This window comes from Delphinapterus leucas, chromosome 20 (assembly GCF_059928025.1).
Source record: "Delphinapterus leucas isolate spDelLeu-1000000601 "Yukka" chromosome 20, BTC_Dleu_Yukka2, whole genome shotgun sequence".
Taxonomy (NCBI): Eukaryota; Metazoa; Chordata; class Mammalia; order Artiodactyla; family Monodontidae; genus Delphinapterus; species Delphinapterus leucas.
Genome location: NC_143148.1, coordinates 53,843,854 through 54,297,905, shown reverse-complemented (window position 1 = coordinate 54,297,905; position 454,052 = coordinate 53,843,854). Strand labels below are relative to the sequence as shown.

General features: G+C 50.7%; 3 protein-coding genes, 3 long non-coding RNA genes and 1 pseudogene across 19 annotated transcripts; 3 read left to right on the top strand and 4 right to left on the bottom strand.

The window, feature by feature from the left end:
- Positions 1–42,375: 42,375 nt before the first annotated feature.
- Positions 42,376–279,862, bottom strand: CMIP (c-Maf inducing protein). Of its 5 annotated transcripts, none has more exons than XM_022583088.3 (21): positions 279,391–279,862; positions 133,860–133,985; positions 122,320–122,370; positions 94,765–94,926; positions 89,843–89,884; positions 82,972–83,034; positions 80,185–80,265; positions 75,231–75,334; positions 73,437–73,541; positions 67,516–67,869; positions 58,866–58,931; positions 57,535–57,561; positions 57,185–57,233; positions 54,612–54,719; positions 51,880–51,996; positions 50,159–50,299; positions 49,316–49,363; positions 48,122–48,268; positions 47,168–47,273; positions 46,033–46,103; positions 42,376–44,387 (listed from the first exon to the last, which is right to left on the bottom strand). In XM_022583088.3, the coding sequence occupies exons 1-21, from the start codon at positions 279,685–279,687 to the stop codon at positions 44,334–44,336; spliced, it is 2,319 nt and encodes a 772-aa protein (XP_022438796.1). In that variant the 5' UTR covers positions 279,688–279,862; the 3' UTR covers positions 42,376–44,333. The 5 variants fall into 5 exon arrangements, with proteins under 5 accessions (XP_022438796.1, XP_089759465.1, XP_022438797.1 ...); XM_089903339.1 differs by lacking the exon at positions 279,391–279,862 and adding an exon at positions 243,610–246,157; XM_022583089.3 differs by lacking the exon at positions 80,185–80,265.
- Positions 58,925–62,839, top strand: LOC149744712 (uncharacterized). Its single transcript, XR_016391045.1, has 2 exons — positions 58,925–59,338; positions 60,043–62,839. It is a non-coding gene; the product is annotated as an uncharacterized LOC149744712 (long non-coding RNA).
- Positions 227,048–241,789, top strand: LOC149744711 (uncharacterized). Of its 2 annotated transcripts, none has more exons than XR_016391041.1 (2): positions 227,048–235,298; positions 235,465–241,789. It is a non-coding gene; the product is annotated as an uncharacterized LOC149744711 (long non-coding RNA). The 2 variants fall into 2 exon arrangements; XR_016391040.1 differs by having other exon boundaries at positions 227,048–235,360.
- On the top strand, positions 279,581–290,275 carry LOC149744710 (uncharacterized). Of its 3 annotated transcripts, none has more exons than XR_016391042.1 (4): positions 279,582–279,670; positions 281,047–281,961; positions 282,993–283,140; positions 286,054–290,275. It is a non-coding gene; the product is annotated as an uncharacterized LOC149744710 (long non-coding RNA). The 3 variants fall into 3 exon arrangements; XR_016391044.1 differs by having other exon boundaries at positions 279,585–279,670; positions 281,081–281,961; XR_016391043.1 differs by lacking the exons at positions 282,993–283,140; positions 286,054–290,275 and adding an exon at positions 280,519–280,602 and having other exon boundaries at positions 279,581–279,670; positions 281,047–282,562.
- Positions 290,276–291,139: 864 nt separating this feature from the next.
- On the bottom strand, positions 291,140–384,378 carry GAN (gigaxonin). 7 transcript variants are annotated; one of them, XM_089903341.1, is made up of 12 exons: positions 384,021–384,090; positions 357,426–357,613; positions 352,094–352,208; positions 349,648–349,998; positions 347,257–347,474; positions 346,916–347,037; positions 343,191–343,303; positions 342,073–342,222; positions 341,023–341,159; positions 340,636–340,764; positions 331,137–331,246; positions 328,796–331,049 (listed from the first exon to the last, which is right to left on the bottom strand). In XM_089903341.1, exons 3-12 carry the CDS (start codon positions 352,133–352,135, stop codon positions 330,868–330,870), a joined length of 1,554 nt encoding a protein of 517 aa, XP_089759467.1. In that variant the 5' UTR covers positions 352,136–352,208; positions 357,426–357,613; positions 384,021–384,090; the 3' UTR covers positions 328,796–330,867. The 7 variants fall into 7 exon arrangements, 3 of the variants coding, with proteins under 3 accessions (XP_089759467.1, XP_030616926.1, XP_089759466.1); XM_030761066.2 differs by having other exon boundaries at positions 357,440–357,613; XR_016391037.1 differs by lacking the exons at positions 328,796–331,049; positions 357,426–357,613 and adding exons at positions 333,179–333,279; positions 334,002–334,096 and having other exon boundaries at positions 384,021–384,377.
- On the bottom strand, positions 357,620–383,831 carry LOC149744709 (protein SLC31A2 pseudogene; annotated as a pseudogene).
- A 16,942-nt stretch (positions 384,379–401,320) lies between the features above and the next one.
- On the bottom strand, positions 401,321–445,256 carry BCO1 (beta-carotene oxygenase 1). Its single transcript, XM_089903342.1, is given in 12 exon segments — positions 401,321–404,211; positions 406,173–406,282; positions 407,834–407,930; positions 410,975–411,080; positions 417,810–418,067; positions 420,623–420,846; positions 423,318–423,465; positions 425,021–425,168; positions 426,729–426,852; positions 436,548–436,593; positions 436,595–436,683; positions 440,993–445,256. Coding segments are annotated over 12 exon segments (1,644 nt in total). The 5' UTR covers positions 441,057–445,256; the 3' UTR covers positions 401,321–403,981.
- Positions 445,257–454,052: the final 8,796 nt, after the last annotated feature.

Below are 454,052 nucleotides of genomic sequence, written 5' to 3'. Positions count from 1 at the left end.
ACTTTCTGAGTCCCTCACCAGTCCTCAGGGATGCACATGTTTTTTCCCATAACCCTCTTCCATTTGCTAGCAGCCATGGTGCATTGGACCATTAGCCAACCCCCTCAGTGCCTCAGTTTCCCTCTCTGCAAAATGGGTATATTAACTGTCCTACCTCCCAGGGTGATTATAAGGATTAAATGAGATGAGGGATAAAACAGGCAACATAGTTCAATCATCAGGGCTGACTATCTTCAGTATTGTTATTGGGAGGAAGAAGAAAAAGCCCCGTGGTGCAATGGGAAGGTATGGATTTGGAAGACAGGGAGATCTGGTTTCAAGTCCCAAATGGCCACTTCCTTAGCTGTGTGACCTTAAGCTGGTCAGTTACCCTCTCTGAACCTCCAATTTCCCCATCATTCGACCTACCTTTGGGATATAAAGAATAGGCAATCTACAGAGACGGAAAGTAGAGTAGTGGTTGTCTGGGACTGGGAGACATGGGGGTCTTGGAAGGTGACGACTAGGAGGTACAGGGTTTCTCTGTGGAGTGATGAAAATGTTCTAAAATTGATTATGATGATGGTTGCACAGCTCTGTGAATACACGAAAAGCCATTGAACGGTACACTTTAAATTTTTGTGTTTTTTTGGCCACGCTATGCGGCATGCGGGATCTTCCCCGACCAGGGATCGAACCCATGCCCCCTGCCTTGGGAGAGAGGAATCTTAACCACTGGACCACCAGGGAAATCCCTGAACTGCACACTTTAGATCGGTGAATTGTATGGGATGTGAACTCTGTCAAAGCTGTTCAAAACAAACCACCTACCTTAGAAGGCCGTTTAAATAATTAATGGCTGGGACTTCCCTGGTGGCGCAGTGGTTAAGAATCTGCCTGCCAGTGCAGGGGACACGGGTTTGATCCCTGGTCCGGGAAGATCCCACATACGTCAGAGCAACTAAGCCCGTGTGCCACAACTACTGAGCCTGAGCTCTAGAGCCCGTGAGACACAACTACTGAGCCTGCGCTCCAGAGCCTGCGACCCAGAACTACAGAGCCTGCGTGCCACAACTACCGAAGCCCACACGCCTAGAGCCCATGCTCCACAACAAGAGAAGCCACCGCAGTGAGAAGCCTGCGCACCGCAACGAATAGTAGCCCCCACTCGCCACAACTAGAGAAAGCCCACGCGCAGCAACGAAGACCCAACACAACCAAAAATAACTAAATTTAAAAGAAAATTAAAAGCGAAAGGAATTAACGGCTAACACAGCTTAGCACAATGCAGTCTTCAATAAAGTAGCAGCTGCTCATTACGATAATCATTATTAGATAGTGGCTCTTCTGAACCTGGCCGTCCTTTCCCGGTCACGCACGGCAGCGGCCAGGCTGAGGTCCACCGCGCTGCCCCAGGGCCTTGCCAACCTCCTCCCTCCACCCCACAGTCAAAAACAACCAGAAAACCCCGAGAGGTTTTGAGTTTGGTTTCCTTTCCTGATATTGTTCAGAGAAGTGCATGTCCCCTGGGGACAAGCTGGGTCCCAGCTGCTGGCTGGCAGGCGTCTGTGAGAGGAAGTACCACCCAGAACTGGCTTCCAGACCTGGTCAGGGATAGGCTCAATCTAGAAGTTTCTGCATGGTGGGGGCAGTCAGACCCCCCTATTTTTTTTTTTTCAGCTTTCCTGAGGTACAATTGGTACTAAACTGTGCACAATTAAAGCACAGAAGCTGATGAATTAGGACATATGCGTACACCTGAGAAACCATCACTGCGATCAGGGCAATAAACATCCACCACCTTCAAAAGTTTCTTGTATCCTTTTGTTATTGTTGTTATTTTTTGTGTTGTTGTATTTGCATGTGTATGTGTGGTAAGAACACAACATGATACCTGCGCTCTCAACAAGTTTTTTTTTTTTTTTTTCAGATTTATTTTTTATTTATTTATTTATTCTAGGACGCGTCGGGTCTTAGTTGCAGCACGCTGGCTCTTCGTTGTGGTGCGCGGGTTTCTCTCTAGTTGTGGTGAGTTTTCTCTTCTCTAGTCGTGGTGCACAGGCTCCAGGGCACATAGGCTCCGTAGTTGTGGTGCACGGGTTCCAGAGTGCGTGGGCTCTGCAGTGTGCGGCACGCGGGCTCTAGTTGAGACTCGGGAGCTCAGTAGTTGTGGCGCGCGGGCTTAGTTGCTCCACGGCATGTGGGATCTTAGTCCCCTGACCAGGGATCGAACCCGCATTTCCTGTATTGCAAGGCAGATTCTTTACCACTGGACCACCAGGGAAGTCCCTCAACAAGTTTTCAAGTGTAAAATACAGTACTGTTAACCCTAGGCACATGCTGATTTCTAGAACTTACTCATCTTGTAAAACAGAAACTTTAGATCCATTGAACAACTCTCTGTTTCCCCCTCCTCCCAGCCCCTGGCAACCGTCATTCTATGCTCTGTTTCTATAAGTTTGACTATTTTAGGTGGCTCATGTGAGAGGAATCAAGCAGTGTTTTTCCTTCTGTGTCTGGCTTATTTCATTTAGCATAACGTCCTCCATGTTGTCGCAAACAATAGAATTTCCTTCTTTTTAGAGGGTGAATAACATTCCATTGTATTTATACACGACGTTTTCTTTATTCATTCATGCATCCATAGAGGTTTAGATTGTTTCCATATCTTGGCTATTGTGAATAATGCTGCAACAAACATGGGAGTCCAGATACCTCTTCATGATACTGCTTTCAATTCTTTGGGATATACACCCAGAAGTGGGATGGCTGGATCATATGGTAGTTCTATTTTAAAATTTGGGGGAAGCTCCAATGTTTTTCATAGCTGCTGCACCACTTTACATTCCCACCAACAGTGCACAAGAGTTCCAATTTCTCCACTTTCTCTCCAACTCTTGTTTCCTTTTGGTTTTTTGGTGAGAGCCATTATAACAGGTATAAGGTGATACCTCACTATGGTTTTCATTTGCATCTCCCTGATGATTACTGATGCTAAGCACCTTTTCATATACCTCTAGGCCATCTGTATGTCTTCTTTAAAGAAACATCTTCAGGTCCTTTGCCCATTTTTAAGGCAGGTTATTTGTGGTGTTTGTTTGTTTGTTACTATTGAGTTGTAGGAGTCTGCTATTCAAATTGAGGGCTGCTTGGAAAAGCCTCTGGTCCTGTGGTTTTAATTTGGGCTTCTCAAAAAATGGGTAGATGACCTAAATAGACATTTCTCCAAAGAAGACATACAGATGGCCAACAGGCACATGAAAAGATGCTCAACATCACTAATTATTAGAGAAATGCAAATCAAAACTACAATTACATACCACCTCACAGCTGTCAGAATGGCCATCATCAAAAAGTCTACAAATAACAAATGCTGGAGAGAGTGTGGAGAAATGGGAACCCTCCTACACTGTGGGTGGGAATGTAAGTTGGTGCAGCCACTATGTAAAACAGTATGGAGGTTCCTCAAAAGACTAAAATAGAGTTGCCATATGATCCAGCAATCCCACTCCCGGGCATATATCTGGACAAAACTATAATTCAAAAAGATACATGCACCCCTATATTCACAATAGCCAAGACATGAAAACAGCCTAAATGTCCATCGGCAGATGAATGGATAAAGAAGATGTGGTACATGTATACAATGGAATACTATCCAGCCATAAAAAAAGAAGGAAATAACGCCATTTGCAGCAACATGGATGGACCTAGAGATTATCATACTAGGAGAAGTTAAGTCAGAAAGAGAAAGACAGATACTATATGATATCACTTATATGTAGAATCTAAAATATGACACAAATATGGGACTTCCCTATTGGTCCAGTGGTTAAGACTCTGCGCTTCCAACGCAGGGGGCTCGGGTTCGATCCCTGGTTGGGGGACTAAGATCCCATATGCTGTGGGGTGAGGCCAAAAAATAAATATGACACAAACTTATCTACGAAACAGACTCACAGACACAGAGAGCAGACTTGTGGTTGCCAAGAAGGACAAGGGGTGGGGGAGGGTTGGATTGGGAGTTCGGGATGAGCAGACGCAAACTATTACATATAGAATGGATAAACAAAAAGGTCCTACTGTAGAGCACAGGGAACTATATTCAATATCCTGTGATAGACCATATGGAAAAGAAGATGAAAAAGAACATATATGTATGTATAACTGATTCACTTTGCTGTACAGTAGAAATTACCACAACACTGTAAATCAACTATACTTGAATAAAATAAATTTTTAAAAACCATAAATGAGGGACTTCCCTGGTGGCGCAGTGGTTAAGAATCTGCCTGCCAGTGCAGGGGACACGGGTTCAATCCCTGGCCCGGGAAGATCCCACATGCTGCACAGCAACTAAGCCCGTGCACCACAGCTGCCGAGGCTGCACTCTAGAGCCTGCCCGCCACAACTACTGAGCCTGCACGCCCTAAAGCCTGTGAGCCACAACTACTGAGCCCACGCACTGCAACTGCTGAAGCCCTTGTGCTCTAGGGCCCATGCTCCGCAACAAGAGAAGCCACCACAATTAGAAGCCTGCGCACCGCAACGAAGAGTAGCCCCCGCTCGCTGCAACTAGAGAAAGCCCGCGCGCAGCAACAAAGACTCAATGCAGCCAAAAAATAAATAAATTGTTTTTTAAAAATGAAATAAACAAGGCTGATTGGGCAAAGCTGATCAATGCCCTTGGAATAATGGTTCTCTTGGACTGGGGAGGGGCAGAAGCCAGGCTCTTGGTGAGCTGTGATGTGCTCAGTTTTGATCTGGTGATTAATGTGAGGTGGTCACCCAATGAAAATGTACTGAGCCTTATGCTTACAACTTGTGCGACTTTATGTTATACCTCAATAAAAAAATTAATATTTTTAAAAGGCTGTTCAATGTGTTAACAGGTTGTCTCTGATTTGTTTCTGCCTTCAGTGTTTTCTACATATGCTTTACTAAGCATGTCTTAGCTATACGAGAAAACCAAATGTGTTTCAAAATCAAGGCTGTCACAGGTCACTTTTCTGCATGATGTCATGCAACAATAAAAACATTAAAATACAAGGGCATTAGCTAAAGGGAAGAGGAAGCATTTAAAATCTTTGCCATTTACCAAAATCAGTAACATGTGTTGAATACCTACCTTGCACCAGGACCCTTCATGCAGTAAATGCACTAACCCCTCACAACAAAGTCAGGAAGCTCCATTATTCTCATGTCTCTTTTACTGATGAGGAAACTGAGGCTCAGAGGTGTTAAATGATTCACAGAGGTGACCCAGCAGTTGGTGGCAGAGCTGGACTCTGAAGCCGAGTGCCTTCTTCAGGATCTGGGGTTATTTCGACTCCCACAAAGGACTCTTGCTTCTCCTGCGGGTTCTCAGGGAGGTCACACTCAGAGATGCTGGGCCTACAGAATCAGAACCTCGAGGATGGGACCTGGGGATGTGCATTTTAACGCCCCCACCCCCCCCACCCCAGGATTCTTTTGTACTCTCTAGTATGGGCAACACTGCCTTCTGCTGAAACAAGGAAGAAACACATCATGGGCCTTTTCAGAGGTGGAAAGCAGTCTGGGCACTTTGGGCAGATACAGGAAGGTATTAGGTATTATAAAGATATTATAAAGATATTATAAAGAAAAGGAGGTTATGCCTGGCAGATTCCAGAAAGATGACCTCATAATGAGTTCCTTTGGGAGAGAGGGCATTGACTAATACTCCCCCCATGGAATCCACGACGAATTCTCCTTAAACACCAATTTGACAGATCACTCATTCAGTCATTCAGCTTACCTAAATACCTGTTGAATGCTATGTGTCAGTTACTACTCTAGGTTCTGAGGATAACAAAAGGAGAGATTCATTCTCTATCAAGAGGTCGCAGCTGGTGGGAAAGATTAGCAGGTAAAAAAAAATGGTTACCTGTTAAAATGGCTAAACTAAAAACACCTGACGGGGAATTCCCTGGCGGTCCAATGGTTAGCACTCGGCACACTCACTGCCGGGGCCAGGGTTCGATCCCTGGTTGGGGAACTAAGATCCCGCAAGCCTTGCAGCACGGGCAAAAAAATAAATAAAAATAAATATAATTCAAAAAATAAAAACACCTGGCAATAGCCAGTGCTGGAGTGCACGTGGAGCCACTGCTGGGAATGCAAAATGGTGCAGCCTCTTTGGAAAACAGCTGCGCAGTTTCTTAAGAAGTTAAATACGCTTACCGTACAATGCAACAATCCCACATCTAGCTGTTTACATGAGAGAAATAAAAGCATACGTCCATGCAAAGAACTATACACTAATGTTTACAGCAGCTTTATAATCACTGAAAACCGGAAACAGCACAAATGCCTTTCAACTGGTGAAGAGATAAACAAACATCCTTACACTGAAATAGCACCCATGGATAAAAGGGAAGAAACGCCAAGGATGCATTTCCCAAGCACTATGCTAAGTGAAAGATGCCAGCATCAAAAGACCACAGAGCTGTGATTCCATTGATAGGACATTCTGGAGGAGGCAAAACGACAGGGACAGAAAATAGATCACTGGGTGCCAGAGACTGGGGGTGTGGAGGGGGGCTGACTACAAAAGCACATAACAGACTTTGCGGGGTGGGGGCAGATGCAACTGTTTTACATTTGGTCGTGGCAGAGTTACATGACTTTATGAACTTGCCAAAACTCGTAGAACTCTGTACCCAAAAGGGTGAATTTTCCTGAGTGTAAATCATATTTTTTTATTAAGAAAAAAAAATATGATTACAATACAGGTGATAAGGCCAAGGTTGAGAGAGAAGGGATAATTAACGCAGGTCTGGGGGGAAAAAATGAGAAGAGAGGATCAGGAAGCCTTCCGGAAGGTGGTGATCCTTATGCTGAGACTAGACAAAGGACAGGAGTTCAAGTTCCTGAAGGTGAACTGGGAGGGGAGGAGAGAGGGCGGGATTTCAGACAGGGGAACCGGCTGCTCTGGGAGTGACTCAGTTCTGCTGCAGTGAGGGCTGGACGTGCCTGGAGGGGAAGGAAGGCAGGCAGGGCTCCACTCAGGCAGGGCCGGCTCAGTCCTGCTGAGGCATCTGGACTCTACCCGGGAACCATGGGAGCCACCGCAGGTCTCAGAGCAGAGGAGTGACTTGGATGATTTCTGGTTTGGAAAACTCAGAGTTGACCGGGAGGAGGGTGGGATGAGGGAGCCCGGCTGAAGGCAGGAGGGCTGGTCGAGACGTTCTGTGCCTACGGCTGTGCGTCCTTGGCTGAGGCATTCTGTCACTCAGCTGCCACTAACCAAGCACTGGCCACTTGCCAGGCACTGTTAGCAGAAGCCGGGGATATGAGAATGGACCCAAACTCCCTGTGCCTCTTGCATTCTACTGGGGAAGACAGACCACAAACAAGGAAGCACGGTGTCAAGGTCACTGCAGATGGGGCGGAGCAGGCGAATATTACGGGGGAGGTGAGGGGGGGATAGGTGAGGGAGGTGTTTACACCCGGCGGCCGCACAAAGGCCTCTCAGAGGAGGTGCCAGCGGAGCGGGCCTGAAGAAGGAGCTTCTCAGGCAAAAGCAAAGCCCCCAGTGACACACCTGATTGCTTTTGAGGGTCACAAAACTGGTGCAGGATGTGGAACCCTTAAAGCCCTGGGGTGGGGGGCAGCTATGCCTCCCTGGGGTCTCTGTTCCTGCAGGAGAGGGACAGGGCCTTCGTCGGCAGCAGCTATGTTTCCCTTAATATTCTGGTGAATAACAGTTTAAGGGCCCGAGTGTGAGCGTGGAGAGAACAGCCTGAATCCATAAGGGCCACTTTCCTCTCGGGTCTATAGGTCACAGCCGTTGCCATTATAAACAGCGCCCATGTGGACACAACCACAGCAGCTCCAGAGTCAGGGAGACTCAGGACACACCTGGGAAGGCCAAGCTGGATTTTCACATTTAAAACAATTTTTAAAAGACCCTAGCAAGCAAACACACATCAGTGACAGGTGACTCATGTGTTTCCTGAATCCTCCCCGTCAACAGAGCAGTCTGTGCCCGAGTCTCTCCTGGCCTGTCACCTCCCTTGGCCACACAGCATGGGGTCCACAGGCGTCATTCCTGCACAGATTGAACCTTTGCATCAAGTCTGAATTAAGCCACTAATCGGTCAGCCAGACCCCCAACTTGTAAGAGACCAAAATGTCACTGACAAGTGCATTGGTCTCCTGTGGCTGCTGTAACAAAGTACCACTGGGGAGCTTAAAACAACAGAAATTCGGGGCTTGCCTGGTGGCGCAGGGGTTGAGAGTTTGCCTGCCGATGCAGGGGACATGGGTTTGTGCCCTGGTCCGGGAAGATCCCACATGCCGCGGAGCGACTAGGCCCGTGAGCCATGGCCGCTGAGCCTGCGCATCCAGAGCCTGTGCTTTGCAACAGGAGAGGCCACAACAGTGAGAGGCCTAAGGAAAAAAAAAAAAAAAAAAAAAGGGCAAAAAAATCCAAACAGACGTTTTTCCAAAGAAGATATACAAATGGCCAATAAGCACATGAAAAGATGCTTTTCATCATGAGCCATCTGGAAATGCAAATTGAAATCACATGAGATACCACTTCACACCCACTAGGATTGCAAACCGGAAAAAGAAAATCACAAGTGTTGACAAGGATGAGGGAGAAATTAGAAGCCTCATACACTGCTGGTGGGAATGTAAAATGGTGTAGCTGTTTTGGAAAACAACCTGGCAGTTCCTCAAAAGGTTAAACAGAGTTATTATATGACTCAGCAATTCCATGCCCAGGTGTATACCCAAGAGAACTGAAAATGTTCACAAAAACACTTGTAATGACGTCAATATCAGCATTACTCATAACAGAGGAAAGGTGGAAACAATCCAGACGCTCACCAATGAATGAAGGGATAAACAAATTGTAGAACATCCATACGATGGAATATATTCAGCAATAAAAAGAAATTAAGTATCGATACACACTACAACATGAATGAACCTCGAAAACTTTAGGCAAAGTGAAAGAAGCCGTCACGAAAGACCACCTAGTGTGTGATTCCATTTACACGAAACGTCTCGAATAAGCAAAGCTACAGAGACAGAAGGTAAATTTGTGATTGAAGGTGGTTGGGGAAAAGGGGAAATGAGGAGCGGCTGCTTAATGGGTACGGGGTCTCTGTTCGGGGTGATAATAAATGTTCTAAAAGTGATTGTGGTGATGGTTTCACAACTGTGTGAATACACTAGAAGCCACTGAATACACACTTTAAATGGGTGAATGGTATGGTATGTGAATTATGTCTCAAACTGCTCAAAGTGTAAAAAAAAAGAACTGAAGGAAAATGTCAAACAATGGCTTTTTTCTGTTGGTTTGGGATTGTGCATGTGTGTGTGTGTGTGTGTGTGTGTGTGTGTGTGTGTGTCTGTGTGCTTTGTTTCCAGGACCTGGCACAAATTGGAGTCCAGCAAATGTCTACTGAATGAACGGATGGACAAATGACAAAAGGATGGCTGGCTGGATGGATGGCTGGCTGGATGGCTGGCTGGCTGGATGGATGGATGCCTGGATGCCTGGATGGATGCCTGGATGGTGGTAGCCAGCCTCCAAGATGGCTTGGCTCCAATGATCCTTGTCTCCTGGATTTATGTCCTTGTGTTGCCTCCTCCAACACAAGGCATGATTCTGACTTAACAGAATCCTGTAGAAGGGACAGTATATGACGTGGCAGGCTAGGTTATGAAAGCATTGTGGCTTTTGCTTTGGTCTCTAGGGCCACTCTCTCAGGGGGAAGCCAGCCACCATGCTGTGAGGACACTCAAGCAGCCCTCTGGAGAGGCTCAGGTGGAGAGGGACTGAGACCTCTCACCAACAGCCAGCATGAACTAGTCAGCCATTCCTGAATTCCTGACCCTCAGAAACCACGCAACAATTATTACAATTATTGTTGTTGTTTAAACCACTAAGTTTTGGGGTCAAGAAGCAACAGATTACTAATAAAGATTTATAAAGACATGGGTGGATGGATGGATGATGGATGGCAGGTGAAGAGATGGAAGCATGGGTGGGTGGGTAGGTGGGTGGATGGATCGACAGGTGGATGGATGTATGGACGGAAGGAAGGAGGAATGGGTGGGTGTATAGAATTTTTAATTTGGGTCCCTCCTAGAGCTTTCTTTTTTCTTTGACTCACACAAAAGTAAAGGAGATGCAACTACTCCAACATGATTCTCAAAACTCTCCGTTTCAGTGGAGTTCAGGCTCAGGCAAACAACCAGGAGCAAAAGATACGAGATCATTACCCTTCCTACTGTACATCCTCTCCCTCACCCAAGGAAGCAGCAAATGGAACCATCTGGGATCTTTTACATGATCTCAGAAAACATGTGTAGAGGCCTGGTGTGTCTGTTCCAGGTCCCAGAGTTCCCGAGAAGGATCAGACTTGGAACAAATGGCCGACGAAGCAAGATAAGGCGGTGGGGTCACTGAATGAGCAACACATCTGGTTCAAAGCATAGCTCCCTTGCTTGGGCAACCCATTTACCCTCCCTGTGCTCCCAGTTCCTCATCTATAAAACAGAGCCAGTGACACCCCCCTCGTGAAGTCTGTGACTCTTCAACACCAATATTAATGAGAGGTTCACGTGGGACCTGGGTGCTAGGACTTACCTTCCTTCTCCCCCCTATCCAGCTCTCTGCTTGTCCTCCCCTGGCCCGCGACGGTGTATGGCACGGTCACCTGCACCAGCTCGGGCTTCAGATGACCTGGGCTGGACTCCAGGCTCCGCTCCTCTGCTGTGTAAACTTGGGCAGAATACCAAACCTCTCTGTGCCTCAGTTTCCTCACCCGTAAAATGGGGATAGTAATAGTAGCTGCCTTATAACTTTGTTCTGAGCATTAAAGGAGATAATCTTCTAAATCACTAAGGTCAGTGACTGGCCACATAATATGCACTCCATGAACGTTGGCAGTAATAATACAGTTAATAATAATACAGCATATCACTACCATCCCGCCAAGCTCTGTCTGAAAGGCAGGAGTGGCGCTGGCAAACTATCCGGTTGGCTTCCAGGAACAGTGCTGCCGTCCACTCGGCCTCCCCGACTGTCCTGGGCTTGGCCACCCTAAACTTCATCCTGATGGAACAACGGCGGCTCCACCACTCGGCTGAGCACCACCCCACTCAACCTCTGAAATCCCACTGTGCCCTTGAACAAAAAGCCCATCTTTCCTCCCAGAAATGCTGTCACCTTCCCTGGTCTCCATGGAAATAGACTACATGGACCGGCCTGGAGTCAGGGCAGGTTTGGGATGACTGGAGGCATTGCCACACCCTTATCTGGGGGCACCAGGGGAATGACTGTCTTTCCATGGACTTTGTGGAACACTCTTTTCTGATGGCCTGGAGCTCTGGGGGAGAGCACAGTCTCAGTGTCCTCGAGGGGTGTCCTTGGAGCTTGCAGACGCGGCTTCAGGAGCTGAGGGCAGATGCTTCACTTAAAGGCACAGGAGGGGCTGGTCTCCCATGGACGGCCACCTCCCTGCTCGGCGGGGCAACACCTTCCTGCTTGCCAAGACTGACACATGTTCTATCTCCTGACCCCCAACCCACAAGAAGGGGAAGGGGTTTTTTTCCAGCCTCACTCTACAGATCAGGACACAGGGGCTCAGAGAGGCCAGGCACTTTGCCTAAGGACACAGAGCTCGCTCTTCCTCTTCAGACATGTCCCTCACTTTGTGCTGTAGCCGGGGGTGATGACCTTGGCGGGGGTCACCACTTCTGAGCCAGCTTGGAAAGTCAGCTCGACGCCTGGGGCAAAATTCAAACGCTGCAGTACCTGGGACAGAGTAGGTGCTCAATAAATATTTCTAAAACCCAAGTCCTCCTTTTTTACATAATAATTATCTTTAAAAATAAAAACAATAATAATTAACTTTTTAATAACTACAGTGTACCAGGCATTTTCTACATGTTGCTCTACTTAATCTTCGTGGCCTATTCTATTTAATTCTATTTAACACCCCAGAGCAGGTTATTAGTGCCCCGTTGGGGATTGCTGCAAATATTTAAGACAGGCCTGGATTTGACAAACCCAGGGAGAAGTGTCAGGAGGGGTAGGGGCCTCCACTAGTGAGCTCTGCCAGAGGGCCAGGCAAAAAGTCATCCACTAAAGCAGCTGGGGACTCCTTACCAGGTCCCTGAGGAGGATAGACTGTGAAGTGAAGTGCATTGCTTTGTGAGTTTCCAAATCACCTACCACGTGGGGTGTGGCGCAAAGAACACAGAAAAGACAAATGGGAAAGGAGAAGGATGGGGAAGGAAGGGAATGGGGGGAGGGGAATGGGGAGGTCACACCAGAGGCTTCTCTCTGTCCCCTCCTATCACAGGTGAAGGTGGCAAACCTAAAAGTGGGTTCCCAGGACCTGGGGTCCCTGGGTCAACCCCCAAGCATGGTCCCCAAGGACCAAAGTCCTCAGCCTGCCAGGTCTGGCCTTGCCTTCTCCCTGGAATCGCCCCAGGCCAGCAGGGCTGTGATGGGGACCTAGGCCAGCCGACCAGCCAGTGCCCTCACACCAGCTTAGCCTCCACCAGAGGCGGGACTGGCCTGGCCCTAGCCACCTCGTCTCCCTCCACAGCCACCCCTCACTACCCCCGCGCCCTCCAGCTAACTCTGCAAGATGAAGTGCCAAACCAGTGCTCCTCTCATCTCCAGCCAGAGCACCTCTTCCCGCCCCTGTAATCATGGCTATGGCCTGTCTTCGGTCATCCTCCCAGCTGCCTCATCCCCTCCCAAACTCAGGGCCCAGACTGAGCCTGGTCATGGAGAACAGCACAGTCAAGCTCAAAGGAAAGAGGAAAGGGCCCTTCCTTGCCTGTGCCAGTGCCCGTGTTGGTCAGCACCCAAAGTTTCCCCTCCAGTCCAGCTCAGGCTCTCCCAGAGGAGGTCCAAGGCATGGCTTTCTGGCTTTAGGCCATGGACATGGAGAGAGGGACTCCCCCCAGATGAAGAGAGGTTCCCAGAGACCTGGAAAAGGCGAAAAAGAAATCTGAGTCCTGGGGAAGGACCAGGGCCAGCCTTAAGGGATGCTCCACGGCAGGGTCAGGCTGGTATGGTGCTGCAGAAGCAGTAAGATTGCAGGATCGGATCTCAGCAAGCACACAGAGGCACCAGTAACCAGAGCTAACAGTTACTAGCACTGCCGGTGTGCCAGGCACCATTCCAAGTAAAATTCTAATTACCACCACAGCCCCATGAGGCAGGTGCTCGTGCATCCCATGTTACAGCAGAGGAAACTGAAGCACAGAGAGGGTAAGGGACCTGCCCAAGGTCACACCACTTGGAAGTGGCAGAGCCAGGGTTGGAACCCACCATGTCGAGCTCCTGATTCCACCATCCTCTGTCGTCAGTACATCCAGAGGGGCCTCCCCAGTGCTTGGGCCCAAATTAAAAACCAACAAATCAAACAGAATTACCATATGACCCAGCAACTCCACTTCTAGGTGTACACCCAAAAGAACTGCAACAGGGAGTTGAACAGATATTTGCACCGTTATGTGCATTAGCAGCATTATTCACCATGGCCAAGATGCGGAAGCAACGCAAGTGTCCACTGATGGATGAGTGGATAAGCAAAACGTGGTCTAGACAGACAATGAAATATTATTCAACCACAAAAAGGAGAGAAATTCTGACACCTGCTACAACGCAGATGAACTTAGAGGACCTTACTCCAATTGAAATACGCCAGTCACAAGAAGACGAACACTGTATGATTCCACCTATATGAGGCACGTAGAGTAGTCAGATTCGTAGAGACAGAAAGTAGAAGGGTAGGTGCCAGGGGCTGGGAGAGGGGAAATGGGGAGTTAGTGCTTAATGAGGACAGAGTTTCAACTGGGAAAAACAAAAAGTTCTGGAGATGGATGGTAGTGATGATTGCAGAACAATGTGAATGTATTTAATGCCACAGAAGTGTACACTTAAAAACGGTTAAGGGCTTCCCTGGTGGCGCCGTGGTTAAGAATCTGCCTGCCAATGTAGGGGACACGGGTTCAAGCCCTGGTCCGGGAAGATCCCACATGCCGCGGAGCAACTAAGCCTGTGTGCCACAACTACTGAGCCTGCGCTCTAGAGCCCACGAGCCACAACTACTGAGCCTGCGCTCTAGAGCCCACGAGCCACAACTACTGAGCCCACGTGCCACAACTTCTGAAGCCCGTGCACCTAGAGCCCGTGCTCTGCAACGAGAAGCCACCACAATGAGAAGCCCGTGCACCTCAACAAAGAGCAGCCCCCGCTCGCCACAACTAGAGAAAGCCCGCGTGCAGCAACAAAGACCTAACGCAGCCAAAAATAAATAAATTAAATAAATAAATTTATTTAAAAAAAAAAAAAAAGGTTAAGATGGTTGATCTTATGTTATGTAAATTTGACCAAAGAATCAAAACAAACCCAGGGCTTTGGCTCGACACTGGGCCGGGCACCCCAACAACGGCTGACACTGATGTTTCACCAAACTGGCTAGACGGGCTGAAAGGCTACAAACTAAAGCAAGGTGGTATTCCTTGCGGAACTGAGCTTGAGGGCCATACCTGCTGCAGGAGGGAAGCCGGGCAGCTGGGCGGGTGGGAGTCGAGACAGGGCAGAGGCCAAGAACAGAGCTGGGTAGCTGTGACTGGTGGGAGTGGAGGCATCCTGAGAGGCTCAGGCCAGCAGCAGGCTCTGCCTAATAAGAGCTGATACCATTATTAAGCACCTGCTGTGTACCAGGCTCTGTGCTTAGCACGATACACGTAGCACCTCATTTATTCCTTATTATTACAACACTTGGAGGTGTTATTATTTACGTCCATTGCACAGATGAGGAAACTGAGGCTCCAAGAAGAAAATCAAGTTGCCCAAGGCCTCCAGCTAACAAGTGGCCGAGCAAGGCCTGGACCCTGCATCTCTGGACACCCATCCTCTTCCCGGGCGGCAGCTCCTCTGCCTCTGCGGGCATTTGTTACTGTGGTGTCTGGCGCTGGGCTGGGGTCTTCACCTTCCTGGGCATCCTGAGGGGTCTGGCTGTCCAGGCAGGGGTGGGTCCTGGACTTGGGCCACATCCTCCGTGGAAGTTGCTGGGAGCAGATTCTGCCCAGGCAGAGCCTGAAGGGAGGGTGGGCAGCAGTGGGTCAGCGTTACGGGTCCCTAGGGAGCGCTCGGGGAGCACGCCCACCCCCCACTGCTCTCTGGGGTGTGGGGTAGGACCCTGGAAGTGGAGGAGGAGAAGTGCCCGCAGCCCAGCGGGCGAGCGTTTCCAGGAGAGCCTCAGAGGCCTCCTCGGCCACTGCCTGGATGGCTGCCATTAGTGTGGTCACAGCTGCCTCCGCCCCAAGGAAAAGAGGAAGTGGTCAGAAGCAGCGAGAGAGAAGACAGAGAACCTTAAGAGGACGTGTCCCAACCCACACTGCCCCCTCCCCTCAGAAGAAAAGGGGCCGAGCTGGCCCAGTGCTTCTTGGAAGCTCCCACCAGCGAAGAGGGAACCTGCCTTAACCCCACACTGATGTTCTGAAAACACTCTAGACCTCTGCGGGCCTCCGGCCCTCCAGCCTCGGGGAGCCCTGAGGCCCAGGGGCAGAGGACAGTGGGAGCCCCCAGCCCAGTGCTCGCAGCCATGAGCCATGGAGGATGGGGCATCGTGGGGTTCTGGGTTCAAATCCTGCTCTACTCTTGTTAGTTCTGCGGTTAGAGACAGGTTGCTCACCTTGCTGGGGCGCCAGTTTCCTCCTCTGCACCCTGGAGACAACGAGAGCCCCTAGCTTGTGGCGAGCACCAGTGAGGCTTTAGATATGAAGTGCTAATGCCATGCCTGGTACGCAGTAAGAGGTTAATAAGCATTAGGTACTGTTACGTCAGGGGAATCTCTGAGGCCTGCAGGTTGCCTCTCTTCTCTAGGAGGCTGGGCCTAGGGCCGGCAGCAGGTGGAGGCTAGGCATGGGGTACATCCAGAGAAAGCTAGCCATGCTTCTACCACAAATGGAGAGAGAATCAGAAAAATCTTTGGGACAAAAATGGATGAGCCCCATCTCTCCAGAGGCCTACTCTGAACCCCCTCCACAGCACAGTCTAATCCTCAACACCTCCAGACGAGGAGTTGTCACCAACATGCCAAATGGCACAGCACAAAGGGTCTGGGACCCCATCTCAGGAGCTAAGCCAAAACTCTGCTGCTTTGACCTGGATGCAGAATTAGTTGTGTCTGTTCCATCACCATGTTGAACCTAGTTCAGCAGAAATGGTCAGCACCACTCTAGCTCGTAGTGCAATAGCTGTTTACAGATCTTTTGTTCTGTCATCAAGAAGCAGTCAAGGAACTTCCCTGGTGGTCTAGTGATAAAGAATCCGCCTTACAACGCAGGGGATGGGGGTTCGATCCCTGGGCGGGGAATTAAGATCCCACGTGCCGCGGGGAAACTAAGCCTGCGTGCCACAACTACTGAGCTCACGTGCCCCAACTAGAGCCCGCGTGCCGCAAACTACAGAGCTCACGCGCTCTGGAACCAGCACGCCACAACTAGAGAAGAGAAAACCCTCACACCACATCTAGAGAGAAGCCCGCATGCCACAATGAAAGATCCCGCATGCCTCAACGAAGATCCCACATGCTGCAACTAAGACCGAATGCAACCAAAAGTAAATAAAATAAATAAATAAATCTTAAAAAAAAAAAAAGCAGTCAGTAGGGCTGGGGCTTCAGTGAGGTGATTGAAGTACCTAGGATGGGTCCCTGAGAGTGAGTACCTCCTTACACTTTGTGTATCCTTAAATTTGGCAACTCCTGAAACGTTCACTCTCAGGGTGGACCTTAGGCCCCTTGCTCACTCCATCCTAGTCTTGGCCTTGGTCATCAGTCTCTAGTTCCCATCACTCCTTCTTTCAAACATTCTAACCACCTCCACTTACAAACTATTCACCAAGAACCAAACAATATACTTTACAAGAACTCCCTAGAATTGAAAGAAGGAAGAAACAGGAGTGACGCGCTGGGCAAGAAACTTCGTATTTTTCAAAGCCCTGCATTTCGCAGGTTAACTCGTTACATTAAGACGCAGAGTGCTCTCTCTGCTTCAAGTTCAGAAACCTCTTTTCCAAATACCCTCGTGAAGGAAGCATTGGAGACCTAAATAGAAACTCTTATGAGACATGGTTTCAGAATTTTACACCATCTGTACGTGACAAAACAGCAAGGAACAGTAATATTTCAGCAATTCACACAAGAGGAAACACAATTGGCCAACCCCCCCGCCAAAAAAAAAAAAAAAAGAGCCAACCTCACTAATCATCAAAGAAAAGAAAATGAAATGTCATTTTTACATTCTAGTCAAATAATTTGATATCTAACCTTATAAATTGTTTTTTCTTATGTTTATTCTCACATATATATCTCTGTGAATATATGCTTCTAGCTAGCTTTTTTTTTTTTGAAATGAGATCATCTTTTAACTCACTATAGTGTAGACATCTTTCTGGGCCAGCAAATGCAGCAAACCTCATGGTATATTGTTTGGTTTCGTTTTGTTTTTGTTTTTAATCAGCCGTGTCACTTTGCAAACCCTTGTGCACATGGAGACCCATTGCGTTTAGCAGTTGCCTACTGATGGGCTGTTTACAGTTTTGGGTCTTTCTGTTATAAGCAATGCATCTTTGCACGTGTATCTTTGAACACCTGGGTGAACATAATCACAGAAAAGAACCATCTGCCATTGTAAATGCTGGATCACATACCAAAACGTGTATATATATATATATATATATATATATATATGTATTTTTTTTTAATTTTGACAGAAATACCAAATGACCCTCTAGATACTTTACTGCTGAATTAGTAACAATATCCATCTAATACTTTGATTTTTTTTTTTTAAATAAAAGGACCACTTTAAGATTTAAGATTACAGAGATGGTAAAAAACAGCCCAGATGGGCTCAGAGATGAGGTTCTTTGGCTGAGTTAGCTCATGGTCCCCCAAATAAACCCCCAAACCAGTAATGCATGAACATGTAAATCAAACCCATGCTTTGGATGCCCAGCATTGATGTCTGTTTCCTGCCTGGAGAGCCCCATGTAAAAGCAGCAGTGGGAAGGCAGCTGGGCTGAACTTCAGGCTCCACCTTGGGCCCCCTCCTCCCACCCCCAGCTCTCAGGGCTTGGAGAGGTCCCCTGAAGGAGGGAAGGAGCCAGGCTGCGTCACTAGAAAAGACTCAGTTTCAATCCCAGCTCTGACAGTATCCCACTGGATGACTTTGGACTAGTTGCTAAGACTCTCTGAGCCTCAGTTTTCCTAATCTGTAAAATGGGCCTGATAAAGCCTGCCTGGCTCATTCATTGTGATGAAGATCAGATGTGGGAAAGGATGTGAAAGTAACTGGTGTTCCTTCTGCTTTGGGTTTGCTGTCAGGTCTACAGCTGGGGAATAGCAGAGCCCAGTCTGGGGTTTTCTGACCACAAGTGCTTTCCCAGAAACAATCTTCTCTTAAGTTGTTATTTTTTTAATCTGAATAGATTATATACAATACAAAGTTCAAAAGGTCTAAAAGGGTAAGGGTGAGAAGCCTCCTTTTCCCACTCCTGTCCCCCCAACCCCCCATCTCCCCTCCCCAGAGGCAGCCTTTGTCACCTCTTTCTTCTGTCTTCCTCTGGGGTTAGTTTTTGCGCACCTCCACAAAAATGCAGCATTCTACATCTATTGCTCTGCACCTTGCTTTTTAAAAAATTTTCCAACATTTCCCACAGCTTTTCCCCTATCAGTGCATATGGAGCTTCCTCATTCTTTTTCCTCCCAACTTTTTACTGTGGAAAATTTCAGTGCTATAAAAAAAATTTGCAAGAATAGGAAAATAAACAACCATATTTTTTAACTTAGCAACTATTAATCAATTATTAATACATGCCACATTTGTTTCATCTCTTTCTCTCTCTTTTTTCTAAACTATCCAAGAGTTAGTATTTCAATCCCAAACACTTCAGCAGGTATCTCCTAAGAAGGACATTCTCCTACATAACCACAATACAATTATCTCAGTCAGGAAACTCAATCATCTAGCGTATTGCCCATAATCAAACTTCCCCAGGTATCCAATTTAAACATCCTTTTAAAAAATTCAGGTTCCAATTAAGGATTTCCCATTGCATTTAGCAGTCATGTCTCTTTAGTCTCTTTGAATCTGGAACAGTCCCCAGCCTCTCTTGTCTTTCATGACATTGACATTTTTGAGTGTCTAGGTCAGTTCTGCAAAATATCCCTCAATATGGACTTCCCTGACTCTTTCCTCAAAACAGATGAAGGTAAAACAATTTTTTTTTTTGCAGGAACAGTACATAGCTGACATTACACCTCACTAGTTTTGATGGCAACAGAGTATCCCAGTGTATACAAGTTGTGTTAACTGGTCCTTTATCCACAGATGTCTAGATGATTTCCACTCATTTGTTTTATACACAGTGCTACAATGAATATTCTTAAATCTATCCTCTTGAAAGTTTCTGAGTATAGAGTGTGTCTGTAGGGTAAACTCCTGGAAGAGGAATCACTGTACCTACACATAGATGCATTTGTAATCTTGAAAGCTATTGCCAAATGGCCCTTTCTAGAGGATGTATTTATTAATACTCCCACTAATACTGTGAGAGGACGCTTGCCCCAGAAGCCTGTCATATTTTTAAACTTTCATCTCCCTGAGTCCTGGCTCGCAGGGCCACGCAGTCTTGCAGAGCCACTGTCTGACAAGATTTCCTTACATTTTCCCCTATGAGCTTTGACTGGAATCCGAATAAAATCCTACCTTTCAAAGACAAAGTCCAAAGAATTCTCAGGGAGCAGAATTGTTGATATTTGTTACAATACACATCCATTTGTTCATTAAACTGCTACGATTCAAAAGGAGGGATTTGTTAAGCAACGCCTCATGGATGCCTGCGAAGTGTGCATTATTAACACGCCCATTTTACAGATAAGCAAACAGGCTGATGAGGTCAAGCAGACTGTTCAGTCCAGTCTGAGCGAGGAATAACCGATCCAGACCAGTTTGCCATCACAGAAGCGGGAATAGCCTCCTTGGATGTTGGGAGGGGACACATACAAAAATAAATCCTACAAAATAACTCCAAATCCAAAACTTGTTAACGCCCTGCCGCCGCTTTCTGCTCGGGTGAGATCATCTCGGTTCCCACTGCTGGGTTCTCAGACCGCTTGAAAACTATCTTCCCCAGAAGGCATCGCTCTCAGGGATCCTCCGGCCTCTGTGGACTACACTTCCCAGAATACAGTGCGGCCACCCCCGCTGGCGCGCTTCCGCTTCCTGCCTAGGTGTTTTCTGGGAGTTGTGGTCTCTGAGGGGTCTGGGATCGGAAATGTTGGACCAAGGGGCTCGGGACTGACCAGGCAGCGAACCTGTGTGGCACAAATGTGTCTGGTGGGAATAGATACCGCATTTATAAACCGGGAGGCACTGAGCAGGCCTGAAGTCACTTTCTGCTTCCCTTTACCCAGGAGACTGGCTCTGTCTGTGGCCACACCGCCCTGGGAAGCTATCGGTTGTGACTTTCTCTGACCGACTGCAGGGTTAGCAGAGGTTCCTTTAGGATCCTGGCATTCACTTTACTGATGAGTCTCCTAAGGGCCCCGAGGTTCCGTCCTTTATTCTGTGACACCATATTGCCCCAGAAGCGCACCCTGTTTCTTCCTCCTTTAGACACCCGCTCCCTTCCAAGCAGTAAAGAAAAAAAAAGGAAGCACCTTTTAAAAGTTATCTTGTGGGGCTTCCCTGGTGGCACAGTGGTTAAGAATCCTCCTCCCAATGCAGGGGACACGGGTTCGAGCCCTGGTCCACGGAGCAACTAAGCCCGTGCGCCACTACTGAGTCCCCGTGCCACAACTACTGAAGTCTGCACGCCTAGAGCCTGTGCTCTGCAACAAGAGAAGCCACTGCAGTGAGAAGCCCACGCACCGCAACGAAGAGTAGCCCCCGCTCGCGTTAATTAGAGAAAGCCCGCGCGCAGCAACGAAGACCCAACACAGCCAAAAATAAATAAATAAAATAAATTTATAAAAAAAATAAAAGTTATCTTGCTTCTTCAGATAGTCAAATAGTTGTATTACAGGCAGGAAGTTCAAAAATAAAGTCTGGACGCTGAAGTCAGCTTCTGAATCAGTAGGTGAGAGCAGGGTCCCCAAGAGGGATTATCATCCCCATTGAATTGATGAGTAAACTGAGGCCAGTAAGTGGCGACAGTGAGATCTGAACCCAGGCAATCCCAATTCCAGAGCCAAGTGAGTTCAGGTGCTCAGTGAAGCAAAGGGTCCTCCTGTCAACAGGCCACCCCTCCCCCAGCAGAGAGTTTAGAAGGTGGTCTTTGCTGGTTGAGCAAGCCTTTAAGGGTTCACCTTCCACCCTAAAGAGCTCATCAAAGTATAGCTTATAAAGAAACATGGCCCTCTCCCCTAGAGCAGGGGTTTATTTAGCCTGATGACTGTGGTTAAACGGGTCCATGAATTTGGATGCTGTTACCAATGAAAGTTTGTGTCCCCCACCCCCAGAGCCATGGTTGAGCCCTAACCCTCCACATGATGGTATTTAAAGGTGGGGCCTTTTGGAGATGACCAGGGTTAGATGAGGTCATGAGGGTGGGACCCCACCATGGGATTAGTGGCTGTATGAGGACATAGTGAGAAGGCAGCTGTCTGAGGGCCAGGAAGTGGGTTCTCGCCAGGAACGGAATCGGCCAGCACCTTGATCTTGGGCTTCCAGCCTCCAGCACTGTGAGAAGTAAATATCTGTTGTTTAAGCCACCCGGTCTACGGTATTTTATTACGGCAGCCCGAGCTAATACAGATGGGGAAAAAAATGACACCTTCATTGGCACTAACCTTTAACTGAAATTTAGCGCTTCCTTCCATGATGAACACGGCAACAGGATACAGGAGTATCAGCAGGACCTGTGACTTTCTCACCCTCAGAAATTACAGATATTTTCACATCACATTATAGTTGTTGCAGACATCTCAGACATCACTGATGCTCGTCACTCCCTGCAAATTCTAATATCACGAGACTGCTTGCTAGAGCTGGTTATTAAATATGTTACTTACAAGCACAGGTATTATTATACTACAGATTTGGATTTTATATCTTGATAACTCTATTCAATATAACTGGTGTCCTTAAGACTCCTGGGACTTTATTTTATGCACTTAAAAATATTATTTGAAGAAGAAGGGCACAGGCACGGGCCCAGAGGAAGCCTGGGGAGCAAACTGTTCTCTTTCTTGTTATGCCTCATGGGGAGAACCACTGAAGGGATTTGCAACGTTCTGCCCAAAGCAGATAAGACCTGGGGACATCCGAGCTGCCATCAAATCCTCAGGGATGTTCGCATTTAGGAGCTAGGACCCAAGATGGAAACTACAGGAAAGCAAGCCTGGGTTTCCCATAAGCAGGCTGTACCTCACTGTCAGAGTGACATGAGGGAACCCTGGAGTGAACCCACACACCCACTCTTGCCCCCTCCCGTGAGTGAGTGAAGCTCACTGTAGCCAAGGCAATCCTCTGGAAGATAAATCAGATCACATCACTCCGTCACTTTACACTCCATGGCGTCCCAGCTCCCTCAGGATCTCATCCAGACTCCGCTCCATGGCCCACGAGAGCCGAGCCATCCAGCCTCACCTTATTCTACCTGCCACCCCATTCACTCCCTCCAGCCCGCCCCCTCCCCCAGCTTCTGGAATGTGCCTCGCTCCCTCCAGCCGTGGCTTTTGGCCACGCAGGTGCCTCTGCGGGCACTGCACCGCCTTCTGCTCCCTGCCCAGCTGATGCCCGTTCCTCCAGTATCATCGGGAACGGAAAGCACCCTGGTTCTTTTAACAGAGACCATGTAATGTAGCCGTTGGCCAGGTATTGCGAACCCAAAAGACAACATGGGGACACTAGGTATCGCGGGCTAATAGGGACCCAGGGCAGCCAGCATCCCAGGGCTGGAGGAACGAGGGAAGCAGGTGGTGATGCAAATGGGAAGCCTGGAGGGGGACGAGGTGCTGGGCCCGAGGCCTCTGAGGCGGGGCTGGCCAGCTTGTGAGCCACAATTTAAACATCAGCTCCCTCGAAAGGGGGCCCTGAGGGTGGCAACCTCCCTGCCCTTCAGAACGCTGTGACATGTGGTAACCGGTGTGCACATGTGCTGGGGTCCGCCTGCCCTCACTCTCCCCACCAGACCCCCGAGAACGGTGATTATGCTGCGTTGTACTAAGTGCCCCCCAGAAACCCTTTGACAGAATCATTCCTCAGGGACGGTGTGTCGGAAGCTCCTTTCCTGGCTGGACTGGGTCTCTGTCAGGTTATCTAAACTCTCCTTGATCTTGAACCTGGGCTCGGACTAGAGTGACCAAGAGGGGCCACGTTAGGTTTCTGTGGCAGGACTTCGGGTGGCGCCCCCTCTGGGGGCCATGCAGGTGCAGGGTCTACCCTGAGAGGGAGCTTCACCTTAAACTCTTCACCTGGGGCGCCTCCTGGCCTCACCTTGAACACTAGGCCCTGCCTTGGACCCTGCCGGGCAGGTAGTAGGGCCCCGTAAGATGTGTTGAGTGAACGAATGAGCCCAGGCCTCCGTTTTCCAGGGGAAAACAGCCCACTTGGAGTAGCGAGTTCTCTGGGTCATCTCTTAGCTGAGAAGGGCTATTCTGCCTTTGAAAATTCCCTCTCTTAGGTGGCACATTTTATATGTATTTTATGACTAAAAAACATTTTTTAATGGAAAAAAATGCCCCTACCAATAATAAGCCTCTTGGTGCTGTGAGAAGTGCCCCTGCTTTGGAGCCAGACTGCCTGGGTTCAAATGGAAGTGATTCTACTTCCTGGCTGTGTGGCTTTGGGCAAGTCACTTTACCACTCTGAGCCATAGTTGCCTTGCGTGTAAATTCAACTAAAGCCCCAGCACAGTACATGTCACATGGTAGGTACTTAATACAAGTCAGTTTCCTCTTGTTGTGAGCCCTGATCACACCTCAAACACAGAGGACCTGCCTCTCTGAGTGAATGGGAGTGACCCAGGGTGGGGCTGGATCAAAACCAAGGCTGAGGGCCCTGGTCCATGGGAGAAGGGGACTGCCTTGGGGAAATCCCTCCCGCTCTATGGAGCAGAGAAGGTATATGGATCAGAACTCTATTCAAACTTGCTTAAGCAAAATGAGAGCGTTATGGTCTCACATGTTGGGAATTCCAGGGAGGAAATTGGCTTCAGGTTAGGCTGGATCCAGGGACTCAACTAGACCTTTATCAGGTTGGTCTCACTCACTAACCCAGTGACTGGCTGGGGCAACAGGGTACAGTGATTGGCCTTGCCTGACTCACATGCCCTTTAGGGGAGGGCAGGGTTGGAGGCTGCGATTGACAGCCCCACTGATCCAGCTCCCCGAGGGAGGGAGAATGGGTGTTGTCACCAGAAGAAGGGAGGAAAGTAAGATAAACGGTAAACCTTCCGACCTGCCACACACTGTCCTAAACACTCATACTTAAGTCATTGAATCCTTATAACAACCCTACAAAGTGGGTACCATTTTCATCACTCCCATATTACAGACGAAGAAACTGAGGCCGTGGGTGCCTCAGGTCACAGTCAGTGAGGGACAGAGCCAGCATCCAGCCCCAGACAGTCTGGCTCCAAGTCCAAGTGTGTCACCACTTTCTCATGTCGCTTCTCCCCATCAGATAGAAACAAGACACGGTTGTCAGAGGGGCAGCCCCGGAAGGAGTCCCAGGGCTCCCCTGGAGTAGAATGGGGAGCAGCTGAGGACAGCAGGTGGCCCAGTCTCGTCACGAAGCCTGTCTTGAGTGCCTCTCGCTTTATCTGGAAAATGCTGGGAGCTCCCAAAGAACTTACCAGAAATTGAGGACACTCCCAGACTCTGCCCCAGGGGCAAAAGTCCTGGCCTGAAGACCCAGACCCCGGCTTTGCACTGCCACAAGCTGGCTGTGTGAGTTGGGGCCGGTCACTGCCCCTCTCTGGGCCTGTTTCTTCCTCTTGCAAATGAGTAAGTTGGGCCTGAATCTCCATCACTGAGGGCCTGGGCTCCCCCTGGGGAAAAGCTGGGGGTGCACTGCTCTGACTTGTGGTCGGCCACAAACTGCTCCGTCCCCAGCGGCCCTAGGTGCTGGGAAAGCAAGGTGGACTCCTCCCCAGCCTGGCCCCCAGCACATCACCGAGAAGGCCCAACCATGAACCCAGCCTCCTTCCGGATGATGGCCCCTAGTCCCTGGCTGACCACTGCTGGGCCCACCCCTAGCTGGCACCCAGGGCGGTGCCACCGCCCCCCCCCAAGCTCCACCCCAATGCAACTTCCCCATCTGGTGTCTTAGCCTCCTAAACAGGTATCAAAAACTCGCTAGGGCAGGGGTTCTCAACCGCTGATTTTGTCCCCTTAGGGTTTCCAGATTTAACGAATAAAAATGCAACCTTTGGGACATAATTCTACTAAAAAGTTGTGAGTTGCTCATCTGTGATGCAAATTTAACTGGGAAACCTGTATTTTATCTGGCAACCTTATACTCAGGGGACATCTGTCCACATCTGGAGACATTTTTGATGATCAAATTGGGGGGTTCTATTGGCAGCTAGTGGCTGGAGGCCGGGCTGCTGCTGAACACCCCACCATGCCCAGGACGGCTCCAGCACAGAGAACGACGCAGCCCATATGTCAGCAGTGCCTGAGGCTGACACACCTGCCCTGGGTCGTTCCCAGAGCTGACACACATACCCACCTGCGATCTCAGGGACTTGTCAGAGGGAGCAGTGGTTATCCTCACGTGAAAGCCAGGTTAAATGGCTTGTTCAAGATCACACCAAGCGGAGTCTTCCGCCTGTCTGTGCCCTCTCCTCTCTAATAACCTCATGTGTTCTTCTAGACAGGGAGCCATGCAAGGCCAGCCAGGAAGTACAGTAGGGGAAGGGGGACTGGTAGAGCTATGCAGGGTCCCCAGACCCCACGGGGCTGGCGCTCTGGGTTCCCAATGGGCAAGCAAGCCAGTCCTGGAGAGGGAGGCTCCCAGGCGTCACTACCAGGGATGCTGTCAGTTGTGTCACCAGGGGGCAGCAGAGACTGGGAAATGATTCCATGGGCCTGTGCCTTCCGCTACTGGAAGGAACTGGGTATTCGTCCTGGCTCCCAGGTCCCACTCACAGAGATTCTGACTAAGCGAGTCTGCATGGGCACCAGGCATTGTTGGGGTTTTTTGGGGTTTTTTTTTTTTTTTTTTTAAACAGCTCCCATGTGCAGACAGGATTGAGAACCAAGGGCTCAATTTTCATGCCTGATTTCACGTCACAATCACCTGGGAGCTTTAAAAAATACCAATGTGGAAACAACCCAAATGCCCATGGATGGATGAAGGGATAAACAAAATGTGGCATATATTATACAGACAATGGAATATTATTCTGCCGAAGAGGAATGAAATTCTGACACATGCTACATGGGTGAACCTGGAACACGCTGTGCTAAGTGAATTACTAGCCAGACACAAAAGGACAAATATTGTATGATTTCACTTATATGAGGCTCCTAGAAGCAGTCAAATTCATAGAGACAGAAAGTAGAATAGATGTAACCAGGGACTAGGGAGAGGGAGGGATGGTGAGTTAGTGTTTCACGGGTACAGACTTTCAGCCTGGGAAGATGAGAAAGTTCTGGAGGTGATGGTTGTACCATAATGTGAATGCACTTAATGCCACTGAATTGTACCCCCAAAAATGGTTAAAATGGGGCTTCCCTGGTGGCGTAGTGGTTGAGAGTCCACCTGCCAATGCAGGGGACACGGGTTCGTGTCCCGGTCCCGGAAGATCCCACATACCGTGGAGTGGCTGGGCCCGCGAGCTATGGCTGCTGAGCCTGCGTGTCCGGAGCCTGTGCTCCGCAACGGGAGAGGCCACAACAGTGAGAGGCCCGCGTACCACAAAAAAAAACTTTTTAAAAAGGTTTAAATGGTAATATGTTACATATATTTCACCACAATTACAAAAAACCGTGTAATGGGAATATACATGCTGGGTTTCATGATTAAAGTTTAAGATCACTCCACAAAACAAACACAAATGTCCACGGGTCTCACCAGACTAACAAAATAAGACGGTCTGGGGGTCGAGCCCTGGGCACTGATATTTTCTAAGTATCCCAGATGAATTTAACTGTGCAGTTACGAAGGAGGGTCCCTGTTCTAAGATTATTCTAAGATTCCAACATACAGGAAGAATAGTGGGTGTGCCATTCATTTATCTGTTGTGATGGTTTTAAAACCTGTCCACAAATTCTTTGATGCCCTTCCTTCAAGAGGTGGAGCCTAATTCTCCTCTCTCTGAGTGTCATCGGACTTAGTGACTTGCTTCTAACAAACAGAGAAAAAAGAAAAGGGAGAAGCAATGGTGATGGAGAAACAAAGGCCTCCCACCAACAGCCATGAGAGGGAGCCATCATAGAAGTGGATCCTCCAGCCCCAGCTGATACCTTGGTTGCAATCAGAAGTCAGAACTGAGTCAGAACTACCCAGCTAAGTCACTCCAGAATTCCTGTCCCACAGAAGTGGTGAGATAATGCTTGTTTTAAGCCACTAAATTTTGGGGTGATTTGTTACACAGCAATAGATAATTAATACATCCATTCAGGAGTCATTGAACCATCCATGCATCCCTGTACACACCCACCCATTTATCTACCCACCCACCTCACCTATCCTTTCATTTATCCATCCATCTATCCATTGATCTCCTTACCTATTCATTCTTTATTCACTCACACATCCACCCATCCATCTACCCCTCCATCCACCCACCATCCTAGAACACAGGGCCTAGCACATAGGAGACCCATGTAAATATTTGTCAAATAAATGAACGAACATTCTCTAAACGTCTCCTCTATGTTACTGCCTGAGACAGGCCAGGGGACTTGCCAAGAAACGTGACCCTCAGATCATACTGGGTTGGTACCTGGTCCTGCAGGACAAGCCTGGGCAGCCCAAGGACATACTCTGGCTCACAGAGACTGTTGACCACCTTGTGGGGAGGAACTTCCCCACCTGAGCCCATCCAGCCTCATTTCCTCCTGCTGAGAAGCTTTAGCCTGGAAAAGGGAGACTAGGGGGATGGCAGAGCCGCCTGCCCCTGGGGGGGTTTGTGATGAGAAGATCTGGGCTTTCCTAGAGACCAAGTAGGGCAGCCACAGAAAGGCTGATTTCCTCCTGTGCAGCCTCATTCTCTTCCCTGAGAACAGAATGGAGGCCCGGGCCCTTCCCACCCCACACATGCCTTTTCTAGCCTACTCTTCTTCTCATCCCTCAGGGTTACATGCTAGGACCTCAGTTTTCTCATCTGTAAAATGTGAATAACAAGGCTGTTTTGGAGGTGAGAGGACTGGGTGCCCGGGAAGAGCCTCAGCAAAGGGCCGGTGGCAGCAAGCACTAGACCGTGTCCTGGGAGCTGTGATGAGGGGAGCAGAGTGACAGTAAGACAACGTCCTCCCAGCGGGGGCAGGGCCGCAGGTGACCACCCTGTCCTCTCTGCTTTGCTCACTCCGCTCCTGCTGTGTCATCTCCTCCTGTTCCTCTAACATTCCATGCCCGGCTGCTCCCTCCTCCTGGAAAGCTCTTCCCCAGCTGACAGCTTCTCCCTCCCTCCTTCAGGTGTCTGCTCAAATGGTCACCTTCTCAGCAAGGCCTTCCCTGGCCCTCCTTCCTTTACTCTCTCCATCCCCCTTTTGGATTCATTTTTTTCCATTACATTTATCCTTCTAAGACAGTACATCCTTTCCTTACTGAGTTTGCTTATTGTCAGACTTCCCTCAGAACACTGGCTCCACAAGAGGGGGTTTGGCCTTGTTTATGCACTGCTACAGAGTGACCAGCACATAGTAGGTTTGCAAGATGGACGGATGGCTGGACGGATGGATGGGTGATGACATGATGAATGCATGGATGGATAAACAAACAGATGTTTAAAGTAAGGATACCGAGTGGGACTTCTCCAGCAGCCCTGAAATCAGCATCTAGGTGTAAGTTCCCCACATTCTAGAAAAAGCCAGGAAAGAGAAGCCCAGACCCCAAGGCTTATTAAATGTGCCTGCAAAGGTTCTGCTCTCCCCATTTATCATCCCAGCACCAACAAAAGATGGGGGTGGGATGAGAAGGGAGAGAAAAGGAGAAACTTCCCTTCCCAGGTCCCAGGCTCAGCCCTGTCCTGCACCCATCCCCAGGTAAGGCAGGTGCCGCTGATCTTCACATGGCACCTGCCTGACGTAGGGGCAAGAGAACTGGCAAGAGGTGACCATTACCGGGAGGCGTGAGTTCTGGGAATTACATGGACACCAGGAAGGAAGCAGGGCCTGAGACACTTTCCTAGTATCATCCCACCCAAAAGCGTTGGCCCCAGGGTGAGGAGCCCTCTCCCCCGACCCCTAGGAAGCAGTGGGAGGTGGGAGATGGACCACAAGGAGAGCGAGCTGCAGGGGAACACGCCGTGGGGACCCTCACCTCTGCCCCCACCCATACGGTTCCCCAAAAAGCACACGTTTGGGCTGCCTCTGAACACCCCTGTGGACAAAAGCATGATGCCTGCCATTTCAGAAAACAAGCAATGCTGCCCGCCATCAAGTCATCAGCCACGGTAGCCATCCCATCCAGAAGGTGCGCCCTGAAGGGAATTCAGGATGGAAAAATACAGGACACTGGCCCTAGACAGTTAAGATGACTATCAAAGGAATAATTTCAGTGAGCCCAGACTCTTACACCGTCCCATACACAGAAAGACACTAAAATCATTAACTTGAGATGTCTGGTTTTTGTGGTTAGCAGTAATCTTTTGTAAGTCTTTCTACAGCATTTGTTTTTTCCCAGCAAAAACTCCTATATATCGTGGTTCTTCCCTTACCTCTTTGGAACAGTCCCTCAGAGCCAGGTGAGAGGCTGCCTTCCCGGGCTATAGTCCTCAGAAATGTCCTCGAATAAAACATAATCCTCAACTTTTAGGTTGTACTTTTTCTTTTTTTTTTTAAGTCAACACCCCCAGCCACTTTTCTGACGGCCAGCAAGAGAAGCAGCAATGACCAGACAAGGGCAAGGACAACACCAGTGGTCCCTTCTCCACCTTCGCCCCCTACAGGAGGAGACAGGGACTCAGAAAAGGGAAAGGCATGAAATGAACGTGAAATTGGATGGGAGGCTAAAGTTCTCAACTAGCCTGGGCATTTTGCTACTGAAACTGTCTTTAAGAAACTGGAAAGAAAGATTTCAGAGAACAAGGTTTAGCGACAAAGAACACACCATGTTACATGTGTGCTCCATACGTGAGCAGTGGGCCAGCTTCCCTTGCTGGGCCGCCCTGAGGATCACAGGTGCTCAGCTCAGCAGAGCGCCTGGCACGAGGAGGTCTCAGGAAATCGTTGAATGAAGGGACATTAAAAACGAAACAATGGAGCTAGGAGTGCGGGGGTGGGAGGGGTCAGTAGAGGGAGCCTACAAGCCCCGCCTCCCTTGGCCGCCACTGTGGGGAAGGGCCACAGCCTGAGCTGTTTTACACCAAGACACCTCCCAGACTGCAAGACAGGAGCGTGTCTGGGTGACAGGCTTGCGGGCAGGATGGAGAGCTGGAGGGCCCCCCTCCCGGTGCTGGTACCCTGCCTTCTCCCAGACCATGCTCTGGGGCACAGGCCCGCAGGGTTCAGGGCTGTTCTTCCTGCAGAGCCTTCCCTGCCCGGGGGTCTCCAGCAGCTGCAACACGTGCTGCTGGAAGCCGGGGGAGGGGGTGTCTCCATGGCAACACTGACGTCATGGACCTGGAGTCCCTGAAGGCTGCCTCCCGCCCCCACGAGGGCCCGGTGCAGCCGTAGCCTCACTCAGCAGCGGCTGGGACCTCAGGGGCGTTGGAGCTGCCACCCTGCCGTCCGCTGGCTCTCGTCCTGGCCACCAGAAGCAGACAGCTGTGAACCGGGCCAGCCAGGTCTCCCCTGCTAGCCACCTTCCTGATGCCCCTTTGTCCTCAAAGCACTCTCAGCTGGCTGCTAGCTCGAGACACCTTACTTCCTGTTTCATTAAGAGGAAGCCCCGGAGAAAGCACATCTTAATACAACGTGGGAGGTGAGGTGCTGGCCTCAGCCCCCAAATGCTAACCGTGCCTGAGGACGGAGACCTAAGGGCCTTGCCGGTCTGTCCCGCACACTCCTCCTCTCCGTCCCGGCAGTCTGCCCACCCCCCCCCCAGGGGCCGGGCACTGCCTCAGGGCCCCCACCCTTGCTTCCCTCTGCCTGGAAGGCTGTTCCCTCGTCCATCTCCCCTCGGGGCGGGTCATTCCCGGCTCCTTCTCCAGGTCAGCTCTGTGCTACCCTGGGCGGCGCTCCCTCCAGCCTGTGCTTCCTTTTAGCTGGATAGATACACCGCCTTGCGGAAAAGATCTGTGGGATTAGTCTAATGGTCGCCGCCTCCCTCAGGCTGTATGTGGTGGAGGACAGGGTTTACTGTATTCACTCCTGAGTCCCCAGTGTGCCTGGCACACAGTAGGTACTCAATACATTAAAAAAGAAAAAAAAAAAACCAGGCTTACTGAGATATATTTCACATACAATCCACCCAAGTAACGTGTACAATTCCATGTTTTTTTAGCATATTTACAGAGCCGTGCAGACATCACCAGAGTCAGTTTTAGAACATGTTCATCACCAAAATGAAACCTCTGCCCTTTAGCTGTCACCTCCCGGTCCCCTGACCCCTCGGCCCTAAGCAACCATTAGTTGACTTTCTGCCTCCAGAGAGTTCCCTGCGCCGGACACTCGCTCAGACAACTGGAACGTTAGAGCATGTGGACCTTGGCTTCTTTCAGTTATCAGTTCTTTCAAGGTTCAGTGTATACATTTTTGCTCAATGAATGAATGAATGGGTGATTAAATGAATGAAAGGCTATGGGAAGCAAAGGAAATGTGCTCTCCTGGTGGGATGATGGGCAGCGGGAGGACGGACCTGGGTCTGTTATGGGATCCACATCTAAGAAGGGACAGACTCTGAAGGAGACTATGGCCTGGCTGCCCCAGAGACACACTTGCTTGTCTCAACATCAAGATTCCAGTCTCACTGTCCAACCCCTGACAGTGGATGTAGGTCAGATGCCCACTGCCCCTTGGTTCATCGGCAGAGCTCCTTTCCTGTCTTCACATCGGAGTTTTTCATTCATTCATTCGTTTATGCCACAGAAATGCATGGTTATGATCTATAAGTCTTTCTCTTGTAAATGAATATGTTTCTTTAAAAAAAAATCAAAATAGACAGATGCTTGCTTTCCAGGGTGACTTGAGGCCAGACCCTCAAACCTGGCAGCTCTGGACATCAGTTCTGCAGGAGGCCCCCCTCAGGGCGTCCAGCCTTTCCTGCGTGGGGTCCCTCATGGGGGGCTCTGAAACAGAGGGAAGGAGGCAGGGCACAACCTTTAAAAGAATAACATAGCCCAAGGACGTGACATATTTGGTTCTAATCAGTTTAGGTCCAAGATGGAGGTCCACTTCCAGTGGACCTTGAGCCTCATTATGCGCTCATTGTGACACATTAGCTAAATGACACACCCACAGGTGCCAAGACAGTTCCAAGGCTGACCGTAAAGGTCCACAAGTGGGCGATAGCCCAATTCCTGGAAATCTCCACCCTTTCCCCCAAAATAGCTGGAATACTCCTCCCACCCATTAGCCTATGAAATTACCCACCCCTATAAAAACTGACAATCCCATACCCTGGGACCACTCTCGCCTTATGAGATGGCCCACACTCTGTCCGTGGAGTGTGTTTCTCTCTAAATAAATGCACTTCTTATCTATCACTTTGTCTCTCACTGAATTCTTTCTGCGATGAGACATCAAGAACCTGAGCTTCATTAAGTCCTGAGACCAGGTGTGTGATCTCAGGTAAAAAAACGTGGGTTCAAGTCCCAATCTGAGGGGACTTCCCTGGTGGTCCAGGCAAGACCCAACATCCCCAATGCAGGGGGCCCGCGTTCGATCCCTGGTCAGAGAACTAGATCCCACATGCCGCAACGAAGAGTTCACACGCTGCAACTAAAGATCCCACATGCCGCAACGAAGAGTTCACACGCTGCAACTAAAGATCCCACATGCCGCAACAAAGACCCGACGCAGCCAAACAAATAAATAAATAAATATTAAAAAAAAAAAAAAGTCCCAATCTGAGATGCACGGTTTCAGCTCTGCGGTGGCCTTGAAACTGAGCAGCACCCTGTGGGGCTCTCCCAGGTACAAGCCCTATCTGTGTCCCCTGTTTCTTGTTTGTAGGAAGTGGACTTTATTCAGCCTCCTTGACCTTCTCTGAGTTCCAAAGGGCAGATCCAAACAGTTGCTAATCAGGGAAGGGAAGGAACACAGAAACAAGGGAGGAGCAGTCAAGAAACAATAGTGCAGGGGCTTCCCTGGTGGTGCAGTGGTTAGGAATCCCCCTGCCAATGCAGGGGACATGGGTTCGAGCCCTGGTCCGAGAAGATTCCACATACCATGGAGCTACTCTTCGCAGCTAGAGGAAGCCCACGCACAGCAACGAAGACCAAACACAGCCAAAAATAAATAAATAAATAAATAAATAAATTTAGGAAAAAAAATTCTCCCCCCAGACCATATGGAATTTCGTTTTCTTTAATATTTACTCATTTATTTGCCTGCACCGGCTCTTACTTGTGGCATGTGAGATCTTTAGTTGCGGCATGTGGGCTCTTATTTGCAGCTTGAGAGATCTAGTTCCCCGACCAGGGATCGAACCCGTGTCCCCTGCATTGGGAGCATGGAGTCTTAACCGCCTGAGTACCAGGCAAGTCCCAGGATTTCAGGGGTTTTGACCATGAGCCACCCGTTCTCCTTGCTTGGCCCTGCGCTAAACTTTTCTCTGCTCCAGACTCCACCGTTTGGGTTTGTTTGCCCTCACTGTACATCGGGCACGTGAACCTGTAACAGCCTCTCAATTCACACCATCTCAGTGAAAACCATTTATGGGTAAGTGCTGGCTCCAGTCCTGTCCCCTTGCCGCTCTCCCCACTTCCCACCGAGCTGCCACTGCCCCTGCTCCTGGTTTATGGAAATTCTGGAACCATGCTGTCCACACAAGAGCCACTGGCCACATATGGCTGCTACTGGGCACTTGAACATGATTGGTCCTGGAAGGGCAAATTACACACTGGGTTTCAAAGACTTTGTATTAAAAAAAAAAAAAAAAAAAGAATGTAAAATATCTCAACAATTTTTTTCCAATAATTTTTATATTGATTGCAGGTTGAAATGTTTGGGCATGTTAGGGTAAGAGATATATGTTATTAAAATGAATGTGGCCTGTGTTTCCTTTAACTTTTAAAAATGTGTCTACGAGAACACTTTACATGTGTGGCTTGTGTTCTATTTCTCTAGGACACCACTAGTCTTGAACAGCCGTCCACCAGGGGACACAGCCCCCAACCCCGTGGCCATGGTGGACACCGCCGGAACTCCAGGCCTGTGAGGGGCTTAAGATGCATAGCTGCTATCCACAAAAAAACCCACCCCGGCAAATCCCCTGTAGCCGGTGGGTGGGGGAAGCCCCAGACAGGAGCTGCTGTTGAGACCAAGCAGGACCCTGTGGGGCTCCTGGACACAGAAGCCTTTCTGTGTCCCCTGTTTCTTGTTTGTAGGTCAAGGGATACACATAACAACATCTTTGAGCTCTTACAGAACTAAAGCCCCTAACAAATGGAAGATGCTAGCATTCTTCATTCCAGAGAAGATCACAGTTTGATAACCTCGAGAAGCTCATCAAGAGACCATTTGAGGCCAGATCAAAGGAACCAGAAAAGCTCATCGGGAGCTTTTCTGAGACCAGATTAAAGGAGCGCAGGCCCTGCACACACCTTGATCCTTATCAGCAACTCTGCCCTTGAACCACTGCTCTAAAACTCCTCACCAAATCCTCCTGGGTTGGGACACACAGTTTTTCAGGGCACGAGCTCACTGTATCCCCCTTTGCCTGGCAAAGCAATAAAGCTCTTCTTTTCTACTTCATCCAAAACCGCCTCTGAGATTCGATTCGGCACCGGCTGCACAGAGGCCAAGTTTTCGGCAACACTGTGAGGGGTAAGTTGTGCCCAGCAAGCTGCTAAGATTCCAGAACCCCATTACTTGAACCTCCCTTCCCACTGGATCTGACAGCCCCTTCCCCTCCCTGGCAAATCAGAGAGGAGGCGCCGCCTGGTGTTTTAGGGGCGTTCAGATCCTCGTCCCTACCTTTACGTCAGAGGAAAAACAGCCAGGACGTCTGTCACCAGGAGCTTGGTGGAGACCTTCCAGCCCGTCCTCGGCCTCCTGCTTCTTTGATGACCACAAGTGCTCTGGGGAAGGTTTCATTTCTAGAGGTGACTCTGAAAGGCAGGTTTCAATACACTGATCAGGGAGCAGGTGGATTTCATCTCCCTGACAAATCTGGGAGAGGCTAGCCCAGGCTTGCCTTATTCAGCATTACCGTGGAACAGGAGGGAAAGTCAGCCTTAAGGTTTTCAAGGCCGCATCCAAGTCTGGATAGAGTACACTGAAAAATAAAGCCAAGTCACCTATCCTGCCATGTACAGCTGTGCAGGTTGGGCACTGTACAAGGGTGCCGCATTTAGAAGTTTGTATGTTTGTTATATAAACTTGAATATTTACTATGACAAATTTCCAGCAGGTGGCAGTAGAGTGTTTTGAGGAGGCGACACAACCACTCACCAAGAGGCTTCACAAGGACGGACAAGTATGGCTCTGATAGGAGATGTCATGGTGGCATTGGCACCCCTTATGCTCTCCAGCCCAGACTCAGCAGAGAGGAGAAGCAGCCACCTCGTCATTTAAAAAATTCTGTTTTGATGCCACTTAAGAAAAAACGGATGCAAAATTCAAATTAAACAAACCACTTTAAAGTGGCATTTCGAACATTCACAATGTTGCACAGTCACCACCTCTATCTAGCTCCAAAAATTTTTCATCACTGTCGGGCTGCACCCCGCAGGCCTATAAGGCCTGCACTTGCCCAGCTTTAAGATGGAAGAAAGAGCCCAGAGTCGGCAACAGAGACATCAGAGGTTTAATGGATGGGGGAGCTTACACGTCTGAAGCAAGGTCCTGGAGCAACGTCCCACCGAGCAACACCCCACCGTGTGTGGCTCCTGGTGGGTAGGACATGGTGGCAGGCTTTGCTCCTGAGGGCCAGGGGAGGTTACCAGTTATACGGGAAATGACCTCAGGTGGGCTCATTAGTTGCCAGGGAAACCAGCAGAGGGACAGGAGTCGAGGCCCCTCACCGGCCCTTTGATAAGAACAATCACTAGCTGGGGCCCCCCGGGGCAAGTACACACAGGAAGGTCAGTCAGGTGAGTAGGGTGTAGGGGAAGCAGGCCCTGGTCAGGCAGAGGTTGGAAGAGAGCAACAGAACAGCCACCTTGAGTGGTCTGACCATAAACTCAACCCCAAATAAAACCCCATAGCCATGAAGCAGTCACTCCCCAGCCACTGGTAAACACCAATCTGCTTTCTCCCTATACAGGTTTGCCTATTCTATTATTTCATATAAATGGACTCATACAGTATGTGGTCTTTTGTGTCTGGCTTATTTAACTTAGCGTAAGCTTCTGAAGATTCATCCATGTTGGAGCATGTATCAGTGCTTCATTCCTTTTCATGGATGGATAAGAGTCCATTGTCTATATATACCATGTTTATTTATCTGTTTATCTATGGATGGGCATTTGGATTGTTTCCACCTGCTGCCACTTTTATAAAGTTGATGTGGGGCTTTCTCTGGTGGTCCAGTGGTTAAGACTCCACGCGTCCAATGCAGAGGGCGTGGGTTTGATCCCTACTCAGGGGAACTAAGATCCCACATGCTGTGTGGCCAAAAAAAAAAAAAAAAAAGTTGACATGTAATGAACACAGTAAATTACACGAATCGCACCCCAGAAGATTCCCTCCTACCTTCCTCATCAATAACAACCCCTGGGCTTCCCTGGTGGCGCAGTGGTTGAGAGTCCGCCTGCCGATGCAGGGGACGCGGGTTCGTGCCCCGGTCCGGGAGGATCCCACATGCCGCGGAGCGGCTGGACCCGTGAGCCATGGCCGCTGAGCCTGCGCGTCCGGAGCCTGTTGCTCCGCAACGGGAGAGGCCACAACGGTGAGAGCCCCGCGTACCGCAAAAAAAAAAAAAAATAACAACCCCTACCTTGCAGAGATAACCACTACTGTGACCTCTATAACCACAGATAACTTGTGCTTCTTCATGAACTTTATACAAATGGAATCACACAGCAAACCCTCATTTGTGTCTGGCTCCTTTCACACAGCATAACGTCTGTCCAATTCGTTCACGCCATTGTGTGTATCCGTTGTATCTTTTTCTCTTTTTCTGCAGAATCCTCTCATATGGACATGTCACCATGTATTTATTCTTCCTCCTGTTGATGGAGGCATTTGCGTCGTCCGCTGTATGTCTGTTCCACAGTTAGTTTATTCATTCTCCTGTTAGTGGACATTTGGGCTGTTTCCACTTTGGGCTATTATGAATAACACTGCTATAAACATTCTTGTTTGTGTCTCCGGTGGACACATGAGCTCAGCTCTCTCAGGCGTCTACCCAGGAGCAGAGCTGCATGGTCACGGGGCCAGCAGACGTTTAGCTTTAGTAGATATGCTTCCCAAAGCGGCAGAACCAATTTCTACTCCTGCCAGCAAAGTCTCAGAGCTTCTGTCAGCCGCCACTCCCACCTCTGAAAATGGGTGCAAGCTGATTCTGGGGGCCCCTGTCGCACAGTTCTTCCAGCTCGGCTGGGAGGCACTTGTGTTGCTGAGGTTGGGACAGGAATACCCGGTGACCTGGTATCCTTGGGAGGGATTTCCCAGCCTGTCGTGGAGATGCTCCCCTCCATCCTGTCCCTCTGTCCCCTGGCACAGTCAGTCACTGTCTTAGTTTGGGCTTCCCCAGAAGCAGGCTCTGCGATAACTATTCCAGCAAAGGTAGCCTATTTGGGAAGTGGTCCCAGGAACCATGAATGAGACCATGGGAAAGTGAGGGGAGAAGAGCAGGAAGTCCTAACAAGCAAGTCAGCCCAGGGGGCAGCTGGAGATTAATCCCAGGGAAGGACTCCAGGAATCAAGGAAGAAAAGGAGCCTTGGAGGTCTCCGCCCCCACCAGGAGCCAGAGAGCAGGGGCATTTACACACCAGCTCCCCCTGCCACGAGGGCTGCTGCCAGGCAGAGGTGCAATTCTGGGCCTCACAGAGCCTCAGGGAATAAGCCAAGAAACCGAACTTCACCCTTCACTCCTTGCTGGCCCTCCTTCCATACCTATCACCATGTTCTACAGTTTTACTCCTAAGCTTCTCTTGAATTTGTTTCTCCACGTGGTCCAAGCCACAGCCTCAGCCCCGTCCACTCACCAGTCAGCAGTGGAGAGATCTTCCCATAATGCCTGGGTCATAAGGTTGCTTTGATCCCCAGCTCCCTGCGTGGCCTTGACCAAGAGACCCAGCCTGTTCTGGCCTCCACTTCCCCATCAGTCAAGAGGGATCATGTTAGCACCTGCCTCATAGGCCTGCCAGGAGGAGTAAATGAGTTCAGACCTATAAAACCCTGTTACCATGCCTGGCGTGTAGTAGGTGCTGTATACATGCTTTGTCAGCAAATGGATAAGATAACTGCAACGTCCTTACAATCGTTCATAGCCCTTGGGGTAAATCCCAGACTTCGATCAATAAATATGACTAACGAGACACTGGCTGGTCTCACCCCACACCTTCCCCCCCGTGATATGCTGAGTGGTGGCCCCAGAAGGTACCTTCACCTGGAACCAGTGACCAGGAACTTATATGGAAAAAGAGTCTTCTTCGTAGATCCCGTAATCATGCTAAGGATCTGGTCATGAGATCATCCTGGATCATCCAGGTGGGCCCTAAATCCAACGTCAAATGTCCTTACAATAGAAAGACAGAGGGAAATGTGAGCTGGAGAAGAGGAGGAACCACATGAAACAGAGGCAGAGATGGGAGAGATGCAGCCGCCAGTCAGGAACGCCAGTAGCCACCAGAAGCCGGAAGGGAGAAGGAAATGTTTCTCCTCTACAGTCTTCAGAGGGAGCAGTGGAAGCGTGAAGTCCTAACCACTGGACCACCAGGGAATTCCCCCTGCCGACATCTCGATTTTGGACTTCTGGTCTCCAGAAACAATACATTTCTGTGTTTTCAGCCACCGGGTTTGTGGTACTTTTTGTGGCAGCCCTGGAAAACGGATGCAGTCTGTGTTTTAGGGCTGCTGTGAAAAAGCACCACAAACTGGGGGGCTTAAAATAACAGAAGTGTATTCTTTCACAGTTCTGGGGGCCAGAAAACCAAATTCAAGGTGTTGGCAGGGTTGGTTTTTTCTGAGGGCTGTGAGGAAGAGTCTGTTCCCAGCCTCTCTCCCGGCTTCTGGTGGCTTACTGGCCATCTTTGGTGTGTAAGAGGCATCATTCTCGTCTCTGCCCTCATCTTCACATGGCCTTCTGCCTGTGTGCCTGTCTCTTCAGATCAATTTCCTGCTGTGCATGTCTGCTTCTGTGACCAAATTTCCCCTTTTTACAAGGACACCAGCCATACTGGATTAGGGCCCACTCTAATGACCTCATTTTAACTTGAATACTCTGTAAAGACTTTATTTCCAAATAAGGCCACACTCTCAGGTACTAAGAACTTCAACATCTCTCTTTTAAGAGACACAATTCAACTCCAATGATAACAGCCACTGCCCCGCCCCCATGCCCACCATGCTTTCCATCTGCAGGTCCCAACACAGATCCCGCTCCGGTCTGTCGCCACGTCTTTGCACACCCCCCTTTTCTCTCTGATGATGTGACGAATGTCCTCATTCTTCACTGTCAACAATACCACCTCCTCCAGGAAGCGCCGCCCCCCCGCCCCGACTTCCAAAGCCTGGGTTAGCTGCCACCCTCCATGCCCACCATAGCTTCCTGTCATAGCATCTGTCACACAATATCAACCTACACAATAACTGATTGCCAGCATGTGCCAGGTCACTGGGGCCCTGGAGGGCGAGGGCCATGTCTCCTGCTTCTTCTAGCATGTTTTCTAGAACGTGCTAGCACCTGCTAGAAACAGGTGTTCAATAAGGACTAGCTGAATGCATGAATGAATGAGGCCAGGCCCTTTTCCAAGGCTCTCTGACCCCTTTCCCGGCTGGCCTTTAGAGAAACTTCTAGCAGTCTGTCAGACACAAATGACAACCAGGTTCCCACGTGGTACAACTCCAGGGAGTACCATTCACACTGTAGTCTAAGTGACGGGAGGACAGCTCATTCTAAAGTAGGCACTGTTTGAGTGTGGCAACCTGGAGAATTGCATCAGGCTGGCCTGCGGACCACAGAGCTCAGATCCCACTAACCCAGTGGCCACTCTCTTGGGAGTGCTTCTCCCTGCCCCCATTTCAGGATCTACCCTGAAATTTCCTGATGAACTTCCCTCCCCAGCTCAAGGAACTAGCGCTCCACTGGGTTCTCGCTGGGCCCCTCACCATCAGCTGTGGGGGGAGGGGGGGAGGGGGGAAGAGGGGGAGAGGGGGGAGTTGCACGTGTGTTACGGGAGGAACAGGTAGGGTCCTGGCCTGAAACAGAAGACCCACTCTGGTGGGTTCTGTAAAGTCAGTGAGGAAGGTCTAGCTCTGGAGGGGCGGTGCTGGCTAGGTAATTGACAAGGGACGCTGAGGTCCCGGAACATACACCAGGGGGCTCTTACCACGTGCAAGTCGGCAGGGTGAGTGGAAGACGCGGTGTAACTCAGTTTCTGTAGGAGGAGGGCAAGTTGGTGACCTTCTGGTCCAGAGGGTGGGCGGGGTTAAGGAAAGTGAGGCACGTGGGTGGGCGGGGTTAAAGGGACGTGAGGCACGTGGGTGGGCGGGGTTAAGGGACGTGAGGCATGTGGTGGGCGGGGCAAAGAAATGTGAGGCACCTGAAGCTGGCAGCCCGCAGGTCCTTCCAGGCCAAGGCTGAGGGTGGGGGTGAGGGTTGTGCTCAGAGCTGGAATCGTGGAGGGCGGCTGCCGGGGGAGGGGGGGGGCGGGGGGGGGTACCTGAGCTCACAGAGGGAGGCCGATTCTGCAAGAAAAGCATGGGGGAGGAAACGCCCTGATTCTCTCTTCCCGCGTCCCTGCCTCTCTGCCAGGTAGCCAGCATTCTCCAGGTTCAGCCGGAGGAGCCCAGGTGACAGGGTGGGGAGGAGGGCTGAGGACAGGTGCCTGCAGCGTCCTACCTTTTCCATCTGGCAGTGATGAGCGCCTGCTGAGCCAGGCCCTCTGCTGGGTGGGAAGGATCAGAGACGGCAGGTTGCGGGGCCTCACAGCCCCGTGTCTCGGCCCGCAGCTGGCTGTCGTGAAGCCAGGGCCATCTGGCCTGAGGACCGGAGCTCCTGGAGCTCGCCCGCCAGCCCTGCAAGTCCAGGGCCCTCCTTGTTCTCACTTAGGGCACCTGGCTTCCCTGAGTGGCCGGAGGTCGTCATGTGGGTCAGCTGACAGGCCGCACACCTGAGGGATGTAGAGGCCTCGGGGAGTGAGGAGGCCAGGGGAGGGGGAGGTGTGCGGAGAGGCAGGGAGGTAGCGGGGGAAGGAAAAAGGTGTGGGGTTATCAGGGGGCGGTGAGGGGGTTACACCAGTTGTCCTTGGGAGAGGGATGAGGGCCCTGGCTGAAAGGGGCGGGGGCGGATGGAGGTGCAGAGGGAGGAGACTCAGCAACCTAGCAGCAGTGGGCTGGCCGTGGGGCAGGGTGGAGGGGAAAGTTCCGTTTCTTCTTATCTGGGGGAGGAGCCAGCTGGCTGGATGCGTCTAGGCGCTGGACCTCAGGGAGCCCGCCACAGACCAGAGGCATCCACGTCAGCCAGAGCTTCTCAGAAATGCAGGGTCTTTGGTGTCCAACCAGACCCTGGGGATCAGAACCCGCGTTTTCTGGAGACTCACTGGACTAGAGCTTCCGTGACGCCCTACCGCACAGCAGTCTAGGTGGACGGCCGGGTTCTACCCTGGGGCTGACTCTCCCCCCACCCACCCCCGGGGACACTAGGCCCCATCTGGAGACATCTTCAGTTACAACTGCAGTGGGTGGTGGAGAGGTACTCCTGGCATCTAGTGGGTCAGGGCTGGCGGGGGCCTGCTCAACATCCTTTGATGCCCAGGGCGGCCTCACAACAAAGGAAGATCTGCCCCCTAACGCGCCAGGGTGAGGAGTCCTGGACACTCAGAGAGGGTGTCCGGGCTCTGCCGTGAGCCCCCGACTCTCGGCCTAGGTCTCGTCCCTTCCCATCGCCCTGGGAGGCCCCTTCAAAGCCACACAGAAAGGTCAGATGTCAATGAGTCACTTACAGTTTATTTTTGCCTGAAAGTATTTCACATCTCTGAACACAGCTACGTGACAGTAGTATTAACCATCAGGAAAAGCAACAGTGCGAAGGGAAAAGGTGGCATGTCTCGACTCTTCTTTTTTTTTTTTTTTCTTTTAAAATTTTTTTTTTTTTGCTTCTGCTTCTTCCTGCACCAGAGTGCTGTAAAGTATGGGACCGAAGGGGAGCGAATAAAACCAAACAACAGAAAACAACAACAACAAAAAAAAACACGAAACAGAACACACTCACACGCACACACGAAATCAAACCTGGCACGGAAAATGAATTAAGACTGAAACCCAATTTCTTTTTTTTTCCTTTTTTAAAAAAATGAGGGCATAGTCGGGGGGTAATAAAGTCTACCTAGCAAAGTATAAAACGACAAAAGCATGGTTTCCATTGAATAAGATTAAATATATATAAAACAATTACATTGACTGGGGGTTAGGTCTGGAGGTGCTGAAGGGGGGCTGTGTTTGTGCTAAACCAACAGAAGAAGGGGCTTGGGGGAGAGGGGACCCCAAGTAAACCATGAGGGCTGTTTTGTACAGTGAGGGCTTGTTTATAAAAGAAACAGAGGTTGGTGTGTCTTTGGGGCAGGTGTGGGGACGGAGGGGGCAGAAGGGGCGTCTGCGCTGCAGTGGTCACATTCGTGGGCGGGGTGGGCAGTCAGGCTGGTGGAGGCGACGTCTCTCTTCTCCCAAGAGACCATGCAGAGAGGCGGGCATGCATGAGGGGACCGCGGGAGGCACAGGACGGCGGGGAGGCCACAGGTCGCAGAGCCTCAGCAGGGACGGGGGCAGCAGAGGCCACCGCAGATGGGAGAGCTCCGGGGGAGGGGGCGGGGCAGCTCTCCTGCGGGACGGACGGGAGGACAGGTTAGCACCCTCCCCCTCCAAATGTGTAAAAGGGGGCCGAGAGAAAGCTGGGGCCATAGAGGAGCAAGACGACAATGTGGGGACCCCACTTCTCCTCCCCCAGCTGACCTCCACCCTGTGAGGAAACTGGAGACGTCTGGGATCGAAACACACGGTGGCGTGGCGGGCAGAGGGATGGACGGACGGACCGACATGAGAGCGTTAGCAGAGAGAATCCATTACGAAAAAGCAATTAATTTTCCAAGGAGGTTCTTTTTTTTTTTTTTTTTTTCCGTCTGTTTGTTTCCTTTAAAAAAATAACAAGAATGCTACCACTACCCTGACAGCTGACTGGTTTGTACAGTACTACACGCCAGGGGCGGCCGGCGGGCGGGCAGGCGGGCGGGTCAAAGACTTCATAAATAAGAAGCAGGTCCCAGACCTGCAATTTGTCAACGTTTCTTAAATAGGCGCATTATTTAAATCTTATGTACAACAAGAATCACTTTGCATAGCAATGGCGAGGACACAGGACGGGTGTGGGTGTGATGACGTGACCACGTGACCGGGTCTTGTCCGATGGCGATGGCGATGGCGATGGCGATGGCGACGGCGGGGCGAGTTCTCCGCAGGGCCTCGGAGGGAGAAAGCATCCTTCCTTGGCCTCCAGGCCCGTCGGGGTTGCGAGACGATGGCATCAGAGTTGACTCTTCCCACATGGCATTGAACACAGAGGCAAAGAAAATCCACAAAGGGTCCCCCCTCCCCAAGCGCCCCCATCCCCACCCTCTCCCGGACCCGCTGCCGCTCCTCTGGTTGCTACAAAGTCCGTTTTAGATCAGGTCAATGTTTCCGATTATGAAGCTAAAAGAATTAGGTGGGGGCTGGGCGTGCTTACGTACCCCCTCCCCACCCCCTCCCCCCTCCGCCCTCCGCCCCCAGAAAGACTCCCCCGTCTATCTCACAGCCAGGACGCGGGGTGGGACCCCGAGACCCGCTGCTCTACAGCTATTAGTCAAGAGTTGCGTGTCGCAGTTGCAAACTCCTTCCTGCCGAGCGGGAGCTTCACCAGGCTTCCGTGTAGCGGACGTCCACCTCCTTCAGGTTGGGAAGCTTGGCCTGGGGGGAGCAAGAAGGATCCAGTCCCTTCCAGAACCTGGTGGCGCAGAGCTCCATCCCGCCCCTGCCCGGCGGCTGGCATTCCCACAATGCCCTCCCCACTTTGTCACCATCGGGGGCTCCCGAGCCCAGAGCTGGGGAACCTCCGGGAGAACCAAGTAGGCGGCACGTGGCCCCACAGAAAGCAGGCGATAGCTGCTGGGGAGTCCACATTCCCGCCCCACAGAGGCTTCGGATCACTGGCTCTGGGGGCAGGAAACCCAGGATGTGAGCCCCCCCACCACTGTCACTTGCAGGCCACCTGCCCTTGGGTAGAGCCCTGGCCTCCGGGAGCCGGCTTCCTCATCTGTGGAGGGAATCCGAGTCCAGTCCCTGGCTCACGGGACGGGGCGAGGGACTAGATACCAAACGCAGGGCAAACCCAGAGCACCCGGTCCGAGACAGTGCCTGTGCCCTCAGGGCTGTCAGGAGTCCGGCGGGGAGAATGGAGAGGGATCCATAAGCTGCAGGTTCCTGGCGGGTGGGTGGAGATCCTTCCCACTCAGGCTCCCCCACGTGGATCTGTGGCCGGACTACAGGATCCCACCTGCTACTCCTCAGAGTGGCTTCCTGCCCCCCATCGCTGCCACCCAGACGCGCTTGTGCTCTGCCTTCTTTTATGAACGGTTGACTTTTTCTTACAAGCCTTTGCTGTACAGAGAGGCTGCTAACTGGTCTCCTGCCTTTGCTTTCCGCCTCCCCAGCTTCCTGGGCACTGGCCTGCCCGGCAGACTCACTTTAACCACTCCTTTCTGTGCAGGCTCTCCTGCCCCAATGAACGGAGCTGGCGGTCCCCTCCCTGCTGGCCCCTGAGCCCCGTCCTGCTGCAGTCTGCTGCGCGTGTCTGTCTGCCAGGACTGAGCTCCCTCCTGGGCAGGGGTGAGCCCGCCGCACCTCGGCGTCCCTGTCCCCAGCGCAAGCACAGAAGGCGTCTGGAGGCTTGGCCAGTGAATGGGCCCCAGGCTACAGGTCTGGCTGAGCTGGAGGGGAAGCTGAGGGGGGGAGGCCCTGCTGGAGGAGGGCTTCCAGGGTGCCCAGGGTCTGGCGCGGTCCTGGCCCAGCCCTTCCTTCCCAGGGCGCTGGCTCTGCGGCCGAGCCCACTCCTCCGGGCCCGGGATGAGGGGGCGGCAGGAGCCTGCTGAAGGCCCAGCCCCTCCAGCCCTGACGAGACACGCGTTTTTACAAACAAAATGTGCCCACCTTCCAGCACCCAGATCCTCTTTCCTTGATTTTAAGCTGCCAACCTAGCCCAGCCTGCTGGTCCTGGGTCTCAGCTGTGTGACTGCACCAGCCCTGCAAACCTTCTCCGTGCTGCTACCCCTCGCATGTACTCTCCCTCAAAAATCCTGCTTTCCACGTAACAACCAGAACGAACTTGTAAAAGCAGAACTCACTACCCTGCTTAGAGCCTCTGAAAGCCTCCCGAACCTGGATGAGATCCAGGGTCCTTCCGTGACCTGCGAGGCCTTATCCGGTCTGGCTCCAGTCTCTTCTCTCACTTTCTAGTCACGTTGGCTACAAAGTCGGTTCGTACCAACCCTTTCTGCCTCAGGACCTTTGCACTTGCCAAGGAAGGAAGGAAGGAAGGAGGGAAGAAAGGGATTACCTTCAGGTCTTCGTAGGTGTCCGCCGAGAGCTTGGTGCTGTTCATGTTTAAGCTGCAGAGACTCTTCATGGCTGTCCAGGGACAGACAGACAGACACAGTCATTAGGTCAGTGGGACCCCACAAGGGGCAGTTGCAGGTACAGGATGGAAAAGCTGGGGGCGGACTGAGTTGCCGAGACCTCTGGTTAGGAGATGGGGTCGGGGAGGTGGGGTTTCAGAGGCACAGCCCGGGACCACTACGTACAGAAGGTCTATTTCAGGCAGGAGCTGATCTGAATTGGGCCCACGTTCTCCCCCTGCCCTCTGAGCCTCTCTCCCTTCTGGTCCCCCTCTGTCATGTCCCTCCACTGCCTGTACCCCAAATGTCCCCAGAACTTGCCTGTCACACTGCAGACAGTGGACCCCGCTGTGACTCTAAACCTCATCCTCTCTGCCCTCTGTTACCCCGTCACCTGCCCCCAGCCACTCCCAAGCCACCCAGAACATGCCGACGACCTTGCAGGAGTCATGCCCACTGCCCAGCATGCCTCCCCCTCGGTCAATTCCTACGTATGTGTCTTTCACCCCCAGATCCAGTCACCTCTCTGGGAAGCCTTCCTGGATTCCTCTCAGCTGAGGCCCAGGGCCTCTCATCTAAACCAATGGACCTGGAAATGGGAAATGCAGATTCCCAGGCTCAACATCACCCAAGATTTGAGTTTAGTAGATTGGGGTCAGGGTACAGAAATCGACAGTTCTAGGCGCCTTGAGTATTTTGTGGCTCCTTCTACTAGGGCGGTGCTTCTCAAACTTTAATGTGCATTGAGAATCGCCCGGCACTTTGTTACAGTGCAGTTTCTGAGTCAGCAGGTCTGGGGCAGGGCCCGAGAATTTGCATTTCTAACCGACTCCCAGGTGAAGGCTGTGGCTGGGGCTACAGCTGCTGCGGCGGGTCAGGGGAGCACGATTGCCCTCAGGGGCTGGGACAGCGTCGGGAGGGCACGGGCTGGGCCTCACTCATTCTTCCTTTTTCCTCTAGAGCATCAGCTCCACGAGGGCAGGGATACTTCCGCCTGGCATGGGGGAGGTGCTCCGGGAGCACACAGCACGGTGCGTGAATGGAGGAAGGGATGAAGGGATGGATGGATGGACTCACAGCTGAGGGCCAGCAGGCCGGCGTCGGTGACGGGCGTCTCGCACAGGTTCAGCACCTGGAGCATCGTGAGGTGTTCCGACAGGAGCCGCAGGCCAGCGTCTCCAAACTGTGGGGCAGAGACCTTCTCAGCCTGGACACTGACGCTGGCCTCCCCGGGCACCCGGGGCGACGACCCCGAGGCAGGGGCAGCGGCGGAGCAAGGAGACAGGACAAAGCCCAGGCCTGAGGCCCATGGCCTCCACGCCTCAGGGCCTGGGCTGCTCTCGCTTCTCTCCAGAGACTCCAGTGCCCTGACCGGGTTCAAATCCAGCTTCTGCCGGTGCCGTGGACCAGACAAGGGCCCCCCCTGGAGTCGGTGTTGCCATCTGTCAAGGGTGGCTTTGAACTCAGTGACTCGTGGCTACTAGCGGGAGCCGAGGTGGCCCTTCCCTGGGCGGGACAGCGGGACAGCAGGGCCGCTGGGAACGCCCCGGTTCTCTTCTGCGAGATGAGGGTGTCGGCAGGGCCTGCACCTCACAGTGGAGTGGAGACCACACGTGCTGGTACGTGTTTAACAGCCCAGTCGGTACTAAGCACGGGCAGCGGGCACCGTGCGCTGTGGACATTATTACAAGGAGGAGACCCACCAGCCGCCTGCACAACCCCTGGGCAGGGGTGTGAGACCTGTGTCACGTGTCAGCTGTGCCGGGCACGTCCCTGCTCTGGGCCTTGGCGACTCCAACTGTGGGACGGGCCACTGGGCTTCACGAGGGGCGAAACCTTCTCTGGCCTGGGACCCTCTGGGGGACGTGGGCGCTGTGCCGTGGAGGGGGCGTGGTGATGAAGCGACTGGCCCCGTGGGTTCTGGGCAGAAAGCCAGCCATGGAGGAGGGTGCAGGACAGGCCTGCGGCAGGGGTGCACGGTGGGCACGGAGCGGGGCGCAGGGGGCAGGGGGCAGGGCAGGCCACATGTACCTGAGTGGACCACAGGTTCAGCTGCTTGAGAGAAGGCAGTTTGATGAGGTGCTCAGCGCAGGCACTGGTTACGTTGGTGAAGGCCAAACTGAGGTTCTCCAGGTTTCCAAAGGAGCCAGAGCTCAGCAAACGAGCCAAGTCAGCATCCTGCAGACGGGACGGGCAGGCGGGGTCTCAGGAGGCCTGGGGCTGCCAGCAGCTCCCCGAGGCCCTAAGCCTCCCCTCCCCAGCCCCACAGAAAGCTGTGGCGGGGAGGAGAGCATGGTCCAGTGGGTTGGGACAAAACGGGGTGTCAGGGAGGGCACGACTGCCTCCACATCTCCGTGGTGGCAGCTGCCTAGCTGGAGAAAGCCTTCGAAGCTGTGACTCACAGCCTGAGTCACCAGTGGGGTGTTTCCAAGGCCACGTCCCTCCCACAGGCGTGTGCATGTGTGTCCGACCGTCTCACTTTCCCAGGCGGGAGCTTGCGCCCATTTCCCACCTGCAAACACTGAGGCCCTTTCAAGGAGTGTGTGAGCACTAGACTCTGAGGTCATTGAGGGTCCCTTCTATCTTTGTGATAGAATCCTTGAGTTTTAGCTGCCAACTGGCTGCCCTGGATTAAGGCTAATCTCCCAGCTAGGTGGGGCCACGTGCTAAACCTGGACAACGGTATACAAGCAGATGTGTCCCGCAGAACTTCCAGGAAGGTCCTTAAAGGGAAGGGGCGTGTTCCTCTTTGCCTCCTCCTCCTTCCTCCTGGCTTGAATGGAGATAAGAGGGCTGGAGCTTGAGCAGCCAGTTTGGACTATGAGGTGGAAGCTATGTGCCAAGCACAGTGGGGCAGCAGGATAGAAGGAACGAAGATCCCTGAAGACCTTGTAAAATGGGGAAGGAGGCACCAGCCCGATAGGCTTCTTGTCATAAGATAAAAGGAACTATGAGCACAATTTATCTGGTACGTGAATCCTCAACGTATATGAGCTATTATCATCATTATGAATAACTGGTAACATATTAACATTAATATCAACAGTAATCTTTATCATAATGTTTGGTTTCCTGCAACCCAGTTCCCTCCTAGGGAGGGAAGTACCATAGGGTCCCTGTTCACCTCCTCCCATCACCTCCAGCACACACTGTCTGCTGTTCCCCACCAGGGAGGATAACCCGCTTCTTCCCTCCCAGCCCTGCAGGAGAATGAAACCAACTCACTGTGGACTTGGAGGGCAGTGTTAGCCTGGTGGGCCCGCCTTTCCTTTGCTGCAACAGAAGTCAGACTGGTTACGACCCACTTTTCCCTGAGCCCTCACCCGGTACCCGCGCCTCCATAACACCTCTCATGGCACTGTTTGTATTTCTTGGTAGAGGCAGGCAACATGGTGGTCTTTGTCTCAGGGGCAGACCCCGAGGCCAGGTCTGAGGGCAGGTGGTTTATCAGAGAGGCGATCCCAAGAAACCCCAGCAGGGGAGCGGGGAACTGAGACCACAAAGGCCCCTAAAGGAAGAGGCTGTGATCACCCCAGCTACCCCTGGGCCTCTGGGAAATGGTGGCGAAGTCACATCTCACAGAGAGACCCCACCTCTCCCGCCAGTCACTGGTTGAGAGCTGCTCCAGGAGACCACGGGGTGTGAATTCTCCACCCCTTCTGTCCTGCTGTGCCCGTGGACAGAGAAAGCCCTCTGGCCAGGAGGTACGGGTGCTGGCGTTCGGAAATCAAGCCCCGTGCCCTGAAATGAAGGGCCTGAGGGAAGTGGGCGAGGGAGGAGGGGCACAGACAGCCACTGCCAGGCCTGGCTCGGAGGGTGACACAGGATGTGTGTGTGACCAGGCCCATATGGGCTGTTTGACCTTGGGCCGCAGACTCAGCCTCTCTGATCATCTGGAAAGTGGCGGGTGGCAATCCCGACCTCTCTGGGTCTGGAGGAGGAGTCAGTGAGGTGGAGGCCGGCACAGGTGCCACGGACCCTGGGCTCTGCCCTGCTCACTGCAGCCCCGCTCTCGCTGCTGGGCAGGGGAGCCCCGGAGCCGGGCCGGGCAGCCGGGCGTGGACTCACCAGCTCCTTCAGCTCCCGCTGCCGGTCGCACAGCTGCTCATACATGCGCTTCCCCACGCCCGTGCTCTCCAGGGTCGAGATGATCTGCAGCTGCGTGTCGTTGTTGTCGATGATGTTGTATTCCAGCATCAAGCACAGGATCTGCCAAGAGCCGGGAGGAGAGTTACCGCCAGCCCGAGACTCTGGGCGGGGCTGGTTCTCAAAGGCGCGGAGGCCTGAACCCTCAGCCTGTCCCAAGGGCCCCTCACGCCTCGGGAGGCGGCCAAGCTCGGCACACCCATGCGTTCCCAGGTCTTGTTCTCTCCCCGCTCTCTGCACTTCCGGCTGTGCGATGCTGGGGGGATCGCCTGCCCCGCTGTCCCCTCTGTGTAACGGGAACATTAGCGCACACACTCAGCGCGTGGGAGCTCCCAGTTAACGCTTGTGGGCACGATGCACGCCAGGCCCCTAGGGCCTGGTAGAGCCCGAAAGACAGGACACCTCTTTCTATCCCTTGCTTTTCCACGGAAAGCTCTGGGAGTCAAACTCTTTGATGCTCTCCCTGCTGAGAGGTGAAGTCTAATTCCCATCCCCTTGACTATGGGCCTGGCCTCGGTGACTCACTTCTTTTCTTTTTTTTCGGCACGCGGTCCTCCTACTGCTGTGGCCTCTCCCGTTGCGAAGCACAGGCTCCGGGCACGCAGGCTCAGCGGCCATGGCCCACGGGCCCAGCCGCTCTGCGGCATGTGGGATCCTCCCAGGCCAGGGCACAAACCCGCGTCCCCTGCATCGGCAGGCGGACCCTCAACTACTGCGCCACCAGGGAAGCCCTCACTTCTTTTTTTTTTTTTTTTAAATTAATTAATTAATTTATTTGACTGCACTGGGTCTTAGTTGTGGCACGCCAATCTTTAGTTGCGGCATGCGTGTGGGACCAGGGATTGAACCCATGCCCCCTGCATTGGGAGCGTGGAGTCTTAACCACTGGACCACCAGGGAAGTCCCAGGGACCGACTTCTCATGGCCAGAAAGTGGCAGAAGTGATGCTGCCTGACTTCTGAGGTTGAGACAGGAAAAGAGATATAGCTTCTGCCAGGTGTCTTTGGACAGTGGCTGTGGAAGCCCCAGGCTTCTGGGGACTTTGGGGGAGACAGAGGTGACATGAGTGCCCGGGGTTGGTGTGTGCTCCTCGGTGAGTGGGAAGGCTACGACCAAGGCTGCTGTGTGGACGGCGGCCTGGCAGCCCCAGCTGCTCCAGCCTCCGCTGGTCGCGTCCCCTCAGGCCAGCGCCAGACACGTGAGGGAAGCAGCCTTGGGAGGACCTAGCCCACCCCCATCTGACCGCGGCCCCATGAGACACTCAGAGTGAGAAGTGGTCAGCTGAGCCCAGTCATCCCAAGACCCAGGAGCAAATAAATGAGCATTATTGTTTGAAGCCCCCATTTGGGGTTGGTCTGTTCTGCGGCAACAGACAAATGGAGCAGAAACCTGCCCAATCGATCCCTTGGACCCACGTGGATCAAAAAGTGAAATTAAAATGAAATTAGCAGACGGTTTGATGAAGGTCTCCCACTCCCGCTAAGCTCAGGAGGGCTGGGGCTGTGCCTGCCTCGTCCGCTGCCGTGTCCCCAGCTCTTGTAATAACTCAGGGCTCCTAGAGGCTCCTAGAAGGTGCTCCATCAACAAGGATGAAGTCCTGGGAGAGTTGGAAACCTTACCAGGGACTCGGGCCAGCTCCTTACCTCCACCATGGTCTGGTTCCCCCTCAGCGCCAGGAGCATGCAGGGTCCCAGCTTGTTTTCTGCCAGGGAGAGCAGGAATTTTTTGGTCTTGTAACAGGAGCCCATGAGGATGTGCACCTGTGAGGAGAGATGGGCCAGGTGAAGGGCAGTGACCGCGTGGGCTGTGCCCGCGGTGCCTGCCTTCTACGTGCTACAAGGATCGTGAGACCAGAAGACACTGATCAGACACACCCCACACCCAGTCTGGACACTGCATCTGCAACGATCACCAGACTCTCCCCGGGGGATTCAAAGGACCCCCCCCCCCGACACCAGCTCCCATGTGGATGAACCTCGAGGACACTGTGCTACGTGAAGTAAGCCACTCACAGGACATATGCTGTAGGGTCCCACTCATGGCAGGGACCTAGGGTCAGACTACAGAGACAGAAAGGAGAAGCGGGGGTGGGGTGGGGTGTCGGGGCGGGGGGAGGGCGTGGGGAGTTAGTGTTTATAGCGGGGACAGTTTCGGTTTGGGAAGATGAAGTTTGGAGATGGATGGTGGTGGTGACTGCAGAACACTGTCGGTGCACTTGATGCTACAGAACTGTACACTTAAAAATGGTTCAGGTGGGCAGAAATTAACACAACATTGTAAATCAACTATACTTCCATAAAAATGTTTTAAAAAATGGTTAAGGCGGTAAGATTTATGTTATATATGTTTTACCTCCGCTCCGTACACACACACAAAAGCCCCCTCTCCCATACCCCTTGGGACTCTGCTGACATCTGGCCCTCTGGGTCTTGGCACCGTCAAACCTGGCGGAAGCATCTCGGCAGCCCCTGCTTAGGGTGCACAGGCCCACCCCTCACACGCAGGGTAGGGAACAGTACGGAGCCCCGTCTCCCCTTCCCAAGCCCCCTGTGAGTCCCAAAGGTGTTCTGAGTGATCGCCTGCCCCAGAAACCCAAGAACTGGCAAATTCTGCTCCATCTTGGGTTATCTGCAGGGCAGCCATTAAGAAAAGTGTGTTTCTTTCTGGTGCATCTGGAGATGGGTGCCCAAGGGCAAGGGTCCCCAACCAACAGCTGGGAGGCCCAAACACCTGGTGTGCTCTCCCCCTGACTTCATGTAAGAGCAAATGCCCTTCTGCGGTTGGAAACGGCAGCCTAATCAAGGGGACCTCATCCGTGCCATGTGTCTCCATGGAAACGACGCATCACCATCCAGGGGCTGCCTGCTTCCTTCCCCACGTATATTCTTTTCTGCTGCATCACCAACAACTCTGGCATACAAATGCAATCTCTCAGGCTGGGGAGCTGCCAGCTCCCTGACTTCTCTCTCTCACAGTCCCCGCACCAAGGGGCGGGGGGGGGGGGGACCCGCGGGGCATTGCCATGGTGAAGCTGTGACATCAGAGCAGAGAAGCCTGTGAGAGGTGGTGCAGGCAGGCAAGGCCAGCATTTCCAGGACACACAGGGCACTCAAAGGGGACACGTCAGGCAGCAGGCGAGGAGTGGAGAGCAAGTGCATAAGGAAAGGAACCTAAAAATAAGCCCCTTTCCAGAGAGGATCCAGAGGCAGTGCTGGGGTCTGTCGTCACTGCGCAAACACTGCCAAGTTCACTGCGGAGAGCGTTATGAGCTGCTCACTCCACTGAACCGGCTGCCCAGCAGCGATGAGAATAACCACGCCCGTCACTTCTGCACACTCACTGTGCGCTAGGCCCTGGCCCGGCGCCTCGCATATATTGTCACAGGCAATCACCATGGTAATCCCGAGACGCCAGGACTATGCTCCCCGTTTCACAGACGAGGAAACCGAAGCCCCGAGAGGCAAGTTCCTGATCCGAGGTCATCAGGCTAGCGTGTAGCAGGGCTGCAACCTTAGCCACGGCCAGCCTAGGCTTGCGCCCTTCTCAAGCTCTGGAACATGAGTGACTGTGGAACGGAGCTGGTTTTGTCAGCAAGCGGGCTAGGTGAGGTTGCCGGCCGCCTAGAGGAGCATCTGCCCTGGGGAAGGGGCATCTGTGCCTCCTTTCACAAGATGGACACTCTTTGCTACTGGAAGAAGGGCCGGCTCTGGACAGCGTGGGCCTGGCCGAGGGAGGAACTTGGAGGCCGGAGGCCTGTGTGACCTCGGGCAAGCCACTGCACCTCTCCGTGCCCGTTTCCACACAGAGGTAGTTAAGGGATGGGGCTGCCGTGAAGATGAAGAAAGATCGTGCATGTGAGGTGTCGGTCACAGTGCACAAGGAAAGTATCAGGAGTCACCAAGGATGCGGTTATTGGTCTGGGGATCTCAGATGCCTCATCTCCAAGGTGGGCCGGTCATCCTGACCTTGGCGATACGGGGCAAGGATCAGACGAGCTGGCGGATGGATCTGCAGCGCCTTCTAGGATACCTGTGCCCATTACGCGCTCAGTCCCTTGAACAAAGCAACGCGCTGCAGTGATCCCGATGAGCTTGGGCAGTTAACACCTGTAACGTCTGGAAGATGGGGTAATAGGAAGTGTCCCTCCTCACGCTGCTGGGGGAGCCTCTGGCTCGGGGCCTGCTCAGGTAAGAGGTGAGGAAGTGACACCTGTGGCCGGCGTCACCATCACCATCTTCATCACCGGCATCCTTTCAGCCTGGAAATTCCAGGGCGGCCTCAGGGGGCACGGGGCGGCTCTCTCACTGGTCAGGGGAGGGGAAGCCAATGTGCCCGCCCGTGGCTCCGGCCACTCCCACCCCTGCCCCTCACGTACCATGCTGGCGAACAGCTCCCCGTCGTCGTCGCAGGCCACCCCTCCGGGGCTGTAGAGCTGAAACCAGCCGTCCTTGCCGGCTCGCACGCTCAGCAGGCACGAGTGGACCTGCCGCAGGGGGAGAGCGCTTGGTCAGCCCCTGCAGACCCGTGACGACGGTGGCCCACGATCCACACACGCCAATGGCAAACGCCCAGACAAGTCCCACGGTTAAGGAACTGGTTTAACTTAGTTTAGTCCAGACCTGCCCAGCCTTCTACTAAATTCCACGGAAGGCCTTTTGGGAAAAACTCTGATATCCATAAACAGGGGAACCCCAGCTCCTCAGGATGGAGGGCCGGGCCCTGGTTTGTTTAGCTGCCCTGAATAAAGCAAGTCTGTGGCCAAGCTGGGGTAGAGAGGCGCAAAGGGACCTCTGTGCCGCTCTCTCCAGCACCTTTGATGGGGGCATTTTTTTCTCCTTTCTCTGTCTGGGTCTCTGTCCCCCTCTCTGTGTCTTCAATTCCTCTCTCTCTCTGCTCTCCTTTCTCTCTGAACCTCTACCCCACTCCCTCACTTTTGGGGCATTTGCCCCTCCACCTCTGGGGGTCTGCCTGCTTCCCTACTTCACCCTCATGGGTGCTGTCCCCAGGCTTTGCCTCTGTCCCGCCGATGTCTCTCTCTCTCTCTCTCTCTCTCTGGGACCCTGACATTCTCTCCTTAGGAGAAAGGGTCTCTGTCCAGAGTCGGGGGCAATTTCAGTGCTGCCCGAAGCACAGCTCTCTCTGTGGCTCTCAGCTTCCTCCCCAGGGCTCCACACGTCTGTGTGTGGGTGGCGTGTGTGCGTGTGTGCAAACACGTGTACACATGTGGGAGGAATTCCACATCCACCCCGGCCCCGCTGTAATTGCAGGGAGAGAGTGAAGGACGAGCTCCTGCCAAGAGTCACTTACTCACAGATACTCAGTTGATCACAACCCACACACAAGGAAACAGAAAGCAGGGGCGGCAGGGCTCTGACTTTTCCCTCTGAGTTGGAAGACTATCGGACGCTAACTTAGCTATACTTCAAAGAAACAAGGAAGCAAGAGTATGAAACTCTGTTCAACAGATACAGCAGAGAATCTATAAGAAAACAACTATGGCTCCATCTGGGAGGGAGAAGGTGGGAAGGGAGAGGAGTGAGGGGAAGAGAAGCAGGAGAGGAAATCAGAGCAGGAGGCGGGCGGAAGCGGGAGGCACGGCTGGCAAGAGGGGCCTGCTGGGGGGCCGTGTCCTCAGCAGCCTCCCGGGCGTTACCCGGGCTGGGAAGTTTCCCTCCTGGCACTTGGCACTGCCGCTCCGCCTTGGGATGCGGCTGGTACCACTTTTGTTCATCAACTTCAAAGTCGGCGTCTGAAATGAAGCCTCACTTTCCAGGGGAATTCTGAGACTCTGCCTTCACGCACGGCGAGGGATGGCTCAGGTTTAAGAAGAACGGAGACCACCGCTGGTACCCAGACATTTAAAAGCTCCCTGTCTATGGCTTCTGCCCGAGGATCGCTTTTGGAGTCAGGTGTAGAATCATGGTGTTTCAGAACTAGATCCTTCTAGATCCTTCTCGAACCAGGCTTTATAGTGTGGCCTCTTTAGAATATACTCTGGCTCCACCGAGAATAACTCCCTCCCTCATCCTCCGGCTCTGCCAGGGGTGCAACGTGTCCACCTCTGTCCCTGCCTGGGAACCAGACCCCTCATGCCCCAGACTCCGTGGGCACAGAGAAGGGGCCTGAGCACCTCAGGGCAGCCCCGCCTGGCCCGCTGTGCACGCTGCAGGGCTCGCCCCTTCTGGAGCCTAACTATCCCTGGGTGAGGGTAGGGCCTCGGTCCATGTACCAGTTGTGTGATCTCGGGCATGTAACCCCCGTTTTCTCAACTCTAAAAGGAGGGTAATTCCAATGTAAAATGGGGATGATGGTAGCACCTAGTCATCAGGGTTGTTGTGAGGATTAAATGAGAAAACGCATGTGCCTGACACAGCGTGAGCACCCAGCGAAGGCTGTTGCTGTCATTACAGCGATGCAATGGGAGAACGGCTGGGGTGGGTTCCCAGCCCACTCTGGGTCCTTGTTCACATACAGGGGCTCTGGGAGGGAAGGCTGCTGCCCTCTCCCTGAAGCCCAGCTGTTGGAGGGGCAGAGTGGCCCCTCGGGGAGGCCCTAGGCCACCATGCCCGGGAAATAAAACCTGGCTCAGATCCCAGCTCAGACATCTTCCCTGGCCCGCTGATACTCAGAACGGCAGGACCAGAGAGAATGAGCCGTATCTCAGAGCTGGTTAGGAGCCCCGGTGCCAGCCTGGCCCTAAATCATGGCCCGTGCCCTAAGGAGAAACAGCCGGTGGGAAACACCTCTGGGGAGCCTCAGTTTACAGTAAAACACTGACATCACGGGCCAGGCTTGGACACTTGGGTTGGGGGCTGTGTTTATGCACAAGGCAAAGGAGCCTTTGTAAACTGTTAAGGATGCCCGCGAGGGACAAGGGGGCCCTGACAGAGCCACATGCGCCCTGCTGCAGCCTGGACCGTGTGCCTGCGAGGGAGAGGGAGGCCTCACCTCTTGTCGTGGGTCTTCGGCGAACCTCTGAATCACGTACTTCAGTTCCCTGAAAGAGACGGGGTAGGGGCAGAGTCATGCCCAGGGTCCCGGCTGGGGTGGGCCGGGATCGGGGGCTGAGGACAGAGCTGGGGAGGGGCGGGGCACCGGCTGAGCTGGCAGGATCAGGAGACGCCTGGACGGGCCTGGACACGCGTCTCCGGGAGAACTTCTGGGAGGAGCCATCCTTGCCTCCCAGAAGGCACGTGACGAGGACGGGCCGGAAGGAGGGCTGGCTGCTGGGGGACGCCCGCAGGACAGAGGACACTCGTCCGGGAAGAAGGTAACAAGGGCATTGCCCAAATACTCACTTGGTGAACTTCTCGTGTGCGAGAGCTCTGCAACAGAAACAAAGGGAAAACCGCAGTGAGCAGGGCGTTCGCGACAGCAGTGACCCAGGGTCCTTCCTCTGGGGGCGGCAGGCTTTCTGCCGGATTCCAAGAACGAAGGGGAAGTTGAGCATGAAACACCGACATCGTGTCCCCACTCGACATGACATGGAGCAGAGGGACGGGAACGGGCTGAGCTCCCCGGGCCCCTGCTTACTCTAAAAGGAGGGTAATTCTAATGTAAAATGGGGCTGATGGTAGCACCTAGTCATGAGCGCCAGGCTTCAGAGTAAGCAGAAGCGGAGCTCTGGGGGGGTGCACGTGAGCACGTCTGCGCGTGGGCACCAGGGACCCAGGTGTGCTTGTGAAGTGTGCCACCACTAAGGCGCGGCTGCGCTAATTACCACCACTCATCCGAGTGGCAACCGGGGACCCTTCTCAGGGCCAGTCGCCTCACGGGCCCACCGGCAGGTGTATCCCCGCAGCCGTGGGAACAGCGGCTGCAGCCAATGATGCCACTGCTCTCAGGAGTCGGAGTTCTCCAGTCTCAAATCCTGGGGGCTCCAGGGACCAGCTGGGCCGGCAAATGGGGTAATTACTGCATGTAATGCCCCCTCGGAGAGCCGCATTTCACAAACACAGAGCTCCTCCGGAGAGAGCCCGGGGCTGCCTCCTGGGGCCCGGCTTCTTCACAGCTATCAAAACAGGCCTGCAGGCATTTTAGGGCCTGGTGATTTAGACAAAGCCTTCTCCTCAGGCCATTATCCACCAGAGAGTTTTCTCCCTATTTTCCCGTGATAAATTCAATACTGGGATAAGGGCGGGAGAGACGGAAGGGTCCGTTCCTGGCCCAGCTCACTGTGGGGCGTGAGCTAATCATCGTAATGGGGGTACTAAGGGAGCTTTCAGCATATGGCCGTGCAGCACACAAAGCCATTCCACACGCATTACGTCTGGATTTTTACTCTGGCCCTCGGGAGACGGGAGAGGCAGGTTTTCCTACGCCCATCTGACGCACAGTAAACACCGCTGACGTGACCGCATGGGGGCTGGTGCGGAGGGCTTTGTACTCTTAGCTCAGTGAAGCCATCTAGCCATGCAAGCACGTGATTTCCCCATTTTCGGGGGTGGGAGTGAGCCTCCTCGGGGTCCCACAGCTGAGGACCAACACCTCCATCTCCATCTCCCGCTGTCGTCTGTGGTGTCCCCCGGTGCGTCCCGTGACCTGATCGGTCCCCCTGCTAAGGCCGGGGTGGCCGACGGAGGTTGTCCTTTCAGGGCCGGAGGGTGCTGGGGACGTGTGTGGGACTTACTCTTTGGGGAATGGAATGGGCTGAAGCAAGCTGGCCAGAGACGGTCTCCAGTCATCATAGTCAGACCTGGAACGAGAGGGGACGACGGTCAGGGCTGGTCTAGACGAGGGGCGGTTAATGGTGTGTTATCACACAGGGTCAAAGATGGGGCGAGAGTCTGGCAGACACCACGTGGCACCGACTCTGCTCTGGTGACCTCGGCTCCCAGGGGCCCCGAGGGACAAGCAGCTGGTGTCTGCAGTGTGGCCGCGAGGCCTGATAAGCCTCTCCGGAGACTTCCCCGTGGCCGCCGAAGGGGCTAGTCACCCAGCTCCCCGGATTCCTCCTCCTTGCCACCACACCCAGGTTCCCAGACCCTCGTTCCTTCTATCTTCCAGAGCACGGAGGGCTGTCATGGGCTGAAACGTATCCCCCTCAGATTCGTACGCTGAAGTCCTAACCCCAGGACCTGAGCCCAGGAAGAGGTGACTGAGGTAAAATGAGGTCATTAGGGTGGGTCCTAATCCAACCTGACTGGTGTCCTCGTAAGTGGAGGTTAGGACACAGACACACACAGGGATGACCACTTATAAGCCAAGCAGAGAGGGCCTCAGACAAAACCAACACTACCCACACCTTGATTCCACAGTTCCAGCCTCCAGAACTGTGAGAAAATACATTTCTGTTGTTTAAGCCCCTTGGTCTGTGCTGGAACCTGGCCTAAGCAGAGGACGGCCCCGGACCCCAGACCTGATTTGTGGTCCTGTGGGCCCGGGGCTCCCTGATGTATAGAATTCGCTGTTTTTTGTTTTGTTTTGTTTTGTTTTGTTGGCACCACCGTGCGGCTTGTGCGATCTTAGTTCCCCAGCCAGGGATGGAACCTGTGCCCCCTGTGGTGGAAGCGTGGAGTCCTAACCACGGGACCACCAGGGAAGTCCCAGAATTCGCTGTTTTTCAACCTTCTTTTCGTTCAGTTGGACCCCTCTGCCCCCCGCCGCCCCAAGGAGCTTTTCCAACATTTTCCTTAATTGCTCTCTAAGTACACTATATCTGTTAATATGCTGTATGTCTGTCTCTACTTTATTCCAAAAAAGAGGAAGATCTTCTCACCCCCCAGAACAAATAATTCGCCCTCACCAACAATGCACAGTTTAGATAACCCTGGTGTAGGAACTGCTCCCACCCCTCCTTCCTCCAGATAAAGTGATGATAAAGTGGCAGCCTTCAGAATCCAGCTCACACCCTGGAGTGTTCCGAGGAAAGATGCAAACGCCGCCGCCGCCGCCGCCGGACACACCGAAAAGAATTCCCAGAAAAGCCTGTGGCCTGAGATAAGTTCTGACGGTGGTGCCGGCTCAGGGTTACTAAGCACTGACCAGGCCAGGCAGTGGGCACAGCCCGGCTCACTTAGTCCTCAGAACAGGCACTTGAGGACAAGACTATCGCACCTGCCCTACAGGTGAGAAAGCGAGGCCCCTCGTGCCTCCTGAGTTCAAGCAGCTGGGACGCTCAGAGCAAGGATTCACAGCCAGGTCCTCGGACTCCAGTGCCCGAGGCTGGGTGTGTGCTTTATGCTGCCCACGGGTGGATGGGCACAGGGAGCCCAGATCAGGACGTGGAGACAGACCCCTTTCGACCTCATACCTGCGGTCATTGATTTTTACAGCTGGCTTGTCTTCCCTCTAAACCCCTTCCCTCTTTCCCTCCCACCTGTCACTGACTGACTTATGGTTTCCAGAAAAATCTCAAAGTAATAGGAGCAAACACTGTATACAGCACCTGTCTCGAGCCAGGGGCTCTTCCAGGCACACACATGGATCAGCCCCTGTGTTCCTCCCAGAGACCTGGTGAGCTGGACGCGCCCGCCATCCCCACTCTACAGCCAAGAAAACTGAGTCTCGGTGAAGACAGGCACTGGCCCGAGGCCACACAGTCGGTAAGAGCTGGGGTTCGACCCCAGGAGCCTGGCTCCCGTGTCTGTGCTCCTACCCACCGAACAACATACTCGTGGCCCCTGTTTCCACCTGCAGAGGCAGGCCCCGTTCCCTTTCTCAAAAGGGGCACGTACTCATTTTTCTTTTGCTTTAAAAAAATATGTTCAATGTAGAAATGCCATTAAATACAGGAATCTCTACGGAGTGTTTAAATCACCCATAATCAGAGTGGGTGTCAGAGGAGCTGTGGCCGTGCCTGGTGTGTAGGCATCTGCTGGGCTCCCGGCCAGACACAGCCCAGACCATGGCTCACTCCGGAGGGAGGGGAGGTGATCAATGAACAGGGTTGTGTCACCGGGTCCAGGTGCTAAGCTCAGTGGGAGGTTGGGGCAGGGGTCTAGGTGAAAGCGTCTCCCCAGCCTGGAGCTCGGCCTCCTGAAGGCTCTGTCATGGCAGCTCACGCAGGACCAGGGGGAGGACGCAGGGGTGAAGGAAGAGGCAGAGGCAGACAGACTTCCTTCCTGGCCTGGGCCCTGCCCAGCTCCAAGTTTGCAGCTGGCTCCTGGACTTACTCCAAATATCCGGTCTGACCATTTTAGCGTACATGGTGGGTGTGTTGGGCAGAGACTGGGAAGCTAGGAGCCCGGGGCCTGGCCAGGCCCAAGGGATGGGCGTGGGATCCCCGTGGCCAGCAGAGCGCCTGTCAGGAGCATCCTGAGAGCAGTGCTGGCCTCAGGGCTGGCAGGCCAGGCTGACCTGGGGTGGTAGGGAGAGCTGCAGGCCGGGCTGTAAGAGGCCCGAGCCCACCTGCAGGAAGGACAGGATAGCCAGGCCTTCCTGGGCTCAGGGAGGAAGGGGAGAGTGAAACAGGTGCCTTAAGCAACCTGAGGCCCTCTGATGGGCCTCAGGTGTCAAGCAGCACACATTTAATCCTATAACCCCCATTTACAGATGAGAAATGGAGGCCCAGAGAGGTCAGGACACCTGCTGAAGATCACAGAGCTCAGGAGGGGAGAAGCTGGACTTGAACGAGGCTCCGTGAGCAAGAAATCCAGCCCTCTGGCCTCGGGCTGCTCTCCACGAGCGGTTTAGAGCCTACATGGCTGAGGACTTCCTTTCTCTTGCTTGGGAGGGGAGCGGGGCCGGCGAGGGGGGGGGCAGTGGTGCGCGTAGGTAACACCAGAGACAAGCTGGGCCGGTGAGGGGTGGACGTGGGAAATGAGGGCAGAGTGGTTCCGAGGATTTGGGGCAGCCGCCTTGGCCCGGCAGAGACAATGCACACTTGGTAGAATTGTAACCCAGCTTGACAGGTGCTGTTAGACCAGAGCTCGGAGCTGTCCCGTGGACAAGGTGCTTCCTCCAAGCAGACCCTTTCCCCGATTTCACGGAATCTTCTGCATGGCATGGGGAGAACACACCAGCCTGAGGGCACGGGGGGCCAAGCAAGCCTCTGAGAAGCCGAAGCCCCCAGCACACGGGTCTGGGACGGGCAGGCCTGGCCCTGACGGCTGTGTGCTCGCAGCGCCCAACCTGAACCCTGGCTCTGTCACGGCCACAGCCTGGAGAATGCCGTGTGTGGCTCCCTGGGGTGGGGCGCTGGTGGGGTCCACAAAGGGGCCCCTGGGGGTGAGCTAGGGCACAGCGAGGCCTGGGAGACCAAGGGGAGGTCCATGGCCTTTCTAGAAGACCATGAGCGAGGCACCTAATGCAGCCCAGGGCGCCAGGAGGGTGTGTCAGGGACACAGCTCATTCTGCTTTGCTCCTGCCGTCACACGCACAAGTATCTGCTCCCTCAAAAGGCAACTAGCCCAGGGATTAAAATCCAAGGTGAGACATGAGTGGCCTTTATCTCTGAAGCTGGGGATCTGGGCAAATCCCCCTTCTCTGCCTCGTCATCCCACCAGGGACCTGCCAGGGCTGTAGGCAGATCCACTGGCCTCAAATGCTCTAGGGAGTGTCTGGGTTCTACAGAGTGGCCACAAGCCCCAGGACATCTATACGCATACATACACTATACACACACACACACGCGCGCACACACACACACACACACACACACACGTGTATTTCTGCTGCTCTGCAGACCTCATCTAAAACCCTCGCCGGAAGCCCGAGCACGGAGATGCTGACCGTGGGGATGGGGGTACCTGTCCTTGCCGCAAGCCTGCAGGGTGCCAGGTGGTGTGGCGAACGCGTGGCACACACGAATTCACTGAATTCTCGAGGCAGCCCTGAGAGCCAGGACGCACTGACAGGCGTCACTATCCTTATTTCACAACTGGGAAACCGAGGCCCAGAGAGGCGGACTCATTGTCCGAAATCATACGATCAGTTGAACGGCGCGGGGAAAGATTGGACCCCAGTCTGGCTGACATTCAGCCAAGGAGGTGAGGTGGTCCTTCCACCCCCGCCCCCGGGCACCCAGCTCCTGCCCCCGAGTCCCACTGGGAAGACAGCGGCTGGCAGACGGTGAGCTGACCTGGAGGAACGGCTGGCAGCGGTGGTGTCTGGGGCCTGAGGACCCGCGTGAGGGCAGAGATGCTGACTGGGCTCCAGTCCACCCCACCCCAGAGCCTCATCAGACTCCCCAGCCACACTCACGGGCTTCATCCTGGCCGCGCGGTCGCCCGCAACCTCCTCCTCCATCTCTCCACCTGTTGGAGGCTATTCCAGCCACTCCTTGTCCGCCAGGGTCTCCAAGCCCCCAGACAGTCTCCCTTCCCTGCACTGAACTCCGGGTGTTTCCGCTCAGCAGAGCTGCGCTATCTGGCTGTGCCAGTCCTTCACGGAGCAGGGCGGTCCTGGGCGATGTCCCCGGCGCCTGCCTTCTACATTCTAGTCACTATCGTGCTTCCCGGTCACGAGGACAACCCCAAGTCCATCTGCATTTTCCCTAAAGGCCCCGAGGGGTGAGGCGTCTTCCAGCTGACCTCCAGCCCATCGAGGCCTCTTTTAAAATCCATGTGTTTGCAAAAGTAACAAGTAGCCAGATTCGAGCTGATCAGAAAACAGTGGATGTGCCCATCTCCCATCTCTCCCTCATGATGGCGGCTCTTTTCTCTTCCTGGACGGAAGGGCATCCCTTTGCCTGTGGCCACACGTGTGCCGGGAGATTCCCACGCTCCACCCCACCGGGCAGGCAATGTCGCTGCTTTTAGAACTTGGTGCTACTCAGATTCAGAGGGAATGAGAGCAGGGGGCGTTGGGTCCCCAGCATTTAGCACAGAACCTGGCCCACCTAGGTGTGCTGTAAGTGTTTGATGAAAGAATGCATAAATAAGTGGGTAAACAAATGTGTGAACCACACACACGTGCCCAGGAGGTTAAGAGCTGGAATCCGAACAACTATATACCAAACCTGCTCTGTCCAGCTCCCAAAGTCCACATTCTTTCCATCGTACCACCCAGCTTGGGCCTCACAGGGTGATGATCTCAGAGTCAGCCTTGACCTGTGCTGGGAATAGTTTTCCTTTTCTGAGTCTCCAGGGAACGTTTTGCAGTTTACGTTATTTTCCAAAGGTGTTAAATTCTAACTATTTGAGGGCCCTCTGATGGGAACACAACTAATCAGGGCCCCTGTCCACTCTCTCGGGATGGAGCGGTGCCCGCCTGCTCCTGTGGACGCGGTCTGCCAGGCTGGGCCCAGGCTCTAAGCATGGCTTCTTTGGCCCCCACAATGCACTGATAGGACCCCTCAATTCCACATTAGAGCCTCTGTCCTTCCATTCTTTACACATTACTCTCATCTGGGGAGCCGTCCTACTGATAACAGCAGTCCACTCTCACCAAGTCCTAAATTCTCCCAATAGCCCCTCTGAGGAAGACACCCATTTTAGAGATGAGAAAACTGAGGCCCAGAGAAGCCAAGAACACTGCCTGCAGTTACACAGCAGACTAAGTCCTATGGCCGCATTTCCTCAATTCTCAGATGCACGCTTCTTGCAAACTGAGTCTGCACTGAATGCCACATTCGTGGGTTTTTTTTTTTCCCCCTCTCAAAGTGCTGTTATTAAATCGATGATGTGTCTTACTCCCAATGGTACCTTAAAATAGAGGAAACATAGTTGTAGTCAGAAAGTGTAGTAACTCCCATCTGCCCGGTGTCCATGCCTGCAAGATGCCTGCTCTGTGCTGGGGCCCGAAGCCATGCCCTCTAATGGCTGGGGGCAGCTCGACTCAGAGAGGGTGGGTAACCAGTGCAAGGTCACAAGCTAACACTGACACCCCTGGGCCCTGAACCCGGCAGTCTGGCTCTGAATCTGTGCTTTTTCCAACGTATCATGCTTTGGAGCACTTGGAGCTGCTGGGGTTTTGCGGATTTGACACATGTGAGGCCCTCCAGTGGGCCAGTGAGTCAAGCAAGCAGCAGGGTTAGAGAAGGAAAGCTGCTGGGGAAAGAAGTGATCAGGCCCACATCGTGCTCTGCGCTCCCCCAAGGTGAAAAAGGCTTCTGGACGTACAAACCCTGCTTCGTGGAGATCTCCGGGTGGGGCGGGACGTGCTGCCCTGAGCAGTGGTCAGGAAGGCCGCCCAGCGCCCAGCAGGCAGCCTCTGACGGGCCCCCTGACCCCCACCCATGACCTGGCAGCTGGGCAATGCGGGCAAGCAGGAGGTCTGGAAGCAGATCAGGAAGAACAGAGTCCTCATTCATGAGCATGTTTATGAAGAAGGAAAAAAAATGTGTGTCAACTGCATGATGAAACTCAAATCCTTAGTGCTTAATGAGAAGTATGAGTCAGGGCCCGAACTGGCAGAAGGTCTGGGAGTTCCAGGTGTCTGCGTAAAACAGCCGGAGTCAGGGGCCGCAGGAGGAGAGCCGGGCCCGGCCAGATGAGAAGGAGATGTGGGCCGCGGCTGGCCGGTCCCTCGGAGGGCTGGCCGCCACCCTGGGAGAAAGCGGGGACTCCTCCAGCCTTAAAGAGACTGAGATGTGTTCTCGGAGATGCTCTCTGAGCAGAAGTTTGAATCTGCTTTGGGTGGGGATATCGCTAATCGTGGTCGTGCCCTCAGCTGGCCTTGGCTGCCGGAACCAAGGGAGGCCTCCCCTTCTCCTCTCCGGGGCCAAAGCAAGGGCAGAGGAAGAGTTTGGGGATGCTGCAACCAGAGTCACCTCCAATCACGAGAAGCCACTGCGTAACGTGTACGCCTGTGTGTGCACACACGTGCTCACCTCCACAGACACCACAGGCCTCGCTTTTAGAGCGTGAACAGGGGCACCCCTAGGCAGCTCTCATTCACCAGGCAACCGGCAGGTAGCCTCCACCCTCCGGACCACGAGCACACTCCGGGCAGCACCCCGTTCATGAGAGCAGAACGAACGCCGCAGACGAGCAACAACGACGCAGGGACTCAGTGTGACCCCAGCAACACTGACGAGCCCCAGGAGGCAGGCCCCCCCCAGATCGAGGGGCCCTGGTGCCCTGACATTAGATAAGCACCGGGCATCGGTCAGACGCGACCATGCCGTCGTGCCCCCAACCCCTCGGAAAAGCCCATGTGCCAGCACCAACTGCACCGGGCAATGCCCATCCCTGCAAGTGGTGCCAAGTCCTGTTCTGAAGGACAGAGCTGGTGGCAGCAAGTGGGGGAGGCGTCTGCTGGGTTCTCCCGGCCCAGCTGGTCCACAGAACTGCAGAGCTCAGCGCGGGGCGGAAGGGAGTGGACAGCAAGGCCCTCCGCCTGGGGCTCAGCACCAGGCGCACATAGTCCGAGACGGGTCTGGGGTGTGAATAGTGGAACTGGAAAGACCCTTGGGGGTCAAAGACTAAGACCCCCTCCATTCTAGAGTCACACAACTGAGGCTCGGGGAGGGGCAGGCACGGTCCAAAGCACCCAGCTCAGAAGCACCACTCAGAGCAGACTGGTCTCCGGCTCCTGCTTAGAACTCCTCCCACCAGCCAGGCGCCTGGAGCCTGATCCGCATGCCATGCTCCCTCCCCCGCCCAGCGGATGAGGCTGCATGGGGGCAGCTGCTGGAACCTGACGGCAAGTACACACCACACACGTGAAGCGTGCATGCATCGTGTGACACAGAAACACACCCACACACTGGCTCATGGGCATATCTGCACACACACAGAGAGCATACACACACACTCCAGCTCTTGTGCACAAATGCTCATACCCACGTGTTGCACTCAGAGCCACTCATGCACAGAAGCAGCACAAGCACCCGGACACACCTACACTTGTGCACTTACACTCACAGGCACTCGAAACACACATACTGCCCCTATAGAGAAATCCACATCCCTCCCACATCCAACTCCTATATGTAGACACACAGACACACACAACACACAGAAACTCGGGCAATCACCCATGTGCTGTTATGCCCTCATACATCCAAGGCCATTTATACTCACACAAGGACAATTACAGATTCAGAACGAGCCCACACCCTACACAACACGCAGAGGTGTCCACACACGCACAGACATACTCGGGCCCCGTGCGCTGAAGCACATCCTGGCAGGCGTACGCACTCACACGTTCTCAAACTCATAGACACAGGTGTAGACGTCATGCTTGTGCCTGTACCCTACACACGTGTCCAGATCCTCGAGCATACGCGTACACACACAGCCGTGCACGCACGCACCCCAGAACAAGTGCCCTCACACCCTACATCTGCATCCTGTGCGCCCACACTCAGCACGCCCGCCCTTGCACGCCTCCGGCCAGCGGCAAGCCCCCTCCCCAACCCGAGGGTACCAGGCAGGCCGGGGGACACTCACAGCAGCTTGAGGATCTCCACGTAGCAGCCGAGCGTGCGGTCGGCCTGGGGGCCCAGCTCGATGCTCATGGTGCTGCAGGCGGGGCTGACCATGAGGCAGTCGATGAGGTTGGGCTCGCTGTCGTTGCCCACGCTGGCCGTCAGCGCCGGCTTGGCAGTGCTGGCGGGCTCCACCTCCACGTGGATCTCGCTGGAGGCCACGACCACCGACTTGAGCCGCGCCTCGGACAGCGTGGCTTCCTGAGACACCAGGTCTGGGCTGGGGTGCAGAAGGCGCAGAGGTAAGGTGGGCTTCCGGTCGCAGGGCTGCTGGCAGCCGTTCCGGATCTCCTTTAGGCTGGGGGAATTGTCGCGGCTGGGGGAGAGGTGGAGAGGGGCGTGAGTGCGGGCCCTGGGGGCGGGTCACAGAAGCCGCGAGCTGCCATCTAGTGGCTGCTTCCAAGCGCCAGGCTGCACGCAGCTAAGTGTCCCCGGAACCCCACGGCGGTGCGATGAGCTGGTGCTACTGTATCCCTCCCCAACAGTGAGGAGTCAGGCTCCCTCAAGGCCTCCAGACAGGGAGAGGTGGGGATGGCATCCAAACCGGGCTGCCTGTCATCGAGGCACGTGCTGTAGTCCCAGCACATAGCAGGTGGTCGACACGTTTGTGGAACGAATAAGTGATGTTAACCTCTACACAAGACCCATAAGGCCCCTGGCGTTCACCTCCACCAAAATACCTTCCCTGGCCACCTTCCGGACACACCTGTGAGACCTACTAGCGATTTTACTTCTAGTTGCTTCCTGTGGTCTAACTGTCCCCTTCCCCCTAATATCCTCGGGGCAAGGCCCAGGCCCCACCTCTGCGGCCCCATCCCTGCTGCGTGAGAAAGCTCAGCTTCTGCCCCGCACCTGGGAACACCCTTCAAAGGGATCCCAAACCCCAGATGCTAGTGCCGTGGAGTCTGCACGTCCCTCCTGTCTGCAGCACCCCACCGCTCTCGGCTAACCCCCCCATCCCGCCCCTTGCAGCATCTCCACCACCTAGAGGAACGATGCTTGTGCAGGGGGTTAACAGGTGTTAGCTGAGGAAAGGGCGCTATGGCATCACTGAGGTCACATGTGTTTGGGAAATGCTGGGCCTCTTTACAGCAGGACTTGTCAGAGCTTTGAGTCTGGGTAAAGCGCCTCCTCACTGGGTGCTTCCAAACATTACGGGGAGGCGCGCGTCAGGACAAAGGTAACTCCAGCAACGGGCTTCCTTTGTTGGTGCCCCTGGGCTGGCACGGTGCTAAGTGCTATCACGCAGACCACACAGACTTTCTCAGATATCTCTGAACGGTAGGTATTACCAGCTTCACGTTACAGGTGAGGAAAGATGCTACCAGAGGTCAAATGACTACCCTGATGACATGGCTCGTAAGTGGAGAGGACTTGGATTTGAAACCAGGTCCCTGACTGCATGTCCAAGACGCTGCATGATCCCATGCAGGTCCTCCTCCCCCACGAAGTCTTCCCTGATTTCTTCCACCCGCCGCTCTCACCCTTCCTGCCCCTGTGCCAGAACCTTCCACCCCTGGCTGGACACCAGTGTCCCTTGAGGCACTTCTAAACATCCTAATGTCCCAGTAGGTCGGAATCTCTAGGGTGGAGTCCGGACACCAGTCATGTTTAGGGCTTCCTGTGTGTGCGGTCACGGTTGAGCCCACGGCTCCAAGAGACTCAGAGCACGATGATATGATCACAAACAGCTGCTCGTCCAGTCCTTCCCGAAATGGGCCACACGCATGCGCCTGTGCTTCCCAAGAGACGCGTGTGCTCCCCGTGCACAAGGACTGGCTCAAGCACAGAACTCACACCCAGTGTGCTCAGAGGGCCTGGATTTGTCCAGCACGTGCCACGAGCCAGGCCTGAGCTGAGCCCACCAAGGATGTTTGATAAATACACTTTGAGCTTTGCTGGGGAAAAACAAAACCCTTTAGCTAAAGTCCGAGAATTCTATGCCCGATGGAAAATTGTGTGTGGTCCGGTGGAGGATGTGGCGTAGTTACTCAGAGCAAACTTGCTATCCAGTACTCAGCTCCATCCCCTTTGCCTTTGCTGGGATTTAGGAGTGGATTTTCAAGGCTGCTTGGCTTAGATTGGGCGATTTTCCAGCGAGCTATGCTAACCTGGGTCAAGTTGTCTGTTCTCTTGTGTGCAAGTACATCACGTACCTACTGAGAGCGCCGCAGATGGGCCCGGTAGACGGCACGGGGTTTTATCTTCCAGGGACTGACCGAGGGGGTGGGATGGACCTGAGCCTAGGGAAGGTCTTGCATCCCTCAGGGTGATTTCCTGGGGGAGGTGAGGGCAGAACTTGGATCCCCAGCTACTGTGGGCTGCGAGGGGGCTGGGCTGTCTTGAGCAGGGAATCAGGGCAGGCCTGAGCGGGAGGCAGCAGGGCCCGCCTCGCCCTCCCCAGGCCTCCACCCTGGGCACCTAGTAGTAACCGCCGCCTACTGGGATCCCCAAGGTCGTGCTTGGCCTCTGCAGCGGCAGCCAGAGGGGAGTCTGGAAACGGACACCTCATCAAGTCCCTTCTCTACTTAAAACCCATCGGCGACTACAACGCCCTTAGAATAAAACCTCCACAACTGACACACAGGCACAGCTCCGCCACTCAAAGCACGGTCCCCAACCAGCAGCAGCGGCGGCATTACTGGGAGTCTGTGAGACAAGCAGAGGCTCAGGCCCTGCCGCAGACCCGCTGACATGACCCCAGGAGCAGCTCAGCACGGGAGGTGGAGGTGGGAGAAGCTCAGTGGTACAAGTCTCTCCATGGCCTGGCCTTCCTCTCCAACGTCGTCTTCTGCCTCTGCCCCTCTCTCTGCTCAGGGCACACTCAGTTTCCTTCACTTCCTTCCCTGCAGTGGCCTTTAGCGTGAAGCAGATCACTTGTGGAGTTTAAGAATGCAGATTCCTGGGCCTGGCCCGGAAACGCTGCGTCCAGGAGTCTGCATTTTCAAGCAGCACTCCAGGGGACTCTAAAGCAGGTGTTTAAGGACCATGGGTAGGACGTGTGACCAATGGCAGCTCCATCTGCACTGCCGGGCCTTTGCACATGCCGTTCCCTCTGCCTGGAACGTCTTGTCCTCTTGCCTTGCTGACAGCCAGCAGGTGTCAATTTAAATATCACCTCCCTGCAGAATCCCTTCCTCACTTCCCCCTAGAGCAGGGGTTCTCAACTCTGGCCACATAATCCACTTGCCTAAGGTGTTAAAAAAAAGAAAGAACCCGATGTCAGGGGCATCCCACTTAAATCAGAATTGCAGTGGGTGGGGCCCAGGCACCTTTTTTTTTCTTCTTCTTCTTTAAGATATAACCAGTGGGATGCGGGTAAATGTCTAACAACAAAGTCTCCAGAAAAAAAGGAGCCCTGACTGGTAGTGTTTGCCAATTTTCCTGGTGTAAATACTCCCACCATGATTGAAGTCAAGCTACCAACATGCCATCCCCGACTGTGGAATTGGGAAGAGATGTGCTTCCAAGTGTGCCTGGGCTCCAGCACACCCCGGGGGTAACATCAGTCCGGTCTCGTCCACAAATCTTAGGTGCAGAGCTTTGTGACTATCACAAATTCCCCTGTGTAATAAACAGCCACCAGACCAGGGCTCCTCCTCCTGATACTTCGGACATCTGTGGCCGGACAGTTCAGATGATTCCGGGCTGCTCTGTGCGTGGCAGCGTGTTCAGCAGTATCCCTGACTTCCACCACCGGATGCCGGCAGCAGCCCTCCTTCTGCAGCCCAGAATGTCTCCGGACGTTGCCGGATATCCCCGGGGGGTCAGAGCTGCCCCCAGCTGAGAACCACTGACCAAGATCAAGATGTGAAACATTTCCAAGGGCCCAGAAGCTCCTCTCACGCCTTTCCACCTAAGTCCCTGCCCCGAGGCTGCCACTATTCTGGCCTCTATCACCAGAGATTGGTTTTGCCTGATCTTGAAACTCAAGGGACGAGATTCACACTCTGTGCATCTTTCGGGTCTGGCTTCTTTTCCTCCATATTGCGTCTGTAAGGTTAGTTCACTGCTTGCTGGTTGCACTAGTTTGTCCATTCTTGCTGTCCTGCAGTGCGCCTTCGTGTGAACACACCACAACTTACCCGTTCTACGGTTGAAGGACGCTGGGGTTGAGGCAGGCCCTAGTTTGGGGCTATTACAAATGCTGCTGCTGTAAACCTTCTTGTGCATGCCTTATGATGAACACACCGAAGCGATGAGAGCTGGGTCCCAGGCTTTCTGTGTGTTTAGCTTCTGTCAAGCCTTCCCAGGTGACGCTGACATGCAGCCAGGGCTGAGGCTCCTCGCCGTGGACCACGTTAATTACGCCTCTGGCGTCTTTCATCACAGCCCTGATGAAACCGCTCACATTCTCCCTCCCACCCCCTCCACCCACTGCCACACCATCCGCTCTGGGAGGGCAGGGGCCCCATCGGCGGGTTTGCTTTTGTACCTTCAGCACCTGGCACAGCAGGGACCCTCACTAAACAAGTGTTGAAAGGGTGAGAGAAGGACAGAGGCTGGCTGTTGCTGTGCACAGTGTGCACGGGTCCTAATTCTGGTTCTTTCCATCTCTGTCCTTCTCCTAGGGTGGGAACTGGGAAAGAGATTCCATTCTGCTTCCTGCTCCCAAGTCAGGGAAACCCTGCTCGAGGGCAGCCAGGCAGAGCCTTGGAGACGCAGAGGGAAAACGCTGGCAGGTGCTGTTTCCTGTTCCTGCCCCGAAACCTAAGTCCCAGCTCAGGTGTCCGCGGAGCGAGCCCCGGGAGGGTGGGTGAGGCGGAGGCTTCAGGAGGAAGAGGAGCCTGCGAGCCTGTGACACCCCTGATGCTCTTCCTACTTGCTGGGATGGCCGGGGCTTGAAATGCATGCGGATCAGCTCCAGAGCTGCAGTGTATGAGGCCAAGGGCAAGTGACCATCCATGTACACAGGGATGCCGAGGACGGCTGTACAGGCCGTGCCTTACTCTCTACTGCCTCCTCCTTTTTTTTGGCTTTTAATATAACATGCTGTAGGGCATGGAACAGGCACCTGGGAATGACCAGCATGACATCTTCATGTTGCCCTGTTTGCACAGGTTTTCAGTGATGCTCCACTGCCTTTCCTTTAAGGACTGAAATACATTCCTGCGATGCTCCCAGCTCTAGCGGTGCCTAGACACATTTTGGTCCTCTCCGAGTTGTGCAGTACTCCACCTGAACAACTGGACAGGGCGGCTGCAGAAGATGCCATCTGTGCCCTGCACATCATACCTTCTCTGATGACCCCAGAGATCACCAGAGAAAGTTCTATATGACCAATGGCATCCACGTCACGCTGCATCCCAGGAGCCAACCTCAATCCGGGAAGAATGGGAGCTGGTAAGTAACTACCCCGGTGTCATCATCCCTCAGGGGAGGGACTCCGAGAGAACATTCCACAGTCTCCCGGGAGGTCCCACTGGGACACGCACAGGTGCCTGCAGTGGTCACCTGCTTACGAACATCGAGTCTGCTGGCTGTCCTCCCTTCCCAGGCTCCCTCCCACTGCTTCCTGGGGTTACCTCCCTAATAAGCTGCTTGCACCCAAACCCTGGGGGACCCAGGACAGTGGCTCCGTCATGTCTTCTTCCGGTTACATGTGCCCGCTGGTGAGAAATCTTCAGAATAAAACACTTGTTCCTAAAGCCAAGTCAACACGATGGCCTTGCAGTGCCAGTATTGATTCACAGTGTTTGCTTTTCCAGTCACATCCCTGGGTTCTGGGCCCTGGCACCAGTGAACACAGGGGATTTGGCAAACGCACTTGAGGCAGGTCCAGTGGAAGCCACTCCACCTCCCTGCCTGGCCAGGTGTGTACAGGTCACCGTCCTTGGGGCAAGCGTGTCCCACCCAGGCCCTCCCGAGGCGGTGGGGACTGACCTGTTGATGAACTCTTCGTAGCAGGAGTAGATGGCGGCCAGGCACACAGCTACCAGGTTGGGCAGGACCCGGGGGTGGGGGCAGTGCCCCGTGGGGCCGTGCATGCTAGAAAAGAGGAGAGGGCTAGGTGAGGTGATGGCAGGGTGGAGGGGGAGGCGGGGTGCCCTTCAGACACACACTGGGGGGTGGGATGGGGGTCACCCCAAGTCCTCTGCTGGGGGGTTGGCAACACCGGGATTTGCGTCCTGGCTCTGCCATGTGCAGGCAGCAGAGAGCCAAGCTCTGGACCGTGGGCTCCAGATCCAGGGAGCCTGTGTTCACGCCCAGCTGAGTGGCCTTGGCAAGCTTCTTAAACTCTGCACTGTTTCCTAAGCTAGAAAATGGGGACAACGGCCCCCTCCTCAGTGGGTACCGTGAGGATCTAATTTTCTAATTCATGGGAAGAGTTAGCAGACAGTGGCCATACGTCCTGTGTCTGTAATTCATGCCCAGCGGTTCTGTAACAATCATTCACCTCATTTTCTTTTCCAAGTGGCCTGCTTTGAAAGAAAAGTTATTATGGTCAACCTGATCCTGGCCTAGCATGAGGTCTGGGACACATTTGCTAAGTCCTCCATAAATGCCAGCCATTGTTATGCGTCACAGCTATGTCTGTGCCTCAGTTTTCTCATCTGTAAAATGGGGCTAATATCCCTACTCCCAGGGCTGCTTGGGGCCTGGGGATAATACCTGTAACATTCCCGGAAAATCGGTGTGGCCGTTGGGACTAAGAGGCCTAACCTGAAACAATTTCATAAACCATTACTGGGTGCTTTAAAGGGACCCTGGGGTCACCAGGGTTCCAGCAGGACAACTTTTTTTTTTTTTTTTAATTTATCTATTTTTCTTTGGCTGTGCCGCGTGGCATGCAGGATCTTAGTTCTCCGACTAGGGATGGAACCCGTGCCCCCTGCAGTGGAAGTGCAGAGTCTTAACCACTGCACTGCCAGGGAAGTGCCCAGAAGGACACATTCCTTGGGTTTGGAAATGCTTTATGAGTTTCAGGTGACTATCTTTTGGAACCTGGCTTCGACAGGCTATCACGATTTTCTTAAAAAATGAGAAGAGTAGTGATGACGACCACTAACGTTCCCATCACACTTAGGCACCGTTCTCGGTGTTTATGTGTATAAGCTCACAGAATCCTCATGTTACCTAGATGAAGTAAGTACTATAGTTCTCATCTTACAGATGAGGAAACTGAGGCACAGAAAAAAATTTTAAAAATCAAAACAAAAGCACCCCCTCCCCGCCCCAAACACCAAAAGTAAGAGTCAGAATATCAGGCTTCCTCTAGGCCAAGTCTGGGAGGTGGCTGTTCAAATCTCCAATGATGACTCTCCTGGGCTAGCAGGAGATCGTTCCCTACACACCCAGCACCCACAGGCGGGATCCACAGAAATCCTCTTATTATTTAGGACTCTTAACCATTTCCTGAGTTCCTACTGAGCATCAGGCACTGTGCTAGGGGCTTCCTCATATATCACCTTATTTAACTGCATGACAACCCCTGTGGATAGCAGAGGAAAGAGGATCAGAGAGGTACAGCGACTGGCTCAATGTCACACAGCAAGCGAGTGCCTCAGACCACATGGGGTCAGGAGGACGCAGGAGACCCTCGTAAAAGATGAGACGCTTGGGGCCTCTGAACGCCAGCAGCTCCTCTCCAGGCATCAATGGAGTGAGTGGTTCTGGGTGCAGAGGAAAGCTGGCTTGCAGGCCAGGAAGGGGAGGGGGCCCGGCTGAGGAACCCACCTCTGAATGAACTTCTTCACCACCTCCATCCCCGCGTTGAGCTCGTTCAAGGCAAGGATGTACTCCTGAGTAAACAGCCTCAGTCGCGGGCACTTGCCAAAGTCCTGCAGAGAGAGCAGAGGGCAGGAGCTGGGGAGACAGGCAGGCAGGAGGCCAGAGGGGTGGTGGGACCCCACTCTGCCCCGAGACATTGGGGTGGAAGGCAACGGGGACATGCCAGCCATCTCTTCCTAAAAGCACAAGTATCTTTCACTCGAAGGGACCGGCCCTGTCACCCTCTCCTCACAACTCCCGATGGCTGCCCGTGGAGATGGGAGATGGCCTGCCACAGGAGGGTCCCTGACACCTGTCACCCACCCTGTGGGTCAGCGTGCCACCCAGACATGCTCGGAGAACAGCCCAGCTGGTGTGTTTCCCTTCCGCGCGGCTGCACGGGGGCCTGCAGATGCCCAGCTGGCCTCCAGCGAGGACCGGCTCCTCTTGTGCAGTCCTCCGAGAGTTTCTGGGCCCCCTGCTTTCTCAGCTAAGAGGGGAAAGGCCAACATCCGAGGTGGCTGTCGGCTTGGGGACTTGTCAGGAGAAGCAGCACAGGCGGTGCAGGAGAGAAGGGCGTGGGCCAGGAAAGGACCGCGTCCCTTCCCACGTCACTGGACTTCTGAACCCGCGTGCTGGGCTGTGAACGGCCAGGAGGGCAAGTCACGGTGTGGTGATGAGGCTGACCAGTAAGACATCAGAGGGAAGCCCGGTGGTCTCCAAACTCCGCTGTTTCTTCTCCTGCCCCTGCTCAGGGGGAACCCACTTAATAAAAAGCAACCTGGATCAGACTCTAATCTAAAATAAAGCCTGTGGAGACTTCCCTTGTAGATCTAACCGATCCTGCGGGTCCTGGGGAAAGCCCACATCAGAACACGGCCCGCCCACGCCCTCCTGCCAGCTCACAGGAGCGAGTTTCTAGAGCGCCTGGTGCTTCTTCAACCTGGAGTGAGAGGCTGAATTAGTATCCTCAAGACGATGGGGGCTCGTCTGCTTCCATCCTGCCTACTAGGGTTATGCCTTTGCATAAGGAGGGCAGCAAAAGCCACGAGAAAGCCCAGAAGGATCTACACACGCACGTGCGTGCACACACACACCACAAATACATATGTACATACACGCACACACAGAGCGTTGGGCTAGAGGATGGGGCCCCTGCATGAAGAGAAGATGGAAGCTTGATTGTGCTTTCAAACTGAGGAAGTTGCCCAGAGTCCCTGAGTCCCCAGGAAAAGGGTAACAGGAAAGCTGTGTGGCCTTGTGCAGCCATGGCCCTCTCTGGGCCTCACTGTCTCCACCGTGGAACGAGAGTTGAAGAAACGATCTCTAGGCCCCTTCCACCCTTAACGTTTTATGATTCTATGAAAACTGATTCAACTAAGCCCTGCTAACTGCCATTACCTCTGTTATTAGATTTCTGGATAGTCAAGGTCATTTCCCTGGAAATTAACATTATAGATGGGTCTGGTGGCCTTTTAACATGTGGGTGAGGGACATTTTGCCTCTTTGGCAAAGTCAAATTATGTTGCCTTTGGAAAGTAGGAGGTCAGATCACGGGCCACTAGAGGCCACAGCCACATCTTCTTGTCGCCTCTGCCACAAGAACACACCAATGAGTGGCATGTGGGCACAGGAGCCGTGATCATTCTTGGGGATGCAGTTGAACAAACTGTTTAGAATCTCCAGGGGAACATACTTAAGGGATGCTTCCATTTGTATCTAGTTTTTATTGTGGCCCAAGGAGTAACACTCTTCGAGACTCTTAACCTAGATTCAGTTTGCTCATCCCTGAAACGGGACACGGGATATAGTGACAAAAGATGCACTCTGAGAGTAGGGGAAGCTCTGAAATCCCAGAATACCACGGGGGTGTGTGACCTTCCCCATTTCCCAAACATTCAAGCATGTCCTTGAGAAACACTGCACGTGGGGGGAAGTCAGGGCTCAGGCTGTGCTGACAGGTACCCACACCAGCTCCGAAATGCTGTCCCGGCCGATAATTGAGGTTTAGGGAGTGTGAAGTCGGTGACACCGAAGGCCCGCAGCGCTTCCCGTGCCTGGTGTGAGCCACAATCACATTTGTCTCTTCTGCAGGAGGGCCTAATTCCCCCACCCTGTCCTCTCTACAGTTCTCTTTGACATAGTTCAGTGTGTAGTTAGTGGACTTTAAGAGCAAGTGGGATTGTGAAGTGTTACAGCATCCCCAGACCCCGGGACCATACGGGGGAGTTCTTTAAAAGTGAAGTAAGCATTCATGCCCGAGGGTCCCCAGTCTCTGCCAGGCCACAAAAGATGCTATAAATTCTGGATCTGCCTTGTAGCTGTTCTGATTCTTATCCAGAAAATTACACAGTCAACACTCCAGGCCCATAAAACTAACCAGGTATAAGGGAGATGCTGTATGGTTAAGCCTTGGGAGGCTGCCTGAAATTTGACATTTTCCCCTTTGAAGTCAGATGTCCTAAAAGAACCCTTACTAAACAGCCTATTGACTACCATGGAATGCGCAAAAATGCTTACGCACCTGAGGAGGCATGGACCCTGGCCAGGGGTGCCCTGGGGATGTGGCTCTGTCACTGACGTGTTGTGATGAGAGAAGGTCCTTTGCAAAAGAAACTCCAGAACCTTTGCTCTGGACTCTGAAAGGGCATGGCCCTCACCTCACACTACATCCACAGTGACTTTAAAGTTAACAATCAGGGGACTTCCCTGGTGGCGCGGTGGTTAAGAATCTGCCTGCCAGTGCAGGGGACACGGGTTCCAGCCCTGATCCGGGAAGATCCCACGTGCCGCGGAGCAACTAAGCCCGTGTGCCACAACTACTGAGGCCGCACACCACATTTAGTGAAGCCCGCACGCCTAGAGCTCGTGCTCCGCAACAAGAGAAGCCACCGCAATGAGAAGCCCGCACACCACAACTAGAGAAAGCCCGTGCGCAGCAATGAAGACCCAAAGCAGCCAAGAATGAATAAATAAATAAATAAATAAACAAACGGGGGGGGGGGGAAGTAAACAATCAGGGACCTTTTCCTCCCAGCTGGCCCAGGCCACAGAGTGCCCTTGCAATGATTAAAGCCTAAATTAAGGCAGCACACACACACACACACACACACACCCATCCCCCAGGGGAGTTTCTTTGTTAGTTCTTGTTCAGAAAACAAGAAATACATTTATCTCAAATTAAGGAGGATCTCAGAAATAAGCAACAATTTAATTATGGTGTGTGATCACTCAGGGATAATGGTAAAGAGAATCTGTAGGGTACCAACATGGTACAACCGGTAGTGGCTGCTTGGAATGCTGTGCAGAGAAAGACTCTGAAGCTAACTCTGGGCTCTGCAGGAGGAGTGCTGTAATCGGCTAATGATGTCTGCCGGGGTGTGGGATGGGGGAGAGTGGCACATGTGTCACACTTTCCATTCCTGACTGGGGAAGGGGGTAGGTTATGTACTATGCTTTGGGGATCTGGTGTGGAGACAGGAAAGCTACCTCACAAACAAAATTGTGAGCAGGTCACCCCTTTTCAGAGCTGTTTTCACATGCTGCCTGTCGACAGGGTGGGGGGGCAGTAGTCACGGTCACCCCACAACCGATTCAGTGGCCCAACGTGTGATGCAATGACACAGATGCTTCCACGCCACCCAGGCAACGTCAGTCCAGGTTGGTGGCTGGCTCAGCAGAGCCTGTTGGAACACCAGCCCTTGCTTTAGACTGCCGGCTCCCTAGCACCACTCGTGAGAGACCACACCTGCCCACAGGGCCCTGAGTAGCCTACGGAAATCACGGCTGCCCACAGGTCCCGGGAGGACCCACGGCCCTTCCTGGGTTTCCGCTTCCTCATCTGTAGAAGGAGGTCACGGGCTGTCCTGGGGGTCACGTGACATAACACACTGGAGCGTCACACTGCATCCGGCTCTGAAAGGTGCTCCGTAAATACCTGAGAGTAGGTGCTAGTTGTTCTTATTCCCAGCTGGGGCCCTGGGGCCAGTTAGAGGACTTTGCTCAGCCTCAGTTTCCCCATGTGTAACCCAGAGAAAACAATGACATTTGCTGCTCTCACTGGACTGAGGACAGAATGCAAAAGGGCCAGCAGATTACAAGAGCCCGGACCACTGAGTGCATAATGAAATTCTGTGCCTATGTTTTTTAAAATTAACCTAATTTAAGTCCATACTTTATGCGGATTTCCTCCATTTTCCCCTAATGTCCTTTTTCTGTCCCAGGATCCCATCCAGAAAACTCCACTGCAATTACTCATCATGTCTCCTAGGGCCTCTATGCTGTGACCGCTTCTCAGACTCTCCTTGTGTTCGATGACCTGGCAGTTCTGAGGGCCATCAGGTGTTCTGTAGAATGTCCCTCAGCTGGGATTAGTCTGACGTTTTTGTTATGATTAGGCTGAGGGGGTGGGTTTGAGAGAGAAGACCCGCGAGGTCCAGGGCCCTCCTCCTCACATCACACCAAGGGTACATGCCGCACTGTGACTTAACACTGTGGACGGTGACCCTGACCTCTGGCTGAGGTCATGACTGTCAGGTTTCTGCACTGTACAGCCCTCTTTCTGCCCTTTCCATGGACGCTCCTATGGGTAGCCCCCTCTTAAGGAGTGAGGAGTTCCCTCCCCTTCCTCCAGGGCTGAGTTTCTACAGATATTATTTGTGACTCTACACACCTATCTCTTCTCTCCCAGCCACATTATTTTTGTCATTCTTACCGTGGAAAGATTCCTCCTGTTGTCTTAAGAGCAAAAACCAGAACCAAGCCGGGCAGGGTGCATGAAAACCCACAGGGTGCAACAGAACCCCAAGCCCAGTCCCTGGCCGTCAGCCTCCAACCCCATCCCAAAATCTTAGGAAAAGTGAAAGACTGGAAGCTTGTGCCCCTCCCCTGGCTCTGTGGTCCGGGCGTCGGGGGAACTTACCATGTTATGCTTGAGGATTCTCTGGACCACGGGGGTGAACACTTCAATGACCACCATAGACCGGGGCCGCTCTCTGCAGTGCTGGGGAGGCAGGAGGAAATGGTCAGCACCGAGCCTGGCGGGGTCCAGCCGGGGCCTGCGGAAGCCCTGACCGTGGTCTGTGGCTCGGGGCAGTGAGCCCGGCTCTGGTGCCTGGGTTCCCCTGCTCAATACTGCTGCATACCTTTTTGTTCATTTTGGGGGAGTGAGAAAAGTGGGTGGGGATGGAATCTTCTGTTTGCTTTTTGTTTTGATCTGACTGACGGTCTGAGATTGTTTCAGGGGGTACAGACAGGAGTCCGTTCCCACACAATCCTATTTAACAGGGCAAGATCCCCACAGCACTAAGGTTCGGCGCGCGCGTGGTCTACCAGAGGAGTTTCTTGAAAATCAGGTGCAAGAATACCGGGGTTAGTGCTTGGATGCCAGAATCTCGAAAATTCTGTGACTTCTCAATTGAAGGCTTTGATAAGCTGGCTGCAGGGTGCAGGCCACACGCAGCTCTTGGAAGTATTTTATCTCACCAGCATGGGGTTTTTGTTTTTCAAAGTGAAACTGAAGGTCTTCAGGTGGAACAGACTATGTGCTGCTCTACCACATTTAAACCTGCCTGGGCCTGAAGGTGCTGTTTCCAACCCTGGAAGAGGACACTGGACTTGGGATATTAGAAATCCTAGACTATTCTTGATAAGTAAACTTTCCCCAAATCTCGGGGTCCTGGCTTCCAAGTCTGGCAGGAGAGGCTGCCTGGGTGTGTCCAGAGAGCTGGCCAAGTGGACCCGGTGGAGGCGACTTTGTCCCCTCAAGCCTTCCTCTCTGGGTGGGCTGCCTGATGGAGGAAGTGCTGAGGCTGCGACTCCAATCCCCCCCCGCCCCGCCACCCGAGGGAAAACAGCCCTGAGTCTCACCGATCCCTGTGCCTGGGCCCCTCGCTCCAAATGGCAGGGCAGCTACCCAGGGAGTTCTATCAGGAAATGCCAAAAGGGATGGTGTCCTCCACATCACTGTTTTTCAAACTGTGCTACCAGGAACCCTCAGGTATGATTTACTTTGAACAAAGGTCCATTGTTCTAGAACAAAAGTCTGAACGCCCTGAGATCTGGGAGAAACCACCCTGCTTGAGAGGGGAACAAGGAGCAGGTCTGGATTAAATGGGACAAAATACTAAGAGAGGAGATGACCCGCCGAGACAGGTAAGGGAGCAGCTGGCCGCTCTCTCAGGAGCCCATACACTGGGTGACCTGCCTGCCCTGCTTGGGGGCACAACGCCAGGTGCTGGGGGCAGAGAAGGCCTGTCTTAGTCGTGTGCAGTCCCACCAAGTGGTTACTCCTTCCGCAGCTGTTCCCCACGGGGGAGGGGGGCCTTGGTACAGCACAGGGCCCGATGCCTATACATGCCCTTGCACACACACACACAATTGTACACTCGGGGCTCACCCGCGTGGGCCAGAGGGCACGCACTGGCACACGCCCACATTAAGAGATGCACCTGGGCATTTCAGTTAGCAGGCTGGGCCCACCCTCTGCTCTGTGGGTCGCTGGGAAAGGTCTGCTGATGGAGAGACAGGGCCAAAGAGGATGATGTGATCCTGTCTCCCTAAAGCTTGCGTCCCCTAACACACATAGAGGACATGCTCCCTGGGTGAGGGGACAGAGGAGCAATAAGTGCACCACGGTCCCCTTCACCCCAGAACCAGCAGGTCCCTAGGAGCCCGCTCTGCCACGCCACGCGCCTGTCTCACTGGTGCACACAGCCCACACCCCCAAAGGACGGTGTGTGGCCATGGAAGGAACAAGCTCGGTGAAGGGGGTCGGCGAGAGGAAGAGCAGGGGAGCGCTGGGAAAGCAGCAAAGCCAGGCCCTGTGACTTTCCAAGGACATCAGACCATTGCATTAAAAAAAATCACCCAGGGGCTTCCCTGGTGGCGCAGTGGTTGAGAGTCCGCCTGCCGATGCACGGGACACGGGTTCGTGCCCCAGTCCTGGAAGATCCCACATGCCGCGGAGCGGCTGGGACCTTGAGTCATGGCCGTTGAGCCTGCGTGTCCGGAGCCTGTGCTCCGCAACGGGGGGAGGCCACAACGGTGAGAGTCCCACGTACAGGAAAAAAAAAAAAAAAAAAAAAAATCACCCAGCAAAGGATCAAACAGGATCGTGTGCTGGTCCAGCCCCCGGGCCACCAAGGTGCTCTCAGACGGGGGATGCCTGGTCCCTGACGTGCTCTGGGGATGTTCCACGTACATCCCACTGCAAGGCTGGCCTGGCGTGGGGTCCCTGGGACTGGATGTCCTGCACCAGGGCTCCTCCAAGCTCACCTGGCATCCCCCGCCTGCCTGCCCTGTTCAGGGAAAGCCCCACGGCTGTGCCCTCACTGTGGGCCGGCTGGTGCTCACAGGAGCCCTGGCTAATAATAATAGCCCAGCTCTGATGTCAGGAGCTCAGAAAGTCTGCTGCAAACTTCTCCCAAGACAGCCAGGAAGACATTCCAAGGAAAACTCTGATGCTCCTCCCTGACCTGCTGGTCTGACCCTGGGTCTCGCTTATCACCTGTCTGGCGGAGAGGGGGCTGTAACCCAAGAATGGGGTGCCTGGCTTGTCTCTGGCTGTGTCTGGGGCCCTGACCTGGGTCGGGGCCGGGGGAGGGTCTAAGTTTGGTTTTCAGCAAATTTTGCAAAACCAACCCCTGCCATGCACATACTGAGACGGGCTGCTTCCTGAAAACACAGGCCTGCTTCAGCAGTGCCATACCTTGCAAAAGAATTCACAGAGATCTGGTGGTGGATGGTTGTTTTCCAGCAAAGGAGCGATTGCCTGAAAGAAAAGGAACAAACGTCAGTCGGAATCTCTTGGAAGGAACTGTAGGGGTGGGGGTGGGGGTGTCTACGTAAGATGGTTAACTCACGGTGGAAAGCACAACCTCCTTGTCACCCTCTGGGCAAAAAAGCCATCCTCTAACTTGCTGGCCAGAGCTCCTAAATTGTGTGTGTGTGGGGGTACGTGGCTCCCACTGAGAAGCTGATAAAATCTCTGGGCTGCCCCCTAGAAAAATATACATCTGTAACGATGCATGCAACTTTAGGGGTTTCACGACCTGCTGATGACCATCCGCGTCCCCCATGGATCAACAGTCCCTGCCTACGAGGCAGGACGCGTGGTGGTTATAAGCCCAGGCTTTGGGGGCAGAGTTCTGGGTGCAAGTCCTGCTTCAGGCACTTGCTATGATGTGACCATTAGAGCAAGTTATTTCATCTCTCTTAACCCTGTGGTCCCCACCAGGAAGGTGAACCAGAGAGCATCACTTTGAGGGTGAGCGGAGGTAATCTGTGCAGAGAAGGCTTCTTAGCCTGGCCCTGTGAGCACCTGCGGCTGGCCCTTGCTTGCAGCGCAGCTGTCCTGTGCACTGCAGGATGTCTGGTAGCATCCTTGCTCTCAACCCCGAACCCAACCATGACAATCAAAACTGTCTCCAGGGCTTCCCTGGTGGCGCAGTGGTTGAGAGTCCGCCTGCCGACGCAGGGGACACGGGTTTGTGCCCCGGTCTGGGAAGATCCCACATGCCGCGGAGCGGCTGGGCCCGTGAGCCATGGCCGCTGAGCCTGTGTGTCCGGAGCCTTTGTTCCGCAACGGGAGAGGCCACGACAGTGAGAGGCCCGTGTACCGCAAAAAACAACAACAACAACAAAAAAAACCTGTCTCCAGATGCACTTCATTTTATATTAAGGGAGGTTAGAATTTCTAATGCCCCTTGAATTCATTCCTCACCGAGCCTTTTTTTTTTTTTTTTTTTTTAATTTTTAAAAATTTGGCTGTGCTGCGTGGCGTGTGGGATCCTAAGTTCCCCGACCAGGGATTGAACCCGCGCCCCCTGCATTGGAAGTGTGGAGTCCTAACCACTGGACTGCCAGGGAAGTCCCACCACCGAGCCTTCTTAGGCCAGCTGTACACTGTTACCTGTTCCCACTGCCATTCCTGTGCAAGGTTCCCATGGCTCAGATGGTGTTTGATTCTTGATTTTTCTGCCCCTTTCATAATTTCTGTTTTAACGATTTTGCTAAATTTCAAATTCAAATAAAAAATTGGAACAATGGAAAAAAAGCTATGTCCAGACATCGCCAAATTCCCCCTGGGGGACAAAATCGGCCCCAATTGAGAACCCCTGGTGTAAAGTGCCTCTCCCAGCCTGAGATAAGGCCAGCTCTCCATAAACATTCATTATGGGATGGATGGTTAATGCCTATGTGAAGTCCACTCGCTGTGGACTGGTCACAACATTAGGAAATGGGAGACCCAGGACCCAGTTCCACACTGATCACATTAGGAAACGGGAGACCCAGGACCCAGCACCGAGACTGCCGGGCTGTGTGACTGAGTGAGCAGCTTGGCCTCTCTGGACATTTCGTCTTCTAGTCTATAAAACGTGGAAAACTAGAGTTACCAATTCACAGGGTTGTTGGGGGGAGGTGATGAGAGAAAACTCTAGAAGCTTTGGTGTCTCAGGCTTGGGATAAGCCCACTGCCTGGAGTACAGTTTGTCCCTGACACCAGCACAGGGGGACCGTCTTGGGCTGTACTGGACACAGCGGCAATTTCGCTGACTCCTCAGGAAGGCTCTGTGATGACAGGGTCTCCCCATCACTGAGCCCCGTAGCCCAGACCCTGCCTGCTTGGTTTCAGAGGGTCTCCTGGCTCTGCTCCCGCAAGCAGGGCCTTTGGATGTGGGTGGGTACCCCTCGGTGAGGGCTTCCGCCTGTCTCAGGACCGTTAGGGGAAGGAACACATAGCTCGATGGCAGTAGGGGGATGACCACCGGCCCATCTTCCCCATTATGTGGAAGACGAAATCATCGAAAGCTGAGTCTCTGCTTCACAGCAGCAACGGTCAGGCTGACCAACAAGTGGAGACGGGGCCCAGGGTCTCACTCGCCTAGGGCTAGGCGGTGCAACATGGTAGCCACTAGCCACGTGTAACTCTTCCCGTTGTAACTGACACGGAAGAAACGATTTCTTTCTTTCTTTCTTTTCTTTTTTTTGGCCACCCTCCATGGCTTGCGGGATCTTAGTTCCCCAACCAGGGATTGAATCCGTGCCCCCTACAGTGGAAGCGTGGAGTCTCAACCACTGGACCGCCATAGAATTCCCAGGAAACGATTCTAAAGGAAATGAAATTGAAAGTGCAGTCCCTCAGTCGCACTGACCGCATTTCCAGTGCTCACCGGCCCCATGAATCCAGCGGCCACTGCAATAAGCACAGCGCAAACGGAGAGCATGTCCATCACCACAGGCAGCTCTCCCCGACGGTGTGGGAAGGCGGTTGGTGGGCTCCGACCTGACTGCAAGGCTGAGCCCACCACCCTCCCACAATCCCCTGTAGCTACGTGGACCAGTCATTACACTGATGATAATAATATACCAACAGCAACACCCACAATAGCCGTAGCTGTTGCAGGCGCTGCCTGTGCTGGGCTCTGGGCTGTGTCATGCCACTTCATCTTCACTGCGTGCTGGGAGCGGGGTGTGCGTCTTGCCCTCTCCTCAGAGAGATGAAGTCTGCTGCCCAAGGTCGCATGGTTACAACGTGCTGGGGCCGGATTTGAAGCCATGTGTGTGACCCAGGATCCTGAATTATTCACCATGCTACTTCTCAGCCCGGGCTCTCCACACGACCAGGAAACAAGCAACCCGTCTCGTGACAACTCCATAGGAGGAGAAATGGGGCAATGAAAGACGATGAAACACCCCAAAGTAGGCCGGGCCCACGGTTCGGGCTCTGCACGCTCGTTTTCAGAAGTCAGGTGGGGACTCGCTGCTGCCCACGCGGGTGAACGCAGGGAGAGGTCTGGCCACAGCATGGGTGGCGGGGCAGGGCAAGCGCCTCCCCCAGCCCTCGAGTCGCTGCCTGGCCCGCGGCTCCGCTCCCCACACTGAGCTCTGGGACCACCTCTGGGAGGAAGGATCACGTGCAGGGTGTACCCTCCTGGCTTCAGCCCCTTCAGTCAAGCTGGGCCCACCTCTTTCACAGGGATGAATCAAAGAATAAAGGAGTGGGAACAGATTAAGCGCCCACAGTGGGCGTCAGGCGTGGGCTCTGCGCTTCCACAGCTATTATCTCATTTGATCCTCATGACAACTCTGTGAGGTCAAGCGGTAGTGATCCCCATTTGTACAGATGAAGAGACAGAGGGTCAGGGAGGTTGTTACAAGGCCTGCCCCAGTCACAGAGTAAGGATCATTTTCGATCGTATTATTAATAAGAAGATTTTATGTTTCTGTGGCATCTTGCTACGAGCCTAGCCCTCTTCCAAGCATGTTCGGTGTGTTAGCCCATTTAACTTTCCCAGCAGCCCTGCAGGAAAAGGCACTGTTATCACACACATTTCATAGATGAGGGGACTGAGGCTTAGAGTGTCAAGTTAGCTGGAAATGACCTGAATGGCCATCTGGTTAAATACAAATACTCTAGAGCCAGCGGAAAGAATGGAGTATGTGGTAGAACAGTGGTTCTCAACCAGGGTCAGCTCTGCCCCGCCCCCAGGGGATATTAGCATGTATGGAGACAGTGCGATCATCACAACAGGGGAATGCTGGGTGGAGTTCTAGTGGGTGGAGGCCAGGGATGCTACACAACATCCTACAATGCCCAGGACGGCCCCGCCACAAACAATCATCCATGCCCAAATGTCACTAGTGCCGAGGGTGAGAAACCCTGGGTTAGACACGTGCTCGCATGTCTTGACTTGAAAGAATCTCCAAGACATGCTGTTAAGTGAAAAATCGAACACAGGACAACACATCAAGCTTCGCATCTTTAATGTTAAAAGCAAAAAATAAAAACACAACCGTGTCTGTCTCTGTGGGTTTGTCACCCCATGAAAACCTCCAGGGCTGCCTCTGAGGGGGTCGCTGGGATGGGGTGGAATCTTTTTTTTTTTTATTTTTTTTAAACAATGAAAATATGCTCATGAAATCCTCACAAAAGTACTTTAAAGAATAGTTTAAAGATATTTTAAGTGAAATTAAAAGCTCTTCCATTACTCGCCCAAGGTCACAGCTGGTAGGGGGTGAGCCCAGGGTCTGCACTCAGCTCTGAACTTGAACCACACTCAGCTTTAAGCCCACGTCCTTCACCAGCACGTGGGAACGCCGCCGGAGTCTGGACTCCGGGTCCACGCTTGTCCAGTGACACGCCAGCTGTTACCCACGGCACTGACGCCTGACTGATGGGTTGAATGAAACCAACTTAAATTACTTGTGGAAGTACTTTTGAAAAATAAGTGCATAAAAAACAAAACAAAACCCAAGCCCCACTGGGAGAAGACTAACTGCCAACAGGTCAAATCAGAAAATGTAATGGCTGGAACGAAAGGAGGCTACAGGAGGCTTCACGATAATAACAGCATTGGTAATAGAGAACACTGAAAGCAAGGCTGTAAAACGGGGGGCTGAGGGTCAGACCCTGAGTTCGAATTCTTCCCTGTTCTCAGGCATCCCCGCTGATGCCTGAGTCCCATTAAGGGGTCAGCCCAGCCAAATTAGCTGAATAAATGCAGGCTGGATTTCTCAGCTCACAATTCCTTTCCCAGGCTCCTCCCAAGTCCAAAGCCCTGACCCTCCTTCCAGGGCTGAGGTGCACAGTGGGACCCACAGGTGTTGCCAACCAGGAGGGGAAGATGCCAACTCCTTCCCCGGCACCCACATCCTTGCCTGCTGCTCCACCAGCGACAGCCTCTTTGCCTTTGCCTGTGCTGGGCTCCCTGCCTGGACTGCCTTTCCCAGGAGCATCCTATCCACCTGTTAAGACTCAGTTCGCTTACCTCCTCCTTGAAGCCCTCTGCCATCCCCCTCCCACTCCCCTCCCTGAGAGAGGAGGTCAGGTGCCTGCCCTCTGTGCTCCGCTAACACCCTGAACAAATCTCAAGCCCGGACCACGTGATTTCTGGATTATCTGTCAGGTTCCGCCAGCACACAGTAATCCCTCAACGGTGGCTCTGTCTGTGCAACAGAGACCAGCGTCTGGCACATACTTGTCCTCACATGTCAACGAATGTTTTGTTAAGTGAATTTATTAATTAATAACATGCCAGAGAAACGTGGTGGTGGGTGACTGGGGAGGTCCAGGCTGATGCTGTCCCTGTTCTAGCAAGAGGAGGCAATGGGTGGTCAGAGCAGAGCATGGGGAAAACCTCTATATTCTTAGCAGACACCCACTGAGCAGCTGCTATGCGCCAGACACTGCGGTTGGGACACCACAGAAGCTGCTGCCTTTACTCTCCACGATAAAAGCCCTAAGGCTCACGTCCTTTGGTGCCCACAGGACCCAGCTGCAGCATGGAGGGTGATTCTCCAGGCCGGGGTGGCCAGGGACAAGTGGGTGGGCTCCCGAAGCCCTAAAGCAGCTCAGAGGGGCACGGTGTCTGGGATGCGGCCCTTGTGTCAAAGGCTGCAGCCGCGGGACCTCTTGGGCAGGTAACTGTTCCAGGTCCTTTCCTGGGCACACAAAGCTCTGCCTCTCACTTCCATTTCAAGTTCTGCCTTCCTGCTTCCTACTTCCTTAGGCTTTATGCTCCAGCAACGCTGAAGCTTCCAGAATATGCCATGTTGCTTTAAATCTCTGTGCATGGGACTTCCCTGGTGGTCCAGCGGTTAAGACTCCGCACTCCCAATGCAGGGGGCCCAGGTTCGATCCCTGGTCAGGGAACTAGATCCCACATGCCTCAACTAAAGATCCTGCACGTGGCAACAAAGATCCCATGTGCCGCAACTAAAGACCCGGCGCAGCCAAATAAATAAATATTAAAAAAAAAATTTCTCTGCATGTTTTGTTTTCTCTCTCTGGAAAGCCCTTCCCCTGTTTTGCCATCTGGCAAACCCCTATTGATCCTTCAAAACCCGGCTCAGACATCATTGCCTTTGGGAAGCTCTCTGGCTTCTTTCCCAGGTGAGTTTATCACTCTACTCTCTATGTTACACGCCTCTTATTTTTGCAGCGATCTCATTTAATAGACCAAGAACTCCTTGGGAGCAGGGGCCATCTTAGTTACCTGTGGATTCAAATACAGAGCTCAGTGCTTGGCACCCAGTAGGTGCAACTTCATTTCTTTCTTCTCTCTTGGGAGAACCACATTTCATAGTTTAAAATCACCCAGGAAGATATTTTACACCAAAGATGCTCACATCAAAGTCAAGTCCCAGAAACTACCATCGCACTTTGCACATCAGAGGGAATTCAATACGGGTTTCTAGGTGTGGATTAATTGGGAGCATGTCCTGGGGCAAGAAAGAGAGAGTTTACCTTTCAGCTAACAGGGTTACGGGCTGAGAGTAAATTATACGGTCTCTGCCATCTCCGGCCTCCACTCCCTGCGACCGACTCGGGAAGGAGGAGGCGATTAAGGCACATTTGCTACCAACCTCAGAGACTGATAATTACATCCCCCCAATCAACTGGGGCTCTGACACGTGCAAAGGCAGGAGGGAGACATGTCTGGCCTGATAGAAAAGACAAAATTGAGCAAGGCCACCGTGCTGGGGGATGATGCTGGCGTTTCAAGAGTTCACTCAAACCAGGGGAGGCTTGTGGGCACAGGAGGTGGGCAGAGGGAGAGGGGCTGCCCGGGACTTACCACAATGATGTTTTCATGCTCTTGGGTAGTCAAGTTTGTGTTCTGAAGGATGAGCGGAGAGAGCAGGAGGAAAACAAAGCAAAACACACTATTAATAAAATGGAAATTGGGAGATTGGGACTGACACATACACACTACTATATATAAAGGAGAGAACTAATAAGGACCTACTATGTAGCACAGGGAACTCAATACTCTGTAATGGCCTATATGGGAAAATAATCTAAAAAATAGTGGATATATGTACACGTATAACTGATTCGCTTTGTTGTACAGCAGAAACACAACATTTTAAATCAACTATACTCCAATAAAAATTAAAAATAAATTAATAAATAAAATGGAACATTTGCATCTCAAAGGTCCATGCAGTTTCAAATGCTTTCAGCCTCTCGGACAGAGGGCACTTGTCACTTTTTCTTAATTAAATAGATCAGAAGACCCTCAAAGCCAGGGTCGGAAGCAGGGGAAGGACGGCTTCGGGGCAGGAAGAATTGAGTTCCAAGTCCCTGTTTCACCACCAGAGTGACGTGACCTTGGACTAGTCACTTCTCAGTGAGACAGTTTCTTCTTCCGTAGATGGGGCTCCTCTTTGGGCTTAAACTCATGCTTGGCCCTCGTCATAGTGACACATGCCACTTGGAAGGCCAGAGGCAGCTTCATAATAAACATGTAAAGAAACAGACTTTCGGGCCTTGACTTTGTGCTAGGTAGTCTTTGGGGAGCAGCACATGGAATATTTCAGTGGTTCCCAAACTAGGTTCCCGGGGAACACTAGTGTTCCATGAGTTGGCCCAAGATGGTCTAGCTATGTTTAAATTCTAGCAATCAACTTGCAAAAATATTAAGCGGAATGGATTAAACTTGCTAAATTTCTAGGGTTTTTTCCCTCCCCCCCACCCCGCAATCTGGAATTTGCTTACACAGCTGGTACCTGTGACCACCATCCTGTGTATGCAATGAGGATGCGAATGAGGAAAGGGATGAATATGCAATAAGCAAGAGACAGTGAAAAAAACTCAGAAACAGCCACTATTGTCTTTTTTGCTAGTGTCCTGGTGTGTTCTGCTCTGACCATCTGTCTCAGTGGACACAAGCTTTCACTGGTGTCAACTCTTATTTCCTAACAGCCGTGTTTGCTGTTCATAACGCACCTCCTCGTTGGGCAGTAAACCCCAAGATTGACTGTTCCCGGGTTCTAGAAAGAGCCCCACAGGCTGAACAGGTTTGAGAAGTACCTGTTAGCTGATGCATTTACACCAGCTACAAGTGGAAGAAAAGCTAGTGAGCTGTGGATTTCCTTTTGTCCAGTAAGCTGGCTGCCCAAGGGGTGAAGGCGGCACAGAACCAGGGTCAGTGCCTGAGCGCCACGAGCGTCCCGGTTCCCATGGAGACCGCCTGACTTATGTGCTTGGGATCCAGGACACGTGGGAGGATGTTTTTTGGATTCTAACACCTTTTTCTTTTTGTGGATGCTGGTGTGGCTTGAGCACCCTGTTTATGACAGATTATTAAACACCAGCCATTTTTCAGCCGAGGGCAGAGGAAAGCCTGGCTTTGGTCTTTCCTACTCACTGCACCTAAGGCACTGTTGTCAGGGCTTTGCTACACTCCTCCCACCCATTTCCTGTTCTTGGGATAGGTTCTATTATCCCAATGACAGATGAGCAACCAGTGGCTCACCCGGGAGCACAGGTAACAGGTGGTGGAGTGGAGATCTGACCCCTGTCTGTCCTGTTCCAAAGCCTATACCGCCAACCACTGAGCAATACAGCTCAGTCCATGCGAGGGGAGGTTCCATCTTTCAGGCTGCCGTGGGAGCTCCGAAGGGACCAGCCATCCCTCACCACACCCATGCACCTTTCCAAGAAGAGCCTCTGGCAAACACAGGTGCCGTTTCTTTGGTCCCAGTCACCGGTGACGGCACATGGCACTCTGCAGGGAAACTTCTCTCCACTAAGGCCATTTCTGACCCGGGGTGGAAAGCTCTCACTAACAGCCACTGCCCTGGAGGGGACACCTGAATCCTGAACCAAGCGGCCACTCCACACACTCAACCCAGCAAAGGCCCGGGAGGGTGGGGATGCCAGCTTTAACAGGCCTGTCCTCCCCTTCCCTCCCTTGGGATCCTGCCCACCTTCTGGTCGCTTTGGTGATGCCTGGGGCCTCTTAGGAGGAGGCCTCAGGAACAGCTTAAGTAAAGAGAACAGACAGGGAATCCAGTCCATACACAAAAAAGGGCAAGAAAGAGGGAGAGTTTGTTTTTCCACCCATCCCCTCTAGACATCTAGCTGAGGGTGCTGAAGGTCAAGTTCACAGCCATCTCCCACGATAACAGAAATGTGACCTGTTATCAATTGGTCCCTATACATCAGGCACAGTGCCAGGCACAGTATACATATTAGAGCATCCAATCCCTAGTTCTGTGAAACGGGTGCTAATCTTAGCCCCAACTCATAGATGAAAACAGCACTGAGCGATCCAGTACCTTGAGCAAGGCCAGGGAGCTCCTGAGAGGAGAACCAGGTCTTCCTCACTCTGCACACCTGCTCTTAACTGCCGTCCTTGGTGGCTGGGTCCCTCACTCACGAAAAAGTCTCTACCAATTCAGGTAATGTCACATTAGCTTTGCAGTTGGGCAGACCTGGGCCTGGGTCCTGCCTACCCCTCATCCAAGTGACCCTGGGCAGGCGACTTAACCCCTTGGAGCCTCCGTTTACATTTCCGTATGTTTTAATACTTACCTTGCAGGGTCGCTGGGAGAAATGTAAAAGGGCTGGTGTAAATGCCCGCCACTGTGATCGTCACAGAGAACGTGTTCAGAAAACGTCAGCATCGCTCGGAGAGGCGTTAGCCTCACTGGAGGGGATGCCACCTGGGCTGCGGTCCCAGCTCTGTCCCTCGCGAACAGCAGCTCTTAGCAGTAAATTGGGGATAACACGGACCCCTTGCCTGACTCACAGTTGGTGCATAGCAAATCCAAGCTTCCTCCTTATTTTTCCTTTAAATGCCTCTGTCTCTCTACCCTAGCGCTTGGGATCAGCTGACTTTGAGATCCTTGATCTAAAGCCTCAGAAGTGATGCAAAGCCCACGAGCACGTGGTCACATGAAACATATCTGAGACGGGCAAGAAATCCCACCAGAGGTCGGCCACAGTGTCATCTGCCACCTTCTCCATCGTCCTGATGACAAGCCTGATTTAATGACGGTGTGATGGCGGCTGAGACTGGTGGGATTGATGGGGTGGGCGGTGCAGCTCTGCAGTAAGAGCTAGACAGCCTTAAGGTGAAACTTCCAGCCCCACTGCTTTCTCGGCAGGTCACTCGGTATCTCTGGGCCTCAGCTTTCCCATCTGTGAAATGGAGACAGCAAGGGCTGTCTCTCGGGGAGCATGAGGATTAGATGGGATGCTGTGTGCGTGGCACCCGGCGCCTGCGCAGCACGTAGCAGGTGCTTCCTGAGGGCGAGCTGCTTCCCCTTCTCCAGATGAGAAGCCAGTCCCGGGCCTGCCGACAAGCCCTTCCCGCTCAGGTGGGAAGCCTGGACTCGAGGCCGGGTGTACGGCACAGGCCTCAAATCCCAGACCTTGACCGTGATTCATTTCAGAGCCAGGGTCTTTACTCTTCTGTGGGACGAGGCTGGTCTCCCACCCGAGGACAGACACGTCCTCTGCCACCCACTTTCTACCTCTTGCTCCCACCTCCTCCCAGGGCGAGGGACCCTCTCTATTCAGCAGACATGGAAGGCCTGGGCCAGTTTCCTGGACCAACGGGCAGTGACCAGCCTGGGTCTGCAGAGAAAGCGGAGGTTCTAGGTAGCAGGGAACTTGTGCCGGAGTCCGAGGCGGGGTGGGTGGGAGAAGCCATCAAGGGCACCGGGGCAGCCAGAGAAGCAGGGGCCGCTCCCTGGGGAGAGGGACAGAGAGATAGCTCTGCTGGCCACGCATAGCTGAAACCAGGAGTCATCAACCCCAGTGTCCCTAGAGGGCCAGGCAGGCAAATAAATGAGAGAAGTATTAATATCTGTCAAGTGCTTAAAATAGCACTGGAGCACAGTAAACAGAGAGATGTTTCCGAGCACCCCTCGCCCTCCATCCGGCAGCCTAACTGACGGATTAAAGCCTCAGGTCCCACTGTCTTTCCTGCCAGAACGTAAGCTCTAGGAGGGCAGGGGACCATCTTCATCCAAGGGCGCAGAACAGCGCCTGGCACACGGCACACACTCAAAGTGTGGGGCTGCCTGGCAAAGCCGACGGCTCAGATGGGCGGCACTAAGCAGCGAGCTGCAAAGTGCTGCTGGATTTTCCGACCGTTTTTAAAGAGAACCTGGAAATTCCTATTTTGTTGTGAAATCTCTCGACTTTTAATATCCTGTGTGAGTTGAAGGACAGCTATGGGCTGTGAGGGATGATTAGAGCTGAAAGCCATGTCTGCCTGGACCTCCAGTGCTGGCGGGGGACGGGGCGGGGGGAGACGGAGGCGGACCAACGCCATGGGTATAGGAAGGGCAGTCTGGGGGCTTCACGGACGTGTTCCCGCTCAGGAACGAACTAGAGAATTCTGAAAGCAGCTGCCATCATCACCATCGCCAGCCCAGCTCGGGCCCAAGAGCAACACCCACCATGTCCTCCCTCGAAGCCAGTCTTGGGGCACAACAGGGAGGCAACCACTCTACCATCGTCCCTGGACGGCTCAGCTGGAAGCACCGGGGGCAAACCTCCTTCTCAACTCCCTCGTGTCGCTGGGGGACCGCTCACCTCCTCCCGCAAAAGGGAGACAACACAGACTCAAATTCGAATTCTGCTGCTTGGTACCGGGTGGTACTCAGCAGGTGTAAAGGAAGCCGACTTCAAAGTGGCGGGGGGTGCGTGGGTGGGGAATGGGATGGCACAGTGCGAAATCAAGCCAAGGGGAAGCGTTACCTCTGAGAGCAGTTTCGAGACGATTTCCAGTGGGGCTTGGTTGATGGAGTCATCCTGCAGGGGGGACGTCAGGGCCATGTCCACCAGTGTTCGGATCTCCTTCAAGACGACTTCCCAACGGCTTGGGTTACTCAGGACTTTCTTGTATTTGTAAATCTTTTTCTGGTTGGGAGAGAAAAAGAGACCCACACGTGTTATTAACAGGCCAGGGGTGGAATATACAAGACGATCAAAGAATCAGATGTACTGGATGTGAAAGGCCCCATGTCTGGACCCCTCCCCGCCCCATCAGAATCCGACCCCCGAAGAAGGGACAGTCTTGCCCCAAGTCGAAGGCTGCATTTGCATAGTCAGGCCTCCTGAACGCTAGTAATTTCCACTCCTTTTCCAATGACATAAAAAAAAAAGATGAAGCTATTTATCCTTCAGGTTATATCTTTTGCCAAACTTGTTCCCCAAGTATTCAAACGCAATAGGAGGGGAAGCATTCCGGGTCCACAAAGGCACTTTCTTTGCGTTGGAGGCACTGTTTCTGCTCACCCTGACCCTAAGAGGTCCCCTTGGAGACTGTGCTCAGCTGGGAAACCTGACAGACAGGCTTGGGGCCTGGAATTCAGCTCCAGCCAGGTGGGGACCGAGCCCAGAATGGTCCTCAGCTTCCACCTGGGGAGTAAGATGGGTGCGTTCTCACCTCAGCATCCAAAGCTGGCAAGCGGCTGGGGCAGTGGCCGCGGCTCTGTCCATATGAGGCCAGGCTGGTTCCGCCCTCTGACATCATGGAAACCGAAGCCCTCTCTGAGGCCGAGGTCCCAGCCTGCGCTCCCCCGGCTCCGCAGTGGCCTGCCCCACTGCCGCCTGGCTTGCCTGGGCATCTCTCTCTCTAACTGGATAAACTTCATTAAGTGCTCTCTGCTCCTTGGGGAAAACCTAATTTTAATGTCACTGAGCCAGCAGCCAGCTGGGTGACATGTCACAATCTCTGAACCAAAGTCTGAATGAGGGCAGGAGGAGGTGAGGGTCCCCCACTGGCCCCAAGGCTCAAAGAGAAGCTTGTAGGCCACCAGTGTCTCCCCGACCACTTAGTTTCTGAGTTAAGAATTACCAAGGGTCTTGGAAGCCAAGGCCTAAAATGAATCATTTGGGGGACAAATTCTGCATCCAACTGGGTAGTTCTCTGTGCTGAGGCGTGGTGGTGGAACAGGTGGTCGACTGTAGGATCAGACAGGCCTGGTTCTTCCCATAAAGTATTTCACCTACGGAGCCTCAGCCTCGTCTTCTGTAAATTATGCATGAAAATACCCTGTGGCCTCTTCCAATGTGGAACCCTTATAAATCCTGGACCCAGGTGGTCCCCTCTCTGTAAGGAGTTAGAGTCAAAAGCGTAGTCCAAACAGCACAACCACATAACCCGAAGGGAACTCGCGATACTCAGCCTGCCTCTTCTGAAAAACTTTAAAGGAATGAAATGGACAACCCTCAGTGATCCGGACAGCACCCCATTTTTTTCTCCCATGTTTTTCCCACACTGCATGATGTTCTGGAGCCTCTTATTTGCTAATCATACCCCTGCACCACCACCATCACCCACTTAGTTAACTACACCTAAGTTTATTTCCCATAGTCATCCCAGATCTTCCTTACGTCAATCTCCGTAGTCTGCCTCTCCCTCCTCCTCTCTCTCTTTCCACACACTCTGCCGGCCCCACTGCCTCCCTCCCTCTCTCCAGCTTTTTTTTTTTTTTTTTTTACATCTTTATTGGAGTATAATTGCTTTACAATGGTGTGTTAGTTTCTGCTTTATAACAAAGTGAATCAGTTATACATATACATATGTTCCCATATCTCCTCCCTCTTGCGTCTCCCTCCCTCCCACCCTCCCTATCCCACCCCTCCAGGCGGTCACAAGGTCACAAAGCACCGAGCTGATCTCCCTGTGCTATGCGGCTGCTTCCCACTAGCTATCTACCTTACGTTTGGTAGTGTATATATGTCCATGCCACTCTCTCACTTTGTCACAGCTTACCCTTCCCCCTCCCCATATCCTCAAGTCCATTCTCTAGTAGGTCTGTGTCTTTATTCCTATCTTACCCCTACGTTCTTCATGACATTTTTTTTTCTTAAATTCCATATATATGTGTTAGCATACGGTATTTGTCTTTCTCTTTCTGACTTACTTCACTCTGTATGACAGACTCTAGGTCCATCCACCTCATTACAAATAGCTCAATTTCGTTTCTTTTTATGGCTGAGTAATATTCCATTGTATATATGTGCCACATCTTCTTTATCCATTCATCTGTCGATGGACACTTAGGTTGCTTCCATGTCCTGGCTATTGTAAATACAGCTGTAATGAACATTGTGGTACATGACTCTTTTTGAATTATGGTTTTCTCGGGGTATATGCCCAGTAGTGGGATTGCTGGGTCATATGGTAGTTCTATTTGTAGTTTTTTTAAGGAACCTCCATACTGTTCTCCATAGTGGCTGTACAATCTCCAAGCTTTTGACGTGAAGACAGCACAGTTTTCGTCAAGTAGGGAATGGGAAAGAGTAGAAACGTTTACTTGTCCATCATTTTAGATCCTATAAGGGCTGGAAGAAACGCATGGTAACTCCTGTTGGGGGTGGGTGTTCAGTGAATAATAAATACACTGTTGATGGAGACGATGGTGACAAGCAGTATTTGCTGAACTCCGTGACTTTCATGATGAGGCGCACCTAGCCTCTTGAGGCTCCCCTGGGACCGTAACCAGCCTCAGTCCCAGTTACCTGACTGGTGTTGTGAGCCAGGAGCATGGCCATGTCTATACAAATTCAAAGTGCCCGAAGTCTGAAGCGGTAGAGACACTTCCCAAGGCAAGAACCCGGCCCATCCCCGAAGATGAACGCTCCTTTGAGTCCTAGACACTGCGGTTCTGCTCTGGGCCCAGAGAATTGCTTAATTTTTAAATGACCATGAAATGGTCACAGAAACTCACCGTATATTCAGCCCCAAAGAAAACCACAAGGACGCACAGCCGTGCATTCCCACAGCAGATTCTAGACGGGAATACGGTCTGCACTTTAAGCGCCCTCTCTCGTTATCAGCCACAAGTTGTTTACTTTTGAAAGAATAATGACTTCACTCTTTTTGTGAAAACGAGGCATGCTCACTGTAAGAAATGTAAACCACACTGAAAAGCACAAAGAAGAGGACAAATGGAAAAAGGTCTCGAAAATCCCACAACCTAGAAAGAGCCATCATTAACCTTTGGTGAACACTGTTCCAGCTGGCCCTCAGTTAAACTTCGCCCGTGGGGGTGGGCGGCCGCGAGTTCGGCCCCTAAGTCCTCAGGACCCACACTCGATGTCGCCGAGACAGTGAGGCCCAGGTGAGAGGGCCCATCGGGCGCCGCCTGCCCCAGCGAGTCCCTTCACGGGCGCGCCCAGCCTCGGGCTCACAGACACAGCCCCCCTGACAGGCCGCGGACGTCAACAGCTTTCCCACGAGCCCCTGCTTAAGGAGCGTCCCAAGGAGAGTGGTCACAGAGGCTGCACTCAAGACCAGAAGTTCCCAGGGGCTGACAAGGGCTAACGTTTAACGACCCGCCAGGCACTGTGCAGGGCACTTCGGGGCATCATCTCACTCCACCCTCACAGTAACCCCAGGAGCTGGGGACCTGCCATAGGCCCTGGGAGCAGAACCGCAGACGAGGACCCGAGCGCAGATGGTTTATTTACTGGGGAGGTGATGGAGGACACATCAGTGCAGGGGTGAGAGTGAGACTGGGAGAAGAAGGCAGTCAGTCACCGCCAGAGCATCATCAAGTGTTAGGACTGGGCAACAGGCAACGCCACCACTGTGGGGACGAGGCTGAGTCCTGAGGGGGCCTCTGGGAGACAGTGTGGATCACGCCCTAGAGTTGACCCACCCAAGGAGCAAGGAAGCGGCCCTGTTTACCCACCAACTTCCTGGACTTCTGGCTGCCCTGTGCCCAGGCCAAAATGCTCCCACAGCCAGGAAAAGACGTGCCCCCAGGGCAGAGTCACCGTGTTTACAGTCTTCAGGGCCGAGCGATGCCAAGAGGTAGGGCGTCTGCAGCTTCTGCCCCAGGCTCTAGTTTCCTGTTTACACACAAGACTACCAGGGCCGGGAGGTGACATGACTTGCCCAAGGTCACACAGCTAGAAAGGGGCAATTCACAAGTACACACCGGCTCTGGTGGACCCCAGAGGTCTCCCTCTTTCCATTACATGGGTCAGGGCCAGCGCAGATGGTGGAGAGGAGGCGCAGATTCACCAAGAGACACCGAGAGGAAGGCTGCAAGAACGCTTGATGGTCTGGGATGAGGGCTAGAACACGTCTCCAAGGCTATGAGAGCTGGTGGGAGCAGCAGGGGGGCAGTGCAGCTGTGACACCGTGGTCATGGGGTGTGGGCAGGTGGCTGGCTCCCGGAAGAGGCTCTGAGCCCTGGCACAGGGCAGCCACAGGACAGAGGGAGGCCTGCCCAGGACCGTGGGGGCCTAGTCACTCTGCCTTGGGTGACAGATCAGCACATTTCATCCCAGGAGCTCTGCTGAGCTCATCTCGTGATGAATCACGGTGGGACTGGGCTGGGGATGCCTCTGGAACCCTGACACCCAGAAGCCCGGCCCTCAGCTTTGCCCTATGGTCCCTCCACTGAGCCCATGTCACCAGAAGGGGCGGGTGACCTCTTGCCATGTCTGGAGTGGATGGGCTGCTGGATTCCTTTGACAGGAACCTCGGAACTGTCTCCCTGCTTGTTTTTGTGTAAGAAAGCCAAGAATGGTCTCACTTTTTTTTTTAAGGGTTGTTAAGGGGAAAAAACCAACAACAAAAAAGAATACGCAACAGAATCAAATGTAGCCCACAAAGCCCCAAACATTTGCTGTCTGGACCTTTAAAGAAAAAGTGTGCTAACCCATGGCTGGAAAGGTCAAACCCCACCCAGCCAAGGAGTAACAGCACAACGCAGCTCAAGATCAGGGGCCATCAGGGGAACACAGGTTCAAACCATAACGAGATACTGCTCCACACCCACTAGGCTGGCTGGAACCAAAAGACAGGTATCTCCAAGTGTTGACAAGGATGAGGAGAAAATGGGATCCTTGTGCATTGCTGCTGGGAATGTAAATCAGTACAGCACCACTGGAAAACAGGTTGACAGTTTCTTAAATCATTAAACATAAATTTATCATATGACCCAGCAACTCTGTTCCTAGAAATCTACTCAAGAGAAAAGCAGACTCTACATAAAGACATGCACGTGAATGTCCATAGCAGCATTATTCATAACAGCTCCAAAGTGGAAACAACCCGCATGTCCATTAGCTGATGAACGGATAAGCAAGACATGGTATATCCAGACAATGGAATAGTACTTGGCAGTAAAAAGGATGGAAACACTCATATGTGCTGCAAATATGGATGAATCTCACAAATATGCTACGTGAAAGAAGCCAGATGCAACAGACTTACTGGAGGATTCCTTTTATAGGAAACGTCTAGAAAAGGCAAATTTAGAGAGACAGAAAGTGGAACGGTTATTGCCTGGGGTTGGGAGGTGGCAACAGGGATTATCAGGCTGCAAACAGATATGAGTGCATTTTTAGATGATGGAAATACTCTAAAACTGCATTGTGATGGTCGCATAACCCTATAAATCTACTAAAATCATTGAATCATTCACTTACAATACGTGAATTTTGTGCCATGTAAATTACACCTTCATTAAGGTGTTAAAGAAAAAAATCCCAACCCAGGTAGGTGGAGGACATCAAAAAAAAGTCAGAGGCAGTATGGCTTCGTGGTTAAGAGTGCAGGTTTTGCAATCAGCAGAATTCAGTTCAAATCTAAGCTCTACTTCATCTACCCATCCACCTATTCAGTTATCCATCCATCCATCCATCCATCCATCCATCCACCCACTCATCTAATCATCCAATAACAGTTACTGGGAACCGTCTAGTATGGTGTGGCAAGTACTGAGTTAAGTCCTAAGGATACCAGTGATGAGCAAAGCAGACAGATCCCAGTGCTCGTGGAACTTACAGCGTATTACTGACACCCTACTTTCCTCGTCTGCAACGTGGGATGAGAACAACCACTATCAAAGGCTTGCCATGCCCATTCCATGAGATGATATGTATAAACACTTAGCCCTGTTCCTCGCAAAACAGCAGCGCTCATTCTTATCACCCACCAAGTCCTGTGGGTGAGTGATCCAGAGCAGGCAGGACTCAGGAGGGCTCCCGGCATCTGTGACTAAGCCCCACCGGCTCCCGAAACAACAGAGCCAGCAGGAAGAGCCAGCCGCTCCTCCACTGCAGTCTTCGCCCTCTGCTTATCAGGAAGGGGGCGTTACCTGGGCAACATCCGCCATCTCTCCAGCAAATGCTGCTATACCGCAGAGACAACCACAGACGCCCGGGTTCTCCGGCCTGGGAAAGTGGAGCCCGTCGGCTCCTCCACGGGAGACAAGCCGTCCCCGGGCAGGCGCCCCTCTCCAGGAGAGGTGTGACTCAGAATGTGCGGGCACCACGCCTCCCGCTGACGGGGCGCTTGCTCTGCCGCTTGCTGCAGCCTCCGAAGCTCGGGCTCACGCAAGCACGCATGCTCCCCCCACCCGTCATTAAAGGAGAGGGCGCTCCTGGAGCCAATGAGAAAAAGGAGCCCGGCGGGAGCTGGGCTGGCTGTGACAACTTCTTTCCAGGGGGTGTCCCAAAGCTGTGCTGCCCCGCACGACAGCCAGCAGTCCCGTGTGGCTACTTACACTGAACCTAATTAAAATGAAATACAACTGAAAATTCAGCGCCTCAGTCCCACTAGCCGCATTCCAGCGGCTGGACAGCCACACGTGGCTAGAGGCTGCCACACTGGACAGTGCAAATAGAGAACATTTTCATCACTGCAGAAAGTTCTATTGGGCAGGCTGTCCTAAAGTCTTAGCATGCCCCAGAGGACCAGTGACGTGCTCGTTGCCTCTCCCATCACTCAGGCAACGCCTATTTGCTGGGGCCAGTATGTGAGCGGCACGCTGCCCATCTCCTCCAACTTTCCCTCCAAGGCCTGCAGGGGCTGTCCCCAGATGTCCTTTGCATACCCAGGGAGAATGACCAAGTGGTTGACTTCTTTGGCTTCCCTGATTCCTAGACAGGGGGGCCTCTGACCTCCTCATTCCTTCAAGACTCACTTGGGGCTATGGATGTGTGTGCCAGGTAACTCACCAGCTCTGCCAACCCAGTGCGCTTCTGGGGGCACACTTATAAAAATTCTCACGACGACCCGACAGTGGGAGCAGTATAATTAGCTTCATTTTACAGATAAAAAGTCTGAGGCTGAGAGAGGTTAAGTCAAGGAGCTAGTAAGAGCCAGAGCTGGAGTTGGGACCCAGGTAGAGCCGGATCCTGAGTCCCGGACCACCGTGCCACTCTGAGAGGCACACCTGAGTGCTTTCTCTGCCTTGATCGATGCTGCTGCCTCCTGCTGAAATGAACAAGAAGCCCCTTAAATTGGAGGGCTGAGCCCAGGGGCGGTTCCAGACTGGCTGCAGCTGGGCGTCTGGATGACATCTGCCTGGAAAGCCGGATCCTGGGGAGATGGGCAATTTGTTTGAAAAAAGGGGAAGAGCATGGCACTCTGCCCCCTAAGTGCCCACTGGAGACGGTCTTCCTGCAGTCATTACTGCTTCCAAGGAAACAGCAGAAACTCGGGCACAGTGTCCCGCTCATCGTCTCTGGAGCATCGCCTGGTTGCCTGGGCAACCGTGCATCTGGCTGGTGAGGAGATGTACTGGTCTTGGTGCCAGGCTTGCAGCTGGGTACCACATCCTACCTGGCTCTTGGGGCCTGCTGCAACCTTGGCAAAATCCAATCATCCCACGGATCTGACTGACTGCACTGAGAAAATTCTAGGTGGTGGTTTTCCTCACTGAGCTCTGGCTCCTTGGGGACAGGGATAATGCCTTGTCTGTTTCTTTACTGTTCTGTGTGGTGGCTGGAATGGCTGAGGGCACATGGAAGGTGCTCTCAGTATTTGTCAAAGGGAGGAGAATAAGAATCAGAAATAATGGTTGGGCTTCCCTGGTGGCACAGTGGTTAAGAATCCGCCTGCCAATGCAGGTGACACGGGTTCGAGCCCTGGTCTGGGAAGATCCCACGTGCTGCGGAGCAACTAAGCCCGTGCGCCACAACTCCTGAGCCTGCACTCTAGAGCCCGCGAGCCACAACTACTGAGCCTGCGTGCCTACAGCCCATGCTCCACAAGAGAAGCCACCGCAGTGAGAAGCCCGCGCACCAAAGAGAAGCCCTGCAACAAAGAGCAGTCCCCGCTCGCCACAACTAGAGAAAGCCTGCGTGCAGCAACAAAGACCCAACACAGCCAAAAATAAATCAATTTTTAAAAATGACACCTGTTCTTTAAAAGAAAGAAAGAAAGAACGGCCAACATGTAGGAAGGGCTTCCACTGTTGTCAGCTACTACACCGAATCCTTTAACCCTCCCAGCCCACGGCAAACACATGAACTACCTGCAGGGGGAGCTTGTTAAAAGGCAGATTCTAACTCGGTAGAGCTGGATGGGGCCTGGGAGTCTGCACTTTCCAGTAGTTTCCAGATAAGAGAGATGCTCTTGAACCCAACCCCAGGTGCCTCGTCTGTTCCTCCCTAGGAGGCATGCTTGCTCTGTCCCCATGATACAGAGAAGGGGGCAGTGAGGGAGCGATACCTTGCCTGCGGTCACACAGCTGGTGTTGCGAGCTATGTTCCCCAAAATGGTATGTCCAAGTCCTATAACCGCTGCTATCTGTGGATGTGACCTTATTTGGAAATAGGTCTTTACAGATGCCATCAAGTGAAGGTGAGGTCATGCTGGATTAGGGTGGGTCCTTATAAAAAGGCCAGGGGAAGACACACACATACACAGGGAGAGAAGTTAGGTGAAGGTGGAGGCAGAGACTGAAGCAATGCCTCTACCAGCCAAGGAACGCCAAGGAGTGTAGCAACCACCAGAAGCTGCAAGAGGCCGGGAGGGAACCTTCCTTAGAGTCTCTGGAGGGAGCATGGCCCTGCCAACACCTTGATTTTGGACCTCTGGCCCCAGAACTGTGAGCGGTTACATTTCTGTTGTTTTCAGCCACCCAGTTTGTGGTACTTTGTTATGGGAAACCCACACAGCTGGTGAGCAGCAAAGCAAGGCAGACCCCAGGGAGCCTGGCTCCTGGTCACCCTGCTGGTCCGCTTCAGCCCTTCGAGCTGACCCTTCCCATCCTTTTATTTTATGGAGGTGGCAGCCGGGGCCCCTGCTCTCAGCGGCTTCTCCCAGCTTACCCTCGGCTTGGGATCGGTTAGGTTTTCTCTTGCTGGGGAAGACCTGACCTCCTGTCTCCTCTTGTTCCCTCGGGGTTGGAAAAGCTGGCGTCCACGCTTGACGTCTCCTCCAGCCCATCACCCGAGCGCAGAAGCCCCTGGTCCTGTGCTGCCTGCACACCTGGGCGCCTGCACCGTCACTAATGCCACGAGGAGCAGCCGCCTGGACACCCAGAGAAGCTGCAGAGGGAATTCCAAGGAGGATTCGGGAGGACGTCAGCACAGGGCTGGCTTAGGGTCCTCGGCAAAGAGTCATGAGGTGGGCTCTGGCTCAGAGCAAACACAGCCCGCTTTCCTTTTATTTTTTTTTTAAATTGAAGTATAGTTGATTTAGAATGTTTCAGGTGTACAGCAAAGTGATTCAGTTATATATATATAATATATATATATACATATATTCCCAGATTCTTTTCCATTATAGGTTATTACAAGATATTGAATATAGTTCCCTGTGCTATACAGTAGGTCCTTGTTTATTTATTTTTTATATAGTAGTGTGTATATGTTAATCCCAAATTCCCAATTTATCCTCCCCACCCCTTTCCCTGTGGTAACCATGTCTGTGAGTCTGTTTCTGTTTTGTAAATAAGTTTATTTGTATCTTTTTTTTTTTTAAGATTCCACATATAAGTAATATCGTATGCTATCTGTCTTTCCCTGTCTGACTTACTTCACTCACTATGATGATCTCTAGGTCCATCTATGTTGCTGCAAGTGACATTATTTCATTTGTTTTTACGGCTGAGGGATATTCCATTGTATATATGTATCATATCTTCTTTATCCATTCCTCTGTCGCTGGACACTTAGGTGGCTTCCATGTCCTGGCTATTGTAAATAGTGCTGCAATGAACATTGTGGTACATGACTCTTTATGAATTATGGTTTTCTCAGGGTATATGCCCAGGAGTGGGATTGCTGGGTCCTATGGTAGCTCTATTTGTAGTTTTTTGAGGAACCCTCATACTGTTCTCCATACTGGCTGTACCAATTTACGTTTCCACCAAGAGTGTAGGAAGCTTCCCTTTTCTCCACACCCTCTCCAGCATTTCTCTTTCTTTTTTTTTTTTTTTTTTTTTTTTTTTTTTGCGGTACGCGGGCCTCTCACTGCTGTGGCCTTTCCCGTGGCGGAGCACAGGCTCCGGACGCGCAGGCTCAGCGGCCATGGCTCACGGGCCCAGCCGCTCCGCGGCATGTGGGATCTTCCCGGACCGGGACACGAACCCGTGTCCCCTGCATCGGCAGGCGGACTCTCAACCACTGCGCCACCAGGGAAGCCCTCTCTTTCCTTTTATGAGGTTTACACATCTGCCCATGGTTGGCAAGCCCCATTACGCCAGCTGACAGCCCAGGGTTTCCTACAGCCGGGCACTGCGCTAAACTCATCCCAGAACAACTGTCTCAGGGTTCTCAATCCTGGCTACGCATAAGAACCATTTGGGAGGCTTAACAACATTCCAATAACAGAGTCCAACCCCAGGCCAATCTCACCCGGCGGCTGCTGTGGGCAGGGCGGAGCCGAGGCATCTGGTTCTTTGGCCACTGGTATATTTTAAAGTACATCTGAACACCAATGGGCGCAACAACATTATTCACAATTGCCAAAAGGTGGAGGCAACTCAAGTGTCCATCGACAGATGAATGGATAAACAAATGTTGGCCATGGATACAATGGATTATTCAGCTATGAAAAGGAAGGGGATTCTGACACCTGCCACAACATGGGTGGACCTTGAGCACATCACGCAAGTGAAATAAAAGCCAGTCACAAAAAGACAGACACTGTAGGTTCCGTTCACAGGAGGCAATACCTAGAGTCGTCCGATTCATAGCGACAGAAAGTAGACAGAACATAGAACGCGGGTTGCCAGGAGCTGGGGGAGGGGGGGAGGGGGAGGGGGAGTCCGTGTTTAACAGGGACGGAGTTTCAGTTGTGCAAGATGGAAACGTTCCAGAGAAGGCTGGTGGAGGTGGCTGTATGGTGTGAGCACACTGGGCGCCGCAGAACTGAACGCTTAAATCTCCAGGTGACTTGAGCCTGCAGCTAGAGGTCAGCCCCGGTGGTCCAGTCTACGGTGGCAGATGCGACCCCTGCACGCCGTACAGACGCGAGACCCCAACAGTAGCCTGCTCCGGGTCAAAGCGGCTGTCTGAACCAGGACCCCTCCTCAGGGTCACCTCATTGTCCCGAGTCATGGTCAATGAAGAGACCGTGAGCTGCATACATAGGTACAGCCCTGGACCTGCTCTCAGCTTCTGGAAATGCTCTCCTGTCTCCACATGGCCTAACCCCAGGGGCTGGGGAATGGGCAGTGCCCAGGGCGGGGCTGCACGCACCTTCCGGCCTGGTCGCAGCCCTCTAGGGAGGCTGGGGGCTCCCCAGTCGTGCTCAGCACACCTGGCGCTACACCCTCACTGCCTTTGCTCACATGCCTCCACCTCCGTCAACTCCTGGGGTGCTCAGAGGCTCAGTCACGACCCTGCTGTGGCCCTCAGGTGTGTGCAGAGTGGCGCACCTCTGCATTCGGACTTCTGCTGCTAATAAGCTGTGCAGCCTCAGGCAAATCATATCACCTGCCTGAACCTTAGTTTCCTCATCTGTAAAATGGGGATAATAGTCGCGCCTGCCTCTTGCGGCTGTTGACAAGACTAAATGTGATATTTCATGCTGAATCTTATAGATGCTCAATAAATGGTAGCTACTCAGTCAGTAGGACATCGATTAAAGACAGTTAACTGCTGAGGAAAAATAAAGGTGACTAGAAACCCCTAAATGCCCATCGATAGGGAAATGCCTGAACAAACTACAGCCACATGCAGTATCACACCAGACAGCCGTTAAAAGGAACAAAGGCAAGCCAGCAGACCTGCCACGGACTCCACCCCCACGAACCGTGTTAAGTGTAGAAGCAAACACACACGTGTATGTATATATTTACATGCCTACGCGGCACATATATGGGTGGGGAGGGGAGGACCAAAGAGGGGGCTGAGGAAGAGCTTCAGCTTTACCTGAAATGTTTCAAACTGTTGCAGGAAGCCATAGCCGTGTATTATACATTTAATTTAAAAGAAATAAAATTCCCAGGATTACTTCATTTTTGAAATGATACGTGTTCACTGGAAAACCAGAATAGTACAAAACGGTGTCCAGGAAGGGAGTAATAAAGTGCGCAACAGCTCAAGGTGTGGGCTCACCACCTGCACATCTGTATGCGGGTGACCATCGCTCCACAGATTCTCTTTCTGTGCACATGCATACCCCTGCCATAAAAGTGTACATAAATTTAGCCCATATCGCACGTGTTGGCTTTTTGGTTTTTAATTTATTTTTGGCTGCGTTGGGTCTTTGTTGCTGCGTGCGGGCTTTCTCTAGTTGCGGCGAGCGGGGGCCACTGTTCGTTGCGGTGCGCGGGCTTCTCATTGCAGTGGCTTCTCCTGTTGCAGAGCACAGGCTCTGGGCGCGTGGGCTCCCGTAGTTGTGGCACGTGGGCTCAGTAGTTGTGGCTCGCGGAATCTAGAGCGCAGGCTCAGTAGCTGTGGCGCGCGGGCTTAGTTGCTCCGCGGCATGTGGGATCTTCCCGGACCAGGGCTCGAACCTGTGTCCCCTGCATTGGCAGGTGGATTCTTAACCACTGCGCCACCAGGACAGTCCCTGTTGGCTTGTTTTTTAACCTCACCTCTGCCTCCCCTGCATCTCCCCCACCCCAGAATCCATGCTAAAAACAAACCATATGGTTGGCAAACATTTTCTGTAAAAGGGTCAGGTAATAAATATTACAGGCTTTTCTGGCCACACTGCTGTTGTAGCACAAATGGGTGGGGCTGGGTCCCCCCAAACCTCTTATTTACAAAACCAGGCAGTGAGCCCGATAGTCTGTCCACCCCCGTACATATCAATTCAGATATTCCTCCACGGCCATACGTTAATCAAATGCAAATATAGAGAGAGATTTTCTTTGGTCCTCAGCTTTTGTTGTTTTGTTTTACGAAAAGGTCATCACATTATACGTGGATCTCTGCATCTTGCTTTTTCTCTCTTAACACCTGGAAGTGGCCCCATGTCAATCAGTGTAGATGTTCCCATGCTGTGTGTTTTTATAAGCCACCTGAAATATCACCGGGCAAAGGTAGCATATACGTTTAGAAAATGAAAAATCAAGCCAACAGGAGTCCTCTCGCCTGACCTCAGCCTTCTGTGCAGATCCTCTGGGAGGTCTCTCTGGCAGCGGCCATCGGGCGCCGTGACCTCCATACATCAGTGACCGGGCGCATCCCTGACCAGACAGCCGGGTCCCTGACCAGACACTCTGCGTCAAAGAGCTCTTCTCCAGGGGCCACTGCCTGCCCTGAGGCGGCCCCCTTGGTCCAACAGGTACTTCCACGGTTCCCGAGATCAAAGCCACCCCGCCCCCAGGCTCTCACATACCCCGAGACGTGTCCTGATTCTCCTTCATTGTAAACTCGACCCAAGGTGTGGGTGAGACCCCACCTTTAACAGAATGTTTAAGGAGATCCTATTATTTTCCTGTAATGATTTTGCCAATGACGTTAGTGGTGCTGGGAACCCCGGGCAGAGCTGAACCACATCCTGAAGGGCACAGTGGGGCCCACTTGTTAACCAATAGCAGGAAAGGCTGTTTTCTGAGGAAACACCCCCGATGGCTAGCAACTCACCAAATAAATTAAAAAATGCAAATAAGGTACCAGAGGCTGCTTTTCCTCTGCCGTGTGGGAGAGGCCGGCCGGAGCGGGTTTGGCTGCGCTTAAGGGCAGAGGACAGCACAGGGCTGTTGCCCTTGGGTCCGATAAAGGGAAACCTCTACCCCAAATAAGGAGTTCTCCGGCTTGGCTTCAGACGGTAGCATCTCAACAGGGGCCTCCGCTGTTTATTTGACTAACAGCTTTATCTACTGCTCGCAGCACTTCAAAGGCATCCGATCCGTTCATCCCTTTGTGTGGGAAGCCTGGTCGGGCTGCCGCCTCTGGGCTGGAGCCATGGCTCCTGCCACAAGCCGCCTTAATTTATGAGCACCCTGGAAAAGGGTCCAGTTCCCTAATTAATTCATCCGCAGCGGATCGTAAAGGGGCGTGCCCAGGCAGGCAATGAGGGTGTGCTTGAATCAGCGTGGGGCGTACTCCTGCCTTCCGGAGCGGGGGTCTTGTGAGGAGGCAGGATGCACCAGGGGCTGTGCCTTCCTTGCTGAGGAAGGCCCCTCAGACAGGCCCAGGGCATGGTCAAGACAGAGTCCAGGGGTGGGACCTGGGTGGCATTCACGGCGGTCAAGTCCGAGTTGCCCGCACAAGTGGAGGAGAGGCTGGCAGAGCAATCCAAGAGCCCTTCCTGCTTGATCGCAAGCCGAGAGGGACCCAGCAACGGGGCCTAAGGGACACAGAGGAGGCTCAGGCCCGGGTCTGAATTCTGGCTCAGATACAGGGGAAAGTTATTTACTCTGAGAGTCAGTTTTCGGGTCTGCAAAATGGGGACGCAATCCTATCTCCCAGGGACTCTGTATAGACTAAAATAGGGCAGCAGATGAAGTGGCTGGAAAACAGTCGGCACTCAATAAACGTCTGCTGCTCTTTCCCCTTTCTTCTTTATTAAAAATTTTATTTATTTGTTTGTTTATTTCTTTTTTGGCCACGTTGGGTCTTAGTTGCGGCACGCGGGGTCTTTCGCTGTGGTGCACGGGCTCTTCATTGTGGCGCACGAGCTTCTCCCTAGTTGTGCCGTGCGGGTTTTCTCTCTCTAGCTGTGGCGCACGGGCTCCAGGGCACGTGGGCCCTGTAGTTCGTGGCACGCGGGCTTAGTTGCCCCGTGGCATGTGGGATCTTAGTTTCCCGACCAGGGATCAAACCCACGTCCCCCCTCATTGGAAGGCGGATTCTCTACCACTGGACCACCAGGGAAGTCCCATCTTTCCCCTTTCTTTAAGCTACTGCAGTGGCTCTCCGACTGTACTGTGTATCAGAATCACTTGGATGGCATGGAAAACACACCTTGCTACACTCTCCTCCCCCACTTTCCAGTTTATAAGACAGAAGATCTGCATTCCTAGTAAGTTTCCAGGCTACGTTGAGGCTGCTGGTCTGGAAACCCCACTTTGAGAACCACTGAGCTACAGTTCAGAACCCCCGGGGTCCATCGTGACGGAGAGGCCTCTGAGGAAATAAAGACCATCCCTAATGGAAAGTTCAACGCAGGTGCTGACAAAGCCTTCGAGAGTCAACAGATGCCAATGGTCTGCTCCAGTCTGCCACCTTCGGCCATTGCTGAGCTGGCCCTTGATCTCCTGGGGGTGCTTTTCAGGGTCCACGCACTCTCGGACGTCTGTTCCAGCCCAGGGTCTTATCCACGCATCTGCTTGGTCCCCACTGTTTCTCCAGCTCCCACCCGGACACAAACCACCGGGGCCTCCTGCCGCCAAGGTCAGCAGGCTCCATCCGGGTGGCTTTAGCACCCTGGACAGGGGCGGGCTCTCCATTTCAGAGCCTTCTGCAAAACCATCCTTGGGGTCTCAGAGGGACAAGGGCCATGGGACTTCCGCCCTTGTCTCCCGATCAATTAGCCTCTCTCCCAAACCCCTTTCCATCCAGAGAGTTGGCTGCCCGCTGGGTATTTTCTGATTGCCGGGAGAGGTGAGGACCTAATCCCTCTGTGGGGACAGGCACTGGCTCTTTTCGGAGGCTCTGTTTGGCCTTGTCTCTGAGCCAACAGGCGGGCAGGAGCCTTGGAGGCAAACCCAGAACGGCAGGCCACCCTCCCCTCCGAGGCCGGCCCCGCCCCCCGCATGGCCCCCCGAGAGCTGCCCAGCATCCCCGGCTCGGGGGGCTTGCTGCCCACCACCCAGCTGCGGAAGGGACCTGCAGACTCCTGTAGAACAGAAGGTCTTCCTGGTCAAGAGATCGCCTCCCATTTATGTTTTTTGTTTGTTTGTTTGTTTTGTGGTACGCGGGCCTGTCACTGCTGTGGCCTCTCCCGTTGCGGAGCACAGGCTCCGGACGCGCAGGCTCAGCGGCCCAGCCGCTCCACGGCACGTGGGATCTTCCCGGACCGGGGCACGAACCCACATCCCCTGCATCAGCAGGCGGACTCTCAACCACTGCGCCGCCAGGGAAGCCCCCATTTATGTTTTAAAGACTTATTTGAAGAAAGAGAAAGGAAGAAAAAAATTTTTGCCTTAAAGGGCTGAAAACAAGTTCACCCGCAAAACGTTTACGTGGAAAACTTCCTTGTGTGGTGCGGGGACTCATGAGCCCCGTCGAAGGGCGCGTGGGACGACACGCTGAAGCCCCGGTTCCCCTCCTCGTCTGGGAAAGAAAAACAACCCACAAATGCCCTTCTTTCCTGACTGTTTGGAGAGTCGGCTGCCACCCGTCCCTCCTGAGGCCCAGGGAAGGCCGTCATGCAGGGGGCACTGGGGTGTCTGATGTCTCCAAGCCCGGTGCTGGGGCAGCAGGGGGCAGGGAAAGGCCTGGGATCCCAGGGACGTGGTGCAAACCCAGCTCCCCTGCTTCCTGCCCTGCGGCCCGGACAGGTCATTCCACCTGGGGCCCCGGGGCTCCATGTTCTTGACCTTTTGAGTGGGATGGTAAGAGGGATCCAAAGGGGTGAGGATTAGGTACAAGGTGCCTCTCACTGCCTCTGGCCGGTGGACGGCGGGCACTCAGCAATGCCTGTCCTTTCCCGCAGAAACTCAGCTTCTCAACAGTAAAAACCGAAAGATCTAAAGGCCCACCTGGCTTGGCGCTTGTCTGAATGAAATACTACAAAACCGTAAAAAGAAATGAAGTAGATCTGAATGTGCTGTATGAGCTCGTGTATGAGTTCAAGCACGATACGTAATTAAAGGGTAAAGGACCAAGGAACGCCCAGTGTGGATAATAAAACCCGTGTGGTTTTAAAAGGAATTTTCATAAAACCTTCTGAAGGGCCGCATGAGACTAACAGGACTGCCTTTGGGAAAGTGGAGTTGAGGGAGGAGAGACTATGCATTTTACACCCTTCTATAGTTTTTAGAATTACCGAGTACATGCATAACTCATTGGTCTTAGATGCTAACAGCGGATATCTGGGGAGTGAGGGATTGGCTGGAAAAGGGGGCAGGAGGGAATTGTCCTGGGTGACAGGAACCTGGATGGTGGTGATTCAGGTGACTACAACAGTCAAAACTCACCAGACCCAACAGATAAATGTGTGCATTTTGTTATGTCTCAATTATAGCTCCATTTTTTTTTAAACTTAAAAAGTGTTAACAAAGGTTTACGGACAGTGGGAAATTTTTTTAGTTTTCTTTTCACTATTAAAAGAAAATCTTAATAAATGCAATTTTAAATGTCTCACCTTAGTACTCTTGTATACCACTGGTAGGCGTATAAATTGGTTTGGACCACTCTGGAAAACTGTGGGGCAGCATCCACCAAAGGGGACCCTCTGCTTGCCCTACGGCCCGTGCTCAAAAGGCTGTAAACATACGTTCACCAAGAGACATGTTTATAATGGTTCTATTCATAACAGCCCCAACCTGGAAGTATCTGTCCATTAACAGAATGAACAAATTAATAGTCTATATTCATTTAGCAGAATGCTATGGAGCAAAGCACATGAATAAATTACCGCTACACAGGATATTATATATTGCATAGATAAATCTTATAAACATAATTTTGAGCCGAAGGAGCCAGGCACAGAAGAGTTCAGCCTGTATGATTCCATTTACATGAAGTTCAGGTTCCTGTGAGACTAATCCATGCTGCTGGAAGGCAGGAGAGTGGTTTCCTGTGCTGGGGGTGGGGTGGGGGGGGGGTTGGCAGGGACTGGAGGGCCTGGGGCGGGGGCGGGGGGCGCCAGGGAGGTGGTCATGCTCTGTGTCTTGATCTGCGTGGTTACACAGGTTGATTCTGTGAGAATTTGTGAGAATTCATCCAGCAGCACTCTTTTGATCTATGCACTTTTCTACATGTATGTTATCCCTTGAAAAGTTTATTTAAAAACCAGACCAAAGGACTTCCCTGGTGGCACAGTGGTTAAGAATCCGCCTGCCAGTGCAGGGGACACGGGTTCGAGCCCTGGTCCGGGAAGATCCCACATGCCGCGGAGCAACTAAGCCCATGCGCCACAACTACTGAGCCTCTGCTCCAGAGCCCGCGAGCCACAACTACTGAGCCCACGTGCCACAACTACCAAAGCCCGCGCACCCAGAGCCTGCGTACCGCAACAAAGAGAAGCCCCTGCTCGCTGCAACTAGAGAAAGCCCGCGCGCAGCAACGAAGACCCAACGCAGCCAAAAATAAATAAATAAATATATCAAAACAACAACAACGAAACAGACCAAAGCGCCCCATGTCTATTCCAAAGAGAGCTCTGGTTGGGGAAAGTGGAGGCTACTGCAAGGGCTTAACGCCCATCTGGGGCTTCCTGGCCTCTGTGGGCTCAGACACAGGGCTACGCTGCCCACACCCGCAACCTCTCCAGGCCTGAGATGGCGCCTCCTCCCACCAGAATAAGGGGGTTGGGCTCGGAGACCCACCACCCTGGGTTCAAATCCCAGCTCTGCCTGGTTCTAGCTATGGACAAGTCCCTTTGCCCTCTCAGCTCCTCCTTCAAGATGGGCCTGACTTTGAGAAGACTGCAAGAGAGCACACATCAGAGCCCCCAGCACAGCTCCTGAAGCTAGTAGGTACCTAGTAAGTGTTCCCTCCGTTTGCTGTAAAGAAAACCCACGAGAGCGTGAGCTCTCCTCCCCAGGCCGTCCTGCCCTCTGCCACTTGTTAGTTTCAATCCCTGAAGCTCCCCTTGTTATTAGTTACCGGGTCCCCGATGACCCACCGAGGGCCGTGAGCTGTGGCTGGGAGTCGCTGGAGGCTGGACTGTGGCCCTCCCCAGGGGACTGGCAGCCTGGGCCCCATGGCCTCCCTCGAGTTCCGTTGACCACAGGTGCAGAAGTGGCCTGGCTGGACTCTCCTCTGTGAGGGCCTCTGCTCTCGGGGGCCTGGCTCTGCCACCAGCTGCACCTCCCGCTGAGGGCCCCCCCAGAAGTCCTGGACTGTGATGGGCCCCCTGCCTCGTGGGGAGAGCCCCTCCTTTCGCAGTTCTCTGTGGAATCCCTCTGATCCCTCATAGGAAGTCACAAAGCCCTCTTTGACCAAGTGCCAGAAATTAATCTGGATGGAATTCCTGCCTTTTCGACCTGGAGGAAGCAGACCTGTGGCCGGGCCTGTAAAAGGACCGAGGGCAACTCCTGCCCTCCTTGCCCTGCTTCCCTGACTTACCTTCCTGCTCAGAGGCAGGACGGCTGACACTCATGACCTTCCCAGGCAGCGGACAATAGGAAGCTCAGCAAAGGCTCCCGTGAAAAAGCCCCAAGGAGACACAGGCCAGAGCTGACAGGACTGGGCGTGGATTCCCAGTAATACTCAAATTCCACAGGTCCAGGAGGTCACTAAAGCGGGTGTGGTGGGTGTTCGCTCCCTCTGTCAACTCAGGTTGACCAGCAGGTACTATGTGGAGAAGAGTTCTGCCTCAGGGGGAGAAGAGTTCAGTGATTGATTAGTGATGCCTGTCATGGGGCTCACTGGAGGTTGGTGGCATGCGTGCTATACATGTGCCCCCTTCCTTCTAGAGCCCTGCCCTTTGGAAACTTTCTACACAAAGGGAAAGAGGCCTTGATCGCTAAAGAAGGATCATTAACATTGATCCAATACTTATTCACATGGCAGGTGCCGTTCTAAGTTCTTTACTGCTACTAATCCATTTAACTCTCACAGGAACCTAATAAGCTTGGTCCTATCACGACCCCCACTTTATTCAGGAGGAAAAAGAGGCCCACAGAGGAAAGCAGCTAGTCCAGGGTCACAGAGCCCGTGGGCGGTAGAGCCACGATTTGAACCCAGGCAGTGTGGCCCAGAGCTCTCCCCTTAGGCATTACAGAAATTTTTCTTTGGGGAGCAAATTGGCAGTATGCGGAAAGAGTCACACACACAAAAATACCCCTACTCTCTGCCTGGTAACCACTGTTGTGGAAACCTGCCCTAAAAAGTAGTTCAAAAGAAGCAAAAGCTTGGCTATAGGTGACAGTCATGACTGCGTTATCTGTAACTGAGAGAAACAGGAACAGTGCAAATGCCCAAAAGCAGGTCCTTCGGTCAATTTTTTTTAATTAATATTATTTTGATTTATTTTGCAGAAGACATAATCCATCTGTATGTATATATATATATATATATATGCATATATATGTATATATATTTTTCTTTTTTTTCTTTTTTTTTAATTTACCTTTGGTCAATTATGTCACGACCTCTCTACAGACGTGATGGACATATGCTGAAACGTTTAAGCTGCAGCATTAATGCTGGCAGGACTGTCTGCACACCTGGCCACAGCTGCCAAAAGGTCCATGCAAAGGTGGACGAAAGCTGGAAGGGCATTTGCAGGAGTAAAATCCACCCTCAGGTGGGGACTGGCCAGAGCAGAGCGGTCTCTGCCCTCGAATGTGGTTGTAAAGGCGTTTTCATGATCGTGGTGAAAGGGCAGAGAAAGAGGGGAGCGGGGCAGGAGGGATGGGCTGTGTGGAAATGGCAGGAGGTGAAACAGGGGTCACTACCTTCCCTCTAGACACTGTGAGCCCAGCAGAAGCCACATGGGAGCGTGTGGCCCAGAGCCAAGCGGGGCCAGGAGCAAGGCTAGGTCAGGTAACACAGCCTCGATGCTCGGATCTGGGGACACGGGTGACACGGCGTGTTCGGGCAGATGTGTAAGTGGCTGGTCTTGACCTTGACCTTCCGGGGCCCAGGCCCAGGTGGTCTGCCGTGTGCCGTGCGCCACGCAGGGCGGGCGGGGCACTTGGCCCTTCCCACAAGAAGCAGGGGATGGCCAAGTCAGAGGTTAATTCACATAATCCTCACGGGGACGTCTGTGAGACTCAGAGAAAAATGTAAAGCTCTCATGAAATGCTTCACGAGACAAAAATACCACAGCCCCCGACACGCAAGGCACGAGGACAGACAGGCGATGGGGACGGTCAGGAGCTCAAGCCCGCAGGTGTGAAGGAGGAACTGTCCGGTGCGTATGCGTGTCTGCGTATGTGTGCGCACACACACGTGTGCAGTGGAAGCCACGTTCCCAGTGGTTACGATCCCAGGTTCTGGAATCAAACTTGTGTTCAGACCCCAGCTCTGTCACTTAATAGGTGCGGGCCCTTGAGCAAGCAGTTCACCTCTCGGCCTCTGTCTCCACATCTGTGAAATGGGGAAGCAGGAGGACGTGTCCCCTCCTCAGGGTTGCGGGGATTCAGCGGGGTGGTGAGCGAGGTGCTGGCATCTGCTCAGCACAGGAGGAGCATCCCATGGAAGGTGCTGAGGCCACCGGCCGCCGTGTGCTGAGGCAGGGCTGGATTTAGGCTCGGGCACGTGTTTTAGGGGATGCGTGCTCAGGGGGATCTGCAGTGGGCAGAGCCGGGTAGTCTAGGGGCCGTGGCTGTGGGACTAGAAGTGGCTCTTCCCCCGGGAGTAAAGGTCTCGGACTCCTGTGCCCAAGAGGGAGAGGGAGGAGGGTCCAGGAGGAAGGTCAGAGTGGAGGGTGACAGCACCCACTGGAGGGTCCCACCCTTCCCCTGCGCAGCTTCCCCTCAGGGGAGGGGCACCAGCTCAGAGGGGACCTTCTGTCCCCTCTGACCCAGCTTCCCCCAGGAATCTCAGCACCAGCGGGGCCTCTCTCCCTGCATGGGACTGGGGGCGATGGTCCAGCCTTCCCAAAAGGGCGACCCGATGGGAGAGAGAAGCCAGGCTCCCAGGCACGCCCTGCACCCCCAGTTCCTCACCTATGAACCGGGGACCCTGGTTGGGGCTCAGCCCAGGGCCTGATGTGGAAGCTAGACTGTGACACCACTGGGAGCGGCCGCCCTTGGCAATGGCCGTCCCCTCATCCATGAGATGGGGTAGCAAAGACCTTGCGGAACCGCTACTGCAGACCTGGCGATAGGAGTGCCCCACAGCCTGCGCCAGGCAGGGCCCTCAGAGGACAGACTGCCCACCCCCTCGGATCTTACAGACATGCCACGGGGGCACTGCAGGGGCTGGGTGCCCACTCCCACCCGCTGGCTGCTCTGATAAGGGCGCAGGGGATGATGCTCCCACGGCCCTGGGAGGGCAGCCCTTCTTCACACTGACCCAGTGGGCGAGGTGCTGGTTAGCAATTTCCGCATTTCACAGAGGAGAAAACTGAGGCCCAAAAAAACACACCCCACACCCAATGCACCCATTACACAGTCACCCCCTCGCGCTCACACACACACACACACACACACACACACACACACACACAGACCCCACGTTCTTCTCCACCCTCCTACTCTCTACAGAGGATGGGGTGATCACGTCGCTGTGGCCGCCCCAGGGGCTTGGGAAACCCTGCCTGGGGACTCAGGGAGAGGGCGGCAGCGTGGCCAGGGCAGCAGGCCAGAGAGGATGCGAACCTGGGCTGGGATTTTCCCAGAGCCAAGTGCGTTCCTCTGCCTGGCAGCCTTGCGAAAGGAAAACAGGCGGCTTCTGGTCTCACACAGTCTGCTCCCCGCCACGGCGCTCGGTCGGCCCCTGGGGCTGTCGTTGGTGACCCAGCTTCCCCCAGGGAGAAAATCATCTTGGTTTTCAAGACTTCTGTGCAAGGGCCGAGGAACCCCTCTCAGGGAGGGAGAAGGCGTTTTTCAGAGCTGGAGGCACCAGAAGCGCCGGCTACACAAAGCAGGCGCTTTTTGGTACCTGGCTTTCTCGGGGGTACCTTATGCACGTGTCTCTTCCCAGCCAGGTACTCGGGGCCTGTGGTCCAGGCCCTCGTGCGCCCAGACGGGCCTGTCCTCACAGCTGTGAGCACCTGGGCCTCTCGGCTTGAACCTAGAAACAGGCCAGCTTCCTGACAGCGTTATAAACACACACTGGACCCTCACAGCCTGCAGCACACTCTGGCTCTGTCACACAAACTAGGCCTGTCCCCTCCTGGCCTCGTACACCCACACAGGCCTGTCCCCTCACAGCCTGACACACACGGGCAGGCCAGGCCTGTCTCCACAGGACGTGGCTTCCAAGGTGCATCTGAGTCAGAAATGAGGCCTCATTAACTCAGTACAACTGTTTATGCCTCCATCCCGCCAGGAACTGGCCTCAGGGGCCAAGCCACCCAAACCAAACAGGCCTGGCCTCCCCAGAGAGCCCTGAGGACAGCGTGCTCTGCTGCGGTCCCACCCCCTTCCTGTCATTCTCCTCCGGGCCCCAGGCCTTCCCTGCACCTCCCTGATCAGTGCTGCCCAAGGGCGGGAATCCGGGAGGAAGGGCAGAGATGCCCAGAGAGAGGGAGAGGTAGGGAAGGAGGTCCGGGGGCCAGGATGTTGTGGGTCAAACCCCTGTCCCCCCTCTGGGAGCCCTGGCACCTTGGACAAGTGACTCCGATTCCCTCACATGCAAACGTCAACAACAGACCATTCAGTGAGCTGAGATGACGCTTAAAATACAGAGTCCAGCGTGGAGGGGACGCTCCCGACGCGCTGTGACGGCCTGTGGACGCACGGAGATGAGCTGAGGCCACGAGAGCAACGGGACCCCCAGGATGGAGACAGGCATCAAGAGCATCACACAGGTGTGTCACTCAGACTCTACCTTGTTCACATCACAACCTGAGGTAGATTCTAGAGCGGTGCTTCTCAAGTTTCTTTTCCGTTATCATTCCCCTAAGGAGCCTTTTAAGATATCCGCCCCCGGCACCCCCCCACACACCCTGCCCTGATCCCTTTGAAACTAAATTCTAGACAGTAAGATTTTGTTGAGTAGGTTGAACTAGGAAGGCCACACACCACTGGAATAACCTAAGGTTTTTTAAGCCCCAAAATACCAATTTTGACCCCCTTGGAGGCAATATCACACCTGTGGAGAATGCCCTGGAGGTGTCAGCATAACTGGATGAAAACTCGATAAAGCAACAGGAACACAGCATTTAAGAGCTAACATCCTTTAAAAATAGAAAAAGTATTCTCTATCTGCACTGCAGCTACAACAGGGACGTATACGTTGGTATAGGAGAAAAAGTGATAAACACAACATTTAGAAATTTTAAAAACTCAAGCTGAGGTTGTGGGGTTTCTAAAGCCCTTAATTTTGGATGTTCTATTGATTCCCCCCCCCTTTTAGTTAAAGATAGAGAAAAGAAAAGGAAAGAAAAAGAAAAACCCCAAATGGTTGGTGGTAAATACAGAGGAGAGAGTGGCTGTATCATGTAGGAGAAGCAGGACACATCCCGAGTGGGCTGAAAAGGCCAAAGCTCAGGATCACGCACAGCTGGATCAAGGAGGAAAAAGGGCAGCTCCACGAAGCTGTACTGAAACCCACTGTGTGACTATGGGCAAGTAACTAGACCTCTCTGAGCCTTGTCACTTGCTGAATGACAATGAACAGGAAAGCCCCAGGCCATGCCTTGTATATTGTAGGTACTCAGTAACCACATATGGATCCATGAACACTTGCTAGAATCTATGCGGACCACAAGATGAGTCACCTATAGAACCAGGATTCGAATCTGGGTCTCAACTCATTTCACCAGCAGGCAGTACCTCAAAAACACCTTATGTTTCTTTGCCATTTTACAAGGAAGGAGAGCACGCCTCCCTCCAATCTCATCAAAACCGAGTGGCAAAGAGCCACAGAAATGAAATCAGGTCGCTGACACTGAAATATCACTGCCACCTGGTGGCAGCATACCTAAATTATGGGGGGGCGGGTGTCCAAAGGGAAAACCTGCCAGCATCTTACACATGCCTAAGACACAAGCAGATATGGAAACAGTGAGAACAAAGGTCACCATCCTTCACCTGGCAAAAGGGCCACTCACTGCTGAGCATCTGCTGATTCCTCGATATCCTGATCTGGGTTTCCAGGATGCTTGCTTTCTTTTCTTTTTTTTTTTTTTGCGGTACGCAGGCCTCTCACTGTTGTGGCCTCTCCCGTTGCGGAGCACAGGCTGTGGACGTGCAGGCTCAGCGGCCATGGCTCACGGGCCCGGCCGCTCCGCGGCATGTGGGATCTTCCCGGACCGGGTCACGAACCCACGTCCCCTGCATCGGCAGGCGGACTCTCAACCACTGCGCCACCAGGGAAGCCCTCTTTTCTTTTTAAAAATTCAACTGATTAGATTTAACAACCATACACAAACCAAACACCACCAAAATTGAGTGCAGATATCCAGGTCTTTATGAGAACTGCTAGAAGCCCAGGGATCCCCAGTTCTGTACTTGCTCAATCAACTGTCTGAACCCCACATGCAATCCTTGACGTCTGAATGTGTACATTTCAAGCTTGTCACTCTTAAATCATCCTTCTGGCTGTCACTGATCTCCCGAAATCTGGCTTTCTATGCCCACCACTTAGTCGTCCCTTGTAGCTGCATAATATTCACACATTTCACAAGCACTGCCTTTTAGGTGTTCCCAGAGATTCCCGAAAGTGGTTGAAGAAAATGTGGACCAGGGCAAGGAGGAGAGCAGAGCTCTGTGGAATCCACTAAAGACCACCTCTTCCTTGACACTGATCTCAGCCACCTTTTCAAAGAGGCGTTTCCCCAAACTGTCAAGTAGGCGGTATGTCTCCAAGTACTTCCTGCCCCACCCTGATCTAAGAAAAAGCAAAGCAATCACTTACTGAGGACTCACAAGGAAAACACGTGTGAACAACAGAAGAGGGAAGCCTCTAAGTAACCACTGTCCGTGGCAGTGAAGTGGCCTCTTCCCGCAGGGCCACCACTGCCCCATGCCTCTATTCCTCCCTCCCTCTAGACTGCTCCGGCATTTACCTCCCCGGTGGCCCCTGGCAGGTCCTGATGTGTGTCCTGCCTGTCCCGGGACACACCTGGCGGCAGAGATGCAGGCCTTAGGGACGATGTCCCTGCAGAAATCAAGCGCTCAGCAGCACCTGCAGACTCCAAGCAGGCACATGCCACTTGCCTGCTTAGCTGTCACCCGGGGCCTTCTGCCTGCGTCCAGAAATCTCCAGGAACGGCAAAAACCTGGGCCTGAACACTGCCCCAGGCCCTTACCAGCTATGGGAGTTGGGCTCCGGTCTGGCCTCGCCTTCCCTGTATAAAAAATGGGAGCAATGATAACAAGCCGCCTACGAGGCTGCCGCAAGGGTGGAATAGGCGTGATGGGCCAGCCTCATGTTCCAGGCACACAGTAGGTGCTCAGTAAATGCTAGTCCTTTCCCTTTGAGGCCCCAACTTGGAGACTCGCGTTCAGCCTCTGAGATGGCCACGCTGGCACAAAGGAGAGGACCTGCAGCTGTCGGGGAAAGGGGGGGAGTGGCCCTCTTTGGGACCAGGAATGTAATTTTCCGGGGTTGTATTTCTGTCCTCCGCCCAGCTGTGACGAGAGCCCCTCCAGAGGCACGAGAAGAATTCTAAGTGTCCCTTTGGTCATCCCAACACGGCACATGGTCTCAAACCCTGTCCAGGGCCAGCTGCTCGTCCCCCACCGCGCTCCAGATTACAGTAAAGATGACAGCTCAGGACAGGCACCGGTCATCCTAGCCATACCCTGCTGGCTCTGCGAGCCCGTGGGCCTGTCACGCCTTGTTCTAAACTAAAAGGTCAGAAGGCAGGAGAGACAGGGGGGCAGGGTGCGAAGGTCCTGAGCCACGGAGCAGAACGCGGACTCCCCAGGGGGCTGGGAGGACCCTTCTCATAAATCTGGCCCCTGGGTCTTGAAGGTGGCCAGTCGGGAGCTAATTCACCGTGTGTATTAGAAGGCCAGGGACCGTGCTATGCAGAGCTAGAACTGGGAAATTAGGGCCAGAGGAAGCGAGGCCTCTGGAAATACGGTTGGGCTCCTACACCTCTGATAAATTTACCTCTGCTGGCGCCTTCGGAAGTTACTCTCAACCCATCACCTCGAGCCCCTCAGATGAGCCCCCTCGTTCTGAGATCAAGCAGTTCTTTGATCCTTTCGGAAGCAGGCAGCACACGATAAGGCTCCTGGGCAAAGCCAAGGGCCAGCCGGGCAGGAGCACAGTTTCGCCATCGCAGGGGGGAAAGGGCTCCCACACAGCGGAGCAGAGCTCCCGGGCTGAGCCTCCTAGAAGGCAGGAGACCTCTGCCCTCGCGTCTCTGGGTGGCAGACCAGCCCCCCGGCGAGCAAGCGGGTCAGGACTTACCTTCCACTGCAGAGAATGGAACCACTGGTCTCGCAGGTAGCTGTTGGCAGCCTGCAACGAGAAGGACAGGACAGCAAGGTCAAGTCGCCGGCTCGCAGCATTTCAGAGCATGTTGCAGGCCGGCGCGAGAGCCCCAGCCGGCTCTGCCCTGCAGGCCCTGCCCCGTGGCCCTGCAGAGCCTTCCGGGGCATGCACCAAGCTGAACCCCTCGTGTGTAAAACCAGGCCGGAAGCGGTCACCTGGGGGACTTGTCTGAAATAGACATTGCTGCCACCGGGCGCTTATTCTGCTGGCTAGACACTGGTGCCTGGAAGAGCTTAACCTGTACACATAGGCCAACTCATCTGGGGTCAGGAGGGGCCAGGGTGCGTGGGGAGAGGCGTGTGGGGAGGTGATGATGACAGTGTAGCTGCCTGGGCGCTCCCCGAGCCCTGCTCCGGGCACCGGGCCTTTGTTGTCCACGTAATCTGTCATCAGCCCTCACGACAGCCCTACGAGGTGGGCAACACTGCGTCTGTTTCACAAAGGGAAAAACTGAGAGCCCGAGCTCTCACGTCAACTGACCGCACTTAAACCCAGAGCACGGCTTCCAAGCCTGCGGGTTTCACCACTGCACCTCCTGCCAAATGCAGAAAGCCGTGGTAGAGAGCACCCAGCCTTGACCTCGGGCACAACTACATTTCAAAGGCACCGCGCAGGGAGCCAGGCCTTCCCTGATCCACTCCACACCAGTTCAGAGACTTCGGGCCGCTCAGCCTCACGCCGCTCTCACCCCCGGTTCTAGCAGATTTGCTGATGGCAAAAGCAGTATTTACGGCACGTCTGACAGGCCCTAGACGGAGCACTAAGCCCCACGCGTGGACTGGCTCATCCAGTCCTCGTCAGTCAGTGCTGGGAAGCTGGCACTGTCAGCACCATTATCCCTATGGTACAGATGAGGAACCTGAGGCTCGGGAGGTTAAACTCTCCCGCGGGCTCACAGGCAGTAGGTGTGGGGCAGGGCCTGAACCGGCGGTCTGACTCATGCTGAAACCACAGTGTGACGGCGTTTCAAGTTTGCTGCTGGCCACCCCCAAGGCAGAAATGCAGCGTCTGTTCCCTGCCTGACCCCGCAGCTCCCTGTTTCAAGTCGCCGTGACCCTGATGGGCAAGGGGCTCTGACAGGGCCGGAGCCTCGCCCCAAGCAGGAATGCCCATCTTCTTTTCCTGAGCCACACAGGTGTACACGTGCACGCACGCACAGCGTGTGCAACTTGGGGTCACCCTCATTCAAGGAGATCCAGGTCTTGCAGATTACCTCCCCCCACTCCCGCCAAATCATCGACGAAATGTCAGCAGCTCGCCCAGGGCAGAGTTTGGGCAAATCTCTGGGCCAGAACGAATGAACCAGTTCAGTGGCCTGTGCAGCCGGGAATCAGGCTCCCGTGAGCAAAGCTCGGAGACTCATTCCAAACCCTGAACAGATCCACTCCAGCACCCGGAGGCAAGGTGAGTTTGTCTTTCTGCCCCGCGTGGGGAGCCGGCTGGGGGACACCCTCCGTGTGACGCAGGAACATCTGCAGCAGCTGAGTCTCCAGCAGACCCGGGTTCAAGCCCCCGTTCTGCCCTGGTGTGACCTGGAGCAAGTTCCCTGATGGTGCAGAGCCCGTGACACCTGACAGGGGCAGCAGAGGCTGAAGGGGAGTCCACCACGGGGACCAGAAGCCCCCCTCTGGAGGGTCCGTGCCTGGGTCACCTCCTGTCAGTGCTGACCTAGCTGTGCTCTCAGGACAATTCTTGTTCATTAGGGTGACAAAATACATCCCACACTCAGGAGTAGCGGTGCAGATACCAAATGATGAGATAATCCATGTAAAATGCTTACTCAGCGCGGCGCCAGGCATGTGCAAACACTACCAACAGCAGGGATCCGGCAGCAGCACGGCCAGCGCTGTGCTGATAAATGCGTCACAACAGGCTCTCCTGGATAAAAAGCCCCGGTCACAGTGTGCGTGGGGACTTCCGTGAATGATGGCACTTGGCCGGTTCCACGCTACCAGGGGCCGTCCCTGGACCAGAGCTGAGAAGAGCTGACCCCGATCGACTCTTGGGTGCTGGTACAAGCCGGTATGAGCTGGCTGCAGCATGCTTCTGGTCCGCAACCATCTGTCTGCTTTTTAACACACCGACGTAGCCAGAGAGAGGGGAGGTATGGTAGGTTGAATGAGGGACCTCCAAAGACTGTCCATGTCCTAATACCCTGGGAATGCGTTACTTTAGGTGCAAAGGGACTTTGCACATGTCATTAAGTGAAGAACCCCGAGACGGGGAGATGATTCTGGAATCTCTGGGTGAGCCAATGTCATCACAAGGGTCTATATAACAGACAGGCAGGAGGTCAGAGAGTCAGAGAGGGAAGTAGAGGTTGGAATGATGTGGCCATGAGCCCAGGGATGTAGGCGGCCTCTAGAAGCTGGAAATGGCAAGGAAGTGGATTCTTCCCTAGAGTTTCAGAAGGAACCAGCCCTGCGCATACCTTGATTTTAGCCCAGTGGGACCTGTGTTGGATTCGGCCCTTCAGAATAGTCAGATAACAAATCTGTGTTGTTTTTGTGGTAAATTGTGGTAATTTGCCATGGTAGCAGTAGAAAATGAATACAGGAGGCATGGCCAGGTTGGTTTAGTGCTGACATGGATCACTGCATTGGTTCTGAGGGTCCACGGGGGGCCCAGACAGTGCCCACAAGGTGTCACTGGCTGGACTGTAAGACCGAGAGAAGACACAAAGGAAGAGAGAGGAGACAGCAGAGGAGAGGGAAGTGGAGAAGGAGCGGGGGAAGGAGACCCATGTTCTCCCTCTTCTGCGCCCATTGGCCAACCCACCGTGCTGCTCTGCCAACACGAGTGACCCGTGTGTGACCCCCGTGTGACCATCACTGTATTCCCCAGGGCCTGGGGCATGAGGTGCCCAAGAGAGACCTGCTGAAGGAATGAACAAATGAATGAACGAGAGGACTGTAAACTCCCTGAGGGCAGGGTCTCATTTCCAACTCCCTCACTCTGATTAGCGTGGCCAGTAGTACCATCAGGGCTGGTTGCACAAGAACGAATGAACACAAACAAACAATGCAAGAAACAGGAGGGCAATGGTATTAAGTGGCGGATGCTGACTCCTTTCTCTGCCTCGGCAATCCAGTCCAACACAGACCAGTCTTCCCCACAACCAGGCCCAGCCCTTCCCATTCTGGGGCCTCTCCAGTGTGAGTCCCTGTTAAAGATCTTTTTTTTTTTTTTTTTTTTTGGCCATGCCACGCGGCTTGTGGGATCTCAGTTCCCCGACCAGGGATTGAACCTGGGCCACGGCAGTGAAAGCCCAGAACGCTAACCTAAGGGCTAGGCCAGCAGGGGACTAAAGATCTTTAAATGGGCCTCCTGGCCCCTCCCTTGGCCATGTGTGAGCAGGTGATCTGACTGGGCAATCAGAAGCTCCTGCTGGGACTCTGGGTCTCGAGCAAGTGATGTCAAGATGGGGGGGTGGGGGGCTGACAATTCATTATGAAGCAAGGGCTGTGTCTTCCTTTAAAGATGGTTACTGGGCTGGGACACGGCTCCCACACCGGCCTCGGCTCCAGTCTACTTTCTAAGCCTGCTCTCCAGGATCCCGCCAGTCCTTCTAGTATATTTCCCTTCCCGCTCGCGATAGCCTGAGTCCACCTCTGCTGCTTGCGTCTTAGAGTCCTGATGGATCCCCACGGCCCCGCCGGATCCGTTTTTCCCTGCAGCTGTCTCTCCAGAAGGAGCCAGCCAGCTCCCAGAGACACAGCTTCTCCCAGTTACACTGTGAGCCCTCCTGGCACCGCCAGGTCCCAGGGCTCACACGCCAGATGGTTCTGGCCCTGCCCAGAGCTCATTCAATGTGCCCAGCTCGCTGCTGAGCAGGGACAGCTCCAGAGATTTCCTCTCCTGCCCCGTGTCCGGTCCAGCCTTGTCCTGGTCTCACTTGGGTCTGTGAGCCACGCCTTTCACAGCCGTCTCGCTGTCTGGAGGGGAGGAGAATTTCTTCAGGGACATGAACCACCATCTCACCTGCCCTTTGTCATCTCCCCTCTCAGCCTAACCTTTCAGGCAGGACAACCTGCGTTTTCCAAGTCTTTGCTCATGTGGGAGAGTGCGTGCAAACTCCCATCTCACAGATGAGGAAATCGAGTCTCAGAGCAGGTGGAGGGCCCTGCGGCCCGCGCAGGAGTCCGACCCAGCCCTGCCCTGACCACACCATCGCCCCCATGCCCACCGTTCTTCGAGGGCACTCACCCACTTTTCTCTGCTTTTGAAACCCCTTGCCCTCCCCGAGGCCCTGGCCAGGTCCACGCTCCCTCCCCTGCTTCCCAGCTCTTAGAGCCCTTACCCTGCCCACGCCCCCTGCCGGTTATCTGTCCCGCCCACAGGATTAGGAAAGGAGGCAGGATCCAGTGGGGTTAAGTGCTGCCTCGGCAGTGAGCCTGGTGTTCAAGAGTCCGCTGAGTGAATTGATTTCAGGCGAGGCAAAGCACAAGAAGCCTGCTGGGGAAGGGTGACGCCACCCAGCTTCCCGAGCCACCTTCCCTGGGAGGCAGAGACACCCAATGTCTCCCGTCCACCCACGGGCTCATTCCTTCCAACTCCACTGGGAGGGGAGGCGGCCACAGTCCCCTCTTCCGCTGCAGGCTCGCTGCACTTTGGAGGAAGACAGAGGCCTTGGCCGTGTTCGTCCACTGTAACAAACGGCTCTTTGATTCAGAGGCTCAAAGGGATTTCAAGGATCACCCAGACCAGGGCTACTGGGTCTTTTGGGGGTTTATGGGAACCTGAAACCCTTTGAGAGCCTGACACAAGCTGTGGACTCACACCCAAGTAACATGCACATGTGTACAACCCCCACACACACACACAATTGTGCAAGCAGTTTCAGAACACACCACGGACCAAAGGGTAAGGACCCGACTCTGACCCAACCTTTTCCTCTCCAGCCTTGTTTCTGATGAGGAAACCAAGACCCAGACTTGCTGTGGTCTCGTCCGTGTCCTCCCCTAACGTCTCCAGCTCTCCTTCGGGCACGAGGTAGGAATGCACAGCCATGGGACTTGTGTCACTTCCGGTGGAAGCCTTGACGAGCCAGCGCACGACTGAGGAGGTCCCTTCCCCCTGCCCTGCTGACCAGAAAGACTGCAGGTGGAGCGTGCTCCCAGCAGACCCATGATGGACATGCAGCAGGAGTGAGAAATAATCCTTTGCTGTTTGAAGCCACTTAGAATTCGGGCTGCTTGTCACTGCAGCATAACCTTGCATAACCTGGCTTGCTTTGTTTCAGTCTGGCTTTCACACAGTGTGTACAACCCACGAGGAATGCTCTCCCTTCACCCCCTCCCTCAATGCCTGCTGAACTGTTTACCTTTCGTGTCTCACCTGAAATGTCAATTCTCTGGAATGCCTGTCTGAGTGGTGCCTTCCCCCTCGCCACCCTTGACCACGTCAGGTGATGACGCCTCATTGAACAGGTCGCGCTGCCCTGTGATCGCTTGTCTCGCTGTTTTTCTTCCTGTCTAGCCTGTGGGCCCTGTGAGGTCGGGGACCCTGTCTGACTTATTCAACACTGTGTCCGTAAAACTCAGATAAATGTTTGTTAAATGAAAGTTTGGCTGACTTGTTGAATGAATGAATGAATGAATGACTGGATGGATACATGGATAAATGGATAGGTGGATGGACAGATGGGTGAACGGACTGATGGATAAATGGATGGGTAGGTGAATAGATGGCTGGCTGGATGAAGCATCGGTATACCCATTCTGTTCACTGAAGAACATTTCATGTGCAGTAAACTTCAAAAGAACTGTCCAGCCTCGATACCCTCTCTTCCTCATGTCATATTTGACGAGGGCTCTAGAAATAATCAAGGCAGTCTTTTCCTGAACACCTGCTGAGCACCAGGCGTAGTGCTTAAGGATTTTACATGTAATATCGCTGATACTCACAGCACCCAAGGAGACAGGTATTATGGGTCCGGTTTCCAGATAAATTGCAGGCCCAGAGAGGTTATCCTGCTGCCCAAGGTTACAAAGGTAGAGAGAGCATGGTAGAGCTGGGCTGGGCCTCTGGCTGGTCTGAGCCCACAGCCTGCTCTCTCTGCAGCTGGGCTCCCAGGAACCGGGCTGGGGAATCTGAAAGCGCCGTGCTGATGAAAGGGAAGGCTCCAATCACCAGGAGGCCCCGCATTGCCAACAAGAGGGTAGGCCAGAAGTTTCCTCCAGAAGAGGGGAGGCGACCTGCGCATCCTCACAGCTGCGTCCCCTCTCGATGACGGGACCAGAGAGGATGCGACATCCCAGAGGGGATGGGTTCATCCTGCTCCTTCCTTTGGCTTGTCTAGTTTCGAAGAAGGATAGGGGCTGCTGAGGGACGTCCGGAATCCCAGCACAGGCATCTCTAAGTGCCTTCCAGGGGAATGGAGAGCGCACTGGGCTGTGCCCAGCCTGAGGGACAGAGTGAGTTTCCGCCGAGTCACCACACTGACGTGTGAAGGGCTGAGCCTGAATGACCCGGCCCCACGGGACACAGGGCCCACCTCTGAGTCCTGAGGGTCACTCAGCGGAGCCCGGATCCAAGGCTGGGAAAGACCCCTGGAAGCAGGCAGGCCTGCTCGGGCAGGCGCCGACCTCTCCTGGTGATAAAGCTTTCGAATACCGAAAGGGCCTCGTTCCAGGCAAATTCTGCCTAATTTCCTCTTCGAAAGTTGCCAAGTTCTCCCTCATTGTTGTATTGTCTCGAGAGGTGAGATAAACAGCCAAGGGTGCACCGTGGGTGGGTGAGCGTTCCCAGGTTCGCCTTCCCCGGCCCAACTTCTTTGGGAAAAAACAGCACGTGCTTTTCAGGCCGGAAAGGTCTTTCTCTCTGGCTTCCAGTAAGAAGGGCACCCGCCCTGTCCCTGCCCCTGCCCCGGCTGCCAGCGTTTGGGATCAACAGTTGCCTGGCCTCCTGAGGGGCTTTCGGGAATGTCAGGGAGAAGAGCGGGTCTTGGAAGCCGTTCCAGAAAGCAGCAGCAGCAGAAGCTCGTGGGAAAGGGGGGGCGGGCAGGCCCCCTTGCTCTTGTCCCACCCAAAAGCTTGTTTTTCCGAACAGTGGCCTCTGTCCGCTTCTCATCAATGAGTGGAAACCCGTCTGGGAGGCAGAATTCCCCGGAAGGTGATGTGCCGCCACCCAGTTCTTTAATCGCCGCTCGCTCCCCGACCCCGCAGGCGTGCAACGAGCACCCCGCAGGATGCTTTCACGGCACTGTTCATGTACTCGTGGAGATACTCCTCACGGTGAAATGCCAGCCGAAAGGGCATTAAGGGAAGAAGGAAGATAAATAGGTCCTTTCTGCACCCGGGGATTCTAATAACATGGCATATTAGGGAGCTCACGCTGAAATACCACAAAGCATCCAGAAACACACCGATTGGACCCAGGCTGGAAGAAGGCTGGCGCCTTTGCCTGGTGACTCGACCTGCTGGCGTGTTGCTCGGTGTCTCTGAGCAGAGCAGGGGAGGCGTGTCCGCCTGAGAGCGTTTCTTAACCTTCCTTGAACTCAGTCCCCAGGTCAGTTCCCAGGGGTCTGAGTGAGGTACCGAGTCAAATTCTCATAAAGCAGCTGTGTAAGGACGTTGTGGGGAGAGGGGCCGGGAGAGGGGAGGGAGAGAGGAGGAGAGCGTTAAGTCCAGACACACAGAGAGAAGGGTTCAGGTGGAGAGAGAGGCCTGGAGAAAGACACCAGAGGAAAAGAAACTACAAGAGAAGCAGAGAGCGAGGTATATCAAGAGACAGAGATGGGGAGGGGAGGGGAGAGATGGAGAAAGAAGTGTCAAAGAGAGTCAGAGGGAAACAGACATACGTGGATACCGAGAACCTGAACGAGACAGAGAGACCGGGCACGCTAGGGCAAGGACCCCTGTGACCCCCAGACATCACCCCTACATAGAGAACGGCTGTGCCACACGCAGCATGATGGAACCCTACTCAGGGACGCAGGAATGCTGGAACCCTACGGACCCCCCCTGCATTCTCAGGCTATTTCCCATGGCGGGAGCGGTGCACGGAGCATGGGGTCAAAATGAAAAAGTTCTGGGGTCATATCCTTTGTGTGATGATGGAAACGTTCTCCATCGGCACAACAGCGGCCACGGGCCACACGTGTGTCCTGAGCACTCGGAACACGGCTAGGGGACTGAGAAACTGCCTTCTTGATTTATTAACTTAAATTTAAGTGCAAACAACCCCGTGTGGCCAGTGGCTGATGTAGGGACAGCACGGTTCACGGCATCTTCACCCTCTGCTGACCAGAAGCACCCAGGTGAAGTGTGGCCTTGACCCCCCGAGCACACCTGGCTGCTTCTCGGTCCTCCCCCGCCCGCCCCCCACTGGAGCAGGGAAGGCTGCTCTGTCACGCCACTGCTCTGGCTCCTGTCACGGGACTCAGGACCAAACCAAAGCAGAGGATCTTACTGACCGTCCCAAGAGCATGGGAGGTTTGCCCTGCCTGCCACCTCCGGGCACCACCCCGGGCCCCACGGGACCCCTACCCCGGGCTGCCCCATAACCATACGGACCTCCCAGCCTGGAGCCCATCTCCAAGATGACTCGAACCTGCTTACATAACAAGATGGCCACACGCCACCCATGAATCACAGGAGGGAGAGGAGGAGGGTGACGACAAGAAGGAAGGAAGGTAGAAGCGATGGAAATGACAGTGACGGAGAGACCGAGGCGGCAAGGGCAGGGCTGCACCCACCTGGGCCTCCCCGGGGCGGAGGGGACAGGCGGGCGGAGGCTGCGAGCGCTTCCCGCCCTGGCTCTGAGTCCCGCCCTGGCTCCCGCAGGTGCCTGGGCTGTGACGGCTGTGCCATCCACTGGAGCAGGGACCCGGCGAGACAGGGGTGCGGAGCAGCCGCAGGCCCGCCCGCCCACCGTCAACACGTCAGGGGGAGCTCTGACGTGAGGCCACCGCGGGACACAGCCCCAGCCGGGCGAGTCATCACAGCCGGCCCATGGCCACCGCCAGGATTAAAGGGACATTCTGGCGCTGCCCGGTGACCTGCATCCTCCAAGCCACACTGCCCCCTGTCCCCAGGGCAAGTGATGCTCAGGTCCTCCTTGGGGGTAGGCTGCCCCTCCAGCCCCCAAAGCAATGAGGCCACCCAGCTGCCTCTACCAGGGGAGCGACCATCACACCCAGGGAGCTGGGGGCTCGGGGCCCTCCCTCCTCCAGCTGGGCTATCTCAAGGTTTCCCTCCGTCCTGCCTGCCCGTGGCACTCACGGATCCAGCGCCCTCTGCCCTGCAAACAGACTGATCCCTCTACTGGGCCACCACCTCTTAGGAGCTTACGGCGACTCCCTACTGCCCCTCAGAATGACACTGTGGCTTCTCCACTCAGCTAACAAGACCTGTATGATCTGGCTGCGACCCAACAACTCCGGACGCATGGGCAAGGCCCTGCATCCACCTCCCCCTCTTCTCCACGGCAGCGAAGGCCCCCTCCGCCACATTCATGCTTCATACCCCCTTTTCCCTCTGCCCGGAGTGTGTGGCCCCCCCATCCTGGCCCATTCCTACTCATCCCTCTACACCCAGCTCTAATATCACCATCCCGGGGGGAGCCTTCTTTGGTACCCCTAGGCCCAGTGAGTCACTCCCTGCTCTGGGCTCCCAGTCCTTGGGGACAGGCCTCTATTTCAGCTGCTACCTCTGCAGTCATTTGTTTATGGCTCTGTCTCCCCAGGGGGGCCCAGGAGCTCTTCGAGGATGGGGCCAAGGGGCTGACTCACCTCCCCACCCCCAGCCCTAGCACATGGGACGGCAGGCTCAGTGCTCCGTGATTCAAACTGTAGAGAGTGAGAGATTTAAGAAGAAAACAGACAGGCAGGTGTGGCTCTGGTGTCTTCCAAGAGACATCAGTGAATGACGGGGTTTTCCTAAAGGACGCTTAGCTGTTACACGCAGCTTCTGGGGCTCGGCATTCCTCAGAGGCCAAACTGTGTGCCTCTTGGCTCCAATGTTGTAAAACAATCCAGTGGCCACTTTTCAAACAAGTTTTAGGGGGCATCTCTTTGGGCTCAAAGCAGGTCTCCCCGGACTGACAGAGTTAGAAAACGTTCCTAGAAGAAAGCCCAAGGCAGACCATCCTCCCAATGGTGAGAGAGTACATTCTCTCGGGACAAGGAGTCTCTGACTTGGGGTCCCTGTTGGAAAGTGGGGTGGCACTCCCTGAAATGATACAGAACATGTCACATGCATGTACTGCAGCAGCCATGTTATTATTTCTGCCACAATTCCTTTCTTGATGGACCCACCTCTCCCTTCCCATGAGGTCCTGGTAGGGCTATCAGAGTACACAGCTGCCAGTATAAAGGTGGGCATGTAACCCAGGGCAGGGCATCCCCTGGGGTGAATCGGACGATAGCACGGCCAATCAGAATCTTCCATGAGATTTTATAGAAAGATACTGAAAGAAAAATGCGTTCTCACATTTTTTAAGAATTACAAGCTCCAAGAATGTAGTTTGAGGCTGCCAGAAGTCCATCTTTCCCACCACATGGAGAGCCTCTGCCTGATAATGAACCAGCACACAGAAGCAAAGCCAGGAGATAGAGAGAGACTGAATATTAATGATAGCATTTGACTCCTGGGTCCAGCTATGCCTGAAGTCCTCTCTTAGACTTCCAGTTACTTTAATACAGTTACAGCATCAAATTCTCTTTTTGCTTCAGGTCTTTTTTTTTTTTTTTTTTGCAGTACACGGGCCTCTCACTGTTGTGGCCTCTCCCGTTGCGGAGCACAGGCTACAGATGCGCAGGCTCAGCGGCCATGGCTCAAGGGCCCAGCCGCTCCGCGGCACGTGGGATCTTCCCAGACTGGGGCATGAACCCGTGTCCCCTCCATCGACAGGCAGACTCTCAACCACTGCACCACCAGGGAAGCTCTGCTTCAGGTCATTTGAATAATGTTTGCATCATATCCAACCAACAGTCTTGATCAATACACACAAAATGCACCCTTTTCCAAGGAGATGGCTCATATTTCCATCAGAGTCTCAAAAGACTGAGATCAATGAGAAGTAAGAAACCTCCCCACTCGAAGTACAGCAAAAGGTAGCATCTGTTGCTTACGTGCTTTCTACAGCCTTTTAAAGCCTGTGCCTGTGTGCCTCAGTTTCCTCATCTGTAAAATGGAGATCAGAAAACCTCAGTTTCCTCATCTATAAAGTGAAGATCAGAAAACCTATTTTTTGGCTTTGTTAAGAGCAATAAAAACACAACACGGAAAGCTCCTAGATGGTGGCAGGTACGCAGTAGGAGCTCCATCTGCACGCACTCCTTCGTCTCCCACAGTGAGCCCCAATTTACACCTTTCTTGTACTTGGAGGAGAAAAACATCCTAAGTTAAACAACCTTTCCTCTTAATAGTTGGCTGTCTCCCTCCAAGGGGTAAGAGGAGGGCAAGTGAGTGGGGATGGAGCAGAAACTGCTTGTTCATGTTTATTTATCCTACCTGCAGTAGGACAGTTCCCCCAGGAATTGTAAGCTGTAAACAGTACTTCGGGGCATTCTCCCAGGACAGCAGCTGAACATCTTCTATGGCGCTGTAGGAGACTGAGTTTTCCATGTACCCAGTTGGCTGCAACAAAAAAAGAAAAAGCGAAGACATACATTGGTTACAAGATCAGGCACGATATCTGCACTGGAAAACATCCTCACTCTAGCAACAAGCAGACTGAGCTGGTACAGTCACTTGGCAACTCTGGGGACAAAAGGACTCCATCTTTCCTAGCTGGCAGCATCCAGCTGGAGGGGAGGGGGGCCATGGTGGACACCCGCCCATGTGTTGGGACGTGCAGAGTTGGGACCAGACTGGGGGCCCTTTGAGGGCAAGGCCTGTGCATTGTTCCTCTGGGTTTCTGTGGGGCCCAGCACAGCCGGAGCCTGGACCCCTCCATCCCTCACCATGTCCAAGGCACCACCCTCTCCTGCCCAGAAAGTAGTCACAGCCCACCCACCCCCTTGGGACTCCTTGCTTCATCTCCCCCTACAGATTTGTGTCCTCCACTCGGCACTCGGGGCCGTGTTCCAAGTCGGCAAACTCGATCCCTCTGCCCCCCTGCTCAGCAGCCTTCAGTGGCTCCCAGTGGCCCAACCACATATGCCACACTCCCATCCACCACCGACAGGGCCCCTCAGGAATGGTCTCGCACCCTCCTCCAGCCCCAGCCCCTTCGTCTCTCTCCCTTTCCGAGCACCCACACACAGACACAGGCCTGCTGACAGCACGGCAAACTCAGGCTGCTCTTTGGTCCCCAAAAGGCTGTGGTCCCCCCGATCCACCCCTGGCATCTCCTCTTCTACTCTCCAGACCCCGTAACCCACCTGGTCGCATCCCTCCCTGTGCCCTACGTGCTTACCAACGCCCGCTTTGTTGGGGTTTGTTGTTTTTTTTTTTTGATGTGGACTATTTTTAAAGTCTTTATTCAATTTGTTACAATATTGCTTCGGTTTTATGTTTTGGTTTTTTGGCCACGAGGCGAGGCAAGTGGGCTGTTAGCTTCCCGATCAGGGATCGAACCCAAGCCCCCTGCAGTGGAAGCACGGAGCCTGAGCCACTGGACCACCAGGGAAGTCTCGACCATACCCATTTTAATTACTGTGGACCTATGCGTTATCTGTTTGCTGTCTGCCTCCTTAGCCAGGCTGCAGCTCCGTGAGGTCAGGCCAGTGTCTGTCTTGGTCCCTGCTCTCTCTCCCCAGTGCCTGGTACGTGGCAAGGGCCCCATCATCTGTGCTGAAAGGGAGAATGATAAGGGCGATCCTCGGCCAGTGCTGGGGTAAGGGTGGGGCAAGAGAAATTCACAGCCACTCACGGCTGAGTGAGTTCCGCTGTCACGGGGAGAAGGCGCTAGGCACCAGGGGGATGCGCTGGCCACCGGGAACCAGCAGTGTCCTTGTCACTCTGGCTCCAGGGAGCCAGACTTCAGCAGAATCAGAGGTGAGTGCAACGCAGCTGAGAAGAGTAACAGCTAACATCTCCTACGCTCTGACAAAGGCCGAGCACTCCCCAAGCACAGGGCAAGTGCTATCTCCTTTAATCCTCACAAGAGCCATCCCCACTGCACAGGTGAGGAAGCTGACACTCAGCAGGTCCTGTGACTTGCCCAAAGTCACCCAGCCGGGAAGGGGCGTGGCCAAGCTTAAACTCAGCTGCTGACTCAGGGATCTCTGCCCGGACCACTAAGCTGTGATACAAGCGATTTAAAATCGGTGGCCCAACAAGTGAATTTTACCCTGAGGATTGAGGACCTCCACGAGGTTTTTTATTTTCAATTTCTGTCTGCCAAAGCTGAGGTACGGTGGTCGTGGCGGCGGAGGAGAAAAGGTTGAGGGCTTAGGCTGCCTCAAATCTCCCTGGTGCGATCAGTTACCACGCTCAGGAAGTAAGAGTAAATTGACCCATCGATTTGTTCATTCATTCATTCACTCGTTCATTCATCTGACAGGTATTTATTGAGCACCGGTTACGTTCCAGGCCCCGTGCTGGCTGCTGGGGATACAGCAGTGAACAAGACAGAAGCGCGGCAGGGCTAAGAGACAGCAAACAGACAAAATACCCAAATAAGTAAACGATTGGAGAGAGGCCAAGTGCGGCACCAACAATCAAGGTAGGGTGTGGCGACGGGTGGCAGAGAGCTGGAGCGCCGCGGAAAGACGGAGGGGAAGCGCGTCGCGGGGCCCATGGCCTGTGCAAAGGCCCAGGGGTGGGAACAAGCTGGGAGTGCTCAGGGAGGAGCAAAGGCCAAAGGGAGGGAGGGCGGGAAAGAACGGTCTTGAAGAGATGGGCAGGCCATCCCTGGAGGGACTGGAAAGCCCAGTGGGATTCCGGGGATTGTTGCCCTTGGGGTGGGCGTAGCATCACTGGGACTGCTGCATGGAGAGAGGTGGCGGAAGCAGGGAACAGCCTAGAGGCTCCCGCATGGGTCCAGATGAGACATGACGCTGCTGACACCCAGGCAGGGCGGGGATGAGGCAGCCAAGTCCATCTAGCCCTTCTCACCAGTGCATGGGCCACCCCTCGGCACCAACCCAGGCAGCCTCTGTGTCCAACCAAGGTGGCTTATCATTGTATCCCAAAGGCAGACACGTGGGCTCCCCTTGGCCCTTCTGCCCTATTCCACATGCCCTGCGCTGGCACGTTCTCAGTATTCTGCAGTACATGACTCAGCCTCTGTCCTGAGAATACCAGCGGCACCAGGGGCCTGGCGGATGGGTGACTATGCTTGCGCTTCTTGCTGACTGTCTCCCCTGCTGGTGTATCAGCACCACGAGGGCGAGAATTTTTACCTGCTCCGTTTCTTGTGCCTAATCCGCGCCTGACATTTAGGAGGTGATTGGTATTTCCTTAACAAATGAAGGAATACTTTCCTAAATAAAAAAATGTCCATCCGTGTTATTACTTACAATCACACGCATAACATACTTGGGAAGACGCTTTGGTTACTAGTTTCAAATATTAAATTAAAAATAAATTAATAAATTTTAAAAACTCTCCTTTGGGAAGCAATGGCACCTGGGTGCCCGGATGTGCTGAAGAGCTCTCCTTGGTGGCCCACGGCCATCTCTCTCCCTTTTCTAGGTCTGGTTGGGTCCCAAACCCCAGGCCACTGACCCCTTGATGCACAGAGAAGCCAGAGAACACGTACTAGGACGCAGCCACTAGGGCATCTAGAAAATCTCTGGATCACACCAAACGACAGAGATACAGAAACCCATTCCAAAAATCCCACAACGGTATAGAGCGTGACCACAATGGGGTGGATTTGATTATCCAAACTGAGCAAATGGCCAGCCTCGTTCCTTTAGAATTGCACCTTGGGCACATGAGCAGAAAGCCTGGAGGCTTCCATTTCCCACCACAGCCTCCTGGAGACGAAGACACGTAAAGGCCCTGTGCCGCCCAGTGCCCACCAAGCCCGTGGGAACACCTTCCAGATGACCACGGCATGTGGGATGTAACATGATGGAGGGCCAGCTAACCACCTGTGCCGGCCTTTTTCTCGACCCCGCTGTAGCCTGTCTCAAGGTGGCCTTGACTAAAAGTTTCAGCACGGGCATTTTGGGGAAACGGGTATAAATAAATACATACTGTTTTTTAAAAGCGGATGCATTGCTGTTTGAAGCAGTAATGGCTAAAAGCAAAATTTGGAGAATCAATGAGACCTGTGTCTGAGCCACTTACTGTGTGTCTTTACGTAAGTTACTGCACCTCTCTGAGCCCATTTCCTCCAATGGTAAAATGAGAACTTAAGAGAGTATAAGGAGCCTTAAAGGGAATCCAATTTGTTAAGGGCTTAGCACAGCATCTGGAACATACTGAAAAACTCAATAAAATGAACAATTGTGAGAAACACTAACGTTTCTTATTCTGGGATCTTCCTCCTCTAAAGCCATAATTCTAGTCTAACCATGAGAAAAACAGCAGACAAACCCCAGTTGAGGGACAGTCCTCAAAATACCTGACCTGTACTCATCAGAAACAAGGAAAGTCTGAGCATCTGTCCCCGCCAAGTCTACGGAGACAGGATGACTAAACGCACTGTGAGCCCATGTGAGATCCTGGGACAGAAAAAGGACATTAGGGAGAAACTAAGGAAATCAAATATAGTGTGGACTTCAATAAGAGCATATCAATACGGGTTCATTTGCTGTGACAAATGTCTCATGCTATTGTAAGATATTAACCATTGGGGAAAGGGGATGTGGGGTATATGGGAACTCTCTGTACTGTCTTTGCAGCTTTTCTTTGCATCTCAAACTGTTCTGACATAAAATGCTTATTAAGAAAAATTAACTGCTGCTGCTACCACTATTGTTGATCCTATTGCCATCATCATGGACAGAGCCCGGAGGGGGCGCCCCTGAGGCTCGCAAGGGTAACGGGCAGATCAGGATTGGAAGCCCCCCCACCTCCCACGCTGCTCCTTGGATGCAGGTGTGAGCTAAAGCTGACCAAGGACCTCCTTCACCCTGGGTACTTTCACACCGTTGGGATGATTTTACAGATAACTGATAATTCCCTGGTAATCTGAACATGATGATCAGAGCTACATCGGAGGAGATTCCTGCATGGGTTAAAGGCTGAGTTAAATAAAAAGGAAAAATTAAATTCTCTACTTGAGGGAAGCTAGGAAATCCAGCTCTAAGAGGTGCATTTAAGAGAACATTAAGCAGATTAAAAGTTATTTCTACATGTAAAAGCAGTGCAAGACGTACTGTATGATTCCGTTTGTATGACGTCCTGGAATTAGCAAGAACTACAGGGGCTGAAATCAGACCAGCGGTTGCCAGCAGATGGGGGAGGGGACTGGTTACCAAGGGGCCTGGGGGAGGGGCGTGGAGGATCTTTTTGGGGTGATGGAAATATTCTGTCCCGACTGTGGTGGTGGTGATTTGACTGTACACATTTGTCAAAATCCACAGATCTGCACACTTAAAAGCGTGAATTTTACTGAATGTAAATTACAACTCAAACCTAAGAAAGGCAATGCGTGAATGTTCAAGATGAGTTGGAAGACGATAAATAGAATGAAATCTTTCAGATAAAATCATTATCAAGGCCTCTCATAAGCGCTTTGGTATACTGCCTTCCTGATTTTTTTTTTTTTTTTTGCAGTGCGCGGGCCTCTCACTGTTGTGGCCTCTCCCGTTGCGGAGCACAGGCTCCGGACACGCAGGCTCAGCGGCCATGGTTCACAGGCCCAGCCGCTCCGCGGCATGTGGGATCCTCCCGGACCTGGGCACGAACCCGTGTCCCCTGCATCGGCAGGCGGACTCTCAACCGCTGCGCCACCAGGGAAGCCCCTGATTATTTTTTATACGTAATTTTTTTTTACAGGTACACATAATTCTGTAACTCGCCTTTTTTCACATGTTACAGCATATGCCCATTCCATATTCTGAACCCATTCTGAACATGCCCATCCCATCTTCAGAGCAACCATTTTAGTGCCTATTAAGTATCTGAGCCCCGTTTGTCTCATCACCACCCCCACCCCCTCGCCTAGACACTGCGGTGGCTTCACTTTATGCTACTATAAACAACTCCACAATGAACATCCTTGTGAGACATGTTTTCTACCCCGTGTTTAGGATTATTTCCTTAGGCCAGATTCCCAGGAATGGAATTACTGGGACAAAGGGTAAGAGCGTATTTTATGTTATTGCCAAACTGCTCTCATTAAAGAGAAATTAAAGAGATCTGGGGAGTCCCGGCTAAGCCTGGGGGGCTTTACCCTGGGCCACCAGCTTGGCCGGGTCCTGCTGGACGCCACTCTGACCCGTGTGAGTTCTGAGCAACCGCCTGCTCGATGAGGGCCTGCAATGTAACTGCACGGCATGGGTGCTGGTGTCTCAGAAGTTTGCAAGCAGGGTCTTTTTGCAAGGGGGAGTCCTTCTGCAGGGGGGCTTCCTTCTGCAGGGGGGTCCTTCTGGGGGGGTCCTTCTGCAGGAGGGGGGTCCTTCTGCAGGGGGGCTTCCTTCTGCGGGGGGGGTTCCTTCTACAGAAAGGGGGTCCTTCTGCAAGCCAGGTCCTGGCTCTTGCTTTCCCATGGGAGTCGGGGAACAGGTCGGGGATGCCTTTGCCCTTTTGCTCTCAGGGACTGATGAGGGGCCAGGGTGGGCCCTGGTGTTGCCAGACAGGGAAGAGAACACTGCTTCCCTGCTTCTGTTTCTGAGAGGAGCTTTTTCCCTGTCCACACAACACCTGGATCTGGACTAGAGACAGCAGAGCTTGAAGGGAACTCATCAGGGACCCCAGTGACCCCCAAAGGCCTTCAGGGTTGATGTTCCAAACTCTGTACCTTCTCCACTTTCCCACGTGGCAGAGTTGGCAGGGAGTGGGGTGACCAAAGGCCCCCTGAAAACAGCCCCTGACCTCAGCCCCTAATGCTGGCAGGATGCCACCAGGCTTCGCCTCCCCCTGCCTTTCTGGGGAGCCAGCTCCCTCCCGCCCAGACGTGCCTGCTTGTTTCCATGGGGATTTCTCTAAAAGCGAGTATGAATCATGAGTCTGAAGGCCCCCAAGACGAGGCTCTGGGCTGATTCAAGACACAAGTCGGGAAAGCTCCCGGCACCGTTCCTGGGGAGGGGGAGGAGGAGGGGGAGGGGAAGAGGGGGAAAAGGAGGGAGAGGAGGGGAGGAGAAGGGGAGGGGAGGATGGGGAGGAGGGGGAGGAGGGGACGGGGAGGGGAGGGGGAGGGGGAGGAGGGGGAGGAGGGGAGAAGGGGAGGGGAGGATGGGGAGTATGGGGAGTATGGGGAGTATGGGGAGGAGGGGGAGGAGGGGAAGTCTTGCCCGGCCGGGAGGCCAGGCTGGGAACAGCAGGCTGTCTGGGGGGTGGCCGCCCAGGCAGGTGGGCCACGCTGGGGACTGGGGACGTTCTCTTCTCTCCGTGTGTGGACTTCGCCTGAGTCATGCAGGGGACCCACACTGCACAGCCTGACTCTATATGGCACCACCCTTCCGCCACGAGGAAGGATTTGCCCCCAGCCCCACACACAAACCCGTGCCTCAAAGGAGAGAGATCAAATCAGAGGGCAGGGGAGCCCGCTCCGGCCCTGCCTTGGATGGCCAACAACAACAACGGCAGTAATGATAATGGTGACGCCATTACCTCGGTGGTGGTACCACGGAGACTCTTGGATCAGGGGAGTGGGCTTCAGTCCTCATCTCCCCCTGCTGCTCTTTTAAAGACTGTGGTAAAATTCATACGACATAAAATTAAACACTAACCATTTTAAAATGTACAATTCAGTGGCATTTAGCGCATTCACAGTGCTGTACAACCTCCAGCACAGTTTAGCGCTGAGACGCTTGCATAGTCCCAAAGGAAAGCCCGCATCCACTAAGCAGTCCACGGCGGCCACTGGTCTGCTGTCCATCTCTGTGGATTTGCCTGTTCTGGCCATTTCACATCAGTGGAACCATACAGTATGTGTTGCTTTCTACTTGGCTCCTTTCACCTAAATGTTTTTGAGGTTCACCCACATTGTAGCATGTATCACCATGCTGTTCCTTTTTTATGGCTGAATAATATTCCATCGAACTGAGAGGCCACATTTGGTTTACCCACTCGTCAGCCGATGGACATTTGGGTTGTTTCCGTCTTGGTTTTTGTGAACAGCCTGTTGGATATTTTCTTCAGTGACACGGCAGGACACACGCTCTGCAAACACCACCCACATGACTCCCCCCACCGCCTACACACACACACACGTAGAAAGGCACGGGTGTCCCTGGGTAACATTTATCAAGCCGTTACCATGTGGCCAGCACCATGCTGAAGGCTTTATATGCTATATTATCTCATTTAACTGTACAACAACACTGGGGTCAGGGGGCTGTATTTATCTCTACTTATCCACACGCTACAGAAGAAGAAATGGAAGCACAAATCGGCGATGACATGTCACTAGTCCCTGCTTTTAAGAAACAGACCATGGATTCAATCTCACATCCCCCCAGACGGTGACCTCCATCTCTATGCTCTGCCCAACTCCTCCAGCCAGGTCCAAACTCCAGTGTGTGTACCTGAACGCATGGTGTGCAGAAAGGACCCGGCACGGCGCGGGGCTCAGAATCTCCCTTCCCGCTGCCACCCACCCAGCCCCTACGGCCGCCATCGGCTCAACTCGGCCTTGAGGGCAGACACACACACACTCTCATTTGGGAAAGGCATGTCAAAATATTTTGATGTTCTTTTTAATCCCACAAAGAGAAAGTTGTATAGCAAAAGCAAAGCAGCAGGTTAACAATTTGGACCAGATTGGACCCCAGTCCTGGAGCAAAGCTCCTCGAATGCCTCTCACACTCCCTCTCCCCTTGTTTCCATAAACCAAAGATACTGAGCATAACTTAACCTTTTGCTGCCCCGGGGCTACTGTTATTACTACCACCCACCATCCACTGGTAAGTGGTGCTACAGCCCAGCAAAGCTCTTGGTGCCACTAAGGGGGTAGAGAGCTGCCTGCTGCTACATCTACTGGCCTCAGAGTGTGAGAGAGCGTGTCTAACCTGAATAGTCTCCAATCACTCTCTTGATGCCAAACGGCTACTTCCTATCGTCCCCACACCTGACCCTCAAAAGGTTTCTTGCTCTACTGTTGTTGGCTGTGAAACCAGACAGCCAAGCCTGTTACAATTACATGTAAAGTAAAAGTAACTGGGCTTTGAGCAGGAAAATCTCTTATGAGAAAAAAACATCTTTCTTACGTTTTAGGGTGTTTTGTTTGATCTTCTTTCCTTGGTGGTGATTATTCTAAGTTCTTCAAAAATAACCCTGGATCCGCGCTGCCCAACAGAACCGTCTAGGATAATGGAAATGCGCTGTAACAGCGCTGTCCACCGCACTAAACACCCGTGGGCTCCTGAGAACCTGACAGGTGGCCAGTGCAACAGTCACCTGGGGACCGAATTCACATAGCCACTCAACACGTGGAACCCGTTCCGTGTGCAACCTAATGCCAGGGCTGGGCACGTGACAGTGAAGAAGGGACATGGCCCTACAGTCAGGGAGGAAACAGATGACCCAGGAAAACCAGGGGGATCAGCTGACCGGGAATCTGTGTCGTTGGGCATGGCACTTTTCATCTGTGCCCCTGGGCATCTCTGTCAGCCGAGCAACTGATCAAGGATGTCTGGAACGGGGCCTGGATGGAGGGACAGGCCCAGCAGAGCATCCATCCCCTGCCCGAGTGTCAGGACCTCTCAGGCCGGGAGCACCCCTGCTGGCTCCCCTCGCCCACCCACCTCCATCAGCCCCCTAGAAGCCACAGCCCTCCCGGGAGGCAGGTATGGCCATCACCCCTGTGACAGACCGGAAATGGAGGTTCTGGGCAGGTGCGAGCCTGGCCCAGCCATACACAGCAACTCAGGACAGACCAGAAGAGAACCAAGGCCTTCACACTTCACACCCCGACCTTTGTCTCCAGCAGGCGGGTGAGCTAAAAATGGGGGCGGGGGAATCCTGCCACAGTGTGAGATCATCACACCGTCCTCCAGCAGAACTGGTGACCCCGCAGGTTCCCCCTGGGTGGGAGAGGACTGGAAACGGGCAGGAGGGAGCTGAAGGAGGCCTGGTACCGTCCTAGGTCTTGCCTCGGGTGGGAGCGACACAGCATGTTCACTCTGTTAAAATGCATCAGGCAGGACATGGCATGGGCACTTTTCTGGGTGTGTGTGTGTGCTATACTTCAATGAAAAGATTTTTTAAAAACCAGAAGTTCTGGAGTTGAATCCAGGCTCCACCACTTGCCGGCTGTGTGGCCTTAAGCAACTCAGCCTCTCTGAGACTCCAATTTCGCCCTTTGTAAAAGCGAGGTAGTATTCATACCCACTTTTTTTTTTTTTTTTTTTTAAGACAATAACAGGTGTTGGAGAAGATGTAGAGAAGCCGGAACCCGCATACAATGCTGGTGGGAATGTGAAAGGGGGCCGCCACGTGCGAAAGCAGTCTGGCAGTTCTTCAGAAAGTTCAGCAGTTTCCATACGACCCATGTGGGGAATTTCATGGTATGTGCGTTAAATCACAATAAAAAATGTAGCAGCATTCAGATCTTAAGGGTGTTTGTGGAAAGCAATTAGGTATGTATAGCTCTGCACCTCCTAGGAGCTGGACATAGGCAACTCCTCTCACGGTCACCCCGAGACGGCGCTGCACAGGGGTGGCCCGAGAGAGATGGCCCGGAATGGGCTGGGGGCAGGGCAGCCGTGAGGTGAGGGCACCGTGTCTTTGAGTTCCACTCCCCGCATGGGGCCCGGGTGCTAGGCAGGAGCTCCTTACACCCAGGCGATCACGTTCAAGCCTCAACAAGAAGGAAAAGGGGGCTTTTACACAGGAGCCCTCCAAGGCCCTCCATCATCACAGATCACTCCCGAAAGATGGATCAGAGAGGAGGGCTCTGGCTCGGAGTGGCCTGGTGCACAGGAGGTGATCAACCAGCTCCGGATGACAGATGACAAGCAGGCCCCATCCGTTGTGGACGGTCTGGGGTCAGGCCCACGGATGGCATACCAGGAGCTCTGGGCCGCGTAGCACCGCCTGTTCCAGGCTCGCCCCCCTCGCCTTTTCCCATCTCAAGCACCCTTCCCCCAACAGCCCAGGCCTCTTTGCGGGGCCAGGAGGGGTCGCCTAGGGGGCCGTGGGATCTTCAGCACAGAAGGAGGAGCCACCAGCTCCCCTTACTTGCTGTGCAGACCTCGGCAGAGCAGTGCCGGAGGCTGGACCGTGAGAGCAGGGCTGGAGTCCGGGGCCAGCCAAGGCTCTTCTCTATGGACTGCGCTCCATGCAGATGGTCAGGAGGCCCACTGGGCTCATTAACCATGAGTCCAGCCACGGCAGCTACCCCCTTGTATGGCCAAATGGCTCAAGAAGTTTAACAGTAGAGCGAAGGGCCGATATTTCCACGTTCAGACCCTTTCCACTCCAGGGCAGGCACGGGAAGACAAATGGAAATCCAGACCCCCAGGGCGCCGCGCCACCCTGAGGCATCTGTGCCACCCAGTGCCTTTGCCACTGGAGCGGCTGATCAAGGCTTGTGAGGGCTGGACACAAAGTCAGCATACTTCCAACCACCGGGTCGGCAAACATCTTCAAGGATCAGCTAAGGAGGTCACAGGCACCATCTCACTGATTCTTCGCAAGGACCCTGGGAAACGGGTGCTGCTAGGACCCCCCAGGCGGTAGAGGGATGCTGGGGGCAGTCACAGCTGGTCAGGAGAAAGGCCACACTGTTGACTCAGAGGCCAGGTCTGGTCCACTGGGCCACGTCCCCTGTCTATTCTCTAAGACAATGGCCCTGGAGTGACGAGATGACCAGGACTTGCTGGAGTGGGCCTCTTGATTGGGGCAGAGGTGGGGGGGGGGCGGGTCACAGAGGTGCACAAAGGTAACGGCCACACGAGGTGATAAGCACTACGGTTGCAGACAAGGTACAAAGGGCAAGTGGGGGGAGGAATGCTCTGGAACATTGGGGAAGGCTTCCCAGCAGAGGGAAGAGAGGGTACAGGAGCCTGCGGTGTGTGGGACCCTGATCTCGGAACAGGGAGGTGTTACCCGAGGCTGGGGTACCAGCCTCCCAGGAAGGCCTGAGACAGGACCCAGACCAGGGCACAGCCCTTGACTGCCCAACCTATTTCTTGGATATCCTCTCTCTCTCTCTTTCCTCCTATCTTTTAAAAAATTACGGTACACCATATAAACGGTAAAGTGCAAAAATGCACAAATGTGTGGCTGCATTTATTTTTGCATAAGCACAGCCCCGTGTCACCCCTACCTGGGTCAAGACATGGACTGTCTGCAACACCCCAGGAGGCAGGCTCCCTTGCGTCCCCCATCTAGATCCGCTGTTCTAGATCTACCACTGGAGATTGGTCCTCGGACTTCCTACAGGAGGAAGCACACAGTAGACGCACTGGAGTCTGGCTTCTTTTGTTCGGCGTCACGTCTGTGAGATGCGTGTGTCCGTAGCTTATTCACCTTTTCTTTTCCCCCCTTCGGCTTTGTTGGGTTTTTGTTGCTCGCACGCGGGTTTTCTCTAGTTGCGGCGAGCGGGGGCTTCTCTTGTTGCGGAGCACGGGCTTCAGTAGTTGCGGTGCGTGGGCTCAGTAGTTGTGGCTCACGGGCTCTAGAGCACAGGCTCAGTAGTTGTGGTGCACAGATCGAACCCGTGGCCCCTGCATTGGCAGGCAGATTCTCAACCACTGTGCCACCAGGGAAGTCCCTTACTGGTCTTTCAAATCACAAGGCAGTGTTCCTTTCTATGTGCCACCGCTGTCTGTGGACCTTTAGTTATTTCCAGTTTGGGGCTACTGTGTAGAAAGCTGCTGTGAACGTTTCTGTACTTATTGGTAGGGTGGGGGGTGGGGGGTGGCAAAAGCACTCCTCTGGGTAAATACCCAGGAGTGGGATTCCTGGGCCACAGGATAAACTGCTTTATTTAAGTCCAAGAAAACCTGTTTGTGGGTAATTCCAGGGAAGTTTGATATAAACACGAGCTTCTTTGTAGGGCCTGCTCTTCTCAGGTACCCATGCCTTTGGGAGAACAGGATTCCTGAGTCTGGGGGATGGAACTGGGTGGTGATGGAGCTCAATTTTCTCAAAAGGTGGAGTGTGCCTTTCGCACGGGCCTCTGAGGAACGCAGGAGAGGCAGCGCCCGTCTCAAAACTGCACTCAGAGCTGCAGAGGCCGTCGCGGCAACTTAGAAACTTTTTCTTTGTGGCTCACGTGGCAGAAAGGGACGTCTCTGTTCCCTTCGTGTTTGGTCTCCTTGCTGTGCTCGGCACAGACGCTGCTGCAGATGGAAAGGGCACGTCTGCTCAAGATGAGAGCTCCGAGCTAAAGGCTGGGAACAGCAACTGTTATTTTTTCGTCAACATTAGTATTAATTTAACTCCAAGATCACAGGCCACTGTCACACAGGCCTTTATCCACTTGGTGTTTTTGATGTAAGGATGCCAGTGGGGACCAGAGGGCACACTGTCAGGTCTTCACAAACATATGCTGGTTGATGGTGTAACTCAGGGGCCTCTTGACAGCCTGGAAACAGGGCCACCTGCCTCTAGGCTCTCCTAGGCCGGGGCACCCCTCAACCGCAGAACCTTCCTGTGCACTGTCGTCAGCTGTTTGTGTGCTGTGAGCTCCTGAGGACAGGCACCCTGCCACCTTAGCCTGCTTCCAGAGGAACCGTCTTGGTCAAGGACCATCTATGTGCCTATGCAGGTCAACTGCTCACAGATGTCTTCCCCTTGACTCCTCAGAGGGACCCACGAGGTGGATGTCACTATGGTCCCATTTTACAGCTGAGAAAACCGAGGCCCAGAAAAGAGAAATAACTTGCTCTAAGCCACGCTGCCAGTTACTGATGAAGCCAGGACTGGCACTCTAGCCCTTTGATCTAAACCAGGGGTGGGTAAACATTTTCCGTCAAGGGCCAGATAGTAAATTCTTTAGGCTTTGTGAGTCACATGGTCTCTGTCCTAACAATTCAACAGTGCCTGTTGTGGTGTGAAAGCAGCCACAGACAATAGACAAATGACTGTGGCTGCATTCCAATAAAACTTTATTTACAAAGACAGGCGGAGGCAGAGGCAGTTTTGGCCTGGGGGCTGTATCTTGCCAATCTCTGACTTAAACCACTCAAGAGGAGTAAAAATACGTGATCGATAGATGGATGGGAGAAAATGAGTGGAATGTTCGCTCTCCTTGCTTTCTTTCTAGGGTGACATTAGCACAGAGCATCAAAAGATGTTTCAGCGGGTAAGGAGGTGAGTGGATCAATTTGCTATTTATTGCGTCCACCAGGGCTGGGTCCTGCTGAGACTTCCTGAGGTTGGCTCCAGCAATGTCCCCTCTACCGACTGGCCTTAGCTCTAACCCTAAATTCTGTGGATGCACCAGACAAGCTCTGCAGAAATTTCCCAGACGATAAACTTGAGGACACCCCCTCCCCGGTCCCATCTCGAAATGAAAACAAACGACCCAGAAGCCAGGGCACGTGGGTGTTCTCTCCTAGTGCCACCCACGTCCACTGGGGACGTAGGCTGCTGAGATGAGCCGGGAAGTGAGCTAGCAGGACCCAGGTGCTGCTACCCTCATCTTATTTTTGTTCCCAAAACAATGGGAACAAGCCAGCATGACTGAAGTCCCATTCAGAGAACCTGACAGTGTAAAGAAAGCTGGGGACAGTGCCTTCCGTCAAATCAGCCTTCTAGAAAATACTGGGAGAAGGGAGGGTGGGAGGAAAAGAACAAGAATGATGTTTTGGTCCAACATGCAAAAGGAAACAGGCTCAGAGAGGTGCAGTTAACTCCCCAGGGTCATCCAGCTGGGAGTGGCAGAACTGAGTCAGGACCACCTAACTCTCTGAGACAGAGCTGCCTCTTGTGAGTTCCACCCAGAGCTGGACCTCAGTGCGTGAGGATTGCTGGTGGTAAGCGACGAGAGTTTTGGAATAATAGCTCACCTTGCCCTATGGTCCAGGGTCCATCTGGTCTTCATCAACCCATGTCCCTGCCACCCCCGACCCAGCAGAATCCAGCACCCCTCCTCTGAGGTCACAGAAGACCCCTGGCAGATGTCAACCTATCACATGTGCTTTCACGCATGGAAACTGTCTGTTAACTTACATTTTTCATTAAACAGATTAACTCCATGCCCGGAGTTCACCCCATTCTCCATGACAAGTTAAGGGAGAGAAGGAGCTGGGCTACTTTTTACGAAGCCTGACTATGCGAAGGAATTTTCAAGCATCTGTTAATTGTCACTGGAACGCGCTGAGGTGTGTGGCACTCTTCCTCCCATTTTACAGATGAGTCAGCAAGGCACCGGGAGGCAAAGCCACCTACAAGAGAGCAGTGGGGCCTGGACTTGAATCCTGACGCGTCCAACCCTTGTAATCGCTGTTCAGTCCTGTGATGGTGATAATAAAACTGGTGGCTCAGAAGACCCTGGAGCAGCCACCTGGCTGCAGAGAAGGGGGGAAGAGGGAAAAGGAGAAAGGGGAAGGAAGAGGCCCTTTGGGGATGCAAAGCACGAGGTGCCCCCAGGTTTTCCTGTTCTGGAAACTGGCTCTGACCCTAGACAGGCCAGCCCAGGGCCCACTCGGGATCTGCTGAAACCGCCAGAGTCAGCGTCCGTCAGCACGATAAACAAGCGGACTACGGGCAAAACTCTAATTAGACATGAAAACGGTGCACAGGGGAAACGTGTGGCCGGCTGCTGGCCCCCAAGACATCACAAGACCAGAACGGCAGCTGAGGACACCCCACGTAGGGGCAGGTGGCACACGGGCACAGGCCCGGCCCACGCCGGGCACAGGTCTACTGTCGAGCTCTCCTCTCTGTTGATTCATTATTTCCAGAAGGTGCTGCCCTGTGCTAATTACAGCAAGGCGGACGTGGCCCCCTTTGATCCGAGCTGCAAGGCTGGCCTTTCACGTGCCACTTAGGAGGGTGCGTGTCCTTTTGGGGCACCTGGGGGGCTGTACTGAGGTCACAGCTGGCAGCTGCTCCTGCCCCGAATGTTTTTCAGTTAATGCCATCTCTTCTACGCTGTGAGACACAGAATTTGGGGTTCCGATCAGATCCTGGGGCAAGAACTTGGGAAAGTAAACAGGTCTTTTCTTGCAAAGAAAGAGAGAGAGAGAGAGAGAGAGAGAGAGATCTCCCTGCAGGCCTGGGGCTGCACGGGGTCAGCACCTGTCAGGGCAAGTGTAGCTCTGACGTTTCCACAATCCAAGGATTCTTTTCTCTCTCCCCTGGAATCCCAGCACACGGCTGTCACTCTCACCAGTGATTTAACTCCACAAGCGTGTACTGCTTGCCCTACTGTGCGCCAGCAGCCTTACCATGATTGGAAGGACACCAAAGGTGATCCAGCATCACCTACAACGGCCCGGAATAAAATAACCAATACTCAAGGCAGCTACTCAGATAAATTCATCAAAACCTCATGCTTCTGAAACCAGATTAAAACCACCAAGTAATCACTACACACCTACTAGAATGGCTTAAAAAGAAGAAACTATCAACACCTCACACACATTAGTACGGCCATGATCAAAATAAAACCAGAACCCAGAAAATAGCAAGTGTTGGTGAGGATATGAAGAAATTGGAACCCTTGGGCACTGCTGGTGGGGATATAAGATGTTGCAGCCGCTGGCGGAAAACAGTTGGAGGTTCCTCAAAAAATTAAGCACAGAATTACCATATGATCCAGCAATTCCATTTTTGGGTATATATCCCGAAGAACTGAAAAGTAGTGACTTGAAAAGATATTCGTATACCCCTGTTCACAGGATATTCAATATCCTGTGATAAACCATAATGGAAAAGAACATGAAAAAGAATGTATATAAATGTATAACTGAATCACTTTGCTGGACAGCAGAAATTAACACAACCTTGTAAATCAACTATATTTCAACAAAATAAATTTTAAAAGATCTAGAAAATTCCAGAAAACAAACAAACAAAAAAGGAAGTTCTGATGAACCTTGAGGACATTATGCCAAGTGAAACAGGACAGTCACAAAAAAGACAAATACCGGGGCTTCGCTGCTGGTGGCGCAGTGGTTAAGAATCCGCCTGCCAGTGCAGGAGACACAGGTTCGAGCCCTGGTCCGGGAAGATCCCACGTGCCGCGAAGCAACGAAGCCCGTGCACCACAACTACTGAGCCTGCACTCTAGAGCCCGCGAGTCACAACTACTGAAGCCCGCGCGCCTAGAGTCCGTTCTCCTCAACAAGAGAAGCCACCGCAACGAGAAGCCTGCCACCGCAATGAAGAGTAGCCCCCGCTCGCCGCAACTAGAGAAAGCCCGCACGCAGCAACAAAGACCCAACGCAAACAAACAAAGAAACAAAAGACAAATACTGTATGAGTCCACTTATATGAGGGATCTAGAGCAGTCAGATTCGTAGAGATAGAAAGTAGCAAGATTGCCAATGGCTGGAGGGTCGGGGGGAGGGGGTGGGAGTTACTGTTGAATGGGTGCACTTTCAGTTTTGCAAGATGAAAAGAGTTCTGGGGAAGGATGGTGGTGATGGTGGCACGACAATATAAATGAACTGATGCCACAGAACCGTACCCTTAAAGCTGGCTAAAATGGTAAATTTCAAGTCATGTGTATTTTGCCATAACAATAAAAAAAATTGGGGAAAAATGACAGTAGCCAGTGACAGCCAAGATGAGGAGAAACCAGGATGCTCCTGCTTTGCTAGCGGGAGCATGAACTGGTACAGCACTTTGGAAAGTAACTTGCAGCATTTGCTAAAGCGGACTCTCCCCTACCTTCTGCATCCTGGGATCACCACTCCTAGATACTCCCAACAGGGCTGTGTCCACATGGTCACCATGCCCCCAGAGTCACAGGAGCCCTTCACAAACACCCGTTGACAGTAACTGAGTAAATAAACGATGGCGTATTCACCCAGTGGAAAACGACACGGCGGTGAGAATAGAAAAACTGCAGGTCTTCACAGCGATATGATGAGTTTCACCGACAACAGAGTATATACAGTGTGAGTCCATTTATATAAGGTCCAGACACTGGCCAAGGATAGTGTAGTGGTCACCTTTGGGGGAGTGGTGGCTGGGAGGGGACCGAGGAGGGTCTCGGGAGTGGTCATCCTCCTTGTCTTAATCTGGGTACAGGTGACAAGGACGTGTTCAATGTGCAAATTCACCAAAGTGTACACTTAGGATCTGTGTGTTCTTCTGCAGGTTTTTTACACAATTCAACAGAAGAATGTCCTTTGAAAGACCGTATTCCTCTGGATCAACGGTTGCCAGTAATGGGCACAGACCAGGGTGGGGGTTTGCAGTATGACTCTGCGATCTTTTCTCGACACGCACGCCTGCGTCATGCAACAGAGAGAGCCCACGTGTGCCGAGCACATGCCAGGCTACGGGGGATGCCAAGGTGTGTGAGACCCACCCCTGCCCACAAGCACACCCTGTAGACTGAAAAATTGGTATGTCTGTGTACACGTTGTACACTGTATCTCAAATGCAGGCAGATGCTCTCACTGTGAATGTAAATTTGTTGAAAAGCAAGACTGAGTTCAGGCATTTTATAAGCAAAATACATAGGATGTCAAGTGTCGATAAGTTCAAGTTAAACGAAGCAGGTCAGAGCAGGAGGGGATGCCGGGCTTTGGCGGGGCCATAGAGTTTCAAAAGGAAGGAGAGAGGGACTCCTCTGGCGGGCCAGTGCTTAAGAATCTGTCTGGCAACACAGGGGACGCCGGTTCGATCCCTGGTCTCGGGGAACTAAGACTCCACGTGCCCCGGGGCTACTGAGCCCGTGCGCCACAATTAGAGAGCCCTTGCGCCACAACTAATGAGGCTGCGAGCCACAACTAGAGAGAAACCCACGCACTGCAATGAAAGATCCCACGTGCCGCAACTAAAACCTGATGCAGCCAAAGACCCGATGCAGCCAAAGAGTAGTTAGGTATATAAATAAATAAATAAATAAAAATATATAAATAAATAAATAAAGAGTAGTTAGGTGTATAAATAAATAAATATAAATAAATAAATAAAGAGTAGTTAGGTGTATAAATAAATAAATATATATATAAATATAAAGAAAGAAAGAAAGAAAGAGTAGTTAGGTATATAAATAAATAAATATATATAAAAATATATATATAAATAAATAAAGAGTAGTTAGGTATATAAACAAATAACTATATACATAAATAAATAAAGAGTTGTTAGGTATATAAATAAATAAATAAGTAAAGAGTAGTTAGGTATATAAATAAATATATATATATATTTATATATATATATTTTTTTTGAGGTACGCGGGTCTCTCCCGTTGCGGAGCACAGGCTCCGGACGCGCAGGCTCAGCGGCCATGGCTCACGGGCCTAGCCGCTCCGTGGCACGTGGAATCTTCCCGGACCGGGGCACGAACCCGTGTCCCCTGCATCGGCAGGCGGACTCTCGACCACTGCGCCACCAGGGAAGCCCAAACAAATATTTTTTAAAAAAATTTAAAGAAAAACAAAGGGAAGGAGAGAATAATGTGAACATCACGTGGAGATCACAGTGGGAAGCGCTGGGATCGGAGGTAAACCACCCCCGGCCTGAAACAAGCCCCCTGGCTGGTGACGTAACAGGACCAAGCTAAACGGCCCCTCCTACTAAGGGTCAGAGCTCAGGAAGGCAGCCCTTTCTAGGGGCAACTGTGATTGACAATCCCACTCAGAATCTCTTAAAGAGGTTTAATCCGTGAATGGGGAAAAAGAGAGAGAGGAGAAAGGCAGGGAAGGGGTGGGATCTATCCTGTGAGATGGACTTGTGTGTTTTTCCTGGTCAGAAAACAAAAGCAATGTAAACCATGTTTCCCTTTTGCTGCCTAAACACAGAGCCGGGACAGCCAAACAAGGCTTGGGATAATGGGCGTCTCTGGGGATCCAAGGGGCGTGTTCTGTGAGATCCTAATTGCCTCATTTCACATGGCGTCTTAGCTCTGAGAAGCCACTGTCCTCTTGGAGGCAGGCAGGGTATAATCTTAGACAAATAAACAACAGCTCTTGGGGAAGCATGGCTGGCAGCCACCGCTGGTGCCTTTCAAATAAGAAGTGGGAAATCCCTGCTTGTTCTGCCTGGGATCTTGCCTGGGGGCTGCAAGCTTCCATCCGAGGGTTCTGGGACGTGTGACAAGGGAATTCTTGCATGCTAGCTGCTTGTGCACAGCCCCGGTGATCCTTCTCCAAGGAAGCTGGGCTGCGGGGCCAGAAGCATCTCTAAGGCTTGTGAAAGCTCTCGCTCACCACCCAGAGGCAGGACCTCTAGGACCATCATTTAAAAATCTGCCTCTGAAAAATTTATGTCCCTTCTAAAACCTGCATAGCGATGACACAGCGGCTTTATTTGGAATTGCCCAAACCTGGAAGCAACCCAGATGTCTTTTAGTAGGTGAGTGGATAAAGTGTGGCACATCTGGACAGTGGAATATTAGTCAGCACTGAAAAGAAATGAGCTATCAAGCTAGGAAAAGCCATGGAGGAAGCTTAAATGCATGTTACTAAGCGAACGGAGCCAATCTACGAAGGCTACATACTGCATGATTACAACTATGTGAGATTCCGGAAAAGGCACAAATTTGGAGACAGTGAAAAGATCAGTGGTTGCCAGGGGTTCAGGGAGATGGGGGTAGCAAGGGATGAATATGCAGAGCTCAGAGGATTTTCAGGTCAGTGAAAAGTGTTTTGTATGATACTACAGTGGTGGATACACGTCATTATATATCTGTCCAAACTCACAGAATGTACAACACCAAGAGTGAACCATAAGGTAAACTATGGGCTTTGGAGGATTTGGGGGATTTGGGTGATGTATCAATGTTAGGTCCAGCAACTGTAACAAATGAACCACTCTGGCAGTGGGGGGCTGATAACTGGGAGGCTGTGCACAGGTGGGGACACAGGTACCTGTGAAATCTCTGTACCTTCTCCTCAATTTTGCTGAATTTTGTGAACCTAATGCTGCTCTAAAAAAAAACCATGAAGCCTAAAAAAAAAAAATCTGCTCCCCCTATGTCAGAAGAGGAGGGAGACATAGGCTGGTCACTTCAGGAAGCCAGGTGGGATGCAGGAAAGATCTGGAATGTGGACTCAGGCGGCTGGATCCCCATCCCAGCTCTGCAGCTCACTCGCGGGGCAGCTCACCTCTGTCACTGGTAAGATGGTCACGATGACTGTGATGGTTATGACATCTACATGGACACTTGGGAAGCCAAGGACTTTCTAAGCGGTGGCTCTGAGGGTGCAGACGTCAAGTGAGCCACTGAGTCCGGGTCCCCACGTGTGCAGACGTGACCCAGAGTAACCACCGCATGGATCTGACCCTCAGGCACTCTCCCTACCAAACAAAACCTACCTATGACATAGTAAACAGAAGTGATAGTAAAAATATTTAATAGCTGAGACAGCCTAGGAATGAATGAATCAGAACAGACACCAGCTGTAAGCAGCTGGTCCTGCGCCCAGGTGCAGCCCACAGGATTCCTGCCTGTGGTAATGAGCTGCGCATGACGCCCTTTTCATGAGCAAAAGACCCTCTCTCTCTGCCCAGCAACATTCTGGATCGAGGCCACGTGCCGCATAACCGGTACTACCAAATGGACCTGAACACATTGTACTGAAAAACCCCAAACCAACCAGCCCCATAGGTTTGATCTCGAAGACTGTTCTTTACACTTTTCAAAATTATTAAAACAGTTCAGGGGTCCCAAGGGATTTGCAGACACACACACACACACACACACACACACACACACACACACACACACCAGAATTCTGGAGCCCTCACGTTTGAATCCAGCCATCACCCCTCTTTGAGTAATCTACCTGGCTTGCCTCCTTCACCCAGCTTTAAGCACCCACACAGATATCTCCTCATTCACTTGTCAAGCATTTGCTCCAAGAACAAAAACACAGTCTAGAATCCCATCCTTTAAGGACCTCTCAGTTGAGTGCGGGAGTCAGACACATCACAGATCATCAGAATTCCACGTGCGTGATACCTGCAGATGGAAGGCACTGGAGCCCTGGGGAAGGTGACCTAACTAGCCTCACTACCGGGTCATTCAAGAAGCCTTCGGAGGCTATGTGATGTTTGAGTTGGGTCTTGAAGAGTGAAGAGTTCATCAGGCAGAGGGGCGGAGGTTGAGGGAGACGAGTCAGAAAAACTCTTAAGGTCCAGATTATGGAGAGCTTTGAACGCCAGGCTGTAATCTCCACTGGATAACCGAGGAAGGTGGGATGTGATTCCTCGGCGCACAAGACATCGAGTGAACCGACGTGTGCGAGGCCTCGGAGAGAGGGACTTGACAGGCGGCCCCCGAGGATGGTTGTTGTCTACAACCGGGTGAGCCTTGAACAACCATCTCTTTCCATTATAGATGTTGCTATCATAACAGTCACAACAAGTCATTACCTCAATGAGGAAGAGCCGCATGGCAGTCCCAGCAGGTCTTCCCTCTCAGAGCCACAGCCCACGGCGGGACGTTTGCCTTGGCCATCAAAAGCATTTCTAAACCTGAGTTATCGAAACAGTGGTATGAAAGTTACCTTCTACCTCTCAGCACCCCCATTTACGTAAGAGGTTCCAAAATCCCATTTCTGAGGGACCCCGGCGGTTGGAAGGCTAGGTGTGCAGCAACCCCTGTCACCACAAGTAGCTGTTTAGACCCAAGCAAACCCCAAATCCCTTCTGGAAAAAGACAGGAGCACAATAAATGACAACATGACGGATCTCAGAAGCTAGCAAGAGGAAGCAGTGACATCTGAGTGTGAGAATGCCATTTGTTTATTCGTTGGGTCACTCATTCACTCAACAAACATTCAATGGCAGCGCCCTGGGCTCTGTCCTCCAGGAGCTCACGGAGAACAGGCGACACGATCAGCACGGGATGAGATGTAGTGCCACACGAGGGTACAGACTCTCCCGAGACGGTAAAGAAGACAACCACCGATTCTGCGAAGCTGACTCTTGAGAAAGGAGTAGGAGTTTGCTGGGCGGAGGAGGCAGGAAGGTGTCTGGGACAGTTTGGGGGATGGTGGGAAGTGGGCGTGGCTGCAGCGTGGCATCCACGAGGGAGAGGGTGGGCTATGAGATCAGAGAGCTAGGCTGGGTCGGGAAAGGTAGGGAAGGCCAAGCTGTAGACACAGGTCGTGTCCGGCGCATGGCCGGATGGAGAGGCATCTGGGCACAGGAGAAGGACTGGTGGGGTTCTCCTCCAGCCCAGGCTGTGTGTAGGAGCTTCCAAGGGCCAGGGAAGAGGACTGAGAGCTAAGTCACGGGGCATCTGCCAACTCTGTGGTTTGACATGAACTTCTCTGCAAAACGGAAGGAATTCATACTGACGCAGGCAACAACGTGGATGAACGTGGAAACGGTATGCTAGATGAAAGAAGCCAGATACAAAAGGCCTCAAAGGGTATGATTCCATTCACATGAAACATCCAGAATCGATAAATCCAGAGAGACAGAAAGCAGACTAGTGGTGGCCGAGGGCCGGGGGGTGACTGCTCATGAGCATGGGGCGGGGTGGCCGCCTTTGGAGGTGACCAGTGTTGTGGAACGAGATAAAGGTGGTGTCTAACAACACCGTGAAGGAACGAAAGGTCACTAAATTGTATACTTTAAAACGGCTAATTTTCTGTTATAGGAATTTCACTTCAATTTTTTAAAAGTTCAAAATAAATGTCATGAATTCTAAGAACTTTACAGACTCGAGGATGATGGTGGAGCGGTTGGCTTGAAGCCTCTGCTCCTCCTTAGGCCTCACACGCAGGTGTCCAGGCCCAGTGGCCAGTAGCATCCTGCACCGGACAGAGAGAGAGGAGGAACTAGGGTCTCGGGGGACTCCTTCAGAGGCCATTTCAAGAGAAGAAAATCATCTCCTGGCATTGAATCATGTATCGATAATTCCGATGATGGATGACGCCAGGCTGGTCTGTACAGGATAAAACGGCGTTTATTTCCAAGAGCACTGGCCTCCCTGGTAGGATGAACCAAGCCATTGTGTACAGCTGCGATCAATCGATGTTGACGTGCTCTTAACTCCAGACCAATGGCCTCATCACTTTTCATGGAAAACTCTATGACCACATTAGGTAAAAACAGGGTCATTCTCTGGCAGTGCGAGGGATGATATTATATGTGTGTGTGCGCGCACACACACACACACACACACACACACAGCTCGACAGAAATAATCCAAAAACTGGCTTAAGAGTCTGTTTCCTGAGCTTCAGACTCACAGTTTATTCATTCATCAAATATTTATAAAACACTTCCTGTGTGCCACGAAAGTACTTCCAGTATGTTCTGGGTGTTTGGGGACACGTCACCAAACAGAACAAAGCCCTTTGCCTTCGTGGAGGGATTACACGCTAGCGATCGCCGGCGGGCACCTCCACCTTGATGCCTTCCAGGCCCCTCCAGATCACCACCCAAGGTGGTGGGCTCCCTTGCTGTCTTCCCAAGCCTGGTTCGTGGCAACACATCTACTAGTTGGCCCCCTGTGAAGTCTAACTGCTCAAACCTCTTCATAGCCCTAACTCCTGACGTTAGGTCATCACCAGGGTCAGATCCAGCTACATCTGCCCCTTCAATTCACCCATGTTTTTCAATGCATGCTACTCCAGTTCTGTCATTTTCCTTCCAGAATACTGCAAAGGCTTCCTGTCTGGATTTCCTGCTCCCAGCTTACTCTCTCCACCTCTCTCTGATGGAACATTGCCACCAGAGTTTTCTTCCTGAAGCCACTCGGTTTTCTTGTTCCTCTGCCCAGTAACTCTGGGTAGCCCTGCTTTGCCTTCAGAGAAAAACCCAGCCCTTTGACCCTGCACTCAGGAGCGACCATGACGTTTCTCAGATACTCTGGTCTCTCCCAGAGCCCATGTGATCAGGGTACCCAGAGTACCTGTGCAAAGTCTGAGAGCAGAGAGGAGCTTGGATCCAAAGAAAGGTATTCCCCCCAAACCCCAAATGTGGGCGACAGTAAAAAGAAGGGACTCGGAGACAAAGGGCCTCCCTTTGGGGACTCGACCACTCCGCTCTGAACCTTTGACCCAACTGTGGGAAACTCTACTGACAACTTTCATTGACGGCTGGTCCCCCTCTCTGCCCAGGGACAAATATTCCCAATGATTTATTTTTAAAAAGCAAAATCGGGCAATGATTGAGAAAGAATTCAGATTTAGCCCAGGACAGTTGCTCCACAAATAACAAGAATAGACTGGTGGCCGATTGCAGTCAGGGTCAAAGAACAGAGCCTCCTTTGCTGCTGTCTGGGACCACAGCTGTAGGGGAGGCCCCCAGTTCCGACCCTGGGCCGGGACTCGTGACACAGGGGGACGTTCACACAGACAAGAGGCCCAGGGCTCTCCCAACGCTGCTCGCCATCAGTGGGGAGACAGAGGGGCCAGGCAGCCCAGATGTTGGCAGGGTCCCGTTTGCAGCCCCAGGAACAATTCTCTCTTTCACTGCCCAGGCAGGCGGCCAAGGTCAGAGGCAACGCCAGCCAGAGCTTACCCTCTGTGCCAAGGCCCTTTAGAAAAATTTAAATAATTTTAGATAGAAATGTCTCCTCTTTCCTTGCTGTAAACAGACCATTCCGAATATCCTTTGCCCTTTCCTGGATGACATAATCTCCATCCTGAACATGCCTGATTGCACACTGCCACCGTCAGGGGCTCGGGACGCAGTGGCGAGCCGGCTGCTGGACACTCAATGTCCCCAGCTGCCGTGCATTTTTGCACTTTTCTTTTCTTTCTCTCATTTCCCCCTCCCTCCCCCCCCCAGCTTCAGGCCGCCATGTGTTCCTGCTCCCCTGCTCCCCGAGCACGGCATGTCAGTCCGTGAAAATTACCCTAACCTCCTCCTAAGTTGCTGCTTCTAATTCATGGTCTTGGGAACCCAAGCAATACACTTGTTGGAGCTGTGCCCGGGGTGTGAGTAATGAGACCTGTGAGCTCGGTGTGGGGCTGCTACCACCTCTCAGGATGCATCTTCCTGGGGTTCTGGGCTGTATTTGGGGCTGGTGTGCCTGCTGGAAGGTGACCTCGGAATAAGTAGGGCGTTCCTCTGCCTACTTGAAACAAGGTCCACCGCTGACTCAAGAAGCAGAGGTTCTTGCAATTGAAAAGCAGCACCATTGAACCCCAGGTTGTAATTAAAGGCCACCCCCTGCCTTTTCGGGAAGGCCTTTGATTCAGAAAGGAACTCTTCTAGATCCCCACTCCTCCAGCCCCACATGCCTGTCTGATAAGTGATTTTTAAAAGCATCGCCTTGGTCCCATCAGGCTCAGAAAGATGGGGGCTGAGCTGGCAAGCTGGCACACAACCATTCCAGGCAGGAATTCCCAGGGGCGCTGCGTGAGCAGCCCCTTGGTGCCCAGGCCCTCCGGGGAGGAAGCAGAGAGCAGGAAGCGAAGGCCCTGGGCTCTGGGGGTCAGACTCCCTGGGTTCGAACCCCAGCTCTGTCACTTTGAAGCTGTTTGACATGAGGCAAGTGGTTCCAGCGCTCTGCGCCTCTGAAACATCTGCATCTACCTCGAAGCGTTATTGTGGGGAGTAAAGAAGACGCAGTCCTTAGACCGCTAAGCTCCGCAACTCCCCTCCTAGGTACAGAAGCCAACAGAAATGAAAACGGGGACCCAAATACTTATATAATACATCATTGCACACAGCGGCTTATTCACAGTAGCCAAAAGGTGGAAACAACCCAAAAGTCCATCCGCGGATGACTGGATCAAGAAATGTGGTCTGTCCGTGCAGTAGGACACTATTCAGCCATAAAAACAGTTACACGCTACAGCATGGGTGAACCCTGAAAACCAGGCGAAGTGAGAGGAGCCACACACAAAAGGCCACAGATTGTACGAGTCCAGTTACACGCTACAGCATGGGTGAACCCTGAAAACCAGGCGAAGTGAGAGGAGCCACACACAAAAGGCCACAGATTGTACGAGTCCAGTTACACGCTACAGCATGGATGAACCCTGAAAACCAGGCGAGTGAGAGGAGCCACACACAAAAGGCCACAGATTGTACGAGTCCAGTTACACGCTACAGCATGGGTGAACCCTGAAAACCAGGCGAAGTGAGAGGAGCCACACACAAAAGGCCACAGATTGTACGAGTCCAGTTACACGCTACAGCATGGATGAACCCTGAAAACCAGGCGAGTGAGAGGAGCCACACACAAAAGGCCACAGATTGTACGAGTCCAGTTACACGCTACAGCATGGGTGAACCCTGAAAACCAGGCGAAGTGAGAGGAGCCACACACAAAAGGCCACAGATTGTACGAGTCCATGTGTGCGAAGCGTCCAGAATGTGGAGAGCCCCAGGGACAGAGCACAGAGTGGTAGGTGCCGGGGGCTGAAGGAGGGAAGCAGGGGGAAATGAGGAGTGACTGCCAATGGCGACAGAGTTTCCTTTTGGGATGGTGAGATGTCCTGGAGCTAGACAGAAGTGATGGTTGAACGATATTATGAACATAATAAAGGTCTTTGAATTCTTCACTTTACAAGAGGTAATTTCATGCTATGTGACTTTCACCTGAGTTTTAAAGACCTTAGCTCAGTGCCCAGCACAAAGCTCACTGTGTCCAACGCTCTGGCACTGGGAGACCCTGCAGCTCCCTACTCAGATTCCTCGTTCGTCCATCAGATGGGTCTGATCATGGCCGTGACCTCACAGGGCTGCTGAGGTGAGGAAATGAGGCAGTGTGTGCGGGTGCTTGACACGGGGCCTGGGGCGTGACTAAAACACTCAGTCTGTCAGGCTGAGGGGTCTGAAGAGGTGGGAGGAGGCAGGGAGGGGATGGGGACCAGTGCAGAAGCCGATAAAGCAGGTGTGTCTGAAGGCAGGTGAGGAAGCCTCCCAGACCCCACCTTCCTCGCTTATGAGGATCTGAAGAGGAGAAAGAACCCTTCCAAAAGCCCAAAGACACTGGCTCAGTCCTACTGGAAACACTGGTTCCTCAGCAAGTCATAGCTATCCCAGCTTAGCACTTTGCAAACCTGTCGAATCATTTTGTTGTTTTTGTTTTTAAAGCAAGAGAACCTTTTTTTCAAATGAAACCTTTGCCCAGAGTCCTGATAGGTAAAAGATAAGGCAGGCGCCTCTCAAGGCGTGGGGGGGGGGGGGGGGGAGGGCCTGGGCCCAGCCCCTCGACCTCTCCCCATCCTGCTCTGGTTCATTTCCTCACATCTTCCTTGTGAGACACTCAGGAACAGGCCTGGCAGGTTTCTGCTGATTCCTTCAAGAAGGAGGCTCAAGGTGAGCCATTTTCACGAGGGACAGAATTGTTTTTGAGCTAGAAATTGCCTTCCAAAGTCCGGAGGGCTGCTGTGGTGAGGCCAGGAGAAGGAGGTGCATTTGTGGGTGGAGGGCTGAAGGATATAAGGCAGAGGGGAGGATATGAAGGTCTCTGGACCCCGAGAGGTGCCCAGGCAGGCAAGGAGCCTCAGGAGGCCAGTCACTGCACCCTGTCTCGGCTGACAGCAGCAGCCCCTCATCCACTTCTTTCCACTCATTACTACAAGATGACCGCAAACCTGCTCTAGCAGGCAGGGATGCCATCCCCATTTCCCTGCAGGGGAAACCAAGGCACAGAGAGGTCAGGGCGCTTGCCCCAAGGTCAACTGGAATTCTTACCTGAACCTGAAGAGAAAAACAGAGGCTCAGGGGAGGGAACTGACAGAGCTGATTAAGATCTGGGACTCTTGCCTCCTGACCCTCAGCCAAGCGCTCCTTCTGCCCTACTCCACTGGCCGGCACAGAGAGGCAAGAAAGACACAGCTGGAAAAGTCAGCTGGCACCGAGTGAGGCCAGACCTTGCCGGCCAGGGCCAGAGCGCCGTGGCTGCTGGGCCACAGGTGGCTTGGGCTCGCCTCTGCCATCATCCCTCCCTGAAGACCAGTGTGGAGGGAGCTCTGACTTATGTGCAGTGGTCCCTGCCTGCAGCCACCACAGGCGGGGAGCAGGTGTTATTGCTTCCAGGCCGTGGTCCCCAGAGAGAGTCACAGAGCATGTGTGCTCACAGCCTTTTGTGACATCTTCCGTGTGGAAAAGCCCAAGGCATCCTTATCCAACTGGTCCAGAAAGGTATCCTGCACATCCATGAGGCTGAAGGGACCAGGGGAAGGGATGGGAAATTCACAAGGGCAGCCCTCTCTAATGTGGATTCCAAGATGAGATTGTTTTGGGACAAAAAAGAGGAAGGAAAGAAGGAAGGAAGGAAGAGAGGGAGGGAGGAAGAGGTCTCACAGACAAACACACTTGGAGAACTGCCTCCCTGTTACTCTCCTCATTGAGGTTTACAATTCATGGCAACCTATTAAAGGCACTGATAAGTCCTGCAATCAAATCTATGTTGTTTCTATATCACTGAACCTTTGGATTGTGTTTGTTTTGCTCTTGTTGTTATTCTTATTTTTGCCAGCACACCTATTAACATCGTGGAACAAAACTCATTTCAGGAAATGCTAGGCTAAGATATTCCTGGCGCCACCAGGAAAAAGCGTGAGGGGTTTGAATTTCTTTATTCGGGAAGGAGAAGTCCTTCTCAACTGCAAGGAGAAGATCACACTACCCTTCTTAAGGAACTCTGGTGCGCCGCTGTATTTCTCAGAAAAAGTCCAAACCCCTAAGAGTGGCGTTCGAGGCCCTCGACAAGTGGTGCTGGCCTCCCTCTAAGTCTCGCCTCCTGCCGCTCTCACCTCCCTTCACTGCTGAGGATTTCACTGATCCCTCGGCATTCTGTGCTCAGGATCCACTGTGCCTCTAACAACACGCCCTCAGCTTCCAGAAAAAGCCCTGGTAACAATCGCCTAAGCTCACCAGGCAGGGGAAACTTTTCAGAGGTAAGAAAAATCACAAATTTATTTTCCAAAAGTGTTATAAGAAAGAGGAAGTGTGGTGAGGGATCCTTAGTGAATTCAGTGTTACGGTGCCCATTTCACAGATGAGAAAACAGAGGCTGATACCCCTTCTCAGTACCCTCTTGGGATTTCCTGCTCTTGAGCTGTCCTGGCCCCTGAATGGAACCTGCAGGCTTGTTGGCAGGTTGGACTGAAGGACTCATGCTGAGTTCCATCTAAGTGATCCATCCAGAAAGACTCCTCAAGTGAACTAGTTTCTCCTACTCCTTCCCTGCACTCATATAACTCCAAAACACTCTCATTTTCCAAATCAAATTTTATGGCCCATTAGTCCCAGGGTTGGGGTTGAGCACTTAAAAGTACTCCCCTGCCCTTCCTTTCTGAAGACAAGCATGACCTGGACATTGTTCAGACAATGTGAAGGTTATACACTAGGAAAGACCCAGCGTTCACATAGCTCAAGACTGGGACTGTCATTGACTGGGATGAGACCAAGGCACGCTGCTCCCACTGTGGCAGAGTCACGAGGGAGAGCAGGGAAGAGGCCTTGCACGCAGTGTCTTTCACTGTCAGTGATACGACGATGGTGAGGTGAGTGACGATGCTGCTGAGCGCGATGGGGGTGGCGATGGCGATGACGGTGATACTGGAGGTGGTGATGTGAGTGATGGTAATGGGGTGGTAATGATGATGATCGTGATAGCGGTGACGGTGATGGGGGTGGTGGTGGTGACGGTGATGAAAACAGCTCCCGCTGTGGCCAAGTGCTTCTTGAGCCTCATCAAATTTGACCGCTGCTGTGACGCTTCAATTTCACAGCTGAGAACACCAAGCCTTAGAGACTCTGGGACATCTCAAAGCCACACGGTTGGTAAGTCACGGGAGTGGGCTCCACAACCGGATCTAGCTCTAGACCCTCTGTTCTACACTAGGCTTAGTTCGTGTAACTCCGTACCACACGTCAGGGGTTACGATACCAGACTCTGCAAACAGGCTGCTGGGGTTTGAACCCTGGCTCTGCCTCTCTGTAGCTGCGCGTACTTGCGCAAGTTACTGCACCTCTCCGTGCCTTGATATCCTCACCTAGAATGAACACAGTAATATTGTATTTCATCAATTCGAAGACGCACAGCCTAATCTCCCTTGAAGGTGATGTGATAACAAAGCTCTAGGTGCATGCTTTTCTCTCTTAGACGTACGTAAGAGAATGCAATATCTAACAAGCAATGGTCTCAGATTTGCTGAAAGATGGTGGTCCCTACCGCACAGACTTGTTCCAGGGACGAGGTGAGACAGTATCTACTGAGTGCTTAGGACTGCACCGGGCACTAAGCAAGCAGTTATAATCATTTGCTCTCATTTTGAAATGTTTAGAGTTTAGCCAGTCTACAAAACTCATTCAAGTGTTAGTTCAGTGATCACACTGCCCCTCCTCTGAAAGACCATCACAGACCCCTGCCCACACATCAGGCCTCAAGCTCACACGGCTAGGAAGCGCCAGAGGCAGGACTTGAACTCAGAACTCCTAACTGCCCACACACAGCTCAAAGCACTCTGGCTTGGAGCTTCACTGCTGTCACGTTGGCAGTAATTCAAGCATCCCAAGGGGAACAGGGGAGTAAAGGAAGGGAGCAGGGCAGCATGTCCCAGGCCCCAGCTGCAGCCTCAAGGGCCTGTCGTCACGGTGTTTACTTTGCACTAATGGGTGAAGTCAGCCTCCGCGTGGGACCTTCCTTCCTGGGGCCCAGACCATCACTCTGGAGACCCGCTGGCTCCACTTAGGGAAAAGTTCTCTGTTCTCTGCAGCCCCGCCTCGCCCCTGCTCTGAGCCTCCTAGAAAAACTGGGCCAGCGACAGCTTTGGAACCGCCTGGTAGTGTGGCGGCTGAGGTCAAGGAATTCAGTGCCAGGGTCAATTCAGTCCAAGTCGGCTTCTCAGGAATGTTCTGAGCCTGGTAAAGCTGCGGAGGAGACTGAGGGATCCCCGCTCCTCCGCTGCCTGACTTGATCTCAACTACCAAACTTTTCTGTGCCTCAGTTTCCTCCTCTGTAAAATGGGAATGATAATGACAGGTCCCTTGTTTGACTAAAAGTTAACTGAGATCATCAGAGTAAAGCATTTAGCATGTACTGAGCACACAGTAAACTTGGTTCATCTTAGATATTATACTATAAGGCAACTCTCCTTGAGGACATTCCAGAAGCAGCAGGGAATGCCTCTTTGAACTCCATAAAGTGGGAGCAATGAATATCCCCTCTCTGAGGAGGAAAGGACAAAGATTTCAGTAGATGACATGTCCTATAGAAATGTTCCTCCAGCAACCACTTAATGAGCACCTACTGTACTCTGGGCCCTGTGGACACTCAGGGTACAATAACAGTCCTTGCCAGGCCCCCTTACATTTGGTGCATTCTAGCACTCAGTACTGGTGGTAGAAGCACTGACGGAGCTGAAGTGTGACTATTTGCTTAGGCGTCTGACCCTCTGCTGAGTCTGTGAACCTGACAGCAGGGACGGTGACCCATCCCCCAGAGGTCACCCATGTATCCCCAGCACGGACCCCAGGGCCCAGCACATCAAACCTGCTAACAGATGGGTGAAAGAAATGACCAAAGGTCAAGGGCTATTTCAGGTCAAAAATCAAAGCCTCTCTCTTACAGCAACACCCATCATCTTTCCCTCCCTCTGTTTTTTGGTGAATGAAAGTTTCCTAATTTGTCCAGTACGAGAGCCTCCAGGAGTTCCCAGTTTTCGCCAAACCATCATCTTTTCCTGATGGGTTACGCAGACACCACGAGCCCAGGACAGGGCCTGCCCAGTCCGGCTGAGCCAACACGCCAGGAGCCAAGCCTGGCAACCCCCCCCCCCCCACACACACACATCCTCCTATCTGCCAGCAGGAGGACTCCTGGCGCTGGGAAGTTGCCGGGGCCAGGCACCGGGTGGCCCCGGGAAGGGGCAAGAGGCTACCAGGAGAGCTGAAGGGGATGCAGACTCACAGCCTGCAGCCGGATGCGGAGCTCGGGGAAGTGCGCAGGTGGGCTCCCTGGCAGCACCAACCCCCCCGCCCCGCCCCGGCGTTCAGCGCTCCAACACAGCGGCCAGGAGTGGTTACAGAGCACTCCAAGAGTGGCTACTGCGACTGCAGAACTGCGTTCCTCGAAAGTAACTTGAACGTAAATGAGCCTCGCGTGGCTAGTGGCTACAGTGCTAAGCAGCCCAGGCAGGGGCTCCACAGGTCAAGCCCAGGATTTGGAGGTTCAGCTGCAGCCCAGGAAGCCAGCCAGATGCAGCGCAGCACGTCAGAGCCCGGCTCTCAGACACACGGTCTCCTCTCTGCTCAAGAGGCCTCAGCCGGCTAACAGCTCACGTTCACGAGCCCAAGCCTCGCGTTAAGCGCTTTGCTTACATTAACCGGCTTCAACTGGCACACCCACCCAGGGAGGCGAGCGTGATGGCAACGCCCACTTCCCAAATGAAGGGACACAGGATTAGAACGCAGGTCTGAGTATTCCGGGGCTTCAGCCGCCGTCCTATATTGCCCCATTCTCCCCACCCCCATCTCCACACACTCACACACACCCCTCCGGGGGCGGGGCTGTCCGCCAGCCACCCTCCTGCAGCAGGGTGCGCTCGGTTGCTCCCCCATTTCGTGCATCTGTTAAACAAGGATGCAGGGCACGTGTGGAGGAGGGCGCTGGGTGGTGAAGGCCTCCGGGGGGTGTCCAGTTCCTCTCAGATGGCCCACCATCCACAGGAAACGGAAGGCTTCGCCAGAACAATACGGAAAGTGACAATTCCATCGACAATGCTTCCTTCAACTAAAGTCAATTTCTGTTTCCACATCTCCCCTCAAACTCCTCCCTCCAGCTCGGGAGAAGAAAGACTCGGCTCTCAATGAGCGTGGGTTGGAGGTCTGTTTCTCTCCGACTTCTCAATGCGCAGTGACACCCCGCTGTGGGGGCGCTGCCCCCGCCTGGACCTCCCCACCTCCAACCTCTGGAGCACCCACTCCGCAATCTCCCCGCTCCCCTCAGCCAACGGTCAAATTCCTCACTGCTTCTTCCCAAAGCCTCCAAGGATGAAATAGCAGGGTGCACCTTCCTTTTTAAAAGAAAGTTCTCGTGCTATGGCTCCATTTAAAATCCGGGCTGTTCCTATAGAGGAATTTCTCGATGACAGCTTTGATCATTAGGGACAGGAGGTCATTTCATGATCTTATATTTACATTTCTCTCTCAATCTGAAACTCGCCGATACTTGAAGAAAGTGGGATGTGAATGACCAACCACGCTGGTCTGCCTGGGATGGAGGAGTTTCCCAGAACAAGCGCCTTGCAGTGCTGGGCTGGGGAAGTCCCGGCTGGTCACTGACCTCGGTCACACGGGGCTGACTCTCCCAGCCCCATGTCACTTTCCACGAGAAGCATCAGGCTGATTTCACAACCATCACCAGGGACCTGGGGCACCTCTGACTAAGGGGTCATCAGTCACCAGGCAAGGAAGGGCCGTCAAAAAAGGAGCCTGGATTTGAAGGCAGATTGAACCAGGTTTGGATCCCAGACCAACCCCAATCCCAGACCAACTCCTTGCTGGCACGTGGAGCAAGGAGTTTCTTGGAGCCTCAGTTTCTTCATCTGTAAAATAAGGACAGTAAGGCTCCCCTCCCAGGGCTGCTGTGGGGAGGACAAAGAAATAAAAGCACATTAGGTGCTCACAGAATACTTTTTGCTGCCACTATTAAGAAAGCCCAGAAGAAGAACTAACTTTTCTGAATAATTGCAAGGGAAAACTCTAAATATCTCATTTAATTAACGTTCCCACACCCTATACCCCATTTGTACAGGGGGGAGGGACTCTTTCCAGGACAGACCTCAGAGCCCAGCCTTGGGATGGGGGGTTCATGCCGTGGCCCACCATCCACAGAAAGAGCTGATGGGGGCCACGTGCTGCTCTGAGCAGGGTCAGGGCAGACACGGTAGCCAAGCAGGAGGCCGACCTGATGGACAGAAATGGGAAGCTGAGTCTGGGGCAGTTGCCTGAAATCACCACTCTGGAGATCCAAGAAAGAGATGGCCGCTCAGATGGCAAGCTCAAGGTCTCTGAAGCCTTGGCAAGAACATGCAAAAAAGTCCCGGGCAGAGAAGGAGGGAAATTGGCCCAAGGACCGGCCCAAACACTACATCAAAGTGTCCTGGGCTGGTGCCCAGGGCTGGGGCCAAGGACTTCCTGGTGATGAGTCCATGAGGGTCTGATGGTGGAACTCACTTCCCAATGCCCTTCCTCCCGTGAGATGAAGACTGAGGGGGCTGTGGTGGGCAGGACCAGGACAACCAGAGAAGAGGTCATTTCAGCACAGGTCCACCCATCAGTACAGGAAGACGCTGGGACTCTTCCTGGGCATCGCGGGAAAGGCTCAGAGCTCGGGAAGCTCTCCTGGCTTGGGAGGCACGATCGGGGGCTGCCATGCGCTGGTCAGGGTTGCCATGCTGGGAGCGGGGTGGGGCCAGCCAAGGCGATGAATGGGATGCCCTCCAGTCCATGCTGCGCTCTCTACGCATGCGTGCGGCTCAAGAGGAGGGGGCTGTGTGAGCCCGCAGCTCTCTGGACGGCCTGTTTCTTTTCAATGCATCCTATTGTTTCAAACAGCTTCAGATTTACGGAAAATAAGCAAGACAGTACAGTGAGCTCCCATGTACCCCGCACTCCATTTCCTCTATTTACACTAGTGCGGTGCTTTGTTACAAGTGAAATAATATTGATGCCTTATTTTAACTAACGTCCATGCTTATTTCCGATTTCCTTATTTTTCACGTAACGTTCCTTTCCTGCTCCAGGATCTCACATCACATTTAGTCGTCATGTGTCCTTAGGCTCCTCTAGCTATGACAGCTTCTTAGATTCTTCTTGTTTTTAATGACCTTGAGTTTCCAGGAGTGCTGGTCAGGTGTTTCAGAGAAGGTCCCTCAGTTGGGATGTCTGATGTTTTCTTCATGACTACACTGGGGTTGTGAGTTTTGGGGAGGAAGAGCCAGGAGGTAAAGCACCCTCCCCCTCACATCCTATCAGGGGTGCAGGCCATCACGTGACTTGTCGCCGTGGTGGTGACCTCGAGCACCTGGCTGAGGGGTGTCCGCAGGTCTCTCCACCACACAGGTAGTCCTTTCTTTCCCTTTTCCATACTGTGCTCCTTGGCAAGAAGTCACTATGAGAGCCTCTCTGGGTATGGCCAGTACTATGCGTACCTCTTTATCAAGCAACTGCTCCAAGGCTGTGTGAACGGGGTGCGGAATCAGCATCCGGAGGGAGACAAACGGGGCTGCTGATCCGGCTTCGGTCAGTCTCTGTGAGCAGGCAAGAGACATGCGCATCGGACCTCTGCTTGCGGACTGTGCCCCCCAGACGGGAACGATGAGAACCACGCCGCAGGGTGGTCGTAGGGACCAGAGGTCGTGCCTGTAAAGCGCCCAGCACTCGGTAGGGCTCAGGAAACATGGTCCTCATTTCTGGTGGCTACAGTGGGGGGCTGATGACCTGAAGGCCCGAAGGTGAGACACAAAGGGGACCGCGAACCAGAGACCCCAAGAAAGGGAGCAGTGTCTTCTTCCAGAGCTGCACTCAGAGGACCCAATTCACACGGGATGATGTTTCACCAGGGAAAGAAAGCCCTTTCCCTCGTCCCTCCTCGCTTCTCCTCCCAGGCCTGCTGGCGCCTAGAGGAAGAAGGCGGCCGATCGGGAGACTCTGGAAGTCCCAGCCACGGCCCAGGGATGACGCAGCCGCTTGGCAGAAACACCGAGAACACAATGAGCCATGGAAAAGGGCTTCTCAGCACCGGCCTCGTCAATACCAACCCCCCACCACCGGCGAGGAAGCTGCTGTCAGCACAGTTTTACAGACGGGGAAACTGAGGCTCAGAACAAAGCATCACTGGAAGTGGCCAGGTCAGGCTCAAGCCCAGGCTCTCTGGCTGCACCTGCCCCATGACTGTAGCACCTGAAGCACCAGGTCACGTCCTCTGAGCAGACAACATGGTGCGCCAGGATTGGCTGTTAGAACACACGCCGCTCTGGGCGTGGGCCTTCTCAACCCTTGTCAGCCACAGCCAGGCGGCCACATAAACGGAGATTGCTATCCTGGTAAAAACACACTGCCCTGGGCTCAAACCACAGCCAACAAGGGGCAGACCAGGCCCCTCTGGAGAAGGGTCTCAGGTTCCCCTTTGCTGATTCTCCAAAGGAGAGAGGGCAAAGGAACATTCCAGCATGGTCCTGGTGCACAGTGGACCCTCAATGAACAGATGCTGACGGACTGAAGGAGTGACTGAAGGCTGGATGAATGAATGGATGAACGAATGAATGAAAAGTCATGCGCACACAATAACAACTTAGCACCTACTCTGTGCAGGCACTGTACCAAGACTTTACCTGTGTTCACCCGTTTAATCTTCATGAGCAACCTCCTAAAGTAGATATTATTCCCATTTCACAGATAAGGAAACTGAGCCTCAGACAACGAAGTGATCTGACCAAGGCTCCCCACCGGGACATGGAGCAGCTGTGGGGTATGAGCTAGAGCTGGCTCTAGACAACTATGCACATCTCTGCCCAATTCTGCAGTCAGTGGTCTTGCTTTGGCCACAGCAGGGTTAGTTACACTGGAAACTGGCAAACTCTATAACAAGGCTTCCCCCGAGAAAATTCACCACTTCCCAGAAAGCAGACTCACAGGCACACCACTGATTCAAACCCAGGGAGTCAGAATTCGTGCTCTCCACCACCAGGGTACACCCCCTCTCTGAGTGTGGGTCTATGTGTATATGGTGTGTGTGTGTGTGTGTGTGCATGCACACGCGCACACGATGCTCTGCCCTTCAGGCTCCCAGGTTTTGTGAGAAACCCACACTCCCACACTGAGAGTTCAGACACCTATGGGATGATTTGTCTCAATGAGCAAACGCCACGTGGCAAAGCTATGGATGCCCACCTACAGCCCAGGGGCCTCCTTGGCAGGGCTGTCCTCGCCAGTCAGCCCCTGCAGACCACAGCTGCTGGAAGGTCAAAATACAGGCCAGAGATGCCAGGACCCAAAACGCGAAGGGAGGCAGAGAGGAGGAGAGCATGGCCTTTGGGGCTAGTTACCTCTGGGTTCAATCTCCAGCTCCACTACCCACCGTGGGGCCTTCCTCAAAGTCGCTTCGCCATCCTGAGCCTCAGTTTTCTCATCTACAAAACGGAGCAATAACATAGGATGCCCAGAATAAGATGATATGGGCAGAAGGCCTGACCCAGAGTAGGTGCTCATGCGCGGTAGCTACTAAAGCCTCGGCAGACACGGAGCAGGGGTAAGAGAGAACAGGGACAAGGCCACTGAAAGACTAACTGATTTAGAGGAGGGGGATGGCACGCCCAGAAGGGAGAGGGTCCACAACAACGATGCAGACACCTCTCTTCCTTGCAAAATGCATTATCATGTTTCAATCTTTGCTAGTTTTCCTTTTTAATTCACATCTCTGATTATTGGGAGGTTGACTCTTCTCAGACAGTTACTGGCCATTGCATTTCTCCTTTTGATCTTTGCACATTTTCCCCTTCAAGTGATCACGGCTTCTCACTGATTCACGCACCCTTTCTGCACATTAAGGTTTTTTACTCTTTATTTGCCAAACATGCTGCAACTGTATTTTCCCAGTTCATCACGTGCCTTTCAAATTGGTTTATGGTGAGGCTGATCTGTTTGTCTGTTTTTCCACGCTCAAGGGTCACTTTTTACGTAGCCAAATCCAGTTCTCCCTTCCTTTGTGGTTTCTCGAACAGAAAGAGCCAAGGTTCAGGGCTGTTGTTGATCTGTGAGGTTGATCCCCACTAATTGGCTTGCAGAGTGAGAAACAACTGTAAAAGTTTCCGCTCTCCTCCCCCCTCGCCCAGCAAGCCAAGGGCCGTGCCTGGGCCTCCTCCCCGCCAGGGCTTCACTCACTGGGGTCACTCCCCTGTCCCCTGGAGCTCCTCTGCCTGGCATGGAGAAGGAGTGACTCGCCCCCGAGGCACCGCACCCTAGCAGCCCAGAGGCTGCGGGGTTTTCACAGAGCAGCCCCTCACCTGAGGGTGGGGGACCCAGCTCTCTTCTGATGCACGCGCAAGCCTGATGGACATTCGCACATGCACACGCCCGTGTGGCCGCCACCCAGCTCCCAGCAGGCTCCCTGGTGCCCCTTCCCGGTCAACGTCCCCCAGAAATAACCACTCTTGTGATCTCTGTCACTACAGGCTAGTTCTGTCTGCCCTTGAACTTTGCATAAATGGAGTCGTGCAGTAGGTACTCATCTGTGTCTGGCTTATTTTGCTCAACATAATGCCTGTGAGATTCATCTGCGGTGTTTATTTTTCATGGCCGTATAGTACTCCCCTGTGTGCTTATGCCATAATCTGTTTATCCATTCTACTGTTGATGGATACTTGGGTTGTTTCCAGTTTTAGGCTATTACTCAGGCTGCTCTGAACACTCTTGTTCATGCCTCTTGGTGAACATCATTGGGAATAGGATCACTGGGTCCTGGGAGAAACAGGAATGAACACGTAGAGCCTTGCCAAGACCCGGTAGGCAGGCAACATGAGCCTCATCATATACATGAGGAAACAGAGAGGTCAAGCAGCATGCCCAGGGTCACACAGCTAGAGCGTAGCAGAGCTGGGACTGAAACTCAGCTAGGCACAGCTCCTCTCTCACATGGGTGGATGCCCTGAGTGGTACCTGCTGGAGAAAGAGATTTCAGAGAGAGGGAGATCTCTTCAGGGCCAGGATAATGCTCCTTAACTCCCTGGAAGAGCAGCAAGGCCCCAGTCTGTCCCCAGGAGGCTGGGAGACCAGGGATGGGGCCCGGAGGGCTGAGCAAACAGAGACGCATGAATGAGGCCTAAGTCCACCAAACCCCAAGCACATAACTTCACCTGGAAGCAAAGGCGTCCAGCCGCCCGGCGTGCCCTCCTTCTTGGGGAGAGGGCAGCCTCCAATCTGAAGCGCCTTTGTCTCCCTGGAGTGTCCAAGACGGAGTGGCAGAAGCCTCGCTTGTCCAAATAAAGGACAGTCAACGGTCCACCACGTCCCCTGATGCCCGATTTCAGCTTCAAAGGACCAACTATTTCTCCAGTCTCTCGAGTTTCTCGCCTGAAGTTTCCTGTTGGCTGTGAGGACACACTCTGTCTGGTCCTAGTCCTGAAGGCTAGAGGAGGGGGCATGTCCCCCCGTGTGACATCTGTGCCTGCTCACCCTTTGCCAGCCCCAACACAGGGCTGGGAAGAGACGGATGGGGCTAGCATGTCCGGAAGGAGTTCATGTTCTCAGAGGGAGATAAATGTAACGACAGACAGATGTGTGTTGAGGCTGCCTTTCCGCTGACAGGATGAGTGAAGGGCTGAAGAATCAGAGAAGCCAGGAGGCACCCAAACTCTTCCTGGGCGTGGGGTTCCAGTGGCACAGCTGCTGTCTCTGTGTCACTCCCTCCCCTTTCGAAAACTCTAAATTTCCCCTATGAATGTCCCTGCCTCCATTGGCTGCAGGGTCGCCACGGTTACCATAGGAAGCTGCCCTGTGTGCACTATGGCCGGCCCGGTAGCCATGGTGATGGTCCAGAGGGCGGTACCTGCCCTAAGCCTGGCCGTATGGGGTCCCTTCTTGGGAACTTGGAAACTGAGAGTGACAGCAGACAGCCTTCTCACCAACGGGGAAGCTGCAGAGGGTAAGCTGGGTGCACTGGAGGCCGTGTTTTAGCCTGAGGGAGGCACAAGGAGGAAGCAGAAATGCAGAGAGCAGTGAAGATGAAGGCACCAGGGGCTTCTGGTCCTGCTTTCCCACGGCCCTGAGTTGGGCTGCTGTGATGTGTGCCTGGAACTGGGAAGGTTATCTGAAGGCAGCACCTTTCAGTGGGTCTTGGAGGATGCATAGGAGTTTATACAGTAAAGACTAGGGAGAAAGGCTCGTCTCCTCTGAGTAAGCCCAACGGCACCCGAAGGTGCAAACTTCCCTCTGGAAGGTCCGCCATGTAGCCAGATGCACCCCACCCCACGCCCAGCTGGGACGCAGACTCTGGGCTAAAGTTCACAGTACTGCCCTGACCCTGGTCCAAGGAGGGACTTTCCGTAGATTCCATGGTAACCGTGCCATTTCTGCCTCACTCCCAGAACCGAGCCCATAACCAGCCAGAAGGTCCTGAGCTCCCCCCTGGATCGGCCAGCCCTCACACGGCACACCAGAGCAGCAACCCTTCAGTTAACCCACTCTGGAGGTCGCTTCTCCACCCTTACTGCCTTGGAACCCCGATCTGTGCACGTGCTCCCGGCACGCGTGCGTTCGCTGCTGTGCTTCGGCGTGTTATCATTTGCAAACTCATTCTCCGTACGCTCACCCGTCACCTCGTGCACGTTTTATTCATTGCTATATACACGCCTCCACTCATCACATATTTACCGAGCACCTATTACGTGCTGATTCTTCCCCCAGTGCCCAGTTTCTAAGAGTGTGATCTGCAGGGTCACCAGCCTCGGAATCGCCTCGGCTTGATTGTTTGAAATACAGAGCAGCCCAGCCCACTGCCACCATCACCCAGGACCACGTTCCTGTAACGGGCTCCCTGCGCTGCCGGCGCGCACTCCAGTTTGAGAACGGCTGGCAGAGTGCTGACGCGGGCCAGCTTTGGCCCCTCCTCGTCCTCGTGATTCACTCCCCACCCCCCATCGATCCTCAGAGGTTCCAGGAAGGGGCTCAGAGCCACGTTACGTGGAGAAGAGATTCCTCTCCGATAGCTTTATGGTTTGATTTCTGCTCCGGAAGCATTAAATATATACATAACACGCACACACACAGATCTACATCTGTTTCTAAATGTGTCTGTGTGTATATACACTTTTAAGTTGAGTCTCTGGAGGTCTTCTTGAACATGTCTTAGGGAAGCTCCCCCAAGAAAGGTGACTTAAGTGGGCATGCAGAGGGCGATGCCAATGGCCCCAGGGCCAACAAGTCTTTATCTGCGGTCCCTCTGGGCCGCCGGCTCCCCTGCCCGTGTGGGGGGCTGAATTCTCTTGTCCCCTGAGAGACTGATTGGCCCAATTAAGACCTGGACTCCCCCGTGACGTAATAGCCGCCTGCTTCTCTCCCACCCACCCCGAGCTCTCTCAGACCACAAATATCGATCTGTCCTAAAACTGCGAGCTAGGAGAGAGGAGGGAGGCGGTGTGGCTGGCCTCCGGGCCCTGGGCTCGGGCTCTGCGGCTCTGGCAGCTGCACGACGCTGGGCTCCGCCGGCCAGGCCGAGGCACCGCCAGCTGGAGACAGCTGAGCCACAGCAGGGCTGGGCGGTCCCCAGCCTGCGGTCTGCAATGGGATTCTGGCTCTTCGAGGCAAGGTAGACGGCCAGACTGCAGCAGGAGCAGGGCCAAAGGCAGAAGCTTTTCCAGGTATTGATCTGTTTTCCAGGGCACCTCATCTCTGCACCATGAAGCCCCGTAAAGACGAGAGTATGAGAGAGGTGACCCGACACTGCACAGCTCATAAGAAGAAGGAACACGCCCACCAAGAGCGGCGTGGTGCCTCTTGGTGTTACAGAATTACCTCGTGTAGTTCACCCCGGAGCTTCTCGCGTTTAACGTGCATACGGATCACCTGTGTGTTTTGAGAAAACCCACATTATAACGCAGTAGGTTCGAGAAGGGTCCAGAGCCTGCACTTCTAACAGGTTTCCAGGTGACGCTGAGGCTGCTGCTGCATGGACCACGCCTCAGATGGAAAGTTATTTCACACCAGATGGAGGAGGTTATCACCATCATCGCTCCCATTTTAACAACAAAAAGGGAGCTGCAGCTTGTAGAATTCAGGAGCTGCCTGGAGTCACAAAGGCCGAAGAGGCAGAGGCGGGATCTGAACTCGGGACTGGGGGCTCCACGGCACAAGCCCATGACCACGAAGCCGAGGTGCCACCCCGGTCACGCTCTGGGCGTTGCTTCATTCTCGCCAGTTCTCCGTGTCTGCCGTTCCGGGTGCCAGCCAGGCTGTGGGAATTAGAAAACGAAACCCCCTCGCAGCCAACACAGGTCGTGGCCTGGCGAGCTGGGGGAGCCTTTGTGCAAAGAACAAGATGCCCTTTTCTCCGGATGGGTCAATGCCTTGCCAGGGCACGTGGGATTCCGGCCCACTCAACCCTTGGCTGTGCCAAGGGCTGAAGTGAAAAGTGCACCACCGTCTGCAGGAGGCCGTGCTCCCCAGTGTTTCAGGCTGAGGTAGCAAGTCCTCGTGAGGGCAACACGAGGGATTCCAACAACACTTAGTTTAAATTCCGCCTCTACTAGTTAGCCGCTGTGTGACTTTGAGCAAGTGACTGTACCTCTCTGAGCCTCAGTTTCCACATGTGGAAAATGGGGGAACTACCCACCTTCCTCATGGACCTACTGTGAAATATGAACTCGGCGCCCTTTGACGCCGGCGCAGAGTCGGCACTGGATAGATGAGTGAGCCAGGCGGGTGCTCAGGGCCCCGGCGGGACAGCCTGCCCGTGGTGGGGGAGGGGGAGGTTGGGAAAAATGGGAGGACACCTCGGCAGCCTTGCTTTGCCGCGTGACCCACTGTCATGGGCCACAGCCCAGTGAGCACTGCCCTGGCCCCCAGGCCCGCACCTGGGTGCCTGCCAAGCACGGCCAACACTCCGTGTCGGTCCCAAATGAACTCGCTCGGGGGCAGGAGGGTCTGGCACCTCGCAGGTGGTTTCTGGGATGAGAGAACGGCCAATGAGCCGTTCCCTGTGAACAGCTCAGAGCGGAGAAGACTCAGGGTCTGAATCCTGATGCTCTGAACCCCGAGGCAGATGAGCCCGGCAGGCCATGGCCCTCCGTGGGGCCTCCCCTGCTCCGCTGACAAAGGGGGCTCCAGGAGAACCGGCACAGGCCGTGTACTCGGTGGGTGAGTTCCAGTTACGTCTGCGCCCTCATCTCATAAATGCCTCTCAGCCAACCTAGCTGCCCTCAGCTTCCCTCCCTCACATGTTTACACCCAACCCATGAGCAAGTCCTGTCCTTTTCACCTCCAACCAGGTCCTGCAACCAACCCCTGGTCACAGCCTCCGCCAAGGCTGCCAAGTAGCCGAATATCAGAGTCAGCTGTCACCTGGATGATACAGCAGCTCCCAGCAGGTGCCCGGAGCGCACTCTCCCCCCTGCCCCCCTCACACAGCACTGTCCACACACACAAGAGAACTTTCTGTGACGGTGGACGTGTTCTGTATCTGCACTGGCTAGTGAGTGCGTGAAATGTGGCTGCTGTTATGGAGGAAATGAATTTTCGGCTTTATTTCTTTTCAATTAATTTAAATTTCAATGGTCACGTGTGGCTCGTGGCCATAGGACTGGAGGTTTAGACTATTCTCCATCCAGCAGCCAAGGGCTGCTTTTTAAAGCCAGAGTCAGTCAGGCTGTGTCCCTCCTCTGCTCAAAACCCTCCAAAGACTCCCTTCTCACTCAGAGGAAAACCCTAAGCCCTGGCACGTGCCTGCAAGATCCTCCGTGATCTGCCCGTCTCCACACTCTCCAGGCTTAGCACCTATCTCTTCCTTGCTCACTCCGTTCTGCCCCTGTGGCTTGCCACAGGGCCTCTGCACGTGCTGTACCTACCCATCTCTCTCTCTCTCTCTCTCTCTCTCACACACACACACACACACACTCCCCCAAATATCTTCACAGCTGGTTCCCTTAATTCAGGGCTCTGTACTTGACCCCACGAAATGACGCCTGGGTCCCCTGTGCCTCACGGCCCACTGCTTTGTTTCTTCAGAACACCTATGACCACCTGAACTATTATGTATTTGTTCACATGTTTATTCTTTCTTTCCTTACCAGAATGTGAGATTCATGGAAACAAAACCTTTGTCTGTCACGCTTGCAGCTGTATCTCCTGTGCCTGGGACAGCCCTGGATGGGCACAGGGCAGGCCCTTGATAAAGGTGAACGGAAGGATCGTTAAGATACCCAGCGCACAGCAGGTGCTCAATAAATGGCTTCCATGGCTGCGGTAACAGTAAATTGTCACCATTATTCTTACCCCAAACCCAACCAGTCCGTGTCAGGGCCTGATGTCACATCACTTGGTCCACTCAGCCAGGCCCGGTGTTCGCCTTAAATAAAAACCAACAAGGGAACGACACCCTCTCCTCTGCTCGCATGTCCTGCCTGCAGGTGCCAAGATGCCAGAAGCCCCACATAGAAGAAGGAAGCCCTGTGCAGGAGGGCAGCGGGGGGGAACCCGTGGTCCCGGTTGCCGGGCAACCCCACCCCATCACTCACAAACACGGGCGAGCAGGTTCCACCGGGAAGGACTGTGTGTTTATTTACACGGCTGTCTTATCTGCCAGCCTGGCAGCCAGTGTTTGTGCCTTGCTTTCAAAAGGACAAAGTACCTTGGGGAGCGACGGCTGAATGGGACCAGAGTCACGATCGCAGGGCACGTGTCTGCAGGGGGGAAGGAAGGCGAGTTCAGGTTGCTGAGAACCTGTGCAGCCCACTTTCAACGCTCCGGACCACCCTTGTGAGGCCGTGGGTTTAAAGAAGAAAACACGAGAAAGGTGCTTCCTGTGGTGCCCGGCACCCCGAGGAGAGCTCAGTAAACATTAACCGCTGCTGTGGTTATTAGTTTTATTCTTCTGGAACCTGCTCCTCGCAATTTTCACAGCAGCCTGCCTGGCCAGGCCTGCCTCCACCTTCCCCCACCTCATTCCGAGTCCGTCCCTCTGCCCTCCCTCACTCTAATCCAGCGTTTCTCGACCTCGGCACTGCTGACACTTGGGGCCAGATGGTTCTTTGCCGTGGGGCCTGTCCTGAGCACTGTCTGGCGTCGAACAGCAACCCTGGCCCCTACCCACTATTGGTGGCAATGGAGGACGGAGGCCCCTCAAAAAATGAGAAATTGAACTACCATAGGATCCCGCCATTCCGCTTCTGGGGTGGGTACACACCCCAAAGAAGTGAAAGCAGGATCTCTAAGAGATATCCGTACATCTGTCTTCATAGCAGCATCATTCACAAGAACCAAAAGGTAGAAGCAACCCAAGTATCCACTGAGAGGTTAATGGGTAAAGAAGATGTGGTTTATACACTCAGTCTTAAAAAGGAAAGAGATTTTGACACATGCTACAACACAGAGGAACCTCGAGGACATTACGCTAGATGAAATACGCCAGCCACGAAAATACAAATGTTGTATGATTCCACATATAAGAGCTACCTACAGGAGTCAAGGTCACAGAGACAGAGTGTGGATGAAGGGTCACTGGGGACCACGCCCCTCAGGAGGCTGAGCCGGGCACCTCGGTCCTGCTTACTCTCCCCCACAGAAGGCTGTCCTCACCCCACCATCAGGTCCCCACTCAGAGGGAACCTCCTGTGGGGCTGCTCACCCCAGAGTGCAAAGCTGAGCCCACACATCCCAGAGCCCCTGAAAGTTCCCTGGGTTTTAGCACAATGAGGATTATTCGGAAACATGACTGGGATCTCCCAGGGATACACAGAAAGGTTAAAGATGCGAAAAGTCTCGAAGAATATATTCCAAAATATTAACTGCACTATCTCTGGGTTGTGGGATTCCAAGTAATTCTTTCTTTACTTTGCTTCGCTGTATCTCCTATAAGCAAGTATTTCGTTTGCTTGTTTTTTGCTGTAAAAGTTAAAGTAAAAAAGAAACCAAACAGATAAAGGCATTTCACTCACAAAGAAAAAAGCTAATATTCAAGGTATTAGTATTAAGAACCCAGTGAAGTAACTAGCAGGGTGTTGGCACTTGGAAAAGAACAAGCTCCAGGGACCAAGAATGTTCTCTTGGGTGGCGCAGCAATCAAGGCAGTGGGGATTCAGTTCTTTTAGGATCTTAACTGTTCAGGCTGAACTCTGAGCCATCTTGAGTGGTGTTCCTTCTACCCACACACTCTTCCCTTCATGCTTCACCTAACAGGTCCCTGACAACCCTCAAGCCTCAGATTAACCATCATCACTTCTCCTGGAGGCCCTCCCTGACCCCACCCACCCAGATCAGACACTTCCCCCCTTTTAACAACTTTTTAAAAACATTTTAAAATCATTTGAGTTTTACAGAAAAGTTGCAAAGACAGTACAAGGAATTCCCATGAATTCTGGTATACCTCTCACCCAATTTCCCCTAATGTTAACATCTTCATATCCATGGGGCGTCTGTCACAAGCCAGAAGCCAGTGTTGGTACGTGACTATTAGCTAACTCGACATTTCATTTGGACTTGACTGCTTCCCTCTAGTGTCCTCTTCCTGTCCCAGGATCTCAGCCAGGACCCTGCATTACACTTGTCATCACATCACCCTAGCCGCCTGTGGTCTACAACAGTTTCTCACACGTTCCTTGCCTCCGAAGTTCTGGACAGGTTTGAGGAGCGCTGCTCAGGTGTTTTACAGAATGCCCTTCAAATCGGGTTTCTCCAATGTGGCATCTCATTTTTTTTTTCATTGTGGTAAAATATACATAAAATTTATGATTTTAATCGTTCTTAAATAGCATTAAATGCATGCACATTCTTGTACACTCTTCACCACCATCCATCTCTAGAACGTTCTCATCTTGCCAGCTGAACCTCTGTCCCCATTAAATGTTAACTCCCCTTTCACCACCCCCCTGCCCTGGGGAACCAATATTCTTCCTTCTGCCTCTCTGAATGCAAACCACATGGAGATGCCGCTTCACCCCCATTAGGATGGCTATTATCAAAACAACAGAAAATAACAAGCGCTGGGAGGATGCAGAGGAACTAAAACTCTTGCCTGCTGCTGGCGGGGATGTGAAATGGTGCAGCACCCAGGGTGGAAGAGAGTTTGGCAGTCCTCAAAAAATTAAACACGGAATTACCACATGACCTGGTGATTCCATTACTAGGTATATACCCTCAAGAATCGACAGCAGGGACTTGGATGGGTATTTGTACACTTGTGTTCATAGCAGCATTATGCAAAATAGCCAGAAAATGGAAGGAACCCATGTCTGTGGACACCTAGTTCCTTTTAGAACTGGCCTCCCCTTGTAATAGCCAGTTCAATACCTGTGTCCCCACCTCCCTACCTTCCACCTCTCGGGGCTGTGTCTACCTTGCTCCTTGGGGCATCCCAGCCCCAGCGATGTCCAGCACGTAGCATGGGCTCCATAAGGGCACGCTGAGGTCACCTGCGGCCAGGTGAGCCTGCGCCACGATGGAAGTCCCCGGCTGAGGCTGCATCAGAAGGCAGTGCTGTGGTGGAGATGCCACAGCGGACACCCACGGCCCCCCAGGCAGCTGCTGCCTCCCTGGAAGAGCTGGGACCCAGGGCAGGGGCACTGGGCGGGGCCTGCACTACTGACACCACCTGGTGGCTCTTGAAGCAAAGGTGGGAAAGAGAGGCTCCCTCCCCGGAGAATCTGACCAGCAGCCCCTCCCTCCCCAGCACACACACACCTGGGAAGTAACAGCCACAGCTGTGTCCACCAAGAGAAGAGTAACAACCTGCTAACAGTCGTCCTCACTGGGTTGAATGAGCACTTGACAAGGGATGTGACTCACCCAAGGTCACATAGGTATCATCCTGGTCAGTGTGACTCTGGAACCCAAGTTCTGATGCCCACGGGATGCCCCTCCCAGCTGGAGGCGTCAGGAGTTAAGGGAGCCCATTGCATGATTCCCACCGTATAACTGGGTCTGCATTTGTTAGGGAAACAAAGGCTAAAGCAAGAGAAGACGGTGATTGTTTTCGGTGGGACCGTACTCAAGTGGTAAGAAGAGTGAATGACAGCCGCAAAGGAGTCGCTATTTATTAGGCACTCACTGTATGCTAAGGTTTACCTCCTAGCCGTCCTCTTCATGGCCCCCCACCTGCAGGCATTATTGTCCACCCATTTTAGAGGTGAGCAAACTAAGGTTCAGGGAGGAATCAGGCTCCTCCATTCAGGGTAGATTGTCAACAGCCCCAATGGCAATAATTGGCACCAAGGAGTTTCACCTCTCTAAAGTGCGTGATTGGATGTACTAGGGCAGGAGGGGTCCCAGACCCCTGCAAGACAGGAGCAGAGGGTCTAAGGGGAGGGGACAGCTGTTCTAAGGCCAGGCATGGGGCTGGGAGGGATGGCCCACGAAAGCAGCCCTTCTTTCAACCCTAACCCACATCAAAACATCCTTCTGGGGCTTCCCTGGTGGCGCAGTGGTTGAGAGTCCGCCTGCCGATGCAGGGGACACGGGTTCGTGCCTGGGTCCGGGAAGATCCCACGTGCCGCGGAGCGGCTGGGCCCGTGAGCCATGGCCGCTGAGCCTGCGCGTCCGGAGCCTGTGCTCCGCAATGGGAGAGGCCACAACAGTGAGAGGCCCGCGTACCACAAAAACAAACAAACAAACAAAAAACACCCTTCTGAATTTCACATTTCTTGCCTGTTAATTTTCGAGTTTCTTCCCCCCCCCCACCAGTTTTATTTACTCATAGGTGGAAAGTTCCAGCAAAGGTCCAAGGTGTGTTCCAAGGAGGCAACACAGTCCCACTGCACTCGCACTGGAATTGGAGGATCTGGGTGCACTTTCCTGCTGTGCCACTGGAAGCTGTGTGACCTTGGGCAAGTGGCCTCACCCCTCTGAGCGTCAGTCTCAGCACTGCAGGATGGAAGGAATCATAGGCACCAGCAGGCTTGCTAGGCTCCTCAAATGAAATCGTGACTGTAGGAGCACCTGGAGCAGAGTCAGGCACGTGCAGCTCCGCAGGAAGTTGGCCGGGATCTGAACGGGCGGACAAATCAGAGGAAAAGGCCGCTTGCGCCCAGCAGGGGGCGGGGAATATGGCACACACCTGCCCAGGTAACACACCTGACACACTGCGGCGTGAGCCACACAAGAGCCCAGGCCCTGGTTCCCCGCTCGGTGCCCCCTCCACCCACTTCCTGTCTGGCAGGCCCTTTCCATTTGGGCGACCTTGGGGCCTGCAGGTTCCCCTCAGATCTGCCTGGGACCCCCTCCCTGGGAGGCCTGGCAGTGGCGTTAACAAGCCCGTGGGGTCACCATCTCCCTGTGTCCCCTGCCAGGGTGTAGGCGTGTTCCCCAAAGGTAAGTCAGAAAGGAGAAAACGTCCCCACCTGAGGCCAGGGGTACCCTGAATTCCCCAGAGCCACGGTGACCACTTGGAGAAAAAGGAACGAGGGCATTTTTTTCCCGAGTCGCTCCATCATGTTTCCCATCCCTAGATGATGCCTGCTGCTTATTATAACTATGACAACATCGGAAATATTTCTTGTGGATTTCCACAGGGGGAAATGACAGGCCTTCTTTTCCCTCTGGCTTTGCGTTGGATGCTGCAGACCTGAGATGAGGTCTTTAGGTGTGCGATGGTTCCCTGGGCTGGGAGGAGTGAATGCGGGGTGGCGGGGGTGGGGGCATCAAAGTGAGAGGGGGTTAGGGAGTGTGCTGAGGAGGGCTGGCTGGAGACCCAGGAAGGGCGGGCCTCCCCAGGCGCTTCAGCCCAGTGCCACCTGCTGCCGGGGCTTCAATCTGCTGAGGATTTAGCGGGGAGACAAATGTATTTTTAAATTGCTATCATTTCCTGAGTGTTCATTAGGTGCTAGCCAAGTACTGTTCCAAGTGCCCTAAGCTTTGGTTGGGCCTCCGGGAGTCTTGCCAGACATTATAATTATTTCCATCCTACAAACAAGGAACCGTGGTCCACAGAAGACTAAAGTGGCCTGACCAGGGTTACACGGTCAGTGAAGTGGCCACAGGAAGAAAGACACCTATTGACGCTGGTAACTGAAGAAAAGGAGAAAGTACAGGGACCATCCTGAGTCAGAAAGTAGAAATTTGGAGGTTAAGGTACAGATGAATTCGATTATATGGAAATGCTTGTCAATTTGGGATTTTGCAAACATCTCAAGTGCCTGGTGGTGACTTCCTGGAGGTGTGTTGTGAAGGATTCTGCAGCTGCATCTGGGCTCAACAGGAAAGAGTGGTGATTGATTACTGATGTCTGCTCTGGGCACAGTTGTGGAAAACACTACAACAGATGCCACATTTATCATCACCAGGCAACTGTACATCCTCCTGACGCTGGAGAATGAACATCCCTGGTCCTTAGCTTCCCCTTGCATTAAATGAGCTCAGATAAAGAATAATAGGTAGAAATACTTTTGGAGAGGAGGGTATTTTTCTCTGAATATTAAATGACACACTTGGCATTCAATTCTTACATGCAGTGTACACTTATTAGACACCCACTGTGTTCTAGGGTCTCTGCCCTCACAGTGCTTAGCAAGGAAGACAATTAACTTAATAATTAAATACAGTTGGTCTAAATGCCTCAAGTGGAAAGTCCAGGGGGCCACCACACCCACCAGTCCCTGCCTCTCTGCAAGGATATGACCCTGACGTGGAAAATTACCTTTCCGTCCACAGTCCACTGGAAACACTTGCATGTGGGCTCTGGCGCCCAGCAGGGTGTTGAAGGCTGAAGAATGTGGGCACGAGAGGGAAAGGGCACCTCGGGAGGCTGCAGCACACGAAGCCCAGGGTGGTCCCTCCACCAGCCAGCCATGTGTCTATCTTTGCTAATTAGAAGGTCATGCCTCGTCCTTTGATGTTTCCACCCCAAAGAGGAATCTTGGCCACGCCGCCTAGAGTTTTTGGCGGGGGGCAAAGGCACAGGAGAAAGAGAACGCCAATGGCATCTCTCAGGGCTCAGAGGGAAGGTGTGTTTAAAGCCAGTGGAGCGTGTCCAGCTTTTATCTCTAGGCTGTACTTAGAGGTCTCGCTCTCCCCTTGGCCTGAACAACCTCGCCCACCGCCATGCGGGAGGGGGGCCACAGCACGTCACAGTCACCTCCCCTGTTTGAGGCTGGCACCAAGACCGGCAGCGGGGTTTGTTTGGAGGATCTGTTCTTCATCAGAGGAGCCTTAGACAATCCCCCTTTCTGGCCCGAGGATGAGGAAGGCATCTCTGAGGCCGGCGCTTCCCCCAGTGCAAACAGCTGAGCCCAGGCTGCCCAGCCCGGCTTTCGACTGTGGTGCTTTTGCAAATATCAGTAGGTCCTGGGTCCTGTTTCCCACATCCCTGCAGCCAAGTCCGGCCGGCCTCCTGGAGGCATGGCCCACTCTGGGGCCAGAGACCCGGACCAGGAGGAAGCCGTCGCCTCCCACCTCCCTGAAAAGCGGTGGGCGGGCAGAGGGGTCCACGAACACAGCAGGCATGATTAGCGCAGACAAAAATGTTGAGCGACTTCCAGAAACTGAGGGAGCCCAGGCCCTGGGCACTGGGACCAAGCGGCGAGGAACCCGTCTTGATAACGTTATCCCCCAGCTCACTTCCCTAACCCCTCCTCACTGCTCAGGTCACAGCTGACAAATCCCTGCCTGGGGCTTCCCTGGTGGCGCAGTGGTTAAGAATCCGCCTGCCAATGCAGGGGACAGGGGTTCGAGCCCTGGTCCGGGAAGATCCCACGTGCTGTGGAGCAACTAAGCCCGTGTGCCACAACTACTGAGCCTGCACTCTAGGGCCCGAGAGCCACAACTGCTGAAGCCCGTGCTCCTAGAACCCATGCTCCGCAACAAGAGAAGCCACCACAATGAGAAGCCCGCGCACCACAACGAAGAGTAGCCTCTGCTCGCCGCAACTAGAGAAAGCCCGTGCGCAGCAACCGTGACCCAACGCCCCCCCCCAAAAAAAACCCTGCCGTGCCCCACCCCGAGCAGGCGACTGGGCCGCCCCATAAAACGTGCCCACTGTTCACGTCAGTCCCCCTCGTCCCCCCACCCTGGAATGGACTGGCAGCTCCATGAGGAAGGGGCTTCGTCAGCCCCAGTCCCCAGCACAGTGTCTGGAGGGAAACAAAGAGCAAGGGAGGAACAGAAGCGGGGGAGGGGAGGGAGCCTGGTTTCTCCTACCAGGGCTGGCCTGTGTGGTCAGCAGAATAACGACCCCCAGAGATGCCCACGTCCTAATCCTTGGAACCTGTGAATATGTGACATGACAAGGCAAAAGGGTCTTTGCAGGCGTGATTAAGAGCCTTGAAGTGGGGAGATGATCCTGGGTTACCCAGGTGGCCTCACGTCATCACATCGTCCTTATAAGAGGGAGGCAGGAAGATCAGAGGCAGAGATCAGAGTGATGCCGTCACGAGCCAAGGGGTGTGGGCAGTCTGGAGAAACTGGAGAAGGAAAGGGAATGGATTCTGCCCCCTCGTTGACACCTCGATTTTAGCCTGGGGGACCCATTTTGGACTTCTGACCTCCAGAACTATGAGATGATAAATTTATGTGGTTTTAAGCCACAAAGTTTATGGGAATTTGTCACAGCAGCCAAAGGAAACTAAAACACCCAGGTAGGACACTCGGGACCTCCAGCCTGCGATGATCAGCCCCACTGATGCCACATCCATAACAGGCAGACAATACTAATGGCCACTGAGTCCTGGTTTCCTCCTACTCCAGCTACCGGAAAGATTGAGAGTCCTGCCCCCTTGGAGCCAAGCCACAGCTGCATGACAGATTCCGGTGGAACCTATGTGAGAGAAGTGACATGAGTCCCTTCCCGAGGCCAACGGACTATACTGCCAGCACTGAGGGCTCCAGTACTCCCCACCCCTGAGAACCCCGGTGTGGAGGTGACACATCACCAGGTGGAGGAAGCTCCACCAGCCTGGCCCCCAACATATCACCACGTGGAGCAGGGTCCCTGCTGATGCTTCATGGACACGTCAACGGAGCAAGAAGAAACCGACTTATGCCCCTGGGGTCGGGGGATCTTTTGTTACAAACACAACCTTGCCCATCCTGACGAGGCCCGTGGGGACCCGTGTTTGTAAGCAGCAGCTGTCACCCCCATGCATCTGGTGGAGCTGTCCACTCAAGAGCTCTCAGCCGCCTTTGGAAGCCTTGCCACAGACCCTTGCAATGTCCCCAGGGTCCCCTCAACAACTTCCACCAGGGACAGGGGAAGTCTGCCGTAGTCATCAGATGACCATGAAGTGAAATCACTTCTTCCAGACAGTGTGGAGGGAAAGGGGAAGACGGAGCCGCTTCCCATGCCTCCCACGCGTGTCCTGCGTGTGTCTTTGAGGCAAGTACCCGCCGACACGCCCAGTGTGTTCTGGTCCATTGTGCTTCCTTCCTCGGGACCCACACACGTCTTCCCATTTCTGGGCTTCTCTGCCAGGCCCTCTGCCATGCCTATGGCTGGGACTCTAGGAAGTCAGTGGCTACTTTCAGAGCTTTATTGTCCCATTCGTCACTTGCTAATTAGCAGGAGTGACTAATCAGAAAACAGCACAGGCAGAGAAAATACTCCCATTTCCTTGGCTTTCGGTTGCCCATGGTTACTGAGAACCCTCTGGCTTTATCTGATGGAGCTGGGGTGCGGGGTGTACAAAATGGGGGTGGGATTTTCTTTGTCCTCTCCTGGGCAAACGGGAAGAACCTGGGAGGCTGTTGCTACGGAAAAGGGTGGCAGCGCCACATAAGAATGGCAGTGTTGTGGTCACCAGGGGGCACAGCTGGGGTCTCTGGAGCCCCTGACCCTGAGCGGAAGAGCTATGGGAACACAAACGGCCCCGCTGAGTTCTGGCCTCTCCAGGCACCAGAGGCCACGTGACTGGGCCACACCATGTGGGAGGAGATGCGTCTACCCAGCCCTGCCCGATGCCGAAGGGGAACCAGAGTCCCCACCTCCCCAAAGCCTGAGGGTGGGGACAAACCTCTACCCGCTGCCCTCTCCCAGCCAGGCTCCCAGCCACATTGTCACCTGTGGTCCTCATCGCAACTCCTCCTCAAGGTGGCTGTCTTTTATTCTCCCATTTCACAGACCCAAACGCTGAGGCTCAGAAAGTGGATGTGACTAGCCTCAGGTTAAGTGAGTAACTGGCAAAGCTGGGTGTCAAGTCCAGGTCTCTCTGTGTCCACCGGTGTGACAACGGGGGGAGAAGGGGTCATGTCACACACAAGCATGCAACACGTATGCGTGCACACAGGAGGACACATATGCATGCACAGATTTAAACACACATAGGCACACAGACACGTGCACACACATGCAAATGCACACAAATGTGCACACACACAGATGCACAAGCAGTGGTCACCCAGACACAGGTTAATATGCACACACACACGCACTTGTGTATGTACACACACAGCTTCTCAACACGCAGGAGAAGAGGACACTTGCCACCCTGTGCCCTGCGCTGCATTCTGTCAGCCCAGCTGCCAGTTTAGCAAAGGCCAGGCCTTGCGCCTCTGGCCCTGGGGCGGTTTCATCACTGACGGTGATTTCCAAAGACAGTAAATAAACAAGCAGGACTCAGGCCTGCCTCTCAGGGCCATTTCCTCAACACGTCCCAGAAACACACACACACACACACACACACACACACACACACACACCCCACTCACACACACACTACACACGCATACATACCACACACACCACACACACATACGCATACACACACACTCACACGCCCACACCACACCCTCACACTACACAGACACACACACACTCACACCACACACACCACACACACACATACACACTCCACTCACACACATGCCCACCCACACACACTACAGCACACACACATACACACACACAACACACAACACACACACCACACACACACACACAACCCGGCCCTGAAAGACCCCCATCTGGGAGTTTTCCGGAGGGCAAGCAGCAGACCAGGGCTGGCAAGGGAAAGACGGAGGGATCTGCCTGTGGCTTCCCCAGTGGGCCCTCAGCACGGCTTCTGACCTCGTGGGTAATAAGAGCCCGATGAAGAAAGAGCAGATGAAACAAACGGCCCCACTTCTGCACGGCTGGCATTTTCCAGGGAAAAGTTCTGCCTCTCGAATGAGTGACCAGCTCAGGTTAATTGCTGCCTAAGAACGGGCGGCTCCCTCATCCCTCAAGGCTGCTCCCCCTGGTGCTACTGCAGGTCCCGCAACTCAGGGACCAGCTAGGGGTCAGAGAGCCCACCGTCCCCGCCCTGCAGCTCCAGCTCCAGCTCAGCTGACTGAATAAGCCAGTGATCAATCAATCATCAAAAGAGCCCTTTCACTGACCACCTACTACGTGCCTGGCCTTGGGCTACGCCCTTGCCATCTAGGCCAACAGTAAAACAGAGTTAACGGCCCGAGCACCCAGGCCCAAGTGGACAGATGCCCGGGTTCAAATCCCAGCGCTGACAGCTCAGCTCTGACGCCTGCTGGTTCCACGTCTGTAAAATGGGTTGCTATGAGAATGCACGGGACAATGTGTGTTAGGGGTCCTCAGTCACGGGCATCTGGCAATGTCTGGAGACATTCTGTTTGTCACAGCTGGGGGCGGGTGCTACTGGCACCTAGTGGATGGAGGCCAGGGATGCTGCTAAACAATGCTCCCATGCCCAGGACGGTCCCCAGCACAGAGGATGACCCGGCCTCACATGTCCAGTGCCGAGAGTGAGAGATCCCGGTGTAAAGGGTGCAACACAATGCCTGGCTCAAGGTAAGCCCTCAGTAAACGCCCGCTGCTATCATTGTCTCAAAATGGTCCCGGTGGCCCTACAGCATGACATTATTGTCACCAGGCTGCAGAGGAGGAAGCGGGGCTCCGAGAGGCTGCGACTCACTCAGGTGACTAAAGGAGCAGAGCTGAATGGGCCGCCCGGCTCCACCCGCATTCCTGTCCCCCACGGCACCTGGCGCTGTGGCACAGGCTGGTCCCAGGCCCGGGGTAAGCCACCCTCGCCGCCCCAGCATCGCAAGCCAGCCTCTCCGCACGCTCCGTCCTTCCGCAGCTCCGCAGAAGGAAGAGGGGTCGTTTCTGGACCAGTTTTCTGGGGTGCTGAAGGGACGAACACCGAGTGTGGACCCTGCAGACAGCTCGGAGCAGACTCCTCCTTCCCCCTCCTCCTCTCCCCGTCCCCCACCTGCCTTCCGGGCTTTTGCTCAAGAGGGGCCCTCTGAGCAAGGTGCCCGCCCCAGCCCTGCAAGCTGGACCCTCCCCCCGCCTCCCGGAGGGTCTGCAAGAGCCGGGACGGCCTGGTCTCCCTCCACTTCCTGCTTGTCTGTCTCCGCACTTACAGCCACAGAAACGCACGGGGTCCACGACTAGCCACGCTGAACTCCTTTCGTCTCTCCAGCCTCTTTCTAGAGCCCAGGCCTTGATACATGTTCCTCCCTCTTCCTGGCACACTGTTCCCCTCCCCACTTGCCCCATAGCCTCTTCACGAGACGCAGATTTCACTGCAACACCCCCGGCCTCTGGAGGCCAGGCTCGGCTGGGCTGCGCCACTTCAGTGCACCCACACCTCGGCACCTACCGCCCTGCGCTGTAACGGAATGCATGCTGCTCTTCATCCAACACCAAGAGTCCGCCAACTCCAAGGGCAGAGCCTTTCTGGGCGCCCCCCTTCGCGGCCCGGCGTATCGAGCAGCACTGTATCCCCAATGCAACTGCCTGCAGGGATGGAAACGGCCTGTTTCCGCCCGGCCCAGTACGGGAGCCAGTACCCACATGCGGCTAAGGGCTGCGTGAAATGGGGCTTGTGCACCTGAAGGACTGAATGTTTAATTTTGTTTAATCTTAATTAAATGTAAACAGCCACATGTGCTAGTGGTTACTATCTAGGAAGTGCAGGCCTAGAACAATGCCTAGCGCGTGGTAAGTGCCAGATACCCGCTGGTTCAGTGAATGAATGAATGAATGAATGAATGATGTTCATTATGGTTGTCCCATGGCAGTCGTCTCCGGTGGGCTGAGGGCACCCCGAGGGCAGGATACAGTTGGTTCCTGCTCAGCACTACATCCCCAATGTTTTATTTATTGAGGTTCCCGGGACCTCAATAAATACTCACTGAAGGAATGAGCTGTAACTCAGTCCCCCTCTCCCTTCCTTACAACACCGAAGGAAAACTGTGGTGAGAAAGAAAGCAGTCCCACTGGGCTGGTTTCTGAATGTATTTCCAGCCCAATTCTTCCTTCTCGCTAAAGTGACCGCCTGCCCCTTGCGTGCTGGTGTCAACTGTGAGATTCGGCTGCCATGAGCAAGCATCCTTTCTCTCGTGCCCTTCCCTTTCCCCCGATGCCATGGAAGTAGTAGGGCAAGTCTGTTTGCTCTAGGCTCAGAGGAAAGGATTAGGACTCCTCCTTTCCCCGGGGCTGCTGTTCCCTGCCTCCGTGCACAGGCGGCAGGGGCCCCCCAGGAACTTTCAGGAAAAATTCTAACTCATAAGAATGAGGATGAATGTGAGATTCTGTTATAAATCAAATGCCTTTCATCTCTGACTGTCGGCTGCGATGTTCTCCCACACTGTTATTCTCCCCCCGCACCGCCCGTCCCACTTCCTTCCAATGTAGGTCACGGTGGATTCTCCCTGCGTTCACTAGGTGTGCCTCCAGTGACGGGGGTAGCACCGCTGGAAGCAAATTTAGGAATCCTCTCAAGGACATGTAGGAACGCTGTGCTCTCTCGGTCAGCTGACACCCAGACTTGCCACCGCAGGAGGAAACCCTGTGCAAAGACCCTGCGGCACTGGAAGGGTGGGCAGGGCGGTTCCTATACCCAAGGAAGTTGGACGGGTAGAACTCGAAAGCCATCATCACAAGGAAAACGATGCCAAGGAAGGTTTAGTGTCCAGAGCAAAAGCAGATCAGTCGAGTGGTAACCGGCCTTACTTGATGGTGAGTGTCTCACTAACCGTGTGACCTCGAGCAAGTGGCTTCCCTTCTCTGGGCCTCATGTTTCCACCTGCAAGTGGGGAATCATGCCAGAACCTGCCCCACAGAGTGGTATGGATTAAATGCATTCACAGAGGCCGAGGGCTTAGCAGGGGCCCAGCACAGAAGCCACCCTCAGTACGCATATACTACTACTGATGCCGACGTGTCTGCCAGCCTCTTTCAGCATCTTGCTACAGAACCTAAGCTTCTGCTCCTCGGTTCTGACCAGCACTGAGCTCGGACCCCTGCCGGGCAATGCACTTGGTGCCGGCGACACGGAGACGGGTCAGAGTCTGCACCCGTTCTCAGGTAGCCAGACACCTGCTGGACGACGGACGCAATAAATCAAACACAACAGTGCACGTGACAAGAGAGTCTCGCGAGGATAAAAGAGGCTAAGGAATCCGGCGGAGGAAGGACTCGATCTGGGCAGGCCTGGGAGGTTTCACACCCATGTGAGCTGGGCCCGGAAAGAGGAACGAAAGGGGATCCCTGGCTGTGGGCCTGGCATCTTCAAAGGTCTAGAAGGGCACAAGATCATGGGCTCTTTGGGCAATAGCAAAAGGTTGTTTGTGGCTGGAGCAGAGGGCGCTTGGTAAGGAACTGGCAGGAGATGAAAATGAAAAGATTGAGTTTGGGCCAAATTCAGCCTTCTCTGCCAGGAAAATAAGGAGCTGAACTTTGTCCTGCGGATGACAGAAGGGTTTTAAGTACCACTCATAAAGTTACTCAACTCTGGAGACCGGTAGCATGCCCCCTACACACACACACACACACACACACACACACACACACAAGCAGACACACAACACTCCACACACATATACCCTCTCCACGCACAAAGACACGCACAAATACACACACACATGTGCACATATGCACGTGCACACGCGTTTACCCACTGAGGACGGGAGCTCTTACGGGTAAATTCAACGTGATGCCTTTGCAGGTCAGGGCGGCCACATGTAGCACCAGAGACTTTACAATAAAAATCCAGTATTTTTCACTTGCACAACTTTCCAGCCTGATCCTCATTTAAAAAAAAAAAAAAAATCCTCCCTCGCTCCAACTTAAAAGGGAAGTGTGGGTCTGTCTGCACGAACTCAGAGCCACGGTGCAGAAGGTACAGTGATGGGGGCCCCATGAAGGATGGAACGATGGTGGGGGAGACTCCACCATGTGAAGAGAGACCACACTTGGTCTCTTCTTTCCTCTCTCTCCTGAGCTGATGAACTGTTTTCCAAGGAGAATGGTTAACCCAAGGAGGCTCCTTCGGATTTCTTGCGGCAGGTGGGTGCAAATAAAGATGAGTTCAAGTTCCTTAAAATAGCTGCATTCTCCTCAGTAGGATAAACCTTTTCCCCTGCAATATGGTTCATACCAGCATAATAGCTCAGCAAACCCTTCTCTTTCGAGAGAAAGCAGAAGTTGAAATGGAAAGGACTTCAGGGGCTGGACTGGAGGGAATCGGTTTTTAAAATCTGAATTCAAACTCAGTTATTTCCTCGGAAGGAGAGACTGCCTGAACCAAATAAGGATCTGCCTTTGTCCCAGAGAATTCAACGCCATCTCTGTTAGGCCTGATACAGAAGCCAGGCGCTGCTCCAAGACAGGAGCTCGTTTCATCCCCGCCATGACTCCTGATGGGGAAACTGAGCAGCGAAGTGACTTGCCCAAGGTCACAGAGCAGAAGCCAGGACGTGACCCCGGCCATCTGGCTCTAAGGGTCAGGCTCTTACCCCACGACCCTGACCTCCCTCCCGGCACATTCGGCCCTCTTGTTCTGCTGGGGTGACGCCGGGCCACACACACACTTAGCGGGGCCCAGGAAGACAGCGGCAGAGTCCTGAGCGGCCCTGAACTTTGACGTGGGGACGGCTGGCCAACACAATGTCTTAGCAACAAGCAGCAATCAATGGGGGTGGATGTGATTGTTTCCAAATGTTCTCCTGGGGCCAACGAAGAGGACTCTCTGGCTGTCATGTGGCCTTGGCTGTGACTGGGGGCGGGGAGGGTTGAAAGATGGCCATGAGGCTTGGCTGCGGGTGCCACTCTATGGCATCTCAGCACTATACTTCTTCAGATTCCCCAAAACTGACCCAGCGCACCTATCAGATGGGTACACTGAGGCCCAGAGCAGTGAAGCAACTTCTCCAAAGCCACACAGCAAGTCAGAGACAGAACCAGGAGTGACACACAGGTCCCATGATGCCTCTGCCCTTCCCACCTCACAGATTCCAAGTCAGTGGGGGTCAGGTGAACACTCTTTGGAAGGGGCCCCTGAACTTACCTCTCACTAGGCCTAAGACAGAAAATCCGCAACCCCCACCCCCCAAAGAGCCAAGTCACAAGCCAACCTATATATTCTGGTCCTTTGTAAAACGTTCCTCCTCTTTGCTCTTCCAAGGCGGGGATGGTGTTATGGACTTAATGTGTTTGTCCCCGAAACTCCTATGTTGAAGCTCTAAACCCCCAGTGTGAATGGTATTGAGAGGTAGGACCTTTGGGAGATAATTAGGTTTGATGAGGTCATGAGGGTGGGGCCCCCATGATGGGATTAGTTGTCCTTACAAGAAGAGAAAGAGACCAGAACTCATTCTCTCAGCCTAGTGAGGACATAGGCAGAAGGTGGCTGTCTGCAAGCCAGGAAGAGGGCTCTTGCCAGGAATCAACCATGCTGGCATCCTGATCTCAGACTTCCAGCCACCAGAGCTGTGAGAAATAAATGTCTGCTGTGTAGGCCCCCCAGTCTATGGTATTTTGCTACGGCAGCCTGAGCTGACTGAGACAGATGGAGAATACTACCCTTTAGACTAAGGCCCAGAAAACTCCACTCGTGCAGTCTGCTCTTCCAAATACTGAATAATTTTCCCTGCTTCTCAGGACCAGGACCCCATACTGGGCATCTCCCACCCCCCGGTGCCTAACATGGCCCCCCGGCATACAAGGGTGGGGCTCAAGAAACACTTGCTGAACAAACAGAACTAAGCACTGGTTGAGTACCTGCACATTTACTACCTGTGCCCTAACGTAACCCTCACTCACCACTGACAGCTGAAAGACTGTTCCTTCCTTCACAGAGCTCCCAGCCCAGAAGTCTGCGACTTCCAAATGAACCAGTGCCAACCTCCATGAGAATGAAGAATGCCCAGACCCGGCAATTCTGTATCTCAGCAGTTACCCACAACCGATGTGTGCATAGGGATCTCAGATAAGGCTGCCTGCTCCTGCACTGCATTTAAGTGAGAAACGACCTTCACGTCCATCGACAGGGGTCGGGGTGGGGGAGTGGCCATTTCATGGAATTTGATGCAGTAGCTGAACAGAATGGGGTGGGTCTACAGCTCTCAGATGAACCCAAAATACGTCAATTAAAGGAGGGGATCACAAAATGAAACAGACATTTTATTTTTACTGAAAATATCTACAACGGGTATTTGTTCTCCACCTTTCGCGGCAGCAGCGAAGCCTTGTCCTTGAAGATGCCCCCCTACCGAAATCCCCCCAGTCTTTCTCACAGAAGCCCCAAGCAATCTGCAATTGACAATTTGCAATTCCTGCTCCTTTAAAGACCTTCACAAGTCCATCTGGTTACTGTGGCTTTTTCTCACTCTTCGACGGTTCTCTCATCCACAACAGCTATTGTTTCACTGAGACTTTCTTAAGCATTCCATTTGGTTTTCATAAAAACAACCACTCTCTTTTCACACTCATATTTCATAAGCTGACGTAATCTTCAAGTAAATTGTGTGATTACAGTAACACCTATAACCAGCGTCATCAGGTTTGGGAACAAACACACTGGCTCTTGGAAACACACAGCACGGTTCATCAGGAGAAAAGCACAGGGGCTTCCTGGAGCATCCCGTCAGCTGTGCCTCAGCCACTGAGGAGGGGGTCGTCGTCCCAGCCGATCTCTTAAATAAGTCTTCAGCCATTTACAGTTAGAGGAGTGAGTCCAGTTAGCATAATGCACGCGGTTCTAGTGAACTAAAACACCCATCCCCAAAAAGTCTTAGTAAGAGAAAAGGCAAACTGCAGAAAGATACATGCAATCTGATTCCTTGTATGTTTATAGACTTTCTATAGAACTACCTGTGTAGATATAAATCTACAGAAAAAAAAGACCGGAAGGATGGGATGTGGGGTAGGAAGGGGACTGGTGGTCAAGGAAGGGGAACTTTACACTTTTCTCTAAGGCATCGTTGTTTGCAAGAATATGTATAGATAAAGTATATAATTGAGTTTTTTTCTTTTTTAATCAACAGGGTTTAACAGAAGAGTACAGCACATGAGACGAATAAGCCTACAGTCAGATACATATGCAGCTTAGAAAAAAATTAAAATAACACTCAAAACAAGAAACATTCTACTGGCTTCAAAGAAACAGCTGTCTGCCCCTCACCCGGGGTGAGCAAGTGAACGGCGTGGTCAGAGGCATTCAGGGGCTGGAGATCTTCAACGGGCAGGACTAGAGGGTTCTCACCAGACACAAGGTCCGCGCTGGCATTAAGCCACCGCAGTGACCGACTGCTCTCGGCCCTTGACTTGTTCCTCCGTTTAGCCGGATATGCCGTACCATCTGACAGACTCACCGAGAAGGAGCACTCAAAGGGAGCTTTCAAGGTGGCTGAGATTATTCTGCAAGTTAGACAACTACTTTCGGCCTCTTTACACTGCAAACGTTTGTGCCCATCATTCACCCCCCCAGTGATCTGTGGGTCCCCCGTTCACGTGAGGCACGGCACTCGGACCCGGGGGCTGGCTGTGAACTTGGAGACTGTGTCCCAGCACACAGGACACAAAACCACCAACAGACAAATGATTCCATGGGAACTGTGTTCGTGCTATAAAGCCCTTAAAGAGAACGACCTAGCCGATCCTGGCGGCTGGGGGAGGCCCGTGAAGGGACCCCTGGGGAGAGGGCACTGAAGCTGAGAACCGGTGGGGACTCAGGAGGGAGGGAGTGAAGGTGGGAGAGAGGATGGCCTTTGCAACGAGGACAGCGTGCACCCAGATGATCAGAAGGCTGGCCTGGCTGAGCAAAGGACTCCCTGGATGGGGCCAGGGAAGTGAACCCCACAGTGCGTGAAGAGGTGGCAGAGATGGGTCTGGACGGAATCATATGTAGCCGTGAGGCCCAGGTCAAGAATTATGAAGGTTTCCTAAACACACTGGGGGAACCTGAGCAGGATTCCTGAGCAGGAGGGTGGCATTTCATCATGCACGTGCCGTCCATGCCCAGCTGAAAAAACACTGGTTTTGCAGCCTGTGCTTCCAACGTGGCCCTCATTTTCTTCCAGCACCGTGGGCCTCACCAACGTGCGTGTCAGGCCCCCTAGAACAGCTAGACCCTCTGCAGCTGTCCCCACCCATCGTGATCAAGGGTACCTGGTTAAAAACCCTCTCACCGTGCTGCACAGACCCTCACACTGCTGGGCTTACGGAAACATTCCCAAAATGGTTTTCTGTGCAATTGAGACGCCTGCTTGGAAGATCCCTGCTGCAAGCATTTCTTCCTCCCAGGCGGCTACACCCAACTGTTTTGCTGCAAGGCTCTGCGTCACAAAAGGGATCTCCCCAGCTAATATGACATTCGGATGAACCGGAGAATCTAGGCTGCCTGAATGCAGGGCAATCACGTCCCTTCAGTGTGTGCTCTTCCTCTCCATTATCTAATTGAATTTCCTATGTGTATGAATATAAATACTGTTGTCCTGACCCATGATGAACTGGTAAACAGACTGATTATATAAGCTTTAATAGATTAAGGCTTCTATTAATCAAATATAATCTTTTCTCTTCAAAAAGAGATGGACACCATTTCTTTCATTTTAATTTAAAATGAACGCAATTTCCACTGGATATGGATAAAATTAATGATCTTAGAAGGAATCAACTTGCCTGTGAAAAAAAATTCGGATAATCGAATCATCATCCAAGATCATCTCACGGTCTTAGTTGGAGATGTCACACGCTATTTCCACCTTTTTCTGTTTTCTTGGCATGAGGCTATGCTAACACGCTCTTTTGCGAGCACTGAGTTTCAGGGGAATCGGCTTAAATGGCAGGGGATAGATCACCACCCCGAAATTACTGCAACCAAGAGAAACCCACAGGATCAAGACCAGACCAAGAAAATCTTATAAAATGGTAATGAAATCAACTTCCTCCCCACACCAGGCTCTTTTTAAGTTGCAGTTATCAGTTTACTCAGTTTACGAAGTAGGAATATGGAGATACGTGCCAGCCTCAAGCAGATCCTCTGAAAAAGCTCCAGCTAACCCACCACACGTCCACCAGCGATGATGAAACTGGTTTCGGCCGTGTTTCCACCGGGTCCCAACAACTCCTCGCAGTCGGATAGGGAGCCTTCTCTCAGTGTTTACCCCGCTCAGGTTCCCAGAAGCCGGAGGGCCCAATGCTGACTCCATGAGTTCTGTGGGCAGGTCTCAGAGCGTGGGGGGTTACGAGTGAAGTTCTGAGAACCAGACGGCCCCGGTCCCACCCCTCCTCCTTCCAGACACCTGATCTAGGGAAAGTCATCTCACCTGGCCAGCCTCAGTTTTCTCATCTGAAAATGGGCACAGCGGTGGTACCTGCCTCACAGGGTTGTGGCAGGGATGCAATGAAATGCGTAACGTGCTTATTTAAGTGTCCCCTGGCAAGTGTCAAGTATCACTGCTATTCACGTTCTAGGATGCTCACTTCTTAATGGACTAAAACAGTTTACAGTACCGTGTGTATGACACCAGATCACAGGGGTAACGCATCGATCGTGTTTTCTATGATACTTTCGTGGTAGCGCCTCGTCTGAATTACCTTCAGCAGCAGTGAACTATTGGCAATAGCTTTAAGAATACTTTCAAATTAAAGGAACAAAATAAATATCAATGTTGGATGATTATAGATGAAACAGGTTCAAGAGGAAATTAAGACAGCGTCATTAAAAAGCAGCCACTCTGAATAAAATAACCATTTTTAAAAAAGTTATTACTGTTACTGTTCGATCCAGAACACCTGGTCTCTTCTCCTCCCTGACACACCCAATTCCCACACTCACCCTACGCTTCTCTGGGAATCCTCAGTCACTCCTTTGGTTGACCTTTGCCCTGTGCTCCCTCCAGGCATCTCTCACCACCCCAGGGTCTCACTGTCACACAGATCAACACAGGTCACTTCGCTGATCAACATAAGCTGTTCCTGGAACACCCATGTCTAATTCCTCCACTGAACATTCACGAAACTCCCGAGCTGGCCACTTCAATCCAACTTTATTTCTCAGGATCCCCCCGCACCCCAGGCCAACTGTCACTCTCACGTGCCCCCTGAAAGGCAGGACGGTGGAGCAGATGGGGCAGACCCGAGTCTGCATCCCAGGTCTGCCTCCGACTGGCTCCGCGGTCTCCAACAAGCTGCTAGTATAAGTCACACAAACATCACATATACAAAAGTTGCCAGACAAGACTGTACACGCTGAATGCACTGGTGTGAAGCTCGGGGACGGACAAGACTACTGGATGCTAATGAAGGTCAGGACAGCAGTTACCCCTGGGGTTGAGGACACGGGGGGGGGGCTGGCCTGCTTCTTGATTTGAGTGCTGGTTGCCAACTAAAATTCACTGAGCGGTACAGTATCTGTGCATATTTCTGGATATATATTTAAATAACATTTACTAAAAAAAAAAAAAAAAAAAAAAGCAATGAAGGACAATCTGTGCCTCAGTTTCATCATCTGTGAAATGGGAGGTACTGGGGAGATAATAGACCTACTGCAGAGGTCTCTGCCCGTGCTGCTTCTCCTTTCCCTTCCTGCCCTAAATTCTATCCACCTCACCTGAAGGTCGTGAACTAGGTGCCCATCCTGAGGTCAGCTCCAGGACTTCATTTAAGATGAATGATCAAGTTTTGGAGATCAGCTGCACAGCAACGTAAACATACTTAGCACCACGGAACTGTATACTTTAAAACGGTTAAGATGATAAATTTTACATTGTGTGTATTTTACCACAACTAGAAAAAGAAAACAAAAAGAGATGAACTATAAGGGAATATTCTAATCCTGAAGATGAATCTATAAAGCCCCAGAGTTAGTGACTTGTGAGAGAGGCACCAAGTTGCACCCTGGGGCTTCTATGTTTCAAAACGCTTGCCTTGAGGCATGGAAAAAATGAATATATAGCAATAGCCGTTAAAAGAGAACACAGGATACACATTTTCATGTATTTGGAAAAGTATGTTGAAACACGCAGGGACTTAGACAAAGAGTAGGAAAAGGAGCCACAGACAACAGCAATTATTGTTCTGAGGAGCAGAAATCCTGATGCTTTGCTTTCTCTATTTTTCTACACTTTGAATATTTTAGATTCAGATTTCCTAATCATAAAGCTAAATGACAATAAGTAACTTTTATCTAGGCTTCATGGTCTAGCTGCTCCCCTTTGTGAAGTGTCTTTTTAGCCCAGTTTTATTGTGTGTCTCTGTGGATTCGTGTGTTTCTAAGAGACACCACCGCCCCTCTTCCCCACATGGAAGTATCTAGATTTCAGCCCTTTTTCCTGCTGAGCTTAAATCAAGCCCCAGAATCCTTCTCAATACAGTGTCCCAGGCAGTCCCATCCCTAATTACACTCACCCTCCCTCCTCTTTTCCCCTCATTGTTTCCCAGAGCTCGTCCTCATCCCCCTGGACACAAGTGCAGGATGGGGCAGGGGGACGTCTTGGTTCTAAGCAGAGGGGATGAGAGGTTCAACAACCACACTTGTGACTGACCACCTCTCAGGTGACACCACCCCTCTCCCTTTGGCTGAAAGCTCACTCTTCTTTTTTTTTAATAAATCTATTTATTTATTTTTGGCACGTTGGGTCTTTGTTGCTGCGCGCAGGCTTTCTCTAGTTACGGTGAGCGGGGGCTACTCTTTGTTGCGGAGCACGGGCTCTAGGCACGTGGGCTTCAGTAGTTGTGGCGCACAGGCTTAGTTGCTTTGCAGCATGTGGGATCTTCCCGGACCAGGGCTCGAACCCATGTCCCCTGCATTGGCAGGCGGATTCTTAACCACTGCGCCACCAGGCAAGTCCCCACGAAAGCTCACTCTTGACTCAGTTCCAAATCAAGGCCACCTCTTTCCAAGCCAAGGAACCGCCAAGCATGGGTTCCTACAGAGCGTGACCCAGAACGGCTTCCACATGACGGTTAATATCAACCCACATTCCAGAGTCCAGGCACTCAGAGGGGACGCACCTCTGTCCACGTGCAAGAAAGCGACTTCAGGGACTTCCCTGGTGGCGCAGTGGTTAAGGATCCGCCTGCCAATGCAGGGGATACGGGTTCGAGCCCTGGTCTGGGAAGATCCCACATGCCGCACAGCAAGTAAGCCCGTGCAACACAACTACCGAGCCTGCGCTCTAGAGCCCGCGAGCCACAACTACTGAGCTCACGTGCCACAACTACTGAAGCCCGCGTGCCTAGAGCCCGTGCTCCGCAACAAGAGAAGCCACAGCAATGAGAAGCCTGTGCATTGCAACTAAGAGTAGCCCCCGCTCGCCACAACTAGAGAAAGCCTGTGTGCAGCAATGCAGCCATAAATAAATAAATTTATTAAAAAGAAAAAAAAAGAAAGCGACATCAGCAACAAGGTTGGGGAGCACCTTCCAAGTGCCTTCACCCTCCAACAGGTTCGAGGAACCAGTTATTTCACGGAACCTGGTCTCTCCTATGTGTAATATGAAAGTAACTTAACAGGTACCTGATTTCAGAATTTTTACAGGGAAATTCATCTTTGCGTTGGCCAATTATAGCTGCACTGCAGACCTTGCGGTAGGGGTGCTTTGAGTCCCTGCCCACGAGCTTATCCTGCACAGGATCCACTTCCGTTGATCCAGAAGTGCCTGGGACACTGCAGACACGAGGTCCCCCATCGCTGAGGTTCTCTGGCCCTCGGGTGGCACGACTCTGGGGGAGACACAGATTGACCTCGAGTCCCTGCTCAAGTGTATGATTTCTTATCACTGCAAGAGCTTGTTATCCCACTGAGAGTGTGGGACCATCTGAGTAATTTATTGGATGGAGGGGGAGGTGGACATCAGGGTCCAACACTGGCCATTGGGAGTATCCTGAAAACTCAAGGACATATGACTACAGTGCATTTACTATGAATTCTGCTCAGAGGTGAAAGGTGTGAAGTAAAAACGTACCTTACAGAAAGTCAGTGACACTGATGGAAATAACAATAACTGTACTATTATTAATAGATTAAGGGCTTTTATGTGCCAGACATGGTACTAGGAAATTCACATCTGATCTCATTCTTGTTAATTTTAGCAGATACTAAGGGCTAGCTCTGCTTAGGAGAGACAGAACTTACTAAGGCTGTGGGAACAACAACAAAAAACCATGTCCGTGATATGCCATGAGCAAAAGTGATAATAATACATAAGAAGCACAGAAAGCCATCATGAGACAACACCTGCAAGAAGGTTAAATACACTGGAAATTATACGCATATGAGATTTGGAGACCCCAATTAGCTGTGTGACTTTGGGAAAGTTACTTGACCTCTCTGTACCTCGGTTCCTTGATCTTTAAAATGAAGGCGTTTAACTTTACAACACTATGAATCTACAATAACTAAAACAGTACAGCGCTGGAGCAAGGATAGTAAATCAGTAGCAACTAACAGGAAGCCTAAAAGAGACTTCAGCACATACTTGATTTTTTTAGCATACGATATACGGATATTTTAAAGCAGTGGAAAAGGGAACATTATTCATTGAATAATACTGGACAATCAGTTAACTATTTGGAGGGAAAGAACAGCCTCACACCTTATACCAAAAATTAACTCTAGATTAATTTTACAGTTATATGTTAAAAAAAACAAACAAACAACAATGGGGAATGTCTGCTCAATCTTGAAATTTGGAAGAACTTTTATAAACCACTAAGACAGTTCATTAACAAGCCACGGATTAAGACACTGAGATCCAACCACAGAAAAATGTGAAACTTCTATATGTCAGTAAGTACCTCACACGAAATTAAGAAGCCAGAGAAAAAGATAAGTGGGCAGGGGTAACAATCGCTACATATCTGATTTGAAAAAAGATTAACAATTTTTCTATATGGAAAATGAAACCCTTATAAACTACTTTTTTTAAAAAAAGGCATATACTCCAATTAAAAATAAAACATAAGGAATCTAAACAATGCACAACAGAAATGCAAATAGTTAATAACAAACTCATGAAGCGAGGGGAGTGAATGAGATTTAAGGTAGCCAATCCTTACAGAGGGTACCACGCGAGGTTCATGCTCCTTAAGAGTTCAGAGTTCACTATAATCAGGCATGTGTGGCCTTGCTTGTGTGGTCAAAAGGGTGCATTCCTGAAAGTCCTGGCCAAGAGACACAGCTGACCACAGGCTGCCCGGGACGTGCCCAGGTGCAGGAATCCTGACAGAGACAGGCGCCCCAGCCCCAGCCTGGTGGAGATAGACAGACCCACATAAGGGGGGCAGTGGAGCTGTGAGCGGAGCTTCCACGGGACCCCTCTCCTGCCCTGCCTGGAATGAGACAGCAGGAAAAAGAAAACGCTCGTCTCCAGGATCTTCCTTCCCCCTCCGGCTGCCCAGAGGATGCTCCTGATGCTCAAGGTTGATGGCGGGGGTGGTGGTGGTGGGGTCCTCCCTGCCTTCAAACTAGCACTTCCCTGCTGTCCCGCACTGGCTCAGCCCCAGCTCATGCTCTGGAGAACCTTCAGCTGTAGCCCCTTGATTTTAAAGATAAAGCACAGAATGATAATATAAATAACAGAAGCTGTCACTTAGTGAGTATCTATCACTTCGTGAATGCCTACTGCATACTTAGTAGGCAGACTTCACTCCAATGAGCAAAGTGAGGCTCTGCGAAGTTAAATAGATTCACTTATTCATTCATTCATTCACTCAAAAGGTATTTATCGAGCATCTACAAGCACAGAGCCCTGTTCTAAATGCTGGGCATACAGCAGTGGGGGGAGAGAAGACAAACAAAAGTCCCTGCCTTTCTAGCAGGAGGAGAAAATAAACAAAACGGATAACAAATGCATAGTCTGTTAGATTATGGCAAGTGCTAAGGAGAAAAAATAAGGCAGAGAACGAGAAGTAAGCTAAAACGTTGCGGCGGTGGGGTGGGTGTCAACAGCTTAGACGGGATAGCCGAGGAAACCTGATTAGGTGACTTCTGGGTAAAGATCAAAAAGAAGTGAGGGAGCTGGCGGTGTGGATATTTAGTCCAAGATGCAAACAGAGGGACCAGCCAGGGCAAAGGCCTCCAGGTGCATCGCCGGGCGTGTCCACGGCGGCAGCCCAGGTCAGCCCCAGTGTAAGCAATGAGGTGAGCTCGCAGGCCACACTGCCTTTGCTGACGGCCCGGGAGGCCACGTGGTGTGCCCAAGGTCACACGGTTAATCATTGAGAGACCAGCCAGACGTGGATGGCACTATGGAAAAAGGGCATGGAGCCTGGCACTGGATGCCCCACCTCCACCCTCCTTCATGGGCTGGGGGTGAAAAGCCCTGGGACCTGCCGACCCACCTCCCACCCACCTCATAGTACTGGGTCCCAGAGCATCACCTCGCCTTTCCTCTGGCCCCGGGGGAGCTTCTCCTGACTCAGCCACTGGACAAGCGGAGGGGGCCCTCCTTCGATCTGCAGGACTGAGCTGAGGACAGCCAGCCCCGGTCCCTGGGGAAGCACAGGGCTATTTGTGGGATTTAAAAGGTACTTGAAGAGACTGCGAGTAAAGCCCAGTGGTTCATCTGTTGGGCTCAAGTTATTGGTCTGCCAGGAGAGGTCATTTAGGAACTTTTTCAAAATTGGTGACGGCTGACATTCTTGAAGACACTTGTATATGCACGCAATGGCCTGCTGCACAAGCATGCACTCACACCACACGCTCTCCTGCCAAACGCACATCTAAATGTGAACACCCTGTGTTGTTCTTCTCTGCCACCTAATTACGAAGGTGTCTGCAGTTAGCAGGAAGGCAGGCAGGGCAGAACAGACTCTTGAGGCCGAAGACTGCGGTTTGGAAGCCAGCTCGCACAGGCATGAGCTGCACGACCTCGGGCTCCTAACTTCCTTAGCTGTCCTGGCCTCAGTTTCCTCATCTGGAGCTCACCAGATTACTGTGAAAGCCACAGGTAACGTAAGTAAAGTACCCAGGGTTGTGCCTGACAGAGGTGGAGATCCACGAAATGGAAGCTATCCAATCACAGTATGGTTTTAGAACTACGTGCAGTGCAATCGTTTCATTTTAGAGGACAAACCAGACCCACGTAAGCAAATTTATAAGCTATTTCTAAATACAAATGGCAACAGAGGTGAGATAATCAACAACTAGCCCCAACTAGTAATTTGCAACAGAAATGAATGTTTCTTAGTCAATAATCTGGTTTTTTGTTTTTTTTTTCCTTTCCTGGCTGTGGCATGGTTTGAATCAGCCAGTCTGGGAAAAGCCACGACATGGTTTGAGCTCTTGAAATCAGTTAACTTGGAAGGAGAGGAAACGATTCCTGAACCCAATGAACCCGGTTCTCCAAGCGAAGGTTGGAGAGCGAACCTGAGCTTGACTATATTTGCAAAGGCCCTGTCTCCAAATAAGGTCCCACTGCCAGGTACTGGAGGTTAGGACGTGAACAGATCTTTTTCAGGGACGCAATCCAACCCACGACAGTGGTAATGGTATTAGAGCAAGCTGACATCAGCCAGTGGCTAATGTCCCAAGTTCAACACTTAGAAGGGACGTGAGTGGGTAAATGTGCCGGGTGCCAGGTTCAGCTTTTCCACTTACTAACCCGGAGGTGTTAGGATAAAACATTTAATGCAGGAGTTGTAGTGCTAAATAAGGTAACGTATATGTAAAGGAGGGCACAGTGCCGGTACTCAATCCCACCTAGAGATGCCCTTATGGGTAGTGACTGGAGGAGGCTCCTGGCTCCATCGCTGGGTGACATCAACATCTCCTGGTGACACAGACGTCTTGGAGGTAGCAGTCACATAGGCCCCGGCTCAGGGAGAGCCGTGGGAGGGAGGCGGGGCGGGAGAGGCTCTGCTCTGTTCTCGGGGGAAGGAGGCTTTTGTGAGCAGAAGGCAGGAGATTCTAGAGGATTGTCAGGGTGTCAGCTGCAGAAGGCGCTGCTGGGGGAGCCGCTGAGTCAGACGGGCCGCACCGATCGCACCAAAGAGGAATACTCCCACCTAGAGAAATCTGTTTGACTTTAGGGAAGTACAGGTTACAGTGATACTACACACCCCACCTTCCCGCTCAGCAGACGGGAGAATGAGTAACAGGAAATCCACCAAGGTCCCCAAGGGATCTGCCATTTTCGCTGGGATTTTTCACCCCAGAGCGGGGTCCAGTTCACATCGTATTTGCTTGGGGTGATGTATTATCAGAATCCCCTAGAAAGGAGGTTCCAACATCCTAACACATGGGCCCCGGGTAAGCATGCATCGGGATCAGTGAGTCTCCTTGATACTAAATGAGGTTAATTTCCCTCTGGCTTTAAATGGAACAACAATTTATCTACCAAGAACACTGGATGGAAGAGGGACTCTCTAAGAAGGTTTTCAGGAAATGGTGATGGTCTTACCGTCCCTGGCCAAAAAGTCCTGCACCCCTAACCCAGATCCTCGTACAAAGGTTTTCAGATGACCCCACACGTTAACCAGCGTATCAGTTTCCTGAGGCTGCTGCAGCGACATCTATAACTTGGTGCCTTAAAACAACACAAATGTATTCTCTTACAGTTCTGGAGGCCAGAAGTCCAAAATAGGTCTCAGAGGGCCCAAACCAAGGTGTCGGCAGGGCTGCACTCCTCCTGGAGGCTCGGGGGGAGACTGTCTGCTGGCCTTTTCCAGCTTCTAGAGGCGCTCACACTCCTTGTCTTGTGGCCCCTTCCTCCATCTGCAAAGCTGGTGGCAGCAACACTCTCACCTCTGCTCTGTTCTCACAGTCTCCACCTCTGACCCTGTCTCTTCTGCCTCCCCCTTCTCTTACAAGTATCCCTGTGACTACACAGAACCCATCTGGATAACCCAGGATACCTTCTCCATCACAAGATCCTTAACTCAGTCACATCTCAGAGTCCCTTTTGCCATGTCAGGTCACATAGTCACAGGTTCTGCGGGTTAGGATGTGGACATCTTTGGGGGGCATTAGTCTGTCCTACTGCCCCATATAAATGCTGTCCCAGTGCCCCTTGGAGGGCCGTTAGGCCCTGCCTAATCTGCCTGCTGACCCCTCCAGAGCTGTATCTCCCACCTGACCTCACACCTGGTGGCCTGAGGTTCACTCAGCGCCCCCGGCACCGCTCACCTGCCTTCCTCCATCAGGGAAACCAGATGCCCACTCTCTCCCATCACCCTCCCTCACTGGGCCCATCCCGAGACAGTGTTAAGATGCAGCTTCTGGGGCTTTCCTGGTGGCGCAGTGGTTGAGAGTCCACCTGCCAATGCAGGGGACACGGGTTGGAGCCCTGGTCTGGGAAGATCCCACATGCCGCGGAGCAACTGAGCCCGTGTGTCGCAACTACTGAAGCCCGAATGCCTAGAGCCCGTGCTCCGCAACAAGAGAAGCCACCGCAATGAGAAGCCTGCGCGCTGCAACGAACAGTAGGCCCTGCTTGCCACAACTAGAGAAAACCTGTGTGCAGCAGTGAAGACCCAACGCAGCCAAAAATTTTTTTTAAATAAATTTAAAAAAAAAGAAAACAAAACGAAAGAAGAAAAATGTTGAAAGGCTCTTACAGTGGATACTCATACATTCACCAGTTAGATGCTACAAAGAACATTTTACGACTCCTGCTTTTTCAGCTCTCTATCCATTCCTCTAGCCATCCACCAGGCCTCGGTATTAGTGTTCAATAATATTTTTGTGTGTGTGTGGTACGCGGGCCTCTCACTGTTGTGGCCTCTCCCGTTGCGGAGCACAGGCTCCGGACGCGCAGGCTCAGCGGCCATGCCTCACGGGCCCAGCCGCTCCGCGGCATGTGGGATCTTCCCGGACCGGGGCACGAACCCGTGTCCCCTGCATCGGCAGGCGGACTCTCAACCACTGCGCCACCAGAGAAGCCCAATAATAATATTTTAACATGCAGGCCATAAAGCCAAAGTTTCTCAAAGAACACAGCCCGGCCTTCCCCACCACAGCTCTTCACCAAGCCAGGGCCGTCTGCAAACCTACCTCCCCCGACTCCGGCCACCACCACCACCCCAGGCCCCATCACCTTGCTCCCTCCACCGCCCGCCCCACCCGCCCCCAGTCCCACTTTGGGCTGATGAGCTGGAGAATGGAGATGTCGTGAAGCGGGCAAAAACTAAGGAAATACGTTCCTCTTCGCGCTCAGACCCGTCTGGCCTTGCGCTGTCCGAACTGTACCATCACCCTGCAGGCTGCGTCCTCCAGTGGAACCAGTCCCAAGGCTGCAGGGCGCACGCCCCTGTGTGCTCACTCCTGGGAGCCCAGACGGACTCAAAACATGTCCAGAGCCATCCCGGAAACAGAGAAGATTCCCATAATTATGAAGTGAAATTTCTCTTCTCAGTTTTGTGGGGTAGGGAGCGGCTGAAAATCATTGAGGGCCCAGGATGCCTGACCACCCCTCCAAAGAAACTCTGATTCTCCTCCACGGAGCTGCCTGGAAGCAATAATGTAAACCTACTCCGTCTGGTGGGCTGGATCCTGCACTGTGGGGCCTGCAGTGGGAGAGGGGGTACCTCCTGAGAAGAGGGGGCCTGTGTGTACTCGTGGGCAGGGGAAGATGCTCAGGCCTCTTAACCTTTTTTGTGCCTTGGAGCCCTTGGCTGTCTGGTGACTCTGGACCTCTTCTTAGAATAAACTTTTTATTTTTTATTTTATTTATTATTTTTAAAAAGTACACCTTTACTTTATTTTTTGGCCACACCGTGCGGCATGCAGGATCTTAGTTTCCCGACCAGGGATCGAACCCATGCCCACTGCGATGAAAGCGTGGAAGCCAGTGGACCGCCAGGGAAGTCCCACAATAAACTTTTGAAACGGACAAAAGAAATTCCTAGGATCGCAAGGGAACCTAGTGACATATGGATCATAGTGAAATATGGTTATCAAAATATTTCTTAAAATTTGTGATAGAGCAAAAGATAACTTCTTTACTGCATTAAATAACAAGATCTAGCCGTAGGTGTGATAGCTACCGTAACTTTGGAGTAGTGACAAAGATAACGATATTCCAAGGTATCTACAATGGCAGGAACGGTATCTGAAAACATCTGGGATTTCTGTTAGTGACTGTGTCACAGGTACTGCTAACATTGCCGCCGCAGCATTGTCTACAGTCATTCTCGAAGGAAATGCTTCATGTCAGTTATAGGTCAGTGACAATAAAAAGCTGTCATTTTTTTTTTTTTTTTCCATATCCAGGTTCAGATACCCTGAATTCTATCCATGGGCCTGAGGATAAGAACTCCTGGAAGTTAGGACTTTTCCTTTTTGTTCCTTTTATTTTATTCCTGATGATTAAATGCTCCCTGCACCTACATATACACACAAACGAAGTGACAGTTGAAAGGAGAGACTCAAACAGATACTTGTACACCAACGTGCACAGCAGAGCTACCCCCATTCACCAAAAGCTGCAAACAACCCAAATGTCCACTGACAGATGAGTGGATGAACAAAATGTGGTGTGTGCACACACGTGCGTGCACACACACACACACACACGAATATTATTCAGCCTTAGAAAGGAAATTCTGACATGTTACAACATGGAGAAACCTTGAGGACATTATGCTAAGTGAGATAAGCCAGACACAAAAATACAACCACTGTCTGATTCCATTCACATGAGAGACCTCGAGTAGTCAGATATCTAGAGACAGAAAGTATCACGAGTACGTGGTTACAGGGACCTGGGGGTAGGGAGAGTGTGAAGTTAGGTGTTTACTAGGGACAGTTTCAGTCTGGGAAGATGAAAAAATTCTGGAGAAGGACGGTAGTGATGGTTACACAGCAATGTGAACGTACTTAATGCCACAGAACTGTACACTTAAAAATGGCTAGGATGGTAAACTTTACGTTATGTATATTTGACCACGATCATAAATGAACAAATCATACATTAATTAATTAATTTTTTAAAAAAAACAAACCACTCCCTGTAGAACATGGAGGGCACTGGCTCTGTGAAAAGAGGAACAGCCTCCCCTGTGGCTGGGGGCCGGGCCGCTACACAGGCCTGGGATTGCGAGCTGCTGCACCACCGTGGGCAGGTCACTTCACCTCTCTGGCTTCAATCTCCACTTCCGTAAGAGAGGGCTGTGGTCACAAGTGCAGCTGCCACGCATCAGGCACTGGGGCCGCGCCCAGCACGGTGACAGTCACGCCGTCTTGCTGAGACTTCCGTAACCCCCAGGGGTTGGAGCACTGTGCCTGTGCTCACAGGGGACTTAGCTGACCTCACCCGAGGTCACTGGCAAGGACTGGCAGGCTGGGCTGACAGAGGAGCCCCAGGTCCGGCCCTGTGGTTATCTGCCTGGTGCTCGTTTACTGTCTCTCCCACTGGGCAGCAGGCTCCAGCATGACAGACACCGTCTCTGTTCCATTTGCCACACTATCCCCAGGGCAGGCGCTCAGGAGGCTCAGTAAATACCTGCTGGGTGACTGGAAGAATCAAGTTCTGTCTGACCGCAAAACTGACTTTCCTTTTAGGCGAGGGACGGTGGCATTCACTGGGCCTGGGCTCTCAGGTCTCCACGTGGCTGCTGTGATTCCCCCGGCGAGTCACAGGTCACTGTTCTCCCCGGGGCCGCCAGCAGAGGTGGGGCCGGAGGGAGCCACAGTTAGAGGGACTGAAAAATCCATGTACCTGCTGGTGGCTGCCCACGTACCGGCACACGTACCACACACACCTGGCGAAAACACCGATGACTCAGAAACCAGGAGCTGCGAGTTTCTGCCAGTGTGCAAGGGGGTGGCTTTTGGTTCAAGGGATCCCGACGCCTGGGAGAGAGGCGAGGGATGAGGGTCAGCCTTACGGCCACGCTCCCTGGATGAGGGAGCTGCGCCTGAGCAAAAGGTCAGGGTTCCCTGAGGGTGACTCAGTGCAGGAGGCAACTCGGGGTGCTCAGCAGAGTGGCGCCGGCACCCAAGGCTGCCTTTGCCACCTCGCGGCCGGGGCCTCCAACCAGGGGGTGAGGGTGGTCAGGGAAATGGGCACAGCTCTCTCCCAACAAAAGCGCCGTCATCGCATTTCCTTTTCAGACGGCACTCTAGGCCACAGGGCTCTTTCAGGGAGGGGGTTGGCAGTGACCTAGATTAGGCAAACACAGCTGAGCTGGGTGACTCGGGAACCTGAATTCGTCAGACTGCATTCGTCAGCTGCTGGGCCAGGGACGTGAGGGACGCCCTGCCTTTGGAGTCCCACCAACATGGGGGCGGGTGGGGTTATGAAGCCCATCTTGCAGCCGAGTGACCACGGGCTCCAGGTCCCCCTCTATAAGACAAGGTTTATCTGCACAAGATGGCAAACACAGGGTTACTGTGCAGCAGGGAAAAGAAGTGAGCTAAACAGGAACCAACAGACACAGATCCCAAACCCGGGAGCAAATGGCGCAGGGGGGGAAAAGCCAAGTGGTAAGCACATTTTAAAAACATATGCAAAGCAATGCTACATACTGTTTATGGTTACATGTGTGTGTAAAAGTATTTAAATGGAAATTAATGGAAAGATCTACACCAAATTCATAATAAAGGGCAGCTGGAGGCGGGTGCTGAGCTACAGGTCAAGGTAATTATTCACTTTTCCAATGGTGTCTTATTCCTTTCACTTAAAAAGGCAAAGCAAAGAGGATAAAATATAAACAATGGTCAATTCTGGGTGGTAGAAATGTGTTTTTTGATATTAGTCTTTGATGCTTTCTGTTTGATTATTGGCTAACCTGAAAGTCATCTTGCTATATCTGTATGTGGTCAAGCAATGAATCCTACTGATTGTATATGTATCCTACATTGTGTTTTTCTTTTTTAATTCTCAAAATTCAAAAAGAAGAAGTCTCGGGCTTCCCTGGTGGCGCAGTGGTTGAGAAGCCGCCTGCCAATGCAGGGGACACGGGTTCAATCCCTGGTCCGGGAAGATCCCACGTGTCTCGGAGCAACTAAGCCCGTGTGCCGCAACTTCTGTCCCTGCGCTCTAGAGCCGGCGAGCCACAACTACTGAGCCCGCGTGCCGCAACTACTGAAGCCCGCACGCCTAGGGCCCGTGCTGCGCAACAAGAGAGGCCACTGCAATGAGAAGCCCGCGCACCGCAACTAAGAGTAGCCCCTACTCGCCGCAACTAGAGAAAGCCCACGTTCAGCAACGAAGACCCAACGCAGCCAAAAATAAATAAATAAAATAAATAAATTAAAAAAAAAAAAAAAAAGAAGTCTCCCAGAGTACGCAGTGTTCATTCAAAGTGCTCACTAAACTGCAGTCCTCCCAAAAAGAACCCAGAGTCGGGCGCTCCCCGGCTCAGCTAGTAGGCACTCCTCTGACCTCTGGCTACTTCAGGTCAAAAGAGTTGGTCCGCTCGGCCCTGGGCCCGGCCACGAGGCCATGTTCCTGGGACAGGCACTTGAGGAGCTCTGGGTGTCCCGCAGTGGAGGCACCAGCACTGAGCCCTCCATCTCGCCCGTTTCAATCCAGGTATGGCCACCTGGAACACGGCTCTGATGGCAGGGTCCGATCCACCAATCACACCCCAGGAAACCCAGTGACGGCACCGACCGCCAATCGGAGCGCCTGCCCGGCATGAGCGAATCGCGTTGCCACACCAGGTTGACAGGATTTCAGCTCGAGGCAAAGACATTTCCTTTCTCTTGGGAAGCCTTTATCAAGGTGGATGTGCAATTTATGGACGGCGTTGTCCAACAATGAAACCAGCAGCCCCCGTGTCCGCCCACACTTAGCTCCTAAATTTCAGATTTCCTCTTAAATTGTAACAGTGCCTCTAGAATCCTGCTTACTCACTCTCCCTCCCTCATCTTTAGATAAAAAAGAAATGACATTCTGTATGCTATGTCTCACTGTATCATGCGCTTGCCTTTCTACGGAGAACTCCTAGCTGTAAGATTTCAGATGCCAGAAGGGAAAAGAAACACTCAGGATACTTTATTCCTTTCCCTGATCGTAGCCAACCTCCAAGTGAAGGAAAGGATCACGTGCTGGACAACCCGTGACCCCCATACCGTGGCCATGCTGAAATCTGGACGCAAGGTACCGCAGGAGTTTTACAAACCATCTGGTTTCTCCTGCAAGTAAAGGCGGACTCGGATGGGAAAATACGGACTTGGAGCTTGCATGGTTCTCTGGTTCACTCCAGGGAACCACCAGGAGGGGCTTTTTGGATCAGCTCCCCACAGACCCCACCTGCTACTTTCAGGGTCCACATGAAGCCCCCTCCCCAGCTGAGGTGCCCCAGACATTCAGGGCCCTCCCCTTCTGGAGGCAGTAACACCCCTGTACAGCCCAGTCCTTCCAAGAAGCAGCACTGACGTTTCGCGGGGGGGAGGCGACCTCAGCAGTAACCATTTTACACAGCAGAGTGGCAGTGGGGGCAGCTCGTGTTGTGCTGTTCAGGGGGGCGGCGAATGCAGAGCCACCGGATAACTAAAACCTCTGCTGTCTTCCTGCCACTGCCGACCATCACCATAGGAACCACATCCTGCTGCTACCATGGCAACTGCACAGTACCATCCGCTCAGCAAGCAATGATGCAGAGGCCACTCGGGAAGGCTCGCTGCAAAAGGTCTTGGGGCTGACAGTGTCCTGCGGTCCACAGTCGCGGGCACCGGGAAGTGACAGAAGCCTTCCGAAACGATTAGAGCAGGGTTTAAAAGCCGTCATCCTGCTCCTCAAGAATTCATTTACCCCCAAATTAAATCCTTTCTAAAGTACATTCCTGTTCTTGAGCTGCAGAAATCTCCAGAGTAAAATACATAAGAAAAGAACCCTACAGGTACTTCTTTCCACACGTGGCCACAGCTCAAATGGAGAGAGCAAGCTGTGACACCAAGGGGCTTCCACAGTAAGACCACAAGCTCCCTACAGGAGCCCCTGCAGCAGACTAGGCACTTGGGAGAGGCCCTTCCAAAAGGAGCATCTGATTTCATCCTCACAGCCCTGCTCATAAATCGAATGTCCCACTTCCTAACCATATTTTACAGGGGAATGAGGCTCAGAGAGGTTAAATGACCTGTCCAAGGTCACACAGCACACTGGGCAGGGCTGTCTGAATCTGACTCTCAGGTCCTGAGAAATTCTGGTCACCTTTGTTATCTCCAATGCAGTGTTCAATGAATCAGGCCCTACTTATTAATAGTGGCTAATGGTGATTTTTAATAAGTATTATTTCCAGTACACATTCATAGCTACTCCACAGAGATGGCTTACTTTGTGCTAGGCATTGTGCTAGATACTTTTACATGAGGCATCTTACGTGTCTCCCAGAGACTGTGAGGCAGAAACTACTACAGATGAGGAAACTGAGGTGCAGAGAGGTGAAATGACTTGTCTGAGGGCACGGAGCAACCAAGAGGCAGACATGGGGTTCAAACTCGGCCAGCTAGACTCCAGAGCCGGGGCTCTTGACCACCGGCTTGCCAACCACACGCGCAGCTGAAACACAAACATTAGACCCCAGCCAGCCAGCACAGCTTCCCGAGGCCTCCCAACCCTCTGGGCTGCGCCTGTCACCCCATGACACTGTTTGAAAGGACCCTGCTTGGCCTCACAGGAGCCTCTGCGTCAGCACCCACGGCTGCGCCCATGCAGCCCCTCCACAGATCCTAATGACGGCTTCAGTGAACGGCCCCCTCCGTGCACACGGGACCTTCCAGGGAGTCAAGACTTCACTGCTCCCTCTTCATTCGGAGGCAATGATTTCAGAAGCCACTTCCCATTCACTGCAGTCCAGGGAGACAGGGCCCTCAAGGTTGAGGGCGTGAAGGGAGGAAACGAGAGTCTAGCCCGTCCCTGGTGTAAGGACTCGGCAGAGCCACGTGAAATTGCCCTTTTGTAGGGTGAAAGTGGCCAAATGCTGGCCATTTCATGTGGCTTAGCCTAAGGTCTGAGCCTCATTACAGCCCCACTTTACAGATGAGCAAACTGAGGCTCAGAGAGGGTTAGTGACCTGTCCAAGGTCCCAGAGACAGGGAGTAGGAGGAGATGCAGCACTGCGGCCAGGTCTCTCTGGTTTCACAGTCAAAGTCCTTTCCCTTTCCCAACAGCCATGTGCTGTTTCCCCGTGTGCCCTGGGGGCTGGGAAGCCCAGCGGGGCTGTCACTGAGTGGGAAAACAGACCAGAGAAACCACTTCCTGTACTCTGTAAGATCTGAGTTAGGAGGCCGGGGCTAGGACTTTCTCTGGGGGTCCAGGCTCTGCTGTTAAACGCAAGCAGGCCCAGTGTGGTGGTGGGACCAGCAATTACAGGGATTTTGTCTCATACTTTGAAATCAATATCCATAGACACAGAGCACGGGAAGCAGGTACACAGTGACTTAATCGGTTTGAGCTCAGCTGGCTAGTGAGTAAGGTAGGACGCTAACACCCACTGCACAGTGCTGGCTGAGAAATAAACGCCATGGTGTGAGCCACAAGCCCGGCGCCACTCTTGGGACACAGGCGGGACTCAGAATCCGCACTTCCCTTAACCACGGCTGGCCTCTGGACCTCTTGCCAAGCTGGTGGGGTGCGGCCCAGCCTGGTCCCTTCCCAAGCCTGTGCCCTCTTTCTGTCCCTGAAAGGTTCACGCATTTCCTGTATTCCGTCCACCATGAGAAAGCCATTGTTTTGATTCACGACCCTGACACCTCTCTCCACTTCCCAACTCTGTGGCGTCAAAAGCTCAGGGGACAGACAGTGAGCCAGGTGAACTGAGCCCTTCGCAGATGGCAGGTCATGCTTTCAAAATCACGACAGATTTTTCTGTGCTCAGCGATCTTCTGATCAAAGAGAGAGCCAAACAGGAAATGTAGGGATGAGATAATCCACAGGCTTTAGCCATGGGGGTTTCAAAGGTGGCTTGGGAAACAGCATCTCATTGACTCAAGCCTTCCAAAGGATGGCAAGTCCTCAAGGAGCTGCATTACCTGCTCCCGCCTCCACTCCGGTAACACACACACACACACACACACACACACACACACACACACACAAACAGAGTTAACCATGGTGGGGTGAGGGTAGGGGGGCATTCAAAGGAACTCCTTTCATTTACTTTGCCTGCAAAGAAATTCCACAAATCCATTGATGTCCACTCTCCTAGAAAATCCAACAACTATAAGAGGTTCCCATTGTTGTGATGTGAGGTCAAGGTTGAAAACAGATGTTTTAAGCCAACTTTGTGCCACAGCTGCATCCTCCAAGTCTCCAGGGAAGACTTAACTCCAAAATGGAATTCCCGAAGGATGGGACTGTTTCCGATATATTCCCAACAGAGACAAGGCTGTTCCATGTTTCTTCTGGAGAAAATGTTTCCAGTCTTCCTAGTGTTTTCAGGGGAGTTTCCTAGGACACACTAGCTTAAACATGGGGGTGTCTTTCCGTCGATACACCATTACTTAGTTTACAGCTACGTAGCTAACACATTAATACAGTGTTGTCATAAAAACTCAACAATCCAGAAATATGAAGGGTGAAAAGCAACAAAGTCAGCTTCACCTGGATTCAATCCCACTGGCTTCCCCAGCGATAATCCCTTTTGCCAGTTTGGGGGTGTTTCCTTGGAGTCATTTTCTAGGCATTTATGTGCATGTAAAAAAATACCTTATGTTTTGGTCTGACAATGGGTCTCAAACAACAGCACGTCTTGGGCATCTTTCCACGGCAATGCATTTTAGATGAACCTCACTCTTTTTCATCGTGTATCATACTCCACAGGATCAACGGACTGAAACGTACTGACCGAGTCCTTCACTGACAAACCTGGGCGCCGTCTCTAGCTTTTTACTCTGCTCCCTTACACATCCTTGGGCATGCCTCTAGACGCACGAGGGAGAACTTCTTTAGGACAGACACCTAGACGCTTTGGTACCTAACGCCAGGCCCCCAGACTCAGCGGTACACAGCTAGACCCGGTCCCAGCCCCGTGGAGTCCTGAGCCCCGAGTGAGCAAGGGGTGCCGTCATCCATGGGACACACAGGCTGGGGAGGCAGGGCCAGCTTCCTCTAGTGGGGAAGACAGACCTCAGAGTGTCCAGGGAGGGGCGCTGGGGACAGATTCCAAGCCTGGTAAGAGCACACGCCTGCCCAGAGCAAGCGGGCAGTCGGAGTGCCGTTCCTCAGGAGGAAGATGCAGTCAGCGTGACGGAGACCCTGCCGGGGAAGGATGGTGGAGACTGAGAAGCACGCTCCGAGGAGAAGCGTGATTTGATTTTACACTTCAGCAAGCACCCAGGGGAAGCAGGAAAGAGAAAGCAGGCTGAGATGACAACCCGGGCCCCGAGGAAAGGCATGGGCAGACCGAAGCTTGAGGAGGGGAGAGTCAGCGCGTGGAAAACGGCAGAGGGAAAAAGAATTTATGGCTGAGACCTGAATCAGGTGACAAGACTGGAAATCACGCAGAAGCTGGGACCCTGGGGGTCTTCATCTGGTGGATCAGAGGCAACTAACCAGAGACAGAAGCCCCTAGGGTGTTTGAGCTGCGGGACTTAATTAATGCAGGGAAATGGGTACACAGGGATGGAAGAGCTGAGAAGTCAAATGGGGGACTCGGAGGAGAACCGGAGATCAGCAGCAGCAGGAAGCTGCCACCACCCCTAGACAGGAAAGACAGAGGGAGGGAGTGGCAGTCCTGACGCCCGGGGACTGGGGACAGAACCACAGCCTGTCCAGTGGAAGCCAGGGCCACGGGGGAGGGGCAGCTGCTGTCACAGAGACTTCCGGAGACAGAGAGGGGGAGAAATCCTCCAGCCTTCCGCTGGCTCCTCCCACTGGCCAAACCCAGTGACACAGGCACTCGGGACATGTGGCCTGCAGGGTCGCCCCCTCTCCCCAGCACCCAGCGGGAGAGAGGAAGGGCAAGGAATGGACCGGGAGTCAGCAAGTCCAGACCAGCACAGCTAAGACTCTGGTACCTGGAGTAGCACCTGGTGCAGGAGACACGTCTCCTAAAAGCATAAATAGAGCCCAGATGGCATCAGACGCCCTCCAAGCCTACGATCGATTTCCCGATAGCCACTGACGCTGCTCTCAGACCGACGAAATCCGCCTCTCGTTATCTGAGCCCGGTCCGCGTGCCCCACATCCAAGAGCCGATCGATAGCGTGTTCTCTGAAACAGCAGCCAAGGGGTGCCCACCTGCCTGGCCTCAGAGCTGGGACTGCACGCGCCCCTCCCCTCCCGTCCCCACAGACAACAGTACCATCCAGCGGAGGCTGATTTCCACACCGTGAAGCAGGAGGGACCTCAAAGGTTCAGGGATAAGAACCAGAACTCACTTAAAGTGTGAGTCATGGGACATGCCTGGTGGCCCAGTGGTTAAGACTTCGCCTTCCAGGGCAGGGGGTGTGGGTTCAATCCCTGGCTGGGGAGCTGAGATCCCACATGCCTTGCAACCAAACAACCAAAACATAAAACAAAAGCAATATTGTAACAAAATTCAATAAAGACTTTAAAAAAATGGTCCATATAAAAAAAAAATCTTAAAAGAAAAAAAAAAAATGTGAGTCACTTTGAGGCCTCCAAGTGCAAGCGAGAGGATCCAGCCTTACCTGCCCAGTCAATCCTGAAATCCTGCTCAGGGTCTCTGGCACATCCTGGCTCAGAATAAAGGCCCACTGCCAGTAGGTTTCTCTCTGCTAGAGCCTGTGCTTCAGTCTAGCTGGGAGAAGACATGGGGAAGAGGCTGAGGGCTTTGCGGCTGCCCGGCTCTGCCAGTAACCGGCTGGGTGGCTACGGGTCACCCCCGGGGCTCGGGCTCCAGCTCTGGGAAACGGGAAGGATAGGATCTCCCTCCAGGGCTGCTGGGAAATTTACTGAAATGGTGCCTGGTTCTCAAACAATCACCCTCGGGTGAGCCATTCGCTGCACCTCCTGTCACTGGAGCAAAGGGCCCCATTCTGGGCCCGTGGCAGCCACTTCGGACAGACAGTTGTATTAATATTAACTAGAGTAATAATGCTGGCACTGACTCAGCACAGACACGTGCCAGGTGTCATCCTAAGGACTTCATATCTCTTAAGCCACTTAATCTTCACAAGCCTGGGAGGTAGGAAATATAATTACACCCATTTTACAGGTGAGGAGACTGAGGCACTGAGAAGTTCAGAAACAAACCCATGAACTCACAGTTTGTAACAGGCGGAGCCAGAACTCGTTCGCAGGCACCCCAGAGCCCACACGATTAACCACCTTGCTCGCACTATCCATTACAGGTACCCGCTACGTGCCAGGAACTAAGTGAAAGGCTCCCCATTTTATGGATGAAGAAATGGAGGCTCAGGGAGGTGAAGCCACTTGTCCAGGGGTCACAGGCTAACAAGGAGCCACGCAGGTTGGGACCTAGGTGGTCTCATTCCAGAACTATACTCCCGACCCACGGGCTCAGCCTTGTTGCCAAGGTCAGGTTGGTCTGCCCTGCCGCTCTCCTCGCTCCATTTCTGGAAACTTCTCTCATCCTCATCCTCTGGGGGTGGTCACACGTCCCCCAGAGGGGAAGCTTTCTTGGTCACTCTCTTCCTCCCTGCCCACCCTCCCCTCGGCTGCATGGGTCGGAACACCTGCCCTCCTCACAACAAATCCGCACACAAATCCACCCTCAGATAGGCCAGAAGTTTCACCGGATTCTAGCCTCTTATACAGTAAATACATGAAGTCATTCTCCGTAAACAAACACATTATTCTGGGGACCAAGAGTCTCTGGACATCAACAAAGCTGGCAGCGTTTTTCCGGTTTTTTTTGTTTTCTTTTGTTTTTCTAAACCAGCAGCAGCAACCAAAAGCCCCGAGGTCCATTTAGGGGTCCGGCCACAGAGCCTTCCTTGAGCCCATGACTGTGCTGGGTGCTCGGGACAAGCCCGGCCAGGGCAAGGGGAGCAGAGCAAATATTGACAATAGTGCAGAGGCTGCAAGTCAGCGCAGTGAAATCCATGCCCAGAGGCTCTGAGAGCTGGAGCCGTGCCACTGGGCCAGGGACCGGCTCCAGTTTTGCCTGGGCCCCCAGGGACAGCCCGGTCTGGGAAGTGTCAGAGCCGGCCCTCGCACCCCGGCCAGTGCCCCTCACAGGAGGACGGGCGGCTCCCACATCAGCACCCTCGGCGCGACCCTGGAGGTTTCACCCCAGCTCCCCACGCACTTGGCCCTGGGAGGGTGTCCTGAGGCCACAGGGAATCAAAGGCCAGCTCTATTTTCGAGTTGGCCTCTCGGGAGAATCCCAGGGTGGAGCGGAACCCAATCCAGCCAGGTGGTGTGACAGATCAGCTTTCGGTCCCTTCATTCGCTCGACAGCCGTTTCCGGAACACCTACTATGTGTGGGGCCCGAGCCAGCAGTGCTGGCCTGGCTCCTCCACTCCAGCCTCTGGCTGGCACCTTGGCAACGAGGCCAGCGGGGAAGGTGGCACCTATGAATAGCCCTCTGGCAGGAAGCCCCTACATTCCGGGCCTGGTGAGCAGCGGTGAATGCAGGCAGGCCCCACTCCTTCTGGAAGAAAGGGAATCTTCCCATCAGCTGAAAAGAGGAGAGAACTTGGAGATTCACAAAGGGTTTAGTCGAGGAATCAAAATCAAGGCCAGAGGCTCCCACTGGCCACAGGTGGGACAATCGACATCAAGAAGAAGAGTAACTACATTGGATTCAAACACATCAAGTACAAATTTAAACCCCTGAATTCACATTGATAGTAAAAAAAAGGTCTAAATAAACCTTGGGAAGGTTTATTGCTCATTGCTCTAAAACTTGGCGATACGGGAGAAGACTGAAGCTTTCTTCCCTGCCTTTTCTGTGTAAACGGAACTTCAGTACAAACAAGTAGCTGATGAAGTGAAGCCCTTTTTAGAATAATTCCATCTAACAAATGAAGAAGGAAAGGTAGACTTAAACTATCGTCTCTCTGCATCCCTGAGGAAATAACGCACCCCAGCATGATCGCTGATGACAACTAAAAACTTAGCAGGAAAGCCGGCGGCTGTTGTGTTAGACAGCACAGGTGTCGAGCTACCTAGAAAGTCACAGGAGGTGCAGAAAATTTACAGGGAATACAGGGTACAGAGGAACGAGCTCGATGACACCACGAGGAAGCAATCGGCAAAACTGGGGGGATGGAAAATTCCACAAGACACATGACCTGATTCCAAAAGAGAGTTAAAAACCCTTAAGAGACATATTAAGCAACCGTGATGTACTGACCATGTTTGGATTCTTCTTTGAACAAATCACAACCAAAATCATTTTATGACACAAATGGGGAAATGTGACAGGGCGTTTGACATCAAGGAATCATTGTTAGTTTCTTAGGCAGGAGAATGGCATTACGTTTCTATTTATTTTTTTAAAGATACCTTATTTTTTAGAGATACCTATTTAAGTAATCCCTGATGAAGTGAGAAGATGTCAGGGAATTGCTTCCAGATAATTCCGTGGCTGGGGGAGAGGGGAGCGGCGGGGGGAGACTTACTGGACAAGACTGGCCCAGAGCTGGTAACTGCTGAAGATGGTGACGGGTGTGCAGGGGGTCACTTTACTGTTCTGTGGTGCCAGCATATGTTTTTAAATTTCCCAAAATAAAGGTTTGATTTATTTTTTCCTTTTAATTAGAGACAAAACCATGAGTCTCGGGCTGGTCTGAGGCAGCAGCACAGGGGGGTGGTGTTGGAACAACGACAGCCAGCCCTGGAATCTCGCCTCCAGGATTGAAACCCTGGCGTTGTCACTGGCTGGCCACGTGACTGCACGTGTCCCTTCACTGCCAAACCTCAGTTTACTTCTCTGTTAAGTGGAGCTAATCACAATGGTGCTTCCTCGGGAGACTGTTACGAGGATTACAAAATATAATCCAAACTGAGGGCTTAGCCCATAGTAACGTCAGGTGGCAACATCACCAGCATTACCGGTTTTCACATCATCTTCAGAGAGAATGTTGGACCCGAGGTGCCTGTCCTGAGCACATTCTAAGCTGAGCTCCAGGGTCCTCACCCTGGCAAACGAAGGACCTGATCTCTGCAGCTCTTGGGCAGTGGTGAGGAGCCAGTGTCTCCTCGTCCCCGAATGGACCCTGAGAACCATAAATTCCAGGAGGAAGAAGGTGGAAGGACGCCGGTGCCCGTCATCGAAGCCTCGACAGGGCACTGCTAGGGAGAGAAGGCAGAGCCCAGCTAGACAGCTCCTGCCAAACGGCCCATCAGAGGTAAAAGGGCACCCTCATCCGAAAGGGTAACGTAAACCGATCAGAAGACGAGGTGCGTTTGCCAGCCAGATCCGATTTAGGCAAAGTTCCTCCGGGGCAGAACTTCTAGGTGGAGTTCCAGACCAAAGGCCTCCTCCCAGAGAGGTGGGCAGGCCATTCCATTCCGTCTTACCAATCTCACTTCCACGCCCCGGCCCATCTGGTCAGGGGAGACAGGAGGACAGCTCTTTGGGGTCCTGGGTCCCGGGTAAGACCCAGCCACAGAGATGTAGCTGGGGCAGGTGTGCCCAAGAGAAAGCGGGTCAGACCATGCCCTTGGGCGGTCCAGGCAGGGTTCGGAAGCCACCCCGAAAGGTGTCCCCACCTGACTCAAGGGAAATGCTCTGTGCTGGGGCCACACTGGCCCGACCTGCTCAGGATGACGGGAGGAGATGGACAAACGGGGCAGGAGGGAAAGACAGCCAGACCGCGACTCCCTGAGCGCCCACCCTATCAAGAAGGCCATTCCCATTTTTCGTGCTGACAAGGCTCAAGTTCAGAGAGGTGCCGGAGGTGACACAGACAGGAAGCAGGGGAGCCTCTGTTTCAAACCCAGTGACCATCTCCAAAGCCATGCTCCCTCCATTGCACGCTGCCCAGGGCCTGGGTGGCGGGGACGAAACCCCAAGAGGCGGGGAGGCACACACGCTGGGTGGTCCTGCCAGGGCCGCACCAGCTCTGCAGGACGGAGCTAATAAAAGCCCACCGCAGTGAGAATGACGTCCCAGAGGCAGGACAAGGGCCCGCCATGTGGGGAGCACGCGTCACCTTCGCAGACTTGTATGAGCCTGCTGGCATTTCTCCCTGGAGGGCGATCTTTCTTTGAAAAACAGTAAATAATGATTTCCCTCCGTATCATTAAAGCTGCTTCTCTTCGGGCAAAGTGAAAGGGAACCGGAGTTGGATGAAAGAGTTCATTCCTGGGAGAGGCGGGACTTCACACCAAGCAAGAAGGGGGCTGTACATCGCAAGTATCCAAATTCCTTCGGAATGAAGGCATCACGTGCTGAATTTTGCAAGCAACTGGCCGGCGGAACCGAGGGAGGCTGGCTCTGGGCCGTGACACTTGTTCTCCTAAGCGTTGCCCAACCCACGTTGCATCGTTGACGAAGCACATGTCAGGCCCCCGGATACGAGGCCCAGCCCAGCCTGGTGCCTGCTCTCTCCACAGGCCACCCCAGGCCTCCACACACTGTCCTGAGACCTCCCTCAGGGGCACCCTCTCGGGGCAGCACGGTTCGGAAATGTCTCTCAATATTCCAAAGGCGCGTAACCTTTGACCCAGCTACTCCACTTCTAGGAATTTATCCCAGAGACAAGCTTGCACGTCTCAACGATATATGTATGCGGCTGATCGCCGCCAGCATTACTTGAAACAGCAAAAGGCTGGAAACAAACCCATCATAAGGGAATGGTTCTGCAAATCCAAACAGGGGAATACTCTGCAGCCACAAAGAGAGAACGAGGGAGCCGTACTGACAGAAATAAATAATACAGGAACGGGTGTGCGGGATTCCGTCATTTGCTTAAACAAACAGAACAGAAACTAAAAATATGCATGCATCTGCTTGTGTGTACCTAGGCTACCTCTGGAGATGGGACCACTTCTGTCCTTCAAAGATCCTCAAGGCTGGCCTGGTGTCCTGGGCAGCAACAGGACGCAACGCACGCCCTCAGCACTACTGACGCTGTCGTTACAAACCCTCCCTAGATCCCAAGCCTCTTGTGCCTCCAAGAACCCCAAATATAAAGAAGGCAAACACTCAGTAACCCACACCCACTCCATCAGGAAATCTCACTCAAGTCTTGTGTTTAATCCTAAGAAGGCTTGTGGATTTTGCATTCCACCCCATATCGGCGCCTGCTCTAACAGCAAATTCACATTTTAAATGACTCCTTAGTTAGGCTGTTGAAACCTTCCCCATCACCAAGTCTGCTTCTAAAATGGATGCTTCCAGAAAGGGGTGACATATTACAAATTACACACCAGTGAAGTCACCTAACCTTTCCCTCCATCAGGTAAAATGCTCATTCCAAGAGGATGAGCCATGTTTTCAATTATAGATTAGCTAAAAGACTTAACCTTCTCCCTCTGAATCGACAAGTCAAGCAGGTAGGTGGAGAAGACACACCGAGTTAGCCTATGGTTTCTGGAACTCCTGATTCCCCGTGGGCTGCACGTACCCTGTTTGAGAGGAGTAGTTTGAGGCCCATCATTCAATCTGCAGAGTGCAGGTGCCCGAGACCCCCAAGAGCCAGGCCACGGGGCTGCATCTCAGGGCACATTTAGAAAAAAGGCTTTGAGCCACTTCGACTTCAAAGACCCACTTTATTCTCCTCCCACTTAATCATCTTTATATTTGGAAAACCTCCCCTGCCCCCAGTGCGTGTTCTGAAGCCATTACCAACTTTTATTTCCATTTTCCGTTTTTATTTCCATTTTCCAATGCTATTTCCATAGCACAAGGACAGTTTTTTAAAAAAAAAAAAATTGTAAATGTCAATAAAAGGAAGGATCAGGTTTCCCTGTGTAATAAAGTGGCTGAACTTAACTTAGCCAGGATCCAGGTCTCAAGAACAAATGTCAAGACTGCACTGGGCTTTCTGAAGGGTTCAAAATTTCTCCGGGGAGCCTGCCTCATCACTATCTCCTGAGATCCCAACTCAGTAAAGCAGTTCAGAGTGCAAGCTCAGAATCACACAGACCTGGATCCAGCCCCAGCTCAGCCACCTGTGCGACCTAGAGGAAGTTCCTTCACCTCTCTGAGCCTTGGTGGCCTCATCCATAAAATGAGGCTAAGAACAGTCCCACCTGTCAGGGTTGCAGAAGGATGAATCGAGAAAATGTGTGCAAATGGCTCAGCCTGGTGCCTAGCACATAGTAAGCACCCAATCAACAGTAGTTCATGTTATTCCTGATTTACACCAGCCCCTACTTCACCAAGGAGAGCCCCGAGGTCTGGGAAGGGAAATTATCTTGGCCAACATGTCAGAGTGGCTTCCTGACACTGCTCACCATTTCTTCCCTTGCACAGCCTGGCGGAAGTAGACAAGACTTTCAGTTCCCAAACCAAGAAAGCACTAAAGCTACCCTCCAGCAGGGCCCAGAACCCAGTCCAGAGGGCCTCACCTGGTGCCCTGGGCCCACGGACCCTGCTGCCTGTGGAAACCGGAGTGTAAATGGTGGGACAAAATCAGCAGCCCTGAGGTTGTGGGAGCCTGGCCGGCCCAGAGGACCAGTCACACCCAGAGCGGGAACAGGCAGGAGTGTGGTAGCAGGGCTGTTCCCAAACACGCAGGTCTCCTCCTTTACCCAGGCACAGGGTGGGGCTCCGCTTCCCCCCTCCTTAAATTGTAGGTGTGGCTGTGTGACTCGCTCTAGCCAGTGCAATGGCAAAAGTGACGTGTGTCACTTGCAGGTCCATGTACAAGTTGCCACATCTCTTATCCTGCCTTCCTGATGGGGGAAACATATGTTGAGATGGGGCCTCCACCAGCCCGGGGCCCCATGTATTCCGGAGACGAGCAAGGCCCCTGCTGAAGTGCCCCGGATGTTTAGCACGAAGGAGAAATAAACTTCGGTTGTGTAAAGCTACTGGTGGGCAGGGCTGTTTGCTACTGCGGCATAACCTAGCCTCACTGGCTGATACAAGGAGTTAAACAGCACAGTCTACGGCAGCATTTCTTAACCTACCTGTTGTGAGAGACCAGTTTTCACTTTTATTTTTAATTTCCAATCCATTGCAGACCAATACTTTTGAAAAACACAATAAAAACAACATTGCAATGTTAAATTACTAGAAAAGTGTCTACACCCTTATTCTCGCTCTCTGTACTCATCTCCTCGCAGATCGGCCCAGATCCCGGGCCACACTGCAGAGGCACGGTCTGTGGCTCAAGACAAAGGTGGGCTCAAGCCCCAGCTTCACATTTTTCTAACTATGGGGAAATAATTTTACCTTTTCAAGCCTCAAGTCTCCATTTGTAAAGTAAGGATTTTCGTGTGAGGGTTTAAACATGAAGCACACAGGCCACGCCGCCAGGTGTGATCACACACAGGCCCAGTGGCTGGCTGCGGGATCTGGACGGGGCCACAGGCTGCAGGCAGCCTCAGAGAACAAGGTAGTGGGCCGAGATACAGAATTCACTTCCAGACACCCTCCCTGAGTTAAGGTGGTCAGACTGGGCAGGCTTCCTGGTTGTCCACCGAAACCAGAGGATAATAACTACTGTCTCGGCACCAGGAGGAAAATCTTAAGATAATTTATAACCAGTAAGGAACCAGGGCTCACCACCACTTGCGAGGCGTCATAAATTACTGATACCTCACAGTGACCCCGTGAGACGGGTACCAATAAAGCCTCTTCTGCAGGAGAGGAAACTGAGGCTCAGTGCGGCTAAGCAACGTACTGGCTGACACACAGCAGAGCCCGGTGTGGTCACCCACGGCTGGCTTCACGCCAGAGGAGGGTGACCAACGGTCCTCTTTCCCTGGGACTTGGGACTTCCCAATGAGGAAACAGGGGTGAGCTGTTCGCCCAACCCCAGAGCCCTGTGTTCTTTAGCCACCGTATTTAGCACGTGCTGAACTGGGGCAGGTCTTTAATAAAACATCCACCGGGAAAGCCACATCCCACGACATCCCGCAAACACATCTAAGGACAGGGAGACAGGGCGCAGTGGGTGTGCACCAACGATAAACCAATTACCAGGCATCTTGAGGACAGCAATGGCTCCATACAGCCTGGGGACTGGCCCTGCCCCGAGGCCGGCTCAGGAATGGAAACTTCGAAATACCGATCACATAACCAGAAGCTGTTTTCTGGCCGGCTTCTTTTTCTTTTTTTTTTTTTTAAATTCAAACAACAGGTAATCAGAATGTGCTAGGCTGGTGACATATTGTCACAATTTGCCAAACAAAGCAAGGGGACTATGAACGGGGGTAATGCTTCGCATTTCTTACAAGGGCGAGTCTTGGGGGTGACTTCATCTTCCAGAGCTGCTGGCTGTGTCCTTCTCATCACCCCCCCAACGAACCCCCAGCCCATAGCACGACACCCGCGAATGCCTGGCATATGAGAGATGCCCAGCGCAGTCGGTGAATGAACTGATGTAGGAGGACATCTCTGTTCTGCAGTGACTCCGGCAACCCCCCGGCTACCCAAGCTGGTGGTGATGGCTGTGTCACCTCCCCCTCCATCGTTCCCGTGGATCCTGTGCCCACGGTGTTCCCGGGACTGTCCAAAGTACTCCACACATCAGCTGACCCCATCAGCTATCCTCCGAATGGGACAGACAGTCTGGGGAATGACTTGAAGTGGGGCATGACTGATAATTATACCAGGATTACAAATGTATCCTGGGATTGTCCCAAGCAAAACAGGATAGGGCTCACCCTGCTAAAGGACAGCACCTCATCTTACCCTGCCTAGAGCGACATGTAGCTCCGTGGGAACAAGCCCAGATGCTGAGGCCAGACTTTCTGGTCTAAAGCCCAGCCCTGCCACCAACCAGCAGCCTGAGTTACTTAACCTCTCTGGGCCCCGGTCTCCTCATCTGTGTAATGGAGCTAAGTAGCAGCGGCCTCAGAGGGCTGCTGCAAAGATTACACTGGTTAATATTTGCAAACCCTTAATGCAGGACCTAGCATGTGGTAGGTGCATTATACGGGTGTTTATTGAATCAAGAAGTTCTACAATTCCCAGGGGAGTACGAGAATCATCACTGTTTTACAAATAAGGAAACTAAGGCACAGAGGGGTTACGTAACTTGCTAGTTACTGGCAGAACTGGATTCGAACCTAAGACTCAGGCCGTGTCTTAACCACCGGCAGTCCTACCCCCGCCTCCCCCAATGGGGAGCACAGCAGTTCCTCTCCCCGTTTGGGAGTTTAGGTCACAGGTCAAGTAAGAGGTGCAAGAAGGCCTGAATCCACACGTGGCACATGGCACTGCCAGAGCTCGCCCTAGGCCCGGAGAGGTAGCTGACTCAGAGGAGGGGGTCTGGGTCCCCTGAGGCTGCCTGGCCCCGGTCCCATAAAGGGCACTGCTGCCTCGGTCACAAGCCAGAGTTCCCCTTTTTCCCTCTAGCCAAGTTACTCGAGCTCAGAAATTCCTTTGCAAGACAAGGCTGAAATGCAATCTCCAAGCCCATCGGGCCCAGAGGAATTTCACTAACACAAATTGCCGAGTTCTCCAGGAAAACGGAGGAAGCTTGCCTGAAGTTTCAGATTCTTGGTAGGTCTTAGAAAGCTCAGGCACTCGAGCGGCTCCTGGAAGCGGCAGGAAGTGGTTTGCCTTTGCTTATTTTCCAAAGGATAACCACCAGATTTGCTCATAAAAACTTTTAAACCAATTGGCAAAGGGCACCTGCGCAATCAAGTGATTTCTCAGCTCCTTGGGGTTTTCTTTTGTTAGTTCAATTTGCGGCTTCAAAGCAGCAGTGCTCAGGGCTGGACACAGTGCTTGGCACACGGAAAGAAAGAGAGAAAGAGCGGAGTGGGGCGGGCGGGGGCGAGGAGGGAGAGAGGGAGCGTGGGCATCTTGATGAAGAATCAAAATTCACCGAAAGAAAAGCTGCAAGTTCAGTGAAAGCCCACGGCTCCAGGCCCAGCAGTGCTCAGACAGCACTGACCACCAGCTCTAACAGAGGTCAGAGGCTGAAGACGGCTGAGCACAAAGGGGGCACTTGGTGCCTCCCTCCAGGCTGGGTATGTTTTGTAGAAGGAAAGAGAGATTCCACAGGGGGCGGTGGGGAGACGGCCAAGCAAGGTGCAGAGACAGGTAAAGGTGCCGGGGAGCCCAGCAGCTCTGGCCGTGGCCCAGAGGTCTGGATACTTCTCACGAGGCCAAAACAGGAGAGTCTCGCCTTGGCCGACAAGCCCAGACTCGAACGTGAGGGCGACAACTGCAGGCCCTGGGCAGGGCTGGGAGCCGCTGACGGTCAGATTCAAAGGCCCTGTGGGGTCGGGGTGGGCGGATGAGCTGGAAGGGAGGTGGGGGACAACTGCCAGGAAGTGAAGGACCAGAAGGAGGAAACGTGAGTTTCCTGCCGGGGACTCGTGGGAAGCCTTTGGACCAGTCACTCCTGCCCCCCGGGACACGGCCCTGTCCCTGGCCCAGACCAGCATGGATGTTCCCAGATACCTGTGCCAACCGAGAAGATGGATGGGAAGGGAGCCAAGTAGGGGCCCTGACAGAGGGAAGAGCTGTGGGGCTCCGGGGGTGGGGTGGGGGGGGGGCCTGGGACAGGGCTGCCTGCCACACAGGGGCCACAAGCCGGGGAGAAGGTGAGCACAGGTGGCCCCGGTTGGGCAAGTCCAAACCTGTAGAATCACTTCCCTCTCCGGCCGGGTGAGTGTGCGGAAACAGAGAACAATCTAGAAGGTGGGAAAGGGAGCTGGAGACCGGGGCGAGGCTTGGGAGAGAGGTACAGGATACCTGTGTGTCTGTCTGTGTGTGTGTGAGTGGCATGCGTGCAGACATAAGCATGTTCTCTGGCACGTGTATCGTGTGTCCTCCCGTGCACGTGGGCAGCGTGTGCACCCGTGACCTTGAGACGGCGGTCACGTGTGTACACTGCGAGGGGTGTATACCACGCCTACACACATTCACAGGGTGAGCGTGGCACAAGCCACACACCTTCACGGGAAGAGCATCGCGGCGGGCTTCAGAGTCCTGGCTAGAGCCAGGCTGGGGCTGAATCTTGGCCTGCCCTGCCCTGGCGTGCGACCTTGAGCCAGAGACCCTAACTTCCCCAGGCCTGTCTCCTCATCTGGAAGACAGGGCTAATGGTAGTCACCACCTCAGAGTGTTCTCAGGGGGATTAAATGAACTCCTGGTTGTAAAGCACTTTGGTGGGGCCTGAGTAAATGCGATGTATGTGTGTGTTAAAAAAATAAATACACACATGTAAGTGAGTGCTCACACGGTTGGACATGCACACCTGTATACACTGCAGAGGTGTGCACAGTGTAGACTAAGTGGGGGCACGCGCACACTTGGGGCAGGGAAACATGGGCTGGGTGTGCAGTGGAGCAGCGTGCAAGAGTGAAATGTGCCCAGCTCTTCTCCAACACGTGTGCTGCGTGTAACCACGATGCCAGAGGTCGTGGGAAGTGTGTGCGACTGCCCCAAACACGTGCTGCTCCCGGGCCAGTGTGAAGACACGTGTGCACATATGCGGGCGTGCAGAGTGTGCAGGCATGCTCGGGGGGGCACGCGCGTGCATGGGGTGGACCCGCTCGGGGGGAAGAATCGTGTTGGGCGTGGGCCTGACAACCCCAGTGGGAAGGGCGGCTCTGAGCAGCCTGGGCTATCGGTGGCCTAAGTGCTCAGAGGGACCCATCGGCTGACTGTAAGTGGAGAAAGGTGGGGAACCCACTCCAGCAAGGCCGGCAACACCGGCCACAAGTGACTCAACCCTGTGCCTCAGCAAGTTTTGTAGGAAGGACGGAGAGAAAACGCGAGCGTGAGCTGGTGAGGGACAGACATACACGACAGTCCACGGACCAGCCACTGCACACACGCGTGCCAGGGGCTCCGCGTGCTATTTCCTTTCACCCTCCTGACGGCCCTGGGAGGAGTGCCATCCCCATTAGGTTAAGTAATTTGTCCCCAGACCCCCAGCTCGGAGCAGGGGCTCGAAGCCAGCTCTGTGTGCTCTGGGCCTGCCCTCTGAGCTGCAGCGCGGTTCTGAATGAATGAATGGAAACGAATGAAAAAATGGGCGCACACAGGCAGGAATGAACGAACAAACAAAGAACAATGAAGAGCAAACCGAAACCGAGCGCCCAGAGAAGGCATGGCACAAGGGAAGTGCCGGCGTAGCGGGGGCATGCCACATTCAAGAAGCCGCGGGAGGACAGGGCCGCCCCCCGAAGTAGTCCTGCTGGGGGCCCAGGGCCCACGTGGCAGAGGAGGCAGCCTGGGTGGGCTGGAGGCTCCCAGGCCGGCCTCCACCAGCCCAGAGTCTGTGCAGGCCCGGCAGCTGCACGCCGGGGCCTCAGGGTGCTTTCTGAAAACTGGCATTCCACGTTCACCTCAGCTCCCCCTGGGACTTCAGATTAGTTAGAGCCCAGCTGCCAGGGCCTGGCCAGCCTGCCTAGGCTGCGATGTCACAGGGAGGACGAGTTCGCATCGCAACCTCAACAAGCCGGCTGTGTCGTAAGGCCCCATAGGGCTCAAGCCAATGATGGTGAGAGAAAGTCCCCCGGCCCCCGGAGACCCTTCTGGAAGCTGCCAGCCAGGTTCAGGGGCCCTTTGCAAAGGGCTCCTTGAGCCCTCGGCTGGCCACACCTCGCAGTCCCGAGCTCCAGGCAGCCTTGGACCAGTGGCTCAACCTGGCCGGGCCCCAAGCTCCTCCCCTGGGGTAGGGAGGGCCCCGTACAAGGTTGAAAGCACGTCTCATGAGACACGTAGCAGGTCCTCCCACATGACGGCTGCTCTCACAGTCAGCAGCCATCTGGGGCCAGAGCTACCTGGGCAGACAGGGCCCCAAGCTGCTGACCCCACGGCTACCCGAGGCTGCCAGGGGGGGCTGTGAGGGGTCTCAGCGTGGACGCCTCGGCTCCCCTGCTCCTGCGTCCCTGCCCCCTCTACATCTGAGACCTTGCCACGCCCCAGACACCCCTTCAGGGGCCCAGCCGGTACTTCTCCGCAATCCACTTTCATGGCCACTGCCAGCTGCTCAACTCACCTGCCACGATGAGGTGAGCAAGTGGCCCCAGTGCCAGGTGAGTGGGCAGCCCCTAGGCACTGCCTTCCAACTGGCACTGCTTTCTCTGTCTTAAACCTGCCCTTTGCTCCCTTTCCTCCAATTCTGTTTAACAGAATGTTCTTCTTAGACCCTGTGATCGTCTTTTTTTTTTTCTTTTTTGTTGCGGTACGCGGGCCTCTCACCGCTGTGGCCTCTCCCGTTGCGGAGAACAGGCTCCGGACGCGCAGGCTCAGCGGCCATGGCTCACGGGCCCAGCCGCTCCGCGGCATGTGGGATCTTCCCGGACCGGGGCACGAACCCGTGTCCCCTGCATCGGCAGGCGGACTCTCAACCACTGCGCCACCAGGGAAGCCCTCTGTGATCGTTTTAATTGGGAAGAGACACAAGAGATGGAATGCTGGTTTTCAAACTGTGTTCCCTGGGACCCCTAAATGGGCTCCAAGGGTCCCCGTGGGGGGCTGACCCCCACCTCAACCTGCACGGCATGGCTTTATGAACCTGCTCTTCAGGATGGTGTTTGAGGAGCACTGTGACATCAAAATCACTGACAGTGTGTGCACAAAAGTTCACCCAATTTAACATCACAAAACCCTTTCTCACCGAAGCCCTGCTCCACCGTGTGGCTTAATCCCTCTGCAGAGCGCACAGCACCACCACCATCATCATCACGGTAGGACGCACCATCATCGTACGTACGTTTCACTTACTTATCCGTTTCCTATCCATCTCCCGTAACTAGTAAGGCCCATGAAGGCAGGGCGTTGTTTGTTTTGTTCACGTCTGTATCCTCAGGACAACAGTAGGTACAACAAATATTGATTCGACGTTGTTTTAATGAACTAAATGCAATAATTAATGACAGTAACCACAGTACTCACTACAGGCTAGGCTCTGTCTATACGGGTTACGAGCGTTAACTCACCCACTGCTCACATTGACCCTTTAAGGTAGGTCCCCTTGTTATCCCCATTTTACAGAGGAGAAAACTGAGGCACAGCTGAGCTCACCACCCCAGATCTGCAGCATCTTCAAGGCCCCTGCCTTCCGTCACTGGCTCTCCTGCTCCCCTTGACCCCCCCCTTTTCACCAGACAGTCTCTGCTCCTGCAAGTCTCAGGGCTGGAGGAAGCGGGAGCGCGCAGGCAGTTATCCTGCAACGTGTACGTTTCCGAGATGAGGAGACTGAGGGCTAAGAAATTCCTCTCTAGGTGGGGGATAGGCTGGAAAGGAAACAGCCAACAGTGAAGTCGTGGAGCAGGGCTGACCAACATTCCAAGAAGGATGGCTGCCTGCTGCTGGGCATCAGGGAGGGCTTCTAGGAGGTGACAGCTCTCGAGGATGTCAGGCTGGAGCTGCAGCTCCTCCATCAGGGAGGGCTCCATGTCAAGGCCTCCAAATGCCAGTGGCCAACAGTTCTGGGGTCTCAGCCACTCCTCCCACAAAAATAAAAGGAAGAGGGGCCCAGGATATCTCAGGTTAGGGGACACAGCTACCCACCCTCCAGTAAGCAGGTGTGTGACTTCCATCAGCCCGTGGTCAGCAGCAGGAGGGCTCTGGACACGGCCCGTGAGCCGCGCAGGGGCACAGCAAGCTTCCCACCAGCCTCCCCATGCCGACCGCACCCCAGCAGCCGGGCAGCCGGTCCCATCCTTCCCTGGAAGCCAGGGCGGAAATCTGTAACTTCCCTCCTCGCGGGAAATGGAGCGGTGGTGGCGGGCTGGGTCGGTCTGCTGTTCTCCCGGAGGCCCCTCCACCGCCCACCTGCGTGGGCAGCTCCTCTTCACGCCCACGCCCAGCCCCCTCACAGGAGCCTCGGTCCTTAGGTCTGCCTAGCTCCCCCCCTACCGCTGTGCCCAACCTGCCCGGGCACACCCATGGGGGCTCCTCCTCTACCTCCCCAGGCCAGGAAGTTCCACTCTGACCATCAGTGCCTATTCCTCATGAGACCCTGTGTTATGGTAATAATGACGATGGTGCCCGTGACGGCAGCTGACACTGTGCCAGGCACTTTCCACTTAATTAATTCACATAATTCAAAACTTTGCTATAGGGAGCATGATTAGGCCCATTTATAGAAGAGGAAACTCAGGTTCAGAGAGGTCACCTAACTTGCTCGAAGCCTTAGAGTGCCCAGGTATAGGACTTTGGTCATCAGAGCCAGGTGGAGGGTCCCATCTCTGCGTCTCTGACACCAGCTGTACGATTGATGGCTAGTGACGTAATCCCTGCATCACAATGGATAATGGGGCCCATGCCATGGGCTTCTTTAGCAGGTAAACGAGACGATGCAGGGAAGCGCCTGGCAACTAGAGGCTCTGGATAAATGGTAGCTATTATTATTTATCCTTATTAAGAATATTCATGATAAAAATCAATTCTGTGCTTTTCTGGGGACAAGAGTACCAGGTGCGCACAGGTAGGTATCCAGAGGGAGTCAAAGGAGCCCAGGACGCGGGGCACAGGATGAAGAGCCTGAATCCCGGCTCACCACTTCTTACCGTGCGGCCCTGGGCACCGTGCGCAAGGTGAGGAGGGCAGCCCGTGACCCCCGGAACCGTGCAGAGAAACGTAAGCAGTGCTTGGCACAAGGGGCTGCCCTGAACGCCAGCCCCTGGTAGGAACCAGCCAGCGCTCCTCTAACCCGCTCTTTTGATGTTGGCTTCCTGTGGGAAGTGTGTCCTGCTTCATTTCCTCCCCGAGGTGAAAGGAAGGCTGTTTGGCCTTCCCCTGGAAAGTTCCTACCGCAGCCCCAGGCTCCTCTCCCACCCTTTGCATCAACGTAGGTCGGTGCCGGGGCCCTTCCCCCACCCCCCCCGCATCTGCTCCATTCTTGGTGCACATCTGGAAACACCCCTGGACGACTGGACCTGCTGCGGGTGCCCCGGAGCGGGGCTGGAGACAGAGAGAGGAACGATGCCACAGTCGGCGGGCAGGCACGCCCCGGATCTGCCAGGCCAAGGCCGAGGCCGGAGGTCAGAGGGAGCACAGGGTCGAAGCCAGCCACGGGCTGAAGACCCAGGAAGACGTGGCTCCAACAGCCTGATGCCCACCTAACCCTGCCCTGCTTCCCCAGGTGACTGGTCAGCGGGCAAGGACAGTGCCCGGAGGCAAGCCTCCGGAACATTCCCCGCCCAGGTGGGCACAGCTGTGACCTTTGAGTCAGGTACTCTGTCTTCCACCTCTCAGATCAAGTGGAATCACAATTCCACACACTCACATACTTTTTTTTTTTAATTAAGAGATGAAAAACGGCTGATAAATAAATCATCTTTCCTGAGACTTCCTGAAAAGCTCCAGTTCATAGGCTGGGCCTGAAAGTGAAGCAAACGCCCCGTGGACTGTGTGGACCCCGCTCAGCCTGGTCCTGTCCCTCCACGGTCATGGGGCCCAAGCCGCCCAGTTTCCTCTTTGAGCTTCAGTTTCCTCATCTGTCAGTTCCACTGTTTGGAGGATTACAAATGGCACAGATGCCCTGTGCATGGTAGGCCCTCAAAAAGTTTGTTGTTGCCACTGTTACTGTTCTTCTTCTTATACTAACTCTCTGAACTGCAGTTCCGCACGTGTGAAGTGGGAACAATCAGGCTGCACGAGCCAGGTGACTGGGGAGGCGACACCAGGCAAGGTTCCCGGTCAGGGCTCACGCCATGGTGGCTGCAGTACCGCTGCCATCATCACAGTCACTGCAAGGAGGGCAGCCCCTCAGGTCCCAGCAGAACCCGTGCCACGTGCCCGGCCTGCTCCAAGTGCCGTACACAGGAAACTGCACTTGATCCTCACGCCCTGAGAAGTGGGCAATGTCGCTACTGTCTGAATTTCACAGATGGACAACAGGTAAGGAAGAGATGACAACAGGTAAAGGAGAGACTAAGCACTCCCAGGTCCCCTGGCCTGCAGGGTGGCAGCCAGCCGTGCACCGGGGCATCCAGGCCCCAGCGTCCGTGCCCACCCACCTCCTCACAGACGGCTGTGCTCAACACCCACTGCCCCATCAGACTGGCTTCTGATGCTGGTGGGGTGTCCGGGGAGGGCCTGGTGGACGTGGCTTTGTCACTCTGAAGCGGGTGTCACCGTGTGCCAGGTGCTTGCCAACGCTGTCGTCCCGTGCGGACAGTGCCATCACCAGAGGCGGAACTGGGGTCACTTGGCTGGGAAGGGGCAGACTCGGGTGGAAACCCGTGCCCAGCTACAAGTCACCGCGCTTAACTTCCCATTCAAGTTTCATATGGACCACACAGGTGTCCCACCTCCCCTCCCCACCCTTGCTCACACCCTGGTCCCGCCGGGCTCAGAGGCCGCCCACCGCAGAGAAAGCAACGACTTCATATAAAGCAAGGGGTTCTTATCTCCCCACTCGCCACCCCTCCCCCCATTCCATTCCCTCCCGCTCTCTCCTTTTCCCTTTTTCTCTCTTCTTCATCCCACGCCCCACCCCTGTCTCTCTGCGTCTGTCTCTCTGTCTGTCTGTCTATGTGTCTCTCGCTGTCTGACTCTCCCTGGCTCTGTCTTTGTCTCTCATGGCCCAGACCCCGTGCTCCTCCCCTGAAACCCCTTCTCGCTTTACGCCCATCTCCCTCTTCGCGTTCCCGCCACACCATCCATCCTCCGCTCTTGCACACCCTGCCTTTCTCCCCAGTGGTTCTGTCTCCTGACCTTCACTGCTGTTCAGGGGTCCATCTGTGCCAGGCTCTGCCTGCGCTTCCCCCGCCTGGATTTCTCCAGGGCCCTCCTTTCCCTCACGGGTTTAGAACACCCTCCCGAGGCGCCTCTGTCCCCAGGCCCTCTCCCCGGGCCCCTCCTCTCTGCTCCTCGTCCCCCCTTGTTCTGCAGGCGGGACAGGAAGTGGGGCCTGGTCTGAGGGTACGCGGTGCCACCTCTGTTGCTGACAGCAGTGCTGGTGGCTGAGCGTCGAGGGACGGGAGGAAAGAGAGCACACGTGAGCTGAAGACATGAGGGCAAGTGTCTCAAAGCCAACTGCTCACTGACGACACTCAACGCCACACCATCTTCAACCCGTGAATTTAAAACGCAAAAGAAAAAAAGGAAGAAAAGAAAAACAATGACATCCAGAGTGGGCCCAGCTGTGTGAAAATGAGGACATTTGTGCTGCTGAAGGCATTACGAACAGGTTCAGCTCTTTTGGAAAGCAACAGAGCCTCGTTACTATCAAAAGGCATCAAAACGTTCATACTCCTTTGACCAACTAATCTCCCTCCTGGGAATTTTTCCAGACAATTGTTCATCATCATAAGGAAAGGGGGGAAAGAGCTACGAGCGCACAGACGTTCACGGTGGCACGTTCTAGTGAAGAAGAAAGGCTGGAAATTGACTTAATATCTAACCAAAGGGAGACGGTTTCATAAAAACACGGTGCAGTGACTACCACGGAGCCACTGACAGTAATGATTGTGGAGGCTGTGAGAAACATAATCTCTGCTGGTGACGGCAGAGGAAAAAATGAAAAAGAAGCCGGCATGTTCACCCTGTAATGACATAAAAATACATGCCTATATGGACAGAAACCAAGAGGAATAATTAGAAAATCAATACAAGAAATGCTCAATGGCCAAATCCATTCAGCTCCAGGTCAGATAGGGAAGGATGCCAAATAATTGGAATCTGTGCGGTTCCAAGTTTGGGACAGCAATTAGCGCGGGTTAGGAAAACACAGAACTTATCTGAAAACACATCCAAATCTGTTCAGCTGGTACGTGTTTGGGTCGGACAGGGTGTTCGTGGTTATGTTGAGGTGGTGTAGCTGTAGGTAAACGATTTTCCTTTTCTTTTTAAACTCTTTAATGTTGCTTTGATACCGTTTTTGCAAAAAAATAAAGGGAAAAAAAGCAGGATTCTCATGTACCAGGCTTTCGAGCTGACAAAGGGCTTTCTCATCTATAATCTTAGTTGATCCTCACAAAAGCTCTGGAAGGGAGGTACGGCAGGGAGCTGCTGACCCTATTTTTACCAAGATGAAAGCCAGGCCTCAGAAACGAGGTGACTTCCTCAGCATCGCTCAGCCACGTGGTGGCGGAGAAGGAACTCAAACCAGGGCCACCAGGACAGGAGGGAAGCGCCAGGCACCACACAAGGCCTGTGGGCCCGTCCTCTCTGGGCAAGCAGACACCAGAGCTCCAACCCCCTGGACGTCTCTGGCCGTACCCCGACGTGACACCACTCTGGGCCACACCACGGATCAGCCTCCGGGGCTGCCAGCCAAGAGCCTCCACAAAGGTAACGCCCCTGACCTGCAGCTGACCGAACGCCGTGCTCTACACATGGCTCAGGAGCAGGGGACCCACAGACGAAAACCTCCACCACTGGTCTCACCTAAGCCCTGCAGCCGGATGAGGGTGACAGCACAAGCGCACCAGCTGCGGCTGTGAATCCCGACTCCTCCGCTTACTGTCCGCGTGCCGAATCGCCCTGAGCCTCAACATGACCAATCAGTAAAATGGTCATAACCTCCAAGGGTTACTGATGCAAGGGGACAGTGCGTGTCATGCACCCCATTCAATGTCCGGCCACAGCAAGCGCTCCTCCGTGCCTCAGGGCCTTTGCACTTGCTCCCTCTGTCTGGAATGATACCCTTGTGGCTGCCCCCTTCACTTCCTTTGAGTCTCAGCTCGAGCGCTCCCCCTGGCGCTCGGAGCCTACCCTGTTCACATGATGGACGTTCCTAACCCGGTATCCTGCCTCGGTCTCCTTCATGGCCCTTATCCATACCCAACGTGCTGTGTATTCAACAGGTCAGGGTCAGGCTCCCCCTACCATGAGAACAGAGACTTTGTTCCTTGCGGTGCTATATCTCCTAGCACACAGTAGGAGCTCAATAAATGGTGAACTGATTAATTAATAAGCGGTGGTGATGATTTTGCCACAGAAACAGGAACCTTCGGCCACACTTAACTAAGGGCCGACACGGCCTTTACAGCCCCCAAGGGGCATCAGATGCCCCGGGACACTGCAGGCCTCTGGCCAGGCCACCACAGTGCCCACGGGTCCTACGCCCTCTCTGCTTCCCTGCTCACTCCCTAGGGACCGAAAGGGCACCAGACCAAAGACTGCCACTGAGAATATACCATGAATCCTGCTGGCCAAAAACACGACAAGCTGCCTTGCTGTGGCAGGGACTATAGATTTCAGTACATCCACTGGATTCCGGAACCCCTGGGGGAGGCCAAAGCCAAATTCCTAGTGCTGGATGGCTGGGGAAGCTCCCCAGGTCTCTCCCTCCCCACTGTGACTCCTCCTGCTGGGAGGGACCCACCGGGCCAGGACCAGGACCTCGGGCGCTGGCATTTGCAGAAACCTCCCTTGTGTGGGGCGTTTCACACACATCACAGCTCTACTCCCCCTGCACCCTGAGCCAGTGCCATTTCACAGAGGACAGGGGCTCCAAAAACCCAGATGTGAAAGCCAAGGCCACCCCAGGAACCGGGTCCTGGGAGAAGAGCGGCCACATGGTTTGGTTTGGTTCCAAAGGGCTTCCAGACCTCTGGGTACAGTGGCATTTTTGGAATGAGGGACCCACAAACTAGACCTCCAGTGCTGGTCTCTCACCTAAGCCCCTGCATCCAAATGGTGTATCTCATTACAGAGGGGAAGAAAGTATCACCTTCCTGGAGTTCTGGAAGCCCATTCTTTGCCCCAGGGACCCTGAGTCTCTGCAGGTAAGGTCCACTCTACAGGCAACAAGTACCACCTCCCTTCCTCCCACGGCTAACTCTAGCTCCGCCCCCGGGTGTCCACTTGGATGCCGCCTCCTGCAGAAAGCCTTCCCTGACCCCTCGAGTCAGCCTCTGAGAGTCCCCGTGGCACCTGGATGGGCGTTGCTCCCGGACGCATCTCCCATGCCTGACAGTGAGGCCGGAACACAGCAGACGCTCAATCAGCTGAAAATGAGTAACTGACAAGAGAATGAATGAAAGCAAAGAGCGGGAACAGAGGGAATGAAAAACACCGAATGAATGGCAGAATAAAGCATAAACAAAACATGGAGGAAGAAGCGAGAGGCCGTCCCTCCCCCAGTGACCGTCCAGAGTCGGGAGTCGCAGTCAAGTGCCAAGCGACGGCAGCACACGCCTGACTTTACAGTCACCCCCTCATTGTCCCCTCAAGATCACACTGGGTGACAAAACAAGAGCGAGTCGGGCCCGGGGGAGAGTTCCCGGAACGGGGTCCCGAGGCTCCAGGGCCCACCCGACGCGCTTCTGGAAGTCACAGGGGCGATGCCAGGGCTGGGGTCAAGCAAGGGGAAGGAGCCCACTGCGGGGGACAGGGAAGGGACTGGCCCGTCACCCTTACAGCAGTCCCAGGAGACCGGCATTTGTGCTCCTGGAGGGAACCAGACACAGACTCAAGCTGGTCTAAGACTAAAGGAAGGACTGCAGAGAATCCACTAACACAGACTCCCGCTGTGCACCAGGCCCCGTTCCAGGCACTTTTCACTACTACCTCATTTAAGCCTCACAACAGCCCTTTGAGGTAGACAGTATTATCTCGACTTTAGAGGTTAGGAAACTGCAGCACAGAGACACTCAGCAAGTGGCCCAAGGTCACACAGCTAGGAAGCAGAGGAAGAGGAATTTAAAACCCATGCAGACTGGCTCCGGAACCAGAACTTTTAACCACTATGGTCAACGCCTCTCAGCTTTAGTGTGCTTTGGTCGTGTAGATGATGCTAATACTCTAATAATACTCTCAGCTTTAGTGTGTAAAGGTCATAGAGCCGACAACAGTCCATAAATAAACAGAGTATAACAATGGCCCCTCCAAGTCATGTACCACAGTGTTCATTGCAGCACTATTTACAATAGCCAGGACATGGAAGCAACCTAAGTGTCCAGCGACAGAAGAATGGATAAAGAAGATGTGGCACATATATACAGTGGAATATTACTCAGCCATAAAAGGAAACGAAACTGAGTTATTTGTAGTGAGGTGGATGGACCTAGAGTCTGTCATACAGAGTGAAGTAAGTCAGAAAGAGAAAAATAAATACCGTATGCTAACACATATATATGGTATCTTAAAAAAAAAAAAGGTTCTGAAGAACCCAGGGGCAGGACAGGAATAAAGACACAGACGTACAGAATGGACTTGAGGACACGGGGAGGGGGAAGGGTAAGCTGGGACGAAGTGAGAGAGTGGCATGGACATATAAACACTACCAAATGTAAAACAGGTAGCTAGTGGGAAGCAGCCGCATCGCACAGGGAGATCAGCTGGGGGATTTGTGACCACCTAGAGGGGTGGGATAGGGAGGGTGGGAGGGAGACGCAAGAGGAAGGGGATATGGGGACGTATGTATACATATAGCTGATTCACTTTGTTGTACAGCAGAAACTAACACAACATTGTAAAGCAAGTATACTCCGATAAAGATGCTTAAAAAAAAACAAAAAACAACGGCCCCTCCAGAATTTATATAGAAGAGGGGATGGAGGCGGTAATTCGGTGAGACAAAGGGTATCGGGAGAGTGTCTAACAGTGGTTTGCAAAACTAGCACATTTTTTTGTCTAGATTGTATGTCAGTTGGGGTGTGGCTCGCCCCCCCCGCCCCCAAACTACTGTTTGGTACCCTAACTTTGGAGCCGAGCGCCAGGCTAATCACTTCACATAGATTTTCTCCTTTGAAAGTGCTGCAAGGATGCCCCCAGTTTGCAAATAAAGCAGCTGAGGCTCAGAGAGGTCAAGTGACTTGCCCAAGGTCAGACAGGTAGGAAGTGACATTTGAACTGAGCCTCTCTGACCCCCAAGCCCGGGCCCTGGCCCTCTGGCTCTGGCCTCCTTCGCTGCGCAGGGGAGGAGCTGCCCGGAAGCCAAGAGGGACAGCCTACCCAGCCTGCCCCTTCCCTTCCCGCCAAGTCGGCCCCCTTGGCCTGCCACAGGGCCCGGAACCCCATCACTTCAAAGTGACTCACCCTCGAGGGCCGGGTGGCTTGGTTTGGGCCTGGGGGGAGGGGGGGCGGCGAAGGGACCAGAGCCATGCTCACCCCTGACCACCCAGGTTTGCACCGGGTTCCCCAGGACCTCGGGAGTCCAAGGGCAGCCCTCGGCGACCGCCCAGCGGGAGCAGCAGAATGCCACCGGTGCTCAGGAAGTCGGGTGGGGCTCCCAGGCACAGATGCAGGGGGAGGAGGGGGAGCCCCAAGGCAGCCCCGACTCCTGGCTGCGCAGCGGTCCTGACTCTCTGTTCCCAGCAGGGCCCGGTTGCTCTCCCCGGACCCCCATGGGCTGCAGGCCAGCCCCGGCCCAGCAGGCCTCCCCTCGGTTTCTCCTGCTGCCCCCAACCCGGGTCCCACACTCCCTCTAGAGGCTTCCCTTGTCCCGCTCAACGCCCCCAAAGCGGTCATCCCCTGCCTTGTGCCCCGGACGCCAGGAGGCCAGGGGGAGGCTGGAATGTGCCATGCCTGAGGTCACAGCCCGAGTTTGATTTGAGTTGGGTTGAGACGAGAGGAAAATGGCCAAGAACAACTCGCTCATTTACTTCATTTCCAGACTTGGCGGCTGCCGGGGCCAGGCTTCCAAACCAAGCTGGCTTTGGCCAGGACATCTGCAGCAGCGCCGGCCACAAGGCACATCTGGATCCGCTTAGGGAGTTAAGAGCCATAAAGTTCTCTTAAGAAATTAGTTCCTGGGGAGCCTGGGTCTCTCTGGGGACTGGGTGAGGGCCCCCCTTGGGCTAAGGACACCCGGAAAGCACCTCAGTGGGGACGGTGGACCTCTAGGTGTGCTTGGAGTCACAGTGTGCGCTCACGCACAAAACGGCTTGAGAGGGCAGGCAGGCCGAGCCCTGGCACTTCCTGCGGTGTGACCTTGGGCACCTCTCTTGACCTCTCTGAGCTGCTTGGCAAACCATCTCATCTCACCTCTCCTGGAAGAGAATGAACTCGGGAAAGGACCCAAAGTGCCATTTCCTAAGTTGCCACTGTGTGGTGGGGTCTAGTGAGTACTGGCCCACATACGAGGTGAATGAGCGAAGGAAACCGGGAATGAATGACCGAGACTCGGTTTCCTCATCTGTCAAATGGGGATGATAATCTCCACCACCCCCTCCCAAGGCTGTTCTGAGGACAGACGGGGAGAACAGCCTGAAGGCTCTGGCAGAGTATGGGCACACCCGTCCCTTAATGTTTAAGTCTGTCAACTGCAGACCTCACAGCCTGAGTCTTGGGAACCTGAACGCCCTGAGAAAACCTAACCCACGCAACTGCCCCTGCACCCACTCACATGAGGTCTGACACACGCATTTACTCTGACCAGGCAGGTGACGAGCGTGCAAACCGACACGCAGAGAACACAGGGTGACAGCCTTGAGAATGGCCTTGGCTGAGCCCCCCTCAGCCTGTCAGGCACAGGGCCAGGCTCATGCCCAACACCTCACCTCTCGGCAGCAGGTCTGGGAGCTCAGGGTCATTAGCCCCGTGACACGGGCTCAGAGCAGCGGGGTGACTCAGTGGAGGAAGCGGCCAGCACCGTCATTCATCAGCAATACTACCTCCAGCAATTCCTCTTGCCTCGACTTCCCCATCTGCACCAGGGGATGACAGGAGCACCTATTTCATCAGGCCGTTTCTCACCTGTGTAAAACGGCACCCACATAACTAAACAATCCCGAAAATGCTCAAAAACGTCTGGCGTATTTTAAGTGCTCAGCAAATGTTAACTCTTACTATTACTTCCACTGTCTGTCTAAACCTACAGCAAAATACATAAGCCACTGGTCCCCATTGTGTCCAGAGGGATGACCTGGAATCTTCTAAGCTGGAGATCGCCATTGTGGACGCACGTTCAAATCACCTGGGGAGTGTTTACAGATGGTGGTGTGTCCAGCAGTAACCAACCGCGTTTTGTGGGCACAATTAATCGGCATTTCTACGAGCAAGGATCATTTTTACATTATCATCAGCTTTCTAGAGTAGAGTCGTAAAATAGCTCCAAGACAATGAAAGGCAGAAAATAGCTCAGATGAGTGAGCGAGACAAGACGCCCAGGAATCTTTCCCCACCCATTTCAAAGTCATTTACAATATTTCTTGACAGACGTGATCTCAGAAATAGATGGATGTAGAATGTACTATCGTTGGAAAATTTAGAAACAATTCAAATGTCTGTCAAAGGAAACAATTCTGGTATATACGTGCAAGAGACTACTCTGCAGCTATTAAATTACATGATGTCATCATAAAAACCGATGCCTGGGCCCCACCGCACATCGCGTGGACCCCAGTCTCTGGGGGTGGGGCCCGGGCAATCAGCATAGTCTCCTAAAGTCCCGCAGGTTCTCAAGGGCAGCCCAGGATGGGAGCTGCTGCCTTGGACAGAAAAGGGAGGTCGTCGGGGGCTGCCTGCAGGCAGGAGGGGAGGGAAGAGGGTGTGCCTGGGCAGAGGGCATTCCCAGGAGGGGACAGAGGGATAAGGAAGCTGAGAGTGGAGCAAAGGCAGGCCGACCGCTGAGGAGCAGAAGGGAGGCTGAGTCCCACACTTTCTCCAGAAGCCACCTGGCATCCTCCAGCCCTGTCCAGAGCCTCCGAGGACTGGATCTGTCCAATATTTCCACCACTTAACAGTCTGCAAAAGGCTGATCAATGGTCCTTCACTAGCCGTTCTGTCTACACACCCCACAGGCTCACTCCTGCCTCCCCTCCAGCTCTACCTGGACCAAGGGGAAGGGAGACGGTTTTTACTGTGAGGGTTTCTATAACCGAGTCACCTTTCTCCACTAGGCTCAAGGTGAACTTGCACCCCCTCCAGGCCCTTAGGGAGGCAGGAGGCCGTGGCAATGGCAACCCCGAAACCTTGGCCCAGGCAGGGGCCGGCTGAGTGCCACCCAGCAGTTTCTGCTTCTGCACCTCATAGAACTTTTCCCCAGGCTGGCAAGTGCAGCTGCACAGCTGCCAAGGCTACTTCACCAAAACCGACTGCCACAAGGAAGGGGGACCAGCAGGGTCCACGAGGGAAGAATGGCTTCCACCAGGTGGGCCTCCAAGCTGATCTGGGGTGATGACGTCGAAACAAGACTGAAATTATTTTGACTTGTTTTCTTGCTTTCTGTAAAGCCACAGAGAAGGTTCCTGTTTTGTTCACCACCAAATCTCATGTCTAGAAGAAAACTGCACACAGGGTAGGTGTTCGACACACATTAACCAATTCTGTAACCTTGAAGTGATTATATACAGCATTGAGCTAAACTGGATGCTGCCTTACACGAGTCCCCTGGAAGTCAAACGCATAAGGAAAAATATAACGGGTGGGAAACATGAAACGCAGACAATTCTTTCTACAGTCGTTGGTTTGGAGAAAGATCGCCATTATTTGCCTGAAGAGATAATGTACTGCAGGAGAGGCTGAGAAATTCTAGAAGCAGAGCTTGTAAACCACTGTGTCATATAAATAGCAGAAGCCATATCAGACCGGTGGTGAGGCTAGCTGGAGGAGGGGACAGCGAGTGAAGTCCCCAAACAGGACAGCAGGTGAGGCTGGGCTCAATGCACCAAGGCCTTGATGGGCCAACCCTTCTCACACAACAGGGTGGGCAGTGGATGCAGGCGGCAGGGAGGGAGGGAGGGAGGCGTTGAGGCCTTTGAGAGCTGCCATGTTCTTGGATGCCTGCTCCAGCACAGCTCTCTTCTCCCTCAGGGTCAAAGCCAAAGTTCAAGCAAGGCCTTACACCGTCTGGCCCCTCCCTGACTCACTGACGTCAACTCCTACCACCCTCCTCAAGTTGACTGACTCTACTTCGACCACATTCATCTCCTTGCATTACTAGGAAATGCCAAGCTCCTACCCCAGGGCCTTTGTATGTGCTGAGATAACTGCATGGCTTGCTCCCTTACTTCCTTCAGGTATCTGCTAAAATGTCACCTCACCCAGATCTTCCCTGACCACCTTATTTAACATGCCACCACACACAGACCCCTCCTCACTCATGCCAGCACTCCCATCCTCCTTACCCTGCTGTATTTTTCTCCATAGCATTTATCAGCAGCTGACAAGATTCTCTATTTCCTTCTTCTTCCTACAGGGGCCCAGGGGCTCCGAGAGGGTCAGGACCTTGTCTGCTCTGCTCTGTGCCTTGAACAGCACCTGGCGCACAGCGGATACTCCAGCCACACCTGCCGGATGAAGGAGCGAGCGGGCGGGCGGGCGGGCGAGCAAGCTCTGCTCGTCCCATGACTCGCCTCATTTGGTTCCTCCTCACAGGTGACCCTGTGAGACGGGCACCGTCTCACCCCCATTTTACAGAAGAATGGGCTTGGCTTAGAATGTGGTGGAGCCTGGACACTCCCAGCTCCGGGGGCTCCAAAGCCCAGGCATGTCACTTCCCGCCGAAGTGGCTGATGTAGCGTGTGGGGCCTGCCCGATCCCATCGAGCCAAACACCCTCCTGTCTCGGAGACTGCTGGCACCTGCAGGACGCGGATACTCCCAGCTCTCCATCTTCCTGCCCAGAGGCTGCAGGACGGAGGCTCCTCCTCTCCTACCTCCAGGCCCCAGGCCAGCCCCACTCTCCCCTGCTGTGGAAGGCACAGCAACGGCCCCCAAGGACGTCCTTGCCCTAATCCCTGTGAATATGTTACTGTACATGGTAAATGGAACTTTGCAGATGCAGCTAAGCCAGGGATCTTGAGATGGGGATACTGTCCTGGATTACCTGGGTGGCCCCAATGTCATCACAAGGGTCCTTATAAGAGGGAGGCAGGAGGGTCAGAGTCAGAGAAGGACACGTGACAACAGAAGTAGAGGCTGGCCTGATACCGCCGTGAACCAAAAAATTCAAGCAGCCTCTAGAAACTGGAAAAGGCAGGAAACAAATTTTTCCCTAAAGCTTCTAGAAGGAATGCAAAACTTGGTTTTAGCCTGCATGAGACCCATTTTTGGACTTCTGACCTCCATAAGTGTATGAAAATAAATGCATTCTGTTTTAAGCCACCAAATTTGTGGTACTTTGTTACAGCAGCCAGGGGAAACCAACGCACCCCTGCACCCTCAGCTCAGGGGGTGCTGCCCTGGCCTCGGCGTGGTCTGACCTCATGCAGATGCTCCAGGGACTTCTTCTTTCACAATTATCCATCAGTGGCTGGGAGCTTGAACTGTGACGCCAGGCAGCCCGTTCAACTTCAGCCTCCACCTCTCACAAGCTGTGCAACCTTGGAAATGTTTCCCAACTTCTCTGTGCCACCTTCTCCTCATCTCTTACACAGGGCCAGTATCTCCTGCAAGTGCCGTGAATCCTGCAGAGAAATCTGGGCTGTGGAGAGTGGAAACTGTGCCCACCTTATCCACCACGTACCCCCAGAGTGCCTAACAGTGCCAGGCTATCAGGTCTAATATTTGTTGAATGAATGAATGAATGAGTGAGGCCCAAAGCATCAGAAGAACTCAGACACAAACCATGTGACATGGTGTTCCTGAAGGAAGCCAAGCCAGGCCCTGAAGGTCGCATGGCTTCTCCTGGGTCGACGCCGGTGGATATAACTGGGCAGAGGAAGCACTGATGGCCCAGGCCTTCCAGTGAAAATGCTGTGTCCAGCTTCAAGACTGGCCTCAGATCGCCACCGCACTGGCCAACCTGCCCTCTCCCTTCTTGGTTTGTTTTTTTTTTTTAAATTGATTGATTGATTGATTGATTGATTGCCGTGTTGGGCCTTCGTTGCTGCGCACAGGCTTTCTCTAGTTGTGGTGAGCAGGGGCTACTCTTCGTTGTGGTGTGCGGGCTTCTCACTGCAGTGGCTTCTCGTTGCGGAGCACGGGCTCTAGGCGCACGGGCTTCAGTAGTCGTGGCGCACGGGCTCTAGAGCGCAGACTCAGTAGTTGTGGCGCACGGGCTTAGCTGCTCCGCCGCATGTGGGATCTTCCCGGACCAGGGCTCGAACCCATGTCCCCTGCAATGGCAGGCGGATTCTTAACCACTGCGCCACCAGGGAAGCCCTCCCTCTCCCTTCTGCTTCAGGAGAGCCCCCCATCACGATGGCTGCATGGCGGCTGATGGGGCCCCACCTGTCTTTCCCCAGTAACGTATGAGCAAATCATGTCCCCTTTAGCGCCAGCTCATGGGGAAACATGTCATTATGACATCTCCCCTGCACGGGGCTCCTGTAGGGGTAAAATGAGAGAAGGCGAATGAAGTGTACAGTGCCTGGCATACACTTAGTGCTCCATAAATGCTAGTGCGTTTTTAGTGATTTTATCCCATAGCACACGTTTGAGAAACTATAGGTCCCCCTTTCGAAATCACATATAAATAGGACTAATTGCGGGGGGCGGGGACAGCAGAAAGGGTCGGGTCAGGGCTCTGGACTCACACAAAGATTTGAAGCTGTGCGAGCCTGGATCAATTGCTGAACCTCTCTGAACCTGTTTCCTTATCTATAAAGTGGAGATCACATGTAGCCCCAAAGAAGCGCTACAGCACAGTGAAATCATGCGCATCAGTCACTCTCACACTAGAATCACTTCAGGAGCTGTTTAAAAAAGCCCAGGACCCAGGCCTCCCCTGGACCAATGCACTCAGCATCCCCAGGTTATGAAGACCACCTGAGTGGCTGCACAGTACAACCAGGTCAGAGAAACACGGATGTTTGTATGCACCTGGCACATAGTAAGTGCTCAGGAAATTCAAGCTTTCCTCACTATTTCATCAACTGGCAAGGCTTTTCCTTCATTCATTCAACATACATTTGTAGAGCGCCTAGTACACGCCTCGCCTCGTAGATGCAAATTCACAGGTTTAAACCATGTGCTGGTTGCCAAGGGCTGGGGGTTGGGGGATGGGGAGTAAGTGTTAATGGGCACAGGGTTTCCTCTTGGGGTGAGGAAATATTTTGGAACTAGATCGAGGTGGCGGTCGCACAACACTGCGAATGCACTAAGTGCCGTCGAACTGTCCACTTCAAAATGGTTGGATTTTGTCAATCTCACCTCAATAGAAAAAAAAAATCACAATCCAGACACAAAAGGACGAATACTGTGATTCCACTTTTATGAGGTACCTGAAGTGGTCAAATTCAGAGGCAGAAAGTAGAATGATGGCTGTGTGGGGCTGGGAGGATGGGGAGTTAGTGTTTCACGGGTGCAGAGTTTCAGTTTGGGAAGAGAGAAAGTTCTGGAGACGGATGGTGATGACGGTTGCACAACAAGTGAATGTACTTAGCGCTGCACACTTAAAAATGGTGAAAATGGTAAAACTGCATCTTCTGTGTATTTTACCACAGTTTAAAAAGTCATAAGCTGACCTTCCAAGACATCACGATAAATAAACTTGCCGGGGCCCACCGGAGCGTCCCCAGCACACAACTCACTTCTGTCCGAGGCGACACCTTCCCAGCTTTTCCAGGCCAGCGACCTCGAGTACCAAACGCCCTCTTTACAAACAGGATGGAGACTGTGCATTTGTTTTCTCTACTGGGCAAAGCCAGATTAAGTAAAGAAAACAGAGGATCCCTCCCCTCCCCCCAGGAAAGACTCTGCCGGGTCAATAGCAGAACTAAAAGGGCCGGAGCACACTTTCACTTCCCGCTCCCCCCAGGCCCCGCGTCCGGATGTCCAGCCAAGCCCAGGCTTGGGGGCAGGTGCTGCCCTTCAGGCGGGTCTGGAGGGCCGGGCGTGCAGCCCAGGAAACAAGACACAGCGACGCCGCCTCCAGGAGGCAACTTCTGCAGCTGAGGCTGAGAGGGGCCGCCGGCCCGCACTGTGCACCGCTGGGCACGTCACTTCCCTGTCTCGCCCTCAACGTCCTCACCTGAGAGACAGGATTCAGGCAGGAAAGGCAAATGAGCCGCCTAGGGTTCTCAGGTGGCATTTGGGTTCCACGGGGCACCAGGATGGACCAGTGATGACCGCCATCAGCGGGCTGGGGGAGGGAGGTGACAACGCATGGTCCAGTCCTGGACGAGCTCCCCTAGACAGCAATTCCCATGAGGTCCCATGAACCTTCCTTCCAGATCTGGAACACACTCAGTGGCCTCCCTGACTGACACACGTCCCTTCAACTTCTGCTCGCATATGTCCTGTCTCAGGGAGCTCACTACCTCTTCTGGTAGCCTATTCTTGCACATACAGGAAGCCAAATCTCTGCCTTCAACCCTTTCTCAAGGAGCATAGTTCCAATCTCTGATACTGTAAAGAATAAGACAGTTCTTTGTTCTACTTTACACCCTTGATGAAGAAAACTTACTCCATATCCCGGCTCCTGTTAAAAGAGTTCCTTCCACTGTTCTACATGTGGGCAGGTTTCCCAAGGATGGCCTGTTTTAGAAACGCGAGGGTACATCTGTGCCCTGCTTACCATGTGTCTTCCTGACTACATTTCCTAGACTCCCCTGAAGCTAGGAATTGCTTTGTGACTCGGTCTGGCCAATAAGATGAAAGCAGAAGTCTCCTTAAAAAAGAAGTCCTTTCCCACTCTCCCTCCCACTCCCACTTCCTGCTATTACTGCTAACTGGAATGCAGATGCGACAGCAGAAACCTGAGCAGCTACTTGAACCACGAGGCAAGGTGCTAAGACCAGTGGGGCAGCAAGGCAGAAGAAGCACCTTGGGTCCGTGAAGAGCACAGACCAACCACACTAGTCCTAACATGATAGCCTATACCCTAGACTTTTACGTGAGAGAAAAATGCAAAACTTCGGTTTGTTTAACCTGCTGGGGTTCTTTAATATTTTATGAACCCTGAACCCAAATACAGGATAAATCAAGTCTTACTGCCAATGATTAAAGAGTCTGTCTGCCTTCACACAAGACAGAGCACCCTGCCATCTTCAGTGGGAGAGGAGGTAACCCCAGTCGCCAGGCCCTGGTGATTTCAACATACAGCCCCTACCATGCCCTAATATCTTCCCCTTAGGAATTCAGGGCCAACATTTCCAAGGTTGATGTGCTCCTGCCAAGTCAGTGGATGGACTGGTTTTACCAGTGGGTGATAATATAACTAGCCACCATTTAGCAAGCACGTACTATATGCTCCAGGTGCTCTGCCCAATTCTGCATGAATTATCTTAGCCCCACAAGATGGAAACAGCCATATCACAGGTGGAGTCCAAAGACGTCCAGCACGTTAGAGGTAAAACCGAGGACCCAACCCTCTTCACTGTCTCCTGAAGATTTTCAGGAGGTCCAACGGGCTGAACTTGGCTGCCGCTGGGAAGTGAGGACATGAGGAAGGGAGGGGTGGGGAGAGGGTGAGAAGGAGGAGAGGATGGGGTCAGCAGGAAAAGCCCTTCACTCCGCAAAGGGGGATGTTTGTAAAGAGTTCAGAGCTGAGAGAAAGGCAAGGGCTACAACCAGAGAGCAGAGAGGGGCACACATGGGAAAGTCAGGAGTCGCAGCTGGAATGGTGGATTTCTTACACCGGGTGTCATGTTCACATACTACTATACATACTGCTTTGGATGGCTAAAACTGTTCAGCATCTTAAAAGGCGAGGGAGAGGGCTTCCCTGGTGGCGCAGTGGTTGAGAGTCCGCCTGCCGATGCAGGGGACACGGGTTCGTGCCCCGGTCCGGGGGGATCCCACATGGCGCGGAGCGGCTGGGCCCGTGAGCCATGGCCGCTGAGCCTGCGCGTCCGGAGCCTGTGCTCCGCAACGGGAGAGGCCGCAACGGTGAGAGGCCCGCGTAGCACTAAAAAAAAAAAAAAAAAAAAAAAAAGGAGAGGGAGAATGTGCAGTTTATCTTATGTCAATTACACCTCAATAAAGAGGATTTTTTTTAATGTACCCAGGGCGGGGGCGGGGAGATGGGAAAGAGGGGAGGGAAGGGTTAAGACCTCCGAACACAACGGCATCTCATCACACGCGTGCTCCTCTCTGCCCCAGGGAAGGCCAGCCATGCTGACCGCAACAGCTCCATCCACGAAGCCACAAGCCCTCTTGTGAAACGGGCCACTTCACCTCCACGTTGCTGAAGGCTCCTTAGGTGAAATAACGTCTCAGAGCTTCCAGAATGAGTCACCCTCGAGCCTGCCCACCCCAGAACCACGTTCCGCCCACCAGCAGTTTCGACAAACAAGTGGCCGGTCCCCTCCCACCCCCCATGGCGGGGCTGGCGGGGCCTCGGAGCAGACACCGTCCTGGGCTTGCTCCCTGGCCCTAAGGTTGGGGGAAGGGGAGGAGGAAGGGGCGCCCCACAGGGAGGTGCCTCCAGCACAGCCCCTCTGCAGCTCTTTTCACAGGTGGGCATGGATTCTCTGCTGTCCCCACGGCCCCCCTTCCAGGAACTGTGGCGGACGCAGGGCAGGAGGCTGGGGTCCGCCTTCTCCAGCGGCCTGACTCCGTTCACCGCGGAGATCCTCACGTGGCACCTCCCCCTGAAGGTCTGGACTGAAACTCAGAAGCCTGCACGAATCCCCACGGGGAGCAGCAGTGGTGTGGGGTTTGCCCGGCCCAGGTGGGCCCTGGCTAACTGCCAGCTCATGGTCGGGGGAGAATAAGTCAGTGATAAGTGACTCAATGCAAAGATCAGCAGTTTTCCTCCCATCACCCATGTGGACCTCTCCACGCTCAAGAAGGTACAAACTCCGATGACCCCGGGCTCGGGCAGGTGAGGAACCTGAGTTCAGGGGGCCGGCTAAGGCCAGGGTGAGTGGAGGGTGTATGCCCAGCCCCAAGCAGGCACGTACACAGCCAGGAGCAGCCTTGGGTCACCGCCTGCCTCGGTTTCCCCAGCTGCAGGAGGAGGCTGATAACAAAGACACCTGCGGCACGGAACCGTCCTGACGATCAGAGGAGGGAAGAGACACAAGTCGTTTAGAACCGCGCCAGGCACATAGTGAGCGACACAGAAGTGTTTGCTTTTGTTGTTATTATTAGAAAATGGAAATCCGGATTTTTTTAGGGGAACTCTCCCGATTTTCAAATGCGGACAACTTACTGAAGCATTTTTTTTTCCGAAATACTGTGTGGGCCAAACAAAACAGATAGGAGACTGGACTTGGCCCACGGGTCTCCGCTTGTCACCTCTGCTCAGTGTGCCCCCTGCTTCCCTCCAAGGCAGTCAGGTCCCACAGCCATCGCAAACCACCAGCCACCAGCCAGGATCTGAGATCACCCCACTTCCAGCACCAGCTTCCAGCCCATGAACCTCTTAATGGGAAATAAATGTTTCCGTCAACCCGCACCTGACTCTCACACCAAAAGGACAGAAACTACTAGTTCCTACCCACCACATCCAAGTTGCCAGTTTTCTTTCATAGGAAGGGGGGGAAAAAGAAAGGACCTATTAAAAACAAAAAAGAAGGGCTTCCCTGGTGGCGCAGTGGTTGAGAGTCCGCCTGCCGATGCAGGGGACGCGGGTTCGTGCCCCGGTCCGGGAGGATCCCACGTGCCGCGGAGCGGCTGGGCCCGTGAGCCATGGCCGCTGGGCCTGCGTGTCCGGAGCCTCTGCTCCGCGGCGGGAGAGGTCACAGCGGTGAGAGGCCCGCGGACCACAAAAAAAAAGAAGAGAGAAAAAAGAAAACCAAAGGCAAACTGGGGAAGGGCACTGCTGTTGACTCGGGCGACAGCCACCACCATCAGAGGAAAGCAGCTCAGCTCTGGGCCCGTCCCAGACATGAAAATTACAGAGCAGCGTCGCAGACATACCCCTGCCCTGTGTGTCATTCACGCAGGAGGAATGCATCAAGACGCCCTCCCCCAGGCCGGACAGGGAACAGAGCTGACCTCAGAGAAGGACGTGGGGGCCCAGGCAGAGCGGTGGGAGGGTGGAGGCTGCCACACTCACGCCCACTGCGCAGATCAGGACAACGGAGGAGACGGGGTGCAAGCCCGTGCGGTGGACCAATCGGACGCGCGGGGAATAGCTGTCCTCACACACTCAGGATGAGCAGTGCAACAGGCCCCGGGCAGCCACTGGGCGGTCGCTGCGCAGCCGAGCCTGAGGCAGGCCCAAAGGGGCGAAAGGAGATCAGGACACACAGTCCACCCTTGACCCCGTCTCACCAACCTCTGTAAAAGGATGTCAGATCTCGCCATGGCCCTGCTTCCCAAGGCACTGGGAATAAAATCCAAGCTCCTTGCTGAGGCCACCGTGGCGATCGGCCCCTGCCTGCCCCGGTAGCTTTCCACCTCGGGGCCTCTGCACTCGCTGCACCCAACCCCTGAACGTTCCTCCCCAGACCCCCACAGGACCGGCTCACCATCAGGGCCGCCTCCTCGGAGAGGCCTTCCTTGACTGAGCTGTCTACAGTATTCCTCCGGCCCGACCGTCTCTACCCCGTCCCATTTCTGTCCTAGCACTTGTCACCTCTGAGAGGACCTTGGTGATTGCTGACTTGTTTAGTTGCTGTCACGTCCCCACACCCCGCCGTGAACGCTAAGCTTCCCGAGAGCAGAGGCCGTGCGTGGCACAGAGCTGCCGTTCGGCGGTGCTGAGTGGGTGGTAGAGTTCACCATCTACCCGTAACCAGGAGAACCACAGGCCGGACGGGCCAAATCCTCCACCCGCGGGCAAGCCGAGGGCTGTGGGAAGAGCGGAGAAGGCTAGCCAAGGAGACACCAGGAAGAACACTGAACATAAGAATAGCTCCTCTGGACTGAGCCCCGTTGAGGTCCTGGGCCTCGTCCTAGGCTTGTTTTATGCGTTCTCTCACCGCATCCTGACCACAGTCCTAGGTCACAAATATTACTACTGAGCTCACCTTAGAGATGAGGACACAGGCAGAGGTTAGACAGCTTGCCCCAAGTCACACACACCTGGTAGATCTGAACACAAGGAGTGTAACGCCAGACAGCCTTTGAAGATGTGCATGTATGTGTATATGTGTGTGTGTTGTGCGTCTGTGTATGGACATGCCTGTATATGTGTGTACGTATATCTATGTGTGTGTACGCACATGCCTATGTATATGTACACCAAACATTACATTCCCTTTTCCTCCTCAAGAAAGGGCTTCCTTCCATACTGATCTTAGGAGTCTCAGGGCCACAGCCAAGAAATGACACCAGAAAGTCGGGAATTGAGTTTACTTGAAAACTCACGGTTTGAACTTTGTGAAACCAATATTCAATCACTTTTGACACAAAATCATAGTTCCCTATGGTCCCCCCAGTGTAACCCAAGAGCCCCCCTTTGTGTGGAGTCTTAAAGGGCGGGCAGGGGCCAAGGGAAGAATACCAGGGCCAGGATCCCGGGGGGGGGGGGGGGGCACCGGTCACTGCAGTTCAGGCCCAGCTTATCTTTAGCACTTTCTCCAGACACCCTGAGGGGAAAAGAAAGCTGCTTTGAGGTCAAACTTCTGAAACATTACACCACCTCTGAGAGCTGGCCTCTGTGTGCAGGTGCCACAGCGCGCAGGACGGGAAACACCAAGCAGAGGCCCGGAACCCTGGCCTCTCAGCCAGCAGCCTGCGTGCACAGAGAAAGCTCCGAACCCGGGCTGCTTCTCGAACCCGAACCCGACCCCGAAGCATCCCCGCGGGCGCCTCGTCCAAGGGCGGAGCAGCAGGGAGCAGAAGCTTGAGGCCACTGTATTTATCTAACTCTTCTCAACATCTTTGTTGTTGTTGTTTTAAATTCTCTTCAAACTGAAACTGTCAAGAGTTGAGCCTGATAAATCTGAAGGCTGGAGAGGAAGTGGTTTGTCCTTCCTCCCGCTCATGACTTCTGCAAAAGATAACACACAGCTCTGGGTGAAATGTCAGGCGAGGCCAGGGCTCCCGGCGAGGCCAGGGCTCCCACCGGGGCCCGAGCCTCCGGACGAGGTCAAGGTGCAGGTTTCTCGGGTTCCCTGGCCCCCACGGCTTCAGGAGACAGGGGGAGCCAAAGGAAGCCCTCACCTTCGCCCCCCAAACTGGATTCAGGCCGGAGCCGCCACCTGGCGGCTCTTATACCTCCACAGCAGCCTGGGAATAGCGTGTTATTATCCCATTTTCCAGGCAAGACTACTAAGGGGTCAGGATGTAAATAACATGTTCAATTTTATCTCAATAACTTGCTAAGTGTCCCATACAGCCAGGGACTGGCAGAGCCTGACTCTAAAGCTCCAAGTCACCTGCCCCGGGAAGCCGTCTCTGGCCCCTTCCTCCCGGGCTCAGGAGTCAGGTCCCCTCCTCTGTAGTCTTGGTAACGGCACTAGTCACCACAGGAACAACAAGATCTCTCTTCTTCTCGGGCACCAGCTCCGTGCTGCGCATGGCACTAACACGAGACGTGCACTGTTCTCACCAAATCCTCTCAGAAACCCAGAGGATTGGTACCACTATCTACCTCATTGTACCAAGGAGAAACAAAAGCTCAGAAAGGTTAAGCCACTCGCCCAGGTCACACAGCTGGCAAGGGGCGGAGCCCAGGGTGGGACTCCCAACTTGCTGCTCTGATCAGGAGCCCAGGGGTTCCTTTCGCCGTGGAAGACTGATCCCAGCCTTTCAAATACCAGACAGTTCTCTCCATTATCTTGAGCTCGATGCTTCTGGCCCAGAATGACCTCAAGGGCTGGCCCCTTTGAGTCTTTCCACCAACACCAAACGTTCAGGGAGACAGGCCATTTCCTTGCTGGCAAAGAACTGAGCCCCACCCATGTCACCAGCTCAGCATTTCCCAGGTTCTCATGCCTAAGGATGACCAAGTCAGAGCAAAGAACGAGGTCCCTTCAAGTCCCAGCAGGAAGGAACAAGATGTTCAGGGCATTCCAGGGACTGGGCTTCCATCTTCAAGTCCACAGTCCTGAGCCCAGCACCCAGGACAGCTCACCCGGGCCCACCCCACCCAGCACACTCCTAGCACAAGGAGTGGCTCCCTCTCCAGGCAATGCTGGCCCTGCCACACCTCTGGGCTCTGCCAACGTCTCTCTTGGCCTGGAATGCTGTTCCCTGCCTTCTCCACCTGGCCGAAGTCAACCCCTTCTCTGATCAGCAGCCTTCTCCTTGGGGGACCCCGCTGCTTCCCCGAGCTCCCCATCACGTGGGGCATTAGATCCAACTGTCCCCAGCCCTCTCTCCTCGGGCTCTCTGTATTCCCAACCTTTGGCACCAAGCCTGGTACCCAGTAGGTGCTCCATAGCGCATGTTTCAGGCATGGACGCCTGAATGTCGAACGAGGAGCCCCTAGCACACACGGAGGACGCAGCGTGCACAGCCCTGGGGGAGTCTTCTCCCTTCGTTCCCACCCTACCTTGTGTAGAAGGCTCCGTCCTGTAAGGAAAGGAGGTGCACGGCTGGGGTTCGAGGCCAACCCTTCTGAGCCTGGCACAGACACATCGCCTGAGAGTGTGAGAGGCAGGTGGGGGGGTAGGGAATGAGCCCACTGTAGTTTATTTCAGAGGCGGGAGCAGAGCCGATCCTGCGGGAAGGGGGAACTGCAGCCCCCGATCCATTCCCGCACCCGCCTCCCCACCCTCCCAGCCCACCCAGCCCCATAAGGCCCTGTCCTGTCATCTCGGACTCCAGCGAGCCACCGAGTGGCCCCAACTGTGCATCTCATGGTCTTGTGCAGCAGGGCCCAGGCCCGTGGGAGCCCTCGGATTCGAAGAGGGGCAGAACGGGGAGGCCCCGAAAAGTAAAGCACTCAATTCCTCTTCCTGCCAGACGTGAACCTGGGGTACAAATGGCACTTCTGAGGGGAGAGCTTGCAAATCCTCCCGCCTTCACATGGCAGGCATTTGTGGGGGGAGGAGAGCGGGGGGAGGGGGGCCCTTGTTGGGGTGCCCTTCCTACACGTCCCCCACCTGCCTGACGAGACCCGGGGTGGCCGTGTGCCTCCTGTGCAGGTGGGACCTAAGGCCAGACACTCAGAGACACTGAAGGGCTCAAGTGGGACTGACGGTGAGGCGCAAACCAGGTCCAGGTCCAACACACACAGTGGCTGGGCCCACACGGGCCGGGTGACACCCTGCAACCTCGCCAAGTCCTTTGCCTGATGACCTGGAAACTTGCTCAATTTAAAAACCTCTCTGTGCCCAAGGAGATCCCTGTCCCTGCCCCGTGAGGATGGGCGTACTTCGAAGGGCAGTCTGGGGGTTTCTGTCTGCTTATTTTCCTGTGTGTTCTGCTCATCGCAGCCGTCTAACCAGAGGGCCCTGGCCCCAACTGAGGCACAGGAAAAATGAAAGAGCTGGGCCCTACCACAGAGCTCCTGGAGCCAGCTGCAGATCTCGCCTTTGGCGTTCCCCGACTTGGTCAGGGAACAGGGCCCCTTTCATGGCTGGGCCCTTTGTTCCTGTTCCCAGGGAGAAGGGCGTGCTGGACAAATTCGGTTCATTCAACCAAAGCATCCAGGGAAGTGAGGCTGTGTCGAGTCCCCTACATTCACCGCCCTCCTGGCCCCTCTGCATTAACCAGTGGATTGGATGGGCCGGTTTCGCCGTTTTAAAACCACGTAGCCGGCAGCCTCATTATTCCGGGATCGCAGGAGCAGCAGCAAGCGTCGCTGAGAACTCACGACGGGCACTGTGCACAGTGCTCCATGGGCAATGTCGCCGTTAGGCCGCATCGTAACTCGAGGGAGCAGACACACCACTATCTTTCGTATACAGACAAGAAAACTGAGCCTTGCACCTTGCCAAGGTCATTGCTAGCAAGAGGAGGAGCTGGGATTCAAACCTGGTAAAGTGCACACATCCCTGGCCTCCAAGCAGCCAAGAAGTAGCCAGACTGGATTAATTTTTATTTTTTTAAGAGAAAGAGAGAAATGAAGAGGGAAAAAAAAAGAAAAAGATGCGGTTTTCATCACATTTATAGCTATCTGAAATTACGGTGTTCTTTTGCCCAAGCGTGTCCCCTACTCTGGAACGTAAGGTCCTTGAAGGGGTCCTGTTTTGGTCACCCCACAGCCCAGCCCGTAGCCAGACACCCCCAGGAAACCCCCAGCAAACATCTGTGCAGTGAGGGAACACGCACAGGGGGAGTAAACAGGGCCCTGTGAACCCAGCTTCGCAGGGAGAGCCTCCACAGCAGGGGGACAGCAAGGAAGCGGCACAGGGACGACGCAGCGTGCAGCATGCCTGTGCGGGGGTCCCACCCAAGAGGGCCCGACTCCACTCGATTACGTCGATGAGTCTCAAGCCTGCAGGCTGGTTAATTTCACTTATTCATTCAGCCCCTTCTCTACTGAGCGGGAAGCACCACCAGGCGCTGTGCTGGGCAGCCCTCCTGGGACTCAGAGGGTCCAGCGGGTGGGGGGGGACGGGGCAGATAATAGGAAAGGGAACAGGCAAAGCAGGACACAGAGCAGTCACAGGCAGGGGGGCGTGCCCTGGAGGCAGTGCACAACATTCAGCTGGGTCGCAAAGAGCGAGTGGCGCCTCCTCCCCCCTCCCAGTGCCTTACACAAAGGTTTGCCCATTTCTGAATGAAGACCTATCCACACTCCCAAACACTGTGCAGATACAGAGTAATCCTGTGTGGACGGAACAAACGGCACACGCAAACGACCGACATACAAAAAACATTAATTATCATTCCCGGGTGTTCCCATTCTGGTTAAATCTTATTTTTTTCTTTTGTTTTGACTGTACTGACTAATTATTCTACAATGAACCTGAGTTCCCTTTGAAATGGGAGAGAAGGAGATGAATGTCTTTAAATAATAAATGTCCACGCCTAGGTATGTAGGCAAAAGAACTGAAACCAAGAATCCTAACAGGTATGTGCCCCATGTTCACAGCATCATCATCACAGAGTCAAAAGCTCATGGAAACAGGGACTTCCCTGGCGGTCCAGTGGTTGAGACTTCACCTTCCAGTGCGGGGGGTGCAGGTTCGATCCCTGGTCAGGGAATTAAGATCCCACATGCCTCTGTGGCCAAAAGACCAAAACATAAAACAGAAGCAATACTGTAACAAATTCAACAAAGACTTTAAAAATGGCCCACATCAAAAAAATCTTAAAAAAAAAAAAAAAAAAGAGCTCATGGAAACAACCCAAGTGTCCATCAACAGATGAACGGATAAACAAAATATGGTCTACCCATACAATAGAGTACTATTGAGCTGTGAAAAGGAATGAAATTTTGATATATGCTGTAACATGGGTAGACGCTGAAAACATTATGCTAAGTGACACCAACCAGACACACAAGAGTATAAGTATCATATAATACCACTTACAAGATGTACCTAGAACAGGCAAATCCACAGAGATCGAAAGTAGGATAGCGGTTGCCAGGGGCTGGGGGGGAGTGGAGAAGGGAGAGTTATTGTTTAATAGGTACAGAATTTATGTTGGGGATGATGAAAAGTTTCGGGTATAGGTAGTGGTGATGGTAACACAACACTGTTAATGTATTTAATGCCACTGGATTGCACACCTACAAATGGTTAGAATGATAAATGTTATGTATAGTTCATCACACACACACACACACACACACACACCTCAAGTGCCTAAAGAAGACTGTGGCGCCACAGTGTAGATAAAGAGAGAAAACCAGAAGCTACGCTGGGAAAGGAATGGTGACCCGGGCAGTCTCTCTCCCTGGGCCTCAGTTTACCCAACTGTAAAATGAAAGCACGGGCCTAGATGATCTCAAAAGGCCCCGCCTGACCAGACGTGGACTCAGCGACCAGAGAGATCTCTTCCCTCATGTAGTGACTCAGAGCTGATTCAGGGAAGATGCTGGCAGGTATGTGCCTCCGGCTCGTGACACCAACCCCCAAGATGCACCTCTTCCAGGTAAACGGGTGGTACACACCTACTAGGAACAGTTCAGGCTCAGCCTGGCCTCTCATTATCCAAATGGCCACGCCCAAGCCACCACCCCCAGAGCCCCAGTTTTCTCACCTGTGAGACAGGGAGACTGACGAGAAAGCCACCTCCTCTGCACCCCCTTCCTTTATATACCGGCCAGGGTGGCCGTGGAAGGCCACACAGGTGAGGCAGATGAAGCCCTAACTTCATCCCAGAGCCGGCTGCCTGGAGAAGGCCACCTTGGCCGGTGACTAGGACGTGACTAGGATGGCAGGGACAATCCCAGCCACACCTGAGCTCAGCAGCAAGGAGGCTGCCGAGCTGGAGAAACAGAACTCTTCAGGCTTTCCCTTGTCCAACCAATGCCTACTCATTTTTCCTCAAGTGGAATCTTACCAGGGTGGGGACATGAAGAACACCGAGGAAGTCCCTTGAGGCCACAGGAGCAGCGTGGGACTCAGGGAAAAATGCATGGATTCAGGTCAGCCTGACCTGGGTGTGACTTTCAGCTGTGCAACCAACAGCTGTGTGACCCCAAAGGCCAGGGGCTGTCCCCAGCCCTGTGACACGGGGACACTGCCCACCCGGGGGGTTGCAACAAGGGTGAGATGAGATGCATAAGCGCCTGGCACACAGTAGGTGCTCAAGAAATGGGAGATTCCATTACTCCGCCCAGCTGGACAGTCATCTCAGATCTCCCTACAAAATCTTCAGGGATGCAGGAAGCCTCCAGGCTCACGGCACACTTTTAAAGACAAATTTGAGACCCATAAAAACACACCACCTCATGCCGCCCAGACTGCCAAATGTAGTGGGGATAATGAAGCAAAACAAAGGGAAAGTCCAACTCTTTTCTCCGGCTTAAGAACACCCACATGCAAAAGTCAGGGGCAAAGCAATCACCCCAGCAAAACCCCAGGTCTAAACGTGAAATGGTTCCCTGGAGCCCTCTCTCTCTCAAGTCACCGAAATCATGCTTCAGTCCAGGGCGTGGCTAAAGATGGTGCCCCGGGTAGGGGGCACGGGGCGTCGGAAGAGTCGAAGGCAACGAGGGGACTCATTACTGGGGGGCCCTTCTATAAGTTACCAACCAAGGAAGACCCTGGCTTTCTCTTAACTATGCTGGTCAGCCTGCTTGAAGTCCTGTGTGTCCAGGAGGAGAAAGCACATTAGAATTGTACTCATCCCGCACCTCACAGAAGAGCTCGGTTCACTTCAGCAGGATCTGTCAGGCAACCTCCATCACACAGGCTCAGTAAAAGCACCAACCTTTCACAGAGCAAGGGATCCATGCTACTGAGTCCCAATTCCAAGCAACTGAATACAAAATCCACCATGGCCTATTTGGACACTCTCTGGACTGTCATGCTTACTAGAGTCTTTAATCCTTGACTACCAGGGGTTGGTGGTCATTCTGTCCCCCGCTTCACAGGTCAGAGAGGTGAGGTGGCCCAAGGTCACTGTGCGCCGGGCAGGCTGAGCGCTGGGCCACCATCTGCAGTGCCAGCGGAGTCGCCCTGTGCTCGACCACGGCGCGTCTGCAGTGATGCTCTCTGCCTTATCAGAGTGAAGAACTGTTCTAAACCTTAAAATAAACATTTTAGGGGCAAGAACTACCAACCTTGAAACTCCAGACTAGGGTAAAAGAAAAAATCTTTTACCATAACCAAGAAGACTAAACACAGCTTAACAAGCACAGAAAATGCTACGTGGACAAACGCACTTGCCCAGCCAAAGGAGCAGAACTCTGAATAAAAACCTTGACCTTTCATAATGAACCATTTTGCTTTTGTCATTTACATGTTTATTTCCGGGCAAAGTTCCATTCCATGCTAACTAGAGTGTCCCAGGACCCCTGGACTGATTATAACCTGAGGGGTCCGTGAGTCAATCCCTAAAAATGCCTACACTATAGATGCTAAACTTTATAAGCCTGTCATCTTAGCATTTTGCCTGCAGAAGGGTCCACAGCTTTCATCAAATTTCCAAAAGGAGTGTGTCCCTCTAAACGGTCTAAGACCCAGTCTCCTGTCATATCCATTCGGTCTCCCTGTCCCAATCAGCCCAGATACAAGGATGGAAACGAGATGAGGAATGAAAGAAAAAATACATCACTTCCCAAAGCAAGTCATGTGATGCATAAACAGGCCAGATTTAAGCGGCTGTGTTGTTAAAAAATAACAATAACACCACAATTTCACAGGGTCTCCAAGAAGCAAAGAGGAAGAAATGCAGCATTACTTGAATCTTTAAGGCACAGCCACTGAGGGGAGGGCCTTGTCTGCAGGGCTCACCACCACACGCCAGGACCAGAGCAGTCCTGGGCACACACTAGGCCCTCCACCAGTATCTGCTGGAGGCTGAATTAACATTCCATGTCATTTATTCCTCACAACCCTGGGATGTAGGGATTACAATTTCTAGTTTCACAGACCAGGCTCAAAGAAGCCATGTGACTTGCCTGAAGTTACAACCAGTAAGAAGCAGAACTGGGATTTAAACCCAGATCCACACACTGCTATGCAAAACCCAGGTCCTTCCCCCACACCACACTTTGCTTAGATGGCGGACTTTTAACCCAAAGTCATCTCTCAACAGCAGGCTCCACAACCCCAGTGGCTCCCTTGAGGGTCATTTAACTTCTCTGGGCCTTGGGTTCCTAATGTATACAGTGGGAGACATGGTGCATGCCAACAACAGTTGATTAGCAGTGGCTGTCTCCAGGCTCAATGGGAAGGATTGATTACGCCTGGGTTGATGAGCAATGTCTACCAGGGGCTAGGCAATGAGCAATGGCTGCACGTGTGTCATACATTCGCCATCCCAGAACTAGATGACCTGCAGGTTCTCTTCCAAGTCTGGCCGCCTCCGATTTTAACTATAAAAATTTTAAAGGGGGGGTATGGAAAAGGAAAGAACAGACTAACATTTTCCAACACCAGCCATAGCTAAATTCAGCAAGGCCAAAACTGGCTGCCCAGCCAGTCCTGCATGCTCCACGCACACAGCCCCGCCACATGAGAGGAAGTGGAAAACATCAGATCTGCTGCCTGCACCCCCAATAAGACACCCTGTCCAAGCCAGAAGCAGCAAAACTGTGGGTTTGTCTGGCCTGGCCTGGGTTGTAAAACACCTCATCAGTAAGCATAGAAACCTCGCAGGGAGCGTCATCGGGGTTCATACCCTGGCCCGACTTCCTACCCATCCTGAGCGCTAGGCAAATTACTTTACCTCACTAAGCCTCAGTTTTCTCATCCTGGACAATCCTCAGAGGATTGTCATAATGATTAAACACAACGTGCATCAAAGTTCTTAACACAACAGGAAGCCCATAGTAAGTGGGCAGAGAGCCACGGCTATCATCATCACCATTTGTCTCTGAAGGGGGCATATTTTCAGAAGAAAAGTGTAAGAGCAAGAGATTAATTTCTTTCTCCCCACGTTTAGCATTACAGCCCATTTGGTTACTACAAACTCTAAAAGGGAAGAGGCTCTGAAAACAACTCCATCCTCCTGAAGCTCCTGGTGTATCAGCCGGGGCCCTGGGGAGAAGCAGATGGCAGACACAAAACGGTGTCATTTGAAGAAATTGTAACAAAAGGACAACACACCAAGGTGTGGGCAGAACACAGGGAAAACACAAGAGGTGGTTTTCTCCTAGGGTGACCAAATGTCCTGATTTGCTTGGGACTGAGGGGTTTCCCGGGACACAGGACGTGAGTGTCAACACCTGGGCCCGTCCCGGGAAAGCCAGGACTCGGTCACCTCACTCCTACCCTATGTGCTCCTACCCCAAGGTCTGAAGGGACAAGCGAAAGGAGCAGTTACTGAAGCCCGGAATTGGGGGTGGGGGGTGGGGGGATGGTGACAGGACAGGAGCCGTGACCAAGGGACGCTGCCTGCCCACAGCAACCCTGAAGGAAGAAGCCAAGGGCCTCCATCTCCCTGCAGGGTCCCCACTTATGAGCCAAGCCCACCTGGAGGCAGGAGGGCACAGAAGCCCGTGGATGAAGGCCACACAGCCAGGTCCTGGGCACAGGGAAGGGTGGTCAAGGACAGAGTGTTAATCCTGGGATGGCCAGGGGGCCAGACCCCACCTCTCAGAAGGCTCCCTAGGGGGCCTGGTGGGGACTCAGAGCTCCCAATCTTCGTCCAGCAGGGAGAGGACCCTCCTCCTGCTTTGGGATGGGAACACTGGATGGAACAACCAGATTCAAGCTCCGTGAAGCCACCCATCAATGGGCTTAGTTCTCGGCAGGGGTCCAAGGAAGAAGCCCCCTCCCCTGGCAGCAGGGTCGCAGTCAACGGTGGGAGCGAGGCTAAGACGACACAGTGAGCTCCCTCAGAAGTAGACGGCCTTCCCGGGCTCTGTCTAAACGGGGCGCTCTGTCACCGCAGACGCAAGTGGGGGGATCAAAGGTGGAAAGCTGAGGGCGGGGGGGGGTAGGGGTACGATATATACACAGGTGCGCCTCATGTAAGGGCCGTGAGTGGGCTCCCTACTGGCAGGCTCGGACCGGACACCACCATTCAAGGCCCTGTGCGTGTGTCAGGGGCAATATCGTTGAGAAAATAAAAGCGACTTTCAATTCTGTTTTTAAATCATATTTTCCAAGATCAAAATCTTATTTCCCAAGCACTGCTGCTGAAGGCTGAGGTGAAAACCACCAATAATGTCTTAATCTTCCCAACTGCCAGTTTCTGTCTTGCCCAAGTCGGGGACACGGTGACTGGGGTTGAGTCCAGGACTGTGGTCCATTCCAGGTCCCGGTGCCCAAGGTCACAAGCACACACTGGAGATTCTCCCAACGGCTCCGAGGTCGCCAGGCAGGGCCGGGGTTTCCAGCAAAACGTGAGACCCTTTTCTGTCCCTGCGACGCCTGGGGCCTCTATACATCAAGCAACCGTATTCAGCCAGAAGCCTGTATTGCCATCGGGTACGGCTGGATGAGACACCTGCCTTCGAGAAGTTCACAGTCGAGCAGAGGCGGGAACGCAGTGGGCAGAGCAGCAGCCAGGACTGAGCTGGTGGTCGGTCATAATGAGGCGCATTGACTGAGCACTGGCTCCGAGCCTGACACCACTAAGCGCTTTCCACGTGTGCAGCATCTCCTTTATGATTCGGATAACCCTGGGAGGTGGCCACGATTATCCCCAGCTTACAGATGAGAAAACTGAGAGCTGGATCACACCACTACTTACATGGTCTAATATGAAGTGTCTGAATCCAAAAACTCTGGCCAGAGCTCGAAACCACTTTGCCCCCCACCACCCACTAGGGAAGGACTGACCTGGGAAGGCAGGGTCTTTGGCGCCTCTACCTCCACCTTGGGTTTCAAAGTGGGGGCAGAGTGTTTGCAGCCCCCCAATCCGCAGCACACACCCCTTCAAGCAAGGCCGCGGTGAATGCCGAGCAGGGCCTGCCCGACACGAGACTGCCCAGCCGGGCCGAGCAGGGGCTGAGATCCACCAGCACTCGGCTGTCCCGGCCCAGAGGCGCCCTGCTGACCACTGGGGCATTAGAAGAACCCCAGACCGCTGCCCTCTGCAACAGTCTCTGGCCTGAGACCCTCGCACCTTCACTGCACCTGCTGGCAGGGCCCACACATACTCCAGAAGCTTCCTCTTTGTATCTTTCCTGGTGGTATGGTTCACTTAGCTACAAAAAGCAGAGGGACCCAAAGCACAGCCTTGGGTGGGGCTTGACTCAGGCAAAGGAAGGCCTTTATCGAAGAGCCACGTAGCCAGGTCGCCCACGTAGCCAGGTCGCCCACGTAGCCAGGTCGCCTGCCACAGCCCACCCCCTTTCCTCGCTGCACCCATCCCCCCAAAAACACTCAAACAGGATTCGAGAAGCAGGTTTCAGAGTCATTTTCCTCACACCAAAACTTCCCAATGCTAATTTCCTCTCTTTCTTCTTTTTTAGTGGCATGAAGCAATTCCCCTTCCAACAACCCAGATCTCTGAAGTCCTGAGTCATCAGGACAGCAGGGGAGCCGACAGGAGGGATCAAAGGTGTGGGAAGCTCGCTAATGCCGGGGCCAGCAGGATTTCCTTCCAGGGTCCCTGCCGGCTCTCGGCCCGCGCCACGCAGACAGAGGGATCTGGGCTCCTGCAGCCCCACGCAGTTCTCAGTTCCCACCTCTGTGCCAGGTTCCAAAGAGGCAAGGTGACTGCAGACAGGAGCACAGGCTCCCAGCTCTCCCCCGGGCCAGCCCGCAGCCGGGGCTACTCATCAAACGGGACCTCTCAGGGTAGGTGGGACATCAGCCAAGTCACCACAGGGGTTCTCAGCCTGCGATGTGCCCCCCAGGGGACCTGTGGCTACATCTGCAGGCATCTGGGGCTGTTACACCGTGGGGAGCGGAGTACTGGCATCCAGTGGGCCGAGGCCGGGGTACTCAACATCCACAAAGCCCAGGACGGCCCCCACCGCCAAGTAAGATCTGGGGCCCAAGATCAACAGGGCTAAAGGGGACACACTTTGAGATCATGTATGAAAATGGCTTAGCACTTATGAATAAGACCTCGCCCTACTCGCTGTGCGCACGATCGTGTGTGTCACACGTACTCGTCCAGGAAGAAAGCAGAGATGGCTCTACCCCAAAGTGTGCATCTGGGTGCTTTCTGGGTGGTGGGATTATGGGAGAATCTTTTCCTTCTTTATTTGTTAAGATCATCATCATCCCTGGGTGATTATTTTTGTTTTATTTTTTTTACAAGTACAGAGGCGAATAGCTGGTAGAGAAGACAGACGGGCAAAGAGGCAATCACCACCCAGCTGGAGCTCGCAGGGAGCAAGCCCTTACTCCAACTGGGGGTCAGGGTAGGCTCCAGGGGCCAGCAGCACTCCCCACGGCGGAGGGGAGAGGGGCCGAGCCAGAGCCCCGAGGGGTGGGGGGAGCCCAGCCACGCTCTGAGACGGGCTCCAGACCCCATGCTCGCCTGCACCAAGCCGTCACAGCTGGCTCTCAGGGACAGGCCATCTCAGGCGAGGAAACAGGCTCCGAGAGGTTGAGTTCACGACCCCAACACCAAGCAGGGGCAGGTGAGAAGCAAACCTCCACCACGGATCTCCCAGAGATGCGTCTGCAGGAAGACGGCCGAATCACCCAGGGTGAGACACTCGACTCTGTCCCCACCCTCCCGCCTTCTGCACGGCCCCCCTGCTCGGCAGGGAGCCAGCCCTGGCCACCCTGGGTCTTCCTGAGCCTCTGCTCCTGAGCCGGGCTCACAGCCACATGCAGTTATTCTCTGGAGCCAGATGGCCTGGGTGCAAATCCCAGCTCCGCCGCTACTAGCTGGGTAAGTAGTGACCTCATCTCTCTGGGCCCCAGTTTGATCATCTGTAAAACAGGAACCATGACAGCAATACCTCACAGGTGCATCGGGAGGTTTAAACAAGCTCATCTACGTATGACCCAGCAGTTTCACTCCTGGGTACGTATCCGGAAAAAAAGAAAACACTAATTCGAAAAGATACACGCACCCCAATGCTCACAGCAGCATTATTTACAATAGCCAAGATATGGAAGCAACCTAAATGTCCATCAACAGACAAATGGATAAAGAAGATGTGGTACATATATACAATGGAATACTACTCAGCCATAAAAAAGAATGGGGCTTCCCTGGTGGCGCAGTGGTTGAGAGTCCGCCTGCCGATGCAGGGGACACGGGTTTGTGCCCCGGTCCGGGAAGATCCCACATGCTGTGGAGCAGCTGGGCCCGTGAGCCATGGCCGCTGAGCCTGCACATCCGGAGCCTGTGCTCCGCAACGGGAGAGGCCACAACAGTGAGAGGCCCGCGTAAGGCAAAAAAAAAAATAAAATTAAATTAAAAAAGAATGAAATTCTGGCATTTGCAGGAATGTGAATGGACATAGATCAGAGAAATATAAATACTGTAGATGTATGTCACTTTCGTGTGGAATCTGAAAAATAACACGAATGTATAGAGCAAAACAGAAATAGACTCACAGACACAGAAAACAAACAAGTGGTTACCAGTGGGGGGTGGGCAAGACAGGAGTATGGGATTAAGAGATACAAACTATAGATAAGCAACAAGGACATGTTGTACAGCACAGGGAATTATAGGCATTATTTTGTCATAACTTTTAAGGGAGTGTAAACTGTAAAAATACTGGATCACTATGCTGTGTACCTGACGCTAATATAATATTGTTACGTCAACTATACTGCAATAAAAGAAAAGTGCTCATCCACGTGTAGGCTCAGAACAGAAGACTCTGTGCGAGCACTAGCTGTAGTTCTCACAGCTTTGCTGGTGACTGTTCCTCGCTGCCCAGGGCCCCGTGCTCGAAGCCACCAAGGAGGCGCCGTGCTCTGTGCAGGAGGCCTCTGGCTCTGGAGCCAGGTTGTCTGGGTTGCAGTGATGTAACCTGAAACTCACAGGGCCTTAGTTTCCCCAAGTGTAAACAGGAACCTCGGGGGCTGGGTTAAATGCACAGATACACCCAAGAGGCTCCGCGGGGGCTGGAGGAAATGATCGCTACTGCCCCGCAGTCACCTCCACCCCGTCCTGGTCTGTGTGAGCCCGCAGGCTGACCCTGCTTGGACCCCCAAGCCCAGTAGCCACCAGACTGCTGGGACGGGTCAAACTCTTTCACCTTCCCACCGTCAAGGCAGGCGTCGGCCACAGGTGAAACACGACCCAACAGGAGCAACAGGCAGACGTCAGAGTCACTGCTCCTCTTTCCAGCGGGGCAGCCCTGCTCCCACTGCCCCATAGCCCCCAGGCCCGAAAGCCCACTAAGGGCACCGGCAGGGCACCACAGCTGCCCTGCCTCGGCCCGATGGTGCCACCTTCCCAAGCCCCACGGCTGGGCGGGGCCTTCCCACCTGGCCTCCAGGAAGGAAGCTTCCAGAAGGGGAGCCCTGGGAGCCAAAGCTCAGAGCGGAGGGCTCAGGCCCGGGGTCCGGAAAGCACCAGAGGCCTCTGGTGGCAGCGGCCTCACGGGCCCGGCAGTGGGCCAGGAACCGCGGGCCTGTGTCCACCCCGAGGTCAGCTCTGCAGGGCAACCTGAGGGCTCACTGCACGCACTGCCCTTCACTGGAGGCGAAAGAGACACGCAGGGTTCCAGGGACGCAGAGGGTGGAGGTCTGGACGTGGCTCTTCCCTCACCCCTTCCAACAGGAGGGGCCACCCAACGGAACCTGTGTGGCAGCTCATTCATTCCTTCCTTCACTCATTCATCCACTCATCTGGCCAAAGAGCATCTGCTGAGAGACACAGCCTCAGGGTCCCCATCTGTAAAATGCAGGGAGCGACAGCAACTTGTTGGGCTGTTACAGAGGCCACCGGTGTGACCTCCCAGCCCAGCTCCTAGCAAACAAACTCTCGTGAGTGGCCACAAGACCACTGCTGCAGTGGTCACTACTGTGACTAACGCCTGGCCGGGTGGCTCACATCCCTGCACTCCTGAAGCTTCCATTCAGGGGCATCCCGGGCTCCCAGCTGGCGGCCCGCTCCCCGTCCGTCTGCGTCAGGATCAGGGCCCTCCCGGCTCGCACGTGAATCCCACCCTGACCTCGAGGGCCCCTCTGGGAAGTGACCCTGCCTCCATCTTTCTCCCTACCTGCTCTCACGGTGCCAACCACTGCTGCGGGCCCTCTGCCCATTCCCAGCCCTGGCCCCCAGCCCCTTCTCTGCCAGTCCCCAGCCCTACCTCTGTCCGTCCAGATGCATCTCTCCTACGAAGTCCTTCCTGAAACCACCTGGCCCCTCCAAACAGCAGGACAAGGCACAGATCTCTCTGAGGATGTGTGCTGCTACAGTGTATCCTAGTCTGAAGTGTCCCCCAATTTAACTGTGAGCCTTTGGGGAACAAAGGGTCGTCTGACTTTGTAAGCGTAGTACCAGGGAACACTCACCTTGTCAGCCCGGTGCCTGGAGATACTCACTCCACAAGTGCAGTACCTGGGAAACTCCCTTTGCACACACAGCATCTGGTACTCAATTCACAAACTTGGTACCTGGCGCTTACCCTTTACAAATACTTGGCATTCACTTTCCAACACCAGTTCCCTGAACTCACTTGACAAATTCACAAAGGGATGTCTGCCAAACATCGGCAAGCACTAAACTGATAAGCCACTGATTCCCCACTAAGACGTTTCTGCAAGAGGCTGAAATCATTTTACGTATATCCAACAGATGCACATATATTCACGGACACACACACTCAGGCGTGGCGGCAGACCTGCCTTTGCCTCTCAACTCCACTTCTTCCCAGTTCTCCTTGTCTGAGTCTCCGTTGCAACATCTATAAAATGGGAAAAGTAACAGCTGCCCCGTAGGACTGTCTGGAAAATTAAAGGAGCACAGTACCTGGCACTCAGCAGGGGGACAGTAAGTGTCGCTGTAATCACGAGCGCATTGCTCCATCCCTTGCAACAGGTTCACAAAGATGTTCTACTCCCCACCAGAGAGCAGACTGCAAACTTTCCTGACCTGCCACCAAGCTCAAACCCAGGAGCCAGAGGAGACCACGCCGTCTGAATTTCCTTTCCAGGGAAGCAGCTCTGCTGCTGGTACCCTGGAGACCTCCAGACCACTGCAGGGTCCCAACGGTCCTGGGGTGGGTGTCGCCATCATTCCATGGCCTCCTGTCTCCTGGACACAGCTAACCCCGTTCCCTAGCCTCCCCTGCACTCGGGGGTAGCCACGTGACTGAGCTGTGGCCGATGGAGCGGCCAGACCCACAGACCGAACCTCCACCTGGTACTCACGCCTTCTCCCCAGCCCCGACTCCACGAGGCCCTGAAGGGGCAGAAACCTCCCCCGGACCGGGACACGAGGCACATGTAAACCGTGCTGCGTGAAGCCCCCCAGGTTTGGGGGCTGGCTGTTGCAGCACTGAGCCCACCCTGACTGTGGCCCGGCCCCACCACCGGCTGGGCCTCACACAAGCACGCGCGGCGATGCACATTCATTCACCTGGGCAGGACGGTGAGCCAAACGAGGCAGCAGTCTGGGCTTTCCCACGCTGTGTGCCCCTATCTGCAGCTTCTCTGGGCCTCGAGGAGCTTGAGACTGGCCCGGGACACCAGGAAACGTTCCCGTGCTCTCTCGGCTCTCCTGAGGACCCCGGCCCCAGGGAAGCCTCCGGTGCCCCACCCCGTGCAGTCCTGCCCACCCACCAGGGCGCTGGAGAATCCAGCTCTTCTGCTTCCCTCCAAAGTGAGTTTACTCAGCCTCATATGCTTATACACTCTCCCGATCTGATACCAGCTGGAAAGCAGAACCCATGACAAAGGAAGGCAGTGAAGGTGCCAGGGGTGCGGGGAGTCCTGGGTGTGAAGCCCAGCCCGGCTGCTGGGCAACGCGCCGGCGCTCAGCGCTTCCCTCCCCTCAGCGCTTCCCCATGGGAAAAAAGCCTGAGGCGAATTCAGTGATTAGGGTGTTCTAGGTCCTAGAACCGTCGTAACACAGTATGGACAAAGGGAGCTGGTTTTGGTAATTTAAGAGTCTCTTAAAGCACTGCTATTCTTCGCTATGGGAGGGAGCGGGTTAAATAAAACACACACACCCCAGAAGTGCTAGAAACTAAGGAAGCTCCATGGGGGCAGGGAGCTGTCTATATGCCCAGCACCTAGCATATTCTGGGTGCCCATTAATATTCTTTAATAGATGATGACAGCTCCTGGAAGGCAGGGGTGATGACAACTGTAGAGCATTTACTAAGATCTGGGCACTCCCCTGGGTGATCTCTAAGTCCGGTCCAGCCTCAGGGCCTTTGCACCTCTCTGCCAAGAATGCTCCCCCACTAGATACCATCTCCTTCCCTGAACACCATGTGCAGAGTAGCAAGGCTCCTGGTCCCCAAGCCCCACACACCCCACCCACCACTGCTTTGTTTTCTCCGGGGCCAGACAGATTTTATAATTACTTACTCAGTGGTTTATTGTCTGTCACCTACCCCAGTCCAGGAGGGCAGGGACTGGTTTTCCTCAAAGTGCCTACAAACAGTGATATTTATCTGCTGAATGAACTGCCAGGCCTCACTCCACCTAATCCTGACATCATGCCGAAAGGAAGTCCCCAGAATGTGAATTCCACAGATAAGGAGGGAGGTTAGGTGACCTGCCCAAGGTCACCCGCCAGCTAGGACGCTGCAAGGGCAGGACTCAAGCTTGCCTGTCTGACCCCTCTGCTGCGACTGGCTGTTCTCCTCCATCCACCTTCCTGACACCCCAGACACCGGTATGTGGCAGGTGTCAAGAAATGGCTACTGGACATTCGGTTTCAGCACAACGATCAACTTCATCACCAAAACTATGTTCTCTGTGGCCCCTTCGCCTCAACAGACACGAACACCTCCCCCACACACACGCACGCACACACACACGCACACACACGCGCGCACGCACACACACGCGCGCACGCACACACGCACACACATACGCCTCATCACCCTTTGTAGGGCTCTGCTGGTATCAGCTGAGCTTCCTTTCAACCTCACACGGCCTCCCTCGGTGGCCCGTTGAAGGCACTGGGTGCCTTGTCACCAGAGCCAGGAGCAGGGAAGAGACACTGTCACTTCCTCCTTTTCTCTACCATGGGGCCAGGCGGCCTGGCTTCCATCCTGGGGAAGCAGGAAGCCTGCAGACAAAAACGATGCTCTCAGGTGGAGCAGGAAACAGCTCTCCTGGCCATGCAGACCCTTGTCCTTGGGGCAGAGGTCTGCGGGACTGGCCGGAGCCCCCGACCAGGTCCTGGTGGGGCTGGGGGGCCAAACCCTCAGGAGGCTCCCTAGCCAGTGACAGTGAGCCAGACCCAAGCATGACTCCAGACCGCAGTGACCCCAGGGAGCACTGCCCTTCCCCCCTCTGAGGGAGGGTCAGCTCACCCTTGCAAAGCACTGGGGGGACTAAATATTTTAACACCACCAAAGAAGGAGGCAAAAAACATTCAAATTATCAAAACACAAACAACTCCACTCAATCAAAGTGGAAAGTGTCTTGTTGGAAACTGCAAAAGCCTGGGGCTAACCTAAATGTCCAGTGATAGGGGATGGTCTACCTATATTATTATGGTGCCCCTCTATGATGGAACACCATGCAGCAGGGAAGAGCAGCTGTGCGCAGGCACAGATCTAGAATGACTGCCAAAACACACCGTCCAATGAACAATAACGGCACAGAACTGTGTGTAAATGCCTGGGATGCTCAGCAAGGATGCAGGGCTGGCCTGCGAGGAGGGGAACTAGGGGCCACGGGCCCGTGGAATAAGACAGAAGCTTCATTTTCCCTTATATGCCTTGTTGTACCATCTGAATTTATTTGATGTGCACGTTACTATTTCAATTTTCCAAAAAAAAAGAGTTCTGTATTTTTTTAAAGGAAACTAGACTGTGCCCCCTGAGAAATTTTTCTTAAATTGCTTTCAACAATTTCATTGCTCTCACACATACCAGATCCACTAAATACCCCTAACTTTCCCAAATGCACCGCTCATCTCAGGAGACTTTCCTCTAGAGACTGCCCGTTTTTAAGTAGCAATAATCCCTTGCATTTGGGCAGAATTTCCTGAAGCACTCTCAGGGTAATTAGGAAAACACAAAGTGGAATACAGGCCCCTTGACATACCCCTACTGTGTGCTGGCCGTCCTGCTAGGTGCTAGTCTGAGTGATCCCCAATCCTTTCAGCAACCCTATAAATGAGGTAGGATTATCCCACCCCCTTGGAGGAAAAGCAAGCCCCGGCAAGGGAAAGCAAAGCAACGTTCCAAAAGTCACAGAGCCAGGAAGTTGTAACCTCAGAATCCAGAGCCCGGTGCAAGTGGCAGCAAACCCCGTTGTGTTGCCCCACGGTGGAGATGCCGTGAACCATTTGGCTGCCTTGCTTAATCTCACTTAATCCTTTAATCAAAGGCATAACTTGACCATCTCAGATGTTCATTCCACCAAAACACCAAGGGGATACCATCCATGTGGGCCAAGCTGAGGCCGGCAGTGAGGCACCCTCGGAGAGCTTCGGTTTTTTAGGATGACACGGCCACCAGGCTCCCCCTAAGCCTCACCGGACTCTCCCACTGCCAGGTGAGTCAGCGGGCTCCCCGGTTGGCACAGAGGAGCGGGCAACACTATACGCAGCCACCTGTGGGCCACGGAGCCCCAGCCAGCTCGGCAGCAAAGCCCAGCCATGAGCAGCAAGTGAGACACCTTCAACCTGGACTGGTACAACTTCGCCAGCGGCTAGAAAAGGCATCTCGGATTGCGCCAGGAGAATGGCAGCATCAAAACTACTCCCTCCTTAAAATGCACTTCTTTATTGCAGCCTGGGGAAGGCAGACCACGTGTGCTGTTTACAGGGAATTCAGATTTTTTTCCTCTGCTTCTGTCTCAGCCCCTCCCCTCCACCACCTCCAATCAGACAAGTAACCTGGGCAACAAATTTGATATACTCCAAAATCTTATGACAAATGGCACTGAAAGAAAAAAAAAATTCTTTGTGTTTATTTATGCCACAAAAAAAAATCCCATAAATCAAAAGCGGGGAGGACGGGCACAAGGAGGAGGTGTAGGTGACAAAGCGGAGAAACGAACACGCGTGTACGTGTGCACACAGGCGAGTTTCCACGGGACCTCTGACTACTCGGGAGGACACAGATTTTACTTCCCAAGGGGAAACCACCATCGGGATGAATGCAGCACTCTGACACCCAGTAGGCGCTTCGTAAGCCTAAGTCCAAGTTCAGAAGGTTGCCGCCCCCAAGAAAACACCAGACTAAAGAAACCGACGAGAACTGAGGTGACTCCTCTTTTCCTTTCCACAACAGAAAGCCCAGAGACGTTTCAATTGAAGCAGCAGAGTGGTGAAAATTGAAAAAACAAGTCAAGGCTACTGTGCTTGTGCTCTGACCCCCGTTTGACCGATTGGACCCTCCCCATTCTGAGATGCCACCTGCTACATGTTAGAAAAAACAAGGTAAAATAAAAGGTAAGCAGCTGATTCGTACTGCTTTGGTGCAGAGGAGACAAAGCACACAGACAAAGCCCTCCTCCAGAGGACAAACGTGCCTAGCAGGTGATCAAATGCAGCCCAGACACGAGAGCGGCAAAATGGATTCTGGACCCACAGACCCGAACCTTCTTGGCTACAGCCGACACCATGGTTGGCAACCACAAAAAGCCCAGGGAGGCCCGGGGACTGGGAAGTCTGGACGTGAAAGGGGAATGAGGAACAGCGGCGTCCAGGCCACAGCCTGGGCAGATGCACCCTTCCACCGGCAAGGTGCAGCCGTGTGTACCCCAGGGAGGGGCGGACACCTCCCAGTCCCCGCTCCCGGCAGCCGGGTCACTGGCGCCTTTGTGTTTCCTCCTTTGTTTATGAGTCTTCTGGATCCAAAGTCTCCAGCACAGAGTCCATCAGGCCCAGCGCTGTCACCGGCCATGTCAGGCACTGTTGACTCTGCAAGGATTTAATCAGTAACCAGCCCAGCAGATAGGCGCAGGGGCAAGCTCCAACCTGACCCCAGAGAAGGCAAAGTTTACAGCCAGGCCAGGGAGTGAGGCCGCTGGCCCCCCGGGGCCCCAGGCTGAGACCATCTCCCCGGCAGGGAATGGAGAGACGTCCGTCCACCTGGGGGGTGTACCCAGCTGGAGCGCCTGCCAGGTGGGACTGAGAGCCCCCGGACGCCTCCACCCAGGCCTGATGCAGCTGTGGTCGTGGAAGCCTGGTCTGTAGCTCTGACTACCATCCAACCGACTGGATCAGTGCAGCCAGACCCTGAAAACGGTGTGGGCAAAGGGTGTATTGGGTTTGTTTATGGGTTTGAATCTAGATCAGTCACTCTGAGTCTTGCGCCTGAAGCCCACACAATTAACCAGATAATTACCAGATGGTTCTGAGGTGAGCTGTGTAGAGGGCTTAACAAAAGGATGACGTACACTTTATGGAAGGCTATGACCAATACAAAACACCCGATACACCCAGCAGCTCGAGGCTGGGCCACATGGGGCTTTCCGTTGTAGTGAACTGCACTCCAATTCACCTTTGTTTCGTTTGGGCTCACATTTCTCAATTGAGTGCTTGGGCCGCACTATTAAAATGCAGACAGATTACATAATGCCCAGGCCTCAGGGAAACCCCTCAGGGGCCTGCTTTGCTTCCCGCGGGGGTGCGGGGTGGGGGGCCTGGACACACCAACAACCAGGTGTCTCAGGACGGGACAAGGTCCCCAGTGGTGGTGCCATCCACACCCCTGCCCTGGAGGCCACGGCCTCAGCAGCCCCCCTCCACGCTCACAGGCCCCGGCAGGGAGGGCCGTGCACCCCACCCGAGCCCACCAAGGCCACATGTAAGGACACTCCCTGTCCTGCCCGCGGGGCCCGCCAACGACAGGCGGAGAAAGGGGACAGCCCATTGGACACTCGCGCGTAGTTCCTCCCTCCTCGCTTCCCAACGCCACAGCAAGGCTCTGCTGAGACAAATCTTGTGCCACGGATGGCCCTCGGCCCCCAGTCCAGAAAATCACGGCTCCTCTCCAGAGAGGCCCAAGGAGACGAGGGTTGCCACCCACCACGGCGGGGGAAGGTGGTGCCGGGGCCCCTGGCTGCTTGAGAAGCCAGCGCAGGGCTTCAGGCTCCCTTCCTCCCCACTCTCCCTCTCAAACAGACATCTCTTGAGCAATCAGAGGTAAACTGGGGGAGGGGGAGGGGCACCTTGAGCCTCCAAAGCTGGCTTCCCCCAGCCGTGGGCAGCACAGCGCAGCTCCTGGCTTCTCCCGGGGGAGCACGGGAGCGCGGCCTGTCCTTCCCACGGAGGGTCACTGTGCCTCCCAGCCATCTTCTCCTCCCCAACTCCCCTTCACTTTAAGGGGTGACAGAAAGAAAAATAAAGCTCCCCCAGCCCCGGCCAGGGGAAAACTCTGAAGCCAGATTTGGAGGCTGCTGACCCCAGGCAGGGAACTACTGAGGACACCAGGTCCTCCCCGAATCTGAAACACTGCGCGCCGGCGAATTTTCTGAGGCTCTTCCTCCATCAAATGAAAAGCCAAATGCCGAGGCCTGTGGCTCGGGACAGGTTTGAGAACGTGCACGAGCCTGAGACTGGGACTGGACCGCTCCTCGGCGACCAGGGATCCTCCCCGAGAAAGCAGCCTTTGCAGATTGCACCAATGTGCCCACAGGAAAGAAAAAATAGGTGTTCTGAGTACGTCGGACCCAAAATTCAGAATAAAAGTCCTCGTGTGCTTCAGTGCCCTGGGGGGGAGGGGGGGCGGGGGGGAGCTGTTTCAAGGAGTATGGTTTCTTCTGCTAACTTTTCCCCCTCCCCATTCCCTGGAGCATGTGTCACGGCCTGTGACACAATACCAAGGGAACATGGATGCCGGGGAAATGTCTGCACATGCTACACGTTTGTGGCATGCTATGTAAGCGACACCCTGTTTCCCGGCTGGGTTTTCTTGGCACAGGTGTGGGCAGGCGTTAGATTCAGCGCCCCCGCCCCGACCACTGTGCTTAGTGAACCGGATCACGGTTGCCCCAGAGGGGAGCGTGCATTCTGGGGAAGACGTGCCACCTCTCCATAGAGGACGGGACCCCCTCACAGCAAGGCTCGGGCCCAAGCAGAGCTGGTGCTTTAAACTGTCCTCCTTTCAAAACACAAAGCATCCTGTTCCGGCTCCTGCCCGCCACCCTCCCCCGCTGCGACCCCACCGCAGCCCTCTCTCTCCACCTTGCAGATTTGATTTCAGAAACAGATCGATGACTTCTCTCCCTCTCGTGAGGGCGACCCAGTCCCAGTCATGTATCTTAAAACAGTAACAATAGCATAATAAAACCTCCAGCAACAAAACACACGTATACAATACTGCATAGGCTATACAAGACCAGAACCCCACAGGCCAGCTTCCGCACTAGAACTTGACCGCCCCCCCGTGGGGAGGAGATAGCCCAGGACCCCTGCCCCCTCTCCCTCCCCCTCCCCCTCCACTTCCACCCTCCCAGTGTGTCAGTGAAATTTTTTCAGAAAGGGAAGCACCCAGTTTTGCCTGCCAGCCCGGGCAGGAAAAAGACGGGTAGAGAGCAAAGAAAGGAACTGGCTTCTGGAAATTCTTTGGGTTTTGGGGTTTTGAGGTTGTTGGGGTTTTTTTGTTTGTTTTTTTTTTTTTTCTGGTTGTTTTGTTTTCCCATCCGCCGCAGATCCAGATGTGCTTTCCGAAAGGGAACCCCACCACCATCAGGGCCCAGCCTCGGGGGTCTATCCCAAGGTCCCATCCGTAATTAACACAAGCGCTGGGCCCGGAGGTACCCAAATGCTCAGTCCGGGGTGGGCCAGATCCTCTCCATAATTCTAAGGGTCTCCCCGAGCCCGCCGGCAGGGCAGAGCTTCGGATTCCACAATCCAGTACGGAGCCCAGGCCAGGAGGGGGGCGCCCGGTTCTTCCCGCCCCCCGGCGCCCTGCAGGCCCCGGGCTCCAGGTGCAGCGGCAGGCAGGGGGCAGCCGGTGGGAGGGGGCGCCTCCCGGGCCCCGAGGGGAGGCGCGGGGGTGCAGGCGCGCCGCCGCGCAGAGCGACTCACCGTGGCGGACGCCAGGCTGTTGTCGGCCAGCGTTAGGTGGTGCGGCTCCCAGCGCCTCAGGAATTTCGAGGTGAGGATCTTGCTGAGAAAGGTCCGCGGGTGCCGGATGACACAGACCTGGATGTCGCCCTCCTGCAGCAGTTTGTACCTCATCCCGTTGCACAGCAGAAGGGCCCGGCGGCAGGGCACGGCGCCCATCTTCGTGCCCTCGGGGGCCGGCACGTCACCCCCCAGCAGCGGCTTGGTCTCCTCGATCTGCCGGGAATCGCCGCCGCCCGAGGTGCTGGTCAGATCCATGGCCGGCCGGCCGGGCCGGGGAGGGGGCCGGGGGCGGGGAGAGGGGCTGTCCCGTCTGCCCGGGCGGCGGGGCCCCCGGTCGGCGTCCCGCACCCCCCCACCCCCCAGGAAGGTGGGGGGGTGTGGGGCTGGGGGCGCCCCGCAAGGGAGGGGCCCGGGCGGGCGGGCGGGCGGGCGGCCGGCGCTCGGTCCTTCCTGCGGGGCTCCGGCTTCCTCCTAGCTCGTCGGATGCATGCTCGCGGCGGCCGGACCGGCTCGGCGGAGGGGCGGGCGGGCGGGGACGCGGGGCAGCGCCGGCGGGGGGGCCGGGGGCCCGGCGGCGGCGGCGGCGAGCGGGGGCCGCGCGGGCGGGCGTGTCTCGGCCCCGCCGCCCGCTCGTGTGTACAGTACGTGTGTCTGGGCGGCCGTCCGCGGGCGAGTGTGCGGCGGGGGCCGCGGGGGCCGGCTCAGTTGAGAGATTGCAGAAGCCGCTCGGCGCCCGCGCGATTGGTCCCCGCGGGGTCATGTGCCCGCCCCTCTGACGTCAATGGCGGCAACGGCGGCTGCCGCCGCGGCTTCGGCCTCTCGCAGGCGGAGTCCGTCGCCGGGCGGGGACGCGAGGGGCCGAGGCGCGGCTCGACGGGAGGGGGCGGCCCCCGGGGAGGGGGCTGGGGCGGGCGAGCCCTGGCAGGCCCGGGCCCGCCCCGCCCGGAACCTGGGGAGTGGGCGGGGGCCTCGGGGGCGGGGCGCGTGACGTCACGCCGAGCCGCGCCCCCGCCGGTGCCCAGGCCGGTGTTGAGCCGCGCGGCCCGCCTGCCCGACGGTTCTGAGAACGCGCCGCGGCCCCCGCAGCCCACCCTTACCCCCGCGGCCAGCCGGGATCCGAAATGTCAGCGCCCCGAAACCTGTCCACGCGGATGGCGGAGGTGCGGCCAGGTGCAAACCCGAGGGACCGGGGCCGGGCTGGGCCGGGCCGAAGGTGTGGGGACAGGACCGCATGCAGGACCTGTGACACCCCCGGAACCCCAGCTCAGGCTGTCCACCTGGCTGGCCAGATGGCGCCACAAGACAGAGATATTTCCTTGAATTGAATGTGTCCCGTCAGTTATCTGGAGAATGAGCCACACTGCCCTGGCTCAGCCTGCAGCACTCCGCAGGCCTCCTGGTCATTTACAAATGTCTGCCCGCCGTGGCCCTTGGGGTCCTCAAGCCTACTGGGGGGAGGGGACAGGCTCCCCAGCCCCACTCCTTCCTTCTGCCCCTGGAGTCTGATTAGTCCCTAATAGGAACCTAGACAACAAAATCCCTCCCCAGCGTTACCGGCGCCCCCCTCCTCTGCCTGCACCCCAGCAGCTCCAGCTTCTTTACCTCTCCCCTCAGGCCGGGACCGGGTCATTCATCTCTGCATCCCCAGGTCCTGCGCAGAGCTGTGAGAGAATCATACTGGAAGCCCCTTTGGGGAATGAGCTATGGTGTCACTCGGGAACGCCAGCTGTGCAACAAAAAAACGTTCCCTTTCTGCCATCAGGAGTGGCACCAAAAGCCACGAAGCAAGTGCTCTGCTCTGAGGTGGGGCTTTCTCACATCCACGCACTTCTGCAGTTAATACCATTAAAACCCCCAGATCTGTGCCTTTTTTGTTAAGTGAAGGTGTCTCTGTAGTGAACACACAAGTGTGTGAGCATGCGTTGAATTGCATCATGAGTGTCGAAGTTTGTCCACGGCAGCCCTACAGTGGGGACTGCCCCCTCCCCCTCTCTCCCAAGAACAGACAAGATGAGGGCTCCCCAAAACACTCTCACTTGATCCCGGCCAGGGCTGGGGCCAGGGTGGAAGGCAGGGCCCCCGCATGTGTCCCTCACCAGAGAAGACGCATCTCCAGCCTGCCCAGGAGACGGGCAGAGCTGTTCTCTCCTCATGAGCCCTGGGGAGGCACAGTTAGGCGGGAAAATGGGGAATTCACGGACTCCCCACAGCCTGCTGGCAAATTCTGTTCTTGAAGTTCTGAACATCAACGGCCTTGAGAAAACCATCAAGCAAGGAGGAGTCAGGCAAGCCAGAGACCCCACCCGGTGACACAGACGTGGATGCCGGAGGTGGGGATGGCAGGTGGTTGTGACCAAGACGCCCAGGCCACGCCGCCGAGGGGGTTAGGTCTGTTGTCCGAACCTCGATTGAGCTCCTGCTGTTTGCCGGTTGCAGGAGTAATTCCCCGCGTCCTAAGCATGCAGGCAACTTTTCCTTCTCACAGCAACCCATGACACAGGGTTGACCCATCAGCATCCCCTCCTGCAGGTGAGGCTGCAGGGAGACTGCCAGGCTCACCTGGCTAGCCAGGACTGGGCCCCGGTGCGGAGCTCAGGGTCTAAGACCATGTAAAGACAATGACCGCACTGTGCTTGGGGCTACAGGGAGGGGGAGGGGCGTATCTAACCCAGCCGGGCTGTGGCACTGGGGACACGTCCTGACTCCAAGAGGTCTTTAGGAATCAGGTAAAGAAGGGGAAAGGTGCTCCTGGAAGGGGGGACGGCACATACAAAGGCAAAGAGGTGGGAAGACCCTCAGCCTGTGCAGGAAGCTCCAGACTTTTTTTTGTTGTTTTTTATTTTATTTATTTTTGGCGGCGTTGGGTCTTCGTTGCTGCACGCGGGCTTTCTCTAGTTGCAGCGAGCGGGGGCTACTCTTCGTTGCGGTGCTCGGGCTTCTCCTTGTGGTGGCTTCTCTTGTGGCGGAGCACAGGCTCTAGGCGCGTGGGCTTCGGTAGTTGTGGTGCACGGGCTCAGTAGTTGTGGCTCGCAGGCTCTAGAGCGTAGGCTCAGTAGTTGTGGCGCACGGGCTTAGTTGCTCTGCGGCATGTGGGATCTTCCCAGACCAGGCCTCGAACCTGTGTCCCCTGCATTGGCAGGCGGATTCTTAACCACCGTGCCACCAGGGGAGCCCCAGACATTTTGCCAAGGCACGCAAGGAGCCCAGGGGATGCAGGGCAGAGGCCTCAGAGGTGAGCAGGGGCTGAGCGGGCAGTACCTTGAAATGCAGGCCCAGGGACCAGACTCTGCCCTGAGAGCAGTGGGAAGCCACCACGTGGGGCATGCAGGGAGCGACTTGTAGATATCACCTTCATAAGGTCACTGGCCACAGCATGACATGGACCAGATTTGCAGAGCGGCAGCCTGGAGGCAGGGAGGCTGGTGAGGAGGCTGTTGAGGGTACCCGGGAGGGAGGTGATGGGGTCCAGCAGGAAATCATGGAGTGGGGAGGCTCGGTGGCAGACAAAGCAGCTGCTGTCCACTCGAGGGACATCTGTGGACCCTCCTCTCCCTGTTCAGGGGGCAAAACTTCAGCAGAACGCGATTTACCAGGAGGCAGAGGATCCCTGATTTTATCCAGACATCCTCAACACTGCTTGATACGGTGGTCGATCTGTAAGCATTAAACAGGAACAGCATGATAAGATGACCAGCACCCAAGTGCCAGGTACTATGTTGGGGGTGTTACATATATATATATATATATATATATATATATATTTTAAACATCTTTATTGGAGTATAATTGCTTTACAATGGTGTGTTAGTTTCTGCTTTATAACAAAGTGAATCAGCTACACACATACATATGTTCCCATATCTCGTCCCTCTTACGTCCCCCCTTCCACCCTCCCTATCCCACCCCTCTAGGTGGTCACAGAGCACCGAGCTGATCTCCCTGTGCTATGCGGCTGCTTCCCACTAGCCATCTATTTTACGTTTGGTAGTGTATATATGTCCATGCCACTCTCTCGCTTCGTCCCGGCTTACCCTTCCCCCTCCCCCTGTCCTCAGGTCCATTCTCTACGTCTGCATCTTTATTCCTGTCCTGTGGGGGCATTGTATATCGATATTTATTCTCCTTTCTTCCAACCAACCCAGAAGGCAAAAATTCTTACCATCCCCATCTTAAGGGCGAGGAAGTTGAGTCTCAGAGAGGATCAGACAACCATGGGGATCCAGCCAAGATTTGTACCCGAAATTCTGACCTGAAAGTCCATGTTTTTCCCGCTCCTCCTTTGTTAATGTTTTCCTGAGCAGGGACTCAGGAAGAAAGTGTTGAATCTGATCAATGTCATCTTTCAATAAGAATATTTCTCGGTCTGAGTTTGACGTCAGTGATATGGAGCCCCCAAGGTACTGCCGGAAGTTCCTTGCGAACAGAAACCAGGAGCTCCTGGTGGACAGCGGCACTCAGTGCCTGCAGGCAAAGAGGCAGTGACTTTTGGTCAGACTCTCCTGTCCTCTGTTGCCTAGGCACGTGCAGGCAGTAGGTCGAGGTCAGTGAGGGTGTGAGAAGGTGGGACACGTTGATAGCTGGTGATACGCAGAGCCCCTCGCCTCCCACTGTCCCAGGTTCCTGACCTAAAAATGAGTAAGTCCAGCTGTCAGATTCCTTCAGAAGTCCCCTCCCTCCAGCCCGCCAGCCTCTGTAGGAGACACAAGCCCATCAAGTTTCCACTGATGGATCATGTACCCAGGTCATCCTTGGTGCCACAAGAACCCTGACTCTGCAAAGAACAGTGCAGGCCCCTTAGAGTTCACCCTCCCGGCGTCAAACTTGAGAGGGTTATGGAGCAGCAGGAAGGGCACGCAAGTTCACAAACGCTTCACTCTCCTCAGGCCCCCACTGGCCAGTTGACTCACAAAGGTCACCAGACAGAGCTGCGATGTTCTGCATTCTTTGCTGGCAGTCCCAAAGAGCAACGTTCTGCTCTCACCTGCTCACTGGAAGTACCTCTCCCACTTGGGTCAGCAAGTGGGAGGCTTATTGCCACTACAGGCTTACCCCGGGCCATACTGGTGGAGAAGCTACTCCGCCTGAGGAGCTGGGAGAACGCAGTGAGCAGGCAGGGACCTGCCCTCGTGAGCTCACATCTCAACCCCAAGGCCCCTCAAGTCACCCCTGGCGCCAACTCAGAGAGGAAAGACAGACCTGTTACCCTGGCTGCCCACAAAGGGGTCCCTGGTGGGGAGGAGAGCATCGGCGCTGACGGCCCTAGGAGAGGGCCACCTAAGCACCCGCTTCTAGCAGCCCTGCCCCTTCCGGCAGACGCCCACAGGTGGGTGTCCTCCTCGGACTGGTCTCCAGTGCAGATCCTCAGCGGCCTTTGCCCAGCTCCCTCCTTGCCCCCACCCCCAACTATGAAAGGGTGCACAAACCCAACACACTGTGCCCTGCAAGAGGGCAGCGTCCATTCCAGTTCCGCACATCACTGTGTCCGGTGGTGTGCTGGTGAAATGTTTAACCATCGGCTTGCGGGGGGCGGGGAAGCCCTGATTTATAGCATTTGACAATTCCCCAGTTGGAAATATTCCCGCCATGGCTGTTTTCAGGTTATCAACATGCATCACTGAACGTGAGGTTGGGAAGAGACGCACCCCATTGTAGTGTTTCTACCCTACAGATAGAACATTCCAGGGGGCAGCAAACGGTGGCTGAGGGGCCAGACTCAGCGCATGGCTTACAAAGGCTAAAATATTTACTACCTGGCCCTTTTACAGAAGAAGTTTGGGGACCCCTGAGAGAGACATAAATAATCTACAGAACGGAGATACAAAATGTAGTATAATATGTAGTCAAATAATTAGGAAGTGGTGAGTTTTATTACCTTTTTAAGAATATGATTTATTTAATCGTAACTTTATATTAATTCGATCTTGTTTAATGGCTGTTTGACAACCAGCTTGCAAAATTCATGAAAAGTTAACAATCAGCTCTCACGAGCCAGTATAGGTCAGCTTGAGCAGGTCCCTGCCTGTTCTGGCCCAGAGAAGATGCACTATGGTTATCTGTTGAATGGTTGGAAATCAAACAGCAACACCAACGTTCTAACCATTAGGTCACCTTGCCCTGCTTCCTTCCTTCCTTCTTTCATTCAGTTCCATTAAACATGTGTCTGTTAGCACCTACTGAGTGCCAAGGACTTTGTTGGGGACTACAGATCCAGCTCACATAAGATGCTGCCCTCATGGGCTCACAGTCGAGCGAGGGGAATCAGACACCCCTCCTCCCCCAATCATCCCCCCTCAAAAAAAAAAGTATGCGAGGAAGAAAACAAACTCCTTGCCCTTTCCTTTACCAGCTGTGTGTATCTTTGGTTGATTTACTATAAAACGGGACTGCAACAGTACCTTTTTCCGGAGTCATAGGAATTAAATGAGATAATCAATGTTGAGCTCGCAGCCTGGCACTGGGTAGGCACTTAGAACAAGCGCTGGCTACTTTGTGTTGCCACTGTCATTTTAGAACCCATGTTCCCACGGCCCTGACCGCAGGCGCTCCCCTAGATCACTTCTCCAAACGTTTCCCATCTGCCCAACAACTGGGATGCAGATACCCAATACAGCACCTTTGCAGGGTTTTCAACTTTGGCGCTATTAACATTTACGGCTGGATCATTCTTGGCGGTAGACAGCTGTCCTGACGACTTCAGGGTGTTTAGCAGAATCCTTGGCCTTAACCCACAGATGCCAGGAGCAGCCACAATTTGTGACAATGAAAATGTCCCCAGACGTTATCCCATGTCACCTGGGAGGCAAAATCAGCCCCAATTGAGAACCCCTGGTTTAAAGGAAGACATTTTTCCCATCCTGTCAGCTGGTACAGGCTGCTCCCCAGCCATCCTGTGGTTCCCAGTCTGGGGGAGATTATATTGTCCACGTTCATGCAACGGCACGTCCTTCCTCAGATACCACTTCCCAGGGGCCGGAGGAAACTCGCAGCCAGCTCTATCAGACTGTCAAGGAACACGAGGACCCACAGGATGAAATTAGGTGCAACCTGTTTTGCGTCGTGTTTTTGGAGCCCTTTAATGGCATGAAGCCATGCCTGTAATCAATCATATGCCAAGCACCAAAAGCAGACAACAGAATTGTTTGTTCTTAACTTCATAGCTGCTCATGGCACTGTTGCTTTTGGGGAACGCTCCGGAAGCTCCACCTGAAAACTGTCTCAAAATTACATCATCCAGGAGAGCATTCCCGAACCTCATTTTTTTTTTTTTTTTTTTGGTACGCGGGCCTCTCACTGTTGCGGCCTCTCCCGTTGCGGAGCACAGGCTCTGGACGCGCAGGCTCAGCGGCCATGGCTCACGGGCCCAGCCGCTCCGCGGCGTGTGGGATCCTCCCGGACCGGGGCACGAACCCGTGTCCCCTGCAACGGCAGGCAGACTCTCAACCACTGCGCCACCAGGGAAGCCCCCGAACCTCATTTTTAACAGGCATGAGACACCAGCATAACGGAACACACACTCTGTACCGATGGCATTTAATGTACTGATTGAATAATAAAATGTGCTTATTCTCCTGGTATAGGGAGAGGAGTCATGTTTTCATCCTGAAGTTGGGGAACATCCCCCTTCTGCTTCTGAGCTGATGTGAAGTCAGCCCATTTTCTAGGCTCACGGGTGGGGAAGAAGGGAGGAGCGGGTGGGAGCACGATTCCTACTTCGCAGCCTGTGATACTGGGTGGCTGAGTGATGACTGTGCCACCCTGCCCACTTCTCTGGTTTGGGGGATTTGGGGGTGCAAAGGTGGGCATCAAAGGAACATGGAGTACCACCCGCTCTGCCTTTCTTTCTCACTCTCCCCAAATAATTAAATCTGAGGTTAATTTTTTTTTCAAGTATCACAGAGGATTGAACATTTATCTGGAACTAATCTTTGTTACACACAATCAGCGGATTCATTTATATACACACACCAAAACCTTAATAGCAGTTACCTCTGGAGTGGTGGGATTACAGGTCATTCTTTTCCCTTTTGAAATCAACATTATCGAAGTATAATTTACATGAAATAAAACGCACCCACTTTAAAAGAACAGGTTGATAAGTGCTGACGAATGTCTACATCCAGGTGACTACCACCCCAATCAAGTATTGACGTAGAACATTCCCACAACCCAAGAAAAGTTTCTTGCGCTCCTCTGCCGTTGATTCCAGCCACCCACTTCCGGACCTAGGCAACCCCCGATCTGCCTGTCACCACTTCTTGGACCTCATATAAATAGAGTCAAAAGATACATCCTCCTTCGGGTCTGACCCCTTTGATGCAGCATAACAATTTTTGCAATCCATCTGTGTTGGTGCACGTATTGTGGTCTGTTCCTTTCGTGGCTGACTAATCTAACCATTACACGGCTGTAACAATTACAGGGAAATATTTGTTTTCTTCTTTATGCCTCTCTTCCCACCCCCCCCAAGCCCAAATTTTCTACAATGAACATGCATTGATTTGTTTCACTTTTTAAAATGAAGACGAATGCCATTCGTTTGTTTTAAAATTCACGGGGACTTTATGAAGAGCCCGAACACCAGGCTGCTGCTGACTCGTGGAAATGGATGCCTGGCACAGCTCCATGGAGGACTGAAGGCCATGGATCATATTTTTAAAAATAAAAACCACTGTGTTTTTCAGATTAATTGCATCTCTCTCCCACACCAGCCTTTGCGGTGAGCTGCTCAAATTGACCAATTTAAATGTGACCTCACTTCTTTCCCCTTCATCCGCTCTGAGTCAGTTGCTAAGAAGCAAAAGGAAAGGAAGTATCGGAGGGGGGGAGGGAAACGTGTTACATGTGTGGAGTACGTGTGGCTCTTCCAAAACTTCCCCACACCCCCCTTTCATCAGCTGAGGCACGATCAAGGGTTTGTGCAGGATCCCAGAGCAGGAGAGCAGAAGGATGCCATCCAGGGGCTCCAGGTAGGATGGGAAGGAGGCTGAAAGCACAAACTTTGGACCCGGAGCCCAGCTGTCCACCTTACTTAGGTGGGTGATACTAACCAAACCTCTTAACCTCTCGGAACCTCAGTCTCTTCATCTGTGAAACAGAGATCCAATCATGATACTCACAATCGAGCAAATGAGATAATGCATGTAAAGTGCCCAGAACAAGGTTTAGGAAGAAGTCAGTGCCCAATACATGGTAGGGAAATAAATGGTTGCTCAACTCCTGGTCCCTACTTTCTTCAACCACAGCACGAAACTGAAACTGCAGTCTGCTTGGGCTGACAGGAGAGGAGTGGACATTTTCCTCCACTAACTCCAGGGAGCAGACCCTCGCAGATGCAAAGAAACACGGGGAAGTCAGGCTGCGGCATCCAGGTGTTCACCAAGACCCCGGCTGCAACAGAAACCAGAGTAGCTTCAAAAAGGGTGGAAATGGCTTTTAAGGAATCGAGGGTGTCTCACAGAACCCCAAGGGCATAAAGGTAGGCAGGTCTCAGCAAGAGCCAGAAACCAGGGACCCAGGAGCTTCTCTCTGCTCTGTGTACCTGCTTCTCTCTGACTCATCCTTCCCCCCCATCCTGGCTTTCTCTGCTGTGTTGCCTCCGCCTGACAGAAGGTGACCACTCGAGAGACCAGCAGGATCAACAGACTAGGAGCTCTCTTTTGGTCCAGTTCTAAGGGAAGAACTTGGTTGCTCAGTTGGCCCAGATGCCCACCCTAGCCAGTGTCCGAGCCGAGCTGCACAAATATGGCTGCTGGCAACCCGCTCCTTAGAGGTGAGAAGGACGGTCAGGTGGGTCACTGTGATCTGGTCAGACCCCACCCCCCCAAGAAGCGTCTTATCCCAAATAACAACTACTTCTTTCATTGTGTTCCCCAACCTTGTGCATTTCTTGACTTTATTAATAATAATAGCAAATAGCCACATAGGGCTCACTGTGTGCCAGCCACTGGTGTGAGCACTTTGCCTGTGTGGATTCCTTTAAGTTAATCCTCACAAAATTGCAATGAGGTTTATTGTGTCCATTGTACTGGTGAGGAAACTGACAAGCAGGGAGGTTAATTAACTTGCCAAGGTCACACTTGAACTCAGCCAATCTGGTACCAGACTCCTTCTCTTAGCCACCACGCCATGTTGCCTATTTTAGCCCCAATCATGTTTTTTATAATTTCTCTGTTAGCCCATGTCTCTCAAAAAGAGAAGAAAAAGACGAAGGGGATGAACACCATCTCTGACATTTCGCAAAAGCCTTTTACAGTAGACAATGGAAAATGCTGGAACTTTGCTGGCTGTCCTCACTGTTTCATTTTGAGCTGTGGGAGTCAGGCGGGACAGGCATGACAGCATTGTTATTGCCTCTCCACGCCGCCCTGTGACACTCCCCTGGCCTGGACCACCTGGGGCAGGACCTGTAGCTTCTTAACCTGCATGCAACGGGTGCTCAGTAAGGTGGTTTTTGCCAAGAAAATGTGTTCCCCGCATTACAGTTTTCAAAGCACTTCCAAAGACAGGCAAAGAGATCAGTTAATATACTGTCCCCGTGATACCTCAAGGAAGGGGGGTCCGTGGGAAGAACATACACGTGAGAACCCAGCCAACACTGAACAACCAGGCCCTGGGAGGAACAGGAATCACGGCAGGGTCTGCACAAAGCCTCCTCTCTCCTCTCTGCCTTTTGTCCTGATCTCTCTGGGATTCTGGTCCAGTGCCTCATGGGACTCTGACTGCCTCTGCTATGTGTCTGGCACTGAGCCTGAAATGGCCAACTCAGCCCAAGCACCAGGGCTAAGTAGGCACCATCGCCCAGCTTCCCACCACCTCCAAACGTCCAGGTGAGGAATCTGACGGATGGCTGGATTTTATCCATACAGGCCCCGAGTCTCAGGTTCTTTGGCCCCAGGCTCAAAGAAGGAAAGTAACTTGCCCAAGGTCTCCCAGAGGGGAGGCCACCAAATCAGGATACTGGCCTGTCAGCACCCGGACTCCTTTCCTGGGCTGCTATAACAAAGCACCATAGCCTGGGTGGCTTGGACAGCGGAAATGTACTGTTTCACAGCTCTGGAGGCTAGAAGTTCTAAACCAAGGTGTCAGCGGGTTTGGTGCCTTCTGAGCGCTGAGAAAAGGACCCGTTCTGTGCCTGTCCTGTAGCTTCTGCCGGTTTGCTGGCCATCTCTAGCTTGTAAACAGAGGCATCTCCCCAAGCTCTGCCTTCAAGTTCAAGGCATTCTCCCTAGGTATGCCTGTGTCCAAACTTCTATTTTTATAAGGACACAGTCATACTGGATGAGGGGCCCACCCTATTCCAATGTGACCTCATTTTAACTTATTACCTCTGCAACAACCCTATTTCCAAATAAGGTCACAGTCCTTATTTGGAGGTACTGGGGGCTAGGACTTGGACATCTTTTTTTTTTTTTTTTTTTCCCCTTGGTTGCGCTGCGTGGCTTGTGGGATCTGGACCGCCAGGGAATTCCCCTTTGGACATCTTTTTTGAAGGGCATAATTTGACCCCTTACAGAGCCCAAAGCCGGCTTTGGAAGTGCCACTCCGTTCTACCCCAGCCAGTTCTCACCGTAACGCCCTGGTTCCTTATGGCCCTGGAAGGCTTCGCTCATCCTGTTTTCCCTGGAACAGGCACGGACACAAGTCTGTCCTCCAGCTCACATGGGATCAGTTCCCAGGAAGCAGCCGTGATTCAGGAGGACCCACTGGGGCACCCTGGGCGGGGCATTAGGGAGCTTTTATTCAGACGGTGGCCCATTGTCTGACCTTCTCCACCATGCTCCACTGTCATCAGGCAACTGCAGAGGCATTAAACCTGAACAGCTCACAATGGACTAACGAATTTCATTCAGCATGGATGACAATGACCCAGGCATCAAGGCCGGCTGGTGTGACCTCTGGCCTTGCGGTTTCACAATGGTGATGGTGGACAGGTGGCTGGGTCCTGGGCCAGAGATTCAGGCAAGTGATTCATTTCTATATTTATTCACTTCTCTATTTGGTTTGGCTAAAAATCTTCAGCAGATTTTCCTCGAAGGTGAATCAGCCACACCTACCCTGATGATTAGCTGCATCTCGGAAGCCCAGGATCTGGGTTCAGGAAAAGTCGGTCCTGCCCATTTCTTCAGCCTTGACAGACATCAGCAATCCTTTGTGGAATGCTACCTAAGATCACAGGGCAGGAAGGGGCAGGGTGAGCAGTGGAATCCAGGACGGTGTAGCTACAGTCTGTATTCATTTGGTACTTTGACTTGGTGACTCACAGTTTTGAGCCTGGACTGGGTGTTTGTCTCCTTGAAAGGAAAAGTGCTGAGGGCATCACCAGTGCCTCCAGATCCCAGCAGCTGCGACCCCCTCCTGCATCCCCAGGGAGCAGTCAGTGAGATGGAACATTGGCCTTGCCACAGCTAAAAGAAACCCCTATGGGGCTTTCGGTCCACCCCTCCTATTTTGCAGGTGGGAGAAACTGAGGTTCAGAGAAGAGAAGGAGCCTTACCCAAGACCACACAGGTGATGGATGGGTGGCAAATCCAGGCTCAGAGCTCCTGATCCCCCAACCCAGAGCTCTCCCCCACCTCCAATCTCCTGCTTTTCTTCTCCAGCTGCTGATGGAGGATGCCGGATCCTTTGTATTTCTCATCTGTCTGCCTGTTGTCGGAGTCTGTGGAGTCAAGTCCCTGGGGAGGCTCATCTTCCTCTTTCCCATCTGCCCCAGCCCCTCGAAACCAGGCCGTGTGCTCCCTCGCCATCCTAATGATGTGTGCTGTTGCTTCCACCCTCTCCTGGGATTTCTGCAGCTTTTCACACTTTACTGCGTTTCCTCTGGGCCTCCCTCCTGGTGTCACCACCCTCAGCCCCCAGGAAGGGGCCAGACCTGGGTCCTGGCCCCCAGATTCCACCCGGGGCATTTCCTTTGAGCCCCTCTGGCTCTGTTTCCCACCTCGACACTCCCTCATTCTGCCATCTTCAACTGCCCGATGCTGGCGGTCCTTCCCCAGGGCCTAGTGGATAGGGTGGGCCCAGCAAACAAAGTGAAGACAGACCCCCTTGTGGCTACAAATCAACGTAACTTTGAAAAGTCTAGCAGCCCAGGAATGCTTTTAAACTTTTTTTTTTTTTTTTCACAAAAAGGATATATTTTCACTTGGGAAAAATCAGAAGATATAGATGAAGAACAAAACAAGTCATAATGGATGTTAATTAGGTACCTACTACATTCTAAGCACTATGCACATATTAGCTCATTTAATCCTCAAATGAGCCATCCTACACGACAAATGAAATGATTTCTTCAACAAATAAATGGCAACAAAACAAAACAAAAACATGACAGCAAGGAGAGTGTTGAGGTTAAAAGAAACTTAAAAGTGCTACCAACTGTAGAGAGACAGGTAGATAGATAGGCAAGTGACAAAGCACAGTAAACATGTCAGTGGTTCAATCTAGGGGGTGACACACGCGCTCACTGTAAAATCCTTCTGCCTTCGCTGGATATTTGAAAATTGTCCTATTAAAACTCTGGGGAAGGGATTTGCCTGGTGGCGCAGTGGTTAAGAATCCGCCTGCCAATGCAGGGGACACGGGTTCGAGCCCTGGTCTGGGAAGATCCCACATGCCGCGGAGCAACTAAGCCTGTGCGCCACAACTACTGAGCCTGCGTGCCACACCTACTGAAGCCTGCACACCTAGAGTCCGTGCTCCACAACAAGAGAAGCCACCGCAATGAGAAGCCCATGCACCGCAACGATGAGTAGCCCCCGCTCGCCGCAACTAGAGAAAGCCGGTGCGCAGCAACGAAGACCCAACACAGCCAAAAGAAAAAAACAAAACTCTGGGGAAATGGATATATCGGGCAAATGAAATGTGTGGATCTTGTGGATCCCGATTCAAGCAAATCAAACTTAAAAAGCATTTATGGGACAACCGGGGACGATTCTACACTGATTAGACTTTAGATGATTTCAGAAATTGTTTTCTAAAAAATTTTAGGCACGATAATGGTATCGTGGTGGGTTTTTTTTTAAGAGTCTCTTTGTCTGGGATTTGCTTTAAAATAACAGCCGGAGGAAGGGTGGGGAGGTAGATATGAAACAAAATTGGCAATTTATTGCTACCTCTTGGCCCTGGGTAATGGAGGTTCACTAGACTATTTCTTCTTCTTTTGTGAAGGCTTGAACGTTCCCATAATAAAGAGTTAAAAAGAAGAAAAACACTCATAGTTTGCACTTGAGGAAACTGAACTGAGGTTTAGAGATGTCAGGTTATTTGCCCAAGATCTTGTAGCCAGAAATCCCTTAATAGGGATTAAAGAAAAAAATTCCTGGAACTTCCCTGGTGGTCCAGTGGGTAAGGCTCCACGCTCCCACTGCAGGGGGCCTGGGTTTGATCCCTGGTCGGGGAACCAGATCCCGCATGCATGCCGCAACTAAGAGTCCGCACGCCGCAACTAAGAAGCCCGCGTGCCCCAACTAAAGATCCCACATGCCGTAATGAAGATCCAGGGTGCCACAACTAAGACCCTTCACAGCCAAAATAAATAGATAAATAAATATTAAAAAAATATATATTCCTACCTGACATCCTATCATGCACTCTTCACACCCTGGTGAATTATCCAGAACTTCTGTGCATGTCAAAGGATTGTACATGACTTAAAATATGTGTATATACACTGCCTGACTCCATCCCTGGGCAACATGAATCATGTAAGTGTTGTCCTCAAGCATCTCTTTCTGACGTGGAACTCCGGAAAAGGAACTCACCCATATGGAGGGCCTTCTGAGCTAAGCAGTCCCGCCCGGCCGATTCAGAGGATGCTCGTGGATCCTCCAGCATTACTGCTAGTCATGTGATTGTCCCTGTTTTTACAGAGAAGGAAATGAACTCAGAAAGGAGAAGCAGCTTGTCCAAGGTCACAGACCTAATCACTGATAGGAAAGTCATGCCCGTATTTGATGATGTGACTTGGTGAAGGTCTGTCTGCCCCTGTTGCCTGGAGCCTTCAGCAGGGCAGCAACCTTGTTGGCTTCCCTCACGGCCATACAGCACCTGAACACGAGAAATAAAGCCACGTGGACAAAAGAACGCACAAAGAGGTGTGGCTGCGATTTGAATCCCCCCTCCGCCAATCAACTAGTACACTAGGCATCCTTTTTGGAACAAAACCATAGTAAAAGACACATAACATATAATGTACACTGAGCCACTTGATAAATGTACAGCTCTGCAGCATTAAGTGTATTCACATTGTTACACAACCATGACTACCATCCACATCTCTAGAACTTTGCAACTTCCCAAACTAAAACTCTGTCCCCGTTAAACACTAACTTCCCTCTTCCCCTCCCCCCCAGGCCCTGCAACCACAGTCTACTTTCTGTGTCTATGAATAATCTGACTACTCCAGGTCCCTCATATAAGGAGACTCGTATGGCATTCGTCCTGTGTGTTTGGCTTACTTCACTTAGCATAACATCCTCAAGGTTCATCCACGTTGTAACATGTGTCAGAATGTCCTTCCTCTTTAAGGCTGAATAATACTCCACTGTGTGGACAGGCCACATTTGTTTGATCCACTTATTTGTGGATCATGGACATTTACGTTGTTTTCACCTTTTGACTATTGGGAATAATGCTGCTGTGAACACGGGTGGACACACATCTATTCGAATCCCTGTTTCTCCTTATGGGTAGGTGCCCAGAAGTAGGACTGCTGAAAAATACTGTAATTCTCTTTTTTTAGGCACTCTTCTTTTTTTTTTTAAGATTTGTTTATTATTTTTTCATTTATTTTAGGCTGCATCAGGTCTTAGTTGCGGCACGCGGGATCTTCATTGAGGAACGCGGGATCTCTCCTCGTCGCGGTGCGCTGGCTCTTTGTTGTGGTGCGCGGGCTTCTCTCTAGTTGTGTCACGCAGGCTACAAGGCGCATGGGCTCTGTAGTTGTGGCGCATGGGTTCCAGAGCACGAGGGCTCTGTAGTTTGCGGCACGCAGGCTCTAGTTGAGGCATGCGAGCTCAGTAGCTGTGGCACGCGGTCTTTTAGTTGCTCCGCAGCATGTGGGATCTTGGTTCCCCGACCAAGGATTGAACCCTCATCCCCTGCATTGGAAGGTGGATTCTTTACCACTGGAACACCAGGGAAGTCCCTAGGCACTCTTCTGAATCAATTTTTAGGCTGCATGTTTCACCTAATCAGGCACCTTTCCGTGTTGCCATGTTTTTGTAATTTTGGTGGCCAGTCGTGGGTCCCAGCAAGGTAGGTCAGTTCCTGCAGACTTGCTGCCCTCCTCCTGAAACCTCCTTCCTGGCTCAGCCTGGTCCACCAGAGAAAACTTATCCCTCATGACTTAGTTTCATGGACTCAGACCAGCTTCGGGCCACTGGATCACACCTGAGACTTCCCTGGGTGTCCATTTCCTAATTGACATTATGTGATCCTTCGGGCCATCACAAGTGGGACATCCCCCCCTCACTATGGAGGCAGCAAGTGTATCCTCCTCTCCTCTGCTCTCTCCCTTCCCCGTCTACTTCTAAGTTTCTTCCTTGGTCTGCATGACGCTCAAATGTTATTGAAGTAATTAAGTAATTACCTTCTCTCCTGGGGGTTATGTCCAACTTTTCAGTATTACTAACAAAGCCACAACGAGAAGATCTTTTTTTCCACGCTGTTGAATCAGTTCCTTAAGATATATTCCCAGGAGTGGGATAACTCATCACTGGATTTGGGAATCGGGGAGGAAATAAAAGAAAAATGGCAGATTGGGTGCCCAGCTCACCAAACAAGGGAGGCAGAAGGCGGTGCATGTCGGGGAGAGAAAGCGACTGTTGAAGGAAGAAGCTCTTCTCTCCACTACAGATAATACCTCTAGTGGGTGGAATGCTGGCGCCCAAAAGATACGTTCCACCCACAACTTGTCAATGTGACCTGACTTGGAAAAAGGGATTGGCAAATATAATGCAGGATCTCAGGATGAGATCCTCCTGGATTAGGGTGGGCCCTAAATCCACTGAGAATCCTTAAAAGAGAAGGGGAAATGGACAGAGACGTAGAGGAGAAGACCATGTGAGATAGAGCAGAGGTTGGAGTGACCCACCTGTAAGCCAACAGATGCCAAGAACTGCCAAAGGTCGCGCGAAGCTCAGAGAGGAGCCTGGGACAGATTCTCTCTTGCAGCTTCCAGAAGGAATCAACCCCGCTGACACCTTGACTTCAGACTTCCGGCCTCCTAAGCTGTGAGAGAATATGTGTCTGTTATTTTAAGGCATCAAGTTTGTGATCATGTGTTATGGCAGCCCCAGGAAACTAGTGCCGTATCCATCTCTGCAGCCCCTTCCAGAAGGACACAGCCACAGCTGCAGGCTCCAGCTGGGCTCATCCTGGGAGCAGGCACAGACGTCACTGTTTTGAGCACTGAGCCCTTTTCAGGAGGAAAATCCCCGGGTGTGCCGTGAATACTGATGTCAGGGACCGGGATGCCGGGGCCTCGGCCCACCAGGGAAACCAGAGCATGAAATGGGGTGAGTCCGGCCATTGGCAATCCATCTGGGAAAACAAAATTCGATTTTTTTTTTCATCCATTGCACATGCAAATAAATCCCAGGTGGACTGAGGCCAGAAAGTGAGAAACAAAGCTTGGAATTATTTAGTAGAAAATATAAGAGTATTTCTATGACGTTGGTGTAGGGAAGGATTTCTTAAACAAGATCAACCTTGGTGCTTGAAGCATTTGACTACGTTGAGATGAAAAACCTCTGTACATCAAAGGAGACCATAAACAAGTATAAAGGTGAGCCAGAGAACAGCTGAAAAGGCTTGCAATGCAGGGTAGTGTCCAGGATCTACAAAGAATTCCTACAAATGAGTATGAAAGACACTCTTAACTCCAACTGAAAAATGGGCAAGGTACAAATAGGGAATTCACCAAAGCAGACACAAAACACATGAAAAGATCTCAATCTCACTAAAAACTGGGGGGAGAGGGGGCAAATCAGATGACAGTGATGTGCACCTTCATCAGATTGGCCAAAAATGAAGAATTCTGGCAATGTCAGCAGCTGTGAACCCTGAGAAGCAGGAAGGTCTATGTGTCCCTGGCAAGCGTGCATTGGTGCAACCAGGGTGGAAAGCCATGGCCTCACTCGTGTCATAGGGTGAACTGTGTCCCCCGCCCCCCAAATTCATATGTTGAAGCTCTAAAGCCCAGTACCTCAGGACGGGACAGTGTTTGGAGATAGTTCTTTAAAGAGGCAATTAATTTAAAATGAGGTCATACGAATGGGCCCTCACCCAACAGGACTAGTGTCCTTATAAAAAGGGAAAAATTTGGACACAGAGACAGAAACACATAGAAAGAAAACAGTGGGAAGACTCATGGAGAATGCCATTTACAAGCACCGGGATGCCTGAGGCCACCCGAAGCTGGAAGAGAGGCCTGAAACAGACTTTCCCTCCCAGCCTTCAGAAGGAACCAACCTGCCGACACCTTGGTTTTGGACTTCTAGCCTCCAGAACTGTGAGAGAATACATTTCTGTCGTTTAAGCCACCCACTCTGTGATACTTCATTACGGTAGCCCTGGGAAACCAATACAGCGACCAACCAAAGAATGGCTCATTAATTGTGGGACATCCACCCAATGAAATCCTATATGAGAAGGAAAGCAATCTACACAAGCAAGCTGCAGGGTGACACGGACAGTATCATACCATTTACACAAAGTTTGGAAGCATAAAAAAACGCTAGATCTAGGTTTTGCAAACATAAATGAATAGAAGTAGTATGAAAACAAGCATAGGAAGAGAAACTCCAGAGAGGGGTGATATATCCCAGGAGGGAAGAAGAAACTTAGCTACAAAAGGGCCCCCTGAAGTCGGGAGCTTCAGCTACACCTAGAATGTTTCTTTAAAAGGATTGAGAGAAATAAGGTACGACTCATGCATTCAATAAATGCTGAGTGCCCACTAGGTGAGGGGCAGGGGTGGGACCCATGCAAAATTGCCCCCAAGAGTCTGGGTAAATGCTTCTTGATTCATACCCTTCTCTGGGCTTCCATGCCCTCCTACTCCCCAGCAGACATCACAAAAACACACAAGGTGAGTTTCAGAAGGCAGCCTTTTACCCACATCTGTGAGCGTGCATGCACGAAAACACACACAGACTTCAAAAAGAACAACACGACATGGCAATCTCCTCTCCCTATTATTCTTTTTTTTGGCATAAAGAAACAGAAAAAATTCAGGTCCATCTTTCACATCGTGGTAATAGGAAAGAAAAGAACAAAAATATAGCAAGAAAAAAGCTGTCAGCAAGACAACAGGGACCCAGTTTTCAGCGAAAAATGTATGCATACCCCAAAGATGTAACCTCGCAAAGGCCCAGGAGGAAATTCAAAGAGGAAACAAATGTATGGAAAATGGTCAACCTTAGGAGTGGCCGGAATCCCCACTCACAAACCCTCCCACCTGCACACGTCGGGAGTGATGGAGGTGAAAAGGCTCCTGGGGCCTGAGAATTCCTACCCACTGGGCCCACAAATGACAGGGAGCAAGTGACCCTCAGAGAGGCCAAGCGTCTGGAGTGTGGGAAGGGGCCAGGCTGAAGAAGGTCGGGGACACCAGGCCATGTGGGGAGGCCGGGGGCTCCCCAGAGATTGTCTCAAACACAGACGATTTGTGAGTGCCTTAGCCATGGGGCAACAGAGTAACTGTCACAGAAACTATGATGAAAGCACCGCTTTACTCTATTTCCAGTTTTTTGAATAACGCCCAGTGCTGGGAAGATGGGGGACTAAGAAAAGGAGAGCTTCTGTGCGCACAGGATCTGAACCATCCATGAATCACCCAGTGCCCATTTAGGGTGTGCTAGTCAGTTTCAGGCACTGGGGCTGCCCTTTCATCCAATCAGCTGGTTTCATACTTACAGCAAGTCTCTGCGGGGCATTGGTATGATCCGACCGTCACTGCACTGACCAACTTGTCCGGGTTTGACTGGGACATGCTTGACTTCAGCACGGAAAGTCCCGCATCCCAGAAAAACAGGCACAGTTGGTCACCCTACACTTTTTGGGTGAGGAAATCTGATCAGAGAGGTGAAGTGGTCGGACCAAGGCCAAGATGCCAAGCCAGGGTTCAAAGAATCCACAGTGGCACAGGTAGGGGGCAACAGAGAAATCAAGGGCACCCAGATCAAATCAACTTTGAGGGCCCTGGACACGTGCTCTTTTGGACAGAGCAGCTAAGCCTCAACACTGGGTGAGGGCTGGTGAGTTAGGCAGGCCCGGCTGCCACCCATGTCAGTGTCTAGAGGGCTGTCTCCTTGTAAAGCAATTTGGCTACTTGCAGTTCGTGCTGTGAAACTGTAGAGCCTTTGACTGAATAATACTATGCTTGGAAATCTATTCTAAGGAAATTATCTCTTTTTTTATTATGATTGAAAAGCTCCTGGAGGACTTCTCCGGTGGTGCAGTGGTTAAGAATCCACTTGCCAATGCAGGGGACATGGGTTCAATCTCTGGTCCGGGAAGGTCCCACATGCCGCGGAGCAACTAAGCCCGTGAGCCACAACTACTGAGCCTGCGCTCTAGAGCCTGCGAGCCACAACTACTGAGCACACGTGCCACAACTACTAAGCCCGTGTGCCACAACTACTGAAGCCCATGCACCTAGAGCCCGTGCTCCACAACAAGAGAAGCCACCGCAATGAGAAGCCCACGCACCACAACGAAGAGGAGCCCCCACTCACCACAACTACAGAAAGCCCGTGCGCAGCAACGAAGACCCAATGCAGCCAAAAATAAAATAAGTAAATAAATAAATTTATTTAAAAAAAAAAGCTATTGGAAAGAAAATGTTCTCTGCAGTACTATCTGGAAGAGAAAAAAACCTGAACAGTCCACAGGGGGCGATGGCTTCGTACATCATGACCCATCTGCCCAGGGACATTGTCACACAGCCACAAAAATGTAATATGGATGACTGGCAACATGGAAAACTCTTATGATGTAGCTTATGGAACAGGATAAAAATGTCTCTTGTGCCTACAACTTTGCAAAATGCTCTTGATTGAGGATCAGGCTGGAAGGGAATATGCAGAGTGGCGGGCATGGTGGGGATAAGGGAAGATTTTTATAAATTAAAGATAGTTTTTAATCTCCTTATACTGTCTTTTCAAAAGCAAGAAAGAAGAATTTTCTGCACAGATAGGCTCATGCACATGGACAGAGACATCACTTACCAAGACGGTCTTTGTGGTACTGGTGGAAATACCAAATGACTGGAAACAACCTGAAAATCCATCAAGGGGGAATAGTTAAATAAAAACTGGTACATCCAGGGACTTCCCTGGTGGCGCAGTGGTTAAGAATCCGTCTGCCAATGAAGGGGGCATGGGTTCAATCCCTGCTCTGGGACTATCCCACATGCCGCGGAGCAACTAAGCCCGTGCGTCACAACTACTGATCTTGCACTCTAGAGCCCGTGAGCCACAACTACTGAGCCCTCGTGCCACAACTACTGAAGCCCACACGCCTAGGGCCCATGGTCCGCAACAAGAGAAGCCTCCGCAATGAGAAGCCCACACACCACAACAAAGAGCAGCCCCACTCACCGCAACTAGAGAAAGCCCGTGCACAGCAACAAAGACCCAACGCAGCCAAAAAAAAAAAATAAACCTGGTACATCCATACAATGGAGTATTACATAGCTGTTAAAAAGAATGAGGTGGCTATAGTTACAGGACGATTATTAAGATACATTAAGAAAGAAAGGCCAAGTGCAGAAGTGTGTAGAGAATGCTACTATTTGTGTAAAAATCACACACACACACACACACACATACAGCTATACCTATATTCCTATATACGCAGAGACTGTCTCAGGAATGAACTCTGTGGAGGTCTATGGGTGCCTGGATGACACGGGTGGGAGGGCGCTTACCTCCCCTCCATGCATTTGGTACGTGTAGTGGGTTAAATGGTGATCCCCTCAACCCAGATACAGATACCCGAGGCATTCTACAGATTCAATGCAATCCCTATCAAATTACCAATGGGATTTTTCACAGAACTAGAACAAAAAAATTTTAAATTTGTATGGAAACGCAAAAGACGGAAATAGCAACAGCAACCTTGAGAAAGAAAAACGGAGCTGGACAGGCTCCCTGACTTCAGACTATATTACAAAGCTACAGTAATCAAAACAGTATGGTACTGGCACAAAAACAGAAATATAGGTCAATGGAACAGGATAGAAAGCCCAGAAATAAACCCACGCACCTATGGTCAATTAATCTATGACAAATGAGGCAAGAATACACAATGGAGAAAAGACAGTCTCATCAATAAGTGGTGCTGGGAAAACTGGACAGCTACAAGTAAAAGAATGAAATTACACCATACACAAAAATAAACTCAAAATGGATTAAAGACCTAATTGTAAGGCCGGATACTATAAAACTCTTAGAGGAAAACAAAGGCAGAACACTCTTTGACATAAATTGCAGCAATACCTTTATGGATCCACCTCCTACAGTAATGAAAATAAAAACAAAAATAAACAAATGGGGCCTAGTTAAACTTAAAAGCATTTGCACAGCAAAGGAAACCACAAACAAAACAAAAAGGCAACCCACAGAATGAGAAAAAATATTTGCAAACGAAGCAACCAACAAGGGATTAATCTCCAAAATAAACTCATACAGCTCTACATCAAACAAACAACGCAATCAAAAACTGGGCAGAAGATCTAAATAGACATTTCTGCAAAGAAGACATACAGATGGCCAAAAAGCACATGAAAAGATGCTCGATGTCACTAATTATTAGAGAAATGCAAATCAAAACAACAATGAGGCATCACCTCACATTGGTGATCATCAAAAAATCTACAAACAATAAATGCTGAAGAGGGTGTGGAGAAAAGGGAACCCTCCTACACTGTTTGGTGGGAATGTAAATTGGTACAACCACTATGGAGAACAGTATGGAAATTCGTTAAAAGAATAAAAATAAAATTACCATATGATCCAACAATCCCACTCCTGGGCATATATCTGGAGAAAACCATCATTTGAAAAGATACATGCACCCTGATGTTCCCTGTAGCACTACTTACAATAGCCAAGGCATGGAAGCAACCTAAATGTCCACTGACAGAAGAATGGATAAAGAAGATGTGGTACATATATACAATGGAATATAACTCAGCCATAAAAAAGAATGAAATAATGCCATTTGCAGCAACATGGATGGACCTAGAGATTATCATATTAAGTGAAATAAGTCAGACAGAGAAAAAAAATATCATATGATATCACTCATGTGTGGAATCTAAAGAAAAAAATGATACAAATGAAGTTATCCAAAAAACGGAAACTGACTCACAGACTTCAAAAACGAACTTATGGTTACCAAAGGGGAAGCATGGTGAGGGGAGGGATAAATTAGGAGATTGGAATTAACGTTACACACCACTATATATAAAATAGATAACTAACAAGGACCTATTATATAGCACAGGGAACTCTACTCAATTTTTTTTTTAAACATCTTTATTGGAGTATAATTGCTTTATAATGGTGTTAGTCTACTCAATATTCTCTGATAACCTACATGGGAAAAGAATCTAAAAAAGAATGGATATATGTATACACATAACTGAATCACTTTGCTGTACACCTGAAACTAACACAACACTGTAAATCAACTATACTCCAGTATAAAATCAGAATTAAATTTTAAAAAATACAGGATATCCAGGGAGCTGCTCACTGTGGCTGGGAGGGTGGGCTGGGGGTGGTGGGGGAATGTACACATCACCCTGGAGACACAGGGAGACACAGGGAAGCCACATGACCCAGGTCAATCGTGGAGGGGCGCTCCAGGGAGGGGTGCTCTCCTGGCCTGCCTACAACCTCCTGCGGGTCCACGGAGGCTCAAAGCAGTCCCAGGGATGTCGTGTGGATTGCAACCCTCCCCCAAAGACTGCACTGTGGTTGTTCTTGTGATCTCATCAAGGGGTCAGTAAGGGCTTTGGATGTCATGCAGATCCATTGGATCCAGTTCATTAGTTCATTCATTGATTCCACAAGTATTGACTGAGTGCCTACTATGTGCCCAGCCCTGCTCCAGACACTCCTGACAGAGCCGTTACAGAGACACACTGTGAAAGAGACAAATACATGGAATCAAAGGTATGTCAGGTGCTGCTAAAAGCTAAGGAGGAAAAGGAGGTAGGGGTAGAGGGCGGGGAGAGGGGAGGGTTTGATTTTAGGTAGGACAGGCCCTTCACTTTCGTTTTAGAATGCATCAGTAGGTACTCAAAAAATATTTGATGAATGAATCGTAAAATATAAAAGGCGCAAGAGACTTTGAAGATCATCTGCTCCCAAACTCCCAGTTTACAGGTGAGGAGACCGAGGCTGCGAGGGGCTAAATCGTCAGCTACGTGTCACCGTAGCTATGAGGTGACTCAGCAAGGAAGAGAAGATGCTGGGGTCGTCTGCCTCGTGACGCCAATGCTCCGCCAACGGCCCTCCCTGCTCCTCATTCATCACAACCTGTGGAGGGCAGGGCGACTCCACATCCGCCTGTGGCTGGAAGCAGTGAAAGCCTGGGGCGCCGCCCCTGACCCGCGTGTGGAGACGCAGGGCCGGCTCAGTGTCGGCGCTGGACGCTGAGCCTTGCCTCGCCTGCAGCTCTTCTCAGCAATCTCGGGGGATAACGAAAAGGTGCCCCTCTGCTCCTGGCGTGCGTTTGCAGTGACTTGGTTTACACAGAGCCCAGCCAGCATGTGGGGATCACGCACGAGGTCACCGATGGGCTACTGGCCGGGCCTGTACTGGCGCCCCAGGGAGGGGCCCAGGAGTGAGTAAGCCATGCCCCCCCTCCAGACACGGCCATCAGAGGTGCTGGGAACACGGCTCAAGTATCGCAGCCTGCAGAGCAGGGGCAGAAAGTGAAGATCTGGGGGCTGTGACAGGGAAAGGGGCCTAGGATGGGGTTCGGGGAGCAGCATCGGTGATGGGACTTGAAGGATGGGCAAGCTGGAGATGGTGGGGGTAAGGCCAGGAGGAGAAAGCACGGCCGGGCTCAGGGGCAGGTGTGTGGGTCGGTCCAGAGTCCGGGGCTGTACACCCAGTAGGGCAGGGTCATCAACGAGGCTAGTGGGGGCCTGGCTGTCGTGTCTTTGATGGAAAGCCGCGGGAGGTGTTGAGCGCGGCAGTAAGGGAGAATGGAAGACGCTTCTCTGGAGGATCTGAAGTTCCGGATTCATTTCCTAGTTTCCTGTGTGACCTTGGGCGTGTCACCTGACCTCTCTGAGTCTCAGTTTCCTCACCTGAACACGCGACTAAGAATCCTTCCTGGGCTGCTGTGAGGACCAAGTGAGCACGGTACACAAGCAGGAGCCGCTACTAGGATTCACGTCTTTGACAAATATTTATTGGGCACCTACTGTATGCCAGGCTCTGAAGCTGACCTGGGCTTCAGTGGTGAAGGGCAAAGCCTTCTGGCTTCCTGGGGGGAGATGGACAAGTTATCAAGGCTCTCGATTCTGGTGGGTGGGGCCTTGGGGCAGGGAAGGGCATCGCCCCAGCCTGGCGGCATCGGGGTGAGCTTCCTGAAGGAAGAGGAGACACTCCCTCGGTGAAGAGAGGAAGGAACAACGTAAGCCAAGACCTGGAGGGACAGCCTCACCCACTAGCCCCCTGTGCTCCTGGACATGTGTGCTCCTGGACACGTGTGCTCCTGGACATGTGTCCCCAGAACGTGTGTGTGTGGGAGCCACTGGCACTTGGCAGCGGCAGTGGGCAGGAAGGCTAGACATCCTGTAGTGTGCCCGCCAGTCCCCAGGACCGGGATGGGCCCACGTCCCGCGTGACGGTCTGACGTCTCACCGGGCATTCATGTAGGCAAAAACCCCGCTTGAAATGACCTGTGTCTAGAATCTAACTTCTTCATCTTACATATAAATGCAAATTTTCTTTTCCTGCCCTGTTCTAATAGTCACTGGATTTTCCAGGAATGCCACCACCATGTCAGTTGAGGGAAGGTTGTTCTTTGTTTCATTTGGACATTAACCAAGAGCTGGTCACCATTCTGGAAAATCACGTCACCAACGGCCTCACCCATGGGGCACACCTGTGACTGTCTGCACTTGTGGCCGCTGCCTTCCTGGAGATCCTGGTACAGGACAAGCTTCAGATTCCCCACATCATTTTATGACAAATTACCTTCCTTTTAATCCTCCACTTTTACGTTATGATGAGGGAATTATATCACTGTTTTGGAAATCACACATACAGGTGAATTACATACCTATGAACTCAACCTCAGGAAAGAGAGTCACGTTACAAAATATTCGTTTTATAAAAGAAGCATCGGGGGACTTCCCTGGTGGTCCGGTGGTTAAGACTCCGTGCTTCCAATGCAGGGGCCACAGGTTCAATCCCTGGTCGGGGAACTAAGATCCCACATGCCGCGCGGTACAGCCAAAAGTTAAAAAATAAATACATAAAAGAAGCGTCAGGTCTGAATGTTTGCGAGCTCTTGAGTCAGGAGACAGACAGGGAACTGGTTTTATGATGGTGTCAGCCAGGGCTGAGTGGAGGGACCAGCTAGCCTGGGGCACCCACCAAGGAGCATGCAGACCTCAGGAATGAGTCAGTGATGTGGGAATGAGTCAGGATGGGGGATCAGAACCTCGCACCACCCGCTCCAAACAGTGCCCTCAGGCGGAGATTTCAAAAGTACCTTTGCCTGGTACTGACTCATCTGTGTTCTCATAGGTGCGTCCTGGGAGAGGATTGTGATCCCGAGAGCAGCCAACTGCACCCAGTCACCCCGATTTGGGTAGGCAAGGTGGAGGCTCCTTATGGCAAATAAGACTTTGAAACTGAATCCACCTGGGATACGGTCGGCCTTTACGGAGGGTGAATGACCCACCAACGAGGGCAGGGAATGTCAAATGAGAGACACTTCCAGACCAAATGGCAGGTCACTTCAGAGGACATGATCTAAAGCTCCTGGGTTCACCAAAAGAGAGAGGGATGGACTTTCTATTCGTAAAAAATGTGGTTTCCTTTGGGATAAATGTGCAAATATTTAAAAACTATCAAGACAAGTGTCAAATTTCCAACCTGCCTGGGACCCCCGTGGTTGGATCCCGGCTGTCCCTTAGAGGGATGAGGCTAGAGTGCCAGGCATTGGCCAGATGACCAAAGGCCTCGTAAATCACGTCAAGGAGCTGAAACTTAATCCCAAATTTAATGGAAAGCCTTCGGTGGATGCTGACCAGGGAGCAACGTGATCAGGTCTGCATCTTAGAAAAGTCAGTTTGGCTACAGGGCGGACAATGGGTAGGAGGGTTCAGGACTAGGTGAGGAGTCTCGCAGCATGCTGGGGGAGGGAGGCAGATTGTCTTAGGGGGCAGGAGATGACAGTAGGGGCCATGTAGCGGGGAGATGAGGGTGGCCCAAGAAATCTCGGGGGTGTGGGCACACAGGTGGTCTGGACTGTCCAGGGGGGAGATGTCAGCGGCCTGGCTTAGCAAATGGGCATGTGCAACCCTTCTGTAGCCCATGCCCTGGGCAGGCACTGCTCATGCAATCCTCCCAGCAAACCTCTATGGCAGATCCATTGTGATCATTTCCATCTGACATGGCATCATTTCCATATGACATGATCATGTCATTTTTACAGACAAGGAAAGAGAAACAGAGAGCTTAAGCCCTTGCCGTGGTCATCTCAGTGGGACCTCATTCTCAGAGATTCCAGGGCTCTTTCGGAGGCAGACTGCCAGGTCTCATGACTGATTTGTGCTAAGGAAGAATGCGTGTCTGCATGGCCTGGCCAGGGTCTCCTCAACCTCATTCAGGAACAAAGAACTCAGGTTCTTCTGTCCAGGCAACAGCCCCTAACTCAAACCTGCTCATGCTGGGAAGGTGGCCCTGCAGAGTTGCCTCGCTGAGAAATGGGTGGTAGAGTGTTCCTGGTGGGCAGCCGAGCTGGGTGGGTGCAGCCAAGAGCCTCTTGTCTGAGTGGACACAGCTGCCCCACGCAGGGGATGGACCAAACCCTCCTCCCGCCTCCCAAGGTCACAGGCAGCTCTGATCAGGGCCAGCAAGGGTGCAGGACTCCCCTCCCTTCCTGCTTCTCCACCATCACCGGCGAGAGTCACTTAAGCGCTGTCCAGAGTCCAGCGGTCCTTCTGCAGAAGACCTGGCGGGGTACCGCCTGGAGGCCAAAGCGCAGAACCTCCCCCTTCCCCCACCTCCATGCCTCCCTGGGCGACCGCGAGAGCAGGAGACGCCGGCCCTGTGGGTTTGGGGCGCCCTCTGCTGGACATTTTCCACTGTCCGCCGTGTGATGCCGGCACCTGCCTCTGGACTGGATATTTGAGTGTTTGCGGCAGGCGGGGACACGAGGCATGTGGGGAGAGGATCTTCTTTCTCCTCAAGCTGGGAAGAGGAGGCAGTCACAGGGGTAAGATGGCCGGTCCCCAGCCGATGGGAAAGAATACGCAGGGCCGATGAGCCTACGTTTTTCATTTCAATTTTTGTGTCCCCATCAATAGCGATCTGCCCTGCTGGGACCCCCACTCCATCCCTCCCACAGGCCGTCTTTGATCGCTTACCTTATTTACGAGTCACAGTAGCCCTCGATAATCACAGTACTAAAATCATTTTAATGAATATCACTGCTACTACTACTTATTTTATTGGATATTATTTATTAGCTATTGGATTCACAATAGCCCATGATAATAGTATTAAAATTATTTTAGTGGATATAATTATTCCTACTTATTTATTAGATATTATTTGAATGGCTATGCCAAATATTCTTACTTATCTGTGGGTATTTTATTCAATATTATTTGTTGGATTTGGAAATTTATTAGATACAGGATATTACTGTATATCAGATATTACTTATTGGATATTGGATTCACAGTAGCTCATAATTATAGTATTAAATTCATTTTTAATGGCTAGAACCACTCCTCCTATTTATTTACTGGATATTTGATTGGATATTATTTAAATGGACAAAACTGACAGAACTCAGTTATGTGACCAAGCCTCATTACCTCGTTTAATCCTCACTTCTATTATCAAGCCCATTTTTCAGATGAGAAAACTGAGGTCCTCAAAGATTAAGCCCCATGCCCAAATCACAGGCCAGCACTCTCCCACCTTCGCCTTGCGGGCCCCTCCCGCTGAGCCAGACAGCTTGCACACACACACACACACACACACACACACACACACACACACACCATCCCCCCACCCAGCCCCAAGGCGGTGGGAAAGTTCTAACTGGGCTCTGACTAGTGCAGGGAGCCACTTACCTTCCGCCACCCGCTGGTGCAGCTCTGTCTGGTAGCTCCTTACTTGAGAAGCGGCGGAGGCGAGGGCCTGGCCTGACACATGCGCACCGGAGTTCCCATAGCGCCTTCTGCGCTGGGGGTGGGACTTGGGGATTCCCATCACCCCTCCCTGCGTGCAAGTGAAGAAGGCTTTGGCCGAAACCATCTGTGTGATCAGGAATGTTGATTAAAGAAAGGTCATTTCTTGGCCGGGGAAGAACAGCCTCTTCCAACAACGTTCTTTCAAAACAAATCCATCTCAGCTCTGTGGGGTGTGCATCCCAGGGTGCTGGTGCTTCGTGAAGATCCCAGAACGTCCTAAGGGGCCCCTTCAGGTTTTCTTTCTGGAGACACACCTGAGCTAGACATTGGGCGGTGGGGGAGGAAGGACGGATGCAGAATTAGCCCTCACTGAACACCCTCAACCAGGTTTTCCAGGCCCTGTGCAGGGTGTTTTCATTGGCTATCTCACCAGCTCATTACCCGTGGGGAGACTGAGGCACAGAAATGTTAAATGACTTCCTTGCCCAGGGTCACCCAGCTGGGGCATGACAGGCCTAGGATTTGAACTCAGACCTTTCCCACTCCAAAAAGCCCACCGTTTCCCCATTAAAGTGACATTTGTATTTGGCCTGTGGCCTGCTTTGACTTCCAGATCTTGTTCTGCTCCACGTTTGCACAAGGCCAGTCCTATCCTGTCTGGCAGCAATACGCAGTGTTTAAGTGCACGGGCTTGGGGACCAGCCCACCTGGGATTTAATCCTGAGCCCGCTACTCACCTGCACCAGGTAGATGCCTTCATCACTCTGTACCTCAGTTTCCCCATCTGTAGAAGAGGGATAGTGATAGCGGTACCTACCTCCGAAGGGTCCTGTGAGGAGTAAGTGAGTTAACATTTACATATGTAAACTTCTTAGAGTCTGGTCCAAGATAAATGCTCAACAAACATGGGCTTTTAATCACTGATGTAGTTGCTCTCAGCCCTGGTTGCGAATTAACCCAGGAGCTTTAGAAAAATGCCAACATGTGGGTCCCACCCCAGAGATTCTGATTTAATTGGTCTCAGGTGGAGGGAGGCCAAGTGTAGGTGTCAGAGCTCCCCACGTGATGCCAATGCTAAAAGGTGATATGCAAAAAAAAAAAAGGCGAGATGCACCAGGCCAGAGTCTCCACGGCAGGGCTGGTGTCCTGGGCACCCGGGATAGTGGGCGGCACCCAGCAGGTGTCAGGGAATGCTGGAGGGCTACTCAGATGCCCTGTAGGTCTATGTCACTCTTTATTCAACATCAAGATCACGAGTTTGGATCTCATCTCCCATCACTTAGGAGGGAGGTCACCCACTCAGATGCAGGTCATCAACCCTGAAATAAAGACAAGCTCTGTCCCATCCTGAAAGTCCCTAATCCAAACATGAAATCATCCCAACTCTGCCTCTGCCAAGGGCTGTGCAAGTTCCGCCTGGACTATGCCAAGTCCCCGGAATTTCCGAGAAGGGACTCGCCCCGTTTCTTTCTAAGTCACCTCCTGCTGGCCCCTGGCTTCCCTGGGATGTGCCAGGAGGAGAAATTCAGGTCCAGTGAAGATGGTGGGGCAGGCGGAGGGCTCTGAGCTCCGGCCCACCCCTTCCAAGTCACCCAAATCCTTCTCCAGCCGAGGAAGTTGATACACGTTGACTCTTTATACCATTTTACAAATGACTTCCACTCTCTGGGTCTTTGTTTCTTTGTCTGAAAATACTTTGTAGGTTTCAGTGAGGATTCAAATGATTGAAGACCTTAAGTGGTGGTTATTTATTTATTTTACTTTTATAAATTTATTTATTTTATTTATTTTTGGCTGTGTTAGGTCTTGGTTGCTGTGCGCGGGCTTTCCCTAGTTGCGGCGAGCGGGGGCTACTCTTCGTGGCGGTGCGCAGGCTTCTCATTGTGGTGGCTTCTCTTGTTGTGGAGCACGGGCTCCCCGCCTGTGGGCTTCAGTAGTTACGGCGCGCAGGCTCAGCAGTTGTGGCTCGCGGGCTCTAGGTGCGCGGGCTTCAGTAGTTGTGGCACGTGGGCTCAGTAGTTGTGGCGCACGGGCTTAGTTGCTCCACAGCACGTGGGATCTTCCCAGACCAGGGATCGAACCTGTGTCCCCTGCATTGGCAGGCGGATTCTCAACCACTGCACCACCAGGGAAGCCCCTTAAGTAGTGGTTATAATACAACAGTCACACCCGTTGTGACGGGGGTGGCCCAGGCGCATCACCCGATGAGGGGCAGCTGGCCATGCTGAGTGGGGACCAAAGTCAGACCCATCCCCTGCTCCATAAAATGTTCCTAACTGGGACCTGATTGCAGACAGAGAACACACTCAGGGACCACCATGGGTTCTGTTTGCAGCTCTAGAGCCAAGCATCCTCATCTCTGCTCTTCTGTCCCCAGCTGCAGATCCCAAGCATGGGGACCAAGCCAGAAAATGCCGCCCACCCAAGATGGCGTTTCCCCCCAGAGACATCAAGGGACCCACATTTCCAGAGTTCCTCCAAGCACAGAGCAATATGCCTACACAGGCATGACATGCATCTTGGGTAAGCCTCCTGGCAGCCTTTCAAGGAGACGCCAGCCTCTGCTCTCTGCTTTAAAGACAACTGTGGCTTGGAGGGGTTAGATGCTCCAGAATCCACACCCAAATTTGCTCAAGTGTGAAGCCATGCCTTTTCTATTCTGTTTGCATGCTAGAATCAGATGTAGCTGAAATATCAGCCAGGGGTCTAAGGGGCCTCCCTACATTATCTGGTTAAAATTATATGATGGAAGATGCACAAGTCTAAGAAAGTCACGTTCCCTTATGGGGGGACAGGTCACTCTCATCTCCAGCTTGATGTCTTGTGACAAGGGGGTGGCATCACAAGTCTTTGTTGACTTAAACATTCATTTATTCATTCTTTGAGCAAACACTTATTGAGCACCTCCTGGCCATGATATGAAGCACTACAGACCCAACAGGGAACAAGACAGACAAGGTCCCTGGGCTGACAGAGCCGGCATTCCAGGGTGTGAGGGGAGCCAGGTGAGCAAGGAAGAGACAAAAAAGTAAACAAACAACAATGATGAAAGACTGTAATAAGGGCTATGTATCGGTTATGTGTTGCTGCCTAACAAACACTCCTAGACACATGGCTTAGACAACCATCATTTATTTCCTCCCAATTCTGCAATTTAGGCCAGACTCAGCTGGGCAGTTCTTTTGCTGGTCTTGCCTGAGGTCATTGGTAGCCTCAGCTGTTATCGGGTGGCTTGACCGGGGGTGGGGTGGCTGGAGGGTTTCAGCTGGCCTCACCAGTGTCTTCTCTCTCTCCATGTAGTCTCTCGTTATCCAACAGTGTACCTGATGGCTTCCTCACATGGTGGCCAGAGGGTTTCAAGAGGGCAAAGGCAGAGCTGCAAGGCCATTTGGGGCCCAGGCTTTAGAACCAGTGCTACGTCACTTCTGCCACTTTCTATTGGCAAAGCGAGTCTGCAGACCAGCCCAGATTCAGGAGATGGGAAAATTAACTCCCCCTTTTTTTGTGGGAGCAGCTGCAAAATGATATGGCCATGTTTTTCAATTTACTCCAGGCTAGGAGAGGCATACCAGGTGCTGAGGTAGGGCAGAAGTCAGAAATGAGGCCCATAGACGTATTTGCTTGGTCTCAACAGTGTTACACTTAAAAAAAAAAAAAATCAAATTAACTTTAAATGCAGAAACCAGAGCATTTCATGCAAAACTCCAGATTGTCCAGCTTCTGTCCAAAACAGAAGTTCTGGCAACACCTGGCCAGCATTCCCACATGGCAGCAGACTACTTGCTGAGCCGTGGCTGCCACCACCAGATGGGTATCAAAGCTCTCACCTCTCCCTGCTGATTTCTAACCCTGAGGCTGAGCGTCTGTGGCCAGTTACGACTCTTCAGCTACTGTGGTTCTGACGGTAGAGCTAAGGAGGAAAGTGAAACATTGCTCCTACCTGTGGAAAAAACAGTAGACCGAGAAGAGCCCACGTTTGGTTATTTGTATTGTGTATGTCATTCGTATTTGCAGAGAATCAGCAGTTGGTTCTTTACACCTCTGCTTCACTTATAGACCCTTCTGGCATCTTCGACCCTTCTGATACAGAGTTGGAGGAGAGGAGCAGGGAAGTTCTCCATAAAGACAAGCCATTGATGCTGTACCTGAAGGATGAGAAGCCAGGATGAGTGAAGGGAGGGGGCACAGCATATGCCAATGCGCTGTGGTCACAGAAGGCCCCTGGGGCTGAAGGGTGAGGTGTCAAGTGGCACAGAATGAAGCTGGAGCCGTGGGAAGGGGCCCCCTTGCAGTGGTTCAGAGGCCACGGCATGGTCGGGTTTCATTCTCAAGGCAGTGGGACAGCAGCAAAGGGCTTTTACGCTGGGGAGTAACATGGTGGGATTTCCAGAGACTGAGAGAGCAGATGGGAGGGGCTCGGATTTGGGGGATGGGTTTTTATAGAAGTTGAGCGGGACTGGCAAAGAACACTGGTGAAGACAAGAGGGTCTGTCTGTCAAGACGCCTGTCTGTCTGAAGGAAGCCTGGGTAAAGAGAGGCCTCCAGTGACTCAGGTGGCCCAGGGCCTTCTGCTGTAGCCTCTGTAGGGTAGGAAGTTTGAGTGGCTCAGACCTTGAGGAGTTGGACTGGCAAACTCTGGCCAGCGAAAGCCTTGGCCAACTCTGGAAGCAGATGCATCGTTTCCAAGATGGAAAGAAATCTGGGAAATGGGTGGGTCTCAGCTCTGGCTGAACATTAGAGTCACCTGGGTCCTATTCCTGGGCCCCTCCCGACTAATCAAGGTTGAACTCCTGGAGGGTGGGGTTGTATGAGTTTCCTATGGCTGCTGTAACAAACCACCACGAACTGAATGGCTTCAAACAACACACATTTATTATCTCGCAGTTCTGGAGGTCAGAAGTCCAACACTGGTCTCACTGAGCTCAAATCAAGGTATCACAGGACCGTCTTCCCTCTGGAGGCTCCAGGGCAGAATCGGTTTCCTTCCTTTTTCCGACTTCCAGAGGCCGCCCACATTCCTTGGCCTGGGGCCCTACATCACTCTAACCTCTGCTTCTGTTGTCACCTCTTCTCTTTGGTCCTCCTGCCTCCCTATTATAAGAACCCCCGTCATGACACGGGGCCCACCTGGATAGCCCAGGATCATCTCCCAGCTCAAATCCTTAACTCAGTCACATCCACAAAGTCCCTTTTGCCTCATCAGGTCACAGATTCTCTGGTTCAGGGATTAGGACATCGATGTATCTGGGGGCTGGGGGAGCATCGTTCCGTTAACCACAGGAGTTAAGGTATCGCAGGGTTTTTTCTGCAGAGAATGGTGAGAAGGAGGGCCCTGAGCACAGCTGCCTCTTCTGGCCATGTCTCCAGGCGGGGCGCTGTGTGGACCCATCAGTGTGGGGGCTGTGTTAGCACCAGTCTCCCTGTGTTCTGTCTGCTGACAAAAAGAGACAGCATAAAGGCAAAAGGACAGTTGTAGGAAGAACCTGGGCATGGGTATCAGATAGACCTGGGTCCAAATGCCAGTTCTGCCTCAGACCAGCCACATGACTTGGAGCAAGTGACTCAAATGGCTTGTGACGTTCCTGTCTGTCAGGGGAGGGTCACGATGATCTCTTAGGAATGCCGTGAGGATAACCGGCAGCAAAGGACCCACCACTGTAGGGTAGGTGTCCGACGGGTGCTGTCCTCCCAGAGTCCCTGGGCAGCTTAAAGGATGGGGGGAAGCAGCTAAGGGGCACCGACACCCCGGGCAGGTGATACCCCTCTTCCTCCCAGCTGCAGTGGGGAAACACAGCAGTGGCAGCGATGGAGAATCTGGCCGGGCTGGAATTGTTAGTCAGTTTCCCCTTTCCTGGCCATAGCTGATAAGTATATCCTGCTGGATAAAAATACATCCACCCTTACGGTAAGATTCCCAGGCTGGGAATTCTCCGAGCACCCCGCCTCCAGCCTGGGGGAGCGCAAGTTGCCTTTCCCTGCGAACATTTTAGGAGTGGCTATGGTTCCTGGGCGAGGGGTCCGGCAGCCGTGCCACACTCTGAGACGGGGAGGAGGCTGCTGCTACCGCTGGGGAAGCAGCAGGCCAGGCTGGGCCGTAGTGCAGGGCACCCTGTTAGTAAGTGGCAGTGCCGACGGAGCCGAGAGGCAAGAGCCCTGTGACCAGCACAGGGCCTTGCCGTGCACCGGCCGGGGCTTGGTGCCACGTGGTAGCCCCTTCAGCTCGCAGTATGTCCCCAGGATGGTCCCGTTGTCCCTGAGGCACAGGGGGTAAGGAACTACCCCAAGGAAGCGTTGGTGGTGGAGACCGGATTTGAACTCAGCCGTCTGGTATTTAACAGGTAGACTGGCTCCTGCTGAATCGAATTCAGAAAAGCTGTTCGGATTTTCAGTTTCCTGATGGTGAGGAAGAGGTCTGTGGATCACCCCAGACGCCAGCTGACACACACACAGGTGGCAGACCTTGCACACCAGACACGTGGCACTCCCGCCCGGGGCCATCTACAGTGCACAGCACTGGGGGTAGGAAACTGGATTCCCATTTCCTCAACCTTTTGCCAACGACCCAGCAGCTAGTGTTGATCATTTTTCTGATTTGTTCCCTATACTTGATCCCTCATCCTTTTTTTTGAGGCTAACTTCACATAACACAAACCATTTGAAAGTGTGCAATTTGGTGGCATTCAGTACTTTTCACGACGTCGTGCAAGCATTTCTATCTTTTTCCAAAACGTGTTCTTCTCCTGAAGGGAATCCCCAGGCCCATGAGCAGTTGCTCCCCGTTCCTCTCTCCCTCCAGGCCCTGACAACCATGAACCTACTTTTGGTCTCTAGGGATTTGTCTTTTCTGGACATTTTGTATAAATGGAATCATAGAATACATGGTCTTTTGTGACTGGCTTCTTTCACCTGGCGTGTTTTCAAGGTTCATTCATGTTGGAGCATGTATCAGTGCTTCGTTCCTTTTTATGACTGTATAGTATTCCACTGTATGAACAGGCCACATGGTGTGTATCCATTCATCTCTTGGTGGACACGTGGGTTGTCTCCACCTATTGGCTAATGTGAGCAGTGCTGCTGTGAACATTGGTTTGAGCCCCTGTCTTCATCTTTCCTGGGTATATATGCCTGAGAGTGGAAATGCTGGGTCACATGGTAACTCTCTTCAACTTGCTGAGGAAACGCCAAATGGCCCCCCATAGCAGTTGCACCGTTTTCCATTCCCACCAGCAGTACACGAGGGTTCCAATTTCTCTACATCCTCAGCAACACTCGCTATTTTCTGTAGCTGTTGTTTCATGATAGCCATCCTAGTGTGTGCGAACTGCTTATCCTTTGCTGTGAAAGTGGAGCTGAGATACCACACAGCCCCACCTCCACAGATCCAGCTGAGAAAGTGGATTCCCAAGGTAATCCTAGAACTCAAACCCTCTGCAGCCCCGGGGGCGACTTTATTAGCAGGGAATGCGTTGCACGCAGAGAGAGATCCTTGGGTAAAAATGGACTGGGGCCAGGGGAGCCACTGACACAGCTCTTGGAAAAAATTCGTGGGGACAAAGAGGATCATGCCCTACTCACACCGAAATTTCAGAAGCTACTCCAAAACCTAACAGGCAGTGAACATGAATGAACTCAAGTTCTCCAGAAAGCTACAGGTTTCTTTTACAACAAAACACCACACACACACACACACACACACACACACACACACACACACACACCCTCACTCAAAGTTGGTTTTTGTTTTCGTGTTTTAATTAATTAATTTATTTTTGGCCACATTGGGCCTTCGTCGCTGCGCGCAGGCTTTCTCTAGTTGCGGCGAGCGGAGGCTACTCTTCGTTGTGGTGCACAGGCTTCTCATTGCGGTGGCTTCTCTTGTTGTGGAGCACCAGCTCTAGGCTTGCGGGCTCAGTAGTTGTGGCACTCAGGCTCAGTAGTTGTGGCTTGCGGGCTCTAGAGCGCAGGCTCAGTAGTTGTGGCACACGGACTTAGTTGCGCCGCGGCATGTGGGATCTTCCCGGACCAGGCCTTGAACCTGTGTCCCCAGCACTGGCAGGCAGATTCTTAACCACTGTGCCACCAGTGAAGTCCAGTCTCAGTTTTTAAAAAAAATACCCTGGCTCTCATCAGCTTCTATTCCAGCTGAAAAAATGGTGGCGGCACCAGCAACGAACCTCCTATTTCAGCTCCCATCGAGGAAGTCTTCCCTGACTGACCCCTTCGGACACAAAACTGTTTGATTTTCCATCCTTGGCCATTAAGCAAACACATGAGCAGCTTTCAAGAAGGTCTCTCCCCTTTCCAGAGAGACAGGCTGTTGGTCTGCCTGGCCTTGAATCCAGCTCTGCCCTCCCACCACTGAGCCTGAGTTTTGGCCAAGTGATAACTTCTATGGGCCTCAGTTTTCTCTGCCGTAAAATGGGTTGTTGTGAGGATGAAGTGAGTTAACACGTGAGGTGCTTAATGCAGTCCCTGGCGCACAGTTGGTCAAAACAAGATACGTGTCACTCTCCGAAGCCAGCAACAGTATCAGGAAGGTGACACGGTCAACGTCCATTGTCCCATCTCCACCTGCATCAAAACTGGCAAAGCGCCCCTCCCCCACCACCTACAACAGGCAATCTGGGGTCTATTCTTCCAGAACTGGGTTCCTTTGCAGGGCGGGCTTTGAGCAGACTGACATCTCAGGTACTGTAGACATAAAAGGGACCTGGCAACGATGTGGTCCAGGGTTTTATATAACAAGGAATTATGTCCTTGCCCTCCAGACAAGGAAATCCAGTGACCTAAGTCTCATTTTAGAGACAAGAAATGGAGGCTCTGGGAGGGCAGAGACTGCTAAGGTTTCCCAAGGGTGAGTGGGCACAGCCAGGACCCCTCGGAGCTGCTGGTGGAGGCCTGGGCATCGCAGGGTCGGGTTTCAGGCTGCGGCAGCGCCGACCACACCCTCCCGCGGCCAGCCCACTTGGGCACTGGCTTCTGGCCAAGTCTTTGTTTAAAGAAAGGGTTCCACAGCAACCTTCCCACCCCCACCCCCTCACAAAGATAAAAAGGCTGGCAGACCGCTGGACCATAGAACCTTCTCGCTATTACGGAAGGTGGAAAGAATTTAAAACCAACTTCCAGAACTACCTGACACTATGCTGTACGACTGAAGAGGAATATTCCATTTCTTCTTCTTTCCAGGTGACCTCAGGAGTGATTCTGGCCGACTTCATGTACGTAACCTTGACATTACTGGGAGAGTCTCTCTTTGCCCCGTGTCTTCGGTGGAGATCTGCCTGTGACATTTTTCAGGACCCCTGGTCTTTGTAGCTTTGTACTCTGTGGGCATGAGAGCAAGAAGAAATTACGGAGAATTCTGTTTGTCAGAGACAGAATTCTCCAACGTATAATTAGACCGTTGAGGTCAGGATCCGCTATTCCTCGTAAGTCTAATTTCATTCTCTCTTCCAAGGAAAGTAAATTTGAAACTGTCTTTTGGGGGAGTCAGAATGGGGACTTATTCTGATAAGGGATGGAAGACACCAAGGCAATGACTGTGGAGTGTGGTGAAGGAGTGTATCTTACACTGTGAGCCAGGATCCAGGGAGCTGATACCCAAACCGTTTAAGATGTGGTGTAAAAAAGATAATTTTCCATTCAGAAGTCAAGCCAAGCTGTATCGACAACGCTAACTTAGTGGGAACCACTGTAAAAATCAGAACCAATTACAATGCCTTCCCCATCAAATTGTTTTATTAGGTTAATTAAACAGCTTAAAGACGATTCATTTGTTCGGTACCCTTCTAGAAAATATTTCAAGTTTTAAATGAACTTCCAGTACATAAAACAAAATTACTTTACCATAGACAAATTTCAGATCAAAATACAACACTCTGTTTCTGTTTTCTTACAGTTATAAAATCCAGTCAATACAAACTACATAAAAAAGATAAAACACTTTCACTGATCCTTGGTACAAGAGAACAGCACGAATGCAGTTATGTTCCCAAAGCACAAATCCTGTGCTCGTGAAACGGGGTGACCCCGTAGTTACCCCACAATAAACCAAGCTTGTAAACAAAGTGCGTGCTACTTAATTTTAAGAAAGTTAACATAGCCTGTTTGCATCAGTATTACTTGTAAACCATAAAGCAACTTTGTAAGAAAGGTCACTAATTCAAAATTACTTCAACTTCACTAAAATTTCGTACCAGCAACGGAATAGAAAACTACCCCACAGAAGAAACGAATACGCTTGTACCACAGGATGTTTGAGACGTGACGTTTCAATGAAATCACATTAGCACAATTTCTCTGCTATCCTACTGAATTCGGGGAGGACAACTCTACAAGTTGCAACTTCCCAGTACTTGAAATATTTTGAACTTTCCATAGCATGTCTGTTGTCTAGCTTATGTCTATTTCATTGCAAATCTCCGGTTTTTTCAGTAGTAGGTCTTTCTTTAAAGATCGAGATACCTCATCTGAACACATGTAACCCCATCGGAATACACGTCTAAGTAGACTGCTCAACTTGGAATCTTACCAGATAATAAAAGCTGCAGGATTTAAATTAAAAACTCTTCTGTACGTACCGTGTCAGAAAATATAGATATGTTAATTAAACAAAGACTTGCGTTTAAGAGGATGAATTTTGATACGGTATTTTGGGAATCTGGAATTCATGGACTTCGCTTTATGGTATTAAAAGCACTGAAAATGACAAAACAAGAGTGTGCTGAAAACTGGTTCTTGACAAGGGCGGCTGTCACATACGGCGGCTGGTGCCGCACAGGCAACCAGGCAACAGGAGTGTCGCTGGTTGTTCTGCCGGACCAGGGCCCACTGTGAAGATCACCCCTGAGTCTGGGAAAGTCAAACTGAATTTATGGCCCTGTTTCAAGGAGTTCCCTTGGTAGTCTTCTCTCACAGCGGAAGACTGGGGTCGGTGAGAGAAAACCAACGAATGAATCTACACGTTTCAGAATAAGTGATGGACGGACCCCATTCACAGATAGGTACGAGCGTCTCTGTCACCAGGAACATACAGTGTGAAAATGAAGTCTGCCAGAGCCTGCTTGGGGTACTTCTACAATCGTTTCTGATGAGTATGGGAGGGAAGGGGTGGAGGAGGGAGGCGCTTGTGTTAAATCCACTGATCACTCCAAGCTCTGCTGATGCAATTGCAGAACGGGCCGCGACAGGTGTTCAAAATGTTCTGCCGAAGACACGATTATTTTTTCATGGTCCTCACAGTTCACAAGTGGTATGATCGAACACAAAACAAGTACCGCTATGTCACTGGCGACTTGAAGGGGTACAGGAATGAGGAGCCAAACAGAGGCTGTCACAGATGCGTCAAAATGAAAAGAATCCCACCAGCAGAAAAAGCCACTGATATGTAATGAAGCAAGTGTTGCTGAAGCGCCTGTGCTTTTCTCAACTAAAGGCCACTTGAGACATTTCCCATCATAAAATCGTCTACCCCATGCAACCTGGCTGATCTGTTTCCACGTAGAACTTAAATTTTGAGGCCCCCTATAGGAAAACAATGCCGTAAACCCACCGACACTGAAGGTTTGTTTTTAAGCCGATGATACATACCCTTTTGCCCCACGTACCAGATCCTACGTAATTTTATACAAAGCATAGAGTCCAATTCAGTGAACATGTGCTTAGATTAACAAGAATACATTTACTTTCTAGAGTCTTTTCTGAAACAAAAATTCCTTTTGAAAAAAATACATAAAGATGGTCTCTCTCTTACTGTAAATGAGGAATTCTAATTTCCGGTCCTAGTCACAATTTGGAGTGCAGTGTGTTTTTAATCAGAGCTAAATAAGAGGAAAGGACGAGGTGGAGTCCGCACGGCGCCTGGCAGCTGGGTGCTGATGTGGTATGTCTGGCATCTGGGGCCCCTGCTTCTGGCTCAGAGAGGAGCCCTAAGAACCTCCGGGGCAGGTGTGGAGGGTGAGGCCGCCTGGGGCCCTGGGGAGGCTGTTCCAGTCTAGCTGCTTAAGGAGCCGCAGAGATGCACCTGGCCATGCCTGGGGCGGGAGGCTCCGGGCCCCGCCCCGGGTTCTCACGTGGGAGGAGCAGAGCAGTGCAGACTCCGGGGGGCTGCCCGGCCTGGGCCACCGCTCTGGCTCTCTGGCGGTGGAAAGCGCTGGTCACAGAGGCCAGGTGAGGGATCCTGGAAGAATGCTTTTTCAACACGTGTTTTAGGCTAAATGTCTGGGGAACTAGAAGAGCGCCCCCCACTCTTTTGGATACATAATTCAAGCAGTTAAAAAACCAGACTGGGAGAGGCCACGGGATGAGAACAGAGGGCAGGCGAGGATGCGATTGCCAAGAAAAGTAGGTAAATAAGCGTACACTTCAGCACGCAACCAAAATACCTCCCCCATCTTGACTAAAGTTCCTCAACTGCCCAGAAAGAAGTGCCAACTGCAGGAAGGGCCCATGTCCTCGGAGATCCCACCCACAGTCTGTGCAGGCACAACGGGACATGGGGAGGAAAGTGAACACTGGTTCAAACAAAGGGTCAACAGTGAGTGAAGACAGCCGAGGGGATGGGCAGAAGGCACACGCCCGGAAAACAACGCAGACAGCTCCCTCCCTCGGACCCGGACCTGGACTTGGGTGCCTGTCCCAGCCTCTGCTCAGTCCCTGGGCTTTGGGGCAGGTGGGGTCGGGAGGAGACACAGAGGGGGAGTGGCGCCCCTGCAGCCCCGTCAACTGGGAGGAAGACTGCAGGGGCTTTCATAGAAGAGGGAGGGACAGAACCCGAGAGGAAGCAGGTCCTCTGGAAACGCCTCTCCAGGGATGACAAAGTAACCCATCAGCGAGGTGCCCATTCCTGGAGCTGGGAGGGGCTGGAAGAGGTCAGCCGACCCAACTCCCCCCAGTGCACGGTCCCCTCGACGGCATCCCAGGCCCTGCTTAAAAGAGTCTGATTTTTACTTACCAGCTTTCTTAAGCCTGCAGAGGCACTGAGGGATTTAGAACAAAGAGTATATAAACAGCAAGAATCACTGTCTAGTTAACAACATGGCTTTAGGGAAATCTCTAGAAGTACGTCTATTTCTGAAGGTTCTGCTGAAGCTGGCTGTAGCCGTGGGCCAGTGGCTGCAATCAGGAGGCGGTGAGCGAGCAGAGAGGACGGAGGGGAGGGAGGCGGGGAGAGAGCACACGTCAGGAGGAACAGAGGCCCTTCTCCTCAAAAACAATGTGAAAGCTAAATTACAAACGTTATTCGCCCCCCCCCCCACTTTTTTACTAAACTGTTCACAGAACCTCATCTGCAAGAAGCTTTGGAGCCTGTGACAACATCCTGTCACCGTGCAAGACCCCCATGGTTGACACTGTCACACCCACTAGTCACAGCTGCATGGGGCATCCTTGCGGTGATTCTCAGAGCTGAGCGCTCCGAACCACAGGAGGCACCCATTTCATCACAAGGCAATTCTAGAAAGTTCTAAGAGTGACAGAAACATTCTGCCTCTACTGTTTCTGCCTCTCGTCTTGAGCAAGGCGCTCTGGGGCACGCACATCTGCTCCTTCTAAAGCCCCCCCAGCAGGCCAGAGCCTGGGGCCTCCAGAGAGCCCACCACCCCGGCTGTCATCCTCCAGGTGGCCTCCCAGGTGCTGGTGCCCAGAGTCGGCAGCTCAGTGCAGTTCCCAGGGCCCATCAATGCAGCATGTGGACAGAACAGACTTCCTCTTTGGGCTACCAGCCCCCAACACAGACAAGGGCACTATTTTTTTAAACAGTTGGCTTATGTTCAAATTATCAAATGATTTCCCCCTCCCCACCCGCCACACACATTTTTTTCTTTCCCTTTCAATTGGGAACTATCTTCTCTGAACCTAGACATAAGACTATATTTAGCCATGTTATTAGACTGTAAAAAAAGCACTGCAGACCCTAACACCCAACACTTTCCTCTGCCGTCTATAGTTTCATACAAGTTAGTAGTGAAAACGTTAAAAACGCATACTGCTAGATTGCCCCCGTCCGTGCTGACACAAGGGCCCATTCCTATCAACACTGCCTGGGTATTTCTCAGCCCTTTTAAACCTATTTGTACTCCCTTTTCTCAATCACAAAAATATCAAGAAAGACTTTATCAAATGTCTTATTGAAGTCAAGATAAGCTGGGTATGTCACGTACCACTAAATTCACCAGTCTGTAATCTGAACTGGAAAGGAAGTGATTTTATAAAAGGATTAGGTAGCTCACTTTTGGTATCACTTTGTTAAATAACCCTTCTTTACCTGAAGGTACAGAAGTTCTACACACACACACACACACACACACACACACACACACGTAACACAAAGTTTCTTTGTTTGTTCTTAGGTTCCACATAACATCCAAGTTCAGAAAGCGTAGTTCAGGTATACTGATCTCAAACAGAGATCTAGAAAACATCCAGTATATTGGACTAATATAGACTACTACCTTTAATATTTTAGGGAAAAAAGAAAAATTCAACTTCAGGAAAGAGTTTTAAATATTACTAGAGTACTTCATTAGGCAAACCCTGAAATAAGGGATATTTATAAGCACTCTAAATATTCTAAACACATATTTTGGGGTGTTTCCGCTGTCTAGAGTTACCTTGAATTGAGGTCTTAGAGAAGTAGGAGGAGAACGGTGTCATGGATCCAGAAAATAACTTTGGAAGTGCAAATATGCATTTACTTGTGTATTGTGGTGGCAGACGTGAGAATGAAGAAAGCACTAAGGGTGGGGACACTCAGCGAAGGGCGAGAGCTAAGACCATGAGTGACTAGAGGCTGAGTCGGGCGGCAATGGCAGCTGAGATCCCAACCACCCCATCTGTGTGCAAGACACCAAGTTCTCACCGTCCTTACCCCACTGATTCCTCACAGCAACCCTAGCAGGTAAACACCCATCATCTCTTTCTACGGGGTAAAGAGCTTTGAAGCTCACGAAGCAGCCAGCGGCCAGCATCTCTAAACCCATGTGCACCCGGCCCTGAAGCCCACGCGTGCTCACAACCATTGGGTTCACTCGGAACAGTACAGAGAATGTTTACAGATATTTTCCTCAAAACAATTACAATACAAAAGCTTGGGGCTTTAGAGGGGTGAACCTTGGTTCTCTTGGCAACCACCTAAGGGAATGCCTCATGGCCGACGGCTAGAACCACCCGAGGAGGACTTTGTCAGCAGCAAGCTCTTTAGTCTACAAAGCACAAGCACATCCATTAAATCTTAATGCACAGGGACAGTTAAGGTTTTAGATCTCACCTGGTATGTAAGTTATTCCTAGTATGCTAGGTTTTTAGGAATGGGCATAACTCTTTTTGGCCATGAAGGGTACTGGGTAATTCCTATAAGAAGTCACCCCCGGAAGGGAAGGTCTGTCTACGGGAAGCGATGGGCCCCGCAGCTCCCCCTCACTCACCAGCCAGGTAGGCGGACAGATGCTGGCGAGGACAGCACCCACACGTGCCCTGTGCAGATGGTGCGTACGGGAGGAAGCTGGGGACATTCCACTGACACACAAAACAAACCCGATCACTAGTGATTTTAAGCGAAATGCAGTTCTGTGTTGTTTGGTCAACTCAACCCTGCACTTTCAGAGTTTCATTTTAAAACCCCAGGTTATCAGAACTAAAAGAGAAGAGGAACTTCTTGATGAGCCCTATACTTTCATCAAAATTAAGATTCTTGGGAAACAAATTCATGAAACTACACCTAACAGACCCTTAAACTGCTCCCAATAGCACCTTATAGAATATGAAAAACAGTAGCCCCAAGCATCTAAATCCCAAACACTGGGTCAAATTACAGACAGACAAGATTTCCTGTCTGATCTGAATGACGATGGCAATGAAGCCCTCTATTTTACACAGCAGTGGTGTTTAAATATACTACTTTTCTACGTTATGAAAACATAGCCTTGTAAAGACTCTTTAAAGTTCAAGTTGAGTTTCAAGTAATCACTTTGCAGCAGCTCTAGGAGAATTATTGTTCCTCCTGATTAAAAGTGCCTATTTTTTTAAAAAAAGTAGTAAAATGGAAACTACGCCTTAGAGAATTGTATTCCTCAAGGCCGCTTACTGCTTGTTTCCAGGCTTTTGTTAAAGGACAGAATGTGTTGAATTCTTCTAAACTGGCAGGGGATCAAGCACAACACTACATAATGAGGTAGCCGAGAACAGCGTCTTTCCTATAAACACGAAGAACAAGGGAATACGCGCATGTGTAATTCTCATCCGATTAAACAGGAAACATGATAAAGCAAACTGTGAACCAAATTCCTCGGTTTAACTTGCAAAAATTTAACCCAAGGTTCTAAGGTACACCGTGTGTGTAATTGATGAGTGAGAGGAATAAAAATAAGGTACTTAAAAAGCTGTACTGACATGCTAAAAATAAAGTTCTAACAAACATAATTCACCAACCAGAAAGAAAGATGAACCCACAGCCACTCGGGATCTGAATTATTTGAAGTGGCCATTCATTTACTTGGGTCACAGGAAGTGGCTAAGCTTTCTCCACGTCATCTTAGGCAATGTGTACCCAGACTTCGTGGGCTGTCACCCCCTCCTACCTGCACCTTCTCTAATTCAGATCACAGTGATTTAAGAGTCTACAACAACTTTGTTGGGCCATGAAGACGTCAATATCAAAAATTATAATTAGCCTAAATTTCAGGTGAGTAGCAATTTTAAAAGATGAGTTTTATCTCAACATGAAAAAGAGAAGGCAACAGACATTTCTCACTAGATCATTATGCAACGTTATTAGATATCTGATTTCATAAGAAAGGGAAGGCGTTTAAAAATCCATTCGTTTAGGGAACTTCAATGATAGAATTGAAAAGAACTAGCTTTCCTAAGCAGTATGCATCGGTCCAAAGAATACAGAGTTACATCCGAGCTTCTCACACGTCACATACTGCAGAGACCAAGTTGAGATATGTTTAAAATTAAAATAATAGAATTACCTCTGAAACAAAATTACAAAAAATTTAGGATTTTTACTAGCTGGTTTGCCAAAAAATAGAGGAAGTCTCCAGTTCAAGACCAGGAGGACTCCGCTGCCAGCAGACAGGATTAACTCACCTGAGTTCACACTCCCCTCAAATGTGGGCAAGTGGGGCATTCCTCACCCTTGTACCATAAACTTCTACCAACCAGCTCTAGGGAATACTTCAGGGATTACTAGAAAGCTAGCAAAATGCTTCCCTCAACATTCTAAGACACAGTATCTTTTCCCTTACTGATTAGATGTGGTAAGAAAGGGAAGGATAAATGAAGCTTCAGCTTTTAAAAGTAAAAACAGCTTCTCTCTCAAACTCAAACGCTTATGACTTCTGTTCTTACAACTTTAGTAAATTCTTAAATTTCCCACAGCTAAATGACAAAGAAAACCAAAGATCTTTTAGTTTATATTTGTGCAACTTGCAAAGGATATGTTTGGGGGTTTAAGTTATACCATAAATGATTATCATACGATTAAAAATACTTGTATGCCTAAAAAATTAAGTGATATTCTAATACACTGAACAGTGAAACTGATAATCCAAAGACCAGATTCCACTTTTTGGCTTCTACTCACATCTGAAGCGGGGAATGAAGCTGTATCTACTGGGCCTCAAAGGCTGCTTTCTGTCCAATGGAGAGCACTGCACCCATCACAGAGATATGAGGATCAAAGCAGTACGTTCTGGAAAAGATTTTGAGCCCCACAGAAAAAGCAGTGAACAAAACCCAACATTAGATGCCGTAAACATTATTGGGTGTGCTGAGTACAGGGTCTCAAAAATCCTCCAGAACATATGGAGACCACAGAGCTGTGCGTCACATATAAGTCAGGCACTTTCCGTTTTTTATTCTGTACTGGTTTCCCACTCTGTATTATGAGGCCGGCCTATCTGTGTGCAAAGTTTCTCACTTAAAAGTAAGTCCCTTTCAATCCTGTGTAGAAGGTCACCTGGATCACAAGGACACTGTATTCGTTGGTCATTTATTGACTACCTACTGTGTGCCAAGCACTAGGATTAGCAGAAGACTAAAGTAGGGTTCCTGCCCACAAGGAGTTTACAGTCTAGAGGGAGGGCAGGATTTCATCTGCCTCACTGTGAAGCTCCCCAGAAACCCAAGCAGAATTCTGAGTAGGTGCTCAATCAACACTGTTGATTAAACCCAGGGTGGGCTTTTCTGTGCCGGTTGGAGTCTCTTCTCTCACGGCTCCAGGGGCGGCCACCGAACCAGAGCAGCCTCACCCTTCCCTTCCCTTCCACTGGGTGCTCTGTACGGGGGTTCCAGCACCTTCAAAACTGATGTGGTGAAAGTGCCACCTCATTCTTTCCCCGGATAATCACATGTCTTCACCTGATCACAGGCAGCCTCCTCTTGAATGAAGAAAAACAACATTCCGGAAGGTAATACTGCAGTGTTTTTAATGCTCCTTGGAAAACTTTTGGAGATCCCTGGTTTGGTGCAATGAAGCAGGAACACACCAAACGGAACCCCAAAGGACCTAAGCAGCTAACACATTTCTCTAAAAACCTAACTTGCTACCCTGAGTAACTGCAGTGCCACAGCGAAGGAGCCCTGTCTTTACCACATCAATATAAAGGATGTATCTCCCATGCACTGCCTAGGGAACTCCTCACTCATAAATGACAAAATGGCACTTCCAAAGCATCACCGAAGAAAGTGCCATCATTAAAGTGGTCGTGCAAGATAACAGAACACTTCAAGGCAAGCAACATGCCGTCCAGCATCCCCCAGATACTCTCTTCTGGTGGTTGCACAGCTTGAAAAAAGTCTACTGTCAGCTATCAACTCCTCATAGCAGTAAAAGACACGATGAATTTAGAAATTTCTTAGGCCAAATCTTTATAACATACCAACTATGAGTTGGTAAACACTAACACTGTTTTTAATATGCTAAAGAAAAGAAATGCAAACGCCAAGTAAAACTTACTACAAACTACAAATACGTCAATATATACACTCAACATGAGTTAACACAGTAGTATAAACTGAAGGACCACAGGCTCAAGAATTTATCTGAAGCACCAGGAGACAATAATATATGTAGTTTGGAACGACAATTCCAAAGCTAAACATATACAAACAGACTTAGCTAGTCACATCACACACATACACACACTCACAGACACACTCTCTCTCACACTTTTACTCTCACAGGATATAAGCACTATCACAAAAAAATTTTAAACTTCATTTTAAATTAAACACTTAAATCTTTGAAAAAACATCTGTATTTGGATGTGTTAAGCAAAGAAACAAACCTACTTTAGACCGTAGCCTAGAAGAAATACTTTAAATTACTCTAAGCTGAGTCAACTTTCCTTCTGTTGGTGGATAATGAAAATAAATTGCACTTCCCCCAAAGATACTGTATTTAAAATTTTAAGATCTATCTTTCGCTGCTAATTCCAATATACACCTGATAAAAGTGCCTAATGGAAAAAGAACTATCAAAAATTTACCAAGAAAGGGTATTTCAAGGCATAAATGGATGGCTAAAACACAAACCTGTGTGAAATTAGTTAAAATAATTTTTTCAAGATACTAAAGTAGCTAATTTACAAAAAAGTCATGATTAATTTTGGAATATAATAAAATTAAATACATGCCTACACTTCAATGTAATATTTTTATATTATTATATAGTAAAATAACAGTTTGGCACTTAGCAGCTTTTCTTGTTTATTGCATCCCATATTATGCAGCAAATTTAATTTTAAAAAAGTTACCTAATTTCTGCAGCTACAGTGTCAATGAACTAAATTAAAAAAAAAAACAAACTACTTTTATAAAATGAATTGACCAAGTCATGCAGGCACTGATAATACTGCAACAGGGACCCATTCACTCCTAAACAATGAACTGTCTCCTTGGAGGGGCCTGGCGTAGCCTGGGAAGGACTTTAAATTTCAGAAATTAAAGAAAAGAGAATTGCTGACTGTCATCGCTTTAATAGGACATTAGTTACCACTTTAATGTACCTCAGCTGTGGCTTCTGATGGCCAAGGTTCTGTTCTGTATGGGACATTTTACCAAAGAAAATCCACTTTTTCAGAAATTTATTTCCTCTAAAACTAACATCTAGTTGTACAAAGAAAGTTTTCTTTCTTTGCAGTGGCCATGCAGTTTGCTTTGATTAGAAGACACCCAAGGTATCCTGGGGAAAGCATGCAGACAACTGCTGACTGGTACACGGTACAAAGCAAAGAGGCTGGCTTTGACTTCGCGTCAAATCTGACTGTTATGTGAATGGCCGGCAAATCTGGCCCAGTGCCTCTGATAGAGAAGAGGAAAACCCTATACCTCCTTTTACCCATGTCTCTGCCAGGATGGAGAGTTAATGCGCACACACAACATTCTTTAGAATTCCCACAGACAAGGCTGCTCAGTGACTTTTCTAGCACTGGATTGACTTCTACTGTTCCTGGGTGGGAAAAGACAAGTGATGTTTCATATGCATGGGTAAAGCATACAGACATTCCAGGTAGGAAGTTTCTAGGAGAAATTCCTATTCTCAAATTTATAACCAAAGGATACACTTATACATTTATTAATCATTAAGACTAAATGCTGCTTCTTACAGCCATATACTAAGGGGGGGGAAACTGTAGAAAACAATTAGAAATGAAGAGCTCTGTATTAAATTGATCAGAAATCTGATATTGCATAAAATTCAAATGATTAAGTCATCAAGCACTTTGAACTCCTTGGTTTCACACTAAGGTGGTATAATTCGAATGGAAAACAAAATATCTTACAAGGTAAGTACCACTAATGACAGACTTTTTCCACTTTGAGGAGTGGGGTTGAGTGGGTCGACATGGGAGTGAGAGGGAGGGAAGGAGGAAAGGATTAATTTGCTCTACAGGAACAGAACGAAATTAAGTTGAGGTAGTTTATTCTACCAGCCAACCTTTACTTGTAATTTGTCTGAATCTCGTACTAGTGAACGGCATTGAGAAAATTCTGCTACAAAGACTAGATTCTTAACGTGGATTCGCATTCCAAGACACGTTTTCAAATCCTAGACAGTAGTAAACAAGACTCTGTGTGCTTTCAGACAGATTGCTTTTAAAAGTTTTTGATCCCTATATATTTCCTCTGGACTTTTTTTTTTTTTTTTGGTCATAGCAGACCTTTATTATTTGTCCGGCTCAGGTCCTTCTTTTACAAAATCTCCTACTCACTAATACCCTCATATTTATAAAACAGTTCTGGTTAGTTGGAAAGGAAGACTGGCACTGCATGAGATCCTTCACAACCCCAGAAATGACGCCATGACACATCTTCATCTGAATTAACACAGAAGTCAGCAACTTCCTTTAAATTCGTGGGAGGGCTGCCACCTGACTCCTTAATTCATTGAATCCTTTGGATTACTAAGATAGAATGTCATAAAAGAGAAATTTTATCTTAGTTTCAATTCATCATAATTTAGTTTAAAAAAGATTCTTAGGACAGAGAACTAGTAGTAAGTGGAGACTAACTGGCATTGAGTCCAATCTAACATTTTAGGCACAAACCTTAAATTGTTGGGCAGAGTTAGGCATAATATCTCCTTCCAAGTGCAGTGGAAAAGCAACCCCGGTATGTTTGGATATGTTGATATATGCATGTTTGCTCGTTTGTTAACCAAAGCCAGGTACTCGAACAGAGCGGTCAGGCAGACGTGAGTTCCCCGCGGGGAACATGCACCTTGGTGCTGTAACTTCCTGATTTTACATGACACGGATTCCCACTTCCCTTTTCCTCTGACGCTGACTAGCCCGGTTGGTCTAGGGACACATCTCCTGGAGGAACTGACTCTTCCTCGTTTTTTTTCAGCAGTTACGTGTTCTCCCGAACAAGAGCTGGAAGCCCAGGCTTCTAAGCGTTAGAAAACCACTCGTGTTACCGCACAGAGGCCGGCGCAGAGCAAGGGTCGCCTGCCATCTCTGTCCCCTCGCAGAGCGCCGCGTCCCGGCGCGCTTGGTCAGGAGCTCCGCTTCCGCGCCGCGGCCCCGTCAAGGTGAGTGAACGCGGATGCGGAACAAGCCCTGCTGAAGCTGCAGGCGGAAAAGCTTGCAATTCGCAATACGTAAGGCTGCACACCCGGTGCGGCGCAGGTCGGAGGGGAGGAGGGGCTTGGTGTGGTGCCAGGTTCCCGTGCTCCTTTTGAACTCGCGCACGTAGTCGTAATTGGTACCTGCGCCGTGAGAATAAGCAGAGGTGACACACCGTGCCTCAGAATCACCGGGAAACGGTTCCGACAAGATCACTGTAACATTCTGACCTGTATCAAGATCTCCGATGACATAGATACTGGCTCCTATGGGGACAGCTCCGTACACAAAAGAGGAACTGGCGGGGATGCATAAATTCTGGTCATTAAGATAGATCCACCTGAGAACAAACAGAGGGACAGAATGAAGGAGGTCAAAGGGTGCCCACGACATCTCAGCAGACTGAGATGACAAACTCAGTGAGCCACCTACAGTACAAGGCACGACACCGACACCCCTCTTCTGCGGACACACTCATTTCCTTCCTGTCACTGAAGACTTAGTTGTGTCTGTTCCAGAACGTCGCATATAATGAATCATGGAGTGCACTATCCAGTCCGCTTCCTTCACTCAGCACAGTGTGAAGGAGGTTCATCCATGCTGTGGCTTCGTCGTTATCTCATTTCTTGTAATCTTAAGCAGGATTCCATTACATGGTACAGCAGAATTTGTTACCCATTCACCTGTTCAGGTTCATCTGGGCAGCCTCCAGTGTCTGGCTATTGTGAGTGAAGCTATTTTGGACTTGAGAGGGCAAAGCTCTTTTGTGGACTTACGTTATGGAATTGCTTGGTTATACGGTTAAAGGTATATTTCCTTTGATAAGAAAACGCCACACTCTTTTCCAGGGTGTTGTGCCATTTTGCATTCCAATGAGCAACATGTGAAAACTCCAACTGCTCGGCATTACTGCCAGCTCGGGTACCGTCGGTCTTTTTCATTTTAGCCATATGAGTGGTGTGCTTTTCCCTGAAGACCAATGGTGCTAAGCATCTCTGCATGTGCTTACTGGACACTTTATGTATCTACTTTTGTGAAATTTCTGCTCAAAGATCTGCTCATTTTTCAAGTTGGCTTTTCTGTCTTCTTATTAAATTTTAAGATTCTTTTTATTTCATGGACACAAGTCCTTTGTTGGATACGTGTATCACAAATCTTTTTCCCAGCATGTAGACTGTCTTTTCATTATCTTAATGGGGACTTTGAGAACAGAGGTTTTTAATTTTGATGAATTCCAGCTTATCATTTTTTTCTTTTTATAGTTCATGTTTTCTATGTCCTCCTAGGAAATCTTTGCCTACTCCAAGGTTGCAAAGGTTTTTTAAATTAAAATTTCTGGAAATTTTATTGTTTCAGTTTTTACACTTAGGTCTTATGACACATTTCAAGTTAACTTTTGTGTATGATATGAGGTGTAAGAGTCAAGTCCTTTTTCTCCCCCATACGGATACCTAGCTGTTCCAGCATCACTTGCTGAAAAGACATTTCTGTCCCCACTACATTGCTTGGTACTTCTGTTGAAAATCAATTTAACAGCCACTAAAAGGAGCCAGGGCTCCATGAAGAAGTGGCTGACTCCACAGAAGAGGCCGAAAATACAAGATGAGCCTGGATCGTCTTGCGCTGCCACCTAGGAAGAGCTTCAAACAGGATGAGTTGTGTCAGGAGGACACCGGAGCTGATATGCAGTAGCTCCCCATGGCCACAGTGGGAACAACTGGAGCAACGCAATGAATAATGATAGACCTGGACACATAACTCACAGAATAACTATCCATAAGTCCATACTGATAAAAACAAATGACTGAATACATTAAAAAAAAATTAGGGAGAAGGGGCAGGTATTCTTTACAGAATTCCAGCTGACAAAGGTAGAAGGAATGAGGGAAGCAGAAAATTCACCATTAGGCAAAGAGCACAGTGATAACTACTGCAAGGCCAGTCCACCAATGATGCTAAATTAGTGGTGAAAGTTTAAGGAGAAACAGTATATTCCCATATTCTCAAATTCTCTCTTCCAAGATACTCATTAATTACAAAGGGAGAAGTAGTGACTTTACAATGGGGAAACCCAAAAGATGCCACCTTAACCAAGTCATCAAGATCAGCATCACCAGTAACGAGACATTATCGACATCATGCTCTCCCTGACGCCAGGCAGAGAAGGGCCCAGCAGCACTTCTGTGGGATTCCCGGCCCAAACGTGCAACCTCAGCCTCATCGTGAGACGTCATGAGACAAACCCACATGAAGAGATATCCTGACCAATAACCTTCAAGGGTGTCAAGGTCATGAAGGACGAGGGAAGACTGAGGAACCGTCACAGATTAAAGGAGACCGAAGAAACTCAACAACTGAAAGCCATGTCAGGTCCTGGATCGGATCCCGGAGCAGAGAGAAAAAGATATTAGTGGGCAAGCTGGTGAAATTTGAATAAAGTCTGTAGTTTACTTAATAATACTGTACCTATGTGAGTATCCTGGTTTTGATATCTGTACTATGGTATGTAAGATGTCAACATTAGGAGAAGCTGGGTGAAGCTGGGAGAAGCTTTTGGGAGCTCTTACTATTTTTGCCACTTTTCTACAAGTCTAAAATTATTCCAAAATAAAAGGGTTTTTTTGCTTTAAAACAAAAACAAATGACTCTGCTATGTAATAATGTTTACTTAAGGTAATCTGACCAAACAATTTCCCTTTAATAGCTAAAGGCATAGCCAGGTCAGAGCAGACCTCAGCCAGATCTTGGAAATGTATCTAAACCCTTCAGAACTACCAGTGTCTGGGCCTCCACTCACCATCAGAGCACGAAGATGCCCTGGCACTGTTCCCCTGTGTCTAACTTTATGCCATCAAGTGTCCAAGAAGCCACTGGCTAAGGTCTACAGCATCTTGATGTTAAATACAAATGTAAAATTATTTCACTAAGAACAGCACTTTTATTTCAATGAGCACTCTTCCCAGACTGTTATATAAAGTAGTAGCTTCCATATTTTTAATCCCAAGAAACCCAGAAGCAGAATGATTTGCCCAAGATCATGGAACAACTCAGAAGCAAAGCTGCTGTAAAGCTGTCATACCCCTGAGTACCTTTACCTAACATCCGATTCCTCGAACATCTAAAAGTTGATTGGAATCAAGCAGTTTGCTGGGACTGGGAGTTCAGTTTGGCCCCTGCCTCCGAGATGCGTCTAATAAATAGGAAAAGGGAAACATCTAAGAGCTCTCAATGCAAAGTGAAAATGGGGACCTGAACAGGCCTTTGAAAGAAAAAGTTTGAAAAATGTCAAATACAACAACTGGTTTGTTCATATTTTATGTCTTCAAGGCTAAGTAAACATAAATAACTAAACCTCGACATTTCAATTCTTCCCAGGTCCTGAATCAAACAAAGCCGATGAGTATCCCCCTGCCCTGTCTGCAGCTGAGCCACTCCCAGGATGACCCTGTTGGAGAGGCATACAACCCTTCCAGCAAGTCCATCAACAGGGCCACAGGCACGCCCACAAGGCAGCTGGCACTTCTGCTGAATTAAGACATACGCGACTAGATTATCTACCGAAAGAACGCATCAGAATATGAGGGCATTTCTCAGTAATTTCGTAGAGTTGAGAATTCGACATAATTCCTCCCTGGAACAACACAACAAAGCTGAATATATTGGTCTATGTGGACTGTCTACCAGATTTGGTCCAAAGCAGATCAGTGATTCAGAGTTCCTGGGTTTCAGAAAAATAATCCTATGTGATCTATTTTATATAATGCTGAGGCTTCAAAGTACATAAAATATGAGAATTTAATTGGATCATATATTTAGCTGCTGCTTTTAAAAATGGTATAAATGGCATGTACTTCTGCATTTCTTTCTCTACCATTTATCACCTCGTTGACCTTGGATGACTGAGCTAACCCAGTCTCTCTTTCGTCATTTGTAAGGTGGGGACGCCATCACCAAGCTCAGGTGTCTGCTGTGAGGATGAAATGGAACAGCCCATGTAAAGTACTTTGCACAGTGTCTAGTACATAGCAGGCATCGTGAAGTAGCAGTAATCTTTGTAATGGACAAGGCAATATTATGCCTTTATTACACTGTTCTCAAACGTGGGCTCCTCGGGACTTGCAGGCTACAACGATGTGTCCTCTGGTAACTCAGAATTAAGAATCCCCCCTCCCTCAAAGGAAACTTTAAAATGGGGCAAGCTTCAGAGAGAGCAGAGAGGGAGGGGTAAGACAGGCAAGGAGAGAAGGTGGGAAGGAGAGAAGGTGGGAAGGAGCGAGGGAGGGGAGAGGGAGGGGAGAGGGAGGGGAGAGGGAGCTTCAGCGAGGGCTGGGCTGAGCCTCCCACGAGAAGCAGCTACAAACTCTAGACAAAATACAAAAGACAGACTGCCTGAGGGCTCTGGAGACCGAGCAGAAGCAGGCAGATTTGGGAAAGAAGTTGAAAGCTGAACAAGCACCCACATGGAATGAGTTTCCAGTTCCTTGGTAGCTCCGTCTGAAGGCAGCCTGGGGCTGGCAGCTCTGGGGAACAAAAGCCCTAGAGAAAACCCTGCCGTCTTTCTGGCCACCGGAATCAGGGGAGAGCATCTTGGGGCAACAAGGATCACTGAAGTGTGCGGGGGTCTCAGAAAGATGGGAGGTACAGAACTAAACTGACGGACATCCACCTGAGTCACGTCTGACTGACACTGGAGCCACGAATGCTTGCACCTGAGGCTCCATGAGTCTAACCAAGTCCACTGTCTGCTAAATGCCCGGAGCAAGTCTCTGAAGCAACAGCAAGAGACCTCGGGGCCTCAACAATGTCATGTTCGCAACGCCCCGGACACAATCCAGAATTACTCAACAAAAGAGCCAGAAAAATGAAAACCCCTTTGCAAGGAAATAAACAATCAACAGACGCCAACTCTGAGATGACTCAGATGCTGGGATTATCTGCCAGACAGGGACCTGCACGCAGCTACCATGACGATGCTCAGTGAGGGAAAGGAAAACACGCTTATGATAAAAAGATAGGAGAAATTTGAAAAATCAAATATGCTACCTGAAGAAGCTAGAAAAGGAAGAACAAAATAAACCCAAAGTAAGTAAAAGGAAGGAAATAATATAGACAAGGGGAGAAACCAATGAAACAGAAAACACAGTGGAGAAAATGAACATGGATGCGTAGCTGGTTCTTTGAGAAGATAAGCGCAGCACAGAGAGCGCTGGCGGGACTGCAAGCCTGGGGAGAGGAAAGGGCTTCTTCCCTGGTGTCGGTGGCCTTTTCCTTCCTCCATCTGCTCTGCCGCCTCCTGTGTGCCGGGGGACCAGAGTGGCTCTCCCTCAGGGTGGTCCTTTGCCAGCCAGCAGGCAGCTTCCACGCACCAGCTCTGGCCCTGGCACCCCAGGGCTCTGCCACGTCTGGGGCCACTGCACACCCTCCTCCACGGAGGTAAATCCAGCCTTGCGGGGCAGGGAGGGCTCTTCCCAGTTTGCTCCTTCCTGGGGCACTTTCCCTCAGCCCTAAAGGCTGTAGTCGCGCTTCCTTCATCGGCTGTTTCTGCATTCTCTCACCTGTTAGCAGCTAACTACTCTTCCTAGTTAATAATTACATACATTAAATCTCCCCTGCAGATTACGAGGTGGTTTCTGTCTCCTGGCTGGACCATGACTGAAGCGGATTTGGTTAGAAGCAGCGTTCATCTCCCATCCTCTTGCTCACGTGTCTTACAAAGGCATCTGTAGTATGTGCTACTTCCTAAGCCTCAGACCCAAACAGCATAACATGGTCAACGGGGCAGACCAATACAGTACGGCACACCAAGGTGAGCAAAATCTCTGGGGGCTAATAATATACTGCACACGGCAAAACTGACACAGTCCTGAGGCAACACTGTACAGGGGTACCGCTGGTCCTGCCAGGTACAAGAAACAGCTGCTGGTGGTCACTGCAGACTGGTGTGAAGAGAAGGCATCAGCTAAGGCAACAGCGGCAGCAAGGCCAGGGACTGTGCTGCATAGAGACTCCACCCACAGGACTGAGGCTGTGATCGCTTAATCACCTGCTTAAGTTTATGGAAGTTCACGGTTATTTTCCAAAATCCGCTTGACTTTTCTACGTTTTCTAAGTGAATTAAGTGGGGATATGATACGTAGCACGACTCTTGCATTTTCAAGTCTTTGACGGTGGCACAAATGTCTGCACATTCCTCAGGATGCAGTACTGCTTCTGGTTTTCTATCTCGGCAGGGAAGGAAAGTTCCAGTGACTTCCACTTAACCCTTGCTACCATAATGGTCCCTCACCCACAAGTCAGAGAACCACAGGGGATTCAGCCAGTGGTCAAAGATGTCTGTCCAAGTATACATTCAGGCATCAAAAGATGAAACTCACAGATGTAGGCTTCAAAGAATAGTTAACATGATTTACCTATAATATAAAAATGAAAGGGGGAGGGCATCTTGGCTGAGCAAATGCACAGAGACAATAAAACACAGGATGGCTATAAGAAGTGAGCTGGAGCAGAGAACATGTGAAAAGGAGAAAGCGAAAAAGGCTCAACATTTTTCTCAACCTCAGATCGTGGAGGGCCCCGAGTAGGAGGCTAAATACTGTTATCTTTACTTGGTAAGCAATGGGGAAACAGGAAGAATTTCCATCACGATGAAATGACCAATGTCAGATTAATCTTTCAAAAGCACAAGTAGGTGAAATGTATTAGAGAGACTGGTTAGAAGACTTTGCACATATAAAAGAGTGAGCTCACTGGAGTCAGGGCAGAAAAATAAAGGGGGGGGGAATGTGTGAAAAACACTACAGAGTTTAAAAAAAAAAGAAAAAACTTGGCAACTCATGAGATGTGAAGCCTAAGAGAGAATCAAAGATGACCTTATTTTGAATGTGGACCACTGGGAGGATGGTAGTACGAGTAAAAGAACAGGGATACAAGGAACAGAAATAGAGATACTGTCTTTCTGGATATATGAAGTTGTTGCCATGACTTGGTATAAATAATGGCAATTTTTTTTGGCTTTCCTTCACATAGTTTTGTTTTTAGTCAGAAACACAGAAAATAGTAAGATATGGCATTTTTCCAGGAAAGTTTTAACCTAAAAATAGGGAACAAAGACAGGAAAGACAAGAGATTACTTAAAAACAGTAAATGGTCTCCAATCTAATGCAGGTTGTTCATCTGGCAACAGTTTCCAGAGTATGCAAATATCACACACTTGGAAACATCTGATCTTTAAAGAAATAAACTACTTATAGATTTTTTTTTCCTTTTATAGATATTTATGGGAAAGCCTATATTTTTAAGGCAATATTGTGTGGTGGCTGAAAATGTGGACTCTGGGGCCCAAGTTCAAATTCCAGCTCTGCCACCTGCTAACTGTGTGTTTTGGGGCACATTACTTAACCTCTCTGTGTTTTGGTTTCCTCATATGCAAGATAGGCATAAAAAGAGTAACTATATCTCAGAGGGTTGTTTTGAAGATTAAATGAGTTAATACACGGCACTTAGTGTTATGTGCATGTTTAGTGTTATCTAAACAGGAATCCTATATATCAACAGAAGTTAAGCTTTCTTCATTCTGCTTGTGAATCAACACTGGAAAGCTTGAATATAAGCCAACTAAAGATAATACAAATTTTATCTGTAAGTGCTTTTAAATAGCAAGGAAGAAGCAACACTCACGTTTAACAATTACGAACTGAAAGCAAGTAATATACTCATATCTGAAGCTTCTCAACTATATTAATATGAGACAACCTGATAGAAATCTAAAGGTTCTAATAATTGCTAGCATATCAAGGGCAGATAAAAAACTTTATAGCCAGATTTAAGTCCTACACAATCAAAATAGGGACAGAAAATGGTAAAACCATAAGCAACCCTGATTACTTCAGCAAGTGAGTTTATAGCTCTCTAGCTCACACTGTCCAAACAGTAATTCAGTCATTATTGCAAAGGCTTATAACAATATTTTATCAGAAACCAAACGTACTGACCACTGCTTGTTAATGAGGTTGGGCACACTGTTTTGGGATTCATTTGGGCAAGAAATTAATAAACTACTTCATACCTTGAACAGTCAGCCCTCGCAGTAACATATTATGGAAGAGAAGTGTAGCAAAGTCCTTGAAATTCTGCCCCCCACCGCTACCAGAGCAAGCATTCTCAAACTGCTCTCACACGTTGTCTAGTAAATTTTCCTAAGACTGTTTGCTCCCTGTAATTGAAGGAAAAAGGGGGGGAAAAGGCTATGCAAATATCCTAACTTTAAAATACACTAATAGTTAGGTAACATTTATACATATTTCTAAAATCTTGGCAACCGCTCATTGTTTGCCCTTATCTAAAATAATATGAACTTGGACATTATATTCTGGCGCCCCCTTCTGGTAACACAGTTGAAATGCTATCACAAGATTAACTTCAGCAGGGCAGTTTCCCTGTAGGATTTGAACATATTACTGCAATAACAATACTGTTTGGTGGCTACAACAATATAACGTGTCAGAGGAGGGAAGTGACGGGGTTGGAAGGATGCTGCCTACTTTACAAGACATATGGCAGCCTGTCAGATGTTTTAAGAATCTCTGACACCACGTTTACTGAGTGTCTGACACTGGCCAGGTATGATGCCAGAAGCTAGGACCCAAAGCTGAGCTGGAACTTGTCCTGAAGGAGCTTCCGTTACCTCTATCACATCCAAGAGAGAGATGTATAGGATCCCAGACTGAGGAGCCTGACTCAGACTGCGAGGTGTGAGAAGGCTTTCTCTGGGCAGTGATGATTAAGCAGAGTTTTGGAAGAGGCCAAATTAACTGGATAAACATGGGAAGGGAAATATTAGGCAAAGAGAATAGTACAAAAGCACAGAGCTTTCTCACAGCTTACCCTTCCCCCTCCCCATATCCTCAAGTCCATTCTCTAGTAGGTCTGTGTCTTTATTCCTGTCTTGTCCCTAGGTTCTTCATGACCTTTTTTTTTTTTTTCTTAGATTCCATATATATACATTAGCATACGGTATTTGTTTTTCTCTTTCTGACTTACTTCACTCTGTATGACAGACTCTAGGCAAAGTGAGAGAGTGTCATGGACATATGTACACTACCAAACGTAAAACAGATAGCTAGTGGGAAGCAGCCGCATAGCACAGGGAGATCAGCTCGGTGCTTTGTGACCACCTAGAGGGGTGGGATAGGGAGGGTGGGAGGGAGGGAGACTCAAGAGGGAAGAGATATGGGAACATATGTATATGTATATGTATAACTGATTCACTTTGTTATAAAGCAGAAACTAACACACCATTGTAAAGCAATTATACTCCAATAAAGATGTTAAAAAAAAAAAAAAGCACAGAGCTGAGACAATCATACCATGTTTTGGAGGAAAAAAGTCACTCAGTGGGACTCAAGTGACGCATCTGGTTGAACAGTAGCAGAAACAGTAGACACAGGCCAAATCACAAAAGGCCATATCTGCTAAGTTAAGGAGTTTAAACTTTCTCCTAAAAGCTATCAAAAGTGTCAAGGTCTGATCTACATTTTAGAAACATTCTTCTATGGCTTTCCTATGAGTTACCAAGATTTCCGAAGTCACTGAATAAATATCTACTATGCATTAGACATAAATAGATAAATTCAATGAAATCATTTGAAAACAAAACTAAACAAAGCAAAACATGCCTTTGAAAGCATAAAGAAAAAGTTGCAGAAGCCGCATGAAACCATTCATAAATACCTTTTAAACTCATCGTGGTAGAATTCTGACTTGCAGGTTACCATCTCGCCCCCCTGGATGTCCTCACGACTTCTGACTCCCCCAAATACATACAGTTCCATGGCGACTCCACAGGCTACAGCTCCAAACCTGAAAGGCCACATAGGGCATACTAGGTATTAGATTTACAACTCATGACCCGATTCCATAATTCCTCTTACGCTTGTTTTAGCTCTGCGCCATTCAACGTTTCACAAATACAGGGGTCTTCCTTTTTCAGGAAATGGCTTATTAATTTAATGTTACATCAACCAAATGCCAAGTCAAATAAAAGATTAGCTGGAAAGAAGGGAAAAACAAAAGCCAGGTGAAGGGGGCTCTGCACAGTCCTTATCCAAGTTCTCTCACCTTCTCTCTTTCAGTGGACAGATAGCGGTCCACTGCTGGGTCCGTGTGTCATAACATTCCACAGACTCGAAGAGTTTTCCATATGATCCCCCACCCATGGCATAGATTTTCTTTTTCATAGCTGCATAGCAGCCAATCTGAAAGGAGAAAGCAACAGTGGGGGAGGCAACATTTATTATTAAAGTTGGGCGAGTAAATACCAGCTTGGCTAGAGAGCACTGGCAAATATCTGGAAAAGGATCTGACTTCTAATAGTAAGACTATGTATGGTGCCTTCCAATATTACAACAGAGGCTTTTAAAAATGAGAAGAGCAAGGTAATACACACACTGCTAATCCTCAGAAAAGGATTAACTCCATCTAATACTATTCCGCTAAGTGAGTAAATAATCCTAACTCTTAAAGAGGCTTTCCAGGCTCTCTGTCCTCACCACTATTTCAAGAGTCCCAGATGTGGACTCCTTGGGGCAAGACATCATTCAATTCCTGCCCCAAGTAAGTCAGTCGAAAGGGCACAGACGGTGAGAGATCATATTATGAGTAAATCCCGGTACCCACGGTGTGAAATACCTAGGGCGCTGGACAAGGCTTTGGCATGATGATGAAACTCCAACCTCCACCAGGGAAAAGAAATACAGACTAAGCTGTAAACAGCTAACATGAGCCATTTGTTTTCATCCTGCTCTGCAATGGCAGTTCTCTACCTATGGATTAATGTTTCTCCCCAGTCCTGCACAACGATTAAGAAAACAGGTTTGGGAGACCTGGTTCCTTCCTAGGTTAGTGCAATCACACAGCATTTATCAGGCGTGGGCCTGGGACACAGCAGCGCTGCCCAGAGCCCACTGCCAAGGTAAACACTCTCACACACCGTTTCCTAGCTTGGTGTGTGGCTGGTAATAGTGAAGGCAAGCTACCAACAAAGACAGAGTTTTATAATGTTAATTCTTTTAACACTATCAATTGTGTTAAAAGGCATATGTAGGAAATGAAGAAACATAACTTTAAAATCCAATTTGTGAATTAGTTATCACAAGATATCGTTCTCACCTTTCTAACCATGGTTAAAGCGGGTTGTTTTGTCCAGGTTTTAGAATAAATATCATAACATTCCATGGAAATTAGCTCTTTTTCACCGTCTTCTCCTCCTAAAACGTACAGCATCCCATCTATCTCCACGATTCCAAAGTTATGTCTTGCCTGAAAAGACATCAAAGATCTTTGTAGACAAAAGGCCAACTATCAGATTGCAAGCTGATATTCATACATTTAATAAGAGTTACAGATACTCTTACATTCCAGCGTTCCAGCCAAGAGATACCAGGCTCAAAACCATCTCTCTCAAATACTTCTGATTTCCCTAGCAGCTCACTCTTCTATCACAATAGACAGAGAACCCAAGTCCAGGAACTTCCCGGAACAGGGGAACTACACACGTGGTGAATTCACTGGCAGAATCCTTACTTTTTACTCACAACAGCTCATGACAAGAAAGAGAACTATTACTGTGTGGCTCTGTAAAATGATCTTTGTACAGCAGTGGGCAGCAAGTGGTTCCCAGCTGACGTGTGAAGTCAAGTAAGGTCCACGTCAACAGCACTGCCTGTGGCTGGAGAGGTGGGGGTGGGAGGGCGAGAGGCCCGGGCTAAGGCTGCCTGGAGCAACAGAACCTGATGTGTTTCACACTCATCCACTCACAGCACTTCCTGGGTGCCCAGCCCCACTCCAGCACTGAAGGGAGAGCGCTGACCACACAAACAAAATGCGCTGCCATCATCAAAAAGTTTGTGCGAACCGTTGAGAAAGATCTAGTATGTGAGGAGGTTCTATGTGGTATGAAGAGAAAGAAAGCAGGGGAGGGGGCAGGAGAGCTGAGAGGCCGGGGGAGGCCTCGCTGAGAAGGAGCCATATGGACAAACACTGAAGGAAGCAAGCAGCGAGCCACGTGGGTACCTGGCAAAGGTCCCAAAGCAAGTGCACTCCTAGGAGGCTTCAGAAGGGGGAGCGAGGGAAGGCACAGGGAGCAGAGCCGGGAGCGGGGCACGAGCGTACCAGGCAGGGGGGCTTGGTGAGGCTGCTACCTCTTTCCTTATACTCAAACGCAAAGCAAACAAAAGTGCTAAAGGGAAAAAAGAAACATCAGACAAATTACAAAAGCAGTATTTTACCTCGTTCATTGGTGGCAGTGCCGTCCATGTGTTTGCATCTGGGTCATACTTTTCTCCTGAGCTCAGGGTCTGCTTATTTTCGTCTTGGCCCCCAAATACAAACAAAAATCCTTCTGCAAAAAATCAAAGAAGACACGCAAGGAAGTTGAAATGTAAGTTTTCAACACCTATCTCTAGTCAAATACAAATGCCGTAAGGGCAGAGATAGGATGTGGAGATACCTTCTCTGACAACAACGGGTTCGAGATCTTACCAAGCCTGGGTGATAGAGCCAAATCTGTGAGTCACTCTGACCATTTCACTTGCCTCGGGATCTCTGAGTGGATTCCCACTACCCTGCACCTTAAAAGGAAAACTAACACCACCCACCCGGTCAGCAAGTGACTTTGAGTTACCTCAGTTCATCTGTTCTGTTCCCCAGACTCTATTTAAAATAGTCTTCTTAAAGGAGAAGAAGCCAACAAGACACTATGGTAAAACTGAAGGGAAATGTGGGCCCTAGAGAGGTTACCATGCATGGAAACCATTTTGCTCTGAGGGCGTTTGGCAATCTGGGAAAAATGCAACCTTTCTCTTAATGGCTTTGAGGGGATGAAGAAGATAGAAATCTAAATCCCAGGCCCACAGACAGCGTGGCTTCTGGCAGGAAAGCCTCGCTGAAGTTCTAACCATCAGGATGAAGGCCAACCAGAATTAGAAGCCAGATTTAAATCTCCTTGCTTATCTAGGAAATCTCAAAATTGGAATTTGATTTACAGTAATTACAAATTAGTAGTGTTTTCAGGCAACTGGCAGAAAAAACCACAAAAGTTCTATGGAAAAAAGTATGTTTATCTAAGTTTTAGATTCTAACATTCTAAGATTTTAAAACATCACATTATCCCTACAAATAATTTTTTTTCTTTTTTTTTTTTTTGCGGTACGCGGGCCTCTCACTGTTGTGGCCTCTCCCGTTGCGGAGCACAGGCTCCAGACGCGCAGGCTCAGCGGCCATGGCTCACGGGCCCAGGCTCACGCTCCACGGCATGTGGGTTCCTCCCGGACCGGGGCACAAACCCATGTCCCCTGCATCGGCAGGCGGACTCTCCCTGCGCCACCAGCGAAGCCCCCTACAAATAATTTTTAATAAAACAATCTTTGGCACTAAGCCAAAGATACTCAGGTATACAAAGAAACCAGACTCTATTAAGAAGAAACAGCAGAAGCAGACAATAGGGAGTAGTCTTGCAAAGATTCCAAATTTCAAATATTGGAGTAATCAGAAAGACAATAAAATAACAATGCTCACTATGTTTTAAAAAAGACAAATGTGAAGGTAACTCTAGAAGAAGAGAAGTGACATAGTAGATTTGAAAAAAAATTACAGAGCATTTCTAGGGAAAAAAAGATAAAAACAGATTAAATAAAAAATTCAATGGATGGATTTAATGGCAGATCCATCACAGTTAAAGAGAGAATTCATTAAGTGCAAGATAAATCAAAAGAAATCACAGAGCAACATGGAGAAGCAAAAAGATGAAAAAGAAAACAAAAAGAAGATAGAAGGCAGGGGCTGGAGTAGAAAGGTCTAGCCATGTTTGATCTGACTTCCAAAAGCAGAGAGACAGAGGAGAAGGAACAAGGATGACATATGAAGACATAACAAACAAGAAGTTTCCAGATTTGATGAAAGGCCAAGCTACAGAGTCAAGATGCCCAACAGTCTCCAAATATGGTAAAATTTCAAATAAAATGTTGCCTAAGCACACTACAGTGAAATGGCAGAAAAATCAAGACAACAAGAAGATCTTAAATACAGCCCAGAGAAAAGGCAGAACTTTAGATCTGACAACTGACTTAACAACAGGAATGACAGAAGTCAGTGGAAAAACATCTTCAATAATAGATGCCAACCTAAAATTCTATACCCAGCAAAAATATCCTTTAAGGATGAAGGCAAAATAATGACATCTTTAGACAAACAGATCTAAGAGTTTGCTACCACTAGACCCACATTAAAGGAAATTCAAAAGGATGAACTTCAGAGAGAAGGAAAATGGTCCTAGATGGAAAGTTTGTGGAGTAAGAGGGAAAAACAAAGAAAGTGGTAAATATGTGGATAAATCTAAATGAACACTATCTACAGATATGTGTATAAAACAGATAAACATATATATGTAAATAGTTACTTATAAATAACCATGTGTTTTAATACTGTAAGACTATGGAATGTGAAAAAATAAAGAGTATAAATGTACTATTTATACTACTAGACTTTGTTAACACTACAGGCTGTGGATTCAAAAGTGACCTTCAGGGGACTTCCCTGGTGGAGCAGTGGTTAAGACTCCACACTCCCAATGCAGGGGGTCCGGGTTCGATCCCTGGTCAGGGAACTAGATCTCACATGTGTGCCACGACTAAGGAGCTGGCGAGCGGCAACCAAGGAGCCTGTGAGCAGCAACCAAGAAACCTACCTGCCACAACTAAGACCCAATGTAACCAAATAAATAAATAAGTAAATATTAAAAAAACAAAACAAACATAAAGTGACCTTCAAAGGAATATAGACATAGAATATAACTTCTAACCTGGTAGAGAGGGAAAAAACCGAATGACAAAAAAGTCAATCAATTTTTTGAAAAAAGGCAAGAAAAGAAGAAACACAGAACGAGCTGGACAAATAGGAACTACTCAGTCATTTCACAACTTCAATGAATACAACTGGGCACAATTCCTCTCCTCACTGTTTCAAGTTTCTGAAACAACAACCTCTCTAGGAAATCTGAAAATCAGTGATATAGGAACCTTTGTGGTAGGTGTGCATGTGTGAAAATTATGCACATGTATACACATTATGGTAGGACAACTTAAGGAAACTAATTTTAAGAAGGAACAGAGAAATCAGACCCACAACCTGTTGCCTACACCACTCCATCCAGCTGATTATCATTGACAAAAACTTCAATAATTGTGGAACCTACGATTCCATTTCTATCCCACAGCTTTAGGCATATCTAAAATATGGTACAGTGTGGCATAGCTTAAAAATTTTAAGGTAATGTTTGTGGGCAAGCAAAGACTATAAAAGAAGAACTGCTAACAATAGTTAGAATGAAGTGAAATGGCACTTGCAGGATGAAGCCAACAAGGCAAATCCAAGGTGAAGAGAAAGGCGGCAAGGACAGCCTTCCCCATCACCTCCTGGAGAGAAAGCTTTGAATAACGTTCCAAACTTGTAAACGTGAACTAAAACATACTTCCTGTCATAAAACAACTTTAAGCCAGAGCTAAGTTAAGCAATATTTTCTCAAGTTTCATATGAAATGCCTGCTTTTATATGACACTCTTATTTTGAATATAGTTACATGTTGCGATTCTACACCGCACAACTTTCCAAGATGAGAGGCTATCACGGCTCAAAGAAGTCCTGCGCCTCAGGTGTGATCATCCAGCTAACGGGTGGTAAGAGTCACTGAGTTCTGCTCTTCTATCAGTTAACTCATCCAATAAAATGCTCCTCGAGTGACGTCTTAAAAACAGCTACGTATTTAAGATTTGGGAACGATAAGGACTGAGAGAAGACACTCTTCTTACCATAGTCTTGGAAGCTAGAGCCACCCTGAAAAAGTCACCACAGAGGGATAATAAAATTATTTCTTTAAAAGGTTTTGAGTCATTCTGCACAACTCTGAAATGACATTACTTGATCTTGTGTTTAGGTAAACTTGATGACAGCACGGTACCTGCTGAGAGGACTCCGTGGTTGATTCTCGGCATGCTTAAAGGGGCCAGTTCAATCCACAGCTGCCGATTAGGGTCATAAAGGGGGCACATACATCGCATCGCTGCTGTTGGCTTCCGTGAACTAAGGCGAGAGATAACTAATTAGTAGTTAATATGTTTTATGTACTTCTGCTTATAGTAACTATGACTAGTTTTACTACGCTAAAGAATGTTTCAAACATTTAAAAAAACCTATTGCTATTAGGCTTTAGATACTGAAGCGTGTTATAGATTTCTGTTTACGTGGAAATCTCTCTTCCCTCACACCACCACCCATCAAAGGGCTCACAGCCAGGCTTACACTCTTTCCTCTCCGCCAACGGTCACGATGCACTCCGAGTAGCCCCGGGGCTTGAAGCTGGCGAGCATGGCCTCCCCCTGCTGCGGCTGGCTCAGAGGGATGTTGCTGCACTCTTTGACAATCTCTCGGACTAACGGCTCATTCAGCATCTGCTCCCGTAAATAGCTCGAGTCCAACCCTGAAACCCACAGCGCTGACATGACATCCTTCATGTGGACCTGGAGGGCGGAAAGCACGGGGAGGAAAAGTGGAGCATGCGTGGTACACTTAGAATATGCGTTTTCCCACTCCTGGAAGACTAAAATGATTGACAGTCAGATCATCAACAGGCAAGTGGTAAGGGTCAGTACTGCTTGCATGTGTTTACGGCCCCTCTCCTTTCTACTTCCCTTGGCCTTGATAAATAAAAGTTTAACTCAAAGAAAACCATCACTTCAGATTTATATTTGATGTGTCACTGCGAAGTTTTAAGCAGCTTTCTTTAATGCCCTACAGGGTTCCCACAGCAACAGGAAAACTTAGAAGAACCCTGCTATGATTTGCCTTATTTCACATGCTTGGATGTGCCGTGAGTTACGTCACATTTATAGAAACGTCATATACAGGAACAGCTTGATACAATATGGTCAACTAGATAATGAACATGTATCAACATTAACATTACAAGGAAAATCTGAAAAAGCTAAATTTCAAAAAAAAAATCCTGAGTACTATATAATCATTTCTTCAGTAATTACTGTTAAAAATTATCTAACATGTATAATGTGAATGATATACTTTTTAAAAAAATATTCATGCATTTTACTTGTTTATTTTCCTTATTTATTTATTTATTTTTTGGCTGCGTCGGGTCTTATCTGCAGCACATGGGCTCTTTGTTGAGGCATGAGGGATCTTTTCATTACGGTATGCAGTCTGCTAGGGTTTCTCTCTAGTTGCGGCATGTGGGCTTCTCTCCAGTTGTGGCGTGAGGGTTTTCTCTCTGTAGTTTGTGGCACGCGGGCTCTCTCATTGAGGCACGCGAGCTCACTACTTGTGGTGTGCGGACTTAGTTGCCCCGCGGCATGTGGGATCATAGTTCTCCGACCAGGGATCGAACCCATGTCCCCTGCAGTGGAAGGCAGATTCTTTACCACTGGACCACCAGGGAAGTCCCTGAATGATATACGTTTCATACTCAATCATCAGATTTGAACCAACTGACTATAGCACCCTACGTACATAAGGTGACTAGTTTTTCTGGGCTTTGAAATTGTCATTTTAAGGTACACTCTTTTATACCCTGAGTAATAAAAGCCAACAGTCCTTACAGCACCAAGTTCAGATTAACCACAGGATGAGGAACTGCCTCTTGTTTCCCAGCAGCCGTTCCATCTTATATGCCCTCATCACTTTAAGGCAAGAAGAGGGTCAGAGAGAAGATACTTCAGTGGTGGCAGCAAGGTGGAAACTCTTCTATCCCCTTTCCCAATCTACCCCACCAATGGGGAAAACAGAACACTAATTGTACTAAGGAGCTGAAGCTACGAATGTGGTTTCTAAGTGGACATGCTCATGAGCCTGAAAATTTAAAAATTACAAGATAATCATTAAAATGTAAGCCAAGAGTTACTAAGAAAAATTAACAATGCAATTATGCATTCTGAAAGCCACTCTGAAACCTAATATATTTCTTTATTTTGATTTTGATATAGTAACTGGAGCTAGGCTCTAGTATATAAATATTAGACTTAAAGCCTTGTGATTTAAAGGTGAAAGCTCCCTCCCCCAATGTATTAACAATGTGGATCTCAAGCCTGATATTCTCTAAGACCCTTCCTTCCTAGGCTGTCACTCCTAGAACCTTCCTATTTGGAACCTCATTGCCATGAAAGCTCCGGAATGCTCTCCCACTTTCTCCTCCAGTGGTGTCAGTCACTCCAGGGAGAGCCCAGTGCCAGAATTCAGCCCTCTGCCAGAATTCCATGTGCCCTTTTCTCACCCCACTTCCTGCATCAGAGTCCCTGTAGGGGTTAGCCCCCCATCACAGAGGGAAGGATGCTGAAAGCTAGGATGAGGAGTATAGGGTGCATTTCTATACTCTCCAGCTTAGCTTGAAATCCCTTTCCCCTTAATAGCAACATTCAAAGGATATCATGTGACTTGTAAGTATTACTATTTTCATTGCTATATGATGAGTTACATGGACTTTGGTAGACTCGTCTGAACAACCAACTGCTTTAGTGAGGCTATAGGAAGATGTTTTCCAGGTTATGGTTTAGATCACAACCTTGTCAGTTTTTCAAGTTGGAGGAGAAAAATAAAACATCTAGAATTTGGATTAAAAATAAACAAACAAATGAATAAGTAAGTGAAAAGGCAAAGTCAGAGCACGCTATAAAGTACGGGTACCTTTCTTATTTCTGTGTCATGTGCTATCCATCGGATGACTGCTTCAAATACATATCGCTCATTGCCAACGTTTAACTTCTCAAGAGAAATCACTTCTTTAAGCTTTTGAGGACTCAGTTCTAGGAATTCCTCTGTGCTGCTGACATCTCGGAAGTGAGTCTCCAGGTATTCTGTGGCCAGGTAATGGACGTGGTGCAGGCAGTAGTGGAGTGCAAAGTCTCGGATTCCGATGCAGTTCTCGGCGGCAATGCAGCCTTCTAAGAACTCACAGCAGAGAGTTTTAAGATCCGTCAGCAGGAGCAGGTCTGCTGCCTGCACAACATCTTGGATGGTATCTTCGCTCAGCCGGATCTGTAAGAATGATCATAGATAGTCTATGTTTGAATGTATATATTTAGAACGCAACCACTAATCTATCAGGCTGGACCATATGAAAGCTCCATTTGTAGAGGTCAAAGATGATTGAAAACGAGCAATTTCATACGGTTCAGCTTTGTTTTCAAGAATAGTCCGAGGGCACCAAGGCACCTGCGGACAACATAGGCAGCGCACAGCTGATTAACTTTTCCCAGCTCTTCCCTTCCTTTACCGAGATGAACCACCAATATCCCTGCCATGGTGAACCGTCCATGGGGCTCGCTTCTATACTTAGAGAAAAACCTCAAATGACTGAAATGCTTAGGAAATGGCAAGTTCCACATTCTATGGTAAACTGAAGGCGATTTCTTTAAATGCTAGCCCCTGAACTAATGAAAATCCTGCCTCCAAATACATTAAGTTCACTTCTTTGCCAAATGGTACGTGGAAGATACCACACGGACCCTTGAAGAGAGGGAGAGCCACACTGCCCGAGGGGCCTCATTCTGAACACCAAACATTGCACTTGGTGCAAAAGATACAATTTGGTCTCAAAGCTACTTTCTGGAATAAATCCCTAAGATTTTTTTTTTTTAAATCATTGTGAACATTTACTTCCCCTTAATTTTCTTCAATTTCTTGACTGATGCTTCTTCCTCCACCCACTTCACAGTTTTTCTATGCAACAGTAAGGCAACATCAAGAAACAGGCCCCTAAAATACTGTCACAATCACGAACGGTCCAGACTCTCCGAAAGAATGTGTATTTATCCTCCATTAGGAAGCGTTAAGGAGAGATTTCACAGTGAAGTGCAGCAAGAAACATTTTACCACAATTTGCACATTCTGTACCATAGATAAATAAGGTTTCAAATTTCCAATGCAAGCCTGAACATGAATACACTCCTCTAACTTGTTATAACTGCCACTGAACTGACTTTACAAGTTAGATAAGAGTTTGGACCTAAGCCTGGTTTTGTGATGCTAAAGAGCACTGCCAGTATTTTAAGGGCTGTCCCCAAACTGGTTTAAATTCATTTATTTTTAATAATCATACACATAACCTTATTTCCACACACCCACCACCCAGTGTTCAGAGAAAAGAGAAAGTGATAACATCATGAAGTGAAATAAAAAAACTTCAAAGAGGATGACGATCACCGAGTTTGACTCTGGACAGAATGAACATATTTAGAGAAAGTAAGCAGTACACTCAGAATACTTATGTAGGAGACAGAGCCTTTACAAAAGGAAAATTAAAAGAAGAATGAGGAAGAAGGAATAAAGGAGAGAGCAGGACATGAGCCCTCAAAAGGAGTAAAGATAAAACGTACTCTTGCGTAATGAGATGTGAGGCACATGAACTTCTTCCTAATTCACACCCAAGATTATCCTTAAGAGTCCTCATGCTATACACTTTAAATCACATAAACAGGGGAGTAGTGGGGTGGAGGAGGGCAAAGAAAGGGAAAGGACCACTAGCCACTGATCGCTTTCTTCCTTGGCTTTCATGAAGTCCCCAGAAATATAAATGGGTACAGAGACTAAAGGGAAATCAGAAAGAAAGAATGTGGGGGAACAGGGATGTTGGTCCTCCTGAGGCAACAGGACGGAGGCATCATGAGTACGATGCACGTGCCTGTCACTGGTGTGAATCTCGAAGTCTTTATTTCTACAAAATAATCCCCACCGCCCAAGGAGGCTCCCAAGTCCATGCTGTGGAGACAGAACGAGTTTCCCGATAGTGTGGGTACAAAGCAAGACTGGAATTAAGATTTAAAAAACAAAAAGACAGCAGTGAAGGGAGCATCCCATGTTCCTCACGTCTCAGACTGGAAGGTGGAGCTCAGGACGGTAGAAACAAAACCTGGGATTTGGGTAAGATCTTGCTTAGTCTGCTTTTCCTTCAAGGGCAGAGCCCCGGAAGAACACCCTTGGGTGCCATGTCCAGGAGGAGACCCAAGTCAAGCACACAGTGACAGAAGATGGAGATGGCGGTGTTGCTCGGTCACAGAGTGGATGAAGGAGACCCTCACCCTGAGCTTGAGGAGCCTCTACTCAGTCCTCCTTCCTCTGTGTCTCATCATACCTGCCCACTGAAGATGTAATCCAGGATCTCTCTCATAACCATTACCGATATCCCTTCAAGTTCAATCTTATAGGTTGATCCATCATCTTTTGGAGGATTATAGTTTAACTTTGTCCTAAGAAAGGGAAAAAACATGTAAAATTTCTATGAAAGAACAGAAATAGCTAGAAACATTTATGCACTAAATACTCTATAAAGTACATGATACGTATCCATATATGAATCACACCTAAAACATATCGTTAACTTTAGAGCAACATATTTTTTATGACTTTTAACTACAAAGCATTTGTTCCAGGGTTCAGAGTGCTACCTCTTAAAAAAAACAAACAAAACAGACAACCAAAGCGCTAAGGTCCATGTGAGCAAGGAGCTCTACTTCACCTTGGGAACCCTAGGCCCTTTAGGCTTATTTTTTTTCCCCTGTATTTAATTATCCAATTATTTTCAGTAATGTAACAAGGACCCCACAAACCTACCACCCAAAACAAAACCTAGGACCTTGACGATAACCTGCTTCTAACCAAATGGTCCTCGCCACCAATTCATTCCTCTGCTTCCCCATCTGAAGTAACTATTATCCTAAATCCCACCTATATTCAATTTTCTCTTGCTTTTTTTATTTTTGTATCCATGAAATATATATAACCTATAACATATATAGATTTATTGATAATCAATGTATATATATAATTTTAAGTTTTTAATTTTATAAAAGTGTTTCACGCTGTCTGTAATCTTCTGGGGCTAACTTTTTCATTTAACATTATATTGCTGAGTCATTCATCTTGCTGCATATCACACGCGTTCTTTTGCTCTTTCTGCTGTATAGTATGCCACGTTCCTGTTGATGAGCCCCTGGGCTGGGGCTCCAGGTTTTTGGTATTGTGAACAGTACTGCTATGACTATCCTTGTATATGTCTCCTTTTGTGATACGCAAAAGAATTTCTCTTGGGTGTATCCCTGGGAGTAGAATTAAGCTACTTTCTTCTCCAAAGTATGAGCTAATACTCAATTATTCTCCAAAGTAGCTGGAGCAGTTTTTAGCCTCATCTGGTATATGTAAGGGGATGTGTGGACCCACAAAGTCTATGACATTTATCTCTGTCCCACTTCCTAATCCTCCAATGCACGATCCAGTGAGCAAAGTATGGTCTCCGGTGGTGGTTGTGACCTGCCTTCCCCTCATTACCCAGGTGCTAAACAGCTCTTCAAAGGTCTGTAGCCCCCTGTGTTTCCTCTTCTGTGAAACACATGTCCAGTCTCTCTCCTTTTTATTCATTCATTCATTCATTTATTTATTTATGGCTGCGTTGGGTCTTGCTGCACGTGGGATTTCTCTAGTTGCAGCGAGCAGGGGCTATTCTTCGCTGCAGTGTGCAGGCTTCTCATCGTGGTGGCTTCTCTTGTTGCAGAGCATGGGCTCTAGGTGCGCGGGCTTCAGTAGTTGTGGCACAAGGGCTCAGTAGTTGTGGCTCGCGGGCTCTAGAGTGCAGGCTCAGTAGTTGTGGCACACAGGCTTAGTAGCTCCGACGCATGTGGGATCTTCCCGGACCAGAGCTCGAACCCGTGTCCTCTGCACTGGCAGGCAGATTCTTAACCACTGCGCCACCAGGGAAGTCCCTCAAGCCTCATTTTTAATTGAGCTAATCACCCTCCTCATATTGAGGTGTAGGCATTTTTTGTTATCTTCTTGATATCAAACCTTTGGCAGACTTGACACTTTTTTTTAAGGTGATGAACAATGTGAAGAATAATTTTTCACAGTCAACACTTTTTGTGCCTTGTTTAAGAACAGGTACTTTACCCAAGATCTAAAAGATATTCCTAATTTAGCAGCAAGGGAAGCTCAGACACAACCTAAGTTGCAATTAATTACCCCCCCCAAGGCTCGGAATTGGTAGGATGAGGAAGCTGTGGAAGGAGGGGTGAAGGATGAGCTAATTACAGAAGAAGAGACTGACAAAGTCTTAGGAAATAGGTGAGTTCCCAGATCCTTGCTCCACATAGATACACGACTCCTCTGCCCTGTTTAGTAAGGCTCCCCAGCTCCAGTGGAAGATAAGTGACGTGCTCTGGAGAGTGTGAGATGGAGGGGGCGTCTCTAGACAGGGGGGTAGCAGGCACATCTGAGGGTAGGTGCACTGCACCAAAAACTGAGAGAGTCAAGAGAGTGTCTACATATTGAATGCTGAGATCAGCAGTCTTTTTTCTCAATTTTGCTCCTAAAATTACTGAAAGCCAGACCTACATCCTCCAGGTGAGAACCTGATGACTCTTCTGGAGGATTTGATGAGCCCCAAAGCAAAGGTCTAAAGACATGGGCACAGATCTGCCTCAAGAAAATGACCCAGATGGACCATGCAACAATGAAACCCACTGTCACTAAGCCAACCTATGGGCTCTGAGCTTCCCACACACTGTGGCGAGCACTTCTGAAACTTCTTCACTTCACACCACACACAGAAAATGTAATATGACCCTGGGGTAAACAGATGAGGCTGTGTGCAGGGCCAGGGGGATTCAGCCTCCCCAGATGCTGCCCTGCCACTTGGAGGGCTGACACCATCATTATCTTCACACATTATGACATATTTTTGGGGGGGGGCACGTGGGTTAAGAAACTCTGCTTTAGAGCCCCACTCTTAAAACTGAGTAACTCAGTAGATGCCTAACAAAGAAGAAAGACAGAAACCAAAACCAGCAGAAAAAAAGTCAACTTGGAGGAAGTACAGATCTCACGCAAGATGAAAAGTCAAGGAAAAAAGAAAACCTCTCATTAACATTCCCAGAGAGAAAAGAGAGGATGTTGTGCTCGTGAAACAAGAATAGGATGCTCTAAAAGGGAACATTCAGAGAACAACAACAACAACATTTTAAAGACTACAAAAAAAAATTTTTTTTTAATGTAATGTCAAAATTAAAATTTGTAGAAGTCATAGACTTGTAGACTTCAAATCGTAGAACTTGTAGACCTCAAGTCTGCCAAGAAAGCAAAAAAGACAAAGGTAGAAAATAGGAGACACAAGGTAAGAAAACTGGAAGATCAGTCCAGAAGGTTGAACATCTGAAAAACAGGAATGCCCATGCCAAAAAAAAAAAAACAAAAAAACCCCAGAATATTGTCAAGTAAATGCTCATAACAGGGGATAAAAATACGTCTTTCCGAGGCATGTCATCATGATACTTCAGAATACTGGAAACAGAAAAATTCGTATAAGCTTCCAGAAAGAAAAACAGGTAACACAGAAAGGAATGGGTATCAGAACGGCTTCGTACTTCCAAATGGAACTTTAATAGCAGTGTGGAAATGACTTCAAAATTCTGAAGGAAAATTATTTTCAACCTAGATTTTTATAGCCAGCCAAACTACTCATCAAATATCAGGACAGAATAGACATTTTCAGCTATACAAACTCTCAAAATAATTGATCTTCCATGCAGCCCTTCTCAAAATGCTGTTGGAAAAAACTGCCCCAACAAAGAGGAAGATTCTGGACTAAAAAAAGACATGATCCAACACAGAAAAGCAGGGAAAGGAATGGTGAAGAATGACCCTAGGGTAACAGCTCTGCACCAGCAGAAGGAAAGCTGGTTCATTCTGGTACAGCAGGATGCCTCAGCAGGCCTTAGGAGGGCAAAACTGATGGAATATATAACATATGTTTTAGTCAACTTTGTTTCCCCCCTATATTCTGTATCTGCTATTCCTACCTCTACAGTTTCTATAGAACTAATAATTTTACTCAAAAGGCATTTCTTTTCTGCTTGCTGCACCCTAGGTGTACCTATATGACTGACGCTTTTACTAAAAGTGAACAAAAAAACTTCAGTCAATTCTCAGTCAAGAGAGAAAAATAACGTAAGTAGTAAGAATAACACCTAAATCATTAATATTTGGCTCTGAAATCTATCATATGCAGACACGTCCTCCAGGAATGTTTCACTCAGGATGTCATGACTATTTGTATTTCTTAGTCACCGTGCTGGTTATCAACATATTGCCTCTCAGCTCCAAGTCCACCCTCTTTGCATGCTCTGTGAAAATGGCTCTGAGCCTTTCCAACAGTTTTTCTGCATTAACTGGTACGATGTTAAGCTTCTCAGTGGAGGGTGCTGGAAAGACACTGCAGGAGGAGAGAGTTTTGCTGCCGGGCTCTGGTTCTGCAGCTGGATAGGCTCCCGCAGTGCACAGCTGCCAGCAGCACCCTGCAGCTTTCCCTGGAACTCCCAGAGGCAGTTTTGCAGTCAACTGTTTCTGGGGAGACACCTCCCTGTGAACAGCTTTCCCAGACACCTTAAAGGACAGATTTCTGGCAAGTTCCAGAGGGCTGATTTCAAGCAAATTCCACCAGTGTGGCTTCTCTGCCATGAGGTGAGCTGTGGCTGTGTGCCGTCCAATAAAGTCTGGATCTCAGCCCTGGGTACACCAGCTACTCCTTTAATTTTTAGAGTTTACTTCTTAGTAGCCAATCCCTTATTATTCTATCTCTTGCTGCAGTTAAAAATTCTTTATATTAAACTCTCCTTGTTCAAATTACTATGTGGTTTCTTTCTCCTGACTAGATACAGACAGAGTCTTGCCCCTATTTAAAGGCAGTAGCTCTAAAACGTGTTCAGATAGAGGGGCACCACCTAGAATTCAAGTTGTTCAAACAAGAGCTGGCTGTGCCTGCCCATGGGCTGTGGACAGTGCAGGAGGAGGGGGACCAGGCTGACGGGGAAAGGGGTTACAAAGAGACCATGCAGTGTGTCCCCTTTTTATTTTTCAGCCATGCGACTGGATTTTTTTTTAAAAAGATGACTATACAGTCATCTCTTGGTATCCTCGAGGGACTGATTCCAGGACCCACACGGATACCAAAGTCTGCAGATGCGCAAGTCCAGTAGTCCGCCCCCCGTATCCTCACCCACAGACTCAACCAACCATAGATCGTGTACAGCTGACCCTTGAAAAACATGGATTTGAACTGTATGGGTCCACTTATACGTGGATTTTTTTCCCAATTAATCTGTGTATAAGTAAACCCGTGCAATATTGAAAAACACCCGTGCATAAGTGGATCTGTACAGTTCAAACCCACGTTGTTCATGGATCAACTGTACTATCTCATGTTTTCACAATGAAAAATGTTTCCTTTTAAAGAGTATGGTTTTCTTTCAGCAGATGGCAGGGTACAGACAATGGCTAAGAGGACAGAAAAAAAGACTCCTTTAAATATGAGCATTGACCATTTCAGATCCATAAAGTCTGACCCTTTTTAAAGCCCATGAAAAATGAATCATTGTACTCTTGAAGTCTCTAAGTATCTGAGGGTTAAATTATAAAACCTTATTTTGATTACGGTTTAAATTCAGATCCCAAGCTTCCCATCTTTCGGTCCCACTTCTGATCTCTCCCTCATGCCGTCTGCGCATGTCCAATTCCTGCCATCTTCTTAGGAGCTGTTCGAATGCCGGCCTGGCAGTGGCTCCCCTTCACCTGCCCTGCCCCAGGCTCCATCTCCGCCCTCACTGCCCTGCGGGTGAAAAGAATTCCTCATGTTATCAATTTCCCCAGCACTTGATATTGTGGGATCATCAGGTCCTGTCTTGTATGATGGTATTTATGTACAAAGCCCATTTCCTCTCTCCTTTATTAACCTCAAGTTCCTTGGGGTCAGAGTCCTCTTTATCACTATAACCCTACAATGTAGCCTGTCAGTTTACAAAGAATGGATGTTCAATAATGATTTGTAAAATAAGTTTTTGAATTAACAACAGTCTTTAAATATCTGAAGAGCTGTCACAGGAGATGTTTTTCCTGCAGGATCTCAGGTACAGTGAAGCAGAGCTAGAATCAATACAAGGAAGAACTTCCTAATAGTTTCATGCATTCAATGTTGAAAGGTCTGAAGCACAGAGCTTCTCAAGCTTTCAGAAGGTCTGTGGTGGGAGCTGAGTTTCTGCATTGGTAACACTCTCAGTGACGCAGACCCCTCCAGACCTCTCTGAGTAGCAAGGGGTTAAGTGATGCTTCTCAAATTATCCATGTGTGTTTTTGTATTTCTAACCCATCTCAGATGAATCTTTTGTAAAATACGATAAAAATGTAATGGGGATGAAGTGTACAGCACGGTGCCTAGTTAATAATACTGTACTGAATACCTGAAAGTTGCTAAGAGAGCAGATCTTAAAAGTTCTCACCATAAGAAAAAAAATTTTGTAACTACGTGTGGTGACAGATGTTAACTAGACTTACTGTGGTGACTCTTCTGTAATATACACAAATATTAAATCATTATGTTGTACACCCTGAAACTAATATAATGTTCTATGTCAATTATACCTTAATAAAACATGATGAGTTATTAAAAAACAAAATTTAAAAGACATAAAATACAGGCCCCAATTCTTTTTTTTTTTTTTTTTTTTTTTTTTGCGGTACACGGGCCCCTCACTGTTGTGGCCTCTCCCGTTGCGGAGCACAGGCTCCGGACGCGCATGCTCAGCAGCCATGGCTCACAGGCCCAGCCACTCCGCGGCATGTGGGATCTTCCTGGACCGGGGCACGAACCCACGTCCCCTGCATCGGCAGGCAGACTCCCAATCACTGCGCCACCAGGGAAGCCCCCCAATTCTTTTTTAATTTTTTTTTTTTTTTTTTTTTTGGTTGCGCTGACCAGGGATTGAACCTGGGCCACGGCAATAAAAGCACAGAGTCCCAACCACTGGACCGCCAGGGAATTCCTGTGGCCCCAACTCTTTTATCATTAGATTCAACGGACATAAAATTATTCTGTCAAACTGCTACAGGAGTTTCTAACTTTTACTCTCCGTGTGTACTTATATTATCATGGCCAGGTGACAATTCACAGACCATCACCAGCCTGCAGGTGACTTCTCAGGAGGCTGATATCCATCTGTCTGTCAGGAATATAGTGAAAGTTGGCCGTTAGCCCTTATCCGTCTTAGACACTAAGAGTCACTGAGACCTGCTGTGAAACTGTCTTGCTTCACAGCCTGCTGTCATTTGCAGTTACTTCCTTCTTTCACTTCTATTTTTTAAAATTTTTTATTCGAAGTATAGTCGATTTATAGTGATCCAATATTTTTATAAGACTTTTTTTTTTTTTGGCCTTGCCGTGGGGCATGCAGGATCTTAGTTCCCTGACCAGGGATCTTACCCCCACTCCCTGCATTGGAAGAACGGAGTCTTAACCACTGGACCACCAGGGAAGTTCCCCCTTCTTTCATTGCTTGGATACTTGCCATCCCTTTCTCATTTAGAAACCTGGACTTATTTTCCCTCTTTTTGTCTTCACTTCCCCCTCCCCCATTCCCCAAGTAAATCTCTATATCCCTTCAGTTTTTGTTGCATTCTGTTTCACATTTCTTTCCTCCAGTAAATACCCTGATTTTCCCAATATCTACCAACACATTTTCTCTGTATTTTCCCTTTTTTAAATCTAGAATTTTCTCACCTTGAACATCATTTCTATCTTCTCTGTCACATATAACTGAGAATTCAATGAACTGGACTGAATGAGTTAATGAATTAAAAAAAAAAAACAAAAAAAACTAAGCCAAAGGGTTAATAACCAATAGTTTTGTTTCTAAAGTTAGTCCATATATATCAGGAAGTAAATCAACTCTTCTGTTTCCTTTCTTATTTTAATTAAAGTATAGTTGATGTACAATGCTATATAAGTTCCAGGTATACAATATAGTGACTCACAATTTTTAAAGGTTATACTCCATTTATAATTATTATAGAATACTGGCTATATTCCCCGTGTTGTACAATATATCCTTGTAGCTTATTTTATGCATAACAGTTTGTCGTCTTAATCTCCTACCCTGATATTGCCCCTCTCCCTCTTCTTTTCTGTTTTGTATCTCCACCCCAGGAAGATATAGAGTCATATGTAAATTTATTGGAAGTCACAAAATCCTTGTTTTTATTATTATTATGTGATGTCAATTTACAAACTCTCTCCTAGAAACTGCCGTAGTCTTAAAACATCACTTTGAGAATTTCATAACACTCTTTGAAAAAACTAGAAATAATGGGGAGTATTGTAAGATTGGGCCTCCAGTGTTCAGATATAAATATCCATGCCTATCACATTCTTCCCCAGTTTTCTGTTTCTAGGGCAAAACATTGCCCCCCTCTGTCCCTGTTCTCTCATTTGTAAAAAGAAGAGGTTAAATAAGGTGATCTGAGGGCTTCCCCACCCCTGAGCACTTCTGGGATAAACTGCTGAAACACACCAAAAAGTTAGGCGGAGACTCAGCTCTGGAGACATATTCTGTTGAGTCCTAGAGTTTAAAGTCCAGCCAACTCAATCAGTTTCATAGGATTTACAATATGCCTTCTGTGGGTGATGCAGTGCAAGTTCATTTTCCCTCCTGTCACCTACCCTCTGGGCAAGCATTTATTTTCTGTTCTATTAAACTTAAACACAAGTGAAACAAAATCAGTTTTTCATTCTCTTGACAACACTGGAAAGACGTTTTATAAGAAAAAAGTTGTTGGCTAATAAAGAAGCTGGTATGATTCAAAGTTTTACATCTATGAAAGAGGTCTACGACTTTTAAAAAAGTGTAACAGAGCAAAGTCCTCTGCTGGTTGTATACTATCCTCTTCTAACTGGCTTCCAATGGCTGGAAAAGTCCGGTGTGTCTAAACGTCATAACAAACACCCCAGGTAATCAGTCCTGGTCCTCCTCCTACGGGAGACGTTACTGAACGGGATCTGATATAACAGTGACACAGAAGACATCTAAGTGACTTTTCCTCCCCCGGGATGCAAAAGCTTGTCTCCAATAAAAGCAAGGAAACCTCCTCAAATAGGATGCAAGAGAATGTAATGCTCAAGGAGTCAAGCTTTACAGAAGCTCCAGGGAAATTCAGGGGCATTACTCACACGGTTTCAAATGATTCATGTCACCTCAACCTGGGTAGCTCTCAAGGGCAGAGGGGCGTGGGCTCAGCACTGCATTTGCCCACTGAGGCCCAACTAATGATGTCTGCTCCTGTGGGGAGCCTGTTTTACAGATGCCCCCTCCTCCTTTTTTTGTCTTTGTGAGCTCCTAAAAACCACACCAAAAAAGGATCTTTAGGGCAGAGGAATTTCAGGGCAGTGACACTAGTCAGTATGTTACTACAATGGTGGATACATGTCATTATGCATCTGTCCAAACCCACAAAATATACACCAAGAGTGAACCCTAACGTAAACTATGGACCCTGAGGGATGATGTGTCAATGGAGCATCATCAGTTGTAACAAAGGCTCCCCTCTGGTGGGCGATGCTGAGCATGGGGGAGGCTACACATGTTCTGTTTGGGTTTTTTCTGACTATTTAAAAATATATATTTATTAAAATATATTTCTTTTTAAGTTCTCAAAGCTTCAGACCATCTTTCATCTAGCCCATGAGGTACTTGAGTGTAGACATTACAGTGTACAGCAGTGATTTTTCTCTCCCTGGGTCTATTCTTCCCTTTTCTTGAAAGTGAAAAGGTTCACATATCTGAAGAGCCCCACCTAACTCTACTTGTGTAATGCGTTGGTTTGACTGCTTATTGCATCTTCAGTCATTACCCCCTGTGGCTTACTCAGTATTTTAAATGGATGAGTCGTGTTTCCCTACCAGATCATTATGGATGAGCAGTAAGTAATAAATAAAGAACATCTGTATTGAATAGTATTCAATGCAGTTCTTGGTTTTGCATAGAAGGAGGATCAGAATAAGAGGGGGGCATTAAGGCCATGAAGAGCTCCCTGACACCTAAAGCCATTAAAGTATCATCTTCCTGCAGGCAGTGCTGTCTGATGGGAGAAGCTCACTCTATTTGGAGGATAGGTCAAAGCCTTGCTAACAGTCCTGCTTCTCTGCCTTTAGTCTGCTATCACTCTTCCCCCAAGAAAGGGAAACAGGTCCCAGCATATGCTGCCATCATCATGAAACCTGCCCCCCGGGTTCTGGTCTCTCCATCCACCCTCTGGTCACAGCAGCCTTCTTAAGGCACAGAAAGACTATGCTTGGGCCCTCTGCAGCCTGGCTGAGGAGCTGCAGTGGCCTCTGAACTCCAGGGAGCAAGTGCTGGCTTCAGCTCAAAGTTTCCAGGAGCTGGGAATGCCGTGAGAACAACCAACAGAAGAAAAAGGAGACATGGGGCTGGAAGTTCAATGTCTGGAAAGAGGCGCCCCAGCTCTCTCCAGCCCCCAGAGCCTGCACAGCTGTCACCAGCTAAGTCATGCTGAGATGTGGATAGGCTAGGTAGTAGCCCACACCTGAGCCCAGGACCACGCCAAAGAAAATCCAGGTGTTGTAGGACATAATAGCCAGCATCATGAAGTAGCCGATGACCACCTGAGCAACATGAAGTAGAGACTGGCCAAAGTGACACAAGAACCACCTGAGGTGGGTTCTGCTGACTGCAGGGGACTCTGAGCTTGAAGAACTCTGGTCTGTCTCTTCGATGAGCTGCTGGCTGGTGGAGATGGACAGGCTCATCAGGGCCTGGTGGAGCAGCCTGGCTTTGCCAACCTTGATGCCTTCATACAACACAGCCAGGAGCAAGACGACCAACACCGAAAGGGCCATGCCTGCAGGACTGTGGACACTCCAGAAATCAAAGAGAAGCGGAAGTAGGTAGGAGGTATATGGGGAACCTCTATCTTCCTCTCAATTTTGTTGTGAACCTTAAACTGCTCTAAAAAAGACAGTCTCTTTTTAAAATGTAATTTTTTAGTCCCAGTCAACTTTATGAAATATAAATGTGCAGGTAATATTTCCATCAACAGATGGCATCCTCTCACGACAAGGCTTGCTTTTTGGTGGATGGGAATGCAGGAACCCATCTATCTCCCAGTTCCTGCCACCTAAGAATTCCATCTACACAGGAGAAAAGCATTTACACAGATGTCTGACACGTGACCAGGTGTCCCAGAGGGAGGTCCAAGGAGATCCCGAGGCACACGGCGGGATATGAGCTAGGTGCCACCGGCCAACCTCTAGGTAAGCTCCCCTTGCACAGCACCTCAACCTACATAGGCTAACTAATCTTTGCAATGCTCCTCCCACAAGACCGAGCCAAGTCAGGGAGCAGTGAGCAGAGGAAACCACGAGAAAACTCAGGCATGGTGCTGTGTGGCCCGTCTGGGAACTGCCACCAGCAGGACATTGGTTCACTCTGAGCAGGAGGTGCCAAAGAAAAAGTAGAAATGCGGACCAGAGCCGCAGTCCTCTATTATTCTAAGAATCAAACTTTATTATAAGAATAGCATTCTCATTAAGGTTCAAGACTGTTTCTTTCCCTTCATTATTTCCTTTTATTTCCTCTATTCATTTCTCTTTGCCTCCAATTCTTTTTTTTTTTTGCGGTACGCAGGCCTCTCACTGTTGTGGTCTCTCCCGTTGCGGAGCACAGGCTCTGGATGCGCAGGCTCAGCGGCCATGGCTCACGGGCCTAGCCACTCCGCGGCATGTGGGATCTTCCCGGACTGGGGCACGAACCCGCACCCCCTGCATCGGCAGGCGGACTCTCAACCACTGCGCCACCAGGGAAGCCCTGCCTCCAATTCTTTTTACCCAGAGGGATTATGGTTTTTACTTATTTACCATCAACACTGTTTTCCTCATATAGATCCTGGAATGACTCATACTTTTACTGGATTTTAAGAGTAGCTCTGCTTCCCAGAAGCTTCTGAAGAGTTTTTATAGAAAAGCAGGTCCTAGACCAATTATGTCAGGTCCAAGACAACGTATATTTTAAACGTTTCCCAGCTTATTCTGATGTATTCCCTCCTGCCTGGAATACTCTCTCCACCTCCCACTTCCTTGATTAGTGGAAGGAAGACTTAATCCTTCACTGACTTCAGGTCTCTACTCCAGGAACACCTCCAAAGAGTGGCCCAGGTACCTTGTTATCTAAAATAACAGCCCCTGGGCTTCCCTGGTGGCGCAGTGGTTAAGAATCTGCCTGCTAACGCAGGTGACACGGGTTCGAGCCCTGGTCTGGGAAGATTCCACATGCAGTGGAGCAACTAAGCCCATGCACCACAACTACTGAGCCTGCGCGCTAGAGCCCGCGAGCTGCAACTACTGAGCCCACGTGCCACAACTACTGAAGCCCGCACGCCTAGAGCCCGTGCTCCGCAACAAGAGAAGCCACAGCAAAGAGAAGCCCCTGCACCACAACGAAGAGTAGCCCCCGCTCGCCGCAACTAAAGCCTGTGTGTAGCAACTAAGACCCAAAGCAGCCAAAAATAAATTTTAAAAATAGATAAATAAATTAATTAAATAAAATAACATCCCCACTCCCCTCCCTGCTTTATTTTATTCCTAGAATTTACCACCATCTAATAGACGGCATTTGTTTAATGTTTACATCCATGAAAACAGGGACTTTGTTTTGTTCACTGCCCTACCTCCATACCCCATAAAGTGTCCAGTACTGAATGGGCACTTGAAAAATATCATGAACTTGGTAACAGCACACAGCCAGGCGGGGGAACCAATGGATGTTAAAGCTGCAATGATCAGTTGCTGTTTTCATTTGGCTCCGAAACAAAATGAGCACAAGTGTTCAGAAGGGGCATCATTCACCAGCTAAGCATCTGTATGCTCCCCTGTACAGCACCCGCTGGTTGGTCTGCACTGAGGGGAAGGTGCTGCTTTCCCCCGGTATCCGAGCCAGGGTGTGCTGTAGTCAGCATTCAGGAACTGAATGTTCAAATGTTCCACTATCCAGAGGCCCCTGATGCAATCACCTGCCTCTGTGCTGAGGCCCGAATGTAAACTGGCCGTAGGGGAGGCCTGTCATCTGTGAATGTGCCTAACTGCCTGGCGCTCCATCCTGCCCTGCTTCGCTGCCTTCCCCTCACCATAACTGGTGCACTGCATGGGAAATTAGGAGCTACAGAGTGATGGAGAAGTGCGAAGGTTAGGAAAGGTTTCCAGAAAAGGAAAGGCTTACTGTCCAGGTGTCAGCCAAACCAGCCCCTGGGAATGAAGCCGAAGCAGAGCCCCTTCACCACAGAGGATGCAGAGGCCACAGTCCTATCTGTCCCTGACCACCTCCCCGCTCCCTGATCACACAACACGTGAGGATTCACAAAAATGTTTTCCATCTTCCTCCTCTTATCACATCATCCACTCTGAAGATGAAGTACAGCGTTTCATATTTAGATCTGCTCTGAGTAACCACATCCTATGACATCAATATCTGGAAGAGATACGAAAACACAAACTATATGCCTTCCAGTCATGTGATGTGAACAAAATAGAAATTTACCTCAGGGAAGGTGATGTTTTCTGAAAAGAGAACGTGGAAAGTGTCAATTACACCTCAAACAGGGACAGCTCAAGGAAACTGTGTAGACTGTGAGCCAGTGTTGGGGGTGGGGGGAGCGGACAGGGAGGGAGGGAGGGAGGTGGTATCCACGAAATATCACAGGGACAGTGGGTGTACACGACCACGGGTGACATTAATTACTCCTGGCAGAAGCGCAGCGATTGCCAGAGGGAAAGCTGTAAAGTGAGACCAAACCCATAAAAATGGTGACTCTGTTTTTGCACAGCTAGTCCCTTCACTGCCCGGGCACAGCATTCAGCACTGGGCATGGATTTAGACACTGTATCTCAACCAGCCGGTGGTCCCCACCCTTGAGGAACTGACCAACTGTCACTTCTAACCATGGTCTTAATGTTAGTAAAATGAAATGTTACCAGTCACTTCTAGGAATTTGGGTTTTAACCCCCTCATCTGAAGCCTCTAGATAAAGTACCCTTTACGTTCCACAATAAATCTTTGTCCCGACCTGCTGAAAGCCTGTTCCTCCCTCTACCGTCCCCATCGTGGTAAACGGTACGATTTCCTACCCAGCTGCTTAAGCCTAAAATTTAGGAGCCCGACTAATACATACAGAAGGAGTGATAGTTACAGAGCATAAGCGGATGCTAAAGCTAGAAAGTTGATGGGGAATGCAATATTTACATAATCTCAAAGTCTCGCCCCATTAATTACATGTTAAGTACAAAGAGAAAAGGAGTGGATTAACCTGGCGGACATCATCTCTAACCATGCGATCAAATCAACACTACTGATGTTGGGACAAGCTGCCAACACGGACCCCTGATACAATGCACCGAGGAGGGTGCAGCATCGCTCGTGTGCTGTTCTTGCCAAAAACGAGTAACCTCAATCGAATTGTAAAAAATCAAACAAACCCAAGTCGAGGGACCATGCAAAAGAATGTGGACTTCACCTTGAGGGAAATGGAGACACTCGTGAGGAGTTTCTTAAAAGTCTTTTCATTTTGAAATAATTTTAAACTCACAAAAAAGTTTTTAAGAATTGTAGGGTTCCTGTATACCCTTCATGAAGCATATCTACTGTTAATAAATCACATAGTCTTTAAAAAAATTTTTTTATTTTTAAAATAGAAAAAATTTTTAATTAAAAATTTTTTATTAAAGTATAGTTGATTTACAATGCTGTGTTAGCTTCAGGTATACAGCAAAGTGTTTCAGTTATACATACATATACATCTATTTTTTTTCAGATTCTTTTCCCTTACATGTCATTGCAAAATATGGAGTAGAGTTCCCTGTGTACTACAGTAGGTCCTTGTTGGTTATCTATTTTATATATAGTAGTGTGGATATATTAATCCCAAACTCCTAATATATCCCCCCTCCTTTCCCCTTTGGTAACCATAAGTTTGTTTTCTATGCCTGTGGGTCTATTTCTGTTTTGTAAATAAGTTCATTTGTATCTTTTTTTTTTTTTTAAGATTCCACATATAAGCAACATCATTTGATCTTTGTCTTTCTCTGGTTACTTCACTTGGTATGTAACCTATATAATCTTAGTACAATGATCAAAACTGAGAAATAAAGACTGGTCAGTACTATTCAATAAACTATAGACTTTATTCAAATTTAACCAGTTTTCCCCCTAATGTCCTTTCTCCATTCTGGGACCCAATCCAGGGCTCCAAACTGCATTTAGTTGTTGTGTCCCTAACCTGTGACAGTTCCTCAGTCTTTCTTCATCTTTAAAGACCTGACACTTTGGTGAGCACTGGTCAATTATTCTGTACAATGTCCCTGAACTTGGGTTTAATTTCTTATGATTAGACTGAGGCTGAGCATTTCTGGCAGGGATACTACCAAAGTGATGCTGTGCCTGTCACGTCAGGGAAAACATGATGTCAATATGCTATTAACCTTGGGCATGTTATTAACCATGTGTCAATGTGCTGACCTTAACCTTGGCCACTTGGTTAGGTGCTGTTAGGTTTCTCCACTCTAAGATACTATTTTTCCCTTTGTAATTAATAAATATATCAGAAGAGGTAATGTGAGAATATGCAAATATCCTTTTTCTCTTCAAACTCTTGTCCACTAATTTTAGTCTCCATTATTACTGTGGTGTTCAATGGATGATTTCCTATTCTCTTATTCCTTCTTCTACATTTATTAATTGAAATTCTTCTGTAAGAAAGAACTGTTTCTTCTCCACCATTAATTTATTTATCCATCCAACCATTTATTTATCCATAGACACATAGGTATTTCTTTATTCTATGGATTATAATCCAATGTTGTTGGTATTCATTTTCTTGCTCAAATCATTCCAGCTCTGGCCGTCGGGACTTCTTTCAGGCCAAGTCTGTGCTCTTTCTAAAAGCCTCTATCTTGTTTTGAGCACCTCTTTACCTTACTTTCTGGCACAAATGCTCCAGGCACATAGTATATTCTTCCTGCCCCAGCGCCTGAATCAGCCACATCCCCAAAGACACTGGAGTTTCAAACATTATCTAATTACATTCTAGAAACATCACTCTGGTGGCTGCTCTGGGAGACTGATGAACCAGCAGAGATCCTGCCACAACTCAGGAATTATGGAAGCTAGAGCACAAGTGCCGGCGATGGTAACGAAGAGACAGCTTCCAGGAGGGTAACGGAGGGGGTGGCGCCCTGAGGACTCCCCCGTTTCTCCTGGAGAGTCTGGTAATGAAGGACAACCTGCCTGGGGGCAGAGGGAACTGGACCTGACTGGGTGTGGGGTGGCCGTGTAGCTGGCCGTCGGATGTCCAGGCCTGGGGCTCAGAAGAGAGGGGGCAGCAGCACCTTTGGTGCTGATTTGATGAGACTGTCGTGGGGAGAGTACAGGGAGAAGACAGAAGCTTGTGCCACATCACGTTTAGGGACAGATGAGGAAAGAACCAGAAAAGGAGACTGTGGGGGAAACGGGACAAAGGTGTCACAGAGGCCTGGAGAGCCTGAGGGTCAAGCAAATGCCCTAGAGTGATAAACACAGTAGACAGGTTGAGTGCGAGAAGCACTTAAAAGTTTGAACTTGAGTAAGTCAGAAAGAGAAAGACAAATACTATAAGATATGACTTATATGTGGAATCTAAAGTATGACACAAATGAACTTCTCTATGAAACAGAAACAGACTCACAGACATAGAGAACAGACTTGCGGTTGCCAAGGGGGAGGGGACTGGGGGAGGGATGGATTGGGAATTTGGGGTTAGCAGATGTTAGCTTTTATATATAGAATGAATAACAACAAGGTCCTACTGTACAGCACAGGGACTATACTTAATATCCTATGATAAACCATAACGGAAAAGAATATTTAAAAAAAGAATGTATATATATATATATATATATATGTATAACTGAATCACTTTGCTGTATGGCAGAAATTAACACAAAATTGTAAATCAACTCTACTTCAATAAAAAAAAATTTTCACTTGATTTGGCCATTATATTTAGCAATCTTCGAAAGAACAGTTTTAATGGAGTGAGAAGTCACGAGCCTATGGGCAGAGTGAAGCAGGAGGTGAGACCGAGGATGAGATACAGACTCTTCCTTCAAGAATCACTGGAGCAAAGTCAAGGAAATCGTGCACTTGTTAGAAGAGGGTGCAGAGTATGTTTGCTTTTAACGGACGCATTCATTCAACATTTGCACATCTCCTAAGTGCCGGTTGCTGGAAAGGACTTAACCATACTTTCATGCTCGGGAAAAGCAGCCAGAAAGGAAGGAAAAAAAAAATTTTTTTTTAAGGAGAAGGAAGAGGATACACAACAGACCATCCAAGAAGAAAGAGATGAATACGGGGGGCGGGGGGGAGAGCAGGTGAGGGAGCCAGGGAGAATCAGCCTTGACTGCCAGCCTCTGCTCTCTGGAAGACCGGCATGCAAATCACGGCCTGACATTTAAACTGCATTAAGGATGATCACCAGCGTTAGAGGTTTTATGTCCAAATTTTAAAAACTCAAATACTCTAGATCACGGTTGACACACTACAACCCACAGCCTGTTTTTGTATGGCCCTTGAGCTAAAAATGGTTTTTATGTTTTAAAAGGTTGTTGTTAAAAATAAGAACAAACAAAGAAGAGTATGTGACAGAGACCACATGTGGACTGGAAAGCCTAAAATATTTCTGACCCTTTAGAGAAAAAGTTTGCCAAACCCTGCTCTAAATATTTTTACCATGGCAAACATACAACATTTAGAAATCCAGCCTAACGAAATAGTAATAATATGCAAAATAGTAATAGCTTTGAGAAACCACTTGCAAAAGGGACCAGGCAATGGTAATAAACCTGAGGGGAAAAAAAATAATCAGATATACACTGCCAGGGTCTTGATATGATAATCCAGTCTTCCTGGACAGTAATCTGGTTTCATACAATAAGAACAAATTTGTTTCTATCTTCAGAAACAGATATGCCTGGGACATAGTCCCCACAGTGGGTTTACCCACAAAAAATACAAAGAAAAAACAACCAAGAGTCTTTTTTTTCCCCCTAATTTGTTTATAGTGACTATTCAGAAGAAAAAAATAACTGCAAATTAAAATGTCAAAGAGGAATGATGAAGCAAATTATATGGAGCAGCAATATGACGTCATAACAAATAGCTATTAAAAGTGAATATGGGCATTACACTGAGATATAAGAGGGACACAACTTGACTTCAAATGAAAAGATGAACCAGAAATAATATGTACATATAGAATACAACTGTAACAATATATTACGTACCCTGGTCAGAACCAGAACTTAGGGTGACATAAATAATTGAACCCTCATGTGGTTTTCCATAAAACTTTTTGTATAAAAAATTCTTAAAATTTACATCTAGTTCTTGTACATCTGAAAGTAAAGCAGTCAATAAAATTTACCTTTTAAAAGACAAGGTTTGAAAATGCATATTTAAATTTTAGGGTGAAAAAACAAACAAACAAACAAACAAAAAATTTTAGGGTGAGTTCAAAGACAGAATCATGAGGCAGCAACTTGCGAAGCCAAAAATTCTTCTAGGATGAAACAAGCCTGATTCCTTGTTCTGGTCACACCCTGACTTTTTGGAAATAAAAGAAAGACATTCATGCCTCAGCCTGTCAAATAGTTCCAGATGTTCTCCTCAGGTATGATTTTTCAGATGCTGTTTAAAAGAGGCTCCTCCTATAACCTTAAGAGCCCATGGAGGGCTTCCCTGGTGGCGCAGTGGTTAAGAATCTGCCTGCCAATGCAGGGGACACGGGTTTGAGCCCTGGCCTGGGAAGATCCCACGTGCCGTGGAGCAACTAAGCCTGTGCGTCATAACTACTGAACCTGCGCTCTAGAGCCCACGAGCCACAACTACTGAGCTCGCGTGCTACAACTACGGAAGCCTGCGCACCTAGAAACCGTGCTCCGCAACGAGAAGCACCGCAATGAGAAGCCCACGCACCGCAACGAAGAGTAGCCCCTGCTCACCACAACTAGAGAAAGCCCATGTGCAGCAACGAAGACCCAACACAGCCAAAAATAAATAAGTAAGTAAATTTATATATATATATTAAAAAAAGAGTCCATGGAAATATATAACCATCTAAAGAGTAAGCCCCTTTGATCTGGGGGGCATTCTCACACGTCTTCTCTAATTAAAAACTGGTGGACCTGGGTCTTCTTTGCTGCAGTACACCCATGGCACTGAATGCTACAGAAATTTCATACTGCAGAAGTAGGTCCATATTTCTACTCACTTTCTATTCCCTCTTCCCAATGTAAAGAGTCAGAAGGAAGGTTTATGTCTTTTCAAAGGCAAAGTGGAACTCCTGAATAAATTCAAAGGAGAAGTAAGAATTTATATGAATTTATTCTTGTCTTTGTATTCATCCTTTCTTTCTTTTTTTTTTTTTTTTTTTGCGGTTCGCGGGCCTCTCACTGTTGTGGCCTCTCCCGTTGCGGAGCACAGGCTCCGGACGCGCAAGCTCAGCGGCCATGGCTCACGGGCCCAGCCGCTCCACGGCATGTGGGATCCTCCCAGACCGGGGCACGAACCCGCGTCCCCTGCATCAGCAGGCGGACCTTCAACCACTGCGCCACCAGGGAAGCCCTGTATTCATCCTTTCAAAGGAGTTCAAACCAAAGTGTTACGTGACGGTTAAGAAGCTCTTTTTTTCTTTTTAAAAAAGGATAGTGGGACTAGGAAAACAAAACCAAAACCAAAAATCAACTACAGCCTGAAACACACCCCCTTTAAGTCTTCTTTAATAAATGAGAGGCAGCTCAGGATGAGTTGCACTTCAGCATCTCACAATGATCTTTCTGCTTCTGGCGCCTTCTTAATTTATAATCTACTGTTATAAACTTCTCTAAACAACCTGAAGCTGAAAATGCCTTCCAAAATGTTGTCAAGGGAATGAATGCTTCCCTATTAATTCTTTAGTCATGTTGTGACAAAAGCTCTCTCACTGGAGCTACTACTTTTGAATAAAGAATTTGGACCCTTCTCCCAGGTTTCTTGGCACCAGAAATGGACTTTGTTGAGCTTGACTGCGCCATGTGAAACAGTACAAAAGTAAAGACTCTCTTCTGGTTAAAATCTGTTCTAAGATGGTTTCTTCTGTCCCTCTCCCCCAGTCCCCAGTACATATTCAGCTACACAGCAAAACGCCACAGCCAAAAGTTTCGTCTTATTTGGAAGCAGTGTATACAGCATCCTGAACTCTGACCTTCTACTTCTTCATCAGTACTTAGACCGCGGCCTAGTCAAGTCTCTTACCTACAGACTTTCCACTAATAGGTTTTGTGCCTCTGACCCTAGAGATAAAAGACGCTTTAAAAGCACCCAGTCCATCTGTCTGTTCTATTTCTCCCCACTGAATAAAAGTCAGTGGGGCACTGACACGTGGTACACTGGAGGTACACGCCATACACTACAGAGAAGCCTGCAGGACAGAGGGATTATTTGGCAGAATTGGGAAAATGTTACAAAGGAAGGGATACCGGGTCCTGAAGGATGAACAGGAATTCCTCTGCCAGTAAAAAGCAGGAAGTCAAGAGAGGCAGAGGTGAGAAACACACACATTCGCAGGTAAGTGTCACACTCCATAGAATGTAATTAAGGGGTTTATAGAGCGATGCTACCTTGAATAGGACACATCGAAGACAGATGTTACCTTCGCCACTTTTCTTAAGCAGCTGGCCTCAAAACCTCTTAGCTCTTCCCTCTCCCTCAGCCTAATTCCCACATCCATTAGCAGTCGATTGCTTCTTCCTCTAATCCCGACCTCGGTCATTACTACTGACACGGTGCGGGACAGTGCCACAGGGTGCTGACCTGAATCCGTAAGCAACTCTGGTCCCCGTCTCGGTCCTGTGAACAAACAACCGCCAAGTCACCTTCTTAAAGCAGAGCTCTGTTTCTATCACTAGTACTACTGGTGAAAGACTGAATAAAAATCTAAGAGATATGGGGATATATGTATATGTATAACTGATTCACTTTGTTATAAAGCAGAAACTAACACACCACTGTAAAGCAACTATACTCCAGTAAAGACGTTAAAAAAAAAAAAAAAAAAGAAAAATCTAAGCGACCTAGCCTGGCACTCGGGAATGCCGTCCTGACCTGCCCGTCCACCAGCACTTGCCCCCATCCCTAGCCAAGGCTCCAGTCCAGCCCGGGGAAGTATACTTACTACCCTGGGCGCAAACAAGCCCCCGCACTCAAACCTTTGTTCACCTGAACCCTTCTCCTTGCCCTCCTCTTCCCCTACCCGCCCACCCACCCATCTCCAACTCCTCCCCGAGGCCGTGTTCAATTCTATTTACGAAACCTTACGGGATCACGCAAGGGGTCCTTCCTCCTTGGAACTCCTATGACTAGAAGTGTCTATGCAATTAAAAGAGCCTTGGTTCTACACTTTGTGCCTTCACAACTAAGCTGTAAACTCTGAGGACAGATGCTGTGCTCCACAGAGTCTTTTACAGCTGTCCTTATACCCACAGTAAGTGATGATAAGCACTGGTCACTGAGGATACTGAGGAAGTGACCCTGGGCTCTCCTGGGTCTTTCCCTTTTCTCACCAACAAGTCCTATTGCTAATCTCCCTACTACAGCCACTTCACTCCAAGTCCACGGACCCACCCTAGCCCAGGGCACCCTCATTTCCTGTCAGAACCATTGCAGTGCCCTCCTAAATGACTCCCATCAATGCCTAACCTAAAGCCTTATAATAAAACCTAAACTCTCTTGCGTGGAATGACCCATGTCAGAAAAAATTCTGAGGTCCCTTTCCCACACCCGCCACCTCCCCAGCTGGCTCCCCACACACAGCCCCTCTGGGAGACGTTCCTGCGAAAGTTTAATCTTGCTGGGGAGCAAGCAGTGCACGTGCCGACCTGAACTCAGGACTACGAGGCCCTGCTACCCCTCTAGTCTGGCTTCCTGCCACACTACCTGCCGCTCATCATCTCCTCACGCTGCTGTTCTCCGCCCCGCGGCTGTGCCAGTCTGAGTCTGTCTCCGGAGCACAGCACTTCTGCTGCCGGTGCCCTGCCCCTCTGCCCCCAGCTCTGCTCACACTGAAGCTCTCCTCCAGATCTCAGGTGAAGCGGCACTTCCTCAGAGTGGTGTTCCTCTCACCCATCCACAGCGGCAGCCACGTCCATCCCTCACGTCTCTCTGTAAGGAGGCCTCTTCATTGTCTGCCTCCCCAGCTGGAGTCCGCGGATGCCGGAGCCTTGAAAGCCCAGAGCACGGCAGCACCACACGTAGACGCTCAAGAAAAGTTTAATGAATGAACGAGCATTTAGGAAACCTTGGCCAAGGATCTATGTTCTCTACTTAAAAACAGCTGTTTCTGGAATCCGCCTGTCAATGCAGGGGACATGTGTTCGAGCCCTGGTCCGGGAAGATACCACATGTCGCGGAGCAACTTAGCCCGTGCGCCACAACTACTGAGCTTGCACTCTAGAGCCCGCGAGCCACAACTACTGAAGCCTGCGCGCCTAGAGCCCGTGCTCCACAACAAGAGAAGCCAGAGCAATGAGAAGCCCTCACACTGCAACAAAGAGTAGCCTCCGCTCACTGCAACTAGAGAAAGCCCGCGCACAGCAACGAAGACCCAAAGCAGCCAAAAATAAATAAATAATTCTATTTAAAAAAGTTGTTTCTGTACATGTGATTAATTGCGGTTACTAACATAGTAGCGAATGATCAGATGAGTCATTTAAGTATACTCTTTTTTTTTGGCGGTACGCGGGCCTCTCACTGTTGTGGCCTCTCCCGTTGCGGAGCACAGGCTCTGGACGCGCCGGCTCAGCGGCCATGGCTCACGGGCCCAGCCGCTCCGCGGCACGTGGGATCTTCCCACACTGGGGCACGAACCCGTGTCCCCTGCATCGGCAGGCAGACTCTCAACCACTGCACCACCAGGGAAGCCCTAAGTATACTCTTTATTTTATTTTATTTTTAACATCTTTACTGGAGTATAATTGCTTTACAATGGTGTGTTAGTTTCTGCTGTATAACAAAGTGAATCAGCTATACATATACATATATCCCCATATCCCCTCCCTCTTGAGCCTCCCTCCCACCCATCTAGGTGGTCACAAAGCACCGAGCTGATCTCCCTGTGCTATGAGGCTGCTTCCCACTAGCTCTCTATTTTACATTTGGTAGTGTATATATGTCCATGACACTCTCTCACTTTGTCCCAGCTTACCCTTCCCCCTCCCCGTGTCCTCAAGTCCATTCTCTACGTCTGCAACTTTATTCCTGTCCTGCCACTAGGTTCATCAGAACCATTTTTTTTAGATTCCATATATATGTGTTAGCATACTGTATTTTTTTTTCTCTTTCTGACTTACTTCACTCTGTATGACAGACTCTAGGTCCACCTCACTGCAAATAACTCAATTTCGTTTCTTTTTAAGGCTGAGTAATATTCCGTTGTATGTATGTGCCACACATCTTAATTATACGTTTTAGAGCAGAAGTGACGACTCCAAAAATAAAGTCAATCTCTTCTTTTCCCATTCTTTTTTTTTTTAATTATTTTTTTGCAGTACGCGGGCCTCTCACTGTTGTGGCCTCTCCCGTTGCGGGACACAGGCTCCAGATGTGCAGGCTCAGCGGCCATGGCTCACGGGCCCAGCCGCTCTGCGGCATGTGGGCTCTTCCCGGACCGGGGCACGAACCCGTGTCCCCTGCATCGGCAGGCGGACTCTCAACCACTGCGCCACCAGGGAAGCCCTCTTTTCCCATTCTTAAAATCCTGGTACTACCACACTACACAGTACAGTAGTGAAAAATTAAATGAACGTCAAAGATAATTTAAAAACTGTTAGCTTTATGTTTCTTTCCTTTACTGGCCCCACAGGTGGAAAAAATAAGTTGAGTGATTGTGATCTCCACGTGCTCGGTCTCAGTTCTGACGGTGCTTGTGCGAGATCACTGAATATACACTCCAGTGGCAGCCAGCACATAAGAAAGACAATGGAGCCTGGGAAGGTGTAACACTCCGCACACCATGAAATACAAACTCCTGCCCGTCTGCCCCCAGCACCCAGCTGGTGTCTCCTGTGTGTTTGTTGAAGGAATGATTAACCCTAATTAGTCAACACTAGTTATGTAAGGTCCCTTGACAGGGAACTCCGTCATGAATTAATACATGACGCATTTCAATGACTTATGACAATGCTAATTCTTGAACTGTACTTCATTATTGGTGAGCACAATCCCACAAGCATATGGGTTAAGGTGGTGATGACATTTCTAAAGAATGTACCAGCAGCCTGACAATAGTGCACATTTTCATAGTCCCCTTTCCTATCAATAGGAAAACAGTAAGGAAAGGGAACAGAGCACCTATTCTTCTCCTGTTCCATTGCAGGAGGTGAGAGAAATGAAAATTTTGCTCCCTCTCGGCCAGCAACAGGGATTCTCCCTTTTGGGCAAGGAACAAAGTTGGTAGCTCTGCTCATACAAGCAGCAGTGTTAAGAAGTCAGGCAGGAAAATAAACCAACCAACCAACCAACAACACCTGAAAGAAGTCTCTAATCTGCGAGGTAAGTCTGAACTTCCCATACCAGCTTTAGCACAGGAGGAAAAGCTGGACGGAGGTGGGAAACTCTTCCCTTGACTAACCAAATGGAATATTCAAGAAGACCCTGGGTTCTGCTGGCCTCCAATTCTATCCCTGAAGCAGAAGTGGGCTCCAGCGAGGAAAGAAGAGAAATCAGTGATCAATGACCTTTCTTTCTAAGGATTCCCATGGCTTTTCTCAATTCCACCTTTCTCACACTGCCGGCCACTCCCAGTGAATGTGCTCTAAGTGTCAGAAGAGACTCATCCCAACCTCACACCCTAAATATGCAATTTACTCCAATTCAGGGATGGACTCATATAAACAATTTCAGTGACAAAAGTCTGAAAATATTTTGAACTCAACAGTACTAGACAATTTACAATTATTCAGAGGCACAGGCAACTGGTTAATGATGAATGCGAATATGACTATCAAACTATGTTTTACAATATTTCTACTCATCTTATCGTGTTAACATAAAAATCACAAGTGTCAAATGGTCTTTAAAATTGCTCCTAAAAAGATACCAAAATACTTAGTAGTTGAGAGAATCACAAAATACCTATGAACAAAGATGTACATTTAAGGTTCTATATCCATTAGCACGTTAACTCTAAACAGAAAAATGAAGGACACTGTATTGGTCTATATCCCATTATAACAGTCTGTTTTTAAAAACCAGTCTTCCCCCCTTCCACTTGATATGTGCTGCCTCCCAAAGCTTTACTGCCTGAAGGCTAACTGTTTTATCTAACAAAATACTTCACCAAGATCTTATTTTTCCCTAAGCATTCTATTTTTCTAAAACTCTCTGAAAAGAAGAAAAAAAATTATAATTTACTCCCACAGAGAAATGGAAGCAGCAAACACGAGACATTAGATCATTGTGTGGTGAAGATATTCTTTGGCAACACTTCGGAAAACGACTTCAGTCTCTGCTCTTCTGAGCACGGGGGTCAAGAACTCCACCTGAGTGACAGAGGACGTTTAGATGGACACATGACCTTTACCCTCCATAGAGCTACAGCTGCCATCTTTGATCTCCTTCCTTCTTTGGACTCATCGGGTCTTAGGAGGCAGAGGACCCATGGGAAGCACTCAAATTCAAGGCTGCAGCCCTAACCTGCCAACTGTCACACCCACACCCCCGCACCTCCACCCTTAACCTAGGATTCCAACTTTAAAATTATGCATTTATATTATAGCTCTAGTGCACAAAGTGATAGATATTTATCCTTCTGAAGGATGAATCCAAACAACTCCTTATTTGTCCTAATTATGTTTTCTTTATGGATTATAGATTTTAAGCCTCACTTTGATATCATGAGACAGACCGACTAACAGTGTAAACAACGGATAAGGCGGTTTTGTAATCTGGATGCTCAGTCTCTATTATCCAAATCTAAATCCAAGGAACCAACCTTTCTATGTGGAAAAGCACTTTGCTTGACTCTCTAAATTATATAATAAAAATTTCTTTAAGAACACTGAAGAGGACTTGCAGAGGAAAATACACACTGCAAGAAGAGGTAAAAGTCAGAGGGCACAGGTAAAAGAGGGAGAACTTATCAGCTGGTATTCAGTGGAGCTAGGATTTACTTCTATCACATTACTATTACTCAAAATGACAACCCTCAGGAAAGTTCTACAATAAATCTAAACATTCAACACTTCACTTTATGTTAGATTCACTAGTCTAACAAGAATTTTATTGATTTGTTTCATCGTTTGAAACCTTCCGAGAACCTGTCCAGAATTAGAGCATTCACTGCTACTAAGCGTGGCAACCGCTGCCTTGTACAAATAAACACACATATTTCACCTGAAATAAGTAATCTATGTTAAACTTAGAGCTCCAATTCACAAGCTCTTAGTTTCCTTAAGAAGCCCAGAGAAAATACTTCTTCGATCTTCTGAAAGAGAACATACTTTAATATTGGTTTTGAAAAACTCACGTTAAGAAAAGGGTTTAATCAAATATGACTGCAAGTACTAAAGAGGAGGAGGGGGAGGAGGAAAGGGAAGGGAAGGAGGGGGAGGGGAGGGAAAGGGGGAAAGGGAAGGGGAGGAGGGGGAGGGGAAGGAAAGGGGGAAAGGGAAGGGGAGGAGGGGGAGGGGAGGGAGACGGGGGAAAGGGAAGGGGAGGAGGGGGAGGGGAGGGAAAGGGGGAAAGGGAAGGGGAGGAGGGGGGCAGGAAGAGGAGGAGAAGGATGGAGACGATCATTTTGAACCATGGGACTGTAAGCCCTTCAGGACAGATTTCATCTTTTTAAGCAGTTGTAAGGGATGCCTTATAGTAGGTGGATAAAAACAAAGAAGCCTAGATCCATCAAAAGATTTTCAGGCCCAATGTATTTCCCATCACCATCAGAGGATAGCAAGCAGTAGGTAAAGCTGATTTGATTTAAAGACTGCTCAGGATTCAGCAACAGTCTCAGAACCGGGAGCTTCTAGCTGAACCCTTGAGAACTAAGAAACTTAACAGGTTACAATCGCTATACAAAACCCTTCTGACAATCATTCATGAGCTGCTATATACACAGGTGACTATGAACTCAGAGCACAAGTGAAAGAAAAGGGACTTGGGGGCTGACAGCTTGCTCTGCACATAGCAGACAACACTACTGGACTTTACTGCTCATAAAATACAGGGCAGATTTCAAGTACCCAAAGAAAGGATGATAACAATTTCTGCATCACCATGAAACTTGGACTCCTACAGAGATCACATCCATCTCCTTGAGAAGTTTCATCAGCATCATCTATGAGTCAAATTTTAGATTTAAATGGCAAAACAGGCTCATCAATAACTAGGCCTTGGAAAGCACCCAGATTAACAGCATAAAATAAATGCTTGTTACAAAACAACTCTACAGGGCTGGATTTATACAGCAGAATACCCAACCACGTCCTGTGTGACAGGGCAAAGGAAAGGCCTTAACATCAATGGGCAACAAAACTTTACATGATACAGTAAAGCCGTAAGAACAGAGACAGACTCGCTCCCCACAACACAGACACGCCAAGCGGACCGAAAACAGCACGGAGCCCAATCAACCTCACTTCACAGATGAGAAGACTAAGGCCCAGAAAAGTTGTCCAAGATGATCCAGGCTGGATTCTAGGCCCAATGCCTCCACTCCACCCTCACTAGACCAGCTTTCTCTCAAAAAACAGGGACAAAAACTGCCATTCTTATTGTTGGCTAACTCATCAAAGGATCCCAAAATCCTGGGAATCTTTCTTTCCTTTACTCTCCAGGACTAAAAGCTAAACGAACTCACATTCCAACAGATTCCCTAGAAAAACCAAAATTCCCAAAAGTGGATACGGGACTGGAACCTGTACAGAGCCACTATAATGCCACTGCAGAATCACACGGCAATTCATTGCCAAATCCTTTCACATACATTACCCTCGAAGAACCACAGCTCATGAAAGAGAGGAGCCTGAACTCCACATCAGATCAAGGGAATTGTGCCAGCATGAGAAGAGCCTCAGACATGAAGCAAAGCAAACTTTGCAATATTCAAGAGAAAAGGAAATTTCCTATAAGCCTCAGGGAACCTTTCCCAGAAGGTCTCAGGGTTGCTGAGGAAGGAAAGGGTTGCTGTGGGTCGTTGTTATAAGCTATGAATTCAATGTCATCATTCTTAAAGGTCGTCAGCTACATTTAGATTTTGTTTTCCCAACAAACCAAAGGAAAAATGTCATTCAGGATCATGAGAAAATGCTGGGCAGAGGGCATGCTGGGAAAGTAGCTTCCCACTTACTGGGGTGAGTGATGAACTATGGAAGCTCCTGCCTGTCCTCCCTGCAGCATTTGAATCTTAGGCTGCGTGACACATACCCTACATAATCTTCTTTCAGGTTATCACTGGGGTTTTGTGGCCGAACTTGGGTTTTTTCTGGCTTTTTCCTTTTATACTGAAAGTGTTTCTAAGGCAGTAAGATTGCTAAGACGACCCGGAGGAAAAACAAATGTTAAACCAAAGATAAAGCACAGGAAAAGAGTAAACCAGTAAGGCTAAAAGACTTCTATATTTAGTAGAAAGTATGCCAAATGAGTTGTTTTAATTCCTAGTGCAACAGTGTTGGATTGGTTCCCTTGGTTGATGATACAGAAGCAATATATAACATTGTTTCTAAACTGCACAACTTCAGACCCCTATGACAGTTACTAAAACCAGGCTAACTGAAGACATTAAACAAAACTCAGATTTTTATAAAACTTCAGAGACTACCAAACTTTTGAACTCCCAATCCCTATATTAATGATATCACAGACCTAAATGCTTAAGCTTCCAAAGGGAAAGTGAGAAACATCAAGTTCTAGAACATACAAACTCATTTTGTTTCAATAGAATTCTTTAAGTTCCATTCAAACAAAACAAAGATGTTATAAAAGCCCAACATCATTGGTGTCAAAAATTAAAGTTTGTTTCTAAGTAGTAACACAAATTAGTCACATTACTTTGAAGTAGCCTTGAGATTGATAATTTTAAAAGAACCCCAAGAACAAATATACCACTTCAACAGTCAAATAAAGTTACAGCAATTAGTCACTGAAAAAACACATATTGACTAATTCATATTTATCTGTAAAATGTCAAAAATATCTGCCCTGCCTACTGTACAAGATGGTTGAAAATGAAAATCAAAGTGAGACAGCATGTGAAAGTACTTAATAAGCACGTAAATCATAACATATTGTGTAAACTCTACCGCTTACTGACTTGCAAAGAATAGTTACATGTGAGTAATGCTGTAGCTTGGTATGGTAAACGAGTAGGAGACTAGGTGTCATTAACCTGCAGTCTAATTCTAGTTCAACCATTAAGTGCTAATAACCTCACTGTAATACAGATCACTAATGCCCACCGAGCACCACTTCTTTATCTGGAAAGTAACAGAATTGGATTAGAGGGGTCTGAAGTCCCTTTTGGCTCTGCTACTACGATTAGTAATATTTCACATCTAAATTACTGCTAGCGGGACTTCCCTGGTGGTCCAGAGGTAAAGAATCCGCCTTACAATGCAGGGGACGCGGGTTTGAGCCCTGGTCGGGGGAACTAAGATCCCACATGCTGCAGGGCAACCAAGCCCGCATGCCAGCCAAGCCCGCATGCCACAACTACTGAGCTCCCGTGTCTCAACTAGAGAGCCCACGCACCCTGGAGGCTGCACGCCACTAGAGAGAGAAAAACCCTCAGGCCACAACTAGAGAGAAGCCCGTGCACTGCAATGAAGAGCCCACACCGCAACGAAGAGCCCACGCCGCAATGAAAGATCCCGCGTACCCCAATGAAAGATCCCGCGTACCCCAACAAAGATCCCGCGTGTCGCAATTAAGACCCAATGCAGCCAAGAATAAAATAAATAAATAAATAAATAAATAATAAATAAATCTTAAAAAAACAAACTAAAAATAGAGAAAAAAAATACTGCTAGTCTAAATAACATTTCACATTACTAAATATTCTCATACGTGCCACCATGTCACAAGCGGATGCCCCACCTTTCCTAATTCAGCAGATATAGCAGTGATACCACTACCTTTGGAAACCTGTGTGCAGACCTGTGAGCAGCTCAAAGCACTATTACCTACTTCTTCACAGTGTGGGTCAAAGATTAAATGAGATGAAGACGCATTTTATCCCTCATTTATCAGACTAGTGAGCTGAAGCCAAGATGAAGTCATCTACGGACAACTCGCAGAAGAGTGAAAGCTGGGAGCAGAAAGCAGGTGCAGGGCTCTTCTCAATCAGGGACAACTGAGCATCTGAAATGGAAACGCACCAGGGCCGGTCCTCTCACGTCCAATCTTCTGTGGCATAAAGGAAGGCAGTCCCTGCGTCAACCCATCTGCTAACCACTAGGCACTGGTCTTTCTGTGTGCCAGGGATATGGTAATGAACGAAAGGAAAGTCCCTGGCCTCTTGGAGCTTACACTGTGGGTGGGGAAGATCCACAGAGTAACTGAATAAAATATAGGGTATGTTATAGTGGCAAGCGCTATGGAGAAAAATGAACCACGGCAAGGGAATAGAGAGCATGTATTTGGTAATTTGCAATTTTCTTTTAAGCCAGCTGGATGTCACTTACAGAACTACACTAATACATCTAAAGTAGTTTTCCTAACCATTTCCCCAGACAGGGAATACTTTGGATACAGGGAAGACGCTGGCTTGCTGATGCCAATTTTATATTGACTGCTCAAAGCTCTGAACTGCCAGCTATGAGATATCTGTCATGTTGGCAATCTAAATCCACACTAATGACAACTCACCCCAACCGCACCTTTAAATCCACAAAGAAAGAGTGCAAGTGGATTTAAGAGAGCCAGGAGGAGCCAGGAGGAGCCAGAAGTTACCAGAGCACTTGAACTGCTTCTGACTTAGCACAAATGTCTGCCAATGCAAAGGTTAAAATGCAGTTTGTGTGCCGAGTTCTGCTAGGACAATGCACTAAGAATGCAGCGCACATCATTTTGCCTTTTCTGACCTGTCAATTCTAGTGACATTCTCTACTCTTAGTCTATATTTAACCAGCTTACTAGGCAGTTTCTCCAGCTTCTAGCATTTTTTTTTTTTTATTGAAAGAGTAACCCAGTTTGCAAGAAAGTTGCTGTAACATAACAGCCCTCTCAAGATGTGACACACTTGTATGAGCACTGTCCTATCAACCTTTAATTCACCTCGTTAGCTGAGCTGGCAAACCAGGTTAAGCTTTGTTTTAAATGCTTTCTGTAAGTCGCTAAAATCTCATGGTCCTCGGGCTGTAACAGCATCCTGAGAATTACAGTAAGTCTTTTAAAATGTGCTACAGCTTACTTTAACGTCTATAACGCACTACCCTTCTTTTTAAAAGGAGTTCCCACAAAGGGTGGAAAGTCACTTTTGCGAAGAACTTGGGGCTGGGGGGGAGGGGGTGTCGGATCGTCCATCCTAAGAAAAAGATCCGACAGGGTTTTCCCTCTGCCAACACCCGGAGAGGAGGTATTTGTTTGGCTTCTCCGGGGGAGGGACGCTCCCTGGCCGCTTTCGCGGCGCTGGGCCCGGCCCACTATGTGTCGATTTGGAGGCGAACGGCCGGCAAACTTCACCCGGGATCCGCGGGCTGGGCCGGGGCGAGGAGGCAGCTCTTCCCGGGCGCCGCCCAAGCCCTGCTCGCGGTCGCGGGGCCGGGTCCGGCCCAGAACGGCGTCTGGGGGCCTCCGGGGTTCTGAGGCCCCGGCCAGCGCCGGGTGGTGGGAACTCGAGGAGGGAGGGCGGGGGAACTGAGGTCCGGGGTCAACTGCAGGGGGAGTGGGGTCCTGTGGGGGGCACGGGCCCGGCCCGGCCGAAGCCATAGGAGCTGTCCTGCGGGGAGGCTACGAGTGGGGCCCGGCCGGGGTGTCTGCCGGGAGGGACACCGCGCTAAGCGGTGACCAGAGGGACCCCGGCAGCTGGGGGGTGGGGACCAGGGGCTCCGGGGACACGCCCGCCTCGCCCCGCCCCCGGGCTCCGGGCAGCGCGGCCCCGCCCGGCCCCCTCTTCACCTGATGTACGGGCTGGCAGCCGCCAGGATGTTCTTCTGTACCGGTATCTCCTCCCCGTCGAGGACCAGGTGCGCGTCGCAGAAGCGGGACTCCTCGCGGAAAGAGCTGAGCGCTCGCAGTAGGCGCGTGGCGTGCTGAGGGTCTGACACTGCGCTGCCCTCGGCCATCGCGGCGCCCGCTCCTCAGCCCGCCGGTCGGGTTCCGGACGCCGCCCAAACGGACCCCTCGAGCCGCCCGCGTCCAGTGCACGCCCCGTCTGCACAGCCCGCTCGCGCCCGTCTGCCCGGGCCGGCTCCCAGCGATGCGAGCAAAATCGGGAGCCTCCGGAACGCGCCTGCGCCGTGCGCCGCTCGAGAGTCCGGCGCCTTTAAGGAGCCGCGGTGTTGCGTCATTTCTGCGCGACGCCCCTGCGCCTTTGTGCCCTCCCTCTCCCCCGGCGTCGCCGGAGGCTGCCAATCCGAAGCCTCGTTCCTCCTACTGAGCTGCTGGTCCCCGAACGGGCGCTGCCCGGCGCGGTCCGCCGCTGAAAGCGATCGCTGCAGCGATGGAGGGGTGTGCGGGCAGGCTGGCACTCGGTGGTTAAGCCCGTGGCCTCTTGCGCCGTGAGTCTGAATCCGAGTCTCGGCTCTTCCACTCACTAGCTGTGTTACCATGGGTAAGGTGCCCATCCTTAATTTGTCCGTCTGCAAAATGAAGATGATAGCTTAGTGTTGTTGCGGATTCATGTGAGATAACGCATGTAAGCGAGGGCGCAGTAGTTGTAGCGTTCGCTATTTACGAGAGAAAAGGCGCTTCCCAGGTAAGAGCACAGAGACCCGAGAAACCAGGCCCTGAAAAGAGCGTTTGGGTTGTCGGCCAGGGAGGAGATGGAGCAGAAGCAGGCAGGGCCTCCTTAGCAGTGATAAGGAAGTTGGTCTTGATCCCGTAGGTGTTAGGAACCATGAGAGAGTTTTTAGCAGGTCGTTTCACGAAGATCACTCAGCCGCTGCGTGGAGAATTGGTGGGGGGGGGTGCCAAAGGCAGAAAAGTGCTTAAATATTGCCGTACTTGAGTGAAGGGAATGGTGGCCTGGATGGAATGGAAGGGTGATGATGGAGGTGGACAGTAGTGGATGGCTGTAAACGAATAGGCAGAATTAGAAGGGAGAGGGAGTCCAGGATAATGTTCTGGGTTGAGTAACTAATTGCATGATGTTGGTACATTTCAGAGAGAGAGAGAAACGCTGAAGGGGTGGAAGGTAGAGAGGCCAGATGTTCAGATGTGACCAGGCTCCCCACCCAGTTAAGATCAAGGTGGTGACAGGAAGCAAATCTGGGGCAGCTTGGCCTGCAGAGCAAGCCCCATACTGTCTGAGGTTTCTGGGAAGGTTGCTAAGGGCACATGGGAATGTGGAATGTAGCCCCCGTTTTGTCCACACATTAGGGGCTCAACAAGCTTATAAGAAATTAGCAGTTTTACAAAGGCCAAGGACCAGAAGAATATGTTCAGTATTCCATATAAGGCAGGATGGGGTTTTCACTGGATCAGCTCAGGCTTTTCCTTTTGTCAACTCAGAGGCTCCAATAAAGTCTTGGATCTTTACCCTGAACCAGTCAAGGATTTGGGGTTACTGGTGGGAATCAGGGTATATAACTCTGGTGGAGTAGTCACTGGCAAAAGAATAGATTGGGAGAAGGATGTTACTAGCGGAAAGTCCAGACATTTCCAGCTCAGTATTATGGATGAAATGATTAAAACGTCTAGGATTGGCTTCCAAACATAACAAAGGGATGGAGTGAAGTGGGTGGAGGTATAAATGAATCAAAAGTGGCTATGACAAAGTGAGAGAGTGGCATGGACATATATACACTACCAAACGTAAAATAGATAGCTAGTGGGAAGCAGCCGCATAGCACAGGGAGATCAGCTCGGTGCTTTGTGACCACCTAGAGGGGTGGGATAGGGAGGGTGGGAGGGAGGGAGATGCAAGAGGGAAGAGGTATGGGAACATATGTATATGTATAACTGATTCACTTTGTTATAAAGCAGAAACTAACACACCATTGTAAAGCAATTACACTCCAATAAAGCTGTTAAAAAAATAATAATAATAGGAAAAAAAGTGGCTATGAGTTACTACTTTTAAAGCCAGGTCATGGGTACGTGGAGATTCGTTGTACTCGTCTCTCTATTTTTGTGTATGTTGTAAAATGTCATGATACAAAGTCAATAAGATAAGCAGCTGGAGCTTATCTTCTCCGTGATACCTGCCCAGTATTCATTGGAGCAGTCAACACTTCTTTTTAAAGTTATTGCTGTACTTTGAACGTTGCTCTGGCAGGAAAATTACTGTAAGGGGTTTATTTATCCATGTCTCCTGCTAGCTTGTATATTTCAGTGCATCTCCATTTCTAGGTGCCAAGCTCACTGCCTGGCCCTATTAGTGCTCAGTAAATGTTGGATGGATGGAGGTATTTTAAAAATTGTGAATATCAGGCATTTAATAAATGTTTTCTGAATTGCAGTCTGTTTTCAGTTTGTGTTTGTCTTCTTTCTCAACTGGGTCGGTGTTGGAGCCAAAAATGATATATATGACAGAAAGAGTTCCAATCAAATACATAGGCGTTTGATAAGCACTTACTGATCAATTACTTGGAATGCTGGTCTATTCTTCAAATGTCAGAGGTTCCAAAACAAAACAAAGAGCTCAAATAACAGAATCACCCTCAGGTAGCCAGTTTTTCCAGAATGGGAGTGTTGCCTTAGTTGAAGTAACTGGAGGTGAATGGGGATTAGTCAGGCAGGCTCTTCCTGGTAGAGGTAACCTTCTCTGGTGTTTTGACAGAAGGAAGGTATGGGAGGACCTGGGCAGAGGGTTGTAGAGAGACCAGCATCAATAAGGGGAAAGGTAGTTGCTGGCTTGAGAGTTTCCCCTGTGCAACAGGCAGCAATTCGGCAGAAGATCTTATAAATGCTCTCCGTTCCACCCCCACTGTTTGCAATATTCCCCACCAACCACCTGCCTGAATCATTCATATTCATCCTTCAAAATCCAGCTCAGTGACCTTCAGAGAACCTCCAACCAGTTTCTCAGGGCAGAGACCCCATGCTGTGCCATGGTCATGCCTTCTGTGCTGCATTTAGCTCACTGCACTGTAATTAACTGGTTTATACACGAGCTCCTCCAGGGTAGTAGCTGTGTTGCATTTACGTATTCCAAGAGACTTGCACAGTGCCTGGTGCTCAGTGGGTTATCCCTGAATGCTTCCTGTAATCTGTTAGAGGTGGCAAATTGGGTGAATGAGCCCAGGAGGCAGGATATAGCACAGTAGGGGCAGGTGGGACCACAGGGAGCTGAAGAACACAGCCCCTGTGTCAGGTGGGAGGCTTGCCCTCACTTCCAGCTGATTGCTCCAGGTGATGAGGGCCCACGGGTGCCAAATCCAGCGATTTTTCAAGAGATCTGAAAACTCAGATTCACATGTCCAGTGTCCCAGTTTTTCAGCATTAGCCACGAATTCCTCTGAGAAAAAAAGATACAGCATGTGTCTGCAGACGGGATCTGGCTTCCATTCATTTCCAGAGGCAATCAGAAGACCATCTTGGTTTACTGAGAAGGGAGTTAACAATCGAAAGAATGCTAGATTCGCAATAAAAATTGTTGAGTTGAACTCAAGTGCCCCAAAAAACCTCATCTTGGTTCTGTAGGGAAGGAAGAGGGCCCAAGTGTGGGAGGAAGGATTTGTGGGGCAGCTGCTACCAGAGCCACTCCTGGTTAGACCATGGACTGTTTCACAGCCTTTCTTGATATTGGTCAAACCGAGCCACCCTTGATATTGTTTATGGCCATCAGAGTGGTGTATTTAGTGTTATTGTTTCCCTACATTCCATAGATAACAGACATGAGCTGTTGTGAAATGTGTAATCTCAGAGATTCGATACAGTCCCAGCAAGTTTCAGTCTCTGGGCTATAACTATAGCCTCTTCAGAGGCTAAACAACCCCAGAGAAAGGATTCTTTTTTTCCTCTGAAGACTAAAAAGGATGTTTTCACAAGATACTAACAGTAGTCATTCATTCAATAAATATTTATTAAGCACCTGCTAATATGATACCTGTTGCAGAGGCACTGATGGTGAAAACAGACATAGTTACCTCCATGGTATCATTGTAGGGACTTTTTATTCTCTGTGCTTTTCTGAACATGTATCATTTTACAGTCAGGAAAAAAACAAGTTTCATTTGCAAAAAGAAAATACTTTGCTTCAAAAAATGAACCCTCAAAAGAAAGAAGAATCACCTTGGAGTTTGGGGTTTTATTTTTAAATAAATGTTAGAAAGAGGAATAAGAGTCCAGGAGAAGATAATGCAAAGAAAAAAATTAGTAGTTTGGAAGCGCTTTGGAAAATACTGCCTTCAGTGGATTCATTTTATTGAAGTGAAAACTGAAGCAAGATGATGAAGGACTCAGTCAAGGTCATACCTGTGACCTAGTTGGGCAGGACAGACAGGCCCAGAGCTTCTGCCTTCCAGCCCTGTAAGCTTTTCCATTACACCAAGTTGACTCTTCATAAACATTAATTTGGTTGAGGCAGTCTCTTCTGATTCATTTTAAGGCAGTCTTCAAATATTTTATTAGGTAAATCTGTCATTTGTCCAAAGCTATATATAGCTCCTTTCTTTCCGAGAATCTGAGCTCTTCCAAATTGCTGAGTCAGAGAACATCTCAGTATTTATAACTCTTGAGAGTTGATTCTGTTTATTTACACAATATTCAGAGAAGTGTCTCAGAAACCAGTGAACTAATTAAGCTGTAATGAAGATAGTTTATGTTTCTGGGCAAATCCATGCTGTATTCCCAGCACCTGGCACAGGGCCTGACACACAGTAGGTACTCAATAAATATTTGCTGAATGAATAAATGTTAATAAGTAGGGAGAACTGGGATTTTTCTATCCACAAGGGATTACTTCACTTGCTGTTTTCCACAGTACCCCCATGAACTCCAAGCTGGTCTATGCAACAGCAGGCTAACATCTCTGGTTGAAAATAAACTCCTGATTTTACCCCTTAAACCTAATCATTCCCCAAATAAAGTGGTAGCATCATTCGTTTAACCAAGGACAGAGATTTAGGGACATTCTTGCTCTTTTTTCTCATGCCCTTCATCCAATTCACTAGCAAACCCTGCAGCTTCTCCTGCAGACTGTGTCCTGAGTCCAGCCTCATCTCCTGACCCCCATCAGTACCACCTGAGTCCAGCCACCAGTCAGCTCCCCCTGGACTCCTTCAATAGCCTCCTAGGCTGTGCTCCCTGTTCCTCTTGCCCGCTTATGAGTTCTTTCTCGCTGTAAGTTAATCAGATCCAGTTGCTTCCCAAAACAAAACCCTCCAATAGCTTCCAATCAAACTGAGGGAAAAAAAGTCCAAAGTAGAAAGCCCTGAGAGATGTGGGCCTCGTACTTCCTCTGTGATGTCATTTCCTACCACTCTCCTCTCCCTCGATGTGCACTAACCAAACTGGCCTTCTTGCTGTTCCTTGGACAGGCCTCACAGATGCCCACCCCAGGGCCTTTGCACTGGCTGATTTCTAAGCCTGGAAATGTCTTTCCTCATATTCTCAGACTTTGATCTTTCCTTCTGCATACATCAGAGCTCAAATGTCAGCTCCTCAGAGAGGCCTTCACTTATCTTCCTGTATAATGAATGCTTCCCTCAACCTCCTTCATTTTTCCTCACTGCATTCAGTGAGTACCTAAAATAATATATGTTTATTTGTGTATCGTGTGTCTCCTCTGATTATAAGTTTCATGAGGCCTGGCAGGAACTTCCTAGTTTATTTATCACTGTATCGCCAGCCTCTAAAACAATGCATGGAATATAATTGATACACAATAAATATAGACTTACTGAAAGAAAGAAACAGACTGAAGGAAGGGAGGAAGGGAGAAAATCTTCCTGGATCTTTTCATCCCTTGCTGCCTAACCTGACCTTGCCAATGTGGAGAAAGGTGAATTATCAAGAGCGATTCAAAGAACATGAAACTTCCAAGCCTCAGAAGGTCACGATATAACAGCTATGGGCAGAGGTCGCCCCAGTTACTTCTTTCAAACCAAGTCCTGTGCAAGAACCTTTATTTCCTCCTTCGAGCCACACCATTTTCCACTTTGTACTCTTTAAATTTAGTATGTTGTTTATATGCCCAAAAGCATGCAAAAGATACTCAATTTCTGTCCTCCCTCTAGAATTCTAGCCAATACGCTGCTGATTTATTCTGCAGCATTTATATCATGTAAGTAATTTGCCTGCTCCTTAGACCTGTTTTAACGTGAAGTCATTTGAATTCCTTTAAGTCATTGGATTTCCTCACTACCTCCCCACGGGGTCTCTTTCTCCTATTCTTGGAGGCTCTGGGTTAATTACTCCGCTTCTTCAGTTTCTCCCTCTGTAAAACTAGCATAATCGTAGTGACTTCCCAGAGCGGTTGTGAGGATTAAATGAGATGATACTAGTGAAGCACTGACAAGAAGGTCTGGCACATAATAGGTGCTCAGCAAGTGCTAAGTGTTCTTATGTTTATGATCGCTATCATCACCACAGTCGTCCTCCTGGTTTTTAATGGCATTTTTCCCAGCTCACGAATTATTAGCTTCTGGTTGACTTTCAAGTCAAAAATCTAGTCTCTTCACCTCTACAGTCCGGGCTTCACCAGCTACCTCCTCTCAGGTCTGGCTTGACAACTTCACCTCTCACTTCTCCCTGATGTAAACGCTGGACTGTAGTGAACTTTAATCTATTTTCTGACTCCATCTGCCATTTTCCCTTCCTATTCCAGCTCTTTAAACATCGCTATTCTACTGCTTTTTATTTCATGCTCCATGTATTTAATTTGATTTTTTAACATTTAAATTCATTCTTATATTTTCAGAAATATGTTAGACATCTTTGCCTAGCAAGGTTTGAAACTAATTAACACTTTAATATATTTATTATCTTGGAAAAACATCTTGATTGAGGTATAACATAAAGTGTACGGCTCAGTGAATTGTTCCATGTGGATACACCTGTGAACTCACCATCCGGGTCAAGATAAAGAACATTCCCAGTAACCCAGAAGGTTCCCTCAGTGTTTCCAGTTAGTACCTCCCACAGGAAACCACTGTTCTGACTTCTATCACTATTGATTGGTTTTTCCTGTTCTTGAACCTTTGCATTTGGCATATTTCACGCCATACAGCGTCTTTGAAATTCTTCCATTTGTTACTTTGAAATTCTTCCATTTGTTACTTGTAGCAATAGTTGGTTCTTTATTACTGTGACTCTACCACTGCGTGAATATACCACCATTTATGTATCTGTTTCCCTGTTGGCAGATACTTGGACTGTTTCCAGTTTGGGGCTATTACAATAAAGCTGTTATGAACATTCTCAAACAAGTCTTTGTTTGGGTGGACACATGCGCTTTTTTCCCTTGTGGATGTGCCCGAGTTCAGTTGCTGGGTCACAGAAAAGGCATATGTTCAGCTCCAGCAGACGCTGCCAGTTTTCCAAAGTGGCTGTACCAGACTACACTCCCGCCAGTCGTCTATGAGAGTTCCAGTTGCTCCACATCCCTCAATAATCGGTGGTGTCTTTGTTTTAATTACACCCATTCTGGTGAGTGTGTAGTGGTATCTTGTTGTTTTAATTTGTATTTCCATAACGAATAACAATGTTGAGCACCTTTTTATATGCTTTTTGATCACTTGTATCTTTTTTTAAGTGCTTGTTTAACCTTTGTTTCATTTTTTAAAATTGGGTTTTCAAATCGATTTTTTTAGGAGTTCTTCTATTATGTATATGGAACACAAATTTCTTCTCCCAACCTGTGGCTTCTGGAGGATCTTACAGAAAACCCCAAACGCACTTTTTGGCCAACCCAATACTTTCCCCGTAGAACATCGGCGTAGATTACATTCCCTGTGTGCCATGATCCTGTCTTTCTCATCCTTCACTGGTCCCCCAAGTCCCTGTGCCTGACTCATGAGGTGTCGCACCATCTGGCCCACTCCTCCCTCCCCACCCTCACCTTCTAGACCCACACCGCCCTCCATCCCAGACCCTGTGCACAGACCCAGCTCTTCATCCTGCCACCTCTTCCCTCCTGCCTGGACTCCTTCTCCCATGACTTTGGTGCCTGAAAAACTGCTCGCCGCTCCAGCACCTCCTCTGTGAAGCCTCTCCTGGCTTCTTTCTGTCTCTTTGTGCCTTGAAATCTGCCTCTGGAACCAGACTGCTGGGTTCAAAGCCTCCTTCTGTCCCTTTCCAGCTCTGTGGACCTGAGGTTTAAATGGCCTAAACCTCAGATTCCTCACTGGGAAAAAGTGTGGTTCCTGCTATCTATGGTTTTGTGCAAATAAATGAGATGATCCAGTACAACTGTTTTGCACAGTGTCTGGCACATAGTAAGTGCTCTGTAAATGATTTAAAAAAAATGTCAAGGGGCTTCCCTGCTGGCGCAGTGGTTGATAGTCCGCCTGCCGATGCAGGGGACGCGGGTTCGTGCCCCGGTCTGGGAAGATCCTACATGCCGCGGAGCGGCTGGGCCCGTGAGCCATGGCCGCTGAGCCTGCGCGTCCAGAGCCTGTGCTCCACAGCGGGAGAGGCCACAGCGGTGAGAGGCCTGCGTACCGCAAAAAAAAAAAAAAAAAAAAAGTCAAAAATACTCATACCCATCACACTAATGACATTTATCTGTTAACATATTGGTCTTTTCACTAGACTGGGTGTTTCTTGAAATCAGAAGTCATTACCTTAACTTTTGGAGTTTGTGGAGTTCTTAGTGCAGTTTGCTGTGCAGGGAGCTTTACGTCCATTACCCCAACAGATGTTTACAACAACCTGCAAGGTAAGTATTAGGATCTCCATGCCATGGGTTACAAAACTGAGGCTCCAGCCCACATCCCTCAGCTGATTCATAGAGGAGCCAGGATTTTGACTCCCTGATTCACTGCAAAGTTTTTAAGCCATTCATTGGACATTCTTGCCTCTCCATGTGTCCCCAGCACCCACACAATGAGCTTGGTAAATATCTGATGAGTAGAATTGAGTCTAATAAACCCCAACGTACCCAAGCTTGTCAGAAAAGAACATGGGTTTATCTGTGCTGCTGAAGTTTTGAAGCTGATCCTCAAAGGCCAAGCAATTAGAGACTGAGATCCTTCTGGCAAAACAGACAGCACCTAGAGCAGGTGCCTGCTTTCAACTCTTCCCTCTCAGGAAACAGTGGCTTCAACATCAGTAAGTTGAAGGTGTGCTCTTTAATTGACACAATGCTACTTTTCCAGAGGAACAGGTTGTCGCTTTTCACAAAGTGTGTCCTATTTAATGAAACGTTGTCTGCTATCTTAGTTACCTACCATCTCACCTATTGCTATATTACAGTCCCAAGCTTTTAAAATGCTGTACCAAGAGTCTTGGGAAGATCCTTTTCAGGCAGATTCTGGAAGCTTGGCCTCTCCAGCTCAATTGTAAATGCCTTGAGAGCAGGAATCACCTCATATCCGTCTTTATCTCCCATGGCACCTGACTCAGTGAGGCAGGAATTCAATAAGTATTTGCCAAATCCATTACTGCCTGCTTATTTCATGCTGGGGACTGGGCTAAGCCTTGGGAAGGAGAAAGGAGGAATCACATTCAGATCTTACCCTCCAGGAGCTTCTAGGCCAACCCAGGAGATACGAGTCACACGTAAACAAAAAGCATCTGATATGGGAAACGGTGTTTGTAATGGGGATTATAGCAAAGAGCTGCACTGGGGTACCGTCCTCCCCCCACCCCAACACACACCCAAAGCACCATTCGTACCTAAAGATTGCTGGGAAGTTCTTTGCTATTAAAATAAGCATGGACATACTGTGGAGTACACTCTAACAGGTATATGCACTTACGGTAAAACGCAGATTTCAAGGTGCTGTATTTGGTAGACCTGTGCCCCCACCTTTCTTTAGCTCCCCTCTCCTCTGCCTCTAGGAATGTTTTGGTGGGTGTGATGCTGAACACTGCTATTGGCATCAGACAAAACCGGGTTTTCATTCAGGCTGTGCTCCATCACTTTCTAGCTGTGTGATTTTGAGCAAATGGTCTGAGCTCTCTGAATCTCAGAGTATTCATGATTTTTATGAGGGTTAGTGTTTCATGTAAAGCTTTTGTCACATACACAGTAGCTTTTATGCCTGTTGTGAGAAAACAAGTGTGGGACGGATGGATGGATGGATGGAGCAGGGAACAGGCCAGCCTTGCCACAGCAAAAAAGGCACATTCCATCTGACATGAACACTTTGCAATTCTATAGCATTTTATACACTTGAAGCATTTTCATAATCACACAAAAATCAAAGAAAGTAGAGCCATCCCAATTCTACCTATGAGAAAAACTGAAGCCTCAAGAAATGCCCAGACGGACTTCCCTGGTGGCGCAGTGGTTAAGAATCTGCCTGCCAATGTAGGGGACACGGGTTCAATCCCTGGTCTGGGAAGATCCCACCTGCCATGGAGCAACTAAGCCTGTGCGCCACAACTACTGAGCCTGTGCTCTAGAACCCATGCGCCACAACTACTGAGCCCTCGTGCCACAACTACCGAAGCCTGCGTGCCTAGAGCCTGTGCTCCCCAACAAGAGAAGCCACTGCAATGAGAAGCCCACGCACTGCAACGAAGAGTAGCCCCTGCTCACTGCAACTAGAGAAAGCCCATGCGCAGCAACGAAGACCCAATGCAGGCAAAAATAAAGAGTCTTGCAAAGACTGAGATCGGTCATCTTGAGATTTGAGCCACTGCCTGGTTCAGCGTCTTTAACACAACAGCTTGGGGACTTGTTAGGCGATAGAGGATGGGGAGAAGGGGGCCTGCCTTTCAAACTGCTGCCTTTCCTTTCTGAGCTGTGTACGGCCTGTTAATTTGACCTACATGTTGTGAGACACAGAGTCACAGAATCCTCACGGCTGGAGTAGTGCAAAAGTCCTTCACTTTCCCTGTTGAGAAGCTGATACAAGCGATGGACTCTACTCTCCTTAAGAACATACAGACACACAAAAACTCACATACAGTTTCAGGAAGCCCCGGGTGCCCTGAAGCCCCTCCACCATGCCCCCTAAGGCACTCAAGCACCCTCTACAGAGACCATCCTGAGCCTGACCAACTGCAGAAACCACAAGCTCATTTCCTCCAGCAGACCAATAGAAACAGTATAACCCAACATAACAAAGCCCTGCAACTTCAGCCAGGGACAACTCCCCCACCCAGCTCTGCAATCATCCGAATTCTAAGAAGTCTATCCTTCAGTAAATGTCCAAAGTCAAACCATCCATTTCCCTCCCAGACTTTCGCAAGTCTTGGTGGAAATAATTGAGGTTATCTGTGTTTTAGAAATTAAAATTGCCAGTGTGTTAATAGAACGGGGAGACCCGTGAACAGGATTAATACGAGGTTACCTAGAGTCGATTGGCTTCACCACAGGCAACGCCTTCATTGTCATGAAAGCCAAGATTGAGCACAAAAGATAAAGAACCAGGTCGGCAGCCGAGGGAAATTTGGTGAGGCATTCAGTTCATGTGTTCATTCAGCACTCATGTATCGAGCACTTACTACGTGCCAGGCACTGTTCTAGACCCCCAGGATACATCTGAGAGTAATACAGAAAAATCCTCACACTGAATGTAATCTTTGAGCTTACATTCTAGTGGGGGAGATGGACAAATGCCAATAAACATAATAAATAAGTCAATTTTATAGTATGCTGGAAGGCAAAAAGGGCTATGGGGGAAAAAGGAATTAAGCTGGATAAAGGGATCAGGAGTGTGTGTTCAATGGAGGAAGCAAGTTGTAGGGTTCAACTAGGGTCAGGAAACCTGCATTGAAATAACATTTGAGGAAGACTTGAAGGCGAGGAGACCACATACACATCTTGAAGCCAAGATGATGCCAACGACAATACTCAATGGCTTACATTCACATATTCACTCAACCAATATATACTGAGTGCATTAAGAGCTAGGTGCTTGTAGTCGGCTGAATAATGGTCCCCAAAGATATCCAGGTCCTAACCCCTGGAACCTGTGTATGTCACCTATATGGCAAAAGGGACTTTGCAGATGTCACAAAGTTAAGGATTTTGAAATAGGGAGATTATCCTGGATCATCCAGTGGGCCCTAAATGTAGTCATGAGGGTCCTCATTGCAAGAGGGAGATTTGACTTCATAGAAGGAAAAAAAGTGATGTAACAAACGTATGGATACCAAGGGGGGAAAGTGGCGGGGAGGGGGGCGTGTGTGATGAATTGGGAGATTGGGATTGACATATATACACTAATATGTATAAAATGGGTAACTAATAATAACCTGCTGTATAAAAAAATAAATAAAATTTAAAAATTTAAAAAAAAAAGTGATGTGACGATGAAAGCAGGGAAGAAAAGGTGAAGTGAGGCGGGACCATAAGCAAAGGAATGAGGGAGCAGGAAAAGGCAAGGAAACCGACTCTCGCCTGGAGACTCCAGAAGGAAGCTGCCCTTCTGACACCTTGATCTTATTCCCATAAGACTCATTGTAGACTTCTGACCCCAGAACTGTAAGAATAAATCTGTGTTGTTTTATGCCACCAGTTTGTGGTAATTTGTTACAGCAGCCATAGGAACCCAATACAGCGCTATTTTAGACAGGGATATAGTGAGAAACAAAACTGATGAAAATCCCTGCCATGTGGATGTCCCACCCTGGACCACTCATTCTGTGCCTGGCACTGGCCTGTGCCTTTGATACATAGCATCCTTTTAATGATCACATCCGTCCTAGGGGATGGCTGCTATTTGAACTGAGACCATGTAACTCGGAGACCCTGTTCTCTGACCATTGGAGGGTCTTCTGGTCATGCCCCATTAGACTATGGCTATTTTGGGTGTGCCAGTGATCTGCTTCTGTCATCTCTGATGCCACTGGTCGCTCTGGGTGCCTGGGACACTGTCCCCATCCTCTCTCACCACACCAGGAGGAAGGCCCTTCCGAAAGAGAGAAGGAACAGCCTTCGCTTGGGGGTTTACAAGTAGCATCCTCTGCATGAACTGCCCCCATAATTTTCGCTAACTCAGATGGTTAGAGGCAACTAAGAGGCAGACACTTCTTCTAAGGGCTACAAGAACATTATTGAATCCTCACTGTAGCCCTGCGAGGTTCTAATGTTATCCCCATTTCACAGGTCAGGAACCAGAGGCACAGAGAATTTAAATAACTTATCAAAGGTCTTATGACTAGTGAGGGTTGGGAGCCAAGATTCAACCTCTTAACTGTTTTTAAGGCCCATAAATGAAATAGCTAAAATTTATTGAAAACTGCTATGTGTCAGGCAATCTTCATTTAAATTTCATGACTCTCTGAATGAGGGACATATACTATCTCTATTTTATGGATGATGAAACTGAGGCATCATCAGGTTTCGAGAGGATCAAAACCCAGGCAGTGAGCCTGGAGTCCCTGTTCCTTTAATTAACTACCCACCTTGTCCCAGGCACTAAACGAAGCCCCGAGGGTGAAGAAGTGAATAAGATTAAGACAGTAAAAGTAGTGGTTAAGAAGTTAGACATGTGGTCTCAGGAACCACCTGTGTGATCTCGGGAAAGTTACTTAACCGTGCTGAGACTCAGTTTTCTCATCCCTGAAATGAGAATGGTACCAGCACCGACCTCAGGGCTGTTGCGAGGATTACGTGAGGACCACACTTACAGTGAGGTGTCAACACACGTCAGCTGATGTTATCCTGTTGTTACTATTATAATAAGCTCCGTTCCTGCCCTTAACCACAGAAGATGCACAAACAATGTAGACATCACTGTTCTTTCCACATTGATTCTGATGGTAATTTAAGGAACCCTGAACTAGGCTAAGACCTCCTGCCTGCCCAACCCAAAGGGCAGACTGAAGACAAAATCAGGGAACCCATGCCTTTCACTGGTCCCAACCTCCTGGAATGGATTAGCATCTCTAGGAACACCAGTCACCCTTGGCCCTCCTGGAACACAGTAGATGTACTTAAGGAAAGAAAAAACTGGAAAATCCTACCAGCGGATGTGACTCTGAATTGAACATGCATACACTGGACTTACCTGGAACTTCGCCAGGACCCAGTGATGAAGATGGAGGAAGATACTAAATCTCCACTGACAGAGGCTCCATCTTGGTTTCCTTGTCTCTGAACCAAGGCCTTGCTGGAACCAGCAGAGAGCTGCCCTACAGTTTCTTTTCACTGGTTGAAGGAACCATCTTCAAAGGAATGGTGGAGGAAAAGGAGATACATTTTGTTTCCTGTGTGGAAGGAAGATTTATCAACCCTAAATGGTGACTTTTATGTTGGGACAATTGGATATCCATATGCAAAAAAATGAAGTAGGACCCCTACCTCACACTGTACACAAAAATTAACTCAAAATGGATCATAGACCTAAATGTAAGAGCTAAAACTATAACATTCATAGGAGTACATCTTTGGGACCATAGATTAAGTTATGGTTTCTTAGATATGACACCAAAAGCAGAAGAGATAAAAGAAAAATTAGATTAAATTGGACTTCATCAAAATTTTAAAACTTTTGTGTTTCAAAAGCACCATCAAGGCTTCCCTGGTGGTGCAGTGGTTGAGAGTCTGCCTGCCGATGCAGGGGACACGGGTTCGTGCACCTGTCCGGGAAGATCCCACATGCTGCAGAGCGGCTGGGACGGTGAGCCATGGCTGTTGAGCCTGCGCGTCCGGAGCCTGTGCTCCGCAGCGGGAGAGGCCACAGTGGTGAGAGGTCCGTGTACTGCAAAAAAAAAAAAAAAAAAAACACCATCAAGAAAGTGAAAAGACCACCCACAGAATGGGAGAAAATATTGCAAAGCATACACGAGTAGATACTTCCCCAAAGAAGATACACAAATGGCCAATAAGCACATGGAAATATGTTCAGCATCATTAGTTATTAGGAAAATGCCAGTGAAAACTACAATGAGACACCACTTCATTTTATCTAGGATGACTGAAATAAAAACAGCAGACAATAACAAATTAGGGAGGATGTGGACATACTGAAACTCTTAAATGCTGCTGGTGAAACTGTAAAACGGTGCAGCCACTTTGGAAAACAGTTTGGCAGCTCCTCAAAATGTTAAACATATTTACACCATGACCCAGCAATTTCACTCGTGGGAATATATTCAAGAGAAATGAAGACATGCGTCCACATTAAACACTTGAACATGCGTGTTACTCATGACAGCTCAAAAGAAGAAACAACCCAGATGTCTCTCAACTGATGAGTGGATAAACAAAATGTGGTACGTTCATACGATGGAATGTTATTTAGCCACAAAAGGAATGAAGTACTGATTCATACAACAACATAGATGAACCTTGAAAATATTAGGCTAAGTGAAAGAAGCCAATCACAAAAAACCCTACATATTGCATGATTCAATTGATATGAAGTGTCCAGACTAGGCAAAGTCATAGAGATAGAAAGTAGATTTATGTTGGCCGAGAACCGGGGGGAGGGGATGCACAATGAGGGGGACTGCTCATGGGTACAGGGTTTCTTTTGGGGATGATGAAGATGTTCTAAAAACAGGCAGTGGTGATATAGTTACACAATAGTCAGTATACTAAAAATCACCGGACTGAATACTCTAAAAGAGTGAATTTTATGGTATAGGAATTAGATCTCAAAAAAGCTATTATTTAAAAAATTACTGGGAATTCCCTGGCGGCCCAGTGGTTAGGACTCCATGCTCTCACTGCCGAGGGCCTGGGTTTGATCCCTGGTTGGGGAACTAAGACCCCACAAGCCACGCGACGTGGCCAAAACAAAAAAAATTACTGTCGGTCCTTGAAGAAACTATTGGAGACTTCTCTTTAGTTAATGCCAATTCCACTTCTTACCTGGGTACAGATAAACTGGGGTTCTGGCTGAAACTTGTCTTTTCTGCCATCTTCTACGCCACAATTCTACGCCCACAGAAGTTCTTGGTAAACTTCTACCTTTAGTTCACCAAGCTCTCTCCTGATTCCATGCCCCTTTCTTTATCTGCATTGCCCATTTCACCTGGTTACCTGCTACCATGCTTCACATATCAGCCATCCCTGGCTCCTGAGACAGTATTGGGGGTCCCCGGGGGTTCCCTTTTTACTGCCAGTCCATTGAATTGTGTTGGTTTGTTCCTTGGCGCTGTGTCCTTCACTATGCTATACGCTCCCTGAGGACAGTGGAGGTACTCGTTCTGTTGACCCTTACATGCCAACATAATCTTGGTCATCACTGAATGAATGAGTGAGTGAGCGAATATATGCTTGAAAAGAACAAGTATCTGAATGGAGTGGAAAGATACAGAGGATAAGAAGGAATAGAGGAAAGGAAGAAGGGAGAATTTGGATTAAACTTACATTCTCATGTACCTACTTTTTTTCCCTATTGCCTGAGAAATGTGGATTTCTCAGCCCTATAGCCACATTGACCATTTGAGCCTCTCAGATTCTAGAATGGCTTCTCAGTTTCCTATGAATCAAACCAAAACCTTTGGCCTTCCAAAGAACACCCGAACCTTGTTTTTCCACTCTTTGGCTCAGAGATCCAAAGTTGGGAATCTAGCTAAAGAAAATAACAATAACAAGCACCTGAATACAGAGAGGGATGCGGCGTGGACCCTAAAAATAGACACACATTGTATATAATACAATCTGGCATTGTTTATAATAGTCAAAACCTAAATGTCCACCAGCAGGCGGGTGTACATCCTGCCATGTCCCAAAGATGGAATAATATGCACCCATTAGAAGAATTTCATGATCTGGGAAAATCATTGTATTGTATAGTAAGTGAAAAAAGCAGGCTATAAACTGGTGGGTTACAAACCTATCACCAATATGTAAACTGTGCATAGAAAAAAATTTTAAATTCGGGAAAAACCACACCAGAATGATTTCAGGGGTTTTCTTTCGGTAGTGGGACCCTGGGTGCCTTTCTCGTTTCTTTTTTTAACATAACGAGGTGCTCTACTGTGAACATATATGACTTTTATAATCAGAGAAAACAACACCCCCTAATTCTCTCACTCTTTCCACTGCTCTTTCATGGGAAATTCACTCAACTCCTGCTTTGTTCAGTCAACCCACATCCGCCTTCAGATCCTCATCCCGAGCTTCACCCTCAGAATCTGGGCAGGCGCTCCCTCCAGGAGGCCTTTCCTGGTCGCCAGGAGGAAGAAAGGCTGGCTCATCCCCACCTGTCCCAACACAGGGCTCCCACATCTCTCCCTGCTCACCTTGTCCAAGAAAACTCCAGCCTCTCTGCTGGTGCTTGGCCTCGAGAGACCGCTTCCTGCTGCAGCCCGGCAGCCAGGGCAGTGGCCCTGCGTCTGCACCTGGTCGCTGAGTCCAGACTCCTGGAAGGAAGCTGAAGAGCAGAGGCCATTGGTCTCACTGTCGTTGGATGATGAGGAAGGCGGTGATGACTTTTCTGTCTGCATGTCCTGATTTACCATGGGAAAGACTTCCCCCGGCCATTTAAAAACCATCCAAACTGTCTTTAAACAGCTGAAGAAGTGATCAAAGGTGTTTTCACCTAATCTGGACAAGCAACCTTCTCAATACTTAGCCCACTGCTCGGTAGCTTTGGGAGGAAACGAGTACAAACCAGTAATGCGGATGGAGCTCGAATGCACTTGGATTTTTTGTGAGTTGATTTGTCCACGTATACATCCAGCTTATTCCTGAGATGGAATCAAATTAGAGAAACCCTTGAAGGAAAAATTAGTGGGTCAAACATCTGAGGGCTTACCACATACCTGACACATCTTAGAGCGCTTGTGAAAAACTGTGGCTTTATCAAAGGAATAAACAAATCCGGGGTGATATTTCCTGCAGAACTTCCTGGACATGCACTACACCCACAGGGAAGGTTCTGAGGATAAGACGGATGGTCTCGGCTTCAAGAAAGGCGCATGCGTCTTGGCTCCTGTGGCCTTTTGAGCTAATTACCCTGGCCTGTGTCTGAAATATGACAGAATTCAGGATCAAGGCAAATTGGACGTCCCGGCATTGACCAAGAAGAAGAAAAGATGTGGTGTGCCAGGCTTCCTCATTGGTCTGGTATTTTACCTGTCTTCCTAAACAAGGAAAACAAACCAGGGACATACTTTTCTTCCCTGCAGAACTGCGTCCTTTTTCATGACTAGGTCTGGGTATTGTTTGGCAATGGGAATTCAGTAGAATAGCGGTGGGGAAGCATTTTTTAAATACCACCCTCTTCTCAAACGTTTGAAGTAAAATAATGAATAGGTGAGTGACTGTCCCATTTGTCAACTCTTTTCCATTCCTGCCACCCAAATGCAGGCCTCCATCACATGTTTCTTAGGCCACCATGGTTGACATTTCTTTCCAATCCATCTTATCAAGGCTGGAAGTACTGAGGTCTCCAGAGGAGAAGAGTAGATGTTCTTCATTCTGCCATCCACGGAGTTTGGGTTTTTGTTTAATGGGATCTATGAGCTGAGCATGAAATGGAAATGCTGGGATGGTAGAGGAGTTTTTGAGGAACCAACAGGGGAAGAAAGAGAGGAGAGATGAGGGACAGCTGGGAGAGGAACGCTTGTTGGGAATTTGGGGGTGATGTTCCATGTGAACTGTCTTCCTTGTCTTCCCAGAAGATCCTCAGTAAAATATCCTGTTATTTTTTTCTTTTTTTAAATATCCATCCCTTTTTGGTACATTATGGAGTTGGATTTCTTTGTTGGCGGAATTCATTCATTCAACAAATAGTTAATTTGTTGGTAGAGCCTGCATCTACCAGGCAGTGTTCTAGAGGGTAAAGTAGTGAATAAAACATACCCAACACAGGACGACTTGGATGAAAACAAACAACAACTTGGATAGCACTTCCCTGGTGGTCCAGTGGTTAAGAATCCGCCTTCCAATGCAGGGGATGGGGGTTCGATCCCTGGCCGGGGAGCTAAGACCCCACATGCCACGGGGCAACTAAGATCACGTGCTCTGGAGCCTGCGCGCCACAACTAGAGAGAAGCCCGGGAGCCGCAACTAAGACCCGACGCAGCCAAATAAACAAAAAGGAAAGCAAACCAACAACGACAACTTGGATGAATCTCCAAGGAATTCTGCTGACGGGACCCCCTTTCCTGTATGGCTCTGGCATGCCTCGCCACCCTGGTTCTCAGCATCAGGCAAGACAGGACTCAATCCTGGATTCCAGCCCCTCCATACCCTCCTGCAGTGGGGGACGCCCACACCAGTCTGCTGTCCCACTGGGTGTACAATGAGGCACCTGGCGGACTATGAACCGTCTAGCTCTGCCCCTCTGTTTTACTGCCTTAGAAGATCTTCAGAGGAAAGAAGCCATGTAAAATTAAAATAAGGTCTGAAAAGGCTTTAAAGTTTTATTATTTTATACTATGCCCTGCCTTGCATGGAATGACCACAAAGTACACGCCTTCTGGGCCACGTAGTCTACTAACAGCACAGGGTTGAGAAAGCTAGAACTCACGATGTGGTCCACGGGGAAGAAAGGAGGGAGGGAAGGGAAAGAAAGCTGGGGAGGGAGGAGCAAAGATAAATATTTCTGTGTCTCTTCTCCAGTGGGTCAGTGGCTGCCCATTCTAGGAGCAATGATTATGTGCCTTAATACAATTGCTGATTCATGGTCACGGTCTTTATACTAAAGGAAAGGGGCTTTTAGAAGTACTAGAGCTAATCAGTAAATATTTGATCAACTTTCCAACAAGGTTCTAATGGCCAAAATGAAATGAAAGAAAAGATACTGATAAAAGCTCTATTTCCGTAACTTTGTCTCAAAGCAACCATGGAAAGAATAAGTGCAAAATAAAATGAAGGGCCCCCCTGCCCCCCACCCAGGGAGGGACCACCCTTGAGCCTGGTGGAGCCGTTCTCCAGGGCCCAGGCCCCCACCCTGTCAGGTCCTTGGGGCCACACAGCGCTCAGCAGCCCTGTCCCGCTCCTCCCGGGAAGGGGCCTGCTTCCCTGCATCCCAGTCGGCACCTGGGATGAACAGCCCGTGGAGATCCAGGTGCATCTCTACATCAACGGAGGCACGAGCCAATTCTGTAAAAGTCTTGGCATCCAGAACCAGCAGAAAAGGCAGCTTCTGGGGATCGGTAGAGGCAATGGCTGATAAGATAATCCCTTTGGGGAAACAAAAAGAGACACTTTGTAAAAGCGCAGCCTTGAACCTGGTCCAGCTGGGGGGATAAGTTTCTCAGCTCTATCTCCCTGTCCTTTGAATGTAAGTTATCTAATCAAAACAGAAGGGAAGTGAATTTGGTATTCTGTGGGAGCAGAAGGGAAAGGCCAGGGAAATTGGAAGGCTTGGCTGAACCAGTCCCCTCACCTTTCTGAGCCTCAGTCTCTTCATCTGTAGAGTGGGGATAATCCTCCCCACCCTCAGAGGGTTGCTGAGAGGATCTTGCACAGTCAGTTATGAAAGCACTTTGTAAATCATTACATGCACTGAAGAATGGCTATTTTCCTACTATTTAGAAACTCCAGTTATAGAGAATCAGCTTTGACGCTGCACTTAGGCTAATATCCGTCACTTGGCTAAACCCGGACCAGTTGCACTCAAATGGCATTTGAATGAGTCCAGTTCATCTCATGCATGTGCAGCTTTCCCCTCTGTAAAATGGGAATATTCTAAACACCCACTCTCAAGGGACAGAGGGCTAAATGAAATAGTGCACATAAACTTCCAGCAAAAATTTGTGATTCTTCCCAAGGCCTCCCGGGTTTCAGAGTGGCTGAGGGCAGCTGAGGTCAGATCAGCTTGAATTCGACCCTCCTCTGTATGCACTGGGCATGTGACAGACCGTGGGTAAGACCTCACTCTCTGAGCCTCTCCTTTGGTGGAATGAAGACCAGGTTGCTCCCTGCCCACAAGAGATTGTGCAGGACGCACTTGCCCAGCCCAGGGGGAGGCCAGCCTCAGCAGGAGGTGGCACCAACCATCCCCCACCTTGGAGGTGACAGTGACACGGGGTCCCTTACCTGGCGTGCCGTGCAGTGCAGGTCGATAGGAAGACCCAGGTAGAAAACCACTCCCTTCTCACCTGAGGGAAGCAGCTGGCAGGCTCAGCAGGGGGCAGCCTGCCCTTCCCCATAGGCGTGGGCAGCCCCACCCAGGCTTGTAGTACCCTCCTTAGCATCCCTAGGGGGTGGGCAGGGCATTTCTGGGGCAAAGGCAGAGTCAAAAAGGGAAAGGACCATTTGGTCAGGTGGAAACCTGGACAAGAGAGGAGGGCCACAAGCATTTCTAGGTGCTCCACGGAAAACTTACATGCTTAGAGGAGTTACAAATTCAGACCCAGCCATTGCAATGGATTTTAAAACCAAGATTCTATACTCTGGGCAAGGGTAGGGCAGCTCCATGGAAAGGAAGTGGGCTTTTGTGTCGCAAACAATTTAATCACCCCGGAAGGGAGGTCTGACCTTCTGCTCCTGGGAGATGACCTCTAAGCCTTTGGACTGACGGTCTGATGAGAGTGCCTTTGTTTACCTGGGGCCACTGCATATAACCCATCCTAGCAAAGTGATTTAGGGGAGGCCTGGGCCACAGGTGTCAGCTCAACCTCCAGAGGGGCCGAAGACTGGAGGTCACCATGTCCGCATGACCACGCCCCACACGGGCTCCGACACAGGGCTTGGAGAGCTTCCCTGGTTGGCCACACTCCGTGGACGTCGCTGGGGAAGTTGGCGTGGTCCTACCCCCCACAGGAGAGGACCAGCGGAAACCCCAAGCACAGGACTCTCCTGGATCCCGCCCCACTCGCCTTTTCTCTTTCAATCTGCACCCTTTCGCCGAGATAAACCATAACCATGAGTACAACAGATTTCGGTGTGTTCTGTGAGCTCTTCTCTTGAAACGGAGGGTGGTCTTGGGGATCCCCAAACTTGCAGCTGGTGTCAGAAGTGGGGGTGGGCTGGGGGACTCCCTCATCCCACAGCTTTGGACTCAGACACACCTGGGCTTCAAAGCATGACTCCACAAGCTGCGTGATGGGGGGGTGGTCACTGCCCCCAAACGATGTCTCTGTTTGAGGGGTGATCACAGGTACAGTGCAGCAAGCGGGCTGCCCTTCCTGGAGCCTTACCGTGATCCTCGTCCTCGGCACCCGGTGTGGGCACGAACACTGGCTCCGCCGGCCAGCAGTGCACCTCTCCCCACTTCAAGGATGACTTCGTGAGAATGTCGTATTTTATATCTGCACGTCCAAAGGGGAGAAACATGGGAATGAGTGGTTGGAGAGCATGCTTATTCCCTGCAAACAGGAAGGCATCAAGGCCCCAGAGAGAGTGGAGTGGACTCTGGTGAACGTAGACCCCAAATGGCATCTGCCTCTGGTCAGTGTAACAACAGAAACAAAAGCAGCTTGCTTCCTCCTCCGACTTGAAGCAAAGGTCCTCCTGCCACTGCAGAGCTGACAGTACACACTGAATTCTTTCAGAAATAAAACCCCTGGATTTATCTGGTACTTGGCACTATATTGCTTTTTTTTTTTTTTTGCGGTACGCAGGCCTCTCACTGTTGTGGCCTCTCCCGCCGTGGAGCACAGGCTCTGGACGCGCAGGCTCAGCGGCCATGGCTCACGGGCCCAGCCGCTCCGCGGCATGTGGGATATTCCCAGACTGGGACGCGAACCCGTGTCCCCTGCATCAGCAAGCGGACTCCCAACCACTGCGCCACCAGGGAAGCCCATATATTGCAATTTTTATACACATTAGATAAACTATTCAATGCAAACCTTTAAAGTATAATATGATTCCTTTGTTGTTTTAAAAGTGCGAGTCCCTGGCCTTCTCTCAATCTCTAATAGGCCTCTTTCCCCTGAGGGTGTGGGATTAGAGGGGAGTGACTCGGGGTGTGCGTATGTGTGTGTGGGAACCTTAATTTTTTGCTTTGTACATTTCTGCACTGCTTGCATTAAAAAATTTTTTTTCCCATTTTATTACTAAAAACTGAAGCTACTAAGGAAAACTGATGTCTGTACAGCACTCAGCATGGTCCCTGGGAAATAGCAAGTGTTCAAACAAATAGCAGTTTAAAAAACAAAATATGAATCGCTATGCTGTACACCTGAAACTAACACGATATTGTAAATCAACTATACTTCAATTTAAAAATAAGATAATAGCGACTTTCCAGGTGGCGCAGTGGATAAGACTCCGCACCCCCAAGGCAGAGGGCCTGGGTTCGATCCCTGGTCAGGGAACTAGATCCCACATGCATGCTGCAACTAAGAGTTCACATGCCACAACTAAGGAGGCTGTGAGACGAAACTAAGGAGCCCACCTGCCTCAACTAAGACCCAGTGCAACCAAATAAATAAATAAATATTTTAAAAAAATAAGTTAATAAAAAAAAACGTAAATCGTCCTAGTTTCAGCTCTACCCTCTCTGCCTGAGACAGTGAGTTCCTTGAGGGCAGGAACTGGGATCTTCCTGTTCACTTCCTTTTCCTCGGTGCCTACCACATTGTAGCACATAGCTGGTGCTCAATAAACATGCATCCAAAAAAGAAATCAATGGATAAACTCCAGCCACCACATCCTTCTTGAGCGACAGCCCATAAGGTGCAATTCCCTCCCCTGGATGGTCCATCGCTGCTTCCAGTGTATTTTGTCCCAAGCTGATGTCACTTTCTGACTTACCCCCACCCCAAGGGGACCTCGGTTCTGACCTCCCTGAGAACCTGGGAACTCAGCTTTGCAGACAGACACGATGGTTATAGGCTGCCATCTCCCAAGGACTAGTACCTTGGTTGGGATGGGGCTCCACTGGACTTCAGCAGCAAAGACATAACAGTATCGCTTCCCGTTGTGAGCGTAATTGATCCGAGGCAGCTCTAAGCCTAGAGAGAAATGACACAGCTGACAAAGCCCCCTTCACCGAGAGCTGGGACCACGTGTCTTTTGTGGCATCCAGGCTGGGCATCCTTTTCACAAAAACGGTTCCCAAGCCAGGATCCCTGAACTTGATTCAGGCCCTAGATTGGATCAAGGGTGATCACAGGGCAGGAGGAAGGAACTTCTGATAACTACCCCAGCTCCATTAGAAGCTCCATTAAGAGCAAGGTAAGATAGACCTGGGTTTCTAAGTGTATAAACATCTTTAATTATCCAAGAGAGAAATCAAAGAAAATTGCATGATTAAAATCAGAGGCTACTGCAATTTTTTAAAGCTCTTTTTAAAAAAGTGTGTGCGTGCACATGTGTGGGTGTGAATAGAAACTTCTGAAGCTGTGGAAGGAGCATCAGTGGGGAATATTTAAATAAATCTGGTGAAATCATATAGTAACATTATACAAAAGTAACATTTACAAAGAATTTTAGTAACATGGGGAAATGTACACATCATAAGATTAAATGTAAAAGGCTGCTTATGGGATTATCTCCACTGTGTTATAAATGAAGAGAAAAAGTTTGGAAGCATTGCTGGGGTGATAACTTCCTCATGGTGGTTTAAGGTTTGTACTGTCCATTCTAAGTTTCTCATTGTGTGAAATTTTCATTATACCTATTACTTTTGTAATCCAAAAAGCCTTAAAAATGTGTCCATGTCCATGCATATATATTTATATATGCTTGTTGTGTCAAATTGAATTTCTAAGTCTGAATATTGAAATGAAAGTCCCTCTTATGAAATATTGCAGCGAGTTGGAGCCAACTGCTGGTGAAAATATAATGTCCAAGAAAAGAAGAAGCAGAGATGGAAACATGTGCCACATAAAAGCCTCCTGAAGAGGACCCAGGGCCTAACTGGTTATCGGGCTCAGTGGGGAGGGAAGTGGGGTGCAGCAGTAAGAAGGGAAGATGTCAGATCCCACAGTCGGGTAATCACGAAATTCCCAAGGTCAAGATGAACATGAGGACGAGGGACCACCCACACACTCAACTCAGAAAAAAGATGCCCATTGTCGGTCCCAGAGTCGGTCTGAGACTCCCTGTGATGCTCCTGGGTCCCTCGAACCTGGTCTGGAGCCCCCCTTTCCTCCACTCTGTAAATGACCAGCTATACGCCCATGGTTAAGTAAAATGTGATTCATGCCTGTGAATTCTGTCCGGCTATTAAAGCCACGCTCTTGAAGAATCTTTGGGATGTGGGGAAATTCCCAGGCTACGTTCATTAAGTGGAAGAAGCCATTTCAGAACATTCTAGATGGTATGGTATGCATTTTGTATAACCGTAAATGCAGAGGTTAAGGGTTTTTCGAGTCAGTGAAGCCTGGGTTCAGATGCTGGCTCTGCTGCCCAACTTCAGGCAAGTAATCGAATTATTCTCAGCTCTGCTGTCCTTGGTTCTAAAGCATGAACAGTACATGGCAGCCCCTGACTCTTAGAGGTGTTCTAATCACGGCTGCTTTTAGCTGGACCCTCACTGCGGGCCAGGCCCTCAGCTAAGCCCCTTACATGCATGGACTCACCTAACGTGATAAGAACAGGATGAGACTGGGGAGGAAAGGACGGGAAGTTGGGGAGCCCCTAGAAGAGGGCCTGGCATGCGCCAAGCAACGCCTACGTGATGGAAAGACTGCATGGATGTTTCCAAACGGCCGTCACAGGTGGAGGGATTACGAAGGATTTGTCTACCGTCATGCTTTTCAGCGCTGCCCAAGGTTGCTACGATAAACAAGAATTCCCTTCCCAGAAATAAAACGACCGTAGTGTTTTACTCCTCCATCTGCCCATGTGAGTGACAGGTGAGCAGAGATGGAAGTTGATGCCTTAAGAATAGGGACGAACATGTCTATATTCACTTCCAAAGACTCTGAGGGGCTGGGGCACCACACAGAACCCATTATGGGATTCATGGGATGCCATGTGTAGACGGGGTTCTTAGTGGGCAAATCTGAAGTCGTCCTAGCAGAGTCCCCAGGACTGTCCTTCCAGATGCCTGGCCCTGGCGTGGGGCAGCGACATGGGGAGCCGGGCTCCCAGCCTAGAGCCCCGCCCGCCGCTCCCCAGCCCTGTCCTGGGCAGGCCTGTTCATTCCACACGGCAGTACTGAGCACACCCTGCTCTAAGCCAGACTTCTGTCACGTGCCGGTGACAGCACTGAGCACACAAACACGGTCCCCACCCCATTGGCTTCTATGCTAGGGCAGTGGTTCTCAATCAGGTTGGAGGCCAGGGACGCTGATCCACATCCTCCAATGCCCAGGGCAGCCCTCCCTGCAAAGAACGACCCGGCCCCGGTATCAGCAGTGCCCACATTGGGACGCCCTGCTCTGGTGGGTGCTTCTCTCTGGGGGCGTTTATGCTCTGGGTGTAGCTCAGGCTTTCTGAGGCCCAATTTTCTCCTCTGGCAAATGGGGCTGATAGCACCGATTCTGCAGGGTGTTCTGAGTGCGCACAGGTAGAAATCTGCACGTGCCATCCCTTTCAGTAAGTCAGCGTTCAATACACAGCAGAATTTGATACAGAGAACAAACTAGTGGCTACCAGTTGAGGGGGGCGATATAGGGGTGGGGGAGAGGGAGGTACGAACTATTGGGTGTAAGGCAGGCTCAAGGATGTATTGTACAACACAGGGAATACAACCAATACTTTGTAATAACTGTAAATGGAAAGTAACCTTTAAAAACTGCATAAAAAATTTAAATTCAAAAAAATAAAATAAACTTTTAAAAAGAAAGCAAAAAAAAAATAAAAACCACGGAAGCATTTGAAAGGCTAGCCGTGAAAGTCCCTGGGTCCAACGACCACCCGAGTACCTCCCTGGGAGGGGTATGAAGATACATGAAAGAGAAGTGTCCCCAGATGCCTTTCCCTGGGCGCCCCAACAGCCTTCCTCTCAGTCCCTCGTCCTCACACATCTCCTCTGCATCAGAAAGAGGTATCATATAAAGAGGACATTCAGCCCCTCCCTAAACACAGGAGAGAGGATGCACTTGACCTTCATAAAGCAACTCCGGCTGGCAATAGACTTGGTCCTCTTCTTCCTTCAGGGCTCTTGCTGTTGTAGATGACAGTTTGATTAAATTGGAGCCCATCTCTGCGTTCTGAAAGAATCGGTTTTCCAGAAAAATTAAAACTTGGTATCCAGAACAAATATTTGTTTTACTGTGCACATGTTAAAAAATGCTTTAGTGTCTGTCACCTTGTTCCGGCCTCACATTAACCACCGGAAGCAGCTATTATACGATTGGTATTTTCAGTTAAAAATGAGAACTGGGGGCTGGAGGTAACTCCCCAAAGAGGGCAAAGCTGGTGGGTGGTAGAAGGGGGGCCCTAGAAACCCTGGATCTTTTCTTCTACTCTGGGGTGCCTGATCCCTCACAGGTGAATTAATGTACTTATAAGTTCTCGCTTTTTAAATACTGGATGATTCACCTGTAAAAGGCTGCATCAGTCATTCAAAAGGTGTTTATAAAGAGTTCATAATAACGTGTGAAATGAGTGAAAAAAGCAGCAGACAGTCTGAGCTCAACCATGTTAAACAAAGAAAAAGAAAAAGAAATTACATTGAAAACAGCCTGGAGAGAAATACCAAATAGTAACAATATAGCATGCGGTGGGATTATGGAGACTTTCATTTCTTTTTCTAGGCTTTTCTAGATTTTCAGTATTTTCTCCTATGAAAATGTACCCCTGTTGAAAAGAAAACAAACATGCAATAAAAATTACTTGGGAGAAAAATATCTATCAAGGACATCTCTTGGTCTCAAGTGACAATCAGACTTTGTTCAGTACTTTACCATCATCGTTGTAACCCAGGAGAGAGACTGAACACAATTAATTAAATATCTATTGAGCATCTACTACTCCCTGTGTCCCCACATACCCTCTACGGGACCTTGAACAACTTATTTGGTATCTCTGAAGTTCAGTTTCCCCATCTGTATGATGAGGTATAGCACAAGCGTCGTATAAATAGTATGTGCGTTTCCGAGTTATCATGCAGGTTAAATAAAATAATCCATGCAGTTGGTTTATAAGAGGGCCTGGTTAGCGGTAAATGCTAGATAAATGTTAACGGCTATTGATAACATAATTGTATTATTATTAGCATTATTTTTACTACTACTACTACTGCCACTACCCCTGGGGGTGGGTTCAGGTTAGCTGCTGGGGGAGAAGGGGTAACAAGGCCGCAAATCCCTGCATTCATGGAGTTACGGGAGGAGAAGTATGGTCATGCCTGACTTCTCATTTAAACTTTTCTCTACTTTCCAAACTTTCCAAAATAAGCTTTTATAATGAAAACAAACCTATTTGAACAACAGCAGCTTTTTGCTGAGAAGGTGGGAAATTTACTGCATCCTAGAAGATGAACTGTAGGGCCCCTCTGAGATTTGTTCAGGGCGATCCCAATTAACAGAAGAGGAAACTGAAGCCCAGGGAAGGAAAGTGACTTGCCCAAGGTCACACAGAGGGGAGCAGAGGCTGGGCCCAGAGCTTCGCACTGAGATTCTTCTGCTCAGAAGCAAAAGCACTACAGGCAGCAGGCAAAGCAAAGCCCCTGAGGCTGGCTGGTTCCCATCCCATAGTTCTCGGCTCAAACATCCCTTTCCCTGACAAGTTAGTGTGCAGTGTCTCCAAGGCATGTGTCCCAAGCTGTAAATATCTCCTTTATGGACCTGCTTCCTTCTTTCATGCTGTCTTCCCTGTGCAGACAGTGATCAGATTTTATTCAGTGCATGGCACATAGTCAGCTCCCAGGAAGTAACTGCTGAAGGAACAAGCAAATGCATGACTCAATGAGCTTTTCCTTCAACTCTTAAGGGGCAGAACATGGGCTTTGCAGGTGGTTGTAAAAATCAAACGAAGGGCGTGAAAAGGTCGTCTAGCGCCTAGCACATCGGGTGACTTGGAAGCAGAGGCTCTGTTTGCCTTCATCTGTATGTACAGCCCCACATGTGAGAGGCCCTGCCCTGTGCCTTGCTAGTCAAGAGGCAGCCACAGGCCTCTTGTGCATGTCCCGGGCTTGATTCTCAGGGAGTCAGTCCGCAGAGACGTTTTCTAGCTGCAGCATGAAACTGGTCAGACTGGTTGAGGCATAAACTGTGAATTTTTCCACACACAGCAGTAACGAACATGACTTGGCAGCTTTCTATGGCCAATGTGCTCAACTTTGGGAAGAAATCACTTTCCAGCCAGAATTCAACGAAATCCTGCAGTCTGGCTTTGAAATTCCTCAACTCGAGGGAACTCCCATGAGAAGCAGTAATCTCAATAATCCCGCAAAACACTGGCTTTGGAGTTTGGCAGCCTTGGGTGTGCAGTATGACTGTAGAGCTTTCTACGTGAACTTGAGCCTGCTTCCTCGTTTGTATAAAGGGGGGCAATCCGTAACTTTTGGACGGGTGGTGAGTACAAGCGAAGGTCCCTTTGACCTGCGTCTGGGGATTGTGGTTAGGATTAAATTAAATAATGGTTATGAAAGCACCTGATCCAGGGCCAGACCATCGTAGTCAGTAATTTGGAGCCAGACAGACATGCATTCCAATCCCAACTCAGATCCTCTGGATGATTCTGCCATGTTGGGCAAGTTACTGTCTCTCTCATCTACAGTCATGGGGATGATAAATAACCCCAAGGACTGTCATACAGATTCGGTGAGAAGCATGTGGAGCATTTCACAGGGCCAAAAATGTTCAGGACCCAGGATGAGAGCAGAGGTCCACCAAACCTATGTCCACATATAGCAAACTGTTAAGCAAAATACCGTTCTCTCCCGCCTTCCTTTATGCACAGAGCTTCAGAATGTTGTGGAACTGTGCTGTCCGATACGGCAACCACCGCCAGCCGTGCGTAGCTGTTTCAATTTAAATTTAATGAAATTTAAAATTCCCTTCCTCGGCTGCACTGGCCACATTTCAGTAGCCTAGATATCTGGCTGCTACTGCTTGGACAGAGAATACTCCTTCATTGCAGCAGGTTCTAGTGCCCAGTGCTGGTCTGGAAGGATGCACGTGAATTCAGAATCCCAGGACTCCTCGGCATTCTGAGCTAGAAGCAGGTGGCAGAGTGAAGGCTGGCCTCTGGGCCCAGGCTTCCCGCCTCCTTTTCTTGCCACTGCATGGAAGCCCCAGCCAGCCCTGGCCTCCCTGGTGGGTCTGAGGGCTGCGTCCAGCAGCACAGCCTGCCCTTAGCAGGACAGAGGTAGCTGCTGCAGGCTGGCTTGGGTCATTTGTGCAGGGAATTCAGGGATCCCAGGCCACAGCTGGGGTCGGAAGGGTGCCCCTCTGGGTGGGCACCCTGTGGCCCTGTGAATTCCTCACCCAGTGAAGAAGGGACACTGATGGAGAAAGGCCAGAGCAGGGGCCCCTCTGGCCTGGGTCTAAGAGCAGAAAAGGCATCTGACACAGGGCCGTGCACAGAGTGAGCTCTTTAGAAATGGTGGCTTCTCTTATTATTGGGTCTTCATTTTTGCATTTGAAAACAAGACAAAAACCGAATCTACTGAGCCAGGAGTTGGAACCATCCCCTCTAGCTCCAAGATGCCAGCCCCGCCCCTCCCTGGAGCCCTGCAGGACGAGGGCAGGGTGGCTGGCAGGGACTGTTGGCACCGCCCATGCCCCTTGGGGCCCAGCCCCGCCTTAAACACCCCCTCCCCCCGCACAACCAGGCAGAGGGTGTCAGTGGGCCCCTCCTTCCTTTGACCCCAGCTGGCCCAAATGCCGGAGAAGCTGGGGCAGCTGGGAGGCCCCAGACTTTTGAACACACTTCAGTATAGCCCATTCTATGTGGAAGGCACTTTCCACTTGGGAAATGTTCCAAGCGCTAAAGGAAGACCTTGTGCCCTTTTAGAGACCTTGCTTCATCTTTTTCATTCATTCATCGTTCATTCATTTATTTAAAATATCTAAGGGCTTAATGAGAACCCTCTGAGTACCAGACCCTGTGATGGGCTCAGAGGATAAACTGCTGACAAGACCAAGAGTCCCAGCCCTCTGGGAGCTTTAACAGGAAGCTCATTATACATGCCATCAATGTGAGCAAAGAGCTGCAGGTGCCATTAGAATATACAAACCCACTGAGAGAGTCAGGATGCCAGACCTGAAGGACAAGCAGGGATTAGAATCCCCTGGAGGTTGTGCCTTCACTGGGCTGGTCTCAGAGACCCCAGGTAAGTCCAACCTGCAGCCGGGACAGGAGCAGAGGTCTCAAGGGAAGAGGGCAGGGTTGCAGGCAGAGGGACAGCAATGTGCAAAGGCCCCAGACTGAAGGGCATTTGAGAAAGGACAGCATCCCCTAAGGCCCTTCCCTAATATGCTTTTGGACGGGATGGAATCAGAGCCGCCGGATCTGGACACATAGGCCGTGTCTGTAGCTCAACTTTCCCCTTTCAACACGCAGGTGGGGCGACTTGAAAGTGAAGCAAGGAGACATTTTTAAGGGACAATAAACAGCAATTAAAAAGCGTGGCCGGAGCTACCCTTCCCAGCACTCGCTCTTCTTTGCGGACGGCTCATGCGGTGCCTTTTTAAAATACACGTGCTAAACTTCTTAGCTTGGTTCCAAGGAAGCAAATCATTTCTAGAGCTTGATAAAAGGTTATAAAATCCTGCAGTGTGTGGGCAGCGGAAGGGAGTGCTTCCTCTCTGTGTATCATCCACAGGCTGAGGCCTCCACGAGGCGGGGGTGGGGTGGGAGGTGTGGTGGAGGTGGGCAGGCCTCAGGATTTGCCACCTGTGTGCTTTGTGACACCCCCATCGCATCCTGGAGCCAGGAGACACCCCAAGCGCAGCCCTATGGAACTTCCCAGAGTGACGGGCACAGAGGCCAGCAGCTCAGATGATGATTTTGTGGGACACGGCTGTTCAGTCAATAGCCCCGAATCACATGGGGAGAAAGTTAATCCCTTTTTCTCTTCCAATCTTTCCGACTGGGTCAAGGCGAGAGTCTCAGTTAAGTGCCACTATGTCTTTGACACCTAACACTTTTCCAATGTTCTCTTTAAGGAAGAGATCAGGTCTTGGCAAGAGCATCAGCATCAGGCTAGAGCTTAGGACCTGTGCTTTCTTACCAGCCCTTCGCGCTCGTCTGCTCTTCCATCTGCAGCGCACAATGCTGCTGTTCCACTGGGTCGTCGTAGGTTTCCTTCCAAACGAGTTAAGGGAAGAGTGAGTTGCTTTAAATGAAAACATGATTTTGTAAATGTTAATAGAGGTGATAGGAAATACGGTGAAAAGCATGACAGAGATACACAAATGACTGCAGATGGGGAAATGCTGGAGAGAGGAGAAAGGACCCAACTCTGGAGTTGGACAAAGCTGGGTTCAGATGCGGGTCTTCCGCAGCTGGTTGGGAGGTGCCTGAACTCCTGCATGGAAGAGCCTGGAGGGTGGGAGAAGGCTCCCTGGGCTTGTAGGAGTGTCTTCTGTTCCCTAGGCCTGCAGGGCCCTGAGAGAGGTCAGGGTGACCCTCTGGGACTCTTTCCAGGAGTTAGGCCTGCTCGGGAGATCAGCAGAGTTATACCCCTTACCAGCTCCAAGGAAGGGTTTAGAGCCAATCTTGGCTCTGCCACTGGGCTGTGTGACCTTGGGCACATTCCTTCACCTCTCTGTAAAATGAGGCTAACCTGAGGATCTCTCCCATAGATTGTTTTGATCATTAAGTTAGGTAAGGAAAATACAAGGCTTAGCAAAGTACCTGGCACAGAGAGTGCACTGAGTAAGGATGAGCCATCAAAACTGAATTGAATTGAATTTGGATTCATTTAAATTAATTAAGTCATGAAGTCAGGAAGTTCTGGAGCCAGAAGCCTCTGTAGCCTTTAAAACCAAACCCAGAGCCCTGGCAGCATCAGCGTAATTAAGGATAACATCTGGCCCAGGGGTCATTTTTAATGTAAGAACAGGACTGTTCAACATCAGGGAGACGGGTAAGCAACTGGTGATGAATCCCCACCACGGACTGTCAGGCCAATATTTAACATGATGTCATAGAAGAATATTTAATGTCATGGAGAGATGTCTACATGTACAAGTAGGTGGAAATAGTACGTATAGCAGTATACTAAATAGTAGGTACATATTCAGCCATGAAAAAGAGTGAGGCCCTGATACGTGCTACAACACTGATGAACTGTGAAAACACGCTTCGTGAAAGAGGCCAGCCACGAAAGACTACATATTGTATGATTCCATTTATATGAGATATCTAGAATAGGCAAATACACAGAGATAGAAAGTAGATTAGTGGTTACCTGGGGCTGGGGGGGTGATAGTTAAAGGGTACAAGGTGTCTTTTGGGGAAATGAAAATGTTTTAAAATTGATTGTGCTCATGGTTGTACATTCAACTCTGTGAATATGCTAAAAGCCATCGAATTGAACACTTTGTTTTGGTTTTTTGAAGATTTTCTTTTTAATGTTGACCATTTTTAAAGTCTTTATTTAGCTTGTTACAATGTTGCTTCTGTTTTATGTTTTGGTTTTTTGGCCGGCAGGGCATGTGGGACCTTAGCTCCCTGACCGGGGATTGAACTCTCACCCCCTGCATTGGAAGGCGAAGTCTTAACCACTGGATGGCCACAACTACTGAAGCCCGCTCGCCCAGAGCCCGTGCTCTGCAACAAGAGAAGCCACCGAAATAAGAAGCCCGTGCAACGCAATGAAGAGTAGCCCCGCTCGCCGCAACTAGAGAAAGCCCGCGCGCAGCAACGAAGGCCCAACATAGCCAAAAAAAAAAAAGAACAGCTCATTTTGAATTTCAATATTAACGAAATTAGAGCCAAAGTCACTTCCTGAGTGGGCTCACATCTCCCAGGACTCAAGCCATTACCTTGTCCATGTGGAGGGGCACTGCAAACCTCTTGAGGGCTGGGACGGAGGTGAGCCTGGAGTTCTCCTCGAAGCTCTTCTTCAGGTTGGCCAAGTAGAAGAGCTGGTAAAGGCTGCTGTCCTCGTAGGCAATGACGTCGAACAGAAGGCAACTGTCCTCTTCGTAGGCATTGACGTGATGAAACACCACCATGGGGTCCGTGTAAAATTTGGTCAGCACGGACTTCCTCGTCCTTTGGTCAATGATGTGAATGTAAGTCTGAAAGGAGATGCACATCAGTGGTCAGCTCTTCCTCTGCAGGCCCAACACAGCGGCATCAGGCAGGGGACAAGACCCAGCCCTGCCATCCACTTGCTTGCGACCCTGAAGCATTCCCTCCCCTTTATGAGCCTCTCTGTACCACCTCCAGACACACGCAGAAGTGCTGAGGGAGGAGGGAAGCTTTACTACCAGGGCCCCTTCCTCACCAGGAGGACAGTACCCAGGGAGATACAGGATCTGAGAGTGTATCGTCTCCCCAGCCTTCACTTGACTGTGATCCAGGTGGGCAGCGACAGGCCAGCTCCCAGGCCAGGCCAGGTTGGGGAGAAACAGTCAGGTCCAGCCCTCTAAGGCTTCTCAGGCCCCATTGGTGGCCAGCGCCCCTAAAGCCCCTCCTGGGTCCCCTCTCCTGACCTTTGCCCGCTGCAGGTGTGGTTTCCCCGGTAACCCGGCTGCCCTGGAGGGCTGCGGTGCTGAGTGACCGCTCTAGTCAAGGAGTCCATGTGAGTATCGGCTCATTAGGCATCCTTAGGCACCTCTGGGTGTCACAGGCAGTATCACTCTGGGTTTCAAGTAGCCATATCTGCAGCCCCAGTTGCCTAATCCAAGGAGGAAGGGGTATTTTCTTTCGTTTGGCAGCTCTGGCCTAACCATCCTCCTTCTGAAAGGAGGGAGGGGCTGCTCCAGGCTGCCATTTCCCCACCTCCTCTGGCTCATTGCTTCTTTCTCTCCTTTCCCAGAATCAGGGTTTGAAGTTAAGTGGGGGAGGGGCGAGGAGTAGTGTACAGAGGAGGAGGGCATTGGTAGGGAGGGTGGGTTTGGGGAGGTGAACACAGGCGTGGTTACTGTAGGCTTTCTTCCCCATAAACCCAATCCCAGGGTCAGCCACAGGGACTTCTTGGAAAGTTCTCCAAATGCATTCCAAAGCCCTTCCCAGGGCTCTGTGCCCCGTCCTCGGGGGCTCTGTCTTCTCACTGTGGGGCACTCCAGGGCCAGAGGTTCCCAGGGGCTGCAGACTGGAGGCCTAGGGGGCCCCGACACTCCTGCTGGCGGGATGCTCGTGGTCCTGTGGAGCAAACCCACTTCCGCAGGCTCCCTGCTGGCCCCCTTGCCCAGCTCATTCAGTCCACAAACATTCATATGAGGGCCTAAGACACATAAGACACTTTCGGGGGAGCTGGAGAGAAAAAATAAAGCCACCCGCCCACTTTCATGGAGCGTATACTTCAGTGGGGGTGAGGCCAAGGTCAGTGATCAATACATACAACATGTCAAGGATGACGGGTGAGCATGACTGAGAAAATGGAGTGGGGGATGGAGAAAGCCTGTCGGGGGTTGGGGGGGTCTGTGATAGACAGGCGGACCTCAGGGATGGGGGAGCGTAGAGCGAGACCGGGATTGATCAAGGGAGGAAGCCATCTGGGGAAAAACATTCCAGGTGGAGGGGACACAAAATCAAAGGCCCTGAGGCAGGAACGTGTTTGGCAGGTTTGAGGTGTAGGAGGTGACCACGTGAGCAGGAAGCCAGTGGTTGGGATGAGGACATGTGGGCCTTTATGGGCTGGTGAGTGAAGCCTTTGGATCCTATTCTGAGGAAGACGGGAAATCACCAGAAGGTTCTGAGCAGAGGAGGGATCTCGCCTAACCCCTTTGTTCCCTCGAGGACCTCACTCTCCTCCTTGAGAATACAGGCATCATAGAGGCGGCAGCCACACACGGGACACATATTTGTGTGGGAACATGACGATGCACGTGCTGCACAGAAAGAGGAGTAGAAGGGTGTCGGATGGGTGGTGGTGGCTCCCTCTGGAGGGGGCTGGACGGGGAGGAGGAAGGGGACTTGATCTGTTGCTTTCTACGCTTGTGTGCTATTTGAAGAGATGACACGGAGAATTACTTGATTATTTTTCACAAGTAACAATAGCAAATAAATACTTACATACACCTATACATGAATAATGTATTAATACCCACATGTATACACACATACACACATGCAGACATCACATATACAGGGAGGTACACGTACATAACAGGCACACAGATACTCTGAGCACTCCACTCAGGTGTACCTAAATCGAAGACGTTTCTGTTACACCATCCGGTGGGACGCTCTATCATCATGACGTCTAACTAATCTGTGACATCCCCTCCCCGCCCCCCAGCAGGGATGCGGAAAGGGCCTTGTCGATGGACGGCGGAGGCTGGAGGAGGCCAGGCGCCGGTCAGGGCTGATGAGCAGTCCCTCTGCTGCTCGGCCAGTAGGGGCTGCCTTGGCTGCTGGGGCTGCCTCGCCCAAGGTGCCACGCTCTTCTGCGGATGGTCTGCTCTACTGACTTATGGACGTCGGGGCATAAAGGCCCAGCCCCTTGCCCTAACTGGGGACCACTGTGAAGGACCATCCCAGCTTCAGAACTCGCTGGAAGGTCGGCTCATGCCTCTGGGGAGACTGCGTGGCAGCTGAGGGCCTCCCTACCGAAGCCACCCCTGCCTGCTGACCTCCATCTTGCTCTGGCCGTCCTCGTGCTGTGGGGTCACCGGCCCTGCCTTACCTTGTCCTCCCTGTGGAAAGCCAGGCAGGAGGCCCAGCTTGCGCCCCGGAGGTAGGCGGTTGCCATCTTGAGGATATCCATCTTGAAAGGCTGCTCGAGGAAAACGATGTAGCTCTCGGTGACTCCGAAGCTGTGGTAATAGCTCGGGGAGAGGAGCGAGTGCGAGGCGATGGAGCAGAACACCTCCATGTGTTTCAGGGGACTCAGCCCCTTCTTCCCGCCCCCTAGAGAGAAGCCAGCCTCAGAGGCAGTGCAGGGCCTGGCGGCCCCCGACGGGGCCACCGTCTCCTGCAGCGCGGCCTCTCAAACCCACCCGGCCGCTGAGAAGAACCTTCGAATGAGAGCCGACAGCAAACGGGGTGAAGGGGCTGCTGCCTGGCTGATGCAGGGACGGGGCCCTTCCCCCGTGAGATCTGGTCTGGCATCCAAAACCACTGCATCCCCAGGCTCTGGGCCTCTGGGCCAGGCGTGTGCAACTCCAACACGGGGCTAACCCAGCCTCCACCTGTTTTCTACGTAGAGGTTTATCTGGACCGTGGCCCCTGCAGGGTCCACGGCTGCTTTGCTTTCGAGATTCAGAGTTGAGCACACGCAACGGAGACCATACAGGCGGCAAAGCCTCAAATACTTATTTTGTGGACCTTTACGGAAAACGTTTGCCAACCCCTGCTCTGGAGCAATGTTCCTCACTTACACGTGCACGCGGATCATCTGGGCGTCATGACAAAATGTGGAGTGTGACTCAGCCTGTGGGGTGGGGCCCGAGGCCCTGCACTTCCGTCAAGCTCCCAGGCAGTGGGCTAGCTTCCCAAGGTTAAGTTTTGATATGTTGCTGAGAACCATCATTTGACGTGTACTTCACGGGGTTTCTATGAATTTCTTTTGGCATTGCCCGTTCTGAAACACCTGGGAATGAGACTAACTGTCTATGGTAATGTGACAGATTGTGACAGTCAAGGTAGGCTGCACGATTCCCATTTTACAGGTGGGAAACTAGGGCTTGGTGGGATGCTCCATTATTACAGCCAGAGGCACAGGGTTAAGCCGGAAAGACACAGGCTCCTTAACCTGGCTGCCTACTCTGTTATTAGAGGGAAGGGAGAGACCAAGGGAAATCCTGCAGGAGTCCAAGTACCTTGCTCAGCATCCACCACGAAGGTGCTCAGGACTATGTTTTCTTTTTCCTCTGCAAGGATGAGTCACCCGCTGGCCAAAAGGCCTCCCCACCCAGGCCTGGGGCTGGGTTATAATGAGTTACATGCAAGCTTCGCCACCTTTTTTGTGGCCACCTGTGCACACTGTAAACAGCTGGCTGGTGGGAGGGATGCTCTGGGTTGTGGGGCAGTTCTTTTCTTCACCAAACCAATGGAACACAAAGCAAACTGAAAGGAAAGGCACCCGGGCCTGGGAGGCAGGACACAGGTGTGAATCCCAGCAAAGCTGCCAGCCTGGACCAGGTGTGCAGAGGGTACCTCCTGTGAGCCGTGCGCATGTCACCTGATGCCCCTGGGGCTCGCAGTGCTCTGTAATATGAGGTGGCAAACTCAAATGGCTAGACCACCCCCAGGTCTGCATTCTAGGATCCCAAGCCAGACCCTATATCCCTTTATTGGCTTAATTAATGGCAGTTCCATTTAACAAGAGCATTGTACCTTCTGACCTCGGGGGCTCCCATCTGCCAGCAGAGCCTGGAATCTGCGGGGGGGGGGTAGGGGGGGGCTCTACGGGACTGTGAGGGAGGGGAGCCAGCAGGGATCACAGATGGAAACCGGCCTTCCTAAACCAGAAGGTCTAGCCAAGCACCCTCATAGTTCTGTCCCTGAGCCTGCGCAGCCACTCTTGGAGGCCTGGTCTCCTGGGTGTGGTTCCCAAGAGAGTCCGGGACAAATAAGGGCTAGGAGCCCCGCCCTCCTCCCCCTCAGGAACATAATCTGTCTGGGCTCCACGCCAGGCTCCCACCCCTAAATGGAGAAGGTCCAGGAGGCCAGCAGAACAGGGTGGGGATCTGGAGTGGGTGCCAGCAGGGCTGAGCTCCCTGAACAACCCTGGGAGCCTGGCTTCAGGGGCTGGGATGAAAGAGGACAGCACAACCCTGACATACAGAGGTTTGTCAGAAAACTAAAAAAAATGAATGAAAGAAAGGAAGGATGGCTGGATGGCTGGCTGGCTGGATGGCTGGATGGATGGATGGATGGATAGATGGCTGGCTGGCTGGCTGGCTGGCTGGATGGATGGATGGATGGATGGATGGATGGCTGGATGGATGGATGGATGGATGGATGGATGGATGGATGGATGGATGGCTGGATGGATGGCTGGATGGATGGCTGGCTGGCTGGCTGGCTGGCTGGCTGGATGGATGGATGGATGGATGGATGGCTGGCTGGCTGGCTGGATGAATAGATTAACGGATGGATTGATAGGTAGATGATTAATGAATAATGGATAAATCAATGAATTAATGAACAGGAACCTAAAGAAAAGGAGGTTGGAATAGCAAAGGGATTCACTTCTTCCAAAAGGAAGCCTAGCATCATTTCTTTTCTCCTAAAGGAGAAAAGTGAGTTCACGGTCCTCTGAATCATCTGTGCGGGTAAGTGTCAGATTGAGTGCTGTGTTATCAACCAAAATCAGAACTCTTCCGAAAGAGCCACCCTTGGTGTCTGTACTCCATTACAGCCCCAGAATGACCCACCTGATACTGTGGCAGGGATCTTAAAGATCACATATTTTGTCTTCCCCTTGTCCACGATGGACGTACCAATGTTGAGAACATTTCCAGCGTCATCATAATGAGGATGTGATGTTGCCAGATTTACAGCCACATGTTTACGATAATCAACCTGCAAAACATGACAGCCACCTGGTTTTTGAAAGGGGAAAGGGTGAAATCCTGTGAAAAGCTGACTGACTCCAGGTTCAGAGAGATGATGGTTATTTTTGCACATCTCCTGATCTGAAAATAAGGCAGACATCACCTTTAAAGGAGATGTTTCCTCTTGCAACCTGATGTAACCTCGAGGGGGCCTCCCACAGCTAATAGGCTGCAGGGGACTTGGTGAGCTACATGTGTTTTCTCTGACAGTTGTTCCTACCCTGCCACCTGGCCTTGCCGGCAGAGAGGCAGCCTTAGGGCTAATCTTGGCCACTTCTTTGGTGAAGCTATTTAAATTCTCCCCTTTTGCATCCCACAGAGGCATAAATCTCCAGGCCTCTCTCATAGGGTTATTCTGGGAACAGAAAGGTTACAAAAACATTTGGTCAAAGGGAAAAGAGACTAAGGAGCTCAATAATGATCCCGACTCCTAACAGGCCACAACCATACAGCAATGGGGTGGCCCGGGAGCCAACTGCCTGCCCTTCTTCCCCCAGAATAGCACAACCTCCTCCAGCCAAAAGTCAGGCGATACCTCGTTCTCTCCTAGTAATTCCTCTCTGCAGCTCTGTGGAAAGCGTACATCAGTTGGACCTACGCCGCCTAGCCTAAAAGGAGCTGGACGTAATTTCACAGCTAAGGAAAGCACTCCTTCCAAGGGATTGTTAAATTGTATTGCAAAGACATCCAGGCTTTGAACTGCCAGCTGGAGAAAACTGAAAGTGGGTCTATTGATCTTCACGAAAATGTAGACTTGATTCTACCCAGGAAAGGTATCTGCTTGGGCACTGATTTTTGCGCCCTTGCTCTGTGCCTAATGCCTCCCTCTTCAGGTCAATACAAGGCAGGGCTGCTGGGAGTCCTGGGTGGCCCAGTATAGTCATTCATTCAAATTTCCATTGAGGTGCCACTCAGTGTCAAGGAGTATGGACGCTGTTAGGGGTTGAATTGTATCTTCCAAAAAGATATGTTGAAGTCCTAACCCCTGGTGCCTAAATTTGGAAATAGGGTCTTTGTGGATGTAATCAAGTTAAAAAGAGGTCATTCTGGATTAGGGTGGGCCTTCACACAATGATTTGTAGCTTTGCAAGAGATTGGATTACAACAATTATTGGTTGTTCCTATAAACCAAGGAACAACCACCAGAAGCTGGAAGAGGCAGAGAAGGATCCTCCCCTAGAAACTTCAGAGAGAGAATGGCCCTGCCGATATCTTGATTTCAGACTTCCAGCCTCCAGAACTGTGAGAGGATACATTTCTGTTGTCTTAAGCCACCTAAGATACATTTCTGTTGTATTCCTTTGTTATGGGAGTCCTAGGAATGAATACAGACACAAAGATGACAGGACACAGTCCTGCTGTAAGGAAGCTTAGAATCTAGTGCTAAGTGCTGAGTTGGGAGAGCCCAAGACCCAAGGGCATCAGAGGAGGGCTCCTCTGTGAGTTCCTGCAGGCTCCTGGCCTCCTGCAGGGGGTCCCTTTCTTGACTCAAGAACTGAGACTGGTTGTAGATTTACTGATACCTTCTCCAGGGTTTCCAGGGTCTGGGGATTGATTTTCCTGATGTAATTGGTCTCCGTGGTTGCACAGAAGTCTTCTCCACACTTCATGATGTTGATCAGACAGTTGTCTGTGAAATCAGGGATGGTGTGGGACAGGTAGGAGAAAGCTCTGGGGAGGAAGCAAGTCAACGGGGTCAATGGCTGTGTCCACCCAGCTGGAAAGTTCTACTCGAGATGGTTTTAATTTTCCCACCACTTAAAACACTCTACTTCAACTAAGGGAGAAAAAGTACTGGGTCTTAATGGGTTCCTTGAGGAATCCTGAGGACTCAGAGATCAAGTTACCCAAAAATACCGCCACATTCAATCAGCTAAGGAGGGAGTCAGCTGAGACAACAAGGCTGCCCACTGAGCCCCCCTGGGCTACCCAAATCCCAAAGTCTCCTGCACCAGAGCCATCAAGACCTGGTGGATTGTTCTGAAGTATTTTAAGAAGCTCTACAGAAATCATAGTCATACCCATAATGGCCCCCCAAAGACTAGCAAAACAGCTAATCTGCTTTGCGCAGGAATGTGAGCCCACCCTGGTTACCCAACTTTGTACAGGATATTAGATTTTTGAAAAAGAAAAGTAAACTAACTATGAGTTAAGAACTGATCACTTGATTAGAAGGCAAACTCAAAGCAGGAAGTCCTGACCCCGTGTACTGGTTAGTGCTCCCCCTACTGGCAAACAGTGTAACAGCAAGGAGGCCCCACAGGCTGCAGTTTTAAATTCATTCCCTCCCCTCCCCCAGGCTCCTCCCCCAGCAGGGAATGGGAGTTCCCCGCTTGCTGTGTGCCGGACTCAGCACTGGACGCTAAGACTGGAGAGATGATGTCAGTTCTGGAAAAGTAGAAGCCAGCCTCCCTCTCTGGGCCAGTCTACCCCTAAGACATTTCACAACCCTTCTATGTCTAAAGAGTATCAGAAAGGAGGTACTGATGGCTGGCCTGATTCCCTGGCCGACAATTTAAGTGTTGAACATGTATGTAATACATTCATATGCATCACAACCCAGATGATTTTAACTGTATACAACTGAAAATTTCCCCATCCTTCCTCTCATCAGTTCCCCACCTCCCTCATGCATCCTTCCGGAGTTTCTGCACATACGAAACTAAATCTAGATTTCCCCGTGCCTTCTTACACAAATTATAGCATATTATATGCTTTCTACACTTTGCTTTTTTTTTTTTCCACTTAACAGTATATCTTGGAAATCTTTCATTTGGAACATAGAGAGCATCCTCATTCCTTTATTTATACCTGCCTGGTATTTTCCTGTAGTGTTACTGTGATTTATTTAACCACTCCTCTGTTGATGATCATTTGAGTTATTTTAAGTTCCTCATCATAACAAATAATTCAGCCATGAACAACCTTGTACATTTGTCATTTCAGACACAAGCAAGTACCCCTCTGGACTGAAGGGAATGTGCATTTGTAATTTTGAAAGATAATTCCAAAGTGCTCTCCCACCAGCTATGTGGGAGAACACCCAACAATCTGTCAGATGCTCTTTGCCTCTCTTGCTGTCAGTGATCAAAAACTGCGTAGCGTATATGGTCAAAGGCCATCATGGGAAATTTTCCACCCAACCTACAGACAGCCATCCGGAGCAAACACTGGTTGTTTTGACTGTAAAGGACATTGGAAAGCAGAACTAGATTCAAAATGGACAGTTACTTGGAAAATATGTTTTTGCAGGGGTCCGGATAGGCCATTGTTCCAAATTCTGACACCACAATCCTATTTGCTTCAATATTGGCATTGTAGGTATCACTTCTCAGGTATTTGCTCCTGTAATAGACTTCACCAGAAAGAGAAGCAGCAGAATCATCCCAGACTGACACCTTTACAGGGCTTTGAAGTTGATTTCAGCCATTCCAGGGATTTGATGGGCAGCGGGGGGGGGGGGGGGGGGTTATGGGGGGAGGGGGTAGGGAGTTCACTGGGACAGTCCCTTTAATGTGTGTGCTAGATAAAACAAGCATTTGGAGGGAACTCTCACACACATTTCGGCAAGGTTGAGACTCACAACAATATGTCCAGGTAAGTATTCCTGTTCCCAGCCCCATCTTCATGTGAGGGAACTGAGGCTCAGAAATGTTCCATCCCGTTGCCCAGCATCACCCAGAGAGGTGCTGATCCAGGCCATCAACCACCTCTTCCACCATATTTGTATCTTTCCAGGTAAGGTCCAGATTTGGAGGATTAGTCCAGAAGGCCCTGTACTTAGGCTAGGTTTCTCCAGGGCCCTGTTCAGTTCTGGGGGCCCTACACTGACAATTTAGCCCCTGGAGTAACATTTCATATCTCTTTGCAACCAGGGAGCACCCTTATACCCAATTCTGCACACAGTAGAGGGTCAGTACATGTGTTGATGACACTGCAGAGAATCTGACTCACTCCAGAAAAGCATGGACTCTTGACTAGTCCACCAAGACCAACCTGAAAATATACCAGATGGTTCTAGACCTATATTAATTTCCTATGGCTGCTGTTACAAATGATCATAAATGTAGTGGCTTAAAACAACACAAATTTGTTATCTTACTGTGTTGGAAGACATCGTCTGAAATGGGTTTTACAAGGCAAAAATCGAAGTGTCAGCAAGGCTAGTTCCTCCTGGAGGCTCTAGGGGAGAACCTAGAAGCTGCCTTTATTCCTTGGCTTGTGGCTGCATCACTCTGAGCTCTGATTCGCCGTCACATCTTTTCTGACTCTGACCCTCCTGCCTTCCTCTTTCCTTTATGACTACACCGAGCCCACCCTGATAATCCAGGACAATCTCCCCATCTCAAGGTCCTTAACTTAATCACATCTGCAAGACCCTTTTACCATGTAGAATAGCACATAATATATTCACAGGTTCCTTCTGGGGAGAGAAGGGGGAGGGAAGGGGAGAAAGGGGAGAGGAGAGAGGGGAGAGGGAAGAAGGGAGAGAGATATGGAGGGAGAGAGATACATATACTTTTCGTGGGTGTGGGTGAGTCAGGAGAGGCTTCACAGAGGAGGTAGCACTTGAAAAAGCCCTTGAAGGATGAGTAGAATTGAACTGCAACAGATCCGGGAGGTGGGGCTAGGAAGAGGGTCAGGTGTTCCCATGGACTCTCCCCAGAAAGTCTGTAAGCAAAGACCTAGGGGTGGGGAGTACAGCCCACTTCCTGGAAGGGCTAAGTCAGTGTGGGCTGGAACACCAGGCACTTGGGAGCAGCAGGCATGAGATGAGGCTGGGGGTCATGTGGGGACCTTACTAAGTCTTCAGGGCTGTGAATACTGAGGCCTTTGACCTTTGTAGTGGCCTATCTGGACCCCTGCAAAAACATATTTTCCAAGTAACTGTCCATTTTGAATCTAGTCCTGCTTTCCAATGTCCTTTACAGTCAAAACAACCAGCGTTTGCTCCGGATGGCTGTCTGTAGGTTGGGTGGATCATTTGAAACCTCTGGGGTTTGTTTTTGGTTTTTTTTTTGCGGTACGCGGGCCTCTCACTGCTGCGGCCTCTCCCGCTGCGGAGCACAGGCTCCGGTCGCGCAGGCTCAGCGGCCATGGCTCATGGGCCCAGCCGCTCCGCGGCACATGGGATCCTCCCGGACCGGGGCACGAACCGGCGTCCCCTGCAATCGGCAGGCGGACTCGCAACCACTGCGCCACCAGGGAAGCCCCTCCTCTAGGGTTTTTGTTTCATTTTATTTTGCCATTAGTTAGCAAATGACATTATGTTGACTTTTCCCCTCTAGAGAACGCATTCCTTGCTGTAGTATAACCTATGCTTCCAGGGTTGGTACAATGATAACATGCAAAAAAGTAGGACCCAGGATATACTGACAGTTTGTTCCCATAAAAAAGAGGTTCATCAGAGAAACGCCCTTCATGTATCTACTGTCACAATGATGGGCTTCAAGGAGAGACTGAATCCCAAGAAATTCCTGCCCAGGGCCTTTTTATATTTTCAGGAAAGGAAATGAAACTAAGAGCTAACATTTATTGAGCATGTGTGTGCTAATCACTGTGAGGGCACTTTATGTGTATTATCTGGTTTAATCCTCTGAACATAAGAAGTGTGTAGAAGACTCTAACTAGAAAAGTATTCTTTAGGGAAAAAAAAATCAACTTAATGTCATTTGCTAATTAACAGCCAAATAAAACAAAATTTAAACAATGCTTGAAGGTTTCAGATTTCTTACAAAATGAAGGGCAAAGGGCTTGGGCACTCACGACCCTGCAAGCCCATTTCCCAGCTAATAAATTGAGGCACACAGAGGTTAAGTACCTTGCCTTAAGCCACACAGCTAGCGAGTGGTAAACTGGACTCAAAAGCTGGCAACTGGAAGATCCTGACACAGCGACCACATCAATTTACCATTCTATCTGTTCCTTGTTATTAAAAATATACCTATAGAAATATGCTACCATAACTGTATGGTTTGGTGAAGTTTCACAAACTAAACCTACCCATATAAACTACTTCCTGATCAAGAAACAGAATGTGAGCAGCCTTTGGGAAGGCCGCTCATATCTCATCCTATACTAGCCTCTCCGATCCCAACCCTGCAGGGGAACCACTATCTTGACTTCCAACAGTCTTGGTTAGTTTTGCCCTCAGGGTTGCGTTTTCACCTCTGTTTCCAAAGGATGTGAGTGTACGTTTCAGCAGTGATGACTCCAACCTGTGCATTTAAGTGGCAACAGCAACAATGATGGTAACACTTGTCATGATAAAATTAGAAGAGACCATGAAAGACCTTCTGGTGCTTTCTCCAGTCTTCAGGGGGTAAACTGTGTGTCAGACAATCATCTGTCCTCTTTGCAAGCATCTTTTCAGGGGTGGCTACTGTACATCAGTATCTCTGAGATATTTGGTGGGGGGAGCTTTGTCCCTGGGGCAGCGGAAAGGAACATGGAGGAATGGTTAGGAGCAAGGGCTCTGAGACTAACTGGGCCCGGGGTTCACGCATTTGATCACTATTTGTTAAACACCTGGATGGGCCAGGATGTGAGTATGTAATGGTGAGTGGGACAGGCAAGATCTCCACCCCAAGTAGGTTTGAGTCTCCACGTGGATACGAATCCTTGCTCCATCATCTACCGGCTATGCACTTGACCTTTTGTCAAAGGCAAGCCTCAGTCCCCTCTGCTCTGACATGAGAACCCTGATACCTTCCTCACAGAGCTGCTATAACAGTTAAGGCCTGTAAAGCACTTAGCACATAGTAGGTGCTCAATAAAAAGCTACATATGCTAGTCAGATATAGTAGGTAGCTGGGGCAAGGCTTTGGCTCTGGGCAAGTCCGCATCCAAGCCATGTGACCTTGGGTGAGTCCCTTTGTCACTGAACCTCAGTTTCTTCAACGGGAAGCTGGGGATCATACAGTCCTCCCCAACTAGGGTTGGCAGTTTTAAATGAGATGGGACGGTAGAAGGAGTTTGGCTCCCTGGCACTTAGCATGCATGTGATAAATGATGGCTGCAGTTCTGAATTCTCCAAAATCCTGGAGGCAGGAAGACTCACCTGGGGGCTGGTGAGGCCACACCTACTGGTCTTCATGCTACACAGGACCAGCTTTAAGACCACTCTGGTCTCCCCTTGAGCCAGCCTGCCCTTCACGGTCACTCTCTTTGAGGGCTGCCACCCATAGGTACTGGCTAATGTGCTTTGCCTAAAATGCTGAATTCTGTTCATATGAAACAAACACCCAGCCCAGGCTGGTTGTCAACAGGCAGCCCATATCCTACAAACAACCAGTCCCAGAGCAGGGAGCGCTCAGAGGGCCATGGGGAAATGTGTCTCTGGAATTACTCAAGGCTGACACTTACTTTGAGGTTGAGATTAAAGAAGGAGGCATGGAGCGTTCTCTAGCACCCTGCTCTCGGGAGCCCAATTAACCACATTCCTTCTAAAGGGACACAAGTAAACAGACGCGTTCCCGCCTGGGATCTTCCAGAACTGGGTCAAGTGTTATTATTTGGTGGGGCAGGAGATATACATATATTTTTTTTTTAATTAAAAAAAATTTAAAGCAAACTTTCCAAAAGACTACATTGGAGCTACAACAGTTGAAAAAGTCAGTTTTGGAGAGGCTTTGTGCCTCTAAATCTCTGTGACTCTGCTGTTGGTGGGAATGTAAATTGGTATAACCATTATGGAGAACAGAATGGAGGTTCCTTAAAAAACTAAAAACAGAGTTACTATACGATCCAGGAATCCCACTCCTGGGCATATATCCGAAAAAGACAAAAACTCTAGTTTGAAAAGATACGTGCACCCCAAGGTTCATAGCAGCGCTATTTACAATAGCCAAGACATGGAAGCAACCTAAATGTCCACTGACAGAGGAATGGATAAAGATGTGGTATACACACACACACACACACACACACACACACACACACACACACACACAATGGAATATTACTCAGCCATAAAAAAGAATGAAATAATGCCATGTGCAGCCACATGGATGGACCTGGAGATTGTCATACTGAGTGAAGTAAGTCAGACAGAGAAAGAGAAATATTGTATGATATCACTTATATGTGGAATCTAAAAAGATGATACAAATGAACTTATTTACAAAACAGAAATCGAGTCACAGATATAAAAAAAACAAACTTATGGTTACCAGGGGGAAAGTGGGGGAGGGATGAATCGGAAGATTAGGACTGACATATACACACTACTATATACAAAGCAGACAACTAATAAGGACCTGCTGTACAGCACAGGGAACTCTACTCAATGCTCTGTAATGACCTATATGGGAAAAGAATCTAAAAAAGAGTGGACATATGAATATGTATAACTGATTCACTTTGCTGTACAGCAGAAACTAACACAACACTGTAAATCAACTACACTCCAGTTTAAAAAAAACATCTCTGTGACTCTGACTCTTGGAATTCACACGTTCAAATCCTCACGGGACACCGACTTTGCCTCTTCTTGGAAAAGTATCAAACGTGCTGCTAAGAGGGACCTGGGTTGACTCATCTCCATGCCTGCTTTATAAAAATTTTCCATTTTGAAAGAATTTTAGACTTACAGAAAAGAGCACTCCTGTACACCCTTCACCCGGCTTCCCCATCTCCACTCTGCCTTTTTTATTCAAATCTTTTTTAGTTTGTTAAAGCATTATCTTCTAGTGACTTCTGCTGAAGGCTATGAGTCATTTTCCTGTCTTTTGCTTTCTTACTTTCTTACTCCAGTCCTTTCTTCCTGGTTTGGCACTAATTTCCATTCTCCATGCTAGCTGTCTACTAGAACCACCTGGTACTTTTAAAAAATCATGGAGGCCCAAGCCCCAAACCACCAGTGTGCTTGGGTCATCTGGGAAACGTGTTGGAAACATAGATGCTCTATTCCTACCCTTCAAGCCCTGGGTGCGGTCTCAGGATTCACAACCTAAATGAGCATCCTGGGGGATTCTGATGCAGGAAGCCCACAAACCACCTTTTGAGAAATACTGGCTTTGTGTTATGTGCAAATCAGAGAACCCTGATTGCATTGTCCTCTTAAATTGTGTATGGTAGTACTTAACATTTTTGGTTTATATTTCCACTGTTAAACACTAGGGAGCCATTGAGAGTTCAAGAGGAGAGGAGAGACGACGCCAGGCTGTGCTACACCAACACTGGCAATCTGGCAGCCTCGGGAGGATTAGGCTGGAGAGGTGGGGAGAGATGGTAGCTGGCAGGAGTGGGGAATGGGGGCAGAATTGCATAATGCTTAGGACTTAGGATTCTGGATTTAAAGAGCATTGAGTTTATAACTGACTACCACTGCTTCTTAGCTGTGTGCATTTGGGTAAGTTCTTTGGCTACTCTGGACCTTAGATGGCCATCTGTAAAATCAAGATAGTAACAGTGGTCCCTTCCCCAGGAGCTGCAGTGAGGGCTGAGTCGTGGATGGCCATGAACCACTTAGGCCAACAGCCAGCAAGCACTCCCTGTAGCAAGTATTGAAGAGATGGACTGGGGAAGTATTGCCTCCTTCTACCAAAACACCTTCACCTTGCTTGTGTCATTTCAGCTCCACAGAGTTCCTAAGTGCCCCTGTGGGCCAGACCCTGTGCTAAGTGATGAAGATACAACAACCTGAACAGGGACCCTGCACTCTGGGGCCTCCGCCCTAGGCTGGAGAACGGCACACTGATCATTGCAAAGCAGAGTGGGGCCACACACCCTTGACACACGCCCAGGTTCAAGAGCAGGACAGGCAGGAGAGGGCGAGTAATTGGCTATAGTCTCCATTCCTCCCACTTTCTAGCCAATTTCAGATTATGAACAGAACTATCTTTCATGCTGCTTTATTGTATATATTTAAAATTTTCTGCGTATTATGATGTTTTCACACCTTAAAAAAACTTTCTGGCTGGAACAAGACTGTGTCTCCCTGGACCAGACAATTCTTAGAGGCAGGAAAGAGCCCAGTATGTCTTTGATATGCAAACTAACCAATCCTCCATCTGGTCCATACACCGCCGGAGACAATGTCCCTCCACCTTAATCAGCCCAGGACTGAGTACCAGGCAGCTAGGAACCATCCCTTTAGCCCAAAGTTCACTGAATTTTTCACCTAGCCAGTCCTAGGCTGTTCACTCTGCCCTTTCCTGCCTTGCCCTCAGAAACCCCAATAAAGGCCTCAGTCTCAGAGTTCACCCCGCTCCTGTCTTCTGTCTCCTGTCCACCCTGGTGGCTTTCCCATGTGCCCTGCGTGACTCGCCTCCTGTGTCCAGCACCTGTGGGTAGAATAACCTTTATTTTCCTGAGTCTCTCTGTGTCTCCTCTTGTGGTTGCACCTGACCGACCATCTCAGAAAAGAACAGAAAACAGCTACTTGCCTCTGACAGTAACCTTTTAGTTTGAAAACCTACTAGAAGCTTTTAGAAAGTCTAAATAGTATGGGATAACTTTGGTCACTGGCCCATTTAGCCCACTCAAGGATTTTGGTGGACAGCAGCCATACTTCTGTAAGACGGCTAGGGCTCGGTCACCCCCTGCTGGTTCCCTTGTCCCTGGATTCTCTACTGAAGGATACCATTTAAGCATCTGCCATTTCTCAGAGGTGTGTGTGTGTGTGTGTGTGTGTGTGTGTGTGTGCACGCGCGCGTGTCTGTGCTGGGCTGAGGACAGGAGAGAAAGCTGCAAACGAACTCCAGACAAGTTCAGATCCCAGCCCTACGTCAGTGACTTTGGATCAGCCACCTAACCTCCCTAAAGTTTCAGTGTCACATGTGCAAGGAGACAAGAGTACCCCCCCCCACACATGAATGTGAGCTCGGAAATGGACCATGAAGAACCTGGCAGCGGGTGAGGCAGGGCCTCAGAGAAGGGAAGCCTCTCAGGCACCTCATCCAGAACAGCACTTCTGTCCCCAAGAATCACTGGGAACTTCTGTTTAGGAAAAGAGGGGACTGTTAAGGCTCAAGGCTGTCGGGAAATATGGAACTACCCAGCCTGTAACTGAGTCACAGTAAAAACTGTGAGTTTTTGCAAACTCGGAGCTCATGGCATTCACACACGGCGTCTGTTCATGAAATGCTAGAGCAAGTCGCTGGCGGAGTCCGCACTCAAAAAATAATTGCCGACTAGCTTGAAAGAGATGACAGTTATGTGAAAATTATAGCTAATGCTTATGCAGCACATATGATGAGCTGGGCATTATACAAAGCCCCTCACACATATTAATTTATTTAAATTCCACATCAATTCTATGGGACATGCTACTAATAGCCCCATTTTACAGATGGGGAGACTGAGACACAGATAGGGTCAGTAACTTTGGCCAAGTCACACAGTTTAGGTATGTGTTAGTTAGCATGGTGGAGCTGGGATTCAAATCCAGCAACAGTGATGGTGGTTTTTATTTTATTTTACTTTTCAATAAATTTATTTACTTATTTTTTGGCCGTGTTGGGTCTTTGTTGCTGCGCACGGGCTTTCTCTAGTTGTGGCTAGTGGGGGTTACTCTTCGTCTCAGTGCGCGGGCATCTGACTGCGGTGGCTTCTCTTGTTGCGGAGCATGGGCTTTAGGCGTGCTCCACGGCATGTGGGATCTTCCACGACCAGGGCTCAAACCCATGTACCCTGCGTTGGCAGGCAGATTCTTAACCATTGCGCCACCAGGGAGGTCCTATGATGGTGGTTTTTCATCAACTGAGCATCTACCAGGCATCAAATCCTTGCTGGACACCTAGTACTTCTGATCATCACAAAAGCTTTCCAGGGAGAACGATCAAGCTCCTTTTACTGATGAGGAAACTGAGGCCCAGGGAGGTGGAGTGGCTGCAGCTTGCCCAAGCTGGAACACAGGGGTCAGAGTAAACTCTCACCACGCTGAACCCTACCACATGGCCCTGAGCCTGCTGAAGCCTCCCAGAACCCATTCCAGACCTTTTAAGAACCCGGCTTGTACTTTGTGACATAAATCAGCTCAATGACCAATAGCAGAGAGTAGACAATCCGCCTCCTGAGTCAGTCACCTGAACTCGGAATTTCACTTTAGTTGCGGCACTTCCTACCTTCTGCTCTGTGTTCAGTGTCTTCTCAGGGACGTGACTGACCTGGCTCTCCCTGCCTGGTGAGCAATATGCTCACTTTGTTCTTTTCAGCTCTACACTCCTATTTTAATTTGATGTGTGTCTGATTCCAAAGCCTGTAAACTTCCACCTGTCCCTGCCCACCTTACTGAGAATGCATATTATTTTTCCGGTTGAACTCGCTGAAAAACAACCCTGGCCACCTTTCCAGGGAGGTTTGTGCTTGTGGTGGGCTGAATAATGGCTTCCCAAGATGTCCACATCCCAATCCCTGGAACCTCTGAATATGTTACTTTACAGGGCAGTAGAGACTTTATAGACGTGATTCGGTTAAGGATCTTGAAGTGGGTGATTATCCTGGATTATCTGAGTGAGCCTAGAGTAATTACAAAAACTTTTATAAGAGGGAGACAGGGGACTTCCCTGGTGGTCCAGTGGGTAAGACTCCACGCATGCGTGCCACAACTAAGAGTTTGCATGCTGCAACTAAGAGTCCACATGCCGCAACTAAGAAGTCTGCATGCTGCAACGAAGATCCTGTGTGCCACAACTAAGACCCTGAGCAGCCTAAATAAATAAATATTTTCAAAAAAAAGAGAGAGAGAGAGAGAGAGACAGGAGAGTCAGACTCAGAGAAAGGGATGTGATGATAGAAGCAGAGAGACAGAGAGAGAAAGAGAGAGACCACAAGATGGTATGCTGCTGGCTTTGAAGATGAAGATGAAAATGGGGCCACAAGCCAAGGGATGCAAGTGACTTCTAGAAGCTAGGAAAAGCAAGGAAACGGATTCTCTCCCTGGAGCCTCCAGAAGGAATAAAGCCCTGCCGACACCTTGATTTTAGCCCAGGGAAATACATTTTAGACTTCCGACTTCCAGAACTGTAAGAGAATTAAATGTGTGTTGCTTTAAGCTACTCCATTGGTGGTCATTTGTTACGGCAGCTACGGCAAATCACACGGTGCTCTTACCGTCTCTGATTGTGAAGCTGTGGAGCAAGGCCAGGCCATCGGAACCAGTGGTCGTATCTGGTCTCGCCCACTGTGTGCATCCCAGGCCCACTGCGGAGCAGGGTCCCCTGCAGCCATGCTGAAATCCTGCCTGGTGAGAGAAAGAACATTTAGTTTCCAGTTCTGCACCTAAACCAAAAAGCTAAAAGAAGTGGCCATACAGCCCCTGTACCACTTGCTGCATCCGTTCATTTCCAGAAAGAATATGTCTGGCATTGTGCTAGCGCTGAGGATACCAAGATGAACAGGCATCATCCCTGTCTCCAAGTTGCTCCCCATCCATTAAAAGACAAAAACAAAGGAAAACACTCAAAATACACTGTGCTAAAGGCAAGGCAACAGACTCAGCAAGGGTGCTGCGTGGAACAGAACTCCACCCTGAAATTGGGTGATAGCAGGAGGGTGAGGAATGTTTCCTGAGGAGGCGACCTGGTTGAGTTTTGAGGGAGAGTAAGTGTTTGCCTTGCAAAGGCCTGAGGAGAGAACATTCTAGAGCTGTGCTGTCCAATGTGGTAGCCACCACCCCCAAGTGGCAACTGGGCACTGGAAACGTGGCTAGTCCCAACTGAGATGTGCAGTAAATGTGAAACACACACCACATTGCAAAGACTTAGTATGAAAAAGAAATGTAAAACATCTCATTAGCAGTTTAAAAATATTAATTACATGTTGGTCTGATAACATTCTGGATATGTGGTATTAAATAAAATATACTATTAAAATTAATTTCATCTGTTTCTTTGTATTTCTTTGAATGCGGCTATTAGAAAATTTTAAATTACACATGAGCAGGCGTTATACTGCCATTGGACAGCATTGCAGGTACTGTTGGGGTCCCACCCCTGTCCCCTTGGCGTTCACCTCTCCCTGAAGGCTGCTTTCTGCAAATACCTACAGCTCTCCACCTGAGGGCTTTGTTCTCACTGTGGAGCAGCTCTGCCCACATGTGGATGAGCTGGAAGCTCACTGGAGAGTTAATGCCCATGAAAGCTGCTCTCACCCAAAGATGGATGGGATGCTATGGGTCAAAGGCCACCACTTCCTTGCCCTCGGCTGACACAATGCAAGGCATATTTTATGCTTTGTCCAGAGGATTCGGCTCCAATGATTCCTGGTGGTCAATGGCTTGACAATGTCTTCTTCATTGGCTTCCCTCCCAGTGTTCCTTAGGAAGCACATCCCAAATAAACGACTTACACCTGAATTCTTATCTCTGGAGAAACCCGAACCCAGAGATCAAAGACCAATTCAGAGATCAGGAGATGTGCAAGTTGTTTAGTAAGAGCTGGCCTGTAACTTTCAAGCGAGGACATCATAAATATTGCGGCTGGAGAGTTAAGTAGGGCCAAGCGACCAAGGTCAACAAGACCACACCAAGCTTTGATTTGGTGCTCAGAAGAATGGGACACCTTTGATGGTTATAACAGGGAAAACAGGATCAGATTTTTTTTTTTTTTGCGATTTTAAAAATTGAGATAAAATTCACATAACATAAAATGCACCATTTCAAAGTGTACAGTTCAGGATTATTATTTTTTAATGAACATTTACAATGTTGTGCAGCTATCACCACTAACTCCAGAACATTTCCATCATCCCAGAAAGAAGCCCTGTTCTCATTAGCAGTCAATCCCCACCCCCCGCTCAGCCCCTAGCAACCACTAACCCACGGTCTGTCTCTAAGGGTCTGCCTCTTCTCATACTAACGGAATGTGATCAGATTTGGGGGTTTTGAAAGTTATTTCTGGCTATGGTGTGGAGTGTGGACGGGAGGAGCCAGAGGGAGGTGGAAAGGCCAGAGAGAGGAACAGGGTAGCAGCAGTGGGGATGGAGAGAAACCAATGGAACAAAGGGACTTAGAGTTTGACTAAATGTATGGGGAAGGGGAGGGGAACACTCAAAAACTGCAGCCGAGTCTCTTGCCTTGGGTGGGAGTATTCACAGAGACCCAGGACACAGAAGGAGCAGGTTGAGGCAGAGCAGGGAGAGATGAATCTGAGCATATATTAAAGCCCTAGACATAATAAGAAGACCATTTATTGAGCACTATGTGTTTTAATAGCTTAAATCATTTAGTCGTTGCGGCAATCTCATGTGGTAGGTACATGTTAACTTTATTAGACGTGAGAGGAAACTGAGTCAGAAAATGCTTAAGTAACTCGCCAAAGAAGCCTCAGAGCCAAGAATGCACAGCTGGACGTGAAGCCAGAGCCTTGGCCTGGCCCCCCGGGGCAGACGTGTCCACACAGGCACAGTGTTTAGTGAGCTGTCTGCCAGCGGACGCTGACCAGCTGATTAGACGTGACCCGGGGCTGGAGGCCTGCCCTAAGCTGGAGCCCATCCTCTGCTGGCCGCCGGGACTCAGGCAAGTTGCTGCTTCTCCCTGGCCCTCGGCTTCACACCTGCCCAGTAGGGAGGCCTGATTTACAGCAGTGGTCCCCCACTTGGAATCACCCAGAGGGCTGTAAAAACACAGGTTTCTGGGCCCCACCCCCGGAGTATCTGATTCAGAGGGTCTGAAGTGAGGCCAGGAATCTGTGATTCTAACAAGAACCCAGGGGATGCTGATGCTGCAGGTCTGGGGTCCATCCTCTGAGAACAGCTGATCTAGATCTAGAGGTTCATTCAGCTTCTCAGGTCCTAGGATTCTTGTTTTCTAAAATTTCCAAGCATTTCCACGCAGTCACTAAACATGAGCTGTAAAGGGGTATAATGGCAAAATGTCCGTGGTACCCCAGAGAATAAAAGGATAGGCATCAAGGATCCCTTTTTTAAAAATAGAAAGTTAACAGTAAGTGTATATTTGTTTTCTGAAAAAGTATTTATATGTAAAATCTATTAATAGATCTTTGTACTCTCTATATTTATGTATCTTTTAAAAACTTAAATAGGCTCAAATATTAATAGTGCTTAAGAGATGGAAATACAGCTGAGTGTTATTTCCCTCTGTTTTCTCATTTGCACTTCCAAGTTTTATGCGTAATATAGACACGCAGATAGATTTCACATTACCTCTGTAATCAGAGGTATAGACACGCAGATAGATTTCACATTACCTCTGTAATCAGAGGTATAGACACGCAGATAGATTTCACATTACCTCTGTAATCAGAGGTATAGACACGCAGATAGATTTCACATTACCTCTGTAATCAGAGGTATAGACACGCAGATAGATTTCACATTACCTCTGTAATCAGAGGTATAGACACGCAGATAGATTTCACATTACCTCTGTAATCAGAGGTATAGACACGCAGATAGATTTCACATTACCTCTGTAATCAGAGGTATAGACACGCAGATAGATTTCACATTACCTCTGTAATCAGAGGTATAGACACGCAGATAGATTTCACATTACCTCTGTAATCAGAGGTAGAGACACGCAGATAGATTTCACATTACCTCTGTAATCAGAGGTAGAGACACGCAGATAGATTTCACATTACCTCTGTAATCAGAGGTAGAGACACGCAGATAGATTTCACATTACCTCTGTAATCAGAGGTAGAGACACGCAGATAGATTTCACATTACCTCTGTAATCAGAGGTATAGACACGCAGATAGATTTCACATTACCTCTGTAATCAGAGGTATAGACACGCAGATAGATTTCACATTACCTCTGTAATCAGAAAAAATATACATAAAACCTTTTTTTTTCCTTTCAAAAGCCACCCAAGGCAATTCCTCAGCTGAGAAGCTCCAATCTGACTTGCCTCACAAAGGGCACTGTTGTCCTGTCCTTGTGAAAACTGTGCATCTATCCAAAACGGTGGTGTGGCTGAGCCAACCCCCTCCCTGTTTCAGCACCACTCACTCCTGGGACGGGAGAGTTCAGATCCACTTACTGCCCTGCAGAGTCTAAACAAAATGGTCCCACGAAAGTGGCCCTGAGTAGATTCCTGAGGAGGATTCCTGAGGAGGCTCCCACCCTGGGCTCTGCAGGTACTCGCATCCAGAAATCGCACCTTCTAGGAAATCACATCGGGCTCCGCGATGCCCCCCAGCGCGCATGTGCAGCAGTGGGCGCTCCCACGCGATTCTCTTATTACTTTGAAATTAACTTAGGACGCGCACATTTTTACAAATATATCACGCACTGGGGATGGAGCACAATTTGCAGAAGAATCCCATTGTCTGTATGCCAATTGCAGCAGTCCCGGGACTTTTCTCCTGGAAATAGAACGACTCTCTCTCCTTGAAAACTGTTATAATGCATAAAAGCACAACTAGTTTTTCACAGAGAATATATCTAGATTATGGATCATCTTCCCTCTATATACCGCTTTCCAGATTTTTCAAAAATAATTTATAATAAACATTACTTTTATAAGCAGAAAAAAAGTGTACATCTAAACATATAAGCACCCATTGCTTATAGAAAACGCTTACCTGTCACTCTGGCCCTCAGAGGCTCCAGTTGTTCCTTCTTATTTCTGCCAAATATTATATCCATCGTGCAGGGCGATGAGCAACAGTGGTATTAACAGTGAACAGACGCTCCTCTGTGTTCAAGGCGACTGCTCCTGGCCCCTCCTTGCCTTCCCGTCCTGCTCTCCTTCAGCTTCCTTTACATCTCCTTCCCTTCTGATGCCACTCGTTTCTCCCTTTGCTTTCTGCTCTCCGCTCTCCGCTCTCCGCTTTCCGAGGGCCTGGGATCTCTTCGTGCACAAGGTGGCGGGAAGCTGCACTGGCGTTATTTATGTTTGGTCAACGGTCAATTCCCCAGCCATGTGTCCCAGTTAATCTTTAATTCTCTGATTGTGTCCTCAACCCTCCCTTTCCACTTCCACTTTTGGTTGAATCAAGAAAAGCGAGTTTCTTGCTGTGTTTAAGCTGACAGGATCCGGGGGGTGGGGTGGTGGGGGAGGGATAAATTGGAAGATTGGGATTGATGCATACACACTACTATATATAAAATAGATAACTAATAAGGACCTGCTGTAGAGCACATGGAACTCTACTCAATACTCTGTAATGGCCTATATGGGAAAAGAATCTAAAAAAGAGTGGATATTAGTATATGTGTAACTGATTCACTTTGCTGTACACCTGAAACTAACACAACACGGTAAATCAACTCTGCTCCAATGAAAAATTTAAAAAAACAACAGGTGGGATCATTTAGCGGTGCATTCTGCTTAGGACGCCTGGATTAGGACAGCCCAGGGTGCGTCAATCACGCGAATCCCTACTGCGCAGCATGGGAACTCAGACTGCCAGAGAGGGAAAGTATTGTTTTGTTTTGTTTTGTTGTGAATAAAGGTCCCTGAGCTTCCTCCCCACCCTCCCCACCACTCAGAAAGAAAAAAAATCACATGTAAAGAGCAACTTAATTATACTTCATTTTTTGGAGAAGTAAACATAAAATGTTTCATGTACCCATTTAAACAATAAATTCAGGGAACCAAAAACTCTACTCAGGAACTACAAGGAATAGTAAAAAAACAAACTTCAGCTCCAACTTTCTGGCCCATCAAGAGGGAGATAGTATGCCTGTATTTGATTTTAAGGTTCCCCTACATTCATGAATCTCGAGGTGATGCCATTGCCTAAAATCCACATTCAACTTGCTATGAATGTTGGGTGATGAGTTACTGGCCTCACCTTTGCTCATGCTGCTTTAAGAAAGAACCAGCTGTTCCCTCTCTGGGTGGAGTGAGAAAAGCTGGCCTTTATGCAGCCAGCTGGGTCTAGTAGTATCAGGGCTGGGCCCAGACTGTTCCAGGATCACAGAGCTCAGTCCTGAGAGCAGCGTGGCCTGGCTTTGCTCCACCCTGGCTGCACATTCCAATCACCTGGTGGGGGCTTTAGCAAAGCCCGTGCCGGGCCCCACTCCAGACCCACCCATTCAGAGTCTCTGAAGGTGCAGCCCAGCCCTCAGTAGTCTTAAAACTTCTCCAGAGTACTCTACTTTGCACAGCAGGCCCTGGTTAAGAAGCCCTGGTCCAGGGGAAGATGCTACATGTTTGCGTTAATACCAGATTCACGTTCCTCCCTTTTCTGTGTCTGGGGTATGTTACTTACCCTCTTTGAGCCTCCATTTCCTTATCTGTAAAACAGAGGTATAACAATATTAAAATCTCAAGGTTATTCAAAGTCAAGGGTCTAGCAAAAGCCCTCGTCCCCGAACAGTTAATGTTGGCCTTTCTTCCCTGCTGTCTCTGAAGGCACTTCCCTTTGATCCACATTTTCCATTCAGTCCCACAATAGCTTGCCAGTTTATTCTGCTGTCTGGTGTAAACACGTGTAACCATGTCAGGGTTATTTATTCCTAGGTTGTGAACGCTGAGTCCTTGTGAGGATTAAAGGAGAATGTCTGGCATACGTTGAGTGCTTGGGAAAAAATTACACTACCAAGCGCGGCATCTCTGGTGCAGAAGAAAAGAGCTCAGGGCTTATGGGCATCAGAAGGCCTGGGCTGGAATCTCAGCCCCTAGGATCTAAAACTGTGATTTGTCACATGACTCCTCTGAACCTCACTTTATTCTGCAAAACAGGTTGCGATGCCCTGTCACAGGTTTGTTGAGAGGATTAGACTGAAGTTATATAAGTGAAAACATGATCGTATTCTCCTTTCTTGTCCATTTTGTGTATTCAGAAGAGAAGTGGTCCCCATCCATCAAGAATATTCTCTGAGTCAAGTACTTGGTGAAGCCCTCTGCATGTACTGGCTCGCTCTGGCCTTATATAATTCTATGAGATGCGTGTTCTTAGCAGTGTTTTGGGGATGAGAAAACTCAGGGAAGACAACCAGGTTGCCTTAGATCACACAGCTGCTCAGAGATAGAATTAGGAAGCAAAGCCGGGAAGTCTGACTTCGAAATATATACTCTGACAATTCCACACAGCTCCAGCGCATGAGGGATGTTTGCTAGGTTTCTACCGAGTGAAGTGAAGGGTGGAGGACGAAGAAGGCCAGTCTTGGGTTGATATGATTGCCTTGTTATGGAATACTGAGCAAGCTCCCTTCATTCAGGTCCCAGCTACTCCTCAGGGACAATGTTATGGTGAAACAAAGGACTTTTTCACGATGGTGATAATAACTTGATCATAACAATAGAGATCTATATATTTTCTAGGGCTGCCATAACAAAGTAGCACAGAAAGTAATTTTCCCAGTTCCAGAGGCTGGGAAGTCCATAATACAGGTGTCGGCAGGGTTGGTTTCTTCTGAGACGTCTCCTTAACTTGTAGGCAGTCTTCTCACTGTGTCCTTACATGGTCCTCCCTCTGGATATGTACAGCCCTGGTGTCTCTGTGTGTCCACTTTTCCTCTTATAAGGATACCAGTCAGTTTGGATGAGGGCCCACCCTAATGGCCTCACTTTAACTTAATCACCTCTTTAAAGGCTCCACCTCCAATGCTGTCACATTCTCAGGTACAGGGGTTAGGACTTCAACATATGAATTTGGGGGTGAACACAGTTCAGCCCATAACAATATCATGACAGCACAATGAGTTAATGCAAGATACTTTGGCTGAAAGTAACAGAATATCTGCTGACACACCAAAGATGTGCATTTATCTCAGACATCAAGTCACCTAGGGCTCCTGGCAGGCTCAGAAGCTCATTTGGGTCATCTCACCAGGCTCCCACCTCCCACACTGTCATCCTCAGAGGGTTGGTTTCTCATTCTTGGGCTTATTCAGTTTTGCTTATGAATGACTGCCTTCCCTCCAGGAATCATGTCCTTGCACAATAACTACAAAAGTAAAGAGATAAGATGTGGACGAAGCAGGCATTTTCTTTTTCCAGCTTTCTCTCTTTTTGTGCTAGAGACAACTCTTTCCCATGATCCCCTGAGCAGATTTTTCTCTTAGTCTCATTGGCTGAACTGTGTCACGTGACCCCCGCCCCCCAGGCCAATCCCTGGCAAGGAGGAACAGGAGTGCCCTGATTTCCTTAAACCCGTCATGAGTCACCCCTGCGGAACACGCTGCTACCTGAATCATGTCAAGATATCATTAGCAAGGAAAAACGAGGGAATGGCTGGGGATAGGCAACTCACAGTGTCGTCTGCAGGCAGTACAACGTTCATGCATCCTCACATTCATTCACGCAACATATATTTCCTCAGCACCTACTATGTGCTGGAAATAGAGCTGTGAGCAAAACAGGAAAACAATCCTGTGCGTTCTCAGAAATTATACCAACTACATGCCAAATTCTGAGGATATAGTAGTGATTAATGAGAGTCAGTCCTTGCCTTCTCGGGCTCTCATGATGTTCCTTCTGTTTGGGGGGTGAGTCTGCATATCCCCAAAATATGCATTTCCCAAGGCAGTTAGAGGCAGTGCAGGGGTTCACAGGACTGCCTTCATGTCAAACCTCCATCCTCCCTCTTTATCAACAAAAATAACAAGCAGCAGCTGTTCTTTCCCAGGAAGCTCTGGCATCGCTCTGGAACCATGAAAGCCTGACCCCTGCTTTCCATGTCTTTGCTAATATGGGAAGAGTGGGACAAGGGATTTGTCGCCAGTAGGAGCTGTCTCCTGGCCTGTCCTCCGGCCTCTGATAAACACCATTCACTGGATGCTTGACACATGCCAAGTAGCATGCTAAGTGTCTTATTAGCTGTCTTTTAGTTCATCTCTGTGAGGGAGTCATTAGCAATCTTATTTTTACAGCCTCAGAGACGTGGAGGAATTTGATCAAAGTCAACAGCTAGTCAGCGCATGTTCTCCCCCACTAGCCAGTAATGCTGCCCACATTTTGAAGCTGATATTTGAGAACAGAGGAGATATGGGAGCAAAAGTAGGTGTTCCACAATTTCTAAAATGCATGTGCTGCCTTAAAATGGGACGAGAACTGGCCAGTGCATAAGAAAACAGGGCAATGGTAGTGTGAAGGGAAGTAGCTCTTCATACACAAGAGTTTGGGTCATTGTTTGCTGTGTAACACACCACTCTAGGACGTAGTGTCTTCAACATACAGATGGCCAAAAAGCACATGAAAAGATGCTTAACATCACTAATTATTAGAGAAATGCAAATCAAAACTACAATGAGGTATCACCTCACACCGGTCAGAATGGCCATCATCGAAAAGTCTACAAACAATAAATGCTGGAGGGGGTGTGGAGAAGAGGAACCCTCCTACACTGCTGGTGGGAATGTAATTTGGTGCAGCCACTATGGAGAACAGTATGGAGGTTCCTTAAAAAACTGAAAATAGAGCTACCATATGATCCAGCAATCCCACTCCTGGGCATATATATCTGGAGAAAACCATAATTCAAAAAGATGCTTGCACCCCAATGTTCATTGCAGCACTATTCACCATAGCCATGACATGGAAGCAACCTAAATATCCATCAACAGAGGAGTGGATAAAGAAGATGTGATACATATATACAATGGAATATTACTCAGCCATAAAAAGAATGAAACAATGCTATTTGCAGCAACATGGATGGACCCAGAGATTATCACACTCAGTGAGGTAAGTCAGACAAAGACAAGTATCATGTGATATCACTTATCTGTGGAATCTAAAAAAACGATACAAATGAACTTATTTACAGAACAGAAATAGACTCACAGACTTAGAAAACAAAGTTATGGTTACCGAAGGGGAAAGATGGGAGGGAGGGATAAATTAGGGATTTGGGATTAACATATATACACTACTATATATAAAATAGATAATCACAAGGACCTACTGTATAGCACAGGAAACTCTATTCAATATTCTGTAACAACCTATATGGGAAAAGAATCTGAAAAAGAATGGATGTGTGTGTGTGTAATTGAACCAGTTTGCTGTATGCCTGTAGCTAGCACAACATTGTGAAACAACTATACCCCAATATAAAATAAAAATTAAATTAAAAAAACACTATTAAACGAAAAAAAAGACTTAGTGGCTTCAAACAACAAGCATTTGATCACGTCTGTGGGCTCTGTGGGCTCAGCTCTGTGGGTTGACAGTGCTCTGTGGGCCAGTTCTTCTGCTTTCACAGTGTGGGTTCCTGGTGTGGCTGTGAGTCAGCTGGCAGTTGACCGGGACACTAGGAGGGCTGGGCTTGGGCCTCTCTCCTTCCCCATGTGGTTTCAGGGCCTTCCTTGACCCTCTCCCTGAGATCTCTCTAACAGGATAGCCAGACTTCTTCCATGGCAGCAAAAGCCCCCAAAAGTGAGTATTTCAAGAGAGAGGAAGCAGAAGCTGCCAGTCTCCTTTAAGGCTGAACCTAGGACTGGCATAGTTTCATTTCCCCTGACTGGTTAGCATGAATCACGGGGCAAGGAGGGGCCACACCAGGGTGTGAATATGGGCCTGGGCTGTGTGGTCCCTTGGGGCCACCTCTGGAGACTCGCAACCTCAACAGACCCATTTCCATTAGAGCCTCAGCTCTTCCACCTGCTAAGCTGAGTGCTGAGCTATCGGCTTAAATCTCAGAACCTCAGTCTCCTGATCTCTAAAATAGGAATGATAATATCTGCCTCACAGGTGGCTGCAAAGTTTAAATTAAACATTGTAAGCTCTAATCGTGTATGTCATGGTGTTTAGAATATAGTAGGAGCTCGTAGCGTGCTCCTTTCCTATCGTTTCTTGGAAAAGAGAGAAAACTTGGAAAGGTCAGCCAGTATGATAAGCAGAAACATTAATTTTTTGGAGCAGCTACAATGTATACAACTCTGGTCTGTCCCTGGAAGGAAAGTAGACCCTCATGACCCAGTACAGGATTTTAAGTTTCTTCTAGTTTGGCTGTGAAGACACGTACACAGTAAGTAATAGCTAGTTCCCTATTATACCTGCTCTAGAAGAGGCACAGATAAGTATCGTGGGAGTTCTGAGGAGGGAAATCTTGCTCAGGCTGGGGAGGGTTAAGAAAGAAGGCTTCCTGGAGGACGAGGTGCACAGCTGAGCCCTTGAGGGTGGGAAGCAGTTAGACGGGCAAAGAGGAGGCAGGTGGGAGGGCCAGAGTGGGCAATGGCGTGGAGCTGGACAATTCTAGCAGGCAGACAGGGAGGAAGCAGAGCCGGCGCTACCAGGGACTTAGTGAGAGATAATGACAATTATAGGTGCCATTTATTGAGAGCTTCCTAGGTGCTGGGCTTTCCTTGTAAGCCTTTTGTACACATGATCATGTACTCCTCACAGTCACCCTAAGTACAGGTGTTTAGCCCCATTTTACAGACAAGGAGAGTGAGGCACAGAGGAGCTAAGTAACTTGCCCAACACCGCAGAGCTAGGCTTCGAACCCAGGCAGCCTAGCTCCAGAGCTGTACTTGCAACCACTGTTCATTTCCACTGCCTCCGGGATGGAGGTAGTGGAAGTGAACAGTGCACAGTCCGATCCCCGTTTAGGGATTAGATTGTGCCAGATTGTAAGAACTTGGGCTGTACGCTGTAGGCAATGGTGTCCTAAGTCAAGAGGCCAGGTCCAGGAAGGCATTTCTGCGGGAATTTTGCTGTGCTGTCCAACACAGTAGCTGCTAGTAGCATGTGGCTATTTAAACTTAAATATAAGTTAATTGCAATGAAATTAAATTCCTTATCCACACTAGCCACATTTCAAGGGCTCTGTAGACACATGTGGCTGGTGGCTGCCATCTTGGCCAGTGCAAATCATTGTGGAAAGTTCTATTGACAGTGCTGAGTTAGCAGGAGAGCTGCCAAGATGGCATTTGTATGTGACTCAGGTGGACAGAAGCAGTTATGACTGCACGACAAGCCAGTTTAGAGAGTATAATTGTCAGAGAAGCCCATGGTTGTCAATGGTAAAAATGTGAATAGCTCACACATTCATTCATTCATTCATTCATTCAGCTGTTCCACAAATACGGAGGGCCACCCGTCCGGGGTGCGGTTGCAGTGGCACAGAAGAGGTGACAAAGAGGCATGAGTGAGAAATCCTCCAGGGTATGGAGAGGGGTTTTCCAGAAGGCTTCCTGAAAGGGGCAATGCCAAGCCAAGAGCTGAAGGATGGCTGGGAGTTGGCCACGAGGAGAAGCTGAGAGGAGCGATCCAAAAGGGCCACAGCTTGTGCGAAGACTCAGAGGCATCCCACAGCGTGGCCACACCACCTCATTCCAGATTTTTGAAGGGGTGGGTGTGCAGGAGAGGAGAGCAGGGGCCAGGGGAAATGGCAGGCAGGAGAGAGAGGGGTGGGGGAAGAGGAAAATCATTCAGACTTGAGGCACTGGAGGCTGGGTTGCTGAGAGGGAAGCAGGAAGAAGGCTGGGGTTCGAGGAGGCGGTAACTGGCAGGGCCCTTCTCTGAGTTGGGTTGAGTAACCCCTGGGCTTCCCCCCAAGTCACACACATTTGCACAAGTTGGCTATGTTGCTTCCAGCAGTGATCCAGAGACTGTGGAAGAGGACTCCCTTCCAGAGGGTGGAAGGCATGGTACAGAACCACACACAGTCTGCCCTCTGGAGGATCTGAGACGCTCTCAGCATGAGCAGGAAGGCTTGGCCTCCTCCCTTGGGGAGGGAGAAGGATGGGGGTTCCCAGATGTGTGCCCCTGCTCTGTAGTTTGTGTATCTTCTTATCGTGACACAGACCCAGCAGACACTATTACTATCCCCTCCTTATGGAGGAAGCAACGGAAGCTTTGGAGGTGGTACTCCGGACCAGAAATCACACAACACGTGGCTGGGGTGGGAGATTGAACGTGGAATCCTCTTACCTTGTAATTTGGGGAAGGATGCAGGAAGAGGAGGCTACCTTCCCCAAGGCCACTTTTTCCATGGAATGTGCTGCGTCCATAAAGCAGCCTCGAGATGAAGATGTAAAGCTGAATTCAAAAGGAAAAGTTTTTTGTGCTATAAAAACAGCAGGCTTATTTTGCAATTCTGTATCTTCTACTAACAAAGTTGTAGCCTAAAGTGAGTTAATATTTCCCTTTTGGAGATAATGTTATCATATCTAAATTACTTTGCGGTTTTCCCATTAAGTTAGCTTTTAAATGGTGCCTCTAATTAGCCGGTGTGATAAGCTGAGCAGGATAATGTGGAAATCTCGGATAGCAGCGTTCAAGGTAACAGGAATAGTGCCAGCAAAGGTGGCAGCTGCCTCCCCGAGGGACAAGCGTTGGTGGTGAGCTCCAGAACACAGGATGTAGGGAGTGGTGGGAGAGCCTCCCCAAGACTCCCGGAGTGAACACTTCACCACTAAACAAAGACCATAAATTATGCCATTAACATTTAACAGGATTCATAATTTCCTCAAAGTTCTACTAAACAGCAGGGACTGGTGTCGTATAGGGTATTTCAGACAGAAAAATGGGAAATCATAGCTCCTGACCTCAATGAGCTCAGAGTCTAACAAGGGAGAAAGGAATGCAAATAATAATAATAATCATGCAGAGGTGCTGTGTATTATCATTTATATAATACTAATTTGCCACACTTGGGAGAATTGACAAGACTGAAATACAGCGGACATCACTGGTAGAAAAAGAAGTGCCTTCTAACGCCTGAGCTGGAACAGTTCAATTTTCCACCATGTACTTCAGGGCCCAGTCAGTGAAGCTGGACAAAAATTCAATTTAAATAATAACCACTGAGTTATAGTCTGGACGATGTCCTGACATTTCTACCTCCTAAATAATCTTTCACACTGCACCTCTCACCTCCAGTCCCCCAGCTGCTATCCTCACTATTTTTGACCTCTTAGGAGCAGCCTCCTCATGGGCTCCAGTCCCACCCCTTCCAATCTACCTTCCCTGCTGCCACCAGGTGACCTGGCTGAAATTCAAAGCTGACCACATCATTCTCCTATTTAAAATCCAGAGATTAGCACAGTGCCCGGCACATAGTAGGTCTCAGGAGATACTGAATGAATGAATGGCACATGGCCTCATTGGGCTATATCGTCATTGTATTAGTTTGCTAGGGCTGCCATGACAAAGTGCCACAAACTTGGTGGCTTAAACGACAGAAGTTTATTCTCTCATGGTTTTAGAGGCCAGGCGTCTGAAGCCAAGGTGACAGTAGAGCCATGATCCTTCTGAAGTCTTGAGGGCAGGCTCCTCCAGCTTCCGGTACTGCTAACAATCTGTGATGTCCCTTAACTTGCAGCTACATCACTTCAACCTCTGCCTCGGTTGTCATATGGCCTTCTTGCCTCTGTTTCTGTGTGTCTCTCTGTTCAGATCTCCCTCTTCTTATAAGGACACCAGTCATTGCCTTAGGGCTCCCCTTAGCCAGCATGACCTCTTCTTAACTTGACCACATCTTCAAAGGCCTTGTTTCCAAATAAGGTCACATTCACAGGTACCAAGGGTTAGAATTTCAATTTCAATCCTTTTGGAAGTTACAGCTGAACCCACAATAGTCATTAAGCAAAACAACTCAAAAGTGGAAACTACAAAGGCTGTAAGTGGATTTAGTTTTACACCTAAGTTCTTGTAGTTTCTCTCTTGTTCTCTTTTATATATACATATATATATTTTTTTCCTTCTTCTCTTTTTTAAGGCTGAAAACTTAAGCAATGCTAAAATGGAAGTGGATTAAACTGTTACAAGGGCATGGATTAAGCGGCAATTAACTCGTGCAGAGGCTGAGAAGGCTTCAGAGAAACGGTTTATAGTTGAATTATTCTTGAAAAAGCGTGTAAGTGTGCAAGCGTATGAGAGAAGACATTCTCAGTGGAGAAACAGCATGTGCAAACGTGTGGAGGTGTGGCCTGCCGTGGCAGACCACCCAGGGGGGATAATGTAGGGTTTTGTGGTTTATGTTGGTCCTGGGGTGCTGACACGCAATAGGGACTTAACATTCTGGGGCCTCTCCCTGAGAACCCCTTTCTACCAGCTTTTCCCCCACCCCTACCTCCACCTCACCCCTCTCTTCCTGACTAGTCCTTTAAGATCCAGGTTACCAGGCACCCTATAGAAGCAAACAACAAGGCATACATGAGCAAACTTGGAAGCCTCACCTACATACATGTTTAAAAAACCAAGAGAACACAACCCACCATTCCAGTGACTCAGGTCGTTATCAGTTGCTCAGAGCTGGTCCCCAAGTATAGAACTGAAACCACGAGAAGAGTGTGCAGGGCACGACTCAGCTGTGTGAGTGTGTTTCCCAGAATTTGATCTGGCAGCCTGAGCCTTCAAGTGGGATCAGCAAAATGAACAACAGAGAGATTGTTAATTTGGTTTAAACAGCGTTGAGTCCATAGCAAGAGTCACAAAGATGTTCACGCCCTGTGGGCAGGCATCCCAGTCCCAAGGATAGACTTGTCTGAGCTTGGCTTTCCCAGAAGCAGACCCAAAGACAAACATTCCAGTGCAAATGGTTTATTTGGGTGGTGAACCCAGGGGTGGAGCAGTGAAACAGGGAGGGTAGACATTAACAGTACATTATCAAGGTCATTACCATCTCAGGAAACTGAGGCTCAGTCTGGTGGGAGACTCTGCAGATGGTGTGAACATGCCTTAGAGTAATCTTTAGAGAGCCGGGGGATTGACTGACCCAGCAACTTTGGTCAATAGGGTGAGAGGCTCAAACTTCCAGGCATTTCCATTCTGTTCCTTGTGTGCAGAGGGAGGCAAAGAGCCATGGGTGCATTTAGAAGCCTTACATGGTAAGTGTAGGGTAAGGTGGGGCATTGACAGTGTCTGCTATAACCCTCAAGAGATAACTCAGCCCAGGCTACAGGGTAAGTGCAAGAAGATGTTCATAGAAGTGTTGACTAGGATAGCAAAAGTGAACAGATCACAGACAGGTGACGAAAACCACACAGAACATCTAGCAAAATGGGAATGGTGTAATCAATGTCCATTCATTGAAAGGAGACCCAGCCACCACCATGCGGATTTCAACGCCCTTTAGCAACATGGAAAAGGCTTACTATCTAATGCTAAGTGGGAAATGCAGGATGTAATATGAGCTAGTTATACGTACACTACGATTGTGCCTGGGTAAACATCTGTCTTCAAGAAAAGAAGCATTTGAAGAAACCACAAAGAAACGAGAATGTATTAGGGTGATGGGACCACGCAAATTCTTTTGTCATGTTGTCTTTTTGATCGAATGGAAGGCAAATTTCAATATGACTAACAAAAACACCAGTTAATATAGCATTGCACCCCCTCCCAAATAAGCTGCTTGCACTTAAATTCTTGTCTAGGCTTCTGAGGGGACCGAAACTAAAATGGGTCTATTCCCAGGACTGGGATGTCTGGGCCACAGGGCGTGAATAGCCTTATGGTTCTTTTTATGAACTCAGTGCCCTATTTAAACCAAACTTGCTCTCTTTCTGCTTTCATTGGCTGATCCTGCAATGCAGGATTTGGAGGCTTAGGCAGCTGGATCGGATCCTTGGAATCAGGCTCACATGGGTCCAGCCATGTCCTGCTTCCTTTCTTCGCATACACAGAGGTTGAGGCACATTGGGAGCTGACATCACCAAGATGAATTCTGTGCCCAGGAGTCTGCAATTTATCAGAATATAAAGAATGTGGAAATGGAATTCAGCCTGCACATTTGTGTTCCTTATCGAATGTCTCCAAGCATGTTCCACGAGGGACATAAATTAAGCCTTTATCCAGGTGACACATTATCTCTGCGTGTGGCCTTCCACATAGTTTTCTAATGAAAGTCATTAGATGCTTGGCCCCTGGAGATAAGAGACAAGTTCTGCCCAGCCTGTGTTCCAGCCTGTGAGTCAGCGATGACATCAAATTCTACCCAGGGCTCTGCCTGGAAAGGCTACTCCAGGGTTCTTGGGAGGGCTTCTGGGAAAGGGAGGGGGGGTCAAGTGTCAGCCCCAGGGACCTGGGAAATGGGGCCAGGCTGGCAAGTGCTCATTGAGTCCTACTGTGTGCCAGCCAAGGGATAGACAGAGGTTAAGAGACATTATTCCTTCCCCCCAATAAATTCACAGAATAAAATAATCCAGATGTCCATCAACAGAAAAGAGAATAAGCAAAATGTGGTCTATCTGTACAATGGGATATTATTCCTCAATAAAAGGAATGAAGTACGGATACATGCTCCAATATGGATGAAACCTGAAAAAGTATGCTAGGCACAAAGGTACACATATTGCATGATTCCATTTGTATGAAATGTTCAGAACAGTTAAGTCCATAGCAATAGAAAGTCATAGTTGCCAGGGGCTGGGGGAGAGAGGGGTGGAAGCAAAAAACAAAATAATGGTAACTCAGGTCAGAGCAAGCTAAAAGCTTAAAAACAGACATTAGACAGCTGTGTTCTCTAAAGCCTTTGGCCACCCTGCCACAAGAAATGGTTTATCTGACACCTTTTTTGAATATTCCAGAGTCCCACCACATTGCATGGCTCCCTTCTCCAATCTCAAATTATTAATTTCTTAGGAAGACCATCTCTTGTTATAATGGTACAAACCAGGCCCTTGGTGTCATCCCTATCACAACCCAAATGGCCTAATAGGTATTTTTCTAAAGAAAAAGCTCCCAAGAGGAACTCTGGCATTAGTAGTGAAAAAAATTTTTCCCACCACTAAAGTATCATAGTA

Excerpts from the sequence above, each read along its gene's own strand:
- GAN (XM_089903340.1), bottom strand. The coding sequence starts at position 384,187 with ATGGCCGAGGGCAGCGCAGTGTCAGACCCTCAGCACGCCACGCGCCTA. Across the intron at positions 347,038-347,256 it reads GTTGGCGGAGAGGAAAGAGT|TTCACGGAAGCCAACAGCAG; the intron begins GTAAGCCTGGCT and ends CTCTCGCCTTAG. Across the intron at positions 342,223-343,190 it reads CACTGCCACCAATGAACGAG|GCAAGACATAACTTTGGAAT; the intron begins GTAAAATACTGC and ends ATGTCTTTTCAG.
- CMIP (XM_022583088.3), bottom strand. The coding sequence starts at position 279,687 with ATGGATCTGACCAGCACCTCGGGCGGCGGCGATTCCCGGCAGATCGAG. Across the intron at positions 57,562-58,865 it reads CCCATTCCATTCCCCAAAGA|AGCTCTCGCACACGAGAAGT; the intron begins GTAAGTCCCACA and ends TTTCTGTTGCAG. Across the intron at positions 51,997-54,611 it reads GGGAGCTGTTCGCCAGCATG|GTGCACATCCTCATGGGCTC; the intron begins GTACGTGAGGGG and ends CTCTCCTCACAG.